We start from the raw sequence: 576716 nt of genomic DNA, 5'->3' as shown, positions 1-576716 counted from the left end.
GGACACTAAGGTTGATTACGCCCAGCTCCCAGCTGGTCCTAGCCTCTGGCCCATCTCCAGAATTCCTTGCCCCAGCCATTTAAGAGATAACTAACCCAAACAACCGTGGAGAAGAACAGACCCCCTTAAGACAGTAGATTTCCACATACATGCCTATATATACTTACTCTTCTCTTGGGTTAGGGCAGCAGCTCACTAATCTGACTGCTGCCCCTACTTGCCTCATTAAAGGTGATCTGTTCCTGTAAAATGCTGGTCTCATTCTTTTTCCAAAACTCGCCTTCTTTAACTTCCTTACCCTACAATTAATGTTAAGACTTTTATAAAAGATGTACTTCAATGTGTGCAGAAAACTCATTTAACAAGACCCATTTCTAAATTATGATAAAAATTATTCAACAAACAGCAATAGGAGGGAATTAACCTGATAAAGGGGCAGTTCCAAAAAATGTTCAAACTACCACACAAGTGCACCCATTTCACATGATAACATTACTTGCTCAAAATTCTCCAAGCCAGGCTTCAACAGTACATGAACCGAGAACTTCCAGATGTTCAAGTTGGATTTAGAAAAGGCAGAGGAACCAGAAATCAAATTGCCAACATCTGTTGGATCACAGAGAAAGCAAGAGAATTACAGAAAAACATCTGCTTCAATGACTATGCTAAAGCCTTTGACTGTGTGGACCACAATCAACTGTGGAAAATTCTTAAAGAGATGGCTATACCAGATCACCTTACCTGCCTCCTGAGAAATCTGTATGCAGGTAAAGAAGCAACAGCTAGAACCAGACATGAAACAACAAACTGGCCCAAAATTGGGAAAGGAGTACATCAAGGCTGTATATTGTCACCCTGCTTATTTAACTTGTATGCGGAGTACCTCATGCAAAATGCTGGGCTGGATGAAGCACAAGCTGGAATCAAGACTGCTGGGAGAAATATCAATAATCTCAGGTATGCAGATGACACCACCCTTATTGTGGAAAGAAAAGAGGAACTAAAGAGCCTCTTGATGAAGGTGAAAGAGGAGTGTGAAAAAGCTGGCTTGAAACTCAACATTCAAAAAATGAAGATCATGGCATCTGGTCCCATCACTTCATGGTAAATAGATGGGGAAATGATGGAAAAAGTGACAGACTATTTTCTCAGGCCCCCAAATCACTGCAGATGGTGACTGCAGCCATGAAATTAAAAGACGCTTGCTCCTTGGAAGACAAGCTATGACAAACCTAGACAGCGTATTAAAAAGCAGAGACATTACCTTGCTGACAAAGGTCCATATAGTCAAAGCTATGGTTTTTCCAGTAGTCATGTGTGGATTTGAGAACTGGACCATAAAGAAGGCTAAACACCGAAGAATTGATGCTTTCAAACTGTGGTATTGGAAAAGACTTTTAAGAGTCCCTTGGAATTGCTAGGAGAGCAAACCAGTCAATCCTATAAGAAATCAATCCTGAATATTCATTAGAAGGACTGATGCTGAAGCTGAAGCCCCAATACTTTGGCCACTTGTTGCAAAGAGCCAACTCATTAGAAAAGATCCTGATGCTGGAAAAGATTGAAGGCAGGAGGGAAAGGGGACGACAGAGGACGAGATGGTTGGATGGCATCACCAACTGAATGGAAATGAGTTTGAGCAAGCTCTGGGAGATGATGAAGGACAGGGAAGCCTGGCGTCCTGCAGTCCGTGGAGTCACAAAGAACCAGACATGACTGAGCGACTGAAAAGCAACAACGTGAGAAATCTGGATAACATCATACTTCGTGATGAATGACCGCATGCTGTCCATACAACGAGAAGCAGGAAAGTCAGCGAGAAAGGCACCATCTGCTTTGACAGGTTTCATACAGCTTTATATGGAGGTTCTGACCAGGGAGATTAAGCCAGAAATGAAGAACAACATAGCCATGTACGCAGGAAGTCCTATGGGATAAAGGAAAACTACTGAAACTACTAAAGGAGCTGTCAAGGTTGCGGATACAGTCAATATAAAAGAACTAATTGTATCTTTTTAAAATTGCAGTAAACAAAACAAGAATGAAATAAACAATTCAATTTGTGATAGCCTACAAAAGAGCAAAATACTTGGGAAGAACTTTAACTGAAGAAGTATAGACCTTTCACATTGAAAATACAAAACATTTTGTAAGTAATTTTAAAAAACAAGTAAGTGGAAATATAGCCCATATTAATGAATTAAATTACTTCATATTATTATGATAACAGATCTGCAGATTCAAGACAGTTCCTATCAAAATCCCAGTATATTAAATTGCCAGTACAGATTGCCAGTGCATATTAAATTGCACAAATTTAAAAGCCAGTACAACGCTGAGCAGGCTTCCCTTGTGGCTCAGCTGGTAAAGAATCCACCTGCAATGCAGGAGACCTGGGTTCGATCCCTGGATTGGGAAGATCTGCTGGAGAAGGGAATGACTACCCAATCCAGTATTCTGGCCTGGAAAATTCCATGGACTATATAGTCCATGGGGTCACAAAGAGTCGGACACAACCGAGTGACTTTCACTTTCACCTCCACTTCACTATGCTGAGCAGTTTTTGATTACTGATTCACTTTCTTTACTTGTTATTGATCTGTTCAGATTTTCTACTTCTTACCAGGGCCAGGAGTCTTCTCTGGCAAATTCGAACAATTTTTTAAAAAATAATTAATGCCAGTCCTTCTAAAATTATTCCCAAAAATTTAAGAGATGGAAACACTTTTCAGTTTATTCTGTGAGGCCTGTATTATCCTGTTACCAAAGCCAGTTAAGGACAATACAAGAAAACTATAGATCAATAATTTCAGTGAAACACAAAATTTTTCAACAGTGTTAGCAAACCAAATTCAAAAATATATTAAAATAACCATACAATGTGACCAACTGAGATTTATCCCAGTCATACTCTGATAGTTCAAAATCCTCAAATTAATCAATGTAACATGTCACACTAATAGAATGAAAGAGAAAAACTGTATGATTGGCTCAATGGATATAGAAAAAAAGGCTAAAAAAATACATTCTTTCATGATAAAATTCTTCAACAGATTGGATATAAAAGAAACATACTTCAACATAATAAAGGTCAAATACAGCAAACTCACTATTAATATTATAGTAAATGGTAAAAACATTGAAAGCTTTTCCTCTAAGATTAGGAGCAAGACAAGGATGCCTACTCCCTCCGCTTTTATTCAGTGTAATCCTGGACGTTCAAGCCAGACTGTTAGGCCAGACAAAGCAATACAATTCATTCAAATTGGAAATGAAGAAGTACAATTGTCATTTTTGCAGATTATATGATTTTATATAGAAAACCCAAATATATAACCAAAAATCTATTGGAGCTAATCAATGATTTCAGTAAAGTTGCAGAATATAAAATCAATAATCAGAAATCAATTGCATTTCTATATACTAATAATGAAACATCTAAGAAAGAAATTTTAAAACTATCCCATTCAGAACAGCATAAAAAACAAGATACATAAACATAAATTTTACCCAGGAAGTAAATGATATGTATGATGAAAACTACAAGATTTTGTTGAAAGAAACTGGAGAAGACACAAGTGGAAAGAGATTTCTTGTTCATGGGTGTAATAATTAATATTGTTAAAATGCCCATGCCTCCCAAAGCCACCGATAGATCCAACAAAATCCTTAATAAAATTCCAATGGCATTCTTCATAGAAACAGTAAAAAAAAAAACAAACAACTTTTTTTCATTTATATGGAACCATAAGTGACCTCAAATAGCCAAAACAAATCTGAGGGGTAAAAACAAAGCCAGCAGCAGCACACTTCCTAATGTCAAACCATCATACAAAGTTATAGTAATCAAAACTACATCTTACTGGTATGAAGATAGGCATATAGACCATTGGAACAGAATAGAAAGCTCAGAATTAAATCCACATATATAGGGAAAACTAGATAAATACCCAAGAAAATTGAAAGTGGGCCCCAGTCTTACATCATCCTCAAAGATTAACTAGAAATGGATCAAAGACTTAAATATGAGAGCTGATAGCATAAAACTCCTTAAAAAAATGTAAGGAAGAAGTACCTTGACATTGGTCTTGGCAATGATTTCTTAGATATGATATAAAAAGCAAAAAAATGCGACAAGTAGGGCTTAATATTAATCTCAAAAGCTTCTGCACAGTGAAAGAAACAATTTAAATGAAAAGGCAGCCTACAGAATAGGAGATATTTGTGAGCAATATATCAGATTAGGGGTTAATACCCAAAGTATATAAAGAACTCCTACAACTCAACAACAAAAAACGAACGATCCAACTAAAAACTGGGCACAGGAACTAAAAAGACATTTTTCCAAAGAAGACAACCAAATGGTCCAAGCACGTTAAAAGGTGTTCAACATCACTAATCATCAGGCAAATACAAGTCAAAACCACAATGAGAAAAACCTCATGCCTGTCAGAATGGCTATCATCCAGAAGACAAGCAACAAGTGTTGATGAGAATGTGTAGGAAAGGGAATTCTTGCACACCAAGGGAACCCTTGAGGGAAAAGTAAATCGTTTCTGTTACTATGTAGAATAATACAGAAGTTCCTCAAAATTTAAAATAGAGCTACCATAGACCCAGCAATTCCACCTCTGGGTATATACCTATAGGAAATGAAAACAGGATATCAAAGAGATGCATGCTGTCCCATGTTTACCACAGCAGCATTCATGAAAGAGAAGATATGGAAACAACCCTAGTGCCCATCCATGGATAAACGGCTAAAACTGATGTGGCATTTATACATGTTGTTCAGTTGCTAAGTCAAGTCTGACTCTTGAGACCCCATGGACTGCAGCATGCCACAGTTCCGTCCTTCACTATCTCCCGGAGTTTGTTCAGACTCGTGTCCATTGAGTCGGTGATGCTCTCCAGCTATCTCATCCTCTGCCGCCCCCTTCTCCTCCTGCCCTTAATCTTTCCCACCATCAGGGTCTTTTCCAATGAGTTGGCTCTTCGCATCAGGTGGCCAAAGTACTGGAGCTTCAGCATCAGTCCTTCCAATGAATATTCAGGGTTGATTTCCTTTAGATTTGACTGGTTTTCTCTCCTAGCAATTCCAAGGGACTCTCAAGAGTCTTCTCCAACACCACAGTTCAAAAGCATCAATTCTTTGGCGCTCAGCTTTCTTTATGGTCCAACAACTCTTATATCCATACATCACAACTGGAAAAACCATAGCTTTGACTATATGGATCTTTGTCGACAAAATGATGTTTCTGTCTAGGTTTGTCATAGCTTTTCTTCCAAGGAACAAGTGTCTTAATTTCATGCTGCAGTCACCATCCACAGTGATTTTGGAGCCCAAGAAAATAAAGTCTGTCACTGTTTCCATCATTTCCCCATCTATTTGCCATGAAGTGATGGGACCAGATGCCACGATCTTCATTTTTTGAATGTTGAGAGTTTTTTTTAATATATTGGAAGATTTATTTTATTCTTTTCTTATTTATTAATCGAAGGATAATTGCTTTATAGAATTTTACTGTTTTTTGTCAAGCTTCAACATGAATCAGCCATAGGTATACATATATCCCCTCCTGTTTGAACTTCTCTCCCATCTCCCTCCCCATCCCACCCCTCTAGGTTGATACAAAGCCCCTGTTTGAGTTTTTTGAGCCATACAGCAAATTCCTATTGGCTATCTATTTTACATATGGTTATGTAAGCTTCCATGTTACTCTTTCCATGCATCTCACCCTCTCCTCCCTTCTCCCCATGTCCAAAGGTCTATTCTCTATGTCTGTTTCTCCATTGCTGCTCTGTAAATAAATTCTTCAGTACCATTTTTCTAGATTCTGTATATATGCATTAAAATACAATATTTACCTTCCTCTTTATGACTTCATTCTGTATAATAGGCTCTAGATTCATACTGAGTTTTAAGCCAGATTTTTCACTCTCCTCTTTCACCTTCATCAAGAGGCTCTTTAGTTTCTCTTTGCTTTCTGCCATAAGGGTGGTGTCATCTGCATATCTGAGGTTATCGATATTTCTCCCAGCAATCTTAATTCCAGCTTGCGCTTCATCCAGCCTGGCATTTTGCATTATGTACTCTGCATAGAAGTTAAATAAGCAAGGTGACAATATACAGCCTTGATGTAGTCCTTTCCAAGTTTTGAGCCAGTCTGTTGTTCCATATCCGGTTCTAACTGTTGCTTCTTGTTCTGCTACAGGTTTCTCAGGAGGCAGGTAAGGTGGTCTCATATTTCCATCTCTTTTAAGAATTTTCCACAGTTTGTTATAATCCACACAGTCAAAGGCTTTAGCATAGTCATTGAAGCAGATGTTTTTCTGTTATTCCCTTGCTTTCTCTATGATCCAACAGATGTCGGCAATTTGATCTCTGGTTCCTCTGCCTTTTCTAAATCCAACTTGTACATCTGGCAGTTCTCAGTTCACGTACTGCTGAAGCCTAGCTTGAAGGATTTTGAGCATTACTTTGCTAGCATGTGAAATGAGTGGAATTGTGTGGTAGTTTGAACATTCTTTGGCATTGCCCTTCTTTAGGATGGAATGACTGTGTTGACCTATAAATAAATGTATTGATTTCTAGGCAGTGACATGAGCTCACAGCAGCAAAGTCATTTCTCCCCCTGCCCTTTTGTAAACAACTAATTAGATAGACTTACAGGAACTAAAGTACTTAGCACCCTAGGCCAAGGGACTCAGAGGGCTATCCAAATATAAATCCAAAAATAAATAAATGAGACCTTGGTAAGGGCTGTGGATTCAAGGAGTCAGACAGCCTTCCCCCAATAAGTTAGGAGAGTTCTGACCTGGGCAAGTACAGGCAAGAGATTTTGTGCAAGCCCAGCCTGTCTGGAGACGGAGTCCAGCAAGCCACTGCCATGGACAGACAGATGGAGAACTATACCAGAACTACCCCCCTTCCCTGGATACTGCCTGGGTAGGGAGACAGCAACTGCAACCTCTCCTGAGAGGAGGCGGAAAGCGGTAACCACCAGCTACCCAGTTTAGGGATTAGGGCTGGAGAAACTTGTTTCTCTCCAACAGCACCCTGGTTTCTGGGGGGGGAGGGATGGGAAGAAAGCAGATAGAAACATTAGAACATTATATGAGCAGGTTACTGCTGTCTCCTTCAGAAGTCAGCATGGGATCTGCCCACTAGGCTTGGATTACCACACATAAGGATCTCCACCTGGCCTAAAGACATCCTCAAAGCCCCAGTGCTAACCGCACACCTCCCCCCATTCTGCCGACAGCTGCTGTGTGCACCCGCAGTGCGATGTGAGAGAGGCATCCGGGATACGGGGAGCTTGCTCAGAAAACACCGCAAACGGTGGGGAAAAGCGAAATCACAAACTTGACTTATAGCGCCACCTTCTGGAACACAAAATAAAGGCTTCCAGTAGCCCTGGTCCGCTGTGGCTCAGACAATAAAGAACCTGCCTGCAATGCGGGAGTGGAGACGGCAATGGCAACCCACTCCAGTACTCTTGCCTGGAGAGTCCCCGTGGACAGAGGAGCCTGGGGTCGCAAAGAGTCAGACACGATTGAGCGACTAAGCACAGCACTACACAGTTTGTAAGAACCAAAGTAAACATAAATCCTTAACTAAGAAAGGTGTTTGCTACTTCAAATGTGAGTGCACAGTTGCATATATGCAAACACTATGAAAACTCAGAGAAATATGTTATCACAGACAGAAAATTCCCCAGCAACTGAACACAAACGCATGGAATATTATGATCTGACTGATATAGCATTCAAAATAGCTATTATGAAGAAATTCAACAAGAAAACTCAAGAAGGCAACTTAATAAACCCAGAAATAAATAAAAATGTAAGGATTTCCTCAGCGAAGACTTTGAAATTATTTTTAAACTCTGGACTGAAGGACTCCGTGAATGAATGAGATGGAGAATGCAGTGGAGAGCGTCTGCCCCTAGACAGACGAGGGGGAGGAATGGTCTCCTGGAGGACAGGCCTATAGAAAGAATACAGCCAGGAGAATGGGAGACTTAATAATAGTGAAGAAAGCCTAAGAGCGCCATTGGTTTCCATCAGAAAGGCGAATATCCGAATAATTGGGATTCCAAAGGAGGGGAGGAAAAAAGGGGACAGAGAGTTTGTTTAAAGAAACAGCAGCTGAGGGACTTCCCTGGTGGTCCGGTGGTTAGGACTCGGCACTTCCATCGCCATGGGCCTGGGTTCGTTGCCTAATGGGGGAACTAAGATCTCACAAGCCAAGCACCGAAAAAAGAAAGAAATACAGCTGAGAACTTTACAAACCTGGGGAAAACATGGACATGCAGCTCTACAAAACTACTAAAACGTCTACCATTCCAGCGCAAAAAGACACCATCCCTGTGTCTGGAAGAGTCCCTGGAGGAGGGTATGGCAACCCACTCCAGTGTTCTTACCTGGAGAATCCCACGGACAGAGGAACCTGGCGGACTGCAGCCCATGGAGTCGCAAAGAGACACAACTGAAGTGACTGACACGCGCAAGCGCGTGGGCTTTTCTGGTTGCGGCCAGCAGGTGGTGCACAGGCTAAACTGTCAGGTTAGTTTCAGGCAAACAACAAAGTGATTCAGCGATGAACGTAGAAAGTTACCTACTTTTCCAGATTTCTTAGATTTGTATAGGTTATCATAAGATCTTGAGTATAGTTCCATGTACTACACAGTGAACCCTTGTTTATCTATTTTAAATAAAGTGGCATCTATTAATCTCATATTCCTAATTTACCTTTTCCCCTTCCCCTTTGGTAACCATAAATTTGTTTTCTATGTCTGTGAGTCTATTTCTGTTGTAAATAAGTTCACTTGTATTAATTTTTAGATTCCACATACACATGATGTGATATTTGTCTTTCTGTCTGACTTCACTTGATACAATAAGTTCTAGGTTTATTCATGATGTGGCAAATGGCAATATTTCATATTATTTTTATGGCTGAATAATATTCCAGTGTGTTGAGGTCCTTTAATGGACTGGAACCTGGTGGTCTGGAGTCGACGATAAGAAAGTAAAAGAGAGAGAGAAAGAGGCTGATATTCCTTGGTTTACACAGAAAGCCAATAAAGCCTTTGACATAAGGCTTGCACTGCTTCACGTAGGCACCAGGCACCCTCTCGAGGGGTTGAGGGCACAGTGCACCTTCTCGGGAGAGTCTCAGAAGCCTGGGCAAGAAAGTAGCTCAGCGGGCTTCTGCACTCCAAAGAATTAGCCTGAGTGAGAGAGAGAGAGAGAGACAGACAGACAGACAGACATGGGTACCCAAGCTCTGGAGTAAACGTGTTTTATTTAACATAGTGTGGGTATATACACTGTCTTACAAGGTAGCTATTTTCAGCAAACATAAAAATCAAAAGTCCAGACTTACAAATTATCAAGGAAACACAAGGCAATCCATATCAAAGAGAGAGGGTTGTAAATAATCACTTTTACCGTATGGTTCAGAGAAAGGAAGAGGGTCGTAAATAGTTACTTGTCACCATATGGAAAAACTAACGAAGGAAATGCATGCGTTCCTCGGCCCCAGAGCAGTTTGCCACACCTCTTATTTCCTGAATATTCAGGAATTAATACGGAACAGAGGATTCAGGACAGATCCAAAACAGCACGCGGGAAGCCGCCTGTTAAATGCTTCCTGACACATTGCATATATGTACCACTTCGTCTTTATTCATTCATCTGCTGGTGGACATTTCAGTGCTGCTATGAACACTGGGGTGACTGCATCTTTTCAAGTCAGAGCTCTCTCTGGATGTATACAGACTTTCTGATGATGGTTGTTCTAGCCAGCGTGAGGTGGCACTTCGCTGCAGTTTTGATTTGCATTTCTCTAATAATTAGCGATGGTGAGCATCTTTCCCTGTGCCAGATGGCCATCTGTGTGTCTTCTTTAGAGAAATATCTATTTAGGTCTTCTGTCCACCTTTTGATTGGGCTGTTTATTTTATAGACGTTGAGTTATATGTGCTGTGTGTATATTTTGAAAATTAACCCCTGTTGGCCTCGTTATTTGCAAATATTTTCTCCCAGGCCATATATTTCTTTTCATTTCTTTTGCTGTACAAAATCTTTTAAGTTTGATTAGATCTCATTTCTTTATTTTTGCTTTTATTTCCATTGCCTAGGGAGACTGACCTAAGAAAACATGACTACAATTTATGCCACAGAATGTTTTGCCTATGTTATCTTCTGGGTTTTATGATGTCGCATCTTATATTGAAGTCTTTCAGCCATTTTGAGTTTATTTTTGTATGTGGTATGAGGGTGTGTTCTAACTTCACTGATTTACATGCACCTAGCCAAATTTTCCAACACCACTTGCTGAAGAGACTATCTTTTCTCCAGTGTATATTGTTGCCTCCTTTATAGAAGATTCATTGATTGTAGGTGTGTAGGTTTATGTGTATTCTCGTCCATTGATCTGTATGTCTGTTTCTGTGCCAGTACCATGCTATTTTGATTACTACAGCTTTGTAGTCAAATCCAAAGTCTGGGAAACTTATGCCTCCAGCTTTGTTCTTTTTCCTCAAGATTACTTTGGCAATTTGGGGTTTAAATGGGCTGTTTTATCTATTGGATGTTTTATACAATTCACGAAGTAACCACAAAGCAAAAACCTAGAGTAGACCCACAAAGGGCAAAGAAGGGAGAAATAGAGCATACCACCATGGAAATTAAGCAATTTATGAATTAGGCTGAGAAAGACAGGAAAAGAAATAATGGAAATACAAAACATGAAAACAAATTGGCATTAGTAAATCCCTGCTGCTGCTGCTAAGTCGCTTCAGTCGTGTCCAACTCTGTGTAATCCCATAGACGGCAGCCCACTAGGCTCCTCTGTCCTTGGGATTCTCCAGGCAAGAACATTGGAGTGGGTTGCCATTTCCTTCTCCAATGCATGAAAGTGAAAAGTGAAAGTGAAGTCGCTCAGTCGTGTCTGACTGTTAGTGACCCCATGGACTGGAGGCTACCAGGTTCCTCTGTCCATGGGATTTTCCAAGGAAGAGTACTGGCGTGGGGTGCCATTGCCTTCTCTGAGTAAATCCCTACATATCAATAATTACTCTACCTTTAAGTGGATTGATTTCACCATTAAAAGGCACCGAGTGGCTGAATGAATTTTTAAAATGACACCAAACTGTAAGAGAGATCCATTTCAGATTTAAGGACAAATATACAGTTAAAGTGAAGGAATGGAAAATTATATTCCATATAATTGGAAAGAAGTGGGAATAACTATACTTACATCTAACAAAATAAGCCAAAAATTGTAACAAGGGACAAAAGAGGCTGATTATAAAGTGACAAAGTGATCAATCCATCCAAAAGACATAATAATAACAAATAACACACCCATCACCTAAATATGTTAAGCACTTCAATATATTAAATAAATACTAACAGACATGAAGGAAGACGATAGAATAGGAAAAGGTGAAAACTGTGACAGATTTTATTTTTTTGGGTTTCAAAATCACTGCAGACAGTGACTGCAGCCATGAATTTAAAAGACGCTTGCTCCTTGGAAGGAAAGCTATAAGAAACCTAGACAACATATTAAAAAGAAGAGACATCACTCTGCTGACAAAAGTCCATATTGTCAAAGCTATGGTTTTTCCAGTAGTCATGTATGGATGTGAGAGTTGGACCATAAAACAGTCTGAGCACTGAAGAATTGATGCTTTTGAATTGTGTTGCTGGAAAAGACTCCTTGGACAGCAAGGAGGTCAAACTAGTCAATCCTAAAGGAATTCAACCCTGAATATTCATTGGAAGGACTGATGCTGAAGCGCCAATACTTCGACCACCTGATGCAAAGAGCCGACTCATCGGAAAAGACCCTGATGGAGGGAAAGATTAAGGGCAGGAGGAGAAGGGGGCGACAGAGGATGAGATAGCTGGAGAGTAACACCGACTCAACAGACATGAGTTTAAGCAAACTCCAGGAGAGAGTGAAGGACAGTGAGGCCCGGCGTGCTGCAGCCCATGGGGTCACCAAGAATAGGACATGACCTAGTGACTAAACAACAACATGAAAAGAGACACAAAGAGCAATACACTCATGGCAGGGCATTTCAATATCCCACTTTCAACAATTCACAGAACACCCGGACGGCAAGTCAGCAAGAAATGATGGAAGTAAAACATACATTAGACCAAATGAATGTACCAGACATCTATAGGACACTCCATCCAACAGCAGCGGAACCCAACATTCTCCTCAAACGTACACGCCACATTTTTGAGGGTTGACCATCTAATAGGACAAAGAACAACTCTTAGCAAATTTGGGGAGATTGAAATCATAATAGGTATCATTTCCAACCACAATGACTTAAGCTAGAAGTCAACAACAGGAAGAAAGCTAGAAAATCCACAAACATAAGGAAACAAACAAACATTCATGAAAAACTAATGGGTCCAAGAAGAATTTTTAAAAGTCTCAAATGAAAATAGAAACACAACTTCCCAAAATCCCTAGCAGTCCACAGAGGGAGGTTTACAGAGTTAAATGCATAGATTAACATTAGGAAAGTCTAAAATACACCATCTAACTTTAAGCCTCAAGAACAACAAAAAGCAAACCTAAAGTTAGCAGAAGGAAAGAAATAATGAGAATAGAGAGTAGAAAGCAATAGAATGGACCAACAAAATTAAGAGATGGTATTTGTAAAAAATAAAATTGTGGGGATTTCCCTGGTGGTCCAGTGGTCAAGAATGCACCTTCTAATGCATGGGATGTGGCTCCATCCCTGGTCAGGGCCTAAAATCCCACATTTTGGTCAGCAACCAAGCCTATGTATGCAACTACTGAACCGGCAAGCTCTAGAGCCTGCAAACCACAACTAGAGAGAAGACTGAACACCCCAATGAAGATCCCACAGGCTGCAACAAAGACACCACATTGCCAAAGAAATATTTTTTAAATAGATAAAAATGAGAAAACTTTTTCTAGATTAACTAGGAAGAAAGAGAAAAGAAAGAAACGAAAGAGGAGACATTAAACTGTTAACACAGAAATACATAAAATCATGAAGAACTACTACGAAACACTTTATGCCAAAATGACCTAAAAGAAATGGATAATTATGTAGAATTATACAACCTACCAAGACTGAACCAAGGGGGAAAAAAAAAAGGAAATAACAGGCAAATAATGAGGAAGGTGATTGAATCAGTGATCTAAAACTTCCCAGCACAGAAAACCTCAGGACCAGATGGCTTCACTGGTAAATTCTACCAAACATTTAAGGAAGACTTAACACTAATCCTTCTTAAAGTCTTCCAAAATTTGAAGAGGTAGAAATATGTCCAAACTTTTCATATAGGCAAGCATTGCCCTGATATGGACAGATAAGCACACTACAAGAAAACAAAACTGCAGACCAATATCCCTGATAAACATAGATACAAAAACTCTCAACAAAATATTAGTAAATCAAGTTCAAGAACACCTTAAAAGGATTATACTACCATGACCAGGTGGGGTTTTTCCCTGGGATGCAAGGAGGGTTCAACATATGCAAATAAAATGTGATACTCCACATTAATAGAATGGAAGATAAAAATAATATGATCATTTCAATAGATGCAGTAAAAGCATTAACAAAATATAACATTGCTTCATGATTTAAAAAAAAAAAAAAACCACCTCAGTAGACTGAGGTTAGAAAGAACACACCTCAACATATTAAGGGCATATACAACAAACCCAGACCTAACATTACACTCAGCGGAGAAAACACGAAAGCTTCCCCCTAATACCAGGAACAAGATAAGAGTACTAACTCTCATTACTCTTATTCAGAATTCTGGAAGTGCCAACTACAGCAATTAGGCAAAACAAAGAAATAACAGACATCTAAATTAGAAAACAAGAAGTTGTTCCATAACACAGGTAGCTCAGCCAGATGCTCTGTGACAAACCAGAGGGTTGGAATGGGGGGAGGAGAGGGAGGGAGCTTTCAAAGGGAGGGGATATACATATACTTATGGCTGATTCAGTGTTGTCGTACAGCAGAAACTAATACAACATTGTAAAGCAACGACCCTTCAATTAGCCAAAGCAATCCTGAGAAAGAAGAATGGAACTGGAGGAGTCAACCTGCCTGACTTCAGGCTATACTCAAAAGCTACAGTCATCAAGACAGTATGGTACTGGCACAAAGACAGAAATATAGATCAATGGAACAAAATAGAAAGCTCGGAGATAAATCCATGTACCTATGGACACCTTATCTTTGACAAAGGAGGCAAGAATATACAATGGAGAAAAGACAATCTCCTTAACAAGTGGTGCTGGGAAAACTGGTCAACCACTTGTAAAAGAATGAAACTAGAACACTTTCTAACACCATACACAAAAATAAACTCAAAATGGATTAAAGATCTAAATGTAAGACCAGAAACTATAAAACTCCTAGAGGAAAACATAGGCAAAAAACTCTCCAACATAAATCACAGCAGGATCCTCTATGACCCACCTTCCAGAGTAATGGAAATAAAAGCAAAAATAAACAAATGGGACCTAATTAAACTTAAAAGCTTTTGCATAACAAAGAAAACTATAAGTAAGGTGAAAAGACAGCCTTCAGAGTGGGAAAGAGTGGGGGAAAATAATAGCAAATGAAGCAACTGACAAAGAATTCATCTCAAAAATATGCAAGCAACTCCTGCAGCTCAACTCCAGAAAAATAAACGACCCAATCAAAAACTGGACCAAAGAACTAAACAGATATTTCTCCAAAGAAGACATACAGATGGCTAACAAACACATGAAATGATGCTCAACATCAGTCATTATCAGAGAAATGCAAATCAAAACCACAATGAGGTACCATCTCATGCCGGTCAGAATGGCTGCTATCCAAAAGTCTACAAACAATAAATGCTGGAGAAAAGGAAACCTGTGGGGCCCTAAATGGGAAACCTTGAAAAAAGGGCTAGCTTTGCGGTTTGGAACTAAGATGGTGCCTGGCGAGGAGATGAGGGTGTGGCCTAAGTTTGTTAAAACTTTTGGCTCTGGATTTCCAGGCAGGTGGACAGTGTGTGATCACCATAGACTCTTGTTACAATGAATCGCATGACGACTTGACCTTTAACGTGATTGGTGCAACTATGCTATATTAAGATTTGACCTTTACCGTGATTGGTGCAACTATGGCATATTACAATTTGACTTTTAACGTGATTGGCCCAACCCTTGCAAAACCCCCTTGCTTGCCTATATAAACCAAGAGCTTGCAGCAATAAAGCCGAACTGCTTAGACGGAACCCCTGAGGCCTCTGACTGTCTCTCGCTCGCGGAGGGGCTGGGTTGGTGGACAGCAGGCTCACCTCTCCTCAGGACCCATCGGCTTTGCTGAGGGGAGTTCCACTGCCTCTCTCTTTCTGCGGAGAGCCCCCCGCAGAAACCCTCTTACACTGTTGGTGGCAATGCAAACTAGTAGAGCCACTATGGAGAACAGTGTGGAGATTCCTTAAAAAACTGGAACTAGAACTGCCATACAACTAAGCAATCCCACTGCTGGGCATACACATCAAGGAAACCAGAGTTAAAAGAGACATGTGTACCCCTATGTTCATCGCAGCACTGTTTATAATAGGCAGGACATGGAGGCAACCTAGATGTCCATCAGCAGATGAATGGATAAGAAAGCTGTGGTAAATATACACAATGGAGTATTACTCAGCTCTTAAAAATAATACATTTGAATCAGTTCTAATGAGGTGGATGAAACTGGAGCCTATTAAACAGAGTGAAGTGAGTCAGAAAAACACCAATACAGTATAATAATGCATATATATGGAATTTAGAAAGATGGTAATGATAACCCCATAAGTGGGACAGTTAAAGAGACACAGATGTATAGAACAGTCTATTGGACTCTGTGGGAGAGGGCAAGGGTGGGATGATCTGAGAGAATAGCATTGAAACATGTATAATATCATATTTGAAACAGACCACCAGTCCAGGTTCGATGCATAAGACGAAACGGGGTGCTCAGGGCTGGTGCACTGGGTTGACCCAGAGGGATGGGATGGAGAGGGAGGTTGGAGGGGGGTTCAGGATCAGGAACACATGTACACTCATGGCTGATTCATGTCAATGTATGGCAAAAAACACTACAATATTGTAAAGTAATTAAACGCCAAGTAAAAATTTTAAAAATGGATTCCAAAAAGGAAAAACAAAACAAACAAAAATAAGAGATAAAGTGAAAAAAAACTAAAAATTTGAAAAAAAGATGTAAATGTTTTCTATTTACTGATGATTATGATCTTATATATTGAAAATCCCAAACTCAACTAGAAATCTGTTGGATATAATCAAAGAATTTAGAAAATTTGCAGGATATAAAAACCAATGCACAGAAATCAGTTGTTTTTCTAAAACGAACAATGAAACGTGAAAAAGAAAGAAAACTCACAGAAAGATTCACAATAGCATCAAATACAATAGAAAAGCTACGAATAACTCTAACCACAAAAATGAAAGATCTGTACAACAGAAACTGCAAGATTTTCTGGAAAGAAATCAAAGAAGACACAAATAAATGGAAAGAAGACATCCTGTGTTCATTAGTAGAAGAGTTGATTTTGTTAAATGTCAGATAACTCTTTATCAAAATCCCAATGGCATTTTTATAGAAATAGAAAAAACAATCCTAAAATTTGGATGAAATGACTAAAGATCCCAAATGGCCAAAGCAATCATGAGAAAGAAAAACAAAACCATAAGCATCATAGTTTCCAATTTTAAACTGTACTACAAAACTATGGTTTTTCCTGTGGTCATGTATGGATGTGAGAGGTGGACTGTGAAGAAGGCTGAGCGCCAAAGAATTGATGCTTTTGAACTGTGGTGTTGGAGAAGACTCTTGAGAGTCCCTTGGACTGCAGGGAGATCCAACCAGTCCATTCTGAAGATCAACCCTGGGATTTCTTTGGAAGTACTGATGCTAAAGCTGAAACTCCAGTACTTTGGCCACCTCATGAGAAGAGTTGACTCATTGGAAAAGACTCTGATGCTGGGAGGGATTGGTGGCAGGAGGAGAAGTGGACGACAGAGGATGAGATGGCTGGATGGCATCACTGACTCGATGGACGTGAGTCTGAGTGAACTCCGGGAGTTGGTGATGGACAGGGAGGCCTGACGTGCTGCGATTCATGGGGTCGCAAAGAGTTGGACACGACTGAGCGACTGAACTGGACTGACAGACCTATAGCAATTAAATCAGTATAATACTGACATAAAAATAGACCCATAGACTAAGGGAAGCCCAAAATTAAACCCCTGCATATACAGTCAGCTAAAATCTAACAATGGAGGCAGGAACATCCAATAGGAAAAGAAGACAATCTCTTCAAAGGTGGTGTTAGAATAATTGAAGAACCACATGCAGAAAAGTGAAATTGGACTGCTATTTTGAAAAATTCAGAAAAATAATTCAAAATGGATAAACAATTAAATATTAGATCTGAAACCATAAAACTCCTAGAAGGAAACAATGAGAAGACACTCCTCAATACTGGTCTTTCATTGATATTTTAGGTATGACATCAAAACCACAGATAACAACAATGCAATCAAGCAATGCAACTGCACAAGACAAAAGCTCCTGCACAGTAAAAGAAACAGCCAGTGAAATGAAAAGACAAACTGCAGGATGGGAGGGAATTTTGTAAATCATGTTTCAGAATAGGGGTTAATATCTAAAACATAGAAAGAACTCATAAAACAACCTGATTAAAAAATGAGTAGAGGAACTGAACAGACATTTTTCCAAAGAAAGCATATACATTGCCTAAGGGACATGAAAAAGTGCTCAGCCTCATCACTAATCTGGAGAAGGGAATGGCTACCCACCCCAGCATTCGTGCCTGCAGAATTCCACTGACAGGGGAACCTGGCAGACTACAGACCATGCGGTCACAGAGAGTCAGACATGACCCAGCAACTGTCACTAATCAAGGGAAATGCAAACTGAAACCATTATGAGGTCTCACCTCACACCTGTTAGGATGTTGATCCTCGAGAAGATAAAAATAACAAACATTGGAGAGAATACAGAGAAAAGGGGACTTTTCTTTGTGAACTGCTTGTGGGATTGTAAGCTGGTGCAGCCACTACGGAGCACAGTATGGAAGCTCCTCGAAAATTAAAAGTAGAACCACATGATCCACCAGTCCTGCTTCCAGGTCTAAGCTCACAGAAGATGAAGACTAGTCACTGAAGAGACACCTGCATTCCCATGGTGAGAGTAGCATTATTAACAACAGCCATGATATGGAAATAACATAAATGCCTCCCAACAAGTAAATTGATAAAGAAAACGTGGGGGACTTCCCTGGGGGTGCAGCGGATAGGAATCCTCCTGCCAGCGCAGGGGATGTTAAAAGAGGAAAGTCAGTCCCACCCTGATCACCTTTTCCACAAGTCTCCCCTGACCTACAATAAGGAAAGTCACTCCACAGAAGCAAGGCATGAGCTACTAAATGGGGCCCAGGGTTAGTTATATGTAAGAAAATAACTGTTTCCATAAAGCAGTGCATTTTCCTGAGAAAAGCTTTTCACTCATCACTAGAGGAAATAGCTCCTGTCAAATTCTAGTCAAACACAGCGTGTGTCCAATGGGCAATGCCTTCCCAAACTGGCACGTGGGGACCCAGGGAGTGTGGGAGTGAAGGATGGGGAGAGAAGCCCCCAGACCAGCAGGTTCCCGGGGTCTTCTCAGCCCAGGGCCGGGCTTCCCGCCCACCAGACTCCATCATGTCCCACGTGTTCATCCAGCTCCTCTGGCTGTAATAGTTTGCATAGGAGTGAATAAGGCCTAATCTAGATTCTGAATATGTTTCAGTGGCCCCTCTGGTCCCCAAAGTCAAACATGTTATGCTGAAAAAACCTGAGCAGCCTTAACTGCCTCAAAGGGGAGCTCCCATGCAGCTTTTTCTGTGGGTTGCCGAGTTATTGTCTCCCCTGCATTAAACTAAGAAAGCTTTCTCAGTAATTTTTAGGTCTTCCCCCCCCCAACAGAAATCTCTTAATACTCACTTCTTGAATATTTTACAAGCCCGTTTCCCCAGTCATGTAAATTCCTCTACTCAGCCTTTTAAAAGCCTTTTATATCAGATTTTAATTTGATGTGGAAAGTTGTTTAAGATAGTTATTAAATGGCAGAGATAACTGGGAAAAAATAATCAACACCAGATTATTCAAGAGAATTTACAGCAATAACTTCCAATTTCTAGTATTTCTAACTTCAACTGATATTGCCTAAATTTAGTTCCCTATTACATCAGTTCCTCTCAGCTGGCATACATTTTTACAGAATATAAAAGAAACATACTGAAACCAAAATGCCTCCTGACGCCCTGCTTCAGCTGGTGCTTTATAGCGGTCTGAGGGAGAAACAATAGAGCATCTGGAAGTTTTTCAATCCCCAGTGGTGGGTCTCCCCAGGATGGTGATTTATCTTCAAGTTCCAAATCAGCTGCAAGATATGAGAGCAGAGTCCCTCTGCTAGGAAGGAACCTGAGGACAGTGGGCGATTGGTGACTCTGACCTGCCCTCGAGTATAAGTGGAAGAGGAGAATGCAGACAGGAGCAGAGGAGCTCTGAACCACAACACGCACGGTGTGCTGCGAGAGTGATGCGCGCTCTGGGAGGTCAGGAAGCAGAGAGGTGGCCCCTGGCCAAGGGAATCTTGCAGGAGACGACAGTCCACAAGGGGCCTGATGCGCTGGGGCTGAGGTGGGAAAGGCACAGACAGGAAGGCTAAGTCAACACCAGGAAATGCAAAGAGAACACTTTGCTTGGAGTGGAAACTCGATGTCAGAGTACAGACTGCCCATGGCATTTAAATAACAGTTGTCCAGACAACAAGGCCTGACTGTATAGCACAGGGAAATATAGCCAACATCCTGGGATAAAGGGTGATGGAAAAGAATATGAAAAAGAATATATGTATAACTGAGTCACTCTGCTGTACAGCAAGAAATTAACACAACATTGTAATTTCACTATACTTCATTAAAAAAAAAAAAAAAAGACTAGTAAAAACAAAATAGTCGGCCCACCTCAGTATCAATGAGCTCACCAATACCCAAATCTTGGTTTCCAATGCTATTCTCCAATCAAAGGAACCAAGGCTCCTGTTGGTTCCAGAACTGAGACCTGTGTTAGGGAAATTAAATGAATAGTCTCAATTAGGCTTCAGAGACAAAGCAGAGCAGGCCTCTGACCTGGCTTCTAACCTGCCTGGACACTGCCCTAACTGGGAGTGACTGGGAGTGACTGCCTGCTGTGAGTGCAAAACTCGCAGCACCTTAGGTAAGATGGGGGAGAAATCTTGAGATTGTTGAGACCCTGGAGGAGGCCTGGCTGACCAAGACCCAGGCTTAACTATATTCCAAGTTTTACAAGAAAAAACAAACAGCATTATCATGAAACCAGAGCTGCAATTTGGTCACAGATTGGTGATATCAGCTTGCGACCATCCTGGGATTATAAACGAGAACCCAGAACTCCAGTCTTTGAAGTCTTACCCATGGAGAGGATGTGCTGCCTGGGACCCTTTCCCAATTGGGACTCCAGGCGTGCTGTGACACGGGACTTCCCAGAACTGTTTAAGTCTGGATGTTGGTCAAAACCCAATTTGGTGATGTATTCTCTGGTCTTTCTATTTCTCTTTTCTTTTAATGTTAGTATGGTGAAAGTAAGCTAGATAATTCTGTAGTAAATATCTGTATTATGTCTTTGTATATAATGAGTGGCTTATTTTGTTAACAAATCCTCTAAACCTAAGACAAAAGTGAAAACTTTCAGCAAAACAGCAGGAAATACACAAGATAGACCCATTGCATCTCATCTTGTCAGAATGTAAAGAAGGCTGAAAACAAAACATGTACATTTTAATTAAAAAATACTTCATTGCTAAAAGATGCTAACCATCATCTGACAAGAGTTGCCACAAACCTTCAATATATAAAAAAATAAGAAAAAGAAAAAAACTTAGTATCTGCAAAGCACAATAACTGAAAAACAATAAAACAAGATATACCCATATTTTATGTCCTGTTCCTTTCAGTACTCAAATGTGTAAGTAAATATGTATAGCTGAATATCCCTTGATTTGTTTCTCCTGGTGCTCTGCTGGACAAAAGAACTGTCCCTTGCAGCATAAGGAATTTAGAGACATCAGTTACCAACAGATTACCTGGAAGCAGAAGTGCTCCCAGATATTTCCATTTTCTAGACAGAAAACTTCAACAGATCAGAATGGAAAAGTTAAGGTACACACCCTTAACTGCTGTCTCTGATGAGCTTTCCACCCAAAGCAGAGATGTTACACTTGCTGTGATTCAAATGCTGCTAAGTGTGCTATACCTTGAAACTCACTATCTCAAAGTGGGAACATCAGCCTGCTCCTAAGCACCTGGGTCATCTCTGAGAAACTGGCCAGTCAGGCCTGACAGGATCAATTTAGAGCATTAACAAATAAAGAGCAAAACAAAACCCTTAAACCGTTAACATCTTTAGGTTGATTTTTTTTTTCCTCTTTCTTTTTTTTTTGAGACCTCACCACTTAAATGACAATGGCCTACTAGATACTCGCTTGGGAACTGAGGCGACTCATCTCTCAGCAGACTAAATGCCTCAACATCCAAATTTCCGAAAAAGGCACTCCGTGTGTCTTTTGGGTCGTATTTCATGAAGCCCCAGTCCACATCCCCTCTCCTGTTCTTTAGTTGTGCTTTCGAACAGGGCCACTATGATGACCTTCCCCCAAAACGGGCGCACTTTGGGTGGAGGAAGACGAGATCAGCAAGCAAAATATAGTTTCTCAGATATCAAACCAGTTACCATAAACAGTTTAGAAAAGAAAAGCGTAGTATTTAGGGCCTGGACTGGGCACACAGACGGGAGAATGAACAAAGCTGCAAAGACGGGCGGCAGCAGGAAGGCCAAGATCTGATTTGGGACAAAACCAAGATTCTTAGGGCAGGCTGCAGGCTGCAATCACAGCCTTTACACCCCTCTAAGTCCCTTCTTCTCCTCCCTGCGACTCATTTCACAGGGGAGGATGGGGAGTGATATGTAGGACCGGACTCCGCGGGCACCCCAGCCTCCAACTGCGATCTGGCGCCCACAGCCCCGCCTGTTGTTGTGCACTGGAGGGCCGGGAACCCCTCCCAGCCCTGCACATTCTGGAAATGGCGGTCAAGCAGCCCCACAAGACTGGGAGCTGACTGTGGCTCAGATCATTAATTCCTTATTGCAAAATTCAGACTTAAATGGAAGAGAGTAGGGAAGACCACTAGGCCATTCAGGTATGTGATTATACAGTGGAAGTGACAAATATATTCAAGCAATTAGATATGATAGAGTGCCTGAAGAACTATGGATGGAAGTTCATAATATCTGTACAGGAGGCAGTGAAGAAACCACCACCAAGAAAAAGAAATGCAGAAAGAAAAATTGGCTGCCTGAGGATGCCTTACAAATAGTTGAGTAAAGAAGAGAAGCAAAAGGCAAAGGAGAAAAGAAAAGGGATACCCGTCTCAATGCAGAGTTGCAAAGAAGAGCAAGGAGAGATAAAAAAGACTTCCACAGTGATAAATGAAAAGAAATAGAAGAAACAATAGAATGGGAAAGACTAGAGATCTCAAGAAAATTAGAGACACAAAGGGAATTTTCATGCAAAGATGGGCACAATAAAGGACAGAAATGGTATGTACATAACAGAAGCAGAAGATATTAAGAAAAGGTGGCAAGAATACACAGAAGAACTATTAAAAAAATGTTTTAATGACCCAGAGAACCAGGATGGTGTGATCACTCACCTAGAGACAGACATCCTGGAGTGTGAAGTCAAGTGGGCCTTAGGATGCATTACTAGTAGAGGTGATGGAATTCTAGCTAAGCTATTTCAAATCCTAAAAGATGATGCTGTGAAAGTGTTGCTGTCAATATGGCAGCAAATTTGGAAAACTCAGCAGTGGCCACAGAACTGGAAAAGGGCAGTTTTCATTCTAATCCCAAAGAGGAGCAATGTCAAAGGATGTTCAGTCTACTGCACAATTGCACTCATTTCACATGCTAGCAAGGTAGTGCTCAAAATCCTTCAAGCTAGGCTTCAACAGTATGTGAACTGAGAGCTTCCAGATGTACAAGCTGGATTTAGAAAAGGCAGAGGAATCAGAGATCAAATTGCCAACAACATCTGTTGAATTATAGGAAAAGAAAGGGAACTGAAAGATTATTAGTGAACCATGAAAGATGCTGGGATTCTTGGCCTCTGGAGGAGAAGAATTCAATCTGGGGCAAGTGATGAGGCTTGATCACTCAGAGCTTTTTTGTAATAAAGTTTTATTTAAGTATAAAAGAAATAGAGAAAGCTTCTACATAGACATCAGAACGGGGCAGAAAGAGTGCCCCCCTGCTAGTCTTGAGCCGGATGTTATACAGTTACTAGCTTGCTGTTAATTATAGAAAGGAAATGTCTCAAAATTCAGAGTGGCACCAGGCCCCTCACTCACAATGTGCATTTTGAGATAACATTGGCACCAAGTGAGTCATCCCAGGCCATAAAACAGTTGACATGAATCTTGAAGAAAGGCAGGTTTCCAAGTAAATACAGAGTTTCATTAACATAGATTAGGAGAACAATGTATGCGTAAAACATACTGGTTTGTGAAGTCAGTTCTGAGTCTTAGGCAGAACTGACTTGAAGACAGAGTCTAGAGTAAATACATATTTCATTAGCATAGCTTAAGACAAACATTTCCATAAGAAAAATGCACTGGTTAGCACTAGGTTTGAGAAAAGTTAAGTTCAAGTAGAGCCAAGTGTCATCATGGCAACACAGAATTTTAAAAGAAACCTCTTTTTAAACTTGTATAGAGAAGGGGAAAAAATCTAACACTTGTTTCTTTCCTGCTGCCGCTTAAGAGAGTGATTTAAAAAAAATGTCTGACACTTGCAACCTATTTCCTCCATGTGGAGATCCCTTTTCTTCCTGCCTGTTAGCTTCTCACTACAGAAAAACATCTACTTCTGCTTCATGGACTATGATAAAACCTTTGACTGTGTGGACCGCAGCAAATTATGGCAAATTCTTAAAGAGATGGAAATACCAGACCACCTTACCTGGCTCTTGAGAAACCTGTATGCAAGGCATGAAGCAACAGTTAGAACCAGACGTGGAACAATGGACTGGTTCAAAATTTGGAAAGGACTACATCGAGGCTGTATGTTGTCACTCTGCTTATTTAATTTATATGCAGAGTATATCATGTGAAATGCCAGGCTGGATGAAGCTCAAGCTAGAATCATGACTGCTGGGAGAAATATCAATAACCTCAGATATGCAGATGACATCACCCTTATGGAAGAAAACAAAGAAGAACTAGAGAGCCTCTTGATGAAGATGAAAGAGGAGAGTGGAAAAGCTGGCTTAAAACTCACGATTCAAAAAATGAAGATAATGGCATCCAGTCCCCTCACTTCATGGCAAATAGATAGGGAAACAATGGAAACAGTGATAGACTATTTTCTTGGGCTCCAAAATCACATCAGACGGTGACTGCAGCCATGAAATTAAAAGACGCTTGCCCCTTGGAAGAAAAGCAATGACAAAGCTAGACAGCGTATTAAAAAACAGAGACATTACCAACAAAGGTCCATATAGTCAAACCTATGGTTTTTCCAGGAGTCATGTATGGATGTGAGAGTTGGGACCGTAAAGAAGGCTGAGTGCCAAAGAACTGATGCTTTTGAACTGTGCTGCTGGAGAAGACCCTCCAGAGTCCCTTGGACAGCAAGGAGATCAAACCAATCAATCCTAAAGGAAATCAATCCTGAATTGGAAGGACCGATGCTGAAGCTAAAGCTCCACCTAATCGGAAGTACCAACTCATTGAAAAAGACCTTGATACATGGAAAGATTAAGGGCAGGAGGAGAAGTGGACAACAGAGAATGAGATGGTTGGACGGCATCACTGATTCAATGGACGTGAGTTTGAGCAAACTGCGGGAGATAGCGAAGGACAGGGAAGCCTGGCATGCCGCAGCCTATGGGGTCACAAAGAGTGGGACAGGATTGAGGGACTAAACAACCTCCCCAAGACACTTGCTCCAGCTGGCTGAGACACCACAGCACCTAGAATGCGCCGCGACAGCCCCGCCTCCTGCCCCGCCCCCTCCGTGAGCGCGGAAGGCTGGGACCACCCCCACGCCCTACCCTGTGCAACCCGGAACTGTATTCCTACAGCCCTGCAAGCCGCCGGCTGCAGCAGCTGAGACTACCGCTCCCAGAATGCGCAGCGAGGGCCTCCCGCCTTCCCTCCGCGGGGAGGGAAGTCCTGCCACGCAAAGAAGTGTGCGTTTTCTTCCCCAGCGTCTCCTGCCTGCGGAGACAAAGCGAGGCGGCGAGCCCAGTGTGGTTGGAGTCACCCTGCAGACAGGTACGTCTCCACGAGATGCTGGTGGTGAGACTGGGTTTCTCGCTGACCAGCAAGCGGCTTGCACTTCCGGCAGCCAGCAAAGCATTGCATGGGGTTCCTGGAGCTCGGCTGGATCAGCTGCCGCTCTGCACACTCCTCTGGCCGCACTGTCTCCTTTGGTCCCCGCTCCGCCGCCAAGTGCAGTGAGGCTGGCGTGGGGAGCCTCCAGGTTACTCAGATCTTTACGGACAACTCGTTGAAGCCCCAAGCTGGGTGTCTGAAACAGTAAGTACAGTTTAAAACAGAAGTACAGTACCTGGTACCTAGGGACCTGGAATTGCCTTTTGAAGGCCTCCTTTTTCTCTCTCCCCCTGGACTGCGGTAAATCTTCCCTCCGGACCCGGCATCCAGAGCTGAAAGTGAAAGTATTAGTGACTCTCAGTCGTGTCCTTTGCGACCCCACGGACTGTAGCCCGCCGTGCTCCTCTGTCCATGGAACTCTCCAGGCGAGAATACTGGAGTGGGTAGCCAGTGCCTTCTCCAGGAGAACCTTCCAAACGCAGGGCTGGAACCGGATCTACCGCATTGCAGGCAGGTTGTTTACTGCCTGAGCCACCGAGGAAGCCTGCCAAAGCAGTCTTAATTGACAAAAAAGGTATTAGATCACGGACTCTAGAGGAAAAGTCTAAGAGAGAGTATGAAGGGCCAGAATGTTTTTGTTTTTTTTTTTTAAGTACTCAAAACTGGAAACATAACTGACCTGTATGTAGAAACCCAAAAGATTGTGGTAACAAAATGATATTTTTAAAAACCTGAGCCAACAGTGTTGCTAATAAGTAAATTCATATCCTGTAAACAAAAGGATATACTTAGTAAAAAGGACACGAATTTTACACATTACATTTCCAAGTCATAATGCAATAAAGTTAGAAATAGGAGAAGTAGGGAATTTAATGATCAACTCCTCAAAAAATTTTCAGTATTTTTAAAAACAAATTAATTCCTGGGTCTGGGTGCAAGTGTAAAACACAGAGTACCTATAAACGTCTGTGCTTGCAAATATATCCTAATCAGATATAGGCAGTGAAGGTGAAATGAGAAAGTTCTCTGACTGGGAAGCTCCCTGAGTGCCCAGGCCCTGTTGGTTGAAGCTCTTGAGTGCCTCCTTATGAGTGGGAGCAGCACGGAAGGGGGGCGGTGCTTGGAAATGGAGCTGATGCAGCAGCTGGTAGCAGAGGCCTCCCTCCTCCTCAGCCTGAACTTGCCTTCACAGTCCTCTCCATCACAGAGCCATGCTGCCACCACAAGTGGGCTGGTGTTGGCTGACAAGATCACAACCACCCTGCGATAGCACGTGGGGTGGAAACTGGCAGCAGCAGCTGCAGTAGGGAAAGTTAACAGCCGGGAAGAATATATGAGCTACCCGGTGCAAGGACTTGTGATCCCAGAAGTTCTGGTGAGGACTCGGAGCCAGACTGCTTTGTGTCTCCTTTTCTCCACCGTTCTTCCTGTGACTGGTATGGAAATCCACAAACACATTAACAGTGCCCCTCTGTGGGCTGTGTCAACACATGGAAGTACACAGATGAAGGAGTGTGTTTTAAAATATATTTATTTAGATGGGGAATGTGGGATCTAGTTTCCTGACCAGGGATTGAACTCAGGGCCCCAACATTGGGAGCTAGTTGTCTTAGCCACTGGACCTGGCATCCAGCTTGGAATGGGTGTGCATGTTAATTGGTTGTGCGTGCTAATTGGCTACTGTTGCATGATAAACCACCCCAAAACCTAGCTAGCTCGTGGTTGGACTCATGGTCAGCACCGTGAGCTTAGCCCAGCTGAGCCATTCTTTCATTTCACCAGGACACCGAGGTGCGTGTATGGTCTGCTGCTGGTTGACTAGGGTGATCTATTTTTGGAGTTGAGCTGGGGGCCACCTGAGCACTTGGCTGTCATCCAGCAGCTCATATGGGCTTGTTTTCATAGAGAGCAGGGATCCAGAGCAAAAGCAAAATATTCACTATCTTTCCAGCCTAGGCCCAAAGCTGTCAGGGTCATACTTACTGAATTTTTCTAGCCAAAGCACAAGAGACCAGCCTCAACCCAAAGTTGAAAGGACTGATTTCTGTCTCTCCATTTTTGGTTTCACTTTTTACAGAACCAGCTGTAAAATCGCATTGCAAAGGGCAAGGATATATGTAGAAAACACACAGTCACTGTTTTTACAATCAGTATCATCATGCCTAAACAAACAAGTTTTATATAAAGGTGGCAAGAGAAGTATTAATAAATTGTTGAAAAGCCCACAGAGCTATTAAACAGCTGGGATACACTCCGTGTCACATCCACCTGATTCCACAGCAGTCGTTGCCGGTAGACCACTCTTCTCCTGCAACTACCCCAGGGTCCTGAGAAGGCGGCTGCTGCAACTGAATGAAGATTCCTCTGATTCTTCCCATCTAGTACTATTTAACATCAAAATAATGCCCTAAGTACAATGCAGGAGAATTTGAATAAGGAAAGCTCTGAGTTTAAGAAATCAGGTCTAAAGATATTTTTCCTTTCTAATCATGGAAGACATTTTAAAATATTAATACCTAAAATGCACTCCACATATTTGAAAATTCTTTTCATCACATTTTGCTATTTCTAGACTATGTGAATCGCAAACAGACTATGATCTACCTGTCAGTTAAAGAATAGATTTTTCAAATTAAGAGATCTTTAGAAAATGCATTCCATTGGCTACATTTCATGAAATCAGCTGAGTAATGGTAAGGGTTTTCTCCTTTCCTTTCTGCAAACCAATTTTCCAGGACAAAAACAAAAAAAAGATCCAATGAAGATTCACAGCTGACTTGTGGCAGTAACTATGCCAAAGCTTAAGAGAAGCCTAGCAGCCATGGCTATACAAAAGGCCTAATTACAGATAAGCCCCACAACTCGCATTCCACCTCCAACAAGGCTGCTAGAAGGCTTCCCCAGTCCCCACAACCAGAGATATGACAGTACTACAGGACAGGAGGGGGGCGGATGCAAAAACCTCTATGCTCTCCCACCTCCCTAGACCCATCCATGCCGGGGTCACGATATAGAACCCTGCTTTGGGGAAGCTGTCTCCTAAGGTGTCTGGTTACAGGAGCCAGGGCCCTCGGTCTTATGTGCCCCCTAACAAACCAAGGGCACCCCAGCCAGAAGCATGACCTCCCATCATGCCCTGCAATAGCGGGAGCCAACAGAAGAGTCGCTTAAGGTCATCTGCCTCACCCCTATGCCCTACCAAGGCACCCGGCCCCTAAGTCACCCAACAAGCAAAGGATCTGGCCCCAAGTCGGCAGCAGGCCCCTTGCTCAAGCACTGGAATGTTCACTAAGGAGAGCAGGCCAGCAACTTAAGGAGCGACTCCAGGAAGCCACAGCCAGTGCAAGATGGCCAACCGTAGCACGTGTGAGAGGCCGGGGCCAGAGGAGGTGTTGGGGGAGTGTCTAATTTCCGCACTTCTGTCTCGTCACAACAAAAACTTGAAGCAACGGACCAGCATTACAGCCCTTGGACTGGTCAGTGTTACAGCTCTCGGACAGACCAGTGTTACAGCCCTGTGTTACACCTCAGTTTTATTTAGAAAACGAAGGAAAATACATCCTTGAGGCGTGAGGGCATGCTGACCCAAAAGATGCGAAGAGGAGTGAGAAAGAGACCCCTCGCCCTCTGACTACTCTTTTTATATGTTTTTCTCCTCCCCCTGGGCCTGCCCTATGTGAGCTGGGCTAGCCTCGAATGCTGTTTCTTCTACCTGAGGTTCTCACTCTGGTCCTCGGCCCTTCCTTTGTTCTGTTTTCATGGGCTTTTCCCTTCCTTGTCTTTTAGCCACCACCATTCTGTACTCCTTTTTCCTATTCTAACTACCTAACATTCCTCCCTCAAGAGATAGGAGGCCCAATTCTTTGGGAATAGGGATGTCGAGGTCTCTCTGGCTACTTCCTGCTGAACTGGGATGGTGAGGGGCATTGGGCCTCCCCCTCTTGCCAGTCTCAGGCCTCCGAGTCCTTATAGCGGTATCCATCTAAGGGTGAGTGATATTTTCTGTGGTCGGCTATAGTTTTATATATCCTTGTTGAACTGGCAATGCATGTTGTAGCTTGTTGACCTGGGCAGAGACAAAATGGGCTAGACGATTGATAATACATGGAGCAGTCATAAGCAGCATCAACATGGTATAACAAGGACAAGCAGGGGCATCAGCCAACTCCAAATTCCCATCACAGGAAGATACCCAAAGAGAGATCGTAGCCACCCAGAGAAATCTCCAGCTTGTTCCTTCAGATCCTGTGGTGTCTGAAAGTTTTTCTTGAGGACTCTGAGACTTTCTTTAACTTAGGAGGTTCAGTTCAGTTAAGTTCAGTCGCTCAGGCGTGTCTGACTCGTTGCGACCCCATGAACCGCAGCACGCCAGGCCTCCCTGTTCATCACCATCTCCCGGAGTTCACTCAGACTCACGTCCATCGAGTCAGTGATGCCATCCAGCCATCTCATCCTCTGTGGTCCCCTTCTCCTCCTGCCCCCAATCCCTCCCAGGATCAGAATCTTTTCCAATGAGTCAACTCATCCCATGAGGTGACCAAAGTACTGGAGTTTCAGCTTTAGCATAATTCCTTCCAAAGAAATCCCAGGGTTGATCTCCTTCAGAATGGACTGGTTGGATCTCTTTGCAGTCCAAGGGACTCTCAAGAGTCTTCTCCAACACCACACTCCAAAAGCATCAGTTCTTCGGTGCTCAGCCTTCTTCACAGTCCACCTCTCACATCCATACAAGACCACTGGAAAAACCATAGCCTTGACTAGACGAACCTTAGTCGGCAAAGTAATATCTCTGCTTTGGAATATGTTCTCTAGGTTGTGTCATAACTTTTCTTCCAAGGAGTAAGCATCTTTTAATCTTATGGCTGCAGTCACCATCTGCAGTGATTTTGGACCCCCCAAAATAAAGTCTGACACTGTTTCACTGTTTCCCCATCTATTTCCCATGAAGTGATGGGACCGGATGCCATGATCTTCGTTTTCTGAATGTTGAACTTTAAGCCAACTTTTTCACTCTCTTCTTTCACTTTCATCAAGAGGCTTTTTAGCTCCTCTTCACTTTCTGCCATAAGGGTGGTGTCATCTGCATATCTGAGGTTATTGATATTTCTCCCGGCAATCTTGATTCCAGCTTGTGTTTCCTCCAGTCCAGCGTTTCTCATGATAAACTCTACATATAAGTTAAATAAGCAGGGTGACAATATACAGCCTTGACGTACTCCTTTTCCTAATTGGAACCATTCTGTTGTTCCATGTCCAGTTCTAACTGTTGCTTCTTGACCTGCATACAGATTTCTCAAGAGGCAGGTCAGGTGGTCTGGTATGCCCATCTCTTTCAGAATTTTCCACAGTTTATTGTGATCCACACAGTCAAGGGCTTTGGCATAGTCAATAAAGGAGAAATAGATGTTTTTCTGGGACGCTCTTACTCCATGTTATGACTCAGTTTTATTTAGAAAATAAAAGAAAATCCTCTAGGAATTAGGGCATGCCTGCCCCACAGGGTGAAAAGAAGAGACAGACAGAGATGCACGACGCCTTAAATCATGATTTATATGGTTTTCTCCCCCTCCTACCCCACCCCTCCGCACGGGCGCTCTACCTAAATTGGATGAGCCAGTACTGTTTGTTTCACCTGGGGTTCTCACTCTGCTACTCTTACTTCATTTGTTCGGTTTTCCCGCCTTTCTTTTACTTGCCTTTAGTCACAATAATCCGAGACTCATTTTTCCTATTATCACTACATAACAGAAGACTGGAAGCCGGGTGTAAGGAGAGACAGACACAGAAAGAGACCAAAGTTCAGAAACAGACTTCCGGACCCAGAGACAGAGATGCAGACTAACAGACAGACACGCATTCGTGGCTTAGGGCACAAAAAGACACCCACACGCAGGGACAGAGAGACAGAGAGAGACACACCAGCAACGAAGACAGAAGCAGAAAAAGGAGTCAGGGGACAGAGAATGGCATCCATCCCAGATGGACACATTGGCACGGACCCTGACACACCACAGAGAGAGGCCTTGCTGCAGACTTGGTGTACCCAACGGAGGGGGGGCGTCAGCCTTGGGCAGGGCGAGCCCTGGCTGGACGCGGTGCCCTGGGGCTGGCAATCACCCGTGGGGACCCCAAGACTTCCTCGCAGCCGAGGTCTCAAAGGTCCCCTTCGGCTTGGCTCCCTGAGGCGAGACCCAGCCCCCGCCCCCAGGCCAGAGGGTGAGTGTGGGAGAGAGCGTGCGTGTGAGTGTGTCGGTGGGCGACGGTGGGGTCGGGTCGACTGGGGGGGCCGGGTGGATACCCACAGTGGAGGGGGGAGGGTGTGGCGGCCGGGGCTTTGGAAGCCTGTGCGGTCCTCTTGCTGTCTCTCTCTCTCTCCCTCTTTCTCCGTCTCCCTTACTTGTGGTTTCCGGCTCTTGACCTGTCTGGGCTGCGGGGGGTGTGTCTGTGTTTGGGGGGGCGGGCGTGAGGGTGTGTGTGTGTGTGTGTGTGTGTGTGTGTGTTGTGCGCCCGCGCCTGCGGGAGACCGCGAGGTTGCCTGCCAGGGTGCGTCTGGGGTGGGGCTGGGGCCCCGGCCCCGCCCAGAATTGCCTGAGGCCTGCAAGGGAGCCCCCAGACAGAGACCCCCGCGCCTCCGCCCCCGCCGTTCCTCTGGTTTCCTGGACGCCGAAAGAAAGCCGAGGGGCTGGCGGGCCGCGCGGAGGCCACCCAGGTCTGCAGCGGGAGTCGGGCGCCCCGGCCACCCGACCTGAGAGGGGCTGGAAGGCAGGCGGCGGCTCTGAGCGCGGTGGGTGCCAGGGGCCAGCGGCAGGTGCGGCTTGCGGTGCGGCTGGGGCCGGGGGCTAAAGGAGAGGAGGGGAAAAACAGAAACAACAAAAAGCCTACAGCACCCGGTATTCCCAGGCGGTCTCCCATCCAAGTACTAACCGGGCCCGACCCTGCTTAGCTTCCGAGATCAGACGAGATCGGGCGCGTTCAGGGTGGTATGGCCCGTTAGAGACGGAGGCGGGCTGCCGCCAGGCGCCCTAAGAGCCCTGCGCTGCGCCTGCCTTTCGGCTCTGACCTGCCGGTCGGGCCAGCCGGCGGCCGCAGCTCTCCAGCTCTCCACGGAGCGCGCGCGCTGCACTTGAGCTGCACCACCCGCGACCGGACTGCCGGCGGCCGGTGGCCGGCCCACGCCGCCCCGCCCCCCGCCCCCCGTCACCCCCCGGCCAACACTCGGCCGGCCCGGCCCGGGGGACCACAGGGCTTCCGGGACCGGGAGCAGCCGGCCGGGTGTGCCTGCCGGGGCGTGTAGGGGCGAGGGTGGCGTGAGGGGGCGCGGAGGTCTTGGCGCTCTCCCACCCTGGGACCCCTCCAGGCACCCACCCGGCTCGGGGGCCCGCCGCCCCTCCCCCACCCCCTCGCCCACCTCCCCAAGGCGTTCGCTGCCCAGGGCCTCGGGGCGCGCTGGGGCCCGCGGTCCTCTGAGCCTCCTGCGGGCCTAGGCGCAGCCCAGCCGTGGCCCTGAGCGCCCATGCTGCCCGGCACCTGCGCGGTGCCCAAACCCACCTGGAGCCACCAGCGCCGGCGACCAGAGCTCGTCAGCCCCGCCCCTTCGCCCCACCGAGGCCCCCCCTCCCCCCTTGCCCCCACGCCGCCCTCCAAGCACAAGACCTTGCTGAGGGTGCAGACGAGCGACGTGCCAGCCACACGGACAGGCACACAGACACACTCGCGGGCGCCCACGCCAAGTGAGACAGCCGGCCGGGCGCAAGCCTCGTCAGCCAGGGCCACAGCCAGAGCACCCACCCGTGAGAGGCCGGGGCCAGAGGAAGGGACGGCAGGCCGGGGGTCAGGAGAGACAGAGACGGAAAGAGATGAAGGTTCAGAGACAGGCTCCCAAGACGGCGAGAGGGCAGATGCAGATGCAGATGCAGACAGACAGACAGACACGAGCGCGCAGGCACACCCAGGGAGGGAGAGCCAGAGAGAGGGAGACACAGAGCGACCGACAGAGAGACGGAAAGCGGGAGACGGACAGGGGACAGGGGATGGCATCCCATCCGAGACGGACACTCTGGCACAGACCGTCACACACCGCAGAGAGCGGCCCGTGCGCAAGGGAGGCGGCGTCAGCCTTGGGCCGGGCGAGCCCCGGCTGGACGCGGTGCCCTGGGGCTGGCAATCAACCCGTGGGGACCCCAAGACTTCCTCGCAGCCGAGGTCTCAAAGGTCCCCTTCGGCTTGGCTCCCTGAGGCGAGACCCAGCCCCCGCCCCCAGGCCAGAGGGTGAGTGTGGGAGAGAGCGTGCGTGTGAGTGTGTCGGTGGGCGACGGTGGGGTCGGGTCGACTGGGGGGGCCGGGTGGATACCCACAGTGGAGGGGGGGAGGGTGTGGCGGCCGGGGCTTTGGAAGCCTGTGCGGTCCTCTTGCTGTCTCTCTCTCTCTCCCTCTTTCTCCGTCTCCCTTACTTGTGGTTTCCGGCTCTTGACCTGTCTGGGCTGCGGGGGGGTGTGTCTGTGTTTGGGGGGGCGGGCGTGAGGGGTGTGTGTGTGTGTGTTGTGTGTGTGTGTGTGTGTGTGCGTGTTGTGCGCCCGCGCCTGCGGGAGACCGCGAGGTTGCCTGCCAGGGTGCGTCTGGGGGTGGGGCTGGGGCCCCGGCCCCGCCCAGAATTGCCTGAGGCCTGCCAAGGGAGCCCCAGACAGAGACCCCGCGCCTCCGCCCCCGCCGTTCCTCTGGTTTCCTGGACGCCGAAAGAAAGCCGAGGGCTGGCGGGCCGCGCGGAGGCAACCCAGGTCTGCAGCGGGAGTCGGGCGCCCCGGCCACCCGACCTGAGAGGGGCTGGAAGGCAGGCGGCGGCTCTGAGCGCGGTGGGGTGCCAGGGGCCAGCGGCAGGTGCGGCTTGCGGTGCGGCTGGGGCCGGGGGCTAAAAGGAGAGGGGAGGCAGGGAAAAACAGAAACAACAAAAGCCTACAGCACCCGGTATTCCCAGGCGGTCTCCCATCCAAGTACTAACCGGGGCCCGACCCTGCTTAGCTTCCGAGATCAGACGAGATCGGGCCGCGTTCAGGGTGGTATGGCCGTAGACGGAGGCGGCTGCCGCCAGGCGCCCTAAGAGCCCTGCGCTGCGCCTGCCTTTCGCTCTGACCTGCCGGTCGGGCCAGCCGGCGGCCGCAGCTCTCCAGCTCTCCACGGACGCGCGCGCTGCACTTGAGCTGCACCACCCGCGACCGGGACTGCCGGCGGCCCGGTGGCCGGCCCACGCCGACCCCGCCCCCCGCCCCCCGTCACCCCCGGCCAACACTCGGCCGGCCCGGCCCGGGGGACCACAGGGCTTCCGGGACCGGGAGCAGCCGGCCGGGTGTGCCTGCCGGGGCGTGTAGGGGCGAGGGTGGCGTGAGGGGCGCGGAGGTCTTGGCGCTCTCCCACCCTGGGACCCTCCAGGCACCACCCGGCTCGGGGGCCGCCGCCCCTCCCCCACCCCTCGCCCACCTCCCCAAGGCGTTCGCTGCCCAGGGCCTCGGGGCGCGCTGGGGCCCGCGGTCCTCTGAGCCTCCTGCGGGCCTAGGCGCAGCCCAGCCGTGGCCCTGAGCGCCCATGCTGCCCGGCACCTGCGCGGTGCCCAAACCCACCTGGAGCACCAGCGCCGGCGACCAGAGCTCGTCAGCCCGCCCCTTCGCCCCACCGAGGCCCCCCCTCCCCCCTTGCCCCCACGCCGCCCTCCAAGCACAAGACCTTGCTGAGGGTGCAGACGAGCGACGTGCAGCCACACGGACAGGCACACAGACACACTCGCGGGCGCCCACGCCAAGTGAGACAGCCGGCCGGCGCAAGCTCGTCAGCCAGGGCCACAGCCAGAGCACCCACCCGTGAGAGGCCGGGGCCAGAGGAAGGGACGGCAGGCCGGGGGTCAGGAGAGACAGAGACGGAAAGAGATGAAGGTTCAGAGACAGGCTCCCAAGACGGCGAGAGGGCAGATGCAGATGCAGATGCAGACAGACAGACAGACACGAGCGCGCAGGCACACCCAGGGAGGGAGAGCCAGAGAGAGGGAGACACAGAGCGACCGACAGAGAGACGGAAAGCGGGAGACGGACAGGGGACAGGGGATGGCATCCCATCCGAGACGGACACTCTGGCACAGACCGTCACACACCGCAGAGAGCGGCCCGTGCGCAAGGGAGGCGGCGTCAGCCTTGGGCCGGGCGAGCCCCGGCTGGACGCGGTGCCCTGGGGCTGGCAATCACCCGTGGGGACCCCAAGACTTCCTCGCAGCCGAGGTCTCAAAGGTCCCCTTCGGCTTGGCTCCCTGAGGCGAGACCCAGCCCCCGCCCCCAGGCCAGAGGGTGAGTGTGGGAGAGAGCGTGCGTGTGAGTGTGTCGGTGGGCGACGGTGGGGTCGGGTCGACTGGGGGGGCCGGGTGGATACCCACAGTGGAGGGGGGAGGGTGTGGCGGCCGGGGCTTTGGAAGCCTGTGCGGTCCTCTTGCTGTCTCTCTCTCTCTCCCTCTTTCTCCGTCTCCCTTACTTGTGGTTTCCGGCTCTTGACCTGTCTGGGCTGCGGGGGGGTGTGTCTGTGTTTGGGGGGGCGGGCGTGAGGGTGTGTGTGTGTGTGTGTGTGTGTGTGTGTGTGTGTGTGCGTGTTGTGCGCCCGCGCCTGCGGGAGACCGCGAGGTTGCCTGCCAGGGTGCGTCTGGGGTTGGGGCTGGGGCCCCGGCCCCGCCCAGAATTGCCTGAGGCCTGCCAAGGGAGCCCCAGACAGAGACCCCCGCGCCTCCGCCCCCGCCGTTCCTCTGGTTTCCTGGACGCCGAAAGAAAGCCGAGGGGCTGGCGGGCCGCGCGGAGGCAACCCAGGTCTGCAGCGGGAGTCGGGCGCCCCGGCCACCCGACCTGAGAGGGGCTGGAAGGCAGGCGGCGGCTCTGAGCGCGGTGGGGTGCCAGGGGCCAGCGGCAGGTGCGGCTTGCGGTGCGGCTGGGGCCGGGGGCTAAAGGAGAGGGGAGGCAGGGAAAAAACAGAAACAACAAAAAAGCCTACAGCACCCGGTATTCCCAGGCGGTCTCCCATCCAAGTACTAACCGGGCCCGACCCTGCTTAGCTTCCGAGATCAGACGAGATCGGGCGCGTTCAGGGTGGTATGGCCGTAGACGGAAGCGGCTGCCGCCAGGCGCCCTAAGAGCCCTGCGCTGCGCCTGCCTTTCGCTCTGACCTGCCGGTCGGGCCAGCCGGCGGCCGCAGCTCTCCAGCTCTCCACGGAGCGCGCGCTGCACTTGAGCTGCACCACCCGCGACCGGACTGCCGGCGGCCCGGTGGCCGGCCCACGCCGCCCCGCCCCCCGCCCCCCCCCGTCACCCCCGGCCAACACTCGGCCGGCCCGGCCCGGGGGACCACAGGGCTTCCGGGACCGGGAGCAGCCGGCCGGGTGTGCCTGCCGGGGCGTGTAGGGGCGAGGGTGGCGTGAGGGGCGCGGAGGTCTTGGCGCTCTCCCACCCCTGGGACCCTCCAGGCACCACCCGGCTCGGGGGCCGCCGCCCCTCCCCCACCCCCTCGCCCACCTCCCCAAGGCGTTCGCTGCCCAGGGCCTCGGGGCGCGCTGGGGCCCGCGGTCCTCTGAGCCTCCTGCGGGCCTAGGCGCAGCCCAGCCGTGGCCCTGAGCGCCCATGCTGCCCGGCACCTGCGCGGTGCCCAAACCCACCTGGAGCCACCAGCGCCGGCGACCAGAGCTCGTCAGCCCCGCCCCTTCGCCCCACCGAGGCCCCCCTCCCCCCTTGCCCCCACGCCGCCCTCCAAGCACAAGACCTTGCTGAGGGTGCAGACGAGCGACGTGCAGCCACACGGACAGGCACACAGACACACTCGCGGGCGCCCACGCCAAGTGAGACAGCCGGCCGGCGCAAGCTCGTCAGCCAGGGCCACAGCCAGAGCACCCACCCGTGAGAGGCCGGGGCCAGAGGAAGGGACGGCAGGCCGGGGGTCAGGAGAGACAGAGACGGAAAGAGATGAAGGTTCAGAGACAGGCTCCCAAGACGGCGAGAGGGCAGATGCAGATGCAGATGCAGACAGACAGACAGACACGAGCGCGCAGGCACACCCAGGGAGGGAGAGCCAGAGAGAGGGAGACACAGAGCGACCGACAGAGAGACGGAAAGCGGGAGACGGACAGGGGACAGGGGATGGCATCCCATCCGAGACGGACACTCTGGCACAGACCGTCACACACCGCAGAGAGCGGCCCGTGCGCAAGGGAGGCGGCGTCAGCCTTGGGCCGGGCGAGCCCCGGCTGGACGCGGTGCCCTGGGGCTGGCAATCACCCGTGGGGACCCCAAGACTTCCTCGCAGCCGAGGTCTCAAAGGTCCCCTTCGGCTTGGCTCCCTGAGGCGAGACCCAGCCCCCGCCCCCAGGCCAGAGGGTGAGTGTGGGAGAGAGCGTGCGTGTGAGTGTGTCGGTGGGCGACGGTGGGGTCGGGTCGACTGGGGGGGCCGGGTGGATACCCACAGTGGAGGGGGGAGGGTGTGGCGGCCGGGGCTTTGGAAGCCTGTGCGGTCCTCTTGCTGTCTCTCTCTCTCTCCCTCTTTCTCCGTCTCCCTTACTTGTGGTTTCCGGCTCTTGACCTGTCTGGGCTGCGGGGGGTGTGTCTGTGTTTGGGGGGCGGGCGTGAGGGTGTGTGTGTGTGTGTGTGTTGTGCGCCCGCGCCTGCGGGAGACCGCGAGGTTGCCTGCCAGGGTGCGTCTGGGGGTGGGGCTGGGGCCCCGGCCCCGCCCAGAATTGCCTGAGGCCTGCCAAGGGAGCCCCAGACAGAGACCCCCGCGCCTCCGCCCCCGCCGTTCCTCTGGTTTCCTGGACGCCGAAAGAAAGCCGAGGGGCTGGCGGGCCGCGCGGAGGCAACCCAGGTCTGCAGCGGGAGTCGGGCGCCCCGGCCACCCGACCTGAGAGGGGCTGGAAGGCAGGCGGCGGCTCTGAGCGCGGTGGGGTGCCAGGGGCCAGCGGCAGGTGCGGCTTGCGGTGCGGCTGGGGCCGGGGGCTAAAGGAGAGGGGAGGCAGGGAAAAACAGAAACAACAAAAAGCCTACAGCACCCGGTATTCCCAGGCGGTCTCCCATCCAAGTACTAACCGGGCCCGACCCTGCTTAGCTTCCGAGATCAGACGAGATCGGGCGCGTTCAGGGTGGTATGGCCATAGACGGAGGCGGCTGCCGCCAGGCGCCCTAAGAGCCCTGCGCTGCGCCTGCCTTTCGCTCTGACCTGCCGGTCGGGCCAGCCGGCGGCCGCAGCTCTCCAGCTCTCCACGGAGCGCGCGCTGCACTTGAGCTGCACCACCCGCGACCGGACTGCCGGCGGCCCGGTGGCCGGCCCACGCCGCCCCGCCCCCCGCCCCCCGTCACCCCCGGCCAACACTCGGCCGGCCCGGCCCGGGGGACCACAGGGCTTCCGGGACCGGGAGCAGCCGGCCGGGTGTGCCTGCCGGGGCGTGTAGGGGGAGGGTGGCGTGAGGGGCGCGGAGGTCTTGGCGCTCTCCCACCCTGGGACCCTCCAGGCACCACCCGGCTCGGGGGCCGCCGCCCCTCCCCCACCCCCTCGCCCACCTCCCCAAGGCGTTCGCTGCCCAGGGCCTCGGGGCGCGCTGGGGCCCGCGGTCCTCTGAGCCTCCTGCGGGCCTAGGCGCAGCCCAGCCGTGGCCCTGAGCGCCCATCCTGCCCGGCACCTGCGCGGTGCCCAAACCCACCTGGAGCCACCAGCGCTCCGGCGACCAGAGCTCGTCAGCCCCGCCCCTTCGCCCCACCGAGGCCCCCCCTCCCCCCTTGCCCCCACGCCGCCCTCCAAGCACAAGACCTTGCTGAGGGTGCAGACGAGCGACGTGCAGCCACACGGACAGGCACACAGACACACTCGCGGGCACCCACGCCAAGTGAGACAGCCGGCCGGCGCAAGCTCGGCAGCCAGGGCCACAGCCAGAGCACCCACCCGTGAGAGGCCGGGGCCACAGGAAGGGACGGCAGGCCGGGGGTCAGGAGAGACAGAGACGGAAAGAGATGAAGGTTCAGAGACAGGCTCCCAAGACGGCGAGAGGGCAGATGCAGATGCAGATGCAGACAGACAGACAGACAGACACGAGCGCGCAGGCACACCCAGGGAGGGAGAGCCAGACAGAGGGAGACACAGAGCGACCGACAGAGAGACGGAAAGCGGGAGACGGACAGGGGACAGGGGATGGCATCCCATCCGAGACGGACACTCTGGCACAGACCGTCACACACCGCAGAGAGCGGCCCGTGCGCAAGGGAGGCGGCGTCAGCCTTGGGCCGGGCGAGCCCCGGCTGGACGCGGTGCCCTGGGGCTGGCAATCACCCGTGGGGACCCCAAGACTTCCTCGCAGCCGAGGTCTCCAAGGTCCCCTTCGGCTTGGCTCCCTGAGGCGAGACCCAGCCCCCGCCCCCAGGCCAGAGGGTGAGTGTGGGAGAGAGCGTGCGTGTGAGTGTGTCGGTGGGCGACGGTGGGGTCGGGTCGACTGGGGGGGCCGGGTGGATACCCACAGTGGAGGGGGGAGGGTGTGGCGGCCGGGGCTTTGGAAGCCTGTGCGGTCCTCTTGCTGTCTCTCTCTCTCTCCCAGTCTTTGTCAGTCTCTCTGAATTGTGGTTTTGGCTTTGGTCTGTGTTGTTCGCTAGTGTGTCGGTGCGTGTGTGTGTGTTATGTGCATCTGTGGGAGTTGGAGTATATGCCTGATATGATTTGTCTGGCGGTGTCCTGGGGCAGGGCTTGGGCCTGGGGCTTCAGCGTAAATCATTCTAGTGAATATCCAGTGTTGATTTCCTTAGGATTTAGTGGTTCAGTTTCTTTTCAGGCCACAGGTCTCTGAAGAGTCTTGTCCAGGACCACAGTTCCAAAGCATCAATTCCTCAGCGTTCAGCCTTCCTTATGGTCCAACTATCACATCCATGTATGACTACAGGGAAACCATAGCTTTGGATATGTGAACCCCTGTTGGCAAAGCAATGTGTCTGCTTCAAATATGCCATCTATGTTTGTCATAAGTTTTCTTTCAAGGAGCAAGCATCTTTTCGTTTCATGACTAAAATCTTTGTGATCTTAGGTTTTTTTAATTTTTATTTTTTAAATGTTGAGTTTTAAGCTGGCTTTTCCACTTTCCTCCTTCACCCGCATCAAGAGGCTCTTTCGTTCCTCTTCGCTCTCTGTCATTAGAGTGGCATCATCTGCATATCTCAGGTTTATATTTCTCCCAGCAATCTTGATTCCAGCTTATAACTCATCCAGCCTGGCATTTTTCACAAGGTGCTCAGCATATAGTTTTAATAAACAGGGTGACAGCAGACAGCTGTGCAGTAACCCATTCTCAATCCTGAACCAATCAGTTGTTCCGTACAGTGTTCTCACTGTTGCTTCTTGACCCGCATACAGGTTTCTCAGGAGACAGGTAAAGCGGTCTGGTATTCTCATCCCTTTAAGAATTTTCCACAGTTTGTTATGATCCACACAGTCAACGGCTCTAGCATAGTCAATGAAACAGAAGTAGATATTTTTCTGGAATTCCCTTGCTTTCTCTATGATCCAGCAAATGTTGGCAATTTCATTTTTGGTTCCCCTGCCTTTTCTAAACCCTTTTCTATTGCTTGAATATCTGGAAGTTCTTGGTTCATGTACTGCTGAAGCCTAGCTTGGAGGGTTTTGAGCATAACCTTCCGAGCATGGGAGATGAGTGCAATTGTCCAGTGGTTTAAAAATTCCTTAGTAATGCCCTTCTTGGGGATTGGGATGAGGATTGACCTTTGCCAGTCCTGTGGCGTCTGCTAGGTTTTCCAAATTTTCTGACGTATTGAGTGCAGCACTTTAATAGCATCATCTTTTAGGATTTTAAATAACTCTTCTGGAATTCCATTCCCTCCACTAGATTTATTGGCAGCACTGTTTCCTAATGCCCACTTGACTTCACACTCCAGGATGCCTGAGTGAGAGCCTACACCATTGTGGTTATCCAGATCATTAAGATCTTTTTTGTATAGTTCTTGAGTGTATTCTTTCCATCTCTTCTTGATCTCTTCTGCTTCTATTAGGTCATTACCAGTTCTGTCTGTCCTTTATTGTGCCCACCTTTGGATGAAATGTTCCTTTGACATTTCCAATTTTCTATGGCTACCACTTTAAAAAAATTACCCATCTATGCACCCAGTAGATTAGGCACCAAGTTTGCCACAAAACTTCCTGTTCATAATCCATCACTAGGCCCCCAAATAGGGGAATTGTGACCATGTGCTGCTGCAGAAGAATAAAAGTTCTGAGGTAAAGACTCCTTGTCCTTAAATAGTTTGCTCTAAACAAACTCTCCATAGCGTCCTTAGGAAGCCCTTGTCCCAGATGCACGGCCATGCAGCTGCCAAGTGTCCTCTATGCCTCCATCCTGCACCCCCTTCCACAGAGCAGACACACTGTACTCGATCACCCCGTTTCAGAACAGGAATAATTTGTTTCTATGAATATGATTTTAATAATATTCCATAAGTATTCAGTAATTAAAGTTGTCTCCAAATCAGGAAAAAATCCAAAGTAATCAGCAAATATTTTGTGTGTATATATATGTATGTATACATATATAATTTTAAAAAATCCCTTTCCATGATTTAGTTCTGACTTCTCAGTGACAGAAGCAGTGAAGAACTCAGTGTCAAAGCACACTGTGAAAAGATTTTTTCAGGGCAATCAGTTTCTTGTGAATTATTCATCAGGCTTGCTCCAATTCCACAAAGACTCCACCACAGTCACTAAGATGGAGAAAGAGCATTGGTTTTCTATGTGCTCCTATTTTGGCCTCTTCACTTAGAATACGTATCTTTTCTTTCGAATCCATCACGGCTGCATTTATATTATCCACCCTAAGAAAAGGAAATAAACAAGAACACATCTGAAATAAAAACACCAATTTATAGTTTCACAAGACTTAGAAGAAACTTTGCACACTCATGTGTCTAACTCCTCTGCCTTTGGGCAGAACCATTCTTTAACCATCACAAAAATAAGCTTAATACTTCTAGAGACCAAAAAGGAGGTTGCTAAATTTTTCTAAATGAGGAACCACATGCTTAAGAATTTTCTCCATTAGTAAACATTTCTCCTTAGGGCCTGAATGATGTCTTCTCCACTTCATACTATGTTCTTGTGACAACACTGTTGATGATTCCTCACAAATTATTTTTCCTAAGAGCCTTGGATTCCTTATTTGTAAGAGGGAGATGAGGCTTGCTATATAAATGGACAAGAGATCAAAATGAGGTAACAGATAAGCAGCTCTTGGCACCGTTTATAGAAGGTACTCAACAAATACGAGTGCCTCCCTGATCACCAAATCTCCCATCTGCCAAACTGTCTGGTTATTACTTTTATTTTGGCCATGCAGTGTGGCAATGGGATCTTAGTTCCCTGACTAGGGAACTGTGAGCATTTCCAGGGAGTTACTGAGCATGGGGTCGCAAAGTGTCGGACGCGACTGAACTGAACTGAACTGAGCATGAGTGTGGGTTTATGCTGTTCTGTGCTTAGGCACTCAGTCATGTCCAACTCTTTGTGACCCCATGGACTGCAACATGCCAGACTTCCCTGTCCTTCACGGTCTCCTAGGGTTTACTCAGACTCATGTCCATTGAGTCAGTGATGCCATCCAACCGTCTCATCCTTTGTTGTCCCTTCTCCTCCTGCCTTCAATCTTTCCCAGCATCAGGGTCTTTTTCAGCGAGTCAGCTCTTGACATCAGATGGCCAAAGTATTGGAACTTTAGCTTTAGCATCAGTCCTTCCAATGAATATTCAGGGTTGATTTCCTTTAAGATTGGTTTTATCTCCTTTCAGTCCAATGGACTCTCAAGAGTCTTCTCCAGCACCACAATTTGAAAACATCAATTCTCTGGTGATGGCTGGCTCTAAACTTTGCAGTCTGACTAATAGGCATATCAATTAAAGTTTATATATGCATATATATATACATATGCATGCTAAGTCACTTCACTCGTGTCCAACTCTTTGCGACCCTATGGGCTGTGGTCTGCCAGGCTCCTCAGTGCATGGGATTATTCTGCCAGGCTCCTCAGTGCATGGGATTATCCAGGCTAGAGTACTAGATTGGGTTGCCATGCCCTCCTCCACATATGTGTATATATATATACTTACACATACATTGTGTGTGTGTATAGGTGCATATGATGTCAACTGTATGCATTACTTGTATTTTCTTTTTTATTCAAGATGTCTTAGCAATTTTTCCATGTCAGTACATAGAGGTCAACAACTTTTAACCTACTACATAGTATCCTAAATAATCATTTCATAGAAATACAAAAGGTGATCTAATCCTTCCTGTGGTAATAAACATTTGGACTCTAAGAAGGGAAGTGAGCTCTTCTCAATGGTTTGGTGATGAACTATGCGTCCCTGGTGTTGCCTGTTGAACAAAAGAGTTTGGTGCAAGTTTGTGGACACCACTCCACTGGCATCTGAGGCCACACGCAATATAGCAGGGACAGGCGGAGGCAGATATAAATATTCTAAGTGAAACTATCTAGATTGGTCATAACTTTTCTTCCAAGGAGTAAGCATCTTTTAATTTCATGGCTGCAGTCACAATCTGCAGTGATTTTGGAGCCCCCCAAAATAAAGTCTGACACTGTTTCTACTGTTTCCCCATCTATTTGCCATGAAGTGATGGGACCAGATGCCATGATCTTCGTTTTCTGAGTGTTGAGCTTTAAGCCAACTTCTTCACTCTCCTCTTTCACTTTCATCAAGAGGCTTTTTAGCTCCTCTTCACTTTCTGCCATAAGGGTGGTGTCATCTGCCTATCTGAGGTTATTGAGATTTCTCCCGGCAATCTTGATTCCAGCTTGTGCTTCTTCCAGCCCAGCGTTTCTCATGATGTACTCTGCATAGAAGTTAAATAAGCAGGGTGACAATATACAGCCTTGACGTACTCCTTTTCCTATTTGGAACCAGTCTGTTGTTCCACGTCCAGTTCTAACTGTAGCTTCCTGACCTGCATACAGATTTCTCAAGAGGCAGGTCAGGTGGTCTGGTATTCCCATCTCTTTCAGAATTTTCCACAGTTTATTGTGATCCACACAGTCACTATGCTTTGGCATAGTTAATAAAGCAGAAATAGATGTTTTTCTGGAACTCTCTTGCTTTTTCCATGATCCAGCGGACGTTGGCAATTTGATCTCTGGTTCCTCTGCCTTTTCTAAAACCAGCTTGAACATTAGGGAGTTCACGGTTGGAGGCAGGAGGAGAAGGGAACGACCAAGGATGAGATGGCTGGATGGCATCACGGACTTGATGGACGTGAGTCTGAGTGAACTCTGGGAGATGGTGATGGACAGGGAGGCCTGGCATGCTGTGATTCATGGGGTCGCAAAGAGTCGGACACGACTGAGCGACTGAACTGAACTGAACTGAACTGAACTGAACTGAAGTGAAACTAAGAGATATGGAGGACAGCTTCATAAATTCTAACAAACCTGAGCTAGAGAAAAAGAGACCAGCTGGAGTAAGAGTAGAAGTATTTGAAGAGATATCTGATAATTCTACATAATTGAAGAGAGAGATGAGTTCTCAAATTAAAAGTGCACTTGAGAATGAAGCAGGATAAAGATAAACCAATACCAATACACATAATAGAGAAACCTAGTAACATCAATGATACAAAGAATATTTTAAGAGCTTTGCAAGGCAGGAACAGAGGCACAGACGTAGAGAATGGGCTTGTGGACACAGTTGAGGGAGGGGAGGGGGGGAACAAATTGAGAGAGTAGCCTTGACATATATACACTACCATGTGTAAAGTAAATAGCTAGTGCAAAGCTGCTGTGTAAAAAGAGCTCAGCTCGGTGCTCTGTGATGATCTAGAGGGGTGGGATGGGTGTGGAGGGTGAGAGTAAGGCTCAAGAGGGAGGGGATATACATATGCATACAGCTGATTCGCATTGTACAGCACAGATTAACACAGCATTGTAAAGCAATTACATTCCAATTAAAATAAGAAAAAAAACCTGTATTTAAAGTAAACATTTTCCCAAATGCTGATGACAAAATATAACGTGAGCTTGTTGTTCAGTTGCTCATTTGTGTCAGACTCTTTCCGACACCATGGACTGCAGCGTGCCAGGCCTCCCTGTCCGTCACCATCTACTGGAGTTTGCTCAAACTCATGTCCATTGAGTCAGTGATGCCATCCAACCATCTCATCCTCTGTCTCCCCCTTCTCCTCCTGCTTTCAATCTTTCCTAGCATCAGGGTCTTTTCCAATGAGTCAGCTGTTTGCATCAGGTGGACAAAGTATGGGAGCTTCAGCTCCAGTCTCCGTCCTTCCAATGAATATTCAGGGTTGATTTCTTTTAGGATTGATAGGTTTGATCTCCTTGCTGTCCAAGGAACTCTCAAGAGTCTTCTCCAGCACTACACGTTGAAAGCATAGTGATCAACCTTCGGTGCTTAGCCTTCCTTATGGTCCAGTTCTCACATCTGTACATGACTACCAGATAGCTTGAGTTGGCCCAACCAAATCTTTGCATATCACTTCATGTTGTTCATATGTATACTTGATCTCAAGCCCATCTTCAATATGCTTACGTGTATGCTCTGCATAACAGTAAAATGCCTTTAAAACTTTATTTTTAAAAATATTTAAAGAATGTCATTAATCTTATGGGGATATAATAAATGATTACTAATTGGATTGATGTCTAATTATTCTCATTTTATAGATATAGAGTCTGATGCACAGAGTGATTAATTTTCTTGAGGTCATATGGAATCCATGAGTATAATTTGTGAGATATTTTGAGTTTCCCAGATAAATAATATCATGAAAAAAAAAAAGACCCTGCTTAGACCACCCCCTCCCCACACACAACTAAATGACAACAAAAAGGCTCAAAGGAGATATAACAAGCAAAGGCAATAGGTGCCTATTATTGGGATTTTCAATCGAAGAAAGACCCTATAAAAACTACAGAATAACAAATTTGAATATCTACTAGATATTTCATGAATTAAAGGATTACCATTAATTTTGTCTTAGGAGCAATTATGATTTTGTATAAATATGTAAAAAATGCAATAAACACACATACAACTGAACAATTTATGGATTAAATTACATAAGGTCTAGAGATGGCTTTACAGCAACACAGGAAGAGGGAAATGCAGAAACTAACACAACATTGTAAAGAAACTACACTTCAATTAAAAAATAAATATGAAAGCAGTTCATTCTCACTTTCCATAGAGTTAGTCAAATAGAAGTTCCTTCACATGCATCTTCTTTCTATATACATGTAAGTTTTTCTTTCTGAAAGGGAACTTTTCAAAAGTGTTTATTAGAATGCACACTTACTTTGCTTCAGTTATGATTAAATCTACTGGCCTCATTAGCATGCATTTCTTCTCCAAGACTGCCAGACTTTCAACTAATCATTTGCAAAATGGTTATTTACAGTGAACTGCCAATCATACCAAGGCCCCGGGTCTTTCAGAGAAGTGTCCCCAGATTCCACCACCCCTGTGAAATGCACTCGGCTCGCTGCCCCTCACCGCTGGCTGTCCCAACCACTGGCTGCAGCTGTCTGCACTTGCCAGCAGTACGAGAACCCTGTGACTGACCGAAACCCCTTGGAGAGGGGCGACAGTCTCAGGGACCACCCCCACACGAGCAGATCCAGAGCAAGCAGGTGAAGAACCCAAGCTCTGCTGGGGGGCTGGGTGTCTGCTGGGAGCCCTGGCTGCCAATCAGCCTCAACAAGATTTCCTCAGCATTTACTACGGCATCTGATGGGTGAACAGGAGTGGCTGGGACTTCCATGCATAACTGAACGCATGGAGAACTGACTTGCATTCTGACTTGGGGGCTGCACAGAAGCCTTTGCTCTCAGCCCCTCAATCTGCTTCTCCAGGGCCAGCCAGAATCCTACCTCCTCTTGGGGCCACTTGGGCCTCTCCTCTGAGGTCCTGGTCTTGATCTTGAAGCTCCTCTTGGTCTTGAAGCCCAGGGCGTCGGCAGGCTGCTTGGCCTCAGGAGGGAGGTTCAGAGACTTGGGCCTGCCCTTGTGTTTGGGCCTGCACTCCTGTCTTCTGGGGCGGCAGCTGGCCTCAGCGGGTGGGCAGGCCTTGGGGGAGTCGCTGGGCCCCGGTTCTGTCCACTCCTGCACTGCCTCCTGGCACTCGTCCATCTCCAGGTGGTGCGTGTCATGGGCCAGGTAGCCTTGCCCCTCGCAGTCCGTGCCCTGCAGGGAGCTGTCGTCCTCCGGGCAGTAGCGGATGTAGTAGGTGATGCCGTCCTCCTCTTCAGCAGCCCCGAGTCATAGTCCTTCTCCTCCGAGGTGTTGTTCACGGAGTCAGAGCTGGAGTCCCCGTCGGGGCTCTGGTCAGGGCCGCCCTGCTCAGAGGACGCAGGCTCTCGGGCCACAGGGCTGCCAGCTCCGGGCCGCCGGGCAAGTGCTGCTCCAGGGCCAGCTCCCGGTCCTCACGCTCGGGACCCAGGCCCTCTCTTGCCCTGCAGCCCAGGAGGCTGCTCACAGCACCCTGACGCTTCAGGTGGGCCATGGCAGGGCTCACGCTGCCGTCGCTACCGGGAGGCAGCCACTGCAGTCAGAAAGGGGGACAGGAGAGTCAGAGCCCACCCCAAACAGCCAACCCGAGGGGCACCCAGAAGTGTCTCGTGTCCACTCGAATGGCAGGGTGCCCCTCCTCAGCTGGCTGTGGTGCCAGGACCAGCACATGCTCTGCCTAAGAGACAGGAGGGCACCAGGGCTGGAGGAGGAAAGGGGACCCTGGAGACTTCCCAGGACACCTGCTACTTCCCCCCAACTCCCTGCTCATGCATGAATTCTCCCTTTGATTTGATTAGTATATAGCTAACTTACAATGCTGTTAGTTTCTGGTGTACAGCAAAGTGCTTCAGTTATGTATATCTATGTGTGTGCATTATATATATATATATATATATATATACATATATACACACACACATACATATTCTTTTTGAATATAGTTCCCTGTGCTGTACTGCAGGTCTTTGTTGACTGTCTAATTTATATATAGTAGTGTGTATCTGCGGAGAAGGCAATGGCACCCCACTCCAGTACTCTTGCCTGGAAAATCCCATGGATGGAGGAGCCTGGTGGGTTGCAGTCCGTGGGGTCGCTAAGAGTTGGACACGACTGAGCAACTTCACTTTCACTTTTCACTTTCATGCATTGGAGAAGGAAATGGCAACCCACTCCAGTGTTCTTGCCTTGAGAATCCCAGGGACGGGGGAGCCTGGTGGGCTGCCGTCTATGGGGTCGCACAGGGTCGGACACGACTGAAGGGACTTAGCAGTAGCAGCAGTGTGTATCTGTTAATACCAAATTCCCTATTTATTCCTCTCCCCAGCCTTTCTCTTTGGTAACCATGGTTTATTTTCTATGTCTATGAATCTGTTTCTGTTTTGTAAATAAGTTCATTTATATCTTTTTTAGATATGATGATACTGTATGATATTTGTTTTTCATTTATTTATTTCACTTAATATGATCATCTCTAGGTCCATCCATTGCTGCAAATGGCATTCTCTCATTTTTAATGGCAGAGTAATATTCCATAGTATATATGTATCTCATCATCTTTATTCATTCATCTGAGGATAGACGTTGAGGTTGTTTTTATGTTTTGGCTATTGTAAATAATGCTGCACTGAACGCTGGGGTGCATATATCTTTTTTTGGATAGGAATGGGGTTGCTGGATCATACAGTAGCTCTATTTGTAGTATTTTAAGGAACCTCCATACTGTTCTCCATAGTGGCAGCACCCACTGGCATTCCCAGCATCAGTGTAGGAGGATTCCCTTTTCACCACATCCTCTCCAGCATTTATTATTTGTGGACTGTCTAACAGTGGCCTCTCTGGCTAGTGTGAGATGGTACCCCACTGTAGTTCTGATATGCATATCCCTCATAAGAAATGAGTCAGGCACGACTGAGCATCATCACTTTCACTTTTATGCATTGGGGAAGGAAATGGCAACCCACTCCAGTGTTCTTGTCTGGAGAACCCCAGGGACGGGGGAGCCTGGTGGGCTGCCATCTATGGGGTCGCAGAGTCGGACACGACTGAAGCTACTTAGCAGCAGCAGCAAGCCTAAGAAATGATGCTGAGCATCTTTTCATGTACCTGCTGACCATCACACTCATGACTTTGTGAAGATGGTTCCTGGGTTGAGGAGCCCAGGTGACGGAGACAACAGGTCGTAAAATCAGGTTATTTGTTCTCAAAAAGAAAAAGAGAAGCTTTCATCCCAAAGATATTATGAAACCAAAGAGGAGGTGCCCTACCCCTTCCAAATCTCATCTGCTGCCCCTGAAGCCCATCTCCAATCTTCCCATTGCTTGCCTCCAACTCCCAGCACACACAAGCTTCTGCTTCCTCCTCACTCCAAACAAAACCACTGACCAGATTTGCCAGGAACCATCCAGGCTGAATGCCACACAGAGACACTGGACATGAGCCCCAGCCTCACAGGCTTGATGGGGTGGGGCCTCAGGACGGAGTTGGGGGGAACACCAGAGGGAGGACAGCCACCAGGAGAAGGGGGCACCCAGGAGGGTGCAAGGGATGCGGCTGCCATTTCAGGGGTACAGGTCATGATACTGCAGGACACTGCAAAGATCCCATGGGCCCAAACCAGGGAGGTCCCGAATCCCACCCTCCAGAACCCTACATTTTATCCCACAAAACATAGAGTCCCTGGACAATTCTCAACAGGCACGTTGACTCACAGGATTTCTTTCTCAGCCCCTTGGGGAGACAGTGGGGGAAGGGAGGTCAGTGGAAATCTCCTTCCTGTCCTCTAGGGAACCTGAATGGCTCACGTGTGGCTGTGTCTCCATAGCATCACCAGACTCCAGCAGATCCACCGTGCTTATCCAGAGCAGCTCACACACCAGAAATGGTCCCACAGCAGGAAAACTGTCACTGAGATGGACCCTGCAGGGTCTGAGCATCCTTCTGTGTCACCCCATTCCCAAACCTGAAACGGATGGGCCCATTTCAGAGACCTGCTCCCAGGGAGAGGCAAGGTGTCCAGTGTTTCCTAGAACACGGGTGACCACAGAGGATGCACCCAGAGCACCAAGCCTCATTTCACAGCAGACTTCCCATGTTCCGTTTGCTGTGCAGCAGAAACTAACACAACATCAGAAAGCAATCATAGTCCAACAAAAAGATGACAGAGGAGAAAAATAAAAGTGGCAATAATTTTAATTTTTAAAAAGCATAACCTTTCTGGAAACTAATTTGCAACTGGGAATCAAAAACCTTCAAAAGACTGGCCTGGCAATTCCAAATCTAGGGACGTACACTAGATAAACAATGGTGTGCATGTACAAAGTGAAAGTCGCTCAGGCGTATCCAACTCTTTGCGACCCCATGGACTATACAGTCCGTGGAATTCTCCAGGCCAAATACTGGAGTGGGTAGCTGTTCCCTTCTCCAGGGGATCTTCCCAACCCAGGGATCAAACCCAGGTCTCCCACATTGCAGGCAGATGCTTTACCAGCTCAGCCACCAGGGAAGCCCATGTGTACAAAGGTATAGCCTAAAAAGGATGTCCATTTCACCATTACATTGTCTGAAATAAAGAAAATTTATTTGTTAATGTACAAATCATGTATTACTTAAATGTCCAATAATGTGCAATTTGTACATTATGATAAAATAGTGATGAGTATTGCAATCATTGAAAATGATATTATTACAACTATTTCATGGAAGATACAATATGTTAAGTGAAATACACAGGTTATAAAATATTATACTTATTTATGAAAATATATATTTATATTAAACAAACACATTTTTGTAAAAAAACAACAAATCAAGGTTACAGATAGTGGCCGGACATGCCCGCTTCAAGGGGAGATGTCCAGTTCCTCTCATGGGGAGTTTGCATTCCTGGCAGCTGTGATGGGGGGCAGCTCACAGGCTGGGGAAGTGAACACATTTCTTGCCCCCCCAAGTGGCACGCACATTGTCCCCTGGAACAAACAGATGTGGCCAAGGACAGCCCACTTCTATCCACAGTTTAAAAATAGAGGCTCCTCCTCTTGCCTCAACAAAGAAATCCAGGTGGCCAAGCCACTGCAGCAAGTCGGCTGAAAAATCATCTTGTGCCTTACTTCATACTGTCCAACAGTGATGGAATTTTATACACACAACATCAGGTCTTTTCACTCAAGATACGTCTCCCCGTTTATTCGAGCCTTAAATGTCAACAGCACTGTGGGTTTCTTCATAGCTATCAACACAGGAAGCTCATTCTAAGACGTTTTATTTTTTGTAGCCACGGGGAATAGATTTTCTCTATCTTATACACCTGTTGTTGGTACATTAAAAAAAAAAAAATTCTACTGATCTTGTAAAAGCCTTTTTGTTTGTTTATTTTTGGCTGTGCTGTGTCTTACTGCTCGAGCTTTTCTCTAATCAGGACGATTAGAGTCGTGGTGCGTGGGTTTCTCATCGCAGTGGTGTCCCTTGTTGGGGAGCATGGGCTTTAGTAATTGAGGCACGTGGGCTCATTAGTTTTGGCTTCTGGACTCCAGAGCACAGGCTCAATAGCTGAAAAACAAAGGCTTAGTTGCCCCACAGCATGTGGGGTCTTCCTGGATCAGGGATCGAACACATGTCTCCTGCATTAGCAGGCATGATTCTTTACTGGGCCACCAGGGAAGCCCGAAAAGCCCATTTTGAAATTTCAGTACTTTTAGTTGAACATTTGATTCTCTTCTCCAGCATTCTGTCTGGCTGCACTGCCCTTCCATTTACACGACGGAGGTACTGGGGCATCCCTGACTTATTCCCAATTGTAATGAAAATGCCTTTACTTTTTTAAAATTATTTTTTTATTGGAGTGTAGTTACTTTACAGTGTTGTTACTATCTGCTGTACAGCAAAGTGAATCAGCTACACGTATACATATATCCCCTCTTTTTTGGACTTCCCTCCCATTTCGGTCGCCTCAGAGCATGGGACTGTCATACAGGCTTCCCAGGTGGTGCTAGTGGTAAAGAACCCACCTCTGAATGCAGGAGATATAAAAGATGCGGGTTCGCTCCCTGGGTCAGGAATATCTCTGGAGGAAGGCATAGCAACCTACTCCAGTATCCTTGCCTGCAAAATCCCATGGACAGAGGAGCCTGGCATGCTGCAGTCAACAGGGCCACAGAATCGGACACAACTGAAGCAACTGGGCGCACACACACAGAGTGAAGTAAGTCAGAGAGAAAAAACAAATATCATGTATTAAGGAAAATGTCTTCACTTTTTAAAGGCAGGGCTGGCCCAGGGTGAGGTAGGCATGACCCTTGCCTCAAGCGCAAGATTTAACAGGGTGCCAAAAAACTCAGGAATCAAAATAGATACAATTTTAATGCAAGACTTCGAAAAATAAAAATTAATGCAAAAAAAAAAATCCACGATGAACAAGAGAGTAAAATGTTAAAGACAAGGTTGATTATTAGTGATTTGTTTTGGGGGGTGGGCTCAGGCTCCAGTAGGGCTTGGCTGGGCTCTGTGAATGAACCTTTTTTTTTTTTTTTTTTCAAGTTTTCCCCATTAAGGACTTCCCTAGCAGCTCAGTGGTAAAGAATCCACCTGCACAGTGCAGGAGACACAGGTTTGGTCCCTGATCTGGGAAGATCTCACAGGCTGTGGAGCAACTAAGCCCAGGAACTGCAGCCACTGAAGCTCACATGCCCTAGAGCCTGTGCTCCAAAGCAAGAGGAGCACTTGCAGTAAGAAGCCCTCACACTGCGCTAGAGAGTAGCCCCTGTTCACCACAACTAGAGAGCAGTCCGAGCATCACTGAAGACAGCTGTACATAAATAGCTAAGTGAGTGAAATTATATATAAAAAAGAACCGACCTTCCAATGCAGGAGACTAGGGTTTGACTCCTGGCCAGGGAACTATTAATAAGCTCTCACATGCTGAGGGGCAACTAAGCCCGTGCCCCACATCTAGAGAAAGCCCACATGCGGCAACAGAGACCTAGTACAGCCAGAATTAAAAGTTTTCCCCATTACATATAGTGGCGTGTTGGCTTTTCCAGCGCTTGATGGTGCAAACCATTCTCTCGTCGTGGATACAAATGGAAGGACCCAGGCTGGTCACCCAGGACAGAAGTCACATTGTTGGTCTGCAGAATTAACCTATAGCACACTTGTGGTGTAAGAGATAGTGTCTCCTATTAAAGATGAAGACAGGAGGTCCATGTTTCAATTCAGTCTTCCATTCACTGTCAGGCCCTGAGCACGATATTTCATGAATGGATGGCCTTCCCATCCTGGGAAATTGGAAATGACGGTCCTGACTGCTGGGCTTGAAGTGGGTTGAACAGGAGAGCAACCCACGCTGGCCTCACTCCCATGAATGCTTTTTCCCCCTACCATATACAAGGAGTGGAGAAACTTTTTAAAAATCTTTTGGCCACACCACATGGCATATGGGATCTTATTTCCCTGACCAGGGATTGAACTCATGCCCCATGCGTTGACACCACAGAGTCTTAACCACTGGGCTGCCAGGGAAGTCCTGGGAAGCATTTTAAGTGAAACATGAAGAAAGGGAATGCAGTAGAAACCCACTATTAAGTATTATTTAATGGCTACATAATGTTTCCTGTCCCAATAAACATTATCTGACTCTTCCCCTATTAAATACACGAACTGTGTCTTATTTTTGTGTAATAAATAGTGTCTTGGTATTTCCCTAAGGATATGCTCTGGGCCTTTCTTCACGCTCTAGGGCCTTACCCAGGACCCTTTAAAACTTTTTTTTTCTTCAATCCAACATCCAGGTCCTCAGAAAAGGCGCGGAGGTGTGGGGCCGGGAGAATGTTCACTGCCCCTATGGTGGGAGCTGTAGGCAAACATGTTGAAGGTCTCTGCTTATATATATAATTGAAATATACTTGATTTACAATATTCTATTACTTTCTGCTGCACAGTAAAGTGACTTAAGGTCTACATATATTTTTCCATATTCTTTTCCGTTACAGTTTATCACAGGATATTGAATATAGTTCCCCGGGCTGTTCTGTAGGACCTTGTTGTTTATCCATCCTAGATATCATAGTTTACATCTGCTAACCCCAAATTCGCAATCCTTCCCCCCCACCCTCCTCGGCAACCACAACTGGGTTCTCCGTGTCTGTTGAGCCCATTTCTGTACTGTAGACAGGTTCACTTATTTCACATTAAAGATTTCACATATAAGTGATTTGCTATATGCTATTTGTCGAATTCTGTCTGACTTACTTCATTAGTGTGATAATCTCTAGGTCCATCCATATTGCTATATGCCCACAGGCCCTGTGTGGGCACCTCCAGGCAGCTCTGCCTTCCTTATTGTTATTGTTCACTTGCTCTGTCACGTCCAAGTCTTTGCAACCCTGTGGACTGCAGCATGCCAGGCTTCCCTGTCCTTCTCTATCTCCCAGAGTTTGCTGAGACTCGTGTTCATTGAGTCGGTGATGCCATCCAACCATCTCAGCCTCTGCCTTCCTTGGGCTGCACCGGACGCCTCCTCCCACCTGACACTCTCCCTCCCCAGTTTCCTTGCAGGCTGCTCCCTCAACAAGGTCCACACATATTTAATCCTGCCTTAGGTCTGCTTCTCAGAGGACCTGACCTAACACAGTTCCTTACAGGAAAGAAAACAGAATAAAAAATCACACGCACCAAAAACAACCTCCAATATACCCTTCAGAAAGCACAGAACCAAATACACAAGTTTATTTATGGGTTAATTTACAATAAAAGTTCTAAGAAAATATGAGAGACAGTGACTACTGTCGCAGGAAGGGGAGAAGTTTACACCCCTAGGACCAGGCTGGCTGCTCACCTTCAAGACTTCCTGAACTTCTTTTAATTTTTTTTTAATTGTCAAAATAACCCTCAAGCAAAACAACAGCATAAGGGAAATAATTTAGCCAAATATGCCACGTCACTTCAGTCGTGTCTGACTGTTTTGTGACCACACGAGCCATAGACCACCAGGCTCCTCTGTTCATGGGATGGAGTGGGTTGCCATGCCCTTCTCCAGCGGATCTTCTCAACCCAGCGACTGAACTCATGTCTCCTGTCTCCTGCACGGGCAGGCAGGTTCTTTACCGCTAGCACCACCTGGGAAGCCCTGACCCACGAATATTAAACACCCTGGCAATCCCAGTCAGGTAAGAAGATAGACTGAGCCGACCTCCCCTGAGGCCTCCCCAGCGCTTTTCAGAGACCAAGACCCCGCCATGTGTGCCCTGACCATCTGGATCGTGTGGTCATCACGGCCTAACCTCTCCTTAACCGTCTTCCACTGGGCACCCAGCCGTCAACATCGAGTACATCACATTCAATTCATCGGCTTCTACTTCTCTATATACCCTTGCAATTTACTCACTGAAGACACTGAATCGATTATTTGTCGGAGAGAATTTCCCTTGACTGAGATTTTGAGGACAGTCCCTACAGCGGAGGAGAACACTGTCCCCCGTCCTCCATGCTTCAGCAAACTGGTGGTGGGAAATGGAGGCGGAATTGGTTCAGTCTTTTCTGTTATTTACCAAAGTTCAAAACAAGCATTCCCCAAAGGTGACCAGTTAGGTTGTTTTGTTTTCCTTAGTGTCATTCAGAAGTCACAGAAAACTCCATTTCGAAAAGATACACGCACCCCAGTGTTCAATGCAGCACAAGTTACAACAGCCAGAACATGGATGCAACCTAAAGGTCCCTGAACAGAGGAACGGGTGAAGACGCGGTGCACACGTACAGCAGAATACTGCTCTGCCACAAAAAGAGTGAGCTAATGCCACTTGCTTCCCTTGTGGCTCAGCTGGTAAAGAATCCGCCTGCAATACGGGAAGTCTGGGTTCGATCCCTGGGTTGGGAAGATCCCTTGGAGAACGGCAAGGCTACCCACTCCAGTATTCTGGCCTGGAGCATTCTACGGACTATATAGTTCATGGGGTTGCAAAGAGTCGGACACGATTGAGTGATTTTTTTACTTTACTTTAATGCCACTTGCAGCAACGTGGATGGACCTAGAGACGATCACACTAAGTGAAGTCAGTGAGACAGAAAGACAAATGCCATATGATACCACTCATATGGGGCTTCCCAGGTGGCACCTGTCGCAAAGAACACACCCGCCAGTGCAAGAAGCATGAGAGATGGGGGTTCGATCCCTGGGTCGGGAAGATTCCGTGGAGGAGAGCATGGCAACCCACTCCAGTATTCTTGCCTGGAGAATTCCACGGGCAGGGGAGCCTGGTGGGTTATAGACCATGGGGTCAAAAAGAGTCCGACAGGACTGGAGCACTTGGCACTCACATATGCACTTGCAATAGCCAGTTGGCTCTGTCGAGGCCATTACCTCAGTGCCCTCAACTTCTGCCCTATGGTCCAGGGTTGGCAGCGAATGTTTGCCATGAGATCTTTCTGGAACATGTATGTTCTGTGTTAGGGGCTCGTAGCGTATTATTTAAAAATGGCCCATTGTGCTGACCTGACAAACAAGAGGTGAAGTCACAGTGGCCACACTGCCCTGGTGGCATCCTGTTTTTCCTTAAGGCAATGTCCCGTTTTTCCCTGCTGGTGCCAGTTTCTCAAGACTATGTGACCACTCGACTGTGAGATTCCCTCCAACTATGTGACACAAGACCCCCGCTTCGGGCTAAAGATAAACTAAGACCCCCTCCCTTCGGGGCACAATATCCCATCGATAGGGTGTAAGAAGAGTTGGCTATAAACGGAGAGCACTGGTTTCTCTCTAAAGCCAGTCACTTTTTTTCTTCCTATAAAAAATTTTTCTCTCCCTGAATGCTCGGCTCTCTTTTTTTCTTTGTGCTCACCATACATTCTGGAAGATTTGTTCTGGATTACGGCTGTCCCCTGTTTCATCCACAGTAAAGCTGTCCTCCAAGTTGCAAATGGATCAGGGCATTAAGGAGGAAATCAGATTAGTAGAATTGCTTCAGGCCAAGATCTTGCCCTGGGTAAGTTCATCCTCCTGATGCCTAGGGGTCATCTGTATGAAGGTGGTGTGTGTGGAAGGGGAGGAGGGATCCTGGGCCTCAGAGAGAGAATCCAGCAGTGTTAGCAGACACTGGAACACATTCACTGGGTATTACTTTGATGGGTCAGTGAAAGACAAAGTCTTCAAAGGTTAAAATATGCTATCAGCCGCCATAATAAAAGCAACCAAGAAAGTACTTATGTAGGATTCCTGAAGAGCAGCATCTTTGGCGGCAAAACAACAATTTCTTTTACAGGCTAACTGAAATAATCAGCTTAATTTTGAAGAAAGGACTCCTTCTGCCCCCTAACTCTGGATGTAAAATAAATAAAAAACAAACTCTCTCGTCTAGTGACTCTCCCCATCCCCCTCAATCTTGCTTGGATTCATTTGAAACCTGAGATAACAATGGGAAACGGGCAGCCGTTTCTATGCATTCCTATGAACAAGAAATTAGCTAAGCAAATTTACATGGGCAAATATTTCAGGGTATTAGTTATTGAACTGAACTGAAGGAGAAAACAAAGTCTGACACTGTTTCCACTGTTTCCCCATCTATTTCCCATGAAGTGATGGGACCAGATGCTGTATCTTAGTTTTCTGAATGTTGAGCTTTAAGCCAACTTTTCCACTCTCCTCTTTCACTTTCATCAAGAGGCTTTTTAGCTCCTCTTCACTTTCTGCCATGAGGGTGGTATCATCTGCATATCTGAGGTTATTGGTATTTCTCCCAGCAATCTTGATTCCAGTTTGTGCTTCTTCCAGCCCAGCGTTTCTCATGATGTACTCTGCGTAGAAGTTAAATAAGCAGGGTGACCATATACAGCCTTGACATACTCCTTTTCCTATTTGGAATGAGTCCTTTGAAACAGTGTCAGACTTTATTTTTTTGGGCTCCCAAATCACTGCAGATGGTGATTGCAGCCATGAAATTAAAAGACGCTTACTCCTTGGAAGGAAAGTTATGACCAACCTAGATAGCATATTTGGAGAAGGCAATGGCACCCCACTCCAGTACTCTTGCCTGGAAAATCCCATGGACAGAGGAGCATGGTGAGCTTCAGTCCATGGGGTCGCAACTGAGCGACTTCACTTTCACTTTTCACTTTCATGCATTGGAGAAGGAAATGGCAACCCACCTGTGTTCTTGCCTGGAGAATCCCAGGCACGGTGGAGCCTAATGGGCTGCCGTCTATGGGGTCGCATAGAGTCAGACATGACTGAAGTGACTTAGCAGCAGCAGCAGCAGATAGCATATTGAAAAGCAGAGATACTACTTTGCCAACAAAGGTCTGTCTAGTCAAGGCTATGGTTTTTCCTGTGGTCATGTATGGATGTGAGAGTTGGACTGTGAAGGAAGCTGAGCACCAAAGAATTGAAGCTTTTAAACTGTGGTGTTGGAGAAGACTCTTGAGAGTCCCTTGGACTGCAAGGAGATCCAACCAGTCCATTCTGAAGGAGATCAGCCCTGGGATTTCTTTGGAAGGAATGATGCTAAAGCTGAAACTCCGGTACTTTGGCCACCTCATGCAAAGAGTTGACTCATTGGAAAAGACTTTGATGCTGGGAGGGATTGGGGGCAGGAGAAGAAGGGGACGACAGAGGATGAGATGGCTGGATGGCATCACGGACTCGATGGACATGAGTTTGAGTGAACTCTGGGAGTTGGTGATGGACAGGGAGGCCTGGCGTGCTGTGATTCATGCAGTTGCAAAGAGTCGGACACAACTGAGCGACTGAACTACTACTAAGGAGAAAACTTTCCAACATGTAGCAATATTTATTCCCAGTGAAAATGAATACACTAATTCTAATGCAAAATTTTTTCTGTAATGTTATATATTATATATCTATTGGAATATAATTGCTTTACAATGTTGTGTTAGTTTTGTAACCAGGAAGGGTTAATTTTGAATTTATGTTGCATCTGTTTCTGTGACTTTAACCCTTTTTTGTTATTAACCCTACATAATGGCCTGCCTCAGGGAGATAACCTGAGCTGCCCTCCCACCTGTGACGGACTGCAAGCAAGTGAAGGACATCCCCCTGCCTGAGGCTTCCCATTCCAGGGGACATTTGCAAGGACTGAATGTCTGTTTACTTGGTTTCCTCACCTTCCCCCACCCCCCATCTCTGAGGTATGAAAGAACCTGGCAACCAGGCCCTGACAGGAAAGTTATTTTGAGGCAGTAGTCTGGCATCTTCTCCACCAGCTGGCTCCCCAACTAAAATCTGTTCTTGCCTCAATGCTTCCTCTCTCAGATTCATTAGCCTGTCCTGTGGTGAACTGAGTTAGCCTGGACTCAGTAATAGTTTCTGCTGTACAAGGAAGTGAATTAGCTCTAAGTATACATATATCCCCTCCCCCTTGGACCTTCCTCCCTCCCACCTCCCATCCACCCATCTAGGGCAGCACAGAGCACCTGAGCTGAGCTTCCGGTGTTTAATTCAAAAGGACACACACACCCTAATACGACTTTTCAGGAGCAGATAGAGTATTGTGCTGTGGCTATTTTGTTCAAGGAAGCACTTCAAGGTAAGCGGAAATAATTCCTTTGTTTTTTCTAATTCAGACTGTCTTACTCCACGGAGAATTTTCTCCATTTTCTCTAAATTTACGGAGGTTTTAATATACCTTTGTAAATGTTTAACAAATTCGAATAACACTCCCCCATTTCTAACCAGTCTATATTCCAACAGAAACTTCATATTTACGACAGATGTATCATCTGTTCTCTCTTGATATTGCTGATGGAGTAAAGAGAAGAAAAAACAGAAAAAACAGGGCATAAGAAGAAAAAACAGATAAAGCACATCTGTGGGTTTGGCCAGCAATAAAGGCAGGTTGGGGTGTAAGATTTTGGATGCCGATCAGAAGCAGACAGAGATACTACCCTCTTTGCACATGGCTGAGGTTGCCTCTCTTGATGGATAAGGACCTGGAAAAAGGAGTTTCTGAGCTTATTCTGAAGGAGAACCCAGCAGGATAGGGACTTGGTCCTCTGGTGAGATGCAAGCAAGGGGGACCCAGGCTTTCCCTCCTCACACACCTGCCTTCAGTGCTCGGTGGATGGGCAGGATGGCTCACCTGAGCAGCAGGGACTCCTGAAAGAAGTTGTGCTAGTTGGTGTTTCTCCGGATGCTTCTAGAATGCTGGGATGCCTTTGGTGGTTTCATGGGAGCTGGCTGGCCGCCAGAGATCAGGAGGGGATAGACAGGGTGCTGAGAAGCAGGCAGGCAGGAGTCTGCTGTGTGAGTTGCTCTGCCCTCCAGTTCTCAGGAGCAGGTCTGTGTGTCTGCAGTGATGCTCTGGGCAGAGGAGAAGCCAGGAAGCCGCTCATGCATACGCATGTTAAGGTGGCTGTGGCAGCGGAGACTGGCTGGAGTTGAGACAGCCGAAGGCAAGAGGCTTGGCCAGGTGATCTAGGACCACTTGGTGCTGCCCAAATAATCATACGGGTGACCCTTTGTGCCCAGGAAGGGCTCTGCTGTTTGCAAAGCACTTTATATCTGTTACCACGACTAGTGTTCACAAAATAATTAGGGAAGGTGCAAGGCATAGCTGCTTCTTTTTTACTTTTAACTATCAAGCAAGAAACTTAGAGACAGTAAGAAGCTTGTCCGTGTCCATGTAATAGGGAAGAATAAATCTCACTCCATATTAAATCTGTTTCTTTTAGTTGAGTCTTTGTGTTCTATTGCGTGCATTAAGAATGCTGCCATAGCCTGTAATACGCAGGATAGCCCATTCGCAGAGCCCGAAGGCTCTGACTTTTAAGGGTATAACACTTTTCCTTTTGTATAGAGATAAAAAGTTGCAGAGCAGAGAATAACATTTGTCCTGGTGGAGGTCTATAGGAATACCGTGACCTGATCTACCTGGACAGCTGTGGGAACAAAGGACTCCTACACCAAGACCTTTGCAATGATCAAACATGCCCCTCCCTCATGTGTGTGCTAAGTCACTTCAGTTGCCTGTGACTCTGCGACCCTATGGACTGTAGCCCACAAGGTTCCTCTGTCCATGGGATTCTCCAGGCAAGAATACTGGAGTGGGTTGCCATGCCCTCCTCCAGGGGATCTTCCCGACCCAGGGATTGAACCTGTGTCTCTGAAGTCTCCTGCATTGGCAGGCGGATCCTGGACCCCTAGCTTTATTTCACCACTATTTACCATTCTTTACCATTACTATTCCAGTGTTATTTTTCTCTTTTGAAAAAAGTCAAACCTACAGAAATATTGATAGAACAATACAAAGCATGTAAGTACTGTACGCTTATAACCTCGATTTCCACCAACTGCTAACATTCTGTCACATTTTCTTGATTTTTATCTATACATTCTCCCCGCCCCACCACCATTTTAAAGTAACTATCTAGAGGGAACTTCCCTAGTGGTCCAGTGGATAAGACTCTACACTTTCAGTGTAAGGGGTGCAGGTTTGATTCCTGGTCAGGGAACTAGATCCCACATGCCATGAGGTACAGCCAAAAAAAAAAAAAGTAGTCATCAGGAAAGTGGGCTTTCCAGGCGGTGCTAGTGGTAGAGAACCTGCCTGCCAATGCAGGAGACATAAGAGACCCAGGTTTGATCCAGGTCAGGAATATCCCCTGGAGAAGGAAATAGCAACCTACTCCAGTATTCTTGCTTGAAGAATCTCATGGACAGAGGGGCCCTGTGGGCTACAGTCCAGAGAGACACACAGAGCCAGACATGACTAAAGTGACTTAGCACACACACACATCAAGAAAGTAACTTAGGGTAAGAAACTTGTCCATGTTCATGTAATAGGGAAGAATGAATCTAACTCCTTGGAAAACAAGCTATGACAAACCTAGACAGCATATTAAAAAGCAGAGACATTGCTTTGCCAACAAAGTTCAGTGTAGTCAAAGCTATGTTTTTTCCCATAGTCATGTATGGATGTGAGAATTTGACCATAAAGAAGGCTGAGTGCCAAAGAATTGATGCTTTTGAACTGTGGTGTTGGAGAAGACTCTTCAGAGACCCTTGGACTGCAAGGAGATCAAACCAGTCAATCTTAAAGGAAATCTGGGGGAACCATGTTTTGCTGCTTTCTCAGGAATGTCTCCTGGAATTTAATCTTACTCATTCTCTCTTCCTTGCTTGCCCCTCCCTCTGCCCTTGAGTTAGAAGTTCTGACATGTCAGCATTAGCTAGATACTGTTCTGCATGCAGAACAAACTCTCTCATCCTCAAAGACCTTTCTTTACAACTCTCACGTGATTACCTCCAGACTTCCAGGAGGACCCTTAATCCCAGAGTTCTGATCTCTGTCTTGCTTTACTGCTCTTAGTTAAAGATTATAAGTTACCAATAAATATGCACTCAGCATTTGTGGTTCAGTGGGTAAAGAATCCACCTGCAATGCAGGAGACCTGGGTTTGAACCCTGGGTTTGGAAGATCCCCTGGAGAAGGGAAAGGCTACCCACTGCAGTTTTCTGGCCTGGAGAATTCCATGGACTGTACAGCCATAGGGCTGCAAAGACTTGGACACGACTGAGCGACTTTCACTTTCATGGATTTTGGGCTTCCCTGCTGGCTCAGGTGGTAAAGAATCTGCCTGCAATGAGGGAGACCTGGGTTCAATCCCTGGGTCAAGAAGATCCCCTGGAGAAGGGAATGGCAACCCACTCCAGTATTCTTGCCTGGAGAATCCCATGGACAGAGGAGCCTGGCGGGCTACAGTCCATAGGGTCACAAAGAGTCCAGCACGACTGAGTAACACACACACACACACAGCGTTTTCTCAGGGAGTTGCTCTTCTGCAACTCTCCCTGCACTGTCTCTCATTATCCTGTGTGTGAGAATTAGTCAGTGCGAAACCGCCACAGAAATCAATCCTGAGTGTTCACTGGAAGGTCTGATGCTGAAGCTGAAGCACCAATAATGGCCACATGATGTGAAAAAGCTGACTCATTACAAAAGACCCTGATGCTAGGAAAAATAGAGGGCAGGAGGAGAAGGGGACGACAGAGGATGAGATGCTTGGACGGCATCACTGACTCAATGGACATGAGTTTGAGTAAGTTCTGGGAGTTGGTGATGGACAGGGAAGCCTGGCGTGCTGCAGTCCACGGGGTCGCAAAGAGTCAGACATGACTGAGCTACTGTACAACAACAATAAAATCTAACTCCATATTAGATTTGTTTCTTTCACTTCGACTTTTGAATTCATCCCCAAGTCCACGACTTTTCAACAGTTTCACCAAATAAACCTCCATTTTTTAAAAAATAATTAACGCAAGAAATTACTTGCTGGCAGTAAGGTGCCTCATTCAGGGATGGAGCAGGGGGAGGTGGAGCGCAGCTTTTTTATCTAGTTGTGCAGCTGGCAGTGTGTTTATTGAAGACAGCCATCTTCGAAATGCGTGCCTTGGCAAGCAAAGCTTAAGTCAGTCACTTGGATTAGAAAATCAAACAGGAAGCCCCGCTGTCCAGCCTGCACTACGCTCCCTTCTCCTTTAGTTGCCTCCTGGCCCCCCGACTGCCTGCTCTCATTTTTGTTTGTTTCATCATGACAATGAAACTGTTCACAAATATACCAGTGACTTCCTCAGTGCTAGGCATAGCTGACTCTCAACACTTTAGCCTGCATAACACTTTTCAGCATTTGACCTTGTCTGCATTCTTGAAGGTACCAGCTAGTTTGAGAAATCTCAAGAAGAATTCTTCTGTAGCAGAGGATGGAGACTCACCGTCCACTGCTCTAGAAGGCTAAAAGTTGCAGGGAAGCAGGTTCTCTGTCACTATGAGGAAGAAAACACACAAACATAAATGTTCAGAAAAGACTCTGTGACAGTTTGTTCAGGTTCAAGAGAGGTTCTGTTTTTCTAAATGTTTGTGTTATTATTATCATACTGTTGGCATCACAGGGAAGAGATGAAAAGCAGGTGGAAATTGGGAATATCATTGCTACTCTTTGGAAAAAGAAGATTGATGAGATGGCAGGAAGATTGGCTGGTAGGAAACATCAGTGCCATTTCAAAGCAAAATCTAACCATCTTCATGGCTATGGAGAGGAGAAAAACTTGAGGACCCCTCTTGAGATGTCATTTTCTCTCTGTTTTCTTAGGGGGAAAAAAATCTTACTGATTCAATCAGAGAAATCAAAAACCTGCCTATACAAGTTGCCTATTTTAGTTATTTTGGAATCAAAATACTTATCTTTGGTAAGTAAAGGTGGAGAAGTTATGGAAAGGAACCTGACTCTAACTATAAACTAGGTGGAATAGATGGAAGAGTGGGAATTCAAATAATATTGCAATGAACTCTCAACTTTCATTTAAAAAAATATATGATGATGTTTTTCACATTCAACATATCAGTATATTGTGACAAAATGAAAAGTCAATTTCAGCTGTGTATATTTTAACCGTTTACCTAAAATGATTTGAACTCACCAACCTAAAAGCCCAGATGAATATATTAAACTGCTTATTGTATTTTTTATGAATTAAAACTTTATTTTATGTTATAGACAGGACACGGTTCTGTTTGGGATATTTGGCATAGAAAATGGAACTGAACAGTGGTCTAATTAGAACAGTAAATAATATGGGTTTAATTAGCCCTTATTCCCGATGACAGACTTGGTCAGTTGCCAGATATCTATATTTTCTTTTCACTTGACTCTTGCTGAAATATTACCTCTAGTAGAGTTGCTTGCTGCTGCTGCTAAGTCGCTTCAGTCGTGTCTGACTCTGTGCGACCCCATAGTTGGCAGCCCACCAGGCTCCCCCATCCCTGGGATTATCCATGCAAGAATACTGGAGCGGGTTGCCATTTCCTTCTCCAATGTATGAAAGTGAAAAGTGAAAGTGAAGTTGCTCAGTTGAGTTTGACTCCTAGCGACCCCATGGACTGCAGCCCACCAGGCTCCCCCGTCCATGGGATTTTCCAGGCGAGAGTACTGGAGTGGGGTGCCATCGCCTTCTCCGAGTAGAGCTGCTTACTGTGCTATAAATAGATGACTTGGGAAGAAGCCAGAAACCCACTGATGGGTGAGATATGGGTAAAAATTATTGGAAAACCTCCTCCTAGCTAGGAGTCATTATTTCTTCATTTCACATTTGAAGGTCCTTTCTATAGATCCCACTGTTAATTTGGTTTTTTTTTTTTGGTTGGATGAGGTAACTTGGCCTAAAGGCTTAAGGAAATTTGTGTAATATCTAGTGGAGTCCCTTGCTTCAGTTTATTAGATGTCAGGGTTTCCTGCATAAACTCTCCTGGCCTCTAAGAACTCACCTATGAAGTCCTCTCTGACTCGAGCTTTTCTGTATGTCAACAGGATGTGGTTTTGTTTGTTTGCTTGCTTGTTTTTGATTAAAATATTAAAGTGTTGGCTTTACAAAAGAACTTTACAAAATCCAGACACAAATACAAAAGAAGTAAAATAGCTCAGTATCCTTCCACCTAGAGGTAGCGGCTGCTAACATCTTAATTAACCTCTGACTCCCTTCCTAGGCATGGACACACCTACCTGTATTAAATGTGGTAAGGCTTACATTCTTCTCTAATTATTGCCCTTTATCCCCAAATGTTTAAAAAGAAGTTTCAAAATCCATAGAAATTCAGAGAAAACTAACGTCCATTCTGACTTCATCACCACCTGACTTCATCAAATTGAATGTTTTGTCATGTTTGCGTCAGATTTTTTTATGGGAGGGGTGGGAGGAGAATAAAATGTTCCGTCGGTATTCCTTCTGTGTGTTTCCCTAAGAGCCTTCACTCCTTGTCCTGCTCCCTCCATCCTTAGAGGCGCTTTGGTGGGTTTTCTTCCAGCCCATATGCTTGTGCTTTTACTACTGCCTTTTCGTGTGGATATTCACATTTGTTGGTGTTGTTTAGTCACTAAGTCACGTCTGACTCTTTGCAACCGCATGGACTGTAGCCTGCCAGGCTCTGGGGTTTCCCAGGCAAGACTATTGGAGTGAGTAGTCACTTCCTTATCTAGGGGATGTTCCTGAGCCAGGGATAGAACCCGCCTCTCTTATGTCTCCTGCATTGGCAGGAAGATTCTTTACCACTAGTGCCACCTGGGAAGCCTGGATATTCACATGCTTATCACTTTATCTATAGGTGAGACAGAAAATGCTATGTGTGTTTCTATTTTAATGTAATTAAATCTGTCAGTCTTTTCCTTTAGGATTTCTACCTTGGTTGATGTATCTAGGACAATCTTTGTTGCACCAAGTCTGTGTGACTTTTAATCTGTAACTTTTTTACTATTTTACAATGGTCAAACAACTCCATTTAGAAAAATTATTTCCAGAAGATATGTCTTTTCTATGGTTTAAAAAAAAACCAAATGGGCATTTACAAGATATATGATTTTCTAATTTGACTTTATCATACTTCAGCAACCTCTTCATATCTAGAAGGCCTAGATAGAGTGCGTTTCCTTTTGCAAGGTTGAGTGAAAAGTTGAGAGCAGCTTTTTCACATTATAGACATAGGTTTTCTATAACTGGACAGTTTACCCAAAGGGCAATGGGCAGTTCCCATTGGCTGCATGCGGTAAGTTATTCCACTATTTCTGTTAATATCTTTCGATGACAAGGTCTTGGTAGAACCACCACCAACTGCTGAACCGCTAATTTCTATCCTTTGCCCACCGCGGCTCCACTCACCTTCAGTGCCATTAAGGTCTTCGTCAGTCTCCACACAGGAGTGGTCACCTCAGGTACCGGATCCGCGCGGGTCCAAGGCATCCACGCCCACCTGCGAGGGCCTGGTGGAGGCTTGGCCTAAGCCCTGCAGCCTTGGGCCAAGAAACTGGTCGTTGGTCAGTGAGATCTGGGCTCTGAGCGGCCGCCACCATTAGGCTGCAGAGGTGAGGGTGAGGGTGAGGGTGAGATTTGCTGCGGCTTCCAGTGGGTGATAGTGGTGAGAGCTCTGAGGCCCCGCAAGACACAGCCCAAGCTGTCCGACTGAGTGCACCCCCAGTTCACCTACCAACTGGGGGCCCCGGTCTGGCCCAGGGGCCCCCGGTTCGCCCACTCGCAGGAGGTGCCATCCGGGGCCCCCAGTTCACCTGCCCATCAGAGGTCAGAGACCTGGAGGGCCCCTGGGTTGAAGGCAGCCATCCACTTCTCACCATGCTCCCTGCCAGAACTGTATGTGCTGCTGCTGCTAAGTCACTTCAGTCGTGTCCGACTCTGTGTGACCCCATAGATGGCAGCCCACCAGACTCTCCCGCGCCTGGGATTCTCCAGGCAAGAACACTGGAGTGGGTTGCCATTTCCTTCTCCAAAGCATGAAAGTGAAGAGTGAAAGGGAAGTCGGTCAGTCGTGTCCAACTCTTCGAGACCCCATGGACCGCAGCCTACCAGGCTCCTCTGTCCACAGGATTTTCCAGGCAAGAGTATTGGAGTGGGGTGCCATCACCTTCTCTGGGAACTGTATATAATATTCTTGAAATGCAAAGATTCTAGACATGTAGAACAGATCAGTAATTGCCTGGTATTAAATAAGAGGTGGGGTGGGCAGAAAGGAGATACGACTGTGAAAGGCAGCTTGAGGGGTCCTTGTGATAGAAGTGTTCTGCATTGACTGAATTATATCAACCATGACTCGTTTTTTGTGATTATGGTTTCAGTGTGTCTGCCCTCTGATGCCCTCTCGCAACACCTACCATCTTACTTGGGTTTCTCTTACCTTGGACGTGGGAAAACCACAAAACCATTCAGGTAGGACCTAAATCAAAGCCCTTATGATTGTACAGTGGAGGTGAGAAATAGATTTAAGGGACTAGATCTGATAGACAGAGTGCCTGATGAACTGTGGACAGAGGTTCGTGACACTGTACAGGAGACAGGGATCAAGACCATCCTGTGGAAAAGAAATGCAAAAAAGCAAAATGGCTATCTGGGGAGGCCTTACAAATAGCTGTGAAAAGCAGAGAAGTGAAAAGCAAAGGAGAAAAGGAAAGATATAAACATCTGATTGCAGAGTTCCAAAGAATAGCAAGGAGAGATAAGAAAGCCTTCCTCAGCGATCAGTGCAAAGAAATAGAGGAAAACAAGAGAATGGGAAAGACTAGAGATCTCTTCAAGAAAATTAAGGATACCAAGGGAATATTTCATGCAAAGATGGGCTCGATAAGGACAAAAATGGTATGGACCTAACAGAAGCAGAAGATATTAAGACGAAGTGGTAAGAATACACAGAAGAACTGTACAAAAAAGATCTTCATGACACAGATAATCACAACAGTGTGATCACTCACCTAGAGCCAGACATCCTGGAATGTGAAGTCAAGTGGGCCTTAGGAAGCATCACTATGAACAAAGCTAGTGGAGGTGATGGAATTCCAGTTGAGCTATTTCAAATCCTGAAAGATGATGCTGTCAAAGTGCTGCACTCAATATGCTAGCAAATTTGGAAAACTCAGCAGTGGCCACAGGACTGGAAAATGTCAGTTTTCATTCCAATCCCAAAGAAAGGCAATGCCAAAGAATGCTCAAACTACTGCACAATGGCACTCATCTCACACGCTAGTAAAGTAATGCTCAAAATTCTCCAGGCCAGGCTTCAGCAATATGTGAACTGTGAACTTCCTGATGTTCAAGCTGGTTTTAGAAAAGGCAGAGGAACCAGAGATCAAATTGCCAACATCCGCTGGATCATGGAAAAAAGGAAGAGAGTTCCAGAAAAACATCTATTTCTGCTTTATTGACTATGCCAAAGCCTTTGACTGTGTGGATCACAATAAACTGTAGAAAATTCTGAAAGAGATGGGAATACCAGACCACCTGACCTGCCTCTTGAGAAACCTGTATGCAGGTCAGGAAGCTACAGTTAGAACTGGACATGGAACAACAGACTGGTTCCAAATAGGAAAAGGAGTACGTCAAGGCTGTATATTGTCACCCTGCTTATTTAACTTATATGTAGAGTACATCATGAGAAATGCTGGGCTGGAAGAAGCACAAGCTGGAATCAAGATTGCCGGGAGAAATCTCAATAACCTCAGATATGCAGATGACACCACCCTTATGCCAGAAAGTGAAGAGGAACTAAAAAGCCTCTTGATGAACGTGAAAGTGGAGAATGAAAATGTTGGCTTAAAGCTCAACATTCAGAAAACGAAGATCATGGCATCTGGTCCCATCACTTCATGGGAAATAGATGGGGAAACAGTGGAAGCATGTCAGACTTTATTTTTCTGGGCTACAAAATCACTGCAGATGGTGATTGCAGCCACGATATTAAAAGACACCTACTCCTTGGAAGGAAAGTTATGACCAACCTACATAGCATATTGAAAAGCAGAGACATTACTTTGCCAACAAAGATCCAACTAGTCAAGGCTATGGTTTTTCCAGTGGTCATGTATGGATGTGAGAGTTGGACTGTGAAGAAAGCTGAGCGCTTCTGATGCTTTTGAACTGTGGTGTTGGAGAAGACTCTTGAGAGTCCCTTGGAATGCAAGGAGATCCAACCAGTCCATTCTAAAGGAGATCAGTCCTGGGTGTTCATTGGAAGGACTGATGCTAAAGCTGAAACTCCAATACTTTGGCCACCTCAAGTGAAGAGTTGACTCATTGGAAAAGATCCTGATGCTGAGAGGGATTGGGGGCAGGAGGAAAAGGGGATGACAGAGGTTGAGTTGGCTGGATGGTATCACCGACCTGATGGACATGAGTTTGCGTGAACTCTGTGAATTGGTGATGGACAAGGAGGCCTGGCATGGTGCAATTCATGGGGTCGCAAAGAGTTGGAGACGACTGAGCGACTGAATTGAACTGAGTCAAGCCATGGAAGAAAACAGAAGAGGACACTCAATATACCTGTGAGCCCCTGGGAGATCTCAGATACCTATTCAGAACTACAAATGAGTGCCATTCTAACAAATACCCACCAAATTAAGTTTCTGGGAATAAGATTTCTCAGGACAGCTCTAAAGAGCCAACACAGCTTGGCAGGGGTTGTACTCCAGAACAGACAGGAGATAGATCTTCTGAGCCCTGAACAAGGAGGGACTTGAGCCATCTGAATGGTAAGTGTTGTTTCTGGGTAAATACCTCCAGCTAAGTTAAAGAAAGTCTCACAGTCCTCAAGAAAAACATTCAGACCCTACAGGATCTCAAAGAAGGAGCTGGAGAGTTCTCTGGGTGGCTACGATCTCTCTTTGGGGTATCTTCCTGTGATGGGAATTTGGAGTTGGCTGATGCCCCTGCTCGTCCTTGTTATACCATGTTGATGCTGCTTATGATTGCTCCATGTATTATCAATTGTCTAGCTCGTTTTGTCTCTGCCCAGGTCAACAAGCTACAACATGCATTGCCAGTTCAACAAGGATATATAAAACTATAGCCGACCACAGAAAATATCACTCACCCTTAGATGGACACCACTATGAAGACTCTGAGGCCTGAGACTGGCAAGAGGAGGAGGCCCAATGCCCCTCACCATCCTAGTTCAGCAGGAAGTAGCCAGAGAGACCTCGACATTCCTATTCCCAAAGAATTGGGCCTCCCATCTCTTGAGGGGGGGAATGTTAGGTAGTTAGAATAGGAAAAAGGAGTACAGAATGGCGGTGGCTAAAAGACAAGGAAGTGAAAAGCCCATGAAAACAGAACAAAGGAAGGGCCGAGGACCAGAGTGAGAACCTCAGGCAGAACAAACAGCATTCAAGGCTAGCCCAGCTCACATCGGGCAGGCCCGGGGGAGGAGAAAAACATATAAAAAGAGGAGTCAGAGGACCTGGGGTCTCTCTCTCTCGCCTCTTCGCGTCTTTTGGGTCGGCATGCCCTCACGCCTCAAGGATGTATTTTCCTTCATTTTCTAAATAAAACTGAGGTGTAGCATGGAGCTGTAACACTGGTCAGTTGCTTCAAGTTTTTGTTGTGATGAGACAGAAGTGAGGAACTTACACACTCCCCCAGCACCTCCTCTGGCCCCGGCCTCTCACACGTGCTACGGTTCGCCATCTTGCACTGGCTGTGGCTTCCTGGAGTGGCTCCTTAAGTTGCTGGCCTGCTCTCCTTAGTGAACATTCCAGTGCTTGAGCAAGGGGCCTGCTGCCGACTTGGGGCCAGATCCTTGGCTTGCTGGGTGACTCAGGGGCCGGGCGCCTTGGTAGGGCATAGGGGTGAGGCGGATGACCGTAAGCGACTCTTCCGTTGGCTCCCGCTATTGCAGGGCATGATGGGAGGTCATGCTTCTGGCTGGGGTGCCCTTGTTTTGTTAGGGGGCACATAAGACCGAGGGCCCTGGCTCGTGTAACCAGACACCTTAGGAGACAGCTTCCCCAAAGCAGGGTTCTATATCGTGACCCCGGCATGGATGGGTCTAGGGAGGTGGGAGAGCATAGAGGTTTTTGCATCCGCCCCCCTCCTGTCTGGTAGTACTGTCATATCTCTGGTTGTGGGGACTGGGGAAGCCTTCTAGCAGCCTTGTTGGAGGTGGAATGGGGGTTGCGGGGCTTATCTGTAATTACGCCTTTTGTATAGCCATGGCTGCTAGGCTCCTCTTAACCTTTGGCATAGTTACTGCCACAAGTCAGCTGTGAGTCTTCACTGGATCATATCTTTTTTTTGTCCTGGAAAATTGGTTTGCAGAAAGGAAAGGAGAAAACCCTTACCATTACTCAGCTGATTTCATGAAATGTAGCTGATGGAATGCGTTTTCTGAAGATCTCTTAATTTGAAAAACATATTCTTTAACTGACAGGTAGATCATAGTCCATTTGCGATTTACATAGTCTAGAAATAGCAAAATGTGATGAAAAGAATTTTCAAATATGTGGAGTGCATTTTAGGTATTAATATTTTAAAATGTCTTCTATGATTAGAAAGGAAAAATACCTTTGGGCTTGATTTTCTAAACTCAGAGCTTTCCTTAAATTATTCAAATTCTTCTGCATTGTACTTAGGGCATTATTTTGATGTTAAATAGTACTAGATGGGAAGAATCAGAGGAATCTTCATTCAGTTGCAGCAGCCGCCTTCTCAGGACTCAGGTTGTTGCAGGATAAGAGTGGTCTACTGGCAATGACTGCTGTGGAATCAGGTGGATGTGACACGGAGTGTATCCCAGCTGTTTAATAGCTCTGTGGGCTTTTCAACAATTTATTAATACTTCTCTTGGCACCTATATATAAAACTTGCTTGTTTAGGCATGATGATACTGATTGTAAAAACAGTGATTGTGTGTTTTCTACCTATATCCATGCCCTTTGCAATGTGATTTTACAGCTGGTTCTGTAAAAAGTGAAACAAAAGATGGAGAGACAGAAATCTGCCCTTTAAACTTTGTGAGGCTGGTCTTGAAAGTTGTTGTTGAATCACAATGCCGCGATTCTTGGCCCCTGGAGGAGAATTCAATCTGAGGTCAGAGACGAGGCTTGACCGCTCAGAGCTTTTGTGTAATAAAGTTTTATTAAAGTATAAAGGAGATAGAGAAAGCTTCTGACATAGGCATCAGAAGGGGGCAGAAAGAGTGCCCCCCTGCTAGTCTTCAGCTGGATGTTATATAGTCACTAGCAGTCTGTTAATGAAAGAAAAGAATGTCTTAAAACTCAGAATGGCACCAGGCCCCTTACCCATAAGATGTATTTTGGGATAATCTTGGCACCAAATGCTTTATCTTGGGCCATAAAATGATTAACTTGAATCTTGAAGAAGGGCAGATCACCATACAAATATCTGAGTATAACATACTGGTTTGTCAAGTAGGTTCTGAGCCAAAAGGCGGAACTGACTTGAAGACAGAGTTTGGGGTAAATGCATAGTATATTAGCATAGCTTAAGACAAACATTTCCATAAGAAAAAGGCATTGGTTATCTCTAGGTTTGAGAACAGTTAACTTCAGGTGAAACCAGGTGTCATGGCAACACAGAATTTTAAGAGAAACCTCCTTTTAAATTTGTATAGAGAAGGAAAAAATATCACATTTGTTTCCTCCTGCTGCTTAAGAGAGATAAAAGTCTGACACTTGCAGGCTATTTCCTCCCTTTGGAGACCCCTGGCCTTCCAGCCTGTTACCCTCTCAGTCTCATGTGCTTTGGCGAGAAAAATGCAGTAGGTATGACCCTGACAGCTTTGGGCCTAGGCTGGAAAGATCTTGAATGTTTTGCTTTTTCTCTGGATCCCTGCTCTCCAAGAAAACAAGCCCATATGAGCTGCTGGATGACAGCCAGGTGCCCAGGTGGCACCCAGCTCAACCCTAGAAGTAGAGCACCCTAGTTAACCAGCAGCAGACCATACACTCACCTTGGTGTCCAGGTGAAATGAAAGAATGGCTCAGCTGGGCTAAGCTCACTGTGCTGACCATGAGTCCAACCATGAGCTAGCTAGGTTTTGGGGTGGTTTATCTTGCAACGGTAGCCAATTAGCACACACAACCACTTAACATGCACACCCATTCCAAGCTGGATGCCAGGTCCAGTGGCTAAGACAACTAGCTCCCAATGTTGGGGCCCTGAGTTCAATCCCTGGTCAGGAAACTAGATCCCACATGCCCCAACTAAATCAATAAATTAAAAAAAACACTCCTTCATCTGTGTACTTCCATGTATTGACACAGCCCACAGAGGGGCACTGTTAATGTGTTTGTGGATTTCCATACCAGTCACAGGAAGAACGGTGGAGAAAAGGAGAGACAAAGCAGTCTGGCTCCGAGTCCTCACCAGAACTTCTGGGATCACAAGTCCTTGCACCGGGTAGCTCATATATTCTTCCTGGCTGTTAACTTCCCCTACCTCAGCTGCTGCTGCCAGTTTCCACCCCATGTGCTATTGCAGGGTGGTTGTGATCTTGTCCGCCAACACCAGCCCACTTGTGGTGGCAGCATGGCTCTGTGATGGAGAGGACTGTGAAGGCAAGTTCAGGCTGAGGAGGAGGGAGGCCTCTGCTACCAGCTGCTGCATCAGCTCCATTTCCAAGCACCGCCCCCCTTCCGTGCTGCTCCCACTCATAAGGAGGCACTCAAGAGCTTCGACCAATAGGACCTGGGCATTCAGGGAGCTTCCCAGTCAGAGAACTTTCTCCTTTCACCTTCACTGCCTATATCTGATTAGGATATATTTGCAAGCACAGATATTTATAGGTACTCTGTTTGTGTTTTGGACTTGCACCCAGACTCAGAAATTTATTTTTTTAAAAAACTGAAAATTTTTTGAGGAGTTGATCATTAAATTCCCTACTTATTTCTAACTTTATTGCCTTATGACTTGGAAATGTAATGTGTAAAATTCGTGTCCTTTTTACTAAGTACATCCTTTTGTTTACAGGATATGCATTTATTTATTAGCAAGACTGTTGGCTCAGGTTTTTAAAAAATTCATTTTGTTACCACAATCTTTTGGATTTCTACATACAGGTCAGTTATGTTGCCAGTTTTGAGTGCTTAAAAAAAAACCATTCTGGCCCTTCATCCTGTCTCTTAGACTTTTCCTCTAGAGTCCGTGATCTAATACCTTTTTTGTCTATTAAGACTGCTTTGGCAGGCTTCCTTGGTGGCTCAGACGGTAAAGAACCTGCCTGCAATGTGGTAGACCCGGGTTCCAGCCCTGCGTTTGGAAGGTTCTCCTGGAGAAGGCACTGGCTACCCACTCCAGTATTCTCGCCTGGAGAGTTCCATGGACAGAGGAGCACGGCGGGCTACAGTCCGTGGGGTTGCAAAGGACAAGACTGAGAGCCACTAATACTTTCACTTTCAGCTCTAGATGCCCAGTCAGGTCCAGAGGGAAGATTTACCGCAGTCCAGAGGGAGAGAGAAAAAGGAGGCCTTCAAAAGGCGATTCAGGTCCCTAGGTACCAGGTACTGTACTTCTGTTTTAAACTGGACTTACTGTTTCAGACACGGAGCGTGGGGCTTCAACGAGTTCTCCGTAAAGATCTGAGTAACCACGGAGGCTCCCCACGCCAGCCTCACTGCACTTGGCGGCGGAGCGGGGATCAAAGGAGACGGTGCGGCCAGAGGAGTGCGCAGAGCGGCAGCTGATCCAGCCGAGCTCCAGGAACCCCATGCAATGCTTTGCTGGCTGCCGGAAGTGCAAGCCGCTTGCTGGTCAGCGAGAAACCCAGTCTCCCCACCAGCATCTCGTGGAGACGTACCTGTCTGCAGGGTGACTCCAACCACACTGGGCTCGCCTCCTCGCTTTGTCTCCGCAGGCAGGAGATGCTGGGGAAAAAAACTCACTCTTCTTTGCGTGGCAGGACTTCCCTCCAGAGGGAAGGCGAGGGGTTGGGGGGGCTCGCTGCGCATTCTGGGAGCGGTAGTCTCAGCTGCTGCAGCCGGTGGCTTGCAGGGCTGTAGAACTACAATTCCCGGTTGCACAGGGTAGGGCGTGGGGGTGGTGCCCAGCCTTCCGCGCTCACAGAGGGGGCAGGGCAGGAGGCGGGGCTGTCGCGGCGCGTTCTTTGTGCTGTGGTGTCTCAGCCAGCTGGAGCAGGCGCCTTGGGGAGGTTGTTTAGTCGCTCAGTCCTGTCCGACTCTGTGACCCCATAGGCTGCGGCATGCCAGGCTTCCCTGTCCTTCGCTATCTCCCGCAGTTTGCTCAAACTCACGTCCATTGCATCAGTGATGCTGTCCAACCGTCTCATTCTCTGTGTCCCCTTCTCCTGCCCGCAGTCTTTCAGTGCATCAGGATGTTTTTCAATGAGTCAGTACTTCCCATTAGGTGGTCAAAGTAGTGGAGCTTCAGCTTCAGCATCGGTCCTTCCAATGAATATTCAGGATTGATTTCCTTTAGGATTGATTGGTTTGATCTTCTTGCTGTCCAAGGGACTCTGGAGGATCTTCTCTCGCACCACAGTTCAAAAGCATCAGTTCTTTGGCACTCAGCCTTCTTTACAGTCCCAACTCTCACATCCATACATGACTACTGGAAAAACCATAGATTTGACTATATGGACCTTTGCTGGTAATGTCTCTGTTTATTAATACACTGTCTAGCTTTGTCATTGCTTTTCTTCCAAGGAGCAAGCGTCTTTTATTTTCATGGCTTCAGTCACCATCTGAAGTGATTTTGGAGCCCAAGAAAATAAAGTCTATCACTGTTTCCATTGTTTCCCTATCTATTTGCCATGAAGTGAGGGGACTGGAGGCGATTATCTTCATTTTTTGAATGTTGAGTTTTAAGCCAGCTTTTCCAAAACTGTCCTCTTTCACCTTCATCAAGAGTCTCTCTAGGTCTTCTTCGTTTTCTGCCATAAGGGTGATGTTATCTGCATATCTGAGGTTATAGATATTTCTCCTAGCAGTCATGATTCCAGCTTGAGCTTCATCCAGCCTGGCATTTCACATGATGTACTCTGCATATAGATTAAATAAGCAGAGTGACAATATACAGCCTTGATGTAGTGCTTTCCAAATTTTGAACCAGGCTATTGTTCCACATCTGGTTCTAACTGTTGCTTCTTGTCCTGCATACACGTTTCTCAAGAGGCAGGTAAGGTGGCCTGGTATTTCCATCTCTTTAAGAATTTGCCATAATTTGTTGTGGTCCACACAGTCAAAGGTTTTATCACAGTCCATGAAGCAGAAGTAGATGTTTTTCTGTAATGAGAAGCCAACAGGCAGGAAGACAAGGGATCGCCAAATGGAGGAAATAGGCTGCAAGTGTCAGACTTTTTTTTTTTTATCTCTCTTTTAAGCCGCAGGAAGAAACAAACAAGCATTAGATTTTATCCCCTTCTCTATACAAGTTTCAAAAGAGGTTTCTTTTAAAATTCTGTGTTGCCATGATGACACCTGGCTCCACCTGAACTTAACTTTTCTCAAACCTTGTGCTAACCAATGCATTTTTCTTATGGAAATGTTTGTCTTAAGCTATGGTAATGAAATATGTATTTACTCTAGACTCTGTCTTCAAGTCATTTCTGCCTAAGACTCAGAACCGACTTGACAAACCAATATGTTATACTCATACATCATTATCCTAATCTAATGAAACTCTGTATTTACTTGGAAACCTGCCTTTCTTCAAGATTCATGTCACCCGTTTTATGGCCTGGGATGACTCATCTGGTGCCAATGTTATCTCAAAGTGTATGTTGTGGGTGAGGGGCCTGGTGCCACTCTGAATTTTGAGACATCTCCTTTCTATAATTAACAGCTTGCTGGTAACATCCAGCAAAAGACTAGCAGGGGGGCACTCTTTCTGCCCCATTCTGATGTCTATGTAAGAAACTTTCTCTATCTCTTTTATACCTTAATAAAACTTTATTACACAAAAGCTCTGAGCGATCAAGCCTCGTCACTTGCCCCAGATTGAATTCTCCTCCAGAGGCGAAGAATCCCAGCGTCTTTCATGGTTCGCCTACAATCTTTCAATTTCCTTTCTTTTTCTATGATCCAACAGATGTTGTTGGCAATTTGATCTCTGGTTTCTCTGCCTTTTCTAAATCCAGCTTGTACATCTGGAAGTTCTCAGTTCACATATTGTTGAACCCTAGTTTGAAGGATTTTGAGCACTGCCTTGCTAGCATGTGAGATGAGTGCAATTGTGCAGTAGACTGAACATCCTTTGACATTGCTCCTCTTTGGGATTACAATGAAAACTGCCCTTTTCCAATTCTGTGACCACTGTTGAGTTTTCCAAATTTGCTGGCATATTGACTGCAGCACTTTCACAGCATCATCTTCTAGGATTTGAAATAGTTTGGCTAGAATTCCATCACCTCCACTAGTAATGCATCCTAAGGCCCACTTGACTTCACACTCCAGGATGTCTGTCTCTAGATGAGTGATCACACCATTGTGGTTATCTGGGTCATTAAGACTTTTTTTGTACAGTTCTTCTGTGTATTATTGCCACCTCTTCTTAATATCTTCTGCTTCTGTTATGTACATAGCATTTCTGTCCTTTATTGTGCCCACCTTTGCATGAAAATTCCCTTTGCGTCTCTAATTTTCTTGAAGAGATCTCTAGTCTTTCCCATTCTATTATTTTCCTCTATTTCTTTCCATTTATCACTGAGGAAGTCTTTCTTATCTCTCCTTGTTCTTCTTTGCAACTCTGCAGTGAGACGGGTATCTCTTTTCTTTTTTCCTTTGCCTTTTGCTTCTCTTCTTTTCTCAACTATTTGTAAGGCCTCCTCAGGCAGCCTTTTTTTCACTGCCTCCTATACAAAGGTTATGAACTCCCATCCATAGCTCTTCAGGCACTCTATCATATCTAATCCCTTGAATGTATTTGTCACTTCCACTGTATAACTACAAGAGATTTTATTTAAATTGCACCTGAATGGCCTAGTGGTCTTCCCTACTCTCTTCCTGAATTTTGCAATAAGGAATTCATGATCTGAGCCACAGTCAGCTCCCAGTCTTGTGGGGCAGCTTGACTGCCATTTCCAGAATGTGCAGGGCTGGGAGCGGTGGCTGGCCCTCCAGCAGACACCAACAGGTGTGCCTGTGAGCGCCAGATAGCAGTTGGAGGCTGGGGTGCCTGTGGATTCTGGTCCTACCTATCACTCCCCCTCCTCCCCTTTGAAACGAGGCGCTGGGATGAGAAGGGGCTTCAGTTCAGTTCAGTTCAGTTGCTCAGTCATGTCCGACTCTTTGCAACCCCATGAATTGCAGCATGTCAGGCCTCCCTGTCCAACACCAACTCCCGAGTTTCACTCAAACTCACGTCCATCGAGTCGGTGATGCCATCCAGCCATCTCCTCTTCTGTTGTCCCCTTCTCCTCCTGCCCCCAATCCCTCCCAGCATCAGAGTCTTTTCCAATGAGTCAACTTTTCTCATGAGGTGGTGAACACCCAGGACTGATCTCCTTTAGAAAGGAACTTAGAGGGGTGTAAAGGCTGCAATTTGCAGCCTGCAGCCTGCCCTGCACATCTCGGTTTTGTCCCAGATCAGATCTTGGCCTTCCTGCTGCCACCTGTCTTTGCAGCTTTGTTCATTCTCCCATCTGTGTGCCCAGTCCAGGCCCAGAAAACTACGCTTTTCTTTTCTAAACTGTTTATGGTAACCGGTTTGATATCTGAGAAACTATATTTTGCTCACTGACCTCCTCTTCCTCCACCCAAAGTGTGCCCGTTTAGGGATAAGTCATCATAGTGGCCCTGTCTGAAAGCACAACTAAAGAACGGGAGAGGGGATGTGGATTGGGGCTTCGTGAAATACGACCCGAAAGACACACGGAGTGCCTTTTTTGGAAATTTGGATGTTGAAGCACTTAGTCTGCTGAGATGAGTCTCCTCAGTTCCCAGGCGAGTATCTAGTAGGCTGTTGTCACCAACCCAGTTAAGTGGTGAGGTCTCAAAAAAAAGAAAAGAGAAAAAAAAATCGACCTGAAGATGTTAATGGTTTAAGGGTTTTGTTTTGCTCTCTATTTTTTAGTGCTCTAAATTGATCCTGTCAGGCCTGACTGGCCAGTTTCTCAGAGCAGGCTGATGTTCCCACTTTGAGACAGTGAGTTTCAGAGCATTTGAATCACAGCAAGTGTAACATCTCTGCTTTGGGGGGAAAGCTCATTAGAGACAGCAGTTAGGGGTGTGTACCTTCAGTTCAGTTCAGTTCATTTCAGTCGCTCAGTCATGTCCGACTCAGCGACCCCATGAATCGCAGCACGCCAGGCCTCCCTGTTCAGCACCATCTCCCAGAGTTCACTCAGTGCGTACCTTAACTTTTCCATTCTGATCTGTCGAAGTTTTCTGTCTAGAAAATGGAAATATCTGGGAGCACTTCTGCTTCCAGGTAATCTGTTGGTAACTGATGTCTCTAAATTCCTTATGCTGCAAGGGACAGTTCTTTTGTCCAGCAGAGCACCAGGAGAAACAAATCAAGGGATGTTCAGCCGTACATATTTACTTACACACTTGAGTACTGAAAGGAACAGGACATAAAATATGGGTATGTCTCGTTTTATTGTTTTTCAGTTATTGTGCTTTGCAGATACTGAGTTTTTTTTCTTTTCCTTTTTCTTTCTTTTTTTTTTTTTTTACATATTGAAGGTTTGTGGCAACTCTTGTCAGATGATGGTTAGCATCTTTTAGCAATGAAGTATTTTTTAATTAAAATGTACATGTTTTGTTTTCAGCCTTCTTTACATTCTGACAAGATGAGATGCAATGGGTCCATCTTGCGTATTTCCTGCTGTTTTGCTGAAAGTTTTCACTTTTGTCTCAGGTTCAAAGGATTTGTTAACAAAATAAGGCACTCATTATATACAAATACATAATACAGATATTTACTAGAGAATTATCTAGCTTACTTTCAACATACTAACATTAAAAGAAAAGAGAAATAGAAAGACCAGAGAATACATCACCAAATTGGGTTTAGACCAACATCCAGACTTAAACAGCTCTGGGAAGTCCCGTGTCACAGCACGTCTGGAGTCCCAATTGGGAAAGGGTCCCAGGCAGCACATCCTCTCCACGGGTGAGACTTCAAAGACTGGAGTTCTGGGTTCTCGTTTATAATCCCAGGATGGAAGCAAGCTGATATCACCAATCTGTGACCAAATTGCAGCTTTGGTTTCATGATAATGCTGTTTGTTTTTTCTTATAAAACTTGGAATATAGTTAAGCCTGGGTCTTGGTCAGCCAGGCCTCCTCCAGGGTCTCAACAATCTCAAGATTTCTCCCCCATCTTACCTAAGGTGCTGCGAGTTTTGCACTCACAGCAGGCAGTCACTCCCAGTCACTCCCAGTTAGGGCAGTGTCCAGGCAGGTTAGACGCCAGGTCAGAGGCCTGCTCTGCTTTGTCTCTGAAGCCTAAACAAGACTATTCATTTAATTTCCCTAACACAGGTCTCAGTTCTGGAACCAACAGGAGCCTTGATTCCTTTGATTGGAGAATGGCATTAGAAACCAAGATTTGGGTATTGGTTTTGTTTTCACTAGTCTTTTTTTTTTTTTTTTAACTGAAGTATAGTGAAATTACAATGTTGTGTTAATTTTTTGCTGTACAGCAAAGTGACTCAGTTATACATATATTCTTTTTAATATTCTTTTCCGCTACCCTTTATCCCAGGATGTTGACTATATTTCCTGTGCTATACAGTCAGGCCTTGTTGTCTGGACAACTATTACTTAAATACCATGGTCACTCTGTACTCTGACATCAAGTTTCCACTCCAAGCAAAGTGTTCTCTTTGCATTTCCTGGTGTTGACTTAGCCTTCCTGTCTGTGCCTTTCCCACCTCAGCCCCAGCGCATCAGGCCCCTTGTGGACTGTCGTCTCCTGCAAGATTCCCTTGGCCAGGGGCCACCTCTCTGCTTCCTGACCTCCCAGAGCGCACACCACTCTCGCAGCACACCGTGCGTGTTGTGGTTCAGAGCTTCTCTGCTCCTGTCTGCATTCTCCTCTTCCACTTATACTCGAGAGAAAGTCAGAGTCACCAATCGCCCACTGTCCTCAGCTTCCTAGCAGAGGGACTCTGCTGTCATATCTTGCAGCTGATTTGGAACTTGAAGATAAATCACCATCCTGGGGAGACCCACCATTGGGGATTGAAAAACTTCCAGATGCTCTATTGTTTCTCCCTCAGACCGCTATAAACCACCAGCTGAAGCAGGGCGTCAGGAGGCATTTTGGTTTCAGTATGTTTCTTTTATATTCTGTAAAAATGTATGCCAGCTGAGAGGAACTGATGTAATAAGGAACTAAATTTAGGCAATATCAGTTGAAGTTAGAAATACTAGAAATTGGCAGTTATTGCTGTAAATTCTCTTGAATAATCTGGTATTGATTTTTTTTCCAGTTATCTCTTCCAGTTAATAACTATCTTAAACAATTTTCCAGGTCAAATTAAAATCTGATATAAAAGGCTGATTTGAGGAATTTACATGACTGGGGAAATGGGCTTGTAAGATATTCAAGGAATGAGTATTAAGAGTTTTCTGTGGGGGGAAAAGACCTAAAAATTACTGAGAAAGCTTTCTTAGTTTAATGCAGGGGAGACAATAACTCAGCAACCCACACAAAAAGCTGCATGGGAGCTCCCCTTTGAGGGAGTTAAGGCTGCTCAGGTTTTTTCAGCATAACCTGTTTGACTTTGGGGACAAGAGGGGCCACTGAAACATATTCAGAATCTAGATTAGGCCTTATTCACTCCCATGCAAACTATTATAGCCAGAGGAGCTGGATGAACACGTGGGACATGATGGAGTCTGGTGGGAGGGAAGCCCGGCCCTGGGCCGAGAAGACTCCAGGAACCTGCTGGTCTGGGGGCTCCCTCCCCATCCTTCACTCCCACACTCCCTGGGTCCCCATGTGCCAGTTTGGGAAGGCATTGCCCATTGGACACGCGCTGTGTTTGACTAGAATTTGACAGGAGCTATTTCCTCTAGTGATGAGTGAAAAGCTTTTCTCAGGAAAATGCACTGCTTTATGGAAACAGTTATTTTCTTACATATAACTAACCCTGGGCCCCATTTAGTAGCTCATGCCTTGCTTCTGTGGAGTGACTTTCCTTATTGTAGGTCAGGGGAGACTTGTGGAAAAGGTGATCAGGGTGGGACTGACTTTCCTCTTTTAACATCCCCTGCGCTGGCAGGAGGATTCCTATCCGCTGCACCCCCAGGGAAGTCCCCCACGTTTTCTTTATCAATTTACTTGTTGGGAGGCATTTATGTTATTTCCATATCATGGCTGTTGTTAATAATGCTACTCTCACCATGGGAATGCAGGTGTCTCTTCAGTGACTAGTCTTCATCTTCTGTGAGCTTAGAACTGGAAGCAGGACTGGTGGATCATGTGGTTCTACTTTTAATTTTTGAGGAGCTTCCATACTGTGCTCCGTAGTGGCTGCACCAGCTTACAATCCCACAAGCAGTTCACAAAGAAAAGTCTCCTTTTCTCTGTATTCTCTCCAATGTTTGTTATTTTTATCTTCTTGAGGATCAACATCCTAACAGGTGTGAGGTGAGACCTCATAACGGTTTCAGTTTGCATTTCCCTTGATTAGTGACAGTTGCTGGGTCATGTCTGACTCTCTGTGACCGCATGGTCTGTAGTCTGCCAGGTTCCCCTGTCAGTGGAATTCTGCAGGCACGAATGCTGGGGTGGGTAGCCATTCCCTTCTCCAGATTAGTGATGAGGCTGAGCACTTTTTCATGTCCCTTAGGCAATGTACATGCTTTCTTTGGAAAAATGCCTGTTCAGTTCCTCTACTCATTTTTTAATCAGGTTGTTTTATGAGTTCTTTTTATGTTTTAGATATTAACCCCTATTCTGAAACATGATTTACAAAATCTTCCTCCCATCCTGTAGTTTGTCTTCTCATTTCACTGATTGTTTCTTTTACTGTGCAGGAGCTTTTGTCTGATGCAGTTCCATTTGTTGATTGTGTTGTTGTTTGTGGTTTTGATGTCATACCTGAAATATCAATGATAAGATCAATATTGCGGAGTGTCTTCTCATTGTTTCCTTCTAGGAGTTTTATTGTTTCAGATCTTATGTTTAATTGTTTATCCATTTTGAATTAATTTTCTGAATTTTGCAAAATAGGAGTCCCATTTCCCTTCTCTGCATGTGGTTCTTCAATTTTTCGAACAGCACTGTTGAAGAGATTGTCTTCTTTTCCTATTGGATGTTCCTGCCTCCATTGTTAGATTTTAGCTGACTGTATATGCAGGGGTTTAATTATGGGCTTCCATTGGTCGATGAGTCTATTTTTACACCAGTATTATACTGATTTAATTGCTATAGTTTTGTAGTATAGTTTAAAATTAGAAACTATGATGCTTATGGTTTTGTTTTTCTTTCTCATGATTGCTTTGGCCATTTGGGATCTTTAGTCATTTCATCCAAATTTTAGGATTGTTTTTTCTATTTCTGTAAAAATGCCATTGGGATTTTGATAAGGAGTTATCTGACATTTAACAAAATTAACTCTTCCAATAATGAACACAGGGTGTCTTCTTTCCATTTATTTGTGTCTTCTTTGATTTCTTTCCAGAGAGTCTTGCAGTTTTTGTTGTAGAGACCTTTCATTTTTGTAGTTAGATTTATTCTTAGCTTTTCTATTGTGTTTAATGCTATTGTGAATCTTTCTGTGAGTTTTCATTCTTTTTCACATGTTTCATTGTTCATTTATAGAAAAAAACTGATTTCTGTGCATTTTTTCCTGTGCATTTATTTTTATATCCTGCAAATTTTCTGAATTCTTCGATTATATCCAACAGATTTCTAGTTGAGTTTGGAATTTTCAATATATAACATCATAATCATCAGTAAATAGAAAACATTTACATTTTTTTTTCAAAATTTTGTTTTTAATCGAAGGATAATTTCTTTACCATGTTGTATTGGTTTCTGCTGTACAACAGTGCTGAATCAGCCGTAAGTATATGTATATCCCCTCCCTCTGGAAGCTCCCTCCCTCTCCTCCCCCCATTCCAACCCTCTGGTTTGTCACAGAGCATCTGGCTGAGCTACCTGTGTTATGTAACAACTTCTTGTTTTCTAATTTAGATGTCTTTTATTTCTTTGTTTTGCCTAATTGCTATAGTTGGCACTTCCAGAATTCCACTGAATAAGAGTAATGAGAGTTAGCACTGTTATCTTGTTCCTGATATTAGGGGAAAAGCTTTCGTGTTTTCTCCACTGAGCGTAATGTTAGGTCTGGGTTTGTTGTATATGCCCTTAATATGTTGAGGTGTGTTCTTTCTAACCTCAGTCTACTGAGGTGGTTTTTTTTTTTTTTTAATCATGAAGCAATGTTGTATTTTGTTAATGCTTTTACTGCGTCTATTGAAATGATCATATTATTTTTATCTTTCATTCTATTAATGTGGAGTATCACATTTTATTTGCATATGTTGAACCCTCCTTGCATCCCAGGGAAAAACCCCACCTGGTCATGGTAGTATAATCCTTTTAAGGTGTTCTTGAACTTGATTTACTAACATTTTGTTGAGAGTTTTTGTATCTATGTTTATCAGGGATATTGGTCTGCAGTTTTGTGTTCTTGTAGTGTGCTTATCTGTCCATATCAGGGCAATGCTTGCCTCATACGAAAAGTTTGGACATATTTCTACCTCTTCAAATTTTGGAAGACTTTAAGAAGGATTAGTGTTAAGCCTTCCTTAAATGTTTGGTAGAATTTACCAGTGAAGCCATCTGGTCCTGAGGTTTTCTGTGCTGGGAAATTTTAGATTACTGATTCAATCACCTTCCTCGTTATTTGTCTGTTATTTGCTTATTTTTCCCCCTGGTTCAGTCTTGGTAGGTTGTATAATTCTACATAATTATCTGTTTCTTTTAGGTCGTTTTGGCATAAAGGTTTTCATAGTAGTTTTTCATGATTTTATGTATTTCTGTGTTAACAGTTTAATGTCTCCTCTTTCTTTTCTAATTTTCTTTTCTCTTTTTTCCTAGTTAATCTAGAAAAAATTTTCTCATTTTTATCTATTTAAAAAATATTTCTTTGTGCTATGCAGGGTATTTTTTGCAGCCTGTGGGATCTTCATTGGGGTGTTCGATCTTCTCTCTAGTTGTGGTTTGCAGGCTCCAGAGTGTGCCGGTTCAGTGGTTGGGTACATAGGCTTAGTTGGTGAGCAAAATGTGGGATTTTAGTCCCTGACCAGGGATGGAGCCCACATTCTGGCATTAGAAGGTGCATTCTTAACCACTGGACCACCATGGAAATCCCCCAAATTTTATTTTTTACAAATACCATCTCCTAATTTTGTTGACCCATTCTATTGTTTTCTGCTCTCTATTCTCATTATTTCTTTTCTTCTGCTAACTTTAGGTTTAATTTCCTCTGATCTTTGTTGTTCTTGAGTTTTAAAGTTAGATTGTTTATTTTAGACTTTTTTAAACAAAGGTCCGTCTAGTCAAGGCTATGGTTTTTCCAGTAGTCATGTATGGATATGAGAGTTGGACTGTGAAGAAAGCTGAGCACCACAGAATTGATGCTTTTGAACTGTGGTGTTGGAGACTCTTGAGAGTCCCTTGGACTGCAAGGAGATCCAACCAGTCCATTCTGAAGGAGATCAGCCCTGGGTGTTCTTTGGAAGGAATGATGCTGAAGCTGAAACTCCAGTACTTTGGCTACCTCATGCAAAGAGCTGACTTATGGAAAAGACTCTGATGCCGGGAGGGGTTGGGGGCAGGAGGAGAAGGGGACGACAGAGGATGAGATGGCTGGATGGCATCACTGACTTGATGGATGCAAGTCTGAGTGAACTCCGGGAGATGGTGATGGACAGGGAGGCCTGGCGTGCTGCGATTCATGGGGTCACAAAGAGTCGGACATGACTGAGTGACTGAACTGAACTGAACTGAATGTTAATCTATGCATTTAACTCTGTAAACCTCCCTCTGTGGACTGCTAGGGATTTTGGTAAGTTATGTTTCTATTTTCATCTGAGACTTTTAAAAGTTCTTCTTTGACCCATTAGTTTTTCATGAATGTTTGTTTGTTTCCTTATGTTTGTGGATTTTCTAGCTTTCTTCCTGTTGTTGACTTCTAGCTTAAGTCATTGTGGTTGGAAATGATACCTATTATGATTTCAATCTCCCTAAATTTGCTAAGAGTTGTTCTTTGTCCTATTAGATGATCAACCCTCAAAAATGTGACGTGTACATTTGAGGAGAATGTTGGGTTCTGCTGCTGTTGGATGGAGTGTCCTATAGATGTCTGGTACATTCATTTGGTCTAATGTATGTTTCACTTTCATCATTTCTTGTTGACTTGCCGTCTGGGTGTTCTATGAATTGTTGAAAGTGGGATATTGAAATGCCCTGCCATGAGTGTATTGCTCTTTGTGCCTCCTTTCATGTTGTTGTTTAGTCACTAGGTCATGTCCTATTCTTGGTGACCCCATGGGCTTCACTCTCTCCTGGAGTTTGCTCAAACTCATGTCCGTTGAGTCGGTGTTGCTCTCCAGCTATCTCATCCTCTGTCGCCCCCTTCTCCTCTTGCTCTTAATCGTTCCCACTATTGGAGTCTTTTCCAATGAGTCGGCTCTTTGCATCAGGTGGTCAAAGTATTGGCTCTTCAGCATCAGTCCTTCCAATGAATATTCAGGGTTGAATTCCTTTAGGATTGACTAGTTTGACCTCCTTGCTGTCCAAGGGACTCTCAAGAGTCTTTTCCAGCAACACAATTCAAAAGTATCAATTCCTCAGTGCTCAGACTGTTTTATGGTCCAGCTCTCACATCCACACATGACTACTGGAAAAACCAGAGCTTTGACAATATGGACTTTTGTCAGCAAAGTGATGTCTCTGCTTTTTAATATGCTGTCCAGGTTTCCTATAGCTTTCCTTCCAAGGAGAAAGCGTCTTTAAATTCATGGCTGTAGTCACTGTCTGCAGTGATTTTGGAGCCCAAGAAAAAATCTGTCACAGTTTTCACCTTTTCCCATTCTATTGTCTTCCTTCATATCTATTAGTATTTATTTACTATATCTAAGTGCTTAACATATTTAGGTGATGGATGTGTTATTTGTTATTATTATATCTTTTGGATGGATTGGTCACTTTGTCATTTTATAATCAGCCTCTTTTGTCCCTTGTTACACTTTTGGCTTAAAGTATTTTGTCAGATGTAAGTATAGTTATTCCCACTTGTTTTGGTTTCCAATTATATGGAATATAATTTTCTATACCTTCACTTTGACTGTATATTTGTCCTTAAATCTGAAATGGATCTCTCTTACAGTTTGGTGTCATTTAAAAAATCCATTCAGCCACTCAGTGCCTTTTATTTTTTTAATTTTAAAATCTTTAATTCTTACACGCGTTCCCAAACATGAACCCCCCTCCCACCTCCCTCCCCATAACATCTCTCTGTCATCCCCATGCACCAGCCCCAAGTATGCTGTATCCTGCGTCAGACATAGACTGGCGATTCGATTCTTACATGATAGTATACATGTTAGAATGCCATTCTCCCAAATCATCCCACCCTCTCCCTCTCCCTCTGAGTCCAAAAGTCCATTATACACATCTGTGTCTTTTTTGCTGTCTTGCATACAGGGTCATCATTGCCATCTTTCTAAATTCCATATATATGTGTTAGTATACTGTATTGGTGTTTTTCTTTCTGGCTTACTCCACTCTGTATAATCGGCTCCAGTTTCATCCATCTCATTAGAACTGATTCAAATGATTTCTTTTTAACGGCTGAGTAATACTCCATTGTGTATATGTACCACAGCTTTCTTATCCATTCATCTGCTGCTGGACATCTAGGTTGTTTCCATGTCCTGGCTATTATAAACAGTGCTGCGATGAACATTGGGGTACATGTGTCTCTTTCAATTCTGGTTTCCTCGGTGTGTATGCCCAGCAGTGGGATTGCTGGGTCATAAGGCAGTTCTATTTGCAATTTTTAAAGGAATCTCCACACTGTTTTCCATAGTGGTTGTACTAGTTTGCATTCCCACCAACAGTGTAAGAGGGTTCCCTTTTCTCCACACCCTCTCCAGCATTTACTGCTTGTAGACTTTTGGATCGCAGCCATTCTGACTGGTGTGAAATGGTACCTCATTGTGGTTTTGATTTGCATTTCTCTAATAGTGAGTGATGTTGAGCATCTTTTCATGTGTTTGTTAGCCATCCATATGTGTTCTTTGGAGAAATGTCTATTTAGTTCTTTAGCCCATTTTTTGATTGGGTCGTTTATTTTTCTGGAATTGAGCTGCATAAGTTGCTTGTATATTTTTGAGATTAGTTTTTTGTCAGTTGCTTCATTTGCTATTATTTTCTCCCATTCAGAAGGCACTCAGTGCCTTTTAATGGTGAAATCAATCCACTTAAATTTAGAGTAATTATTGATATGTGGGGATTTACTGATGCCAATTTGTTTTCGTGTTTTGTATTTCCATTATTTCTTTTCCTGTCTTTCTCAGCCTAATTCATAAATTGCTTAATTTCCATGGTGGTATGCTCTGTTTCCCCTTCCTTTGCCCTTTGTGGGTCTACTCTAGGTTTTTGCTTTGTGGTTACTTCGTGAATTATATAAAATATCTAATAGATAAAATAGTCCATTTAAACCCCAAATTGCCAAAGCAATCATTAGGAAAAAAAACAAAGCTGGAGGCATAAGTTTCCCAGACTTTGGATTTGACTACAAAGCTGTAGTAATCAAAATAGCATGGTACTGGCACAGAAACAGACATACAGATCAATGGACGAGAATACACATAAACCTACACACCTGCAATCAATGAATCTTCTATAAAGGAGGCAACAATATACACTGGGGAAAAGATAGTCTCTTCAGCAAGTGGTGTTGGAAAAGTTGGACAGGCGCATGTAAATCAGTGAAGTTAGAACACACCCTCATACCACATACAAAAATAAACTCAAAATGGCTGAAAGACTTAAATATAAGATGTGACATCATAAAACTCAGAAGATAACATAGGCAAAACATTCTCTGACATAAATTGTAGTCATGTTTTCTTAGGTCAGTCTCCCAAGGCAAGAGAAATAAAAGCAAAAATAAAGAAATGAGATCTAATGAAACTTAAAAGATTTTGTACAGCAAAGGAAATGAAAAGAAATATATGGCCTGGGAGAAAATATTTGCAAATAATGAGGCCAACAGGGGTTAATTTTCAAAATATACAAACAGCACATATAACTCAACGTCTATAAAATAAACAGCCCAATCAAAAGGTGGACAGAAGACCTAAACAGATATTTCTCTAAAGAAGACACACAGATGGCCATCTGGCACAGGGAAAGATGCTCACCATCGCTAATTATTAGAGAAATGCAAATCAAAACTGCAGCGAAGTACCACCTCACGCTGGCTAGAACAACCATCATCAGAAAGTCTGTATACATCCAGAGAGAGCTCTGATTTGAAAAGATGCAGTCACCCCAATGTTCATAGCAGCACTGAAATGTCCACCAGCAGATGAATGAATAAAGACGAAGTGGTACATATATACAATGTGTCAGGAAGCATTTAACGGGAGGCTTCCCGCGTGCTGTTTTGGATCTGTCCTGAATCCTCTGTTCCGTATTAATTCCTGAATATTCTGGAAATCAGAGGTGTGGCAAACTGCTCCCAGGGCTGAGGAACACATGCATTTCCTTCGTTAGTTTTTCCATATGGTGACAAGTAACTATTTACGACCCTCTTCCTTTCTCTGAACCATACGGTAAAAGTGATTATTTACAACCCTCTCTCTTTGATATGGATTGCCTTGTGTTTCCTTGATAATTAGTAAGTGTGGACTCTTGATTTTTGTGTTTGCTGAAAATAGCTACCTTATAAGACAGTATATATATCCATACTATGTTGAATAAAACACATTTACTCCATCAGGGCTTGGGTCCTCATGTCTTTCTTTCTCTCTCCCTCTCTCTCTCTCTCTCTCTCTCTCTCTCTCTCTCTTTCTCTCTCTCTCTCTCACTCAGGCTAATTCTTTGGAGTTCAGAAGCCCGCTGAGCTACTTTCTTGCCCAGGCTTCTGAGACTCTCCCGAGAAGGTGCGCTGTGCCTTCACCCCCTCGAGAGGGTGCCTGGTGCCTACGTGAAGCAGTGCAAGCCTTATGTCAAAGGCTTTATTGGCTTTCTGTGTAAACCAAGGAATATCAGCCTCTTTCTCTCTCTCTTTTACTGTCTTATTGTCGACTCCGGACCACCAGATTCCAGTCCATTAAAGGACCTCAACACACTGGAATATTATTCAGCCATAAAAATAATATGAAATATTGCCATTTGCAGCAACATGAATAAACCTAGAAATTATCGTATCAAGTGAAGTCAGACAGAAAGACAAATATCACATCATGTGTATGCGGAATCTAAAAATTAATACAAGTGAACTTATTTACAACAGAAATAGACTCACAGACATAGAAAACAAATTTATGGTTACCAAAGGGGAAGGGGAAAGGGTAAATTAGGAATATGAGATTAATAGATGCCACTTTATTTAAAATAGATAAACAGGGATTTACTGTGTAGCACAGGGAACTATATTCAAGATCTTATGATAACCTATACAAATCTAAGAAATCTGGAAAAGTAGGTAACTTTCTACGTTCATCGCTGAATCACTTTGTTGTTTGCCTGAAACTAACCTGACAGTTTAGCCTGTGCACCACCTGCTGGCTGCAACTGGAAAAGCCCACGCGCTTGCGCGTGTCAGTCACTTCAGTTGTGTCTCTTTGCGACTCCATGGGCTGCAGTCCGCCAGGTTCCTCTGTCCGTGGGATTCTCCAGGTAAGAACACTGGAGTGGGTTGCCATACCCTCCTCCAGGGACTCTCCAGACACAGGGATGGTGTCTTTTTGCACTGGAATGGTAGACGTTTTAGTAGTTTTGTAGAGCTGCATGTCTATGTTTTCCCCAGGTTTGTAAAGTTCTCAGCTCTATTTCTTTCTTTTTTCGGTTGGACCACTTGGCTTGTGAGATCTTAGTTCCCCCATTAGGCAACGAACCCAGGCCCATGGCGATGGAAGTGCCGAGTCCTAACCACCGGACCACCAGGGAAGTCCCTCAGCTGCTGTTTCTTTAAACAAACTCTCTGTCCCCTTTTTTCCTCCCCTCCTTTGGAATCCCAATTATTTGGATATTTGCCTTTCTGATGGAAACCCATGGCGCTCTTAGGCTTTCTTCACTATTATTAAGTCTCCCATTCTCCTGACTGTATTCTTTCTATAGGCCTGTCCTCCAGGAGACCATTCCTCCCCCTGGTCTGTCTAGGGGCAGACGCTCTCCACTGCATTCTCCATCTCATTCATTCACGGAGTCCTTCAGTCCAGAGTCTTTGCTGAGGAAATCCTTACATTTTTATTTATTTCTGGGTTTAAGTTGCCTTCTTGAGTTTTCTTGTTGAATTTCTTCATAATAGCTATTTTGAATGCTATATCAGTCAGATCATAATATTCCATGCGTTTGTGTTCAGTTGCTGGGGAATTTTCTGTCTGTGATAACATATTTCCCTGAGTTTTCATAGTGTTTGCATATATGCAACTGTGCACTTACATTTGAAGTAGCAAATGCCTTTCTTAGTTAAGGATTTATGTTTACTTTGGTTCTTACAAACTGTGTAGTGCTGTGCTTAGTCGCTCAATCGTGTCTGACTCTTTGCGACCCCAGGCTCCTCTGTCCATGGGGACTCTCCAGGCAAGAGTACTGGAGTGGGTTGCCATTGCCGTCTCCACTCCCGCATTGCAGGCAGGTTCTTTACTGTCTGAGCGACAACGGACCAGGGCTACTGGAAGCCTTTATTTTGTGTTCCAGAAGGTGGCGCTATAAGTCAAGTTTGTGATTTCGCCTTTGCCCACCGTTTGCGGTCTGTTTTCTGAGCAAGCTCCCCGTATCCCGGATGCCTCTCTCGCATCGCACTGCGGGTGCACACAGGAGCTGTCGGCAGAATGGGGGGAGGTGTGGGGTTAGCACTGGGGCTTTGAGGATGTCTTTAGGCCAGGTGGAGATCCTTATGTGTGGTAATCCAAGCCTAGTGGGCAGATCCCATGCTGACTTCCGAAGCAGACAGCAGTAACCTGCTCATATAATGTTCTAATGTTTCTAACTGCTTTCTTTCCATCCTCCCCCCGCCCAGAAACCAGGGTGCTCTTGGAGAGAAACAAGTTTCTCCAGCCCTAATCCGTAAACGATAGCTGGGTGGTTACCACTTTCCGCCTCCTCTCAGGAGAGGTTGCAGTTGCTGTCTCCCTACCCAGGCAGTATCCAGGGAAGGGGGGTAGTTCTGGTATAGTTCTCCATCTGTCTGTCCATGGCAGTGGCTTGCTGGACTCTGTCTCCAGACAGGCTGGGCTTGCACAAAATCTCTTGCCTGTACTTGCCCAGGTCAGAACTCTCCTGACCTATTGGGGGAAGGTTCTTTGACTCCTTGAATCCACAGCCCTTACTAAGGTCTCATTTATTTATTTTTGGATTTATATTTGGATAGCCCTCTGAGTTCCTTGGCCTAGGGTGCTAAGTACTTTAGTTCCTGTAAGTCTATCTAATTAGTTGTTTACAAAAGGCCGGGGGAGAATTTACTTTCCTGCTGTGAGCTCATGCCACTGCCTAGAAGTCAATACATTTATTTATATGTCAACACAGTCATTCCATCCCAAAGAAGGGCAATGCCAAAGAATGTTCAAACTACCCCACAATTCCACTCATTTCACATGCTGCAAAGTAATGCTCAAAATCTTTCAAGCTAGGCTTCAGCAGTACATGAACTGAGAACTGCCAGATGTACAAGTTGGATTTAGAAAAGGCAGAGGAACCAGAGATCAAATTGCCAACACCTGTTGGATCATAGAGAAAGCAAGGGAATTACAGAAAAACACCTGCTTCAATTACTATGCTAAAGACTTTGACTGTGTGGATTACAACAAACTGGAAAATTCTTAAAAGAGATGGAAATATGAGACCACCTTACCTGCCTCCTGAGAAACCTGTAGCAGGACAAGAAGCAACAGTTAGAACTGAATATGGAACAATGGACTGGTTCAAAATTGGGAAAGGACTACATCAAGTCTGTATATTGTCACCTTGCTTATTTAACTTCTATGCAGAGTATATCATGCAAAATGCTGGGCTGGATGAAGCGCAAGCTGCAATCAAGATTGCTGGGAGAAATATTGATAATCTCAGATATACAGATGACACCACCCTTATGGCAGAAAGCGAAGAGGACCTATAGCGCCTTTTGATGAAGGTGAAAGAGGAGAGTAAGAAAGCTGACTTAAAACTCAGTATGAACCTAGAGCCTATTATACAGAATGAAGTCAGAAAGAGGAAGATAAATATTGTATTTTAACACATATATACAGAATCTAGAAAAACGGTACTGAATAATTTATTTACAGGGCAGCAATGGAGAAACAGACATAGAGAATAAACCTTTGGACGTGGGGATAGGGGAAGAGAGGATGAGACGTATGGAAAGAGTAACATGGAAACTTACATTACTATATGTAAAATAAATAGCCAATGGGAATTTGCTCAGGAAACTCAAACAGGGGCTTTGTATCAACCTAGAGGGGTGGGATGGGGAGGGAGATGGGAGAGAAGTTCAAACGGGAGGAGATATATGTATACCTATGGCTGATTCATGTTGAAGTTTGACAGAAAACAGCAAAATTCTGTAAAGCAATTATCCTTCAATAAATAAATAAATTAAGAAAAGAATAAAATAAATTTTCCAATACATTAAAGAAACTCTCAACATTCAAAAAATGAAGATTGTGCCATCTGGGCCCATCACTTCATGGCAAATAGATGGGGAAATGATGGAAACAGTGACAGACTTTATTTTCTTGGGCTCCAAAATCACTGTGGATGGTGACTGCAGCATGAAATTAAGACACTTGTTCCTTAGAATAAAAGATATGATAAACCTAGACAGTGTATCAAAAAGCAGAGACATCATTTTGCTGACAAAGATCTATATAGTCAAAGCTATGGTTTTCCCAGTTGTGATGTATGGATATGAGAGTTGGACCATAAAGAAAGCTGAGCTGATGCTTCTGAACTGTGGTGTCAGAGAAGATTCTTGAGAGTCCCTCAGAATTGCAAGGAGAGCAAACCAGTCAAATCTAAAGGAAATCAATCTTGAATATTCATTAAAAGGACTGATGCTGAAGCTCCAATACTTTGGCCACCTGATGCGAAGAGACAACTCATTGGAAAAGACCCTGATGGTGGGAAAGATTAAGGGCAGGAGGAGAAGGGGGCGACAGAGGATGAGATAGCTGGAGAGCATCACCGACTCAATGGACACGAGTCTGAACAAACTCCGGGAGGTAGTGAAGGACGGAACTGTGGCATGCTGCAGTCCATGGGGTCTCAAGAGTCAGACTTGACTTAGCAACTGAACAACATGTATAAATGCCACATCAGTTTTAGCCGTTTATCCATGGGTGGGCACTAGGGTTGTTTCCATATCTTCTCTTTCATGAATGCTGCTGTGGTAAACATGGGACAGCATGCATCTCTTTGATATCCTGTTTTCATTTCCTACAGGTATATACCCAGAGGTGGAATTGCTGGGTCTATGGTAGCTCTATTTTAAATTTTGAGGAACTTCTATATTATTCTACATAGTAGCAGAAATGATTTACCTTTCCCTCAAGGGTTCCCTTGGTGTGCAAGAATTCCCTTTCCTACACGTTCTCATCAACACTTGTTGCTTGTCTTTTGGATGATAGCCATTCTGACAGGCATGACGTTTTTCTCATTGTGGTTTTGACTTGTATTTGCCTGATGATTAGTGATGTTGAACACCTTTTAATGTACTTGGACCATTTGGTTGTCTTCTTTGGAAAAATGTCTTTTTAGTTCCTGTGCCCAGTTTTTAGCTGAATCATTTGTTTTTTGTTGTTGAGTTGTAGGAGTTCTTTACATACTTTAGATATTAACCCCTAATCTGATATATTGCTCACAAATGTTTTCTCCTATTCTGTAGGCTGCCTTTTCATTTTAATAGTTTCTTGCACTGTGCAGAAGCTTTTGAGATTAATGTTGAGATTAAGTCCTACTTGTTGATTTTTTTTTTTTTTTGCTTTTTCTATCGTATCTAAGAAATCTTTGCCAAGATCAATGTCAAGGTACTTCTTCCTTACATTTTTAAAGGGGGTTTTATGCTATCAGCTCTCATATTTAAGTCTTTGATCCATTTGTAGTTAATTTTTGACGGTGATGTAAGATTGAGGTCCACTTTCAATTTTCTTGGGTATTTATCTAGTTTCTCCTATATATGTGGAGATTTAATTCTGTTCCATTGGTCTATATGCCCATCTTCATACCAGTAAGATGTAGTTTTGATTACTATAACTTTGTATGATGGTCTGACATTAGGAAGTGTGCTGCTGCTGGCTTTGTTTTTTCCCCTCAGATTTGTTTTGGCTATTTGAGGTCATTTTTGGTTCCACATAGATGAAAACTTTTTTTTGGTTTGTTTCTATGAACAATGCCATTGGAATTTTATTAAGGATTTTTTTGGATCTATAGGTGGCTTTGGGAGGCATGGGCATTTTAACAATATTAATTATTACACCCATGAACAAGAAATCTCTTTCCATTTGTGTCTTCTCCAGTTTCAACAAAATCTTGTAGTTTTCATCATACATATCATTCACTTCCTTGGTTAAATTTATGTTTATGTATCTTGTTTTTTATGCTGTTCTGAATGGGATAGTTTTAAAATTTCTTTCTTAGATGTTTCATTATTAGTATATAGAAATGCAGTTGATTTCTGATTATTGATTTTATATTTTGCAACTTTACTGAAATCATTGATTAGCTCCAATAGATTTTTGGTTATATATTTGGGTTTTCTAAATAAAATCATATAATCTGCAAAAATGACAATTGTACTTCTTCCTTTCCAATTTGGATGAATTGTACTGCTTTGTTTTGCTTAATCGGTCTGTCTTGGACTTCCAGGATTATACTGAATAAAAGTAGTGGAAGTGGGCATCCTTATCTTGCTCCTAATCTTAGAGGAAAAGCCTTCAATGTTTTTACCATTTACTATAATAACAGCAGTGAGTTTGCTATATTTGACCTTTATTATGTTGAAGTATGTTTCTTCTATATCCAATCTGTTGAGGAATTTTATCATGAAAGAATGTATTTTTTTAGCCTTTTTTTCTGTATCAATTGACCCAATCATGCAGTTTTTCTCTTTCATTCTATTGGTGTGACATGTTACATTTATTAATTTGAGGATTTTGAACTATCAGAGCATGACTGGGATAAATCTCAGTTTGTCACATTGTATAGTTATTTTAATATATTTTTGAATTTGGTTTGCTAACATTGTTGAAAAGTTTTGCGATTCATTGAAATTGTTGATCTATAGTTTTCTTGTAGTGTCCATAACTGGCTTTGGTAACAGGATAATACAGGCCTCACAGAATGAATTAAGAAGTGTTCCCATCTCTTAAATTTTTTGGAATAATTTTAGAAGGACTGGCATTAATTATTATTAAAAAAAAAAAAAGTGGTCGAATTTGCCAGAGAAGACTCCTGGCCTTGGAAAGAAATAGAAAATCTGAACAGACCAATAACAGGTAAAGAGAGTGAATTGGTAATCAAAAACTTTACAGCATAGTGAAGTGAAAGTGAAAGTCACTCAGTTGTGTCCGACTCTTTGTGACCCAGTCCATGGAATTTTCCAGGCCAGAATATTGGAGTGGGTAGTCATTCTCTTCTCCGGCAGATCTTCCCAATCCAGGGACCTACCAGCTGAGCCACAAGGGAAGCCCGTTCAGCATCATACTGGCTTTTAAATTTGTGCAATTTAATATGCACTGGCAATCTGTACTGGCAATTTAATATGTTGGGATTTTGATAGGAACTGTCTTGAGTCTGTAGATCTGTTATCATAATAATATTAAGTAATTTACTTCATTAATATGAGCTATATTTCCACTTGTCTTTTAAATTACTTCCAAAATGTTTTGCCTTTTCAATGTGAAAGTTCTATACTTAAGTTAAATTTCTTCCCAAGTATTTTAGTCTTTTATTTAGTTCAGTTCAGTTTAGTTGCTCAGTCGTGTCCGACTCTTTGTGACCCCATGAATCGCAGCATGCCAGGCCTCCCTGTCCATCACCATCTCCCGAAGTTCACTCAGACTTGCGTCCATTGAGTCAGTGATGCCATCCAGCCATCTCATCCTCTGTCGTCCCCTTATTCTCCTGCCCCCAATCCCTCCCAGCATCAGAGTCTTTTCCAATGAGTCAACTCTTCACATGAGGTGGCCAAATTACTGGAGTTTCAGCTTTAGCATCATTCCTTCCAAAGAACACCCAGGGCTGATCTTCAGAATGGACTGGTTGGATCTCCTTGTAGTCCAAGGGACTCTGAAGAGTCTTCTCCAACACCACAGTTCAAAAGCATCAATTCTTTGGCACTCAGCCTTATTCACAGTCCAACTCTCACATCCATACATGACCACAGGAAAAACCTTAGCCTTGACTAGATGGACCTTAGTTGGCAAAGTAATGTCTCTGCTTTTGAATATGCTATGTAGGTTGGTCATAACTTTTCTTCGAAGGAGTAAGTGTCTTTTAATTACATGGCTGCAATCACCATCTGCAGTGATTTTGGAGCCCCCCAAAATAAAGTCTGACACTGTTTCCACTGTTTCCCCATCTATTTCCCATGAAGTGATGGGACCAGATGCCATGATCTTCGTTTTCTGAATGTTGAGCTTTAAGCCAACTTTTTCACTCTCCGCTTTCACTTCCATCAAGAGGCTTTTTAGTTCCTCTTCACTTTCTGCCATAAGGGTGGTGTCATCTGCATATCTGAGGTTATTGAGATTTCTCCCGGCAATCTTGATTCCAGCTTGTGTTTCTTCCAGTCCAGCATTTCTCATGATGTACTCTGCATAGAAGTTAAATAAGCAGGGTGACAATATACAGCCTTGATGGACTCCTCTCCCAATTTGGAACCAGTCTGTTGTTCCATGTCCAGTTCTAACTGTAGCTTCCTGACCTGCATACAGATTTCTCAAGAGGCAGGTCAGGTGGTCTGGTATTCCCATCTCTCTCAGAATCTTCCACAGTTTATTGTGATCCACACAGTCAAAGGCTTTGGCATAGTCAATAAAGCAGAAATAGATGTTTTTCTGGAACTCTCTTCCTTTTTTCCATGATCCAGAAGATGTTGGCAATTTGATCTCTGGTTCCTCTGCCTTTTCTAAAACCAGCTTGAACATCTGGAAGTTCACAGTTCACATATTGCTGAAGCCTGGCTTGGAGAATTTTGAGCACTACTTTACTAGCATGTGAGATGAGTGCAATTGTGCAGTAATTTCAGGATTCTTTAGATTGCCTTTCTTTGGGATTGGAATGAAAACTGACATTTTCCAGTCCTGTGGCCACTGCTGAGTTTTCCAAATTTGCTGGCATATTGAGTGCAGCACTTTCACAGCATCATCTTTCAGGATTTGAAATAGCTCAACTGGAATTCCATCACCTCCACTAGCTTTGTTTGTAGTGATGCTTTTGACTTCACATTCCAGGATGGCTCTAAGTGAATGATCACACCATCGTGATTATCTGTGTCATGAAGATCTTTTTTGTACAGTTCTTCTTTGTATTCTTGCCACCTCTTCTTAATATCTTCTGCTTCTGTTAGGTCCATACCATTTCTGTCCTTTATCGAGCCCATCTTTGCATGAAATGTTCCCTTGGTATCTCTAATTTTCTTGAAGAGATCTCTAGTCTTTCCCATTCTGTTCTTTTCCTCTATTTCTTTGCATTGATTCCTGAGGAAGGCTTTCTTATCTCTTCTTGCTATTTTTTGGAACTCTGCATTCAGATGCTTATATCTTTCTTTTTCTCCTTTGTTTTTTGCCTCTCTTCTTTTCACAGCTATTTGTAAGGCCTCCTCAGACAGCCATTTTGCTTTTTTGCATTTCTTTTCCATGGGGATGGTCTTGATCCTGTCTCCTGTACAATGTCACGAACCTCTGTCCACAGTTCATCACACACTCTATCTATCAGATCTAGGCCCTTAAATCTATTTCTCACTTCCACTGTATAATCATAAGGGATTTGTTTTAAGTCATACCTCAATGGTATAGTGGTTTTCCCTACTTTCTTCAATTTAAGTCTGAATTTGGCAATAAGGAGTTCATGATCTGAGCCACAGTCAGCTCCTGGTCTTGTTTTTGTTGACTGTATACAGCTTCTCCATCTTTGGCTGCATAGAATATAATCAATCTGATTTCATTGTTGACCATGTGTAGAGTCTTCTCTTGTGTTGTTGGAAGAGGGTGTTTGCTATGACCAGTGCATTTTCTTGGCAAAACTCTATTAGTCTTTGCCCTGCTTCATTCCGTATTCCAAGGCCAAATTTGCCTGTTACTCCACGTGTTTCTTGACTTCCTACTTTTGCATTCCAGTCCCCTATAATGAAAAGGACATCTTTTTTGGGTGTTAGTTCTAAAAGGTCTTGTGGGTCTTCATAGAACCGTTCAACTTCAGCTTCTTCAGTGTTACTGGTTGGGGCATAGACTTGGATTACTGTGATATTGAATGGTTTGCCTTGGAAATGAAGAGAGATCATTCTGTCATTTTTTAAAAAAAATTTTATTTTTACTTTATTTTACTTTACAATACTGTATTGGTTTTGCCAGACATTGACATGAATCAGCCACGGGTGTACATGAGTTCCCAATCCTGAATCCCCCTCCCACCTCCCACCCAATATCATCTCTCTGGATCATCGCCATGCACAAGTCCCAAGCATCCTGTATCCTGTATTGAACATAGACTGGCGATTTGTTTCTTACCTGATAGTATACATGTTTCAATGCCATTCTCCCAAATCATCCCACCCTCTCCCTCTCCCACAAAGTCTAAAAGTCCGTTCTATACATCTGTGTCTCTTTTGCTGTCTCGCATACAGGGTTATCATTACCATCTTTCTAAATTCCATATATATGTGTTAGTATACTGTATTGGTGTTTTTCTTTCTGGCTTACTTCACTCTGTATAATAGGCTCCAGTTTCATCCACCTCATTAGAATTGATTCAAATGTATTCTTTTTAATGGCTGCGTAATACTCCATTGTGTATATGTACCACAGCTTTCTTATCCATTCATCTGCTGGTGGACATCTAGGTTGTTTCCATGTCCTGGCTATTATAAACAGTGCTGCGATAAACATTGGGGTACACGTGTCTCTTTCAATTCTGGTTTTCTCGGTGTGTATGCCCAGCAGTGGGATTGCTGGGTCATAACGCAGTTCTATTTGCAATTTTTTAAGGAATCTCCACACTGTTCTCCATAGTGACTGTACTAGTTTGCATTCCCACCAACAGTGTAAGAGGGTTCCCTTTTCTCTACACCCTCTCCAGCATTTATTGCTTGTAGACTTCTGGATCACTGCCATTCTGACTGGTGTGAAAAGGTACCTAATTGTGGTTTTGATTTGCATTTCTCTGATAATGAGTGATGTTGAGCATCTTTTCATGTGTTTGTTAGCCATCTGTATGTGTTCTTTGGAGAAATGTCTATTTAGTTCTTTGGCCCATTTTTTGATTGGGTCAATTATTTTCCTGGACTTGAGCTGCAGGAGTTGCTTGTATATTTTTGACATTAGTTGTTTGTCAGTTGCTTCATTTGCTATTATTTTCTCCCATTCAGAAGGCTGTCTTTTCACCTTGCTTATAGTTTCCTTTGTGTGCAGAAGCTTTTAATTTTAATTAGATCCCATTTGTTTATTTTTGCTTTTATTTCCAGTATTCTGGGAGGTGGGTCATAGAGGATCCTGCTGTGATTTATGTCGGAGAGTGTTTTGTCTATGTTCTCCTCTAGGAGTTTTATAGTTTCTGGTCTTACATTTAGATCTTTAATTCATTTTGAGTTTATTTTTGTGTATGGTTTAGAAAGTGTTCTAGTTTCATTCTTTTACAAGTGGTTGACCAGTTTTCCCAGCACCACTTGTTAAAGAGATTGTCTTTAATCCATTGTATATTCTTGCCTTCTTTGTCAAAGATAAGGTGTCCATAAGTGTGTGGATTTATCTCTGGGCTTTCTAATTTGTTCCATTGACCTATATTTCTGTCTTTGTGCCATACTGTCTTGATGACTGTGGCTTTGTGGTAGAGCCTGAAGTCAGGTAGGTTGATTCCTCCAGTTCTGTTCTTTCTCAAGATTGCTTTGGCTATTCGAGGTTTTTTGTATTTCCATACAAATTGTGAAATTATTTGTTCTAGCTCTGTGAAAAATACCGCTGGTAGCTTGATAGGGATTGCATTGAATCTGTAGATTGCTTTGGGTAGTATACTCATTTTCACTATATTGATTCTTCCGATCCATGAACACGGTATATTTCTCCATCTATTAGTGTTCTCTTTGATTTCTTTCATCAGTGTTTTATAATTTTCTATATATAGGTCTTTAGTTTCTTAGGTAGATATATACCTAAGTATTTTATTCTTTTCGTTGCAATGGTGAATGGAATTGTTTCCTTAATTTCTTTTTCTATTTTCTCATTATTAGTGTATAGGAATGCAAGGGATTTCTGTGTGTTGATTTTATATCCTGCAACTTTACTATACTCATTGATTAGCTCTAGTAATTTTCTGGTGGAGTCTTTAGGGTTTTCTATGTAGAAAATGTCTTCTGCAAACTGAGAGTTTTACTTCTTCTTTTCCAATTTGGATTCCTTTTATTTCTTTTTCTGCTCTGATTGCTGTGGCCAAAACTTCCAGAACTGTGTTGAGCAGTAGCAGTGAAAGTGGGCACCCTTGTCTTGTTCCTGACTTTAGGGGAAATGCTTTCAATTTTTCACCCTTGAGGATAATGTTTGCTGTGGGTTTGTCATATATAGCTTTTATTATGTTGAGGTATGTTCCTTCTATGCCTGCTTTCTGGAGAGTTTTTTTTTTTATCATAAATGGATGTTGAATTTTGTCAAAGGCCTTTTCTGTATCTATTGAGATAATCATATTGCTTTTATTTTTCAATTTGTTAATGTGGTGAATTACATTGATTGATTTGCAGATATTGAAGAATCCTTGCATCCCTGGGATAAAGCCCACTTGGTCATGATGTATGATCTTTTTAATGTGTTGTTGGATTCTGATTGCTAGAATTTTGTTGAGGATTTTTGCATCCATGTTTATCAGTGATATTGGCCTGTAGTTTTCTTTTTTTGTGGCATCTTTGTCAGGTTTTGATATTAGGGTGATGGTGGCCTCATAGAATGAGTTTGGAAGTTTACCTTCCTCTGCAATTTTCTGGAAGAGTTTGAGTAGGATAGGTGTTAGCTCTTCTCGAAATTTTTGGTAGAATTCAACTGTGAAGCTGTCTGGTCCTGGGCTTTTGTTTGCTGGAAGATTTCTGATTACAGTTTCAATTTCCTTGCTTGTGATGGATCTGTTAAGATTTTCTATTTCTTCCTGGTTCAGTTTTGGAAAGTTGTACTTTTCTAAGAATTTGCCCATTTCTTCCACGTTGTCCATTTTATTGGCATATAATTGCTGATAGTAGTCTCTTACGATCCTTTGTATTTCTGTGTTGTCTGTTGTGATCTCTCCATTTCATTTCTAATTTTATTGATTTGATTTTTCTCCCTTTGTTTCTTGATGAGTCTGGCTAATGGTTTGTCAATTTTATTTATCCTTTCAAAGAACCAGCTTTTGGCTTTGTTGATTTTTGCTATGGTCTCTTTTGTTTCTTTTGCATTTATTTCTGCCCTTATTTTTAAGATTTCTTTCCTTCTACTAACTCTGGGGTTCTCCATTTCTTCCTTTACTAGTTGCTTTAGGTGTAGAGTTAGGTTATTTATTTGACTTTTTTCTTGTTTCTTGAGGTATGCCTGTATTACTATGAACTTTCCTCCTAGCACTGCTTTTATAGTGTTCCACAGGTTTTGGGTTGTTGTGTTTTCATTTCCATTCATTTCTATGCATATTTTGATTTCTTTTTTGATTTCTTCTGTGATTTTTGGTTATTCAGCAGCATGTTGTTCAGCCTCCATATGTTGGAATTTTTAATAGTTTTTCTCCTGTAATTGAGATCTAATCTTAATGCATTATCGTCAGAAAAGATGCTTGGAATGATTTCAATTTTTTTGAACTTATCAAGGTTAGATTTATGGCCCAGGATGTGATCTATCCTGGAGAAGGTTCCGTGAGCACTTGAGAAAAAGGTAAAATTCATTGTTTTGGGGTGAAATGTCCTATAGATATCAATTAGGTCTAACTGGTGCATTGTATCATTTAAAGTTTGTGTTTCTTTGTTAATTTTCTGTTTAGTTGATCTGTCCATAGATGTGAGTGGGGTATTAAAGTCTCCCACTATTATTGTGTTATTGTTAATTTCCCCTTTCAAACTTGTTAATATTTGTCTTACATATTGCGGTGTTCCTATGTTGGGTGCATATGTATTTATAATTGTTATATCTTCTTCTTGGATTGATCCTTTAGTCATTATATAGTGGCCTTCTTTGTCTCTTTTCACAGCCTTTGTTTTAAAGTCTATTTTATCGGATATGAGTATTGCTACTCCTGCTTTCTTTTGGTCTCTATTTGTGTGGGATATCTTTTTCCAGCCCGTCACTTTCAGTCTGTATGTGTCCCTTGTTTTGAGGTGGGTCTCTTGTAGGCAGCATATATAGGGGTCTTGTTTTTGTATCCATTCAGCCAGTCTTTGCCTTTTGGTTGGGGCATTCAACTCATTTACATTTAAGGTAATTATTGAGAAGTATGATCCCATTGCCATTTACTTTATTGTTTTGGGGTTGGGTTTATACACCCTTTTTGTGTTTCCTGTCTAGAGAAGATCCTTTTGCATTTGTTGGAGAGCTCGTTTGGTGGTGCTGAATTCTCTCAGCTTTTGCTTGTCTGGAAAGCTTTTGATTTCTCCTTCATATTTGAATGAGATCCTTGCTGGGTACAGTAATCTGGGCTGTAGGTTATTGTCTTTCATCACTTTAAGTATGTCTTGCCATTCCCTCCTGGCCTGAAGAGTTTCTATTGAAAGATCAGCTGTTATCCTTACGGGAATCCCCTTGTGTGTTATTTGTTGTTTTTCCCTTGCTGCTTTTAATATTTGTTTCTTTGTGTTTGATCTTTGTTAATTTGATTAACATGTGTCTTGGGGTGTTTCGCCTTGGGTTTATCCTGTTTGGGACTCTCTGGGTTTCTTGGACTTGGGTGATTATTTCCTTCCCCATTTTAGGGAAGTTTTCAACTATTATCTCCTCAAGTATTTTCTCATGGTCTTTCTTTTTGTCTTCTTCTTCTGGGACTCCTATGATTCGAATGTTGGGGCATTCAACATTGTCCCAGAGGTCTCTGAGATTGTCCTCATTTCTTTTAATTAGTTTTTCTTTTTTCCTCTCTGGTTGATTTATTTCTACCATTCCATCTTCTACCTCATTAATCCTATCTTCTGCCTCCCTTCTACTATTTGTTCCCTCCAGAGTGTTTTTTTTAATCTCACTTATTGCATTATTCATTATATATTGACTCTTTTTTAATGTCTTCTGGGGTCTTTTTTAAACCTTTCTTGCATCTTCTCAATCCTTGTCTCCAGGCCATTTATATGTGATTCCATTTTGTTTTCAAGATTTTGGATCATTTTCACTATCATTATTTGGCATTATCAGGTAGATTCCCTATCTCTCCCTCTTTTGTTTTGTTTGGTGGCCATTTATCCTGTTCTTTTACCTTCTGGGTATTTCTCTGCCTCTTCATCTTGTTTATATTGCTGTGTTTGGGGGTGTCCTTTCTTTATTCTAGCAGTTTGTGGAGTTCTCTTTATTGCGGAGTTTCCTCACTGTGAGTGGGGTTGGACAGGTGGCTTGTCAAGGTTTCCTCGTTAGGGAAGCTTGTGTCAGTGTCCTGGTGGGTGGAGCTGGATTTCTTCTCTCTGGAGTGCAATGAAGTGTCCAAAAATGAGTTATGAGATGTCAATGGGTTTGGAGTGACTTTGGGCAGCCTGTATATTGAAGGTCAGGGCTATGTTCCTGTGTTGCTGGAGAATTTGCGTGGTATGTCGTGGTCTGCAACTTGTTGGTCTTTGGCTGGTGCTTGGTTTCAGTGTAGGTATGGAGGCGTTTGATGAGCTCCTGTTGACTTATGTTCCCTGGAGTCAGTTCTCTGGTCTTCTGAGGATTTGGACTTAAGCTCCTGCTTCTGGTTTTCAGTCTTATTTTCACAGTAGCCTCAAGACTTCTCCATTTATACAGCACCATTGATAAAACATCTTGGTTAAGATGAAAAGTTCCTCTGCACTGAGGGACACCTAGAGAGGTTCACAGAGTTACATGGAGAAGAGAAGAGGGAGGAGGGAGATAGAGGTAACCAGGATGAGACGAGGTGAAGTCAAAAGAGGGGAGAGCAAGCTAGCCAGTAATCACTTCCTTATATGTGCTTCACAGTCTAGACTGCTCAGAGATGTTCACGGAGTTATACAGAGAGGAGAAGAGGAAGAAAGGAGACAGAGGTGGCCAGGAGGCTAAAGGGGGTAATCAAAAAGAGAGAGACAGGTCCAGCCAGTAATCAGTTTCCTAAGTGTTCTCCACTGTCCAGAACACACAAAGAGATTCACAGAGTTGGGTAGAGAAGAGAGGGGGGAGGGAGGAGATAGAGGTGACCTGGTGGAGAAAAAGGAGAGTCGAAAGGGGGAGAGAGCAGTCAAGCCAGTAATCTCATTCCCAAGTAAAAATGGATACTGAAGATTGGGTTCTTAAAGGTACAAAATTGAGAACAAATACTAAGAAGCAAAGATTAAAAATCTAGAGTAGAGGTTGGATTCTCAAAAATACAATATTAAAGAAAAAAACAACAACAAAGTCACAAAAATTATAATATATATATATGAAGTTTGCTTTAAAAAATAGGGTCTTTTTATTTTTTTTGCAAAGTAATAGTAGGGTGCTGCTGCTCCTGCTAAGTCGCTTCAGTCATGTCCGGCTCTGTGCAACCCCCTAGATGGCAGCCCACCAGGCTGCCCCATCCCTGGGATTCTCCAGGCAAGAACACTGGAGTGGGTTGCCATTTCCTTCTACAAAGCATGAAAGTGAAAAGTAGAAGTGAAGTAGCTCAGTGGTGTCTGACTCTTAGCGACCCCATGGACTATAGCCTACCAGGCTCCTCCATCCATGGGATTTTCCAGGTAAGAGTACTGGAGTGGGTTGCCAATGAGTAGGTTAAAAATATGAAAATTAAAGGAGTAATAGAGGACTTAAAAAATAACAAAATTTTTTTTTAATTTAAAGAATGATAATAGTAAAAATATATCTAGGACTTTCTCTGGTGGTGTTGTGGATAGTGTGGGGTCAGTTCATTTTCAGATAGTTCCTTGGTCCGGCTTATATTTCTCAAGATCTATAGGCCCCTTCCTATGTAGTAGGTGCTAACTACAGAGTTTTAATCTATTGCACCTGTCACTTCCAAGGTGGTTCCCTCTGTTTTAGCTTCTTCTGTTTTCTGGTCCTTCAGTGTCTAATTTCTGCCCTGACATAAGGGGGCGGTGGTGGACACTTTTTTTAGGCTCCCTTGTTCACTTGTGCTCTGGGCAGGGAGGAATACTGCAAACAAATAACACTGGTGTCTGTGGGGAGTGCTCCCAGTGTCTTGGCCACACTGGGTTTGCCCCCGCTCACAGCACTTGTGCTTTCCCTGTCTACATTGCTTAGGCTCTAGGTTGCTCTGCCGGGAACTGTCTGAGGCCGGCCCTGGGCTGCATGCATCTCCCAGGTCTAAGCCGCTCAGGTTCAGGCACTCAGGTAGTCCTCAGAGGTGCACACTCGGTTGGGCCTGCGTTTTGTACCCTTCCCAGGTCCAAGCAGCTGAGGTGTTTGGCGAGCGCGGTCACTGCGACTTATCGCCTCCGCCGTGCCTGCCGCTTGGTTTTCTGGGTGTACAACTGACATACCTTCTCAGACGGATGTCGACCGTCCAGAATCCCAAGAAGTTTTGGTTAGCAATGAAGCCTGCTTGCAGTTTGGTAGATGATGCCTCTGGGGTCACGACTGCCCCCTTCTGGCTCTGGCTGCCCTCGCCTGCTTGTCTCTGGTGGGGGATGGACCTGTTTGCAGCTAGCTAGCTCTGCTCAGTCCATTGTTCTGTGAGCAGGCCTGGCAGTGTTTTTGGTTAGGGCTTTTTGTGGGGTAGCTATCCTACAGTCTGGTTTGCTGTCTCAAGTTAGTTCCCTCAGATTGCCCTCAGGGCATTCAGGCCTGGTCCTTACCCTAAGCAATGCTGCTGGCACCTCCCTGCCCAGCCCCCACTTATTAGTGGTGGATGCGGGTATTTGGGCTGCTTCTCCGCAGGGAGTTACTGTTGGCCACGTAATCTGTGGGTTTTAATTATTTATTTATTTTCCCTCCCGGTTATGTTGCCCTCTGAGGTTCCAAGGCTTGCCACAGACTTGCCAGTGAGAGTGTTTCCTGGTGTTTGTAAACTTCTCTCTTTTTAAAGACTCCCTTCCTGGGACAGATCTCCATCCCTACCTCTTTTTCTCTTTATCTTTTTTATTTTTCTACCTCCTTTCGAAGACAATGGGTTACTTTTCTGAGTGCCTGATGTCCTCTGCCGGCATTCAGAAGTTGTTCTGTGGAATTTACTCAGGGTTCAACTGTTCTTTTGATGAATTTGTGGGGGAGAAAGTGGGCTCCCCATCCTATTCCTCTGCCATCTTAGACCATCCTCCCTCTAGTTTTCTTGAAGAGATCTCTAGTCTTTCCATTCTATTGTTTTCCTCTATTTCTTTGCATTGATCACTGAGAAAGGTTTTCTTATCTGTCCTTGCTATTCTTTGGAACTCTGCATTCAAATGGGTATATCTTTCTTTTCTCCTTTGCCATTTGCTTCTCTTCTTTTCTCAGCTATTTGTAAGGTCTTGTCAGACAACCATTTTGCCTTTTTGCATTTCCGTTTCTTGGGGATGGTCTTGATCCCTGCCTCCTGTATGATCTCGTGAACCACTGTCCATAGTTCTTCAGGCACTCTATCAGATCTAATCCCGTGAATCTATTTCTCACTTCCACTGTATAATCATAAGAGATTTGACTTAGGTCATACCTGAATGATCTAGTGATTTTCCCTACTTTTGTCAATTTATGTCTGAATTCAGCAATAAGGAGTTCATGATCTGAGCCACAGTCAGCTCTCAGTCTGTTTTTGCTGACTGTATAGAGCTTCTCCATCTTTGGCTGCAAACAATATAATCACTCTGATTTCGGTATTGACCATCTGCTGATGTCCTTGTGTAGAGTCTTCTCTTGTGTTGTTGGAAGAGGGTGTTTGCTATGACCAGTGCGTTCTCTTGGGCAAAACTCTGTTAGCCTTTGCCCTGCTTCATTCTGTACTGCAAGGCCAGAAATACTCCAGGTGTTTCTTGACTTCCTACTTTTGCATTCCAGTCAAATAATGAAAAGGACATCTGTTTTTGGTATTAGTTCTAGAAGGTCTTGTAGGTCTTCTTAGAACTGTTCAACTTCAGCTTCTTCAGCATTACTGGTTGGGGCATAGACTTGGATTACTGTGATATTGAGTGGTTTGTCTTGAAAACGAACAGAGATCATTCTGTCTGTTTTGAGACTGCATCCAAGTACTGCATTTCAGATTCTTTTGTTGACTCCATTTCTTCTAAGGGATTCTTGCCCACAGTAGTAGATATAATGGTCATCTGAGTTAAATTCACCCATTCCAGATCATTTTAGTTCTGCTGGTTCCTAAAATGTCGATGTTCACTCTTGCCATCTCCTGTTTGACTACTTCCAATTTGCCTTAATTCATGGACCTAACATTCCAGGTTCTGATGCAATATTGCTCTTTATAGCATTGGACTTTACTTCCATCACCAGTCACATCCACAACTGGGTGTCATTTTTGCTTTGGCTCCGTGTCTCCATTCTTTCTGGAGTTATTTCTCCACTGATCTCCACTAGCATATTGGGCACCTACCGCCCTGGGGAGTTCATCTTTTAGTGTCTGATCTTTTTGCCTGTTCGTACCTTACAGGAGTTAGGAAGTGTTTTGTTTTTTATGGGGTGATTTTGAGGAGGACTGGTGTTCATTCTTGTCAAAGGTCTGGTAGGATTTGCCAGTGAAGCCATCAGTTGGGTCCAGAGGTGTTTCTGTGGAGGGGTTTTGATTAGTGATCCAATCACCTTACTAGCTGTGAGTTTATTCAGAGTTTCTATTTCTTTGTGACTCAGTCTTGTGAGGATTTGTAGCAATTTGTCCATTTTATCTAGTTACCCCATTTGTTAGAGAACAATCATTTACAGTACTCTCTATAATCCTTTTTATTCCTCCATGTTCATTTCTCATTTCAGTAATTTGTCTTCCCCTTTTTCTAAGTCAGTATAGCTAATAGCTTGTCAACATTGTTGATTTATCCAAAGAGTCAACTTTGTGTTTTTTTTTACTTTCTTTGCTTTTCTGTTTTGTCTCTGGTGCTAATCTTCAGTATTACCTTCCTTCTGCCAGCTCTGGGTTTAGTCGTTTGCTCTTCTTTTTCTAGTTACCAAAATTACATGAAGTTGCTGGTTTGAGATTTTTATGTTTTTAAAGCCATAAATTTCCCCTGAGCACTGCTTTTCTGTCTCTCATAAGGTAGTGCTTCACTTTCCTTCATGTCTGAGTATTTTTTTATTTCCCCTATGCTTTATTCTTTGCTCCATTGGCTAAAGTGTGTTTAATTTTTACAAATATGTGAATTTCACACTTTTTCTTCTCTTACTGATTTCTAACTTTATCGCATTGTAGTTAGAGAAGACACTTTGTATGAGATCTATCTTGTCAAATACACTGAGATAAATTGTAGCCTAACCAATTGTCTGTCCTGGAGGAGGCCCTAATGGAGGAGAACATGTGTTCTGCTGGTGTGTTTGTCTGTTAGACCTAACTGATGGTGTTGCTGAAATTTTCTACCTTTGCACTCATCTTGCCTGATATACATCAATGAGAGCGGGGTATTGGAAGTTCCAAGTATTGTGTGAATGGTCTATTTCTCCCCTCAGTTCTGTTTATTTTTGTTTTATGAGTTTTGATGGTATCATTAGGTGTGTAAATGTGATTTTGTCTTATTGCTATATTGTTGAATTTCCTATTAACATATAATATTCTTTTCTCTTGTGACCTTTTCTCATTTAGTCTATTTTGTCTGATATTAGTACAGCCACAACTGATCTCTTTTGGTTACTGTTTGCATGGACTATCATTTTCTGTCCTTTCATGTTCAACTTTTTTCTGTCTTGGGATCTAAAATTAATCTCTTATAGATAGCAAATAGTTGCATCGTATGCATCATTCTGCCAGTCTTTTGACTGGAGAGTTTAATCTGTTCACATGTGATGTAGTTACTCATATAGAAGGAGTTACCTCTGTCATTTTGTTCTTTGTTTTCTGTATGGCTTAATGATTATTTTGTCTCTCATTTCCTGCATGACCACTTTCTTCTGCATTCATTTTTTGGTAGTGCAACATTTTAATTCCCTTCTCATTTCCTTTTGTGCATATTCTATAACCATTTTCTTTGTGGTTATAATTAGATTATAAGTAACATCCTAAAGTTATAACACTCTAATGCCAATTTAAGCCAGTTTGATGTCAAGAACATAAAAAACCTCTGCTCCAACAGCTCTGACTTGAACTCCTTTTAGTTACTGATTATACCTTTTGTGTTGTGTATCCAAAACCCCTTCATGGATCACAGCCTTGTTGTGGCAAAGTAACTCAATGAAGGTCTGAGCCATGCCATGCAGGGTCACCCAAGATGGATAGGCATAGTGAAAAATTCTGAAAAAATGTGGTCCAGTGTAGGAGGAAATGACAAGCCACTCCAGTATTCTTGCCTAGAGAAACCCATGGACAGTATGAAAAGGCAAAAGATATGACACCAGAAGATGAGCCTTCCAGGTCAGAAGGTGCCCAGTATGCTACTGGGGAAGAGTGGAGGGCAATTACTAATAGCTCCAGGAAGAATGAAGCAGCTGGGCCAAAGTGGAAACAGTGCTTAGTTGTGGATGTGTCTGGTGATGAAAGTAAAGTCCAGTGCTGTAAAGAACAATGTTGCATAGGAAGCTGGAATGTCAGGTTCATGAATCAAGGCAGATTGGATGTGGTGAAGCAGGAGATGTCAAGATTAAACGTCAACATCTTAGGAATCATTGAACTAAAATGGACAGGAATGGGTGGATTTAATTCAAATAACCATTATATTTACTACTGTGGGCAAGAATCCCTTGGAAGAAATGGAGTAGTAGCCCCCACAGTCAACAAAAGAGTCCAAATTGCAGTACCTGGGTGCAATCTCAAAAATGATAGAATGATCTCGGTCAGTTTCTAAGGCAAGCCATTCAACATGTCAGCAATCCAAGTCTTTGCCCCAACCATTAGTGCCAGAGAAGCTGAAGTGGACTGGTTCTTGAAGACCTACAACACTTTCTAGAACTAACACCAAAAAAGATGTCCTTTTCATCACAGGGGACTCTAAAGTAAAAGTAGGAAGTCAGGAGATACCCAGAATATTAGGCAAGATTGGCCTTGGAATACAAAATAAAGCAGGGCAAAAGCTAACCATTTTGTTAAGAGAACACACGGGTCATAGCAAACGCCCTTTTCCAACAACCCAAGAGACAAATGTATACATGGACATCACCAGATAATCAATATCAAAATTAATATATGTTCTTTGTAGCCAAATATGGAGAAGCTCTATACAGTCAGCAGAAATAAGATCTGGAGCCGACTATGACGCATATCATCAGCTCCTTATTGGAAAAATTCAGGCTTAAATTAAAGAAAGTAGAGAAAACCACTAGGCCATTTGGTATGACCTAAGTCAAATCCCTTATGACTATACAGTGGAGTGACAAATATATTCAAGGGGTTAGATCCGGTAGACAGAGTGCCTAAAGACTTATGGACAGAGGTTCATAACAACATACAGGAGGTGGTGACCAAAACCATCCCCAAAAAAGAAATGCAAGAAGGCAAAGTGGTTGTCTGAGAGGCTTTACAAATAGCTAAGGAAAGAAGAGAACTGAAAGGAAAAGAAGAAAGGGAAAGATACACCCAACTGAATGCAAAGTTCCAGAAAATAGCGAGGCAGTAAAAGAAAGCCTTCTTCAATGAACAATGCAAATAAAGAGGAAAACAACAGCATGGGAAAGACCAGAGATCTCTTCAAGAAAACTGGAGTTATCAAGGGAACATTTCGCACAAAGATGGGAACGATACAAGGCAGAAATGATAAGGACCTATCAGAAGTAGAAGATATTAAGAAGAGATGGAAAGAATACACAGAAGAGCTATACAAACAAGATCTGAAGGGCCCAAATAATCAGGATACTGTGGTCGCTCACCTAGAGCCAGATATCCTGGAGTGTTAAGTCAAGTGGGCCTTAGGAAGAAGCATTATTATGAAAAGAGCTAGTGGATGTGACAGAATTCCAGCTATTTCAAGTCCTAAAAGATGATGCTGCTTAAGTGTTCTCAATATGTCACCAAATTTGGAAACCTCAGCAGTGGCCACAGGACTGGAAAAGATCAGTTTCCATTCCAATCTGAAAGAAAGACAGGGTTAAAGAATGTTCAAACTACTGTATGCTTTTTACTCATTTCACATGTTAACAAGATTATGCTCAAAATCCTTCTGGCTAATCATCAGCAGTATGTGAACTGAGAATTTCTTGCCTGGAAAATCCCATGGACAGAGGAGCCTGGTGGGCTGCAGTCCATGGGGTCACTAAGAGTCAGACACTATCGAGCGACTTCACTTTCACTTTTCACTTTCATGCATTGGAGAAGGAAATGGCAACCCACTCCAGTGTTCTTGCCTGGAAGATCCCAGGGATGGGGGAGCCTTGTGGGCTGCCGTCTAGGGGGTCACACAGAATCAGACATGACTGAAGCGATTTAGCAGCAGCAGCAGGTGTACAAGCTGTTTCAGAGAGACAGTGGAAGCAGAGGTCAAATTTGAAACATTCATTGAATCATAGAGAAAGCAAAGGAATTCCAGAAAAGCATCTGCTTCATTGATGAAAGCCTTTGACTGTGTGGATCACAACAAATTGTGGAACATTCTAAAACAGATGGAAATACTAGACCATCTTACGTGACTCCTGGGAAACCTTATGTAAGTCAAGAAGGAACAGAACCATACATGGAACAATGGACTGGTTCAAAATTGGGAAATGAGTATGTCAAGGCTGTATATCGTCACCCTGCTTACTTAACTTATATGGGGAGTGTATCATGTGAAATGCCAGGCTGGAGAAATCACAAGCTGGAATCAATCCAGGAGAAAGATCAACAACCACTGATATGCAGATGATACCACTCTAAAGGCAGAAAAAAAAAAAAAAAGAGGAACTAAGTTCCTCTTGATGAGGGTAAAAGAGGAGAGTGAAAAAACTGGCTTCAAACTAAACATTAACAAAACTAAGATCATGGCATCCAGTCCCATCACTTCGTGGCAAATAGAAGGGCAACAACTGGAAGCAGTGACAAATTGTATTACCTTGGGGCTCCAAAATCACTGTGGATTGTGACTGCAGCCATGAAATTAAAAAACAAAACAAAACAAAAACAAAAACAACACTTGCTCCTTGGAAGGGAAGTGATGACAAACCTAGACAATGTATTAGAAAGCAGAGATGTCACTTTGTGGACACAGGTCCCTATAGTCAAGCTATGGTTTTTCCAGTAGTCATGTAGAGATGTGAGGGTTGGACCATAAAGAAGGCTGAGTGAAGAATTGATGCTTTCCATTTGTATTGTTGGAGAAGACTCTTGAGAGTCCCTTGGACTGCGGGGAGATCAAACCAGTCCGTCCTAAAGTATATCAACCCTGACTCATTAGAAGGACTGATGCTGAAACGGAAGCTCCAGTACTTTGACCACCTGATGCGAAGAGCTGATTTACTAGAAAAGACCTCAATACTGGAAGATTGAAATCATCAGAGAAGGTGGCATCAGAGTATGGCATAATTAGATGGGATCACTGACTCAACGGACATGAATTTGAGCAAATTCAGGGAAGAATGGAGGACAAGAGAAGCCTGGGGTGCACAGTCCATGAGGTCACAGAGAACTGGACATGGTTTAGTGACTGAACAACAGTAGTAATTCATAACCACACTAAAAATGGTGCTTAATCCTTTTTATTAATCTCATCTATCAGAGAGAAAATAAAATAGTGGAGCTACAAACCACAGTTACAATAGTAGCTTTTCTAATTGCTTGTCTATCTACTTTTACCAGAAATCTTTATTTCTTCTTAACATTTTGAGCTGTTATCCAGAGCCATTCACTCCAACCTGGAGGACTCCCTGCTGCAGGAGTATAGTTAGCACAGTTAGTATTGCTAGTTAGTGCTGGCAGTTAGTGTAGTCAGCAGATCATCATGATGCTGGGCCTCACAGCCGTTTCAGGGGACAAGGCTTCTATTGAGAACTGTGATTCTTTACATGATTGGTAAAGGTTGGTTTGCCAAAGTGGGCCCGGTATGTTCTGACTGGGACAGAGTTGGCCATAGAGGTCATTAGGAAGAGTCATCAGCACTCCTCCAGCCTCCAGGACTCTTCCAGGAAGTGAATAGTATGAAGGTGCCGAGGTCCAGCCTCAGCAGAGTCCAGGGATATCCTCAGGATGGACGACATCCCCGAATGAAGAAAGATAGAGAAAGAGATAAGGAAAGAATGTTGCAGATAAGAAAATAGAGTGGAGAAAGAGGCTGAAAAAGAGTAAGAAAGAGAAAAACAGAAAGACATGGGGTGACCAAGCTTCAGTGAGCGAGGCCCATTTACTTTATTTTCAGAGAGGGCTTTTATACCCTGAGTTGTACATACAGCAAGGTGAAAAATGCAGAGTCAACTCAACATTCCATCAGTATTAACTTTTAGTGATATCAGGTTCCTTCTTGCAAGAGTCTTATTTTTTGTACATTATCTTCTGGCCTGGAGGCCTGTTGATACTTTATGACCTCTTTTTGATAAAGGTTGGTCAGCCAGAACAATAGTTTTCCCTTAAAGTGTTTCTTCTTAAATTCCTAGCCTGCATCACCCTTAAAGTACAGAGTTACATTTTTATGGAGCAAAGATTCAGCGGGTTACAGCAAAGAAAGAACTTATTAACTCAAAGTCTAATGTTGCTAATGCTAAAACTGCTGCTTGTTATTTCTACATCCTGACTATATGCACTCCCAGGAACACAATGGATAAGGGATGTGAGAACTTGGCAGCAAGCATTGGCTCAACAATGTTGCAAGAGTCTGGATAAACCTGCCAAGTAAGCTGGAATGCTAACGGGGGTTTGAAACACTCCTTTCATGCCCAGGAGATTTATCAACTAGAGCCCTAAGTTAACTCCTTCCAGAGAAAGGTGGTTGGGGACAGCCCTGTGTTAATGTCAGAGGAGTTAGTGAAAGTCATGAAAAAACAGACAGATTCTGGTTTGGGGGTAGATGCTCGAGAAGGGGGGCCCCTCAAGGCCTGATCTCGCCTTTGCCCGTCAGGCCTCTTCCTCATGACCTTTGCCATGGGCAGGATTCTCCACGCTGGATCCCGGCATGAAGGATCTAAACCATGGAAATACTGTCAAACTACTGGAGGTGATTGACACAGAGAACACCGTTTTCCTGGAGCTGGAGGGCCTCAGTGAGGCAGACATGTAGCCATTTCGAGGACCATGGGACATAACAGAGGCTGATGCCCAAGGGCTCTTCCGGCAGCTGGTCTCTGCCTTCCAGCATGGCCACCAGAGGCACGTCCTGCACCAGGACCTGAAGCCAGGGAACCTCTTCTTTGACATCAAGTAGTACATGAAAATTACAGACTTTGGCCTCAGCAATGAGTGTGATGAGAGTGGGAAGCTCAACACTTTCTATGGCAGCTGCACTTATGCTGCCTGAGAATTCTTGCTGGGACAGGGCTCTGACTGCCCTGCGGTGGATGTGTGGAGTCTGGGAGTAGTTCTCTACTCCATGGTGACTGGGACCCTGCCCTTTAGGGGACAGGACTTCTCAGAGCTGTGGCTGTGAATCCTCATAGGGCAACATCCCATTCCCCTGTGTCGGTCATCAGAGAAGGAATTTGCTAAAAAATATGGTCCTCAACCCCAGTGATAAAAGCACCTTAAATGACTGATGAGGCATCCATGGGTGAACCTGGGCCAGAAGGAGCCACTCAGGCCATTCTGTGTGCCACCCTGTGACAAAAACTGAGGGGGACAGTGGTAAGGACTCTGGTGTCAAGGTGGGACCTGATCCATGACTCAGGGAACAGGCAGCAGGCACTGCACTGTGAGCTCAGGGGAACACAAGGTGGAGGGCTGCTCCATCACTGTGAGGCTCTCCCCCCTTCCACTGACCTCAGCAGCCATAACTTGAGCCTTCTCCAAGGCCTGAGGTGTCCACACTCATACCACGTGGCTCAAGCAGGGAGAAAAGGTACAACTGCAGGAGGCCCAGGAGTCAGGGAAGAAGACCAGGGAGCCTGCTGGTCTCCACCCAGCCTGGAGCAGAAGCCTGCCATCCCCAGTCCAGCGCCCCGTGTGGCCCTGAGGCCTTCCGTCCATCAGCAGCACCAGCAGCAGGACTGAAGTCCCAGAGGGAAGCACCTGCCCCTGGGTGTGTCCAACACCAGGAGCTCCTCCCACGCTGGCCAGCCTGAGAGTCTGTCCCCAGACACTTTCCTCTGGCCACAGCCAGAAAGAGCAGGGTTAGCCTGAAAATATGCAGATGTATAATAGTCTGCCCAGCAAGAGGCGGCGTAACAAACGGAGCCCAGGTAAAGTCCATGGATGACCCAAGATGAAACGTCAGCTTACACTCCCTAGCAGTGGTCAAGGGGTTGAATCCTCTGACAAGATTCTAATCAGAAGGGTATCCCACACCTCCATGGCCTTCAGAAGCATCGTATCCAAAACCCTGGCCAGGCCAGAGGACAGTCTGCAGCGACCTGAGTGACCAGAAGAGGGCCCGCCTGGCTGCAGGCCCACTCCTCGCCTCTCACCTGAAACTGCAGAGACTAGACTGCCTCTCCTGGGCGAGTCTCCCTATCCCACTCTTCTGTCCTGCACATGAGAGCGGGAGGGGGAGAGTTCTTGTCAGCTCATTGGTTCTTCCAATTCCTGTTGATAAACTTGATGCTCCAGTTTTGCATCCTCCCTGCACAGAATTCAGGCTGTGTATTTTCCAGTCTAAGAAGCGTGCAGTTATGTGGTACTAGAAGTAAATTAGAACAACTAAATGCAAAGACAATTGAGAGAATTTGGATGATGACTCCCAACAGCAACAATTGCTGCGCTGCCGGGCCAAAATGCAGAAAGTGTGTATGACCTCCCTGCACTGACATTACCCAACATCTTCAGAAGGGCTGAGGGGAACTTTTGGTCCCTGGGGCCTGTGTTAATCATGACTGAGATGCCCATAAATAGGATAAAGCGAAAGTGAAGTGGCTCAGTTGTGTCCGACTCTTTGCTACCCCATGGACTGTAGCCTATCAAGCTCCTCCATCCATCGGATTTTCCAGGCAAGAGTGCTGGAGTGGATTGCCATTCCTTCTGCAGGGGATCTTCCCGACCCAGGGATCGAACATGGGTCTCCCACATTGCAGGCGGACGCTTTATCATCTGAGCCACCAAGGAAGCATAAATAGGATAAAGTCCCATGAAAGCCTATGGGTGGTGTAGTCAGGTACCGGTGCCGCTGAGTTTCCTGACTCTCATAGAGAAGTCAGGATCTCCCCTTCCACATGGTGGGGGAATTGTCCTGATGTGTGGGTGTGACCACAGGGACTGGACAGCAGGCAATCTGGCAGGAAGAAGCGGGAGTGTCAGGCACACACAGGACAGAGGTCAGGAGCAAGGCTGGGGAGAAGGGGCTGGGCTGGCCCCCTTGCTTCCAGGACCATCCACACCAGTCCTCTGTGCTCTGTCTCCAAACTGAAACTTCCCCACCTCAGGGCTGGAAAGTAGTTGACTCTGATGATGGAACATTGTGCTCACAGACTGTCTCCTCTTCTGTGAGGTGTGGGCTGGGGCTGGCTGGGCCATGGCTGCCTCCATCCCTTTATTTGTCCATCACAGTCCCACAGGGAGGGTGTGGGTTTTGTACTAAAGAGCAGGGCACCCATGAGCGGGGCAGGACACAGTCACCTCCCTCTAGACAAGATGTCTTGGGCTGCCTCCCAGAGGGCTCTGCAGGAAGAGGGTGGGGAGAAAGCCTCAGTGTCAGTGATGGAGCCCCACCAGCGATTTGCCAGCAAATCTCATGAGAAGCACCCACTTTCCCATGATCTTCAACTGTTTCCTGAATTATTAATTCCTTAATGCAGTTTACCTAACGGACAGTCTCATAAAATGTGAGCTCAGGGTAGAGACGGGTCGGGTGGTGGGAGGAAGCCTTAGAGGCGGTGGGCTGAGGCAGCCAAGGGCTCCCAGTACCTTATCCACTCCCAGGTCACCAGAAACCCTCCTTTATCTGGACACTGGCTGCCCAGGACTACAGAGTTCCTGCCTCCTCTGCATCGAGGCTGCTTGTGTGACCAACCTCTCCCTCCAGGGGGATGGGAGTGATTTGCACAAACTCTAGAATGTGTCCTGGGAGAGAGAAGCAGGGCCTTTCTGCTCCTCCCTCTGTCCTGATCTGGAAACGTCATCTCTGAGCTTGGAGCTCTTTCTGCTCTGTGGACAAAGCAACCCCTCTGGATTGAAGGGTATCAGGGACAGGAGGCTCCGGACCAGCCCTGGACAGTCCGCCTCCTGACCCAATGTGAGGGGCCCAGCTTCCCTTTGCCCCTCAGCCATGGGCCCTGAGTCACAGCTGCTGAGCCTTATCCTAAGCTGGACAACAGGCTTGGAGGGGACCTTTCCTGTGGCTCCCAGGGTCAGGCTGCTCCCAGGACCACAGCTGTCTGATGTTTCCCCCCCCCCTCACATCCATGGGGGATACCCCAGCTCAGCTCCAGCCCACTGTCCCCTCTAGGGGCTTCTCTGGAAATCTAATGACTAAAAGATTCAGGAGCGATACATTCCAGGGGCACCCCCCACCCCCCGCCACCACTCTCTCCCAGAGACACAGCTTGTTTTGAAACAATGACATTTTCCCTGTTGCCATCTGCAGATTCTAACCAAATAACTCGGGGAACAGGCCATCTCATGTGTGGTGCAGCTTGATTATTGCCGGACAGATGAGTTGAAACCAAGAACTTTCCTGCTAAGTTGACAACTGTAAAAGCTTAATTGGAAAAACCAGCCAAATTCTACTCAGTTTTTTTTTTTTTAATTTTTTTTTATTTTTAAAATTTTAAAATCTTTAATTCTTACATGTGTTCCCAAACATGAACCCCCTCCCACCTCCCTTCCCACAACATCTCTCTGGGTCATCCCCATGCACCAGCCCCAAGCATGCTGCACCCTACGTCAGACATGGACTGGCGATTCAATTCTTACATGACACTCAGTTTTAAGTCAGAGACTGGGATTCAGTCAAGCCTGGGCCCGAGCCCTCAGTGTGGGGAGATGGGTATAGGACCTTGCAGGAGTCTGGTCCTGAATACATGATTTTTATAGGCCCTCCACCCTGATGGAGCCTGTGATTTTATGGGAAAAGGAATTCCAATACATATTAAGGTATCACCACTTGATGGTTTTGTAAGAAGGTGTATAGGTCACTTGTTCTTCATTTGTTTACTCTGTCTGCAAAGTGTCTTGTAGGCTGGTTTAAAATAGAGTGTTTAGTGGAAACTTTGAGGGTCAGTAAGGCTAACCAATCAGGAAACAACCACCATTGAAATGAAAGTTTCCCCTCACAGTCCTGGAAGAGGGGCTTCACCATGCAGGGAGCATGGGGAGAGCAGGAGGCAGAGGAGCTGGAGCTGTGGACGGAGGGAGCCTTCATCCGGGTGAGCAACTTCATGGGCTCTGGGGTGAGGGGACCCTGAGTGTCCTGGAACCTGATGCTGGGGAACAGGGCAGGTAGACAGTGGCATGGAGTATGAGCCCCGTTAAAGAGGAGGTTGGATTGTATTTGAATAGTGGGTCCTGGGGGAATCCCTTGGTGTGCAGAGGTTAGGACTGGGCATTTTCTCTGCCAGGGGCCTGGGTTCGATCTCTAGTCTGGTAACTAAAATCCTACAAGCCATAGGATGCAGCCCCCCCCCGCCCCAAATAAAAACCAACACACAAAACAGTGAGCCCTGGAAGGATTCCTCTGCGTGGGGAGAGGGACTGACAGGCGGGGATGGGGGGCCAAGTTGAAGTGAGTCAGAACAGGGGGCGTCTTGGAAAAGCAAAGCATCAAGTTGACAGAAGGTAGAAATGGTCCATACAAGGCTCAGTTGAAATATCACCTCCTCAGAGGAGCCTTCCTTGCCTGTACCGTCTACAGGGAGACCCTCCTCAGGGCTCACCAGCTTAATTTCTGCCTAGCATCGGGGCCCAAACCCCTGATCCTCACCAGCTGTGCCTCGTTGCACCCAGTGCAAATATCCTCACAGGGACTACAGTTCCTGCATGATCTGGTCTCTCCATTTCTCCCCCACCACTGTCCCCACTCACCTCAGCCAAAGATGTAACTAACTGATACAGCCTTCAAATCTCAGTTGAAATTTCTCTGTCCTTAAGCAGTTCCCCTAGCAGACTTGGGTCTCTGCCTCTGCCCCACACCCTTCACCCGTGAAAGCAGCTCAGGCTCTATGACTTGTGGCACAGCTGACTTGTCTATATGTGGTCTGTGAGCACTTTCCAGCAGGCCTCTGCCTTCTCTTCTTTGTGCACCCTGAGCCTGCGCACAGTGGGCCTTCAGAACCTCAGGGACCTCACCCCACCCCGCGGCTGGAAACCTGAGCTGTCAAAAGGCCTGTGGATTCAGTTTGGCCCAAGCACTGCTTCCAGACCCTGGGGGCTTCTGCAGCCTCTATAGCGTGAAGAGCGAGGTCCCTTGTAAGCTGAGCTTCCCAGCTGTCAGATCTCATCTCTCAATTACCTTCCTGTGCTGTCAATTCATTGTCAGTTTGGTCTCTCCTGTGGCACCATGGGAGGCTACATAGTGGAGAGAGGAGGACCGAAGCTGAGTTTCAAGGGAGACATGAAAAGGACAGTGATGGATGCATCCTGTTCAAACTGAGTGAAATTCTCTGTATATTCTGGAAAAGTCCTTTGGTGTGCAAGAGGGGAATACAGCCCTGAAGGCCCCAAAGCAGAAGTCCCCAGGTGGGGGGAGTGGCAAAAGCTCTTGGCCTCCCCTGTAACAGCTCCAGATGAGAGCCAGTGAACCAGAGACTGCTGATGTGGTCACATAAGCATGATTCTGTGGTTGTCATGCAAAGCAAGAGTAAGGGGTACAGAGCTTGAAGGAGTCAGGAAGGGGGGTGGTTGTGGTGAAGTAAGGTCCCGCTACCTTCAGCGTGAGTTGCTTTTGTGAGTGACAAAGCAGCCACATGGCAGTTTCCAATCCTTAGGCCCCCTACAGCAGCCAGTGCGGGGCTGGGTGCCTTAGTGCCTTCACGTGGACAAGCCCTAGCCATGTGGCTTCCCAGAGTTCAAGGAGCAGGGGGTTCTGTTGGCTGCACACCTCCTTGCTGTGGTCTGGCTATCTCCCTTCTTTGAACCGCCATCTTGTCCTCTAACTGGGGACCGGTGTTGCTACCTTAACAGGACTAACCCTGTGAGAGCTAATTAGGGGAATCCTAGAGTTAACAGCTGGCCCCAACAAATACTGCTTGAGTTCATTCAGATCTCCAGATTAAACTAAAGTCTTGCAATGTTATCTGGAATTTCTTCCCTGAAACTAGACAAAACCCACATTGTTGCAGTTCTCGGGACTCCACTTAGCCAGCTGAAAGGAAGAGTCACAATTTTTTTGAAAGCGGTTATAGAACACCCAGAGTGGCTTAAATAAGCAAGTCAACAAGCAGGAGAATATGACTTAAATAACTAAGAGGTCCACAGGCAGACAGTTTCTGACAGGACTGTACCTGGATCTCAAGGACCTCCGCAGAAATTCTCTCCCCCAAACTTCTCAATTCTGCCTGCTGCTGTCATTCTCCTGCAGGGGTCTCTGAGTTTATGGGAGCAAGATGGCCACCAACTGCTGCAGGCTGCCTCCCATCCCCTCCAACTACCACAGGCTGAACTCACGTTCCCCGCAACCGCCACAGGCTGACCTCATAGCCCCACCAACTGCCACAGGCTGACCTTTGCTCTGCTCCAAAGAGAAATAAAGCTCCTCTTCCCCAGGATTCCAGCAGGAGGTCTGCCCTGAGTCCTGATTGGTCATTCGCCCAGCTCAGAGCCAATCACAATGGCCAGGGAGGGCTGAAACATGCTAATAGGCCAGGTTGAGGTCATATGACCATCCTTTCCTAGAAACCTGTGCCCTGTTCACTCTGCTTCCAGAGAGAGACAGTGTGATGCCCCACAAGCAGGAGTTAGGGCGCAGCTGCTGCACCCTCTGTGCTCAGTTTCCTGGGATGTGCCTGCTCACATCCTCTTCCCACATGTCCCTGGTTTACTAGATAATTTGTAACACATTGTTTCCCTTTCCAAACCCTATTTCACTCACCCATACCAAAAAGGAGAGCCCTCCTGTTTGAAGACAGGATTCGGGATCTCCTCCCAGCCTCAAGGCTTGCTTTCAGTGTCTGATTACAGCCATTTATTCAGTCAACAAACACCCGCTGAGCACCACAATGGGCTGCTATGGGTTTCAGGACTGTCAGTTGTTCTGAGTAGTGGTCATTGCACAGGGGCCTCCCAAAGGGAGTGAATATTCTTTGAGGAATCACCTCAGATACTGTATCACTGAAAAACTGAGTCACTTTGCTATGCTTGTGCAACTAACACAACTTGGCAAGTCAACTATACTATTAGGAAAAAAAAGATATTCCCTCATGAAAAATCGTCCTTAGAGTTGTAAGTTTTCCCTTTCAAATATAAGTTCTTAATGTATCTAATTGCTTTTGGTGGTGTTTCCTGACATAGGTATCCAGCTTTGTTTTCCAATTGGATGCCAAATTGTCCCAACACTATTTACTTAATGGGCCTCCTTTCTCCATTTACATATTAAGAAACCTTTTTCAAAATCCTAAGTATTAAGGACCTCAGGTCTTTGGTAATTTGTAGAGCCCCACAGTCATGCTCCCGTCTGTGTCTTCTCCTCTCCTTTTACCATTGCAGTTTCTACTATTCACAAGTGCCCAAGAAAGCCCCATGTAGTGACCTGTGGATGTCTTTGTGAGGACAGGGGGTGTGAGCATGGAGGAGGGGCTGAGTCCTTAATGACCATGTGACCATGTTGTGTGATCCCAACAGGGGGTCTGGCTTCCTAAGGCAGGGTCTGTGTGTCTTCTTCTTGGTGTCGTGATATGCACATTAGGGCTGGTAGATTGGGACCTGTGGCTCTGGGGCTGGGAGTGGAGAGACTAGACTCCACAGGCTGCTTTTCCATTCATTTGCCTCCTATTGTTGTTCAGTTGCTAAGTCATGTCTGACTCTTTGCCACCCCATGAACTGCATCATGCCAGGCTTCTGTGTCCTTCACTATCTCCCTGAGTGTCCCCAAACTCATGTCCTTTTTGTCAGTGAAGCCATCCAACCATCTCATCCTCTGTCTCCCCCTTCTCCTCTTGCCCTCAATTTTTCCCAGCATGAATCTTTCCAGTGAATCAGGTCTTTGCATCAGGTGGCCACAGTTTTGGAGCTTCAGCTTTAGCATCAGCCCTTCCAATTAATATTCAGGGTTGAGTCCCTTTAGGATTGACTGGTTTGATCTCCTTGCTCTCCAAGGGACTCTCAAGAGTCTTCTATAGCACCACAAAGTGTTTGCCTTCTGTGTTCCTATGGGCTCTGCCTACCTGGTGTGGAGACACTTCTGACACCTTTCTCCTGAAGGATGGAGAAGTGCTTGCTTCTTGTGCTTTCATCCCCTGCCCTATCCTTCCTTGTGTCATGCTGACAGTAAGGTACCAGTTGTTATGTTATATGTTTTTAATCACAGTTAAAAAAATGTAGGATTGATACATGCTACCACATGGATAGACAGTGACAGCTGACAACGTCCTCAGTGAAAGAAGCCACCCAGGAAAGGCCACCCAGATCACATGCTCATCCTATGCTTTAAATCTATTAAGGATTTGAATATGAGGGTAAGTCTCAATCATGGTTCCAGAAAAAAAAAAAAAAAAAAAAGAAAGAAAACTAAATCAGAATGAAAAAAGACAATTCCATAGAGTTGAGGCAGCTGGTAAAAGTTGAAGTGGGCCTGTGGTTGGATTATTATAAGATCATCTCATGATGCTCATTTGGGGGATATATGCTGGGTTTCTTGGAGAGTGTCCTTGTTTGAGGTAAAACACATTGGAGTATTTTGTATGAAGGGGCAAATGTGAGTACTTTGAGTCTTGCTGTTGAAAATTTTTTGTAAGTTTGAAATGACTGAAAAATAAATTACTTCTCAAAACAACCATGTGAACAGAAGGACAGAAAAGTCAAGACGACATCAAACACGGCTAGAGAGGCCAGGCCCCACCCAGATCCTGCTCACCCCAAGTGGCTAATCAAAGCCCACAGGTTTCCACATCAAGCCCTTCCTCTGCTGGGTCCTCTGAAGACAGTGCCCCTCCAGCCAGCCAGCTAGGCACAGGAGGCCTCTCGCCACTGTTTCTTCACCTCTTCTTCCCATGGTCTCCTGACGAAACTGAGTTCCTGAGGGAACTGAATTCCTCTCAGTGTGGACGCAGCCCAGTCCTGTCCTAAAGCCAAACCCTGGGTGGGTCCTGAGGAGGCCTAGAGCCAAGTCTGGTGACAAAATAGGGAGGCCCTGCGCTGGTAAGACAGGTGGGATTGTCGCCCTCTGCTGGTCAACTGGGAAATGCAGGCCGCAGACACTCCCAAATCAGGGGAGGCCTAGTTTCTTGCTGGTGATCCTACTGAATCCACTGCATGTTGGAAATTCAAACGGATGCAGGCAGATATCCCAGGACTTCCGGAAAAATAGTTATAAAATAATTATAAAACATACACAATGAAATGCAAGTAGACACAAATTGACAACTTTAAAAAAGCCATTCACCTTGACCACAGACAAATTTAAAATAGTAAACTATAAACGATACAGAAGAAAACCTACATGACCATAGGTTTCATTGCATAGATCATCAGCTTTGACACTCCAGACACAGCACACACACAAAAGGAAAAAAAGGTAACAGACAGCCAAATACTGGAGAAAAAATGTTTACCAAACACTTCTGATAAAGAATTTGTATTCCCATTACATAAAGAAGATATGTATGTGTGTGTTTGTATACATACACAAGCACACATGTATAAGGCAAATGCCTGCATGAAAAATAGGTAAAGATTGTAACAGACACTGACCTGGGAAGAAGTACAGATAGTAAAAAGTGAAAAAAAATGATTAATATCATATCCCATTAGGTGATTATAGATTGAAACAACAAGAGAGCACTACATACCTATTAGAAAAGCTAATCTCCTCCCCAAATGACAATACTGGTCACGGGACAATAAGGAACAACAGCAACTCTCCTTCATTGCTGATGGAATGCTTCAACAGCCTCTTGAGATACAGTTTGGGACATTTTTTGAGCCAAACAAGTCTCACACCTTAAGATCAACCCATCACGCATCCAGTTTTCACATAATGGCATTGAAAAACTATCCAAACAGAAACAAGGACCCTATTCTGCATTGAACCTCTACTCATAATGTCTAAACCTTAAAAGAACCAGAGTGTCTTTAGCAGATGAATGCGTATGCAACTCGGGGTACAACCATGTGAAGGGGAGCAGGATACAGCACAGCAAAACATGCAATTTCAGGAAACATCGAAGAGCTAAGACAGGGTTTTCCTGGTGGCTCACTGGTAAGGAATCTGCTTGCCAAAATTGGAGACATGGGTTTGATCCCTAGTTTGGGATGATCCCACATGTTGGGGAGCAACTAAGCCCATACGTCACAACTATTAAGCCTGGTTGTCACAACTACTTAGCCCATGTGCCACAACTGCTAAAGCCCACAGGTTCTAGAACCTGTGCTGTGCAACAAGAGATGCCAGTGCAGTGAGAAGCCCAGGCACCACAACTAGAGAGTAGAGCCCATTTCCTACAGCTAGAGAAAAGCCCAATCAGCAAGAAAGACCCAGCACAGCCAAAACAAAAAAGCTAAGACAATTTTTGAAGAGGAAATCAAAGTTGGCGGTGCTCACTTCCAACAACATTTAGAACTAGACGTGGAAAAACAGACTGGTTCCAAATTGGGGAAGAGTATGTTAAGGCTATATATGTCCCCATGCTTATTTAACTTATATGCATGCGAAATGCTGGACTGGAGGATGCACACGCTGGAATCAAGACTTCAGGGAGAAATAACAATAACCTCAGTTATGCAGATGATATCACCTTTATGCCAGACAGGGAAGAGGAACTAAGGAGCCTCTTGATAAAAGTGAATGAGGAGTGTGAAAAAGCTGGCTTAAAAAACAAAATTTAAAATTCAATAAAACAAAGATCATGGCATCTGGTCCCATCACTTCATGGCAAATAGATGGGGAAACAATGGAAACAGTGACGGACTTTCTTTTCTTGGGCTCCAAAATTGCTGCAGATGGTGATTGCAGCCATGAAATTAAAAGACACTTGCTTCTTGGAATAAAAGCTATGACCAAACTAGAAAGCAAATTAAAAAGCAGAAGCATTACCTACAAAGGTCCATCTAGTCAAAGCTATGGTTTTTTCAGTAGTCATGTATAGATATGAGAGTTGGATCACAAAGAAAGCTGAGCACTGAAGAACTGATGCTTTTGAACTGAGGTGTTGGAGAATCTCTTGAGGATCCCTTGGACAGCAATCAAACCAGTCAATCCTAAAGGAAGTCAGACCTGATATATTCATTGGAGGGACTGAGGCTAGAGCTGGAGCTCCAATACTTTGGCCACCTGATGCAAAGAACTGACTCATTGGTAAAGACCTTGATGCTGGCAAAGATTCAAGGTGGGAGGAAAAGGGGACGACAGAGGATGAGATGGTTGGATGGCATCACTGACTCGAGGGACATGAGTTTGAGCAAGTTCAGGAAGTTAGTGATGGACAGGGAACCCTCACGTGCTGCAGTCCATGGGGTTGCAAAGTCAGACACAACTGAGCAACCGAACTGATCTGAACTGAAAGACCTGCATACTGAACACTTTCAGACATTGATGAAGAAAATGAAGATGACACCAATAAATGGAAAAATATCCCATGCTGATAGAATGGACAAATCTGTATTGTTAAAATGTCCATTCTTCCTCAAGCAATGTCCACTGTGAATGCAATCTCTGCCTAATTTACAACGGTATTTTTCACAGAAATAGAGCAAAGCTCCTAATCATCATGTAGAAACATAAACGGCCCCAAATAGTCAATGAAATCCTCAGAAAGGTGAACAAGCTGGAGGCATCTCACGTTCTGACTTTAGCAATATCAGAAGCTACAGTCACCAAAACAGAATAGGACTGGCAGTGAGGCAGGTGCACAGACCAGAGGAACAGGATGGGGACCCGAAAACTCAGCCCACAAGGAGGTGGTCCATTCATTTATGACAGAGGGGCCAAGGGTGCATGGGAGGAAGGACAGTCTCACAATAAACAAGACTGGGGAACCTGGACACCACATACCCCATGCCTTGTACACTGCACACAAAGCCGACTAAAAACACAATTTTCCATATCAGGCCCTTCCTGCATCCTCTGAAGACAGTACTCCCACACACCCAGCAGTCAGTCGCTCACAGAAAGCTACCCACCACTTTTCTGCATTTCTTAATTTTCCTCAATTTTTTGCCCTGGCATCGCCTGTGCCCTCAGGAAATGCAGCTCTTGTCAATGTGAATACAGCCCCACTTTGTCTGGAAGCCAAAGCCCTACTTGGTCCTAAAGAACTAGAGTCATTTTAGAGTGGACACAGCCTCGTGTTGTCCTGAGGCAAAACTCCAGTGAATCCTAAGGAGAATGAGTCCTGTCAACAGTGACGCTGACCCACAGTTTCCCAGCCCAAGCCTGGGTGGTTCCTGAGGAGGCACAGCTGGTTTCAGTCACCTGAGGAGCCAAGTCAAAGGGTGGAATGCACATGTGCCAGTGGGTCAGAGAGGTGGGCTGAGCCCCTCATGATCAGTGTGGGAACTTCAGGCCCTGCCTACTTCATAGCCCACTAAACAGTGCTCCCTGCTCTCAGAACTGCTCAATCCATTCAACTTGGGACAGTCACACTGAAATGGAGATGCGTTTGCATGCCTGCTTAGTTGGCAAGTTGTGTCGACTCTTTGCAACCCCATGGCCTGTAGCCCACCGGGCTCCTCTGTCCATAGGCTTTCACAGGCAAGAATACTGTAATGGATCTCCATTTCCACCTCCAGGGAATCTTCCTGACCCAGGGATCAAACCCATGACTCTCTCATTGACCAGGGGGGTCTTGACCATTTCACCATGTAGGAGGCCCTGAAATGGAGACAATGTCCCATAACTCTTCTAAAAATAGTTAAGTAGCAATTAATTGGAAACCATTTTGTGTGAAATCAATGCAGTTGCAAAGATTACAACTTGCATCAAATTCACTCAAAGTTATTCATAGACACATTTTTAAATGCAAAATGATTCAAAATTATAGGAGAAAACATAGAAGCAAATCAACGTGAGCTATGGCTTGGTCATATAGATCATGAACTTTGATGTTTAAGACACAATGTAAAAAAGGCACTCCACATAGAAAAACAAGGGATACTGTGGACTTCATTATAAAGTTGAAGATTTCAACTCTGTGAAAGACCTTTTTCAGAAAGTGAAAAGACAAATCACCAACTGGGAGGAAAACAGTTGCAAAAACAACCTGGTAAGTTCAGTTCAGTTGAATTGCTCAGTCATGTCCAACTCTTTGCAACCCTGTGAACTGCTGTACTCCTAGCCTCCCTGTCCATCACCAGCTTCCTGAATTTGCACAAACTCACATCCATTGAATCGATGATGCCCTCCAACCATCTCATCTCTGTCATCCCCTTCTCCTCCCGCCTTCAATCTTTCCCAGCATCAGGGTCTTTTCAAATGAGTCAGCTCTTCACATCATGTGGCCAAAGTATTGGAGTTTCAACTTTAATATCAGTCCTTTCAATGAATATTCAGGATTGATTTCTTTTAGGATGGACGGATTGGACCTCTTTGCAGTCCAAGGGACTCTCATGAGTCTTCTCCAACACCACAGTTCAAAAGCATTAATTTTTTGCCACTCAGCTTTCTTTATAGTCCAGCTCTCATATCCATACATAACTACTGGAAAAACCATATCCTTGACTAGATGGACCTTTGTTGGTAAAGTAATGTCTCTGCTTTTTAATATGCTGTCTAGGTGGCTTATAACTTTTCTTCCAAGGAGTAAGCATCTTTTAATTTCATGGCTGCAGTCACCATCTGCAGTGATTTGGGAGCCCAAGAAAATAAAGTCTGTCACTGTTTCCATTGCTTCCCCATGGGACCAGATGCCGTGATCTTAGTTTTCTGAATGTTGAGTTTTAAACCAGCTTTTTCACTCTCCTCTTTCACTTTGATCAAGAGGCTGTTTAGTTCCTCTTCACTTTCTGCCTTAAGGGTGATGTCACCTGTGTATCTGAGGTTATTGATATTTCTTCCAGAAGTCTTGACCCCAGCTTGTGCTTCATCCAGTCCGGCATTTTGCATGATGTATTCTGCATATAAGTTAAATGAACAGGGTGACATATTGATGTACTCCTTTCCCAATTTGGAACCACTCTGTTGTTCCATGTCCAGTTCTAACTGTTGCGCTTCTTGACCTGCATACAGATTTCTCAGGAGGCAGGTAAGGTGGTCTGGTATTCCCATCTTTTGAAACATTTTTCGCAGTTTGTTGTGATCTACACAGTCAAAGGCTTTGGTGTAATCAATAAAGCCAAAGTAAATGTTTTTTCTGGAATTCTCTTGCTGTTTTCTTTGATACAGTGGATATTGGCAATTTGATCTCTGGTTCCTCTATCTTTTCTAAATCCAGGTTGAACATCTGGAAGTTCATGGTTCATGTATTGTTGAAGCCTGGTGTGGATAATTTTGAGCATTACTTTGCTAGAGTGTGAGATGAGTACAACTGTGTGGTAAAGGATTTTAACCTGGTAAAGGATTTATCTAAAAGTATAAAAGGAACTCTAACACAAATAACCCCATTAAACACAGGTGTAGATCTACCAAAACCAGACTGTACATGATATGATACTCTATATAGAACATACTGAAGATAACCCCCTAAGACAAATAGACTTCATCGAGAAAATCAGTTAAGGGAGGGCGGTCCTAAGATGGTGGAGGAATAGGACGGGGAGACCACTTTCTCCCCAACAAATTCATCAAAAGAACATTTAAACGCTGAGTAACTTCCACAAAACAACTTCTAAATGCCAGCAAAGGACATTAGGCACCCATAAAAGCAGCCCATTGTCTTCAAAAGGAGTGCTGTATAGAAGGAGAAGTCTTGAGACTACTGTAAAAATAAGACTGAAAACCAGAAGCAGGAGGCTTAAGCCCAAATCTTGAGAACACCAGAAAACTGACTCCAGGGAACATTAATCGACAGGAGCTCATCAAACACCCCCATACCTACACTGAAACCAAGCACCACTCAAGGGCCAACAAGTTCCAGACCAAGACATACCATGCAAATTCTCCAGCAATACAGAAACACAGCCTTAAGCTTCAATAGCAAGCTGCCCAAAGTTACTCCAAATTCAATGACATCTCATAACACATTACTGGACACTTCATTGCACTCCAGAGAGAAGAAATCCAGCTCCACCCACCAGAACTCCGACACAAGCTTCCCTAAGCAAGAAACCTTGACAAGCCACCCGTACAAACCAACCCACAGCAAGGAAACTCCACAATAAAGAGAACTCCACAAACTGCCAGAATACAGAAAGGCCACCCCAAACTCAGCAATATAAACAAGATGAAGAGACAGAGGAATAACCAACAGGTAAAGGAACAGGATAAATGCCCACCAAACCAAACAAAAGAGGAAGTGATAGGGAATCTACCTGAGAAAGAATTCCAAATAATGATAGTGAAAATGATCAAAATGGAATCACAGATAAACAGCCTGGAGACAAGGACTGAGAAGATGCAAGAAAGGTCTAACAAGGACCTAGAAGAAATAAAAAAGAGTCAATACATGATGAATAATGCAATAAATGAGATCAAAACCACTCTGGAGGCAACAAATAGTAGAATAACTGAGGCAGAAGATAGGATTAGTGAGGTAGAAGATAGAATGGTAGAAATAAATGAGTCAGAGAGGAAAAAAGAAAAATGAATTAAAAGAAATGAGGACAATCTCAGAGACCTCCAGGACAATATTAAATGCCCCAACATTCGAATCATAGGAGTCCCAAAAGAAGAAAACAAAAAGAAAGACCATGAGAAAATACTTGAGGAGATAATAGTTGAAAACTTCCCTAAAATGGGGAAGGAAATAATCACCCAAGTCCAAGAAACCCAGAGAGTCCCAAACAGGATAAACCCAAGGCAAAACACCCCAAGACACATATTAATCAAATTAACAAAGATCAAACATGAAGAACAAATATTAAAAGCAGCAAGGGAAAAACAACAAATAACACACAAGGGGATTCCCAGAAGGATAACAGCTGATCTTTCAATAGAAACACTTCAGGCCAGGAGGGAATGGTGAGACATACTTAAAGTGATGAAAGGAAATAACCTACAGCACCAGATTACTGTACCCAGCAAGGATCTCATTCAAATATGAAGGAGAAATCAAAAGCTTTACAGACAAGCAAAAGCTGAGAGAATTCAGCACCAACAAACCAGCTCTCCAACAAATGCTAAAGGATCTTCTCTAGACAGGAAACACAAAAAGGGTGTATAAACTTGAACCCCCCAAAATAAAGTAAATGGCAATGGGATCATACTTATCAATAATTACCTTAAACATAAATGGGTTGAATGCCCCAGCCAAAAGACAAAGGCTGGCTGAATGGATACAAAAACAAGACCCCTATATATGTTGTCTACAGGAGACCCACCTCAAAACAGGGGACACATACAGACTGAAAGTGAAGGGCTGGAAAAAGATATTCCATGAAAATAGAGACCAAAAGAAAGCAGGAGTAGCAATACTCATATCTGATAAGATAGACTTTAAAACAAAGGCTGTGAAAAGAGACAAAGATGGACACTATATAATGATCAAAGGATCAATCCAAGAAGAAGATATAACAATTATAAATATATATGCACCCAACATAGGAGTACCGCAATATGTAAGACAAGTGCTAACAAGTATGAAAGGGGAAATTAACAATAACACAATAACAGCGGGAGACTTTAATACCCCACTCACACCTATAGATAGATCAGCTAAACAGACAATTAGCAACGAAACACAAACTTTAAATGATACAATGTGCCAGTTAGACCTAATTGATATCTATAGGACTTTTCACCCCAAGACAATGAATTTCACCTTTTTCTCAAGTGCACACGGAATATTCTCCAGGTTAGATCACATCCTGGGCCATAAACCTAGCCTTGGTAAATTCAAAAAAATTAAAATCAGTCTAAGCATCTTTTCTGACCACAATGCAGTAAGATTAGATCTCAATTACAGGAAAAAAAAAACTATTAAAAATTCCAACATATGAAGACTGAACAACACGCTGCTGAATAACCAACAAATCACAGAAGAAATAAAAACAGAAATCAAAATATGCATAGAAATGAATGGAAATGAAAACACAACAACTCAAAACCTGTGGGACACTGTAAAAGAAGTGCTATGGGGAAAGTTCATAGCAATACAGGCATACCTCAAGAAACAAGAAAAAAGTCAAATAAATAACCTAACTCTGCACCTAAAGCAACTAGAAAAGGAAGAAATGAAGAACCCCAGAGTTAGTAGAAGGAAAGAAATCTTTAAAATTAGGGCAGAAATAAATGCAAAAGAAACAAAAGAGACCATAGCAAAAATCAACAAAGCCAAAAGCTGGTTCTTTGAGAGGATAAATAAAATTGACAGACCATTAGCCAGACTCATCAAGAGACGAAGGAAGAAAAATCAAATCAATAAAATTAGAAATGAAAATGGAGAGATCACAATAGACAACACAGAAATACAAAGGCTCATAAGAGACTACTATCGGCAATTATATGCCAATAAAATGGACAACTTGGAAGAAATGGACAAATTCTTAGAAAAGTACAACTTTCCAAAACTGAACCAGGAAGAAATAGAAAATCTTAACAGGCCCATCACAAGCACGGAAATTGAAATTGTAATCAGAAAGCTTCCAGCAAACAAAAGCCTAGGTCTAGATGGCTTCACAGCTGAATTCTACCAAAAATTTCGAGAAGAGCTAACACCTATCCTACTCAAACTCTGCCAGAAAATTGCAGAGGAAGGTGAACTTCCAAACTCATTCTATGAGGCCACCATCACCCTAATACTAAAACCTGACAAAGATGCCACAAAAAAAGAAAACTACAGGCCAATATCACTGATGAACGTAGATGCAAAAATCCTTAGCAAAATTCAAGCAATCAGAATCCAACGGCACATTAAAAAGATCATACATCACGACCAAGTGGGCTTTATCCCAGGGATGCAAGGATTCTTCAATATCCGCAAATCAATCAATGTAATTCACCACATTAACAAATTGAAAAATAAAAGCCATATGATTATCTCAGTAGATGCAAAGAAAGCCTTTGATAAAATTCAACATTCATATATGATTTAAAAAAAAAACCTTCAGAAAGCAGGCATAGAAGGAACATACCTCAACATAATAAAAGCTATATATGACACACCCACAGCAAACGTTATCCTCAATGGTGAAAAATTGAAAGCATTTCCCCTAAAGTCAGGAATAAGACAAGGGTACCCACTTTCACCACTACTATTCAACATAGTTTTGGAAGTTTTGGCCACAGCAACCAGAATAGAAAAAGAAATAAAAGGAATCCAAATTGGAAAAGAAGAAGTAAAATTCTCACTGTTTGCAGATGACATGATCCTCAACATAGAAAACCCTAAAGACTCCACCAGAAAATTACTAGAGCTAATCCATGAATATAGTAAAGTTGCAGGATATAAAATCAACACACAGAAATCCCTTGCATTCCTATACACTAATAATGAGAAAATAGAAAGAGAAATTAAGGAAACAATTCCATTCACCATTGCAACGAAAAGAATAAAATACTTAGGAATATATCTACCTAAGGAAACTAAAGACCTATATATAGAAAACTATAAAACACTGGTGAAAGAAATTAAAGAGGACACTAACAGATGGAGAAATATACCGTGTTCATGGACTGGAAGAATCAATACAGTGAAAATGAGTATACTACCCAAAGCAAACTATAGATTCAATGCAATCCATATCAAGCTACCAACGGTATTTTTCACAGAGCTAGGACAAATAATTTCACAATTTGTATGAAAATACAAAAAACCTTGAATAGCCAAAGCAATTTTGAGAAAGAAGAATGGAACTCGAGGAATCAACCTGCCTGACTTCAGGCTCTACTACAAAGCCACAGTCATCAACACAGTATGGTACTGGCACAAAGACAGAAATATAGGTCAATGGAACAAATTAGAAAGCCCAGAGATAAATCCACACACCTATGGACACCTTATCTTTGACAAAAGAGGCAAGAATATACAGTGGAGAAAAGATAATCTCTTTAACAAGTGGTGCTGGGAAAACTGGTCACCCACTTGTAAAAGAATCAGACTAGATCACTTTCTAACACCATACACAAAAATAAATTCAAAATGGATTAAAGATCTAAATGTAAGACCAGAAACCATAAAAATCCTAGAGGAGAACACAGGCAAAACACTCTCTGACATAAATCACAGCAGGATCCTCTATGATCCACCTCCCAGAATATTGGAAATAAAAGCAAAAATAAACAAAAGAGGCCTAATTAAACTTAAAAGCTTCTGCACAACAAAGGAAACTATAAGCAAGGTGAAAAGACAGCCTTCTGAGTGGGAGAAAATAATAGCAAATGAAGCGACTGACAAACAACTAATCTCAAAAATATACAAGCAACTTATGCAGCTCAATTCCAGAAAAATAAATGACCCAATCAAAAAATGGGCCAAAGAACTAAACAGACATTTCTCCAAAGAAGATATACGGATGGCTAACAAACACATGAAAAGATGCTCAACATCACTCATTATCAGAGAAATGCAAATCAAAACCACAATAAGGTACCATTTCATGCCAGTCAGAATGGCTGCGATCCAAAAGTCTACAAGCAATAAATGCTGGAGAGGGTGTGGAGGAAAGGGAACCCTCTTACACTGTTGGTGGGAATGCAAACTAGTACAGCCACTATGGAGAACAGTGGAGATTCCTTAAAAAACTGGAAACAGAACTGCCATACAACCCAGCAATCCCACTGCTGGGCATACACACCGAGGAAACCAGAATTGAAAGAGACACATGTACCCCAATGTTCATTGTAGTACTGTTTATAATAGCCAGGACATGGAAGCAACCTAGATGTCTATCAGCAGATGAATGGATAAGAAAGCCATGGTACATATAAACAATAGAGTATTACTCAGCCATTAAAAAGAAAACATTTGAATCCGTTCTAATGAGGTGGATGAAACTGGACCCTATTATACAGGGTGAAGTAAGCCAGAAAGAAAAACACCAATACAGTATACTTATGCATATATATGGAATTTAGAAAGATGGTAACGATAACCCTGTATGTGAGACAGCAAAAGAGACGCAGATGTACAGAGCAGTCTTTTGACTCTGTGGAAGAGGGAGAGAGTAGGATGATTTGGGAGAATGGCATTGAAACATGTATAATATCATATAAGAAATGAATCGCCAGTCCAGGTTCGATGCAGGATACAGGATGCTTGGGGCTGGTGCACTGGGATGACCCAGAGGGATGGTATGGGGAGGGAGGTGGGAGGGGGATTCAGGAAGGGGAACATGTGTACACCCATGGGGGATTCATGTTGATGTATGGCAAAACTAATACAATATTTTAAAGTAATTAGCCTCCAATTAAAATAAATAAATTTAAATTAAAAAATAAATAAATCAAACTATTAAAAAAAAAAGAAAGAAAAAGAAAATCAGTTACATTTCAGGATACAAATTAATCTACGAAAATCAGCTGCATTTCTGTATACTCAAAACAGATTATCAGAATGAGATTTCAGAAAATAACCCTATCAACAATGACATTTCCAAAAATAAAAGATCTATTGAAAAGTGAAAGTATTAGTCACTCAGTTGTGACTCCTGTGACCCATAGACTATAGCCTGCCAGGCTCCTCTGCCCATGGAATTCTCCAGGCAATTGGAGTGAGGTGCCATTCCTTTTTCCAAGGGAGCTTCCTGAACCAGGGATCGAACCTGAGCTCTCTGAATTGCATGCAGATTCTTTACTGTCTGAGCCACCGCGGAAGCCCAGAAGATCTGGGGATATATTTAAAATCAGGAAGTAATTATTGTATACTCCCCAAACTAGAAGACACTGATGAATGAAATTAAAAATAGTGTGAGTGAATGGAAATATATATGACATGCTCATTGATTCGAACAATTCACATTGTGAAAATGATTTCACAGCCCAAGGCAATCTAGAGATATGAGACCATTCCTGTTAAAAAAACCAATGCGATTCTTTGGAGGACAAAGCATATAACATATATGAAGAAAAACAAACAAACCCAAAGAGTGAATATGATTTAAGGAAAGAAGGAAAACCTGGGACATATCATGCTCCCTGACTCCAAACTATACTAGAAATCTAGAATCATCAAAATAATATGATATTGGCATGAAAGAAATACACATAGATCCATGGAACAGAACTAAGAGTCCAGAACTAAACCTGTGCTTCTATGGTCAACTCATCTAAGACAAAGGAGATGAGAAGAACAATGGGGAAAGGAAAACCTCTTCAGGAAATTGTGTTGGGAACACTGGACAGCTACATGCACAAGAATCATACTGGAAAACTTTCTCATACCATTTCCAAAAATAACTTCAAAATGAATTCAGTACTTCAACCTAACACCTGAAACCATCAAACTCATAGAAGAAAACATAGGCATTATGCTTTCAGACATCAGTCTTAGCAATATGTTTTATCTCTATCCTCTCAAGCAAGGGAAACAAAAACAAAATAAACCAATGAGACTTCATCTAACCAAAAACTTTTCACAGCAAAGGATACCATCTACGAAAGAAGAGTTTCTGAGAAAATACTTCTAAACCATTTTTCTGATCGACTGTGGGAAAATATTTCCAAAATATTGTGGTAAAATATTTCCAAGCCATATATCTGAAAAGGGGTTTATATCCAAATAGGACCAAGAGCCACACAACTCACTCTCCAAAAGACAAAAACCAAGTAAATAGTTGGCAGAAGACCAAACATTTTCCCAAAGCATATATACTGAAGGCCAACAAGATACATAGAAAGATGGTCAGCATCACTTATCTTCAGGGAAATGCACATCTAAACCACAATGAGATGAGCACCTGAAATCAGAAAGAATGTCTGTCATCCAAAAGACACCAAATAGCAGTGATTGGCTAGGGTGTAAAGGAAAGGAAATCCTTGTGCATTTTGTTAGGAATGTTCCTTGGTACAGTCACTATGGGAAACAGCATGGAGGTTCCTCAGGAAGTTAAACATAGAAATACCATATGATGCAGGAATTACACTTGAGAGTATCATTCTGAAGGAAACAAAGCCATGAATTCAAAAAGATATACACACCCCTAAGTTTACAGCAGCTTTATGGCTGAGATATGGAAGGCACACATGGATAAAGAAGATTTATGTATATAGGCCATTCTCACAGTGACAGTGGGGTTGTCTTCGGTCATCACAAAGCTAACTGGCACCTCAGTAGTCACAATGGAAGGACCCTACAATGAAATAATGTGCAGGAGCTAGCACGTCTGTACCCCTTCACCCTCAGCCCTCAGCCTCCATGTAGTGCTCCTTTTACAGGAGAGATATTTTTCTTGCTTTCAGACAGAGGGACAAAAAGTGGAAAGTGTCTCTCCTCATGGGTCTTTTCTTCAGTAACAATAATTAAAAGAATGTATCATTAAAGCATTATTTTGAGGTGATCTGCCTTAGGCCTTAACAACACATACATACGCACATGCAAACATACATGAAAGAGAGAAAGAGAATGAGAGACAGAGAGGGGGAAGGGATGGAGAAGAAGAGAAACAGAAACACAAGCAGAGAGAAGTCAAGAGACAGAGGCAGAGAGACGCACAGTGACAAGAGAAAGAGAGTCACAGAGTGAATGAACACAGGGGAGAGGGAATGAGCAGAAATCACAGTTTCCATCACCCAGTATACGTGTTAGATCCAAGTCACCGTGTCCATCCACCCTAGAGGGGTGGGGATGACAGAAAGATATTTGTCCAGCAGGTGAAAATGCTGGACACCATTCGGAGAGTGGGGCCAAGTCACCTCTGGGCCTGACATGAAACAACTGGACATGAATCTAAAGGAACAGGAGGATCTGGAAAGTTGGGGCCAGTGTTTGAATTTTATTTACTCTCACTCCTCCCCTGGGGTTATGAGAAATAGGGAGGAAAGGGGTCTGCTTGACCTCAGAGCAGATGCAGGTCTGTCTCTGTTGCATTCTGTGCTATGCCAGCCCTTTTTGGAATCTATCCTTTGTTGTCTCTGTGTGTGCTTCATTTGATACCAGCCCTTGGGACTTCCCTGGTGGCTCAGACAGTTAAGTGTCTGTCTACAATGTGGGAGACCTGGGTTCAATCCCTGGGTTGGGAAGATCCCCCAGAGAAGGAAATGGCAATCCACTCCAGTACTATTGCCTGGAAAATCCCATGGACAGAGGAGCCTGGTAGGTTACAGTCCATGGGGTCGCAAAGAGTCGGACACGACTGAGCAACTTCACTTTCACTTGGGTTTTACAGGCAGTGCAGGTGATTATTGGTCCATGTAACTGATGGCTTCCCCAGGAAGTCAATGCCACAGTGACCCTCACTGTGCAGATGGGGAATTGGGGAGACCTTGACAGGCCCATGGTGTGTCCAGGGTCACATCACTGATAAGGAGGATGAGCCAGGTCTGAACCCAGTTGTGTCCTCAGAGCTGGGGCCCTGGCTGCACCCAGGCCTCCAAGGATGGTGGGATGGGCTTTCAGTGTCACTGTGCATGGACATAGCTTGGGGTAGGGGATGAGCATTCAGCAACCCAGAGGTGCCTTTGGGGAGCTTCATGTAAGGAGGAAGCCCGGGTAAGTGGACTCCAGGAAATTACCTCACTTCCCTGGCAAGAAAGCCCAACAGAACCTGGAACCTTGGTCACCAGGCATGACTTCTAGAGGAGCCCCAATCCAACTTACCTGGTTGAGAAAAAGGAATGGACATGCTGTGTTGTGTCCCAACATCCTGTGTCCTTGGCCTCAGGAAAGGTCACAGTGTCTTCCAACACTGTAGATGTTGAGTCAAGTCTCACCCCAGATGCCATTGACTCTTTGCTCTGAGGGACTGAAAGGCAACACAGTAAGGCCCAGGGCAGTCCACTCAGAGCCTGAGGAACCCTATGATGTCTCACTGTGCATGTGGAGGTAGGGGTTCCCATGGGGTAGATCTGCGTCAAGCAAGAGCAGGCTGCTGAGGGGTCAGAAACCTTGTGGGCTGGATGCGTCCACAACCCAAGTCCAAGCTGGCTGCATGGGAGGTGGAGAGCCAGGGCGAAGCCCTTCCCAGCCCTCTAGGTGGATCCAATAGATTATTTTTACATGAAATATTGTGAATAATAAGGGTGAAACACCTGGTAGCTCAGTTGGTAAAGAATCTGCCTGCAATGCAAGAGACCCTGGTTTGATTCTTGGGTTGGGAAGATCTCCTGGAGAAGGGAACAGCTATCCACTGCAGTATTCTAGCTTGGAGAATTCCATGGACTTATACAGTCAATGGGGTCGCAAAGAGTTGGACATGACTGAGCAAATTTCACTTTAAAAAATCATGTTTAAACTATGCAAAGAACATGAATTGTGTTTTGATTAGGAAAGATATACAAATATTAAGGGTGTAGTTTTGACAAGGTGAAGTGAGGGGTTATTTTTGCCCTTAAATAATGTAGAGGTTGAGTCATTGTTCCAGAATGCATAAGAGAGAATTGAGGATAAAGCCTGAATGCACAAAGTTGTAAAGGTCTATGGAAAAAGAGAATCATGTATAATCAAGCTGATTAAGATAGAAAAAAACCCATTTATAAGATTTGTTTGCTAGCTTGCTTGCTTCTGTGTTTTTAATAAGCCCAGCAGTGTACTGATACAAAACTAGAATTTAGTCTGTCTCTGTCAAAATGGCAAAGTTTCTTGGATTATCAGTCTGCTTTAATAAGAGATTGGAGGGGATTTTTCTTTACCCTTTGAGTAATCAGACTAGGAAACAACTATCTTGTATCTTAATAATTTCCTGTGGTCTTTACTATGTCTTTGATTATTCAAGAAAATCAAGACTTCTCTGTATTGAAAGAGTTATGGTTTTTGGTCTTTTATAAACATATGACCTTTTTTGTTTGTTTTTAAAATCTTTTATTGTAACTTTGATTAAGTAGAGAACAAAGTTGTTTCATGGTGACCTGTAGTTCTATTTAATCAAGTGGTCAAGTATTTTGACATTTCAGACAATTTTCTAAACTAATTTCTAAATAAAGTTTTATTGACTTTGAAGTGACTGAGATTGTCCAGAGGGCTCCTGGAGAATTCTCAAAGGATTTGTTCTCACACCGCGTAAAACAAGAGATGTTAAACTAGGTTTACTTGATATGCTGAAATTCATACACAGCACTGTCAAACAAGAAGGGATGTTTATGAAGGAGGAAGATGGAGGTGGAGTTGTACATTACCCAGGAGGAAGTAGAGGAGTAAGAGAAGCTGATCAATTGAGAGAAGACATGCCTGGTGCTGCTGTGTACCTGCAATACGAACAATGCCTCCCACCATGAACTGCAGATTCTCCTACAGAAATGTACCATCCAGTGACCTACAGATCTACATTTGGTTGGATACAACCTTGAGAGAACCAACTAGTGAAAAGAAGTCTACTCAGGAGCTAGAAAGGGCACAGAGTTCAATTTTGCTATTGTTTTATGGAACTTAAAGATTCAGCTTTCAAGTAAGGAGGTTAGCAGCACCATGTCTAGGAGAAAGATTGATGATTCTGTAAACTCACAATCTTACAAGTTCTAAAGAGATCACTTTGACATAAAAGTCACCCATCTAAATGGGACAGTGCCTCTGTCTGGCTACATGAGACTCCAGTAAATTTTATTTCTAGTTTTTTGGGAAAAAAGAAGCAGTGTATAATCTTCTTTAGTTTATATTTTTATGTATACACATCTATTATTTTTCCAAAATTGTATGAAATTCCTAGAAATTTGTCAGCATCTTTGCTGTCCATAATGTGTGCTATTGTAATTAGTCATAATTCCAGTTATTATCTCAAAATGTTATGTCACCCAAAACAATCAAATTTCATATCAGTTGCATTCAGGTGAACTCCCACCAGCTCCTCAAATCTGGCCATCTTAAGCCTTTTGTCATTCATTGTTATTCTCTTACTCTTCTGCCTTCTGAAAGCTCTTACAATCAGTTACAAACCAGTGTGCTTCATGATCAAGAAAAAAGGAAGCATTTAGTGGAGGTGTTCATGGGTTCCTGAAAGTGCTGATCTCAAATCAAGCAAAATGAGTTAATTACATGAAAGGCAATGAAGATGATTATACTTTTTACAGCCTTTAGTTTGAAACATGCTTGTTCTTTAATGACTTATTTTCCAGATTAAGGAACTGCTTTGCCCCTTTAAAATAAGCTCTCTCTAACTTGCAACAGTTTAATCCTTTAAACCTTTGTAAATGTGAAGAAAGTATTTGTCTTTTTCTCTCTGCCTGATCCCTCTAGAATTTAAAAACTCTTGCTGAATACAGTTGATCCTTGAACAACATGGTTTTGAACTTTATGGGTCAACTTACACGCTGATTTTTTCCCCTATAAATATTACAATACCACACAATCTGGATTTGTTGAATCCAAAGGTACAGAAGTGTGGAAATGGGGGGCTGGCTCTAATTTATATGTGGGATTTTCAACTACAGAAAGGGTTGGTACCCCTAAGTTGACATTGTTCAAGAGTCAACTATATTCTTATTTTCATGGCAATCAAATTATTTGCATAAATTCTATAACAATTTATTCTCCTTGTAATAGGACACAATTAGAAACATTGTTTTATTACAAAGTTTTGCCTAAGATGTCATTTTTAGGAAGATGTATATAGAACCAGATATGACCAGATATTTCTTAGGAACTATGTTGATTTATGGTGCTTGCAAAGTCCCTTGGAAGTAATTGGTCTGCTACCTGGCTTACAGGGTACTCAGGCTTACTAGTAAGTAAGGAAGTTAACATCCTGACAGACCCAGGAACATTAGGCTTTACTGGGGACATGGAGAAAAGAGAAATTCATCCAGATCTTGGTATGGCAGGGGAAATATGGTGATGAGTCCCTAGTTTGGCTTCCTAACCTTGAGAGACCTTTAAAAAGTGAATCTGATAGAAAGCCCAGAAATAATCCCACGTTCCTATGGTCAATTAATCTTTGACAAAGGAGGCAAGAATAAACAATGGAGAAAAGAGTCTCTTCAGTAAGTGGTGCTGGGAAAATTGGACAGCTACATGGAAAAGAATGAAGTCACAACATTCTCTCAGGCTTTATGCTAAGATAAATTCACGCTGAATTAAAGACCTAAATATAAGACTGGATACTATAAAACTCTTCAATGAAAACAGACAGAAAAATCTTTGACATAAATCCCAACAATATTTTTTAAACTGTGTCCTAGAGTAATGCAAACAAAGGCAACAAATAAACAAATAAAACCTAATTAACCTTAAAAGATTTTGTACATCAAAGGAAACCACAAAAGAAAAGACAGTATAAAGAATGGGAAAAAATAATTGCAAATATTGTGATCAATCCAAAATATTTAATATACTAACAGTGCAATATAAAAAATTCCTACAAACAACTCATCCAAAAATGGGTGGTTGATGTAAATATGCATGTGCATAGTCAGTTGCTTCAGACGTGTCTCTTTGCTACCCCATGGACTGCAGCCCACCAGGCTCCTCTGTCCTTGGGAGGCGAGAATACTGGGGAGGGTTGCCATGCCCTTCTCCAAGGGATCTTCCTGACACAGGGATCAAACGCCCATCTCTTGAGTCTCCTGCATTGCAGGTGGATTCTTTACTGCTGAGCCAGCAGGGAAACCCCCATGTAAATAAACATTTCTCCAAAGACATAACAGATGATCTAGAGGCACATGAAAAGCTGCCCACATCACTGATTATTAGAGAAATGCAAATCAAAATTTCAGTGAAGTATCACCGCATATGTCAAAATGGCCATTATCACAAACTCTCTAAATCATAAATGATGGAGACAATGTGGAAAAGAGGGAGCCCTCTTTACACTGTTGGTGGGAATGTAAATTGATGCAGCCACTATGGAAAAATGGTATAGAGATTGTGCAAAAAAAAAAAAATTGCATTACCATGTATATGATGCAGCAACCCCACTTCTGGGCATATATCCTGAAAAACTATTATTTGAAAAATACATGCACCCCAGTGTACACAGAAACATTATACACAATAGCTAGGACATGGATGCAACTTAAGTGTCCATCAACAGTTGAATGGTATAGATACCACTGTGGTATACATACACACTGCAATACTACTCAGCCATAAAAATAATGAAGTAATTATTTCATTAAAGCAACGTAGATGGACCTGCTGCTAAGCTGCTTCAGTTGTGTCCAACTCTGTGTGATCCCGTAGACGGCAGCCCACCAGGCTCCCCTGTCCCTGGGATTCTCCAGGCAAGAACACTGGAGTGGGTTGCCATTGCCTTCTCCAATGTATGAAAGTGAAAAGTGAAAGGGAAGTTGCTCAGTTATGTCTGACTCTTAGCGACCCCATGGACTGCAGCTCACCAGGCTCCTCCATCCATGGGATTTTCCAGGCAAGAGTACTGGAGTGGGGTGCCATTGCCTTCTCCGTAGATGGACCTAGATATTACTATATAAAGTGATGTTATACAGAGAAAGAAAACTGTATATCATACCACTTATATGTGGAATGTAGAAAAATGATACAAATGAGCATATTTACAAAACAGACTCACAGACATAGAAAACAAACTTATGGTTACCGAAGGAGGAAGGGAGAGAGGGGTAAATTTGGAGTTTAGGATTAAAACACTCACACTACCATATATAAAATAGATAATCAACAAGGATCTACTTGTATAGCATAGGGAACTATACTCAATAACTTGTAATAACCTAAATTGGAAAAATAAAATCTATTATATGGTAAATATCATATTTATAAGTATATATAACTGAATCATTTTGCTGGACACCTAAGAGTGACAACATTGTAAGTGAACTAAATTTCAATAAAAATTTAAAATATAGATTAAAATAAAAATTGAATCTGAGAGTTTTGTTAATAGTTCCAGAAATGCAGATTGCTCTGTTCTGAGAAATGCCATGGCAAATGCATGTCATGAATGCAGATGCTGTCACTGAAGGCATTCAAAGCACAAACTGAGAATCTTTTTGGATTGCCAGTGCTGTCTTAAGTCTACCACTTCAGGATTATTTATTCAATTATTTGAGTTCTTCCTGTATGTCAGCAAGGATTTGACCCTCTCAGCAACTAAAAAGGAGGTACGATAATGAACCCATTTCACAGATGAAGAAACTGAAGTCCAGAGAGTTAGTCACTTGTTGGGTTTCTGGCAAATAAAGAGTTTAGATACTGGATATTCATCTACAGCCTGTATTTCCAGATTCTTGCACCAACCACTATGCCCTCTGGCCTTGGGAATAACCAGAAAATAGTCTTATAATCATCTGAATGAGTTTTCAAGTTGAAGCATAGTCTATTACCCCAAAAGTCTCAGACTGAAATGTGTATTGCTTCATCAGTTATCCTGAGAAAATGCATCTGGCAACCTAAATACTTATGAAACAGAATATTACCAATGTTGGGCACACGTGATCCACCAATTTCAGGTTATGGGCCTCTCTTCCCGAAGGAGAGCCAGTTTTCTAATTTTGGAATTAATTTTGCTTGTTGTTGAAATCGATTTAAGTGGAATTGTATAGAATACTCTCCTTTAGATCTGGCTTGTTTCATTATGCTTGTTAGAATCATCCCTATTCTTCAAAGTGGCTATAGCTCAGTTTATTTCTGTACAATATTCTATTATGAAAATAGACATCATGGGAGAAAATTAAGTCAAAATGGATCAAAGACCTAACTGTGAGACACAGAACTATAGAAACCCTAGGAGAAAACACAGCAGAAAATCTTCATGACATGGCATTTGGTGAGGACTGCCTGGATATGAAAACATAAGCACAAGCAACAGAAGTAAAAATAGGCAGCATGGACTCTATTCAAAGCTAAAACTTCTGAGCATCAAAGCACCTGATAGGCAGAATGGAAAAGCAACAGCCTATGGAATCAGAGAAGATACTTGCCCATAGTATATCCAGTTAAGAATTGGAAGACATAAAGAGCTCCTATGACCAGGGATCCTGCTCCTCAACATGCAGCCAGCTGACCCAGGACCCACAGGGCCCTGCTGCCAGTTTCCCCAGACCTGGCCCTGAGGACCAGTGGTCAGCAGGCTGGAAATTGAGGCCCTGCTGTCCCTTGAGGTTTGGCTGGGGAAGGAAGGAAGATAGTGGCAAACTTTAGATGTGGCTCCTATAAAGCACATCCTGCACCACTGTACAAGAGACTGACTATCGCTTTAAGAACACTCAAAGCTTTAGGAAAATATATTCCATACAAATAATAACCAAACAAAGCCGGCATGGCTATACTTATACAAGACAAAATAGAGTTTGAATCAACAAGTGCTTCATAAGGGACTTCCCTGGTGGTCAAGTGGGTAAGTCTCTGGGCTCCCAGTGTATGGAGCCCAGGTTTGGTCACTGGTCAGGGAACTAGATCCCATGTGCTGCAGCCAAGAAGTTCTCATGCCTCAGCTAAGGTCCTGTGAGCTGCAACTAAGACCAGCGCAGCCAAAATAAATAAATATGCTTTTAAAAAACCCCACTACATGAGATAAAGATCATTATATAATGATAAAAGTGTTTCTTCCACAGGGAGCTATAATAATTATCTATGTACCTATTCCACTCCTGGGTATGTATCCAAAAAAAGCAAAAATGCCATTTCAAAAACATACATGCACCACAAGGTTCATAGCAGCATTATTTACAATTGTCAAGATGTGGAAGCAAACTAGGTGCTCATTAGCAGATGAATGGATAAAGAATGTATGGTGTATGTATGTAATGGAATACTATTCAGCCATAAAAAGAATGAAATCTTGCCATTTGCTTAAATATGGATGGATTTTGAGAGCCTTATGCTAAATGAAAAAAGTTCAGTTCAGTTCAGTCCAGTCGCTCAGTCATGTCTGACTCTTTGCGACCCGATGAATTGCAGCACGCCAGGCCTCCCTGTCTGCCGGGAGCCAGCATGGGCCATCCCACCCATGACAAGGTCATGCAGAAGAGATCAGATAAGCAAGGCTTCACGTCTTAACGGACCCCCTGGACCTGCCTGAGCATCTACCCCCCAAACCAGAATCTGCCTGTCTTACTATTTTGTGCCTTTCACCAACTCTCCTGACATTAACAGGGGGCTATCCCTGACCACCTTTCTCTGGAGAAAATCAATTTAGGGCTCTAGCTAACAAGTCTCCTGGACATGAGAGGAATATTTCAAATCAAACTCCCTCTGTTAGCATTCTAGCTTGCTTGGCAAGTTTATCCAGACTCTTGCAGCTACACATATGATTGTTCACAGCCTCCCAACTGTGAGAGGCACGAGAAGCCTAAAACATAGAGCCTTTCAAAGAGTTAAAAGCTATTAGAATAGTGCTGGTGTAGGATTTCACTGTTAAGCCAATGTTTGCTGTCAAGTTCCCATATCCCTTATCCACTGTGCACCTGGAAGTGCATTAGTTAACATAGTTGGAATGTAAGAAAAACAAGTGTAGCCTTGAAATTAACCACATCAGACCTTTGAGCTAATTGGTTCTTTCTTGTAACTCACTGCGCCTTTGCTCGTGAGAAATGTAACTCTGTTTTGCCGGGAGCCAGCATGAGGAATCCCACCCGTGGCAAAGGTCATGAGGAAAGGGGCCTGACAAAACGCAAAGGCAGGATCAGGCCTCAGGGGTCCCCCTGTATTTTCTCGAGCATCTACCCCCCCCATACCAGAGTCTACCTGCTTTACTGTGTTAGGCTTTCCACCTACTCTTCTAACATTAACAGGGGGCTGTCCCCCCACCACCTTTTTTCTGGAAAAAGTTAATTTAGAGCTTTTAGAAAATATGTCTCCTGGGCATAATAAGAGTGTTTCAATCCAAAAACCCCTCTGATGGCTTTCTAGCCTGCCTGACAGGTTTGTCCAGACTCTTAGAGCTGCGCATGTGATTGTTTGCGGCCCCTCGAGAGGCACAAGAAGCTTAAAACATCCTAGGAATGTAGGGGCTTCCGAGGAGTCAAAATCATTAGAATAGGACTGATTAAGGGTTTCATTTGTTGAGCCAATACTTGCTGCCAAGTTTTCATATCTTTTATTTGTTGATATAGTTGGTATGTAGAAAAAACAGGTAGTAGCCCTGGTATTAGCAACATTAGATCTTTGAGTTAAGTACTTTCTTTGTTATAACCCACTGCACCTTGGTTCTACAGGAATGTAACCTTATTTAGTACTTTGAGGGTGATGCAGATTAAAGAAAAAACACTTAAAGGGAAAATGAGTTTTCTGGTTGATAGACATTTATCTAGGAAAAGAGCCATACAAATGTTAACAGGCCCCCTGGCCAGAAGATGATGTAAAAACCCCTAAGACCTTTTGTATACAGGAAGGTATGCAAAAAGAAAGCCTGGTCTCAATAGGAGTCAGGACTGCTGCCCCTGCATAACTCTGCATGTTCCATTATTTCTTTATGTACAACTTGGGGTATATAAGCTGCTTTTGAAAATAAAGTTGTGGGTCTGGCACCAATGCTTGGCTCCCCCATGTCATTCTTTTCTCCCTTTTCAGGCTGAATTCCCATCTGGAGCACAGAGGCTCTCCGTGTCTACTTATTTGCCCTGGCTTCTAAGACCCACGCGAGAGGGAGCCCAAGGCAGGGCACCCTCTGCTATTCAAGTGGGTGGCAGTGGCCTACGTAGATGGTACAAGCCCCTTGTCTCGGAGCTTTATTGGTCTCCTGTGTAAACCAAGTTATTCAGCCTCTTTTCTCCACTGATTTTCCTACTACACTATTCTTTCCTAATCTCTCTTTATATCTCTAAATAAATAAGTCTCTCCTCACCCACACCGTCTTGCCCTCGAATTCCCTGGATCCCCCGGGGCTGGACCCCGGCACCGTTTAGCATTTTCTGAGGCTGACATAGATTAGAAATATAAAGAAAAAACACTTTGAGGGAAAATAAGTTTTCTGGTTGAGCAGCCTTTATCAAAAGAGGGTCATAAAATGTCCACAGGCCTCCAAGGCCAGAAGATAATGTACACAACATTGTTTCTGGGAAAGGTTTGCAGAAAAAAAAATCCTGGTTTCGATAAGGGCAAAACTGATGGAATGTTTGGGCTGACTCTGTACGACCTTGCATCTTTCATTTCCCTCTACGTACAAGTCAAGGTATAAAAGTCCCTTTTGGAAATAAAGTTATGGGCCTTGCTTACCAAAGAAGCTTGGTCTCCCCGTGTTTTTCTTTCTTTCTCTCTTTCTTTCTTTCTCTCTCTTACTCTCTTTTTCAGGCTGATCCCTTGTAGCATAGAGGCTCTCTGCGTTCACTTGTCTGCCTGGGCTTCTAAGACCTGAACAGGAAGGCACTCTGTGTTTTCACTCCCACAGGAGACCAGGAGGATGCCTGTGGCCTCCGTGAACAGAGCAAGTCCCTTGCCTTGGGGCTTTATTAGCTTTCTGTGTAAACCAAGGAATATCAGCTTCTATTCTTTCCTCTCTCATTCATTCATTCGCCGATGCTGTTTCTCCTGAGGGTTCCCCTGGATCCTGTGGGGGCTGGACCCCAGCACCTGTCCATCACCAATCCCGGAGTTCACTCAGACTCACGTCCTTCAAGTCCGTGATGCCATCCAGCCATCTCATCCTCTGTTGTCCCCTTCTCCTCCTGACCCCAGCATCAGAGTCTTTTCCAATGAGTCAACTCTTCACACGAGGTGGCCAGAGTACTGGAGTTTCAGCTTTAGCATTATTCCTTCCAAAGAAATCCCAGGGTTGATCTCCTTTAGAATGGACTGGTTCGACATCCTTGCAGTCCAAGGGACTTTCAAGAGTCTTCTCCAACACCACAGTTCAAAAGCATCAATTCTTTGGCACTCAGCCTTCTTCACAGTCCAACTCTCACATCCATACATGACCACAGGAAAAACCATAGCCCTGACTAGACAGACCTTAGTTGGCAAAGTAATGTCTCTGCTTTTGAATATGCTATCTAGGTCGGTCATAACCCTCCTTTCAAGGAGTAAGCGTCTTTTAATTTCATGGCTGCAGTCACCATCTGCAGTGATTTTGGAGCCCCCAAAATAAAGTCTGACACTGTTTCCACTGTTTCCCATCTATTTCCAATGAAAAAAGTTAGAAAAAGTCAAATACCTTTAATTGAAAATACTTATATTTGGGATTACCATATATACAGTTCAGTTCAGTTGCTCAGTCGTGTCCGACTCTTTGCGATCCCATGAATTGCAGCATGCCAGGCCTCCCTGTCCATCACCATCTCTCGGAGTTCACTCAGGCTCACGTCCATCAAGTCTGTGATGCCATGCAGCCATCTCATCCTCGGTCGTCCCCTTCTCCTCCTGCCCCCAATCCATCCCAGCATCAGACTCTTTTCCAATGAGTCAACTCTTCCCATGAGGTGGCCAAAGTACTGGAGCTTCAGCTTTAGCATCTTTCCTTCTAAAGAAATCCCAGGGTTGATCTCCTTCAGAATGGACTGGCTGGATCTCCTTGCAGTCCAAGGGACTCTCAAGAGTCTTCTCCAACACCACAGTTCAAAAGCATCAATTCTTCAGTGCTCAGCTTTCTTCACAGTCCAACTCTCACATCCATACATGACTACTGGAAAAACCATAGCCTTGACTAGACGGACCTTAGTCGGCAAAGTAATGTCTCTGCTTTTGAATATGCTATCTAGGTTGGTCATAACTTTTCTTCCAAGGAGTAAGCATCTTTTAATTTCATGGCTGCAATCAACATCTGCAGTGATTTTGGAGCCCAGAAAAATAAAGTCTGACGCTGTTTCCACTGTTTCCCCATCTATTTCCCATGAAGTGATGGGACCAGATGCCATGATCTTCATTTTCTGAATGTTGAGCTTTAAGCCAACTTTTTCGCTCTCCTCTTTCACTTTCATCAAGAGGCTTTTTAGCTCCTCCTCACTTTCTGCCATGAGGGTGGTACCATATGTAAAACAGATAAACAATAAGGTCCAACTGTACAGAACAAAACTATATTCAATATTTTGTAATAACCTATAATGGAAATGAATATATATTCTTTATATATATAGGAATGATGCTAAAGCTGAAACTCCAGTACTCTGGCTACCTCATGCGGAGAGTTGACTCATTGGAAAAGACTCTGATGCTGGGAGGGATTGGGGGCAGGAGGAGAAGGGGACGACAGAGGATGAGATGGCTGGATGGCATCACTGACTTGATGGACATGAGTCTGAGTGAACTCCCGGAGTTGGTGATGGACAGGGAGGCCTGGCGTGCTGTGATTCATAGGTTGCAAAGAGTCGGACACAACTGAGTGACTGAACCGGACTGAACTGATGCGTCCAACATCAGAGTTCCTAACTATATAAAACAAACATCCGTTGATCAAAAGGGAGAAATAAATGATCATGCAATAATAATTGGACACTTGAATATTTCACTTTCAATACTGGATAAAACATCTAGACAAAAATCAGTAAGGAACAGAGTTGAACATCACTGTAAACCAACAGAACAAATATATCTATATCTATATATATCTATATATATCTATATGCATATATCAAACATCCAGCAATAGCACAGTATACCTTCTCACACACACATGAATTCTAGAGAATAAATTATATTATATGTCACAAGACAGGTCTTAACAAATTTAAGGAGACTGTTTCATCCAAGATGTCTTTTCTAGCCTCAGTGGAATGAAATACAAATCAATAGTACAAGGAAGATGGGAAAATACACAAATCATGGAAATTAATCTACACCTTCTTGACTAACATTGAATCAAAGAAGAAACTTAAAGGAAAATTAGAAAATATTTTAAGACAAATGAAAAATACCTAGAGATACCAATAAATCCCAACCTTGTAAAAAAAATTTCAAATAATCTAAATATATTCCTCAGGGAACTAGAAAAAGAACAAACTAAGCCTCAAGTTAGTAGAAGGAAAGAAAAATAAAGATCAGAGCATAAATAAAGTTAGAAAATAGAAACAGAGTAGAAAAATAAGATGAAAGAAAGAGGTGGTTTTTGAAAAAGATAAGACAAAATTGACAAAACTTTAGCAAGATTAAAAGAAAAAGAGAGAAGACTCAAAATATGATACGGGAGTTATTACAATGGATGGCACAGAAATTTTAAAAAATGAGAAACTATTATGTACAATTATATACCAGTAAATTGTTCAACCTAGAAGAAATCGATAAATTCCTACCAACCACCTACCAAGAAGAAACAAGAGACTGAAAGCTTGAACGGACCAGTAATACATAGGGAGACTGAATCAGTAACCCAACTGTTCTCCACAAAGAAAAGCTCAGGGCCTGGTCTTCACAGGCAATTCTATCAAACTGTTAAAGAATAGTTAATACCAGTTTTTCTTCCACTCTTCCAAAAGTGGAAGAATGAACACTTTTAACTCATTTTATGAGGCCATATTACCCTGACACCAAAGTCAGGCAAAATATTAGAAACAGGGCTACTATATGATGTAGCAAGTATGTAAATACATACAACAAAGAAATTGAAATCAGGATCTCAAAACTGTATCTGCATTCCCTGTGCACTGTGTGAGTGCATGCTAAGTCATTTTAAGTCGTGTCCAACTCTTTGTGACCCTGTAGACTGTAGCCCTCCAGGCTCCTCTGTCTCTAGGATTCTCCAGGCAAGAATGCTGGAGTGGATTGTCAGGCCCTTTTCCAGGGGAGCTACTGAACCCAGGATCAAACCTGTGTCTCATTATGTCTCCAGCATTGCAGGCAGATTCTTTATCAGTGTCGCTACCCAGGACCCCCCTGTTCACTACAGCACTGTTCAAAGAACCAAGACATGGAAGTAACCTAACTGTGCATTGCCTGAAGAATTGCTGAAGAAAATATAGTACATACACAAATGGGATATAATTCAGAATTTATAAAACAGAAGGAAATACTGCCATTTGCAGCAACGTGGATGAACCTGGGGGACATTATGCTAAGTGAAGTAAGCGAGACATGGAAGGACAAATACTACACAGTATCATTTATATGAGGAATCTGAAATAGCCAGACCCTCAGAAGAGAGTTCAAGATGATTGCCAGGGGCTGGGGATGGGGAGAGACAGGAAGGTGATGGTTAAAGTGTACAGAGTATCAGGTGCTCAACAGGAGGCGCAGTCACGTTATATACTCAGAACTGACCAGCAGCTGGCCGCCCCCTCACTGTGTCCTCACATGGTGGAGGGAGCTCTGGAGTCCCCTCCTCTTATGTAAGGACCCTGGCCCTACTGGTTTAAGTCTTACCCCTAGGACCTTGTTCAACCTTTGCTTCTCTTCACAGGTCCCCCATTTCCAAACACCGCTACAGTGGGGGTTGGGACCCAGTGAATCTGGGGGACATGAACATTCCGTCTGTGATGGGGTGAGGGGAGCTGGAGGGCCTGGAGCAGACGTGGGGCGAGGGGGAGGCTACATTTCTGTACCTGCTTTTGTGAAGTCAACCACCCATAAACACAGTGGTTTTAAACAAGCATCATGTATTCAGGCTGGACTACATGCTTTGGGCAGGGCCGGGATATGGCCCCTCACTGCTGCAGGGGACCTCAGTTGAGGCCTCATTCATAGTGGCTGCCGTCCAGGGCTCATCTGGGCTGGTGGCAGAGCCTCATCCTCTTCCATGTCTGTTGGGCTTCTTCACAGGCTGGGGGCTAATTTCCAAGAGTGAGGAAGCAAGAGCCACCTGTCCCATGGCAAGTTGGGCCTGACCCTGGCAGGACAGTCATGTCTGCCATCGTTGAAGTCACAGCATTAAGGTGAGCTGCTGGCCACTCACGTCACAGATCTTATCTCCTTTTTTTTTTTTTAATGATAACTGGGTGAATTTCAGGTGGTGGTGTTCAGTCGCTAAGTCATGTCTGACTCTGTGACCCCATGGACTGTAGCATGCCAAACTTCCCTGTCCTTCACTATCTCCCTGAGTTTACTCGTGTCCATTGAGTCAGTGATGCCATACAACCATCTCATCCTCTGTCACCCCCTTCTCCTCTTGCCCTTACCTTTCCTAGCATCAGGGTTTTTCCCAATGAGTCTTCTCTTTGCATCAGGTGGCCAGAGTATTGGAACTTCAGCGTCAGTCCTTCCAATGCATATTCAGGCTTGATTTCCTTTAGGTTTGATTAGTTTTGAAAGGTTGTTGCCAAATCATGAAAGACGCTGGGATTCTTGGCCTCCAGAGGAGAAGAATTCAATCTGGGACCAGTGATGAGGCTTGATCGCTCAGAGCTTTTGTGGAATAAAGTTTTATTAAAGCATAAAATAGATAGAAAATCTTCTGACATAGACATCAGAAGAGGGTAGAAAGAGTGCTCCCCTGCTAGTCTTTAGCTGGATATTATATAGCTACTAGTAGTCTGCTAATTAGAGAAAGGGCATGTCTCAAAACTCAGAGACTGGCACCAGGCCCCTCACCCACAACATTCATTTTGAGATAGCATTGGCACAAGGTGAGTTGTCCTGGGCCATAAAATGACATGAATCTTGAAGAAAGTCAGGTTTCCAAGTAAACATAGAGTTTCATTAACATAGATTAGGAGAACAATGTATGAGTAAAACATACTGGTTTGTCAAGTGGGTTCTGAGTCTTAGGTTAGCTCAAGGTTTGAGAAGAGTTAAGTTCAGGTGGAGCCAGGTGTCATCATGGCAACACAGAATTTTAAAAGAAACCTCTTTTTTTTTGTCATTAATTTTATTTTTTAAAATATAAATTTATGTATTATGTAAACTGGAGCCGATTATACAGAGTGAAGTAAGCCAGAAAGAAAAACACCAATACAGTATACTAACACATATATATGGAATTTAGAAAGATGGCAATGATGACCCTGTATGCAAGACAGCAAAAAAGACACAGATGTGTATAACGGACTTTTGGACTCAGAGGGAGAGGGAGAGGGTGGGATGATTTGGGAGAATGGCATTCTAACATGTATACTATCGTGTAAGAATAGAATCGCCAGTCTATGTCTGACGCAGGATACGGCATGCTTGGGGCTGGTGCATGGGGATGACCCAGAGAGATGTTATGGGGAGGGAGGTGGGAGGGGGGGTTCATGTTTGGGAACGCATGTAAGAATTAAAGATTTTAAAATTAAAAAAATAAATTAATTAAAAATATATATAAATTTATGTATTTTAATCAGAGGTTAATTACTTTACAATATTGTATTGGTTTTGCCATACATCAACATGAATCTGCCACAGGTATACACTAATAGATGGAGAAATATACCACGTACATGGATTGGAAGAATCAATATAGTGAAAATGAGTATATTACCCAAAGCAATTTATAGATTCAGTGCAATCCCTATCAAGCTACCAACGGTGTTTTTCACAGAGCTAGAACAAATAATTTCACAATTTGTAAGAAACCTCTTTTTAAATTTGTATAGAGAAGGGGAAAAATACAACACCAGTAGTTTGTTTCCTCTGCTGCTTAAGAGAGAGATAAAAAATGTCTGACACTTGCAGCCTATTTCCTCCATTTGGAGACCTCTGGCCTTCCTGCCCATTACCCTCTCAGTTTATTCTCCCTCCTGTCCAAGGGGACCTTGAGAATTTTCTCCAACATCACAATTCAAAAGCACCAGTTCTTTGGTGCTCAGCCTTCTTTATGGTTCAACTCGCATCCCTACATGACTACTGGGAAAACCATAGCTTTCACTATATGGATCTTCACTGGCAAAGGTCTTTGCTTTTTAATATGCTGTTTAGGTTTGTCATAGCTTTCTGTCCAAGGAGTGTCTTTCAATTTCATGGCTGCAATCACTGTCCAAAGTGACTTTGGAGCCCAAGAAAACGAAATCTGTCACTGCTTCCACTCCCCCCACCCCTATCTATTTGCCATGAAGTTACAGGACCAGATGCCATGATCTTAGTTTTTTGAATATTGAGTTTTAAGTCAGCTTTTTCACTCCCTTTCACCTTCATCAATAGACTCTTTAGTTCCTCTTCACTTTCTGCCATTAAGTTGGTATCATCTGCATATCTGAGGTGGTTGATATTTCTCCTAACAATCTTGATTCCAGCTTGTAACCCATCCAGCCTGGCATTTTGCATGATGTACTCTGCATATAAGTTAAATAAGCAGGGTGACAATGTACAGCCTTGACGTATTCCTTTTCCAATTTTGAACCAGTCCTTTGTTCCATGTGTGGTTATAACTGTTGTTTCTTGGCCTGCATACAAGTTTTTCAGGAGGCAGGTAAAGTGGTCTGGTATTCCCATCTCTTTCAAAATTTCCCACAGTTTGTTGTGATCCACACCGTCAAAGGCTTTAGCCTAGTCAATGAAGCAGAAGCAGGTGTTGTTTTCTTTTTTTTTTTTTTTTTTAACTCCCTTGCTTTTTCTATGATCCAGTGGATGTTTGCAATTTGATCTCTGGTTCCTCTGCTATCCCTCCCTGGTGACACTGAACCTTGTCTTCTCTCAGCAGACCGCTTCAGAAAATACAGCACATCTCCGCTGTTATTTACATTCTTGACCTTGAAGAGCACACTGGCCAGCTCTTTCCCCAAGCCAGCACAGCCCCAGAAGGTTCAAAGACAGTGGGTTGGGCACAGAAAGGCTGTGAAGTCAGAGCCAGCTGACCCAGATGCCTCCACTGTGTCTGCTTCCTGTGTGGTCAGTGCACACAGGCTCCATGAATGGCCATGCAGTTAAGCGTGTGCATGTTGACCGTGAGTGAGGTTCATGGCTTTGATCAGATTCTCTGGGTGAGGGGGGAGTGGTCTCTTGCCTAGGAGAGGGTGCGTGATCACAAGGATGGGTATGATTTGAACCCATCTCTGTGTCCTGGCTGAAGGGGTGGACAGTGTGTCCAGCCCTGTGAGCCTGTCTTGGAGTAGCTGGTTTATCCCATGCCCCACCCACCACCTGACTCAGCATGAGTCCAGTGATGCAGCACCACTTTCACTCACTCTTGTGGGTTTTTTTTTTTCTTTTCATTTTTCCTTTTCACTTTTTCTTATGGAAAACTTTTAACATGTACAAAAGTAGGCAAAGCAATATAATGACCCCCCTTCCCATGTACCCACCTTCAACAGTTATCATCTCATGGCTGGTCTCATAGCATCTATCCCACTTCCACCTTCCCTGCCATCGTATTTTTTTTTTCAAATTTTTAAAATGAAGCAGCAGACATATTGAAGAGTGCTTGTGTCCTAAGTGTGCAGCACGCTTTGTTTCACCCTGTGAACTCACATGGTAATGGTTTGAGTACCCAATTCTGGTGTGTGTGTGTGTTTGTGTATGCGTGGTACAGGGGATGTTCTCTATGCCCAGCAGCTCTTCCCCACCTGCTGGGCATCCCACAATTCAACTTAGCCCCGACACTGTCTATCTGGAAATAGTTAAGGCCTCTGTCCCATGAGCTGGCCTCTGCTTGAGATGCCAACTGCAAGCCTAGGTTGTTACTTGTACTTCTGACCAACAGGCTATAAACCAGGCTCCCACAACTCTCCTTATGTTAATTAGCTACAGCGGCTCACAGAGCTCAGGGAACCAGTGTGCTCAACTGTATCAACAGTTACCATAAAAGGTTATAACTCAAGGGCACCGGATGGAAGAGGTTCTGGGGGCAGGATGTGGGGAGATGGTACAGAGCTTCTATGCCCTCCACGGGCTCCACTTTCCAAATTTCCAAACTTCACCAACACGGAAGCTGTCCAAACCCTGTCCTCCTGGAGTTTCAGCACATGAGCCAAATCATTAAATCACCAGTTGGTGGTGATCAATTCAACCTTTAACTCCCCTACCCTCCAATGAAATCGAAGGCTGGGACTGAAGGAAAGTACCAAGATCTTATAGGAACCAGATCAAGTCACTGGGGAAAGAACCCCTCTGCTGGATATTTTTCAAAATCCTTTGATGACCATCGAGAAGATGCACTGGAGATTTTGGGGTCCCAAGGTAATACTGGCCTCACAGAAGGAGTTAGGAAGTGTTATGTCTCCTGAATCTTTTGAGTTATTTTGAGGAGGCTTGGTGTTCCTTCTTCTCTAAATGTCTGGTAGGATTCACCAGTGAAGCCATCAATTGGACCCAGAAGTTTTTCTGTAGACAGTTTTGTGATTCAATCACCTTATTTCTTTGTGACTCAGTCGTGGGAGGATTTGTAGTTCTAGGAATTTGTCCACTTTATCTAGTTATCCCATTTGTTGGGGAACAAGTATTTACAGTACTCTATAATGATTTTTTAGAACTAACACCCCCAAAATATGTTCTTTTCATCATAGGGAACTGGAATGCAAAAGTAGGAAGTCAAGAGATACCTGGAGTAACAGGCAAGTTTGGCCATGGAGTATAAAATGAAGCAGGGCAAAGTCTAATAGAGTTTTGCCATAAAAATGCACTGGTCATAGCAAACACTCTCTTCCAACAACACAAGAGATGACACATGGACATCAACAGATGGCTAACACCAAAAGCATATTGATTAGATTCTTTGCAGCCAAAGATTGAGGACTGGAATGGGTGAATTTAACTCAGATGACCATTATATCTACTACTGTGGGCAGGAATCCCTTAGAAGAAATGGAGTAGCCATCATGGTCAACGAAAGAGTCTGAAATGCAGTACTTGGATGCAATCTCAAAAACGACAGAATGATCTCTGTTCATCTCCAAGGCAAAACATTCAATATCACAATAATCCAAGTCTATGCCCCAACCAGTAATGCTGAAGAAGCTGAAGTTGAATGGTTCTATGAAGACCTAAAAGACCTTTTAGAACTTACACCCCAAAAAGACGTCATTTTCATTATAGGGGACTGGAATGCAAAAGTAGGAAGTCAAGAAACACCTGGAGTAACAGGCAAATTTGGCTTTGGAATACAGAATGAAGCAGGGCAAAGGCTAATAGAGTTTTTCCAAAAGAACATATGAGTCATAGCAAACACCCTCTTCCAACAACACAAGAGAAGACTCTACATGTGGACATCACCAGATGGTCGACACTGAAATCAGATTGATTATATTATTTGCAGCCAAAGATGGAGAAGCTCTATACAGTTAGCAAAAACAAGACCAGGAGCTGACTGTGGCTCAGATCATGAACTCCTTACTGCCAAATTCAGACTCAAATTGAAGAAAGTAGGGAAAAACACTGGACCATTCAGTATGACCTAAATCAAATCACTTATGATTATACACTCGAAGTGAGAAATAGATTTAAGGGCCTAGATCTGATCGATAGAGTGCCTGATGAACTATGGATGGAGGTTTGTGACATTGTATAGGAGACAGGGATCAAGACCATCCCCATGGAAAAGAAATGCAAAAAAGCAAAATGGCTATCTGGGGAGGCCTTACAAATAGCTGTGAAAAGAAGAGAAGTGAAAAGCAAAGGAGAAAAGGAAAGATATAAGCACCTGAATGCAGAGTTCCAAAGAACAGCAAGGAGAGATAAGAAAGCCTTCCTCAGCGACCAATGCAAAGAAATAGAGGAAAACAACAGAATGGGAAAGACTAGAGATCTTTTCAAGAAAATTAGAGATACCAAGGGAACATTTCATGCAAAGATGGGCTCGATAAAGGACAGAAATGGTATGGACCTAACAGAAGCAGAAGATATTAAGAAGAGGTGGCAAGAATACACGGAAGAACTGTACAAAAAAGATCTTCATGACCCAGATAATCACGATAGTGTGATCACTCACCTAGAGCCAGACATCCTGGAATGTGAAGTCAAGTGGGCCTTAGGAAGCATTACTATGAACAAAGCTAGTGGAGGTGTTAGAATTCCAGTTGAGCTATTTTAGCTCCTAAAAGATGATGCTGTGAAAGTGCTGCACGCAATATGTCAGCAAATTTGGAAAACTCAGTAGTGGCCACAGGACTAGAAAATGTCAGTTTTCATTCCAATCCCAAAGAAAGGCAATGCCAAAGAATGTTCAAACTATCACACAATTGCACTCATCTCACATGCTAGTAAAGTAATGCTCAAAATTCTCCAAGCCAGGCTTCAGCAATATGTGAACAATGAACTTCCTGATGTTCAAGCTGGTTTTAGAAAAGGCAGAGGAACCAGAGATCAAATTGACAAAATCTGTTGGATCATAGAAAAAGCAAGAGATTTCCAGAAAATACATCTATTTCTGCTTTATTGGCTAAGCCAAAGCCTTTGACTGTATGGATCACAGCAAGCTGTGAAAAATTCTTCAGCTGGTGGGAATACCAGACCATCTTACCTGCCTCCTGAGAAATCTGCATGCAGGTCAAGAAGCAACAGTTAGAATGGGACGTGGAACAATGCACTTGTTCCAAATTGGGAAAGGAGAACATCAAGGCTGTATATTGTCACTGTGCTTATTTAGCTTATATTCAGAGTATATCCTGTGATATGGTGGGCTGGATGAAGCACAAGCTGGAATCAAGATTGTTGGAAGAAATATGAATAACCTCAGATATGCAGATGACACAACAATTATGGAAGACAGCGAAGAAGAACTAAAGAGCCTCTTGATGAAAGTGAAAGAGGACAGTGAAAAAGCTGGCTTAAAATTCAACATTCAGAAAACTAAGATCATGGCATCTTGTCCTATCACTTCATGGCAAATAGATGGGGAAACAATGGAAACAGTGACTATTTTCTTGGGCTTCAAAATCACTTCCAATGGTGACAGCAGCCATGAAATTAAAAGACGCTTCCTCCTTGGAAGAAAAGCCATGACCAACCTAGACAGTGTATTAAAAAGCAGACCCAGAGGGATGGTATGGGGAGGAGTGGGAGGGGGGTTCAGGATGGGGAACATGTGTACATCTGTGGCGGATTCATGTTGATGTATGGCAAAACCAATACAATATTGTAATTAGCCTTCAATTAAAATAAATAAATTTATATTAAAAAAAGCAGAGACGTTACTTTGCCAACAAAGGTCCATCTAAGTCAAAGCTATGGTTTTTCCGATAGTCATGTATGGATGTGGGAGCTGGACTATAACTATAAAGAAAGCTGAGTGCTGAAGAATTGATGCTTTTGAACTATGGTGCTGGAGAAGACTCTTGAGAGTCCCTTGGACTGCAAAGAGATCAAACCAGTCCATCCTAAAGGAAATCAGTCCTGAATATTCATTGGAAGGACTGATGCTGAAGCTCCACTACTTCGGCCAGCTGATGCAAAGAACTGACTCATTGGAAAAGACTCTTGATGCTGGGAAAGACTGAAGGCAGGAGGAGAAGGGAACAACAGAGGATGAGATGCTTGGATGGCATCATTGACTAGATGGACATGAGTTTGGGTGAACTCCAGGAGTTGCTGATGGACAGGGAAGCCTGGGGTCACAAAGAGTCAGACACAACTGAGCCACTGAACTGATGTAGCTGAAGCCACTGTAAGTATGGATTTCTATCATTTCAGCCAAAGACATAACTAAATGATACAGCCTCAAATCCTAGTTGAAAACTGTCTGTCCTTAAGGAGTTCCCAGCAGACTTGGGTCTCTGCCTCTGCCCCCACACCCTTCACCCATGAAAGCAGCTCAGGCACTATGGTGTCTTTTTGGCCTGGCTAGCTTGTCTATAAGTGGTTTGTGAACACCCCAGGTAGGCCTCTGCCTTTTCTTTGTGCACCCGGAGCCTGCACACTATGGGCCTTCAGAACCTCAGGGACCTTGCCCCATCCCTACCATGGCTGGAAGCCTGAGCTGTCAAAACTCTTGTGGATTCAGTTTGGCCCAAGGACTGCTTCCAGACCCTGGGGGCTTCACTACCTCTATAGCATGAACAGCAAGGTCCCTTGTAAGCAGAGCTTCTAACTGCCGTCCTGTGCTATCGTTTGTCAGTGGGTCTCTCTTGTGGCACCACGGGAGGCTGAAATGTAGAGAAAGGAAGACCGGAACTGAGTTTCAAGAGAGATATGGAGAGAGAAAGATGCATCCTGTTCAAACTGAGTGAGGTTCCCTGTATATTCTGGAAAAGGCTTCGTGTGCAAGAGGAGAATACAGACCCTAAGGCCCCAAAGAAGAAGTCCCCGGGTATGATGGGGGGAGTATCCCCTTTAGCAGCTCCAGATGGGAGCCAGTGACCCAGGAACTGTCCAGTTTTAAGCCAGCTTTTTCACTCTCCTCTTTCACTTTCATCAATAGGCTCTTTAGTTCTTCTTTGCTGTCTTCCATAATTGTTGCATCAGCTGCATATGGTCACATGAGCATGACTATGTAATTGACAAGTAAAGGAGAAAGGGGTACAGGTTTAGAGGGTGTTAGAGGGTAGGGTGGGGTCTGGTGAAGTAAGGTCCCCTCCTTCCTTCAGTATGAATTTCTCTTTTTGAGTTTCAAAGCAGCCACATGGCAGTTTCCAATCCTTATGACCCCATGGTAGCCTGCGTGGGGCTGGGTGCCTTAGCCCCTTCACATGGACAAGCCCCACCATGTGGCTTCCCAGAGTTCAAGGAGCAGGATCTGGGGGTTCTGTTGGCTGCACACTTCCTCACTGTAGCCTGGCTACCTCCCTTCTCTGAACCTCTGTCTTGTCCTCTAATCGGGGACAGGAGCTGCTACCTTAACAGGACTAACCCTGTGAGGACTAATGAGGGGAATCTTAGAGTTAATAGCTGGCTCCAGCAGATTGAGTCTATTCAGATCTCCAGATTAAAATAAGTCTTGCAATGTTATGTGGAATTTCTTCCCTGAAGCCAGATGAAACCCATACCTTGGCAGTTCCAGGGTCTCCACTTAGCCAGCTGGACATCAAACCCAAAGGGGCTCAAACAAGCTAACAAACAAACAGGAGAGAATGATCATAACCAAGTCCACGAGCACAGCTTCTGGCTGGACTGTAGCTGGGTCTCAGGGACATCAGCAGGAATTGTCTTTCCCCACCTCTCAGCTCTGCTTACTGATGTCATCCTCACCCAAGCAGCTCTGCCTTTATGGAACAAGGCCACCAACTGCCACAAGCTGATGTCACATCCCTCCAACTGCCACAGGCTGACCTTAGGTATCCCTTGTTCCTGACGGAAATAAACCTCCACTCTCCAGGATCCCAGCATATGCCCTGAGTAGTCACTTGTCCAGCCCCGAGTCAATCACAGGTGTCCAGGGAGGATGGAACATGCTGATTGGTCAGGTGGGGGTCATGTGACCACCCCCTCTGGGAAACCTGTGAGCTGTTCAGCATGTTTCAGGGAGGAGACAGTGTGATGCCCCAAGAGCAGGGGTGAGGGCGCAACTGAAGGACCTGCCGTGATGTTTCTGGGCTGTACCTGCTTACATCCTCCTCACATACCCAGTTTCCCCTACTTACAAAATGCTCTGTGATGGGTCTCTTCCCTTACCAAGCCCCATTTCACTCACCCACACCAAACAGGATCAAGCCCTCCTGTTTGGAGACAGGACTGGGGGTCCCCTCCCAGCCTCAAGGCTTGTTTTCAGTGTGTGATTGCAGTCACTTATTCAGTCAAGAAACACCCACTGAGCATCACCACCTGCTGCTATGGGTTTACAGGACTGCTGGCTGAATACTGGGCATTGCCCAGCGGCCTCCCAAAGGGAGTGAATTTTGTCTGAGGAGCATCTCAGACACAAATCACTGAATAACCTAATCGCTTTCCTATACCCCTGAAACTAAAACAGCCTTGTAAATCAACTTTACTTCAATTAAAAAAATACACCCTCATTAAAATTGTCCTTAAAGTTGTAAAGTTTTCCCTTTCAAATGTAGGTTCCTAATATGCCTGTAATTGCTTTGGTGGCATTTTTTGAGGTAGTGAATCCAGTTTTGTTTTCCAATTGGATGCCAAATTGTCTGAGCACCATTTATTAAATGGGCCTCCTTTCCCCCATTTACATAGTAAGAAACCTTTTTCAAACTCCTAGTATCAAGGACCTCAGGTCTTTGGTAATTTGTAGAGCACCCCACATCCATGCTCCCGTCTGTGCCTTCTCCCCTCCTTTTACCACTGCAGTTTCTCGTATTCACAAGTGCCCCAGAAAGCCCCATGTAGTGACCTGTGGATGTTTCTGTGAGGACAGGGGACGTGAGCATGGAGTCCATACGATCATGTGACCACGCTGTGTGACCCCAACATGGAGTCTGGCTTCCTAAGTCAAGAGTCTGTGTATCTTCCTTTTGGTGTCTGGTTGTGCACAGTAGGGCTGGTAGATTGGAACCTGGGGTTGTGGGGCTGGCAGTGGAGAGATTAGACGTCACAGCTTGCTTTTCCATTCATTCGCCTCCTATGGGCTCTGCCTAGCCAGTGTGGAGACATTTCTGACACCTTTCTCCTAAAAGCCTGAGAGGTGCTCACTGCTTGTGCTTCTCATCCCCTGTCTTATCCTTCCTTATGTCATGTTGACTGTAAGGTACCTGTTGCTACGTGTTTTTAATAACAATGAAACAATGTAGGATTGATACAAGCTACAGCATGGATGAACACTGACCACATCCTAAGTGAAAGAAGCCACCCAGATCACATGCACATCTGATGCTTTAAATCCATCCAGGATTTGAAATGAGAGAAAGTCTCAGTCAAGGTTCCAGATAAAAGAAAGAACACCAAATCAGAATGAAAAAAGATACTACCATAGAGTTGGGACAGCTGGTGAAAGTTGAAGTGGACCTATGGATCAGATGGTTAGAAGATAGTTTCATAATCCTCATTTCGGGGATATGTGCTGGGTTCCTGGGAGAGTATCCTTGTTTAGGATAAAACACACTGGAGTATTTTGTATAAAGGGGCAAATATGAATACCTTGAGTCTTGCTATTGAACATTTTCTGTAAGTTTGAAATGATTGAAAAATAAATTACTTCTCAAAACAACCATGTCAATAGGACAGAAAAGTCAAGACAATATCAAACATGGCTAGAGAGGTCAAGTCCTACCCAGATCCTACTCACCCCAAGTGATGATAAAATTAGCCCTTGTAGGGTTTCACGTGATTGTAAGAGACACTGTGGGAAGATTCTATTAGGAGTCACCATCTCTTGGGTGTTGCGTATGACCTGGATGTGGTAGAAACAGTGGGATTTCTAGTTCTAGCTTTTGAGATCAATCCACCAAAAATCTCTTAGAATATATGAATTCAGTAAAGCTGCAGGATCCAAAATGAATGCATAAATCTCAGCTGTGTTCCTGTACACAAATAATGAACCATCAGAGAGAGAAATTAAGAAAACAGTCCCATTTAAAATAACATCAAAAGAACAAAATACCTAGGAATAAAGGTATCCAAAGACATGAAAGACTTGAGCACTGAAATTATTAAGATATTGGTGAAGAATTTGAAGACTCAAATGGAGGAAAGAGATCCTGTGCTCATGGATGGAAAGACTGCTTAGTGCTAAAATGTCCATTCTAACCCAAACAGCACACACATTCAATGCAATTCCAACCATACTTCCAATGGTATTTTTCACAAAAACTGAACAAACAATCCTGACAGCTGCATGGAACCACAAAGGCCCCTGAACAGCTAAGGGGCTCCTGAGAAAGGAGAACAGTAACTGGAGGAAATTCACTCCGACTTCAAACCATCTTATGTGGCTATGGTAACCAAACCATGCGGAAATGGCACAGAAAGAGGAAACTAGCCAGAATATTAGCAAGGAGAACCAAGGGAAAAAACTGCTAATATGTGGTCAGTTAACTGATGACAAGTCTGCCAAAGACATACACCTGGGAAAGGAAGGTCCCCTCAATAAATTGAGAGGACCTCTCAATAAAGAGAGGGAGAGAGGGAGAGAGGGAGAGAGGGAGAGAGGGAGAGAGGGAGAGAGAGAGAGAGGGAGAGAGGGAGAGAGGGAGAGAGAGAGAGAGGGAGAGAGGGAGAGAGGGGGAGAGGGGGAGAAAGGGAGAGAGGGAGAGAGAGAGAGAGAGAGGGAGAGAGGGAGAGAGAGGGAGAGAGAGGAAGAGAGAGGGAGAGAGGGAGGGAGGGAGAGAGAGAGAGAGAGGGAGAGATAGAGAGGGAGGGAGGGAGAGAGAGGGAGAGAGAGAGAGAGGGAGAGAGAGGGAGAGAGAGGGAGGGAGAGAAAGAAAGACACGGAGGACCCAAGCTCTGATGGATAGTGTGGGTATATATACTGCTTACAAGGTAGCTATTTTCAGCAAAGATAAAAATCAAAAGTCCAGACTTACAAATTATCAAGGAAACATAAGGTAATCCATACCAAAGAGAGAGGGTTGTAAATAATCACTTTTAGCATAAGGTTCATAAAAAGGGAGAGGGTTGTAAATAGTTACTTGTCACCGTATGGAAAAACTAATGAAGGAAATGCATGCATTCCTCAGCCCTGGGAGCGGCTTGCCAACTCCTCTTAATTCCTGAATATTCAGGAATTAATGAGGAACAGAGGATTCAGGACAGATCCAAAAGAGCACACAGGAAGCCTGTTAAATGCTTCCTGACAAAACTCCAGATCAAAACTATAAGAAAAAAAATTTCCAAAGGGTTTCAAAAGGAAACCATTGAATTTGCCACATGCCAGCAACTATTTACATAGCATTCACATTGCATTTATAACATTTATACTGTGATTCTATGTATTAGTTATTATAAGTAATCTAGATTTTATTTAAGGTATACAAGAGGATACTTGCCCAGGTTATTTGCAAATACCATTCCATTTTATATAGGAGACTTGAGTATACCAAAATTAGGGTATTCTGGAACCAATTCCCCAAGGGTACCAAGACATGACTGTGTAAATTATTCAATAAAACATGGAGGTAGGGCTTCTCTGGTAGCTCACTGATAAAGAATCCACCTGCCAATGCAGGAGACATGGGTTCAATCTCTGGTCTGGGAAGATCCCACGTGCCTCACAGCAACTAAATCTATGCCCCACAACTACTGAGCCTGCTTGGTCTAGAGTCTGCATAACACAACTAGAGACTCTGTGCACAATAGTGCACAATGTAAAGATATCTCATGACACAAGGAAGACCCTGCCTGCCCCAATTAAGACCTGATGAAGCCAAACAAATAAATATCTTTTTAAAAAACAGAAAAAAAACAAATGTTGGCAACAATGCAGAGAAGTTGGAACCTTTAAACATTACTTGTGCAAATGGAAAACGATTCAACATATGTCTATGATATGAATGTAAAATTACCATATAGCTCAACAACTCTATTCTTGGATATATACCCCAAGGAAGTGAAAACAGGTGTTCACATATATTGATAGCAACACTCTTTATAAGACCCAAAAGGGAGAAATGGTGCAAATGCTCACCAGTGGGTAAATAGATAAACCAATTGGAGTGGATCCATAAACCATTATTATTTTTCCATAAAAGAAATCAAGTGGAATGGTGCAGGCTATGTGGAAAACAGTGTGCCAGTTCCTCGAAGCTCCCTCACAGGGTTTACCTGTGATCCGCCACATCCATATCAGGGCATACTCCCAACAGACTGGGAACAGGGGCTGGGCACCTATGAGTACACCCCCCCCACCACCCCAAGAGCAGTATGCATCACAGTAGCAAAAGGTGCCAGTGACCCAACTGTCCACCGTGGATGAGGGGACCAAATAAATGTGGTGGCATACACAAAAAGGAATGGGATTCAGCCTAAAAAAAGAAGGGATTCTGACATGTGCTATTGCAAACGGAAACCTGGAAGCCATTATAAATGAAGTAACTGTCACAAGCAGAACAAAATGACATGATTCCACTTATATGAGGTACACACAAGTTCCTCATGTAAGTCAAGTTCAAAGGCAGAAAGTAGAGTGCAATGGCCAGGGGCTGAGGTAAATTTGTCTTTAATGAGCACAGTTTTACTGGTGAAAACAGAAACGTTCTGAACATGGATGGAGAAGATATTTGCACAGCAATGTGAGTGTGGTTAATGCCACAGAACAGTGTACTTAAAATGTCTTAAATGGTAAATAATCTGTACAATTAATCACACACACCTACACAAACACACAAAATACATAAAGTCCCAATACATGTTATAATACAGAAAAGGCCATATTTATCTTATGACTCAGGTCGTATTTACCTGTGCACTTTGCATCCACCAAGTTTGTGAAAATGAGGAAAAGTATCAATCACGGTTCCAGGAAAAGAAACCTGGATCAGAATGGGGAAAGACGTCTCCCTAAAGTTGGGGCAGCTGGTGAAAGTTGAAATGGGCCTTGGGTTGGATTGTAACATGGAAACCATGTAATTTCCTCGTTTGGACACTACATGCGGGTTCCCTGGAAGAACACTTTCCCTTTTCCTTTCTTGGGTAAAACTCACTGGAGAATCTTGTGTGAAGTGGCGAGTGCACTCAAGTAAGGAAGGCTGGGAAATCTGAGTGTGTAGATACACAAGACTTTGTTCTGCTACTGCCAGTTTCTGTACGTTTGGAATTATGGCAAAGTCAAAAACTTTCCAAAACACCTTATCAATACCACACCAGAAAATCAGAGAAAACATCAGACTTCCTAATAGAGGGCAAGCTTTGTTACCTAGATCCACTTCATACAAACTCATGAACCTGATCACCCCGTGCAATTGACAGGCACTGTGGGAAGATGCCAGTAGGAGCCACTTTGTCTTCCATGTTGTGAATGACCTGGATGTGATAGAAACAGTGGGATTTTTGAGTTATAACTTTCTACATAATTCTATTAAAACACCATTGGAACTAACACATGAATTCAGTAATGGTACAAAATCAATACATACAAATCAACTGTACTTCTAAACACAAAAAATGAACCATCAGAAAGAGAAAGAAAACAATCCAATTGACAACTGCATTAAAAAGAACAAAATACCAAGTAATAAATTTAACCAAGGGCTTCTAAGACCTGCACACTGAACACTTTCAGATGTTGATGAATAAAATGAAGAAGAAACCAATAAATAGAAAGATATCCCATGCTTATGGAATGGAAGAATTAGTGTTGTTAAAATGTCCATTCTTTGCAAAGCAATGTCCACTGTGAATGCATTATTTGCCTAACTTTCAATGGTATTTTTCACAGAAATAGAGCAAATCCTCTTAATATTCATGTGGAAATAGTCAAAGGAATCCTCAGAAATGAGAACTGGCTGGAGGCATCTTATGCTTTGACTTCAGTGTCATGAAGCTATAATCATGAAAACTGCATAGGACTCATCAGTGCACAGATGAGAAGAGCAGGACATGTTACAGAGCCCAAGCTCATTCTGCTCACTGCACAACAGGCCAGTAAATTGGGAGAAAGTGTTGGAACAAGGAATGATGATTTTAATTGGAAAGCTAGCAGACCAAGAAGATGGCAGACTGGCCACTCAATCCATCAGACCCAACTGGGGCTCCTTTCATACACAAGGGGAGGGGTTGGTGCCCACTGCAATGCTGACCAGTGGCTGTTTGGCACTGCAGCTCCACCTGCCCCAGCCCTATTACAACTGTATTACTTCAGGTAGTGATAAGTGCCCTGCAGAGAATGAAGCCAGTCTACAGCCATAATACCCTGAATGCATTGCATTGCCTCTGGTCTTGGAAGCTAAGTTAGGGTTGGGCCTGGTTAGTACTTGGATAGGAGACCACCTGGGAATACTGGGTGTTGTAGGGTTTCGGGCTTCCCTAGTGGCTCAGATGGTAAACAATCTGCCTGCCACGCAGGAGATTTGGGTTTTATCCTTGGGTCGAGAAGATCCCCCTGGAAAAAAGAAATGGCTACCCATTCCAGTATTGTTGCCTGGAGAATTCCATGGACAGAGGAGCGTGGCAGGCCACAGTTCATGGGGTCGCAAAGAGTTGAACACAGCTGAGCAACTAACATTAACTAACTAACTAAGGGGATGAAGACTCAGAGAGCTGCCTTTTTTGGTAGGCTCAGCAGAGAAGGTTCTCCAGGCGCCAATGGTTGTGAAGGAACTTAATGGACCCCTTTCCTATATGGCCTCACTGATGCCAGGAGCCAGGCTTTGCCAAATAACAGTCCAGAGACCAGCCTGTCATGGTAAGTTCATTCTGCTTTCTTGTTTCTTACATCTGACCATTCAAGAAGCCCTCACATGTGTTTTACCTCCTTACCATGTCTTTTCTTCATCCAGGTTTCCATCTGTGCTGGTAGTGCCTCCCCTGCATCCATTCCTGCTTTGAGCCACAACTGCCCCTTTAAGCTACAGACCCCATCCTCCACGCTGCAGCAGAGCGGGCTGGGTCACCTGGAACACGGGTCCTGCCACTGCTGTGAGTGATGTTGCAGGATGCTCACCATCCTTTAGGTTTGCCCTGCTCAGCCCCTCACCACCTCCTGTCATCCGTGGGGCCAGTTCTTCCAAGGGGGGTGGCAGGCTCTTCAGCTTCTGGTTGACATGCTCTTTCTCCAGCTTGTTACCTTCCTTAGAAACGTTTCATCATCTCCACCAAATGCCCACTTGGAACTTTTAAGGTGGCCCTTGAAACAGGCTCCTGTGTCACGCCGGTGCCCTTGCCCCTCCCCCCTTGCCTCCACGTGACCGCTGGGCATTCCCCATCCCAAACCGTAACAAACTTGCCTTAGTTCCTGCCACAGTGTCCTTTTCTGCATCTCTGGCGACATCTCTCATCATCCTTCCTCCTCTGCACTGTCTTCCCTCCATCAGGATCACCTGGTTGCAGGAACTGAGAAAAGTGAAGCTCCCTGTGCCCCCAGAGACCTCTCTTCTCCCCAGCTCTCACCTCATCCTCATCCCTCTGGATTTAGCATTTTGTACTCTTTGAACTGGGCATTACGATGAATTTAATTGCTGCTGTACACTCTTCCCCACTCCAACTTGATATTCAGTTTTCCTTTTTAATTTTTCAAGTTATTTTAATTGTGGTAACAGTGATTTATGACATTACATAACTCTCATGTGTGCCTTGTATGTCAACTTCACACACACAACACCGTGCTCACCGCCAAAAATTTATTTTCAGTTCCTCACCATACAGTGGGCCCTTTACCTATTTCTCCCTCTTTCTTTTCATTTTTAAATGTCAGTGATGCGTACAGGCCTTGGCACAAAGTAGATGACAAGCCAACGTATAGGTGATGAAAAATTTATAGTGAAAAAAATTAGACCTAAACTCAAAGATGATTTATGGAGAAAAAAAAGAAAGTCTTTTCCATTAGCTTTTTTCCCCCATTAGCTTCAATAATGCTTTTCTATTAGCATAATGCTTCCTTTTTTCCTTCTATTCCCTTGTCTATTTCCATCTCTTTGGATCATAATGTTCTCTGCCTTACTGTCTTCCCATAACGCTGATGTAGGAGATAGATGGACTCCAGGTTAGACATTTACAACTAGCCTTCTGTTTACATTTCCTGAGACAAGAGATAGGTGGGCTCCAGTTGAGGCATTTACAATCAGCCTCCTGTTTGCCCTCTAAAATGGTAGTAAAAACAGAAAGATGATAAATAGCCAGCGTTTGTCTCTTATAAACACTTTAAAGTAACAGTCATGGCAAGGACAAAGAGGGACAAAATCCTGCTTGAATAAAGGATTAAGATATCTCCCCTCCCCCCACCCCCTTTTGGGACAAGGGAAACACTACACATGTGCAGAAAGGCTCCTTGTGGGTCAAAAGTCAGGTGGAAATGCCAGACCATAATGAGTCTTGCTTCTGCCAGAAGCCTCCACTTCGAGATCCATCTTAGCTGAGGGGTGTGGGCACACCAGGGGAGAGTCCCAGGATAGGTCGGATGTGAAAAAAGAAACCAGAAGATTGGCAGAAAGGAAGACAAAGACCCAGAAGAACTGGCCTATATAAATGACTTAGCCACCTCTTTATTGCACTCCATCTCACTAGGGCGGGGGGCCCCCATAACCTTGCTCTCCTGGTGTGTATCTCTGTCTTGCTTCTGACTTAACGAAATCAACTGTTTCTCTATGTTCTTTCCCACGTGTTGCTGTGCTATGTCTTTAATAATAAACTTTGTACCTGCATTTACAGTTTCTGCCTCCATACTAAATGCGTTTTTCACTGGGGCAAAGATCCAGGGAAAATTAGCTTCTAGCCTCTAGCCCTTGCTGGCCTGGTGGCTAGGATTCCTGGTTTTCATTCAGGCTACCCAGGTTCAGTTCCTGGGTAGGGAATTAGATCTCACTTCATGTCACCACTCACTGCTGCCTCACTGAAGTGAAGTGAAGTGAAGTTGCTCGGTCGTGTCTGACCCTTTGCAACCCCATGGACTGTAGCCTACCAGGCTCCTCTGTCTATAGGATTTTCCAGGCAAGAATACTGGAGAGGGTTGCCATTTCCTTCTCCAGGAGATCTTCCCAACCCAGGGACTGAACCCTGATCTCCCACATTATAGGCAGATGCTTTACTGTCTAAGCCACCAGGGAAGTGAGCTGCCTCACTGAGATCAACTCAATTTTTATCACCATTTAATCTACATCATATGAATTTTTGCAACTAATTTGTAACTTATAGAAAAAAGACTTCTTAGGTATTAACATACTGGTATTTCCAAAAGGGGGAAATACTTCTTCCCTAAAACTGCATTAAGAAAATTTGAACTTAAGAAAATATGTTTTGGTGTAGCAGAATTATTATTTTATCTTTACAAACCAGCATTTGTTAAATACTTAACTGCTAATAACTGTTCAGGCTTCCCTGGCGGCTAAGCTGGTAAAGAATCCACCTGCAATGCAGGAGACCTGGGTTTGATCCCTGGATTGGAAAGATCCCCTGGAGAAGGGAATGGCTACCCACTCTAGTATTTTGGCCTGGAGAATTCCATGGACTGTGTAGTCCGTTCATTTGCAGAGTCGGACATGACTGAGCGACTTTCACTATTCACTAATAACTGTTCAGCCTGAAATAAGAACTTACAAAAATCTTTGGACACAGATGCTCTAACTTAATTCCCCTCTGGGATAAATATTTTGCGTGTACTTTTAGGTTATATATACACAATAGGCACAGAACTCTTTTATTATGCATTTTATTTTCATATAAATTAACATCCTAGAAAAATTAAAATAGAAACACTAAATACAGTATTGCACATAGCAATCTCTGTTAAATGCCCCATTATATCATCAAAGTTCATATACACATGGAGGGACTGAAGGAGACAGGAAGATGGCAGAACAGCAACCCGAGAGCCACTACTGTGTCTGTGCACATCAGCTACAGACTGAAAGGTAAGGACAGTATTTTACATAAATAGAAACATAGTTACAATTCAGATTTTCTTTGTAAGTTGCTTCCATAATTGGTTTGCAATAGCAACACATTCTCCCCTTTATTCATAGCCATACCCCAGGACATATCATTTTTAAAAATCTATTAATGTTAGACAAAGCCATCACAATGCTTCAGGAGTGACTTTAAAATACTCTCAGAAAGAGTGGAGATATACTTTTTCCCTCTCAAACTAAAATAAAATATTTTCCTAGGCTCCTTTAGATCATAAACTCTTGCATACTCATTTCATAGCTTTTGATTAACTGCCGTAACACATAAAGAAAACCCCAATCAAGTCACAATACCCAGGCAGGTGGGTTTAATGAACAAGTCCTAGGTAGATATCAATCCATCTAAGAGTTATTATTTTTTTTTTGCCAACAGTTATCATATTTGGCAATTTTATGAGGATCATTTAAAAGCACTGTGTCATTTTCTTTGAGAAGGGCAATGGTAAAAGTTACCGAGAGGCACGACTTTGGTTTAATTGGCCTTTGCTGCAGACTGGCTTTATGTAGGTCCTAAAGGACATGGTTGATAAAGGCCCTCATTTAACTTAAAATTATGATTCCTGCCTATATTAAATGATGTATAGAAAGGGTTTTCCTTTTGCTATATTTTTTTTTATTCATTGTCTGATGAATTAAAAAAAATGATAATCTTCTTTCACAAATATATAGTTACAGAGGCCAACCCAAGAGCTGGGAAAGCCTTATCTATGACACATATAAATGGTACCTCAATTTTAAAATAGAAAATTTATATGTAGATGTGAAACTGATACAAACAAGTCACTAGAAATATCATGTTAACCATAAATCTAAATGCAGTGACGTGGAGTACTGGTCGTCAGGAGAAAGAGCGTTTCGCTGTGACAGGGAATAGTCTCACAACAGTAAGTTGGAGGTTACTGTTTCGCATGTTCAGAATTAATGCAGATACTGCCTCTTACACATGCTGTTTTGGTCTATTGGTAAAATACCATAAACTTTTACAAAAAGAAAAAGTGTCACATTCTCCACTGGCCTACTGCTTTTGCATTTTTATATGAATACAGTGTAGAATTCAACAACCAGTAAACTGTCTGGAAAGCATAAAGATTATGCAAGAGGCCAAGAAGAAACATGATCAAAATGACGAGTTTCCTTCTGCCCTCAGGCCGGCTGAATTCTGTGGAAGCGGCTGCAGTGACTCATTTTTGTTCTGCTTTTCATTGGTCAGGTTTTCATGCTAATTTTTGCTTTCTGAAATAAATGCATCAGATAAGAGAAATAGTCAGAAGGAATAACTTTAAAGAGTGTATGGAGTTTAGAATAGTATTTTCATTTGGATCAAATTCTTTGAGAAAAGGTTAAAGATCCACAGCTCATAAATGAAAAAAGATAAAAGTAAAATCTATTTATCTCTTAGAATTTTCACTAATATTTTTGAGGGAAAAAAAGGTTTCAGAATTTAGCTTCTAATCGATGTGAAAGAGTATCAGCTCACCTTTCTCATTTTCAGTCTTATGTACAAACACATAAATATGAAAATGGAACCGAGGCTTCATCTCATTGTTAATGTGATTTAATTCTCTTCTATGACTCAGATGGTAAAGAATCTGCCCACAATGTGGGAGACCTGGGTTTGATCCCTGGGTCAGGAAGATTCCCCTGGAGAGTGGAATGGTGACCCATTCCAGTATGCTTGCCTGGGGAATTCCATGGACAGAGGAGCTTGGCAGGCTATAGTCCATGGGGTTGAAAAGAGTTAGACACAATTGAGTGACTAACACATTTTCATCTCATTGTTAATGTGACTTAATTCTCTTCTATCCTTATAACAGCACAATTGTGGTTAGTAAATAACTATTCCTCCTCATTCTACACATGTACTTGAAGATTTACTTTCATCAAAAAGACGGAACATAAACCAAACCATAATATAATACTTGTTGTTCAATAAGATTTTGACACAGAGAAATGGAAGGGAAAATATCTTTTAAATGAAGATATAATTATAACTTTTTCTAAATAAAGCTGTTTAATTGTGGCCCAATTTGGGTTATTTGACTATCTTCCATTTACACTATATTAGACAAACTCAATTCAAAATGCTATTTGAAGCTCTAACCCAACTTTTCATTTAAAATAGCATTTATTTACTCTATAGTGCCAAGTGATAACCCCTCAAACATTCAACAAAACGTAAGACAGTATCACATGGACTCATCATGTCCACCAAACCCTTCCCTTCATGGTGAACAACCTGGTGTTTTATTTTGAAAGGAGAAACGAGCAAAGAGGGACCAGCTTGGCTTGTTACACTTGGCTGTGGGCTGACAGCTGCTGGTAGCCCCCTGTGAGGCCTGAGCTCCTGGTCTGAGCAAAGAACAATGCTGCACCTGGCACTCCCTGTGTTAGGCCCCAAGGGTGCTCATGGGATTACAACAGCTGTGCTGTGACCCATGCATGATGAGGAGAGTGAAAGATGGCCCCCAACTCCACCAGCAGCCCCGCACATATATGCACCCCCTCAGTGGACCATCTGGATGGTTAGGCTTTGAATGCTGAACACCGAGATTCTTGTAGCCTCTGGTACCTGATTACAGGCAGAAGGAAAAGGAGATTCTCTAAGTCAGAAGCTCACTATTTGTTCAAACTTAAGAGAAAGATGATTAAAATGTTATTAGGTGGATTTGTATATTCTGAGAAAAGAGTGTTTAAAAGCCAGAGAAAACCACAAATCAAAAAACAGAATAAATACTTACAATTCCAGAGTCATGTCTTGGTTTTATTTTATAGAGTGACTTTCCCTTTTTCTGCCTACACACCTCTTCAGCTTCTTTTACTCTAGGTGGGGAGAAAACACAGGTATAAACAAAGACTTACAAAGGTCACTACAGTGCATCTATAGCAGGCGAGCAAGTGTCATGAAGGATTGGATTTATCAGAGAAAGATAATGCCACATACACAGGAATGTAACCTGATACTTGATTCAAAAACATGATAGAGCTGGAAGTGACTTCATCCAGGGGCTCTTAACTTGGAATCAAAGAAGGCTGAATGGAATAGGACACAAGCACGTTTATATTTTTAGGCATACTAAAGGAGTCTTACACACAGGAAAATAGTCTTACACACACAAGAAATATCTGTCATATTCAGGTGAGGGTGCTGAGATTGGCTCCATTACATAAACGGGGATGGCACTACCATATAAATCAGAAGCATTAGTGAAGTAAGCAGTATCATATAAGAACTCATGTTTATTTAAAATGATCTCAGATTCAGTTTCCACATTGTTTCCCCAGGCAAGGAGCTCTATACGATGAATACTTGGGGCAGGTTTGTCTGTTTGTCTGTTCATTGAGCTTCATCAAGCATGGGAACCAGTCATTTGAAAACAGAAACTAGAGACTGAGCAGTAACGTTTGAACACATCTAGGGTTTCCTTTTAAACACATGCGTCAAGGAAAACAGCACTGAATTTACCAGAGGAACAGTTAGAAGAGGACATCATTGGAAGGGAGGCTGCGCGGCAAGTCTGGCCCTGCGGTCTGATGCTGGGGCAGCATCTGCTCGCTTGGCCCCCTGTGTCCCGCAGGAAGGACAAGGGCTCAAGTATGCAGAACACTGTCACTACTAGGACTGCCCAGAGCTGCCGCAAACACCCAAAAAGCTTCACTTTACGAGTTCTTTAGAGGGCTTCCCTGGTGATCCAGTGGCTACTCCCAATGCGGGGGCCTGGGTTCAATCTCTGGTCAGTGAACTAGATCCCATACACTGCAAGTAAGAGCTTGCATGCCACAGTTAAAGATCCCATGTGTGGCTACTAAGACCTAGTGCAGTTAAAAAAAAAAGGCACTAAAAGTTCTTTATAAATGCTATAAAATGTTATGAATGATTGCTTCTAATAAGCAAATAGTAAGAAATATGTGTGTTAGTTGCTCAGTTGTGTCTGACTCTTTGTGACTCCATGGACTATAGCCTTCCAAGTTCCTCTGTCCATGGAATTCTCTAGGCAAGAATACTGGAATAGGTTGCCATTCCCTTCTCCAGGGGATCTTCTCAACCCAGGGCCTGAACCCAGGTCTCCTGCATTGCAGGCAGATTCCTTACCGCCTGAGCCACCCGAAAAATATGTAGACTGGAATTTTATTAATAAAAACAGGTGCCTTTAGAAAGAAAACAACCTACTAGGTTAATTTATTTTTATTATTGTGATTCTCCTTGGGAATTAAAAATAGAGTCCTTCTGGAGAAACTGACAAAGCTGTGATTTATCTTAATAAAAGACTTCTTATGGAGATCTTGAAACCTGGTTCCCGAAAGAAATCAGTTATAAATATATTTCTTAAGCCTGATGGCAAAATTTCTAATGACAGAATTCATCTCCTATGCAGCTGAATGAATCCGTTTTTAAACAACAGAATGAAACAAATCGTTGAGTGCAGCAGCTATGAGATTACTGTTACAGCTCACAGTAAGGCACGATGGATCAAAGTAACTCTCTCTCTCTTTTTTTTAAGCAGTTAGTGAAAATCCAGTAGATCCTCTTTTAAATTTACTTGAGACTCTTTAAGGCATATTGTAATATTTTTTTTAAAAAATCGACTTCACAAGTATTTAGACCACCAAAGCATCTTAATTTTCTTACTATCTTATTTTCTAAGTATCACAGAAAGCCCAGTCTAATACAAACATTTTCAGTTTTACACAGAAAACAAGTGTGGCCGTTCCTACAGCAGGAGAACTAGAGAGTGTGGTCAGGATGCCTGAGTCGGCGCAGGGCTGTGGGCCCTGAAACCCAGGCAAGAGCCACAGGTGTGCGCAGGTGCCAAGGATGTTGCCCCAGCTCAGGGTTCAGGGCAGTTGTGCCCCGAGAGGTTTCAAAGAGAACTCTTAGTTTTCCATACTTTCCTTAGAAGGGGAAATGGGGCTGAAAGCGAGGACTCTGTACAGAGTAACCTGGGAGTGCTGCAGGGGACCCTGTTGCCCTAGACTCCCCACCGAGGCCAGAGCATCCTCCATCCTACTGGTTCAGGCTCTGGATATGAACATGACTGATGGGGCAAGTGGTTCCTGTCTTCCCAGACTCTTGGCTGCACACACGACTGAGCTAGGAGCAGGGCCCTGGGCACCAGACGGCCGAGAGGATTCCCAAAGTCAGGTGCAGAGGAATTTCGGAAAAGCAGCTCCCGGGCCAGGTGGCTCTGTTCCAGGTCAGTCCTCCGGGATGTGCTAGCTTGGAAGCAGGAGATGCAGGCACTTGTGGGCAGCTCTGCGAGCAGGCCCATCTATCCTAAGCCTCCTAGCAAATGCTGCTCCCAAATGCCAGTTCTCTTTCAACAAAACTCTGACAAGACTTTTCCCCCACACTTTAGGCAGGAAAAGAGAACACGTCCCTGGAGGTGAGCTGGCAGAAGTAAGAGGAAAAATACTGAGGGGAGCGGGGATGGAGAGGCCCCAGTCCCCTCCTGCTCAGGCCTTCCCCTGGGCACTGGGGATAGTCCATGAGCTCCAAGCGCGAGCCTGCTGATAACCCCCTTCCCTTCTGCCTCACCCCTCAGTCAATGATTCTTAAAGTTTCTTAAACTGAGTAGGAAAAAGAAGTTCATTACATAACTAGATACTAAGTGAAAAGGCACAGTGGTATAACATTTCAAATAACAAACAAAAATGACCTACACGTCCAGTTTGAAAAGGAGAAGGGGATAGGACCTCCTTCACAAAGGGATTCCCTGATAACTCAGTTGGTAAAGAATCCGCCTACAATGCAGGAGACCCCGGTTTGAGAGAGACCCACTCCAGTATTCTTGGGTTTCCCTTGTGGCTCAGCTGGTAAAGAATCCGCTTACACTGAGGGAGACCTGGGTTCAATCCTGGGTTGGGAAGATCCCCTGGAGAAGGGAAAGGCTACCCACTCCAGTATTCTGGCCTGGAGAATTCCATGGACAAGTCTATGGGGTCACAAGGAGTCGGACACGACTGAGCACTTTCACTTCACTACACAAAGAGAAAAAGCAGCCTGGCAAGCAAGGAAGAAGCCAGGGCTTGGCACTTGAGTTTAACTTCCAGTGAGGATTGGGGGGCGGGGGGGTGCAGTCTGTGGATGGTGTGCAGAGATATAACTCTTGCAAGATTCATGAAGATGATTTCTTTCTAATGTGGCTGTGCCCTTGATTAAGGGCATTCCTTAATCAAGACTTTACCTTGTTAGTTTCCCAACAGAAACAAAAGCCATAGATACACTGCTGTTGTCATTCAGTTGAAAGAGAAGGGAGCCACTCCTCTAACACCAAGCAGTAATAATCCAGTCTAAGTGAGTGCCCCAGGATCCAGGCATCAGGTCCTGAGCAGAGAAGAGTCTTCCAACCACGGGCTGAGAGCAGCGCTCTCCTCCCTCACCAGCTTAGCAGAGTCACCTGGAATGTTCGGTCTAAAAAATAATGCTAGCTTTCCTTCTTTCTAGTCTCTCTGCTTTTGGTGATGCTGTTTTTTCAAAACCACTGGAAGTGATGAGAGAAGAGTTTTCATTTTCACATGGTTTGTTTTCTTTCACATTTTTCTTTGCTTAGGTTGCTGACTAGAAGCTGCACTTCTTAGAATTAGCCTACCAAAGGTGTCACCTGAAAAACATTTAGTTCCCTTTATAGTTCTCTATTGGCAGCCTTTTAATTCAGTGAAAATAGTTTAATCCGAAAGAGCGGGGAGGGGCTCTGGACGGAGGCTGGGTGGGGGCGGGGGTGCGGCTCCAGGAGACAAGCAGGTATAGACGCCGAGTGGACTGAGTCCCGGCTCACCCGCCCTTCTTTATAACCGCGATGATCACACACCTACACACCCACAAAAATCCTGAAAATACAGTAGAAACAATCAACCACAATATTTCTTATGACTACAGGTGGAAAGAACTTAAGTGTTGTCAGGGACATATTTCTGAATTTGAGTTGGATTTCTGAACTTTAACGCTGACTCTGACTCAGCGAGAGAAGCAACCATATCCGCGCCTCCAGGGGTGACGATGTAGTTAGAACAGCTCACAGCGACTTCGACTCTTCTGACCAGACTTCACAGGAGCCTCAGAACTCTACGGGACCTGTCTGTGGGACCCGCCTCGGGATGCTGGGCTGGCGGAAGGCGCCTCTGTGCAGCCCACACCACATGCACCACTCAGCGCAGAGACACGTGAGGGGAGTCTGCCACTTAGTCAACAAGACCCGCTCAACTCTGGGGACTGTTCATAGTCCAGAGTCCAAGATTCCGTGACAATTAGATATATATGTTTTTTCCTTATGCTCTAAAAGCTGCAAATATATTCCTTTCACAAGTATAAGGCCAATAAGTAGAAATGATGTACATCAGCGTTTCCTGAAACTGTTATTGTGGAGAAGAGGTGGGTCCAAAGAGATGGATCATTTTTTAATAAGAAAACACATTCAAGTTATCAAGTTAATCCCCTAGATTCAGGATCTCTTTGATAACTGTCTAATGTTCTATAAATATAGGACATTATATGCATGAGCAACCGCAGGAAGAAACAGCTGTTTCTTAGGTTTGGAAAGGCTGTAGGTAAGGAAAGATGGGTCCACAGGACAAGGGTGTGCCCTTACTTCAAGGCAAAGGAAACAAAGATATCACACACACATACACACATCTCAGAATAACCTCCTGAGGTACATATTATTGTTACCGAACTTTAACCATGAAGAAACTGAAACTTAAAACGGTCAAATTACTCACTCGGGGTCAGAGTGAGTGGCAGATCCAGCCAGACAGAGACAACACCTCCTCAGCCCAAGCTGTAAGCCTCCCTCTGTATAGCCTCCTCACAAGGCAAACGCAGACGACGATGAAAAACACGGCCACCAAAATCTTCCTCTAGTTATTAACATGAACATAGTTATTTACACTTATGCATTTATATTTATCATATATTTACATTCATTATAGTAATTTATGTTTATTATATTTGTTTTTATTTCTGTTTATTTAGAAGTATTTGATTCTGAAAGGCTGAATCTCCTATAACTCTGAATATATAAAATGTGGCAGGTTAAAATAGTTTTTGATAAAAGAAGATACCTAGAAAAATGGGTGCATGTGTTTTACCAGATCCTGGAGATTCCAGGTTCAATCTCTGGGTCTCCCACATTGCAGGCAGATTCTTTACTGTCTGAGCCACTAGGGAAGCTCGATCCTGCAGAGGAGTAGTCTAACTGGACAAATTCTGAACTGTATTCAAGGAAACATATTAATGGAAACATATTAATGGGCTACAGTGTTCATTTTTGAAAAAGGAAAGCATATAAGATCCAGAGAAAACAAAACTACAACCACATTTTCTTGATTCAAATATATGGGAAGAATTCTTGGTGTGGCTGTCTACATAAGGGATGTGAACTGCAGTTAGTAAAAAGGCAAAAATACAGAAGACATAAACTTTTCAATTAGGCTTTTTGTTTGTTTACACAAATCTTCACTATAAACAAAGTAAATTTTAAGCTTTAACTCAGTGAAGGCATTTGTGAGGAGAGGCAAGTCAGCACACACTTGGAGTGTGTAGTGCCCTTGCTTTTTGGTGATATAACCTGACAGAGGGCTACGACTCAGAAACCTACAAGGGCAGGGAGCACATTTCCCCTGTTATCCCAGATCATAGTGGTCTTACCCAAGTGGCAGCCAGTAGGTGCTCAGAGTCTCTGACAAGTGTTGAAAATGCTGACATTCTGTGCTGCTGAACATGGGAGATGCATCTATGTTAGAGCCTAGGTGAGTAAACAGTAAGGTGCACACTCCATGTGTAAATAAGACCCTGAATTACATTCTGTCACACCAGAGCATCTTCCCCTGTTCTTCCATAAGAAATTTACTATGGTATCAGAAAGTTGAGAAATCTGGAAGATGCCATTTAGAACCTTTAAAAATGCTTGGATGGTACATTTTAAACATTCACTGAAAATAGGAATATTTGTATTCATAAACATGTTGGGACTCTAAAGCCCTGATAACATAGTTTTCATGGTTAATTTAAAATCTCTCGGAACTTCCCTGGTGATCCAGTGGTTAGGAATCTGCCTGTCAACGCAGGGGACATGGGTTGGATCCTTGGTTTGGGAAGATACCACAGGCCAATGAGCAACTCAGCCCATGCCCCACAGCTGCTGAGCCCATGGGCTCCAGAGCCTGCAAGCTACAGCTACTGAGGCCTGTACACCTGGACCCTGTGCCCTGCAACGAGAAGCCCGTGTGCCGCGGAAGAGCTGCCCCGCTCACTACAGCTAGAGAAAGACTGAGCACAGAACCAGGACCCAGGCCAGCCAAGAACAAAGCAAAGCAAAAAAGCTCTCATTAAGAAAAAGAAGGCTTGCTTTTCTCATGGCTTTTGTAGTCTCACTGCTCAGTCGCTCAGTCATGCCCGACGCTTTGTGACCCCATGGACTACAGCACGCCAGGCTTCCCTGTTCTTTACCATCTCCCGGAGTTTGCTCAAATTCATGTCCATTGAGTCAGGGATGCCATCCAGCCATCTCATCCTCTGTCATCTCCTTCTCCTCCTGCCTTCAGTCTTCCCCACCATCAGGGTCTTTTCCAGTGAGTTGGCTCTTTGCATCAGGTGGCCACAGTATTGGAGCTTCAGCTTCAACATCAGTCCTTCCAATGAATATTCTGGGTTGATTTCCTTTAGGACTGACTGGTTTGATCTTGTGTCCAAGGGACTCTCAAGAGTCTTCTCTAGCACCACAGTTTGAAAGCGTTAATTCTTCCATGCTCAGCCTTCTTTATGGTCCAACTCTCACATCCATACATGACTACTGAAAGAACCATAGCTTTGACTATACAGACTTTTGTTGGCAAAGTGATGTCTCTGCTTTTTAATACACTGCCTAGGTTTGTCATAGCTTTTCTTCCAGTGAGCAAGTGTCTTTTAATTTCATAGCTACAGCCACCATCTGCTTTGATTTTGGAGCCCAAGAAAATTGGAATTCTCCAGGCAAGAATACTGGAGTGAGTAGCCACTCCCTTCTCCAGGGGATCTTCCTGACCCAGGGATGGAACCCAGGTCTCCTGCATTGCATGCAGATTCTTTACTGTCTGAGCCATCAGGGAAGCCCCCAAGGACTATTAGACATAGACACAGACTATAGACTGTAGACTATTATACTATAGACATAAAGAGTTTGTCACGTTTCCTCCTGTGACACTCAAAAGAGAGTACAGCAGAGCTATTTATACCACAGTGGTTTGGAATCATGTGCGAGAAAGATGTGGGCAATGCAAGGCAGGAGCGCCTCTAGGAAACATAGGGAGAACAAAACCATAGTTTTTTCCTCTACTGGATTATTCCTTTCAGGCTAAAAATATGCTGTTGATTCCTCCATTAAAAAAAAAAAATCCTTCACTCTTCTGCCTCCAGCAAGACCTTCTTTCTCTGCTGACCTCCGAGTGTACTGGCTCCTCCAGAAAGCTACCCATCATCCTCTTCTCCTGCGTCCATCTAACCAGGCGCCTGTCACTGACTACCTAATGGTGCCTGCCCTTGTGAAGACACCAATTCCTCCTGTTCCTGCAAGCACCACAGCATGTCATATGGCTCTGGTTATGCTCTTCTTCTGGAGCCTCTTCCACATGGTCCACCAGGCTCCACGATCTGGCCCAATACCCCTCTGTACAGTCATGTTCCACCTCTTTCCTCCTGCTCACTCTGTTCAGGATGCTCACTGCATCTGCCTCCCTCAGGCTTTGCACTTGCCACTCTTCCTGGCTGGAATGTTCTATCTCCATCAGTTCAATTCAGTTCAGTCACTCAGTCGTGTCCGACTCTTTGCGACCCCATGAACTGCAGCACGCCAGGCCTCCCTGTCCATCACCAACTCCTGGAGTTCACTCAAACTCATGTCCATCGAGTCAGTGATGCCATCCAGCCATCTCATCCTCTGTCATCCTCTTCTCCTCTTGCCCCCAATCCCTCCTAGCATCAGAGTCTTTTTCAAATGAGTCAACTCTTTGCATGAAGTGGCCAAAGTATTGGAGTTTCAGCTTTAGCATCAGTCCCTCCAATGAACACGCAGGACGATCTCCTTTAGAATGGACTGGCTGGCTCTCCTTGCAGTCCAAGGGACTCTCGGAGTCTTCTCCAGCACCACAGTTCAAAAGCTTCAATTCTTCGCTGCTCAGCTTTCTTCACAGTCCAACTTTCACATCCATACATGACCACTGGAAAAAACATAGCCTTGACTAGACGGACCTTTGTTGGCAAAGTAATGTCTCTGCTTTTTAATATGCTACGTAGGTTGGTCATAACTTTCCTTCCAAGGAGTAAGCGTCTTTTAATTTCATGGCTGCAGTCACCATCTGCAGTGATTTCGGAGCCCCCCCCCACAAAAAGTCTGCCACTGTTTCCACTGTAGCCCCTGCGTTATTCCTTCACTTCCTTCAAGTCCCTGCTTACCCAACACCTGTCACAGAATACTGTCTGACAGGCCCACATATACTGCTGCACCTCCTTCAGCTCTCTCTTCCCTTTGCCCTGAGTCCCCAAAGGATAGAGCAGGCCTCTTTCCTCACTGAGCACTAACACAGGACACGTTCTTTCCCCTCTGAGCCTTAGTTTCATGTTGTCAAGTGTAACCTCTGGACAACACGATGGCTCATGCTGGGAGAGTGCCATCTGCTCTTCGAGTAAATGCAGAGTGGTCAGGGCTTGGTGGGGGAGTTGGGGAGAAAGCTGGTGGATTATCCAGAGAAGGTCAACATTGCTCAGTAAGATAAAATGGCAGATGAAACTGATTAAAGTTTTCAAACTTAGAAAGATACTCAAAGTATCGGGGATCCTGGGTGTTTTATTATTGATTTTAATAAACAAACAAACAAAACACCCCAAAGCAAAATAAATCAAAATAGAATGAAATAAAATGCTCATGGGCTTCATATAAGACAACATTCAGAAAGAGCAAGCATGAGTTGGTGCAGTCACCATGGAGAACAGTATGGAGATTCCTCAGAAAAACAGAGGTACCAGAAGATCCAGCAATCCCACTCCTGGGCACAGATCCAGAGAAAACTGTAATTCAAAAAGATACATGCACCCCAATGTGCACCCCAACAGCAGCACTACTTACAATAATCAAGACATGGAAACAAGCTAAATGCCCACAGACAGATGAATGGGCAAAGATGTGGTACATATATATTCAATACAATGGAGTTTCACCATTCTCTAGGTCCATCTAGGAACATGGATCCAGGGACAGGTGAATCCATACTAAGTGAAGTCAGTCAGATGGAGAAAGACAAATATCATATGACATCACTTATATGTGGAATCCAAAATAAGACTCAAGTGAACTTATATATGAAACAGAAATAGATTTACATAGAGAACAGACGTGTGGTTGCCAAGAAGGAGGGGGCTGGAGGAGGGATGGAGTGGGAGGATGGGACTAGCAGATGAAAACTATTATATATAGAACGCAAAAACAACAAGGTCCTACCGTATAGCACAGAGAACTGTGTAGCACTGAGAATATATATCTCAGGATATATATTCAATATCCTGAGATAAATCATAATGGATATATGTATGACTGAATTACTTTGCTGTACAGCAGAAGTTAATGCATTATAAATCAACTATACTTCAATTAAAAATTTAAAAAATAAAAAAGAGGAAGCAGACAAAAGCACCCGAATTTGAGTTTGATATGGAATTATAATATGCAGATAAGAAATATTATGCATGCATAATAACTTTGACGATGATGATGACAACCATGGTGCCAATGATCTAAAGGTCCTTTTAAGGAGGAACAAATTATAAACAAGAGCTTTCCACAGAAACTAAGGAGCCTGGACTGGAGGACACTTCTTTGCCATGATGGCTGTTCATCTGGACAGCTGAATAGACTAGCAATGCCCGTGTCCAAGGCCATGCTGCGCTTCCACGGCCAGTTCCACAGCATCAGGATGGCCAGTCCTCACTGAGGGCCCACTGGCTAGGAAGCACCATGTAAAAGGTCTGTCCTTGCCCCAAGAAATGTCTGCTTTCTTCTCAAGGGCTCAAATTTTCTCTCCTGACCTAGCAGTTGCCCATGGTTCACATTTCTAAGCCTGTTTATATGAGTAAAAGCAAAGATCTTGAGCAGCGACCTGGTCAGGGGCCCATGGAGAGAGGTCCTAAGTGAAGATTCAGATGCCAGGCAAGGGCCCAGTGGGCGGTAGAGGGGACATTTTGGTGAGAAGGTGGAGGCCCAACACAACAGAAGTCAGAGATGGGGCTTTACCCCAGAGCAAAGGCGAACACATTTCTTCCCCCTTTTATTTATTTTAACCATTATCATAGCCACTCTTTTTTTCCTAAGGATTTATCTCTTCTCCATTAGAACTACAGATTGAGAAAACTTGGACAATCTGACTTCTCTCATGGAGATTAGATCTGAAAAAAGTGTATTTGGAATACAGGAGTCATTTCAGATCACATATACACATATTACCTATTCTGTGTCTGTGTGTGTTTTAACATGACTTAAGATTTCCTGAAAGAAGAGATAAGAAAGCCTTCCTCAGAGATCAATGCAAAGAAATAGAGGAAAACAACAGAACGGGAAAGACTAGAGATCTTTCAAGAAAATTAGAGATACCAAGGGAACATTTCATGCAAAGATGGGTTCAATAAAGGACAGAAATGGTATGGACCTAACAGAAGCAGAAGATATTAAGAAGAGGTGGCAAGAATACACAGAAGAACTGTACAAAAAAGATCTTCATGACACAGATAATCACGATAGTGTGATCACTCACCTAGAGCCAGACATCCTGGAATGTGAAGTCAAGTGGGCCTTAGAAAGCATCACTACGAACAAAGCTAGTGGAGGTGATGGAATTCCAGTGGAGCTATTTCAAATCCTGAAAGATGATGCTGTCAAAGTGCTGCACTCAATATGCCAGCAAATTTGGAAAACTCAGCAGTGGCCACAGGACTAGAAAATGTCAGTTTTCATTCCAATCCCAAAGAAAGGCAATGCCAAAGAATGCTCAAACTACCGCACAATTGCACTCGTCTCACATGCTAGTAAAGTAATGCTCAAAATTCTCCAAGCAGACTTCAGCAATATGTGAACAGTGAACTTCCAGATGTTCAAGCTGGTTTTAGAAAAGGCAGAGGAACCAGAGATCAAATTGCCAACATCTGCTGGATCATCAAAAAAGCAAGAGAGTTCCAGAAAAACATCTATTTCTGCTTTGTTGACTATGCCAAAGCATAGTGACTGTGTGGATCACAATAAACTGTGGAAAATTCTGAAAGAGATGGAAATACCAGACCACCTGACCTGCCTCTTGAGAAACCTATATGCAGGTCAGGAAGCAACAGTTAGAACTGGACATGGAACAACAGACTGGTTTCAAATAGGAAAAGGAGTATGTCAAGGCTGTATATTGTCACCCTGCTTATTTAACTTATATGCAGAGTACATCATGAGAAATGCTGGACTGGAAGAAACACAAGCTGGAATCAAGATTGCCGGGAGAAATCTCAATAACCTCAGATATGCAGATGACACCACCCTTACGCCAGAAAGTGAAGAGGAACTAAAAAGCCTCTTGATGAAAATGAAAGAGGAGAGTGAAAAAGTTGGCTTAAAGCTCAACATTCAGAAAATGAAGATCATGGCATCTGGTCCCATCACTTCACGGGAAATAGATGGGGAAACAGTGGAACCAGTGTCATACTTTATTTTTGGGGGTTCCAAAATCACTGCAGATGGTGATTGCAGCCATGAAATTAAAAGAGGCTTACTCCTTGGAAGAAACGTTATGACCAACCTAGACAACATATTCAAAAGCGGACACATTACTTTGCCGACTAAGGTCCGTCTAGTCAAGGCAATGGTTTTTCCAGTGGTCATGTATGGATGTGAGAGTTGGACTGTGAAGAAAGCTGAGCACCGAAGAACTAAAGCTTTTGAACTGTGGTGTTGGAGAAGACTCTTGAGAGTCCCTGGGACTGCAAGGAGAGCCAACCAGTCCATTCTAAAGGAGATCGATCTATCCTGGGTGTTCTTTGGAAGGAATGATGCTAAAGCTGAAACTCCAATACTTTGGCCACCTCATGCAAAGAGTTGACTCATTGGAAAAAGACTCTGATGCTAGGAGGGATTGGGGGCAGGAGGAGAAGTGGACAACAGAGGATGAGATGGCTGGATGGCATCACTGACTTGATGGACATGAGTTTGAGTGAACTCCAGGAGTTGGTGATGGACAGGGAAGCCTGGCGTGCTGCAATTCATGGGGTCGCAAAGAGTAGGACACGACTGAGTGACTGAGCTGAAGATTTCCTGAATCTGAAGTTTATACAGAGAAATACTGGTCATTTCACCACTACAGAGTCATTATTTAAATAGATGGAGATCTTTTAGATTTTGGAATGAACTCTGATACCTGTTTTCCTACAAATTTGTGCCAGCGGATTTATCTCTGAAATTTTGATTTAGCTCATTTAGTCATATTAGTAGTTGAAAGACTTGGTTTCCTTGAATGTATCTCCTGAGCACAGGGGAAATGGCCAGGATGATTTCAAAACTGTAACCAACCTGAACAGATTGCTGAGGGCAGGTGGGATGTTCAGTTGTGGTCCATGATTAGACCTAGTGGCGAATGTGAGAAATTCTATTTACTTGTTTTTTTTTTTTTTTTTTAAAATAGCTTTATTAAGATATTATTAACATATTATTAAATGTCCACTTAAAGTGGACTGAACAGGGAATTCCCTGGTATTCTAGTGGTTAGGACTCAGCGGTGTCACTACTGAGGGATGGGGAAGGATGAGGGAACTAAGACCCCACAAGTCACATGATGTGGCCAAGAAAACAAATAACAAAACAAAACAAACAACAGAAAAACCCATACCCCACACCCCACAATGCTGTGCAGCTGTCTATTCTTAGAACATTCCACCCACCAAAGGAAACTTGTCAGAGGTCAATTCCCATTCCTTTCTGCCCCCAGCCCTCAACAAGGGCTAATCTACTTCCTGATCCTATATAAATACTTGCCAATTTTGGGTGTTTCATAGTCTTCTTCTGTGACCATCTTCTTTCGCTTAGCACAGCATTTTGAAGGCTTACCCATGTTATAGCATATATCAGTGCTTCATGTCTTTTCATTGTTGAGTGCTATTCCATTGTAAGGATGTGCTGTATTTTGTCTATCCACTCATCTGCTGATGGACATTTGAGTTTGTTTCCAGTGTTCAGATGTTATGAGTAACACTGCTGTGTGTCCTCTTCCACGGATTCCAGGAGGGAACTGTGGACCTCATGGAAACTCTAGGCTGACCTTTTAAAAAATATTTTGGCCATGTCCTTCCAGCATGTGAGAGTCACAGACATTCAAAATTGAGTTTGATGTCTTATAACACTTGCTTCTTAAGTGTTAATCAGACTTCAGCAGGCAAAACCAGTGAGTTAACTGCTCTTTGTCAAAATGACCCAGCACGGCTGGGTCTAATGCTGCCATCAGCTTCAAATCTGTTGTAGAGACTAACACCTATGTCTTGGAGACGATCCTGCCCACCCCCTTCTCTCACAACTAGCTTCTGAATACCCATTACTGACCCCATGATCCCAAACTTTTTAAAATTTATTTTTAATTGGAGGATAATTGCTTTACAGTGTTGTGTTGGTTTCTGCTATAAACAATGCCAATCAGCTATAAGCATACACATGTTCCCTCCCTCTTGAACTTCTCTCCCACTCCCTACTCCATCCACCTCTCTAGGTCGTCCAGAGCACTGGATTGAGCTCCCTGTGTTATACAGCAGCTTCCCACTAGCTAGCTATCTTACATGTGATTTACATACATATGTTTCAACGCTACTCTCAACGCTTTCCATTTCTCTCAGCTCCCCCCTGGTCTGCCATGTCTGAGTGTGCAGTGCCAAGCAGACAGGAAGAAGGATGTTTGGCCAGTGGGCTCCTCTGCTTGGAAGGCTCAAAGCCAGTCAGGAAGATGTCGCAAGGGGGTGACTGGTGGGGCCCCTGAATTCTTACATTTTTCTCTACCTAAAAAATCCAGGCTCCAGTGAAGTCCACACAAACCTAAGAATTTAGTTTTAGACAAATCTGGCCTCCTCTTCCCACAGGTTACAACCATCACATTGAGAGGCTCCTAAAGAAATTGAAAATGACTCCCCAAATAATAGCTTGCTGGTAAAGGAATAGCTTACTTTAGGAATTATTTTCAGTTCACTGTTGTTTAGTCACTAAGTCGTGTCCAATTCTTTTGCGACCCCATGGACTGTAGACTGCCAGGCTCCTCTATCCATGTGATTTTTCCAGACACTGATATTGGATTGGGTTGCCCTGTCCTCCTCCAGGGTATCTTCCCAACCCAGGGATTGAAACTGTGTCTCCTGCATTGACAGGGGGGTTCTTTACCACTGAGCCACAAAGGAAGCCCATTTTCAGCTCTTCTAAACTCCATGATGTTATTTCTAATGAGTAATTTTAAAATATCTTTACTCCATGAACCATACTTTGACTCAAATATGTTTTACTACAAACTTTGCTAATACATCAAAAAAACTTTTTAGCAAATGCTGAAGAGAAATTAATAATTGCTCAGATACCTTCATAAGTCTCTACAAACTCACCAGAAATGTTTAAATCCTTTTTCAAAGCAAAAAATGTCCGTGGACAAGTTATTTCTTAACTCTTGGCCCCGACTATCTGTTAGAAGCTCAAACCAGAACCTTTCAGGGTGAGTTTTTTCCATTTTTGAACATGAGGCTTTGAGAAAGGATTTTCCCCAAATTTTAAAAAACATCTCTTGAAACATGGTAAGCTAAAGAAGCAAGTGCAGTGACTTTTCTCCATCTAACCTTCGCCTTAGAGTTTTACATCATTTTTTGAGAACTAAGTTTTAGAAAATAAAATTTCTGATAGCCACAGTCTTAGATCTTTTCTTAGCCATGGCTTTTTATAAATCATTTTAGGAAAAAGGGGGAGGTTTGCTTTCCTGATCTCTAAAATCTGGGTAACATAAGCTTGTCATGATGCAGCTGAGACTTAGATTTTCTGACCTCCAAAGTTGCTCCAGTCAGGAACTCAAGATAATGTGTGTGCAGAGGGTCCACTTCCTGTCACCTCTTGCTGCCTCTCCTGGTCCAGAGCATCACACCTTTCACCTGGGCCATCTCAGTTTCTCCCTACTCATTTCTCAATATCATGGTCCCCCATCTCCTACCCACTTGGCCCAACTGTCTCTTCTGTGCATGAATCGCATCAGGTCATTCCCTTTCAAAAGCCCTGCGAGAACTTTTACTGTACCCACGATACAAGTCAGTCTGTTTGCATGATTGCAAGGGCCTGAATGGTCAGGCCCCTGCCTGTTCCCTCAGACTCATCTCATGACCTGGAGAGCAGTCAGTCTTTTCTGTCAGGCTCTGTGACCTTCCCACACCTCTGCTAGCCAGCCTCACCATCCTGCCCTCACCAGCCTCAAGTTCTTTCACACCTCTGCCAGCCAGGCTCACCATCCTGCCCTCACCAGACTCAAGTTCTTCAGGTGTCAACATAAATGTTGCCTCTTCAGAAAGGCCTCCTCTGACCACACTTTCTAAATGAAACTCTCCTGCTTTTCATTCTGCAAAATTGGTTCACTCTTTACTCTCCTCATAGTGCTAATTTCAACCTATAATTTAAAAATGTGTGTGTTCACTTTTTTATTGCCTGCCTCTCTCACTAGCGGGTAAGATACACATGGCCTGGAAATTTGCCGAGCACACAGTAGGATGTAAATATTTGCTGAATTAATAAATTCATGGATTTAATTGCCTATTGTATCTTAATGCATATGGATTACTCCTTTAATGAGCGTACGTCACATCCCTTACACATTCCCAGGCTCCACTGGCCACTGTTCTGTCTTGCCATTTTCCGGCCAAGGCGTCTGCTACAGGGCTCAGAACTAGGAGGAAGGTTTCGTTATGGGCTGTTTCTCTGGAAACTGATGCCTGAATTAAGGGGGTAGGTGGCTGGCCAGCTTCACGTGCTGCTGCATGTGGCAGTGCGGAGTGGAGGTCCAAGAGGCAGCTCCACTCAGGGGTCCAGGGAACACACGATTACAGAACAGGAAGTCTGTCTCTTTAGCTCCAGTTTATTTTCCATTGCTTTGAAAATGGTTGCTTCCTTCTACTCTGATGACACCCCATTTCAATCTGAACACACAGCTCATATGCATACAAATGATGGAAAAAGGAATGTTAACAGTGTATGAGGCACCTTCAGTTTACTGTGCAACATCCTAAGACAGGGAACACAGACACTTTTCCTCCAACCGCAGACCAGTGGGGTTGAGGCCAGATCTGACTGCCCCTCGCCTGCTCAGTGGGAGGAGTAGCTGCCCTTTCTCCTGGTTCCTCAGAGTAAAGTAAACAGCAAATTAAGTTAGACAGCACTTTAAGCACAACCCTTACTAATGCCATCACTGATTAATTAAAATGTCTCAGGCTGATTACAAATGAAATGGTGACAGGCCTCACTGCATGATGGGGCTTGAGGCCTGGCTCCTGGAGGTTGGTCTCCTCGTCTAGGACACTCTCACCCCCAGGACCACCTGGTACGCTCCTAATCAGATCTGCGTCAACAGAATTCTGGAGGAACTGATCCCCCCCTTGTTGCTTCCCCCCGCCCATCACACTGTACCAGGGCCAGGCTGTCAGCTCCAGAGAGACAGGGTCGCCATCAAATGACTGAGGGTCTCCTGGGCTTGGAAACGCAACATGGAATGAGACGATGACCACACGTCACACAACTGGACTCTGTCTAAAAACCGAGTCCAGCTATAACAGAGCATTTGCCGGCGATGAAGTTGTCTTGGGCACAACTGTCTCCCCCAGGACCATGGTCCCTCCATCACTGTGGAAAAGCATGTGTCAACAGAGGGGATATATTATACATATATATACATATATATATGTACACACACACACACACGTATAGCTGATTCACTTTGCTGTATAGCAGAAACTAACACAACATTGCACAGTAACTATACTCCAATACAATTTTTTTAAATACAAAAAAAAGAAAGAAAGAAAAGCACCCGCGCCTCCGTCACTCTGCACTGAGTCCCCTAGCTCCTATCCCCCGAGCTCCCTGGGCCTCCCAAGTGGACAGTGATGCTGACGGCCCCTGGAGATGAGATGGGTCCCCTGGGTCCTCACACATGGACAGTGTGCTTGGGCAGCATTCATGTCAGCTTGTCCCCATCCTCTGGGTAGAGTCAAGCTGACATTTAAAAAAATTATTTGTCATATTTTGTGTTGCTCAATAATGAGTCCAGATTTCTTTGGAGATGGACCTCTAATTAATAAGTGTACAAGCTTAGTTCCATATACATGAAAAAAATTTTTTCTGACTCAAGACAAAACCAATGGGTCAGCTGTCTAAAGCATCAAGAGGAGTAGAGCATGATTTAAAACCAAGAAAGGACAGGTCACTTCAGCATCTTCAAACAAAAGTTCATCCTTGGACTCAGAATCAAGACATTTTACCAACCAAGAAGGCAACTGCATCACAATAATGCCTTGCATTTACAGATATGTTCCTAATATGCCTTGTCAGAATGTCACGTGACCTTGTGGGTCATCATAATCAAGAGGTCATTTATATTAAATGATGGACAGCAGCCACTGAATATTGAGCATGGAGACACTGCCCTGCATACTCTAGTAACCTTGTTCAGTTATAGTCTCTCTGCAGGGCAGCTATTACTGTCTCCACTTTGCTAAATCTGAAGCCATGCCTGTCTAGGGCTCAAGCCAGGGAGTGTGTGTGCATGCTAAGTCACTTTAGTCATGCCCAACTCTTTAAGACCCCATGGACTGTAGCCCACCAGGCTCCTGTCCAAGGGATTCTCTAGGCAAGAATACTGAAGTGGGTTTTCATGCCTTTTTCCATGGGATCTAGCCAACCCAGCGATCAAACCCGAGTCTCTTACATCTCCTGCCTTGGAGGTGGAGTCTTTACCACTAGCACTTACCTGGGAAGCCAATAAAAACTCTGGTCTGGAAATGCTTGTGCTTTCCACACCCCATTGATTAGAAAGACAGCAGACCTTTTCCCCATAGACTAGAAACTCACCATTTCAAGAAATATATCTATTAAATCATATAAGTCATCAGAAAAAGCCAAAAATACATTACTATCACTCCATACTCAAACAACAATTAGTAATGACTTCTATTGAGTATTTACAACCTTAAAATAGTATTCAATGTAAACCTAACAAATTAGAGCAAGGAAAACTTGATCAGAAACGAAAATTTCAACCATGCCATTAAAGCATCTTTTGAGTTCAAGACATGCTAAGACATTCTGGTAATTACACAGGTTATTTTTAAAGGCTTAATAAATTAGGGCTGGTAGAGTATCATTTACTTGCTCCTCCCTAACTCCAGTGACAGTGCCAAGAAGGGGGTTGTCACTCACAGCAATCCTCCTCTCTGGCTGCAGGACTGCTGAACCAATCACAGTCCCCACAGAACCAACCTCTGGCTACTGCGGCTGATCCACAGATGAACATGACTCCTCTGGACTTCCTCTCTGGGATTTTACTAGAAGCTCAAGAATGCTTCCTCCTGGGTTGGGAGAATGTGAGCCCGCTGGACTGATGGTCAGGGGTCCACCCTTAAAGAAACAGCCTGGCTTGGAAACCTTAAAGCACAGAGCGATTGGAGGGAGGGAGCTGAAAGGCGAGAGAAGGTGAGAGTCCAGATGAGAGAGAAAGAGAGGAGAGGGAGCACAGGAGGAGGAGAGGACACTGAAAAGACAGGGAGAAGGTGGCAGGTACAGACACACGTGACCAACGCCCCCACCCAACCCCAGGCTGCGGTTAGGATTTCTGCAGTGAGGCATCCACAGACACCTTCCACCCTGTCCTCCGGAGGGCTAAGGAGCTCTCTCACCTGCCATGTGCTCCTCCTCAGTCCTCTGTTAAGAACAAGCGAGCTGTGTGCAGTGGACAGCACCCGTCACCTGCCCGTTAACATCACTACAAGATGAAATGAAGTCACCTCCAGCGAGCCAAAAAGCCCACTGGATTTTTTTAAGCACAGGAGGAAGTATAAAAAAAGGATTGGGTTGATTGTATGAGATATTCAGCGATCATGTCCAATGCCTAAGATCTCATAAATGGTGGACTGTTGTCAACAGTGTTTCCTGGAGACCCAGCTCTATCTCAGGGACAAGGCCTTCGCCATTTCTGACAGTGAATGACTTGCTCCAGGCCAACATCATCCCCATGGGAGCCGCTCAGCACTTCTGGACAGGCCACGTGGTGAGGAGAGCTTGGATGAGAGACCCCCTGCGATCTCATGCCAGGACCTTAGCTGAGAACCCCTTGCTCACTTGTGTGCCCTCAAGCCCTCTCCACTCCTGCTCTGTCCGTGCCTACCTCTCGCCATTTCCACTGTGTCAGTATTGAGGGAGGAGATGGCGGGCCTCTGGGCCAGACACCTGGTATTTGTCAAGTGGAGTAAAATTCAAGCTTTGTTCTCACCCAGACACGCCAAGAACAAAGCTAGTGGGAAAAGCTGAGTTCTGCTAAAGCAAAGAGAAAAGGTGCCCACTCCTGAGGTCAAGGAAGACTTTCCTGTCTGCACATGTTCAGGAAGTCTTCTTTGGGGTTGAACAGGGAAGGGATCCCACCCCATAATAAGTGTGGACATGCACCCACAGGCCTCTATGGAGGGATGCATCCGAGAAGAAAGTTGCACACACATCCTTGGGAAGGTGCATGGACCAGTTAGGTGTGAAGAAAGAAACAAGATAATTGGCCAAAGGTAAGCAAAGACCTAGAAGGGCTGTCCTATATAAGTGATTAAACACGTCCAGGCTGTGTTCCTCCTCACTCACTCTGCACGCCTCTCAGGTGTGTATCTCTGCCCTCCTTCTGAGCTGGATGAACAGACTGTTTTCCTGTGTGCTCTCCCATACGTTGTGCTTTGTATCTAATCATAAATGTTGGACCTGTTTTTACAGTTTTTGCCTCCTTGAAACAGTCTTGCTTACAAACAGGGGCAAGAGCCCGGGCCACTTTTGCTTCTCGCCTCTAGTCCCTGGTGGTCTAGTGGCTAGGACCCTTAGTTTTCATCCAGGTTCCCCAGGTTTGATTCCTGGGCAGGGAACTAGGATCTCTCCCTCTGAGATCAGTATCATCCCAGCTCCAGTGCAAAGTGAAACACTGATCTTCCTATACTGTTTCCCAGTGTGATTGAGCCCCAGGCCCTTCCCAGGCTTAGGTCAGAGCTAAAAGGAGGCATGAGTGGAAGCAGTGAGCACCAGGAAGGGAGGCTGTCTGCAACATGCCAAAGTTAAAAACAGTTTCCTCCTCACCATTTTCCAAACTGAGCAAGCCTTGCTCAGTGAAAAGCTGGAAACATCCACGTCTGAACAGTGGTCCAGACAGGCCCGTGCTTACTCAGTTCTCTCCTGCCTCACCAATCTGGACTCCTGGAAAATCCTGCCTCACCAATCTGGACTCCTGGAAAATGTCCTTTACATTAACCTGGGTGAGGCATCTTGAGGTAGAACAGGTTCACTATCTCCAAGTAGTTGTTTACAGTGTTTCCCTTCCATTCAGACTGCTCTCTTTCCCACCCACTGGTCACCGAGGTAGACTTCCTGCTCTGATGGAGTCGCGGGCTCTAGGTAGGTAGTTCTATTAGCGAGAACAGTCCACTTGCTCGGCAAGTGTCAACAATTAATCTCACCTGATTTAAAGACCGATTGAAATCTACTTACAAGTGAAAACTAGGTGAGCCAGCATGGTTTTGTATATAAGCAAGACCAAAATGAAGATGATATGAAAAAAAAATTGTGGGACTTTGTGCTATGATGAATAAAGTCCCTTAAGAGGTACGTTTTCTAAAGCAAAATCCTTATTAGGGTCAGGATGTGGGAAGCGCACTAATAGGCTCAGGATTAGGGTTTGTTTCCCTTTCATTCTCCCTTCAGACCCCACAATCTGGAGACCTGCTTCCCAACTTGGTAACAATGCACTCGTGTAAACTTCATAATCAAGGGACAGGACTCTATTCCATGTACTTTAGACAGGAAATTTCCCTTCATTTCTGAAGATACACTTAAGGAAATGTGATACGATCTGATAAGTCTTGAAAATATCTCTTAAAAATATTGATCATCTTTTTCTTGGTGACACCTGGGAGAAATTTTGATATGAATGGTGAAATGTGCGACAATATCCCATGAACTGAGCAAAAGTTAAACCAAACTGATTCATCTTACCTTATTAAGGCCTTTTGGAAATGAGTGGGTCTGTCACTCCAGCAGGGTTCTTTCACTCCTCTTCTTGCCTGTCTGCTTCTGTGTGGCTTCCTGGTCTACCAGACAGTGGTCCTGGCAAATCATCACCCCAGCTGCCCTTTGCAGCATCACAGCCACTGTGGTAACTCTTCTTATTTGAACTCCAAGTACTGCACAACCTCAGCACCCTCTTAGACTGGAAACCCCAGGGTGAGGACCTAGTTTTTCATTCAGGCTGTGAAAGTTGGCAACCCCTAACAGGTCACACCTGAGAAAACACCAGTTTTAAAATGCCACTGTGTAAATGAAAAACACCTACCTTTCTTGTAGGATAAGTTTGTTCTCTTTCTTCCAAAAGTCTTTAAAGTCAGAGCTGAATTCATGCCAGATACCGAAGAAAACGTTTGGGGACACTTCCTTCTCTCCAAGTTTTGGTCTCATGAAGAAATAGGCTGTAGTCTCCAAAAAGCTGTGAGAGCACACACACATACAAGTGTAAAAGCTATAATTACTTTCCAATATGGGGTATTCTTTCTTCATCCAAAGGCTGATTTCATTCAGGCAGTTACTATTACCAAGAGGACTCAACTCCTCAGGAGTTCTCTTAAGGTTTCATGTTAGAGTTTTTGGACACAGATGTTAGCAGTGGATAAGAGTCTTCCATATACTATCCGGTAACTATCCAGGTAACTATCCCTGGTCCATCCATTTTCAAAATTAATCACTATGTGTCTGACCTATTTCAGAAATGAACCTGTAATCAAGTTGGGACATAAGGGAAGCTGTGGGTCTATACCTTTTTTCTAGACTCTGAACAAATGAAATATCAGCCCTCTGCCCCTAAACTAACATGTATGTATATTGTACATGTGAGTTTAATACGTGTACATGTTATATAATATGTGTATTGTCCTGCTTCTATACTATTGGACTTCCTATATTCCTGATGGGGGAAAAATCAACAGCCCTGGGAGATACTGACAGAGACTTCCCCTGAAGATCACAGTAACACAGCTGAGTGGGTATGAGCAGGGCAGCCAGCATCCTGACAGTGGCAACAGTGCCCATCTCCAGAAGGCGCCATCAAGGCCGCTTCATATTACACGTACACGATGCTCAGAAGAGTTTCAAAGGGTTGACAGACGGCACACAACTAGGAAATCATCGATTTATGCTGCATCTTGACGTGGACCTCCCAGACTCCGGACGTGTGCACTGTTTCAGTCATCCAGTATGGTATTTTGTGATAACACTCAGAACTAAGGCAAATGATCTAGATTTTTAAATACATAAATTTCAGGGGGCAAAGTATATTATAAACACTTAAGAGACACTATCTAATTATAATGGTTTGAATTTCTTTATATCTTGCTCCAAACAAACTAAGAAAATGAAATCACTTATTACATATATGAACTAATCGGAGTTTTGAAAAGAAACTGGGTATTTGATGAGATTAGAGATTATTATTATTGTTGGGGATGAAACTGCTGGTGGTTATTTTTTAAAGGGGATCTTTTAGAGATACATACTAAAATCTACATAAATGACATTATACCTGTTGAAGACTTGCTTCAGAACAGTGTGGGAGGGGGCACGCGGGCAGGGGTATAGGTGGAACCAATTCAGGAGCTGCTGAGACTGGCTGATGAATGCATGATGATCGCTGTTCACTCTTACTGCCTCTGAGTCACAGTTAAGCTCTTCACCAGCATGGTGTTTAGTTCACCTACCCCTGCTTCCTTTAGCAAAGTATCAAATCATTGTCTTCTATTTCTGGCATCCCAGATGTCTTATTATTGGATTTTCCTCGAGGTCCTAACAGCATATGCAGATTTCTGCATCTATAAGTAATATTCTCTCAGCCATGCAGACTCATTGAAAGACACCATTATTCATATACAAAAATGTTCCCACGTCCTCACTCATTTTAAAATCTGGCTATTCATAGACCACCATTCCATTACTTTTCTCTCAACAGTCTCTGATCTAAACATATAATTTTTAGCAATTTTCCTTCTCATGACCCAAAATAATGGAACCATTACTATCTTGTTTACTTGAGCTTGAAAGTGAGAAATTATTAACAGCTTTCTTTTGCTCCTTTAGGTTAAACTGATGCAAACTGAATTAAATATATTCCATTTTCCCCTTACAAAAGTCTCAGGAGTTTACAGGAGACAGCTGACATAACAGTCACCTATTTCATGGCCTAAGTTTGCATTAACTTTAGATTAAAAAAAAAGTTGAGAAGATAATATAGAGAATTCCAATACAGCCTCCATTCAGCTTCTCCTGATATTAACATCTCAGACAACCACTAAGAGATAACATTGAAAATGAGAGGATTCTCTTGTTAGGAGCCATTGAAAACTATCTGCTGAGTAAAGTGAGTGAAACTGTATAGATGAGTGGGGAGGACAGGTGAGGGTGGTCACCCCAATGTGGTGCTGGCCTGCTGACCCTAAGTGACACAGACAGACAGACACACAAAGGTATATATATTTAATTGAAGTATAGTATTGTGGTAATTTCAGGTATACATCATAATGACCCAGTTATTTTTTCAGATGCCTTTCCATTATAGTTTATTACAAAATACTGACTATAATTTCTAAAATACTGACTATAAAGTAGGTCCTTGTGGCTAATCTATTTTATGCACAGTGGTTGTATCTGCTAATCCAAAACTTCTAATTACTTATATCACATGTAAGTAAGATCATAAGAGTATTTGCCTTACTCTGCCTGTTGGTTTCAATGGGTATAATATTCTCTAGTCATGTCTAGCTCTTTGCAACCCCGTGGACTGCAGCACGCCAGGCTCCTGTTATTCACCATCTCCTGGAGTTTCCTCAAATTCATGTCCATTGAATCGATGATGCCATCCAACCATCTTATCCTCTGTCACCCCCTTCTCCTGCCTTCCCCAGCATCAGCGTCTTTTCCAATGAGTTGGCTCTTAAAATCAAGTAGCCGAAGTACTGGAGTTTCAGCTTCAGCATCAGTCCTTCCAATGAATATGCAGGACTTATTTCCTTTAGGATTGATTGGTTGGTTCTCCTTGCAGTCCAAGGGACTGTCAAGAGTCTTCTACAACACCACAGTTCAAAAGCATCAATTCTGTGGCACTCAGCTTTCTTTATAGTCCAACTCTCACATCCATACTTCCGATGATTACTGGAAAAACCATAACTTTGGCTATACTGACATTTGTCAGCAAAGTGATGTCTCTGCTTTTCAATATGGTATCTAGGTTTTTCACATCTTTTCTTCCAAGGAGTAAGCATCCTTTAATTTCATGGCTGCAGTCACCATCTGCAGAGATTTTGGAGCCCAAGAAGACAGTCTGTCACTGTTTCCACTTTCCACTATTTTCCCATCTATTTGCTACTGTTTCCACCTTTCCCCCATCTATCAGGTGAAATAATGGGCTGGATAAAGCACAAGCTGGAATCAAGACTGCCAGGAGAAATATCAATAACTTCAGATATGCAGATGACAACACCCTTATGGCAGAAAGCAAAGAGGAACTAAAGAGCCTCTTGAAAAAGGTGAAAGAGGAGAATGAAAAAGCTGGCTTAAAATTCAGCATTGAAAAAACTAAGATCATGGCACCCAATCCCATGACTTCATTGCAAATAGATGGGGAAACAATGGAACAGTGACAGACTTTATTTTTGGGGGCTCCAAAATCACTGCAGATGGTGACTGCAGCCATGAAATTAAAAGATGCTTGCTCCTTGGAAGGAAAGCTTTGACAAACCTAATGTGATAATCACTCAGTCACGTCCAACTCTTTGCGACTCCATGGACTGTAGCCCACCAGCCTTCTCTGTCCATGGAATTCTCCGGGCAAGAATACTGGAGTGAGTTGTCATGCCCTTCTCCAGGGGGTCTTCCTGACCTAGGGATTGAACCTGGGTCTCCCGCATTGCAGGCAGATTCTTTACCAGTGACAAACATAGACAGTGTATTAAAAAGCTGAGACATTACTTTGCTGACAAAGGTCTGTACAGTCAAAGCTATGGTTTTTCCAGTAATCATGTGTGGATGTGAGAGTTGGACCATAAAGAAGACTGAGTGCCAAAAAACTGATGCTTTTGATCTGTGCTGTTGGAGGAGACTCTTGAGAGTCCCTTGTACTGCAAGGAAATCAAACCAGTCAATCCTAAAGGAAACCAATCCTGTATATTCATTGGAAGAACTGATGTTGAAACTGAAGCTCCAATAGGTTGGCTGCCTGAGGCGAAGAGATGACTCATTAGAAAAGACCCTGATGCTGGGAAAGATTGAAGGCAGGAGTGGAAGGGGATGACAAATGATGGGATAGTTGGATAGCATCACTGACTCAATGGACATGAGTTTGAGTAAGCTTTGGGAGATGGTGAAGGTCAGGGAAGCCTGGTATGCTGCAGTCCATGGGGTCACAAAGAGTTGGACATGCCTGCAGGACTGAACAACATTTGCCATGAGGTGATGGGACCGGATGCCATGATCCTAGTTTTCTGCATGTTGAGTTTTAAGTCAGCTTTTTCATTCTCATCTTTTACCCTCATCAAGAGGCTCTTGAGTTCCTCTTCACTTTCTGCCTTGGGTGGTATCATCCGCATATCTGTGGTTATTGACATTTCTCCTGGCAATCTTAGTTCCAGCTTGATCTTCATCCAGCCTGGGCTTTTGCATGATGTGTTCTGCATAAAAGTTAAATAAGCAGAGTGACAAAAATAGCTTTGACGTACTCCTTTCCCAATTTTTAATCAGTTTGTTGTTCCATGTCTAGTTCTAAATATTGCTTCTTGACTTGCATACAGGTTACTCAGGAGACAGGTAAGTTGTTCTGGTAACCCCATCCTTTTAAGAAATTTTTCACAGTTTGTTGTGATCCACACAGTCAAACTTTAGCATAGTAAATGAAGCAGAAGTATATGATTTTCTGGAATTTGCTTGTTTTTTCTATGAGCCAGTGGATGTTGGCAATGTGATTTCTGGCTCCTCTCCCTTTTTAAAATTCAGCTTGAACATCTGGAAGTTTTCGGTTCACATACTGTTGAAGCTTAGCTTGAAGGATTTTGAGCATAACCTTGCTAGCATGTGAAATGAGTGCAGTAATTTGAACATTCTTTGGCATTGCCCTTCGTTGGGATTGGAATGAAAACTGACCTTTTCCAGTCCTGTGGCCACTGCTGAGTTTCTTCTTTCACATTGAGTGCAGTACAGCATTATCTTTTAGGATTTGAAATCATACAGTAACCCTATTTTTAGTTTTCTAAGGAACCACCATAATGTTTCCCATCGAAGCTGAACCAGCTTACATTCCCACCAACAGTGTAGGAGGGTTCTCTTTTCTCTATACTTTCTCCAGCATTTATTATTTGCTGACATTTTGAAAATGGCCATTTTGACAGGTGTGAGGGGATATTTCACTGTAGTTTTGATTTATGTCTCTCTAATAATTAGCCACATGAGCATTTTTCATGTGCCTGTTGGCCACCTCTAAGTCTTCTTTGGAGAAACGTCTCTTTAGCTTTTCTGCCTACTTATTGGCTGGGTTGTTTCTTTAATACTGAGTAATACGAGCTACTTGTATATTTTCCATGATAGCACCCTGTTAGTTGCATTATTTGAAGATAGTTTCTCTCCTTCTGCAGGTAGCCTTTTCATTTTCTTTAAAAATTTTTATGGTTTCCTTTGCTGTGTGGAAGCTTTTAAATTTGATTAGGTCTCATTTATTTTTTTTAATATTTATTTATTTCTAGCTATGCTGCCTCTTTGTTGCTGTACTCAGGCTTTCTCTAGTGGTGGCGAATGGGGACTACTTCCCATTTGGGGTGTATAGGTTTTTCATTGTGGTGGATTCTCTTTTGTGGAGAATGGACTCTAGAACACAGGCTCAGTAGTTGTGGTGCATGAGCTTACTTGATCCACAGCAGATGGGATCTTCCCCGATCAGGGATCAAATCCATGTCCCCTGCATTGGCAGGTGAATTCTTAACCACTGGTCCACCAGCCAAGTCCAGGTCTCATTTATTTTTTATTTAGTTAATTAATTTAAAAAGTTTATTTAAGATTTTTATTTACTTTTATTTATTTTATTTTCAATTTTAAAATTTAATTACTTTTTATATTATTATTTTCATTTTATTTATTTTAATTTTATTTAATAAACTATATAAAAATTTTATTTGGCTGTGCTGGGTCTTAGCTGTAGCACACAGGATCTTAGTTGCAGCATGTGGGATCTAGTTCCCTGACCACAGATCAAACCTGGGACCTCTGCATTGGGAAGACAGAGTCTTAACTACTGGACCACTAGGAAGTCCTGGTCTTATTTATTTTTGCTTTTATTTCTTTTGCCTTAGAAGACTGATCTAAGAAAATGTTGCTGTGATTTATGTCTGAGAATGTTTTGCCTATGTTCTCTTCTAGGAGTTTTATGATGTTATATCTTGTATTTCAGTCTTCAAACAGTTTCGAGTTTATTTTTGTATCTGGAGCGAGGGAGTGTTCTAAAAAACACAAATTAGTAGACTCAGAGGGAGAGGGAGAGGGTGGGATGATTTGGGAGAATGGGAATTCTAACATGTATACTGTCATGTAAGAATTGAATCGCCAGTCCATGTCTGACGTAGGGTGCAGCTTGCTTGGGGCTGGTGCATGGGGATGACCCAGAGAGATGTTGTGGGGAGGGAGGTGGGAGGGGGGTTCATGTTTGGGAACGCATGTAAGAATTAAAAATTTTAAAATTAAAAAAAAAATAAAAAATTAAAAAAAAAAACAAAACAGTAATGTAAATAATGAAAGAAGGGTTGTCACTACTAATTCCATTGACATTTAAAGAAATGCTATGAATAATTCTTTGACAAAAATTTTGATAATTTAGATAAAATAAGTCAAATCTTGGAAAGACACTAAATATTATCAATCTCACAGTGGAAATAATCTGAAAATGAATTTCTATTAAAGAAATTAAGTCAATAATTTATAACCTTCCAGAAAACAAACCACAAGGCGTAGGTGATTTCCCTAGGGAATTCTATCACATCCTTATAGGGGGAAAAAATGAATCTCTCTCAGAAAGTAGCAGAGAAGAAAGAGTTCCTAACTCATTCTATGAAGCCAGCAACTGTCTCATACCCAAACAAGATAATGATATTACAAGAAAAAAAAAAGTGCAGGCCAATATGCCTCTACAGAATCAATTAAAAAATTCACAACAAAATTAGCCAATAGAATTCAACATGAATAAAAAGAGCTATATACCATGACCAAGTGATGTTTATTCTAGTTATGCAAATGAGTTCAATATTCAAATCTAAAAATGTAATCTACTGCATCAATAAACTAAAGAAAAAAACCATATGATGATATTAATTTATGCAGGAAAGTTATTTGACAAAATACTCTCAGCAAACCAGGGATAGAGAATTTCCTTGACTTAAGAAGAACATCTACTAAAGAACTCCTAGAGCTAACACCATACTGCTGCTACTGCTGCTAAGTCGCTTCAGTCATGTCCGACTCTGTGTGACACCATAGATGGCAGCCCACCAGGCTCCTCCGTCCCTGAGGTTCTCCAGGCAAGAACACTGGAGTGGGTTGCCATTTCCTTCTCCAATGCATGACAGTGAAAAGTGAATGGGAAGTTACTCAGTCATGTCTGACGCTCAGCGACCCCATGGACTGCAGCCTTCCAGGCTCCTCCATCCATGGGATTTTCCAGGCAAGAGTACTGGAGTGGGGTGCCATTGCCTTCTCCGAACGACATACTAAATGTTAAGATACTGAAATTTTTCCTTCTAAGAATGGTTATAAGTCTAGAGTGCCCTCTCTTTTACTTCTGTTTCACATCACACTGGAAGTTGTAGCTAATGCATTAAGACAAGAAAAGTAAATAAGGTTTACAGATTGGGAGGGAAGAAGTAAAACTGTATTTGCAGATGAATGTGCCTACGTAGGGGCTTCCCTGGTAGCTCAGCTGGTAAAGAATCCACCTGATATGCAGGAATTGAATTGACCCAGTTCAATTCCTGGGTCAGGAAGATCTCCTGGAGAAGGAGTAGGCTATCCATTCCAGTAGTTTTTGGCTTTCCTGGTGGCTCAGACAGCAAAAATCTGCCTGCAACACAGAAGACCTAGGTTCAATCCCTGGGTCTAGAAGATTCTCTGGAGGAGGGCATGGCAACCCACTCTAGTATTCTTGCCTGAGAATCCCAATGGATAGAGGAACCTGGAGAGTTACAGTCCTTGTGGTTGCAAACAGTCAGACATGAGTGAACAATGAAGCACACAGCACAGCGTGTCTATGCAGAAGTGCCAAAGAATCTACAAAATAATTCCTGGAACTAATAAACAAATATAGGAACATTGAAGGGTACAGGTCAATAAACAAAACTCAAACGTTTTCTGATATACCAGCATTGAACAATTAAAATTTGAAATTAAAAACATAAATAATTTCCTATAGCACAAAAACATGGAATACTAAGGTATAAATCTAGTTACAGATATAAAGTCTGTGAGGAAAATTACAAAACTATGATGAAAATATCAAATAAGATCTAAATAAATGGAGAGATATACTAAGGACATGGGTTGTTGTTCAGTCACTAAGTTGCCTCTGACTCTTTGTGACCCCATGAACTGCAACACACCAGGCCTCTCTGTCCATCACTATCTCCCTAAGTTTGCTCAAACTCATGTCCATTGAGTCAGTGGTGCCACCTAACCATCTCTTCCTCTGAAACCCCCTTCTCTTCTTTCCCTCAATTTTCGCCAGTATCAGAGTCTTTTCCGATGAGTTAGCTCTTCACATCAGGAGGCCAAACTATTGGAGCTTCAGCATTGGTTCTTCCAATGAATACTCAGAGTTGATTTCCTTTAGGATTGACTGGTTTGATCTCTTTGCTGTTCAAGGGACCCTCAAGACTATTCTCCAGCACCACAGTTCAGAAGTGTCAATTCATTGGTGCTTAGCCTTCTTTATGGTCCAATTCTCAGATCCATACATGACTACTGGAAAAACCATAGGTTTGACTACACAGATCTTTGTTAGCAAAGTGATGTCTCTGCTTTTTAATACACTGTCTAGGTTTGACATAGCTATTCTTCCAAGGAGCAAGTATCTTTTAATTTTGTGGCTACACTTACTGTCTGCATTGATTCTGGACCCCAAGAAAATGAAATCTGACACTGTTTTCACATTTTCCCCATCTATTTGCCATGAAGTGGTAGGACTGGATGCCATGATCTTAGCTTTTTGAATCTTGAGTTTTAAGCCAGCTTTTTCACTCTCCTCTTTCACTTTCATCAAGAAGCTCTTTAGTTCCTCTTTGCTTTCTGCCATAAGGGTGGTGTCATCTGTGTATCTGAGGCTGTTGACATTTCTCCTGCCATTCTTGAGCAAAGCCTGTGATGCATCTAGCCCAGCATCTCACATGATGTACTCTGCATATAAGTTAAGTAAGCAGGGTAACAATATACAGCTTTGATGTACCCCTTTCCCAATTCTGAACCAGTCCTTTGTTCCAATGAACATGGGTAGGAATAGTCAATATTGTAAAGACGCCAGTTCTTCCCAACTTAATTTTATTCATGCAATTCCAATAAAAATCCTAACAAGTTATTTTGTGGATGTTGACAAACTGATTCACTACCCAATTTTAAGACACACTATAAAGTGGGACAGTGTGATATATTAGCGAAAGAGTAGACATATACATTAATGAAACAGAATAGAGTGTCAAAATAGGCTCAGAAATATAGCTGACTGATCTTTGAAAAAGGAACAAAGGAAGGCAACTCAATGGAGAAATGATAGTCTTTTCAACAAATGTGCTGGAACAGCTGAATATTTATATGCAAAAAATCAACAAAAGGAATCTATAAACAGACATCACATCTCACACACACACACACACACACACACACACACCTAAAATACTGATCAACAACGTGTGGTGAGAAAAGTTAAACAATTTGAAGGCGTTATATAATTTTCGGAAGGGAAAATATATTAAATAAACATTGGTTAATTTAAAGGTATTAAAAATAGGAGAAATAAAATTTATTGTAGCTGTTTGTGGCAGCTACAAAATGCATCTTTCAGATCTCCCAGGTTCCAACTGGAGCAAGGGCCTTGGATGCTGTGCTCTGAAGTCCATCACTGCATCTGCACAGAGGCCCAAGGATGCTCCTGGCCAGCAAGTGCACTCAGCAGGGATGCTGGTGTAGGTGTCATCTAGGACACACAGGCTCCTCTAAATGGTGACTTTGGCTCAAGGACTTTCAATTGGCTTTACCAAAACTTTCTGGTAACTGCACAGCAGTCTAAGGCTTTTGCTATTTAGGCTTTCTTCCTTCCCTCTCCACCATGAGAGCTTGACCTGTATCTGGGTCTAATAGCTGCCCCAGCTTCCTCTGCCTCCGTTACTGTTTTTCCCAGTAAATCCAGTCTTGGCGCCAGGTTTGTGGAGAACTTGAAATAGTATAAGTGGAGCCACGAGGAGCCTGAGAAAACAAGCAGTAAGATGAGGTCTGAGACACAGTCAGCCAGCGCCCCGCTGTCCTGGGTGGTACACAGCGTGGACCCTGGCACAGTGGAGGAGGCCATGAACTGGTAAAGATATCAGCAAAGTGGCCTAGGAAATGTCCTCACAGGTGTGATGATTCAGGTTGCTGAAGATATGGTGAGAAAAAGCCACAGAGACACTGGAACTGGCTGACTACAGCTGAGTTGGACTGACACCCCACAGAGAGATGATGAGGGATCCTGAGCAGTAACAGACAGCTAAAGACTAGGGGGCAACTCGATAATTGGAAAGAAGCCGTTATCACCTGTAGTGAGAGAACAGAAACAGCGACACAGCAAAAAGCAGATCTAACAGAACCGAAGATCTGAAGAGACATTTAGAAGCACGGCCAAGCAGGTCTGCTACGCTAAAATCGGATCCTGGCTAGGAAAACCTGGGATCCTGGAACAAGTGAGGAAGATATGAGTCACCCTTACAGATCCCTGAAACTATCGGTAGTTTGTAGAGAGGGCCTACTCTTCTCTAGTAAAGGTGAGCTCCCCATCTAGGAAAGTGCCAGAACTGATGAAGGAAAAGAGATTATACACACAGGTTGCTGCAAGAATTACCTTTCCTGAGGTAGCAGGACCCAGGGGTGACTCTTATAGGTCTAGAGTAAATGGTGGCCAATGCAGAGAGAAGCAGACATGACTCAGCTGCTCTGGAAAACAGAAGAGGGAGTGAGGAGGCTGAGATCTGTGGGCATGCCCATATATAGTAAAAGAATCCTGAAGGATTCACTAAGCAAAGGAACACTCCATGGGAGGTCCCAGAGGCCCCACTGTGCACCAACGCAGTCAAGACTGTGCTGGTAACTGGGATACTGTTTTCAGTCCATGCTGTGGGCCAGGACAGGAGAGGAGGTCACAGCTGAGTCCATTAACATCCATGGAGATGATGATGAATTAACAGGGGCCAATGGTGAAGCCCAGGGAGCATAGTTACCGTTGTGTCTGCCCCACAGGGAGTATGGGGATAGTTAATAGATCATGGTACCCTTAGAGGTACATGGGCACATGCACACACATGCGCGCGTGCACACACACACACACACACACACACACACACACCACTGTTTAACATCTATAACCAAAGGAAAGGGCAAGAACAGAGAAACAGGAGGATAACAGTTGCTCTAATAAAAAATCAAGATGCCTTGCTCAGTTCCTGGAGTTGAGCTGATTTCAGATCCAGAACTCACTGACCAGAGGGATTGACCCTGAAACACTGTGGGGAGCATGTACTGTACTAATCCCCCTGGTCCTTCTCCACTGCTCAGGGACAAAGGGAAATATTCAGGCATTTCAAGAGGTGTGGGACCCAGGGTCTGAGCAGACACTACAGCTTCATCGTGGTCACCTGCACTGGAGGGGGTCCCATACACCAGTATGCGGACACCAGTCTCAGAAGTCCCTGGGCCTCACCCCACCCATCAGCAAGAAGGCAGGACTTGGCAATCAAAGGGACCAAGGCCAAGCAATGTCTAGGAGACCATCCACAATAGCCAGCCTGCCTCAACAGAAGGACCAAGGCAACCCAACAGGGGTACTTGTACAGCATGCAGCTATGGTATCCAGAGGAGAATGTGCTGCTGGAACCTACAGGATGCCACTTCTCCCAGGTCGGGAAATGTAACCAAGCCACCAGATACATAGAAGTAAGAACAGCGAATTAGGAAAAATGAGATGACAGAGGAACACATTCCAAGAAGAAAAAAGTAAAACCCCAGAAGAACTAAGTGATGTGGAGATAAGGCAATATATCTAATAGAGTTCAAGGTAATGATCATAATAGTCAAACAATTTGGGAGAAGACTGGATGAACAGAGGGAGAAGTTAGTTTTTAACAAAGAATTGGAAAAAAATGAAGAAGAATCAAACAGAGATGAAGAATACAATAACTGAGCTCCAAAGAGGAGACTCAAGCAGTTAATGATGAGAGAAGTGAGAAAATGCAGAAAACAAAGGAAGACTGGTTAAAGCCTGAAGATTGATGATGGAGATTCTCAAACCATCACCCAGTTACGTCATCACCAATCAGTCAGAAGAATAACTATGACATGATCATGTACCCTGTGACTCTTACCCCTAATGGTCTTTAAACCCATGTGTGAAAGCCATCAGGGAGTTCTAGTCCTTTGATCATGACTGGCCTATTCTCCTTGCTTGACACCTGCAATAAATGCTGTCTTTTCCTTCATCACAACCCAGTGTTAGTAGATCAACTTTTCTGCACATTGGTGAGCTGACCCAAGCTTGATTTGGTAACAAAGTGAGTTAAAACTTCACCTTCCTTTATTGCAAATTAATAATGAACTAGTAGTACAAGGTTATTATTGAGAAATATGGCAGAAATATGAGAGGAAACTGCTAAGAGAAATGTCATCGGGTGTAGGGAAGGGTGGAGCGGGGGAGGCTGCTTTTTGTTACAAGCTTGGTGGTACTAACTGACTTTCTCAATTCTGCCTACAATTAAAACCTTAAGAAAAATAAAAATTAATCAAAAGCAAAATGAACTGGAGAAATAGTGTATGCCTGGAAAATATGAGGATAACAAGCTGAAAAAAACTTTCCTAAATGAATCTATGTATCGTCTGCAATTTGCTACTTACAAGAACACCAACAAACAACAAGTAACTCAGGAACAGCAAGAAAAATAGAGATATACATTGACACTCTGCGGCTATAATGCTTGGAAAACTTTCCCCAATTTTAAAATCTACAAGTATTTTTCCCATTATTTTCTTCTTGTTTAAGTTTCAATTTTAATGTTTATTTCCTTAATTCTTTTGAAATTTATTTGGTCAATGGCCTGAGGCAGAAATCTAGAAATCTAGATCTACTTCTGACAGAACCATTATCCTAAGGTTGATTTCCCCCTACTTCTTTTTTTCCCCCATAACCAAGTTAGTTTATTTCAGGATTGTAAGGTTGGCTCAACATTAAAAAAAAAAAAATCAATGTATTACACATTAACATGTTAAAGGAGAAAATTAATACAACCATTCACTAGCTTTAGAAAAAAAGTTTGAAAAAATTTAATCCCTAATCACAATTTTATTTTTTTTGGCTCTGAACATTTTATCTTAAAAAAAAAAAGAAAAGAAAAATAAAATACCGTCCCTACAATGGGGTAAGGCCCCCAGTGGGCCCTGCCTCCTGTTCTCCCTGGTGCCAGAAACCTGCATAGGCCTCAACTGCTTGCTGGCCAATCTCCTCTACCTGGGGCAGCAGCCACTGCTAAGCCTCCGATCCCCACTTCCTGCTAAAGCCTGTTTCCCAGAGTCCTGAGGAGCACATTTGAGCTCCAGGGAACGGAAGAACCAGTGGGAAGCGCCAGTCCTAGGGCAAGGCAGAACACTGCTTGTCAGCAGACCCTCTGCTGGCACTTTAAGCAAGCACGGGGCAAGCCCCCCAGTTTAGTGTGTCCAGTGTCCAGCATGGAGACAGCACATGCATTGTGCAAGAGGAGCACAAGGGCCCAGGGGCTGCATGGTAGGGTTGGTTGGGCGAGACTGTCGGTGCACACCCATGTGTGTGTTTCACACCACTGCAGGCTGCTAGATCACAGGGCCTTAATTCAAAGATACGCCTTCTGAACTCCCCCCAGTCCCATGCCAAATGTGGGTAGTGAAGGAAAGGGGCACGGGGTTATTAGCCTGTGGCTCCTGGGCTATCTGAAGTTCTTGGAAAGGGGCTGTAGAGCTTAGAGCCCGAGTCCCCAGAGTTAGTTGCTGTCACTCTTGATGACAACCTCTACTCCGTGGTGCCGCAGCTGAGCTTGTAGCAGCAGATTCTTGTTCTTAAGATCTCCTACCTGCTGTCAAAGCACATCGTTGTCCAGCTGTAGTTGGCCAAGCCCCTGCAGTTAGTTCTTCAGACAACCGGTGGTTACTCTGCCGAAGTTCCTGGATATAATCACAGGCTTTGGCTAGAATTCCACCTTTACTCTGGCCAGACTTGGTGCTCTCCATGGAGCAGTATGGGATGATCTTGGACAGCTGTACGATCCAGTTGTTAATCTTGTCTCTGCGGCGGCGCTCCACTTCATTATGCTGAGCCCTGCGTTCCTCATCCCGAGTTCTCCGGGGAGCTTCTGACTTCGGGGAATAAGGGTGGGTCCTGGGGGCAATAGAGCGCTGGCTTCCTCCCTGCAACACTTCCTGTGGTGACATCATCACAAAGAACTGACCAGTGCCAGGAGGGGTCGCCTGCCCCAGTAGTGCCTCTGAGCCCTGGGTAGTAACAACAGCTGCTGTACTCCCCGATGTGGTACCCCCTGCCCCATCTCCCACTGCAGTGCTGGGGAGGTAAGTATAGTGCGTCTCAGCAGCTGTCCCCTCTGTGTCAACTGCATCATCACTCGTGAACGCACCCTGGATCACCGGCTGGGTCATGGACTGAGCGGCAGGGTAGCCGCTGACGGCACCAGTCCCCTCAGTCTGGCCATCCAGCTGCCCTTCAGACACCTGGATCACCCTGTACATCACCTGGCCCCCATTTTCAGTTCGGAAGACGTACTTGAGGTTGGGGTCAGGGAAAGTGGCAGCTGACTGGATGCTAGCTATAGCCACACTGGTGGGGTCCTCCCCAGTTGCCACGGCACCTTCCTGAATCTAGACTGTCCCCTCTTCGGTTTCTGCTGTTTTCTGCTGCCCCTTCATCTCTCTGTGAGGGGGCACATCCGAGGAACTGGTCCTTCTCTGGAAATCTTCGTATCTCCTGCCTCACAGGCCTGAGTGCTAAGTCCTTTATCTTCAGCGGATGAGTCACGGAAAGCGTGTATCCAAAGTGTTAACCCCCAAAAAAGACTATTCATAATTTTAAAACTTAGCAAATTAGGTAACTGAAGGAGGTTCTCAATTTGATAAGGAGTATCTGCAAAACTTATAGTAGAAGTAACGTTACTTAACTATACCTCCCTATCTTCTTTCCTGTTTGTCATTTATAATTAATCTAGTTGATTTTTTTTCTCCTCGTTTTACTCCTTTCAGAGCTCTTCTCAGAACCATCCTATGCAAAAAAGACCACTCCAAAGCGGTGAAAAGATAAATCCTTTCATTTTCCCCTGTTAACACAGGCCTTCTTCTCATTGTCCCCTTCTGAATGCTAACACTTTGTTCACTATTTCAAAGCCTTCATTTTGCTGCCCTATCATTGACTCTCAATTTTTCAGATTCCTTGATTTACCTAGTGAGAAAATGCAAAGAGAAAATCTTAACGACAGTGTTTCACTTCTCAGATGGCACTGAAATATGTCTTTTTTAGGATGGAATTAAGAAATAATGATTTTTAAGATGCCAGTATCATTTTATATTACCTAGCAGCAAACCTTCACTTTTTTCTTATTTATGAACTATTATCTGGGAGATAGGCTATCCCATCCTTCACTCATTGTTCTATAAATCTTAGAACTAACATCACTAAATTTATTCTGCACCAAATAATAAACATTATAATTGAAACAAGCTACCAAGTGCTGGATTTTGACATTTAGTTTTCTTTTAAAATTTATTTTGTATCAAAATAATTTGAGTGGGTAGTTATTTGTGGTTATTGATTGTAAAAAAATTTTAACATTAAAAATTACTTAGATATGCATCCCCTGATATTTCTGGTAAATTTTGTTCTTGAACTATACAATAGGCTATGGAAAAAATGCCACTGTCTTAAATCAACACAGTAATATTTAACAACTGTAGATTTAGCAAAGCAATAAGGACATTTATGACTATTTTAACCTGTTGCTACTTGTTTTCCTTATTATCTGGTCATTTCTATTAAAATGCTGGATAATTTATGGAGTTTACACAAATATTATAACGCTGAATAACTGTGTGTGTACAAATTATTGGGGAGGATACGGAAGAGATTCTCCCCTCCCCCAGGGATTTATATGAGGAAATTTGATCTCATAATCCATTAAAATAGAATCTCACATTTTTCTATAGGCATTGTGTACAGAAAGAAGATTCAATAGCATGAAACTGTAAAATGCCCTATGCAAATACTAACTCTAACCATAGAGGCTGCTTTTAACACGAGGTCCAAATTCTGAAAGCCTGTATTTGAGAACATGACTTAGCCTCTTGAATAGCACAGTTGATAAACACATATTTCAGATTAAGTTAGTAGATTTGAAATATTATCTTTATCCGTATCTAACTAGGAACATGTGGGATATCGCTAAAGGGAAAAAGGAAAGATATGTGGCATGAATTTTGAAAAAAAAATGAGACCTATATTTTTATGTTCATTAAGGATAGGAATTAAAAGGTTCTTAACATAAATTTTAAAAATGTGTATGCCAACCTATAAGGCACTGCTTCTCCTAAGACATTCGTGGAGCCTTCAAGTGAAGAAAGAGTAGCTCAGTTTTAAAGTGTAGACTTGGAGGTACAAAGTGGTTTTGATCATTTTTCTTCTGATTATATGAGCACGTTGATTCATAGCTTGAAATGTCAGAAGCAATAATTTTCTTGTTATTTTTTACAGGGCCTATATTTCAAGTTCTCTAAATAAATGATGACAGAGTACCTGTATCACCAATATGCAACCACGCTCTCAGCTGTCCCTGAAGGCTTGAAATGAAATCAGCTTCAAAAGAGTGAGGTCTAAATTTCAGGTCATAAAAAAAGAATATTGGATAAGACTCCCCCCCCAGGTATTGATTCACTACACTCTAGAATAAAATAAAAAATACTGTTTAGTGAAGTATCTTTATCACATCCTATTTCTGCTGCTGCTGCTGCTAAGTCGCTTCAGTCGTGTCCAACTCTGTGCGACCCCGTAGATGGCAGCCCACCAGGCTCCCCCGTCCCTGGGATTCTCCAGGCAAGAACACTGGAGTGGGTTGCCATTTCCTTCTCCAATGCATGAAACTGAAAAGTGAAAGTGAAGTCGCTCAGTCGTGTCTGACTCCTAGCGACCCCATGGACTGCAGCCTACCAGGCTCCTCCAACCATGGGATTTTCCAGGCAAGAGTACTGGAGTGGGGTGCCATTGTCTTCTCCGCATCCTATTTCTAGTCCCCCTCTTTTTTAAAATTTATTTACTGAACTCATTTCCCAATCTCTTGTTTCCCCTTTTCATCACTTTTTGCTTTCTTTCTGGTGGATTCTTCACAGTGAGTAACTCAAAGTCAAGAATATTCTTGCCTATATTTTCATAGTTGTTTTTAAGGCCAGTTTTAAAAACCAGTGTTCCAAGGGTGGGATGATTTGGGAGAATGGCATTGAAACATGTATAATATCATACATAAAACGAATGCAGGCTCGATGCAGGATGCAGGATGCTCGGGGCTGGGGCACTGGGACGACCCAGAGGGATGGTACGGGGAGGGAGGTGGGAGGGGGCTTCAGGATGGGGAACACGTGTACACCCATGGCGGATTCATGCTGATGTATGGCAAAACCAATACAATGTTGTAAAGTAATTAGTCTCCAATTAAAATAAATGAATCTATATTAAAAATAAAGATAAATAAATAATTGCCCAATGCTAAAAAAAGATTTGATTTCAATACTGTTAAATCAAATAATTTAGATCAATTCATGATTTCCCCCAGAAGCACTAATGACTTTATTGCTAAACAATGTAAAGACTACAAACAAAACCAAAAAGACTTTATAAATTATTTTATGAGGATATATTTTCATAACTATAAAAGTAACCCTAGTCACTTGGGGAAATATTTTAGTGGGTTAAAAAATAAGGTTAGGCAACTTTTGAGAAGCCCCACAAAATCTGCATCTATTAATATTCATCTTAATCTGGGACTGATCTTACTTTTTCAAAACTTGTTACAGATGCAAAATTCCACACCATAGTACTACCAGAGGGATTAAAATGTATTTTCATTGCAAATATACTGATATTTTCCCTTAGGAGTCTCTGTGGCCAGAAGCAGGTGTGTTTGGTCTCACCCAGATGGGCTGACATTGTTTGGAAAGGAGCGAGCAGGACAGGACCTGGGAAAGCCTTAGACCTTTGAAAGAAAGTGCTGTTTTCCCAGCAACCCCACTTCTGGGCATACACACCGAGGAAACCAGAATTGAAAGAGACACATGTACCCCAATGCTCATCGCAGCACTGTTTATAATAGCCAGGACATGGAAGCAACCTAGATGTCCATCAGCAGACAAATGGATAAGAAAGCTGTGGTACATATACACAATGGAGTATTACTCAACCATTAAAAAGAATACATTTGAATCAGTTCTAATGTGGTGGATGAAACTGGAGCCTATTATACAGCGTGAAGTAAGCCAGAAAGAAAAACACCAATACAGTATACTAATGCATATATATGGAATTTAGAAAGATGGTAATGATAACCCTGTATGCGAGACAGCAAAAGAGACACAGATGTATAGAACAGTCTTTTGCACTCTGTGGGAGAGGACAAGGGTGGGATGATTTGGGAGAATGGCACTGAGACATGTATATTATCATATGTGAAACAAACTGCCAGTCCAGGTTCGATGCATGATACAGGATGTTCAGGGCTGGTGCACTGGGATGACCCAGGATGGTATGGGAGGGAGGTGGAAGTGGGGTTCAGGATGGAGAACACACATACACCCGTGGCAGATTCATGTCAACGTATGGCCAAACCAATACAATGTTGTAAAGTAATTAGCCTCCAATTAAAATAAATAAATTTATATTAATAAAAAAAGAAAAGTAAAAGAAAAAAAGCACACTGTCTAGTGAAAAAACTGTGTATGGTGGATCTACTGCATGTTTGGCTACTGCGTTAAAAGCTGTCTACTTGACCATGTTGAGCTCCCATGCAAATGAAGGAAACAGATCAGAAAGATGGATTGGCCTGCGGTCAGCCTAGGTGTACTGCTGTCTTCCTCTAGGACACTTTCTGCAGATGCACAACTTCAGGGGGGCAAGAGTCTATGAGGTAATTTCCCGCCAGCTCTGATGCAAAGTTTGCAAAGTAAATGCAGCTGAAATTTCCACTGGTCTAAGTCCGTAACTCTCAGGACAAATGGTGAGCAAACCAGGCAAAACAATTCTTCATGCTACTTTTCATGTAAGTTTACTCACATCTGATGTATGCAACTATAGTCACAAAAAGTGAAATGATGCGCTTTGTGATGTAAAATTCCCACAAAGAAACAAGTTCAACCTATAAAAGGTCACTGGCTATTCACCAAATTATCTCTTTTTAACCCTTACTGTTACACTACCTATGCCCCCTAAGTCAATGGGCCATTACTTCTTAGCTTGACAAGACTTGCCACCCACAGCCTGAACTGAACTTCGGGAGCCCATGCCACCTGTCTGGAAGTTAATCAGACTCACCCTTTTCAGAATCTGCAATAATAACCACAGGGAAAATTCAGACTTGGGTCATTAGTGGCAGGTCCCCATAGTAAACATCATGAAGTGAGAAGAATACCAAGAACACTAAGAATACCAATACACGGTGCTGATACTGTGCCTGGCACTGTTCCATTATTCTCCTCATTTTAGAGATGAGGAAATGGAGGTATGGTTTCAATAAATATCTCCAAATCAGACAAGTTGGAAAAAAGTGAAACCACAATTTGCCAGTGACTCTAATCTGGCCAGGGACTGGGCCCTGTGCTCAACCCTGCCGGGTTCCCACACCTGGAGGCTGTTTCCCTTTACTGTGCAGCCTGGAGGCCTCTGAGAAGTCCCATGAGTTACTTAATCCCATGTAATTTAACTGAGTTACTTAATCCCATGTGTTACTTAATTGAAGGTGGTTCTCTGTAGCTTGTAACCAAATATGCCCCTCTAACAACAATCTTCTAAAGAAGATTTCTAATTTGCCTTATGAAATGTGTATATAGGTAGAGTCACTGATAACTTTCATTTTTCTTTTAGTTTCATTCTAGCCTGAAAAATATTTTCTTTCAATATGAAAGTAACTACTTTTATTCCACTGTTTTTTTCTAGAACATCTACTGGGCTAGTAGCATAGTTTATTAAAACATACAGCTCTAATGGATTTGAATCATGATATGATTGAATACAACTGTTATTTTAAATTACAACTGTTATTTTAAATTACTCTTGAAGAGATCTCTTCAAGAAAATTAGAGATACCAAGGGAACATTTCATGCAAAGATGGGCTCAGTAGAGGATAGAAATAGTACGGACCAAACAGAAGCTGAACATACAAAGAGGAGGGGTCAAGAATACACAGATGAACTTTTACAATAAAGGTCTTAATGGTCTGGATAACCACGATGATTACTCGCCCAGAGCCAGGCATCCTGGCGTGTGAAGTCAAGTGGGCCTTGAATCATTACTATGGACAAAGCTAGTGTAGGTGATGTAATTCCAGGTGAGCTATTTTGAATCCTAAAAGATGATACTGTTAAAAGTGTTGCACTCAATATGCCAGCAAATTTGGAAAACTCAGCTGTGGCCACAGGACTGGAAAAAGTTAGGTTTCATTCCAATCCCAAAGAACTGCAATGCCAAAGAATGTTCAAATTACTGCACAATTGCACTCATTTCACATGATAGCAAGATTATGCTCAAAATCCTTCAAGACCAGCTTTAACAGTATGTGAATTGGGAAGTTCCAGATGTTCAAGCTAGATTTAGAAAAGGCAGAGGAACCAGAGATCACATTTCCAACACCCATGAGATCAGAAAAACATCTACTTCTGCTTCATTGACTATGCTAAAGCCTTTGACTGTATGGATCACAACAAACTGTGGAAAATTCTTAAAAGGATGGGAATACCAGAACACTTTATCTGTCTCCTGAGAAACCAGTATGCAGGTCAAGAGGCAACAGTTAGAACTGGATGTGGAACAATGAACTGGTTCAGAATTGGGAAAGGAGTACATCAAGGCTGTATATAGTCACCCTGTTTTTTTTTTTTTAACGTATATACAGAGCACATCATGTGAAATGGCAGGCTGGATTAAGATTAAACTGGAATCAAGATTGCCAGGAGAAATATCAATAACATCAGATATGCAGATGACACCACCTTAATCACAGAAAGCAAAGAGGAACAAAAGAGTTCTTGATGAAGGTGAAAGAGGAGAGTGAAAAAGCTGGCTTAAAGCTCAGCGTTCAAACAACGAAGATCATGGCATCCGGTCCCATCACTTCATGGCAAATAGATGGGGAAACAATGGAAATAGTCACAGACTTTATTTTCTTGGGCTTCAGAATCACTGTGGACAGTGACTGCAGCCATGAAATCGAAAGATGCTCCTTGCAAGGAAAGCTGTGACAAACGTAGACATGGTATTAAAAAGCAAAGACATCACTTTGCCAACAAAGGTCCACATAGTCAAAGTTATGGCTTTCCTAGTAGTCATGTATGGATGTGAGAGAGTCGGACCATAAAGAAGGCCGAGTCTGAAGAACTGATGTTTTCAAATTGTGGTGCTGCAGAAGACTTTTGAGAATCCCTTGGACATCAAGGAGATCAAACCAGTCCATCCTAAAGGAAACCAATCCTGAATACTCATTGGACAGACTGAGGCTGAAGCTCCAATACTTTGGCCACCTGATGCAAAGAGTAAATTCATGGGAAAGGACTCTGATGCTGGGAAAGACTGAGGATAGGAGGACAAGGAGGGGTGACAGAGGATGAGATGGTTGAATGATATCACCAGTTCAACGGACATGAGTTTGAACAAATTCCAGAAGATGGTGAAGGTCAGGGAAGCCTGGTGTGCTGCAGTCCGTGGGGATGCAAAGAATCTGATATGACTGAGTGACTGAGCAATAACAACAAAGCTTTTCTATAACTTTCTATTGTCTAAAACATAAAACAGTGGGCAAAATAGTGTATATTTTCTTACATGTCTCTTTTCCCCACATATTGCAAGAACACGGATATCAGAATCTCTAATAAAAATGTGGCCATTTCTCTTCTTCTTTGTTATAGAGGACAAAAATTTTGGAGTTCTAAACTCTTTTAAGTTGAAGAACTTAGCTTCCTGAAACACTTTAGGCCCAAATATCTTTTAAAATATTGGAATGGGGAAGATTTTATCAACCCGATACAATAGGAAAGTTTCCATTTTTAAAACAAAACTCTGCAGAAGAGCAGAAATTATTTGATGCATATTTCCCCTTTATAATTACAAACCAAAACTGGAAGGAAACATATGAAACTCTATAAAGCGGAAGGTCCTGAAGCTGTTCCACTCAGAATACATACAAGCTAAAACATAAAAAAATTCCAGGAGAGATAACCTCCTCAGAATGTTTTTTATAACTGACAGAGGCCAGCAAATCTGCAGTGGGTTTCACAGGCCCCACATTACTGAAAGTCAGTGGCTCTTTCAATTCTGGTTTCCTCGGTGTGTATGCCCAGAAGTGATGTACCCCAATGTTCATCCCAGCACTGTTTATAATAGCCAGGACATGGAAACAACCTAGATGTCCATCAGCAGATGAATGGATAAGAAAGCTGTGGTACATATACACAATGGAGTATTACTCAGCCGTAAAAAAGAATTCATTTGAATCAGTTCTGATGAGATGGATGAAACTGGAGCCGATTATACAGAGTGAAGTAAGCCAGAAAGAAAAACACCAATACAGTATACTAACACATATATATGGAATTTAGGAAGATGGCAATGACGACCCTGTATGCAAGACAGGGAAAGAGACACAGATGTGTATAATGGACTTTTGGACTCAGAGGGAGGGAGAGGGTGGGATGATTTGGGAGAATGACATTCTAACATGTATACTATCATGTAAGAATTGAATCGCCAGTCTATGTCTGATGCAGGATACAGCATGCTTGGAGCTGGTGCATGGGGATGACCCAGAGAGATGTTATGGGGAAGGAGGTGGGAGGGGGGTTCATGTTTGGGAACGCATGTAAGAATTAAAGATTTTAAAATTTAAAAAATAAAAAAATAAATAAAATTAAAAAAAATGAAAGTCAGTGGGCTTTGTACAAATTTCAATAATGTAGCTACTGCAGAAAATGCCTTTGCACAAAGAAAAGTGCTACACCCCAAATGTGTGCCAAAGCCTGAGACTGGAAGGCGTGAAGCAGTTTTCTTCCTCTGCCCCGGAAGCGTCCCTCCTGCAGGCCGCCACATGGTGACTCTTCGGCAGGATTTAAGGTAGTTAACTAAGAAATCCAAATTGGAAAATACAAACACCATGTTTGTTTTTACTTGATCAATATTGTTACGAGAATGATATTAACTGTTTGGGGTATTTTCAGAGATATTCCATATCACTTCAGTTTTAATACCAGCTTGCAATCTGCCTTGTCTGTCAGCCCAAACCAGATGAACACAGACTATTCATCTCTAGATAGTTACTCAGAAAGATCTGGAAAACAGGCGTATCATGAACTGAACATTTCACTTCTCATTTCATCCATATCCAGAAGTTCATTCCCAGGACAACACTTTAAAAGCTGACACCTTAAAAGTCACCACACATGACAGAGTATGCATATGTCATTTCAGGACTGATTCAGTATTTTCTCCATCATGATGGTGAAAGTTACATATTACATACAATGATTAAAACCAATGTTCTTTTTCTTCCTCCATTTTGTCTACTTTTTGGGAAATATTTTCCATTTAAATTCATATGTTATACAATCTTGACTTTGGTAAAATACCACTCAGTGAAACTTACATGCAGAAAAATAATATTAATTTTTTAAGATGTGTGATTTAAAATTCTTTCACACATGTGTTTTCCCCCATTACTATTTTTTTCCTTTGATTAGTGGTTATTTCCAATTGCCTTTGTTATTAATCAAATAAATGAGGGGAGAGAAATAGTGCATTAAAAATTCTAAAAAAAATTGGTACTATGAGGTACACTAACTATATTTTTAAACTATACAGTCAAACCTTTATCTCATAATAATGCTCAAATAAGGCATATTAATTTTTTAATCTGCAAGTATGGCTGCAAAAATTGCTTCTCCATTCAACAAATTTACTAGTCTTACTTATGAAAGATTAATTACATTAAAATCTTTTAGTTGTTTTTAATTCCTGGTGGAGAGGGAGCTTAAAAAAAAAGAACTTCCATTCTGAAATATATTTTAAAAACAGTTTTATGTAAAATTTTCAGTAGCATATATATCCCATTGGAAAAATACAAACATCTTTAAACCAAATATTTTAATCTGTAGGAAAAGTCACAAGCTTCCTAGAGAAAGGAGACAGCCTAATTTCCTTTACCAAGTACAACATGTAAATGAACTGAACAAGGTAAATTATCTAATGTGATTTTTGTAATATAGTTCAAATTTTACCTTTAGTCATTTCTATCTACTTATTGATGCCGGAAGTAAATTTAGTGAAACTAAAGGAACTCGTAGCTAAAACAAATTGTCTCTAAAATCTGCTCTTTCTCAGCTACTGGCTGGCTGTCCACTTAGGCATCAGGGTTCCCTGAAAGGGCCTTTCAAATTACTGGAGACACTTGATCTACTCTTTTCTACTAAACCCAATGCTGGTTCTTGACACCACATCTGGCAACGAGCCTTATCATTTGATGCCATTCAAAGTGCATTGAGTGAGATAGTCAAGTGGGCCTTAGGAAGCATCACTATGAACAAAGCTAGTGGAGGTGATGGAATTCCTGTTGAACTATTTCAAACACTAAAGATGATGTTGTTAAAGTGTTGCACTCACTATGCCAGCAAATTTGGAAAACTCAGCAGTGTCCACAGGACTGGAAAAGATCAGTTTTCATTCCAATCCCAATGAAAAGCAATACCAAAGAATGTTCAAACTACTGCACAATTGCAATCGTCTCACATGCTAGTAAAGTAATGCTCAAAATTCTCCAAGCCAGGCTTCAACAGTATGTGAACCATGAACTTCCAGATGTTCAAGCTGGATTTAGAAAAGGTAGAGGAACCAGAGATCAAACTGTCAACATCCATTGGATCATAGAAAAAGCAAGAGTTCCAGAAAAACATCTACTTCTGCTGTATTGACTGTGCCAAAGCCTTTGACTGTGTGGATCACAACAAACTGTGGAAAATTCTGGAAGAAATGGGAATACCAGACCACCTGACCTGCCTTCTGAGAAATCTGTATGCAGGCCAAGAAGCAACAGTTAGAAGCAGACATGGAACAATGGACTGGTTCAAAATTGGGAAAGGAATACGTCAAGGCTGTATACTGTCACCCTGCTTATTTAGCTTATATGCAGAGTACATCATGCAAGATGCCAGGCTGGATGAAGCACAAGGTGGAATCAAGACTGCAGGGAGAAATATCAATAACCTCAGATACACAGATGACATCACCCTTATGGCAGAAATAGAAGAAGAACTAAAGAGCCTCCTGATAAAAGTGAAAGAGGAGAGTGAAAAAGCTGGCTTAAAACTCATTCAGAAACCAAGATCGTGGCATCTGGTCCCATCACTTCATGGCAAATAGATGGGAAAACAGTGGAAACAGTGGCAGACTTTCTTTTTTTGGCCTCCAAAATCACTGCAGATGGTGACTGCAGCCAGGAAATTAAAAGACACTTGCTCCTTGGAAGGAAAGCTATGACCAACCTAGACAGCATATTAAAAAGCAGAGACATTACTTTGCCAACAAAGGTCCATCTAGTCAAAGCTATAGTTTTTCCAGTAGTCATGTATGGATGTGATAGTTGGACTATAAAGAAAGCTGGGTGCCACAGAATCAATGCTTTTGAACTGTGGTGTTGGAGAAGACTCTTGAGAGTCCCTTGGACTGCAAGGAGAACCAACCAATCAATCCTAAAGGAAATCAGTCCTGCACATTCATTTGAAGGACTGATGCTGAAGCTGAAATTCCAATACTTTGGCCACCTGTTGCTAAGAACGGACTTTTTGGAAAAGACCTTGATGCTGGGAAAGATTGAAGGTGGGAGGAGAAGGGGACAACAGAGGATGAGATGGTTTGATGGCATCACAGACTCGATGGACCTGAGTTTGAGCAAGCTCTGGGAGTTGGTGATGAACAGGGAAGCCTGGCATGCTGCAGTCCATGGGGCTGCAAAGAGTCAGACATGACTGCGCAACTGAATTGAATTGAAATGATTCAAAGTGCCCTGGAAATTTTTCCTATTGCATTTATAGCAGCAATAAATTTACTACACATGAGAGGGCAAGATTATGGAGTAGAAGGACCGGAGCTCACTTCCTCTTGTGAGGACACCAGAATCACCAATAACTATCATTAAAAAAGACTGCAGTCTATCAACAAAAATATTCTGCATCCAAAGACATCAAGAAGAAACTCAATTAGATAGTTGGAGGGGTGCTGGCCCACAGACTGGAGAATAATTAAATGGCAGATATTCTCCCGCAGGAGTGAGAACTGTGAGCCCCCGTCAGCATCCTCAGTCTGAGGAACTGGCATTCAATAGAGGAGCACCCAGACCATTTGGTTTGATGGCCAAACAGGGCTGGGGTGCGGGAGCTGCACAGGAGTGCTGTAAAACAGAAACTCAACTCTTGGGGAGGGTGCACACAAGGACGCAAATGCCCCAGGACCCATGACAGAAGGACTGACTATAGGAGCCTGGGTCAGACCTACTTGCTGGTCTTGGAGGGCCTCCTGGGGGTAGGGGTGGCTCTGGCTCACTGTGGGGACAAGGACAGTGGTAGTGGAAACATGCACCAGCATGAGCTCTCCTGGAGGCTGTCATTTTGGTACCAAGACCTGCCCCCACTCAACAATCTTCAGTGTTTAATGCTGGAATGCCTCAGGCTAAACAGCCAACAAGGTGGGGATATAGACCCATCCATCAGAAAGTAGGCTATCTAAAGTCACCCTGAGCCCACAGCCACTTATAAACACACCCCTTCACATGGCTCTACCCACCAGAGGGACAAGACCCTGCTCTCTCCACCAGTGGGCAGACACTAGTCCTTCCTACCAGAAAGCCTGAACAAGCTTTTCAACCAGCCTCAACCACCGGGGGGCCGACAGAAGCAGCCTGCACATGAGGCTCTGGGAGTTGGTGATGGACAGGGAAGCCTGGCATGCTGCAGTCCATGGGGTCGCAAAGAGTCGGAAATGACTGAGCGACTGAACTGAACTGAGCAGCCTGCAGACTGAGTCCCCAAATGTAGATCAGAACCTACCCTGGGGCCAGCTGATCCCTGGCCCTTGTGACAAGAGAGGAGTGCATTGCTGGGACATATAGGACATCCCCTACAGAGGGCCATGTCTCTCAGGTTGAGAAATATAACTAACTTGCTACATGCATAAAAATAAAAATAGAAATTTAGATAAAATGAGACAGCAGAGGAATATGTTCCAGAAGAAGGAACAAGATAAAACCCAAGAACAACTATGTGAAGTGGAGTTAGGCAACTTACATGAGAAAGACTTCAGAGTATAAAAGATGATTATAAAGATGATCTGGATTCAGAAAAAGATGGCAGAGGAATAGGACGGGAAGACCACTTTCTCCCTCACAAATTCCTCAAAAGAACATTTCAACGCCGAGCAAACTCTACAAAACAACTTCTGTAGGCTGGTAGAGGACATCAGGCAACTAGAAAAGCAGACCATTGTCTTCAAAAACAGGTAGGAAAAAATATAAAAGACGAAAAAGGAGACAAAGGAGGTGCGGAGGGAGTTCCGTCCTGGGAAGGGAAGCCCATCCCAGGAAGGGAATTTTAAGAAGAGAGGTTTCCAAACACCAGGAAACACTCTCCCTGCCGAGTCTGTGGCGAGCCTTGGAAACACAGAAGGCAACATAACAGGAAGGAATAATAAAGAAATAATTAAAACCAAGAGATTACAAGCCCACCAGTAACTCCCCCAGCAGAAAAGCAGCAAAGACGCCTGCATCCGCCACTGGGAAGTGGGGGCAGGGCAGGGACGCGCGGGAGGCGCGGGCTGCAGAGCTTTGTAAGAATCGGGCAGGAACGCCCCACGCGCAACCAGAACGATCTAACTTGGGCTAGCAAACCAGACTGTGGGATAGCTACCGCATGAAAAGCTCAAACATAAGACACCACCAGGACCGAGCACAGAACAAAGGACGGAACGGAAAAAGCCAGCTGCAGACCATCCCCTGCCGGGGACAGGCAGCCAGAGCCGTAAGGATTTACCTAACTGCAAGCAGGCTTCTTTGCTAAGACTTCTGGGGGTGCTGGACAGTCACCATCTGCCTCACGGGGGGCGCCAGCGGTCCACCCAGAAAGCTGAGCAGCAGCGGCAGAAAAGGTGACAAGCCGCGGCGATCGCGCTCGCCAAACTCCTGAGCTACTCGGACCTGGGAAGGGCACAAAGCGCAGTCCCAGCTGAATCTGTGCCTCTGAGGGCTGCCTGAGCGCCGAACCTGAGTGGCTTGGACCGGGGAAGTGCATGCAGCCTAGGGCCGGCCCCAGACGGTTCCCGGCTGAGCATCGTAGAGCCAGAGCGGTTTGTGCGCCTCGAGAAGGGACAGGTCAAGCAGGGCTGAGACACTGTGTGCACACGACAGTGGAATTTGTTTGCAGCATCCCCCCTCCCCACAGTGCGACTGAACTAGTGAGCCTAAAAAAACCAGCATAAAGAAGAAGTTAAACAGAGGGAACCACCTTGGAAGTGATCCCACACGGCCCACAACATCAGAGAAGGGCCAGATATATTTTTACCATTTTTAAAATCATTCCTTTTTTTTTTTTCTTTTTGGGTTTTTTTTCCTTTTTTTTTCTAACTTTTTAAAAAATTGTTAAGTCTTCTATTTCTCCTCTAATTTTTATTTCTATAACCTACTATTACTATTAAAAAAAAAGACTTTTTTTTTTTTTTTAAGGCAAACACCATATATAGTCTTTGGATGGTTGTTGGTGGTTTTTTTTGTTGTTGTTGTTGTTGTTGTTGTTTTTTAATAATTCTTGTTATTTTTTTTCTTTCTTCCTTTTTCCTTCTGCTTCTTTTCTTTAATATTGTATTTTTGAAAATCCAACCTCTACTCTAGATTTTTAATCTTTGCTGTTAGGTTTTTGTTGTCAATTTTGTACATTTAAAAACCCAAACTTCACTACCCAAGTTCACCTGAGAGTGAGATTACTGGCTTGACCACTCTCCCCTCCTCTGGACGCTCCTTTTTCTCCACCAGGTGGCCTCTGTCTCTTTTCTCCCCCATCTCTTCTCTATCCAACTCTGAATCGCTGTGTGTTCCAGACGGTGGAGAACACCTAAGGAACTGGTTACTGGCAGGATTTGTCTCTCTCCTTCTCATTCCTCTCTCTTATCCTCCTGGTCACCTCTGTCTACTTCCTCCCTCTCCTCTTCCCCATATAACTCCATAAATACCTCTGAGCGGTCCAGACTATAGAGCACACATAAGGAAGTGACTACTGGCTAGCTTGCTCTCTCCTCTTTTGATCTCACCGCATCTCATTCCAGTTACCTCTAACTACCCCCTCCATCTTCTCTTCTCCTTGTAACTCAGTGAACCTCTCTGAGTGTCCCTCAATGTGGAGAAACTTTTCATCTTTAACCTAGATGTTTTATCATCGGTGCTAATATAGATGGAGAAGTCTAGAGGCTACTATAAAAATAAAACTGAAAACTAGAAGCAAGAGGCTTAAATCCAAAGCCTGAAAACATTAGAGAACTCTTGAATTCAGGGAACATTAAGCAATAGGAGCTCATCAAATGCCTTCATACCTACACTGAAACCAAGCTCCACCCAAGGGCCAACAAGTTCTAGAACAAGACATACCACTCAAATTCTCCTGCAACACAGGAACACTCCCCTGAGCTTCAATATACAGGCAGCTCAAAATTATTCCAAAACCTTTGATGTCTCATAACCCATTACTGGTCACTCCACTGCACTCCAGAGAGAAGAAACCCAGCTCCACCCACCAGAACTCCAACACAAGCCTCCCTAACCAGGAAACCTTGACAAGCCACTGATAGAACCCCACCCACAGTGAGGAAGCTCCATAATAAAGAGAACTCCACAAATTACCAGAATATAAAAAGGCCACCCCAAACGCAGCAATATAACCAAGATGAAGAGACAGAGGAATACTCAGCAGGTAAAGGAACAGGAGAGTTGCTCACCAAACCAAACAAAAGAGGAAGAAGTAGGGAATCTACCTGAGAAGGAATTCCGAATATTGATAGTGAAAATGATCCAAAATCTTGAAATCAAAATGGAATCACAGATAAATAGCCTAGAGACAAGGATTGAGAAGATGCAAGAAAGGTTTAACAAGGACCTACAAGAAATAAAAAAGAGTCAAAATATAATGAATAACGCAATAAATGAGATCAGAAACACTCTGGAGGCAACAAATAGTAGAATAACGGAGGCAGAAGATAGGATTAGTGAAATAGAAGATAGAATGGTAGAAATAAATGAATCAGAGAGGAAACAAGAAAAATGAATTAAAAGAAATGAGGACAATCTCAGAGACCTCCAGGACAATATGAAACACTCCAACATTTGAATTATAGGAGTCCCAGAAGAAGAAGACAGAAAGAAAGATCATGAGAAAATCCTTGAGGAGATAATAGTTGAAAACTTCCCTAAAATGGGGAAGGAAATAATCACCCAAGTCCAAGAAACACAGAGAGTTCCAAATAGGATAAACCCAAGGCGAAACACCCCAAGACACATATTAATCAAATTAACAAAGATCAAACACAAAGAACAAATATTAAAAGCAGCAAGGGAAAAACAACAAATAACACAACAAGGGGATTCCCATAAGGATAACAGCTGATCTTTCAATAGAAACTCTTCAGGCCAGGAGGGAATGGCAAGACATACTTAAAGTGATGAAAGACAATAACCTACAGCCCAGATTACTGTACCCAGCAAGGATCTCATTCAAATATGAAGGAGAAATCAAAAGCTTTACAGACAAGCAAAAGCTGAGAGAATTCAGCACCACCAAACCAGCTCTCCAACAAATTCTAGACAGGAAACAGGAAAAGGGTGAATAAACCCGAACCCAAAACAATAAAGTAAATGGTAACGGGATCATACTTATCAATAATTACCTTAAACGTAAATGGGTTGAACGCCCCAACCAAAAGACAAAGACTGGCCGAATGGATACAAAAACAAGAGCCCTGTATATGCTGCTTACAAGAGACCCATCTCAAAACAAGGGACACATACAGACTGAAAGTGAAGGGCTGGAAAAAGATATACCATGCAAATAGAGACCAAAAGAAAGCAGGAGTGGCAATACTCATATCCGATAAAATAGACTTTAAAGCAAAGGCTGTGAAAGAGACAAAGAAGGCCACTACATAATGATCAAAGGATCAATCCAAGAAGAAGATATAACAATTATAAATATATATGCACCCAATATAGGAGCACCGCAATATGTAAGACAAATGCTAACAAGTATGAAAGGGGAAATCAACAATAACACAATAATAGTGGGAGACTTTAATATCCTACTCACACCTATGGACAGATCAACTAAACAGAAAATTAACAAAGAAACGCAAACTTTAAATGATACATTAGATCAGTTAGACCTAATTGATATCTATAGGACATTTCACCCCAAAACAATGAATTTCACCTTTTTTTCAACTGCTCATGGAACCTTCTCCAGGATAGATCACATCCTGGGCCATAAATCTAAACTTGATAAATTCAAAAAAATTGAAATCATTCCAAGCATCTTTTCTGACGATAATGCATTAAGATTAGATCTCAATTACAGGAGAAAAACTATTAAAAATTCCAGCATATGGAGGTTGAACAACACACTTCTGAATAACCAACAAATCACAGAAGAAATCAAAAAAGAAATCAAAATATGCATAGAAACTAATGAAAATGAAAACACAACAACCCCAAACCTGTGGGACACTATAAAAGCAGTGCTAAGAGGAAAGTTCATAGCAATACAGGCATACCTCAAGAAACAAGAAAACAGCCAAATAAATAACCTAACTCTACACCTAAAGCAACTAGCAAAGGAAGAATTGGAGAACCCCAGAGTTAGTAGAAGGAAAGAAATCTTAAAAATTAGGGCAGAAATAAATGCAAAAGAAACAAAAGAGACCATAGCAAAAATCAACAAAGCCAAAAGCTGGTTCTTTGAAAGGATAAATAAAATTGACAAACCATTAGCCAGACTCATCAAGAAGCAAAGAGAGAAAAATCAAATCAATAAAATTAGAAATGAAAATGGAGAGATCACAACAGACAACACAGAAATACAAAGGATCATAAGAGACTACTATCAGCAGTTGTATGCCAATAAAATGGACAACGTGGAAGAAATGGACAAATTCTTAGAAAAGTACAATTTTCCAAAACTGAACCAGGAAGAAATAGAAAATCTTAACAGACCCATCACAAGCACGGAAATTGAAACTGTAATCAGAAATCTTCCAGCCAACAAAAGCCCAGGCCCAGACGGCTTCACAGCTGAATTCTACAAAAATTTCGAGAAGAGCTAACACCTATCCTACTCAAACTCTGCCAGAAAATTGCAGAGGAAGGTAAACTTCCAAACTCATTCTATGAGGCCACCATCATCCTAATACCAAAACCTGACAAAGATGTCACAAAAAAAGAAAACTACAGGCCAATATCACTGATGAACATAGATGCAAAAATCCTCAACAAAATTCTAGCAATCAGAATCCAACAACACATTAAAAAGATCATACACCATGACCAAGTGGGCTTTATCCCAGGGATGCAAGGATTCTTCAGTATCCACAAATCAATCAATGTAATTCACCACATTAACAAACTGAAAAATAAAAACCATATGATTATCTCAATAGATGCAGAGAAAGCCTTTGACAAAATTCAACATCCATTTATGACAAAAACTCTCCAGAAAGCAGGAATAGAAGGAACATACCTCAACATAATAAAAGCTATATATGACAAACCCACAGCAAACATTATCCTCAATGGTGAAAAATTGAAAGCATTTCCCCTAAAGTCAGGAACAAGACAAGGATGTCCACTTTCACCGCTACTATTCAACATAGTTCTGGAAGTGTTGGCCACAGCAATCAGAGCAGAAAAAGAAATAAAAGGAATCCAAATTGGAAAAGAAGAAGTAAAACTCTCACTGTTTGCAGATGACATGATCCTCTACATGGAAAACCCTAAAGACTCCACCAGAAAATTACTAGAGCTCATCAATGACTATAGTAAAGTTGCAGGATATAAAATCAACACACAGAAATCCCTTGCACTCCTATACACGAATAATGAGAATGTAGAAAAAGAAATTAAGGAAACAATTCCATTCACCATTGCAACGAAAAGAATAAAATACTTAGGAATATATCTACCTAAAGAAACTAAAGACCGATATATAGAAAACTATAAAACACTGGTGAAAGAAATCAAAGAGGACACTAATAGATGGAGAAATGTACCATGTTCATGGATCGGAAGAATCAATATAGTGAAAATGAGTATACTACCCAAAGCAATTTACAAATTCAATGCAATCCCTATCAAGCTACCAGCCATATTTTTCACAGAACTAGAACAAATAATTTCAAGATTTGTATGGAAATACAAAAAACCTCGAATTGCCAAAGCAATCTTGAGAAAGAAGAATGGAACTGGAGGAATCAACTTGTCTGACTTCAGGCTCTACTACAAAGCCACAGTCATCAAAACAGTATGGTACTGGCACAAAGACAGACATATAGATCAATGGAACAAAATAGAAAGCCCAGAGATAAATCCACACACATATGGACACCTTATCTTTGACAAAGGAGGCAAGAATATACAATGGAGTAAAGACAATCTCTTTAACAAGTGGTGCTGGGAAAACTGGTCAACCACTTGTAAAAGAATGAAACTAGATCACTTTCTAACACCCCACACAAAAATAAACTCAAAATGGATTAAAGATCTAAATGTAAGACCAGAAACTATAAAACTCCTAGAGGAGAACATAGGCAAAACACTCTCTGACATAAATCACAGCAGGATCCTCTATGATCCACCTCCCAGAATTCTGGAAATAAAAGCAAAAATAAACAAATGGGATCTAATTAAAATTAAAAGCTTCTGCACAACAAAGGAAAATATAAGCAAGGTGAAAAGACAGCCTTCTGAATGGGAGAAAATAATAGCAAATGAAGCAACTGACAAACAACTAATCTCAAAAATATACAAGCAACTTATGCAGCTCAATTCCAGAAAAATAAACGACCCAATCAAAAAATGGGCCAAAGAACTCAATAGACATTTCTCCAAAGAAGACATACGGATGACTAACAAACACATGAAAAGATGCTCAACATCACTCATTATCAGAGAAATGCAAATCAAAACCACAAGGAGGTACCACTTCACACCAGTCAGAATGGCTGCGATCCAAAAATCTGCAAGCAATAAATGCTGGAGAGGGTGTGGAGAAAAGGGAACCCTCCTACACTGTTGGTGGGAATGCAAACTAGTACAGCCACTATGGAGAACAGTGTGGAGATTCCTTAAAAAATTGCAAATAGAACTACCTTATGACCCAGCAATCCCACTTCTGGGCATACACACCGAGGAAACCAGAATTGAAAGAGACACATGTACCCCAATGTTCATCGTAGCACTGTTTATAATAGCCAGGACATGGAAACAACCTAGATGTCCATCAGCAGATGAATGGATAAGAAAGCTGTGGTACATATACACAATGGAGTATTACTCAGCCATTAAAAAAATTCATTTGAATCAGTTCTGATGAGATGGACGAAACTGGAGCCGATTATACAGAGTGAAGTAAGCCAGAAAGAAAAACACCAATACAGTATACTAACACATATATATGGAATTTAGAAAGATGACAATGACGACCCTGTATGCAAGACAGGAAAAAAGACACAGCTGTGTATAACGGACTTTTGGACTCAGAGGGAGAGGGAGAGGGTGGGATGATTTGGGAGAATGGCATTCTAACATGTATACTATCATGTAAGAATTGAATCGCCAGTCTATGTCTGACGCAGGATACAGTATGCTTGGGGCTGGTGCATGGCGATGACCCACAGAGATGTTATGGGGAGGGAGGAGGGAGGGGGGTTCATGTTTGGGAACACATGTAAGAATTAAAGATTTTAAAATTAAAATAAATAAATAAATAAATAAAGGTTCATTTAGAAGTAAAAAAAAAACATAAAGATGATCTAAGAACTTGGGAAAAGAATGGATGCACAGAGTGAGAAGTTACAAGAATTTTTAAAAACAAAGAGTTATAAAATATAAAGGACAACCAAATGGGGCTGAAGAGTAATATAACTGAATTGAAAAATACACTAGAAGGAATCAATAGCAGAATAAATGAGGCAGAAGAACTTACACTGAACTGGAAGAGTGCAGTGGAGATCACTGCCATGGAACAAAATAAAGGAAAAGGATGAAAACAGTTGAACAGACCTCTGGAGCAACATCAGATACACCAACACTTGCATTGTGGGGTCCCAGAAGGAGGAGAGAGAAAGAGAGAGAGGCAGAGAAGGCCTGAGAAGAGTTATGGAGAGATAATAGCAGAAAACTTTCCTAAAATGAAAACCAAAAGAGTCACCCAAGTCCAGGAAGCACAGAGGCCCACGCAGGATAAACTGAAGAAGGAACACAATGAGACACAGAATAATCAAACTGACAAAAATTAAAGATAGAGAAAACTAAAACCAATAATAGAAATGCAACAAATAAAATACAAGGGAATCCCCATAGACTATCAGCTGATTTCTCATCAGAAACTGAAGGCCAGAAAGGAGTGCCAGGATATAAAGGGATTAAAGGGAAAAACCTATAAGCAAGAACACCCTATCCAACAACATTCTCATTCAGATTTGATGAAGAAATCAATTGATTTATAGACAAGCAAAAGATAAGTCAGTACCATGAGACAAGCTTTGCAACAAATGCTAAAGAAACTTCTCTAAGTGGAAAAGAAAAAGCCACAACAAGAAGTAAGAAAATAACAAAATGGGGAAGTTTACCGGTAAAGGCAAACATATAGCAAAGATGGGAAATCATCTATACACATGCATGATATCTAACCCAGTGATTGTGAGAGGAGGAGAGTACAAATGCAGGATATTTGAAGCACATTTCAATACACACAAAAAGAAAAAGGAATCCAAACATAATACTAAAGATACTCATCAAGAGAACTAGAGAAGAGAACAAAAGAGAAAGGGAAGAAAAAAGACCTACAAAAACAAATCCAAAACAATTAAGAAAATGACAGTAGGAATACATATATTGATAATTACCTTAAATGCAATGGATTAAATGCTCCAACCAAAAGACACAGATTGGTTGAATGGATACAAAAATAAGACCTGTATGCATGCTGTCCACAAGAGACCCACTTCAGATCTAAGGACCCATAGAGACTGAAAGCGAGAGGATGGAAAATTATTCCATGTAAATCAAAATCAAAAGAAAGCTAGAGTAGCAATACTTAAAGCAGACAGAGGACTTTAAAATAAAGACTGTTACAAGAGACAAAGGAGGCACTATGCAATCATTAAGGGATCAGTCCAAGAAGAAGATATACCAATTGTAACTATATATGCACCCAACAGAGGAGCATCTCAATAAGACAAATGTTAACAAGACAGAAAAAGAGAAATCAACAGTAACAGAACAGTGGGGGATTTTAACAGCTCACTTATATCAATCGACAGACCATCCAGACAGAAAATGAATAAGGAAACACAGGCCTTAAATGACACACTAGACCAGATGGACTTAACTGATACACACATATGTGTGTGTGTGTGTATATATATATATATATATATATATATATAGTCATTTCATCTGAAAGTAGCAGAATACACATTCTTCTCAAGTGTATATGAAACATTCTCACATGCTGGGATTGATCACATTCTGGACCACGAGGTGAATCTCAGTAACCTTAAGGCAATTAGAATCATATAAAGCATCTTTTTCAGTCACAACCCTGTGAGATTAGAAATAAGCTACATGAGCTTCCCTGTAGCTCAGTAGTAAAGAATCCACCTGCCAGTACAAGAGACATGGGTTTGATCCCTCATCTGGGAAAATCCCATGTGCCCTGTAGTAAATAAGACTGTGGGCCACAACCATCTGAGCTTGCACTCCAGAGCCCACAAGCAGCAACTACTGAGCCTGCATGCCACAACTACTGAAGCCCATATACCCTAGAGCCTCTGCTCTGCAACAAGAGAACCACCACAATGAGAAGCCATGTACTAGAGAGTAGCCGCCACTCACCCGACTAGAGAAAAGCCCACGTAGCTATGAAGACCCAGAATAGCCACAAACAAATAAACAGTAAAAAAAGAAATAAACTAAAGAACTGCAAAAACCTCAAACATGTGGAGGCTAAACAATATGATAATAAACAACCAATGGAGCACTCAAGAAATCAAAGAGGAAATAAAAAAAAATACCTAGAGACAAATGAAAATGAAAACACCAGATCAAAACCCCATGGGACACAGCAGAAGCAGTTCTAGAGGGAAGTTTATTAACAATACAATCACACCCCAGGAAACAAGAAAAATCTCAAACATACATACTAACCTTACACCTAAAGCAATCAGAGAAAGAAGAATAAACAAAACACAAAGTTAGGAGAAGGAAAGAAACCATAAATACCAGAGCAGAAACTAAATGAAATAGAGACGAAGAAAACAATAGAAAGGAGCAATGAAGCCAAAAGCTGGTTCTTTGTAAAGTAAACCAAGTTAGGACCTTTAGCCAGACTCATCAGGAAAAGAAGTGAGAGGGCCTAAATCAGTAAAATCAGAAATGCGAAAGGAAAAGTTACAATTGACACCACATAAAGGACCATGAATACTACTACAAGCAACTGTATGACAATAAAACGGACAGTCGGGAAGAAATTCCGTTGAACAAATTGAACAAATTCTTAGAGTCTCCCAAGACGGAACCAGGAAGAAATAGAAAATATGAACAGACCAATTACAACTACTGAAATTGAATCAGTAATTTAAAAACTCCCATCAAATGGAAGTCCAGGACCAGATGACTTCACAAGTGAATTCTGCAAAATATTTAGAGAAGTGTTAACACTTTTGCTTTAAATATATTCCCCAAAATTGCAGAGGAAGAAACACTTTCAAACTCCTTTTATGAGGTCACCATTACCCTGATATCAAAACCAGAAAAAGATACCACAGAAAAAGAAAATTACAAGCCCATATAACTGATGAATGGGGGCTTCCCTGGTGGCCCTGTGGAAAAGAACCTGCCCGCCAGTGCAGGAGGTTTGATCCCTGGGTCAGGAAGATCCCCTGGAGAAGGAAATGGCAACCCACTCCAGTATTCTTGCCTGGGAAATCCCAGGGACAGAGGATCCTGGTGGGCTACAGTCTATGGGGCCACGCGAGTCATGAGGACATGACTTAGAGACTAAAAAGCTACCACATAACTGAGGAACATAGATGCAAAAATCCTCAACAAAATACTAGCACATCAAATCCAGCAATACATTAAAAGGACCATGCACCATGATCAAGTGAGATTTATCCCAAGGATGCAGGGATTTTTCAATATTTACAAATGAAATAATGACTGGATACCACATCAACAAACTGAAGAAGGAAAACCATATGATTATCTCAATAGATACAGAAAAAAGCTTTTGACAAAATCAACAACCATTTGTGATGGAAACTATCTAGAAAGTGGACACAGAGGAAACCTACCTCAACATAGTAAAGGCCATATACATCCAACCCACTGCAAACATTACTCTCAATGGTAAAAAACTGAAAGCATTTTCTCTCAGATCAGGAATAAGACAAGGATGTCCACTCTCACCACTATTATTCAACATAGTTTTGGAAGTCCTCACCACAGGAATTGGAAAAGAAAAAAAAAATCCAAATTGGAAAAGAAGTAAAATTGTCATTGTTTGCAGATGACATGATACTATACATAGAAAATCCTAAAAATGCTACCAGAAAACTACTAAAGCTCATCAGTGAATTTGATAAAGTCACAGGGCTTCCCTGGTAACTCAGATAGTAAAGAATCTATCTGCCTGCCATGTAGGAGACCTGGATTTGATCCCTGGGTTGGGAAGATCCCCTAGAGAAGGGAATGCCAACCCACTCCAGTATTCTTGCCTGGAAAATCCCATGGACAGAGGATCCTGGTGGGCTACAGTCCATGGGGTCACAAAGGTTGGACAGGACTGAGCGACTAGCACACACACACACACAGGGTACAAAATCAGTACACAGAAATCTGTTGCATTTCTATACAGTAACAACCAAAGATCAGAAAGAAAAATTAAGGAAAGAATCTCATTTACCATCACATCAAAAAGAATAAAACACCTCAGAATAAACCTACCTCAGGAGACAAAAGATCTATATTCTGAAAAGTGTAAGACACTGCTGAAAGAAATCTAAGATGACACACACAGATGAAATGATATACCCTGTGTTTGGATTGAAAGAATCAATATTGTCAAAATGACTTTACTACCAAGGGAGTCTACAGATTCAATGTAATCTCTATCAAATTACCAATGGCATTTTCCTCAAAACTATAACAAAAATTAAGGAAACACAAAAGACTCCAACTAGCCAAAGAAGCTTGAGAAAAAAGAACAGAGTTGGAGAAATCAGGCTCCCTGGGTTCAGACTATATTACAAAGTTATAGTAACCAAGATGGTATGGGACTGGCACAAAACAGACACATAACTCCATGAAACAGAATAGGGAGCCCAGGAATAAACCCACATGATTACAGTCAATTAGTCTACAACAAAGGAGGCAAGAATACGCAATGGAGAAAAGACGGTCTCTTTAGTAAGTGATATTGGGAAAACTGGACAGCTATATGTAAAAGAATGAAATCACATCATTCTCCTACACCATATAAAAAATAAACTCAAAATCAATTAAAGGCCTGAATGTAATACCAGAAACCATAACACTTCTAGAGGGAAACATAGGCAGTTCACTTTCACACAAACTGTAGCAATGCCTTTTTGGATCAGTCTCCTAAAGCAAAGGAAAACAGAGTGAAAATAAAGAAATGGGACCTAATTAAATTTAAACTCACAGCAAAGGAAACCACAAACAAAATGAAAAGGCAACTTACAGAACTGAAGCAAATATTTGCAAAGGGTGTGACTGACAAAGGATTAATCTCCAAAACATACAAGGAGCTATGCAGTTGAATATCAAAAAACAAATCACCCAGTCAAAGAATGGGTAGATCTAAATAAATGTTTCTCCAAAGACACCATATAGATGGCCAAAAGGCACATGAAAAGATGCCCACATTGTTAATTATTAGAGAAATAAAATCAAAACTATAATGAGGTCTCACTTCAACACCAGTCAGAATGGTGCACAAATAACAAATGCTGGAGAGAATGTGGAGAAAAGGGAACCCTCCTACAGTGATGGTGGGAATGTAAATCGTTACAGCCACTATGGAAAACAATCTGGGCATTCCCTAACAAACTAAAAATAGAGCTACTATATTATCCTGCAATTCTCTCCTGGGCATATATCCAGAGAAAACCATTACTTGAAAATATATATGTACTCCAGTGTTCACTGCAGCACTGTTTACAACAGCCAAGACAAGGAAGCAACCTAACTGTCTGAATGGATAAGGGAGATGTGAGTGTGTATATATATACACATATGATGGAATAGTAATGCCTTTTGGAGCAACATAGATATACCTACAAATTATCATACTAAGTTGCATAAGACAGAAAAATATATGATATTGCTTATATATGAAATCTAATAAAAATGATACAAATGGACTTATATATAAAACAGAAATAGATTCACAGATAGAGAAAACCAGCTTATGGTTACCAAAGGAGAAAGCTGTGGGGAGTCAGAAATTAGGAGTTTGGGATTAACATATACACACTACTATGTAGAAAAAAATAACCATCAAGGACCTACTATATAGGACAGGGAACTATACTTAACATTTTATAATAACCCATAAAGGAAAATAATCTGAAAAAGGATATATAACTGAATCACTTTGCTGTACACCTAAAGCTAACACAAATTTGTAAATCAACTATACTTTAATTTAAAAAGAGTAAAAAAATAAAAGAAAATCTTCTATTTTTATATTTCAAAATCATTGTCACCATAAAGTATGGTTTTTACCCATGGAGTAAAAAAAAGAAATTCTAAGATAATTTTTAAGCTAGCCATAATTTATAAATAAGGATCACTGAATGTGAGCAGTCAGTCTTACACCTCTCATTCTCATGATTTTTAAATATAGGTGTAAAGGAATGGCCACTTCTGAGACAAACTTAGAACTGCTACATTCTCTACCTGTGAGTTGATACAGACACTGAGTAATCATATTTGGTCCGGTGATATTTTGCCATAATTGAAGAAAGCTGTGGATGGTAATTAAGAAGAAATAAGACACAGGCTGAAATAAACACATTCAGTTGGGTTGCACCTAATGGAACAGAATTCTGGTGAAGCCCTGTAAGACAAAGTGACCTCCTGGCTCTCCACTGAAATCATCTGAAGAAGAGAACATGCGTATCCAACGTGTATTTGGATTTTGAGTGTGTGGTTCAAGACTCATTTGCTCAGTTGTCTTACTTTCTGGGAAAACTGAAGAGTTCCATCAAGCAATTTATCTAAAAGTTATATAATTCTGTACATACAAAATAGGAACTTGAAGTCCCACTTCTCAGATTGATAGCAAAATTCTATGAATAAAAAGACAAAATTAGCACATAATACAATTACAGTAAGAAATGGAATATAAAAATGATTTGACTTGCTTTAAAACTTACTAACCATTTCTTAGTTAGAAATACTAACCATTTGACTACTTTTATTTAGTTAGGGAATCATAAAATGACCCGAAAAAATAATATTCCACCGCAGAAAAGAATCCTAATTTGTTGAGGAGAGTTCAGTATCCATTTTAAAATGAATAAGAGTCAAGGCTTTTTATTTTCTAAGTAGTCAAATATAAACACAAATGAGTAAAATTCCCTTCAAAGCAAGCTGAAAACAAGTTTGTGCAGTTTACAACGCATTTTCATGTGAATATGCTTTTCTAGTAAGATCTCTTACTGTCCACACTTGAAAAAATTATTCATACTGCAAAAACCAAGGCATTCCATCCCTACAGCCCTGGGCGGTGGAGGAAGGCTAAGGAAGCTGGTCTAGGCACATGGTGTGGTTTCCCAGGTGCCATTCAAGAAGGACCAGCAGGGCCCTGGCACCTCACTGGCCGCCTTCCTTCATAGCAACCTTGGTGGGAATATGCAACAACACATGGCCTCAAAACCTTTGGGGACCTTCTCATTTGTTGTAGAAAAGATGCCCAGGACGTTATAGCCCAACTCACCTATCACAGTCTGTAAATGACCCTCAACTTGTTCTAGAAATTATACCACATGCATCTCCCACCAATCTGTCACTTGGTCTCTGGTGAGGTGCAAAGTAAAACTAAATGTCTTGTTAGAAGAACACCACTGCCCCGATACAGGGTCAACTGCAGGGGATAATGAGGAAGGCCAGCTCTGCTGTGATGATGGACTAAAATCACGATGGAGGGATAACCATTTATAAAATGAAGTCAGGCAGCCACTGCTGTGGGCAAATTCCTTAAAATCAATCTCTCTCTCTCTCTCTGGGGAACTGTGGAAAATTCTTAAAGAGATGGGAATACCAGAACATCTTACCTGCCTCCTGAGAAATCTGTATGTGGGTCAAGAAGCAACAGTTAGAACTGGACATGGAACAACAGACTGGTTCCAAATTGGGAAAGGAGTATGTCAAGGTTGTATACTGTCATGCTGCTTACTTGACTTATATGCAGAGTACACCATGTGAAATGCTGGGCTGGATGAAACACAAGCTGGAATCAAGATTGCCAGGGAAATATCAATAACCTCAGATATGCAGATGACACCACACTTATGGCAGAAAGCAAAGAGGAATTGAAGAGCCTCTTGATGAAATTGAAAGAGGAGAGTGGAAAAGCTGGCTTAAAACTTAACATTAAAAAAATGAAGATTATGTCATCCAGTCCCATCACTTCATGGCAAATAGATCTGGGAACAGTGGAAACAGTGACAGACTTTCTTTTTTGGGGCTCCAAAATCACTGCAGATGGTGACTGCAGCCATGAAATTAAAAGATGTTTGTTCCTTGGAAGAAAAGCTATGACCAACGTAAACAGTATATTAAAAAGCAGAGACATTAATTTGCCAACAAAGCCTCACCTAGTCAAAGCTATGGTTTTTCCAGTACTCATGTATGGATGTGAGAGTTGGACTATAAAGAAAGCTGAGCGCCAAAGAATTGATGCTTCTGAACTGCGGTGTTGGAGAAGACTCTTGAGAGTCCCTTGGACGGCAAGGAGATCCAACCAGTCCATCCTAAAGGAAATCAGTTCTGAATTCATTGGAAGGACTGATACTGAAGCTGAAACTCCAATACTTTGGCCACCTGATGCTAAGAACGGACTCTTTGGAAAAGAACCTGATGCTGGGAAAGATTGAAGGCGGGAAGAGAAGGGGAGGACAGAGGATGAGATGGTTGGATGGCATCACCGACTCGATGGACATGAGTTTGAGTAAACTCCAGGAGCTGGTGATGGACAGGGAAGCCTGGCGTGCTGCAGTCCATGGGGTCACAAAAAGTCAGACATGATTGAGCAACTGAACTGAACTGTTGATGGCAAACCTCTACTGTGAAAGTGAGGGTCATGCAAGGGGACCTCAGGGGGCCACTTGAACTCTGCTTTTGCACATGGAAACTCATGTCCTATAACTAAACCCTTCACACTTTTTCTTGAAATAGTTTCCTGCTGTCTTTCTTTCTGGTATTTCCACAGCCTTAAAACCTATTCTAAATAGAAGGTGCTAATAAGCTATCTAGTCACAATAATTTGATATAACAGGTTTATATGTCATCCAGAATTATAAAAATCAGTCAGAAATCCAATGTATAATTAAAGTACCGTTAGTTTCTTTTATGCTTGAAAATAAAAACTGAGCTAATGACTGACTCCTTGAGATGAAGCACATTAAATGCTTTATAAGCCTACTCTGAGAACAAATATTAAAGGAAAGTAATTTCTCACCACTTATGAGTTTCTGTCAGTGAGTTCTCCTCTGCTTCTTGGTCAATTTTAGCTGAAAATACAAGAAAAGAAATAGATGAGGTATGATAAATGGTTATAACCATCTCAAACAAAACAGATCAAATAATATGAAATGTATCTTAATACATTAACGCTAATGTACTCCACCAAAAGTTTATTTTTAAAAAATTTTATTGGAACATAATTATAGAATTTTATTTAAAAATCTATGAATATATATGACTGAATAGGTTATATTTAATTTTCATTAAGTTAATAATACTTTCTAAGTAATTTCTTTAAATTAGTCACATTAACCTGAGAAAATAAAATACCAGATAACTTGATATTCACATCAAATTTGTCTGTCAAGGATTTAAATGCCTATAATTAGTTGAAAACAATTCTCTCAAGCAAAGGTCCAAAAACCAAGTAAAAACCTAAGTAGAAATGGTATGTAATGATCTTTACCAGAGCTCTTCACTTCAGATCACAATTGAGTAGATCGAGAACTGACTTCTATGCAGACATAGGATAAAATACTAACACTTTCTCCTAACTTCAAGTGATGACATGACAGTGCACCCACTGATTTGCTAGAAATAAAGAATGGTAGCTGGACACAAACCCAAAGATCGAATTTGGGAAAGGGATTACATCACTATTTTAAAATTGCTTAAAATAACACAGAAACTCCCATCACATAAAGTATGTAATGGCAATGACTTTGACTGGCCAGTAAGCATTCTAGCATTTATGTATTACTTTATATACATACACACATATTTGGCACAAAAATTTAAAAAATACTCCCACTTCTTACAATGCTTTTAATAATATTTTTAGTCTATTCCCTCAGATCTCAAAATGTAGTTGTGACCCACTAAATTCATTTCATTCTTCACTAACTATCTGTGACACACAGTTTGAAAATCACTGAGCTACTGGACACAAAAAATCAAAGAAAAAAACCACCCTGGAGCTAGTGAAAGAAGTTTCCTTTCATAATCATTTCCTTCGGGGGCACACTTGCAGCCATTTGGAAAAATTAAAAGACAGAAAGGAGTAGGGCAAAATGATTATAAATATTGGAACGGCGTGAAATCAAACCTGTGGCCACTTGGGAAATGTCAGTGACTACATCACGACTGAAACAGTTGTCAGCTTCGGCTGCTGTTCCACAGCCTCAAGACAGTGTTTGTTTGAAGGTCTGGACACGTCTGCAAAGCCGCCATGGAGTGTTATGCAGGTCCTCTACAGGACTGCCTGAATTTAACAGCAATCCTGGGAGATGGTAGCAGAGGTATGTTTCCCCTTTCCCTTCTGGTTTTTTAAAAGGCTTACATAAAGCTACAGGTCAATCATTAGCCATATTAAGAAACAGGATAGATGTTTCATGACTTCACTTTGAAAAGTCTCCAATGTTAACCTATTTTCTTACAAAATCTTTGGGCTGCTGTATGAAAACAGTTTGTTTCCAGAAGTAATTCTAGAACCACAGAAAAGTTTAAGAGAAAACAACAAAGCAACACAATGCATAACACTTTCAGGAAGGAAGTTCTTCCAACTGCCCTTGCATCATTTTTTTTTTAAATATAGAATTTAAGACTGAGAAAGGAAGAAATTCTTTTGACTATTCTAGATGCACCGAGTAAATGATTTATGAAATTTAAAACACCCTAGAATGAGATTCCAGTGATGTGTATTCTATTCTGATTCTGCCTCTGAAATTAGCTTTGTAATCTTAGTCTTCCCTGGTGGCTCAGATGGTAAAGAGTCTCCTTGCAAAGCAGGAGAAGGAAAGTGAAAGTCGCTGTCATGTCTGACTCTTTGTGGTCCCATGGACTACACAGTCTATGGGATTCTCCAGTCAGAATACTGGAGTGAGTAGCCGTTCCCTTCTCTAGGGGATCTTCCCAATCCAGGATTTGAACCCAGATCTCTCACACTGCAGGTGGATTCTTTACCTGCTAAGCCCCCAGGGAAGCCCCGGGTTCAATCCCTGGGTGGGGAAGATCCCCTGGGAAGGAGATGGCAATCTATTCCAGTATTCGTGCTTGGAAAATCCCACGGATGGAGAGGCCTGGCAGGCTACAGTCCAAGGGGTTGCAAAGAGTCAGACACGACTGAGTGACTAACACACACAGAATCTTAGGCATATAAATTAATCTGTTCAATTCAGTTCAGTTGCTCAGTCATGTCTGACTCTTTGTGACCCCATGAATCACAGCACGCCAGGCCTCCCTGTCCATCACCATCTCTCGGAGTTCACTCAGACTCATGTCCATCAAGTCAGTGATGCCATCCAGCCATCTCATCCTCGGTCATCCCCTTCTCCTCCTGCCCCCAATCCCTCCCAGCATCAGAGTCTTTGCCAATGAGTCAACTCTTCGCATGAGGTGGCCAAAGTACTGGAGCTTCAGCTTCACCATCAGTCCTTCCAAAGAAATCCCAGGGCTGATCTCCTTCAGAATGGACTGGTTGGATCTCCTTGCAGTCCAAGGGACTCTCAAAAGTCTTCTCCAACACCACAGTTCAAAATCATTAACATATACAAAATGTTTAGCATAGTGCCCCCAATAATTAGTAGGGGCTACATAAATATTCTTTGAAAAAGTTGGATTTCAAGCTCTTGAAATCCTAAAGTGATACAATACATAATAATGTTTAACTGAATACACCAACTGCTATTGTATCATGCTTCAACATTATATGCAGATGAAGAAAACAGATACTTAACAGCTTTTTACACAATATAAGCCCCTAACTAGTTGTGAGTGGAATGAAGTGAGTTTCAGTTATTCATAATGATTCCTTGTGATGCATACTAAAACAGCTTTGGCTTCACTGTATGAACAAGTTTTACTGAATAAACACTGCAGTTCAATGTGGCAGAAGAATGATTCTTACTAAAGGAATAAAACAAAAATAGGCTCTCTGTCCAAACCTAATAGCCATATTAGAACCATAAAACCAAATTGGGATAGAAGGAAATACTTTAAATTACTCTGTTTTCCATTTTTTTAAACATGATTTTGAAGCTAAAAGGAGTTGTTTTCTCTGCTGTAATCAGCTTTGATAAAGTCCTATGAGAGATGATTCTCTTTTGCAGGGCAATCTTAGAAATAAAAAACTTGGGACTTCCCTATTGGTCCAGTGGTTAAGAATCCACCCTGCAATGAAGGGACATGGGTTCAACCCTTGGTCAGGGAACTAAGATCCTACAGGCCACAACTAAGACCCAATGCAACCAAAAAAAAAAAAAAAAAAGGAAGAAGAAATTTTCTAGAAACTTGGGATGCAATTCGGATTTCTGGAGACACTGAGCTACCATTTCTCAACATACTGCTTGCAGAGACACACCACCAACATTTCGTTATCACAATCTTTTAAGCACACTTGTGATGTTAACGTGGGCTTCCCAAGTGATGTGAGTGGTAAAGAACCTGCTTGCCAACGCAGGACACGTAAGAGATGAGGTCTCAGTCCCTAGAGGAGCGCATGGCAACTCAGTCCAGTATTCTTGCCTGGAGAATCCCATGGAGAGAGGAGCCTGGTGGGCTATAGTCCATAGGGTCACAGAGAGTCTAACATGACTGCAGTGACTTAGCATGCACATACAAGATGTTAACTTAGTGACAAATGCTGGATGTGTTTCTTTAGTTTGTGAGGATGAAACTGATCAAACTAAAATAAAATGTTACTAAGGTAGTAAAAATTAAGCTTTTTTTTAGATAACTCTGACATTCATTTAGGGAGCACTCAAATTAATTATATGCAGTGACCAAAATCTTAGACCAACTGTGTGTTTTATTAGGTTGCTGCTGCTGCTGCTAAGTCACTTCAGTTGTGTCCAACTCTGTGCAACCCCCATAGACGGCAGCCCACCAGGCTCCTCTGTCCCTGGGATTCTCCAGGCAAGAATACTGGAGTGGGTGGCCATTGCCTTCTCCAATGCATGCATGCATGCTAAGTCGCTTCAGTTGTGTCCGACTCTGTGAGACCCTATGGACAGCAGCCCACCAGGCTCCTCTGTCCCTGGGATCCTCCAGGCAAGAATACTGGAGTGGATAATTGCAGTTTCAGACCATGAATTTTAAATTATTATAACTAGGCTCAAATATATATTTATTAATCAAAGTAGGAACCATTACAATCAACACACTTTTGCCAATGAGAAATAAGTTTGTTTATTCCTGAAGCATAAAAATCTGTACTTTGGGATTTGATGAACTCTTGGAAAGCATTTTCTGAATCCTGCTGGTTGTGGAAACATTTTCCCTGCAAAAAGTTGTCAAGATGCTTGAAGCAGTGAAAGTCGGTTGGTGAGATGTCAGGTGAATATGGAAGGTGAGACAAAACTTCACAGTTCAATTTATTCAAATTTTGAAGCACTGGTTGTACAACATGTGGTCAGGAATTGTCATGGAGAAGAATTAGGTCCTTTCTGTGGACCAGTGCCAGCTGTGGGCACTGCAGTATTAGGAGCATCTCATTGATCTGCTAAGCATACTTCTCAGATGTAATGGTTTTGCCAGGATTCAAAGAGCTGTAGTGGATCAGACTGGTTCAGTTCAGTTCAGTTCAGTTCAGTCGCTCAGTTGTGTCCAACTCTTTGTGATCCCATGGACTGCAGCATACCAGGCCTCCCTGTCCATCACCAACTCCCAGAGTTTACTCAAACTCATGTCCATTGAGTCGGTGATGCCATCTAACCACCTCATCCTCTGTCTTCCCCTTCTCTTCTCGCCTTCAATCTTTCCAAGCATCAGGGTCTTTTCAAATGAGTCATGTCCATCTCTTTGTGACTCTGTGACTGCAGCATGCCAGGCTCTTCTGTCTTTCACTATCTTCTGGAGTTTGCTCACATTTATGTTCATTGAGTTGGTGATGCTAGCTAACAAATTTATCCTGTGCCACCCCCTTCTCCTCCTGCCCTCAATCTCTCCTAGCATATGGGTCTTCTCCAGTGAGTTGGCTCTTCACATCAGGTGGCCAAAGCATTGGAGCTTCAGTTGCAGCAACAGTCCTTCCAATGAATATTCAGGACTGATTTCCTTTAGGACTGACTGGTTTGATCTCTCTCAAAAGTCTTCTCCAGCACCATAATTCAAAAGCACCAATTCTTTGACACTCAGCCTTCTTAATGGTCCAGATATCACATTGGTACATGACTCCTGGAAAATCCATAAGCTTGGACTATACAGACCTTTGTCAGCAAGTGATGTCTTTCTTTTTTAATATGCTGTCTAGGTTTGTCATAACTTTCCTTCCAAGAAGCAAGCATCTTTTAAATTTCATGGCTGCAATCACTGTCAGCAGTGATCTTTCATTATTAGTATATAGGAATGCAAGAGATTTCTGTGTATTAATTTTGTAACTTGCAACTTTACCAAATTCATTGATGAGCTCTGGTTTTCTGGAAGTATCATTAGGATTTTCTGTGTATAGTATCATGTCTTGGAGCCCATGAAAAGAAAATCTGTCACTGTTTCCATTTTTTCCTCATCTATCTGCCATGAAGTGATGGGACCAGATGTCATGATCCTGGTTTTCTGAATGTTGAGTTTCAAGCCAGCTTTTTCACTTTCCTCTTTCACCTTCATCAAGAGGCTCTTTAGTTCCTCTTCATTTTCTGCCATTTGAGTGGTATCGTACTGCATATCCGAGGCTGTTGATATTTCTCCCAGCAATTTTGACTCTAGCTTGTGATTCATCGAGCCCAGTGTTTCACATGTATACAAACTTGCCCTTATTTATACATACATAACCTTTCAAAGGTGATCCTCGTTATTCATGGATTCTGTATTTGTGAAGTTGTCAACTCATTAAAATTATTTTAATTCCAAAATAAGTAACTTCAGTGCTTTTGTAGTTACTCGCAGATGTATGCAGAACATTGGAAAGTCTGAGTCACCAGGCACACGTTCCTGGTTAAGGCTGAATGCAGTGTGCCTCTGCTTTATTCCAAGCCTCATACTGCACAAGTGTCCTTTTCTCAGTCTACTGGGATGCAGTTTGACATCTTTTTACCTCCTTCTTTTCTGGTAATCTCTCTTTTTAAACAGTCCACAAGCATGGAGGTGCAGAGCTATCTAGTGCCCTAAACCTGAGGAGGCTATGGTGTGCCTTATGGGGAAAATACATGTGTTGGGTAAGCTTCACTCAGGGGCTGTCAGACTTGGCTGTGAGTTTGATATTAATGAGTTAGCAGTACAGTAAAGAAGGTGTATTCAAACATGAACACACATAAAAAAAGATTGTACTTTGGTTGGTTGATGAAATGAGACCAAAATGTGACCAGAGGCTTGAAGAACTATATTTACTGCTAGGAACAGTGATCTAGTACTCACTAATTCAGTGTTTGCAGCAACCTTGTAGAACATAATTATGGCAAATAATGAGAATATATTTATCTTGTTTTATAAATGAAATGAATATAAAATCTGAAAAATTATATGTGTGTGTGCATACATATGTACATAAATATGCTATGTTTCTATTATATATAAAATATGTTATATGTAATATAATATAAAATATCTAAAAATACATATAGTAATATTTTTAAATTTCATAATAAAAATTAAAAAGGAAAAGAAGTAAAATGTCACTGTTTGCAGATGACATGATACTATACATAGAAAATGCTAATGATGTTGCCAGAGCTCATCAATGAATTTGGTAAAGTTGCAGGCTACAAAATTAAAACACAGAAATCTCTTGCATTCCTATACACTAATAGTGAAAGATCAGAAAGAGAAATTAAGGAAACAATCTCATTTACCATCACATCAAAAAGAATAAAATATCTAGAAACACATACCCAAGGATGTAAAAGACTTGTACTTCAAAAACTGTGTAAGATACTGATGAAAGAAATCAAAGATGACAAAAACAGATGGAGAGATATACCATGCTCCTGGATTGGAAGAATCAATGTTGTCAAAATGACCGTACCACACAAAGTAATCTACAGATTCAATACAATCCCTATGGAACTATAGCATTTTTCACAGAATTAGAAGAAAAGAATTTATGATTTGTATGGAAACATGAAATACTCCAAACAGCCAGAGCAATCTTGAGAAAGAAAAATGGAGCTGGAGGAATCAGGCTCCCTGACATCAGACTATACTACAAAGCTACAGTCATCAAAACAGGTTGGTATTGGCACAGAAACAGAAATATAAATCAATGGAACAGGATAGAAAGTGGAAATAAACCCACACAACTATGGTCACCTAATCTATGACAAAATAGGCAAGAACATACAATGGAAAAAAGACAGTCTCTTCTATAGGTGGCACTAGGAAAACTGGACAGCTACATGTAAAGTAATGAAAGAATACTCTCTAATATCATACACAAAAATCAAATCAAAATGGATCAAAGACCTAGATATAAGACTGGACACTATAAAACTCTTAAAGGTAAACACAGGCAGAACCTCTCTGACATAAATCACAGTAAGATCTTTTTTGATCCACCTCCTAGAGCAATGAAAATAGAAACAAAAATAAACAAATGGAAGCTAATTAAACTTCAGAGCTTTTGCACAGCAAAGGCAACCATAAACAAAACAAAAAGGCAATCCACAGAAAGGGAGAAAATATTGCAAATGAAGTGACTGGCAATGGATTAATCTCCAAAATATACAAGCAGCTCACACAGCTCAATGTAAAAGAAAACAACCCAACTCCAAAATGTATCTAAATAGATATTTCTTAAAAAAAAAAAAGACACACAGATGGTCAAGAGGCACATGAAAATATGCTCAACAGTGCTCATTATTTAAAAAAAATGCAAATCTAAACTACAATAAGGTACCACCTCACACCAGTCAGAACAGCCATTATCTAAAAGTCTACAAACAATAAATGCTAGCAAAGGTGTGGAGAAAAGGAAACCTTCCCACACTGTTAGTGGGAATGTAACTTGGTACAGCCACTTGGAGAACAGTGTGGAGGTTCCTTTAAAAACTAAAACTAGGGCTACCATATGGTTGCAAATATATCTGAAAAAAACACATATTCAAAAAGATGCATGCACCCCAATGTTCATTACAGCACTATTTACAAAAGCCAGGACATGAAAGCAACCTAAATGCCCATCAATAGACGAATGGATTAAGGAAATGTGGTGTGTGTATATATGTATACACAATGGAATACTACTCAGCCATAAAAAGGATGAAATAATGCCATTTGTGGTGAAGCAAATCTGACAAAGACAAATATCATATATTACCACTTATACGTGGACTTTAAAATAAATGGTACAAATGAACCTAGTTACAAAACAGAAATGGAGTCACAGATATAGAAAAAAAAATTCATGGCTAACAGGAGGAATGGGAAGTGTTAGCTGCTCAGTCAGATCTGATTCTTTGTGACCCCATGGAGTGAACCCCACCATGCTCCTCTGTCTATGAAATTCTCCAGGCAAGAATATTGGAGTGGGTTAACATTCCTTTCTCTAGGGGATCTTCCTGACCCAGGGATCGAACCCTGGGTTGAAAAATCTGCAGGCAGATTTTTTTTACCATCTGAGCCACCAGGGAAGTCCAGAAGAATGGGGAGCAGGGATAAACTGGGAGACTGGGATTGACACATGCATGCTACGATAGACAGCCACCAAACAGGTAACCAACAAACAGAATCCAACAAATAGGTAACCAAAAAGACATTCTGTACAGCACAGGGAACTCAATTCAGTACTCTGTAATGACCTATCGGGAAAGAAATCTAAAAAAGAGTGGATATATGTATAACTGATTCACTCAGCTGTATAGCAGAAACTAACATAACATCAGAAATCAACTGTACTTAAAGCTGCATAAATAAAGTTTTAAAAAAATAAATGATGCATAAGCATCTGGAGATTACCAATTAGTTTTCTAACAATGCACAAAAATAAAATAATCACATATGTTGGTATACATCAGAGAAAGCTAATTGCAGTGATTTCGATTATACAGTAAGTCATGCTCATGTATCACTTACACTTGTTCAACAATGACTTTTAAAGTCACTGCAGAGTTGCACTCTATTTTCTCACTTCCCTTCAATGTAAAAACCTCTGAGAACTGGTTTCTGCCTATACCAATTTGAGAGAAATGTTTCATTCAGGAGCATGTACCACTATTATCATTCCCGTCTTCTGAACTATCCCTCACTCTGGTTTCCCTTACAATAGCTTCTCTCATGTTCTTTCCACCTGTCTGACTAACACCTGTTGGGGATTCTCCTGTTCATCCTGTAACTGTATTCGCCTCCAGAATTCTACCCTAGAATCTATTTTCTTATCTTCCTAGGTGATCACATGCACTAAATAATCACTTGGCCTGTGATGTGCAATCCTGCATCTCAGCTCCTCTCCCACATCTACTGCACACAGGACACCTGCTTATTGGGAATATTCACCTGTGTGTCTACCTAAGGTGATTATACCACCCCTTCAAAACTTTTCCAAGATTTCTTTTCTCTATCTCAGTGATTCACCCAGCCATTGAAACCTGAAATCTGGACACCATCCAGCGCCTTTATGTTCATTTGGTCCCCAAGTGATTTCTGTTCTATGTTATTAATATCCCTCAAATATATCCTGTCTCCAGCACTGTGACTATCCCCCATAACCTGTTACAGGCCTCCTTGCCTCTCTAACAGTGTAACCAAACAATCTTCAAAGTGGGCTCCTGACTCCGAGTCTAGGCAGGCTCCACGTAGATGGTCCCTAGGCTGTCAGTGTACCCTCTCTTAAATCTTCAAGTCTCTGCTCCCCCAAATTCAAGGCAAAGCCCAAGGTCCTCAGCCAGGTTTGCAGATGCAGTGATGGGTGGGTGTGGGAGAAGGTTTATAACAGAGTCTGTTTTTTCACCAGAGTATGTTGTGGTTCAGTTGCTAAATCATGTCTGACTCTTCGTGAACCCATGAACTGCTATCTCCTGGAGTTTGCTAAAACTCATGTCCATTGAGTGGGTGATGCCATCCAACTATGTCATCTTCTGTTGCCTCCTTCTCCTCTTGCCCTCAATCTTTATGGTCTTTACTCTGCCTTCATTATGATCCAACTCTCACATCTGTACATGACTACTGGAAAAACCATAGTCTAAAAACCATAGTTTAGACTATAGGGACCTTTGTTGGCAAAGTGATTTCTCAGTTTTCTAATACGATGTCTCAGTTCAGTTCAGCCAGTTATATCTGACTCTTTGCAACCCCATGTACTGCAGTATGCCAGGCTTCCCTGCCCATCACCAACTCCTGGAGCCTACTCAAACTCATGTCCATCAAGTTGGTGATACCATCCAACCATCTCATCTCATCTCATCTTCTGTTGTCCCCTTCTCTCACCTTCAATCTTTCCCAGCATCAGGGTCTTTTCCAGTGAGTCAGTTCTTTGCATCATGTGGCTAAAGTATTGGAGCTTCAACTTAAGCATCAGTCCTTCCAATGGATATTCAGGACTGATTTCCTTTAGGATTGACTGGTTGGATCTTCTTGCAGTCCAAGGGACTCTCAAGAGTCTTCTCCACCACCACAGTCCAAAAGCATCAATTCTTCAGTGCTTAGTGTTTTTTTTTTTTAATGGTCCAACTGTCATATCCATACATGACTATTGCAAAAACTACAGCTCTGACTAGACAGATCTTTGTTGGCAAAGTAATGTCTCTGCTTTTCAATATGCTGTCTATGTTCGTCATAGCCAAGCATCATTTAATTTCATGGCTGCAGTCAAAATCAGCAGTGATTTTGAAGCCCAAGAAAATGAAGTCTGTCACTGTTTCCATTGTTTCCCCATCTGTCTGCCATGAAGTGATGGGACCAGATGCCATGATCTTTGTTTTCTGAATGTTGAGTTTTAAGCCAGCTTTTTCACTCTCCTCTTTGACTTTCATCAATAGGCTCTTCAGTTCCTCTTCGCTTTCAGCCATAAGGGTGGTGTCATCTGCACATTGGATGTTATTGACATTTCTCCCAGTAATCTTGATTCCAGCTTCAGCCACCCCAGCGTTTCCCATGATGTGCTCTGCACATAAGCTAAATAAGCAGGGTGACAACACAACAGCCTTGACGCACTCCTTTCCCAATCTGGAACCCGTCCATTTTTCCATGTCTGGCGGATGTCTAGGTTTGTCATAAACTTTTTTTTTTTTTTCCCAAGAAGCAAGCGTATTTTAATTTTGTGGCTGCAGTCAACATCTCCTGTGATTTTGGAGCTCAGGAAAAAAAAAGCTGTCACTCTTTCCATTTTTTTTCCCCATCTATTTGCCATGAAGTGATGGAACTGAGTGCCATGATCTTAGTTTTTTGAATGTTGATGAAGTGAGATTATCATTAGAGCAATAGGTAACTGAACAGGAAGATTGTAGAGGTTCAAGAGAAGACAGAAACAAATCTCAGAAGCTGGGAAAACTAACTTTGCAAGGGAAATATTATAGTACTGCTGAGAAGTGAATTCCAGCAGCAGGTCTCTGGCATGACTTAGGTGACAGCAGTCAGTGTTGTGTAAGGACAGCCACCCTGTCAAGAAACAAACTTTGAGCTACCCTGGTGTGAATATAGGCTTAACGAGGGTTCTTGGGCTTCTGTCTGGTGAGCAGGATGGTGTATACTACAATCCAGGCATTTTTCTAGGTGTAGGGACACAGCAAGCAGCAGAGCAAAATGCTCTCTTAATGGACCTTACACTGTTTGGGGACAAATAAATGACACAATCTCAGAGAATGGTTAAATGTCACAAGGAATATAAAACTGGTGGGATTGTGCTCAGAACAGTATTTGTGTAATAAATAATTGAATATTATTTATTCACACTACATTCTCAGTTCTCCAAGGGATGGCACTTTGCTCGCACCATTACAATCAACAGCTGCTTTATGGCAGCAGGACTCAACTCTCTAAATCTGTCTATTTCAGAGCAAAGGTAAGGGATATTCCCAAAGAGGTGTTTAAGTAAAGGCCATGAAGTTTTGTCTTGAGTAGAACTGGAAAGATGGGGAGTGCAAGTCGGGGTGGATCAATGCAAAATTGGACCAGATGGACTCAGAGGCTCTTAGAGTACGGTTAAGAGAGGTCTCTATTATACTGTGACAGCTAATGCAATTAAAATGTTTGGTTAGCACTGGATATAGGCTCTTGGATTGTCTGAGACAGACGTTAGCTTTAGAAAATGAAGCACATTGAAAAGCCTTTGCTGCTGAATATACCCATGTAAAGTAACCTGAGCACACAAGTTAATGTAAGAAAATGGTTTTACTACTGAAGAAGGCCTAATTATAAACAAAGATTTGGCATATATAATGGAACACATTTTTAGTATATAGATTGAAATTTAGAATTTTGTCCTGATAACTAGAAAAAATATGGGATCCAAAATTGGCCATATTCTTAGAGAAGTGTACTTTGAAATTTATTTTTTCACTATATGTCATTGAACACAGGCTCATGAGCAACCGTGTTTAAAGCTAGACTTTTGTTTTCTTCCACAGTTTAGACACATTTGATCTACATAAGTTTTTCCTAAGGATTTGCTGTTGTCATCATCTGTCTTCCAGATAACATACAATGTAATGCCCGCCAAGACACAAACATTTCCTTATTCACTGCTGTGACTCAGTACCCCAAAGAATGTTTGGGCAAATAGCTGTTCAAAAATTTTTAAAAATCATAGAACACGTGAAGAGAACCAGAGAAGAAATAAAAGGCTAATTGAAGGTGCTTGATGAACAGACATGAAGAAAAGATTCACATAATTAGGACTGAAAGTGAAAGTCACTGAGTCACGTCTGACTCTGTGACCCCACGGGACTCTATAGTCCGTGGAATTCTCCAGGCCAGAATACTGGAGTGGGCAGCCATTCCCTTCTCCAGAGGACCTTCCCAACCCAGGGATCGAACCCAGGTCTGCCCACATCGCAGGTGGATTCTTTACCAGCTGAGCCACTAGGGAAGCCCCAAAGTGAAAGTGAAAGTCGCTCAGTCATGTCCAACTCAATGAGGATTAACCTAATGGTAATACGGTGAAGCATTTCACACCTATAAGAATAAAAAGGTATTATCTTTACAAGAGTCATTGCTTCTTTGACCAGGGAGTCATGGAGAAGCAGAAGAATTACTTACACCTGAATTTCATAATAAAGGGGATACAATACAGAAGACCAGTAAAACATGAAGAGATACCTATCCATTCAGTCTGAAGGGACATGGTCTCCAACCCACGTGAACTACTGGGCAAATTCTGAGGGTCTCACACAACCTTGGAATCATCATGATTTTGAAAGATTAGTTATGGCTGATCATGTATGATTTATAAGCAAAATTTCAAAATTCTATCTGGGTCACAAAAACACAGTTTTGCTCTTCATTCAAAAAGATGGAGCAAAAAGAAAAATTCAGCACTTGGTCTACAAAATACAGATTCAGACTATTATATAATATAATCACATATAATATGAACAACTATATGAATCACATACTCATTCATGTTTTAGATGTGAAATCTAGCGAATTGTTTGACTTCTTTTTTAATGAGTTACAGAGTTAAGGACTCCTTTTTACCCATAAGCAAAAAAGAATATTCCATAAAATTACAGTCTCTTAATCCTAAAGGCCCACTGGATGAAAAACCAAGATTCACTTTCCTTCACCATTAAGAGTGGAGTGAGCTGACAGAATCCTCTAACATGGATTTCAGTCAAGGACTATTTAGGAAGCAGTGAGCAGACTTTCTATTCTGTTATGAGGCCCTGAGGATATGAAAATGACAACCACTCTGATATATGATGGACCAAACTTCTGTTTCTAAGATCACAGTTAATATAAATGATTAAATGGTCCTGTCTCATTTAAAAAAGAGCTGTGCTTAATGTTTAATCAAATTCCAGCATAACTCATTCCCTGGGTTATCATCATTACAGACACCTGAACAACCTGTGAAACGACAGAAGATGAAGCCAGTCTTCAGAGCGCTGCTTGGCTTCAGCCTCAGGCCCCATCAGTCTCTGGAGAATTCCTGAACTAGGGGAGCCTCCCAGAGCCCAGCTTCATACAGACCTGATCTTCAGAAGATATGCCATATTCCAAAGCAGAAATGTGTGGAGTAGTGAGTCCTTTGATATAATCATGATTCAAGGATTTCAAACAGCAATATATTAATAGATTTCTCCTATTAACACTGTTTGTTCTTTTACTATTGCTTGAAATTTCCTACTGCTGCTTATTTCATAGGAATATAGGAAGAATCAAGAATATAATATTTATAAGGCTTTTATGGTCCTTGGGGAAAACGTGTTAAATATCCAGGAGTATTTATACATCCTATAAAAATAGAATATAATGTTTTAAAGATCAGAAAATCATCAATGTACTTGGTTTTGTAGCACAACGTTTTGATAAAGCAAATACCAAGTTGAACTGAAGTTGTATGTGTAGATAAAACTTTAAAGAATATCTAACTTTCTATTACAAAAAGCATAAAAATTGTAATGCCTTTATAAGTATACGACATTTTAACTAATAACTACTGTATTCACTGCCATTAAAAAACAGTAATAATATTATCCACAAAACAGCATGTTTAGCTAATTGCTTGTATATCACAACTGTGTGACTTATGATACAACATCATTTATTTTTCTGTGATGTTAAAACAATCCCGTTTAAACCAATGCCTGTTTTTCAAAATGCCTTCTACCTTTCTGCTGAGCAGGGAGGGAAGTGCAGCATCTTTACAGAATTTACCTTGAATAATAAATTGTTCCATGTTTTCTTTGAAAGGCTGGATGTGCTCTTTTGACGACACTTGGTAAACTTTCCCTGCTTCAACTTCACAGGCTGAAATTAGAGAGAAACAGTGTTCAGAATGTCACACTGCTAATGGTGCATTGAAAGAATTACAAATTGTTTTAGGAAATCCTGTTAACCGTGACAACTGACAAATGTCAGCATCCAATGCTGTCAAAAGAAGCCTAGCATCAAGGCTTCACTTTAGGGGATTATAAAAAGAAATAAAAAATATTATAGTTGATGTACAACATTATGTTAGTTTCAGGTATACAACAGTGATTCAACATTTAAATACATTATGGAATGAATGCAATGGTGAGTCTAGTAACTATCTGTGACCATACAAAGCTATTACAATATTGCTGAGTATATTCCTCATGCTGTATATTAAACCCCATTCAGTTCAGTTCAGTCGTTCAGTCGTGTCCAACTCTTTGTGACCCCATGAATCACAGCACACCAGGTCTCCCTGTCCATCACCAACTCCCAGGGTCTACTCAAACTCATGTCCATCGAGTCGGTGATGCCATCCATCCATCTCATCCTCTGTCGTCCCCTTCTCCTCCTGCTCCCAATCCCTCCAAGCATCAGGGTCTTTTCTAATGAGTTAACTCTTCACATGAGGTGGCCAAAGTATTGGAGTTTCAGCTTCAGCATCAGTCCTTCCAATGAATACTCAGGACTGATCTCCTTTAGGATGGACTGGTTGGACCTCCTTGCAGTCCAAGGGACCCACAAGAGTCTTCTCTAGCACCACAGTTCAAAAGCATCAATTCTTTGGCGCTCATCTTTCTTCACAGTCCAACTCTCACATCCATACATGACCACTGGAAAAACCATAGCCTTGACTAGATGGACCTTTGTTGGCAAAGTAAAGTCTCTGCCTTTTTTGTTTTTTAAATGGGTTCTTTTTTAAAAATATAAATGTATTTAATTGGAGGTTAATTACTTTACAATATTGTATTGGTTTTGCCATACATCAACATGAATCCGCCACAGGTATACGCATGTTCCCCATCCTGAACCCCCCTCCCTCCTCCCTCCCCGTACCATCCCTCGGGGTCGTCCCAGTGTACCAAACCCCAGCATCTAGTATCATGCATCAAACCTGGACTGGCGATTCGTTTCATATATGATATTATACATGTTTCAATGCCAAATCATCCCACCTTTTCCCTCTCCCACAGGGTCCAAAAGCCTGTTCTATACATCTGTGTCTATTTTGCTGTCTCGAATGTCTCTGCTTTTGAATATGCTATCTAGGTTGGTCATAACTCCTTCCAATGAGTAAGTGCCTTTTAATTTCATGGCTGTAGTCACCATCTGCAGTGGTTTTGGAGCCCCCCAAAATAACGTCTGACACTGTTTCCCCATCTATTTCCCATGAACAACAGACTGGTTCCAAACAGGAAAAGGAGTATGTCAAGGTTGTATATTGTCACTCTGCTTATTTAACTTATATGCAAAGTACATCAAGAGAAATGCTGAGCTGGAAGAAGCACAAGCTGGAATCAAGATAACCTCAGATATGCAGACGGCACCACCCTTATGGCAGAAAGTGAAGAGGAACTAAAAAGCCTCTTGATGAAAGTGAAAGAGGAGAGTGAAAAAGCTGGCTTAAACCTCAACATTAAACCCCATTTTATATTAAATACAAGATTATACCTCTTATCCACATTGCCTTTTTCAACCATCCCTGCACCCCTACCCCAGCAACCACAAGCTTATTCTCTGTATCAATGTATCTTTTCTGTTTTGTTTGATCATTTGTTTTGCTTTTGGGATTCCACACATAATTCACAGTCATACAACACTGTCTTTCTTGTCTGACATGTTCCACTTGGCATAACACCCTCCAGGTACATTTGTGCTGCTGCAAGTAGGGATCTTTCCTTTTTCCATGGCTGAATACCATTCCACTGTGCGTGTAGGTGAAAATGTGTGTGTGTGTATATGTATGTATGCATGCATGTATGTATGTATGTATGTATATATATATATATAAAACAGATATACACACATATGTATATGTAAAACATGTCTTCTTAATCCATTCATCTATTGGTGGATACTTAGGTTGCTTCCAAATCTTGGCTATTTACAAATTAGGCTTCAACAAACATAGGGGTGTATACATCATTTTCAATTAGCATTTTTACTGGTATAAATACCCAGAACTAGAATTCATAACTGGTTCCAAATAGGGAAAAGAGTACGTCAAGGCTATATGTTGTCACCCTGATTATTTAATTTATATGCAGAGTACATCATGAGAAACCCTGGGCTGGAGGAAGCACAACTTGGAATCAAGATCGCTGGAAGAAACATCAATAACCTCAGATATGCAGATGACACCACCCTTATGCCAGAAAGTGAAGAACTGAAAAGCCTCCTGATAAAAGTAAAAGAAGAGAATGAAAAGTTGGCTTTAAAACTCAACATCCAGAAAACTAAGATCATGGCATCTGGTCCCATCACTTTATGGCAAATAGATGGGGAAACACTGGAAACAGTGACAGACTTTATTTTTGGGGGGGCTCCAAAATCACTGCAGATGGTGACTACAGCCATGAAATTAAAAGATGCTTGCTCCTTGGAAGAAAAGTTATGACCAACCTGGACAGCATATTAAAAAGCAGAGACATTACTTTGCCAACAAAGGTCCATCTAGTCAAAGCTATGGTTTTTCCACTAGTCGTGTATGGATGTGAGAGTTGTACTATAAAGAAAGCTGAGTGCCGAAGAATTGATGCTTTTGAACTGTGGTGTTGGAGAAGACTCTTGAGAGTCCCTTGGACTACAAGGAGTTCCAATCATTAAATTCTAAAGGAAATCAGTCCGGAATATTCATTGGAAGTACTGATGCTGAAGCTGAAACTCCAATACTTTGGCCAGCTGATGCAAAAATCAACTCATTAGGAAAGACCCTGATGCTGGGAAAGATTGAAGGTAAGAGGAGAAGGGGAGGACAGAGGATGAGATGGTTGGATGGCATCATCGACTCAATGGACATGAGTTTGAGTAAACTCCAGCAGTTGGTGATGGACAGGGAGGCCTCCTGTGCTGCAATCCTTGGGGTCACAAAGAGTCAGACACGACTCAGCAACTGAACTGGACTGATGATATTTTTCTATTTTCAATTTCCTGAGGAATCGTCATACTGTTCTCTATAGTAGCTCCTTGAATTTACATGACCAGCAACAGTGAATGAGGGTTCCCTTTGCTCCACATTCTTCTCACCAATAGTTATTTCTTGTCTTTTTGATAATGGTCATTCTAAGGGAAGTTAGGTGACAGCACATTGGTTTTCTGTTTTCCTGATAATTAGTGATGTTGAGAACCTTTATCATGTGTTTCTTGGCTATCTTTTTGTCCTTTGGAGAAATGACTGTTCAGGTCCTCTGTAGTTTTAAATTGGATTGTTTGTTCTTTTTAATATTAGGTTGTAAGATTTCTTGATATAATTTGAATATTAAGCTTTTATCCAGTATATTATTCACAAAATATCTTCTCCCATACAGCAGGCTGCCTTTTCATTTTGATGGTTTCTTTGGCTGTACAAATGTTGTTTTGTTTGACATAGTCCCATTTATTTTTGCTTTTCTTACCCTTTCCTGAGGAAACATATCTAAAAAAATGTCCCTAGGACATAAAAGATGAAAAAGAATATACTGCCTATATTTTCCTGTCCGTATTTTGTGGTTTCAGGTCTTACATTTGACTCTTTTACCATTTTGCCTCTGAATATGTTGTAAGAAAATAGTCCAGTATCATTGTTTTGCATGTGGCTGTCCAGTTTCCCCAAAAGCATTTATTGAAGTGGCTGTCTTTCCCTCACCACATATTATTGATTTCTCTGACATATATTAATTGACCATGTAAGTGTGAATTTATTTCTGGACTTTCTGTTTTGTTCCAGTGATATATGAGTCTCTTTTCCTGCCAGTACCAATCATGTTTTGATTGCTGTATCTTTGTAGTGTAGCCTGAAGTCAGGGAATGTGATATCTTCAGCTTTTTCCTTTCTCAAGATTGCTTTGGCCTTGGGATCATTTGTGGTTCCATACAAATTTTAGAATTTATTCCAATTTTGTGAAAAATTCCACTGGTATTTTGTTAGCGACTATGTAGATTATCTTGGGAAGTATGGACATTTTACCAACATTAATTCTTCCAATCCATAGGCATGGTATGCCTTTCCATTTACTCGTCTTGTCCTCAACTTCCTTCATCAACATCTGAGAATTTCAGGTCTTTCCCTTCCTTGGTTAGATTTATTCCCAGGTATATTTTTCCTGATACAATTGTAAATGGATCGTTTTCTTAATTTTTCTTTCACATAATCATTATCAGGGTATGCAAATGCTGCAGATTTCTGTGTACATTAAGTCCCCTATATACAAACAAGCTCTAGTCTGAGAGCACGTTCATAAGTCCAATTTGGTCGTAAGTCTAACAAAGATGGTCTATGTACCCAACTAACAAAATCGGCTATTTACTGATGTTTTACACTTGTGTTCAGACATCCTGAGCTTGAAATAAAGAGACTCTACTATTGTACTCTTTACGACACTGTAAAGCACAGAAAAGCACAATCACTTGTAGAGAATGCACCTGAGTGACAATGTATGCCAGACACACGAACTAACTGATGTGACTGGATATGTGAACAATGTTGGCCTCATCGAAGGTCTGCAACCTGAAGGTTCATGTTAATATGCGGGGGACTACTCTATTAAATACTGTACCCTTTAACTTTACTAAATTCATTTATTAGTTCTGGTAGTTTTTTGGTGGTGTCTTTATTTTTTTTAATTTTTATTTTTACTTTATTTTACTTTACAATACTGTATTGATTTTGCCATACATTGACATGAATCCACCATGGGTGTACATGCGTTCCCAAACATGAACCCCCCTCCCACCTCCCTCCCCATAACATCTCTCTGGGTCATCCATATACTATCATGTAAGAATCGAATCGCCAGTCTATGTCCGATGCAGGATACAGCATGCTTGGGGCTGGTGCGTGGGGATGGCGGTGTCTTTAGAAATTTCTATATATAGTATCATGTCATCTGTAAACAGTGACAGTTTTACTTCTCCCATTCCAATCTGGATTCCTTTTCTTTCTTTTCCTTGTCTGATTGCTGTGGCTAGGACCTCCAAAACTATGGTGAATAAAAATGGCAAGATGGACATCCTTGCCTTGCTCCTGACCTTAAAGAAAATGCTTCTTGCTTTTTACCAGTGAGTATGATGTTTGCTGTGGGCTTATCCTACAGAGATTTTGTTATGTTGAGGTATATTCCCTCTATACCCACTTTGTGGAGAGTTCTTATTGTAAATAGAAGTCGAATTCTGTCAAAAGCTTTTCCTACATCTATTAAAATGATCATATGATTGTTATTCTTCAGTTTGTTAATTGAGGAGGATTTTCAGAGTCTACGTGCCAAGGCTTTCATCCTAGTCATTTTGAAAAGTAATCTCCAGGTACAAGACACAAAAAAGATTAAAACAGTGATTCTAATGTGCATTACTGTGTGAAGGAGGGAGGAGAAAGAAGGATGCTGACTGGGTTCATAGCTTTGGAGGCTTTGGGATGAAGCACACAGGAAGAAGAGTATTTTTCAGAGAAAAGGAAATTAATTTGCTTTGAACTCACTGAGTTTTAAGATGCCAGTGGAACATCCATGTGTAGCTGCCAGCAAGTGGCTGGGTGTATAAGTCTGCAGATCAGAGCAACACAGGAAAACTCTGAATAAGACTGCTTGAGAAAGCATGTCTAGTGAGAAGAAGAGCAAGCCGAGGTTGAACACCTGAGCAATGCCAACTGTAATGAAGAAGCAGAGGGAGAGAAGGCTATGAAGACAGAAGATTTAGAAGGAAATGTCAGATATTATAAGGAGAACCAGGAGTGAGTGGGACCAGTGAGTTCCAACGAGAGGAATTCTTAGTATTTTTGGTCACTCTCCATACACAAGTGACGAACTTCCATGGACAAATCAAGTGCGCAGGCTACAAAAATTTAAGAGGTAAAAGCAACAAAAAGGTGAAACGTAACAGCTGTAACTTCAAAAAGACAGTCAGCTTTTCTGTGCCTGAGGCTTTTTATCTGTAATACACAGTGATAGAACCTGCTTCTTGCGGTTGTTACAAGGAATGTCAGCTAATGCGTGCAGAGCACTTAGAACGGAGCCTGGTACATGTTAAGGCCCATGTAAGTTTCCACCACCATTACTGCTATTATCTTTAGTTTTATCAGCAACAGTAGCAGAGCAGGATGGCCTGGAGGCTAACAGCATGGGTTCTGGAGACTGGGTTTATAGCTTACTTACAAGCTGTGAGTCTTTGCCAGGCATGAACCCCCTGTGTGCCTCAGTTTCTTCATCTGTAACATGCGGTTAATAATAGTGTCTACTTTGCTGGGAAGATGAAAGGGTTTTACATAGGTAAAACATGCAGAAGACTACTGGCTACACAATAAGAGGATTATCAGGTTTGCTACAATTACCGCCACCACCAGAGGGACAGCTTCTAGCACACAACAAGAACACGGAACTCTCATCTCCTAAGCATTGCACTGACGCAATGCTTCAGATTGCGGGAATGACATGTATAGGGACAAACTCAGACATGTTGTCATTTCCCATACTATTACTGTATTCTTTGCTGGCCATCACTAACCCTGCTCTACCTCACACTGATGATCAACGGCCACAGGATGTGTGTGGATGTTGTGGGTGACACACCAGGGCTAGATGACCATCCAGTTCTCTGCCACCACCTGTGATACCACTCAAGGTATCTCTGTTCTCAGAGAGGAGGGGCCATAACTTCAGAGTCAGCAAAGGCACGAACCTCTGAGCAGTGTGAGCAAGCCTCCAAGTTGTTTTCTGGTGGGGAGGTGGTCTCAGCATAAACAGAGGAGCAAAAGAGACACAGATGTATAGAACAGTCTTTTGGACTCTGGGAGAGGGCGAGGGTGGGATGATTTGGGAGAATGGCATTGAAACATGTATATTATCATATGTGAAATGGATCACCAGTCCAGGTTCAATGCATGAGACAGGGTGCTTGGGGCTGGTGCACTGGGATGACCCAGAGGGATGGGAAAGGGAGGGAGGTGTGAGGGGGGTTCAGGATGGGGAACACATGTACACCTGTGACAGATTCATGTTAATGTATGGCAAAACCACTACAATATTGTAAAGTAATTAGCCTCAAAAAAATAAAAAGACATGATGAAGTCATGAAGATTAAGTGCCATGTAGGCATGCACAGTTCCAAGCTTAGGGCACACATTGGGACATTTCCAGTGATGCGGCTCAGTATTACTGAGGCCAGCCTTTCTACTGATTCATCTCTCATCTTGAGACAGCCCTTCATTTAATACTGACCTCTGCTTGCCTCTCAGTTCACACCCTCATCTTACTGTCATCTGGCACAAAAGGGAGGCTAATCTTAGGATAGTAAGTTTTGTTTCAAACACCAATTCTGATCACATAACAGGAGATAAGTAAAGCATCTACTCTCTCTTCAAAAAGATTCTGAAGAATCAAAACCTAACTCAATAAGGGAAGTTACCTTTTCTTTTCCTTTAAATTTAATTAATTTATTTTTGACCACACCAGCACACGTGGGATCTTAGTGCCCAGACCAGGAACAGAACTTAAGCCCCCTGCACTGGAAGCTCAGAATTTTAACCACTGGATCTCCAAGGAAGCCCCTACCTTTTCTTTTCTTTCTCTTCATTTTTACTAAACAGAAGTTCCTTTTAAAATTTTTATTTATTTACTATTTTATTTTGGCTTCACTGGGTATTCATTGCTGCACTTGGGCTTTCTCTAGTTGCAGCAAGCAGGGGCTGCTCTTCGTCGCAGTGCACAGATTTCACATTTCAGTGGCTTCTCTTGTTCCAGAGCACAGGCTCTAGGCACACAGCCTTCAGTAGTTGTGGCTCATGGCCTTAGTTGCTCCTCAGCGGGTGGGATTTCCCTGGACCAGCGATCAAACCTGCGTCCCCTGCGCTGGCAGGTGGATTCTTAATCACTGGACCACAAAAGGAAGTCCCCTACCTTTTCTTTATTGAAGTATAATTGATGTACAAATTATGTAAGTTCCAGGTATACAATATAGCAACAAACAATTTTAAAAGTTATACTCCATTTATAGTTATTTTAAAATATTGGCTGTATTCTCTGTCTTGTAAAACACATCCTTGTAGTGTATTCTATACATGACAGTTTGTACCTGCCACTCCTCATTCCCCATATCATCCCTTTCCCTTCCCTCACCCAACTATTAGCTGCTAGTCTGTTCTCTGTAACTGTGAGTCTGCTTTTTTTCTTTCTTTACTAAATCTACTACTTTGCAATATTTTATAGTTTCCATGTATGAGTGATATCACACAGTATTTGTCTATTTTTTTTCACTCTGCACAGTACCTTCTAATTCTATCCATGCTGCTGTAAGTGGCAAAATTTCATCCCTTTTTATGGCTGAGCAGTGTTCCATTGTGTACGTGTTTGTAAATGTGTGCGTGTGTATGTGTATACATCTTTTTTATCCATTCATCTGCTGATGGACATTTAGGTTGCTTCCATATCTTGATAACTGTGAATAATGTTGCTACAGATATAGGGATGTATGTATCTTTTTAAAATTTTATTTGTGTGTGTTTTTTTTCTTTTTTTTTATTTATTATAATCATTTTTAAAAATTTTTATTTTTACTTTATTTTACTTTACAATACTATATTGGTTTTGCCATACATTGACATGAATCCACCACGGTGTACATGCATTCCCAAGCATGAACCCCCCTCCCACCTCCCTCCCCATAACATCTCTCTGGGTCATCACCATGCACCAGCCCCAAGCATGCTGTATCCTGCGTCAGACATAGACTGGCGATTCTTACATGATAGTATAACATATACCCAGGAGTGGAATTGCTGGTTCACATGGTAGTTCTATGTTTAGTTTTTTGTAACTCTTCCATAGTGTTTTCCACAGAGACTGCACCAATCTACATTCCCAACGACAGTGCACAAGGGTTCCCTTTTCTCCATATCCTTACCAACATTCGTTATTTGTGTTTTTTGATGATAGCCATTCTGAAAAGTGTGAGGTGATATCACATTGTGGTTCTGATTTGCATTTCGTGAGCAGTCAAGAGTCTTCTCCAGTACCACAATTTGAAAGCATCAGCTCTTCAGCACTCAGCCTTCTTTATGGTCCATCTCTCACATCTGTACATGACTACTGGAAAAACCATTACTTTGACTATATGGTCCTTTGTTGGCAAAATGATGTTTCTGCTTTTCAAAATGCTATCTAGGTTTCTCAAAGTTTTCCTACATTTCTCAAAGTTTGCTGTGAAGGAGCAACTATATTTTAATTTCATGGCTGCAGTCACCATCCACAGTGGTTTTGGAGCCCCCCAAAATAAAATCTGGCACTGTTTCCACTTTTTCCCCTTCAGTTTTCCATGAAGTGATGGGACTGGAAGCCAAGATCTTAGTTTTTTGAATGTTGAGTTTTAAGCCAGCTTTCCTCTTTCACCCTCATCAAGAAGCTCTATAGTTCCTCTTCATTTTCTGCCATTAGAATGGTATCATCTGCATATCTGAGGTGGCTGATATTGCTCCTGGCAATCTTGATTCCAGCCTGTGCTTCATCCAGGCTTGAGCTTCATCCAGCCTGGCATTTTGCATAATATACTCTGCATATAAGTTAAATAAGTAGAGTGACAATATACAACCCTGTCCTACTCCTTTCCCAATGTGGAGCCAGTCAATTGTTCCATGTACTGTTCTAACTGTTACTCCTTTGATGCACATACAGGTTTCTCAGAAGACAGGTAAGGTGGTCTAGTATTCCCATCTCTTTAAGAATTTCCCAGTTAGTTGCGAAATACACAAAGGCTTTTGTGTAGTCAGTGAAGTGGAAGTAGATGTTTTTCTGGAACTCCCTTGCTTTCTCCACAATGCAGCGAATGTCGGTCATTTGATCTCCGGTTCCTCTGCCTCTTCAAAACCCAGCTTGTACATCTGGAAGTTCTCAGTTCATGTACTGCTGAAGCCTAGCTTGAAGGATTTTGAGCATAACCTTGCTAGCATGTGAAATGAGTGCAACTGCAGGGTAGTTTGAACATTCTTAGTATTGCCCTTCTTTGGGATTGGAATGAAAACTGACTTTTTACAGTCCCATGGCCACTGCTGAAATTTCCAGATTTGCTAACTTAAAAGTATTAGACAGACTTTTGTCAACAAAGAAATGTCTCAGCTTTTTAATATGCTGTCTAGGTTTGTCATAGCTTTTCTTCCAAGGAGTAAGTGTTTTTTAATTTCATGGCTGCAGTCACCATCTGAGGTGATTCTGGAGCCAAAGAAAATAAAGTCTGTCACTGCTTCCATTGTTTCCTCATCTATTTGCCATTAAGTGATGGGACCAGATGCCATAATCTTATTTTTTTGAATCTTGAGTTTTAAGCCAGTTTTTTCACTCTCCTCTTTCACCTTTATCAAGAGGTTCTTTAGTTCTTCTCTTTCTGCCATAAGAGGGGTGTCATCTGCATATCTGAGGTTACTGATATTTCTTCAGGCAATCTTGATTCCAGCTTGTGCTTCATCCAGCCTGGCATGTCGCATGATGTACTCTGCATGTAAGTTAAATAAACAGGGTGACAATATACAGCCTTGACATACTCCTTTCCCAGTTTGGAACAAGTCTGTTGTCCCATATCTGTTCTAACTGTTGCTTCTTGACCTGCATACAGATTTCTCAGGAGGCAGGTAAGGTGGTCTGATAGTCCCATCTGTTTTAAGAGTTTTCCAGTTTGTTGTGATCCACACAGTCAAAGGCTTTAGCATAGTCAATAAAGTAGAAGTAGATGTTTTCCTGAAATTCTCTTACTTTTTCTATGATCCAATGGATGCTGGCAATTTGATCTCTGGTTCCTCTGCCTTTTCTAAACCCAGGTTGAACATCTGGAAGCTCTTGGTCCACATACTGTTGAAGCCTGGCTTGGAGAATTTTGAGTATTAATTTACTAACATGTGAAATGAGTTCAACAGTTCAACTGTTTGAACATTCTTCAGCATTGTACTTCTTTGGGACTGGAATGAAAACTGGCCTTTTCTAGTCCTGTGGTCACTGCTAAGTTTTCCATATTTGCTGGCATATTGAGTGCAACACTTTCACAGCATCATATTTTACAATTTGAATTAGCTCAACTGGAATTCCATCACCTCCACTAGCTTTGTTAGTAGTGATACTTCCTCAGGCCTCCTTGGCTTTGCATTCCAAGATGTCTGGCTCTAAATTAGTGATCACACCATCGTGGTTATCTGGGTCATTAAGACCTTTTTGGTATAGTTCTTATGTGTATTCTACCCACCTCTTCTTAATATCTTCCACTTCTGTTAGGTCCATACAGTTTCTGTCCCTCATTGAGCCCATCTTTGCATGAAATATTCCCTCGGTATCTCTAATTTTCTTGATGAGATCTCTAGTCTTTCCCATTCTATTGTTTTCCTCTATTTCTATGCATTGATGACTAAGAAGGTTTTCTTATCTCTCATTGCTATTCTTTGGAACACTGTATTCAGATGGGTATATCTTTGCTTTTCTTCTTTGCCTTTAGCCTCTCTTTTTTTTCTTGGCTATTTGTAAGGCCTCCTCAAAAAGCCATTTTGCCTTTTTGCATTTCTTTTTCTTAGGAATGGTCTTGATCACTGTCTCCAGTAAAATGTCATGAAATGAAGTGAGCTCGCTCAGTCATGTCTGACTCTTTGCGACCCCATGACTGTAGCCCACCAGGCTCTTCCATCCATGGAATTCTCCAGGCAAGAATACTGGAGTGGGTTGCCATTTCCTTCTCCAGGGGAACTTCCCGACCCAGGGATTGAACCTAGGTCTCCCACACTGTGGGCAGGCGCTTTACCCTCTGAACCACTGGGGAAAACTCTGTCCAATAGTTCTTCAGGCACTCTGTCAAGTCAAATCCCTTGAATCTGTTTGTCACTTCCACTGTATAATCATAAGGGATGTGATTTAGGTCAAACCTGAATGGCCTAGAGGTTTTCCCTACTTTCTTGAATTTAAGTCTGAATTTTTCAATAAGCTGTTCATGATCTGAGCCACTATCAGCTCCTGGTCTTTTTTTTTTTTTTTTTGCTGCTTGTATAGAGCTTCACCATATTCAACTGCAAAGAGTATAATCAATCCATGAGTACCCATATTTGATATTCTCAGGGGAGCACCTAAGGGGCAGGATTTCACTAATCCTTGACAGTGATGCTTGTATCTTTGGTACTCACGGCACCTAGCAAAGGCCTATCATGCCTAAGGCATACAATAAATATTAATGGCACCCCACTCCAGTACTCTTGCCTGGAAAATCCCATGGACGGAGGAGCCTGGTAGGCTACAGTCCATGGAGTCGCTAAGAGTTGGACATGACTGAGCAATTTCACTTTCACTTTTCAGTTTCATGCATAGGAGAAGGAAATGGCAACTCACTCCAGTGTTCTTGCCTGGAGAATCCCAGGGATGGGGGAGCCTGATGGCTGCTGTCTATGGGGTTGCACAGAGTTGGACACGACTGAAGCGACTTAGCAGCACTAGCACCAGCAAGCAAACTATACGAGCTACCACACGCCCAAGGTCAGGGAATGCAGCAGAGAGGAGCAACCCCACATCGAAGGAGCGGTGGCTGTGTGGGTGCAGAAGGGCTGAGAGGAGCTACTCCACGTTCAAGGTAAGGAGGGGCGGCCATGAGGAGATACCCTCATCCAAGGTAAGGAGCAGCAGCTGTGCTTTGCTGGAGCAGCTGTGAAGAGATACCCCATGTCCAAGGTAAGAGAAGCCCAAGTAAGATGATAGATGTTGCGAGAGGGCATGAGAGGGCATCAGAGGGCAGACACACTGAAACCATAATCACAGAAAACTAGCCAATCTGATCACATGGACCACAGCCTAGTCTAACTCAATGAAACTAAGCCATCCCATGTCAGGCCACCCAAGATGCGAGGGTCATGGTGGAGAGGTCTGACAGAATGTGGTCCACTGGAGAAGGGAATGGCAAACCACTTCAGTATTCTTGCCTTGAGAACCCCATGAACAGTATGAAAAGACAAAAGGTAGGACACTGAAAGAGGAACTCCCCAGGTCGGTAGGTGCCCAATATGCTACTGGAGATCAGTGGAGAAATAACTCCAGAAAGAATGAAAGGATGGAACCAAAGCAAAAACAACACCCAGTTGTGGAAGGGACTGGTGATAGAAGCAAGATTGATTCAATGCTGTAAAGAGCAGTACTGCATAGGAACCTGGAATGTCAGGTCCATGAATCAAGGCAAATTGGAAGTGGTCAAACAGGAGATGGCAAGAGTGAACATCGACATTCTAGGAATCAGTGAACTAAAATGGACTGGAATGGGTGAATTTCACTCAGACGACCATTATGTCTACTGCTGTGGGCAGGAATCCCTTAGAAGAAATAGAATGGCCATCATGGTCAACAAAAGAGTCTGAAATGCAGTACTTGGATGCAATCTTAAAAACGACAGAATGGTCTCTGCTTGTTTCCAAGGCAAACCATTCAATATCATATTAATCCAAGCCTATGCCCCAACCAGTAACGCTGAAGAAGCTAAAGTTGAATGGTTCTATGAAGACCTACAAGATCTTTTATAACTAACACCCCAAAAAGATGTCCTTTTCATTATAGGGGACTGGAATGCAAAAGTAGGAAGTCAAGAAACACCTGGGGTAACAGGCAAATTTGGCCTTGGAGTTCCGAATGAAGCAGAGCAAAGGCTAATAGAGTTTTGCCAAGAGAACGCACTGGTCATAGCAAACACCCTCTTCCAACAACACAAGAGAAGACTCTACACATGGACATCACCTGATGGTCACCACCGAAATCAATTGATTATATTCTTTGCAGCCAAAGACGGAGAAGCTCTATAGAGTCAGCAAAAAGAAGACCGGGAGCGGACTGTGGCTCAGATCATGAACTCCTTATTGCCAAATTCAGACTTAAATTGAAGAAAGTGAGGAAAACCACTAGACCATTCAGGTAGGACCTAAATCAAATCTGTTATTATTATACAGTGGAAGTGAGAAATAGATTTAAGGGCCTAGATCTGATAGATAGAGTGCCTGATGAACTATGGATGGAGGTTCGTGACATCGTACAGGAGACAGGGATCAAGACCATCCCCATGGAAAACAAATGCAAAAAAGCAAAATGGCTGTCTGGGGAGGCCTTACAAATAGCTGTGAAAAGAAGAGAAGGGAAAAGCAAAGGAAAAAAGGAAAGATATAACCATCTGAATGCAGAGTTCCAAACAATAGCAAGGAGAGATAAAAACGCCTTCTTCAGCGATCAATGCAAAGAAATAGAGGAAAAGAACAGAATGGGAAAGACTAGAGATCTCTTCAAGAAAATTAGAGATACCAACGGAACATTTCATGCAAAGATGGGCTCAATAAAGGACAGAAATGGTATGGACCTAACAGAAGCAGAAGATATTAAGAAGAGGTGGCAAGAATACAGAAGAACTGTACAAAAAAGATCTTCAAGACCTAGATAATCACGATGGTGTGGTCACTCACCTAGAGCCAGACATCCTGGAATGTGAAGTCAAGTGGGCCTTAGAAAGCATCACTACAAACAAAGCTAGTGGAGATGATGGAATTCCACCTGAGCTATTTCAAATCCTGAAGTGAAAGTGCTGCACTCAATATGCCAGCAAGTTTGGAAAACTCAGCAGTGACCACAGGACTGGAAAAGGTCAGTTTTCATTCCAATCCCAAAGAACGGCAATGCCAAAGAATGCTCAAACTACCACACAACTGGACTCATCTCACACGCTAGAAAAGTAATGCTCAAAATTCTCCAAGCCAGGCTTCGGCAATATGTGAACCGTGAACTTTCAGACGTTCAAGCTGACTTTAGAAAAGGCAGAGGAACCAGAGATCAAATTGCCAACATCTGCTGGATCATCGAAAAAGCAAGATAGTTCCAGAAAAACATCTATTTCTGCTTTATTGACTATGCCAAAGCCTTACACTGTGTGGATCACAATAAATTGTGGAAGATTCTGAAAGAGATGTGATTACCAGACCACCTGACCTGCCTCTTGAGAAACCTATATGCAGGTCAGGAAGCAACAGTTAGAACTGGACATGGAACAGACTGGTCCCAAATAGGAATAGGAGTACGGCAAGGCTGTATGTTGTCACCCTGCTTATTTAACGTACATGCAGAGTACACCATGAGAAATGCTGGGCTGGAAGAAGCACAAGCTGGAATCAAGATTGCCGGGAGAAATCTCAGTAACCTCAGACATGCAGATGACACGACCCTTCTGGCAGAAAGTGAAGAGGAAATAAAAAGCCTCTTGATGAAAGTGAAAGAGGGAGTGAAACAGTTGGCTTAACGCTCAACATTCAGAAAACTAAGATCATGGCATCCGGTCCCATCACGCCATGGGAAATAGATGGGGAAACAGTGGGAATAGTGTCAGACTTTATTTTTTTGTGCTCCAAAATCATTGCAGATGGTGAAAGCAGCCATGAAATTAAAAGACACTTACTCCTTGGAAGGAAAGTTATGACCCACTTAGATAGCATATTGAAAAGCAGAGCTATTACCTTGCCAACAAAGGTGCGTCTAGTCAAGGCTATGGTTTTTCCAGTGGTCATGTATAGATGTGAGAGTTGGACTGTGAAGAAAGCTTAGCACTGAAGAATTGATGCCTTTGAACTGTGGTGTTGGAGAAGACTCCTGAGAGTCCCTTGGACTGCAAGGAGATCCAACCAGTCCATTCTAAAGGATATCAGTTCTGGGTGTTCATTGGAAGGACAGATTATGAGGCTGAAACTCTAATACTTTGGCCACCTCATGCAAAGAGTTGACTCATTGGAAAAGACCCCGATGCTTGGAGGGCTTGGGGGCAGAAGGAGAAGGCGAGGATAGAGGATGTGATGGATGGATGGTATCACTGACTCGACGGACGTGAGTTTGAGTGAACTCTTGGGAGTTGGTGATGGACAGGGAGGCCAGGTGTGCTGTGATTCCTGGGGTCACAAAGAGTGGGACACGACTGAGCGACTGAACTGAACTGAAGCAAACTATATAATGTTACTATGGTGATATAAATCTATATAAAATCATCTATGACCAGAATATAGCAACTCTATAAATTTGATTATAGATCACTAGGATAGAATCTCTTTAAAATGTTGCACCATCTTTTTGGCTTCTGGGGTAAATGAGCCTCTTCTCATCCAGTGATACAACATGCAGTGAAAGCCTCACGTAAGCGTCCTCCCTGACTGGGCTTAAATAGTGAGAAAGAGGCTTAAATTGGAAGCTGTGGTATTCTGAACTCCTTGAATGAAGAAACTTCATGGAAAGGAGATAAAGCAGGTGAGTGAAATAGGTGAAAGGGATTGAAGAGACACAAACTGCCAGTTACAAAATAAATAAGCCACAGGGATGCAAGGTACAGCATGGGGAATATAACACTGTAATAACGCTGGCGCATAATGTATGAAAATGCTGTTGTTCAGTGCAGTACGCCAGGCTTCCCCAACCCTCACTATCTCCTAGAGTTTGCCCAAGTTCATGTCCATTGAATCCGTGATGCCATCCAACCATCTCATCCATCACTCCTTTCTCCTGCCCTCAATCTTTCCCACCCTCAAGGTCTCTTCCAATGAACTGGCTCTTCACATCAGGTGGCCAAAGTATTGGAGCTTCAGTATCAGTCCTTCCAATGAGTATTCAGGGTTGATTTCCTTTAGGTTTGACTGGTTTGATTTCCTTGCTGCCTAAGAGACTCTTAAAAGTCTTCTCCACCACTGCAATTTGAAAACATCAATTCTTCGGCACTCAGCTTTCTTTATGGTCCAGCTCTCACGTCCATACATGATCACTGGAAAGACCATAGCTTTGACTATACAGACCTTTGTCATTATTAAGTTGTACGCCTGAAACTAATAATAATATTATAAGCCAACTGTACCTCATTTGTAAAGGTAGGACAGACGAAAGGAGTTTTATTTACAAAAAATAAAAATTGTAAACTATTTGCTTTTGTGCATTACTTTAAATTTACCATTCTGAAGAATTTCAAAGTCTCTTCAAAATGATCTAATGCTTCTCAACTAGAGAACTCTTAAGAGTCAGTTGGACACCAAGGAGATTAAACCAGTCAGTTTAAGGAAATCAATCCTGAATATTCACTGGAAGGACTAATGCTCAAGCTGAAGCTCCAGTACTTTGGGCACCTGATGTGAAGAGCCGACTCACTGGAGAAGACCCTGATGCTGGGAAGACTGAGGGCAGGAGGAGAAGGGGTGACAGAGAGGACATGGCTGGATGGCATTGCCACCTCAATGGACATGCGGGCCTGTGTGCTGAGTTGCTTCAGTGGTGTCTGACTCTTTGAGACCCTACGAACTGTACCCAGCCAGTCTCCTCTGTCCATGGGGGTTCTCCAGGCAAGAATACTGGAGCGGACTGCCACGCTCTTCTCCAGGTGGTCTTCCCAGCCCAGGGATAGAGCCTGCATCTGTCTCCTGCGTTGTCAGGTGGGCTCTTACCACTAGTGCCACTTGGGAAGCCCCAGCGGACATGAGTGTGGGCAAACTCTGAGAGACAGTAAAGGACAGGAAAGCCTGGTATGCTGCAGTCCGCGGAGTCACAAAGACTTAGCAACTGACCAATAACAGTAGAGCATTACACACACATTTTTTTTTTTTTTTTTACCAAATACATGAAAAAATGTTTTCTTCCCAGGAAAGTTCACATGCCACAAAATCTTAGGCAAGTATGCCAAGGGCGGGTAGGGAGGAAATATGTGTCTTTTAACAAGATATGATAAACGTACAAATATTCTTGAACATAAAGTGAAAGTAAGACAATAAAATTTGTCCCTGATGAAAGAGGCTGCTATTCAAATAACCAAGATGTGATTAAATAACTAGATATCTAATACACTAATACACATAGAAATCTATGTGTATTTTTAATACACATATATTTCTAATACACATTTCTTTTTTAAAAAACAAAAAATAAGATTATTTGTAAAAATTTTTATTTTGCCACCTATGAAATGTTTATTTACATTGATGTTTACTTTCGTTAGAAACACTGAAAAATCTATTCTCTCATTAAAGAAGCATAAATAACAACTGAGTTTCCTTAACATTGTAAGTTACCTCTCAGGTCTTTCTTGAGTTTTCTGAGGTCTTTTTGAAAATCTTCAAACTTCATCTGCGAGGCCTGAAAAAGGTCCTGGGGTTCGGGCAGTGGAAACACACACTGTTCTTTCCCAGCGTCCTGGTCAGCATGAAGCACAGAATATTTAAATAAATGAGGACAGAAGAGCAGCAGCAATGACAAACAACATGAAACACGACCACATCGCTCAACAACAGGGAGTAACAAAGTGCGACTGCGAACATCACCTCACCTCATCAAAATTGCGCAGATAATATGACACGATGTACGACAACAGGCTTCTGCTATTGTCCTAGGCAGAGAGACCGAAGTGAGTAGGAACACATCTTTAAAACGACTAAATACACGGCATTAAATAAGGTTCATCCCGTTAAACCCACACATGTAGATGAGAACGTTTAGGATGAAAGGAGACGTTCTCTGTTTCATGTTACTTTAGTTTAATGGCCCAGATGGTCTTGTCCTCCCCGCCTCTGTTCCCACCTGAGCCCCAGGTGGAAGCACAACTGTTTCGAGGGTTGTCTCAGTTGTACACACCTTCCTGCTTTCACTTTCCTCAACCAGAAAATTAATTCATTAATTTTATTTCTTATTATTAACAGGTATAACTACAGGTATTACTACTATCTAAACAGAAATGACTAAATGACACCAGCATTTCTGTATGGCTGAACCAATAGGGACCACTCCAACAGGAAGCTTGACTGAGGCTTATTACTAAGTAGATTAATAAAATTTAAAAGTTAAGTATAATCTCAAGTAAGCTGGAGCTTTAAAAATGCAAATATAAATTATGTCAGCAACTGAGATTCAAGAATTAGTATCTGTGCAGCTATAAAAATGCAATGTATGTAGTTTTAAAGAAGAAAAACTGCTTCATATCTAACAATCTTCAAAGAGCTTTTCACCTTCTTTTCTGGCACATTTAGAGGCATTAATACATGTTTTTTTTTAATTCTCAAAATAAATACTAGATAATTGGGATGTATGAAATCAAATACATGTTTTTTAAAAACATACTCTATAATAAAAACTTTGTTTTCTGGAATATTCAATCTAACCATGACTTTCCCCTCATTGATAAAAAGAGCAACATTCCTTTATAAACAAGTCTGAAGGGATATGATAATATATCTATTAGACTCCCCGATGGGCTTCCCTGGTGGCTCAGATGGTAAAGAACCCGCCTGCCAATGCAGGAGATGCGGGTTCAATCCCTGGGTCGGGAAGATCCCCTGGAGAAGGGAATGGCAACCCAATCCAGTGTTCTTGCCTAGGAAATCACTTGGATAGAGGAGCCTGGTGGGCTACAGTCCATGGGGTCACAAAGAGTTGGACACGAGTGAGTGACTAACACAACACAGACTCCCTGAACATATTACGGGCTTCCCTGGTGGCTCAGCAAAAGAGAACCCACCTGCCAATGCAGGAGACATGGGTTCAATCCCTGGGTGGGGAAAATCCCCTGGAGAAGGAAATGGCAGCCCACTCCAGGATTCTTGCCTGGGAAATCCCATGGTCAGAGGAGCCTGGTAGGCTACTGTTCATGGGGTTGCAAAGAGCTGGACATGACTTAACAACTAAGCAGCAACAACAACATACTTTACTATATACATCGAATATATGGAAATACATAGCTATAATAACAAAAGTAGTACATTTATTAGAAGCAGGATTACTTGTAAAATGATTTAAGCAACTAACTTCCTTTGTCTTTCCTGACTTGTAAATCAGTGAAATGATCAGCAATACCTCAGTCAATTAACAAAACACTTATTAAGTGCCTAAGTAATTCTGAGTGATCTGAGTAACAGTTCCATGCGTGCAAGTCTATGAAACTATACAGATATAGTTATCTTTATTTTATAGAGAAAGAACCAAATAGACTTTGCATAGCCCTTGTGAGAATGCAAGTTAAATTATTAAAAAATCTTACTTCTTGATTATTTTTATCCATATCATTCCTTCTTTAAATTAATGAAATTTAACTTATAGGAGGATTGAATGAGATACATTAAAAAATACAAAAAACAAATAATCCCTTATACATATATAATTATGACCATAAGAATCTATTTCATATTCATTTTTTATAAGTAACATTTATTGATTATACTCATATTTTAATGTTATTTGCAAAAATTACTTGTTTCAATCCAACAATCATTTAAGAACTATTCAGTATTTCTCTGGTGGTCCAGTGGTTAAGGATCCACCTTCCAATGCAGGGGACACAAGTTGGATTTCCGATTTGGGAAGATTCTACACGCTGTGGGGCTAAGCCCGTGTGCCACAACTGCTGAGCTCATGCTCCAGAGCCTGAGAGCTGCAACTAGTGAGGCCTGCACACCTAGAGCCCGTGCTCCAGAACAAGAGAGACCACTGCAATGAGAAGCCTGTGCACTGCAACTGGAGAGCAGCCCCTGCCCACTGAAATCAGAGAGAGACTGCATGTGCCCCAGCAAAGACCCAGCACAAAAATAAAAAAATAAATCTTAAAAAAAAGGACTATTCAAAACCTACCATGCATTTAGAAGAATAAATTTTGAATAAATGTGATTTATCAGGTTGACATATTAAAGGTTCCTCAGAAAATGTGTGTCATACAAATAAAAAGGCATTTGAACAAATAGAACCATAAAAATCACAAGAGTTATATGCTGTTGGTGTTCCAGGAAAGGACTATGCTTTTCCTAATTTTGGAAAAGTACAGTGTCTGGCATTTCATAGAAGCTGGATAAAAGAATGTCAAATGAACATACGAGTGTATGACTAAATAAACCAGTGAGTTGTTGACCGGCAGAAAAAAGCAAAATAAGTATCTCCCTTCTGTCAGGGAGATTATTTCCTTATTATTTTCTTATCTAGGAGGACAATTCTCTATATTTTCATTTTTATAGGCCAATTGTTCACTTAAACTTGCAGGCACGCATGCTAAATCGCTTCTGTCATGTCCGACTCTTTGCGACCCAGTGGACTGTATCCTGCCTGGTTTCTCTATCCATGGGATTCTTTAGCAAGAATACTGGAGTGGGTTGCCATGCCCTCCTCCAGGGCATCTTCCCGACCCAGGGATCGAACCTGACCCACGGTCTTTTATGTCTCCATCACTGGCAGGCACATTCTTTATCACTAGTGAACCTGGGAATTCCCTCACTTGAACTTAATATTTTAAAAACATTTCCTTCATCATATAGATCTTTGTGAAGCTTCTATAATCTCTATCCTTTAGAAATAAATGCTATTATTTTCAAAGTTTACATTGTCAGACTTTAACCACTCTGGTGGTTTCCCTGATCTTATAATTCTACTGACACTCTCATAATCTCGTAGATGTTAATTTTAAGAAAAATAATTATGCTTGCAAAAGGACTTAGATTTTCCCATGCCTACCAATATCAGGAAGAAGATCATAAGGAGAAAAAATATTTAAAAGATGATTCTCTTTTTCTCCATATAATCCTCTCTTTGATATTGGTAGGCATGAGAACATCCTTTAGGAAGCCTAATTTTTTTTTAAATTCTACTTCTCTACTTGTGTATGCTTAAAATTAATGTCTAAGAGGTTAAGAGAGTGTTGGTAGAAATATAAGATCAAGGAAACCACCAGAGTGGTGAAAGTCTGACATTGTAAACTTTGAAAATAATAGAATTTATTTCTAAAGGATAGAGATTAAAGCTTCACAAAGAGGGCTTAGATGTTCCCGTATATACCAATATCAAAGAGAGGATTATATGGAGAAAAAGAGAGTCATCTTTTACATTTTGGGCTTTCCTGATAGCTCAGTTGGTAAATAATCCACCTACAATGCAGGAGATCCCGGTTCAATTCCTAGGTTGAGAAGATCCACTGGAGAAGGGATAGGCTACCCACTCCAGTATTCTTGGGCTTCCCTTGTAGCTCAGCTGGTGAAGAATCCGCCTGTAATGCGGGAGACCTGAGTTTGATCCCTGAGTTGGGAAGATTGCCTGGAGAAGGGAAAGGCTACCCACTCCAGTATTCTGGCCTGGAGAATTCCACAGACTATATAGGCCATGGGGTCACAAAGAGTCAGACATGACTGAGTGACTTTCACTCATCTTTGTTTTGCTTTTAAAATCTGGGCCTGTTGGGGGTCACTTGCTTAACACAGAGAGAAGAAGAAAGTGATGGATATACTGTCTAATTCATAAAAATTAACTAGTCCTCAGATCCAAATAGATAAATATTAGCAGACATGGTAAAGAAAGTAAAAATTAGTAATTTTTACTTTAAAATACTGTCTGTTCAGTTATTCATTAGATACAGGATTCAAAATTACTCACTTTAGGAAAATTATTCTTCTCTTGATCACAAATATATGGTGGCCATTACCTTTATCTGGCTCAGAACATAATAGAACTTTTGACCTTGGAGCATAAACATTTATCGCACTGGTTTACAGTTCAACTTTTTACAAAACAGACATCCACTCCTCAGTTCGCTGCATTCGCTCACTCAAAATACTTACACTGCTTTTAACATCTTTCAGCTTCGGGAGAATATCTAATCCAAAACCGTCTGCCTGTCCCCGAGTATTATTTCCACCATTCATGTAGTTGCCAAAGGCAAGAACCAAACCCAAAACCTGCATAACCCCTGAGCCATGTTTTAATGTCTGTAAAACAGGATAAAGAAGAATTTCTCACTTACTGTTTGAATTTTCTTAAGTCAGTGGCAGATATTCAGATCATGCTAATAATTATGGGTCATATCCAAACTTCATCAGTGCTCATTTTAGGTATATTTAAGAACAGTGTCTCCAAAGATAACTTTGAAAAAGCTGCACCACTAACAGCATGCAGATTGTGCTTCTTCAGCTGAGAGGTACCAGCCTAGGATGCTCCTGTGGTGTAATTGCAAGGAAACCAAATACACCCGTAACATAAGAACCACCACAGTATAATGTCACTGCCATCAGTCCAGCTGCACCTGCCTCTGTGTAACATTTTGAGCATAAGGTGTGGGAAACCAAAACACAGTTATAAAGTTTAATTTCCAAATTTTGATTTATCCCTGAAAGGTTCACACTCACTTCTTCCAAAGCACACAGTTTAACCTGAATTTGTGCATCACTTCCTCTGAAAATCTCTTTAATGACATAATTCTACTTTTCAAAATAATTTACCACAACCAGAATGAACGGTACTATTAAATTTTGATAAGCTGTTTTAGATGTTAATATTGGTCATTTCTGCCAAGCATTTGCTCTTTATTTTCAGAAGAATGTTTCTCTTCTGTTGAGTCATATAGCTATTCCTGAAGCATTTGGTTGGAATCACTAACAATTTGTTGAGGGGCTCTCTGCAAATGGAGGAAAATAAAGAAAATGCATTCAAATGGTACTCAGTTGGCAGTATTTACTGTAAATAAAAGCCAATTTGTTTGAAATATGAACATGACTGAGCACAATTAGGTATCAGAACCCAAGCACCCACCTCACACAACTTCTGTAGCAGCTCCAGTTTGCGCCGAATTGAGCAAATGCTTTCTGAAAATGTGGACTGAAACAGGATGCAAAAGACTCGCTCTGAAAAGTTGGGGATTAGTGACAGTTCATAAAGGAACCTAAGGAGACAAAGCCAAGTTAAGAGGACAAGACGAGGCACATAAACACGTTCATCCCCACGTCATGCATGGCACTGATGCACAGAAGACGCTCCATTTTCCCAATGGAAAGAGCCCCCCATGGCCTGCATGCTGCCCTTGGGGGCCATGGTGTGCTTACTGCTCAGGCTTGTCCAGAGACTTGGCGTTCTCCTTGTCTTTGGAGGACCGACCATGCTTTTCAATTTTTTCCAGTTCATCTGACTGTGCTCTCTGGAAAAACAAAAACCAAGCAGTTTTTAGATAATGATCTTAAATACAGCAAAACTCTACATATTTTCATATTTCTTAGCATCTGAGGTAAATCTTGACTTAATTCATGAGGTATTTTAAAGTGTATATGTGTAATACAAACCAGATCATCTCCAAATCTTCCAAATATTATTGGCTATCAAAAGTGAATGTGAAACTCTCTCAGTCATGTCTGACTCTTTGTGACCCCATGGCCTATACAGTCCGTGGAATTCTCCAGGTCAGAATACTGGAGTGGGTAGCCTTTCCCTTCTCCAGGGGATCTTCCCAACCCAGGGATTGAACCCAGGTCTCCTGGGTTGCAGGTGGGTTATTTACCAGCTGAGCCACAAGGGAAGCCCAAGAAAACTGGAGTGGGTAGCCTATCCCTTCTCCAGGGGATCATCCTGACCCAGGAATCAAACCAGGGTCTTCTGCCTTGTAGGCAGACTCTTTACCAACTGAGCTATCAGGGAAACCATTATTGGCTACTGGTGATGTGCAAAATACTTATTCCAGCATGGTTTAAATCAATATGATTTCCCTTTTTTGTTTTTTTAGCTGTTTATAATACCCTCTGGAGGGACTTCTCTGGCAGTCCAGTGGCTAGGATTCTGAGCTTCCACTGTAGCAGGGCACAGGTTCAATTCCTGCTCAGGGAACTCAGACCCCAAATGCCAAATAAACTATAATACTCTCTGGAATGCAATACTTTTATTTAAAAATGGTATTTCTTATTCAGAAGTTAATCAAATTAAATTTGGAAGGAATTTGATCCTAAAGCTGTTATAATATTTTTAAAAGAAAAAGTACCTATTTACCTACTGCAGTCATTGTCTATGCCTATCTGCTTTGGGAGAAAGAAAAGTACAGTTGAATTATTAAGTCATGGAACAAAAATAAAAGATTTTGATTCTCCTGAATTTTCTTTTTGATACAAAAATAGCTCCGGGCTTTATCTTCCCAAGTGTCTCCTTTTACCCTTGAAAATCTCAAGCTAAAAATTTGTAATTCTAAATTTGTTTCTTTATGGGAGAGGATTTTCTACATTTTAACATAAGGTAGAAAATTTTATAGGCTGACCAAAACACAAACTTATGCTTTATGGAGAATCTGGATGATTGCTATTTTTTATTTTAATGTCTCTATCATTCACAAAGATGTTTCAAACCAGCCTAAATACTTCATTTTGTGAGTGCATGAAGAAATTTGAGTAGGTCACCCTATGTTGGGTTTGAGTCTAGTCCTCAGAAGGTAAAATCCCTTCAAGATTATTTGTTGTTTACACAGAAAAGCAGCCCAGCCAAAAACTGCTGTACCTGACAGAACCTGATCAACTTTCAAGTGAAGCGATGGTTCTGTTTTGAACTCACTGATTATTCTGAAAGGCAGGTATTTCTGTTGATGGGATTAATTAGCAAAGACTAGCTCCTCCAAGAAAACTTCTTTTAGCAGGGAAAGAAGATTTGATGACAGATTGGTCAGTCTTCTGAGGGTTTGATAAATTTTGCTTTTGGAATATGATGCAACAGAAGAATACTGACAAGTAAAGATACAACATCTGCTGCAAAGCCTGCCTTGCCCACCTCAACCCCTACTATAACCAGTCTCTCTCTAGAACAACACAAAACCTTATATTTGCTCTGTATTGTGCCATGGATACCATCATGTCTTACTGGTGATGTGCAGACATGTTTACAACTTCTGTAAGAGAAGGGCCATGTCCTGTGTATCTCTGTGGTCCTGGTGACCAGCATGATTCATGATGTGGTCAGCCCTCTGCATCCTGAGCTCCGAATTCATGGATTCAACCAAATGCAGATCCAAAATATTTGGGGGAATAATTCCATAAAGTTCTCAAATGACTGCACTCCAGCAATCATTTACACAGCATTTCCAGCATATTAGGCATTATAAGTAATTGAGGTGATTAAAAGTATACAAGAGGGTAGGGTGGGGTGTTCTATGCAAGAACTGTGTCATTTTATTTAAGGGACTTCAGCACCTTTTTTGTATCAATCCTCCCTCGTGTCCCCCTCCCTGCAGATATCCAGGGATGACTATACGGCTGTTGTTCAGTTGCTAAACCGTCCCCACCTCTCTGCGACCCATGGACTGCAGTGTGCCAGGCTTCCTTCACTATCACCCTGAGTTTGCTTAAACTCATGTCCATTGAGTCAGTGATACCATTCAACCATCTCATCCTATGTCACCCTCTTCTCCTCTTGCCCTCAGTTTTTCCTACCATCAGTGTCTTTTCCAAAGAGTCAGCTCTTTACATCAAGGGGTCAAAGTATTGGAGCTTCAGCTTCAGCATCAGTCCTTCCAATGAATATTCAGGGTTGACTTCCTTTATGATTGACTGGTTTGATCTCCTTGCATTTCAAGGGATTTTCAAGAGTCTTCTCTAGCACCACAATTCAAAAGCTTCAATTCTTTAGCACTCAGTTTTCTTTATGGTCCATCTCTCACATCCATACACGGCTCCTGGGAAAAACATTGCTTTGACTAGATGGACCTTTGTTGGCAAAGTGATGTCTATGCTTTTTAATACGCTGTCTAGGTTTGTCACAGATTTTCTTCCAAGGAGCAAGCATCTTTTAATTCTGTGTCTACAGTCATTGTCCATAGTGATTTTGGAGCCCAAGAGAGAATATCTGTCACAGTTTCTACTTTTTCCCCATCAATTTGCCATTAAGTGATGGGACCAGTCAAGGCTATGGTTTTTCTGGTGGTCATGTATGGATGTGAGAGTTGGACTGTGAAGAAAGCTGAGCACTGAAGAATTGACGCTTTTGAACTGTGGTGTTGGAGAAGACTGTTGAGAGTCCCTTGGACTGCAAGGAGATCCAACCAGTCCATTCTGAAGGAGATCAGTCCTGGGATTTCTTTAGAAGGAATGATGCTAAAGCTGCAACTCCAGTACTTTGGCCACCTCATGCGAATAGTTGACTCATTGGAAAAGACTCTGATGCTGGGAAGGATTGGGGGCAGGAGGAGAAGGGGACGACAGAGGATGAGATGGCTGGATGGCATCACTGACTGGATGGACATGAGTTTGAGTGAACTCCAGAAGTTGGTGATGGACAGGGAGGCCTGGTGTGCTGCGATTCACGGGGTCGCAAAGAGTCAGACACGACTGAGCAACTGAACTGAACTGTGGAGAACATCAGTAATCCTATTACACTTATTTGAAGAAACTAATGATTAAGTGTTTCCTAAAACAGTAAAGACCTCTAGGAAGTGATGGGAACAGACAGTTAATCTAGTTCATTTTTACTAAGGTACCACAGTGCACACCTTTGAGGATGCTCCGTCCTCTGCTGTGTGCTGGATCCTTTTCCATACTGAGGTTTACAACCTGTCAACCAGGAAACTAAGTAAAGATCACTCCAACTATGAAGCCTGCCTGTGAAATCCAATCTTGAAAAGTATAAATTTAAACCTCTATTTCTTTCTGCTTTGCCTGATTTCCCCCCTCCTTTTAACTGGATTAGTTGTTTAATTAAAAAGGGATGTGGATTTTTTGTCCTTTTTCTTTTTAATATCTTTTCTTGGACTAAACTTCTAATAGGACTTACTTCCAAGGTTTGCTTTTGTCTTACTATTTAAGATTATTTCTGTTTCTTGAATATGAAATACAGAAAACAGAAACATTCTCTGAAAAAAAATTATACAAGGACATTTTTACAGGCACATTTCTGACTTTATGTTAAATATTTGATTCACTGAAAAAAAAAAAAAAGCATTCTACCTCAACTTCTCTTCCATCCTCCCAACCTCTGTCCACCACTTCTCACTGGGCCATGTCAAGCATGTACTAAGAATTAGAATCAGTAGATATATTGAAGCATCCATAAACACTGCACAGTTTCTGAAGAGATCTTACTCTCAGAACTCAATGGCAGTCAATAACCCAAAGTTAACTGTAAAGATTTTTGCTTTTAAAAAAAAATCAATAGGATATACTGTATTTAGAATCTCTGGATTTTCTAGGATTTAATTCCTCAGGAAACAAGTATCAGGCCCTCAAGGCTGTGGTTTTTGAAATTATGTCGTGTTTAGATCTGGAGACTGCCCAAAATTCACGGACAACTAGAAGAGAAAGCCCCCTGCCAAACATATGCCATCAGGGAAAAACAAAGATGGCATTCTCAAGAAGGCTGCATAACAAGAGCATCCGTCTGTTCCACAGAGGTCACACACAGCTGCTGCAAAACAAGTCAATGATCTGGAAGCATCTGGCAAAATGCAAACATGGATTTACAGCAAAGGATTCAGGCTGGCTATGGGTACTGCTCTCAAGGACAAGGAGTGGAAAGGCAAGTGTTCCTTGTATCCCTGAAACAAATATAACAATGTATGCCAATTATATCTCAATAAAAATGAAAAGGAAAAAATAAATCACTAATTAAAAGATCATTTATCATTTATTTACTAGGAAAAATTGAGTTTAAACATTAGTCTACTTTCTACTAAATAAAACTTAAATAGCAGTTCAAAATACCATTATTGCCTAAGAGGAACAACATCAGGAATGCACCTTCAGACACAGAAGTGTATGCAGAATACCAGCTGAGAGTGGACAGGAATACATGACCAGTGGTAAAGAATATATAGAACCATGCAAAGCTCAAGATCAAGCCCTGAGCCTCTGCAGTGGGAGCACTGAATCTAAGCCCCTGGACAACTGGAGAACTAACCCTAGGGAGAATCCAATAGCAAGAACTTCCACAAAGGAAACCACTTGAATACAAGACCCACCAACACCCAAGCACCAGTAGAACCCTGTGCAGAATGCCTCATCCAAACAACAGACAAAACAAAAATACAAACCCAATCATCAGCAGACAGGATTACCACCTCACTCAGCCTTGCCCATCAGAGGAAAAAAAATAACTCAGCACAAATCTCACCCTATACGAAGCTTACACAAACCACTGGATCAACCTTAGGAGAGCAGAAACCAAAGGATGAAAGAATTCAGCCTTGAAGCCTGGAAAAAGGAGACGTCAAACACAATAAGTTAAAAAAAAATAACAAAAAGACAGAGAAATACTACACAAATGAAGGAACAAACTAGAAACACAAGTGCAAATAAATGAAGAGGAAATAGGCAAACTACCTGAAAAAGAATTCAGAATAATGATAGTAAAGATGATCAGAAACCTTGAAAACAAAATGGAGAAAATGCAAGACTCAGTTAACAGAGACCTAGAAGAATTAAAGAATAAACCTACAGAGACAAACAACACAATTACTGAAATTAAAAATACTCTAGAAGAATCAATAGCAGAATATCTGAAGCAGAAGAATGAATCAGTGAGCTGAGAGATAAAATGGTGGAAACAACTTCTGAAGAGCAGAATACAGTAAAAAGAACAAAAAGAGCCGAGGACAGTCTCAGAGACCACTGGGACCATATCAAACGCACCAACATCTGAATTATAGGGGTCGCAGAAGAATAAGAGAAAAAGAAAGGGCATGAGAAATTTTTTGAAGAGAATATAGCTGAAAATTTCCCCAGCATGGAAAAGGAAATAGTGAGTCAAGTCCAAAAGGCACAAAGAGTCCCACACAGGATAAACCCAAGGAGAAACACACCAAGACACATACTAATCAAACTAACAAAGACTAAACACAAAGAAAGAAAATTAAAAGCAGCAAGGGAAAACCCCATATGCTCAACACTGATCTTTCAGCAGAAACTCTGTAGGCCAGAAGGGAATGGCAGGATATATTTAAAGGGAAAAATCTACAACCAAGATTACTGTACCCAGAAAGTATCTCAGTCAAAATTGATGGAGAAATCAAAAGCTTTTCAGACAAGCAAAAGTTAAGAGAATTCAGTACCACCAAACCAGCTTTACAACAAATGTTAAATGGATTTATATAACCAAGAAATATAAAAGAAACAGATATATGAAATCAAACCCCGAACAATTAAGAAAATGGCAGTAGGAACATACATATCAATAATTACTTGAAATGTAAATAGATTAAATGCTCCAACCAAAAGACACAGACTGGCTGAATGGATACAAAAACAACACCCATATATATTCTGTCTGAAGAAACCCACTTCAGGCCTAAAGACACATATACACTGAAAGTGAGAGGATGGAAAAATATATTCCTGCAAATGGAAAGCAAAAGAAAGCTGGAGTAACAATCCTTATATCAGACAAAATAAACCTTAAAATAAAGAATATTCCAAGAGATAAGGAAGGGTACTACATAATGATCAAGGGATCAATCCAAGAGGAAGATATGACAACTGTAAATATCTATGCACCCAACACAGGAGCAGCTGAGTATGTAAGACAAACACTAACAGACATAAAAGGAAAAATTGACAGTAACAATAATAGTAGGAAACTTCAACACCCCACTCACACTAATGGACAGATCATCAAAACAGAAAATTAATAAGGAAACACAAGTCTTAAATGATACATTAGATGAGCTGGATCTCATTGATATCTTCAGGACATTCCATCCAAATGCAGAAGAATACACTTTCTTCTCAAGTGCAAATGATACATTCTCTAGGACAGACCACATCTTGGGTAACAAATCAAACTTCAGCAAATTTAAGAATATTGAAATTATATAAAGCATCTTTTCTGACCACAATGCTATGAGACTAGTATATATACACAATGGAGTATTACTCAGCTGTTAAAAAGAATACATTTGAATCAGTTCTGATGAGATGGATGAAACTGGAGCCGATTATACAGAGTGAAGTAAGCCAGAAAGAAGAACACCAATACAGTATACTAACACATATATATGAAATTTAGAAAGATGGCAATGACGACCCTGTATGCAAGACAGCAAAAAAGACAGATGTGTATAACGGACTTTTGGACTCTGAGGGAGAGGGAGAGGGTGGGATGATTTGGGAGAATGGCATTGTAACATGTATACTATCATGTAAGAATCGAATCGCCAGTCTATGTCCGACGCAAGATACAGCATGCTTGGGGCTGGTGCACGGTGATGACCCAGAGAGATGTTATGGGGAGGGAGGTGGGAGGGGGGTTCATGTTTGGGAACGCATGTACACCCGTGGTGGATTCATGTCAATGTATGGCAAAACCAATACAGTATTGTAAAGTAAAATAAAGTTAAAAAAAGAAGAAATATCAAAAAAAAACCACACACACACACAAAAAACCAGGCAGCACTAATCTGTACTGACAAGTCAGGCAGTGACAGCTTCGGGGAGGAGGAGGATAGTGACTGGGGATGGGGCATGTCTCTGGGGTGCTACCAATGCTCTGTGTCCGGATCTGAGTTTCAGTTGTATAAGCATGTTCCATGTATGAAAGTTCACAGAAATGTACACCTAGGATTTATGTGTGTCATGTATATGTATATTTTTTTCAATAAAAATGTATTTTAAAAAGAAAACAAAAACAAAAACACATGGAGATTAAACAACGTTTCTATATAACCAACAGGTTACTGAAGAAACCAATAGGGAAATCAAAAAATTTCTCAAAACAATGATGATGAAAACATGACAACTCAAAATCTATGGGATACAGCAAAAGCAGTTTTAAGAGGGAAGTTTATAGCAATACAATCCTACCTCAAGAAACAAGAAAAGCATCGAACAGACAACTTAACTTTACACCTGAAACAACTGGAAAAGAAGAACAAAAATCCCAAAAATTAGCATCAGGAAAGAAATCATAAAGATCCCAGCAGAAATAAATGAAAAATAAATGAAAGAAAAAATAGTGAAGATTAATAAAACTAAAAGCTGTTTTTTTGAGAAGATAAATAAAATTGACAAATCTTTAGCCAGACTCATCCAGAAAACAAGAGTGAAAATCAAATCAACAAAATTAGAAATGATAAGCAAGGGATTACTACAGACAATGCAGAAATACAAAGGATTATAAAGGACTATTATGAACAACTATATGGCAATAAAATTGCTAACCTGGAAGAAATGGACAGATGCTTAGAAAAGTTCAATCTTCCAAGACTGAACCAGGAAGAAATAGAAATTATGAACACCCAAATACAAGCACTGAAATTGAAGTTGTGATAAAAAAATCTCCCCAAAAAACAAAACCCCAGGACCAGATGGCTTCACAGGAGAATTCTATGAAACATTTAGAGACAAGCTAATGCCTATCCTTCTAAAACTCCTTCAAAAAATTTCAGAGGAAGGAAAACTTTCAAACTCATTCTATGAGGCCACCATCACCCTAATATCAAAACCAGACAAAGGCAACACAAAAAAAGAAAACTACAGGTCAATATCACTGATGAACATACAGATGCAAAAATACTCAACAAACTTTTAGCAAACAGAATTCAACAATACATTAAAAAGCTCATACACCATGATCCAGTTGGGTTTATACCAGGGATGCAAGAATTCTTCAATAAATGCAAACCAGTCAATGTGATACACCATGTTAACAAATTGAAAGATAAAAACCATATGATCATCTCAATAGATGCAGAAAAAGCCTTTGACAAAATTCAGCACCCATTTATGATTAAAATTCTTCAAAAATGGGCATAGAAGGAACATACCTCAACATAGTAAAGGTCATATATGATAAGCCTACAGCAAGCATTATTCTCAATGGTGAAAAATTGAAGGCATTCCTCCTAAGATCAGGAACAAGACAAGGGTGTCCACCTTCACCACTATTTTTCAACATAGTTTTGGAAGTCCTAGCTAGAGCAATCAGAGAAGAAAATGTTATTAAAGCAATCCAGACCAGAAGAGAAGTTAAGCTCTCACTGTTCGCAGGTGAGATACGGTACACAGAAAACCCTAAAGATACTATCAGAAAATTACTAGAGCTAATCAGTGAATTTATCAAATTCACAGGATACAATATCAATACACAGAAATAACTTACATTTCTATATACTAACAATGAAGAATCAGAAAGAGAAATTAAGGAATCAATCCCATTCACCATTGCAACAAAAAGAGTTAAATATCTAGGGACAAATGTATCTAAGGAGACAAAAGAACTATACACAGAAAATTATAAGACACCGATGAAAGAAAATATAGATGACATAAACAGATAGATATTCCATGTTCCTGGGTAGAAAGAATCAATATTGTAAAAACGACTATATTACCAAACACAATCTACTGATTCAATCTGATCCCTATCAAATTACCAATGGCACTTTTCACAGAACTAGAACAAAAGTTTCACAATTCATGTGGAAACACAAAAGACCCCCAAATGCCCAAATCAGTCTTGAGAAAGAAGAATGGAACTGGAGGAATCAACCTTCCTGACTTCAGATTACACTACAAAGCTACAGTCATCAAGACAGTACGGTAGTGGTACAAAAACAGAAATATAGACCAACGGAACAAGACACAAAGGAGGCAAGAATATACAAAGGGGCAAAGACAGCCTCTTCCATAAATGGTGCTGGGAAAACTGGACAGCTACATGTAAAAGAATGAAATTAGAACACTTCCTAACATCATACAGAAAGATAAACTCAAAATGGATTAAAGACCTAAATGTAAGGCCAGAAACTATAAAACTCTCAGAAGAAAACAAAGGCAGAACACTATATGACATAAATCAAAGCAAGATCCTCTATGGCCCACCTCTTAGAGTAATGGAAATACAAAACAAAAGTAAACGAGTGCTGCCTGATCAAGCTTAGAAGCTTTTGCACAGCAAAGGAAACTATAAGCAAGTTGAAATGACAAGTCTCATAATGGGAGAAAATAATAGCAAATGAAACAACTGACAAAGAATTAATTTCCAAAATATACAAGCAGCTCATACAACTCAATACCAGAAAAACAAACAACCCAATCAAAAAGTGAGGAAAAGACCTAAACAGATGTTTCTCCAAAGAAGACATACAGATGGCTAACAAACATATGAAAAGATGCTCAACATCGCTCATTATTAGAGAAATGCAAATGGAAACTACAATGATATATCACCTCACACCAGTCAGAATGGCCCTCATCAAAAAGGTCTACAAACAATAAATGCTGGAGAGGGTGTGGAGAAAAGGGAACATTCTTGCACTGTTGGTGGGAATGTCAATATATACAGCCATTACAGGAGATGGTATGGAGATTTCTTAGAAAACTAGGATTAAAACCACCAGCAATCCCATGTGACCCAGCAATCCCACTCCTAGGCATACACCCTGAGGAAACCAAAATTGAAAAAGACATGTGTGTCCCATTCACTGCAGCACTATTTACAATAGCTAGAACACAGAAGCAACCTAGATGTCCATCAACAGATGAATGGATAAAGGAGCTGTGGTACATATACACAATGGAATATTACTCGGCCATAAAAAGCAGCATATTTGAGTCAGTTCTAATGAAGTGAATGAACCTAGAGACTATTATACAGAGTGAAGTAAGTCAGAAAGAGAAAGATAAACGTCATATACTAATGCATATATACAGAATCTAGGAAAGTGTTACTGAAGAATTTATTTGCAGGGCAGCAATGGAGAAACAGACATAGAGAATAGACTTATGGACGGGGGAGAGGGGAGGAGAGGGTGAGATGTATGGAGAGAATAACCTACATTACCATATGTAAAATGATAGCCAGGGGGAAATTGCTGTATGGCTCAGGAAACTCAAACAGGGGCTCCGTATCAACCTAGAGGGGTGGGATGGGCAGGGAGATGGGAGGGAGGTTCAAAGGGGGGATATATGTATACCTATGACTGATTCATGTTGAGGTTTGACAGAAAACCACAAAATTCTGTAAACCAATCATCCTTCAGTTAAAAAATAAATAAAATTTAAAAATACCATTATTAAACATTATGGCAAATTTAAGGCTCTATTCAGATATATTTCCAATACTGTTTCACACCTGAAATGAATATTTATAGTTATATCGCACAATAGAGTTTGAAAGACTTCCAAGGAGACCCCAAGCCAGATCCAAGTGCAGATAAATTTTTCCTTCCAGAGGCACCTTCATATGAGCAAGTGACATGGGACTTACCCGCAAAATAACAAAACTCCCAAGTCTCAACTCTCCCTACTGTCCATGCCAGTTATTGACTCTCAGCCCTCAGTTTACCCCACTGACCCCATTCTTCACATAGTGGACAAGCCTTTCAGCATCTTGCCTTTTGCCCTGTGAACACAACGTTAAGCTCTGCCAGTAGAGGGCGCTGGAGGCACAGAGACAGCTGAAAGGTGCTCTTCCTGATCCTGCCGCGCAGGGGTTGGTCTCTTCTTTTCCCGCTGCTCAAGTGATTCGCTCAGGTGAGCCTTCTGCAAAGGTGATCCAAAATGTGGGTGTGTGAGAACATGGGGGGTCCTCCGGCCTCAGCTGTAGCCACAAACCAGAACACAGAGAGCCCTTTCGAACTTTGCAGGCCTGACTGAGGCCCAGTGACCTCTTCAGCCCCATGTGGACATCAGGCACTTAGCACCTGTGCCAGCCAGGGCTCAGCTAATACCCCCTGGCATCTGCCTTGGCGTCCTGCTCCATGACAACGGCCCCCAGGGTTTCAGCGTCTTCAAGGAGCTGGCACTTCACATCTCTGACCACCTCCAGCTATATCCCCCTCCCTCACATCTTGTCCTTTGGGCCTGCCTGCTGGTCCTTGAACACATCAGGCTTGCTCACACCTCAGGCAGGAAGTCATCCTTGAAATATCCACGTAGCTTCTCTTCTCACTTTCCTGAAATTCCTACTTAAAATGCCATCTTTCATATGGTATTTACAATTGTACATATTACCCTAGGCAATCTTCATTCTCCGGAAGGACTTTGCTGGACAGAGTATTTCTGGCTGACATTTTTTATCATTCAGTATTTTAAGAATGTCATTCTGTTCTTGCCTGGCCTGCAGGGTTTCTGCTGAGAAGTCTGATGATGGCCCAATGGGAGTTCCTTTGTTAGGGTTCCATTTTTTTCTTGCTCCCTTCAAAATTCTTTGTCATTGACTTCTGACAGTTTTAACATAATGTGTACTGCAGAAGGTCTTCTTGTGTTGAGGTAACCAGGAGAAGCCGAGAGTGCCAGGCTGCCCAAGGCCAGGGGCGGCGACCAGGAGGAGCAACCCCATGTCCAAGGAGCGGTGGCTGCACGGGTGCAGGAGGGCCTAGAGGAGCTATTCCACGTTCAAGGTCAGGAGGGGAAGCGGTGAGGAGATACCCCTCATCCAAGGTAAGGAGCAGCGGCTGCGCTGTGCTGGAGCAGCTGTGAAGAGATACCCCACGCCCAAGGTAAGAGAAACCCAAGTAAGATGGTAGGTGTTGCAAGAGGGCTTCAGAGGGCAGAAACACTTAAATCATAATCACAGAAAACTAGTTAATCTAATCACACTAGGGCCACAGCATTGTCTAACGCAATGAAACTAAGCCATGCCCGTGGGGCCACCCGAGACGGGCAGGTCATGGTGGAGAGGTCTGACAGAATGTGGTCCACTGGAGAAGGGAATGGAAAGCCACTTCAGTATTCTTGCCTTGAGAACCCCATGAACAGTATGAAAAGGCAAAATGATAGGATACTGAAAGAGGAACTCCCCAGGTCATTAGGTGCCCAATATGCTACTGGAGATCAGTGGAGAAATAACTCCAGAAAGAATGAAGGGATGCAGCCGAAGCAAAAACAATACCCAGCTGTGGATGTGACTGGTAATAGAAGCAAGGTCTGATGCTGTAAAGAACAATGCTGCATAGGAACCTGGAATGCTGGGTCCATGAATCAAGGCAAATTGGAAGTGGTCAAACAAGAGATGGCAAGAGTGAACGTCAACATTCTAGGAATCAGCGAACTAAAATGGACTGGAATGGGTGAATTTAACTCAGATGACCGTTATATCTACTACTGCGGGCAGGAATCCCTTAGAAGAAATGGAGTAGCCATCATAATCAACAAAAGAGTCCGAAATGCAGTACTTGGATGCAATCTCAAAAACGACAGAATGGTCTCTGTTCGTTTCCAAGGCAAACCATTCAATATCACGGTAATCCAAGTCTATGTACCAACCAGTAACACTGAAGAAGCTGAAGTTGAATGGTTCTTTGAAGACCTACAAGACCATTTAGAACTAACACACAAAAAAGATGTCCTTTTCAGTATAGGGGACTGGAATGCAAAAGTAGGAAGTCAAGAAACACCTGGGGTAACAGGCAAATTTGGCCTTGGAATGTGGAATGGAGCAGGGCAAAGACTAATAGAGTTTTGCCAAGAAAACACACTGGTCATAGCAAACACCCTCTTCCAACAACACAAGAGAAAACTACACATGGACATCACCTGATGGTCAACACCGAAATCAGGTTGATTATATTCTTTGCAACCAAAGACGGAGAAGCTCTATACAGTCAACAAAAACAAGACCAGGAGCTGACTGTGGCTCAGATCATGAATTCCTTATTGCCAAATTCAGACTTAAATTGAAGAAAGTAGGTAAAACCACTAGACCATTCAGATATGACCTAAATCAAATTCCTTATAATTATACAGTGGAAGTGAGAAATAGATTTAAGGGACTAGATCTGATAGACAGAGTGCCTGATGAACTATGGAATAACGTTCGTGACATTGTACAGGAGACAGGATCAAGACCATCCCCATGGAAAAGAAATGCAAAAAAGCAAAATGGCTGTCTGAGGAGGCCTTACAAATAGCTGTGAAAAGAAGAGAAGCAAAAAGCCAAGGAGAAAAGGAAAGATATAAGCATCTGAATGCAGAGTTCCAAACAATAGCAAGAAGAGATAAGAAAGCCTTCGTCAGCGATCAATGCAAAGAAATAGAGGCAAACAACAGAATGGGAAAGACTAGAGATCTCTTCAAGAAAATTAGAGATACCAAGGGAACATTTCATGCAAAGATGGGCTCGATAAAGGATAGAAATGGTATGGACCTAACAGAAGCAGAAGATATTAAGAAGAGGTGGCAAGAATACACAGAAGAACTGCACAGAAAAGATCTTCACGACCCAGATAATCATGATGGTGTGCTCACTCACCTAGAGCCAGACATCCTGGAATGTGAAGTCAAGAGGCCCTTAGAAAGCATCACTACAAACAAAGCTAGTGGAGGTGATGGAATTCCAGGGGAGCTATTTCAAATCCTAAAAGATGATGCTGTGAAAGTGCTGCACTCAATATGCCAGCAAATATGGAGAACTCAGCAGTGGCCACAGGACTGGAAAATGTCAGCTTTCATTCTAATCCCAAAGAAAGGCAATGCCAAAAAATGCTCAGACTACCACACAATTGCATTCATCTCACACGCTAGCAAAGTAATGTTCAAAATTCTCCAAGCCAGGCTTCAGCAATATGTGAACCGTGAAGTTCCAGATGTTCAAGCTGGTTTTAGAAAAGGCAGAGGAACCAGAGATCAAATTGCCAACATCCACTGGATCATGGAAAAAGGAAGAGAGTTCCAGAAAAACATCTATTTCTGCTTTATTGACTATGCCAAAGCCTTTGACTGTGTGGATTACAATAAACTGTGGAAAATTCTGAAAGAGTTGGGAATACCAGACCACCTGACCTGCCTCTTGAGAAACTTATATGCAGGTCAGGAAGCAACAGTTAGAACTGGACATGGGACAACAGACTGGTTCCACATAGGAAAAGGAGTATGTCAAGGCTGTATAATGTCACCCTGCTTATTTAACTTATATGCAGAGGACATCATGAGAAACGCTGGGCTAGAAGAACCACAAGCTGGAATCAAGATTGCCGGGAGAAATCTCAATAACCTCAGATATGCAGATGACACCAAACTTATGGCAGAAAGTGAAGAGAAACTAAAAAGCCCCTTGATGAAAGTGAAAACAGATGGGGAAACAATGTCAGACTTAATTTTGGGGGGCTCCAAAATCACTGCAGATGGTGACTGCAGCCATGAAATTAAAAGACACTTACTCCTTGGAAGAAAAGTTATGACCAACCTAGACAGCATATTCAAAAGCAGAGACATTACTTTGCTGACTAAGGTCCGTCTAGTCAAGGCTATGGTTTTTCCAGTGGTCATGTATGGATGTGGGAGTTGGACTGTGAAGAAAGCTGAGTGCTGAAGAATTGATGCTTTTGAACTGTGTTGTTGGAGAAGATTCTTGAGAGTCCCTTGGACTGCAAGGAGATCCAACCAGTCCATTCTGAAGGAGATCAGCCCTGGGATTTCTTTGGAGGGAATGATATTGAAGCTGAAACTCCAGTACTTTGGTCACCTGATGAGAAGAGTTGACTTATTGGAAAAGAGTCTGATGCTGGGAAGGATTGGGGGCAGGAGGAGAAGGGTACGACAGAGGATGAGATGGCTGGATGGCATCACTGACTCAATGGACATGAGTCCGAGTGAACTCTGGGAGTTGGTGATGGACAGAGAGGCTTGGCGTGCTGCGATTCCTGGGGTCGCAAAGAGCAGGACATGACTGAGCGACTGAACTGAACTGAACCAGGAGTTCTCTTAGCCTCATGGACTTGCATATCCACTTCCTTCCCCTGTCTGGGAAGTTCTCAGCTATTATTTCTTTAGATAATTGCTCCACTCCCTTCTCCCTCTCTTTTCCTTCTGGGTACCCATCACTCTGTTGCCCCTTATAAAAGAATCATATAGTTCCTGTAGGATTTCCTTACTTTTTAAAGATCTTAATTCTCTGTTCTCTTCTATCTGAATCATTTCTAGATTTATATCTTCAAGTCACTATTTCTTCCACGTGGTCTGCTCTGTTTCCAGTACTTTCTAATGAATTTTTCATCTTGTTAATTGAGTTTTTCAGCTCTAGAATTTCTGTTTGTTGGTTATCTTAGAGCTCCAGCCTCTTTGGTAAAGAATTCCTTCTGTGCAATAATATTATTCCTGATCTCATTGTAATGCCTTTCTGAGCTTTCTGTGCTTCTTCACAATGGCCATTTTGAATATTTTTCACTTGGATAATACTCCTTAGGTTTTTTTTCCTGCAGGACTGTTGTTTCCTTTTTGAAATATATGTTACCTTGGTTTCATGGTGCTGGATGAGCTGTTCCTCCACAGGCACATGTAACACCTTTCTTCTTTAGGTAAAGCTTTTCAAACTTGATTCTAACATTTAAGGGAAGAGAAAGTTGCTTAGTTGTGTCCAACTCTTTGCGACCCCATGGACTATACAGTCCATGGAATTCTCCAGGCCAGAATACTGGAGTGGGTAGCCTTTCCCTTCTCCTGGGGATCTTCCCAACCCAGGGATTGAACCCAGGTCTGCCGCATTGTGGGTGGATTCTTTACCAGCTGAGCCACCAGGGAAGCCCAAGACTACTGGAGTGGGCGCCTATCCCTTCTTCAGGGGATCTTCCTGACCCAGGAATTGAACCGGGTCTCCTACATCACAGGCAGATTCTTTACCAGCTGAGCTGCTAGGAGCTAACATTTGTAAAGGTCAGTAATTAGAGCGCTTTCCTCGATTTCCAGTAGGTGGCGCTGTGGCATACGTTTGTGCGTCTCCACCTTCATGGCCTCTCCAGCTGTTACAGGTGACCTGGGTACTGCTGCTGGTGTTACTGGGACGTGGGAAGCTTCCACCACGTTCCTGGGCCTCCTGCAAGTCCAGGGTGTGGGGTCCACAGGCACAATCCTGGGGGGTGAGGAGGCAGGTGGCTGGAGTCCCTGACGCCCAGCTCCCATGGCCCAGGCGTTTCAGTGGTCAGGAGGCTGGAGTCCTATACAAGCTGCCTGACCAGTGCGGCCAGGCTCCCTGGGGATGCGGGTGAGCCCACTGCCAGTCCAGGATCACAGGCAGGTGATTCAGGATCACCTTCACTGTCTCAGGCTCCACTTTCTCTACGTGTCCTAAGCACCCGCCTTCAGATGCACAGATCCAAGGAACTCTCCAGAGACCGATGTGCTGAGCAGAGGCATCTTTGTTGAGTTATGGATGTTTTACTGATTATATATCGAAGGGGAAAGAAACAGAGATCATCTCATTCCACTCTGATGCTGGACATCGTTAAGATGACATTTTCACATAATAATTCTTGGTAAAAAGAAACGTAACTGGAAAAAGACAGTTTAAAAGCTATATGTTCAATTAGTTTGTAACAGGTAAAGACTAACAATATTAATTTATAATTATATAATAGACACTTGCCTTGACATTTTATAACAGATAAATTTCTGAAAGCCTGGGTTTATTTCAACTGCAACACAGTAGTATTTTCAAAAGTATCTAATTTGTGCACTATCTGTTCTTTTTTACGGCTGAGTACAGGATTTTTAGGTAAACAGGAAGTGGTGGCGGTACAGCTGCGATGGGCTGGGCACGCTCCAGGACAGGCAGGGGGGTCGCACTGCTAAGGGCCAGGACGTGTCACTGAGCTGGCCTTGCCTAGCCTGTCCACTCGCTCTCCCCACACTTTCACTAGCGCAGAGGAGACATGGAATGTCCGCTGCAGTTCCACTGGGTTGGGGTGTGGCCCCTTATAATGCTCGATGACTGAGACGTGCAGCTGGAACCCCGGTGCCCTGGGGACTGGCACGCATACTGGCCTCACGTGGCTGGAGCCACACCTTCTGCTGCGCCTTGTGTGTAAGGGCCGGAGAGGAGGGTTGGTTCAGGAAAGTCACCTCATCTCAGGCAGAAACAAAACTTCAGCCTATTTAACGCAGCTCTGCTCCAGCTGTAAAGGCTGGAGGGGAGAGGGGCACGGGAAGGGCCCCAGAGGTCCACACACATGTGGTCACGTGGCTGCCACCTCATTTCTGTGAGTCACAGGTAAACACAGAGGCTCTAACAACTGAGAAACATGGAGAGCTGTGTTCTGCATTGTGCACAAAATACATAAACTACAACTGGGTCCAGTCTTGGGTTCACCTTGGGAGCAATGAACTGGGACGAGAAAGTTCACACATCCAGTCAATCCACTGGGCATTCAAAGGTCAAGGTGACCAGGGAAAAGGGAAAACTTGCTCCAGCAGCGTCTGAGGCAAAAGCCTCTGCACTTGCATTAACAAGAAGGAGAAGAACACACTGAGCCTGCCTACGACAAAACACCACTCACTAAATTTAAAATACAGTTTGGGAAAAACTACACAAAAATCTGATGAACTATTTCTGGGATAGTAATGATTAACTTCTATCCAGATAGTTATCAGTTCTGAATCTTTGAATACATATTTCTGAAATTATATTTAAGAAAGCAACATTACTTTTTACACTGTTCTTTCAAAAAAGTACAGTATTTGAAATAGTGACATTCACCATTTTCATCTCTTTCACTGACAAAACCATACCAAGAGCAAAAAATAGTACAATTCTCAGATCATTCTTTAATTAACTAGTAGTTATTATATTACACATAAACTATTGTGCTAAGCATGGAATATGAAAATCCTACTAGTAAGGAATTTATGGGGAAACAGTGGAAACAGTGGCTGACTTTATTTTGGGGGGCTCCAAAATCACTGCAGATGGTGACATGAAATTAAAAGATGCTTGCTCCTTGGAACATATTAAAATATATTAAACATATTAAAATATGTTATTTTGATTATTAAAATAATTAAAAAGCAGAGACTTTACTTTGCCAACAAAGGTCTGTCTAGTCAAGGCTATGGTTTTTCCAGTAGTCAGGTATGGATGTGAGAGTTGGACTATAAAGAAAGCTGAGCTCCGAAGAATTGATGCTTTCGAACTGTGGTGTTGGAGAAGACTCTGGAGAGACCCTTGGACTGCAAGGATATCCAACCAGTACATCCTAAAGGAGATCAGTCCTGAGCGTTCATTGGAAGGACTGATGTTGAAGCTGAAACTCCAATACTTTGGTCACCTGATGCGAAGAACTGACTCATTGGAAAAGACCATGATGCTGGGAAAGATTGAAGGCAGGAGAAGAAGGGGATAACAGAGGATAAGATGCTTGGATGGCATCACCAACTCAAAGGACATGAGTTTGGGTAAACTCTGGGAGTTGGTGAAGGACAGGGAGACCTGGCATGCTGTGGTCCCTGGGGTTGCAAACAGTCGGACATGACTTAGCGACTGAACTGAACTGAAGGAATTTATAGTTAAATTGAAAGATAATACATATGTACACATGATAATATAAATAAAAAAGAGGCATGTGCCCAAGGAAAGAAAGACAGAAAGGACGTCATAAGGGATGTTATTGGAACAACCATCAAAACAATGGGATCTGAGGATTAGATGATAGCAATATATCAGTGTCAATTTCATGATATTGCTGGTGGTATTATGATTAAGTGTCTGCTACACTGTAGGAAATACACACTAAAGTATTCAGGGACAATCAGGCATAATGTTGACAATTTATTTGCAACTGATACAGAAAAAGAATAGCCCTTCATAGTGTACCTGCAACTTCAGTGTGTCTCTGAAACTGGTTTAAAAAATAAAATACAAATGTTGACATGGAGATTGTGAATAAAGTGGTGACAATTTTTTAAAAAAGTATTCCCTATGAATTCATGTTGCCTATAAATGCATAGATATTTATTCTCCTTCGTTCAGCAAAATCTTCAGACCCTCGAGGAAAGGTCCAGTTTTAAGATCCATGGTGCACGACTTTTGCTATCTTCGATGCCCGCAGTCTTAGACATCGTCACTGTCATTTGACAGTCTTAGTTATTTTAAGTTCTATGCTCATGCTTATTTTTGTTTAAAAGAAAAGCATAATAGTATTGAATAGTCCAGAAAATTCTCTTTATGTCCATTTGACAGTGACAAAAATTGAGTTTTTATGAATTAGACACCCTATTTAGAAATGGGGAAATGGAAGCTGAAGGAGCATCAATAAATCACTGGGGGCAACCATGAGCGTCTGCTGCTGAAACCTGGGCCACACTCTCACTTTTCACCCCGAGTTCCTGCCACCACACAGTGTGTCTTACCTCCTCCCAGAGGGTCCTGTCCAGTGCTCTTCAAGAGTCAGGAAATTCTGTGCTTCAGAGCATGGTGTTCAGGGACCAGGGTCACACCCAGTAATGAGCTGACTATCTCTCTGGGTCAGTTTCCTCTTTTCTACCAATAGTGCTTCTTTCTTCTAAGTTGGATGTAAGCCACTTGGAGGATTAAATTAAGTAACACATGTAAGATGCTTAGAGTGGTGTCTGGTGCATAATACGCATTAAATTACTACTATTCTAAAACTCAGATAGCCTGATTTTTAAATGATCACAGCTCTCTTAGGAACTTAAACAACTGAAATGAACATTTTGAACAAGTGTGTTTTTCACCACTAGGAAATATGTAACTCAATTTTCTGTTGAGTTAGGGGGAGTTTCTTGCTTTGCTAAAAGTACATTCATCACCTAATGGGGAAGCCTTCATCCACGACTGTTGTCTGACACCCAGAAAACCAGACACTGCCTCAGCCCATATCCCTAGAAAACCGAAGACCATCACATGCCAACAGGTCTCGGAAGTCTGACCTTAATGACCCAGAATTCTAAAAATATGTAACAAATTTATCTTTCTCATTTACCCTTTTCAAAGTTTCAGCCATTCTGTTCCTCACCATGTTTTGTGCAGATCAGGTTACAGTAAGCTGTCCACATCCTCCCAGAAATCATCCTCCTTCTCATTATCATGCACATGCAGTCTCATTGTCAACAAAGTGAAGAGGGCAAGAATCGATGTTCAACATGGATCCTTACTCATGATGAGTATCTATCAGTGTGAAGAGGCAAAAAGGATCTGAAAACTATATAACAGAAAATCCAAGAGGTCATAAAACCAAGCCTACCAGCAGAGTTCACTCATGAATTCATATATATATATATATATATTCAAAAAAAATGTCCTTTTCATCACAGGGGACTAGAATGCAAAAGTAGGAAGTCAAAAGAACCTGGAGTAACAGGCAACTTTGGCCTTGGAGTATGAAATGAAGCAGGGCAAAGGCTAACAGAGTTTTGCCAAGAGAATGCACTGGTCATAGCAAACACCCTCTTCCAACAACATAAGAGAAAACTCTACACATGGACATCATAAATGGTCAATACTGAAATCAGACTGATTATATTCTTTGCAGCCAAAGATGAAGAAGCTCTAAACAGTCAGCAAAAGCAAGACCTGGAGCTGACTGTGGCTCAGATCATGAACTGCTTATTGCAAAATTCACTAAAACTGAAGAAAGTAGGGAAAACCACTAGACCATTCAGGTATGACCTAAATCAAATCCCTTACAATTATACAGTGGAAGTGACAAATAGATTCAAGGGATTAGATCTGATAGACTGCCTGAAGAACTCTGGACAGAGGTTCATGACATCGTATAGGAGGCAGGGATCAAGACCACCCCCAAGAAAAAGAAACGCAAAAAGGCAAAATGCTTGTCTGAGGAGGCCTTACAAATAGCTGAGAAAAGAAGAGAAACTAAAGGAAAAGGACAAAAGGAAAGATATAAGCATCTGAATGCAGAGTTCCAAAGAATAGCAAGGAGAGATAAGAAAGCCTTCCTCAGTGATCAATGCAAAGAAATAGAGGAAAACAATAGAATGGGGAAGACTAGAGATCTCTTCAAGAAAATTGAAGATACCAAGGGAACATTTCATGCAAAGATGAGCACAATAAAGGACAGAAATGGTATGGACCTAACAGAAGCAGAAGATATTAAGAAGAGGTGGCAAGAATACACAGATGAACTACACAAAAAAGATCTCAATGACCCAGATAAGCATGATGGTGTGGTCACTCACCTACAGCCAGACATCCTGGAATGTGAAGTCAAGTGGGCCTTAGAAAGCATCACTATGAACAAAACTAGTGAAGGTGACAGAATTCCAGTTGAGCTATTTGAAGTTCTAAAAGATGAAGCTGTGAAAGTGCTGCACTCAGTATGCCAGCAAATATGGAGAACTCAGCAGTGGCCACAGGACTGGAAAAGGTCAGTTTTCATTTCAATCCCAAAGAAAGGCAATGCCAAAGAATGCTCAAACTACCACATAATTGCACTTATCTCACACGCTAGCAAAGTAATGCTCAAAACTCTTCAAGTGAGCTTCAACAGTACGTGAACTGAGAACTTCCAAATGCTCATGCTAGAGTTAGAAAAAGCAGAGGAACCAGAGATCAAATTGCCAATATCCCCTGGATCATCAAAAAAGCAAGAGAGTTCCAGAAAAGATCTACTTTATTGACTGTGCCAAAGCTTTTGACTATGTGGATCACAACAAACATGGAAAATTCTTTAAGAGATGGGAATACGAGACCACCTGACCTGCCTCCTGAGAAATCTGTATACAGGTCAAGAAGCAACAGTTAGAACCAGACATGGAGCAACAAACTGGTTCCAAATAGGGAAAGGAGATTGTCAAGGCAGTATATTGTCATTTATCTAATATGAAGAGTACATCAAGGAAAATGCCAGGCTGGGTAAAGCATAAGCTGGAATCAAGATTGTCAGGAAAAATATTAATAACCTCAGATATGCAGATGACATCCCCTAGATGGCAAAAAGAGAACAGGAACTAAAGAGCCTCTTGATGAAAGTAAAAGAGGAGAGTGAAAAAGTTGACTTAAACCTCAACATTCTGGTCCCATCACTTCATGGGAAATAGATGGGGAAACAATGGAAACAGTGACAGACTTTATTTTGGGGGGCTCCAAAATCACTGCGGATGGTGACTGCAGCCATGAAATTAAAAGACTCTTGCTCCTTGGAAGAAAAGCTATGACCACATGGACAGCATGTTAAAAAGCAGAGACATTATTTTGCCAACAAAGGTCCATCTAGTCAAAGCTATAGATTTTGCAGTAGTTGTGTATGGATGTGAAAGTTGGACCATAAAGAAAGTTGAGCACTGAAGAATTGAGGCTTTTGAACTGTGGTGTTGGAGAAGACTCCTGAGAGTCCCTTGGACTGCAAGGAGTTCAAACCAGTCCATTCTAAGGGAAATCAGTCCTGAATATTCATTGGAAGGACTGATGCTGAAGCTTCAATATTTTGGCCATCTGATGTGAAGAACTGACTCATTGGAAAAGACCCTAATGCTGGGAAAGATGGAAGGCAGAAAGGGAGGACAAAGGATGAGATGGTTGGATAGCATCACCAACCCAATGGACATGAGTTTGAGCAAGCTCTGGGAGTTGGTGATGGATAGGGAAGCCTCGTGTGCTGCAGTCCATGGGGCTGCAAAGAGTCAGACATGAACTGAACTGAACTGACTGATCCATTTAATATTTACTGAATATTTCCTATGTGCCCAGTACTAACTGAATCTAAGTGCTCGGGATGTTGCTGTAGATAAAATAAATAGTTCTGCCATCTTTGGCCTTGTATATTAATGGACATGACTCAGGAATTAGTATGAGTTCTGTTTGTATACAAGGCATATATTATTACACAAGGCATCACTTATTCATAAGGGGTGCTTTCAGTTCCTCTACTGAAGACAGTGATCACACAATCCAGAATATTCCCACCTAAACCAGCGTCACCGTGAACCACTCCTATCACAGGATGACTGTTTTCCTGACACAGCGGAAGTCTGAACCATCAGATTTAATGACATCAACAATATTAGAAAAACCGCAAATGTAACCATTTCCAGTTGATGCTGGTGCTCCTTTCATGGAGTACGATGGTAAGAAATTCTGGGTAGCTATCTGGTTTGTCCACAGTCGGAAATTTCTATTTTGTGAAGTTACTTTACTTTAAAGGCGAAAACCTCCCAAAGAAAATACTCTAAATCACTGCAAAATAAACTCTCCTTATAAATACAGTTGTCCCCAATGTTCTGGTTTTTTTTCTGTATGTTTCTGCACATAGATACACCAGCTGAAAATAAAACATTCATGCCTTCATATAATGTACAGACATATACACTATGGATCTGCAGAGAGACATGTACATAAGTTCATGGAATATGTGCACAAGCTACAGTTACACATACACCAATGAAATCTGACATGGTTACAACCTGCTGAAGATGTTGTTCTCCTTGGTGTTTCCTTGTTTCTTCCACCTGGTTCTTGGTTGATAGCAGGTTGGCAGGAAGGATGAGGGAAATAAAAGCTCTGTATACCTCTAAACAGTTCCATTTTTTTTCCCCAAGTTTTCCATCGTGTAGTGACCACCAGGAAACAAAACACTCATGCCTTCCTCTCCAGTTCATTAATGAGTCACACACCTGTGCCCACAATGGGCACCAGGTGCCAGCACTGCGTTCACCACAGCTGTGTGTTTCACTCATGGACTGGGAGATACTTCATGAGAAATATCTGCCCACGAAGGTCCTGGCCTCATAGGGACAGCATGTGGACATGTGCTTTAAAAGCATCGAATCAAAAAAAATGAAAATAAAAAAAAATAAAAGTACCGAATCTAAGGACATACAGGTGGAACACACTGTCCTCAAGGGAGCGGCTGAGGAAGAGGGTCAGAAAAGCCCAGGACCAACCAAATCAGCGGAGAAGGCAATGGCACCCCACTCTAGTACTCTTGCCTGGAAAATCCCATGGACAGGGGAGCCTGATAGGCTGCGGTCCATGGGGTCGCGAAGAGTCAGACACGACTGAGCAACTTCCTTTTCACTTTTCACTTTCATGCATTGGAGAAGGAAACGGCAACCCACTCCAGTGTTCTTGCCTGGAGAACCCCAGGGACGGAGGAGCCTGGTGGGCTGCCGTCTATGGGGTCGCACAGAGTCAGACACAACTGAAGTGACTTAGCAGCAACCAAATCAGGCCCCATTTAATCACAGAGGCTTAAACACCACGCAGACCAGAGGCCAGAACAGAAACCCAGGAAGAAAACAGGGCCACACTGAGACTTTCCTAGATTCAACCGAGCACACTGAAGAGGGAATCGCTTTCTTACTGCACGAATCAATGTTATTTAATGCCAACCCCCAGCAAAAGTCATTTCACACAGCCTCCACCACCCCCTCCCCGCCAAGACTGCACTTCCCCAGAGCACGTGCCCTGGTCCATTCTCCTCATGCCAGTCTCCTGCCACCTTTCTAAGAGAAAGTGGTACCAGGAGAAAGATACCATGTCCTGACGCTCAGTGAAGGAAACTGGCAGACAGAGAAACAGAGAGAATGAAACCACATCCCACCTCACCACAACACAGCATGTGTGACTTGGGCAGGTGGTATGGACTCTCTCTGCCAAGTTTCCTCATCTGTAAAATAGGGCAGTAAGAGCAGCTACTGAGAGTTTTCACATCTAGAGTAAATGCATCAGCACATCACACAATGTTCCTCTCAAATTACCCTCTGCCTAAGCACTGATTATGTTTCAAAAGAAGGAATCTGAAAGACTGCACATACAACATGCTTTGAATCACAGTTTTTAAAACTATGAGACCATGCATTTATTTAATGCATTTCTACCAAGTATAAATTTTGACAAATCCAGACTTATGTAAATTCAGTGCCCCCGTATCAAACTTCTTCAGAGGACACGGAGGCAATGAGCCCAGATATGGACATTGACAAGAACTGTGTGTGTCACATTCTCACACAGAAAGCCTCCTGTTACTCACATTCTCATAGAGAGCTTGAAGGGTCTCCAGGTCAACCACAGAATTGTCCAAGTTCACCACAGCTGTGTGAAAAAGACAAAACAGAAAGTATAAATGGCCATAAACCAGCTGTGAAAAGTGTCTGACCACCTCAAACAACAGTAACCGTCCACAGGGCAGACCTCATGTCCTGCAGGCAGCAGGCAAAGCTCTGCCCTCACTGCAGCTGCTCCCCTCCCCGACAAAGACTGAGCTGAGCTGGGAATTTCAACGGGGCAGGTGTCAAGTGTCACAGCTTTCACACTCTCCACAAACACAAAATCCCAAGAATAGGCCCCCACGGCCAGAAAGAAACCCACCGTCTGTCTCTTTCATGACTCACCTGAATAAATTTGAAAAATCTGCCTAATACCAGAAAAATAAGCAACTCACTCATGTTACTACCACATCCTGGTTTTATGCCAATAAATGCACGTCTGCCAATTTATCTAAAGACATTTGGCAAAGGTTATATCTAATGACTAAATTGATAGACTTAATATGGAAACAGGTGCATTTCCTGTTACAACCCTTTAAATTATAATAATCCAAGGATAATTCTTTGATTATGGTTTTGAAATTGGCAAAGGTGTCTGTTCAGTGAGGCAGTAGGTGTGGACAATGGAGAAAGTTCAGTTCTTTGGATGAGATCTTCAAGAAACACGTATTGTTTATAGAGCACCCTTAACTGGAACTGTGTGGGGAAGGGGAGAGATGAGACTTAGAACTTGTATTCTATTACATGATAGTGGACCTAGCTGCAGGGAAAATTCATGGTATCCAAGGAGGGTTAAACCTCTTCTCCACCTGATTGTTCTACCTGAAGCTTTCTGCACACTGATGCCTGTCTTCTGTTTCACAGTTTTCATGGATTGCCAGTGATAAGGATGTTAAGAGCTGCTTGGGGCTGGTGCACTGGGATGACCCAGAGAGATGGTATGGGGAGGGAGGTGGGAGGGGGTTTCAGGATTGGGAACACGTGTACACCTGTGGTGGATTCATGTTGATGTATGGCAAAACCAATACAGCATTGTAAAGTAAAATAAAGTAAAATTAGAAAAAAAAAAGAAAAAAAAAGTTCTTTAATTAAAAAAATCTTACAAGCCATGAGAAGGGTGAGTGCATCTTGATCGATTAACTCAATTAGAGGAGTGTTGCAGCTTCAGAAGTGGTGAAAGCACTGGATACTTAAAGTAATAAGGGCGGAGGGGACTGGGAGAAGCAGAGGCCACAGTCTCCTCCGCCAGAGTCGAGCTGCGAGCTTGGTCCTGCAGGCCAGGAGGATGCGACTCCAGCAGGGCTTTCCCTCCCCCATACAGCTGGCTATGAGTAGTTAAGGCTCAGAAACAACAAGGGATGGATTAGAACAGAGGCAGTGCCACCTTATATTTGAAAAGCTTGTATCTTTTTTAGAAGCAACTTTTTATGCATCAAAGTCACATTAAAGGGACTTCCCTGTTGGTCCAGTGGTAAAGAATCCACCTGCCAATGCAGGGGACATGGGTTTGATCCTTGATGCAGGAACTAAAGTCTCATATGCCACGCACTGCAACTAAGCTGCAGCTACTGAGTGGTGCCATGCGCCACCACTAGAGTCTGTGAGCTGCAATAAGAGATCCTGCATGATGCACTAAAGGTTCCATGCATTGCACCTGAGACCTGAGGCAGCCAAATTAATTAGTTAAAAGAAATCACATAAGAGAAATCCTAATGTCCTCCATGATTATCGGTTATTTTATTCCTCTGGACAATGAGCCATCAAACTAACCCTTACATACAAATATATATATATCAACAGAGAAAACAGAAAACCTTCATAACTGAACAAATGACCAAGCATGACTTAACACACACATAACCAGCCCACCACATTTTATATATATTAACAACATGTTGAGTAAATCACACAATTATTCCAAGTGGATCATGATAAATATGTGTGTTCTTTAGATTTCTGTACATTTAAATATTTTGGAAAAAGTTTTTGTGAGACCCAGGTTTTTAGTCAAAACCATCTGTAACACAATGAAAGGAACGTGCCAAGTTTAACTGTGTAAACTTCGATTTTCTCCATCACAGGTTATAAGTTCACAGCTGTTTTTTTTTAATCCATTAATAGTTTACGGTATGAGATGAGGAAATAAGTTTGTGTTATGACATTGTTTGACATTTTTGTTGCAACTTAATAGTCAATAGTCATAAATAGTTCATGTACCTTGAGAAGACAGGATATAACTATATAGTATATAAGATATAATCTTTTCTGTTTATATACTCTAAATCCTTATTTGTATTTTTCCTCTTGATCTGTTTCGATGAAAGTGGTTTAAAGTTACTCTTATTAATGTGCTTGTATCTCCTTGTAAGTACTACGTAGTTTCTTTCTTATGTAGTTGCATCTGTATTTAGAGGGACATAAATTCAAATCTATTATAATTTCATTGTGAATTATAGCTGTTAGTATTAAGAATATGTTTTCATTGTTTTGTCGTTGTTCACGTAATGTTCCTGGCCCGAATTTTAAGTTGCCACATATCAAGATCATAACTCTTGCTTTTTTGATTCACATGTGTTGGGCCTAATTTCACTTCTCTTCATACTTCAGCCTTTCTGAAATATTTTGTTATAGCTAGGTTTTATTTAGAAGCAGAAGATATTAAGAAGAGGTGGCAAGAATACACAGAAGAACTATACAAAAAAGATCTTCACGACCCAGATAATCATGATGGTGTGATCACTCACCTAGAGCCAGACATCCTGGAATGTGAAGTCAAGTGGGCCTTAAGAAGCATCGCTATAAACAAAGCTAGTGCCAGGTGATGGGTTCCATTTGAACTATTTCAAATCCTAAAAGATGATGCTGTGAAAGTGCTGCACTCAATATGCCAGAAAATTTGGAAAACTCAGCAGTGGCCACAGGACTGGAAAAGGTCAGTTTTATTCTGATCCCAAAGAAAGGCAATGCCAAAGAATGCTCAAACTACTGTACAGTTACACTCATCTCACACACTAGCAAAGGAATGCTCAAAATTCTCTAAGCCAGGCTGCAACAGTACATGAACCATGAACTTCCAGATGTTCAAGATGGATTTAGAAGAGACAGAGGAACAGGAGATCAAATTGCCAACATCCGCTGGATCACTGAAAAAGCAAGAGAGTTCCAGAAAAGCATCTACTTCTGCTTTATTGCCTATGCCAAAGCCTTTGAATGCGTGGATAACAACAAACTGGAAAATTCTTCAAGAGATGGGAATACCTGACCACCTGACCTGCCTCTTGAGAAACCTGTATGCAGGTCAGGAAGCAACAGTTAGAACTGGACATGGAACAACAAACTGGTTCCAAATAGGGAAAGGAGTATGTCAAGGCTGTATATTGTCACCCTGCTTATTTAACTTATACGCAGAGTACATCATGAGAAACACTGGGCTAGATGAAGCACAAGCTGGAATCAAGATTGCTGGGAGAAATATCAATAACCTCAGGTATGCAGATGACACCACCCTTATGGCAGAAAGCGAAGAACTAAAGAGCCTCTTGATGAAAGTGAAAGAGGAGAGTGAAAAAGTTGGCTTAAAACTCAACATTAAAAAAACTAAGATCATGGCATCTGGTCCCATCACTTCATGGCAAATAGATGGATAAACAGTGGAAACAGTGACAGACTTTATTTTCTTGGGCTCCAAAATCACTGCAGATGGTGACTGCAGCCAGGAAATTAAAAGACACTTGCTCTTTGGAAGAAAAGCTACGACCAACCTAGACAGCATATTAAAAAGCAGAGACATCACTTTGCTAACAAAGGTCCATCTAGTCAAAGCTATGGTTTTTCCAGTAGTCATGTATGGATGTGAGAGTTGGACTATACAGAAAGCTGAGTGCTGAAGAATTGATGCTTTTGAACTGTGGCGTTGGAGAAGGCTCTTAGGAGTCCCTTGGATTGCAAGGAGATCCAACCAGTCCATCCTAAAGGAAATCAGTCCTGAATATTCATTGGAAGTACTGATGATGAAGCTGAAACTCCAATACTTTGGCCACCTGATGCAAAGAATCGACTCATTTGAAAAGACCCTGATGCTGGGAAAGATTGAAGGCAGGAGGAGAAGGGGATGACAGAGGATGAAATAGTTGGATGGTATCACTGACTCAATGGACATGAGTTTGAGTAAGCTCTAGGAGTTGGTGATGGACAGGGAGGCCTGTTGTGCTTCAGTCCATGGTGTCCCAAAGAGTTGGACATGACTGAGCAACTGAACTGAACTGAAGTATTATTTATTTTTGATGCATTTTTAATTTTCAGTGACTAAATTTCCCCTACCTTAACCTGTGTGCCAATATATTGGGTTGGCCAAAAAGTCCATTCGATTTTTTTCTATAAGATGGCTCCAGTAGCACTTAGTTGTCCTTAACTTCATTTGAAATCATTTTCTTAGATTGTATTCTATATTGTCATATCAGTGTGCATTTAAAAAAAAATCAAAATTGGTGAGTTTTTGTGCAGCCATTTTAATATTAAAGATGGAAGAAGAAAAGCATCATTTTTGACATACTTCGTTACTTTAAGAAAGGTTAAGAATGCAACTGTAACACAGTTTCATAAGAAAACTATTATTCAGTGGTAGGCAGAGGGGTAAAAGAACTGCTCCACCAGAAGCTACCAGAACACTCAGGGATAGAGTCACCACGAAACATCCTACACAGTTCTGGCAGTTTAGAAAGGGCATTTCCTCATTTTTAAGTGTTCTCATACTTTACCCTCAAAGCTAGAAACTAGTTCACCTTTCAGGAAAATAGTATGTCAAAGCAAGAAACAGAATCATCTGTCCATGTACTTAGATTCTGCTCACACCCATCACCAAGGTTCACCCTACCACCAAAGCCTAACCCCTCCCCACTGCCATCTTCCCTGCCTCCAGTACCCACCGGCAATGCGTGTGGGGTGTGATGACACACAGCACAGAGATGGTGATGAGAAAGCACATGGTTACAGGACATCCCAGCCTTTCAAGAGCCAAACAAACTGCACCAGGGCTTCCCTGGTGGCTCAGAGGTTAAAGCGTCTGCCTGCAATGCGGGAGACCTGGGTTCGATCCTCGGGTCGGGACGATCCCCTAGAGAAGGAAATGGCAACCCACTCCAGTATCCTTGCCTGGAGAATCCCGTGGACAGAGGAGCCTGGTGGGCTACAATCCATGGGGTCACAAAAAGTTGGACATGACTGAGCGACTTCAATTCACTTCTGCACTGTAGGTGGATTATCTACCATCTGAGCCAAAAACCACACAGCCAACTTTGAAGAGTGGCTGATACACATAACTCTCATATCTGTCTCCATTCAGGAAACAGAAATGGACACAACCCAGTACTAACTCAGTGTTTCAGTAATAGTGATGGAAAACCCAAGCTAAGGACAATCAAATTTGCCTCATTTACATTCCCCCTGAACTTGAACTCCCATCTCTCCCCTCTCATTTCTCACTTGAGAATTCCATCACAAGGCTGTCTCCCAGGCAACGTTTGTAGTGGAACCGCTCAGAGCAAGGAAGGAGGAATAAAACCTTTACACTCTCCCTCCTCCATGGGTGGCCAGCTGGAGTTTCAAATACACCCACATCTGGAAAACAAAGCTCATTCCCTAAGAAACGAAGGAAGGGTATTCTATGTGTGTGCTCGCCAGTGAGCATGCATGTGTGAATATGCGTTGAATATTTATGTGTGCTTGTGTGAGTGCTTGCATGTGAGTGCACATGCACATATTTATAGGAAATAACTCATTTTACAGCCATTTTTACTACTGAGGAAACTGTGGAACAGAGATGAGGAAGACATTTGCCCAGATTTACCCACCTAACCAGTGGCAGAGCTGAGCTCCAAATCTGCCTTAGACTGGATGGTTTAAACAACAGGAATTCAGTTTTCAGAGTTCCAGAGACTGGAACTGGGGTGGATTCTCTTGCTGGCTGGCAGAGTCCTGGTTTTCCCTCCTCTTATTAGGATGCTAATCCCATGATGGGGGCTCCAGCCTCTTGACCTCACCTCAACCTGATTAATTCCAAAGGCCCCACTTCTGGATACCATCACATTGAAAGTTAGGACTTCAATGTAGGAATGGAGAGGAGGGGAGTGAACATTCCATCCATAATAGAAAACAGAGGGCCTGCCTGGTCCCAGAACCCATGTCCCCAATGGTGCTAGACTACACCAGAAAGCGGAGGGAAACCCAGGGAAGCAGAGATGCTAAGAAGAAATGTGTTTAGATGGTTAGTCAAAAGGAAAGCAGGCATCCCCAAGGACCACACCAGGGAGATATTCTGTTTCCCTACATACTCTCTGAGCAACTGGTTCCTAAAAGGGGGGCACAGGAAATTCCATCTAGAGGTACCACCAGACTCATAAATAATCACAATATGCTTCAGTTCATTGATAGCCGTAGCCTAGATTGCTTTTTATATAAAAATTTTTTTCTTTATCCTTGCTTGGTTCCATCAAGAATGAGCAACTCCATTAATCATTTATTTAAAAAAATTTTCCTCACTTAACTCACAGATGTGAAAAAGAAACCCACAATTTCTTTTCTCTAAGAAATAGAATCAATAAGCAAACAGGGCAATATATAAAATGACCCTTAAAGCAAGAGACCAAATTTACTAAATTGATATTCTCCAAAGTTTTAAAATTCCATATTGGTGACCAAAAGTATTATGTTCTCCTACCAGTTCTGTTTTTGCATTTTATTAGATAACAGAGGTCCTCACTCTGAGACAAGCTAACAACTATAGACAACACTGAACAAGGAGTCCGATGGACGGGTGTCCTTATTAAGGGGAAGCCTCAGATACGCTTGATCTATAAGCTGCAATTCTCTTCCCTGCAAAAGAGAAATTAACTGGACCATTTTACACAACCATCAGTAACAATGGGGTGGGAGTGTAAAATTCAATACTGAATTCCATATCTTTGGATACTGACAAAAAGGTTTGATTATGAAAGATTTTAGAATATATCTCCTGTTTGTCAGAAGCAATTACCATTTTTTTCTTTTTTTTTTTTAAGGTTTTCTATTCTGTTTCTTTTTTTTAATTTAAATTTATTTATTTTAATTGGAGGCTAATTACTTTACAATATTGTGTTGGTTTTGCATTTACCAACATGAATCCACCACGGGTGTACACGTGTTCACCATCCTGAACCCCCCTCCCACCTCCCTCCCCATCCCATCTCTCTGGGTCATCCCAGTGCACCAGCCCCAAGCATCCTGTATCCTGCATCGAACCTGGACTGGCGATTTGTTTCTTACATGATAGTATACATGTTTCAATGCTATTCTCCCAAATCATCCCACCCTCTCCCTTTCCCACAGAGTCCAAAAGACTGTTCTATACATCTGTGTCTCTTTTCCTGTCTCGCATACAGGGTTATCGTTACCATCTTCTAAATTCCATATATATGTGTTAGTATACTGTATTGGCATTTTTCTTTCTGGCTTACTTCACTCTGTATAATCGGCTCCAGTTTCATCCACCTAATTAGAACGGATTCAAATGTATTCTTTTTAATGGCTGAGTAATACTCCATTGTGTATATGTACCACAGCTTTCTTCTCCATTCGTCTGCTATGGGCACCTAGGTTGCTTCCATGTCCTGGCTATTATAAACAGTGCTGCGATGAACACTGGGGGACACGTGTCTCTTTCAATTCTGGTTTCCTCAGTGTGTATGCCCAGTGGTGGGATTGCTGGGTCATAAGGCAGTTCTATTTCCAGTTTTTTAAGGAATCTCCACACTGTTCTCCACAGTGGCTGTACTAGTTTGCATTCCCACCAACCTTTTTAAGCACCTGCAACCTCAGGCAATTCCTTCCTATACAATGGTCAGGATGAGGCTCCTTAGCCCTGAGCCCCTTTAAATGGGTCAACCGAGCGAATATCAAAACATCCATAACACAGGATCCAGTGAAGAGTCAGAAATAGACAGATGCCACAGGAATTTCTGATTTAAATCTAAAAGCATGTTATTGTCCTTATAAGGTATCCTTAACTACATTTTTTAAAAAATAAAAAAGTGTTTGAAAAGCAATCATTAAGCTTAGAGACCAAATAATAAAAATAACCATGTTTCATTTACCTTATCAACTATATTGCTGATGGATTACTATGCAGTTTTACATAAATCACATTTAAATGCGATAGAAATTTCAACGACATACTTTAGTATTCACTGCCCTTGTGCCAACAATACCAACTGGCTTTATATGGGAAAGGCATGACAAGGAGGGAAGGAACCAGGGGTCAGTGTCCTGGAGGGACAGTGACACACACTTCCCTGTGAGAGATATTTACACACTTCCTTAGGTGTGTCTCACCACTGTATCTGTAATCACTGCTGACATGTGTGCACCAAGGGAGTGGAAGAGGGTAGGTGAGCAGTTAACACTTCAGCGCCTGGGCCCCCACATGACTGGTGGCACTCCCGCAAGAAAAGCCATGCTCCAGAGGCAGCTCCTGCAAGGTCTTCAGACATACCCACCACACTAACATCTGAAACGGGCGTCTGCTGGTGACGTGAAAGGCACACAGGCCTGTGGATGAGATGAACCTTCTTAGAGACGCACAAGAGCATGAGAGCCCCATGCAGGAGCCCACAGCTGGGGTCCTTAAGGAGGCTCTGTCCCTAACAGCCTGGGTGCGGGCCTGGCTGTGCTGGGTTTCCAGTGTCTTGTGCAGACTGAGGGCAACAGATCCCTTGCTCTGTGGTGTGACTGCGTTGGCACAGAGCAAATCTTTCAGAAAAGATACTGGTGAGAGGATCTCTAAGTACAGCCAGCCAGGAAACCTCAGGGTTACAGAGCAGGCTTTTCAAACTCTTGTGTTCCTGCTGGGCAATAAACGTTGGTTTAATAAATATCTAAACAAGAGAGAATTAGATCAGAAATTGCTTTGTCTGACCCTACTACCTGTGTGCCTGGAAACTGTCCACTCCCAAGCACCCCTTCCACTCTCAGAAGTATCGCATGCTGGGTGATACACCACGCGGATACTCTACCCAGCAGTGAGACTAGGGGCTGGGAGGATAAAGCTGAGCCTTAGGAAATTCAGAATTCTTTTACAGCTACTGTTATCTACCAAAATGGACCTGAGAGTTGTGAACACCGCACTGACGCCTTATGGATCAAAAGCTGTACAGAAAATTCAGTTTATTTTCACTAAATTGCAAGTCTATAGCTACTCTCATAATATCAATTTTTGAGAACAATACTGGATTAAAGGAATCCTCCCATTGAGAACAATTAAAAATGCTCAACAAAATATATTTGAAAACTATCTTAAAGGCTTCAAAGAGCTGACAAGATAGGAACTAGCATTTTAATCAAAACGCAGGAGATAACCTTCAGAGATGAGCCAGCTCAGAGCCTGCCTCTGCCCTGAGAGTATCTGCATTTGTGCTCAGTTGCTTCAGTCATGTCTGACTCTTTGCGACCTCATGGACTGTAGCCCACCAGACCCCTCTGTCCATGGAATTCTCCAGGCAAGAATACTGGAGTGGGTTGCCATGCCCTCCTCCACGGGATCTTCCTGACCCAGGGACTGAATTTGGGTCTCTTACTTCTTCTGCACTGCCCGGCAGGTTCTTTACCACTAGGGCCACCTGGGAAGCTTACAAAGGTACCTGCCTGACCCAACAAACTGAACTTTGTACTGATAGTTTCTGGGGCTCAGGGCCCATCCAAAGTACAGATTCTAGACCCTCTGACAATAAACTGGGACTCAAACGACTACACACTCAGGGACTATGCACATAATGTGACTTTCAACTTGGATTATACATTATTTTGGTTTGGCTTCCCTGGTGGCTCAGAGAGTAAAGCGTCTGCCTGCAATGCAGGAGATCTGGGTTTGATCCCTGAGTCGGGAAGATCCCCTGGAGAAGGAAATGGCAACCCATTCCAGTATTCTTGCCTGGAGAATCCCATGGACAGAGGAGTCCAGTGGGCTATAGTCCACGGGGTCACAAAGAGTCGGACACAACTGAGCGACTTCACTTTCACTTTTACTTTTATTTCGGTTTAATGACTATTTTTCTGCACATAGAAGGTAAATGGGTCTATATCTGGTGGTTTCCTACCTGATATTTATCAAATATGGGATGAGGTCATATGGCTAACTCCTGAAAAGAGATGCCTACTATCTAACATTCCCATATGCTGGGAACAAAAACAGTCATCCCCAGAAGTTAACCAACAACATAATTATAATGATTGGAAACAATTGGTATTTTTGCCTCAAGAAATATGCAATGTAATCATTCCTGTGTCCTCCAGTCCCAGTTCATGTCCTCCCTTTGCCTGGCCAGACTGATTGGGACTGGATATCTGAGACATGCTGGTTTGCCCCAAACAGGACTTACTGGATATGTGGCTCTTACCTATGGGGATGGCTTCCCCTTGCTAGATAGGAAGATGCACCCAAGGTTTACCTTTTACTCAGGGCTTCATATCTTCACAGCTTCCAGAGAAGCCTGCTAATCTGCCACATGCAAAACTCGCTAGGCAAGGTCTGTACTTCACTGGTATGATTATATGGCTGCAATATTCATTCCCTCTCTAGGAACTACAGATATTATGCTGCAAGTTGATGCTCTGAATAACTGTACTCAACAGGATTTACGAGATTCTCAAAAAGCTATTTCACCCCTTAATGCTGAACAAATACAAATGAGAAAGGTGATTTTACGAAACAGATTGGCTTTAGATATTCTAACAGCCTCACAGGGAGGAACTTGTGCTATTATTCATACCCAGTGTGGTACATATATACCAGTTCAGTTCAGTCGCTCAGTCATGTCTGACTCTGTGACTCCATGAACTGCAGCACGCCAGGCCTCCCTGTCCATCACCAACTCCCGGAGTTCACCCAAACTCATGTCCATTGAGTCGATGATGCCATCCAACCATCTCATCCTCAGTTGTCCCCTTCTCCTTCTGCCCTCAATCTTTCCCAGCATCAGGGTCTTTTCAAATGAGTCAGCTCTTCGCATCAGGTGGCCAAAGTATTGGAGTTTCAGCTTCAACATCAGTCCTTCCAATGAACACTCAGGACTTATTTCCTTTGGGATGGCTTGGTTGGATCTCCTTGCACTACAAGGGACTCTCAAGAGTCTTCTCCAATGCCACCGTTCAAAAGCATCAATTCTTCAGTGCTCAGCTTTCTTTATAGCCCAACTCTCACATCCATACATGACCACTGGAAAAACCATAGCCTTGATCAGATGGACCTTTGTTGACAAAATAATGCCTCTGCTTTTTAATATGCTGTCTAGGTTGGTCATAACTTCTCTTCCAAGGAGCAAGCGTCTTTTCGTTTCACAGCTGCAGTCACCATGCAGTGATTTTGCTACTGCTGCGTCGCTGCAGTCGTGTCCAACTCTGCGACCCCATAAACGGCAGCCCACCAGGCTCCCCCGTCCCTGGGATTCTCCAGGCAAGAACACTGGAGTGGGTTGTCATTTCCTTCTCCAATGCATGAAAGTGAAAAGTGAAAATGAAGTTGCTCAGTCGTGTCCGACTCTTAGTGACCCCATGGACTGCAGCCTACCAGGCTCCTCTGTCCATGGGATTTTCCAGGCAAGAATACTGGAGTGGGGTGCCATTGCCTTCTCTGGCAGTGATTTTGGAGCCCCCCAAAATAAAGTCTCTCATTGCTTCCATTGTTTTCCCATCTATTTGCCATGAAGTAATGGGACCAGATGCCATGATCTGTTTTCTGAATGTTGAGGTTTGTTTTTTTGGGGGGGGTATTAAATATTGTATTGATTACACATGATAATGGATGATACACAAGCTTCATTCCCATCTATAACTTTATCTGGTACCATAATTCAATTTAGATATATTGCATAGGATGTGCCAACAATCATTAATAACCAAAAAATAAAAATAAAAAAAACTCCATGACTTTGCATGGGTGACCCTTTTAATGGTGAACTCCAGGTCACAACACAGTAACTGTCAGTTCAACTACACCAAGGTTCTGAAGACAACAGCTTCTCCACCAAGCAGGCTGTAAATAAATTTCAAATGAACCTGGCATCACCCTGAAGGAATTCTAACTTCACACTGTTGGGGTAGTTTACCAAAATGGCTTCAGAGTAGACTAACTTTACACAGCACATTAAAAAAAGAAAAAGACATTTATTCAGCGTCATGACCAGACTATTACATTTAGCAATCAACAGCATGGGTGCAAAAAAAAAAAAAATGTACATTAAAACCCTTTGTTAGAATGCTTTACACTTTCCACAGAACAGAAACTAAAATAACCTGTTATACAATTAGTCACAAGTACAGTCCTCGAGTTTTTTGCCCATGCACATGAGTATTGTCTAAAACATGTCTTCTTTGTAGCAGCTAGGCCCTGCCACCACTGTGCTTGGCTGAGTTCACAAATCTGTTGTAACCTGTAGCTTCCCTGTCACCTCTCTGGCTCTCCTCTCCTGCTAAGCTTTGTTTCCTGGCAGTAATTAAAACCTTCTGCCACTGCCATAGCTACTGCTGCTGCTGGAGCCACCACAGCCACCTTGGTTTCGTGGTTTGGCAAAGTATTGGCCTCCACCACCATAGAGGCCAGAACTTCTTCCTCCAAAGTTTCTTCCTTTCATGGGTCCAAAATTTGAAGACTGATTGTTGTAATTGCCAAAATCATTGTAGCTTCCGCCACCTCCAAAATTGCTTCCGTCATTACCAAATCCATTATATCCATCCCCACTGGCAACATATCTGCCACCACCACGGCTGCCACCAAAGCCACCTAGACCACTGAAGATTCCTCCACGACCAAAGTTGTCATTCCCACCAAAACCACCTCTATGACCGCCACCAAAGTTTCCAGAACCACTTTGACCTCTCTGGCTGGATGAAGCACTAGCCATCTCTTGCTTAGACAGGGCTTTTCTTACTTCACAGTTGTGGCCATTCACAGTGTGGTATTTCTGAATGACTATCTTATCTACGGAGTCATGGTCATCAAAGGTTACAAAAGCAAAGCCTCTCTTTTTGCCACTGCCTCGGTCAGTCATGATTTCAATTACTTCAATTTTCCCATACTGTTAAAAATAATCTCTCAGGTGATGTTCTTCAGTGTCTTCTTTAATGCCACCTACAAAAATCTTTTTCACAGTTAAGTGGGCATCAGGTCTTTGAGAATCTTCTCTTGAGACAGCCCTCTTTGGTTCCACAACTCTTCCGTCCACCTTGTGTGGCCTTGCATTCATGAGCGCATCCACCTCCTCCACCGTGGCGTATGTGACAAACCCGAAGCCTCTAGAGCGCTTGGTGTTTGGATCCCTCATTACCACACAGTCTGTGAGCATTCCCCATTGCTCAAAATGGCTCCTCAGACTCTCATCGGTTGTTTCAAAGCTCAATCCTCCAATGAAGAGCTTCTGCAGCTGTTTGGGCTCTTTGGGAGACTCTGATTTAGACATGACGGCAGTGGAGGCGAGGAAGACTTCAACGATGCTTTCTCGGCAGCGTCCACGGGCAGAAAGGAGTAACCTCACAAACGTATCTCTGAATGTTGAGTTTTAAGCTAACTTTTTCACTCTCTTCTTTCCCTTTCATCAAGAGGCTCCTTAGTTCTTCTTCACTTTCTGCCATAAGGGTGGTATCATCTGCATACATGAGGTTATTGATATTTCTCCTGGCAATCTTGATTCCAGCTTGTGCTTCTTCCAGCCCAGCATTTCTCATGATGTACTGTGAGTACTAATGTTACTCACTTAACTAGATACATGAACAAGATGATTCAGGCTATGGATTCTCCTGAAGCCTCAGTCACCTCACTTTGGGAAATGCTAACTAGCCCCCCATGGTAGAAAAGTATCTTAATCATAATAATTCTAACTATTCTGTTTTTACTGTTTGCTCTCTGCATCTGTAACTATGTAACTGAATTTGTTTCTAACAGTGTGAAAGCTTTTAAGTTACAAATGGTTGTCCAGGCTACTAGAGTGCCACAGCCTCCTTCAACTATTATTTGGGGCCCCTGGATTGGAGACCCTCAATATGAGGGTTAAGAGAATACATTGCCTCAACAATTTAGGGATAGTACCCCATCACAGCAGGAAGTAGTTATGGAATGAAAATGACACCCCTTTCCCTTGGCAACATAATGTTCATAACAGAAAAGGGGGGAATGAGAGAGTCAATTTTTAGGCAGGCTGCTACGAAATCCAGGGTTCCTGAGAAGGGGAGAGGGGTCTGGAATTCTCAAGGAAGAGGAAAGGACAAACGTCCTCTTTATTTATTTTTTTTCTTTACATTCCTTAGTCTTAGTCACATAAAACTTTTCTTCCTTTAAGCCCTGAACTGATGGTTAAGCAACAACACAACTCAGCTTAAACTGTGTACTAAAGATTATATAACAACATATATGTAACTGCTTGAGGACAGTTTCTCCTTCCTGAAAACCTTCTGACTAATCCTGTTTGTTATTTTAAAATGTAAATTGTGAGAATGGGTCTGGTAAAATTTTTACAACCTTGAGACATTCTTTTGATTTATTGTAATAACTAATTTAAAAAGTATATAGCTCCCTTGCTGAAGACTAGCGAGGGGGTACTCTCCAACCCCTTCTGATGTCTATGTTAAAGCTTTCTCTGCCCCTCTTCACTGTAATAAAACTCCGCTACACACACATACAAAAGTAACTGAAGTTTTGCACTGTTGAAATTTGCCATTTGGTATTAGAATACATTCTTAAATGAATGTGGTTATGTTTATCTTATTTTTCTTAAATAAATTATGGTTATGAATATATATATATACATCATATTAATGTACATTTTTCACTTTATTTTTTTGCTAATGACTTATTACTTGCTGCTTATTTTATACTTATTTTAGACTATGGAAATGATGTTAGACAGAAAGCAAATTCGAGTGATTTTCCTATTGAGTAAATAATGGGCTATAAATCAGTGCAGACAACTTATAACATCAACAACTCATTTGGCCCAGGAACTGCTAATACAGTTCAATGGTGGTTCAAGAAGCATTGCAAAGGAGATAAGAGCCTTGAAGATGAAAAGTATAGTGGCCAGCCATTATAAGTTGACCAGGACCACTTGAGAGCATCATCAAAGCTGATTTCCAACTACAGGAGAAGTTGCTGAAAAACTGAACGTCAACTATTCTACCGTTGTGCCGCATTTGAATCAAAATGGAAAGGTGAAAAAGCTTGATAAGTGGGTGCCTCGTGTTGTCATTCAGTTGCTCAGTTGTGTCCGACTCTCTGCAACCTCATGGACTTGCAGCATGCCAGGCTTCTCTGACCTTTACCGTCTCCTGGAGCTCAAACTCAAGTCCATCAAGTCAGTGATGTCACTGAGTGCCTCATGAGCTGACCACAAATCAAAAAAATTGTCATTTTGAAGTGTCATTTTCTCTTATTCTACACAACAAAAATGAACTATTTCTTGATCAGATTGTGACATGTGATGAAAAGTGGATTTTATATGACAAATGGCAAATACCAGCTGAGTGGCTGGACCAAGAAGAATTTTCAAAGCACTTCCGAAAGTCAAACGTGCACCAAAAAAGGGTCATGGTCACTGTTTGGTGGTCTGCTACCAGTCTGATCCACTACGGCTTTCTGAATCCCAGCAAAATCATTACATCTGAGAAGTATGCTCAGCAAATTGATGAGCTGCACTGAAAACTGCAAGGCCTGCAGTCAGCATTAATCAACAGAAAGGGCCCAATTCTTCTGTATGGCAATGCCCGATTGCACATCACACAACCAACGCTTCAAAAGTTGAACGAATTGGGCTATGAAGTTTTGCCTTGTTGGCCATATTCATCTGATCTCTTGCCAACTGATTACCACTTCAAGTATCTCAACAACATTTGCAGGGAAAACACTTCCACAATGAGCAGGAAGCAGAAAATGCTTTCCAACAGTTCACTGAATCCTGAAGCACAGAGTTTTACACTACAGGAATAAGCAAACATTTCTCGCTGGCAAAAATGTGTTGATTATAATGGTTCCTATTTTGATTAACAAAGATGTGTTTGAGCCTAGTTATAACAATTTAAAATTCATGGTCCCAAACTACAACTACATTTGCACCAACCTAATACTTCCTGGCATCTGACTTTGCATCCTGTTCCATAACAATGGCCCCCAATGCTTCAGCTTGGGAAACTCTCCTCACCATCAAAGCAGTTTAATAAAAATTTAAATTGTGGTTGAGCTACTCGGCTAGTGACAGGGCATGCCAAGCTTGTGCTATTTATGAGTTACTCCGCACATATTTTAAGCCAACCAAATAGAATCCATATACATAAAGTGGTAAGCTGGAAAGCCAAGTAAATCTTTTCACAATTTATAAACTGTATTTTGTTAACAGGTAAATTGGCATTCCATTGGAAAATTTATCTGCTTTAAATCTACTCTCAGGCTCAGAACAGCTCAAGGGACATCTGAATATAGATTTAACTCCTTTATTCACCTTGGGCAGTATCCTTCAGCACAATGTGATGGAATATGGATAGGGATATTTGTCTAGAGCAAAGTAGAGTCGAGTATTAAAACACTGACACAAAAACCATTTTAAAAATGGTAAAAGCCATCCTAATTCCAAATATAGAGAATATTTTATAAGCCTGGTTAAAGATGTAAATTAAAACAGCACCATTAAAAAAATAACAAAAGGTCACCATATCACTGCTTCCATGGGTCTGGATAACCAACAATATATAAGTGGCCAAGAGTAATTTGAAACTATCTTTGATGGATACTAGAAAAGATAACATGGGTAGAGAAGCCTAGGGGTTACATTCTAGTCATCCAAGGAATTGAAAAAAGAGGGACCACTTGTCCACACTAAAAATTATACATAATAAAGTTGCTTTAGTGATTCCTTCAGCATCTCATGGCCTATCAGAACCAGAGGAGGAAGAGGACACACCCCATCACCCACTCTTTGCCTTATGCGCATCTGAGACAAATGGTCATGTAGTCTCTTGAACAGCTCTGAGCTTTCGTTTAATCACTACATATGGCAATCCAGTCTACTCTTTGACATCTCCAATCATAAGATCATTTTAGAAACAACAATCTAAAGAAGCTTTCCTGTAACTCCTACACTGGTTTTAGCTGATAGATTAGAAAGTCTTGGGTTTACTTCCTCTTCTCTGTGTTAGCTCAGCAAACATCTGAGACTCACCCTCAGAGATTTTCCTCTCCTGTGGACCATCCTCCCCAGGTACTGTCAGGTGAAGGACCTAAGCTACTCTATTTTGTAAGGTTCCGGGAAAAGAGCCTTTGGAAATCCCCTGACCTCACCCCACCACCTGTGACTCAATCAGAACCCTTGGCCAGCCTGGGAAATTTGAGTCAAGCCCGGGAAAGGAGAACCAATCAGAACTCAACACCTAACCCTTCACCAGAAGGTGCCCAATCAGACCCGGAGACTCCCGTTTTTTGAATTTTTCGTGCGATAATACCCTATATAAGCAATGTAACCCAGAGCTCAGGGCTCCTCCCTATAGCTGCTGCGTCGCTATCGGTGGGAGCCCCAGCTCGAGCTTGGTAATAAAACTCTCTTGCTTTTACATCGGATATCGGCTCCCTGGTGGTCATTGGGAGATTTCGCGACTTGGGCATAACATCAGGGACTGAGACACAGCCCGCACCTGGATCTCAAGAGTGTTCACCAGTCCTTTTTCGGACGTGGCATGGAGCAGTCAATCAGGTATAGAGCACGGTGGGACTAGCATTTCTTATGAATCAAAAGTTAAGTATTTACTAATGCAGACTAAACATGTCACATGAGAATTAGGCTCTTTTTATAGATAGAGAAATAACAGAAAAGTCAAATTACCCATAACCCTTTCAGAAACAATCATGGCAGAAAGTGTGGTAGCACTCACAGGAAACATACTAATCTCAATACATACAGAAAATCTAAGTATGAAATAATTTTCCACTTCAGCCCAAATTTGAATATTCAAAAGCTGAAATTTTATTTCTCACTTGGTGATGTTTTAGTCACTAAGTTGCATCTGACTCTTGTGACCCCCTGGACTGTAGCTCACCAGGCTCCTTTGTCCATGGGATGTCCCAGGCAAGAATACTGGAGTGGGTTGCCATTTTCTTCTCCAGGGGGTCTTCCCAACCAAGGGATAGAACTCTCATTTCCGACACTGCAGACTGTCTCCAGCATTGCAGGTGGATTCTTTACCTGCTGAGCCAGAGGGGAAGCCCATTTTTCACTTACCATGTTGTATATCTTTCATATCTAAGTGAAGGCTAGACATCAATATTCCAACTGCTTGAGACCTTTTGTTGCTTAGTAGCTTGACAACCTGCTCAAGGAAGAAAGGAAAAGGAAGAAATGTTACTTGAACTCAGTGATATGCTTAATATCATGTGATTTTTATCCTAAATGAGAAACAAATAACTTAGAATTGTTGAAGTATCAGAACTAATGTGAAAGAGCTCTTGAATTTTGCATTTACTGTCTTCAAAATTCCCGTCTTCACCCTGCTCTTCATTATCCCTACCACTGTTTTTCTCATCAGCCTTTTAAGGGCCTGATTTACCAACACTGAAATTTCTAACCACCTAGAAAATTAGATTGGTCTCTGTAAAATAACACTTATACATCTGATCATTTGCAGTCTGAGATTTTAAAAGTGTTCTTTGATTTTAAATGCAGAACCTTGAAACACTGGCTAACAGTAAAAGGAAAACTAAAAGTACTCAAAGAGTCTATTAGATCAGGTTAGTTTGACCACAAAATAGAACACGTGCAGTTTTTTTATGCAGCTTAATGTAGTTCTTTATTCATTTATTTTGAGAAAGCTCACTGTTTTACTGGCCATTGCTCTCATTCTGCATTTGGCCCACATTTTGTGAGGAACTTTCCAGCTAATTAACAGTGATGCAATCATCAAATCCAATGGGTTGTGTTAGCTCAATCTCAGATCTTTCCAGAGTCCAGAAGAATTAGCCCACAGAAACCCGATAAGTTTCCTAACACAGATTGGGCATGTTTAAATTATGTTTTCCAGACAATAATACGCCACTGACAATTCCTACTTATGACACTATTACGCCAGATACCAATCATGTGTAGGGCAGCGACTTCTATTTACTCTCAGGATTCCATGATAAATTTGCTCGGAAGAACACTACAGTAAAAGAAAAATGTTTATGGTCAAATTCCAGAAGTGATAGCTGCCCTAAGTTGATCAATTAGGAAACTAATAAAATAATCCTGGCCAACTGTCACACAAATTACAGCATAATACTCTTAACAGGACTAATAGCATTCTTGGTTCCTATCACGGATATGGGTAGAGAATAAAACAAACCCTTTCAGAAGTTGTTCACTCGCTAAGTCATGTCCAGCTCTTTGCGACCCCATGGACTGCAGCAGAGCAGGGTTCCCTGTCCTTCATTATCTCCTGGAGTTTGCTCAAGCTCATGTCCATTGAATCAGTGATGCCATCCAACCATCTCGTCCTGTGTTGCTTCCTTCTCATACCTCCAATCTTTCCCAGAATCAGGGTCATTTCTAATGACTCAGCTTTTCCCATCAGGTGGCCAAAGTATTGGAGCTCCAGCTTCAGCATCAGGCATCAGTTCTTTCAGTGAATATTCAGGGTTGATTTCCTTTCGGATCGACTGGTTTGATCTCCTTGCTGTCCAAGGGACTCTCAAGAGTCTTCTCCAGCACCACAATTAAAAAGCATCAGATTCTTCAGCACTCAGCCTTCTTTATGGTCCAGCTCTCACATCGATACATGACTACTGGAAAAACCATTGCTTTGACTATACACAGACCTTTGTCAGCAAAGTTATATCTCTCTTTTTTAACATGCTGTCAAGGTTTGTCATAGCTCTTCTTCCAAGCTTTTCTTCCAATTGAAAGCAAGTGACTTTCAATTTCATAGCTGCAGTCACGATCTGCAGTGATTATGGAGCCCAAGAAAATAAAATCTGCCACTGTTTCCATGGTTTCCCCTTCTTTTTGCCATGAAGTGATGGGACTGGATGCCATGGTCTTAGCATTTTGAATGTTGACTTTTAAGCCAGCTTTATCACTCTCCTCTTTCACCTTCATCAAGAGGTTCTTTAGTTCCTTTTCGCTTTCTGACATTAGGGTAGTATCATCTGTATATTTGAGGTTGTTAATATGTCTCCCAGCAATCTTGATTCCAGCTTGTGCTTCATCCAGCCAGGTATTTTGCATGATGTACACTGCATAGAAGTTAAATAAACAGGGTTACAATATACAGCCTTGGCGTACTCCTTTCCCAACTTTGAACCAGTCTGTTGTTTCATGTCCAGTTCAAACTGTTGCTTCTTGATCTGCATACAAATTTCTCAGGAGGCAGGTAAAGTGGTATGGTGTTCCCATCACTTTAAGAATTTTCCACAATTTGTTGTGATCCACACAGTCAAAGGCTTTAGTGTAGTCAATGAAGCAGAAGTTTTTCTGGAATTCTCTTGTTTTTTTTCGTGATCCAACAGATGTTGGCAAGTTGACTTCTAGTTCCTCTGCCTTTTCTAAATTAAGCTTGAACATTTGGAAGTTTTCAGTTCATGTACTATTTTAGCCTAGCTTGAAGGATTTTGAGCATTCCCTTGTTAGCATGTGAGATGAGTGCAACTGTATGGTAGTTTGAACATTCTTTGGCCTTGCCCTTCTTTGAGATTGGGACGAAAACTGACCTTTTCCAGTCCTGTGGCTACTGCAGTCTTCCAAGTTTGCTGGCTCATTGAGTGCAACACTATAGCAGCTTCATCTTTTAAGATTTGAAATAGCTCAGCTGGAATTCTGTCACCTCCATTAGCTTTGTTCACAGTAAGGCCTCCTATGACCCCCTCGGCTTCATACTTCGGGATGTCTGGCTTTAGGTAAGTAACCACACCATCATGGTTATCCAGCTCATTAAGGCCTTTTATGCACAGTACTTCAGTGTATTCTTGCCACCTCTTCTTAACCACAAAAACTCCACAGTTATTTCTGCAAGCTTCCTGAGGAAAGGGACATTAATACCTCACGAGAGGCAGCACTTCATAACAGAAAAGCCATAGAAATTGATTCTCAGTTTGCTCTTTAAATATTTTATTCAACTTAGAACTTGAATTTAAATCCATTCACCTAAACTATTTTTAAATCAATAACCATATCCTGTTAAGAGATGAAAAAATAGAAACTTAATATCAGAAAAGCAGAAGGCATGTATTCTGTTCTAAAAATGTTTCTAACTTCAAATAAATATAATCTGGATCCCATCTGTGCTACTCTGACAAAACTGCTTTTCCTACGATTTTCTATCACCCCTGATTCCTAAATACACAGAAATGGCTGCATCCATATGTCATTTGACCTTCCTGCAGAGCTGACATGTTGATTACACCCTTACAAAAACTTTGGTTAAAAGCAATTTCTAAGCCTCAACTAAAATTGGCCTCAGGAAGGCCAGCAAAGGGAGCTTTCATGCCTACCAATTACCGTGAACAAGAAGGGAGGGTCCCCCTAGCTTCAAGGGGTGTGTGTGTGTGTATGTGTTAACTCACTCAGTCGTGTCTGACTCAATGCAGTCCCATGGATCAGGCCACCAGGATCCTCTGTCTAAGGGATTCTCTGACCAAGAATACTTGAGTGGGTTCTTATTCCCTTCTCCATGGGATCTTCCTGACCTGAGGACCACACCCTGGTCTCCTGCATTGCAGGCAGATTCTTTACCATCTGAGCCACCAGGGAAGCCCATCTCCGAAGGGAAGGGGCCTCTACTTCCCTCCTAGGAGGAAGGGAGATGTTCTTCCTGCTGGGTAACAAGCTCAGCCAATGGAAAACTCTGTAGCACAGCCAATGAGAAAGCTGAACTCTCACTTTCCTCCAGTGAATTTTCATAGAGAACAGCCTTGCCCACTCCTCTTTTTCTCTGTACAAGCTCCTCCCCTTTGTCCTCAGTATTTCCCTGTAGTCCAAAGCTTGTATTTATTTCCCCAATTACAAGTCTTCTAACAATTTCCAAATAAACTTTTGCTGGTGAGACAACTGGCTATTTTATTTTTAAAGTTGTCACTCTCTACTGCAGGGTTCCTGCTAGTCCTAAGGCCTTTTTAAAGTGAACTATTCTGATTTCACATTGAATATTGGCGTATCCCAGAGTTCTATTCTCAGCTCCATATTCTCTTCAATAGATGATGTCTATTTTCTCCTCCAACATATATGCCTGCATTTACATAACTGTATTCTTTTAACAGCCATCTTCACCTCAGCTGTGTCCTATTGATATTTTCCTAACAAACATCTCCACTTTGATAACCCACACACATTTTCATTTGACATGTCTAATATCAAACTTACCAATCCCACCCCTAAAATTTATCATCAATCCCAATCTCCAAACCTACTCAGTTTCTCCTCTTTTATTCCATATGTTGAGATCATGCACCACCGCTTTCAATCCACCATCAAAGTCAGAAATCCAGAAATCATTCTAGAGCCACCTCCCCTCCTACCCCTGCATGTTCTGGTCTAACAAGTCCTGTCAGTTTTAACTTTGATACAGCTTTGAAAGCCATCCCTTCCTCTTTCAACTCTAATATCAGCATTTACTTCCATATTATAACTTGCATAGATTGAGGCAAGAGATTCCTAATTGGTCTGCCCAAATCTAGTCCAGTAGTTTTCAAGGTATATTTCCTGCAACAGCAGGCATCATAATCACATGAGAATTTATTTAAAATGGAAAATCTCTATAAAAAACCTGCTTGTCAGAGATCTGGGCAGAGAAAGAATCAATCAGCATTAAAAAAAAGGATAAAAATTGTTTAAAGAATTACATGAATTATTTTCTTCAGCCTGTTAAAAAATGGCTACTGCACCATATCTGTACTCTCAGCTTCCAGACTTCTGATTTTGTAAGAAAAAATAAAGCTATTAAAAAAAAAAAAAGCCTTTCGGGTGATTTTCAAATAAATAATGAGTCTCATCTCTTCCTATTCATTCTCCAAACCAATATCCAATTGCCACCTCTAAAAGTGTCAATATTTCCATGCCACACTCTTGTCTTTTAAACCTAAGAGGCTCATAAATAAGGGAAGGTTACATAACCTCTTCATAGACTGTTTCACAGCTCATACTTCGAACTTGCTTCTCCTTGTATAATTCAGATGAACTAGATTAAAAGCTATATGTTACATTTAAATGCAAAAAATTATAGATAGGAAGAATAATTATCAATCACCTTCCAAAAAGCATACATATGGGAGAGAACAGATGTCTAAAAGGATCAATTCCACAATTCCCTAGAGTTATTTGACCTAATATTAAAAAAGCACCATCATCATTTATCTCTCTCTCTCTCCCCATCTCTTTTAACACACTAAATAACAAAAATTTGAAGCTATCAAACTACAATATTTTTAGAATCCAGTAACTACATAGACAATGGAGACGAAGGACCTGACTCCTACAAAATGATCTCAGAACTCTTAGATGAAATGCAGAAAATACAGATTTAGCAAATTTGAATATTCTAGAATGAAATCTACAGATTCAATGCAATCCATGTCAAAATACTACTGGCATTTTTCACAGAACTAGAACAAATAAACCTAAATTTGCATGGAAACACAAAAGACTCCAAGTAGCCAAAACAAACTTTAGAAAGAACAAAGCTGGAGGTATCACATTCCTTGATTTCGAACTGTGCTATAGCTACCTTAATCAAAACATGATGATGCTGGCACAAAAAACAGACACATAGATTCATGAAACAGCACAGAGACTATAAAAATAAACCTGAGCCTATACGGTCAAATTTACCTACAACAAAGGAGGCAAAAATATATAATGAGAAAAGGTGATTTCTTAAATAAATGGTGTTGGAAAAACTGGACAGTTCAGTTCATTTGCTCAGTCGTGCCCTACTCTTTGTGACCCCATGAATCGCAGCACGCCAGGCCTCCCTGTCCATCACCAACTCCCGGAGTACACTCAGATTCACCTCCATCGAGTCAGTGATGCCATCCAGCCATCTCATCCTCTGTCGTCCCCTTCTCCTCCTGCCCCCAATCCCTCCCAGCATCGGAGTCTTTTCCAACGAGTCAACTCTTCACATGAGGTGGCCAAAGTACCGGAGTTTCAGCTTTAGCATCATTCCTTCCAAAGAAATCCCAGGGCTGACATCCTTCAGAATGGACTGGCTGGATCTCCTTGCAGTCCAAGGGACTCTTTAAAAACTGGACAGTTATATGCAAAATAATCAAAGCAGACTACTTTCTCACACCAAATGTATAAAGACTTAAGCATAACGTTGGAAGCCATAAAACTACTAGAAGAAAACACAAGCAATATGCTCTTTGAATCTCCTTCAGTGCAGGAGAACCGGGTTCAATCCCTAAGTCAGGAAGATCTCCTGGAGAAGAAAGTGGCAACCCACTCCAGTGTTCTTGCCTGGAGAATCCCATGGACAGAGGAGCCTGGTGAGCTGTCCACGGGGTCGCAGAGTTGGACACGACTGAGCAACTTACACACTATGCTCTTTGACATCAGTCTTAGCAATATTTTTTTGGATACGTCTCCTCAGGTAAGGAAAACAAAAGCAAATGAATGGGACTACATCAAGCTAAAAAATTCTCTCACAGTGAAGGAAACTAAAGTGAAAGTGAAAGTTGCTCAGTTGTGTCCGACTCTTTGTGACCCCATGGACTGTATACTCCATGGAATTCTCCAGGCCAGAATACTGGAATGGGTTGCCATTCCCTTCTCCAGGGGATCTTCCCAACCCAGGGATCAAACCCAGGTCTCCTGCATTGCAGGTGGCTCTATCAGCTGAGCCACCAGGGAAGCCAGAAGGAAACTAAGAACAACAAAAAAGGCTGCCTAACTGAATGGATGAAGACATTTCCAAATGATGTATCTGATAAGGAGTTAACATTCAAACTATCCAAAGAACTCATTAAACTCAACATCAAAAAACCTCAAATAACCTGATTAAAACATTGGCAGAGAACTAGAATAGACAGTTTCCAAAGAAGACATACACATGGACCACAGACACATGAAAAGATGCTCAACATCACTAATCATTATGGAAATACAAATCAAAACCAGAATGAGATAACATCTCATACCTGTAAGAATGACTATAAAGTCTGCTACAGTTATGGTGTTATTATCAATTTCTCCCTTTACGTTTGTTAATATTTTCTTCATGTATTTACATGGACCATGTATTTACATGCACATTGGGTGTATATACACTTACAATCGTTATATCTTCTTGCATTGATCCCTTGATCATTATTTAATGTCATTTTTTGTATATTGTTACAGTATCTTTTTAAAAGTCTATTTTGTCTAATATGAGCACTGGTACCCCAGATTTCTTTTCATTTCCATTTATACAGAATGGATACTCCTTTCACTTTCAGTCCGTGTATGACTTTAGATCTGAAGTGGGTCTCTTGTAGGTATCACATATATGGGTCTGGTTTCTGTATCCATTCAGCCAATCTACATCTTTTGATAGGAACATTTAATCCTTGTACATTTAAAGTAATTATTGATATGAACTTATTGCCATTTTTTAACTGTTTCTGAATTATTTTCATAGTTCTTTTCTTTTGTTCACTTGTGAGTTGATGACTATCTTTAGAACTGGGTACCTTTAGATACCGATTAGATATTTTTCTCTATTTTTGTGTGTATCTATTATAGATTTTTGGTTTGTAGTAACCATGAGGCTTATATACAATAAAATTTTCTCTCTCTCTGTATACATGTATATATGTGTCTGTGTGCTTATTTGTTAATTTACTATTTTTATTGAATTATAGTTGATGTACAATATTACATAAGCTACAGGTGTACAATATAGTGACTTACAAATTTTAAAGGTGACGTTCCATTTGCAGTTATTGTAAAATATTGGCTATATTCCCCATGCTATACAGTATATCCTTATAGTTTATTTTATACTTATAATTCATATCTCTTACTCCCCTACTCCTTTATTGATCCTCTCCCTCTCTTCCCTCCTGGTGATCATTAATATGCTCTCTATATCTGTGAACCTCCATCTTTTTTTGTTGTTGTTATATTCACTAGCTTGCTGTAATTTTTAGATTTCACATATAAGTGATTTCATATTTGTCTTTCTCTGACTTACTTCACTTAGCATAGTGCCCTCTAAGTCTATAATGTTGCTGCAAATTGCAAAAGTTCATACTTTTATAGCCGAGTAATGTGTGTGTGATGGATTGGGGGCAGGAGGAGAGGGGGACGACAGAGGATGAGATGGCTGGATGGCACCACTGACTCAATGCACATGAGTTTGGGTGAACTCCCAGAGTTGGTGATGGACAGGGAGGCCTAGTGTGCTGTGATTCATGGGGTCACAAAGAGTCGGACATGACTGAGCAACTGAACTGAACTGAATGCATGCGTGTGTGTGTGTATAGTGAAGTGAAAGTGAAGTCGCTCAGTCGTGTCCGACTCTTTGCGACCTGTGGACTGTAGCCCACCAAGCTCCTCCATCCATAGGATTCCCCAGGCAAGAATACTGGAATGGGTTGCCATTTCCTTCCATTTATCTGTTGATGAACACTTAGGTTGCTTCCATATCCTGACTATGATAAACAATGCTGCTATGAACACTGGAGTGCATAAATCTTTTTAAATTAATGTATTTGGTTTTTTGGAGATATGTAACAGGAGTATAATTGCTCAATTATATGATATTTCTTTCTGTAGTTTTTTGAGAAACCTCCATACTGTTTTCCACAATGGCTACACCAATTTACATCCCCAGCAATAGTGTACAGGGTTCCCTTTGGTTCACATTATCATCAACAACATTTGCTATTTGTGCTCTTTTTAATGACAACCATTCTGACCAGTGTGAGATGATACCTCATTATGCTTCTGATTTCCATTTCTTTGATAATTAGCCATGTTGAACATTTTTAATATGCCTGTTGGCCACCTTACATCTTATTTGGAAAAGTATCTATTACTATCTTCCGCCTGTTTTTTAATCACTTGAAAAAAAAAGACATTTATTTTTGGTTGCATTGGATCTTCACTGCTGCCTTCAGGCTTTTTCTAGTTGCAGTGAGCAGGGGCTACTCTCCAGTTGCAGTGCACAGCCTTCTCTTTGCAGTGGCCTCTCTTGTTGTGGAGCGTGGACTCTAGGGCACATAGGCTTAGTTGCATTGTGGCATGTCAGATCTTTCCCAACCAGGGATCAAACCTGTGTCCCCTGCACTGTAAGATGGATTCTTAACCACTAGACCATCAGGGAAGCCCTCTTTGCTTTTTTAGATGTTGAGCTCTATGAGCTGTTTATAGATGTTGGATATCAATCCCTTATTGGTTATATTATTTCTAAATATTTTCTCCCATTCAGTAAGTTATCTTTTTGTTTTATTGATGGTTTCTTTTGCTGTGCGAAAGGTTTTAAGTTTAATTAGGTCCCATTTATGTTTCCTTACATTTCCTTTGCTTTAGGAGACAGATCCACCAGTACACTTTGAAAGAGTGTACTACCCATGTTTTCCTCCAGTTTAATAGTATCCAATCTTTTTATTTATTATTATTATTATTTTACTTTACAATATTGTATTGGTTTTGCCATACATCAACATGTATGGTACACATGTTCCCCATCCTGAACCCCCCTCCCACTTCCCTCCCCATACCATCCCTCTGGGTCATCCCAGTGCACCAGCCCCAAGCATCCTGTATCATGCATCAAAGCTGAACTGGCGATTTGTTTCTTATATGATATTATACCCGTTTCAATGCCATTCTCCCAAATCATCCCACCCTCTCCCTTTCCCACATAGTCCAAAAGACTGTTCTATACATCTGTGTCTCTTTTGCTGTCTCGCATACAGGGTTATCGTTACCATCTTCTAAATTCCATATATATGCGTTAGTATACCGTATTGGTGTTTTTCTTTCTGGCTTACTTCACTCTGTATAATAGGCTACAGTTTCATCCATCTCAACAGAACTGATTCCAATGTATTCTTTTTAATGGCTGAGTAATACTCCATTGTGTATATGTACCACAGCTTTCTTATCCATTCATCTGCTGATGGACATCTAGGTTGCTTCCATGTCCTGGCTATTATAAACAGTGCTGCAATGAACACTGGGGTACACGTGTCTCTTTCAATTCTGGTTTCCTTGGTGTGTATGCCCAGAAGTGGGATTGCTGAGTCATAAGGCAGTTCTATTTCCAGTTTTTTAAGGAATCTCCACACTGTTCTCCATAGCGGCTGTATTAGTTTGCATTCCCACCAACAGTATAAGAGGCTTTCCTTTTCTCCACACCCTCTCCAGCATTTATTGTTTGTATACTTTTGGATCACAGCCATTCTGACTGGTATGAAATGGTACCTCGTTGTGGTTTTGATTTGCATTTCTGTGATAATGAGTGATGTTGAGCATCTTTTCATGTATTTGTTAGCCATCTGTATGTCTTCTTTGGAGAAACATCTGTTTAGTTCTTTGGCCCATTTTTTGATTGGGTCATTTATTTTTCTGGAATTGAGCTGCATAAGTTGCTTGTATATTTTTGAGATTAGTTGTTTGTCAGTTGCTTCATTTGCTATTATTTTCTCCCATTCTGAAGGCTGTCTTTTCACCTTGCTTAGAGTTTCCTTTGTTGTGCAGAAGCTTTTAAGTTTAATTAGGTCCCATTTGTTTATTTTTGCTTTTATTTCCAGTATTCTGGGAGGTGGGTCATAGAGGACCCTGCTGTGATTTATGTCAGAGAGTGTTTTGCCTATGTTCTCCTCTAGGAGTTTTATAGTTTATGGTCTTACATTTAGATTTTTAATCCATTTTGAGTTTATTTTTTTGTATGGTGTTAGAAAGTGTTCTAGTTTCATTCTTTTACAAGTGGTTGACCAGTTTTCCCAGTACCACTTGTTAAAGAGATTGTCTTTATTCCATTGTATATTCTTGCCTCCTTTGTCAAAGATAAGGTGTCCATAGGTGTGTGGATTTGTCTCTGGGCTTTCTATTTTGTTCCATTGATCTATATTTCTGTCTTTGTGCCAGTACCATACTGTCTTGATGACTGTGGCTTTGTAGTAGAGCCTGAAGTCAGGCAGGTTGATTCCTCTAGATCCATTCTTCTTTCTCAAGATTGCTTTGGCTATTCGAGGTTTTTAGTATTTTCATACAAATTGTCAAATTATTTGTTCTAGCTCTGTGAAAAATACCGTTGGTAGTTTGATAGTGATTGCATTGAATCTATAGATTGCTTTGGGTATTATCCTCATTTTCACTATATTGATTCTTCCAAGTATCCAGTTTCATATGTAGGTCTTCAATCCATTTTGAGTTTATTTCTGTGTATGGTGTTAGGGAATATTCTAACTTTATTCTTTTACATGTAGTTGTCCAGTTTTCCCAGCACCACTTATTGTAGAGGCTATCTTTTCACCACTGTATGTTTTTGCCTCCTTTGTCACAGATTAGGTGACCATAGGTACATGGGTTTATCGCTGGGTTTTCTATCCTTTTCAATTTATTTACATGTCTCTTTATATGTTATTACCATACTGTTTTGATTACTGTAGCTTTTTAGTTGTAAGTGATTATTTTAAATTTCTGATCTCTTAAATTCAAACCATTTTTATCAATCCTGCATTTTCACTCCCTGCCCCCAAGTTTACTGTTTTTGACATCTTATTTTACATGCTCTGCAACTACTTATCATGGGTATAGATGGTTTTACTACTTTTGTCTTTCAGTCTTTCTACTAGCTCTCTATGTGGTTGCTCTATTATTTTTAATGTGCATTTGCCTTTATCAGTGAGAGATTTCCTTTCGGAATCTCACATTTTCAGTTGTGGCCTTTTCTTTCCAGGTTCAGTTCAGTTCAGTTCAGTCACTCAGTTGTGTCCGACTCTTTGCGACCCCATGAATCGCAGCACACCAGGCCTCCCTGTCCATCACCATCTCTCGGAGTTCACTCAGACTCACGTCCATCGAGTCCCTGATGCCATCCAGCTGTCTCATCCTGGGTCGTCTCCTTCTCCTCCTGCCCCCAATCCCTCCCAGTATCAGAGTCTTTTCCAATGAGTCAACTCTTCGCATGAGGTGGCCAAAGTACTGGAGCTTCAGCTTTAGCATAGAAAAGTCCTTTTAGCATTTCCTATAAAGCCATTTGGCAGTGCTAAACTGTTTGAGCTTTTGCTCATCTGTAAAACTCTTTATATCTCCTTCAAATCAGAAGGATAGCCTTCCCCTGGTAAGGTATTCTTATTGTAGGTTTTTTCTTTACAACACTTTAAATATATCATGCTACTCTCTTCTGGCCTGCAGTTCTGCTTCAAAGTCAGGTGATAGCCTTATGGGAGTCCTCTAGCATAAACTAATTGCTTTTGCCTTGCAGATTTTAATATTCTCTCTTTATTTCAAATTTTGACATTTTAATCACAAAGTGTAGACACCTTTGGGTTGATCTTGTTTGGGACTCTCTGTGTTTCCTGGATCTGGATGTCAGCTTCCTTCCCCAGGTTAGGGAATTTTTCAGCTATTACGTTTCCAAATAAGTTCTCTGCCCATTTATTTCTCTCTCCTCCTCCAGGGGTTCCTGTAATGTGACTATCAGGATGCCTGATGTTGTTACAGAAGTCTCTTAAACACTCATTTTAAAAGCTTTTTATTTTTTCTCTTTTGAGTATTTTCCACCATTTTGTCTTCCAGTTTGCTTATCCCTTCCTCTGTATCATCTAATCCACCATGGATTACTACCAGTGTATTTTTAAATATTTGTGTATTTATTTGGCTGAGCTGGGTCTCAGATATGGCATGTGGAATCTTTTAGTTGCAACATGTAGAATCTCTCTCTCTCTCTCTTTTTTTTTTTTTTTTTTTTTCTTGCAGCATGTGAACTCTTAGCTGTAGCATATGGGATCCAGCTCCTGAAAAAAGTGAAAGTGCTAGTCACTCAGTCATCTCTAACTCTTGGTGACCCCATGGGCTATAGTCCACCACGTTCCTCTATCCATGGAACTCTCCAGGCAAGAATATTGGAATGGGTAGCCATTCCCTTCTCCAGAGGATCTTCCCACCCCAGGGATTGAACCCAGGTCTCCTACATAGCAGACACATTCTTTACTGTCTGAGCCACCAGGGAAGCCCTGACCAGGGACCAAGCCTGGGCCCTCTGCATCAGGAGCAAGGAACCTTAGCTCCTGAGCCACCAGGGAAGTCCCAAGAATAGTTTTAATTGCAGTTATGGTATTCTTCAGCTCTTTGGATCTATTAGAATCGTCTAACTTTTTACTGGGTTCATGCATTCTTCTCCAGATTTCTTTGATGATCTTTGCCTTCATTATCTTGAACTGTTTATCAGAGAGGCTGCTTATCTCCACCTGACTTAGCTCTTCTTCTGGGGTTGTGTCTTTTTCCTTTATTTGAAACACATTCCTTGTTCATCTCAGTTTTCCTAATTCTCTTTTCATTTACATATATTTATGGTTGGTTACATTTCCTGATGTTGGAAAAGGGGCCTTATGCAGGAAATACACTAGGGGCCCAGTAGCACTCTCCTGTAAAGGCTCTGGGGTGCCCCCTTTGTGGTTCTGTGGGTCCTTCTGTTGTGGAGGGTTAACTATGGTGGGTTCACTGGTAGGTGAGGTTGTACCCTGGCCCATTTGGTTGCCAGACCCCATATAACATGGAGCTGCATCTGTTGTTGAGCAGGGCTAGGCCCTGGCACAGTCGGCTGCATGGCCCATCGAGTCCTGGTTCTGGCTCAGTAGTGGACAGGGAAAGGTACCAGGGTGGGTGGATGGCTGTGGGTTTATGTTAGCCTGTGGCAGCTTGGTGGGAAGTCAAGTGTGGAGAGAGCATCTCAGGCCTGCTGATGGTTGAGGGTGGTTTCTGATGCAGCTGGCTGCAGGGTCCAGAGTTTCTTGTAGCTGGTATTAGCCCACTGGTGGGTGGGACCAAGGCCCAGTGCATCTTGGGGCTGGTGCAGACCCTTTGGTGGACAGAGCCAAAAATCAGGCTCTCTGGCTGTGAGGCCCAATGGTTCTGGAGCTGGTATCAAGCCATCTGCTCTGTAGGGCTGGGGCCCACGGTGTCCAGGGCTATTGCTGGCCCACTGATGTATGTAGCTGTGTTTCAAGATCTCTGTCTGAAGGTTTCTGGGGGTCCTGTAGCTGCTGTCAGCCAACTGAGGAGTAGAGCTGGGTCTTGAGGTCTAGACTTCCAGACCCAGGCATTCCAGATCTTGAGTCAGCTCACTTATGGGAATGTCTGGGTCCTGATAGCTGGCTGCAGAATCCACTGGCGGGTGGGCTGCCTCATGCCCCTCTACTGGGCAGGGCCCGGTCCTGGGGCAACAAGGGGATTAGGGAGCCCAGGGAAGCCAGCCTGCTGGTGGTTGGCTCTTTGTCTGCCCAGTTAGGTGCCTGTCCTGGGGCATCCCAGGAGCGGTGCTGACCACTGGTTGAGGGGCCAAGTCACGGCACTTAAGCTAGAGGGAAGATTCCAAAAATGGCATCTACCTGCTCCAGTGTCCACGTAGAGAAAGAGCTCCCAAAGGCTGTGCCATTGTCCTTGTCCCCAGGGTAAGTCCAAGCTGCCCCCACAACTAGTCAGAGGGTCAAGACTCTCCACAACTAGTCAGAGGGTCAGCCCCCGGTTCCTTTCAAACTACTGATTCTGCCCTTTGTCCCCAGGGTAAGTCCAAGCTGCCTCCACAACTAGTCAGAGGGTCAGCCCCTGGTTCCTTTCAAACTACTGATTCTGCCCTTTGTCCCCAGGGTAAGTCCAAGCTGCCTCCACAACTAGTCAGAGGGTCAGCCCCCGGTTCCTTTCAAACTACTGATTCTGCCCTTTAAGGGAAAAGTCTCTGCTTCCCACAGCCCTTGGGCTTTCTCTAAAGTAAGGCCCATTGGTGTTCAGAGTCAAACATTCTGGGGGCTCATCTGCCCCAGTGTAGGACCTGTGGGTGGGGAAGCCTGATGTGGAGCTCAGACCCTTCTCTCCTGGGAGAGAATCTCCACAATTGTGGCTATTTTCCTGCTTGTGGTTCACCTACCCACTGGTGCTGGTCTTGATTAAACCTCATATTTGCCCTTCCTGCCCCTCCTGCGGCTCCTTTCTTATGTCTTTAGTTTTAGATGATCTTTTCTGCTGGTCCTCTGGTTGTCCTCAAAGACAGTTGATCTATAAACAATTTTAATTTTGAGGCCCTCATAGGAAGTCAGGTCTTCTTACTGCAACATCTCAGCCATTCCAAGTCTGGTCTTACCATTTTTCTTTTTTTTAATGTTACCTCTAAGAAATAATGGGTGCTTGATAAACTTACTGTGGTAATCATTTCTTGATGTATGTGAATAAAATTATTTTGCAGTGCAATTGAAACTTACAGAGTGCTGTATGTCAATTACATCTTAATAAAACTAGGAGAAAAAACATTTGAAATCCACAAAATTAGAACATATACCAGGAAAGGGGATTATTTTAAATCAATTCAAATTCACATCAGATTCAGTTAATATTCTTAATGAAATTTTTATCTTAGACATCCTTTTCATGAAGGACTGTGTAAAAATTATGAACATGGAATCTGTAAAATAAAGGGTTATTTCTTAAACTTCAACTTGCACATAAATCACATGGAATCTTTTAAAAATGCACTGAAATCGAAACTGTCATAAAAAGTCTTCTGACAAACAAAAGCCTAGGGCCAGATGGCTTCATAGGCAAATTCTATCGATCATTTAGAAAAGAGCCAATGCCTATTCTTCACAAACTCTTCCAATAACCGCAGAGGCAGGAACACTCCCAAACTCATTCTAGAAGGCCACTATCACCCTGCTACCAATACCAGACAAACTTATTGCAAAAAAGGACAATTACAGGCCAATATTATTGATAAATATAGATGCAAAAGTCCTCAACAAAATAATAGCAAACAGAATCCCAGAAACAAAACAAGAAACAAAAGGAATCAAGACTGGAAAGGAAGAAGTAAAACTGGCACTGTTTGCATGTGACATGATGCTATAGATAGAAAATCCTAAAGATACCACCAGAAAATTACTAGAGCTAAACAAGGAATTTAGTAATGTCACAGGATACAAAACTAATACACAGAAATCCCTTTTATTCCTATACACTAACAACAAAAAAAATCAGAAAAAGAAATTAAGGAAAGAATCCCATTCACCACTGCAACAACAGCAACAAAAATAAAATGCCTAGGAATAAACCTATCTAAGGAAACAAAAGACCTGTAGGCAGAAAACTGTAAGACACTAATGCTAGAAATCAAAGACAACACAAACAGGTGGAGAGATATATCAATAGAATTGACATTGTGAAAATGACTATACTACCCAAAGCAATCTACAGATTCAACGCTATCCCTATCAAATTACTGATGCATTTTTCACAGAACCAGAACAAAAAATTTTATAATCTGTATGCAAACACAAAAGATCCCAAATAGTCAAAGAAATCTTAAGAAAGAAAAATGGAGTTGGAGGAATCAACCTTCCTGACTTCAGATTATACTACAAAGCTATAGTAATCAAAACAGTATGGTATTGTTACAAAAATAGAAATATAGATCAATGGAACAAGATAGAAAGCCCAGAGAAAAATCATGCACCTATGGGCATTTATCTTTGACAAAGGAGGTAAGAATATACAACAGAGAAAAAGCAGCCTCTTTAATAAGTGGTGCTGGGAAAACTGGACAGCTACTTTTAAAAGGGGCTTCCCTGGTGGCTCAGATGGTAAAGGATCCACCTGCAATGTGGGAGACCTGGGTTCAGTTCCTGGGTTGGGAAGATCCCCTAGAGAAGGGAATGGCTACCCACTCCAGAATTCTGCCCTGGGGAATTAAAAAAATGAGATTAGAACAGTTCCTAACAGCATACACAAAAATAAACTCAAAATGGGTTAGATACCTAAATGTAAGGCCAGAAACTATAAAACTCTTAGAGGAAAACATAGAACACTCTTTGATATAAATTGCAGAAATATCCTCTTTGACCCATCTCCTGGAGTAATGGAAATAAAAACAAAAATCAACAAGGCATCACTGACTCGATGGACATGAGTTTGAGGGAACTCTGGGAATTGGTGATGGACAGTGAGGCCTGGCACGCTGTAATTCATGGGGTTGCAAAGAGTTGGACATGACTGAGGGACTGGACTGAACTGAACTGAACTGAAACTTAAAACTTTTCCCACAGCAAAGGAAACTATAAATGAGGTGAAAAGACAACCCTCAAAATGGAAGAAAATAATTGCAAACAAAGCAACTGACAAAAGATTAACCTCCAAAATATATAAGCAGCTCATATAGCTCAACATTAGAAAAACAAACAACCCAATCAAATACTGGGCAGATGATCCAGACAGACATTTCCCATTGACAACATACAGATGGCCAATAAACGCATGAAAAGCTCAACCTTGCTCATTATTAGAGAAGTGCAAGTTAAAACTACAATGAGATATTATCTCACACCAGTCAGAATGGCCATCATCAAAAATTCTACAAACAATAAACGCTGGAGAGGATATGGAGAAAAGGGAACCGTCTTGCACTGTTGGTGAGAATGTAAACTGATACAGTCACTATGGAGAATAGCATGGAGATTTCTTTAAAAACTAGGGATAAAGCTACCATGTATGCATGCTAAGTTGCTTCAGTCATGTCCAACTCTTTGCGACCCTATGGACTGTAGTCTGCCAGGCTCCTCTGTCCATGGGATTCTCCAGGCAAGAATACTGGAGTGGAACCTTCCTGATCCAGGTATCAAACCCCAGGCTCTTGTGTCTCTTGCACTGGCAGGCTCTTCACCACTAGCACCACTTGGGAAGCCCTAAAACTGCCATACGACTCAGCAATTCCACTACTGAGCATATACCTGAGAAAATCGTAATTCAAAAAGACATATGTACCCCCAATGTTAATTACAGCACTATTTACAACAGCCAGGACATGGACGCAACCTAGAAGTCCACTGACAGATGAATAGATAAGGAAGTTGTGGTGATGTGAAGTTGCTCAGTCGTGTCCAACTCTTTGCAACCCCATGGGCTGTAGCCTACCAGCGTCCTCCCATGGGATTTTCCAGGCAAGAGTACTGGAGTGGGTTGCCATTTCCTTCTCCAGAGGATCTTCCCCACCCAGGGATCAAACCTGGGTCTCCTGTATTGTAGGCAGACGCTTTACCATCTGAACCACCAGGGAATATGTATATGTGGTACATATACAATGGTATATTCCTCAGCCATAAATAGGAACGATTTTGAGTTACTTGAACAGAGGTAGACAAACCTAGAGCCTATTGTAGAGAGTGAAGTAAGTCAGAAAAAGAAAAACAAATATTGCATATTAATGCATATATATGGAATCTAGAAAAATGGTACTGATGAACCTGTTTGTAGGGCAAGAATAGAGACACAGACATAGAGAACAGACTTGTGGACCCAGCAGGAAAAGAAGAGGGTGGAATAAACTAAAAGAGTAGCACTGATATATATCTGGAGAAGGAAACGACAACCCACTCCAGTATTCTTGCTTGGAGAATCCCACGGACAGGGGAGCCTGGCAGCCATGGTCCATAGGGTCATAGAGAGTCAGACACGACTGAAGCGGCTAAACATGTACTGACGTATATGCACTGAAAGTGAAGTCACTCAGTTGTGTTTGACTCTTTGCGACCCCATGGACTGTAGCCCATCAGGCTCCTCCATTCATGGGATTTTCCAGGCAAGAGTGCTGGAGTGGATTGCCATTTCCTTCTCCAGGGGACCTTCTGACTCAAGAATCAAACCCGGGTCTCCCACATTGCAGGCAGATGCTTTACCGCGGGAGCCATCAGGGAAGCCCACCATATATAAAACAGATAGCTAGCAGAAGCAGCTGTATAGCACAGGGAACTCCACTCGGTGCTCTGCAATGACCTAGAGGGGTAGGATGGGCGGGGGGGGTGTGAAGTGGGGGATGGGAGGGAGGTTCAAGAGGGAGGGGACATATGTATACTTACAGCTGATTCACACTGTTGCATGGCAGAAACTAATACAACATTGTAAAGCAATTATCCTCCAAATGAAAATAAAGTGAAAAAAAAAAAAGCCTCCTACCAATTCGTTCTCTATTAGACAGTGTAAGCCTAACACGTCAGAATTAAACACAGAGGGACCACATAAAACAGATGCCAGAATACGGACTCTCTGAGTTTGGGAAGATTCTACTTTCCACTGTATACAGGACTCCAGAGAATGAAAGACAACAACATCCGGGCCTTTTAGACAGGATTTGAACTTTCCTAGATTTAAGGGACTAGATCTGATAGTGCCTGATGAACTATGGATGGAGGTTTGCGACATTGTACAGGAGACAGGGATCAAGACCATTTCCATGGAAAAGAAATGCAAAAAAGCAAAATGGCTGTCTGGGGAGGCCTTACAAATAGCTGTGAAAAGAAGAGAGGCAAAAAACAAAGGAGAAAAGGAAAGATATAAGCATCTAAATGCAGAGTTCCAAAGAATAGCAAGAGGAGATAAGAAAGCCTTCTTCAGTGATCAATGCAAAGAAATAGAGGAAAACAACAGAATGGGAAAGACTAGAGATCTCTTCAAGAAAATTAGAGATACCAAGGGAACATTTCATACAAAGATGGGCTCGATAAAGAACAGAAATGGTATGGACCTAACAGAAGCAGAAGATATTAAGAGGTGGCAAGAATACACAGAAGAACTATACAAAAAAGATATTCATGACCAAGGCATCCTGGAATGTGAAGTCAAGTAGGCCTTAGAAAGCACCAGTACGAACAAAGCTAGTGGAGGTGATGGAATTCCTGTTGAGCTGTTTCAAATCCTGAAAGATGATGCTGTGAAAGTACTGCACTCAGTATGGCAGCAAATCTGGAAAACTCAGCAGTGGCCACAGGACTGGAAAAGGTCAGTTTTCATTCCAATCCCAAAGAAAGGAAATGCTAAAGAATGCTCAAACTACCACACTGTTGCACTCATCTCACATGCTAGTAAAGTAATGCTCAAAATTCTCCAAGCCAGGCTTCAGCAATACATGAACCATGAACTTCCAGATGTTCAAGCTGGTTTTAGAAAAGGCAGAGGAACCAGAGATCAAACTGCCAACATCTGCTGGATCATGGAAAAAGCAAGAGAGTTCCAGAAAAACATCTATTTCTGCTTTATTGACTATGCCAAAGCCTTTGATTGTGCGGATCACAATAAACTGTGGGAAATTCTGTGCTGGGGGCCAGTGTGAGGAACTCCGCCCATGGCAAAGGTCATGAGGAAGGAGGCTTGGCATACGCAAAGGCGTGATCAAGCCTCAGGAAATCCCTGTTCCCGAGCATCTACCCCAAAACCAGAGTCTGTTTTATGCTCTCCCCCATAACCGTTTCTCTCGAAGAAGGAGTAAACGTGAAGCTCCAAGGCAATAAAAATTCCTGGGTGTGACAAGAGTGTTTCAGCTTACAGACTCCTCTGAAGGTTATCTAGCCCACCTGTATAGGTTCGTCCGGCCACATGTGATTGTTTACAACCTCCCAGTCTGAGAGGCACGAGATGTTTTAGACTTACTAAAGGCAAATTCTTTTGGGGAGTTGGAAATTATTAGTATAGTGGGTTGGTTAGGAAATTATATTGATGAAGGGTTTTTCATTTGTTGTGTCAATAATTGCTGCTAATTCCCTGCCCTGGGTGTGACAATTGTGTCTTAGGTCAAACCTCTCTGCTGACAGACTAGCTTGTGTGACAGGATTATCCATACTCCTGCCACTACGCACATGATTGTTTACTACCTCTCAACCATAAACAGCACAGAGAGTTTTGGGGTATTTTGAAAGTCTTAATTAGCACAGGGCTTTTCTTATTGTTCAGTCAATGATTGCCACCAGGCCTCCATATCCTTAGGCACCTGGGAATATATTAATCAATATATTTGGCATATAGAAAAGGAAATATAGTAGTTTTTAAGGTTAGCAATACTAGACTTTTTGAGTTAATGAATTTTCTCTTTTGTAATAGATCACTGTACTTTGTTATAAATCACTGTGTCCTTGCTATGTAAAAATGTAACTTTATCACTATCTTAAGACTAAATAGATCTTAAGGGGAGCATTGGTGAAAGGATTTTCATTTGTTGGGCTGCTTTTTGCTGCTAAATCTCCATGTTCCCTGCCCTTATAATGAATATAACTAGCCTATAGGAGAAATAAGTATTAACCTTTAAGCATATAGGAGAAATAAGTATTAACCTTTAAGCATATAGGAGAAATAAGTATTAACCTTTAAGATTAATCATGTTAACCATGGGTTAAATAAATTCCTTTCTTAATTGTAACTCACTACACCCTCACCCTATAGGAATGCAACTTTATTTGGAGGGTGGTGCCTGGTTTAAGAAAAAACACCCTTGGAAGAAATAAGTTTTTTGGTTATCAGAAATAAAGGATCATAAAATGTTAGCAGGTCTCACTCATGGCCAGAAGATGACGTAATATCCCTAAGACCTTTTTTTATACATTTATGTGAAGCACCTGATTTTGATAAAGGTCAGGACTGCTGACCCCCACGTGACTCTGTATTCATCCCTATGTGTAACAAAAGGTATATAAGCAAACCCAAAAATAAAGAAATTGGATCAGTTTCCGGAAAGACTGATTCCCCCATGTTGCTTCTTTCTTGCTCCCTGTTTCTCTGGCTAAATTCCCATCTGGAGCATGGATGCTATTCCACGTAAACCAAGTGATTCAGCCTCCGTTTCTCCACTAATTTTCCTACTATACCATCCGTTTCTAATCTCTCTATATCTCTGTAATTAAATATGTATTTTTCCAAGAACGCCGACGCCGTCCCCACCTTCAAATTCCCTGGATCCACCGGGGCTGGATCCCAGCAATTCTGAAAGAAATGGGTATACCAGACCACCTGACCTGCCTCTTGAGAAACCTGTATGCAGGTCAGGAAGCAACAGTTAGAACTAGACATGGAACAACAGACTGATTCCAAATAGGAAAAGGAGTACGTCAATGCTGTATGTTGTCACCCTGCTTATTTAACTCATATGCAGAGAACATCATGAGAAACGCTGGGCTGGAAGAAACACAAGTTGGAATCAAGATTGCTGGGAGAAATATCAATAGCCTCAGATATGCAGATGACACCACCCTTATGGCAGAAAGTGAAGGGGAACTAAAAAGCCTCTTGATGAAAGTGAAAGTGGAGAGTGAAAAAGTTGGCTTAAAGCTCAACATTCAGAAAACAAAGATCATGGCATCCGGTCCCATCAGTTCATGGGAAATGATGGGGAAACAGTGTCAGACTTTATTTTTGGGGGCTCCAAAATCACTGCAGATGGTGATTGCAGCCATGAAATTAAAAGACGCTTTCTCCTTGGAAGGAAAGTTATGACCAACCTAGATAGCATATTGAAAAGCAGAGACATTAGTTTGCCAACAAAAGTCCGTCTAGTCAAGGCTATGGCTTTTCCAGTGGTCATGTATGGATGTGAGAGTTGGACTGTGAAGAAGGCTGAGCACTGAAGAACTGATGCTTTTGAAATGTGGTTTGGAGAAGACTCTGGAGAGTCCCTTGGACTGCAAGGAGATCCAACCAGTCCATTCTAAAGATCAGCCCTGGGTGTTCTTTGGAAGGACTGATGCTAAAGCTTAAACTCCAGTACTTTGGCCACCTCATGCGAAGAGCTGACTCATTGGAAAAGACTCTGATCCTGGGAGGGATTGGGGGCAGGAGGAGAAGAGGACAACAGAGGATGAGTTGGCTGGATGGCATCACCGACTCAATGGATGTGAGTTTGAGTGAACTCTGGGAGTTAGTGATGGACAGGGAGGCCTGGTGTGCTGCAATTCATGGGGTCGCAAAGAGTCGGACATTACTGAGCGACTGAACTGAAGTGAACTGATTGAACAAATGTGGCTTACACCATTTGCTGACTACAAAATCTAACCCAAATGAGGCTACTGAATCTTAGAGAAATTTAAATGTCTTTTTTTTAACGTTACAGAAATCATATACTTGATCTTTTTTTAAAATGTCAATTTCAGCACTGAAATAGTAGAAAGCAAGTAATTCATGATAATGTCAAGTCTCAGCTACAAACACGGCCTCCAGCAAAGTGGATACATTTCCACACAGTCTTATAATCTGCCCCTGAGATGTCCTCTGAGCGTTTTCCTCTGAAACAGGGAACACCACCCCCCTCGATGGCCCATGTGACAGGACCTTTGGAAGGAGCCTCATGTTGACAACAGTCAGTTCTCTCTCCTCAGACACACTGCTTGGCCCCTACATCTTTTATTTTTGTCCTCTTCAAAGCTTTAGCCTTTCCCCAATATTATTTCATTTCTCTCCACTGTCACTCAGGAAACAGCATTTCTCAGTGTCTTTAGATGGCACTCTGTCAATTGTCTGGGTTCTCGCCACCAAACGCCATCTGACCTATAAACAGTCTCTCTGAGGTCTGTCTCCTACTTTGTTCTCTGCAGCTCTTCTCTGTGTTCTAACCTAATGTCCACAGCCTTTGGAAGGGCCCCACATGTTGACCATGTGGGCAGCTCATGGTTATGAGTCCTGTATCTTTCACTGCCTCCTGGGCATCTCTACTTGGGAGCATCCCTCCTCCTCCAACTCCACAGGACCAAATTCCAACCCATTCATTCAACAAAACTAAGGACTCTGTGGCAGGTCCCATGTTTAAGACCTTATGCTGCAAAGTCCTCTTCAGCTTGGAAACAACCTCTGTGTTTCAGCTGGTCCATGGCTGGCCGCTGACACAGCATTTTTCACAGCCTACTTCACACTGAGGTGTGGCCATCAGACCACCTTACAGGTGATGGAGTGCAGGGAGCGATAAAGCACAGCCACAGAAAGAAATCTTGTCTCCACTTCCTCGTCCCTTCTCTGGGGCTCAAAGGCAGAGTTAAGGAACTGAGCCACTCGGCCATAAAAAACCCTGGGGATACTGAGACAACAAGAGCTAGAAAATGAATGACAATCTGATGGAATGGAGCCACCTACCTCCTAGACACTCGTGTGCCTAGACACTTCTCTGAAAGAGTAAAATTAACTTGCCATCCTTTGTAAGTCATGGGGGAGGTAGCCAGACCAATACTGTAACTCCTACACCCACTAAGAAAAGGCATCCTGCAGGCATGGAGGGATTGCTTACCCTCATGACCAAGAAGGTAGAAAAAGTAAGCAACCCCTTTGCAGCCGGAGACCACCACCATCCCTGGTGGAGACCTGGACTCATTTCTGGATCTGATCACACACTGAGGCTCCTGCATTTCCTGTTTCCCTTCCTCTCTTTCTCCCCTGTTCTCTAGCACAGGTTCTTATCTCTTCCAACAGTACAAGAGGCTTCTGCCCCCAGGACCCCACTCCTGCTCCTGGACTCACACCCTGTAAATACTCCTTTGTTGTTCCTCCTTCACAAACACTGAACGGCTCCTTGCTCTTCTGTTCTGTTTCCCACTGTCAACAGCACTGATTCTGCTCTCTAGACAGGAATGTCCCAGCATCACCTCCCACCTCCCACACAAGTCTCAAGACTGACGTAAGGCCCTCTTCCTGCTGTCATCAGACCATAGAGTCTCCTCCCATCATATAGAAACTTTGAAGTAATTGTCAGGGTAACCCTCACTGAAACACGAGCACAGCTGGATAAAGACTCTCATGTCATGTACCCCAGCCACCAGCACAGGACGGGTATGCGAAAGCCTCAGCAAATTCCTACCGAATATGAACCTTGCTATGACCAACCTAGACAACACAATACAAAGCAGAGACATTTCTTTGCCAACAAAGGTCCGTCTAGTCAAAGCTATGGTTTTTCCAGTAGTCATGTATGGATGTGAGAGTTGGACCATAAAGAAAGCTGAGCACCAAAGAGTTGATGCTTTTAAACTTTGGTATTGGAGAAGACTCTTGAGAGTCCCTTGGACTGCAAGGAGATCAAACCAGTCCATCCTTAAGGAAATCAGTCCTGAATATTCATTGGAAGGACTGATGCTAAAGCTGAAACTCCAATACTTTGGCCACCTGATACAAAGAACTGACTCATTGGAAAAGACCCTGATGCTGGGCAAGATTGAAGGCAGGAGGAGAAGGGGTTGACAGAGAATGAGATGGTTGGATGTCATCACCAACTCAATGGACATGAGTTTGAGCAAGCTTCAGGAGTTGGTAATGGACAGAGAAGCCTGGCATGCTACAGTCCATGGGGTCGCAAAGAGTAGGACATGACTGAGCGACTGAACTGAACTAAACCACCATGCTGTCTTGAAGAACTTCCACCCTTGGTAGACACCAGAGTCACCTCAGTAGCTTCCTAAGCAAAGGTTCTTACTTTGCACTCTGAAAATAATTTTTTATCTAGGATGGAGCCCTGGAATGTACATTTAACAAAAAAACTCCACAGCTAATGCCAACGCTCATATAGGAATCACTGAAAAGTAAGTATAGTTGCCTCTGAACAACATGGGTTTGAATATGGGTGTTTTTTCAATAGTAAATCCAACAGCACCACAGGACCCAGTGGGTTGAATCAGGAGCACAGATGGCTGACTCTAAGTTACACCTGGATTTTCAACTGCTTAGAAGTTGGCACCCCCAACCTCTCCTTTAAGTGTCAACTGTATTCAAATAACAATTGAGGTATGATCTTACAACTAAACTCGAGTCAAACACTGAAAAGAATTTATACAATTTGCCTCAGAGTCATGTCAAGACACAGTTGAAAGCTGATGGGAACTCCACTTATTATTTAAGTAGCCAAAACAACACATAATTATCTCATCAGTCAACCAAGGTGTCTGCTGTTTATGCAGTGATGTATGCGTTTTACCTGTGTCATGTGAAAATTGACATAAGAAAGCTGATGCCTCAAAGGCTCCACGTTAAATATCCAATACACAGACAGCCTGTATTTCCTCACAATCTGGAACACACTAGAGACAGAAACTACCTAACTAGCTCGTGATCTAAATGCAGTCAGCACCAGGGCTTTGTTTCCTAATTCCTGGTCATGGAGAGTGCAGGGCTTTCCTCTCAGTTGCTGGCATGGCCCTGCTGAAAGCTGAATACTGGCTCAGATGGATGCAGGGTCAGAGCCAACGAGGCAGACCCTCCCCTGAGGAGGGGAGAAGACGGAACAGAGGGAAATTCCAGAGCAGAGTCACAGAACACAAACACTGCTGTTCCACCCCATGTCAGGACACAAGAGGGATGCCAAGAGCTGGAGAAGCCAAGATGCAGAAAGTGGCCCCAAACCCGCAAACGAGCAAGTGACGAGAGGACACAGGCAGACACGAAACAGTGAAGCTGAGCTAAGCCAGAGGTGCAGGCTAGAGGGAGATGTGGGGCGGGGACAATCCCCACACTCAGGGTTCCCAGCGCATTGGCCTGAGTGTCGGTAGGAGGTCTGTACTTCAGTCCATGTCTCCGACTAAATTAGCAGCCATGTAACTGCACAATGGTTCTCAACTGTCCTACCTGTAAAGTATACAGCCTATATGCAATATTCCCATTGTTTGAGACAATCAAATATGTAATGTGAACTATTTTTAAAGTATAAGACATCTTGCAAATGCACAGCACTAGTGTTTACTAATTTAAAAACAAGCAATTATATTTCACAATGATGCAAAAGCACTTAAGCTTATTCCAACAAGACGACGACAGACAATAACAAAGTAATAAGGAATAAACCAAATGAAGTTTGGTAAACGCCACAGTTAAGAAAGAACAACCCAACACATTGACTAATTTATAAAATGCTGTTTCTCTAAGGACTCTCTAGACAAACTGTTGGTTATTCCACAGCTTTGATTTGGATTCAATTTTTTTTTTTTTTTACTTTGGAAAGGTATGGCTATTTCTAGAGTTTGACTTGATGAGAACCTGGAACCAGGAGCCTTCTCTGTATTGCCTGTACTATTACATAAAAACAGCAGACACTAAATCTTACCTAGTCTACACTCAAAAGTAAAAGATGCTTATATGGGATTTTGCAGAATGAGAGATTAAAAGGTTTTCTTATTGCACAAACGAGCAGAGAAAACTCCCCTTCTACTCACACCACCTCCTTCTCCAATGGTTGTCAAGCCTCAGGGCAAGTTGCCCAGCCTCCAGGGCATCAGAGCAGACTCCCAAGGCCCTTCAGGTCACAGGAGGCATGGACACTCCATGCCCAGCAGTAATTTGCATGGAAATGTGAACCAATTTCTCTTGGATAAACACAATACTAGTGGATAAGACTGTATATATGTTAAGAGAGCATTTACTACTGGTTTTCCATAGGAGTTGTCCTTGTTTGGAACTTCGGTAGACTAATGAAATGAACAAAGAAAACTTCATAGTTTTCAATAATATTTGTAAAGCTTTACAAATACAGGTGTGACCAAAAAATAAATATCTCAGAATAAAACCACAAGAGTTAAATAAGTCACCCAGTAACCTCTAAAGCAGTCAGGTGTTTTGGAAAGTGTTACACATGTCACTGGCATCCACAGAAGCACACACATGAAGGGCACACAACACTAAGAGATTCACCAAATAACTTTTCTTTTCTTTACCCATGACGATCAGCAAAGCATTAGAAGTAGAGGATATAGAAATACAGCTTTATACATATTTCAAGTGTCCACAAAACTACTGAATGCATTTCTAGTGGATAGATAAATTGTATCACCATTACTGTCAGCTGCATAAAGATATTGATTAAAAGTAATTTTGAATGATCTGTAAGAGTACAATGTTCTTGGAAATCACTATTGGCAAGTGATTACTGCTGGATTAGGTTTTTCCAGCCAATTCATTCTGTGTCTCTTCTAGAAGCTATGGGTAACACGTTCAGAGAAGATAAACTAAATCAGATCAAAGTAGCAAAGAAACAAGTCTTTTTTTTTTTTTTTTTTTTTTTTTTAGATTCAGAGAATCTGCCTGCAGGGCAGGAGACACAGGAGATGTGGGTTCAACCCCTGGCTTAGGAAGATGTCCTGGAGGAAAAATGGCAACCCATTCCAGTATTCTTGCTGGGAAAACCTCATGGACAGAGGAGCCTGGTGGGCCACAGTCCATGGGGTCACCTAAAGTCAGATACAAGTAAGCATGCACATACACATTAGAAGTCAAATAAATACAATTTCAGCATTGGATGCTATTTGGGATTATGAAGGTTTTTTTCTGCCAGCTCAGCATCACTCTCTTGATTTTAGGGCAGGAAGAAGACAGACACTCAGGTATCCTTTGGAATTCTTTCTCACAAAGTCCAGGCTTATTCCCCAATCTTATCCTACCCTATGGAGATTAAGTATGAAGTTCAGCACTTCACAGACAGAATTCAATAAAGAATCATGCACTGAATTAATGCCACGTGGAATCTGGTTTCCTCCTGCTCCTATGAAATCCTCTACATCATCAAACAATGATTTCACCTCAGGGGAAGCCGTGGGTTATTCCTTGTAAGGGACTCTATCCCCAAGACGGCCAGCTGGGGTATTTCATTTGTCTATTTCTAAAAATCCAGAGACAGGAAAGATACTGAAAATGCAGAGTGGTAAACAAAGCTTGACAACAATACCTCAGGCCAAGAAAATGATAATGGGGTTCCAGAGGCATGAAAGCCCACGGTCTATACAAAGGGCTGAGCCAGGGGGGCACCCGCAGCTGACGTGCACAATTGAGCAAAGACTGATTTGAGTGACTCTTGTAAAAACCCCTGAACATTTGCTAAGTTGATGGTGATTTGTCTGATTATACCTGATAATTACTTGCTCAAGAGTCATGCATCAGCAGAGACCATCAACAGTCACATAACTGGATTAAAGCTTATGAAAAGAGAATTGTTATCCCAGCTCTCAAATCATTTTCTGGTTTTATAATACAAGACCCAAGATCCAAACCCCAGTGCCTCCCAAGACTGGGCCCATTTGTCTATAAGACAGCATCCCTCCAACCTCAGCTGCTCCTAACAGAAGCGGCACTGAGCTGGAGATGTGGAAAGAAGGGTCACTTTCAACTTTCTAAGGCACTTTTGTGAAGTTAGGCCCGAAGTACCAAACAAGAAGAAAATGAAACCCCTGAAAGAAAGCTCTAGAACATTTTACTGTATATAGTGCCTTTTCAAAAAACCTAACAATTAGGAAACACACCACCTTTAAAGCTGGTAATGAGTCTATACCATGTGTTACTGTATCAGGGGCTGGAGTAACTGTAAAGGCCTGGCTAGATCTCCTGAAGACTCTCTAAAGGGGGTGGGTGGGGCCAGTGAGGAAAGCAAAAAATCTGTTTTTGTGTAGTCACTTGATCGGAAATCATTCTTCTATCAATGGAACCAAGTGGTTCCGAAGAACTTGCACTAAAGCCGTGCAAAAAAGGCATAACTCCCAACAGGACCTCACACCTGACTTTCACAGTGGCTCATGTGTGGGCTAAATCTGTGTGGGCTTGTATCATGACCCCACATCCTTTATGAGCATCTCACAACTAGCACACCACAGGCTGATCCTACACCAGAAACAGCCTGACAGGGCAAAAGGGAGGCCCCTGAGACATGGCAGAACAGACATGAGTAACCTGAAGCAGTAAGAATATAGACAGATTAAAAAGAGAAAATGTGAATAATCAGGAGCAATTAAGGCACCGGCCTTCTGGACAGGATCCTTTCTGCCATCCCATTCTGTTTTCTGACACTGGGGAGGGAGTAGAGCAGAGATGAGTCCTTATTCTTAGAGAGAACAGCTGACTTCTGCCACCTGAAGACAGGAAAGCCTTAAGGCTCACTGAGAAGATTATGTACCTAACAAACCAGTCACTCATCTAAACGAAAAGATGCTTTTAAAAGAAGAGCAAATGAGTACAAGAGCTGTTTTACACATACACACTTTTTCACTTCTTCTCAGATTGCTGACCCGACCTAGAAGCTCCTCTATTGCATCAGGCAAAGATGACAGCCAAGCCTGGGTCCTCAGGGCGTGTAAGGAGACACCCCAGAACAGTAAGGTATCATCCCTAACTCACTGCAGAAGCTCAGGCGTCCTCTTTCCCTTTCCAATTTTGGAACTGGAAGCCAAAACTTAGTAACTAAAGTACAGGTAGGAAAGAGAATGATTCCAGCTTTACAACTGGTTTGATAGAACATGACTAGGGGGATAAAGTCAGGAAGCTGGTAAGGGAGTGAGTAACGACTCCCTGTTTTCTCAGAAGGCAGGGAAAAGAGGAGTTTTCATCTGATTCAACACGTTTCTAATTATAACTCATCCACAGGGAGATGGATACTCTTTTTGGTAAGGACAGAATGTTTTCACACACCTAAAACTGCAGTCATGTGGTTATAGTCCAATATCACAATAATAATATGCATGACATATGTTTCCTTGTGGTAGAAAAGAAACAGCATGCAAACTCAGACCTGATTTGGGCTCAAAGAGACACAAACTGGCATCTTCACATACAAGGCTCACGTGCACTCACCCTTCCAAGGTCTCTTTCCCTTTCTTCTACAATGGGTTCCCTTTTTCTGGAAGTTCTCTACACCCTTGGAATCTTCTCCAACAGAAGTTCTGCCCAGTGTGTAAAATGTCTTTGGCCCTCCTCACCTTTTCCTCCTCTTTTCAAGGGTCATCTGGAAGAAGGTTAAAGATCGTGGCGAGGGGAGGGGGTTCAGTGCCACCTGAGGAGGTTGTTAATGCAAAAAAGATTTAATAATTTGCATCAAATTTTTTCTGTCCCCCCCTTTTTTGTGTTTTGTCCCCACAAAAAATCCAGATGACACTATGGATGAGAAGATAATCTGACTGGGATAAATGAAAAAGAATGAAAAGTTGTATTGTCACAGCTATCAATCAGTTTAAAACCACCTTATTCGTGCAAAGGATTCAGAGGAGAAATGAATTCACATACTGGAGCAATTCCATCCCCACTGACATTTCTCTCATCCCTTTGAAAGACTGACTTACATACACCCCAAACTTGAATAAAGAAAATATGAAACACAGACATTACCACCAGAAGGCATCACAACACTGTCAGGAACCCACTTTCAGAGCTACGGATGGTAGCAGCGCGCTGTGTTTAAGCAGATCTGCTCTTTGCCTCTGGTTCTTTGTACAAAAATACACAGAGAGAGAGGCACAATGCTCTGCTTTTACCCCTAATTAGTAAGGAGTCTGGGTCTTACTTCCTCTAAGATTGTGTTACTGGCTTTTCAGAATAAAAAGTATATTTTCAATTGTTAACCTTTCTGTGAATCTTAGGGCGAGTCTTCAAAAAGATAATGTATTATTCTCTTCAAATAACTTTTGTGTAGTTAAAAAATAACAATCTTAGCAAGAGAGATGGTTTCAAATACTTTAGGAAGAAAATTTACAAAGAAGATAGACCTATACTCAATAGTTTTCTAGTAATGAGCTTATTAAGTGCCTGTTAAAGTTGAATCAATGATAAAAGGTGAGCAATATATAAGCCTCTGAAAATTTAAAACAGATTACATTTTTTTTTCAGATTACATTTTTAAGATGCAATTTCAGGGTAAGTAAACATACAGAAAATACAAAATTAATATATGTGGAAAACAACAAGACTGGAAAACAACAAGACTGCAGTAAGCTGAGAAACAAAGACAGTGACGACAAGGATAGAATCTGGATCCGTAGTCCTGGGTGGCTCAGGGCAGCTGTGTGAGAAAGGGGAATGGTCTGGTTACTAAAACAAGGCAGTGGAATCCATGACCTCAACAATGGCAAATGTGATTTATGAAGCTGGATCAAGATAAACAGTGCATGCGTGCTGAGTCACTTCAGTCATGTCTGATTCTTTGTGACCCCATGGATTATAGTCTGCCAGGCTCTTCTGTCCATGGAATTCTCCAGGCAAGAATACTGGAGTGGGTTGCCACTTCCTCCTCCAGGGGAATCTTCCCAATCCAGGAACTGAGCCCACATCTCTTATGTATTCTGCACTGGAGGGTGGGTTTTACCACTAGCACCACCTGGGAAGCCAGGAACCTGAGTCACTGCAGGCAGATTCTTTACACTCTGAACTACAGGGAATTCCTGGGACACCAGAGGGCAAACGAAAAGTAAACAACAAATCACTGTTTGGTATGAGTTGTGTGTTAAACACCCTTCTTGTAATTTTGCACTTGGATCCAATACCTGAAATGCTCATTTACCTCAACATGGAATACAGGAAAGGGTGCAGATTCTAGAACAACGTGAATTCTAAGTACAGTTAAGATAGCCGTGCTCATCCCTTAGACATATCAGCAGTTCCCATGGCCCTGATAAAAAGAGGTCTATAGATATATGAAAAAGATTTTGGAAGTGGAATAAACTGAAACCATGCTGTCATTTGATTTTCTTTGTGGATATTTTATAAAGATCAGACTCTGATTGGGGAGGGAGGTGGAAGGAGGGTTCAGGATGGGGAACACATGTACACCCACAGCTGATTCATGTCAATGTACGGCAAAAACCACCACAATATTGTAATTAGCCTCCAATTAAAATAAATAAATTATTTTTTTAAAAAAGATCAGGCTTTGAAATAAAAACAAGCTTTAGGGACTTTGCTGGTGATCCATAGGTTAAGACTCCATGCTCCCAATTCAGGGGCCCCAGGTTCAATCTATGGTCAGGGAACTAAATCCCACATTTCAATTAAGAGTTTGCAAGCCACAACTTAAGAGCCTGTGTGCCACAACTAAGACCAGGCATAGCCAGATAAATAAATATTTTAAAACAAACTTCAGCCATACTTGGTAGATAATGGGGGAAATATTTTTTATCCTTTTAAAAGGGGTAATTTGGTTAGGTCTTATATTTGGGCTGCTTTGCATTTTAGGGAAGACTTAATTTGGAATCCAAAAAGACATTGCTTCTATTTTGTTTTTGGAAATGAGTCCTCTCCATCTACTTGCTTTTTATGCAGCAATAATCAAAAGCAAGCTGGCATTACTATAATATAAAAGTTTGTACTTAACAAAATAAGCCAAGTGTGTCTGGCATTGCCAGGGTAACACTGAAACTTAACTTTCAAAACAACAACAAAATGTTACTTTTTCTCCCCTCACCAGTTCAAAGATGGAGACTTGTTCCATTTTTATGGAGCCCTATGCTGATGTGGGCTTCAAGAAGTTTGTCTCAACTCAAATTCTAGCTTCCAGTGTTGCTTAAAAGCAAGCTGCTTTTATTTTTTGGCACTGAAAAGAAATCAGGAGAAATTCCAATCTGATTAAGAAAAATTAAAATCTTATTTATAACATTAATTGATAAACCTACAGAGAATCTTAGTAAAAGGGGCCACAAGTAAAGCCACAAACATTATGTAGAAAAGTACAAAAAAAAAAAAAAGATTCTTTGTGTGTACTCAGAGCTAAGAAATTATAAAGAATCACCTGCCTATGTTTTGTGAAGCTTTAATTACATTAGAATAAATTCATGAGAAAAAATATACAAAACCACCCATTATGATCACCTTGAAGATCAAAGAAAAACCTTGTCTACATTCCTACCAACATTCACCTAAAAACAGAGTGGTTTTTATGACTGTACGGGAAATGGTGATAAGAAAACGTGCCTGACTTCTGCCAAGCTGTGGCTGACCATGGTCCGTGCACACTCATCTTTCTGCTTTCATGCAAGATCGCAGACACCACTCTCAGTACTTTTTCCAAAAAATTCTGGGTGGTAATGTTTATCCTGGGTGTGCATGCAAGCTAAGTCACTTCAGTCATGTAGGATTCTTTGTGACCTCATGGACTATGGCCTGCCAGGTTTCTTTGTCCACGGGATTCTCCAGGCAACAAAACTGGAATGGGATGTCATGCCCTTTTCCAGGGGATCCTCTTGACCCAGGGATCAAACCCACATCTCTTATGTCTCCAGCATTGATAGGCGGGTTCTTCACCACGAGTGCCACCTGGGAGCCTCCTTTTTATGCTAGAGCTTCCTAAAATGTTTCCTATAACTTGACATTTTGAAGTCACTTTTCCTACTTAGTTAAAATTTATCAGTTATGAAAGAATAGGCATTTTGTTCACTTAATCCTGGCACAATGTCATAGAAAACAATTTAATACAACCGCCAAACTTACATTTTTTGATTTGGAGGCTAAACATATGTTAACAGTACAATGGTACTATAATTAGCAGCACATTAAGTCCCACTTCTTCTATGGAGGCATCATTAAGAAATCAACAGTTTGGGGTCTGATTTCACTCTCTTCATGTGTGTAAAGGGTAAGAGATGACAGTTTCCAGGAGTATATCAGTCTTCATGCATCATGTACCACTGCACATGGTGGGGGGGGTGGGTTGCTGTTACTGAAGGGGCCAGGAGAGCCAATCTTAGTTTATGAACTGAAGTTTAGGTTTAATGATGCAAATCTCCTCTGCCACATGTCTGTTCAATATACAAGTTAAAAACACACAGGGACTTAGATTTTGCTCTCAATCCTCTTTCATATGTAAGGACTTGAGGGAAAAAAGTCCTTTGAAGCTTCCACTGATATAGGCAGTAATCCAATTTACAGTCAGAGTTAAGGTGGACCATAAAGAAGGCTGAGTGCTGAAGAATTGATGCTTTCAAACTCTGGGACTGGAGAGAGTCCCTTGGAGTGAAAGGAGATCAAACCAGTCAATCCTAAAGGAAATCAACTCATGCTGAAACTGAAGCCGAATACTTTGGCTACCTGATGCGAAGAGCTGACTCATTAGAAAAGACCCTGATGCTGGGAAAGATTGAAGGCAGGAGGAGAAGGGGATGACAGACGATGAAATGGTTGGATGGCATCACCGACTCAACGGACAAGAGTTCGAGCAAACTCTGAGAGATAGTGAAGGACTGGGAAGCCTGGCGTGCTGCAGTCCATAGGGTCATAAAGAGTTGGACACAACTTAGTGACTGAACAACAAACCAATAGTGGGCATAACCTTCATAAACACAGCAGATGCATCCTCTAGACGCTCTGTTACTGTCCCAAAGTGTTCAAGGGAAGGTCAGTGAGTCTCCTAGAGGGCTTTTCATTACATTCCCAGGGCCCATGTTCCTAAAGAGGAAAATCACAGTCCATATCTTTAGTAGCTTCATGAAAGGAAGAAATAGATATATTTCTGCTTCAGATATAGATAAAATTGTTTTGCTCTGTAAGTTAAAAACAAGCTTACACTTTTGACAATACACTTTCAGGGAGGTTTACCTTTAAAGGTTTTTAAGCAATCTTGAGAAAGAAGAATGGAACTGGAGGAATCAACTTGCCTGACTTCAGGCTCTACTACAAAGCCACAGTCATCAAGACAGTATGGTACTGGCACAAAGACAGAAATATAGATCAATGGAACAAAATAGAAAGCCCAGAGATAAATCCACACACATATGGACACCTTATCTTTGACAAAGGAGGCAAGAATATACAATAGAGTAAAGACAATCTCTTTAACAAGTGGTGCTGGGAAAACTGGTCAACCACTTGTAAAAGAATCAAACTAGATCACTTTCTAACACCGCACACAAAAATAAACTCAAAATGGATTAAAGATCTAAATGTAAGACCAGAAACTATAAAACTCCTAGAGGAGAACATAGGCAAAACACTCTCAGACATAAATCACAGCAGGATCCTCTATGATCCACCTCCCAGAATTCTGGAAATAAAAGCAAAAATAAACAAATGGGATCCAATTAAACTTAAAAGCTTCTGCACAACCAAGGAAAATATAAGCAAGGTGAAAAGACAGCCTTCTGAATGGGAGAAAATAATAGCAAATGAAGCAACTGACAAACAACTAATCTCAAAAATATACAAGCAACTTATGCAGCTCAATTCCAGAAAAATAAACGACCCAATCAAAAAATGGGCCAAAGAACTAAATAGACATTTCTCCAAAGAAGACATATGGATGGCTAACAAACACATGAAAAGATGCTCAACATCACTCATTATTAGAGAAATGCAAATCAAAACCACAATGAGGTACCACTTCTCACCAGTCAGAATGGCTGCGATCCAAAACTCTGCAAGCAATAAATGCTGGAGAGGGTGTGGAGAAAAGGGAACCCTCCTACACTGTTGGTGGGAATGCAAACTAGTACAGCCACTATGGAGAACAGTGTGGAGATTCCTTAAAAAATTGCAAATAGAACTGCCATATGACCCAGCAATCCCACCGCTGGGCATACACACCGAGGAAACCAGAATTGAAAGAGACACATGTACCCCAATGTTCATTGCGGCACTGTTTATAATAGCCAGGACATGGAAACAACCTAAATGTCCATCAGCAGATGAATGGATAGGAAAGCTGTGGTACATATACACAATGGAGTATTACTCAGCCATTAAAAAGAAGACATTTGAATCAGTTCTGTTGAGATGGATGAAACTGGAGCCAATTATACAGAGTGAAGTAAGCCAGAAAGAAAAACACCAATACAGTATACCAACACATATATATGGAATTTAGAAAGATGGCAATGATGACCCTGTATGCAAGACAGCAAAAAAGACACAGATGTGTATAGCGGAATTTTGGACTCAGAGGGAGAGAGAGAGGGTGGGATGATTTGGGAGAATGGCATTCTAACATGTATACTATCATGTAAGAAATGAATCGCCAGTCTATGTCCAATGCAGGATACAGCATGCTTGGGGCTGGTGCACGGGGATGACCCAGAGAGATGTTGTAGGGAGGGAGGTGGGAGGGGGGTTCATGTTTGGGATCGCATGTACACCCGTGGTGGATTCATGTCAATGTATGGCAAAACCAATATAGTATTGTAAAGTAAAATAAAGTAAAATGATTTGAAATCTGAAAAAAAAAGAAAAAAGAAAAAAATACATCATTTATCCAAAAAAGTATAGCCTGACATGATTATTCTATGGGTAACTGGAGCTACCTGAAAAATATTTTGCTTTTTCATGTGTGCTTGTGTGTGTTACGTTGCTTCAGTCATGTCTGACTCTTTGTGACCCCACAGACTACAGTCCTCCAGGCTCCTCTATCCATGAGATTCTCTAGGCGAGAATACTGGAGTACTTTTCCATAAAACTAGATTTTTACTGGCAGTTACATAAATAGGTAGATCAATGGTGGGAATACTCACTGAAATCTAGAGCTGTGGCTTCCCCAGACCCTCAACACAGCAGTTATTATCTTTCCTTTAGGTTCCAGCCATCCTAGTGCATGCAAGGGTGTGCCACACAGTGGTTGTGAATTTCATTTCTATTCACATCTTTGCTGATCTTTCAATCAGGTTGTGTTGTTTTCATTTCAAAGAGCTGTAAGAGTTTATCACATATTCAGGATATTAACCTCTGATCAGATACGACTTGCAAATAGTTTGTCCCATTTTGTGGGTTTTTAAAATTTTCTTGTTTATTTTCATTGTTTCCAGCACAGATATAGTTCATCTTGATGTTGTCCAACTTTTTATATTTTTCTCATCACATGTGCTTTTGGAGTCTCTCGAAGAGAAGGCAGTGGCACCCCACTCCAGTACTCTTGCCTGGACAATCCCATGGGCAGAGAAGCCTGGTAGGCTGCAGTCCATGGGTTTGCTAAAGGTCAGACACGACTGAGCGACTTCATTTTCACTTTTCATTTTCATTCACTGGAGAAGGAAATGGCAACCCACTCCAGTGTTCTTGCCTGGAGAATCCCAGGGACGTGGGAGCATGGTGGGCTGTCATCTATGGGGTTGTACAGAGTCAGACATGGCTGAAGTGACTTAGCAGCAGCAAGAAACCAACCCATGGTCATGAACATCGACTATGTTTTCTCCTGAGTTTCATAGTTTTAGCTCTTATGTTTATGACCCATTTTGAGTTAATTTTTGTTCACGGTAGAGCTTCAGTTCAGTCACTCAGTCATGTCTGACTCTTTGCGACCCCATGAATCGCAGCACACCAGGGCCCCCTGTCCATCACCAACTCCCAGAGTTCACTCAGACTCAAGTCCATCGAGTCAGTGATGCCATCCAGCCATCTCATCCTCTGTCGTCCACTTCTCCTCCTGCCCCCAATCCCTCCCAGCATCAGAGTCTTTTCCAATGAGTCAACTCTTCCCATGAAGTGGCCAAAGTATTGGAGTTTCAGCTTTAGCATCATTCCTTCCAAAGAAATCCCAGGGTTGATCTCCTTCAGAATGGACTGGTTGGATCTCCTTGCAGTCCAAGGGACTCTCCAGAGTCTTCTCCAACACCACAGGTCAAAAGCATCAATTCTTCGGCGCTCAGCCTTCTTCACAGTCCAACTCTCACATCCATACATGTCCCCTGGAAAAACCATAGCCTTGACTAGACAGACCCTTTTTTTGGCAAAGTAACGTCTCTGCTTTTGAATATTCTATCTAGGTTGGTCATAACTTTCCTTCCAAGGAGTAACTGTCTTTTAATTTCATGGCTGCAGTCACCATCTGCAGTGATTTTGGAGCCCCCCAAAATAAAGTCTGACACTGTTTCCACTGTTCCCCCATCTATTTCCCATGAAGTGATGGGACCGGATGCCATGATCTTCGTTTTCTGAATGTTGAGCTTTAAGCCAACTGTTTCACTCTCCACTTTCACTTTCATCAAGAGGCTTTTTAGCTCCTCTTCACTTTCTGCCATAAGGGTGGTGTCATCTGCATATCTGAGGTTATTGATATTTCTCCCGGCAATCTTGATTCCAGCTGTGTTTCTTCCAGTTCAGCGTTTCTCATGATGTACTCTGCATATAAGTTAAATAAACAGGGTGACAATATACAGCCTTGACGTACTCCTTTTCCTATTTGGAACCAGTGTGTTGTTCCATGTCCAGTTCTAACTGTTGCTTCCTGACCTGCATACAAATTTCTCAAGAGGCAGGTCAGGTGGTCTGGTATCCCCATCTCTTTCAGAATTTTCCACAGTTTATTGTGATCCACACAGTCAAAGGCTTTGGCATAGTCAATAAAGCAGAAATAAATGTTTTTCTGGAACTCTCTTGCTTTCTTGATGATGCAGGTAGAGGTTAAGAGGTACAAATTAATTTTTTGCATGTGGATGTCCAGTTGTCTCAGCATCACTTGTAGACAAATCTTTTCCTTTGCTCTTGAAATGTCTCACTACCATTGTCAAAAATCAATAAACTATGTCATTATTTCTGGGCTCTTAATTCTATTCCACTGACAAATGGTCTATCCAAAAACCCAAGCCACACTGTCTGTGATTACTGTGCCTGTGAAATCACTGTGAAACCAGGAAGTGTAAGTTCTTCGACTTTATTCTCCAAGATTGTTCTGGATATTCTGGACCCCTTGCATTTTCACATGATTTTGCAAGATCAGCTTGTCAGTTTCTGGGAGAGAGAAAGGTAGTTGGGACATTGTGTAGAACTGTGTTCTATCATCTGTGGAACAATTTGGTGGTGTCTTCTATAAATACAGTGTGTCATTCTGTTTATTGGATCCACCTTAGCTTTCTTTGGGGGTCTTCTCATTTTCAGTGTATAAGTCTTACACTTCTTTTGTTAAATTTATACCCAAGTGTTTTACTTTCTTGATGCTATTATAAAGGAAACCATCTATATAATTACATTTTCACAGTGTTAATTGCTAATGTCTAGAAATAGAATTGATTTTTGTACACTGACTTTATATCTTGTTCAGTCTTCTTGAATTCCTTTATTACTTTTCTCCCCCCGCCCAACCCCGCCCAGTGGGTTTTTTTCCCATATAAAAGATCATGTCACCTACAAAGAGAAGATAGTTTCAGTTCTTCCATCCCAATCTAAATGTCATTTACATATTTCCTTTTCTTGCCCAACTGCCCTGACAAGAGCCTCTAACAGACTGTTAAACAGAAGTGGTGAAAATGGACACCTTCCTCTCCTTCCAGACATCAGGACAAAAGTATTCGGTCTTCCACGTGAGCTGTGGGTTTTTCACAGACACTCCCCAGCAGGCTGAGGAAGTTCCTTTCTATGCCCAGTTTGCTGAGTGTCTCTATCATGAAAGGCTGCAGGATTTTGTCAAATGTTCTTTTTGCATCTATTGAGATGTTCATAGGGCTTTGATCCTTTAAGTTGTATATGACAATAACTGATTTCTGTATATGTAATCTCGCATTCTTGGGATGCATCCCATTGGCCATGACATATAATATTTTATGTATGTTGCTGGATTCCATCTGGCAGCATTTGGAGACAATTTGTCTGTATTTGTAAAGGATATTGGTCTGTACTTTATTCTGTGATGAGTTTGCCTGATTATGATAGCAAAATGGTCTCACAGAATAAGAGAGGGTGTGTTCCCTCCTATTTCATTTTTTAAAAAAGTCTGTGAGTGATCAGTGGTAATTCTTCAAATGTCTGATATAATTCACCAGTGAAGCCACATGGGACTGAGCTTTCCTTTGTGAGTAGTTTTTGAGGGGTTATTTTGTCTTTTACTAATTAAGTCTCTACTTTCTATAAACCTATTCAGACTTTCTATTTCTTCCTAAGTCAGTTTTTTTTTAAAGAATCTATCCATTTCATCTAATTTAACTATTGTATTGTCATATGATTATTCATAGTACTTATCCTTTTTTATTTCATTAGGTCTGTAGTGATATCTTTTCTTTTTTCCTGATTTTAGTAATTTGAATCTTTGTATTTTTCATGGTCCAGCTGAAGGTCTGTCAATTGTTATCTTCTCAGAGAATCAACTTTTTGTTACATTTACTTTCTCTATTATTTTCCTATTCTGTTTCATTTATTTCCACTCTAGTGTTTATTATTTCCTTCTTTCCATTTGCTTTGGGCTTACTTGGCTTTTCATTTTTAGTTTATTAAGGTGGAAGGTAAGATTGATTTCAGATTTTTAAAATAAGATATTTATAGCTATAAAGTTTTCTAAGCACTGATTTAGTTGCATAGTACTAAACATATTTATCATAATATAAATATGCATTACATATAAAATATGTAATAAGTATATATACTTATATATAGTATAAAAATTTAATATATTATTATTTCATTTATACTGATCTTGAAGTATTTTCTATTTATTATTGTGATTTCTTTTTTGAATCATTTGTAACTTGAGTTTAGTATTTATAGATCTGAAAATTCCCCCAAATTTGTTATTGCTTTCTAATTTAATTCCATTATGACCAGAAACCATACTTTGTCTTTCAATAGTTTTAAACTTATTAAGGCATTGATCTCAAGTTTATAAAGGCTTGATTTTGTGTGTCCTAGCACACGGTCCATCCTAGAGAACATTCTGTGTATGTCTGAGCAGTATGTTTGTTCTGCTGATTGGGTGCAACACTCCATTCTCTTAAATCTAGTCTGTTTATGCTGTTGTCCAAGTCTTCTAGTTCCTTGTTAACTTTCTGCTTATCTTTCAAACTTTTATTTATCTATTTTTGGCCATGTTGAGTCTTCATTGCTGTGCACAGGCTTTCTCTAGTTGCGGCGAGAGGGGGCTACTCTCTAGTGGGACACAGGACTGCAACGGCTTCTGTTGTTGCAGAGCACAGGCTCCAGAGTGTGCAGGCTTCAGTAGTTGCAGCTTGCAGGCTCCAGAGCAAAAGCGCAGTGGTAGCTGTACAAGGCTTAGCTGCCCCACAGCACATGGGATCTTCCCGGACCCGGAATCAAACCAGTGTCCCCTACACTGCAAGGCAGATTCTTAAGCACTGGACCACCAAGGAAGCCCTGCTTAACTTTCCATCCATTACTGAAAGTGGGCTATTAAACTGTTCACATATTATTGATTTCTGCTTTAAATTCTGTCAGTTTTTTCTTCATGTATTGTGGGACACTGTTGATAGATGCCTGTGTTTAGAAATCTTCCTGGAAGATTGACTCTTTTATTATTATGGCATGTCCCCTTTATCTCTACTAACATTTTTAAAGTCTATATTACCTGATACCAGTACAGCTACTCCAGCTCTTTTATGGTTGGTTAAAGTTGTTCTTTTTACTTTCAACATATTTATATCTTTGAATCTGAAATATGTCTCTTATATACTTCATTTCTTTTTATCCAACCTGATAATGTCTGCCTTTTGAGTGGATTGTTTAGCACATTCACAGTTAATGTTATTATCCATATGGCTCAACTTACAACTGCTATTTTTCATTGAGTTTTCTCCATATCTTGAGTATTTTCTGTTCCTCTATTCTCCCCTTATTGTTTTCTTTTGTAATGGATGGATTTGCGTCTTAGTGGTTGTTCAAGGGCTTACAATATTTATCTTAAATATCAGAATTTATATTTATATTGATTTAATTCCAGAAATACAGGAAGTTTACTCCTCTATAGCTCCATTCACTCCCCACCTTTTTACATTATTACTGTTATAATCATAGAAGTTGAGAGGAGAGAGATACATTTCTATTGTTACATTAAATTACTCATTACTCTTTATTGTTCTTTTCATTCTTTTCTGTAGATGCACACCCCACATGGTGTCTCTCTCTGACTCCAATACAACTTTTGTTTCTACTAGTTTCCTTTGTTCTCAAATATATTTCATTTCTGGATGTCACAGGCTCAACAACATACATACTGTTTTATGCAATTATTTTAAAGTCAGTTAGAAGAACTAAGGAGAAAAAGCACACAGCTATATTATATTTTATATAGATGAAAAGTGTGTTGTGTGTGAGTGCACGCATGTCTGCTGTAATTTACCTTCACAATGAAGAACACTCTTTAGTGTCAGAAGGCAGGTCTGTTAGCAACTAATTCTCACAGTTTTGTTTCTCTGAGGATGCCTCTATTCACTTTCATTTATGAACACTTGTTTTGCTGTATGCAAGGTCTCAGTTTGTTGCTTTCATTTCAGTATCTGAATGTCGTCGCACTGCCTTTTGGCCTCCGTTACTTCTTGATAAGCTTGCTTCTGATATTACTGGGGTTTCCTTTTATGTGATGCATTATTTCTCTCTCACTGCTTTCAAGATTCTTCCTTTATCTTTGGCTTTCAACATTTTGACTAAGATATGACAGAGATCTCTTTGTATTTGCCTACTTGAAGTTCACTAAACTTAGATGTAGATATTAGTGTTGTTGTCGTTGTTTTTAATCAAATTTAGGAATTTTTCACCCATTATAATTTCATATATTTTTTCCTGTACCTTTTTCTTCCTCCTTTCCTTCTGATACATTTCATGTACATTGATAACTTAATGATACCCCACATTTTTCTGAGGTTTTTATTTCCTTTTTTTCTGTTTTTTTTCAGACTACAAAATCTCTACTGATTTATCTTCAAGTTGACTGACAGTTTTTTTCTGCCATCTGCCAGAAACCAACTGTTTGACCACTTAGTGCTTTTTTGTCATTTTGATTACTGTACTTTTCAGCTCCAGAATTTTGAAATAATTTCTCTTTACTGGCATTCTCAATTTAATGAGACAATATCATCATACGTTCCTTTATTTTTTAGAAATCATTTTCTTCAGTTTTCTGGAGACATTTAAAATGGTGCTTTGAAATCCATTTCTGTTAGATACAACATCTGGGCCCCCATGAAAGAAGTTCCTGTTGCCTGTTTGTTTGTATCTCTTATGTGGATCACACTTTTCTGCTTCTCTGTATGTCTCATTTGGGTTTCCCAGGTGGTTCACTGGTAAAGAATCAACCTGCCAAGCAGGAAACATGGGTTCGATCCCTGGGTCAGGAAAATCCCCTAGAGAAGGAAATGGTAACCCACTCCAGTATTGTTGCCTGGGAAATCCCATGGACAGATAGACCTGACAGGCTATACTCCATGGGTTTGCAAAGAGTTGGACATGACCTAGCAACTGAAACAATAAACAACAACATGTCTCATTTACTGTTGTTGAAAACTGGACATTTCAGATAATATATTAGGAGCTCTGGGTACAGACCTGTCTCTTCCCGGCCCCAGAACTTACTGTCTTTGTGTTTGTTTGTTCATTTGCTCAGTGACTTGGCTGTACTGCCTTGGGGAAGTCTGTCCCTGAGGGAATATTCAGCCTGACCTTACTGCACACACTCTTCTTGTTTTTATCTAAAGGAAAAGCTAAAGAGTGTGCTTCTGCTCCCTTACCCACTTAAAGCTCTCCTCCTAACCATTTTGTGCGTGAGAGGCATTTACAGAATTTCTCCCTACACTGAGCCAGGAACTACTAAATTTGATTTTCTCTAATCATTCCTGAGAAGGTGCAGCCTGGGCATGCACACAGCTTTCTGATTGCCAGGCATAACTGACTTTATTTTTAAGCCTGGCTTAGGATTCTTCCCCAGGTAATGTTTGTACAAAGGTGTGTTTAAGAGTCTCGTGCAATGAAGATTCCACTTGGTTCTGATGAATCTGTATGAGGTTTGGGGACACCGTTCAAGTACCCTGTGTCCTTGCCCTGATGGCTCCTGAGCAGAGGCAAAGTGCACAGCTTTCCCGACCTCTAGAGCTGACTGTGATCCACAGACAGCCCTTCTCAGATGTCTCCTTACTTCTCCATGCTTGCCTGAAACAGAGCTTCTGCAAGAGGACTGAAGAAAGTAGAAATGCTGGCTTCCTGCCTCCCCAGGGCAGAACCACAGTCACAGACAGAGCCGTGGGTGCACACACCCTGTGGTTAGAATAGAGCCGCTCAGGGCTCAGGCGCCGTGGGTCTGAGTTTCAGGAAATTTTCTTGAGTGGGTGTTTCTCCCTCTCCTCTATGCCCTGAGGATGGCTTCCAGAGACTTTAGATAAGTATTTTTGTTACAGTTCTCACCAGTTAAATTGTTGTTCTACTGGAAGAGGACATGCCAAGCTGCTTGTCTGTTGGTCCAGAAGGTCCAACTTCAAAGAAATTTTTAACATATTTCAGATGAAGTTTCAAGTTACAAGTTTAGTAATTTAAAAAATTCCCTTATTAACATAACCAAAAATAAGCAGATATGTTAGATATTTTCCATTATGAACACAGTTTTGAAAAAGAAACATACACTTATTTATTTGTTGCTGTTGTTCAGTCACTAAGTCGTGTCCGACTCTTTGTGACCCCATGGACTACAGCATGCCAGGCTTCCCTGTCCTTCACTATCTCCCATAGTTTGCTCAAATTCATGGCCATGGAGTTGGTGATGCTATCTAACCATCTCATCCTCTGCTGCCCCCTTCTCCTTTTGCATTCAACCTTCCCCAGCATCAGGGTCTTTTAAGTTTTTTTTTTTAAAAAAAAAAACAAACAAACTAGAGATACCAACAAGAACGTTAATTTTTCTTGTAAGTCTTAAATTTGTGTCCCGAAATAATGGGGAGCATTTTTCAGCTTACGTCACAGGAAGTACCCTGGGAACAACCAGTCTATTGTCAGCAGCATCACTTCTGCTCTCTTGGGTAGCCCAGAATCCTGTTGCTGTCCATGGTACAGAAACATACATTCCACCATGTAGCACCAAGACAACAAAATTAACTTCAGGCCTAACTTGTCTCAGTTCTCACTCCTTTGTCCAATAAAAAAAATCTAAAGACTTTTGCTGGAGGATGAGAAGGACTCACATTCAGTGATGGGAAATGACTGTCAACAGCCCACACCCACAGCCCTGAAACTGCCAGACAGGAGCTTCTGGAACACAGAAGCCTGCTGCTCTACTGCCTGATTTCCTAGGGTTCTAAACAAGATGCAAGGTTAATCCTTGCTCATGGTGCTGTTTTCCAAATCCAACACTTATTCCTCTGTACAAGGCCCACTTCCAGCCTTATATCCTCTCACAGCCACAACCTAAGTCCAGAAATTCACACTATTCAAGAGTCCTGATTGCAGGCAGTGCCCACTGTGACAGAACTGGTCAGTGTTGGCTCTCAAGGGAAGCCCCCAAGGACCTCTGTGCTCTCCCTGGCATGGCTGCCGCTTGTCTCTGCTGTACTCCCAGCTCCAATGGATAAACTCTGTTCCCACTGGGTCAAGAAAAGCTGCAATGCTGAACGTAACTGGTGTCCCTGCTTCCCTTCAGGTTCCTGGGTTCTACACACCTGATAAAACACTCCCATCATCTGATCAAAAAGTCTCCCCTCCCTTAGGCATAGATGAGCTTTAGTTTCCCACAGATAATCATAAAACATAATGTGAGTCTTAAGTATATTTTCCAAACCCTTTTTTCAATGTTGATGTATCGTAATAAACATCCCAGCAGTTAAAACTTAATACCCTTTTCTAATATACCTAGACCAACAAAATTTTAATATCATAGTATATAAATACAAAGACCCAAAGAATTAAACTTTAACATCATGATTAAATCTTCACAATTCAAAGGACAATCAAATATAATTTTCCTAGTACATCTAGCAAGGTTCATGGATCATTAGCCTAATTATATTTCCTTTTTATTACGTCATTTGGCATTCTGTTTTTTTTTTTTAGCCATCTATTTAGAAATGCAAAAATTATATTTTGACTGAAAGAAAAAAATTAAAAATCAGTTATTATTGTTGGATTCTTTGAATTGACTGGGTATGCTCTACAAATAGTTTTAGGAAAAGCATCTCCAAAAGTATAATGAATCTTTCAACATCTAAAGCAAATCTTGAATCCACAATATGTATGTTCATCTAACTATAGCTTTGTATTTTGATGTGAGGCTTGCAACAGAAATGCATTATTAAAAGCAGATACTACAGGCAGTCCTAAGATGGCAGAGGAATAGGACTGGTAGACCACTTTCTCTCTCACAAATTCATCAAAAGAACATTTCAACGCTGAGTAAATTTCACAAAACAACTTCTGAATGCTGGAAGAGGACATCAGGCACCCAGAAAAGCAGATCATTGTCTTCAAAAACAGGTAGGAAAGAATATAAAAGACGAGAAAAGAGACAAAAGAGGTAGGGAGGGAGCTCTGTCCCGGGAAGGGAGTCTTAAAAAGAGAGAAGTTTCCAAACACCAGGAAACACTCTCGCTGCCGAGTCTGTGGTGAGCCTTGGAAGTACAGAGGGCAACATAACAGGGAGGAAAAATAAATAAGTAATTAAAACCAATAGATTACGAGCCCAACTCCCCCAGCGGAAAAGCAGCGCAGATTCCTGCACTCACCACTAGCAAGTGGGGGCTGGGCAGGGAGGCGCGGGCTGCAGTCTTTTTTAAGAATCAGGCTGGAATGCCCCGAGTGTAACCAGAGCGAACTAACTTGGGCTAGCAAACCAGACTGTGGGATAGCTACCACGCAAAAAGCTCAAAAATAAGATACCACCAGGACTGCACACAGAACAAAGGACAGAACAGAATTAGCTGGCTGCAGACCATTCCTCTCTGGTGACAGGCAGCCAGAGCTGGAAGGCCGGAAGGGGGCAATTGCGGCCCCAGAGAGACATTAACTACCAAACTGCAAAGAGGCTTCTCTGCTAACTAAGACTTCCTGGGGTTCTGGACAGTCACCATCCGCCTGAGAAGGGGCGCCAGTTATACACCCAGAAAACGGAGCAACAGGGACGGGAGAGGCGATGAGTCGCAGCGACCGCGCTCGCCAAACACCCGAGCTACTCGGACCCGGGAAGGGCACAAAACGCAGGCCCAACTGAGTCTGTGCCTCTGAGGACTACCTGAGTGCCTGAGCCTGAGCGGCTTAGACCAGGGAGATGCATGCAGCCCAGGGCCGGCCTCAGACGGTTCCCGGTGGAGCAATCTAGAGTCTGAGTGGTGTGTGCTGTGAGCGGGGGCAGGCCCAGCGTGGTTGAGACACTATGAGCACACACCAGTGTTATTTATTTGCAGCCTCCCTCCCTCCACACAGCACGACTGAACAAGTGAGCCTTAAAAAAAAAAAAAGTGTCCACCACTGCCCACCTTGTGTCAGGGCGGAAAACAGACACTTAAGAGACCAGAAAACAGAAGAAGCTAAAACAGAGGGAACTGCCTTGGAACTGATAGGTGCAACAGATTAAAACCCTGTTGTTAGTACCTAGTACATAGGAAGGGACCTATAAATCTTGAGAAACATAAGCCGGACCAAGGAACTATCCGAAAATGAACTGACCCCACACTGCCCACAACAACACCAGAGAAAGTCCCAGATATACCTTTACTATTTTTAGGATCATTCTTTTTTTGGTTGTTTGTTTTTTCTTCTTTTTTTTTAACATTTTTGAATTTTTAAGTCCTCTATTTCTCCTTTAATTTTTATTTTTATAACCTACTATTACTTTTCACAAAAAAGACCCTATTTTTAAAGCAAACGCCATATATATATTTTTTTGTGGTGGTTGTTGTTTCTTAATAATTCTTGTGATTTTGTTCTTTTTTTCTTTATTCTTCTTCTTTTCCTTAATACTGTATTTTTGAAAATCCAGCCTCCACTCTAAATTTTTAATCTTTGCTTTTTGGTATTTGTTGTCAATTTTGTACCTTTAAAAACCCATTCTTCAGTATCCATTTTTACTTGAGAGCAAGATTACTGGCTTGACCACTCTCTCCTCCTTTGGACTCTCCTTTGTCTCCACCAGGTTGCCTCTGTCTCCTCCCTCCTCCTTCTCTTCTCTACCCAACTCTGTGAATCTCTGTGTGTTCCAGACGGTGGAGAACACTTAGGGAACTGGTTACTGGCTGGATCTGTCTCTCTCCTTTTCATTCCCCTCTTTTATTCTCCTGGACACCTCTGTCTCCTTCCTCCCTCTCCTCTTCTCTGTATAACTCTGTGAACATCCCTGAGCAGTCCAGACTGTGGAGCGCACATAAGAAAGTGATTACTGGCTAGCTTGCTCTCTCCTCTTTTGATCCCACCTCATCTCATTCGGGTCACCTCCAACTCCCCCCTCCCTCTTCTCTTCTCCATGTAACTCAGTGAACCTCTCTGGGTGTCCCTCAATGTAGAGAAACTTTTCAACTCTAACCTAGATGTTTTATCATCGGTGCTGTATAGATGGAGAAGTCTTGAGGCTACTGTAAAAACAAAACTGAAAACCAGAAGCAGGAGGCTTAAGTCCAAATCCTGAGAACATCAGAGAACTCCTGAATCCAGGGAACATTAATCGATAGGAGCTCATCAAATGTCTCCATACCTACACTGAAACCAAGCACCACCCAAGGGCCAACAAGTTCCAGAGCAAGACATACCATGCAAATTCTCCAATAACACAGGAACACATCCCTGAGCTTCAATATACAGGCAGCTCAAAGTTACTCCAAAACCACTGACATCGCATAACTCATTACTGGACACTTCATTGCACTCCAGAGAGAAGAAATCCAGCTCCACCCACAAGAACTCCAACACAAGCTTCCCTAACCAAGAAACCTTGACAAGCCACTAATACAACCCCACCCACAGTGAGGAAACTCCATAATAAAGAGAGCTCCACAAATTCCCAGAATACAGAAAGGCCACCCCAAACGCAGCAGTATAACCAAGATGAAGAGACAGAGGAATACCCAACAGGTAAAGGAACAGGATAAATGCCCACCAAACCAAACAAAAGAGGAAGAGACAGGGAATCTACCTGAGAAAGAATTCCGAATAATGATAGTGAAAATGATCCAAAATCTTGAAAACAAAATGGAATCACAGATAAATAGCCTGGAGACAAGGATTGAGAAGATGCAAGAAAGGTTTAACAAGGACCGAGAAGAACTAAAAAAGAGTCAATATATAATGAATAATGCAATAAATGAGATCAGAAACACTCTGGAGGCAAAAAAGAGTAGAATAATGGAGGCAGAAGATAGGATTAGTGAAATAGAAGATAGATGGTAGAAATAAATGAATCAGGGAGGAAAAAAGAAAATTAAGAAAGAATTAAAAGAAATGAGGACAATCTCAGAGACCTCCACTCCAACATTTGAAATATAGGAGTCCCAGAAGAAGAAGACAAAAAGAAAGACCATGAGAAAATACCTGAGGAGATAATAGTTAAAAACTTCCCTAAAATGGAGAAGGATATAATCACCCAAGTCCAAGAAACCCAGAAAGTCCCAAACAGGATAAACCCAAGGTGAAACATACCAAGACACATATTAATCAAATTAACAAAGATCAAACACAAAGAACAAATATTAAAAGCAGCAAGGGAAAAACAACAAATAACATACAAGGGGATTCCCATAAGGATAACAGCTGATCTTTCAATAGAAACTCTTCAGGCCAGGAGGGAATGGCAAGACATACTTAAAGTGATGAAAGAAAATAACCTACAGCCCAGATTACCGCACCCAGCAAGGATCTCATTCAAATATGAAGGAGAAATCACGAGATTTACAGACAAGCAAAAGCTGAGAGAATTCAGCACCACCAAACCAGCTCTCCAACAAATGCTAAAGGATCTTCTCTAGACAGGAAACACAAAAAGGGTGTATAAACCCAAACCCAAAACAATAAAGTAAATGGCACTGGGATCCTAGTGAAAGTAAAGGTGAAGTCGCTCCGTCATGTTCGACTCTTTGCAACCCCATGGACGGGTGAAAACACAACAACCCAAAACCTGCGGGACACTATAAACGCAGTGCTAGGGGAAAGTTCATAGCAGTACAGGCATACCTCCAGAAACGAGAAAAAGTCAAGTAAATAACCTAACTCTACACCTAAAGCAACTAGAAAAGGAAGAAATGAAGAACCCCAGGGATAGTAGAAGGGAAGAATTCTTAAAAATTAGGGCAGAAATAAATGCAAAAGAAACAAAAGAGACCATAGCAAAAATCAACAAAGCCAAAAGCTGGTTCTTTGACAGGATAAATAAAACTGACAAACCATTAGCCAGACTGATCAAGAAACAAAAAGAGAAAAATCAAATCAATAAAATTAGAAATGAAAATGGAGAGATCACAACAGACAACACAGAAATACAAAGGATCATAAGAGACTACTATCAGCAATTATATGCCAATAAAATGGACAATGTGGAAGAAATGCACAAATTCTTAGAAAAGTACAACTTTCCAAAACTGAACTAGAAAGAAATAGAAAATCTAAACAGACCCATCACAAGCAAGGAAATTGAAACTGTAATCAGAAATCTTCCAGCAAACAAAAGCCCAGGTCCAGACGGCTTCACAACTGAATTCTACCAAAAAATTTGAGAAGAACTAACACCTATCCTACTCAAACTCTTCCAGAAAATTGCAGAGGAAGGTAAACTTCCAAACTCATTCTATGAGGCCACTATCACCATAATACCAAAACCTGACAAAGATGCCACAAAAAAAGAAAACTACAGGCCAATATCACTGATGAACATAGATGCAAAAATCCTTAACAAAATTCTAGCAATCAGAATCCAACAACACATTAAAAAGATCATACATCATGACCAAGTGGGCTTTATCCCAGGGATGCAACGATTCTTCAATATCTGCAAATCAATCAATGTAATTCACATTAACAAACTGAAAAATAAAAGCCATATGATTATCTCAATAGACACAGAGAAAGCCTTTGACAAAATTCAACATCCATTTATGATAAAAAAAAAAACTCTCCAGAAAGCAGGCATAGAAGGAACATACTTCAACATAATAAAAGCTATATATGACAAACCCACAGCAAACATTATCCTCAATGCTGAAAAATTGAAAGCATTTCCCCTAGAGTCAGGAACAAGACAAGGGTGCCCACTTTCACCGCTACTGTTCAACATAGTTCTGGAAGTTTTGGCCACAGCAATCAGAGCAGAAAAAGAAATAAAAGGAATCCAAATTGGAAAAGTTAAGAAATAAAACTCTCACTGTTTGCAGATGACATGATCCTCTACATAGAGAAATCCTAAAGACTCCACCAGAAAATTACTAGACCTAATCAATGAATATAGTAAAGCTGCGGGATATAAAATCAACACAGAGAAATCCCTTGCATTCCTATACACTAATAATGAGAAAGCAGAAAAAGAAATTAAGGAAACAATTCCATTCACCATTGCAATGAAAAGAATAAAATACTTAGGAATTTATTACCTCACAACCCAGATAATCATGATATGATGTGATAACTAATCTAGAGCCAGACATCTTGGAATGTGAAGTCAAGTGGGCCTTAGAAAGAATCACTACAAACAAAGCTAGTGGAGGTGATGGAATTCCAGTTGAGCTGTTTCAAATCCTGAAAGATGATGCTGTGGAAGTGCTGCACTCAATATCCCAGCAAGTTTGGAAAAGTCAGCAGTGGCCACAGGACTGGAAAACGTCAGTTTTCATTCCAATTCCAAAGAAAGGCAATGCAAAAGAATGCTCAAACTATCACACAATTGCACTCATCTCACACGCTAGTAAAGTAATGCTCAAAATTCTCCAAGCCAGGCTTCAGCAATACGTGAACCGTGAACTCCCTGATGTTCAAGCTGGTTTTAGAAAAGGCAGAGGAACCAGAGATCAAACTGCCAACATCTGCTGGATCATGGAAAAAGCAAGAGAGTTCCAGAAAAACATCTATTTCTGCTTTATTGACTATGCCAAAGCCTTTGACTGTGTGGATCACAAGAAACTGTGGAAAATTCTTCAAGATATGGGAATACGAGACCACCTAACCTGCCTCTTGAGAAATCTGTATGCAGGTCAGTAAGCAACAGGTAGAACTGGACATGGAATAACAGACTGGTTCCAAATAGGAAAAGGAGTACATCAAGGCTGTATATTGTCACCTTGTTTATTTAACTTATATCATGAGAAACGCTGGACTGGAAGAAACACAAGCTGGAATCAAGATTGCCGGGAGAAATATCAATAACTTCAGATATGCAGATGACACCACCCTGATGGCAGAAAGTGAAGAGGAGCTAAAAAGCCTCTTGATGAAAGTGAAAAAAGGAGAGTGAAAAAGTTGGCTTAAAGCTCAACATTCAGAAAACGAAGATCATGGCATCTGGTCCCATCACTTCATGGGAAATAGATGGGGAAACAGTGGGAACAGGGTCAGACTTTATTTGGGGGGGCTCCAAAATCACCACAGATTGTGACTGCAGCCATGAAATTAAAAGACGCTTACTCCTTGGAAGAAAAGTTATGACCAACCTAGACAGTATATTCAAAAGCAGAGACATTACTTTGCCAACTAAGGTCCATCTAGTCAAGGCTATGGTTTTTCCTGTGGTTATGTATGGATGTGAGAGTTGGACTGTGAAGAAGGCTGAGCGCTGAAGAATTGATGCATTTGAACTGTGGTGTTGGAGAAGACTCTTGAGGGTACTAAATGTTTATGATGTATTCTTCCAAACAGATCTAAATTGTCTTATTATAATTGGTATCTCAGATATTATTTTAGGTCTAAGAGACAAATAGAACCATCCAACCAAAAGACAGCCTTCCCATGCTACAATAAGAAAACTTAACACCAATACAAACAACTAGGCCTGTCAGAGTATCATGCAGGCCATCAGCCTGTGAACACTGAAATATCCAGTGACAGTGATATCCATAAAAATATGATAAAACATACTTTAAAATCTAAAGATTTGCAGTTAGTAAAAGTAAGGCACAGGGACTTCCCCGGTGATCCAGTGGATAAGAATTTGCCTGCCAGTCCAGGTTCACTCCCTGGTCTGGGAAGATCACACATGCCACGGAGCTGCTAAGCCTGCACACCACAAACCATGGAGCCCATGCACAAGGATGGACTAGGCTGATGTCAAGCTGCAGAGACAGTGGCAGCAGAGGGTAAACCGAGCCCACGTGCCTGCAGGCTCCCCAGCTGTCATGTTTCCACTGTTACTATTACAGCTGAAGCTGCTGCTCCTACTGTATTTCCCAAAATATATTTTCTGAGGAACTCATTTGACATTGGATTAACTAGAAACTTCTTTTTGAGGGAATTCTTACTGTCAAAATTATTCCAGTGTACATCCTCTCACTTTCCTGCTCATAAGCTCAGTTAAACTTAATCTTTAATTGGACATGAAGATCTTGAAGTGGCTTAGGAGCACTTAGGATCACTCAACAGTAACTGTCAGTGAGCTCGCCTGTCAGTGGCAAAACATGGGTCACTTGTACTCGCTCTAGGATCACATGTATTCGCTGTAGAGGGTTTCTTAAGAACCTTAAAAATGGACAGGTTTGCATGTATGTGCAATGTGTCAAACAGGGGCCTCAGGCGACACTGGTTTTTCCATCTTCCTCTTGATTCCTTGGGAGATGGGGCTGCTATCGTGCCAAATCAGCAGGTTGATGTTTAATTCTGACCTGGCAGCATCACAGTCATTTGTTAAAGGAGAACTAGGTGAAACAACAGTCTGATGAACTCCCTGTACCTTCTCAGCAAATCTCCTTATGTTTTCATAGCCACAGTGAAGATGGGTGAGCTAAGACATCAGCACAGAACTTAAGCACAGGTGCCATGAGAAAAAGTGAAAGGCTCTGTCTTGAGTTACTTGGGGGAGAAAGGATTGAGAAATACCAGACACTCCTCACTGTTGCCACTCGGCACCCACAGAGTATCTTCTTTCTCATCATGCCACACAGCAAGGTGTCCAGCTGAGGAACCTCCATTACCACAATGAAGACGTGTTTTCTGAGAGTTGTTAAAGGCCAGAACATTCAGCCACACTCTTAGTTTCAAGGAGACAACAGATCACAAAAAATATTTTAGCTATTTTGAACTATTTAAAGAAAACCGGAATTCTTAGCTTCCATCATATATGAGAAGAATAGCTTGAAACATCTTCATAAAACCAGGTCACAGCATTAATGGCTATTAATTTTGCTGGAAATGAATGTCTGCATATGATAAGGGGAACCACTTGTTAACAGTTTGAACTGTGCATGTCTACGTACATCCAGATTTTTTTCAATAGTAAATATTGCAGTGCTGCACGAGCTTAGGGTGGTTGCATCTATGGACATGGAACCATACAGAGGGACCCCAAGTACAAAGGACTGACTCTAATTTAAATGGAGATTTTCAGCTGCTCAGAGGGCTGGCACTCTTGACCCCATATTGCCTGTATCTGGAAAATATGTTTTCCTTAAGCAAAATTTTAAATTAGACGGAAATTTTAAAGTAGACGGAATGGATAGATTTTTCTTCCAAACACAACACAGTTAAATAAAACTTACTTTCTTCAGCCATATAACTGTTTGTAGTAGATTGGTCTTTCACCAACACATGAGAAAAAAAAAAACAAACAAACCACTTTTCCTTCCAAAAACAAATCTGAAAAGCAGGGCTGAGAACTAGACCCTGGCCAAGAAAATGCTGACAAGCTCACTGGGAGTCAGGATGGAGACAGGTCCACAAACTGTCTTTAAGCTGAAGGTCAACAGCTGCATCACCACCAATGGGTACAAATGATAACCCTGGCAAAGGTCTGTCCCCATGGATTACGGAATAGGCTCACGACAGGGTGAGGCAACTGTGCTGAGATGATGCTCCACTCAGACGTGCAGCTTGCATGAAAGGAGGCATCTCATGCCACCTAGCTGAGGTTGCTGTCTTCATGATTTGGACATAATCTCAAAGCAATCATAAAATCCTACACTTTGAGGCATTATGAGACAGCTTCCTTATCTATGTTCACTTAACTAAGAAAAGGCAGTGATGGGAGGCAGGGAGGGCAAGAATTTCATCCCATAAAACAGATGCCCCATGTCATTCCTGTCCGCTTGATAGGTGAAGGCCCTGATGCCCAGCCCTCCATGGCATATGCTGCCCTGCCCATATTCCTCACCTAAACAGCTTTTCCATCACCAGTACCATCGACGAGAAGAGACATGATGACTCAGTCTATGCGTCCTATATACAAAGATGCTGTGGGAAAGATTTTTAGACTATTTATCTCTGCCAGAAAAAAATGTGGTTCCCCATTTACCTTTATTCCATGACAGAGCCACCTTGACCAAATTGATTATTGTGAGATAAGTGATTTTCTGGCTTTAATCATTATCAGGAATAGTCATGGGTATGTATAAAGTCCTCCTCCTACAGTTGCCTGGTTTATTTGCAGAACAAATGTTTATTCAGTGCCCACAAGGTGCAGGTTTACCATTGTTTCCGATCTAAAGTCACCAGCAACCAGCTGTGTCACAATAAATGGTTCTGAAAAATTCACTGTGTCACATTTGAGTGTCAGAGCAATAGAGATGCGTGGCGTGAGTCTGAAATGAATACGGATGAAAACAACTCTGGGTCAGACATCTAGCTACAACTTCCAGGTCAGAGCAAAAGCTCACAGGACCATATCACCCCTCAGTTTTCACTCATCTGGGGAGGCTGTACCAGGAGAGTCCCGAGGCTTCAGACCTCAATTCTCTTTATTTCACCCAAAAAGACACAGCTGCCACCACCCCTCTTCAGGGTGAAAGATGAACACCAACAGCAATGTCTTCCTTCTGAGCTCATTGTTCTGGGCTTTACTATACTTTCCTGAATGGCTACCTTGAGAGATACCAAAATTAGTTCATGATCAAGGCCACTGTGTGGACCAGTGGGAAAATATTATATGAAAATGTTTTCTTCCAAATGCACTTTTCTTTCTCTCTGGGACTCAAGTGTCACAGGATGCATCAAAGGATCTAACACAGAATGGAGATGCTGGAACTGGATACAAGAGTCTCTTCTCTGCGTCAAGTTTAAGGTGATTATTTAGCTAGGTTCTACAGGGCACTCAGTTGTTAGAATAGGACAAACACGAGATCGGTTACTAAGGACTGGATTTCTTGCTTGATTTCCAGTTTGTTTCTAGACAACTAATTATAACAACAAGCAATTGCTAAAATCTTGGAAATATGGATCGTGGGGCTACAAATCAAATAGTCAGAACATGATCACTTGGTGGAGATGATTACTTGCTATTCTATCTGGGAAAGTCTTACTTAACCACATGTTCTAAAATGCTAACCCCTACTATCTGCTTACAGACAGTGGAACGGACACAGCCCTGAAAATGGTGTCAAAGTTTTTCTCCAATGAAAGTTCACACTTATACCCAAAATACTGTCCAATTTCAGAAAACATGAATACTCACTTGCTTAGCCTTGGTCTTTGTGATGGTGTCAGAAATGGGTTTCTTCCTTTCCTTGACAGTAGATTTAGAAAACAATTCCTCAAATTCATGACAATCTATGGATGGTTCTTCAATTTTTTCCCAAATAAGTGAAGCACTGGAGTCTCTAAAGTTAAGCAAAAACCCATGAGAGAGGCATCAAGCTGGACTGCAGGGACAGGAGGACACAGGCACCAGAGGGGCCAGGAGAGGATGAAGGGAGGTTGGGGATGGGGGAGATCCATCCCCATCCCCTTTTCTGTAAGCTCAGCACTTGTTTAATCAACCAACATGGTGAGAAACAGCATCAACACAGGATGGAACCTTTGCCTAGAAAGGAATTCTTTCTAGGCATTGCCAGGAATTCTCAGTCATCAAGTCATTGTATAAAACATGTAAGAACCCTTTTTAGTATGGATCTCCAGGCAAGAAATGTCTGATATCTCACATTCCAACCTGACCCATAAGTTTGATGGGTTAAAAATAAATCACTTTCTGCCTACAGAGTGGCATTTCTGTCTCCCTACCACTGTCCAGCACTCATGTCATCTGACTCCTCAGTGATCACAAAGACAGGTAGGTAGTACCACCTGAAAATGAAGGTTCATTTTAAAAAGCAAAACAACAAAATAAAAGAACTTCATATAATGCATATGGAAAAAATGAGTTTGGAGCACAGCTGGAAATGATGCCTCAGCAATTAGGAGTGACTCGGAAAAGTACTCAGAGAATGGACAGCAAAGTTAGAAGCGGTGATTCTCCACTACGACTCAGAGAAGAGAAGATTAATATGAGAAATAAAGATGAGTCTAGTAAACACCCTATCTCTAAATCTGTGCCACATCACAGACAGCCACAAATTCAAAGTCATGAGAACTCGGGATAAGAAAGTCCAGGGGAAATTTAAAGGGCATGTTTTCTCTGGCACCACCCCAGGGCTCAGGGAACCAGGTTACGGACCATCCATGGGTAAGTGATACACCAGCAGCAAACCTGCTGGGAGGCATTCTTTTATGAATATCATGTCTTTCGTAAAAGTCATGTAAGTCTGTGATTTTGTGACCTCACAGTGTTGCAAATCATCTACAGAAGTGCCATGAAATGGTCAGACCTAAATCATTTCACACACAGGGTGAAATCCACACATGTGGATTTTTGTGTATCACTTTTCTGAATAGTAAAACAAGACCATGCCTTCAAAAGGATGCAGAATACATCCTCAAGGGTTTGTCTGTTTAATGATTTGATTTACTTTTATAAGTTATTTGTCAGAGTGAGGCTTTGCAAAAAGGCAACAGCTCACATAAGCTAAGAAAGATCTATCCATCAATCCTTAAAATGTCGATTAAAAATTAACCATGTTGAGGTTTGACAGAAAACAACAAAATTATGTAAAGCAATTATCCTTCAATTAAAAAAGAAATTAATTAAAAAACTATATAGACAGAAATGTGTACATTGATACACATGATTTATCACTTGGATACTTCTGGAGAAAAGTCTAAAATTGCTCCACTAAATATTGATGTAAAAATCTACAGACTAGCTTTGGAGTGGTACAGAGAGGAAACCACTTCTCTCATGTTGACAAATTATGCAAAGAGGAACGCCGCTGGTGTTACCTTCTACTATGCAGCTGAATTCTTGTCCAATATAGAGGCTTCATTGGCCGACAAGGCTCTACTGGCTGCTTCCTACTCCCTTTTTCCTGATTCATCCCAAATCCAAACAAGCCAAGAGGCAACGGAGGAGGAAGAAAGCCACACACCTGAGGTGTCGGTAAAGTGCTACTCCCAACTTGTCGTGGGAGAGGAAGGCCTGATCCAGCAGTGGGTAGGGGCGGAGGGGTTAGAGGAGGTGGAATCCCCACACCGGGAGGAGGAGGAGGAGGAGGTGGGGCAGGAGGTATTCCTTCACTGGAAAGAGGTGGGGGAGGAGAAATTCCCACTCCTGGAAGAGGGGGGGTGGGGGGTATTCCCATGCCTGGAAGAGGAGGGGGAGGAGGGATGCCCACCCCGGGAAGGGGAGGGGGAGGAGGGATGCCCACCCCGGGAAGGGGCGGGGGAGGAGGGATCCCCACCCCGGGAAGGGGCGGGGGAGGAGGGATCCCCACCCCGGGAAGAGGGGGCGCTGGAGGGATCCCCACCCCGGGAAGGGGCGGGGGAGGAGGGATCCCCACCCCGGGAAGGGGCGGGGGAGGAGGGATCCCCACCCGGGAAGGGGCGGGGGAGGAGGGATCCCCACCCCGGGAAGAGGGGCGGCTGGAGGAGGGATCCCCACCCCGGGAAAGGGGCGGGGGAGGAGGGATCCCCACCCCGGGAAGGGGCGGGGGAGGAGGGATCCCCACCCCGGGAAGAGGGCGGGGGAGGAGGGATCCCCACCCCGGGAAGAGGGGGGGCGGGAGGGATCCCCACCCCGGGAAGAGGGGGGGCGGGAGGGATCCCCACCCCGGGAAGAGGGGGGGCGGGAGGGATCCCCACCCCGGGAAGAGGGGGGGCGGGAGGGATCCCCACCCCGGGAAGAGGCGGGGCGGGAGGGATCCCCACCCCGGGAAGAGGCGGGGCGGGAGGGATCCCCACCCCGGGAAGAGGGGGGGCGGGAGGGATCCCCACCCCGGGAAGAGGGGGGGCGGGAGGGATCCCCACCCCGGGAAGAGGGGGGCGGGAGGGATCCCCACCCCGGGAAGAGGGGGGGCGGGAGGGATCCCCACCCCGGGAAGAGGGGGGGCGGGAGGGATCCCCACCCCGGGAAGAGGGGGGGCGGGAGGGATCCCCACCCCGGGAAGAGGGGGGGCGGGAGGGATCCCCACCCCGGGAAGAGGGGGGGCGGGAGGGATCCCCACCCCGGGAAGAGGGGGGGCGGGAGGGATCCCCACTCCAGGCAAAGGTAGAGGAGGGGGTGGCAGCATCTCTGGACCTAAACAAGGAGGAGGTGAGAGGCCTGCTGGACTGGGCAGTGCAGGCCCAGGTGCACCGGGGGTCAGGGGTGCTGGGGAAGCCTCGGTCCCCACGCCAGGCATCAGGGGGGAGGTCTCTGGAGGCAGAGGTGGTGCAGTGGGGATGTCACAGCCGTTTCCAGAGGAGGGGAAAGCAGAGTGCTCCTGGCTGGTTTCAAACCCAGTGTGAAGAGGATGGGAAGGCTGGGACCCCGCCTGTCCGTGACTGTCAGACCAGGGGAGGGATGCAGGCGGTGGAGGCTGGAGGGACGGCTGTGCATCAAGCTGAACTGATATTCGCCTTGGAGACACGACCAAAGAGATTTCTGAGCAGAACATGGTCTGAGGTCCCAAAGGCAAGGGCAGCCCTGCTGATTCTCCATGTGCGGTCAAGGGTAGGGGGCCCACCAGCGGGGCCCCCCCAGGAGGACGTGCTAGCACACCACCATCTTCCATCGGGGACGTCTGGATGGACTTGGCCTGTACAATCCTTTCATATCCGACATCCTTTTCGCCCAACTTGAGGGCTTCCAGACCCGTGTCTAGGGCGGGATATTGTTTCTCCAGCTCAGCTATCTTGGTCTTCAGATCCTCGATGGTCTGCTCCAGCCGCTGGATGACAGTGGCCTGACCCTCAGACTTCATGTCGCACACTTCCTGGGGGGCAACACAAACATCACAGTTGAACAGAAAATCAGGGATACTCCAAACATCAAAAACTAGACCCACCAAACTCAGCAAAATGTATTCGTTTGTTACTTCTAAAAGCTTGCTCCATGGAAACACATTATTAGTTCTACAATGTGTCCCTTCTTCTCTGCTCTTGGATTTCAAAGTGGATTACATACATGACCATGAGGTCCTAAGGCCCTTCTCTAATTAATCTTCAAATGAAATCGTGGAAGATCAGCAGACCTCAGTGAAGAGGGAAACCAAGGCTGAGTGACAGACCCACTTAATTTCACCATAGACCACTCTCCTTCTTGCCCAGTAACATCTGCTATATGAGGACATTTCCCAAAGACATTTTAAATTCTAAGTTTTAAAGTTAATTGCAACTTCTAAAGAATAATCTCTATAGGAGTCCCCAGTAAAATCATAAGAAATATTTGCAACACCCACACAAGCATGTATAGGCATGTCTTACGTGCATGTATAGAACTTATATCACACTTATTACAATTCAAATATTTTATTCAAGGCATTTCAGAAAGGGATACCTTTGGTCACCACAATTTATCACAATAGCCAAGAGCAACTGTGCCCATGTATGGGTCACTCTCACCCCCAGACGGTACCTTCCTCTCCCAAAGCATGCCATCAACCTTTCAAGGAAAAGGACTTTGGGTAGAGAAAAGGGGAAAACCCTCTCAGTAAACTGACTGCCAATAACAGATGAGTAAGAAGAAAAGAGGAGGCAGAGGAGTAGGCAGAGAAAAATGAGGAAAGCAGGAACAGGAGAAGGAAGAAGAGGGGATAGACCCCAACTGAGTGAAGCGCAGGTCAGACACCTGATCACACAGGTTCATCTGTCCCCCATCGATGTGGGGATGAGAGGGCCCAGAACTGCTTCTCCAGAGCGTCCAGGGCTTTTCACACAATACCCCAACAGAGGCCACCATCCACAGCATGGACATGTTACTACCTTCCCCACATGCGAGCCAGGCCTGCTCTTAACCTATCAACTGAGAGGTGATACAAAGATGATGCAAAGTGTGAAACTAAACTCCTATCCTGCTTGCCAAATGCTAAATCCAAAAAAAAAAGTCTCCACAAAATAAAAAATAACTTACTTTGCTATTTTTTAAAAATTCAAAACAAATATATAACCCATTTACAGTGGAAAAGCTGCAGACAGACAAGACAGAAATGGGTATTTACAATAAATGAAGCATTTTTGGTGTTATGCGTATATTTATTTAAAATCTTCACAGGTAGTTTCTTTTTGCATGGGGGTAGGGAAGGTATAAAGATAACAGTCTTAATCCTAAACCCATTATTTCTTCTCTAAAAATTCTATATTTTACTGTAATATTTCACTTGCTGAACATCAATTATGATGCTTATTAAAAGCAGAACTTGTAACTTCAAAGACAAGCACCTACACAAGGTACTTATTTCCCTATAATCAAAAAATACCAAATAGCCCTTACTGTGAAAGAAAGCTGAAAAGGAAATTAATTTACCTTTTAAGTAATAAAGAAATATAAACACTTATTATAGGCAAAATTGTGACAGGCACTTCTATTTATGGGTGTGTGTGTATGTGTGTGTGTGTGTGTATATATATATATATGTATATATATATATATATACATGAAATCTAAGTCACTATTTTTCACCAATGTCTATACAAAAGACTAAAGAATTACAATACATAGGTTGGGAAATCATGTCATATATTCTCTAAATAGTCCATGGTAAAAGAAATAACTATAATAAAATAATTTGTAATATCTTATTTAGCCATTGTAGTTAACTTCACTCTCCAATTATGATGCTAGTAAGCACAAGAAAATCCAACCTAATAAAATTATAAATATTCACTATTTTTGCCTTATGGGTTAGTAAAATATATAGATTACTTTCATTTTTCCAGTATAATCTTAGGAGTGACCATTAAGCTTAGATAAGTCTTTTTTGAGTTGTCCTGGTATGAAGTAATGCTCTCATTTTCTCATTTCTGTAATGAACATATAAAAAGGCTACTTGATAAAAGGCATGCAACTAGTATATTCTAGAAGTGTTTTCCAAAACTCAATTATTAAAAAAATTTTTTACTGGGATATAGTTGATATATGTTTCAGGTATACAACACAGGGATTTACAATTTCTAAAAAGTTATATTCCATTTACAATTACTATAAAATATTGCCTATATTCCCTGTGCTGGACTATATATCCTTGAAGCTTATTTTATACATAATAGTTTGTACCTCTTATTCTCCTACAACTATTTTGTGACTCCCCACAATCCTCTCCCCACTGATAACCACTACTCTGTCCTCTGTATATGTGAGTCTATTTCTTTTTAGTAAATACACTACATCTTCTTTATGCACTCATCTCTTGATAGAAACTTAGGTTGCTTCCATATCTTGGCAATTGTAAATAATACTGCTATGAACACTGGATGCATGTATCTTTAAAAATAAGTGCTTTATTTTTTGTTTGTTTGTTTTGTTTTTTAGGTAAATATCCAGGAGTGAAATTGCTGGGTCATACAGTAGTTCTGGTTTTTTGAGAAACCTCCATACTGTTTTCCATAGGAAACATTCCCACCAAAAGGGTACGTGGGGTCTGTTTTCTCCACATTTTTGCCATTCTCTTGTTATTATGTTCTTTTTTTAATACTTTCTTTATTATTTTATCATTATTTTTAAACTTTTACTGAAATATAGCTGATTTACAATGTTGCATTAATGTCTTCTGTACAGCAAAGTGACTCGGATATACATACCTCACTTCAGTTGCTCAGTCGTGTCCGACTCTGCGACCCCATGAACTGCAGCATGCCAGGCCTCCCTGTCCACATATATATATATATTCTGTTATTTGTGTTCTTTTTCATGATAGCCATTCTGAAACTGTGAGGTGATATCTCATTGTATCTCATTGTGGTTTTGATTTTCATTTCTCTGAGGACTTATCATGTTAAGTATATTTTCGTGTGCCTGTCGGCCATCTGTAGGTTATCTTTAGAAAAAAATTCAGGTCATTTGACTATTTTTAAATTGGTTTGTTTTTTTTTTTTGATGTTGAGTTGTATGAGCTGTTTATATAGTTTGGAAAGTAACTCCTTATCAGTCATATAATTTGCAAATATTTTCTCCCATTTAATAGATTGTCTTTTGTTTTGTTGATAGTTTCCTTTGCCATCCAAAAGCTTTTAAGATTAATTAGGTTCCATCTGTTTATATTTTATTTCTTTTGATTTAGGAGACAGATCCAAAAAATGTATTGATATGATTTGTGTCAGAGTGTTCTATTTTTATTTCCACCATTTTTATGGTTTCTGGTCTTATATTTAGGTCTTTAACCATTTTGAGTTTGTTTTTAGAGAATGTTCTAATTTCATTCCTTTTCATGTAGCTGTCCAGTTTCCCCAGCACCACTTACTTAAGAAACTGTTTGTTGTTTTTTTCTTTTCCCATCTCCTGTATATTCTTTCCTTTGTTGTAGGTGAATTTGACAATACAACCTCAGACTTATTTCTGGACTCTCCATACTCTTCCATCGATCTCTGTGTTTGTTTTTGTGCCAGTACCATACTGGTTTTGATTATTGTAACTCTGTAGTATAGTCCGAAGTCAGGGAGCCTGATTTCTCTAGTTTTGTTCTTTCTCAAGATTGTTTTGGCTATTCTTTTGTGTTTTCATACAGATTTTTATATGTTCTAGTTCTGTGAAAAACATCCTTAGCACTTTGATAGGAACTATATTGAACTGTGGATTTCCTTAAGTAGTGTGGTCATTTGAAAAATGTCAATTCTTCCAGTTCATAAACACAGTATACCTTTCCATCTGTTTGTGTCATCTTCAGTTTTGTTCAGCAATGTCTTATAGTTTCCCAAGTACAGGACTTTCATCTCCTTGAAAAAAGTGAAAGTGCAAGTCACTCAGTCATGTCTGACTCTTTGCGACCCCATGGACTATACAGTCCGTGGAATTCTCCAGGCCACAATACTGCAGTAGGTAGCCTTTCTCTTCTCCAGGGGATCTTCCAAACCCATGGATCAAACCCAGGTCTCCTGCACTGCGGGCAGATTCTTTACCAGCTGAGCCACAAGAGAAGCCCAAGAATACTGGAGTGGGTAGCCCATCCCTTCTCCAGCAGATCTTCCCAACCCAGGAATTGAACCAGGTTCTTCTTGCATTGCAAGAAGGTTTTTAACCAACTGAGCTACCAGGGAAGCCTTCAGTTCAGTTCAGTAGCTCAGTTGTGTCTGACTCTTTGTGACCCCATGAATCACAGCACGCCAGGGCTCCCTGTCCATCACCAATTCCTGGTGTTCACTCAGACTCATGTCCATCGAGTCCGTGATGCCATCCAGCCATCTCATCCTCTGTCGTCCCCTTCTCCTCCTGCCCCCAATCCTTCCCAGCATCAGAGTCTTTTCCAATGAGTCAACTCTTCACATGAGGTGGCCAAAGTATGGGGAGCTTCAGCTTTAGCATCATTCCTTCCAAAGAAATCCCAGGGTTGATCTCCTTCAGAATGGACTGGTTGGATCTCCCTGCAGTCCAAGGGACTCTCAAGAGTCTTCTCCAAAACCACAGGTCAAAAGCATCAATTCTTCAGTGCTCAGCTTTCTTCACAGTCCAACTCTCATATCCATACATGACCACAGGAAAAACCATAGCCTTGACTAGACAGACCTTAGTCGGCAAAGTGATGTCTCTGCTTTTGAATATGCTATCTAGGTTGGCCATAACTTTCCTTCCAAGGAGTAAGCATCTTTTCATTTCATGGCTGCAGTCATGATCTGCAGTGATTTTGGAGCCCCTCAAAATAAAGTCTGACACTGTTTCTACTGTTTCCCCATCTATTTCCCATGAAGTGATGGGACCAGATGCCATGATCTTCGTTTTCTGAATGTTGAGCTTTAAGCCAACTTTTTTGCTCTCCTCTTTCACTTTCATCAAGAGGCTTTTTAGCTCCTTTTCACTTTCTGCCATAAGGGTGGTGTCATCTGCATATCTGAGGTGATTGATATTTCTCCCGGCAATCTTGATTCCAGCTTGTGTTTCTTCCAGTCCAGCATTTCTCATGATGTGTAAGTTAAATAAGCAGGGTGACAATATACAGCCTTGACGTACTCCTTTTCCTATTTGGAACCAGTCTGTTGTTTCATGTCCAGTTCTAACTGTTCTAACTGGAACCAGTCCATGTCCAGGGGCTGTGACCCTGAGGAGCCACCCCGAGCCCAAGGCCAGGGCCGGCGGCCGGGAGGAGCAACCCAAGGAGCCGTGGCTGCGCAGGCACAGGAGGGCCTAGAGGAGCTATCCCACCTTGAAGGTCAGGAACCGCAGCGGTAAGGCTTGTCCAAGGTAAGGAGCAGCAGCTGTGCTTTGCTGGAGCAGCCGTGAAGAGATACCTCACGCCCAAGGTAAAAGAAACCCAAGTAAGATGGTACATGTTGCAAGAGGGCATCAGAGGGCAGACACACTGAAACCATAATCACAGAAAACTAGTCAATCTAATCACACTAGGACCACAGCCTTGTCTAACTCAATGAAACCAAGCCATGCCTGAGGGGCAACCCAAGATGGCCAGGTCATGGTGGAGAGGTCTGACAGAATGTGGTCCACTGGAGAAGGGAATGGCAAGCCACTTCAGTATTCTTGCCTTGAGAACCCCATGAACAGTATGAAAAGGCAAAATGATAGGATACCAAAAGAGGAACTCCCCAGGTCATTAGGTGCCCAATATGCTACTGGAGATCAGTGGAGAAATAATTCCAGAAAGAATGAAGGGATGGAGCCAAAGCAGAAACAATACCCAGCTGTGGATGTGACTGGTGATAGAAGCAAGATCCGATGCTGTAAAGAGCAATATTGCATAGGAACCTGGAGTGTCAGGTCCATGAATCAAGGCAAATTGGAAGTGGTCAAACGAGATGGCAAGGGTGAACATCGACATTCTAGAAATCAGCTAACTAAAATGGACTGGAATGGGTGAATTTAACTCAGATGACCATTATATCTAGTATTGTGGGCAGGAATCCCTTAGAAGAAATGGAGTAGCCATCATGGTCAACAAAAGAGTTCAAAATGTAGTACTTGGATGCAATCTCAAAAATGACAGAATGATCTCTGTTTGTCTCCAAGGCTAACCATTCAATATTACAGTAATCCAAGCCTATTATGCCCCAACCAGTAACGCTGAAGAAACTGAAGTTGAACGGTTTTACAAAGAGCTACAAGGCGTTTTAGAACTAACACCCAAAAGAGATGTCCTTTTCATTATAGGGGACTGGAATGCAAAAGTAGGAAGTCAGGAAACACCTGGAGTAACAGGCAAATTTGGCCTTGGAATGCGGAATGGAGCAAGGCAAAGACTAACAGAGTTTTGCCAAGAAAACACACTGGTCATAGCAAACACCCTCTTCCAACAACACAAGAGAAGACTACACATGGACATCACCAGATGGTCAACACCGAAATCAGATTGATTATATTCTTTGCAGCCAAAGATGGAGAAGCTCCATACAGTCAACAAAAACAAGACCAGGAGCTGACTGTGGCTCAGATTATGAACTCCTTATTACCAAATTCAGACTCAAATTGAAGAAAGTAGGGAAAACCGCTAGACCATTCAAGTATGACCTAAATCAAATCCCTTATGATTATACAGTGGAAGTGAGAAATAGATTTAAGGGCCTAGATCTGACAGACAGAGTGCCTGATGAACTATGGAATAAGGTTCGTGAAATTGTACAGGAGACAGGGATCAAGACCATCCTCATGGAAAAGAAATGCAAAAAAGCAAAATGGCTGTCTGAGGAGGCCTTACAAATAGCTGTGAAAAGAAGAGAAGCAAAAAGCCAAGGAGAAAAGGAAAGATATAAGCATCTGAATGCAGAGTTCCAAAGAATAGCAAGAAGACATAAGAAAGCCTTCTTCAGCAATCAATGCAAAGAAATAGAGGGGAAAAAAAAACATGATGGGAAAGACTAGAGATCTCTTCAAGAAAATTAGAGATACCAAGGGAACATTTCATGCAAAGATGGACTCGATAAAGGACAGAAATGGCATAGACCTAACAAAAGCAGAAGATATTAAGAAGAGGTGGCAAGAATACATGGAAGAACTGTACAAAAAAGATCTTCACAACCCTGATAATCATGATGATATGATCACTAATCTAGAGCCAGACATCTTGGAAAGTGAAGTCAAGTGGGCCTCAAAAAGCATCACTATGAACAAAGCTAGTGGAGGTGATGGAATTCCATTTGAGCTATTTCAAATCCTGAAAGATGATGCTGTGAAAGTGCTGCACTCAATATGCCAGCAAATTTGGAAAAGTCAGCAGTGGCCACAGGACTGGAAAAGGTCAGTTTTCATTCCAATCCCAAAGAAAGGAAATGCCAAAGAATGCTCAAACTACTGCACAATTGCACTCATCTCACATGCTAGTAAACTGATGCTCAAAATCCTCCAAGCCAGGCTTCAGCAATACGTGAACCGTGAACTCCCTGATGTTCAAGCTGGTTTTAGAAAAGGCAGAGGAACCAGAGATCAAATTGCCAACATCCGCTGGATCATGGAAAAAGCAAGAGAGTTCCAGAAAAACATCTATTTCTGCTTTATTGACTATGACAAAGCCTTTGACTGTGTGGATAACAAGAAACTGGAAAATTCTTCAAGAGATGGGAATACCAGATCACCTAACCTGCCTCTTGAGAAATCTGTATGCAGGTCAGGAACCAACAGTTAGAACTGGACATGGAACAACAGGGAAGCCTTAGGTAGGTATATTCCTAGGCATTTTTTTCTCCGTAATTTGATAAGTGGGATTATCTCCTTAATTTCTCTTTCTGATAGTTCATTAAGATGTATTAAAATGCCACAGATTTGTATATATTAATTTTACATCCTTCTGTTTTACCAAGTTTATTAATGAGGCCTAGTAGTTTTCCAGTGGCATCTTTAGAATTTTCTCTGTATGGTGTCATGTCATCTGCAAACAGTGAGAGTTTTACTTTTCCCTTTCCAATCTGGATTCATTTCATTTATCTTGTCTGACTGCTGTTGCTAGGACTTCCAATCATATATTAAATAAAAACGGTGGGAGTGAGCATCCTTGTCTTGTTCCTGATCTTACAGGAAATGCTTTCAGTTTTCCATCACTGAGTATGATGTTAGCTGTAGGTTTGTCATATAAGGTGTTTCTTATGTTAAGGTATGTTCACTTTATGGCCACTTTTGGAGAGTTTGTATCATGCATGGATGTTGAACTTTGTCAAAGCCTTTTTCTACATCTATTGAAATAATCATATAGTTTTATTCTTCAGTTTGTTAATGTGGTATATCATAGTGATTGATTTGAGGGTATTGAACTATCCTTGAATCCCTGGAATAACTCCTACTTGGTCATGTTTTATAACCCTTTTCATGTATTGTTGGATTCAGGTTCCTAATATTTTCTTGAGGAGTTCTGCACCCATGTTCATCAGTTATAATTTTTTTTATATCTTTGTATCAGGGTTATGCTAACCTCATGAAATGGGTTCACAAGCATTCCTTCCTCTGCAATTTTTTGGGGGGAATACTTTCAGAAAGTTTCTTGTTAAATCTTCTCTAAATCTTTGGTAAAATCCTCCTGTGAAGACATCTGATCTTGACTTTTGTTTCCTGGAAGTTTTTTGTTTTTTTTTAAATTATTGACACAATTTCATTATTAGTAATTGGTCTGCTCCTACTTTCTATTTCTTCCTGGTTCTAAGTTGAGAGATTCTACCTTGCTAAGAACTTGTCCATTCCTTATACGTCATTCATCTTATTGGTGTATAGTTGTTTTCAGTAGTGTCTTATGGTCCTTTGAATTGCTGTGGTGTCAGTTGTAACTTTTCCTTTTATTTTTTATTTTATTGATTTGGGCTGTCTCTCTTTTTTCCTGATGAATCTGGCAAAATGTTTATCAATTTTTTTTCTCTTTTCAATGAAACAGCTATTAATTTCATTGACTTTTTCTATTCTTTTTCTACTCTCTGTTTCATTTATTTCTGCTCATATCTTTATGTTTCTTTCTTTTGACTAAATTTGAGTTTTGTTTATTCTTTTTCTAGGCCCTTTATGTGTAGGGTTAGGTTGTTTATTTAAGATTTTTGTTGCTTGACAAAGTAAACTTGTATCACTATAAACTTCCCTCTTAGAACTGCCTTTATTACTGTGTTACTGTTGACTTCTCCCTTATGTCTGCTGGTATTTGCTTTTTGTGTTTAGATGCTCCTATGTTGGGGTATATTTACAATTCTTATATCTTCTTCTTGGATTGATTCCTTGATAATAATGTAATATCCTGTCTCTTTTACCAGTCTTTATTGTAAAGTCTATTTTTTCTGATACAACTATTGCTATCTTGGCTTTCTTTTCAACCTATTTGAGTGGAATACATTCTTCCATTCTCTCACTTTCAGTTTGTGTCTCCTTAGATTGAGGCAAATCTCTCGTTGGCAGGCCTGTTTTTACATTCAGCTACTTTATGTCTTTTCATTGTAGCATTTAGCTCATTTACATTGAAACTAATTTCAACATATGTTTAATTTTAACATATGTTTCTATTGCCTTTTAAAAATTCTTTGTGAGGTTGTTTTGTAGTTTTGTTTTGTTTTGTTTTTTTGTTCTTCTTTTGCTCTGTTCTCTTATATTTGATGGCTATATTTACTGTTAGGTTTGGATTCCTTTTTCTTTGTGTGTGTGTGTATCTATTACAGATTTTTAGATTGTAGTTACCATGAGGTTTTTATATTTCACTCATTATATATATATATATAGTATATTATATATATATATGATGGTTATACAATTACTGATGTCTTAATTTCAAATACATCTTTAAAACCCTGCACTTGTACTCTATGACCCTCATGATTACTGTTTGTGATGTATTTTACATCTGTTTTGTGGATCACATAGCTGCTCGTTGTAGTTATGGATGATTTTACTAGTTTTGTCTTTTAAGAATCCTACTAGTTTTTTTTTTTTTTTTTGAGTGGAAGATTTCCTACCTTTACCATATGTTTGCCTTTACTGATGAATTTTTCCTTTCCATAATTTTCATGTTTCTAGTCATAGTCTTTTCTCACTTAGATAAGTTCCTTTAACATTTGTTGTAAAGCTATTTTGGTAGTGCTGAACTCTGTGATGCGTTTAATCTATCAAATATCTGAAAGAGAACCTTGCCAGGTAGAGTATTCTTGATTGGAGGTTATTCTCCTTTATCACTTTGACTATATCATACCCCTCCCTTCTGGCTTGCAGCTTTTGTTGAAAAGTCACCCTTATGGGAATTCCCTAATTGTTACCTATTGCTCTTCCCTTGCTTTTATATTTTCTAATACTTTTAAAAAAATTTGTTTATTTTACTTTACAATATTGTATTGGTTTTGCCATACATTGACTTGAATCTGCCATGAGTGTACATGTGTTCCCCATTCTGAACACCCCTCCCACTTCCCTCCCCATACCATCCCTCTGGGTTATCCCAGGGCACCAGTCCTGAGCGTCATCATACAGAGTCCCCCTGTATCACGCATCAAATCGGGACAGGCAATTCGTTTCACATATATTTTACATGTTTCAATGCCATTCTCCCATATCATCCCACCCTTGCCCTCTCCGACAGAGTCCAAAAGACTATTCAATACATCTGTGTCTCTTTTGCTGTCTAGCATACAGGGTTATCATTCCCTTCTTTCTAAATTCCATATATATGCATATTGGAGAAGGAAATGGCAACGCACTCCAGTGTTCTTGCCTGGAGAATCACAGAGACAGGGAGCCTGGTGGGCTGATGTCTATGGGATCGCACAGAGTCGGACACGACTGAAGCAACTTAGCAGCAGCATACTGTATTGGTGTTTTTCTTTCTGGCTTACTTCACTCTGTATAATAGGCTCCAGTTTCATCCACCTCATTAGAACTGATTCAGACGTATTCTTTTTAATGGCTGAGAAATATTCCATTGTGTATATGTACCACAGCTTTCTTATCCATTCATCTGCTGATGGACATCTAGGTTGCTTCCATGTCCTGGCTATTATAAACAGTGCTGTGATGAACATTGGGACATACGTGTCTCTTTCAATTCTGGTTTCCTTAGTGTGTATGCCCAGCAGTGGGATTGCTGGGTTGTATGGCAGTTCTATTTCCAGTTTTTTAAGGAATCTCCACACTGTTCCCATAGTGGCTGTACTAGTTTGCATTCCCACCAACAGTGTAAGAGGGTTCCCTTTTCTCCACACCCTCTCCAGCATTTATTGCTTGTAGACTTTTGGATCCCAGCCATTCTGACCGGTGTGAGAGGGCACCTCATTGTGGTTTTGATTTGCATTTCTCTGATCATGAGTGATGTTGAGCATTTTTTCACGTTTGTTAGCCATCTGTATATCTTCTTTGGAGAAATGTCTGTTTAGTTCTTTGGCCCATTTTTTTGATTGGGTCATTTATTTTTCTGGAATTGAGTTGCAGGAGTTGCTTGTACATTTTTGAGATTAATTCTTTGTCCGTTGCTTCATTTGCTATTATTTTCTCCCATTCTGAAGGCTGTCTTTTCACTTGCTTAGAGTTTTCTTTGTTGTGCAGAAGCTTTTAAGTTTAATTAGGTCCCATTTGTTTATTTTTGCTTTTATTGCCAATATTCTTGGAGGTGGGTCATAGAGGATCCTGCTGTGATTTATGTCAGAGAGTGTTTTGCCTATGTTTTCCTCTAGGAGTTTAATAGTTTCTGGTCTTACATTTAGACCTTTAACCCATTTTGAGTTTATTTTTGTGTATGGTGTTAGAAAGTGTTCTAGTTTCATTCTTTTACTAGTGGTTGACCAGTTTTCCCAGCACCACTTGTTAAAGAAATTGTCTTTAGTCCATTGTATATTCTTGCCTCCTTTGTCGAAGATAAGGTGTCCACAGGTGTGTGGATTTATCTCTGGGCTTTCTGTTTGTTCCACTGATCTATATTTCTGTCTTTGTGCCAGTACCATACTGTCTTGATGACGGTGGCTTTGTAGTAGAGACTGAAGTCAGGCAGGCTGATTCCTCCAGTTCCATTCTTTCTCAAGATTGCTTTGGCTATTCAAGATTTTTTGTATTTCCATACAAATTGTGAAATTATTTAGGTAGGTGTTTCTTTAAGTAGATATATTCCTAAGTATTTTATTCTTTTCATTGCAATGGTGAATGGAATTGTTTCCTTAATTCCTGTTTTCTCATTATTAGTGTATGGAATGCAAGGGATTTCTCTGTGTTGATTTTATATCCTGCAACTTTACTATATTCATTGATTAGCTCTAGTAATTTTCTGGTGGAGTCTTTAGGGTTTTCTATGTAGAGGATCATGTCATCTGCAAACAGTGAAAGTTTTCCTTCTTCTTTTCCAATCTGGATTCCTTTTCTTTTTCTGCTCTGACTGCTGTGGCCAGAACTTCCAAAACTATATTGAATAGTAGTGGTGAGAGTGGGCACCCTTGTCTTTTTCCTGACTTTAAGGGAAATGCTTTCAATTTTTCACCATTGAGGATAATGTTTGCTGAGGGTTTGTCATATATAGCTTTTATTATGTTGAGGTATGTTCCTTCTATTCCTGCTTTGTGGAGGGTTTTTTTTTTTATCATAAATGGATGTTGAATTTTGTCAAAGGCTTTCTCTGCATCTATTGAGGTAATCATATGGTTTTTATTTTTCAATTTGTTAATGTGGTGTATCACATTGATTGATTTGCGGATATTGAAGAATCCTTGCATCCCTGGGATAAAGCCCATTTGGTCATGATGTATGATCTTTTTAATATGTTGTTGGATTCTGCTTGCTAGAATTTTGTTAAAAATTTTTGCATCTATGTTCATCAGTGAAATTGGCCTGTAGTTTTCTTTTTCTGTGGCATCTTTGTCAGATTTTGGTATTAGGTGGTGGCCTAATAGAATGGTGGTTTTGGTATTATGATGGTGGCCTCATAGAATGAGTTTGGATATTTACCTTCCTCTGCAATTTTCTGGAAGAGTTTGAGTAGGATAGGTGTTAGCTCTTCTCGAAATTTTTAGTAGAATTCAGCTGCGAAGCCATCTGGTCCTGGGCTTTTGTTTGCTGGAAGATTGCTGATTACAGTTTCAATTTCCGTGCTTGTGATGGGTCTGTTAAGGTTTTCTATTTCTTCCCGGTTCAGTTTTGGAAACTTGTACTTTTCTAAGAATTTGTGCATTTCTTCCACGTTGTCCATTTTATTTGCATATAGTTGCTGATAATAGTCTCTTATGATCCTTTGTATTTCTGTGTTGTCTGTTGTGATATCTCCATTTTCATTTCCAATTTTGTTGATTTGATTTTTCTCCCTTTGTTTATTAATGAGTCTGGCTAATGGTGTGTCAACTTTCTCTCAAAGAACCAGCTTTTGGTTTTGTTGATTTTTGCTATGGTCTGTTTCTTTTGCATTTATTTCTGCCCTAAGTTTTAAGAATTCTTTCCTTCTACTATCCCTGGGGTTCTTCATTTCTTCCTTTTCTAGTTGCTTTAGGTGTAGAGTTAGGTTATTTATTTGAGTTTTTTCTTGTTTTTTGAGGTATGCCTGTATTGCTATGAACCTTCCCCTTAGTACTGCTTTTACAGTGTCTCATAGGTTTTGGTTGTTGTGTTTTCATTTTCACTCATTTCTATGCATATTTTTATTTATTTCTTCTCTAATTTGTTGGTTATTCAGCAGCGTGTTGTTCAGCCTCCATATGTTGGGATTTTTAATAGTTTTTCTCCTGTAATTGACATCTAATCTTACTGCACTGTGGTCAGAAAAGATGCTTGGAAGGATTTCAATTTTTTTGAATTTACCAAGGCTAGATTTATGGCTCAGGATGTGATCTATCCTGGAGAAGGTTCTTGGAGAAGGCTCTTTGGCTTGGTCCTCTATAGAATTCTGCACTTCCTGGACTTGGCAACTGTTTCCTTTTCCCAGGTTGGGGATGTTTCCTGCTATTATGATTTCAAGTATGTTCTCGGCCCCTTGCTCTTTTCCTCCTTCTGGGACCCCTACAAAGAGAATATTAGGATTCTTGATGTTGTCCCAGAGGTCTCAAACTGTGCTCATTTCTTTTCATTCTTTTTTTTAAATATAAATTTATTTAATTGGAGGCTAATTATTTTACAATTTTGTATTGGTTTTGCCATACATCAACATCATTCTTTTTTTTCTGTTCAGGACCAGCTATTTCTACTAGTCCATCTTTCAGCTTGCTGATCCATTCCTTTGTATTACTTGCTCTACTTTTGATTTATTCTGGTTTATTTTTCATTTCAGTTATTGTATTCTTCATATCTGTTTGGTTGTTCTTTGTATTTTCTAACTCTTTGCTAAAAACTTCTAACACCTCTCTCTCTGCATTCATTCTTCTCCCAACTTCTTTGATTATCTTTACAATCATTACCCAGAACCACTTCTGGGGTAGGTTACCTATCTCCACTTCACTCAGTTCTTCTTCTGGGGTTTTGCCTCGTCCCTTCATCTGGAATATTTTGCCTTGTCACCTCATTTTGCCTAACTTGTTGTTTTTATTTTTATGAGTCCTTGGAGAAGGAGCCTTTTGCAGGAGACATCGTCCCAGCAGCATACTTCCCTGTGGTCACCAGAGCCATATGCTCTAGGGGATCTCCTTAAGAGGTCTGTCTGGGCCTTTCTCTTGTGGCAGGCTGACTGTTGTGAGTGGTCCAGCAAACCTGGTTGGCTCTTGGTCTATTTGGTTACCTGGTGTGCCTTGGGCCGAGGCTGCTGGCCAGTAGTTGGCAGAAGTGGGTCACCAGGCAGCTGACTACAGAATCACAGGGGATTCCAGGGTGTGCTGGCTCGCTGGTGGGTGCATTGAGGGTCCAGGGATGTTGCCTGCCCACTGATTAGTGAAACCAGGTCCTAGGGCAAGTTCCAGCCTACTGGTGCTGATGGGCAGAACCAGGTCCTGAGGTCAGGTTGCCAGGCCCCAGGGCTCCTAAAGCAGGTGTCAGATCACTGGTGGGTGAGGCCAGTTCCTGACAAACTTTTCTGTGGGTCCTGAGTTCCCTTGAAACTTGTGCTGGCCTGCTACTTGGAGGGCTGACCTGCTAGTGGGAGAGCCAGTTCGCAGATGGGCATTTTCTTATGGCTGGTGTGTGCATGCTCGTGGGCAGAGATGTCCAGCGGCAGATAATGGGCTCAAGGCGTCTTCAGGAAGCCTATCTGCTGATGGGTGGGGCTGCGTTCATGCCTAGTTAGCTGCTTGGCGAGAGGTGTCCCAACACGGGTGTCAGAATGGCCCTTGCCAGCACCAGTGTCCACATGGTAGAACACACTCCCCAAATAACTTCCACCAGCATCTATGTCCCCAGGGTAAGCTGCAGTGAGAGAAAGTGAACTCAGGGTCCTTCTACCCTGCCATCTTGCACATTCTCTCCTAAATTTTTTTTTTAATTGAAGCATAGTTGATTTACAATGCTGTGTTAATTTCTGCTCTATAGTGATTCGGTTACACACACACACACACACACACACACACACAGAGTTTTTTGTGTTCTTTTCCCTTATGTTTTTTTCACAGGATATTGAACATATTTCCCTGTGCTAGACAGTAGGCCTTCTTGTTTACCCATCCTATTTTTAATAGCTGACATCTGCTAACCCCAAACTCCCACTCCATCACTCCCACCTTGACCCCCCCTTGGAAACTCCAGATATATCCTCTAGGTCTGTGAGTCTGCCAAACTTAATTCTTTTAAAAAAATTTTATTTATTTATTTATTTATGTTTTTAATTGAAGGATAATTGCTTTACAATATTGTGTTGGTTTCTGCCGTACATCAACATGAATCAGCCACAGGTATACATATGCCCCCTCCCTCTTAAACCTCCCTCCTAGTTCCCACCTCATCCCACCCCTCTAGATTGTCACAGAGCAGCGGTTTGAGCTTCCTGAGTCCTGCAGCCAGTTCCCATTGGCTGTCTATTTCCATGTGGTAGTGTATATGTTTCCATGCTACTCTCTCCATTTGTCCTACCCTCTCCTCCCCCACCCCGAAACTTAATTCTTAAACATTATTACTTTAGCCAGCTATTTTTCATCATAAATTCAGGTATAGTAAAGGCAGTATAAAAAGTAAAAGCCATGAAGAAGAGGAGGAGGAGGAGAGACTGATTCTAAATCAGGTTCTCACTTTAAAATTAAAATAAACAAAAATTTAAAGGGAGACGTCCCTGGTGATCCAGTGGTCCACTGCAAGGGGCCCAGGTTCAAACTCTAGTCCTGGAACTGTGATCCCCTAGGCTGCACGGTACAACCAAAACTAAATATTTTTTTAAAAAAAATAAAAGGAGAAAAGGAAAAAATTAATCTTTGCAATTTTGCAGAGAATCTATATAATAATCCTTAAAAATGGAAGTTAACAAATTTATTTTACTCAATACAGTAATATATTTTATATATCACCAATTTTGAGATTGTTTCTATTCTAAAATATTGATTCAACCCTCTAAATCATTACAAGTTGTAAAATCTGCCATCCACTCCAGCTGAAAAATTATAAACAATAAGTTGGCCAAAATTCTTCCATTTTTGTATATATTATATGTGGGTGGTATTGGTTAGTTCTTATAAGTTATTTTAAACACTAGCATATCATCAGAAATTGTCATTAAAAAAAATAATAATAACAATAATATGTTCACCAAAGTATTTCTCAAGTACAAGATTATCTATTTCCCAGAAAAAGGAACATTACTGTCTTAAGGCTAAACCTCACAAAGAAAGTCAAGATACATTCAAGGAAAGCTTTTCTGAAAGGTTTATTTGCTCATCTTTGAAACTTTATTATGTTTACTGTGTAGGTGATATACTTTCAGAGCCTAGAATATAAAACCACTTATTAGTAAGTTAACACTGTGGTAATTTATTCTGTAAATGTTAATATTAAATATGTAATTGATTTTCTACAATATTCAGATTTTCAAGTTCTGTGAAATTCTCAGGCCACATTATTGTCAAGTTAGGATACCTCTAGATAGCTGTAAAATTTGAATTCTACTCTTTACAGAAAAAGATAAATTTTCTTATTTGTCAAGCTCTACATTAGAAAACACACTACAGCTTTGGAGAAAGCCAATGCGATTCCAAATTTACAATAAGGCAACATATGCTGTGCATACTCCTACAGGAAAGAAACCCAGATTTTTAAATAGATAAGATTATGCACAGAAATAAAGAGCAATCAACTTCAAGTTTGAAACAGAATTTCAAGAAAGAAGGAAATATCAGAACATATGGTAACTGGTAAATAACTTACCCCTAGCTCCTTAAAGTAGAACATATAATGGAAAAGGAGAGTCATAGAGAGAGCTAAAGAAGCACCTCCGGAATCCTCGCAATGAAAAAGATAATTAATTGCTGATTATGCAATATTTCTGAACTGCAATGGAAATGACTAGTCTCTTCCAAGCCCTTCACTGCACAAATGAGAAATGTGAGGGGATGGGGCAAGGGATCAGGTAGATCTCATCATCAGCTGTGTTACTTTCAACAGAATTGATAATTGACAGAAGATTGATTGATAATTGATTCCAACAGTAATTGATTGTCTGCAGCAGGAATTAAGCAAAGAAGATAAGGAAAGATATAAGCATCTTAACGCAGAGTTCCAAAGATTAGCAATGAGAGATAAGAAAGTGTTCCTAAGCAATCAATGCAAAGAAATAGAGGAAAACAACAGGATGGGAAAGACTAGAGATCTCGTCAAGAAAATTAGAGATACCAAGGGAACATTTCATGCAAAGATGGGCTCGATCAAGGACAGAAATGCTATGGACCTAACAGAAGCAGAAGATATTAAGAAGAGGTGGCAAGAATACACAGAAGAACTATACAAAAAAGATCTTCATGACCAAGATAATCACGATGGTGTGATCACTCAACTAGAGCCAGACATCTTGGAATGTGAAGTCAAGAGGGCCTTAGAAAGCATCACTACGAACAAAGCTAGTGGAGGTGATGGAATTCCAGTGGAGCTATTTCAAATCCTGAAAGATGATGCTGTGAAAGTGCTGCACTCAATATGCTAGCAAATGTGGAAAACTCAGCAGTGGCCACAGGACTGGAAGAGGTCCGTTTTCATTCTAATCCCAAAGAAAGGAAATGCTAAAGAATGCTCAAACTACCGCACAATTGCACTCATTTCACATGCTAGTAAAGTAATGCTCAAAATTCTCCAAGCCAGGCTTCAGCAATACGTGAACCATGAACTTCCAGATGTTCAAGCTGGTTATAGAAAAGGCAGAGGAACCAGAGATCAAATTGCCAACATCCGCTGGATCATTAAAAAAGCAAGAGAGTTCCAGAAAAACATCTATTTCTGCTTTATTGACTATGCCAAAGCCTTTGACTGTGTGGATCACAAGAAACTGTGGAAAATTCTGAAAGAGAAAGGAATACCAGACCACCTGACCTGCCTCTTGAGAAATCTGTATGCAGGTCAGGAACCAACAGTTAGAACTGGACATGGAACAACAGACTGGGTCCAAATAGGAAAAGGAGTATGTCAAGGCTGTATATTGTCACCCTGCTTATTTAACTTCTATGCAGAGTACATCATGAGAAACGTTGGCCTGGAAGAAGCACAAGCTGGAATCAAGATTGCCGGGAGAAATATCAATAACCTCAGATATGCAGATGACACCACCCTGATGGCAGAAAGTGAAGAGGAACTAAAAAGCCTCTTGATGAAAGTGAAAGAGGAGGGGGAAAAAGTTGGCTTAAAGCTCAATAATCAGAAAATGAAGATCATGGCACCTGGTCCCATCACTTCATGGGAAATAGATGGGGAAACAGTGGAAACAGTGGCAGACTTTATTTTTGGGGGCTCCAAAATCACTGCAGATGGTGACTGCAGCCATGAAATTAAAAGATGCTTCCTCCTTGGAAGGAAAGTTATGACCAACCTAGGTAGCATATTGAAAAGTAGAGACATTACTTTGGCAACAAGATCTGTCTAGTAAAGGCTATGGTTTTTCCAGTGGTCATGTATGGATGTGAGAGTTGGACTGTGAAGAAAGCTGAGTGCCAAAGAATTGATGCGTTTGAACTGTGGTGTTGGAGAAGACTCTTGAGAGTCCCTTGGACTGCAAGGAGATCCAACCAGTCCATTCTGAAGGAGATCAGCCCTGGGTGTGCATTGGAAGAACTGATGCTAAAGCTGAATCTTCAGTACTTTGGCCACCTCATGCAAAGAGTTGACTCATTGGAAAAGCCTCTGATGCTGAGAGGGATTGGGGGCAAGAGCAGAAGGGGACAACAGAGGATGAGATGGCTGGATGGCATCACCGACTCGATGGACATGAGTTTGAGTGAACTCCAGGAGTTGGTGATGGACAGGGAGGCCAGGAGTGCTGGGATTCATGGGGTCGCAAAGAATCGGACATGACTGAGCGACTGAACTGAACTGAACTGAGCAGTAATTGATAATCTGACTGGAGGGAAGGTTACAGTACCTGTCACTAGTGAATAACAAGAGTGGAAGTATTAAATAGCATGTTTGAGAAACAGGTCAGAAAAAAATGGAAACAAACAGTCTCTTTGGTTCTCTCACATCTTCTGAATGTTCTCTCTCATTACTTGATTTGTGGCAAGGTCCTGCAATAACTCTAAAGCAAAATATTCCTGAGCTGTCCCAATTACTGCAAAGAAGAACAATCTCATCATAGTTTCCCTTCATTGATGATACTGCAATAAACTGCTCACCTCCTAGCCACCCTTCTGGATGGACACCTATTCAGCCTGTAAGGTAATTAAGCTTGCAAAGAACAGCACTCACAGCAAGTCTGGTGGAATGGCTTAGGGGTGGGGTGTTTGCTCGGCTCAGCTCTCGGCCGCTCAGTCGTGTACAACCCTATGAAATGCCATGGGCTGTAGCCCGCCAGGCTCCCCTGTCCACGAAATTTTCCAGTCAATAATTCAAGAGTGGGTTGTGATTTCCTACTCTAAGAGGTCTTCCCAGATCAGGGGTCAAACCCACGCCTTCTGCATCTCCTGCACTGGCGGGCAGATTCTTTACCACTACGCCACCTGCTGAGCTAACAGCTAACATCTTGAGAGCCTCCTATGTGCCAGGGGCTCTTTTAGGCTACATTTGTGCATTTAAATCTCACAAAATTTTATGAGACTCATTATTCCCTATTTGTAGAAGAGGAAATTAAGGCACAGAGAACAGAATACATTGCAGACGTTTCCCCGGTAAAAGTGAGGTAACTGGGATTTGTGCATAGAAAAACTGTTTCAAAGCTCAATCCTCATCACTTGGGGTGAATAGAAACAGAATTTCTACCACTCCCCAACAACCACCTCTACTCCTGACAGTGTGGACCCCTCCATACCTATTTGTTTATCAAACACGTGCTGATCTGCCTCAAAATGTCAGGTACTATGTTAGACACTGGAGAGACAGGTAGAATGGAGGAGTCTAGCTTTAAGGGGGACAGTTGTCTATGAGACGCACATAATACAACAGTTATGGGAGAGCAAGGTAAGTACAGAGTCCCAGAGTAGAGCCATCAAAGGAGTCAGGAGGGAGGCCTCTTGGGGAACACAGAGAAGAGGGAGTGAAGTCTAACATGAGTTTAGATTAAGAAATATGTATTCAGTGAATTAAAAAGGGGCAGTAGGCATAAGAAGGAAAGATATCAAAGACAGACATGAAGGATGCTAAAGTTTTCAGAAAATGCTTTCAGGATGTCTTTTTAAGGTCAGAACAAACTGAACATCTAGGAAATAGTGGGTGATGGGGCTCAAGGCAGAAGATGGCAAGGGAAAGCCCTGCGTGTCACTCAGGTATGAGTCTTGTCTCTGACACCATGAGCAGAGAGCATACATGAGTACGTTCAGATTTCAGAAGCACAGCTCGGTAGGTTAACTTTTTTTTTTTTTCTAATTCTGTAATACAACATAGACTAAATACCTTAGCAGAATCACTTGACATCTTGCAAATCACTTCATATCTACAGAAGAGCCCAGGACCTTACAATTCCTTGTATTTCCTTCAATAAAGACCACAAATACCTTACACATAGTATATCAGCAGACAACCAATAGTGCAGTAAAGGAAAAACATCCTTTGTAAGTTATTAACTTTTATCACCTGCTATCCCTTTAGAGCAGCTGCTTGATCTGTTTGCCCCTCTCATGAGTCATCAATGGTAAAGATTGGAGATCTCTCCAAAACTAGAGATACCAAGGGAATATTTCATGCAAAGATGGGCACAATAAAGGACAGAAACAGTATGAACCTAACAGAAGCAGAAGATATTAAGAAGCGGTGGCAAGAATACATAGGACAACTACACCAAAAAAGATCTTAATGACCCAGATAACCACGATGGTATGATCTCTCACCTGGAGCCAGGCATCCTGGAGTGTGAAGTCAAGTGGGCCTCAGAAAGCATTACTATGAACAAAGCTAGTGGAGGTGATAGAATTCCAGCGGAGCTACTTCAAATCCTGAAAGATGATGCTGTGAAAGTGCTGCACTCAATATGCCAGCAAATTTGGAAAACTCGGCAGTGGCCACAGGACTGGAAAAGGTCTGTTTTTATTCCAATCCCAAAGAAAGGCAATGCCAAAGAATGTTCAAACTATCACACAATTGCACTCATCTCACACGCTAGCAAAGTAATGCTCAAAATTCTCCAAGTTAGGCTTCAACAGTACATGAATCAAGAAATTCCAGATGTTCAAGCTGGATTTAGAAAAGGCAGAGGAACAAGAGATCAAATTGCCAACATTCGTTGGATCATAGAAAAAACATGAGAGTTCCAGAAAATCATATACTTCTACTTTATTGACTATGCCAAAGCCTTTGACAGTATGGATCACAATAAACTGGAAAATTCTGAAAGAGATGGGAATACCAGACCACCTTACCTCCTGAGAAATCTGTAGGCAGTTCAAGAAGCAACAGTTAGAACTGGACATGGAACAATGGACTGGTTTCAAATTGGGAAAGGAGATTGTCAAGGATGTATATTGTCACCCTACTTATTTAGCTTATATGCAGAGTACATCATGTGAATTGCCAGGCTGAATGAAGCACAAGCTGGAATCAAGATTGCTTGGAAAAATATCAGTAACCTCAGATATGCAGATGACACCACCCTTATGAAGGAGAAGAAAAACTAAAGAGTTTCTTGATGAAAGTGAAAGAGAAGCGTGAAAAAGCTGGCTTAAAACTCAATATTTAAAAGACTAAGATCATGGCATCTGGTCCCATCATATCATGGCAAATAGATGGGGAAACAATGGAAACAGTGACAGACTTTATTTTCTTGGGCTCCAAAATCACTGCAGATGGTGACTGCAGCCAGGAAATTAAAGATGCTTGCTCCTTGGAAGAAAAGCTATGACCAACCTAGATAGCATATTAAAAAGCAGAGACATTACTTTGCCAACAAAGGTCCATCTAGTCAGAGCTATGTTTTTTCCAGTAGTCATGTACGGATGTGAGCATTGGACCATAAGGAAAGCTGAGCACTGAAGAACTGACGCTTTTGAACTGCGGTGCTGGAGAAGACTCTTAAGAGTCCCTTCGGTTTCAAGGAGATCCAACCAGTCCATCCTAAAGGGAATCAGTCCTAAATATTCACTGGAAGGACTGATGCTGAAGCTCCAATACTTTGACCACTTGATGTGCAGAACTAGTCATTAGAGAAGACCTTGATGCTGGGAAAGATTGAAGGTGGGAGGAGAAGGGGATGACAGAGGATGAGATGGTTAGATGGCATCACCGACTCAATGGACATGAGGTTGAGCAAGGTCCGGGAGTTAGTGATGGACAGGAAAGCCTTGGGCGCTGCAGTCCATGCGGTCGTAAAGAGTCAGAAATGACTGAGTGACTGAACTGAACTGACTCTTAGAAGGACTGGTGCTGAAGCTGAAGCTCCAGTACTTTGGCCACCTGATGCCAAGAGCCAACGCGTTGGAAAAGACTCTGATCCTAAGAAAGACTGAGGGCAGGAAGAGAGGTGGACCACAGAGGATGAGATAGCTGGGTGGTATCATTGACTCAATGGACGTAAGTCTTGATCAAACTACAGGAGGTAGTGAAGGACAGGGAAGCCTGGTGCGCTGCAGTCCCTGGGTTGTAAAGAATCAGACATGACTTAGCAACTGAACAAGCAGAGGAAAAGCTCAGTAGGTTAAGGACACAACTTCATTTCACCTCCAAGTCCTACTGCCCCAGAAAGATAGTGCTAAGTCGTGTCTGACTTGTGATCTCATGAACTGTAGCCCACCAGGTTCCTTTGTCCATGGGACTCTCCAGGCAAGAACACTGGAGTGGGTTGCCATTTCTTCTCCAGGGAAACTTCCAACTCAGGAATTGAACACAGGCCTCCCGCATTGCAGGCAGATGCTTTACTGACTGAGCTACATGGGAAGCTTCCAAGAGAAGAGTAAAAACAGTATGTGAGCTCCACGGCTTTTTGCACATTCACACCTCAGACTGTAACTGTTTTCCAGATGCCTGCTGCTTTTCACTCTTAAAACTGTGGGAACAGTTTCTCCTGTTTTTTTAATCTCTAAAACTAAAATGTCTAATTTGTTTCCTCTGAGCTAGGGGGAGTTTCCATAAAATGAAAACGTACTTTCCAGAAGAATTCTATCTTCCACTTAACACATAATGGGGAACACCTTGCCAAAACAGCACCCATTTCCCATGCTTCCACAGGGGGATGACTGTGTCTCCCCCTTCCCAACGACCCCTACCCACCCCCCACCACCACCCCCAGAGTCACTGCACCAATGTGTTGATAATCCACCTAAGAACATTCAGAGTCTGAGGTAAACTTCAAGGAAGAACAACCTATGTTTCTAGACCACAACCACCTCTTTCTGTCTCCCCTTGAACCCCTCTTTTTCTTACTCTGGTCTCCACTGTGGTTGTTTACCTGTCTTGTAAATTGTTGTTTTGTAGGTCTGTAATTAACATGTGACTTCACATCACTTATTGCCTTAGAGTTTAAAAGGAATGCCCTTTTCCCCAAGTCTTTAATATGTCTAAGTCACTCTCTCTCATGCAATTCAAGTTGCTTGTTTTCATGTCTCCATCACTATTCCTTCAAAATCACATCCCTTACCCCTTTGTTTGATCTGACCAAGTCTTCTATTACTCGCTGAACTTGTCTACGTCATAACACAGGTGAGTAACCCCTCAAGCACCATCAACCAGGCTACATTACTTCATCACACGTGTTCCCTTGATGTGCCTCTAAATAAACATGTATCTGAAACTAACAATAAACTGTACGAGCAGTCATTGTATAAAGAGCACCATAAAGGATATTCTGAAAGGAGAACCAATAGAAAAGAACACTCAGTTCCTCAATTAAGTTTGCAATCCAACTGGGCACTGAGAGGACTGATCAAAGCAGGATCCTGGGGGAAAAGTTTTAAGCCAATTTCAAAGGAAATTAAAACTGGACTGAGTTCAAATCGTACACATTTTCCTGACCTTTGAGAATTTATTTGCATACAATGTAAAGGGTGACAGAGTACTAATTTTGTTTAATGTTTTCATTATCTAACACTCTGTATCAGATGTGACTGTTCTCAATAAATACCGTATTGTGTAGGAAGACCCAACTTTCAATTTCTTGATGTCTATCCAAAGCTAGAATTTTCAAAGGTCAAATTTTATTCTATTTACCTTTCAGCTAGTCCATTTACATCAGAAAGATGTTGAGAGTCTTAGGACAATGCTTTGAAGCACATATTTTATATGTAACTTCAAAAGCAAAAAATAAGCTAAAAACTGGGCAGTAACCAATTGAACTACCATAAATCTTTAACATAGGAGTAAACATTTTTAGAGACTATAACTGACATTTGGCTATTTACATATTGTAGCATGTAAATGAATTTACAGTTTAAATAGTATTTCAAATGCCAAAGAATAAAAAGACATACAGAATACAGACAGTCCTGTTTCTGTCTTATGACATAACTCTTTAGCTAGGGCAGCTTTCAAATCATATTAGTGGTTTAGTCACTAAATCATGTTAGACTCTTGAGACCCCGTGGACTGTAGCCCACCAGGCTCCTCTCTCCATGGGATTCTCCAGGCAAGAATACTGGAGTGGGTTGCCATTTCATCCTCCAGGGGATCTTCCCAACCCAGGAGTCAAACCCAGGTCTCCTGCATTGCAGGCAGACTCTTTACCGACTGAGCTACAAGGGAAGCCCCTCAAATCGTATTATTTGAATTCAAATAATCAATAAGTGACGGAGAAGGCAATGGCAACCCACTCCAGTACTCTTGCCTGGAAAATCCCATGGATGGAGGAGCCTGGTAGGCTGCAGTCCATGGGGTTGCTAAGTCGGACATGACTGAGTGACTTCACTTTCACTTTTCACTTTCATGCATTGGAGAAGGAAATGGCAACCCACTCCAGTGTTCTTGCCTGGAGGATCCCAGGGACAGGGGAGCCTGGTGGGCTGTTGTCTATGGGGTCACACAGAGTCGGACACAACTGAAGTGACTTAGCAATAGCAATCAATAAGTGAAGTCTAAAGAAGGTAGCTTTGTTTAAAAACTTCCTAACCCATGGGCCTTGGGTGACAGCACTGGAGGGTAGTAGTGGGTCTCTCTCCATGTGCACAGATAACTCCTGCACCTTCCACCCCTCCCAGCAAGAAGAGGCATTAGGAATCATGGGCCTTGTCTAGGGATATGGAGTTCTCAGAATTATTAAGTACAGAGAGAGAAAAAGTCAAAACTAATTCAATATACTCCAGAGCACTTGAATGGAGAGAACAGGCGCCTGAAGAGAACAGAGTGAACGCACCAGCCACATCACCTCCACAGAGGGACCAACCCTCTGCGTTCATCACATCCATCAGTCACAGGGCAAACTGGCCAGAAGCCTCCCACTTCCTCTGCAAGGGCAGCTGACAGACAGACTGCTGTCTAGTAACTAGAAGCAAGGCGCGTTACACAAAAGACAGAGCTGCACCTTTTTCAAGAGTAGTGAGGCACTGAAGTTTGAGAAATGGACACAATTTAGCAGAAAGTTAAACATGTATCTTTGATCCAGTCAGCTTCAATCTAAGCTTCTAAAACAAATCTTGACATCAGACTCTTATGTAAGGTATAAATAGGATAATGTAAATTTCTCACCTCATCATTGGATGATTCTGGCATGAGACGGTATCAAATAGCCATAGGAAAATTACATGTGTAAAAGTCTAGATTTTTTCATACTGGAGAGAACATGAGGTACAAAGTCAAACCTCTTGTTCAAATCATGACTCTTACCCTTTATCAATTTTTGACCTAAAGCAAGTTAATTTCTATAAATGTCATTTCCCTATCAGTTAAATATGAATTAATGAAAATGCCTTTAAAGGGTTATTATAAGAATTGCCTAAGACAATACAGTGAAACAACAGGTGCACAGTACACAGGTTTCTAGTTTCCCACATCCCTCTTAGGGCTGTTGTTTCAGGTTTTATGAAACAGACACATATCATCTCAAAAAAGAACCCGTCCTCAAGTAAACTAATGACAAACAGCCAGTGACTCCAAGAGTAAGTGATGTCATTACTGAGTGCTTGGCTTCAACTGCCTCCCAATTAATTTACTGCATTTTCCAGTTTCTAGATACTTCATTGGTAACAAGGAAATGAGAAGGTATGAAATTCAAATTAGTCTGTTTTGCTTATAAGTTTCCAGGCTATAACATCAGGTGTTTTAAAATTACCCAATTCATCAGGTTTTCCACATACTATTGGTTCAAAGCTCAAGAAAAATGGAAAATCACTATAATTTTATACACACACATGAATATCTACCTTATATTATTCTATATGAAATCTTAATCCACAGAGCATTGTTGTATGTGTTGATAGTGTAGAATACTTTTTGTTCAGGTTTTCTTTGGGATTATAATTTCTTTGGGATTATCAATGTAACAGAGAATTCAATACTATGCACCCTGAACTAGATAAGAACTAGAAAAATCTAACATATTGTCTCAAATTACAACTTAGTCATGACAAAAAACTGCTGCAAGAATAATGAGATATTTTGAGGGCACAAATTTTTCTGATTATTTCTTTTTACTTCTCTTCACTGTATTCACTCTTGGCTAATCACTAAACTTAGATAGCATCACTGACTCAATGGACATGAATCTGAGCAAACTCCAGGAGATAGAGAAGGACAGGGAAGCTTGGCATGATGCAGTCCATGGGGTCACAAAGAGTCGGACACGACTTAGTGACTGAACAACTACAAGGTAATGAACTTCCAGCTGAGTCCACCAGACCTCTCCAAGTAACCCAGCCTGACAGAGGTCTCTGCTCTTAAAAAAAAAAAAAAAGAAGCTGGGAAAACCTGCTTTATGACATTATTCTTAAGAGTATATTTACTCTTATCATACCGACCTGTCTAGCTATATTTCTGAAAAGCACCAGAGGATTTATAAAATGAAATTCTCAACCAATTTATATCTCCATTTCTCCTCCAGGAGGAGCAAACTTCCATGTATGCTGCAGGGCTGCTTTTTTTGAAAAGAGGAGTCAATTTATATTTGAAAAAATTCTCAAAAATCATCAGATTCTTTGATTTTTACAGAGAAGAACACCATATCCCAGATAGTGTGCCATCACTAACCAGAAATTGACCTGGGCCTGGAACCTGGGCAAGAGCCATCTCATTTTCTACTTAGACTCCCCTCCAGAGAATATGCTTCATGCTCGTAATTTCTAATACTAAGTTATTTTCAAATTATAGTTGGAAAATATATAAACAAATTTTAAAAATGATTTTATATCCAAAAGAACAACTTCTAACCCCAATTACTATTCCATACAAACGTTTCTTATTTTTGCAGGAAGTGCATTTTGGTGCAAGAAAAGACGTTAGATTTGACTTCTTTAGTAACAGAAGAAGAAAGTTTCCATGGAAATTAAACAGACACTAATGTTTCATTCACCGAATCAACTTAAGAATATAATTTGATTTTCAAAAAGCTCTGGACATTAAAAAAAAATCATATCCATATGACTATTAGTTCAACCAGGCACATTTCCACATGACACCTGAATGGCCCCTGTTTCCTAGTGGAGCCAGCAGTTGCAGCCCAGCTCTCTGGCCGGATGTGGAATGATACAGGTTTTGAGGAGCTTGTGCCCAGAGCCACTTCAAGGCTGATTTCCTTGGCCAAGTCTGAATGGAAGAAAACACCCACCCACCTGCCTGGAGTCCCCTGCAGGCTGAGAAACACGGGTGGCCTGGATGGCTGGGCAAATGGAAGCTAAGGCAGACAAACATGAGAGAAAAGGATCCCACAGCCTAATTAAGTCTTCTTACCTGCTGAGCAGCATCTGAACATTTTTTCGGAGTTTCTAAAACAGCAGATTGAGAGTCTGGGTTGAAAAGGAAGAAGACAGGCAATATGTTAAAGAGCAGATTTTCCCATTTCTTTGATCAGAAAATGAAACTAACTACAATATACCTTCAACCACAATAAGCACCCAAACACCCAGGCTACTTTCCAGCTATACTTACATGCTATGAGGACATGACCACTTTTCAGCACATATAATACACAAGATGACACACTCATGTCATTAGGTATTTTTAAAATTAGATTAGCACTATGCCCTTCTTTACACATCAGTCATGATTCCTTATCTCAATAGCTAGTTTCTATTTTGTGCCAGGAAGTATCTGCTAAGACAGTCACTGCTCATATTATTCTCTTAAGTCTGTACAGTGATGGAAGCCAACTCCCTAGCCTGGAAGGACCGGGTCTTGGGCACCTTATCTGACTGTTGACAGCTGACCTTGCCCTTTTAACAAGAGATAATGTGCCCTCGCTAAGAGGCACTGAGTGATGGTCATCTGAGACAGAATCTATGGGACTGCAGCTTCTTCATGCTGGAAAACCTAAGGGATAGCCGAGGCTACATATCCTTCTGTTTTTTAAGCTGAGGGATGCTTTCTGTGAAGCTCACAGAAATAAAGACATAAGAGAGCCTGCAGGAACTACCAGCAATCGTGGACTGGAGTCTGAGAACGACTTCTCCTGTTCATCCTTGCATTGCAGTGAGGAGCTGAGGCCCAGACACAGCTGGTAGGGAGACAAAGATGAGTCTGTCTCCCCACTGTCCCACTGCTCCCCATCCCAGACTGGCACACAGACCAGATGCCTGACAACACACAGAAGTCACTCTGGGGGATACCTCAGACTTTACTAATTTAACAGCATTTTAGTTCACGTGTGTGACAATGCACAGAAAAAGTAAAAGGCATTCATGGTTTAAATCATACAACGTATTGTTAACCTTCATTGAAAGTTCATTTCACTTGGATTAAAGCATGGTCTCCACCTGGGCCCCACGAGCCTCTTTCGACCTTCTCCTCTCCCGCCGCCCCGACCTCTGTGCCGTCCCCACCTGCCAAGCACACACTGGCCACACCAGCCTTCCTGCTGCCCTGTGCACACAGTCCTGCCCCCTCCAGGGGATCTGGGTGCGTGGGGATCTCTGCCACACACACCCTCCCTCTCCTTGCTCCATGGAGCACCCCATTCCCTGTTACTTTCTCCACAAAGTCGATCCTTAAACAAAATGCTATAGAATTCACTTGTTTGCCGACTTATTTCTCTAACTTACTTGACTAAATCAAACTCTATGAAGACAGACACTTGGTATATTCTTTTCCTTACTGACTCCCCAGCACCTAGAACAGTGCCTGACACACAGTAGATGTGTAAAATATTTGTTGAGTGTTGTGGGAGGGGTGAAGGGTGAGACCAAGGAATGATGAAACGATGGAAGCAAAGTGGGAGCCCCAGGAGAGCAGGCGCTGGGCAGGGCACAGGTCGCCATGCTGTTGCGAGGGCTGCCCCTAAGCTCAGGGTACGTCTGTCAGAACAGAATCACTGAGAACAGCATGGCATGGTCACTCACCAACAGGCATCACTGTGGCAACGATACTAACAAGCAGCTTTAACACACAAGTGTTTTCCCAAATACGATACTTTACTAAGTTAATCAAAAGATTTGTCTCATACTGACAGAGCTCTATTTTGAACTCAACACAAGAGCTGGCCATTTTTGAAGAAAGATCTTTAACATCACAGCAAGGACACTTAATGTTAAAGCAAATCCAGGCTCTAGAACACTTGTTTTCTGCTGGTTTTAGTCACCTTCAAATCCTCCGAAACACAAGAGACTTGAGACAAGACCCTGGGGCTTTGTAGAAATGAGGACGCTTTCTCTTCCTTGTCTGTCTATGCAGGCGATGCAGGCAGAGCCCACAGGGTCTCCAGAGGGGTCACAAACAGCCCTTTCCCTTAAAGACACATACAGTGTTTCCCAGTTTTTTAAAAAAAATAGTCCTATGCCATATGACCTGCTCCAAAAAGCAAACCTCTGGATTCTGACGGTAAAAAGAATGTCACCACCTCACCAAAACAAAGAACTAGAGAGTGTTATCAATATTCCACTGTTTTGAACACCTACATTTGAACTTTGATCTGAACTGAGTTCATCCTCTCCCCCTCACCTCTTTCACCACCTCCTTGAATCAGTGTGTTATGACGCCTGGGAGAAATTTACACGTCAAAATATTCTCTTCAAGATCATAAGCTGGAGCACAGGAGTTCTAGAGGGTCAAGACTTTAAGGTGAAAGAAATGGACAGAATAACTACAAAGTAAGGGGGAAACAAATGAGAATAATCAAGAGAAGAAAAACAAATGTCGAGGAGAGCGAAAACAGGAGAGAATAAGAAGGAAAAAGAAGGAAGGGGAAGCAAAAGAGCAAAAGGAAGCATGAAAACTCACAAAGGGCTGCCCACCGAGGGACAACACAGGCTGGGCTGTGCCCAGTGACGGGCCTCTGAGCACCAGGCCGGTCAGGACCCTGTGGGCAGGTCGGGGAGAAACCCACCGGGTTCCAGTATCCTCAGAGTGTGGACCCCTCGTGTGAACTACCAGGGCACTGGCCTCCCACCCCTCCTCCCAGAACCGGGGAGCTTTTCAGAACTGCCTTCTGTCAGCCCTGCACCCGCAGACAGTCCCTCTTCATCATCAGGACGGGTGTTTTCGGAGTGACCCAGGGAGAGCTCTCAAGAGCACATCTCAAACTGCCAACTCCTCCACCCACCCTTCCTAAGGATTAAGAAATTCAGTTTAGTTCAGTTCAGCCACTCAGTCATGTCTGACTCTTTGCCACCCCATGGACTGCAGCATGCCAGGCTTCCCTGTCCATCCCCAACTCCCGGAGCTTACTCAAACTCACATCCTTTGAGTCAGTGAAGCCATCCAACTAGAAGTCTAAGAAACTAGACTGGTTTTAAGAAAACATTACTGTCTGAAGTAGAGTGGGAGAAAGAACATTCCTGACAAAAATTTAAATGCTCCATTTAAAAAAAACGAAACAAAAACTTCACAAAATTTCTGGGCACTCCGCAATTCCAAATATGCTTCAGAAATGATCTCTTTATCATCACAAATAAGCCAGTGACTTACAAAACAAAACACACCGGGATGAGGTTTACATTTGTCGAGAGGACAGGAAGGAAAAGGGTAGGGTATGCCACTCTGCTAGGAATGAAGCATAAATCAAATACCCTTCAAAATACAGAAAATACACCTTCTGAAAATGAATAAGCAGTCTCTCAAAGCTTTTACATTTTAATGAAAAATGAGCTTACATAAAATTACTAAATTACAGCTTCTTTAGTGATCAATTTGACTCAAAATTAATCAATTTAATTGAAAGAAAATTCATTAAATTTCATTTAAATACCATGACTTATGATTAGCAGCCTAACCAACGGTAGATGTCTCTACTCTGGTATCCCATGTCCTTACACAAATGAAGATGGGGTTAAAAATGTAATTTCCCTAAAAGGGGTCAACCCTGTATTCTGCTTATTTGATTATTTAATAGTCTGGATCTGACCCTCGTTGCCAACAAAGGATGTCCACAGAGAGGCATCAGCCTGCATATATGAGGGGAAAATGCAAGCTGATTAAAAAATAAATAAATAAATAAATAAAAATAAAACTGAACATGAAGAATCATCTCCAGGAGACATGGTTCATCTGCTTGAGAGCATTTTATTCCTGAGTCAGGTGGCAGGTTGAGAGATAAACATCATCAAACACCCCCAGGCCCCTTACAGAATCTATGCTTTTCCTCAAGCGAACATGGACTAAAGCATCAGGAAAAACCTGGAAATGAGTTGAGAATGCACTTCACACTAAATTTCATCCCACAGAAGCTCCTTTATTTAGAAGCCATAGAAATACTTCTTTTGGATACTAAAGGACAGAATAGTCATCCTTCTGAGATTATTGCTTTTCCTCTCACAGACACAGGGCATTATCCAGCTGTGTTCCCACTTCCCTTTCTATCTTAAACTTGAGAGATAAATGTCAACCATCTTTAAAAACTGCAAGTCCTTCTGAAAGTCATTTCAGCATGCTGGTTCTCCTCAGTGCTATACTCAGTTCCTTTCAATCTAGTCTATTTCCTTCTATCATCTTTTTGTACACCTCACACATTCATAAGCTGCTCTGATATCTTTTTGGAGCCAAGGTGGATTACCATTCTTTTAGCCAGCAAGTAAACACAGGTTTTAGGATTCCTATACAAAAAGTTTGCCGTGTTTCTACCAGCTATCCTTCCATATTTTCCTCCAGGATTTTCTGTGCCAAAATTGCTTTTCTAAAATCAGTCCTCTGTTAAATCTCTTGACCCTTCACATTTTTAAGGAAAGATAATGGACCTGGACTTCCCTGGTGTTTCAGTGGTTAAGAATCCACTTGCTAATGCTGGGGACAGGAGTTCGATCCCTGGTTCAGGAAGATTCCACATTCCAAGGGACAAGTCCACAAGCTGCAGCGACTGAAGCCGGAGTGCCTAGAGCCCATGCTCCACAACAAGAGAAGCCACTGCAGGGAGAAGCCCCAGGGCCACAACTAGAGAGTCTGCACATAGCCACAAAGACCCAGCTCAGCCAGAAATAAATAAACAAAATTAATTTTCTAAAAGAATTTATTGAAACAAAGAAAGAAAGGGACTTTCCTGGTGGTCCAGTGGCTAAGACTCCATGTTCCTACTGCAGGGGACCCAAGTTTGATCCCTGGTTGGGGAACTAAAGATCCCACATGTGGCAATGAAGATCCTATATGCTGCAACTAAGACCAGGAACAGCCAAATATATATATATATATATATATATATATATATATGGAAGATAACAGCCTTGATTTTCTAAAGATGCACCAAGAATGATCAAGTCACTCTTCACACCTTGACCCTGTTCTCCACGAATTCAAAACTAAAATCAAGTCTCTCTTTGTGTAAATCTATCAAGTAACCTTTGAAGCTTGGTGATGAGCCCTTAAAATGGTTCTCGGGCTCTTTCAGCAACACAGAATTCCATCAAATATAATACTTGCATTCATGTGCTGAGTAGATATCTTATTAATATTTATATCTTTTTCAACAAAAGACCTTCATTTATTCACTCAATATTTAAGTATATACTGTATCCAAAGGTCTTGAAATGTTAGGAGTCTACACAGAAGACAGATAGTAGATACAGATCAAATCTAAACCTATATAATTCACATGATAGAGATATGAATAAAGTGCCAGGAGGCTCCAGAAAAACCACCATGGTGGGGGTGAGTTGCATCAAATAAGTGAAGGGAAATGAAGAGACAGAAGATAAGGAGAAAAGATAACTGAAAAGAATCTCTTATTAACGTTTCTGCTACAAACATCTGGAGCAAGCACATTGCTCTCTAACTTCCTTTCCAGCCTGTCCTTCTAGGAGACTTCACTCTACGGACTTCAGGTGCTCAGCCTCAGCACCTCAGGCCCCTCTGTGGAGGCAACACAAAGACGCTGTACGAACCGAAGATCCCCAAGAACCCACAACCCCTGAGGGCTCACTGCAGCCTCTGCACCTAGATTACCATAGAGGAGGGTCCATTTCTTCACCAGTAAGTGAAGGTGGGAAAGCCAGTTTCACAAAATGGATTGTGGAAAAACAGAAGTGCAGTCCCCGAGAAAGGCAGAAAAGGCAGCACCACGAATCTGAATGAGCCTGCCATGCGGATAGTGGGGCTTCCCAGGTGGCACTAGTGGGGAAGAATCCGCCTGCCAACGGAGGAGACAAGGGGACCCCAGTTTGATCCTTGGGTTGGGAAGAGGGCGATGGAAACTCACTCCAGTATTTCTGCCTGGAGAATCAAGGAGACTGGGGGATACGGTCCGTAAGTTCACAAAGAGTCAGACACAACTGAAGTGACTTAGCATGCACACATGGGGATTAGTAACCAGTCTAAAGTAATTAACCTCCAATTAAAATAAATAAATTTATATCAAGGCATCCACATACACACACACAAAGAAGAGCCAAAAGGCAAAAAAAAGTCAAAGGAAAACCAAGTTGTCAATTTCCTAAGATGGAATCACAAGTCTTTCTTCTTCAGAAAGAAAAATAATCAGTGAGTTCTTTTATTTTAAAACAAAGCTGAAAGGGACCACATGCTGAAAACAGCAATTTTAGTGGTGAAGTCACTACACAGATCACAGTAAAGTGCACTGGAAATAGTTTGTCACTATTAATAATCACATTATCAATATTTGTATTAATATCTATCTTTCAAAAAACGTAGGGTCTATGCATGGTTTTCACTGTTACTGACATCCTCACTTGCCTGCTTACTACAGGGAGGATGAATGGTCCCAGAATGAGAATGCCCTGCAGAATCACAGTAGGAAAAGTTTAGGAAGGGCCATTAGGCCATTTTGGACAAAACAGTTATTGGGCTCTTGGGTTTATTAACAGATCAGCTGGATAAAAATAAGTTACTACATTATACTATTTTCTACTTATCTCCATCATCCTCTTTAAGAATACACATTTTAAAAGGAGACAAGTTGTTATATTAAAAATTGCTACTCTGGCATTTTACAAGTTATATCGAATAACAAAGAAAAAATTAGTTTGAAAACTTCTTGGCCTCAATCCCAACTATCATCTCTTACCAAACTAAAATTCATATTATCACTAACTTTCTGTCTAGCATTCCTCCAGTTTACAAAAAAAAAAAATCAGTAACATAAAATGCTTCATAACTTTTTTAAATTGCCCTAAAATGTTAGAGGATAATATAAATGTTTCAGTTAAAGTTGAGAAGTTCACCCTAGGGATGAAAAAAAAATGAAAATATCACCCAAATCTCTGGTGTAAAACACAAGATATGAACAACTGTTAAAATATCTCTCAGTGAAATTGATTGATTCTACTGTATCTACACCTAGCTATTTCCTAAACTGTAATTTCCAGAAAAACATCTACTTCTGCTTTATTGACTACTCCAAAGCCTTTGACTGTGTGGATCACAACAAACTGTGGAAAATTCTTAAAGAAATGGAAATGCCAGACCACCTTACCTGCCTCCTGAGAAATCTGTATGCAGGTCAAGTAGCAACAGTTAGAACTAGACATGGAACAACAGACTGGTTCCAAATTGGGAAAGGAGTATGTCAAGGCTGTATATTATCACTCTGCATACTTAACTTATATATATAGAGTACATCATGTGTAATATTGGGCTGGATGAAGCACAAGTTGGAATCAAGATTTCTGGGAAAAATACCAGTAATCTCAGATATGCAGATGACGCCATCCTTATGGCAGAAAGAGAAGAACTAGAGGGCCTTTTGATGAAAGTGAAAGAGGAGAGTGAAAAAGCTGGCTTAAAATTCAACATTCGGAAAACTAAGATCATGGCATCTGATCCCATCAGTTCAGTTCAGTTCAGTTGCTCAGTTGTGTCTGATTCTTTGAGACCCCATGAATTGCAGCACACCAGGCCTCCCTGTCCATCACCAACTCCCAGAGTTCACTCAAACTCACGTCCATCGAGTCAGTGATGCCATCCAGCCATCTCATCCTCTGTCATCCCCTTCTCCTCCTGCCCCCAATCCCTCCCAGCATCAGAGTCTTTTCCAATGAGTCAACTCTTCGCATGAGGTGGCCAAAGTACTGGAGTTTCAGCTTCAGCATCAGTCCTTCCAAACACCCAGGGCTGATCTCCTTCAGAATGGACTGGTTGGATCTCCTTGCAGTCTAAGGGACTCTCAGGAGTCTTCTCCAACACCACAGTTCAAGAGCATCAATTCTTCGGCACTCAGCTTTCTTCACAGTCCAACTCTCACATCCATACATGACCACTGGAAAAACCATAGCCTTGACTAGACAGACATTTGTTGGCAAAGTAATGTCTCTGCTTTTCAATATGCTATCTAGGTTGGTCATAACTTTTCTTCCAAGGAGTAAGTGTCTTTTAATTTCATGGCTGCAGTCACCATCTGCAGTGATTTGGGAGCCCAAAAAAATAAAGTCTGACACTGTTTCCCCATCTATTTCCCATGAAGTGATGGGACCAGATGCCATGATCTTTGTTTTCTGAATGTTGAGCTTTAAGCCAACTTTTTCACTCTCCTCTGGTTCCATCACTTCATGGCAAATAGATGGGGAAACAATGGAAACAGTGACACACTTTATTATCTTGGGCTCCAAAATCACTGCAGATGGGGACTGAAGCCATGAAATTAAAAAACAGTTTCTCCTTAGAAGAAAATATGACCAACCTAGAGAGCATATTAAAAATCAGAGACATTACTTGGCTGACAAAGGTCTGTCTAGTCAGAGTTATGGTTTTTCCAGTAGTCATATACGGATATGAGCATTGGACTAGAAAGAAAGCTGAGTGCTGAAGAATTGATGCTTTTGAATTGTGGTGTTGGTGAGCACTCTTGAGAGTCCCTTAGACTGCAAGGAGATCCAACCAGTCCATCCTAAAGGAAATCAGTCCTGAATGTTCATTGGAAGGACTGATGCTGAAGCTGAAACTCCAATACTTTGGCCACCTGATGCAAAGAACTGACTCACTGGAAAAGACCCTGATGGGAAGGATTGAGGGAAGGAGGAGAAAGGGATGACAGAGGATGAGATGGTTGGATGGCATCACCGACTCAATGGACATGAGTTTGAGCAAGCTCTGGGAGCTGGCGATGGACAGAGAAGTCTGGCATGCTGCAGTCCATGTGGTCGCAAAGAGTTGGACACGACTGAGCAACTGAACTGAAGTAACTTTTAACATAAACAAATAAAAGTGTATTCAATAGGATAAATACTTTAAGTTATATAATTTTCCTTTTAAAACTAAATTGTTTTACATGCTCGTTTTTCTCAGGTGTTACTTACACACCCTCTCATCTCTGAAGATCTACCTTGACCCTTGATCAACTGTTCTCTGTACCACAAGAAAGTCAAAGTCCTACAAAGAACATGTTTCTTACATCACACCTCTTGTTTGTGGTTCATTTCAGAGAGTAGAGTCCATCAAGTAAACACTAAGCAGAGTTTCAAAAGCATGGGCCTTTAAAAGGGGGTACACAAGGTTGGGTGTGGGCCCCCACTCAGTGCCTCAGTGAAAAGAAATAAGTAAATGTATCACTTCAGGATGAGGAGAAAAACAGAGGCTATGAGCAGGAGGCCCCCTCTGCAGATCTTCGGATAGTAGTCTGAAATAAAGTCACTGATGGTGTGGGCCATTGTTGGCTTTAAAGGGACTCATGAGGAATATAGTGACTGCATTCTGGATGCCAATCTATACTTTCACACTTAGATAATTCTCAAAGTATCCCTATGCAGTAGGTGCTATCCTTACTACCATCTTACAGGTGCAAAAACCAAGGACAGAAACTTGGGAAAGGAAGTTTTTCGTTTTTAGGAAACTTGCCCAAGGTTACAAGCTGATACACAGCAGAGCCCAAGCTCCCTGGTCACACTCTTCACAGAGGTCCCAGCTAGGCTTTTACCCAACATCTTTCTCTCAATAAGCCAATGGGAATAAAATATCAAATTCTTAACTCTAACACTATGCTATGATACCATTTAGGAGAATTTGATCAGGGAGAGATTTCTGAATTGTAATAATACCCTTCTATTTACTCTTCCCTGATGGATCGGATGTCAATATTCCTGATCAGTCCACCAAGAGGACGCTGCGATTTTATTAAGCTAAAATGAAAAAGGAAGCAAGAAGTAAGATAATCAAATTCCACAAAAACATTGTTATACAAATATGATTCTTAATTCAATACAATGAAGTGCTTTTCTAGTTTGGGGCTCCATAAAAAGATGATATCAATGTCATGCTACCTTCAAAGTACTTCAAGAATAACACACAACACTTTAGGACAACACAAGGGACAAAAAGAAAAAAACAATCAAATGTTACATCTGAACAAGGTACAATTTTTAAAATTACTTAAAATTTAGATTTAGTAGAATGTATAGCTTCATCATGCCTCTATCAATTATCTCTGAAGGCAAAGAAAAACTAACAAAAGTTCAAAGAGAATAGTATGAGAAGAGCCAGGGAAGGAGGTGAGGTGGCTGCCAGCTCTGAAGCCAACAGACAGAAAGTTCCCTTCTGAGCTTTCAGCCCATACGGTGGGTGGCTTCCTTCCAGATGGAGGCCTCAGCTGGACCCCAAAGCAGTGGTTCTCAGATTCTGTATACACAGTACTAACTGGATAGCTCTAGTTTCCCAGTCCCCGTAACTATGAAGATAAAGTGTAAGAATTTTCAGTTTAACAAGCTTCCCAGTGATTTAGCCTGATTTATATGAAGATTATAATCTAAGAAATACATGGAAGAAAAACCCAGACTCAGTGCTCAGCAGTTGCTTCACAGAGATTTGATGTCACTTTCAGAACATACACTCTTCCCACGGGCCTACCTGTGTCAGCATCCTTAGGCCTTTGTTCTTCATCAGGAGGTTTAGATGGTGGCCAAGCAGCTGGGACTCTCCTGGGAAACTGCCCTTCGACATAATCCAGTGAGTGTGTAGGCTGACTAACTGCAGCCCAGGTGTAAAGTCGATCTTGCTATATTAAAAAAAAAATTAAGCTATTTTAATTCAATCATGAAAAACGGAGTCTTCTTGATTGATATTTGCAACATCATTTCTATCATAAATATATGTGTGGTAGGCATATATATAGATGCAAACACACATAAAACATGAAACAGCTTTTTATACTATTCAACGTAGATTCATCACATAAACTTTCTTTCACACATTTTGTTTTCATAACCATATGTGTTTCAACTTCTATGGTAAAATTTAAGTCTCTTTCTTTGGAGGTAAAAGGCCATGTAGGTCTGCAGGGAATTACAAGGTCAGAAAACCCACCTGATCACAGAGTCCCCTGACTAAGCGTCTTCAGTGCACTGGAATATGATGTCCCTTTGAAATCTGTGTAAACACTTGGCAAAATCAGAGAACAGGCAGTGCTGGGCACTCAAGGACAATAAGCAGCTTCCTTGCCTTCAATAACAGAAAGCCCAGAAAACTAATTATTCTCAATCCAGGTCAGGAACAGTTTGGGAGAGGAACTATAAAAAAGTAAGTGAACTTGCCAAGAAAAAAAGAACTGGACAGGGATCTGGCAAAGAAAGCTCTTCCCAGCTGGAGACTAACAGCATCTGAACAGAATGAGAAGCAGGCTCATTGCTACATCTCATGCCAGGAAGCCAAGTGGGAACGTAGAAAGGAGGCCACTCTGAGGCTGTAGACACCCTTGGAAACTGCCCGCTAAGATTTCAGGGTAACAGGTGCTTCAGGATGCAGGCACCAATGTACACAAGCCCTGGGTTCTCTTCATGACATCCTCCTTACTCACAGATATATTTCCCTAAACCTTTTGACCAACACAGCAAATAAAGCAGAGAGAGCACTTGAGTGGTAGAAACAAAAACAAAAAACATGATATAAAACCATGCTGAGACTGAACTTGAGTTAACCAGTGGAGAGGCATCGCTATTTCCAAACACTTGCTTCACAAATTAATTGAAGAATTTCATAAAATATTCTTCAGTGTCAACAGTAAAATACAATGTATATATCAGTTAGTTTGAGCTTCACCTTTAGGGGCAGGTCTGAATCAGGAAGGGTCCCACTGTAGACCCTTCAACTAGTCACATCTTTCACATACCTACATCTTGATTGACACCAGGTGTACTGAATATCAGAAATAACTTTTTATTGGAAAAATGAGTGGTTTAATTAACATGATATTAGAAATGAGCTCTTGTTGGTGAAAGTAAAGGAATTCAATGGACGTGGACCAGCAAATCCCTGTCCAGGGATTAGACATCAGAGAATATCCTCATTCTGGCAAGAACAAGGTGAGATGTGGGCAAGGAGCAATATCAATGTCCCCTTCACATCCACAAAATGTGAACCTCTCGTGTAAGGAGCAGCCAAGTACCTGGCAGGGGAGCGAGCTGTGTGTTTCCTAAAAGGGGGACTGTGACATAGAGAGCTTCATCATTCTAATAATAAACGCACTCAATCTCAGACTTCACTTGCTCCACAGAAAAGAGTCAGAGCCAGCAGCCATGGGAACAAGTGGTTTCACTCAGGATTTCATCATACAGCAAATGTAAGTTTGCTAAAAGCGCTCCATAAAAGCCTAAGCAAACCACAAACAGCCTGGCCAGTCCTGAAGTCTTTCAGCCCCACCCCAGGACTGGAACACATACAGACCTGTAAGGTGATAAAACCTCTCCTTCATCGTATGGCTCCGCAAGCAGGGAATAAGCAAGCACTAAGTTCTGTTGTAGTTCAAGAATCAAATGTCAGCTCTTCCACTTGTCCTTTAAGCTTTTCTATAACCCTCCTATTCATCCTCCCAAATTCATCTCCCCACATGTCCCAAATCAAGCTTCACTTCACTGGAATGTCCCAACCTAGCCTTCCCCATGCATAGCATCTAACCAAAGATTAAGTCCCACTGGGGTCTCCCCCAGACGCCCAAATCACAGCATGTTAGCCCCACCTCTTGTTGACAGTTAACAGCATGCAATCCAGATCAGTGGCTGAACACGTTTCTGAGTACACTTTGCCTTCCCTTAACCGCCTGAACTACTTCAGCACAGAAAGTGTGTACACAAGTCCTATAAAATTCCCAAGCACTCCATAAAAGCCACTTAATGTCTACTGAATTAACACATTTGTCAGATAAGAAGAAAAAGCAAGAGAGATGGTTTATCAACATGAGAGCAGCTGGAGCTGTGATCTCATTTTTTTCATCTCCATATTAACAAAAGTACCAGAGGGGTACTTTGTGTGCATTAAACGGAAAACAAAGGTGTCAAGCAATCCATTATATCTGAACCTATTCACAACTGTACCATGTAAAACAACAACAACAACAACACGGGGCAGACAAAATTCCTAGGATAGAACCAGAACTGCACCCCAGACACATCTCCTAACTTTATAATGTCTTCATGTCCTCACCAGTAACTCAGAAACAATGCCTGTTCTTGTCTTTCTGCAGGACTGGAGTGAGCAGGGTAAATGCTACATGAAAACAGCTGTGTAAACCACATGGTGTAACTCAAACATAACTACCACAACAGCTACTTGCTTTGATTTCTTTTTTTAATTTTTGTTTTTGGTACATTAAATTTACTCATAAAAAATTCTAAAAATGTACAATTTTGCCTTTTTAACAAAGTATAATAAAGCTCCCTAAACAATACTTGACATTTGCAATTCAAAATCAAATTAGCAGAACATTAAACATTTACAAAACTTTATTTTTTAAAGGGCTTCTCTGGTGGCTCAGACAGTGAAGAATTCGCCTGCAATGTGGGAGACCTGGGTTTGATCCCTGGATTGGGAAGATCCCCTGGAGAAGAGAACGGCTACCCACTCCAGTATTCTGGCCTGGAGAATTCCATGGACTGTATAGTTCATGGGGTCTCAAAGAGTCGGACACAACTGAGCGACTTTCACTATCTTTTAAAAAAAATTGTTTTTACATACAAATTGTTTAAAATTTTAATTGGAGGCTAATTACAATATTCTAGTGGTTTTGCCATACACTGACATGAATCAGCCATGGTGTACATGTGTTCCCCATCCTGAACCCCCTCCCACCTCCCTCCCCATCCCATCCCTCAGGGTCATCACAGTACACCAGCCCTAAGCACCTTGTCTCATGCATCGAACCTAGACTGGTGATCTATTTCACATATGATAACATACATGTTTCAATACTATTCTCTCAAATCATCCCACCCTCGCCTTCTCCCACAGAGTCCAAAAGTCTGTTCTTTATATCTGTGTCTCTTTTGCCATCTCGCATATAGGGTCATCATTACCATGTTTCTAAATTCCATTTATATGCGTTAATATATTGTATTGGTGTTTTTCTTTCTGACTTACTTCGCTCTGTATAATAGGCTCCAGAAGTTACATGCAACTTTGTAGAACTGACATAAAAGAATGGCTCAAAAAATGGGAGAATTTTCCTTCATTCCTAAAAAGAAAATGCATCCAAGAAGCTGTGAAGATTCTGGAGAACATGAGGCCTTTAGCTTCAGTGCCAGGGCCCGTCTTTGTGCATCTGAGGACTTGCACAGGTGAGGGGCTGCTTACAACGCTGGGATGGACTGGCCGGAGCACCACTCTCTCCAGTAGCACTGCAGTAACGCTGACCTTTGGCCTCAGCCAGCACAGTATGTAGTTTGCACATGTTGATTAAAGATACTCAGTTTGATTCAGAACCTTCGGACTTTTCAGTAACTGAGCATCTTCAGAACCCTTGGCTGTAGAGGTCACTTGCCTCACTTTCTGGGAGTCATCTACACTTTGGAAAGGACAGCCAACCCGCTCAGGTGCCACAGGCCCATCCACTGGGACGGGTGGTCAAGCTAAGCAGGGTCACGGCTTCCCTTACAGTGTTTAAGACTCTTCAACATGCAATGCCATCAGTTACCAGTGTGGAAAACAAACAAGGCATCAAATAAGCCACCACAGAGGCAGGAAGAGTGACAGTAACAGGGGTGTGAGGAGGGTGCAACCCAGTTCCCACTTAGCATGCTCACTAGAAACGATGGAATGAGTGGACAGATGCAAGCCTCCATCAGTTTGTGCTCAAACAAGAATGCATTACAGCTGTATAACATTAGGCAAAGTCACTACCCACTACGCTCCTCCACATGTAGTGTGCAGTGTAAACTAACTATGTGACCTTCCTTCGATAAAGGATCTAGAGTTCCAAGTAGTGAATTAAAATACTGAACCTACTAACTGCCATACTAACAAGCTGACTCACGTAATCTTGGGGGATTATAAATGATGCTGGTTTTTTAAAATACCCAATCATATGTACGTATTTATTATTCTAGGTGCTAGCTCCCATTTTCTCAGCGCTCTTTAGCAATTATTAAGTTTTTAACATTTACATCCTTTCCAATTTTCAATATTATAATATAAAAACTAGAAAATAAGGCAGAAAATTGAGCATTCTGCTTAAAAAAAAAAAAAAGATGAGTGTTTTGTCCTCATGGTGCATTCTACTTCAGTCTCTACATGCCACTTTCTCCATTCTTGGAGGTACAAAATGTGAGCAGAAGCTTTAAAATATGACAAATTACACAAAGCAGATTGGCTGGCGCCACAACTACCTGGTTGCCACAGCCTTTGGAAACTGAGCCCACAATTTCATGAAAATGATTACGTAGTTGAAAAAGTCAGTCTGATCTGTTTCTAGCTGATGAGGACATCTTCTGAGGAAATGCCAAATGCCTTATTAGACTCACTGACTGTGGTTGCTTCTGGAGAGAAACTTCATAAGAGAGAAAACACTGCTAGCAAATATTCCCAAGTTCAAGTAAGGGATTCACTTGGGAACAGGTCTCATGGGTAGGCAGCGGAATCCTTTGTGTTCTGTGTGTCTCATGTTTATGTTTTACCATTCTCAATTCAGAATGGCCTCATTGGAGGTACCACTCAGCACATGAACTTTCAAAGACAGCTGGAAATTTCTCTCAGACTTCTGATGACTAAAACACAGCTGTACAATGTCTAAATTCATTTCCTTCAATTAGAATGCCATACTTAAAGTTTGTTTTAATTTTTTGCTGTGTTTAGTATAATAACACTAACTTCTTACATTTATCAAAATAAGTTATAAGAGAGTGGGCAAGGCTGAGTTAAGGGGTGTGTCCAGAGATGGCTATGGACTTAGGAAGTCATTTTAGGCAGCATGTCTGCTGACAGTAGGGCTGTGTTCCTGACCAGTTGGTTGTTTGGCCTGAGGCATCCCAGCACTGAAACTTACAGGCTGTCGAGTGGAGCCAGGTCTCCATGTTAGGGGCCCAAAGTATCTGCCTCTGACTCCAGCCAGAGTTCACACAGGCCCCTGCTATGTCTGCCATCAGCTTTTTTGACTCCAGAGAGAGCTACAGTCACCTCCCTGCCTCTCCAGGAGACCCTCCAAGACAGGCATTGTGATAAAACTGAAAAAATTAAACTTGGGGAAAACAAGATTTGATGTCTGGATCCCAAGTCAGAGCCAGGCCTGCCCAGCTTGAAGCTTTGCTTTTCAGGACACAGGCACAAGTTACCCCTAACAAGAAATCTACACAAACAACCCAACCAACATTTCCCTCCAAGGGCAAAAAACAAAAGGAAGAAGTAATACAACCCTAAAGCCTGGGACAAGGAGACCTCAAGTGGAGCAAGTTAGAAAAAAATGATGAAAAGACAGAGAAGTACAGTTCAAATGAAAGAGCAAGGGAGAAACTCACAAGACCAAATAAATGAAGAGAAAACAACCAATCTCCCTGAAAGAGAATTCAGAATAATGAGAGTAAAGATGCTCTGAGACTTGAAAATAAAATGGAGATGCCCATCAGCAGATGAATGGATAAGAAAGCTGTGGTACATATACACAATGGAGTATTACTCAGCTGTTAAAAAGAATTCATTTGAATCAGTTCTGATGAGATGGATGAAACTGGAGCCGATCATACAGAGTGAAGTAAGCCAGAAAGAAAAACACCAATACAGTATACTAACACATATATATGGAATTTAGAAAGATGGCAATGACGACCCTGTATGCAAGACAGCAAAAAAGACACAGATGTGTATAACGGACTTTTGGACTCAGAGGGAGAGGGAGAGGGTGGGATGATTTAGGAGAATGGCATTCTAACATGTATACTGTCATGTAAGAATCGAATCGCCAGTCTATGTCTGACGCAGGATACAGCATGCTTGTGGCTGGTGCATGGCGATGACCCAGAGAGATGTTATGGGGAGGGAGGTGGGAGGGGGGTTCATGTTTGGGAACGCATGTAAGAATTAAAGATTTTAAAATTTTAAAATAAAATAAAATGGAGAAGATGCGAGGAGCATTTACCATAGTTAATACAATCACCAAAGACAAGAAAAAAGATTAAGCAAACAGAGATGAACAACACAATTACGGAAATTAAAAATGCTCTAGAAGGAGCTAACAACAGAGCAACTGACAGAGAGAGAGATACATGAGCTGGTGAAGAGAATGGTAGAAACAACTGCTGAAGGGCAGAATAAAGGGAAAGGAATGAAAAGACTGAGGACAGCCTCAGAGACCTTTGCGACAATATTAAGCAAATCAACATTCGAGTTATAGGGGTCCCAGAGGAAGGAAAAAAAAGGCACTGAGAAAATTTTTGAAGAAATTATAGTTGAATCCCCCACATAGGAAAGGCAATAGTCAATGAAGTCCAAGAAGCACAGAGAGTCCCATACAGGGTAAACCCAAGGAGAAACACATTGAGACACATATTAATCAAGCTAACAGAGATTAAGCACAAAGAAAGAATATTAAATGCAGCAAGGGAAAAGCAACAAGTGACATACAAGAGAAAACCCAGACAATTACCAGTGGATCTTTCAGCAGAAACTCTGTAGACCAGAAGGGAAAGGCAGGATATACTTAAAGTACTAAAAGAGAAAAATATACAACCAAGATTACTATACCTGGCAAAGATCTCAATCAAAATTGATGAAGTCAAAAGCTTTACAGACAAGCAGAAGTTACAAGAATTCAGCACCACCAAACTAGCCTTGCAATAAATACTAAAGGGACTTTACATAGCCAGTAAATACAACAGAAAGGAAAGACCTACAAAAACAAACCCCAAATAATCAAGAAAATGTCAATAAGAACATATGTATCAATAATTGCCTTAAATGCAAATGGATTAAATGCACTAACCAAAAGATACATGCTGACTGAATGGATACAAAAACAAGACCTATTTATATGGTGCCTCCAGGAGATCCACTTCAGACCTAGAGACACATACAGACTGAAAGTAAAGGGATGGAAAAAGATATTCCATGTGAATGGAAACCAAAAGAAAGCCAGAGTGCAATCCTTATTTCAGAAAAAATATATTTTAAAATAAAGAATATTATAAGAGACAAAGAAGGACACTGCATAATGATCAAGGGATCAACCCAAGAATACATAACAACTGTAAATATTTATGCACCTAGTCAAGGCTATGGTTTTTCCAGTAGTCATTTATGGATGTGAGAGTTGGACTGTGAAGAAGGCTGAGCACCAAAGAGTTGATGCTTTTGAACTGTGGTGTTGGAAAAGACTCTTGAGAGTCCCGTGGACTGCAAGGAGATCCAACCAGTCCATTCTGAAGGAGATCAGCCCTGGGATTTCTTTGGAAGGAATGATTCTAAAGCTGAAACTCCAGTACTTTGGCCACCTCATGCGAAGAGTTGACTCATTGGTAAAGACTCTGATGCTGGGAGGGATTGAGGGCAGGAGGAGAAGGGGATGACAGAGGATGAGATGGCTGGATGGCATCACTGACTTGATGGACGTGGGTCTGAGTGAACTCCGGGAGTTGGAGATAGACAGGGAGGCCTGGCGTGCTGCGATTCATGGGGTTGCAAAGAGTCGGCCACTACTGAGCAACTGAACTGAACTGAACATAAGAGCATCTAAATACACAAGGCAAACACTAACAGGCGTAAGAGGGAAAATCTACAGCAACATATTAATAGTATGGGACTTTAACACCCACTTACACCAAAGCACAGATTATCAAAACACAGAATCAATAAGGAAACTCAAATCCTAAATGAAACATTAGACCAAAAGGATGTCGTCAGGATTTTCGATCCAAATGCAGAAGACTACACTTTCTTCTCATTGCACATTAAATATTCTCCAGGATAGACCATATCTTAGGCCACAAATCAAGCCTCAGTAAATTTAAGAAAACTGAAATTCCACCAAGTGTCTTCTCTGACCACAACACTATGAGACTAGATATCAACTACAGGAAAAAAAAACTGCAAAACACAAACTCATGGAGATTAAAGAATATGTTACTAAATAACAAACAGGTTACTGAAGAAATTCTTAAACAGATGGGAATACCAGACCACCTGACCTGCCTTCTGAGATATCTGTATGCAGGTCAGGAAGCAACAGTTAGAATTGGACGAGGAACAACAGACTGGTTCCAAATTGGGAAAGGAGTATATCAAGGCTGTATATTATCACCCTGCTTACTTAACTTATATGCAGATTATATCATGAGAAACGCTGGGGTGGATGAAGCACAAGCTGCAATCAAGATTGCCAGGAGAAACATCAATAATCTCAGATATGCAGATGATACCACCCTTGTGGAAGAAAGTGAAGAAGAACTAAACAGCCTCTTGATGAAAGTGAAAGAGGAGAGTGAAAAAGCTGGCTTAAAACTCAACATTCAGAAAACTAAGATCACAGCATCCAGTCTCATCACTTCATGGTAAATAGATGGGGAAACAGTGAAAACAGTAACAGACTTTATTTTGGGGGGCTCCAAAATCACTTCAAATGGGGACTGTAGCCATGAAATTAAAAGACAGCTGCTCCTTGGAAGAGAAGTTATGACCAACCTAGACAGTATATTAAGAAGCATAGACATTACTTTGCCAACAAAGATCTGTCTAGTCAAAGCTATGGATTTTCCAGTAGTCACGTATGGATGTGAGAGTTGGACCATAAAGAAAGCTGAGCACCGAAGAATTGATGCTTTTGAACTGTAGTGGTGGAGAAGACTCTTGAGAGTCCCTTGGACTGCAAAGAGATCCAACCAGTCCATCCTTAAGGAAATCAGTCCTGAATATTCACTGGAGGGACTGATGCCGAAGCTGAAACTGCAATACTTTGGTCACCTGATTTGAAGAACTGACTGATTTGAAAACACCCTGATGCTGGGAAAGACTGTGGGCAGAAGGGGACAACAGAGGATAAGATGGTTGGATGGCATCACTGACTCAATGGACATGAGTTTGAGTAAACTCTGGGAGTTGGTGATGGACAAGGAGGCCTGGCATGCTGCAGTCCATGGGATTGCAAAGAGTTGGACACAACTGACTGACCGAACTGAACTACTGAAGAAATAAGAAAGGAAGTCAAAACATTCCTAGAAACAAATAACAATAAAAACATGATGACCCAAAACCTATGGGATTCAGCAAAAGCAGTTCTGACAGGGATGTTTATAGCAATACAATCATATTTCAAGAAATAAGAAAAGCATCAGATAGACAAGCTAACTCTAGAACTAGAGCAGCTGGAAAAAGAACAACAACAACAAAAAAACCAAAGTCAGGAGAAGGAAGTAAATGATAAAGATCAGAGCAGAAATAAATGAAAAAGAATGAAGGAAACAATAGCAAAGATTGATAAAACTAAAAGCTGGTTCTTTGAGAAGATAAACAAAATTGACAAACCACTAGCCAGACTCATCAAGAAAAAAGGGAGAAAAATCAAATCAACAAAATTAGAAATGAAAAAGGAGAGGTTATAACACACAACACAGAAATACAAAGGATCACAAGAGAATATATAAGCAACTATATGCTAATTAAATGGACAACCTAGAAGAAACAGATTCTTAGAAAAGGTCAACCTCCCATAGACTGAACCAGAAATAGAAATTATGAACAACTGAATTACAAACACTGAAATGAAAACAGTGATCAAAAATCTCCCCAAAGAACAAAAGGCCAGGGCCAAATGGCTTCACAGGAGAATTCTATCAAACATTTAGAGAACAGTTAATGCCTATTTTTCTGAAACTCTTCCAAAAAATTGCACAGGAAGGAACACTTCCAAACTCATTCAGTGAGGCCATGATCAGGCCAAAACCAGGCCTGATGCCAAAACCAGGCAAAGACAATATGAAAAAAAGAAAATTACAGGCCAACATCACTGATGAACAAAAATTCTAGGAAACAGAATTCAACAACACATAAAAAGCTCATACACCATGATCAAGTTGGGTTTATTTCAGGGATGCAAAGATTCTTCAATATATGCAAATCAATCAACACAATATACCATACTAATAAACTGAAAGATAAAAACCATATGATCATCTCAATAGTTGTAGAAAAAGCCTTTGACAAAATTCAGCACCCATTTATCATTAAAACTCTTCCAAAAAATGGGCATAGAAGGAACCTACCTCAACACAGTAAAGGCCATATATGAAAAGTCCACAGCAAACATTATTCTCAATGGTTAAAAACCAAAAGCATTCCCTCTATGATCAGGAACAAGAGAAGGGTGTTCACTCTTACCACTATTATTCAACATAGTTTTGGAAGTCCTAGCTATGGCGATTTGGAGAAGGCAATGGCACCCCACTCCAGTACTCTTGCCTGGAAAATCCCATGGATGGAGAAGCCTGGTAGGCTGCAGTCCATGGGGTCGCTGAGGGTCGGACACGACTGAGCGACTTCACTTTGACTTTTCACTTTTGTGCATTGGAGAAGGAAATGGCAACACACTCCAGTGTTCTTGCCTGGAGAATCCCAGGGATGGCAGAGCCTGATGGGCTGCCGTCTATGGGGTCTCACAGAGTCGGACACGACTGAAGTGACTTAGCAGCAGCAGCTATGGCGATTAGAGAAGAAAAAGAAATAAAAGGAATCCAGATCAGAAAAGAAGTAAAATTCTCACTGTTTGTAGATAATGTGATACTATACATAGAAAACCCAAAAGAAACTATCAGAAAATCACTAGAGCTAATCAGTAAATTCTGCAAAGACTTAGGATACAAGGTCAATAGACAGAAATCACTTGCTTTCCTATATACTAACAATGAAAAATCAGAAAGAAAAAGTAAGGAATCAATACCATACACCATTACAACAAAAAGAATAAAATATCTAGGAATAAACCTACCTAAGGAGAAAAAACACCTATATATGGAAAACTATAAGACACTGATGAAAGAAATCAAAGATGACATAAACAGATGGAGAGATGTTCCATGTTCCTGGGTAGGGAGAATCAATATTGTGAAAATGACTATAAACTCAATATGGGTTAAAGACCTAAATGTAAGACCAGAAACTATTAAACTGTTAGAAGAAAGCATAAGCAGAATACTCAATGACATAAATCAAAGCAAGATCTTCTATGACCCACCTCCTAGAGTAACGGAAATAAAAACAAAAATAAACAAGTGGGACTTAATTAAACTTAAAATCTTTTGCACATCAAAGGAAACTACAAACAAGGTGAAAAAACAACCCTCAGAAAGAGAGAAAATAATAGCAAAGGAAACAACTGACAAAGAATTAATTTCCAAAATATATAAACAGCTCATACAACTCAATACCAGAAAAGCAAACAACCCAGTCAAAAAGTAGGAAAGGAACCTGAAGGGACATCTCTTCAAAGAAGACATGCAGATGGCTAACAAGCACATGAAAAGATGCTCAACATCACTCGTTATTGGAGAAATGAAAATCAAAAGTACAATGAGATATCACCTTATACCAGTCAGAATGCCCATCATCAAAAAGTCTACAAACAATAAATGCTGGAGGGGGTGTGGAAAAAATGGAACACTCTTGCATTGCTGGTGGGAATGTAAACTGGTACAGCCACTATGGAAGATGGTATAGAGATTCCTTAAAAAGCTAGGAATAAAACCACCATATGACCCAGCAATCCCACTCCAAGGCATATACCCTGAGAAAACAAAAATTGAAAAAGACACATGTACCCCAAGGTTCATTACAGCACTATTTACAAAAGCGAAAAGATGGAACCAACCTAGATGTCCATTGACAGATGATTGGATAAAGAAGCTGTAGTATATATATATATACAATGGAATACTACTCAGCCATAAAGATGAATGCATTTGAATCTGTTCTACTGAGGTGGACAGCCTAGAGCCTATTATACCGAGTGAAGTAAGTCACAAAGAGAAATATACATACTGTATACTGACACATACATATGGAATCTTAAGAGATGGCACTGATGAATTTATTTTTAGGACAGCAATGGAAAATCAGACATAGAGAACAGAGCTATGGACATGGTGGGAGGAGACGAGGGAGAAGGGGAGATGCATGGAGAGAGTAACGTAGAAATTTAAAATACCATATGTAAAATAGATAGCCAGTGGGAATTTTCTGTATAACTCAGGGAACTGAAACAGGGGCTCTGTGACAGGCTGAAGGGTGAGATGAGGAGGGAGATGGGAGGGAGGCCCAGGAGGGAGGGGACATGGGTGTACCTATGGCTGATTCTTATTGCTGTATGACAGAAAAGCACAAAATTCTATAGAGCAATTATCCTTCAATTAAAAAATTTAAAAAATTAAAAAGATTAGGCAGGTGGCAGCCACTGCTGTCTGGAAACACATGAATAACCAGACATCTTCGAGAACATTCTTCAGTTTCAGAATTGTAAAGTGTTCTGTGAGCAATAAATGGATTTGGTCCTTGCCTTAAACAACTTGACAGTATCATTTGAAAAATAATATTCAATTATATGAAACAGTACAAATTTCATAGAAGAATAATATAAATTAGACTTTTAAAAAATAGCTATAAGAGTAACAACAATTTCATCCCCCAATACTAACCACTAAAGCAAAAAACCCTAAATATTATTTTTTTCTTTTGCAATGTGACAGTTTTCAACAATTTCATTGTGCTAAAATAGGATTTATTTAGAATAGTTCTTTGATTTAAGAAATGGAAAGTTTTGGCTTTTAGCACATAACTTTTAAATCTGTGTTTAAAAGGATTTTTAAAATCCTTTTTAAAAGGATCTTTAAAATCCTTTTTAAAAGGATCCTTTTTAAATCCTTTTTAAAAGTAAAAATTGTCATATATGTACACAACACCACCACAGAATGAGCACAAAATCTTTTACTTTACTAAAAGAAGCTAGTTGAGCAAACTGTAGTCGGGAAAGTTCCCCGAGCATTTGTGTCGACTGCCACCACATTGTAAATTCAATTAAAACTGCCCTGTGGGATTTCTCAACCAGCCATGTTTGTCATTTTCTCTATTTTATTTCTGTTAAACATTTCAGAAATGTATGTGTTATCCTCCCAAGTAGGATAAGTAAGCTCCTTGCCCCTAGTCACCAACCATATCCTATCACCCCTTGTTTTCCCCCTGATATTTGTATACGTAACAGACACGTAATGAGTATTAAGGAACTTAAAGGGTCAGGCTGAATAAAAATTGTCTTTTAACGACTTAGTTCTATGTCTGAGTAAAAATAGGAACGTGCTTCCCCCACACTACTCCACTTCTTACATTCTTAAAGTCTGTTTTGGCTTTTGTTGAACTGGATCATTTCTTCCTGTTAAAGAAAACAAACAGAAGCTTCCTACCCTAGGAAGATCAGGAGATTAAAAACCACAATGTAAAAGTAGGATAAATGGGCCACAAGCCCATTTTACTCAAAAAAAAAAAAAAAGGAAAGTTTCTTTTAGCAGATTTTCCTTTTTTTTTAAAACATGCTATTTTTAACATTAATTAATTAATTAATTTTACTTTACAATATTGTATTGGTTTTTCCATACATTGACTTGAATCCACCATGAGTATACATGTGTTCCCCATTCTGAACCCCCCTCCCACCTCCCTCCCCATACCATCCCTCTGGGTTATCCCATGGCACCAGTCCTGAGCATCCTGTATCATGCATCAAACCTGGACTGGTGATTCGTTTAACATATGATATTTTACATGTTTCAGTGCCATTCTCCCATATCATCCCACCCTCGCCCTTACCCACAGAGTCCAAAAGACTGTTCAATACATCTGTGTCTCTTTTGCTGTCTTGCATACAGGGTTATCATTACCTTCTTTTTAAATTCCATATATATATATGCGTTAGTATACTGTATTGGTGTTTTTCTTTCTGGCTTACTTCACTTTGTATAATAGGCTCCAGTTTCATCCACCTCATTAGAACCGATCCAAATGTATTCCTTTTAGTGGCTGAGTAATACTCCATTGTGTATATGTACCATGGCTTTCTTATCCATTCATCTGCTGATGGACATCTAGGTTGCTTCCATGTCCTGGCTATTATAAACAGTGCTGCGATGAACACTGGGGTACACGTGTCTCTTTCGATTCTGGTTTCTTCAGTGTGTATGCCCAGCAGTGGGATTTCTGGGTCATATGGCAGTTCTCCAAACTCATTCCATGAGGCCATCATCACCCTAATGCCAAAACCTGACAAAGATGCCACAATAAAAGAAAACTACAGGCCAATATCACTGATGAACCCATATACAAAAATCCTTAACAAAATTCTAGCAAACAGAATCCAACAACATGTTAAAAAGACATACATTATACATACATCATGACCAAGTGGGCTTTATCCCAGGGATGCAAGGATTCTTCAATATCCACAAATCAATCAACGTAATACACCACATTAACAAATTGAAAAATAAAAGCCACATGATTACCTCAATAGATGCAGAGAAAGCCTATGACAAAATTCAACATCCATTTATGATAAAAACCCTCCAGAAAGCAGGAATAGAAGGAACATACTTCAACATAATAAAAACCATATATGATAAACCCACAGCAAACATTATCCTCAATGGTGAAAAATTGAAAGCGTTTCCCTAAAGTCAGGAACAAGAAAAGTGTGCCCACTTTCACCGTTACTATTCAACATAGTTCTGGAAGTTTTGGCCACAGCAATCAGAGCAGAAAAAGAAATAAAAGGAATCCAGATTGGAAAAGAAGAAGTAAAACTCTCACTGTTTGATGACATGATCCTCTACATAGAAAACCCTAAAGACTCCACCAGAAAATTACTAGAGCTAATCAATGAATATAGTAAAGTTGCAGGATATAAAATTAACACAGAGAAATCCCTTGCATTCCTATACACTAGCAATGAGAAAACAGAAAGAGAAATTAAGGAAACAATTCCATTCACCATTGCAATGTAAAGAATAAAATACTTAGGAATATATCTACCTAAGAAACTAAAGACCTATATACAGAAAACTATAAAACACTGGTGAAAGAAATCAAAGAGAACACAAATAGATGGAGAAATATACCATGTTCGTGGATAGGAAGAATCAATATAGTGAAAATGAGTATTTCCCTATCTTTTCACTGGCTTATAAATAATATTAGGTTGGTTCTTCCTCAGTTCTTTTCTCCTTGTGGCAAAGAGCTGAAACAACACACCAGTTATATCTCAAGCAGGCAGGATGTATTGGGCAAGCAACAAGCAGTACACTCTGTAGGCCTGAGAGCAGAACAGCCCCTGCAGGAGTGGCCCTGTTGTTTTGGCTTCTCTCCTTCCTTGTTCCCTCCCTGAGCAGGTTCCTGGGGCCTGACTGGCTACACTCTATGCAAATAGGGGAAGGTACAGACACACACCCAAAACCAATCAGGGGAGATGGTATGTTTTCAGGGAAGGGCGCCTGTTGGGTGCCTTTTCCGTCAAAGGTTCCCATTTAGGTCCATGGCTTCCCCTTTCCATGGGCTTTTCTTTTTTTCCTTCTAGTCACTGCTTCTTCTGACCACCATCGTGGACCCTGTTTCCCTGTTCTAACTATATAACCATAATAACCCCCAAATAACTCAGAGTTGTAACTGACAGTTTAGAGCACATACTACAAAATGATAGTGACGGGAGCAAGGCAGTCTAAGAGTGCTTCGCTGAAATTTTTCTACTTGAAGAGGAGAGCTGGGTTCTGTAGCGGCACTGTTGTACAGGAAAACCTCATCCCGTTCAGCCTTTGGTTAAAGCAGAGTCTCAGTTGCTCCCTGAGAGGTATGGTCGCCTTCCCACTGATGCTCCGAGGACCGTCAGTGGGTGGACATGTGCTACCCTGCATGTGGGATCATTTCACTGTGGGCACTTCCCTCTCCGCTCTCAGCTCTGCCCTGCCTCAAGTGTCTGTCAAGGCCAAAAGGACTATATTTGAGTGTATCTAGACATTCCAGCAAGTGCATTCTCCTGCCAAACATTAAAAGTTTGACTGAGGGCAAAAAAAGTAAAACAGTGTCACAAGTATGGCACACATCCATTTCTTTACACCTACAGTTCACCTCTGGCTGTTGTTTGATGGTTTTCTTCAGTAGCATGCTTATATTTCTTTCTTTCTTTCTTTCTTTTCTTTTTTTTTTTAGTGTATCTATTCTAGGCTTCTGGTTTGTGGTTTTCATGGGTTCATATGTATTTTCCTGTAACTGTAACTATTTGTTTTAAATTGATAGTCATGTAAGTTCAAACACATTTTGAAAGATCTATATTTTTTGTTCCCCTCCCCTACTGTATGTGTTTTAGATCTTCACATTTAGATCTTCACCATCACATTGTGTTGGTGATCTTCACATTTATCTCATCACTATTTATTGTAGTTACACTTGATTTTAGCATTCTTTTGTCTTTTATTTTCATACTTGGTTTAAGCACTTAATTCTTACTTGATCCTCAGTTCTTACTATATGTCAGCCTTTCCTAGTTGGATTTTCCCTTTCCTATAAACTCTTACTTCTTTTACACTTAGAGAAGACTATTTTTAGGGTAGGTTTAATATTAATGAATTATTTAGTTTTTGCCTGTCAGAGTATTCTTTATCTCTGCTTCATGATAATCTTTCTGGGTAGAGTATCCTAGGGTCTAGGTTTTTCCCTTTTAGCACTTTGAATACATCATGCCACTTCCTTCTGGCCTGCAATGTTTCTGCAGACAAATCAGCTGATAGTCTTACGGGGGTTCCCTTATATATGCTTCCTTGTTTTATTCTTGTTGCTGTAAGAATTCTCTCTTTAACTTTTCCTACTTTAATTATGATATGTCTTATTGTGGGTCTGTTTGGATTCATTGTGGCTGGAACCCTCTGCTCTTCCTGTACCTGGATATGTTTCCTTGTTCGCATTCAGGAGGTTTTCAGAATAATTTCCTCAAATACATTTTGATCTCGTTTTCTCTCTCTCCTCCTCTGTAACCCATATAATGTGAATATTAGTATTTTTAATGTTATCCTGGAAATCTCTTAAACCGTTTTCATTTTTTAGAATTTCCTTTTCTGATTGTTATTCTGACTGATTTTCATTATTTTACTTTCCAGATAATTTATGCATTCTTCTGTATCATCTAGTCTGCTGTTCCATTTCTTCTACTGTTTTTTTTTTTTCTGTTTCATTTGTTGAATTCTTTATTTGTGATTAGGTCTTCTCTACATTTTCTAGCTCCTTGTTAAACATCTCACTGTGTTCATCTATTCTTTCCCCTAATTCAGTTCAAATTTTCATTGCCAATGCTTTGACTATTTTATCTAGTAAACTATTTCTATTTGCTGAATTTCACTGTAATCAAGTAAAAGTACGAAAATAAAGCTAAAGCATGTGATTTATTTTTTAAAAATCCGTCACAAAAATAATGGTAAGAGTATATCATTTTTAAACCACCAGGGGGAAAATGAAATAATAAAAAAACCTGATGAAGCATTACTAATAAGAATGCTAACTGAATTAACAAAATTTAGGTTTCAATGCATATATTAAAGTGATTGAAGTTTGAAAAATTAACAAATTAAACATCCAAGTTAAAAAATTCTCAAGAATTTGGGGGAGAACTGTAAAGATGGCGGAGGAATAGGACAGGAAGACCACTTTCTCCCTCACAAATTCCTCAAAAGAACATTTCAACACCGAGCAAACTCCATAAAACAACTTCTGTAGGCTGGTAGAGGACATCAGGCAACCAGAAAAGCAGACCACTGTCTTCAAAAACAGGTAGGAAAAAATATAAAAGATGAAAAAGGAGACAAAGGAGGTGGGGAGGGAGCTCCATCCCGGGAAGGGAAGCCCGTCCCGGGAAGGGAATTTGAAGAAGAGAGGTTTCCAAACACCAGGAAACACTCTCCCTGCCGAGTCTGTGGCGAGCCTTGGAAACACAGAGGGCAACATAACAGGAAGGAAAAATAAATAAATAATTAAAACCAAGAGATTACAAGCCCACCAGTAACTCCCCCAGCGGAAAAGCAGCAAAGATGCCTGCATCCGCCACTGGGAAGTGGGGGCAGGGCAGGGACGCTCGGGAGGCGCGGGCTGCAGTGCTTTGTAAGAATCGGGCAGGAACGCCCCACGCGCAACCAGAGCGATCTAACTTGGGCTAGCAAACCAGACTGTGGGATAGCTACCGCAGGAAAAGCTCAAACATAAGACACCACCAGGACCGAGCACAGAACAAAGGACGGAACGGAAAAAGCTGGCTACAGACCATCCCCTGCCGGGGACAGGCAGCCAGAGCCGTAAGGACTGGAAAGGAGCAATTGCAGACCCGGAGAGACTTTACTTACCTAACTGCAAGCAGGCTTCTTTGCTAAGACTTCTGGGTGCGCTGGACAGTCACCATCTGCCTCACAAGGGGTACCAGCGGTCCACCCAGAAAGCTGAGCAGCAGCGGCAGAAAAGGCGACAAGTCGCAGTGATCGCGCTCGCCAAACTCCTGAGCTACTCGGACCTGGGAAGGGCACAAAGCGCAGTCCCAGCCGAATCTGTGCCTCTGAGGGCTGCCTGAGCGCCGAACCTGAGCGGCTTGGACCGGGAAATTGTACGCAGCCTAGGGCCGGCCCCAGACGGTTCCCGGCTGAGCATCGTAGAGCCGGAGCGGTTTGTGTCCCGCGAGAAGGGACAGGTCAAGCGGGGCTGAGACACTGTGTGCACACGACAGTGCTATTTGTTTGCAGCATCCCCCCTCCCCACAGCGCGACTGAAGTAGTGAGCCTAAAAAACCAGCATAAAGAAGAAGTTAAACAGAGGGAACCGCCTTGGAAGTGACCCCACACTGCCCACAACATCAGAGAAGGGCCAGAAATATTTTTACTATTTTTAAAATCATTCCTTTTTTGTTTGTTTGTTTGTTTGTTTTTTGGTTTTTGTTTTTTTTTTCTAACTTTTTTAAATTGTTAAGTCTTCTATTTCTCCTCTAATTTTTATTTCTATAACCTACTATTACTATTTTTTAAAAAAATACTTTTTTTTTTTTAAGGCAAACACCATATATAGTCTTTGGATGGTTGTTGGTGGTTTTTTGTTTGTTTGTTTGTTTTTTGTTGTTGTTTTTTAATAATCCCTTTTTTTTCTTTCTTCCTTTTTCCTTCTGCTTTTCTTTAATATTGTATCTTTGAAAATCCAACCTCTACTCTAGATTTTTAATCTTTGCTCTTAGGTTTTCATTGTCAATTTTGTACATTTAAAAACCCAAACTTCACTACCCAAGTTTACCTGAGAGCGAGATTACTGGCTTGACCACTCCTCCTTTGGACTCTCCTTTTTCTCCACCAGGTGGCCTCTGTCTCTTTTCTCCCCCATCTCTTCTCTATCCAACTCTGTGAATCTCTGTGTGTTCCAGACGGTGGAGAACACCCAAGGAACTGGTTACTGGCAGGATTTGTCTCTCTCCTTCTCATTCCTCTCTCTTATCCTCCTGGCCACCTCTGTCTACTTCCTCTCTCTCCTCTTCCCTGTATAACTCCATAAATACCTCTGAGCGGTCCAGACTATGGAGCACACAAAGGAAGTGACTACTGGCTAGCTTGCTCTCTCCTCTTTTGATCTCACTGCATCTCATTCCAGTTACCTCTAACTACCCCCTCCATCTTCTCTTCTCCTTGTAACCCAGTGAACCTCTCTGAGTGTCCCTCAGTGTGGAGAAACTTTTCATCTTTAACCTAGATGTTTTATCATCGGTGTTGTATAGATGGAGAAGTCTAGAGGCTACTGTAAAAATAAAACTGAAAACCAGAAGCAGGAGGCTTTAAATCCAAAGCCTGAAAACATTAGAGAACTCTTGAATTCAGGGAACATTAAGCAATAGGAGCTCATCAAATGCCTTCATACCTACACTGAAACCAAGCTCCACCCAAGGGCCAACAAGTTCCAAAACAAGACATACCACTCAAATTCTCCAGCAATACAGGAACTCTCCCCTGAGCTTCAATATACAGGCAGCTCAAAATTATTCCAAAACCTTTGATGTCTCATAACCCATTACTGGTCACTCCACTGCACTCCAGAGAGAAGAAACCCAGCTCCACCCACCAGAACTCCAACACAAGCCTCCCTAACCAGGAAACCTTGACAAGCCACTGATAGAACCCCACCCACAGTGAGGAAGCTCCATAATAAAGAGAACTCCACAAATTACCAGAATATAAAAAGGCCACCCCAAACGCAGCAATATAACCAAGATGAAGAGACAGAGGAATACTCAGCAGGTAAAGGAACAGGAGAGTTGCCCACCAAACCAAACAAAAGAGGAAGAAGTAGGGAATCTACCTGAGAAGGAATTCCGAATATTGATAGTGAAAATGATCCAAAATCTTGAAATCAAAATGGAATCACAGATAAATAGCCTAGAGACAAGGATTGAGAAGATGCAAGAAAGGTTTAACAAGGACCTAGAAGAACTAAAAAAGAGTCAAAATATAATGAATAACGCAATAAATGAGATCAGAAACACTCTGGAGGCAACAAATAGTAGAATAACAGAGGCAGAAAATAGGATTAGTGAAATAGAAGATGGAATGGTAGAAATAAATGAATCAGAGAGGAAACAAGAAAAACAAATTAAAAGAAATGAGGACAGTCTCAGAGACCTCCAGGACAATATGAAACACTCCAACATTTGAATTATAGGAGTCCCAGAAGAAGAAGACAGAAAGAAAGATCATGAGAAAATCCTTGAGGAGATAATAGTTGAAAACTTCCCTAAAATGGGGAAGGAAATAATCACCCAAGTCCAAGAAACACAGAGAGTTCCAAATAGGATAAACCCAAGGCAAAACACCCCAAGACACATATTAATCAAATTAACAAAGATCAAACACAAAAAACAAATATTAAAAGCAGCAAGGGAAAAACAACAAATAACACACAAGGGGATTCCCATAAGGATAACAGCTGATCTTTCAATAGAAACTCTTCAGGACAGGAGGGAATGGCAAGACATACTTAAAGTGATGAAAGACAATAACCTACAGCCCAGATTACAGTACCCAGCAAGGATCTCATTCAAATACGAAGGAGAAATCAAAAGCTTTACAGACAAGCAAAAGCTGAGAGAATTCAGCACCACCAAACCAGCTTTCCAACAAATGCTAAAGGATATTCTCTAGACAGGAAACACGAAAAGGGTGTATAAACCCGAACCCAAAACAATAAAGTAAATGGCAATGGGATCATACTTATCAATAATTACCTTAAACGTAAATGGGTTGAATGCCCCAACCAAAAGACAAAGACTGGCTGAATGGATACAAAAACAAGACCCCTCTATATGCTGCTTACAAGAGACCCACTTCGAAACAAGGGACACATACAGACTGAAAGTGAAGGGCTGGAGAAAGATATACCACGCAAATAGAGACGAAAAGAAAGCAGGAGTGGCAATACTCATATCCGATAAAATAGACTTTAAAACAAAGGCTGTGAAAAGAGACAAAGGAGGCCACTACATAATGATCAAAGGAACAATCCAAGAAGAAGATATAACAATTATAAATATATATGCACCCAATATAGGAGCACCGCAATATGTAAGACAAATGCTAACAAGTATGAAAGGGGAAATCAACAATAACACAATAATAGTGGGAGACTTTAATACCCCACTCACACCTATGGACAGATCAACTAAACAGAAAATTAACAAAGAAACGCAAACTTTAAATGATACATCAGATCAGTTAGACCTAATTGATATCTATAGGACATTTTACCACAAAACAATGAATTTCACCTTTTTTTCAAGTGCTCATGGAAACTTCTCCAGGATAGATCACATCCTGGGCCATAAATCTAAACTTGATAAATTCAAAAAAATCGAAATCATTCCAAGCATCTTTTCTGACCATAATGCATTAAGATTAGATCTCAATTACAGGAGAAAAACTATTAAAAATTCCAACATATGGAGGTTGAACAACACACTTCTGAATAACCAACAAATCACAGAAGAAATCAAAAAAGAAATCAAAATATGCATAGAAACGAATGAAAATGAAAACACAACAACCCAAAACCTGCGGGACACTATAAAAGCAGTGCTAAGAGGAAAGTTCATAGCAGTACAGGCATACCTCAAGAAACAAGAAAAAAGCCAAATAAATAACCTAACTCTACAACTAAAGCAACTAGAAAAGGAAGAGTTGGAGAACACCAGAGTTAGTAGAAGGAAAGAAATCTTAAAAATTAGGGCAGAAATAAATGCAAAAGAAACAAAAGAGACCATAGCAAAAATCAACAAAGCCAAAAGCTGGTTCTTTGACAGGATAAATAAAATTGACAATCCATTAGCCAGACTCATCAAGAAGCAAAGAGAGAAAAATCAAATCAATAAAATTAGAAATGAAAATGGAGAGATCACAACAGACAACACAGAAATACAAAGGATCATAAGAGACTACTATCAGCAGTTGTATGCCAATAAAATGGACAACGTGGAAGAAATGGACAAATTCTTAGAAAAGTACAATTTTCCAAAACTGAACCAGGAAGAAATAGAAAATCTTAACAGACCCATCACAAGCACGGAAATTGAAACTGTAATCAGAAATCTTCCAGCAAACAAAAGCCCAGGTCCAGACGGCTTCACAGCTGAATTCTACCAAAAATTTCTAGAAGAGCTAACACCTATCCTACTCAAACTCTTCCAGAAAATTGCAGAGGAAGGTAAACTTCCAAACTCATTCTATGAGGCCACCATCACCCTAATACCAAAACCTGACAAAGATGTCACAAAAAAAGAAAACTATAGGCCAATATCACTGATGAACATAGATGCAAAAATCCTCAACAAAATTCTAGCAATCAGAATCCAACAACACATTAAAAAGATCATACACCATGACCAAGTGGGCTTTATCCCAGGGATGCAAGGATTCTTCAATATCCGCAAATCAATCAATGTAATTCACCACATTAACAAATTGAAAAATAAAAACCATATGATTATCTCAATAGATGCAGAGAAAGCCTTTGACAAAATTCAACATCCATTTATGATAAAAACTCTCCAGAAAGCAGGAATAGAAGGAACATACCTCAACATAATAAAAGCTATATATGACAAACCCACAGCAAACATTATCCTCAATGCTGAAAAATTGAAAGCATTTCCCCTAAAGTCAGGAACAAGACAAGGATGTCCACTTTCACTGCTACTATTCAACATAGTTCTGGAAGTTTTGGCCAGAGCAATCAGAGCAGAAAAAGAAATAAAAGGAATCCAGATTGGAAAAGAAGAAGTAAAACTCTCACTGTTTGCAGATGACATGATCCTCTACATGGAAAACCCTAAAGACTCCACCAGAAAATTACTAGAGCTAATCAATGAATATAGTAAAGTTGCAGGATATAAAATCAACACAGAGAAATCCCTTGCATTCCTATACACTTATAATGAGAAAGTAGAAAAAGAAATTAAGGAAACAATTCCATTCACCATTGCAACAAAAAGAATAAAATACTTAGGAATATATCTACCTAAGAAACTAAAGACCTATATATAGAAAACTATAAAACACTGATGAAAGAAATCAAAGAGGACACTAATAGATGGAGAAATATACCATGTTCATGGATTGGAAGAATCAATATAGTGAAAATGAGTATACTACCCAAAGCAATTTACAAATTCAATGCAATCCCTATCAAGCTACCAGCCACATTTTTCACAGAACTAGAACAAATAATTTCAAGATTTGTATGGAAATACAAAAAACCTCGAATTGCCAAAGCAATCTTGAGAAATAAGAATGGAACTGGAGGAATCAACTTGCCTGACTTCAGGCTCTACTACAAAGCCACAGTCATCAACACAGTATGGTACTGGCACAAAGACAGACATATAGATCAATGGAACAAAATAGAAAGCCCAGAGATAAATCCACACACATATGGACACCTTATCTTTGACAAAGGAGGCAAGAATATACAATGGAGTAAAGACAATCTCTTTAACAAGTGGTGCTGGGAAAACTGGTCAACCACTTGTAAAAGAATGAAACTAGATCACTTTCTAACACCGCACACAAAAATAAACTCAAAATGGATTAAAGATCTAAATGTAAGACCAGAAACTATAAAACTCCTAGAGGAGAACATAGGCAAGACACTCTCAGACATAAATCACAGCAGGATCCTCTATGATCCACCTCCCAGAATTCTGGAAATAAAAGCAAAAATAAACAAATGGGATCTAATTAAACTTAAAAGCTTCTGCACAACACAGGAAACTCTAAGCAAGGTGAAATGACAGCCTTCTGAATGGGAGAAAATAATAGCAAATGAAGCAACTGACAAACAACTAATCTCAAAAATATACAAGAAACTCCTACAGCTCAATTCCAGAAAAATAAACGACCCAATCAAAAAATGGGCCAAAGAACTAAGTAGACATTTCTCCAAAGAAGACATACGGATGGCTAACAAACACATGAAAAGATGCTCAACATCACTCATTATTAGAGAAATGCAAATCAAAACCACAATGAGCTACCACTTCACACCAGTCAGAATGTCTGCGATCCAAAAATCTGCAAGCAATAAATGCTGGAGAGGGTGTGGAGAAAAGGGAACCCTCCTACACTGTTGGTGGGAATGCAAACTAGTACAGCCACTATGGAGAACAGTGTGGAGATTCCTTAAAAAATTTCAAATAGAACTGCCATATGACCCAGCAATCCCACCGCTGGGCATACACACCGAGGAAACCAGAATTGAAAGAGACACATGTACCCCAATGTTCATCGCAGCACTGTTTATAATAGCCAGGACATGGAAACAACCTAGATGTCCATCAGCAGATGAATGGATAAGAAAGCTGTGGTACATATACACAATGGAGTATTACTCAGCCGTTAAAAAGAATTCATTTGAATCAGTTCTGATGAGATGGATGAAACTGGAGCCGATCATACAGAGTGAAGTAAGCCAGAAAGAAAAACACCAATACAGTATACTAACACATATATATGGAATTTAGAAAGACGGCAATGATGACCCTGTATGCAAGACAGCAAAAAAGACACAGATGTGTATAACGGACTTTTGGACTCAGAGGGAGAGGGAGAGGGTGGGATGATTTGGGAGAATGGCATTCTAACATGTATACTATCATGTAAGAATTGAATCGCCAGTCTATGTCTGACGCAGGATACAGCATGCTTGGGGCTGGTGCATGGGGATGACCCAAAGGGATGTTGTGGGGAGGGAGGTGGGAGGGGGGTTCATGTTTGGGAACGCATGTAAGAATTAAAGATTTTAAAATTAAAAAAATAAAAAACTAAATAAATAAATAAATAAATAAAATTTAAAAAATAAAATAACCACACACAAAAAAAATTCTCAAGAATTTGGAGGGGAAAATTCCCCAGCAAGATGGTTCAAAGAGAGAAGGAAGGAAATAGATAAAAGTACTAATAAAATGACCTCAAAAGAAGTGTTCTAAAAAAGAAAACTAATAGCATCAAAAACCTCTGACAAGAATAATCAAGGAAAAATACAATTAATGTATGAAATGTTAGAAATGTATGAACATTAGAAATGAAAAAGCTATTAAAAACTGGCAAGTAAATGTTAAAAGAACTTTATACCAAACATTTAAAAATATTAGATGAAAAAAGTTATTTTTAAAAAATTAAACTTACTAAAATAGAAAAGTAAAATGGAAGAACGTGAATAGTTCCATAACTGAAATTAAACTAAAAATTTTAAACTGTCTCATAAAAGAACATTTCAGACTTAGGTGACTAGATGGACAAATTCTGCCTAAATATTACAGGAAGAAACAGCATTAATCTTTTACAAATTCTTCCAAAGGAGAACAGAAAGAAGAGAGAACATTCCTCAACTTACCAATTCTTTTTTAGACCAACACAACCCAGTAGCAAAATCTAAAAAGGACATTATGAGAAAGGAAAAATACAGGCCAAGCACCTTCCTGAACATGGATGAACAAAACCTATAATGTAATAATAGCAAACTGAACTCAGTGAAACATTAAAAGAATGATATTTCACAATCTGAGTTGATTCTAAGAAAGATAAGGTAGGCTTAACATTTAAAATTAAATCCATGTATTATTTTATATTAATAAAATAAAAGAGAAAAAAGTTTTCTCAGTAGAGATAATAAGAAAAGCATTTGATAAAAGGTATCACCCATTTATGACAGAAACTCTCAGGAAACTAGGAATACAGTTTTCCTGTGTTCCAAGACCCCCTCAGATACCAAAATACATGGATGCTCACATCCCTTTTATAAAATGGTGCAGGTTATAACCTATGCACATCCTCCCATATACAATAAATCATCTCTAGATTACTTAAAATGCCCAATACAATATGAATGCTATGTAAACAGTTGTAAATACAATTTAAATGTTATGTAAATCTTTACTAGCATTCAATAAATTCAAGATTTGCTTCTTGGAAAATTCTGGAATTTTCTTTCCCAAGTATTTTTTTTTAATTGAAGGATAATTGCTTTACAGAATTTTGTTGTTTTCTGTCAAACTTCAACATGAATCAGACATAGGTATACATATATCCCCTCCCTTTTGAATCTCCCTCCCGTCTCCCTCCCCATCCCACCCCTCTAGGTTGATACAGAGCCCCTGTTTGAGTTTCCTGAGCCATACAGCATATTCCTGTTGCCTATCTATTTTACATATGGTAGTGTAAGCTTCCATGTTACTCATTCTATACATTTCACCCTCTCCTCCCCTCTCCCCATGTCCATAGGTCTATTCTCTATGTCTGTTTCTCCATTGCTGCCCTGTAAATAAATTCTTTAGTACCATGTTTCTAGATTCTGTATATATGTGTTAGAATGTGGTATTTTTCTCTTTCTGACTTACTTCACTCTGTATAATAGGCTCTAGGTTCATCCACCTTGTTAGAACTGACTCAAATCTGTTCCTTTTTATGGCTGAATAATATTTTATTGTGTATATGTACAAAAACTTCTTTATCCATTCATCTGTCTCTGAAGTATTTTTGATCCACAGATTCAACTAACTGTGGATGCAAAACCCATGGATTCGGAGGGCTGACTATACAAGGGAACTTGCTTAATCTGATAAAAGGGTGAAATGTTTGTCCTTGTTAGTTTGGAAATGAGGAAACAATGTCATTATCATCAATCCACCCATTTAACAAGTGTTCCTATTCAGTCTAGAAGTTGTTGAACAAACAAGACAAACAAGAAATTGGAGAAGAAATAAAATTGCCATTATTCATGATAACATGATTGTATGCATAAAAAGTTCAAATAGGACAGATAAACAATTAGAAACAATAAATTCTGTATGGTTGCTGAATACAGAATCAACATATGAAAATCAACTTTTTTTTTAAGTGTTTCTTCTTGAACTCAGATATTTGTTTCTTTTTTAAATTTAATTTTATTATTATTATTATTTTTATTTTTACTTTACAATATTGCATAGGTTTTGCCATACATCAACATGAATCTGCCATGGGTGTACATGTGTTCCCAATCCTGAAGCCCCCTCCCACATCCCTCCCCATACCATCCCTCTGGGTCATCCCAGTGCACCACCCAACCATCCTGTATCCTGCATCGAACCTAGACTGGTGAAAAACAAACTCAAAATGGATTAAAGATCTAAACGTAAGACCAGGAACTATAAAACTTCTAGAGGAGAACATAGACAAAACACTCTCTGACATAAATCACAGCAGGATCCTGTATGACCCACCTCCCAGAATACTGGAAATAAAAGCAAAAATAAACAAATGGGATCTAATTAAAATCAAAAGCTTCTGCACAACAACAACAAAAAAAACTATAAGCAAGGTGAAAAGACAGCCTTCAGAATGGGAGAAAATAATAGCAAATGAAGCAACTGACAAACAACTAATCTCAAAAATATACAAGCAACTCCTACAGCTCAATTCCAGAAAAATAAACGACCCAATCAAAAAATGGGCCAAAGAACTAAATAGACATTTCTCCAAAGAAGACATACAGATGGCTAACAAACACATGAAAAGACACTCAACACCACTCATTATCAGAGAATTGCAAATCAAAACCACAGTGAGGTACCATTTCATGTCAGTCACAATGGCTGTGATCCAAAAGTCTACAAGCAATAAATGCTGGAGAGGGTGTGGAGAAAATCAACTGTTTTCTCCAACCACAAACACAGAATAAACCTCTAAAGACAATTTTAAAAATACTCTCATGATACTGGCATAGAAATAAACACACAGACCAACAGAACCAAATAGAGAATCCAGAATTAAACTTCCACATATACAGTTAATTAACATTTTCATAAGGAGGCTAGGAAAAAGCAGTGGGGAAAGAATAGTGTCCTTAACAAATGGTGTTGGGAAAACTGAATGAACATAAACAGAAGATAAAACCAGATCCCTATCATATGCCACTCAGAAACATTAACTCAAAATGTGTCAAAGACTTAAATACAAGACCTGAAACCAGAGAACTCCTAGAAGAAAACATAGTGAAAAAGCTCCTCATCACTTGCCTTGGCAATGATTTTATAGACATGAAACCAAAAGCACACACACACACAAAAGGGGGAGCCAAGTGAAATCAACCAGTGAGACTACATCAAACTTAAAAGCTATTGCACAGCAAAAATCACAAAGGCAACCTACAGGAAAAAAATTTTGAAATCCATGTATCAGATAAGGAGTTCATTTCCAAAATTTATAAAGAACTCACACAACTTAATAACAAAAGATCCAATTTTTAAAATGGGCACAAGTACTAAATACACATTTCTCCAAAGAAGACATCTGTGGCCAAAGGTATACGAGACAGGGCTCAGCATCACTAATCATCAGAGAAATTCAAATAAAAACCACAGTGGGATATCACATAAAGTCTCTAAAAAATGGTGATCATCAAGACCTACAAGAGATAAGTGATGGAGAGGCTGTGGAGAAAAGGGAAACTCCTGCACTGCTGGTGGGAATGTAAATTGGTGCAGCCACTATGGAGAACAGTATGGAGGTTCTTCAAAGAAAATAAAAATAGAGCTACCATATGATCCAGCAATTCCACTTGTGAATATTAGAACAAAATGAATTGTTGTTGCTGTTCAGTTGCTAAGTCATGTCTGACTCTTTGCAACCCCAAGGACTGCAGGACGCCAGGTTTCCCTGTCATTTTCCATCTCCCACAGTTTGCTTAAACTCATGTCCATTGAGTTGGTGATGGCATCCAACCATCTATTGTTCTGTCAACCCCTTCTCCTCCTGCACTCAATCTTTCTCAGCATCAGGGTCTTTTCGAATGAGTCGGCCCTTCGCCTCAGGTGGCCAAAGTATTGGAGTGTCAGCTTCAGCATCATTTCTTCCAATGGATATATGGGGTTGATTTCCTTAGGATTGACTGGTTTGATCTCCTCTAAAGACTCTAAAGCAAAGAGGAACTAAAAAGCCTCTTGATGAAAATGAAAGAGGAGAGTGAAAAAGTTGGCTTAAAGCTCAACATTTAGAAAATGAAGATCATGGCATCTGGTCCTATCACTTCACAGCAAATAGATGGGGAAACAGTGGAAACAGTGTCAGACTTTATTTTGGGGGGCTCCAAAATCACTGCAGATGGTGACTGCAGCCATGAAATTAAAAGACACTTACTCCTTGGAAGGAAAGTTATGACCAACCTAGATAGCATATTGAAAAGCAGACACATTACTTTGCCAACAAAGGTCCATCTAGTCAAGGCTATGGTTTTTCCAGTGGTCATGTATGGTTGTGAGAGTTGGACTGTGAAGAAGGCTGAGTGTCGAAGAATTGATGCTTTTGAACTGTGGTGTTGGAGAAGACTCTTGAGAGTCCCTTGGACTGCAAGGAGATCCAACCAGTCCATTCTGAAGGAGATCAGCCCTGGGTGTTCTTTGGAAGAAATGATGCTGAAGCTGAAACTCCAGTACTTTGGCCACCTCATGCGAAGAGTTGATTCATTGGAAAAGACTCTGATGCTGGGAGGGATTGGAAGCAGAAGGAAAAAGGGACAACAGAGGATGAGATGGCTGGATGGCATCACCAACTCGATGGACATGAGTTTGAGTGAACTCCAGGAGTTGGTGATGGACAGGGAGGCCTGGTGTGCTGAGTGTCAGGAGTCGCAGAGTCGGATATGACTGAGCAACTGAACTGAACTGAAAGACTCTAAAGAGTCTTCTCCAACACCAGAATCTGAAAGCATCAGTTCTTCGGTGCTCAGCCTTCTTTATGGTCCAACTCTCACAATCATACATGACTACTGGAAAAACCATAGCTTTGACCATATGGACCTTTGTTGGCAAAGCTATATCTCTGCTTTTTAATATGCTTTCCAGGTTTACCATAGCTCTTCTTCCAAGGAGCAGGCATTTTAAAATTTTGTGGCTGTAGTCACCATCCACAGTGATTTTGGAGCCCAAGAAAAGAAAATATGCCACCGTTTCCACTTTTTTCCCATCTATTTGCCATGAAGTGATGGGACCAGATACCATGATCTTAGTTTCTTTATGTTTTTGAGTTTCAAACCAGCATTTTTACTTTCTTCTTTCACCCTCATGAAGGGCTCTTTAGTTCCCTTTCACTTTCTGCCATTAGACTGGAATCATCTGCATATTTAAAGTTGTTGATATTTCTCTCAGCAGTCTTGATTTCAGGTTGTGATTCATCCAGCCTGGCATGCCACAATATATACCCTGCATGTAAGTTAGGTAAGCAGGGTGACAACATACAGACTTGTCCTACTCCTTTCCCAGCTTGGAACCAGTTAGGTATTGCATGTCCAGTTCTAACTGAGGCTTCTTGACCCCTACACAGGTTTCACAGGAGACAGGAAAGGTGGTCTGTGTATTCCCATCTCTTTCATAATATTCCACAGTTTGTTGTGATCCACAGAGTGAGTTAAAGGCTTTCACATAGTCAATGAAGTGGAAGCAGATGTTTTTCTTTAACTCCCTTGCTTTCTCCATGATCCAACGAATGTTAGTAATTTGGTCTATGGTTCCTCTACCTCTTTGAAACCCAAATTACATGCCTGGAAGTTCTTGGTTCACAAACTGTTGAAGTTTAGCTTGAAGGATTTTGAGTAAAACCTTGCTAGTATGTGAAATGAGTACAACTGTATGGTAGTTTGAACATTTCTTTGGCATTGCCCTTCTTTGGGGCTGAAATGAAAACTGACATTTTCTAGTCCTATGGCAATTGTTGAGTCTCCCAAATTTGCTAACATATCGAGTGAAGCACTTAAACAGCAAGATTCAAAAGGATATCTGTACTCTAATATTCATAGCAGCATTTTTCACAACAGCCAATCCAAGTCTATGCCCCAACCAGTAATGCTGAAGAAGCTGAAGTTGAACGGTTCTATGAAGACCTACAAGACCTTTTAGAACTAACACCCCAAAAAGATGTCCTTTTCATTATAGGGGACTGGAATGCAAAAGTAGGAAGTCAAGAAACACCTGGGGTAACAGGCAAATTTGGCCTTGGAGTACAGAATGAAGCAGGGCAAAGGCTAATAGAGTTTTGCCAAGAGAATGCACTGGTCATAGCAAACACCCTCTTCCAACAATACAAGAGAAGACTCTATACATGGACATCACCAGATGGTCAACACCGATATCAGATTGATTATATTCTTTGCAGCCAAAGATGGAGAAGCTCTATACAGTCAGCAAAAACAAGACCGGGAGCTGACTGTGGCTCAGATCATGAACTCCTTATTGCCAAATTCAGATTAAGTTGAAGAAAGTAGGCAAAACCACTAGACCATTCAGGTATGACCTAAATCAAGTTCCTTAGATTATACAGTGGAAGTGAGAAATAGATTTAAGGGACTAGATCTGATAGATAGAGTGCCTGATGAACTATGGACTGGGGTTCATGACATTGTACAGGAGACAGGGATCAAGACCATCCCCATGGAAAAGAAATGCAAAAAAGCAAAATGGCTGTCTGAGGATGCCTTACAAATAGCTGTGAAAAGAAGAGAAGTGAAAAGCAAAGGAGAAAAGGAAAGATATAAGCATCTGAATGCAGTCCAAAGAATAGCAAGGAGAGATAAGAAAGCCTTCCTCAGCGACCAGTGCAAAGAAATAGAGGGAGAAAAACAGGATGGGAAACACCAGAGATCTCTTCAAGAAAATTAGAGATACCAAGGTAACATTTCATGCAAAGATGGGCTCGATCAAGGACAGAAATGGTATGGACCTAACAGAAGCAGAAGATATTAAGAAGAGGTGGCAAGAATACACAGAAGAACTGTACAAAAAAGACCTTCCTGACCCAGATAATTATGATAGTGTGGAGAATCCCAGAGATGGGGGAGCCTGGTAGGCTGCCATCTATGGGGTCGCACAGAGTCAGACAAGACTGAAGTGACTTAGCTTAGTGATCACTCATACTCACCTAGAGCAAGACATTCTAGAATGTGAAGTCAAGTGGGCCTTAGAAAGCATCAGTATGAACAAAGCTAGTGGAGGTGATGGAATTCCAACTGAGCTATTTCAAATCCTGAAAGATGATGCTGTGAAAGTGCTGCACTCAATATGCCAGCAAATTTGGAAAACTCAGCAGTGGCCACAGGACTGGAAAAGGTCAGTTTTCATTCCAATCCCAAAGAAAGGCAATGCAAAAGAATGCTCAAACTACTGCACAATTGCACTCCTCTCACACGCTAGTAAAGTAATGCTCAAAATTCTCCAAGCGAGGCTTCAGCAATATGTGAACCGTGAACTTCCTGATGTTCAAGCTCGTTTTAGAAAAGGCAGAGGAACCAGAGATCAAATTGCCAACATCCACTGGATCATGGAAAAAGCGAGAGAGTTCCAGAAAAACATCTATTTCTGCTTTATTGACTATGCCAAAGCCTTTGACTGTGTGGATCACAAGAAACTGTGCAAGACTCTGAAAGAGATGCGATTACCAGACCACCTGACTGGCCTCTTGAGAAACCTATATGCAGGTCAAGAAGCAACAGTTAGAACTGGAAATGGAACAATAGACTGGGTCCAAATAGGAAAAGGAGTATGTCAAGTCTGTATATTGTCACCCTGCTTATTAACTTATATGCAGAGTACGTTATGAGAAATGTTGGCCTGGAAGAAGCACCAGCTGGATTCAAGATTGCCAGGAGAAATATCAATAACCTCAGATATGCAGATGACACCATCCTTATGGCAGAAAGTGAAGAGGAACTAAAAAGCCTCTTGATGAAAGTGAAGGAGGAGAGTGAAAAAGTTGGCTTAAAGCTCAACATTCAGAAAAAGCAGATTATGGTATCTGGTCCCATCACTTCATGGCAAATAGATGGGGAAACAGGGTCAGACTTTATTTTGGGGGGCTCCAAAATCACTGCAGATGGCGACTGCAGCCATGAAATAAAAGACACTCCTTGGAAGGAAAGTTATGATCAACCTAGACAGCATATTCAAAAGCAGAGACATTACTTTGCCAACAAAGTCCGTCTAGTCAAGGCTATGGTTTTTCCAGTGGTCACATACAGATGCGAAAGTTGGACTGTGAAGACAGCTGAGCACTGAAGAATTGATGCTTTTGAACTGTAGTGTTGGAGAAGACTCTTGAGAGTCCCTTGGACTACAAAGAGATCCAACCAGTGCATTCTAAAAGAGATCAGTCTTGGGTGTTCTTTGGAAGGAGTGATGCTAAACCTGAAACTCCAATACTTTGGCTACCTCATGCGAAGAGTTGACTCATTGGAAAAGACTCTGATGCTGGGACGGATTGGGAGCAGGAGTAGAGGGTGACGACAGAGGATGAGACGGCTGCATGGGATCATCAACTCGATGGACATGAGTTTGGGTGAACTCTGGGAGTTGGTGATGAACAGGGAGTCCTGGAGTGCTGCAATTCATGGGGTTGCAAAGAGTCAGACATGACTGAGTGACTGAACTGAACTGAAGATATGGAAACATCCTAAATGTGCATCAATTGATGAATGGATAAGGAAAATGTGGCCTATGTATACAATGAACCTTTCATACTTTCAAAGAAAAATAGAATAAAATTCTGGCATTTGAGACAAATGGATGGACCATTATGCTATCTGAAATAAGTCAGAGAAAGACAAATACCACATCATCTCATTTATATGTGGAATTTTTTTTTTTCAAAAAGCTCACAGATAATATATTGACAGGTATGAGAGGTGGGGCGTGAAGGCTAGGTGAAATGGGTGAAGATGGTGAAAAGCTATAAACTTACAGTTATAAAATATAAATAACTGTACTTAACAGATCTTAAAAGTTCTCATCACAAGAAAAAAGGAATTTGCTAACTATGTATGTTAATGAATGTTAGCTAGACTTGTGATCATTTAATAATTTATATAAATATCACATTATGTTATACACCTAAAACTAATATGTTGTTGTTGTGTCTGACTCTTTGTGATCCCACAGACTGCGGCATGCTAAGCCTTCCTGCCCCTCATCACTTACCAGGATTCTCCCAAGTTCATGCCCATTGAATCAGTGATGCCATCCAAACATCTTTTTTTTTTTTAAACAGTATAAAAGGCAAAAAAACTCTGTGAAAATACCACTGGTAGCTTGATAGGGATTGCATTGAATCTATAAATTGCTTTGGGTAGTACACTTATTTTCACTATACTGATTCTTCCTCTCCATGAACATGGTATATTTCTCCATCTATTAGTGTCCTCTTTGATTTCTTTCACCAGCGTTTTATAGTTTTCCTTGGTGGGAATGCAAGCTAGTACAGTCACTATGGAGAACAGTGTGGAGATTCCTTAAAACACTGGAAATAGAACTGCCTTATGACCCAGCAATCCCACTGCTGGGCATAGACACTGAGGAAATCAAAATTGAAAGAGACACGCATACCCCAATGTTCATCACAGCACTGTTTATAATAGCCAGGACATGGAAGCAACCTAGATGTCCAACAGCAGATGAATGGATAAGAAAGCTGTGGTACATAAACACAATGGAGTATTACTCAGCCATTAAAAAGAATACATTTGAATCAGTTCTAATGAGGTGGATGAAAGTAGAGCCAATTATACAGAGTAAAGTAAGCCAGAAAGAAAAACACCAATACAATATACTAATGCATATATATGGAATTTAGAAAGATGGTATTGATAATCCTGTGTAAGAAACACAGATGTATAGAACAGTCTTTTGGACTCTGTGGGAGAGGGTGAGATGATTTGGGAGAATGGCATTGAAACATGTATGATATCATATATGAAATGAATCGCCAGTCCAGGTTCAATGCTACTGGATGCTTGGAGCTGGTGCACTGAGATGACCCAGAGGGATGGTACGAGGAGGGAGGAAGGAGGAGGGTTCAGGATAGGGAACACGTGTATACCTGTGGCAGATTCATGTTGATGTATGGCAAAACCAATACAATATTGTAAAGTAATTAACCTCCAATTAAAATAAATAAATTTATATTTTAAAATATAAAATAAAATAAAAATAAATGTACTGAAAATTTAGATGCTTAAATAAAGCCTTGAATTGGAAAACATAAAAAAAAAGAATATGAACTCTATTTAGCCAAGTTCTTTCCCAATTCATAATAAGAGTCACCTTTTATTTAGTTTCTAATAACGTGTTCCTCATTTCTGTCAGAGACTTCAGCAGAACAGTCTTTTTTAAAAATAAAAAGATTATTTTAAAAAGGCAAAAAAATATAATGTATATCAATTATAACTCAACTTTTTAAAAAACTTCAATAAGAAAATAAAAATGATGTAGGTGTATATAAACAAATTTATCATGATTGTGGATTTGAAATCTCAGTTACTTCACTCTTCTCCAAACTGATGGCTAAATCTGATGAAATTCTAATTGACATCCCAAGTGTGCCAGTGCCTTTTAGTGGGATATGATAAACTGATTCTAAAATGTATATTCAAAAGAGCCTAAAATGACCAAGATAATCTTTTAAAAAAATCAAAGGGACTTCCCTGGTGGTACAGTGGATAAAGAATCCATCTGCCAACAAAGGAAACATGGTTCAATTCCTGGTCCAGGAAGATGCCACAAGCTGTAGGCAACTAAAGCCACAACTACTGAAGCCCGCATGTTTGAGGGTCTGTGAGCCACAAGTAATGAGCCTCAGTGCTGCAACTACTGAAGCCCATATGCCTAGAGCCTGTGCTCCACAAGAAGCGAAGCCAACACAGTGAGAAGGACACACACCACAACAGAGAGTCACCCCTGCTCACTGCAACTAGAGAAAGCCCATGTGCATCAACAAAGACCGAGTGTAACCAAACATTAATTAATTTTTTTATATCAAAGCAGAGAGACTATTCCAGACATCAAGACAGTTTACAATGCAATAATAATTAACCATGCTAACATTTTTACAAAGATACACACACAGAGTAGAAAAGAGATTCACATAGCAGACTCTCACCTATACAGATAGATAATACAATATGAACTGTGCCTCATAAACATACTTTTGAGGATGATTATAGATTTAATCTAAACAATGAACTTTCTGAAGATAATAGAGTAAGATATCTGGTTGCTTGAAGAGTAGGCCAAGACTTTGAAACAGAGCACCCATTACACAAACTATGGAGTAAGCAACAGATAGTTTAGACTCCGCTAAATGCTATGTGGATCACAATAAACTGTGGAAAATTCTGAAAGAGATGGGAGCACCTGATCTGCCTCTTGAGAAACTTATATGCAGGTCAGGAAGCAACAGTTAGAACTGGACATGGAACAAGAGACTGGGTCCAAATAGGAAAAGGAGTACGTCAAGGCTGTATATTGTCACCCTGCTTATTTAACTTATATGCAGAGGACATCATGAGAAACACTGGACTGGAAGAAGCACAAGCTGGAATCAAGATTGCCAGGAGAAATATCAATAACCTCAGATATGCAGATGACACCATCCTTATTGTAGAAACTGAAGAGGAACTAAAAGCCTCTTGATGAAAATGAAAGAGGGGAGTAAAAAGGTTGGCTTAAAGTTCAACATTCAGAAAACAAAGATCATGGCATCTGGTCCTATCACTTCACAGCAAATAGATGGGGAAATAGTGGAAACAGTGTCAGACTTTATTTTGGGGGGCTCCAAAATCACTGCAGATGGTGACTGCAGCCATGAAATTAAAAGACGCTTACTCCTTGGAAAAAAGTTATGACCAACCTAGATAGCATATTCAAAAGCAGAGACATTACTTTGCTGACTAAGGTCCATCTAGTCAAGGCTATGGTGTTTCCAGTGGTCATGTATGGATGTGAAAGTTGGACTGTGAAGATAGCTGAGTGCCAAAGAACTGATGCTTTTGAACTGTGGTGTTGGAGAAGACTCTTGAGGGTCCCTTGGACTGCAAGGAGATCCAACCAGTCCATTCTGAAGATCAGCCCTGGGATTTCTTTGGAGGGAATGATGCTGAAGCTGAAACTCCAGTACTTTGGCCACCTCATGCGAAGAGTTGACTCATTGGAGAAGACTCTGATGCTGGGAGGGATTGGGAGCAGGAGGAGAAGGGGACGACAGAGGATGAGATGGCTGGATGGCATCACTGACTCGATGGACATGAGTCTGAGTGAACTCTGGGAGTTGGTGATGGACAGGGAGGCCTGGCGTGCTGTGATTCATGGGGTCACAAAGAGTCGGACACGACTGAGCGACTGAACTGAACGGAAATACAATATACTGAAAGAGATTATGTAGGACTGGTATTATTTCCTCTTTAAAAGTCCAGTGAAATTCACCGCTAAAGTCACCTCAACCCAAGATTTTCTTTGTTTTGCTAACACGCTTGTTTTATTAATGACAAAAAAAGTTTAAAAAGGAACAGGGAGTGAAAACTTAAAACAACATGAAAAGAACTGTGCATGTGGATACAGACATGGATGAAAACAATTCTTATTCACTGAGATGGTTTGAAAAATTCGTAAGAGCTCAGGAGAAAGTAAAAATGTCCAAACTGCCATGACCTTGGGCTTTTATAAATTTCCTCTCAGTGAACATATATTATTTGCAACAACAACAAAAACAACAAAAACAACTAACAGTCAGGGTTTTCAATACATGGAAGGGAATTTCCTCACACCTAGTTCTGAGCCAGTAGGGTTGATGGGGTTCCTGACTTGGTGACAAGTTTAGAGCAAAGCATGTTTCACTGTGAAGTTGGTATTATCTGGTTTCACTAGTCTTCCACTTCTCATAGTCAGAGCAAAGTAACACCTGACTTTCAGGAGGGTGAGGAATACCATTTTGAACTTCATGACCAGGAAAAGAGATGTGATGGTTCAGGTTTGTCAGAAGTAAAGCTGCTACTCCTATTCAATAGAGAAGACAAAGAAGTTAGATATAAGGGCAGGGGGAATTCATGTTGAGCCTGGGACAATGGAGAATATCTTTCCAATGACTAGAGGTCATTTAGAAGATGCTGATATTAATATATTTCTAATGAGGCCATAACAACTCACTGTAAGCTCCAGTTATCATATGGAAGATGGATATAAAGAGACATGGCATAGGGTATATTTAGAAAACCACAAGAAAATGTACATTCATAATTTGGTACTAGTTGAACAAATAGCCCAACTTCTCAAAATTTCTTGTGAGTCTCTGCCTTTATTTTACCACAAGAATATCCTACCAATAGTAACATATTACAAATAACATACATTCTCAGAATTAAAGGAAACAAAGCTATCAGGTTGGGGGAACAGCTTTTACAATGATTTTCCTTAAACCTTCTTTTGGCCCCAGATAAAATAGTGTGTATAATATTTTGTAGCACTTGAATTAATCCCACAAGTAAAGATAGGGAACTGGAAATAGTGAAAGTCCTGTTCCTGATTAATTTTATAGGATGTAGTTGGTCAAGCTCTGTTTGTCCAAATATTTAAGAAATCAGTTGGAGAGAAAACATCATATGAGTTCTCCTGGTGGCATCACTGCTGCTGCTGCTGCTAAGTCGCTTTAGTCGTGTCTGACTCTGTGTTACCCCACAGACAGCAGCCCGCCAGGCTCCTCCACCCATGGGATTCTCCAGGCAAGAACACTGGAGCGAGTTGCCATTGCCTTTTCCAATGCATGCATGCATGCTAAGGCGCTTCAGTCATGTCTGACTCTGTGAGACCCTATGGACAGCAGCCCACCAGGCTCCTCTGTCCACGGGATTCTCTAGGCAAGAATACTGGAGTGGGCTGCCATTTCCTTCTCCGGTGGCACCACTAGCACAGTGTATAGTTGGGAAGTAGAGGATATTCACATGAGGATAAGAGTAAGAATTAAGATTTCAAAGAACGAATAACAAATATGATATTGAACATACAAACGTGGTACTAATTAGCTCAATTCTTCCAAGACGTGACATATGAATTCAAACACTTAAATCACAAACATTCAACCCATCATTTTCTCAACTAGATACCTTAAGAGAATCTGGATACAACAGGGGCTGCATTCTGGGTTCAGAAGGACGTTGCTTAACAATTAAGCAGACACAGTTACTGGACAGGTGAGCTGGTCAGTGGTGTACTGACAAAAGGGACAAGGTGGGAAGGCACAACCTTGGAAGAGCCGATCGGGTGGATCAAACTCAGGCAAAGGAGAGTAGATGGACTTCTATGATTTTTAAGAAGTATTTAACCTAGAAGTTCATTTTTATTCAACTTAACATCTGAATTGTCGGTTGACTATGAAGGAATAAAAATTTCACTCAAGTGTAAATGTCTCTTTACTAGGGAGGAAACGTGTCACAGATCTTACTCATGGCATAGATTAGAATATATTTATTATGTAACAGCAGTAATGCTGTGAACATCCTTCAGGGAGGGCAGCTGACTTACTCAAGGTCATTGTAAATCCCCTCCCAAGAAGCAAGGGATTGTATACTCCAACTAAGTATACAAGATTTCCTGCAATACACAGAGCCTATTCTCTGAGATCCTGAAAACTGATGGCTTTTTAAAAAATTTCAAGCTGAATATAACTTGACATTCTGTCTAGTTTAAATATGTAACATTGCTTCCTGCATTATCTAGCTGAAAGAATTTTTTTTTTTTTTTAATGCAAGAGGTAGGATGTTGTGGCAATTAGCAGCTTGGTTCCTATTTTGAATCTTGAACAGTTACTTTACTTCCCTGAACCTCACTCTTCCCTGGGTAAAATGAGGATGCATGTGTGCATGTGTGTGCACTCAGTCATGTCTGACCTTTTGAGACCCCATGGACTATGGCCTGACAGGCTCCTCCGTCTATGGAATTTTCCAGGCAAAGAATACTAGAGTGGGTTCCCATTTCCTACTCCAGGGCATCTTCCTGACTCAGGGACTGAACCCATGTCTCCTGCATCTCCTGCACTGTCAGGCAGATTCTCTACCACTGAGCCACCTACAGCTTGAGACAATGTTTGCAGTCACAGTGCTTCAAGCTCTAGTAAATAAATAAATGGCATCAAATGCAGTTAACAATAATGGTTAATATCCTAATCATTTACTACACTCACCTTCAGATGACCCAGATGACAAAGCTGTTACTTCTCTCAATTACTGACATTTCCAGGAAAGCACTGAACTAGTAGAACAATGACTTAAAAAACACCATTTCAGCGAAGGCACACACGCCCACAGATTTCACACTGCTACACACACACTTCAACTCTCAGGAATAATTAACTGAAACCAATGACTTTACTCCTGATGCACTGGAAAATGCTCTAAAGTTTCCTCCATTTCCACAGAAGATGGTCTCACCATAAAGTATTACTAATAGCACAGCACTGCTGGGGACAAAATCGTCTGTCAGAGCAAACAATGCAAACTGCTTAGTGAGCCAATAGCTACACACTTTCTGCGGCTTAAAAAAGCTTGAATTTTCATTGTCTGGATTCCAGAAATACAATTAAGAGGAAATGAGGGAGGCCTTCAAGATGGCGGAGGAGTAAGATGTAGAGATCACTTCCCTCCCCACAAACATCAAAAATACATCTGCACGTGTAACAACTCCTACAGAACACCTATTGAACGGTGGCAGAAGGCCTTCCAAAAAGGCAAGCTAATCTCTACATAATGGGGTAGGGAAAACAAATAAGAAAACAAGAGATACAAAGGATTTGGCTTGGAACCCACACCTCGGGGAGGGAGCTGTGAAGGAGGAAAAGTTTCCACACACCCGGAAAACCCCTCACGGGCGGGGACAGGGGTACCCTTGGAACCTCAGAGAAGAGTGCAGCAACAGGTGTGTAGAAGGCAATGCTGAGAGAATTCTACACAGGGATGGAAGCTAATCACAACTTCCCAGCCTGAGACACTTATCTGCATGCCTTCCAGGGCAGGTAGGGGCTGGGAGCTTAGGCTCAGGCTTTGGAGGTCTGATCCCAGGGAGAGGACTGGGGGTGACTGCCATGAAGACAACTTGAGGGGCTAGTACGATACAGCTGAGGGAGTCCACAGAAAAACCTGGGCCTCCCAGGGAGGCAAGAGATCATTATCACAGGGAAGCTCTTACTCCACAAGCTCACAGACAGCAAGATGCAGCCTTTGCAAGTGCCACAGGTGGGATGAGCCACAGTTGTGGTCTGTGACCACAGAGGCAGGAATGCTGGCCGGCTGCTGCCAAGGCCAGCTTCTGTGCCAGAGGCTAGTGGGGGATGGGAGGCAGTGGGGAGACAAGGCTGTGGTCTGTGACCCTAGAGATGAGGTGTGGACTGCCACTAAGCTGTGAGCAGGTGCAGGTCACTATAGACACCTTTCCAGGAGCCTGTCCACCCTAACACTATTGAGGGACCCATGACCCAGGGCCAATTCCCCTAGAAGAGTGCATGACCCGCCTCAGGCTATAGCAACTTCCCACAGGCCTCTGCAGCAGGCAGTCCCCACACATCACAACTGTGATCCTGTATCCTTCCCCCTCCCTGGCCACACTAAGCAAGTGAGCCCTTAACAGCCACTTCTTTCTCCCTCCCCTTGTCTGGGTGGGAAACAGATGCCAGAGGGCCGCCTACAAACACAGGCAGGACCAAAACCAAAATGGAGCACACCAGGGGTTGTGTGGCTAAAGAGGAAGGAAATTTGCTTGTGCAATCACAGCAAATTTTCCCAGTTAGGATGAAATTCTTCCAGTTGCTTGAGACTGTGGACTTTGGGGGTAATGGTAGACTTTGGAAGCAAGCACAAGCTAGAGTAAGGCCAGATCTGAGTCTGAGCTGACCCCACAGTGCCCAAGGCAGGTCCAGAGAACTTCCTAGTAGTATGGGAGGACTTCCTCAGTAGGCAGATTGGCTGACCCTCACTGTAGGGTGAGGACACTCACAACTGAGTCCAGAGGAAAATATTTTTCTTACTAACACTATCTCTATATTTTTGTCTTTTTTCTGCTATGTTCTATTGCTTTTTTTATTATTCCTTTAATTTTTATTTTCTAATTACCATTTCTATGCTTTTATTTTAAAATTTTATTTTTTCCTATGTCTACAGTACTTTTTCGCTATACTGTATTTTTTCCATGTTTTTGGTTTTTGTATTTTACTAGTTTTCAGTGAAGTTGCTCAGGCGTGTCTGACTTTTTGCAACCCCATGGACTGTAGCCTACCAGGCTCCTCTGTCATGGAATTTTCCAGGCAAGAATACTGGAGTGGGTTGCCATTTCCTTCTCCAGGGGATCTTCCTGACCCAGGGAACGAACCTGGGTCTCCCACGTTGCAGGCAGACCCCTGCAGGGGAGCCCCTAGGGGTTTGTTTATTGGTCTGATTACTCTCTTCTTAGATCCTCTTTTCATTCTTCCTTTTTTTCTTGTCTTTTTTTTTGCAAGTGTGTATGTGAGTTTATCTGTGTTTTTGTCTGTTTAGTTTTACCATTTGTTTCAGGGTTTTGTCTGTCCATTCTTTGTTTGTATGTTTGATTTTTTTTCCTTTCTTTTTTCTATTTCTTTCTTTCTCTTTCTTCTCTGTGCTGTGTAGAGTCTTGGTGCTCCAGCCAGGAGTCAGGCCTGAAATCTCCAAGGTAGGACACCTGAGGCCAGGATGCTAGACAACCAGAGAACTCCCAACCCCATGGTATATTAATCTATGAGAGCTCTCCCAAAGGCCTTCATCTTATTACTAACACCAAGACCCACCCAAGGCCAGCAAGCTCCAGTGCCAGAGCTCCCCAAAACCATACCGAGCTCACAGACATTCCAAACACACCACTGGATATGGCACTGCCCTTCAACAAGACAAGACCTAGATCCACTCACCAGAACACAGGCACCAGTCTCCCCTCTACCAGGAAGCCTTCACAAGACACTGGCCCAACCCCACCCAGGGGAACAAACCTCACAAGTAAAAGGAATCTGCAGCCTTGCAAGCTGTGGAAAGGAGACCCCAAACACATTAATTAAACAAAAGGAGAAGACAGAGAAACATATAGCAGATGAAGGAGCATGGTAAAAAAAAAAAAAAAAAAAAAACCCCACAAGACCAAACAAATGAAGAGGAAATAGGCAGTCTACCTGAAAAAGAATTCACAGTAATGATAGTAAAGGAGATCCAAAATCTCAGAAATAAAATGGAGGCATAGATAAATAGGATTGAGGTGTAGGTTGAGAATATACAAAAAGTGTTTAATAAAGACCGAGAAGAAACAAAAATCAGATAATCAGCAATGATAACACAGCAACTGAAATGAAAAATACACTTGAGTTAAACAGCAGAGTGAGGCGGAAGACTGGATAAGTAAGCTGGAACATAGAATGGTGCATAATGGAAGCAGAGAAGAATAAAGAAAGAATGAAAAGAAAAAAGGACAGTCCCAGAGACCTCCATGACAACATTAAGCACACAGACATTTGGTCCAAGAGGAAGAAGATAAAAGAAAGGGTATTAGAAAATATTTAATGCCATTCTCCCAAATCATCCCACCCTCTCCTTCTCCCTCAGAGTCCACAAGTCTGCTCTACACATCTGTTTCTCTCTTGCTGTCTCACATACAGGGTCATCATTACCATCTTTCTAAATTCCAAAAGTAAGATGAAGTAAAAATAAAATTTTTTTAATTAAAAAAAGGCAATTTAAAAAAAAGAAAAGAAAATATTTAAGGAGATTATAGCTGAAAACTTCCCTAACATGGGAAAAGAAATAACCACCCAAATCCAGGAAGCCCAGAGAGTCCCATACAGGATAAACCCAAGGAGAAACACACCAAGACACATATTAATCAAACTAATAAAAATTAAACACAAAGAAAAAGTATTAAAAGCAGCAAGGGAAAAGAAACAAATAACATACAAAGGAATCCCCATAAGGTTAACAGCTGATCTTTCAGCAGAAACTCTGCAGGCCAGAAGAGAGTGGCAAGATATACTGAAAGTGGTGAAAGGGAAAAAACTACAACCAAGATTACCCTACCCAGCAAAGATCTCATTCAGACTGGGTGGAGAAATTGAAAGCTTTACAGATAAGCAAAAGTTAAGAGAATTCAGCAACACCAAACCAGCTTTACAACAAATGCTTAAAGGAGTTTCTCTAGACAAGAAACCCAAGGAAAGAAAAGACCTACAAAAACAAACCCAAAACAATAAAGTAAATGATAACAGAATCATATATATCAAAAACTATCCTAAATGGAAATGGATTAAATGCTCCAACCAAAAGATACACACTGGCTGAATGGATACAAAAACAATATACATATATATGCTGTTTACAATAGACATACTTCAGGCCAAGGGACATGTACAGACTAAAAGTAAGGGGCTGGGAAAAGATACTTCATATGAATGTAAATAAAAAGAAAGCTGGAGTAGCAATACTCATATCAGATAAAACAGACTTTAAAATAAAGGATATTACATCAGACAAGAAAGGGTACTACATAATAATCAACAGATCAATCCAAGAAGAAGATATAACAGTTATATATTCACTCAACATAGGAACACCACAATACATAAGGCAAATGCCAACAGCTACAAGAGGGGAAATCAACAGTAACACAATAACAGCAGGAGACTTTAACACTACCACTCAGATCAAAAGACAGGTCATCCAAACAGAAAATTAATGATGAAACACAAGCCTTAAATGGTACATTAGACCATATGGACTTAACAATATCTACAGGATATTCCATCCAAAAGCAGTAAAATATACTTTTTTCTGAGGTGCACATGGGACGTTCTCCAGGAAAGATCACAGCATGGGCCACAAAGTCAACCCCTGGTCAATTTAAGAAAATTACAATTTTATGAGTCATTATTTCTGATCAAAATGCTATTAGATATCAATTACCAGAAAGAAAAAAAACTGTAAAAACACCCCACAAACACATGGAGGCTAACCAATACACTTTTAAATAACCAAGAGATCACTAAGAAATCAAAGAGGAAGTCAAAAATACCTATAAACAAGTGACAGTGAAAACATGACAATTGAAAACCCATGGAATACAGCAAAAGCAGTTCTATGAGGGATGTTTAGAGCAATACAATTCTACATCCAGAAATAAGAAAAACATGATCAAGTGGAGTTCATCCCAGGGATGTAAGGATTCTTCAACATATGTAAATCAATCAATGTGATACAAAATATTAACAAATTAAAAACAAAAAACATATGATCATCAAAATAGACGTAGAGAAAGTTTCCCACAAAATTTTCCATTTGTGATTTTAAAAACTCTCCAGAAAATCGGCACAGAAGGAAACTTTTATTGTTGTTTAGTCACTAAGTTTTGTCCAAGTCTTTTGTGACCACACGGACTGTAGCCTGCCAGCCTCCTCTATCCATGGGATTTCCCAGACAAGAAAACTGGAGTGGGTTGCCATTTCCTTCTCCAGGGTATCTTCCTGACCCAGGTATGGAATTCATGTCTCCTGCATTGGTAGGCGTATTCTTTACCACTGAGCCACCTACCTCAACCTGATAAAGGTCATATATGACAAGCCCACAGCAGACATTATTCTCAATGCTGAGAAACTGAAAGCATTTCCTCTAAGATCAGGAACAAAACAAGGGTACCCGCTCTCACCACTGTTATTCAATATAGTTTCAGTAGACCTAGACATGGCAATCAATATGAAAAGAAATAAAAGGAACCTAGATTGGAAAAGTGGAGAAGGAAATGGCAACCCACTCCAGTATTCTTGCCTAGAGAATCCTGTGCACAGAGGAGCCTGGTGGGCTGCTGTCCATAGGGTAGCACAGAGTTGGACACAACTGAAGCGACTTAGCATGCATGCATGCATTGGAGAAGGAAATGGCAACCCACTCCAGTGTTCTTGCCTGGAGAATCCCAGGGACAGAAGAGCCTGGTGGGCTGCCAACTATGGGGTCGCACAGAGTTGGACACAACTGAAGAGACTTAGCAGTAGCAGCTGCAACAGCAGATTGGAAAAGAAGATGTAAAACTCTCACTATTTGCAGATGACGTGATACTATACATGGAAAACCCTAAAGACGCCGCCAGAATATAATCAATGAATTTAGCAAAGTTACAGGATACAAAATGAATACACAGATATCTCCTGCATCCCAATACACTAATGATGAATAATCAGAAAGAGAAATTTAGGAAACAATGACATTCATCACTGAAACAAAAAGAATAAAATACCTAGGAATAAAACTACCTAAAGTGACAAAAGAACTATACGCAGAAAACTGCAAGACACTGATGAAAGAAATAAAAAATGACACAAACAGATGAACAGATAAAGTACGTTCTTGGACTGGAAGAAGCAATATTATTAAAATGACTATACTACCTAAAGCAATTTACAGATTCAATGCAATCCCTATCAAATTACAAATGACATTTTTCACAAAACTAGAACAAAAAAATTTATAATTTGTATGGAAACACAAAAGACCCTGAATAGCCAAAGCATTCTTGAGAAAGAAAAACGAAGCTGGAGGAATCCACCTTCCTGACTTCAGACTATACTATAAAGCTACAATCCTCAAGACAGTATGGTATTGGCATGAAAACAGAAATACAGACCAATGGAATAAGATAGAAAGCCCATAAATAAGCCCATACATCTATGGGCACCTTATCTTTGACGAAGGAGGCAAGAATATACAATGGAGAAAAGACAGCCTCTTCAATAAGTGGCTCCTTGGTGGCTCAGACAGTAAAGCATCTGCCTACAATGGAGGAGACCCAGGTTCAATCCCTGGGTCAGGAGGATCTCCTGGAGAAGGAAATGGCAACCCACTCCAGGATTCTTGCCTGGAAAATCCCATGGACGGAGAAGCCTGGTAGACTACAGTCCAAGGGGTCGCAAAGAGATGGACACAACTGAGTAACTTCACTTTCAATAAGTGGTGATGGCAAAACTAAACAGCTACATGTATTATAAAAGAATGAAACTGGAACACTTCCTAACACCATACACAAAAATAAACTCAAAATGGATTAAAGACTTAAATTGTAAGGCCAGAAACTACAAAATTCTTAGAGGAAAACATAGGCAGAACACTCTTTGACAAAAATCACAGTAAGATCCTCTCTGACCCACCTCCTAGAATAATGGAAATAAAAACAAGTCAACACATGGGACCTAAGTAAACGTAAAAGTTTTTGTATAAAAAAGGAAACTGTATACAAGATGAAAAGACAACCCTCAGAATTGGAGAAAACAATTGCAAATGAAGCAACTGACAAAGGATTAATCTCTGAAAGATATAAGCAGTTCAAAATCAGCAAAACGACCCAATCAAAATAGGCAGAGAACCTAAACAGACATTTCTCCAAAGATAACATACAGATGGCCAATAAACACATGAAAAGATACTCAACATCACTCATCACTAGAGAAATGCAAATCAAAACTGCAGTGAGGTATCACCTCACACCAGGTACCTCCCAGCTGGTACTACTTCCCAGGTACTACTCAGATGGTAAAGAATTCACCTGCAATGTGGGAGACCTGGGTTTGATCTCTGGGTTGGGAAGTTTCCCTGGAGAAGGGAATGGCAACCCATTCTACTATTCTTGCCTGGAGAATTCCATGGAGAGGAGGCTGGTGGCTACAGTCCATGGGGTCACAAAGAGTCGGACATGACTGAGTGACTAACACAAGTACAGAAGTCAGAATGACCACCATCAAAAATTAAATGCTTGGAGAAGATGTGGAGAAAGGGACCCTGTTGCCCTGTTGGTGGGAACATAACTTGATACAGCCACTATGGAGAACACGAGGGAGATTCCTTAAAAACTAGGAATAAGATGACCATATGATCCAGCAGTCCCCTTACTAGACAAATAAACTGAGAAAATCACAATTCTGAAATACACATGCACCGCAACTTTCACTGCAGCACTATTTACAACAGCAAGGACATGGAAGCAACATAGGTGTCCACTGAGAGATGAATGGATAAAGAAGTTGTGGTATATATATTCCATATATACAATGGAATATTACTCAGCCATAAAAAGGAATGAATTTGTGTCAGTTGTAGTGAGGTGGATGAACCTAGAGCCTATTATACAGAGTGAAGTAAGTCAGAAAGGGAAAAATAAATATGCATTAATGAATATACATGGAATCTAGAAAAACGGTACTGATAACCCTATCTGTATGGAAGGAATGAAGACACTAGATGACCTAGGGGGCAAGATGCAGGGGGCATGGAAGGGGGGCTCAAGAGGGAGGAGATATGTAGAGTTATACCTAATTCATGCTGTTGTATGGCAGAAACCAACATAGCATTGTAAAGCAACTGCCCTCCAATCAAATAAAAAAATTACATCACTAGAAGAGAAAATGAACTCCAAATTATAAATTCTGTTCTTTCAGTTTCTAAAGACTTCAAAGGGTTTCTCAAGTAGCAAAATATATTTTTGTTTCTAAGCCTTAGTTTTTCCTTTGTCTTGTCTTTAGCATAAATTATTGCTCAGATGATTAACAGCTATTTCTGTTCAACCTTTACTCACCTGCAGACACTCAAATTCCATCTTCCTGGTCAAAACATATTGCTTTATCTTTTTGGGAGACAGGGCCCAACACACCTTTTCTATGTTGCATGAGGCTTTCCACCACAAAAGTTGATTTCTCTTCCCAACCCAGGCTCAAAGTGCCTGCTGATCCTGTCCTGCTCTAATTCAGATGTTAGAAGTGTCTTTGTTCTTTTTTTTTTAAGCCCTTCCTTTGAGGCAAGTTCATGGCCTCTGTTTCAGAGATGTAAGCCTGCCAGCACCGTCTCCCACACACTGAGGGAGCCAGCTTCCTGATGGAGCAAGACATCCCCAGCATGCCTTTGAAACCACAGCATGAGCAACACAGATGAATTAAATAGAAGCTCCCATGCAGAGGCTTCAGTCTTTTCAGCAAGTGATCAATAAATCTGAAGTATCCTAAAATAAAATTTCATAAACAGACTGGAATGGAATTTTTTTTTAATTTTTATTTTTTTTTTAATTTTAAAATCTTTAATTCTTACATGCATTCCCAAACATGAACCCCCCTCCTACCTCCCTCCCCATAACATCTCTCTGGGTCATCCCCATGCACCAGCTCCAAGCATGCTGTATCCTGCATCAGACATAGACTGGCGATTCAATTCTTACATGATAGTATACATGTTAGAATGTCATTCTCCCAAATCATCCCACCCTCTCCCTCTCCCTCTGAGTCCAAAAGTCCATTATACACATCTGTGTCTCTTTCCCTGTCTTGCATACAGGGTCGTCATTGCCATCTTCCTAAATCCCATATATATGTGTTAGTATACTGTATTGGTGTTTTTCTTTCTGGCTTACTTCACTCTGTATAATCGGCTCCAGTTTCATCCATTTCATCAGAACTGATTCAAATGAATTTTTTTAACGGCTGAGTAATACTCCATTGTGTATATGTACCACAGCTTTCTTATCCATTCATCTGCTGATGGACATCTAGGTTGTTTCCATGTCCTAGCTATTATAAACAGTGCTGCGATGAACATTGGGGTACATGTGTCTCTTTCAATTCTGGTTTCCTCGGTGTGTATGCCCAGCAGTGGGATTGCTGGGTCATAAGGTAGTTCTATTTGCAATTTTTTAAGGAATCTCCACACTGTTCTCCATAGTGGCTGTACTAGTTTGCATTCCCACCAACAGTGTAGGAGGGTTCCCTTTTCTCCACACCCTCTCCAGCCTTTATTGCTTGCAGAGTTTTGGATCGCAGCCATTCTGACTGGTGTGAAGTGGTACCTCATTGTGGTTTTGATTTGCATTTCTCTAATAATGAGTGATGTTGAGCATCTTTTCATGTGTTTGTTAGCCATCCGTATGTCTTCTTTGGAGAAATGTCTATTTAGTTCTTTGGCCCATTTTTTGATTGGGTCGTTTATTTTTCTGGAATTGAGCTGCAGAAGTTGTTTGTATATTTTTGAGATTAGTTGTTTGTCAGTTGCTTCATTTGCTATTATTTTCTCCCATTCAGAAGGCTGTCATTTCACCTTGCTTAGAGTTTCCTGTGTTGTGCAGAAGCTTTTAATTTTAATTAGATCCTATTTGTTTATTTTTGCTTTTATTTCCAGAATTCTGGGAGGTGGATCATAGAGGATCCTGCTGTGATTTATGTCTGAGAGTGTTTTGCCTATGTTCTCCTCTAGGAGTTTTGTAGTTTCTGGTCTTACATTTAGATCTTTAATCCATTTTGAGTTTATTTTTGTGTGCGGTGTTAGAAAGTGATCTAGTTTCATTCTTTTACAAGTGGTTGACCAGTTTTCCCAGCACCACTTGTTAAAGAGATTGTCTTTACTCCATTGTATATTCTTGCCTCCTTTGTCAAAGATAAGGTGTCCATATGTGTGTGGATTTATCTCTGGGCTTTCTATTTTGTTCCATTGATCTATATGTCTGTCTTTGTGCCAGTACCATACTGTCTTGATGACTGTGGCTTTGTAGTAGAGCCTGAAGTCAGGCAAGTTGATTCCTCCAGTTCCATTCTTATTTCTCAAGATTGCTTTGGCTATTCGAGGTTTTTTGCATTTCCATACAAATCTTGAAATTACTTGTTCTAGTTCTGTGAAAAATGTGGCTGGTAGCTTGATAGGGATTGCATTGAATTTGTAAATTGCTTTGGGTAGTATACTCATTTTCACTATATTGATTGCATTGAATTTGTAAATTGCTTTGGGTAGTATACTTATTTTCACTATATTGATTCTACCATGAACATGGTATATTTCTCCATCTATTAGTGTCCTCTTTGATTTCTTTCATCAGTGTTTTATAGTTTTCTATATATAGGTCTTTAGTTTCTTTAGGTAGATATATTCCTAAGTATTTTATTCTTTTCGTTGCAATGGTGAATGGAATTGTTTCCTTAATTTCTTTTTCTACTTTCTCATTATTCGTGTATAGGAATGCAAGGGATTTCTGTGTGTTGATTTTATATCCTGCAACTTTACTATATTCATTGATTAGCTCTAGTAATTTTCTGGTAATGAAAATGAAAACACAACAACCCAAAACCTGTGGGACACTATAAAAGCAGTGCTAAGAGGAAAGTTCATAGCAATACAGGCATACCTCAAGAAACAAGAAAAAAGTCAAATAAATAACCTAACTCTACAACTAAAGCAACTAGAAAAGGAAGAGTTGGAGAACCCCAGAGTTAGTAGAAGGAAAGAAATCTTAAAAATTAGGGCAGAAATAAATGCAAAAGAAACAAAAGAGACCATAGCAAAAATCAACAAAGCCAAAAGCTGGTTCTTTGAAAGGATAAATAAAATTGACAAACCATTAGCCAGACTCATCAAGAAGCAAAGAGAGAAAAATCAAATCAATAAAATTAGAAATGAAAATGGAGAGATCACAACAGACAACACAGAAATACAAAGGATCATAAGAGACTACTATCAGCAGTTGTATGCCAATAAAATGGACAACGTGGAAGAAATGGACAAATTCTTAGAAAAGTACAATTTTCCAAAACTGAACCAGGAAGAAATAGAAAATCTTAACAGACCCATCACAAGCACGGAAATTGAAACTGTAATCAGAAATCTTCCAGCAAACAAAAGCCCAGGTCCAGATGGCTTCACAGCTGAATTCTACCAAAAATTTTGAGAGGAGCTAACACCTATCCTCCTCAAACTCTTCCAGAAAATTGCAGAGGAAGGTAAACTTCCAAACTCATTCTATGAGGCCACCATCACCCTAATACCAAAACCTGACAAAGATGTCACAAAAAAAGAAAACTACAGGCCAATATCACTGATGAACATAGATGCAAAAATCCTCAACAAAATTCTAGCAATCAGAATCCAACAACACATTAAAAAGATCATACACCATGACCAAGTGGGCTTTATCCCAGGGATGCAAGGATTCTTCAATATCCGCAAATCAATCAATGTAATTCACCACATTAACAAACTGAAAAATAAAAACCATATGATTATCTCAATAGATGCAGAGAAGGCCTTTGACAAAATTCAACATCCATTTATGATAAAAACTCTCCAGAAAGCAGGAATAGAAGGAACATACCTCAACATAATAAAAGCTATATATGACAAACCCACAGCAAACATTATCCTCACTGGTGAAAAATTGAAAGCATTTCCGCTAAAGTCAGGAACAAGACAAGGGTGTCCACTTTCACCGCTACTATTCAACATAGTTCTGGAAGTTTTGGCCACAGCAATCAGAGCAGAAAAAGAAATAAAAGGAATCCAAATTGGAAAAGAAGAAGTAAAACTCTCACTGTTTGCAGATGACATGATCCTCTACATGGAATGGAATTTAAATGAATGCTTTTGATCTGCCTCAATCCAAGCTGAAAGCTTCTCTTTGCAAGGGCCTTCCCAAGTCCTAGCCACCATTTTAAAAAGCCAACTAAGGTTTGCTGTTTGCTGTTAAATGATGTAACTAAGGAGTCCTTTCATTGACGAACTGAGAATCATTCAAAATTTTTGAGAGTATGAGTTTTTTTAATATAAATTTATTTATTTTAATTGGGGGTTAATTACTTTACAATATTGTATTGGTTTTGCCATATATCAACATGAATCTGCCACAGGTATACACGTGTTCCCCATCCTGAACCCCCCTCCCTCCTCCCTCCCCATACCATCCCTCTGGGTCGTCTCAGTGCACCAGCCAGTTATTTAAAATTACTCAAAAATTACATCTTCCATCCAATCTCCCAATCTAGAAACCTGTTGACTTTTGACAACCCTGCACATTCTAAGTCTAGTCAGTAGCTGAAACCAAGCATCTCCAGTTCAGACCCATCTCTAAAATGAGGCTGTCATTCACTTCAATTGCTCCAGCTCTCAAAACTTGTTTAAAAGATTTCGATAATCTCTTCCTTGGTTGCCACACTCATGTACCCACCTCCCACTCTGCAGGGAGACCTCAGCTAAAGCAAAGACAAGCACACCCATCTCCTGCCAGGAAAACACCTTACGGATCTCCAATGATTCTGAGATGGAATTCTGTGTCCTGGTCTGGCCCATGCATGTGCCCTGACCCATGGCCATCTGCCCACCACATCTGCTCCCATACTCCTCAAGGGCCCCTTTGCTCCTGCCACCCCAGATGACTCCCTGTTTTCTGGATGTGCCAGGATCCATCAGAGCCCCATGCTTCTGGGGCAGATGATTTTTCTCAAAGACCCCCTGGCTTTCCACCTGGCAAACTCCTACTTAGCCTTCAAGTACCACTATGAATGCCCCCCTCTGGGTGTGGTGGGGGGCTTCTCCCCATGTCCTCCCCAGGAAGTTAAGCGTGGCATTGTCTGTGTTCCCACAGCACATTTAGCATCTGCAATTCCTATTTCACACGTGGTCTGTGTGCTCCCCACCCCCAGTTAAGCAGGAGCTCCCCTGAGACATGAAGGTGTGCTATTCCTAGGTGGGTATGTATGCTAACACTGGCAGAATCCACTATTGCATATTAGCTTCATCATGATCTCACAAAAAGTGCATGAACTTCAAGCCAGGCAACTCCTCAGTTTAAATCATAAATACTGGCACCATCATCTTCTAGAAGCTTAGCTGTGGAGGCTTGTGTTTCCTCACCTGTAAACAACCAGCTTATGAGGAGGCAGGAGGGAGAACCAAGGGAGAATGAGATACGTGAACACTGACTGGAGACATCCAGGAATGCATGTATCAACAAGAACAATGATAAGACGGCTCTGACATCCACTCTGTGCTGGGCATGTGGTCATCAACTGTCCATCATTACCAAGTGCTAACAGAGGCCCATAGAGGCCATGGGAGCTGACCAATGCCACGGGGCAAGTGCCAAGACTCAAACCCCCTGGGGATCTAACTATACACACCAAACATCACTTCACTTGCCTAAGTACCTGATATGTCATTTAATCCTTATCAAAATCCCTTGACTTTCCTCACTTTGTGGATGAAAAAACTGAGCCTCAAATAAATAATTTGCCCCAAATCATATAGTTACAAGGTAAAGAAGCAAGGTCTCAAACTCAAGTGTGTCTAAACTCAAAACACTACAGTCAAAATCCCATGGGCATTGCATAAAAGGTGTAAAAATACTGTAAAATGGAAACTGACAGGAATATCAGGAAGAGCATCTCTGTGGCGGTGATTTAATACAAAGCCAGGTTCCCCCTGGCTAAGGTGATCAGGAGAACTTCCTGGAAGGATTTTAAAAGTATTTAAAAACAAAACTGGACACTAAAGAAATGAAAATTATGACTGGAAACCAAAACTAACGGCTTGAGAGCACTCAGGACAAGGTTGAAGTCAGCAGACCAGGGACAGAGAATTGTGGGACACTCGGGGAACCAGGGACAGTCACAATGGAGAGAAGAGAAGGCAGGGAGGGGTGTGCACCATGTGAGCAGCAACAGGGGCCCTCAGCAAAAAAAGAGCAGACCCAGTCCTGGTGAGAATGAGCCATGACAATAAGCAGGTGGGAAGTGAGAAGACTGATCCAGGCTCTTGCCCAAAGCAGGTGGTGGCAGTCCTTGGCTCAGAGGCAGGCTTCCTGAGAGCTGAGGGGCACAGGTAGGGGCCACAGGGCCCCAGGGCAGAGGCAGGTGGAAGGAAGCCACAGTCATGCCTTCAAGAAAGAAGGATCACGTGACATTTTGCAAAGGAGTCTGATTTCAGATAAGCTGAATGTGAGATGTCAGTGGAACATGGAGGTCAAGGCTTTCAGCAGGCAGACATGCACAATCAGAGCCTGCAGATGTGACGGGAGGTGGGCACTTGCATGCAAGCCAGTGCATATGCACACACGTGTGTGTAAACACAAGGGGGTGGGGGAAGAATTGTAAGGACTCTACTTTCTATCAATACATTTTAGCATCAGGAAAAAGGAAGGAGAAAAAATTCCTGTTTTATAGCAAGTGAACTGAAAGGGAGTTTCCAGGAAGCATTGTTTAAAATGGCCTGAGATCCAACTAGACGTAAGGAAAATGATTTCTCAAAATTAAGGGAATAGTCATCATTTCAGAAATATCCAAAATATGTTGATGGGCTTGGAAACTGAATAATAAAGGAAAAAATACTGGTAGAAAAGTAGAAGCAAGTTTTCTGGACATCTTGTAAAAAGAAAAAAATCAGTCCATATAAGATAAAATCAAAGATCACATAAAACTGTAGACTTTCCACTAAAATGAGGAGTCCCAGCACAGAATGAGTGGGTTGGATGGTTGCTGAGAAGGAAAGACATTTGAAACAGGGAAGGGCCAACAGCAGGTGGCAGGGGATTAAATGTGTGCTGAGCGGTCAAGAGTAAGCAAGTGGCTCAGAAAAGGCCTCCTGAAAGTTCTGTGGACTTCCTGAAAAAACTGCTGACAGCTCTGAGGAGGAGAATCAGAAGTGACGAGCAGTAAGGTGGAAAATTCAGGAGGTCAAACAGTGAGAAATGCAAGTTCATCTCTGTACAGACCTGCTTAGTAGAGCAGTAAGGGTTCCAGAAACAGAATTTCCTAATTGGTATGCAGCAGGACTTTGTTTCTATGGACGGGATCCGAGCCTGGGCCTCCAGCTCAGAGGAAGAGACAGGCTAATGGGCCATCATGCTGAGGTTCTCAGTGATATGAGAGCACGTAGAGGGAAGGGATAGCCTGGTAGGAAGGTGCTGTATGACACTACTGATGCGCACACGCACGCGCGCGCACACACACACACACACACACACTCTCACTCACTCACTCACTCACTATGAAATTAAGGGAACCAATGAGAAGACCAACAAACATAGAGATTTCAAATAACTATCATCAGATAAAAAGAAACCAATTTTCAGCTCAGTTCAGTTGCTCAGTCACGTCCAACTCTTTGTGACCCCATGGACTGCAGCATGCCAGGCTTGCCCGTCCATCACCAACCCCCAGAGCTTGCTCAGACTCATGTCCATCAAGTCAGTGATGCAAACCAACCATCTCATCCTCTGTCGTCCCCTTCTGCTCCCACCTTCAATCTTTCCCAGCATCAGAGTCTTTTCTAGTGAGTCAGTTTTTCACATCAGTTGGTCGAAATACTGGAGTTTCAGCTTCAACATCAGTCTTTCCAGTGAACATTCAGGGCTGATTTCCTTTAGGATTGACTGGTTTGAATTCCCTGAAGTCCAAGGGATTCTCAAGAGTCTTCTCCAACACCACAGTTCAAAAGCATCAATTCTTTGGTGCTCAACTTTATGATCCAACTCTCACATCCATACATGACTACTGGAAAAACCATAGCTTTGACTAGATGGACCTTTGTTGGCAAAGTAATGTCTCTGCTTTTTAATAGGTTGGTCATAGCTTTTCTTCCAAGAAGCAAGCATCTTTTAATTTCATGGATTCAGTCACTATCTGCAGTGATTTTAGAGCCAAGAATATAAAGTCCATCACTGTTTCCATTGTTTCTCCATCTATTTGCCATAAAGTGATGGAACCATATGCAATTAACTTTGTTTTCTGAATGTTGTTTTAAGCCATCTTTTTCTCTCTCCTCTTTCACTTTCATTAAGAGGCTCTTTAATTCCCCCTTCACTTTCTGCAATAACGGTGGTCTCATCTACATATGGCCACTTCAGTACTCTTGCCTGGAAAATCCCATGGATGGAGGAGCCTGGTAGGCTGCAGTCCATGGCACTGTGAAGAGTTGGACACGACTGAGTGACTTCACTTTCACTTTTCACTTTCATGCATTGGAGCAGGAAATGGCAACCCACTCCAGTGTTCTTGCCTGGAGAATCCCAGGGACGGCAGAGCCTGGTGGGCTGCCGTCTATGGGGTCGCACAGAGTTGGACATGACTGAAGCGATGTAGCAGCAGCAGCAGCACCTGCATATCTGAGGTTATTAATATTTCTCCCTGCAATCTTGATTCTAGCTTGTACTTCATATGGCCTGGCATTTCACATGATGTACTCTACACATAAGCTAATTAAGCAGGGTGACAATATACAACCTTGACATACTCCTTTCCCAATTTGGAAACAGTTCCATGTCCGGTTCTAACTGTTGCTTCTTGAACTGCATACAGATTTCTCAGTAGGCAGGTAAGCTGGTTTGGTATTCTCATCTCTCTAAGAATTTTCCAGTTTGGATCATTGAGAAAGCAAGAGAGTTCCAGAAAAACATCTATTTCTGCTTTATTGACTATGCCAAAGCCTTTGACTGTGTGGATCACAACAAACTGTGGAAAATTCTGAAAGAGATGGGAATACCAGACCACCTGACCTGCCTCCTGAGAAATCTGTATGCAGGTCAAGAAGCAACAGTTAGAACTGGACATGGAACAATGAACTGGTTTCAAATTGGGAAAGGAAATTGTCAAGGATGTATATTGTCACTATGCTTATTTAACTTTTATGCAGAGTACAATCATGAGAAACGCTGGGCTGAATGAAGAACAAGCTGAATCAAGATTTCTGGTAGAAATATCAATAACCTCAGATATGCAGATGATACCACCCTGATGGCAGAAAGTGAAGAGGAACTAAAGAGCCTCTTGATGAAACTGAAAGAGGAGAGAGAAAAAGTTGGCTTAAAACTCAACATTCATAAAACTAAGATCATGGCATCCAGTCTCATCACTTCATGGCAAACAGATGGGGAAACAGTAGGGAAAAAAAAGTGGGAGACTTTATATTTTGGGGCTCCAAACTCACTGCAGATGATGACTGCAGCTTTGAAATTAAAAGATGCTTGCTCCTTGGAAGAAAAGCTATGACCAACCTATTAAAAAGCAGAGACATTACTTTGCCAACAAATGTCCGTTTAGTCAAAGCTATCGTTTTTCTAGTAGTCATGTATGGATGTGAGAGTTATAAAGAAAGCTGTTTGCTGAAGAATTGATGCTTTTGAACTGTGGTGTTGGAGAAGACTCTTGAGAGTTCCTTGGACTGTAAGGAGGTCCAACCAGTCCATCCTAAAGGAAATCAGTCCTGAGTGTTCATTGGAAGGACTGATGTTGAAGCTGAAACTCCAATACTTTGGCCACCTGATGTGAAGAACTGACTTAATGGAAAAGACCCTGATGCTGGGAAAGATTGAAGGTGGGAGGAGAAGGGGATGACAGAGTATGAGATGGTTGGATGGCATCACCGACTCAGTGGACATGAGTTTGAGTGAACTCCGGGAGTTGGTGATGGACAGGGAGGCCTGGCATGCTGCAGTCCATGTGGCTGCAAAGAGTCAATACAACTGACTGACTGAACTGGACTTGCATGAAATGTTCCCTTGGTATCTCTGATTTTCTTGGAGATCTCTTATCTTTCTCATTCTATCGTTTTCCTCTGTTTCTTTGCATTGATCACTAGGAAGGCTTTCTTATCTCTCCCTCTATTCTTTGGAACTCTGCATTCAGATGGATATATCTTTCTTTTTCTCTATTGCCTTTCACTACTCTTCTTTTCTCAGCTTCTTGTAAGGCCTCCTCAGACAACCATTTTGCCTTTTTGCATTTCTTTTTCTTGGGGATGGTCTTGATCACTGTCTCCTGTACAATGTCAAGAACCTCTGTCTATAGTTCTTCAGGAGCTCTATCACATCTAATCCCTTGAATCTGTCATTTCTACTGTTTAAATGTAAGGGATATGATTTACGTCTTACCTGAATGGTCTAGTGGTTGTCCCTACTTTTTTCAATTTATGTCTGAATTTGGCAATATGAAGTTCATGATCTGAGCCACAGTCAACTCCCGGTCTTTTTTTTTTTTTTTTTCCCCGCTGACTGTATAGAGCTTCTCCATCTTCAGCTGCAAAGAATATAATCAATCTGATCTAAGTATTGACCATCTAGTAATGTCCATGCATAGAGTCATCTCTTGTGTTGTTGAAAGTGGGGTTTGTTATGACCAGTGTGTTCTCTTGGCAAAACTGTTAGCCTTTGCCCTCTTCATTTTGTACTCCAAGGCCAAAGTTGCCTGTTACTCCAGGTATCTCTTGACTTCCTACTTTTTCATTCTACTCCCTTATGATGAAAAAGACATCTTTTGTGTGTGTTAGTTCTAGAAGGTCTTGTAGGTTATCAGAGAACTGTTCAGCTGCTTCAGCATTAATGGTTGGGGCACAGACCTGGATTACTGTGATACTGAAAGGTTTGCCTTGGAAATGAACAGAGATCTTTCTGTCGTTTATGAGACTGCACCCAAGTACTGCATTTCGGACTTTTTGTTGACTATGAGGGCTACTCCATTTCTTCCAAGTGATTCTTGCCCACTGTAGTAGATATAATGGTCATCTGAATTAAATTAGTCCATCCCAGTCCATTTTAGTTTGATTCCTAAAATATTGATGCCCATTCTTGCCATCTCCTGTTTGACCACTCCCAATTTAGCTTGATTTGTGGAACTGACATTCCAGGTTCCTATGCAATAGTGTTCTTTAAAGCACCTCGACTTTACTTCCATCACCAGTCACAGCCACAACTGGGCACTGCTTCTGCTTTAGCTCAGCCTCTTCATTCTTTTTGGAGCTATTTCTCCACTCTTCTCCAGTAGCATATTGGGCACCTACTGACTTGAGATGTTCATATTTCAGTGACATATCATTTTGCCTTTTCATACTGTTCATGGGGTTCTCAAGGCAAGAATACTGAAGTGGTTTGCCATTCCCTTCTCCACTGGACCACGTTTTGTCAGAACCCTCCACCATGACTTGTACGTCTTGGTGACCCTATATGACACGGCTCATAGTTTCCACTGGGTTAGACAAGGCTGTGATCCAAGTGATCAGTTAGTTTTCTGTAACTGTGGTTTCCATTCTGCCTGCCCTCTGGTGGATAAGGATAAGAGGCTTGTAGAAGCTTCATGATGGGACGGACTGGATGTGGGGGAATCTGGGTCTTGGCCTGATGAGCAGGGCCATGTTCAATATATCTTTAATCCAATTTTCTGCTGACGGGTGGGGCTGTGTTCCCTCCCTGCAGTTTGACCTGAGGCCATACTATGGTAGCGGTTATGGCGGCAACCTCCTTCAAAAGGACTTATGCAGGCACTGTTGTATTCAATGTCCCTGACCCCATGGCTGGTCAATGTTGACCCACGCCTCTGCCTGAGACTCCTGGACACTCACAGGCAAGTCTGGCTCAGTCTCTTGTGGGGTCACTGCTCCTTTCTCCTGGGTCCCAGTGCACACAAGGTTCTGTTTGTGCTCTCCAAGAGGCTGTTTCCCCAGTCCTGTGTAAGTTCTGTAATCAAATCCCACTGGCCTTCAAGGTCAAATTCCCTGGGGTTCTCAGTACCTTTTCCAGATCTCCAGGTTGGGAAATCTGTTGCAGGCCCTAGAACTTGCACAACAGTACGAGAACTTCTTTGGGATAATTGCTCTCCAGTTTGTGGGTTGTCTGCTCGGTGGCTCTGTGGTGGGGCTCACACGCCACACCTCCCAGGTCTGCTGCAGGCAGAGCCCCTGTCCCCAGGCCAGGCCACTGCTAACCCGTGCTTTTGCAGGAGACAATCAAACACTCAAATGCAAGGACCCCAGTCTCTTATGGGATCCCTGGATCCTGGTGCACAAAAGGTCTTGTTTGAGCCCTCCAGGCATCTCTGGTAGTTATGGGGTTTGATTCTAAATGTGATTTTGCCCCTCCTACCATCTTATTGGGGCTTCTCCTTTGCCATGGACATGGTGTATCATTTTTTGGTGGAATTTCAAACAACTATGAACTGATAAAAAGAAACCAACTTTAAGTTAAAGATAGAAGTAAAAGAAATCAGTGGAGTGGCAGGAATATTAGCTCAGAGTATCAAAAAGGCCCAGAGAAGGTCACGTTGGTTTAGGTCTCTCCTGGGGGAGAGATCAGGGCTGAATTATATGGAGGGGAGTGTGGTGTATATGCTATCAACGTCACGGCCCTTGGAGGTAGCCACCCGTGAGGAGGAACAAGCAAAGACGGCTGAGAGCCAGGGCTGCCTGGGAACAGCATCCTTGTTCCCTCTGCTGGGACCACAGAGTCCTGCTCAGGGAGGGACAGAGCACTGCTCAGTAGCAATCCAGTCTCATAATCAGATACTGACCAACGCCAAGCTGGGGGCTTCCCTCATGGCCCAGACAGTAAAGAATCTGCCTGCAATGCAGGAGACCTGGATTTGATCCCTGGGTTGGGAAGACCCCCTGGAGAAGGGAATGGCAACCCACTCCAGTATTCTTGCCTAGAGAATTCCATGGACAGAGGAGCCTGGCGGGCTACAGTCCCTGGGGTCAAGAAGAGTCGGGCACGACTGAGTGACTAACACACACAATGCCAAGCTAAGGTGGGAATATCCAAATGCCTGTAATGAAACGTTCTTCACTAGAAGGAAGCACTACGGAAAACTGCATTCCTGAGTTTTCTGGACAAGACGCCCTCCCTCGAAATCCAGGCTTCCCATTTTGGAGCCTGTGCTTTCTCAAAGTTATTAGCAGAAGGTGAGTTTTGTTGAGTCTCTTTCACAGAAACAGAAGCTAAATTAGAGACTCAGCCTTAAAATGTGTCACCAACCACCTGCAGTCATTGGGAAGCCAGGTGAAAATCCATGACAAGCTCTGCTTCTTACAGACAAGGTGCCAGAATGGTGCTTCCAGAGAGACTGATGGGCTGATCAGTGGTCAGAGCTGCGACTATGGCCACAGCTATGGTCACGATTTCTGAGACAAACTACTCTCCTGACCGCAAACACAGTTACACAAAAGAGAGGCCCTGAGCAGCCATTTCTAGACACCACGGATTTGGACTTCCCTGGTGGTCCAGTGGTTAAGAGTCTGCCTGCAGGGGACACGGGTTCAATCCCTGGTCCGAGAAGATTCCACATGCTGTGGGGCAACTAAGCCCATGTGCCACAACTCCTGAGCCCAAGCTCTACTGAAGCCTGCAAGTTCAAAAGCTCTTGCTCTGCAACAAAAGAAGCCACTACAATGAGAAGCTCACACACCACAACTAGAGAGAAGCCCCCACTTGCCACAATTAGAAGTAAAAAGCCCTCACAAAGCAAAGACCCGGCACAAACAAAAATAAATAAATGAATAACATTTTAAAAATAATAACAATAAAGACCAAGTTGTTAACATAGGAAGGGTTCTGTTAGAACCTGCGCATTCGCCTTAGACCATACTTGTGAGATGTATGGGCTTCCCTCATAGTTCAGTTGGTAAAGAATCTGTCTGCAATGCAGGAAACCCTGGTTCCTGGGTCAGAAAGATCTGCTGGAGAAGGGATAGGCTACTCATTCCAGTATTCTTGGCCTTTCCTTCTGGCTCAGCTGGTAAAGAATCCACCTGCAAGGCAGGAAACCTGGGTTCAATCCCTGGGTTGGGAAGATCCCCTGGAGAAGGGAAAAGCTACCCACTCCTGGCCTGGAGAATCCCATGACTGTATAGTCCATGGGGTCGCAAAGAATTGGACACAACTGAGCAACTTTCCCTTCAACTTCAAACTTGTGAGATGCTAACATATTTGTGTCCATAGACTGTGAAGACTCTAAAACACTCAATGGCCTCTGCACAACAGACACAGTAGTCAAGAGGAGGCATTTCAGAGTGCAACAGACTTAGATGGGGACCATCTTCTGCTAATTGCAATGCCCAGGCTTCCTTCTCTCTAAAACAGGCAATAATAGCTCCCAGGGAGTTAGAAGGTGTTATAAGATCAAATGATGTGTAAAATTCTTGGCAAAGTAAGGATTCCACAAACATTACTCTTATTTGCAGGACTTCATTGTACCAGTGAGGTAACACAACTAGAAACAGAGTTTAGAAACAAAGTCAGTTTTCACCCCCTAGCTCAGTGCTCTTTAGCTGGATTTCAATCTCAAATTATTAATTAAATGTCAGTGTGATGTCAGTTAAAGTTATGATCCAACAAGATTCTGAGCAGCAGGTGCCTTAATGGTGTTTGTTTGGTCTTACCTTGTGAAACTCTCCTCATGCTCAGACACCACTTTTTGCTCATATCTGAGGAGACCATGGGATGGCCTGATGTCTTGTCTGATCACTGGTCACTTACTGCTGGGTACAGAAGAGGTTAACCACTCTGTGTTCACTACATCTGATTTGTAGCCCACCATATCCGTAAGCATCCATGATCTTTATGTCTTAATACAAGCTCCTTCACAAAATTTTGTACAAATCCTTAAAAGTGAAAGAATATTTCAACACAAGTTAATCCTTTAGCTAAAGGAGATATACTGCTTAGCAAATTCAATGTAATAAAAACTGTTGTCTCTAAAAAGGAAGGTGTATTTTAACTGAAAATTCAACTGAAGGGACTTATCCTGAGCATGAACTGAGAAAGTGCTCAGTCAGAAGAGTACAAAAAAATCCTTTGACTTCATCAACATCATCATTCAAACTACTGGATTATTTTCCCTAATATGACTGCAACCTGAACTATTCTGTATTTGTTTTCATCATCAGTACTTGGAGAAACAAAACTACAATGACACTTTTCTTGAGCAATGTAGAAAGCAGTTTCTGTTTCTAATTTAAATGATTTTCTCTTTAATTTAAATGATTTTTATTTTACATTTTAAAAATTAAAACTATTACAATTAATTTTCCAATCAATGTATTTTGTGGTGCAGAAATTTTAAAATTTGCAGCCACTGCAAATATGTAAAGTACTGCTGACCATTGAAACAACAAGAGTTTGAACTGCAGGGGTGCACTTACACAGGGATTTTCTCAACAGTCAGTACTGCAGCTTGACCAGCTGGTGTAACTGCAGACACTGAGCTCACTATAACTATAGGCAGTTTGTCGACTGCTCACAGGGTAGCCCTCACCCTTGTGTTGTTGAAGTGAAAGTGAAAGTCGTGTCCAACTGTCTGCGATCCCGTGGACTGTAGCCTACCAGGCTCCTCCGTCCATGGGATTTTCCAGGCAAGAATGCTGGAGCAGGCTGCCATTTCCTGCAATTCTGTTCTGGCAATTTCCTTCCATAATTTAAAATCACCAGAAGAGGGCAGAGCTAAACATATGATACTTAGATGGCTGTGGATGAATGGGAAGGAGCTTTCAAAATGAAGCTGAATTCTATTTTCAACTGGAATTTAGCAACTCAGTTGCTATATTTACCTAGCATAGAGACTTGCCAAGAAGACTTGCAACCTAATTTCTCTTCCGCACAAATAGGGGAATAAAAATCAACACCACAATAGAATAAATGCTATAGAATAAATGCATTAGAAATGCTTGGCCTTAACAGAACAAAGATGTAGAAGAATCTAACATTTATAATACCTTATACCTTGCTGAATTCTATGCATACACATTTATGCGGAACAATTAAATAGCTTACAAATCAAATCAGAAATACTGTGTGTGTGTGCATGCTCAGTCACTCAGCGTGTCTCTTTGCAACCCCAGGAACTATAGCCCACACGGCTCCTCCATCCATGGGATTTTCCAGGCAAGAGTACTGGAGCAGGTTGCCATTTCCTACTCTAGGGAATCTTTCTGACCCAGGGATTAGAGCCACGTCTCTTCCATCTCCTGCACTGGCAGGTGACTTCTGTACCACTTTGTCACCTGCGAAGCCCCCAGAAATACTGAGTATGTGATAATAGTAGAGATAAATACATATATATAAATTAATCTGTAAAAAACAACTTTATATCTGTGCATGCATTACATAACTTTTTTTATTTTTTTTTAATTTTACTTTATAATACTGTATTGGTTTTGCCTTCTTAATCCAGAATACATACCCTGTAGACAAGATTACCGAAAAGGTTTAAAATTTTTCTCTCCAGGATTGTTTGAAATTTTGACAAACTCACAAATAATTATTTTATTCCCAATCTTCATATTCTGTAACTTCAATGTTCCACAAACCCTTATGTTTCAAAAGTAAAATTCAGAAGAACATGCTATAAATACATAAAGGAAGGAAAATTGGAATAAGGCCTTGGGCCATAGTAAATACTAAGTAAGATGAAATTTAATCTTTTTTGTTAAAGATAAGGATTTATTCAGAGCTACGCTTCCAGGTCTGAATATCTGCATTTTACATCTCAACTTTTTTCAAATAAGAACAATGAAAGAATTGAACAGAGAAAGTTCCTGTAAGGAATCAGAGGTGGCATTAGCTACACTGAAGATTCCATCAACCACCTGGAGACCAGCTTCATCTCTCTCAGCTGAGCAGTTTCTCAATCATACACAGAAAGTGAACCAAAGCCTTAATGAGCCATCTGGGAAAGAGCCTGGGTCATTAAGTTTGTGTTAGCCCAGCAGCTCTCATCAGCTGAGCTCAACCTCATGAGAATTCAAAGGTAGGACCTCCTTGGAGTTAAAGAGAAAAAGGCAAAAAGCAGCTTCCACAGAGAAGCAGCATCTAATTTTCACAGAACACATTTCGTAGAGCAAGGCCGTCCCAAAGCTGGCTGATAAAAACCCCTATCTCCAGAAGTCAACCTCAGGCCCAGCCAATCGAACTTTCCAAGAGCAGGGGCCAGGTTAGAATCTTAGGAAGCTCTCTGGGCAGCATAGTAATGTGGCCTCGAGGAGTAGCAGATGAGGCGACAGCCGAGCCAGGAGGTCACTGAAGGGACCCTGCAGGTGTGAGTGAGGGCTCTGGTGTCACCTCAGGTGAGACTGAGCAGCTTCCGCAGGTATGACAGGATCGTTCATCTGTGGGGAAGGAGCTGAGGGGCAGAGGGAGACCATGGAAGCCAAGTAAGAGGCTTAAGTGAGCTGCACCAGAGAGATGACAAGGAAGAGAAACAAGGCCCGAGTTTCTAGAGAGAAAGCTGACCCTTGAACAACTCGGGTCGGAATGGTGCGGGTCCACTTACAAATGGATTCTGTTCAGTAGTAAACACTTCAGAACCACGTGCTCCACAGAGAGAACCATGGCTGCAGGCTGATGGCCACCCACAACTTACAGGAGGAGGCTCTACTGTGGAAGGGGCAGGGGTTGGAGGCCTTTGCCCTCTGCCTGTCTGAGGGGCATCAGTGTCTCTGAATCAACAGCTTTGGCAACAGGTCAGCTGTGGGAGGTGAAGACGAGGCACAAGATGTGGAGTCAGCTTTCCTGGGTTTGGATTCCACCTGCTGCTCACAAAACTATGTGACTTACCAAGTGACGCTAAGTTTCAGTTTTCACATCATCAAATGGAAGTAGGATTAAATAAACAAACGGTTTAAATTAATCAATTTAAGTGATCCCTGTTAAACACTGAGCAGAGTGCTTGGCCCTTCAACATGCTGGCTGCTTTTCATAGGTTTTTGCTGTTAATGATGTTGCTGTAAAAATGTAATTCACTGAGGCCTACTTGGTGGCTCAGATGGTAAAGAATCTGCCTGCAACCAAGGAAACACGGGTTTGATCCCTAGGGAAGATCCCCTGGAGAAGGGAGTTAACAACCCACTCCAGTATTTTTGCCTGGAGAATACCATGGACAGAGGAGCTTGGCGGGCTACAGTCCATGGGTCACAAAGAATCAGACACGACTAAGTGACTAATACTTCCACTTTCCCTTTTTGGGCAAGGTCTACTTTGGGGGAGGCACTGTGAAAATAAACACTTTTTTAAAAAACGGTAAAAAGCTCCCTGATGACGAAGATAGGAGACCTGAGACCATTTTCCGTTTCTCCCTTAACTGCTGCTGGCGTACTTATTTATTTATTCTGCAAAACAGAGACGTACTGAAGTATGGAAACAACTTAGTTTTGTTACCACGATCCTCAAAGCCCCAGCTCATCTGCAGGATGTGTCTCATGGCATCAAGAGCAAGACATAAGTCCCACTTCCCTGAATCTCCTCATTCCTAATGCCTGGACTGGGGCAACCAACCAGACCATGTGAACTCACTCAACCTGCATTTGCCATGGACCTAATCGACACTACTGAGTGACTGAACTGACTAATCATCCCTCCCATGCTTTCCTGCTCACACTGAGGAAAGCATCACCCACCTGTAGGCCCTCACTGCTAGTACCCACAGCGAGTCTCAAACTTCTGCTTTGTCAGGATACAATTCTTTTTTTGGCCATGCTGCACTGCCTGTGGGATCTTAGTTCCCTAACCAGGGATCAAACCCAGGCCCTCTGCAGTGGAAGCAGAGTGCTAGCCACTGGACCGCCAGGGAATTCCCATGATACTGCTTTAAAGGACGTGCCCATTGCAGTTGCCAACTGAAATTACACTATCAAATGAGCACCCAATAAACTGGCAGATTTTTAAATCAAGTCAATATATCCTCTGTGAGGATTTTGTTTTATTAGATAGCAAACTTCAGCCCACACTTCTCCCAAATACTGTGAAATCAGTCAGCATACGAAGACCATTGTATTTCAGTTCTGTAACTGACACCTGGGCAGAAGGGTGGTGGATGCACCAACAGGGCCCCTCAAAGACCCTCTGCCACTAGGTGCAGGAATCACAGAGCTTGTCTCCCGAACAGCTCCTGTTTGCAAAGCATTAAGACTAGCATCTAAGTTAAGTCATGCAGGATTTCTCCTCAGATCTTGCCTTGGCTTATGCCGCTTTCCATTTGGAATCTAAAGCTCCCCTCCCATTTTAGTAAATATTGGCTGCATTTGTAATAGGAGACTAGAAAGAAAGGTTTTCTCCACTGTGTCCTGTGACCTGAGGACTTCATGTGTCTAACTGTCCTCTTCCCCATCCACCTTCAATAGATATACAGACAACATACAACCAATATTTACTACAAAATGAGGCCATTTTCAGATCCCATTCACACCAATCCCTAATTTCAGTTATATTTTGACTTTGCTTTCAAGGCTAGCCTATTCTCATACCCCTTACAGGATCAGTAAGACCTTCAATATGGACCATCTGGTGCCTCAAGAAGTTTGGCCTTTGAAAACAATGGTGGTGACACCCAAGCACCTTACTCCTACCTGCAGGCTCAACTGTGGTCTCTCTAACCTTACAGGTATCCGGACATGCCAACACATTTCTGGGCAGCACCCTTAGCCCATCCCTTCAGTCTCTGATCAAAACTGACCTTCTTCCAGGTGATTGTTCCAAGTGAACCAGTGACACCAACATTTTTATATGAAACATCATGGAAAAATTCTCATTTTTAAAGTCCTCCTCTGTGGGCAGTATTTAAAATACATCTTGGGGTCCTTATTGCTCACACAGATTTCTCAGGCTACTAATACTTGCTCCACTCTTCCTAGGCTGTCTTCGATCTTTGAATCCCTAGTATTTACTACAAGGATCCCCAGCATCTTTCTCAAACAGCTTTAAAAATGTTCAAGATTCTTCACAGAACATTTCCAGAAGTCACAGGATTACTTTGTTAAAGAAAACACTCATACCCAACCTCATTAATGAATGTGCTGGGACTATTAACCACCAAGAACACAGGGAAACTGAGAATCTGTTTCAGTCAGAAGTTCTTCTTCTCACGAAGGCAGGGTGGTATGGAGAAAAGCAACTGACCTGACTGTCGGGAGACTGATTTCTGGCTGTCCAAAGTACTGCAGCCGCAGGTAAGTCACTCCTCCTTTCTGAGCTCGAGTGACCTCACCTGTCAACTCCACTCCCAACTCCCATCCTCACTGCCCTTCAGAGGTATCACCATCCAGCAAAGCACCAGCCAGAGAGGTTGCACTGTTCCGCCTTTGCTGCACCCAGTGCTGGGGCAGGGTCAACATTATCTCCACCCTGTACCCCCACCAGCCTCCAGAAGCACCCCTTTTCCTCTCGCTAGTCCTCAGTGATGGTGCTGTGCATCCACATGAAACATTTCCACACTATTTTCAAACATTTGGCCTTAAACACCCCTACTCACTCAGTGCAGAGGTCAAAGTCTCCTAACGCACAGCAAACATGGACGCTGCCAGCACTCCCTCACCTTCCCGTGAGCTACCGACAAAGAAAGCCCACCTGCACTGCATCCCCCTTTCCTGGTCTCTCTTCACACACAAGTGTTGCTACTCGTCTCCGAGGCCAACCCTAAGCTGAGCTACACATCCTATCCCTCTGACATTCTGAGGACCACACGCTATCCATCAATTCTCCTTCTCTATAGGGTCCCTCCTGTCAGCATCTGCACATGCTCTAAACACGTCCAAGCTTTTTTTTTTTTTAAGGTATTTCTCCTTCCCCTGTCATAACAACCCTGAGGTGTCATAACCCTCTGGTGCTCATCACACTCCTGCGCTGACCCCTTCCTGCCTCCCCTGCTCGCCCTGACCCTTCATCCAGCTTCAGCATGCGGAGACCTGGCCGGCGTCCCCCATCAAAAAATACACATACATCCAACCCAGACTGCTCTCTACATCTGCAAGGTTACTGACAATAACTTTGGCAAATTCAATGACTACTTTTCAATCTCACTCTTCCTTGACCTCTTAGCATTGTTTGGTATCACTTACTACTCCAACTGCCTTTTATCTGTCTTTCTGCCCCACTTCTCTAACTGCTCTTCACCTGTCCCATGCAGCTTTCCCCTGCCCACTGCATAGACGTTCATCTGCATGTCAGGCCCTGCTGGATTCTCATCCTGTGGGCACTCTTCAATGCCTAACAGCTTCAGGGATCATCTGCGCAATCAAAGACTCCATCTCTCTCCCCCTAGGCTCTGCCTCCTGACCCCCAGGCACAAATAATCAATTACTTTTGCGTATCTTTCAGGATATTATCCTCAAATTCTGTATGACCTAAACTGAACAACAGTTATGCTTACAAGTCCTCCAGGTGATTCCAATGCCTGCTCACATTTGAGCGCCACTAGTCTACCAGTATCATCTGCCCCTGCATCATCCCCAGCACTGCTTCCATAGCTAAGGACAGCACCTCCACACTCTTGGATTCCCACACCATCTTCCTCAGAATCTTCCAGCCTCCAAGTCAGACCAACAGAACAACCCTAGGTCAAGACTCCACAAACACCTGGAATGCTTTCTCCTCTGCCTAAAACCCTCCAGCGGTTCCCCACTGCTCTCAGAACTGAGTTCCAATTCCTAAATCCATCTACCAGAAGACTCCATCAACTGCTCTGGGTACCACTCTTTACAGATGCCTCTCCCACCCCTGCCCCTCACACTGGACACTACACTCCAGTCACACTGACCACTCAATTCTCTGCCCCCCATAAAACACCGCACCACTGTACATGCCCACTTGGCAGCCCCTTGGACAGTGAGCACACAGCATAGGGAGAGGGTCTGCATTTTTCAGGGAAGTAATTCAGTTTTTTATTATATAACAGTATTTTATGACTGGCTGATGACCACATATGGTTTGAGAAGGAAAGAAAAGTCAAACTGACTTTTCAAAATAAATTTACCTTTTATGTATTACCTAAGTATAGATCTGGGGCCAGCTAACTGCAGCCAGTGTTTGTAAATGAAGTCTTGTTAAGAAATAACAGCCAAACCCATTCCCTGCATATTGTCTGTGGTGCCCACATGACAACGGTGTAGCTGGGTTCAGTGACAGAGGCTGTAAAGCACTTACTAAGGCCTTCTATCTGGCCAACCCCTCAGCTAGACAACAAAGATAATAGAAAGGAAATAAATCACCTTTCAGATTTCCAAAGGCTAGTACAAATCTGGGGGCTTCCCAGGAGGTGCTAATGGTAAAGAACTCCCCTGCCAATGTAGGTGGACATAAAAGGCATTGGTTTGATCCCTGGGTCAGAAAGATCCCCTGGAGGAGGATATGGCAACCCACTCCAATATTCTTGCCTGGAGAATCCCAAGGACAGAGGAGGCTGGTGGGCTAAAGTCCATGGGGTCACAAAGAGTCAGAAAGAAACAACTCTGTGCACTACAAACCTGGGGGAAAATCCCTCTCAGTCCCTGGCTGGCTGCTGTCCTCTGGGTCCTCAGGTTCTACACTCCTCCTGGCTCTCAAGACTCAAAAGGGAGGCCACAGAAATGTGAGTCATGTCCACAGAACTGATTACTACTCAGGGCAAATCCACAAGAAAGAGAAGAAAACCATGACAAAAAGGCTGGGCTAAGTCATCCGTTTTAATTAAAGGCCATCAACAAACATTTGCAACCAATTCTGCATCACCCACATTGTTTGCCCAAGGAGTGAAAAGAAGCACCAGTTGTCAAAGTAAAACAGGCCCTGATACAGCAAGATCCTTAAATGAGCAAAAACAAACTACAGAGAAGACAGTATGTCACTGACTTCAAAAGTGTGGCTGGCACAAATGAGCTTTGAAAAGTTGATTTTTCTAAACCTCAATGAGCTTCATGTCTGGGGATTATTGCGAAATCTATAGACACCCTGGCAGCATCTCTTCTAAACTCAGAATGCTGAGACGGGGTAGTAACGTCAGTGCCTTTGCTACTTACACAATACTCTCGAATTAAGCATAGTTGGAGGGTTGAGGGGGTGGGGGAAGCGGCTGTTTTGCCTTCTAAAATATAACACACAAAAAGTAGCACAAATTTACTAAACACCAGGTCGAAAAAATAAAATAACCTCAAAACATATGTGCTTCAATTCAGATGAATAGAAGTTAAGATACTGATTCCTACAAGAACTAGTCATAGTTCAACCACTCACTAAAGTAACCAGAGACAAATTACAATAAATTGTAAGAATGAAAATAAAAGTGACAGAGTGTTCTTTAAAATGACGGAGTCGAGATAAATAATTTTCAAAACATGTATTAAAACCCTTCTCCTTCATACTGAACCATGACTACAAACACGGAGGTTATAGCCACAGTCAATCCTGCGGTAAATACAAACGTTTAAAAACCAAGATGGCGGAGGAGTAGGACGGGGAGACCGCTTTCTCCCCCACAAATTCATCAAAAGATCATTTGAATGCTGAGCGACTTCCACAAAGCAACTTCTGAACGCTAGTGGAGGACACCAGGCACCCAGAAAGGCAGCCCATTCTCTTTGAAAGGAGGTATCGGAGAAGGCAGTGGCACCCCACTCCAGTACTCTTGCCTGGACAATCCCATGGATGGAGGAGCCTGGTAGGCTGCAGTCCGTGAGCAACTTCACTTTCACTTTTCACTTTCATGCATTGGAGAAGGAAATGGCAACCCACTCCAGTGTTCTTGCCTGGAGAATCCCAGGGACGGGGGAGCCTGGTGGGCTGCCATCTATGGGGTCGCACAGAGTCGGACACGACTGAAGTGACTTAGCAGCAGAACAAAATATAAAAGACAAAAAGAGAGACAAAAGAGTTAGGGATGGAGACCCGCTCTGGGGAGGGAGCTGTGAAGGAGGAGAAGTTTCAAAACAGCAGGAAACCCTCTCACTGGCAGGTCTGTGGGGAGTTTTGGAATCTCAGAGGGCAACATAACCTGCAGAAAAAGAAAAAAAAAAAAAAAACCCACAGAATATGCACCTAACTGCAACTCCCAGCAGAGAAGTAGCTCAGATGCTCGTGTTGGCCACCAGTGATCGGGGGCTGGACAGGGAGGCGCGGGTTGCATGATTAGGGTAAGGACCGGGCCTGAATTCCCTGAGGACAATCTGAGGGAACTAACAACCCAAATTGTGGGGTATCCAGGGAGAGAAAAAACAAAGAACTCTCCCACAAAAGGCTCTAACCTAATGCACAGCCTGGCTCTCTCAAAGAACAAAGGATTGAGCGAATACCAAAGGAGAGCTGGCCGGCTGCATACAGGCCCCTCCCCTGCCGCAGAAGGCAGAGAGGCAGGCGGGTGACAGCCAGAGCCGGAAGGAAGGCAAGGGGCTACTCCAATCTCAGCCCCAGAGACCAGCATCCTCCACCAAACTGTGAGCAGGCTCCCAGTTGCTAACCAAGTCTTCCTGGGCTCCTGAACAGTTGACATCCAGAGCCACACAGCACACCTGAGACAGTGCTCCCGAGCAGCTGGGACCGGGGAGGTGATTAAGATGCATGACCCACCTGGGACAGTGTGTGCGCCACGCACCCGGTTGCCTGAGCTGCTCGGACCAGGGAAGGGCACAAAACGCACGCCCAACCGAGTCTGTGCTCCTGTGGAGTACCTGAGAACCTGAACCTGAGCAGCTCAGACCTGGGAAGTGCACAAAACACAGCGTCCACTTTGGACAGTGCCCCTGCTGAGCAACCTGAAACCTGAGCAGTGTAGACCGAGAAAGCACATGCCGCCATGAGCTAGGCAGACCCAGTGTGGTCCATGCGCTACGAGCACTCCCCACACATGCCAGCGATATTTGTTTCCTCCCTCCCCACAACACAACTGAACTAGTAAACATAACTAAGCGACCATCTTCACCCCCTTGTGTCAGGGCGGAAAGTAGATGCTGAAGAGACTTGGAAAGAGAGGAAGCCAAACTAAACAAAGAAGAGGGAACCACTCTGGAAGTGACAGGTGCAACAGATTAAAATCCTGTAGTCACTATTGACTAAGCTTTGGAAGGGGCCTGTAGACCCTGAGTCTTCTCAAAGTGGAACAAGGAACTATCTGAAACTGAACTGACCCCCACACTGCCCACAACAGCTCCAGAGACATTCCTAGATATATTTTTATCACTTTTTTAAATTTTTAAGTTCTTCATTAGTCCTTTAATTGTCATTTTTATAACCTACTACCTTGCAAAAAAAGACCCTATTTTAAAGCAAATTTCATATATATATTTTATAGTTTTTATTATTGATTTTGTTTTGTATTTTTAATGTTGTATTTTTGAGAGTGTAACCTCTACTCTAGATTTTTAATCTTTGCTTTTTGGTATTTGTCATCAATTTTGTACGTTTAAGAATCTAATCTTCAGCATCCATTTTCTCTTAGGGGTGTGATTACTGGCTTGATTGCTCTCTCCTCTTTTGACACTCCCTCTTCTCCCCCTGGTCACCTCGATCTCCTCCCTCCTCCTTCTCTTCTCTGCTTCACTCTGCGAATCTCTCTAGGTGTTCCAGGCTGTGGAGAACACTTAGGGAACTGATTACTGGCTACATCGGTCTCTCCTCTTTTGACACCCCCTCTTCTCCTCCTGGTCACCTCTATCTCCCTCCCCCCTCTTCTCTTCTCCATGTAACTCTGTGACCTCTCTGGGTGTACTTCACTGTAGAGAATCTTTTCACCATTACCCTAGATGTTTTATCATTTGTACTGTATGGATGGAAAAGTGTTGAGGCTACTGTAAGAATAAGACTGAAAGCCAGAGGCAGGAGGCTTAAATCCAAAACTTGAGAACACCAGGAAACTCCTGATTCCATGAACATTAATTGACAAGAGCTCACCAAAAAGCCTCCATACCTACACTGAAAACCAAGCTCCACTCAAGAGCCAACAAGTTCCAGAGCAAGACATACCATGCTAATTCTCCAGCAGCATATGAACACAGCCCTGAACATTAAAATACAGGCTTCCCAAAGTCATGCCAAACCCACAGACACCCCAAAACTCACTATTGGACACTTCATTGTACTCCAGAGAGAAGAGATCCAGCTTCCCTAATCAAGAAACCTTGACAAGCCACTAGTCCAACCCCACCCACAGGGAGCAACCTCCACAATAAAAAGGAACAACAAATTTCCAGCCTACAGAAAGGTCACCCCAAACACAGCAATCTAAACAAAATGAAAAGGCAGAGAAATATTCAGCAGGTAAAGGAACAGGATAAATTCCCACCAAACCAATCAAAAGAGGAGGACATAGGGAGTCTACCTGAAAAAGAATTCAGAATAATGATAGTAAAGATGATCCAAAATCTTGAAAACAAAATGGAGTTACAGATAAACAGACTAGAGACAAGGACTGAGAAGAGACAAGAAACGTTTAACAAGGACCTAGAAGAAATAAAGAGTCAATCAATAGTGGATAGTGCAACAGCTGAGATCAAAGCACTCTGGAGGGAACCAACAGCAGAACAGCTGAGGCAGAAGAGAGGACAGGAGAGGCGGAAGGCAGACCGGTGCGGTAAACGGAGCAGAGAGGGAAGAAGAAGAATTGAATGAGGACAACCTCGCAGGCCTCGGGACAGTGTTGAATGCCCCAACACTCGAATCATAGGAGTCCCAGAAGAAGAAGGAAAAAGAAAGGCCATGGGAAAATACGAGAGGATATAATAGTCAAAAACTTCCCTAAAATGGGGAAGGAAATATTCACCCAAGTCCAAGAAACCCAGAGAGTCCCAAACAGGATAAACCCAAGGCAAAACACCGCAAGACACATATTAATCAAATTAACAAAGATCAAACACAAAGAACAAATATTAAAAGCAGCAAGGGAAAAACAACAAATAACACACAAGGGGATCCCCATAAGGATAACAGCTGATTGTTCAATAGAAACTCCTCAGGCCAGAAGGGAATGGCAGGACATACTTAAAGTGATGAAAGAGAAAAACCTACAACCCAGATTACTGTACCCAGCAAGGAGCTCATTCAAATGCGAAGCAGAAATCAAAGGCTTCACAGACAAGCAAAAGCTGGGAGGATTCAGCACCACCAAACCAGCTCAGCAAATGCTGAAGGATCTTCTCTAGACAGGAAACACAGAAAAGGTTTATAAACTGGAACCCAAAACAACAAAGTAAATGGCAATGGGATCATACTTATCAATAATTACCTTAAATGTAAATGGGTTGAATACCCCCAAAAAAGACAATGACTGGCTGAATGGATACAAAAGCAAGACCCCTGTATATGCTGTCTACAAGACACCCACCTCAAGCCAAGGGACACATACAGACTGAAAGTGAAGGGCTGGAAAAAGATATTTCATGCAAATGGAGACCAAAAGAGGACAGGAGTAGCAATGCTCATATCAGATAAAATAGACTTTGAAATAAAATCCATGAAAAGAGACAAAGAAGGACACTACATAATGATCAAAGGATCAATCCAGGAAGAAGATATAACAATTATATATGCACCCAACATAGGAGCACTGCAATATGTAAGACAAATGCTAACAAGAATGAAAGGGGAAATTAACAGTAACACAATAACAGTGGGAGACTTTAATACCCCACTCACACCTATTGATAGATGAACTAAACAGAAAAGTAACAAGGAAACACAAACTTTAAATGATACAATGGACCGGTTAGACCTAATCGATATCTATAGGACATTTCACCCCAAAACAATGAATTTCACCTTTTTCTCAAGTGCACACGGAACATTCTCCAGGACAGATCACATCCTGGGCCATAAATCTAGCCTTGGTAAATTCAAAAAAATTGAAATCATTTCAAGCATCTTTTCTGATCACAATGCAGTAAGATTAGATGTCAATACTGGGGAAAAAAACATTAAAAATGCAAACATATGGAGGCTAAACAACATGCTTCTGAATAACCAACAAATCACAGAAGAAATCAAAACATGCATAGAAATGAATGAAAATGAAAACACAACAACCTAAAACCTATGGGGTTCAGTAAAAGCAGTGCTAAGGGGAAGGTTCATAGCAATACAAATTTACCTCAGGAAACAAGAGAAAAATCAAATAAATAGCCTAACTTCACATCTAAAGCAACTAGAAAAAGAAGAAATTAAGAACCCCAGGGTTAGTAGAAGGAAAGAAATCATAAAAATTAGAGCAGAAATAAATGAAAAAGAAACAATGGAGACTATGGCAAAACTCAACAAAACTAACAGCTGGTTCTTTGAGAAGATAAATAAAATAGACAAACCATTAGCCAGACTCATCAAGAAACAAAAGGAGAAAAATTAAACGAACAAAATTAGAAACGAAAATGGAGAGATCACAACAGACAACACAGAAATACAAAGGATGATAAGAGACGACTATCAGCAACTATATGCCAAAAAATTAGACAACTTGGAAGAAATGGACAAATTCTTAGAAAAGAATAACCTTCCAAAACTGAACCAGGAAGAAATAGAAAATCTTTACAGACTCATCACAAGTTTAGAAATCAAAACTGTAATCAAAAATCTACCAACAAAAAAGCCCAGGACCAGATGGCTTCACAGGTGAATTCTACCAAAAATTTAGAGAAGAGCTAACACCTATCCTACTCAAACTCCTCCAGAAAATTGCAGAGGAAGGTAAACTGCCAAACTCATTCTATGAGGCCATCATCACCCTAATACCAAAACCAGACAAAGATGCCACAAAAAACAGAAAACTACAGGCCAATATCACTAATGAACATACATGCAAAAATCCTCAACAAAATTCTAGCAAACAGAATCCAACAACATATTAAAAAGATCATGCCTCATGACCAAGTGGGCTTTATCCCAGGGATGCAAGGATTCTTCAGTATCCACAAATTAGTCAATGTGATACACCACATTAAAAAATTGAAAGATAAAAACCATATGATTACCTCAATAGATGCAGAGAAAGCCTTTGACAAAATTCAACGTCCATTTATGAAAAAAAAAAAAAACCCTCCAGAAAGCAGGCATAGAAGGAACATCAGTTCAGTCCAGTTCAGTTGCTCAGTCGTGTCTGACTCTTTGCAACCCCATGAATCACAGCACGCCAGGCCTCCCTGTCCATCACCAACTCCTAGAGTTCACTCAGACTCACGTCCATCGAGTCAGTGATGCCATCCAGCCGTCTCATCCTCTGTCGTCCCCTTTTCCTCCTGCCCCCAATCCCTCCCAGCATCAGAGTCTTTTCCAATGAGTCAACTCTTCGCATGAGGTGGGCAAAGTACTGGAGTTTCAGCTTTAGAATCATTCCTTCCAAAGCAATCCCAGGGCTGATCTCCTTCAGAATGGACTGGTTGGATCTCCTTGCAGCCCAAGGGACTCTCAAGAGTCTTATCCAACCTCAACATAATAAAAGCTGTGTTTGATAAACCCACAGCAAATATTATCCTTAATGGTGAAAAATTGAAAGCATTTCCCCTAAAGTCAGGAACAAGACAAGGGTGCCCACTCTCACCACTACTATTCAACACCCTTGTCTTGCTTCTGACTTTAGGGGAAATGCTTTCAATTTTTTGCCACTGAGGATAATGTTTGCTGTGGGTTATCATACATGGCTTTCATTTTGCTGAGGTATGTTCCTTCTATGTCTGCTTTCTGGAGAGTTTTTTTTTATCATAAATGGGTGTTGAATTTTGTCAAAGGCTTTCTCTGCCATCTATTGAGATAATCATATGGTTTTTATCCTTCAATTTGTTAATGTGGTGTATCACATCAATTGATTTGCAAATACTGAGGAATCCTTGCATCCCTGGGATAAAGCTCACTTTCTCATGATGTATAATCTTTTTAATATGTTGTTAGATTCTGTTTGCTAGAATTTTGTTGAGGATTTTTGCATATATGTTCATCAGTGATATTGGCCAGTTTTCTTTTTTGTGGCATCTTTGTTTGGTTTTGGTATTAGGGTGATGGTGGCCTCATAGAGTGGGAGAAAAAACAGCAAACAAAGCAACTGACAGAGAATTAATCTCAAAAATATACAAACAGCTCATGTAGCTCAATACCAGAAACATAAACGACCCAATCAAAAAATGGGCCAAAGAACTAAACAGACATTTTTCCAAAGAAGACATACAGATGGCTAACAAATACATGAAAAGATGCTCAACATCACTTATTATCAGAAAAATGCAAATCAAAACCACAATGAGGTACCCTGTCACACCAGTCAGAATGGCTGCTATCAAAAAGTCTATAAACAATAAATGCTGGAGAGGGTGTAAAGAAAAGGGAACCCTCTTACACTTTTGGTGGGAATGCAAACTAGTACAGCCACTATGGAGAACAGTGTGACGATTCCTTAACAAACTGAAAATAGATCTGCCATATGACCCAGTAATCCCACTGCTGGACATATACACCAAGGAAACCATAATTGAAAGAAACATGTGTACCCCAATGTTCATCGCAGCACTGTTTACAATAGCTAGGACATGGAAGCAACCTAGATGTCCATCAGCAGGTGAATGGATAAGAAAGCTGTGGTACATATACACAGTGGAATATTACTCAGCCATTAAAAAGAATACATTTGAATCAGTTCTAATGAGGTGTATGAAACTGGAGCCTATTATACAGAGTGAAGTAAGTTAGAAAGAAAAATACCAATACAGTATATTAACACATATATATGGAATTTAGAAAGATGGTAATGATGACCCTATATGCGGAACAGCAAAAGAGCCACAGATGTAAAGAACAGACTTTTGGACTATGTGGGAGAAGGAGATGGTGGGGTGATTTAAGAGAATAGCATTGAAACATATATATTACCATATGTGAAATAGATGACCAATCCAAGTTCGATGCATGAAACACGGCATTCAAAGCCGGTGCACTGGGACAACCCTGAGGGATGGGGTGGGGAGGGAGGTGGGAGGGGGGGTTTGGGATGGGGGACACATGTACACCTGTGGCTGATTCATGTCAGTGTATGGCAAAAACCACCACAATACTGTAAAGTAATTAGCCTCCAATTAAATTTAATTAATGAATTTTTAAAAAACACACATTTTCCTTCTATTACTTTCAAGACCTCAAAAGTCCTGGCTCAACAGTCCCTTCTGACCTTGTGTCCAGAAACAGTGGCTATGCAGGCCCTCATGCCATGCCCACATTCCTCTCAGGGCCTTTGCACTTGCTACTGGGCTCCTGGGAGGACCTTCCTTCCAAGCTCTCCTCAGCATTCCAGACATTACACGTGAGGCCCCCCTCTACACTCTCCCCACTGCACCCCCACCACTGACCATATTCTCCTGGTTGACTTCCTTCACCGTACTTATCAGAGTCTGACATGAATTCATTATCTACATTTTCATCTGTGTTTGTGTTTGTGTCTTAATTGTCTCAGCCCACTGTGAAGAGTGTAATTCAGGAGAACAGGACCTGGCTCACTAATCTCTCTCTGGAGCCTAGAACACTGCCTGGCATGTAGAATGCATTCAGTAAACATTTGTGAATGAATGAACATTATCACTCAAAGACCTCTGCCTTTCAGTATTCTTGAAATTTTAACCCAGTGAAAACATAAGGGAGAATGTGAAATCCTTTCCTTTCATAATTTCTGTACCATTTCTAAAGCAAAATATTAGGCCCTAAAAATGTATAAAATAACATGGGACTAAACCAAGAGGGTTGACTGAGGTAGGTCAGTCCATAAACTGCATGAGGACGCTCTCCAGATCCAGATGGAAGCCCTGTGCTGGGATCTGTATGGATGGAGATGGGGGGCGAGAGTGCTCTCAGGGAAGGAAGCAAAGGTGGGGCTGGGAAGAGGGCCCTCGCGAGCTTATACCCACAGGCTGGTCTGTCTCAAAGGGCAACCGTCCTCAAGAGAACTGCTGGTTAGAAAATCTCCCAACAGCAGAGAATCTTCCCAGCTGGAAGCCAGCAGAGAGGCTAATTATCAGAAACTCCTCTCCCCACAGAAAGTGCATTCGTCCCCCTTCCCCTACTAAGACCTGTTTATATTGATTCCTCTTCCAGGCTTTGAAGAAAAACCGCAATTGTGCATACAGTGAGTGCACACTTCTGTTGTTAACATGCCATTTAAATATATGAAATAACGTTTCTTGTTTCGAGTTAGGTTTGACTTGGGGGAGGGGGCACAGAGGGCAGGGATGGAGAGGTAGCAGAGAGCCAGCAAATAAAGTCAGCAAATGCAACCTCACAAAGTTGGGGGAAGAAATTCCCCACCCTGAGGAAATTACTTCATACCATAGTAAGGGGCTGCATTTATTTTGCTTTTCACTCTCTATGCCATACCCAGCCGCCCTCCAATGACCAGGCTGGGAGGGGTTACTAGGCTCTCTAACATAACAATAGAGGGAGGTGGGAAGCAAGAAACTGCTAGTTCAGTGATTTTTTTAAAAAGGAGAAATAGGATTACTCTTTTCAGTTTATTTCAATTCCACATTAATTGACTGATAGACTTTATTTCCCCTGGAGAAGGAAATGGCAATCCGCTCCAGTGTTCTTGCCTAGAGAATCCCATGGACAGAGGAGCCTGTGGGCTACTGTTCACGGGGTTGCAAAGAGTCAGACATGACTGAGCAACTAAACAACAGACTTTCTGAGCTTTAAGGGAAGTAAATGCAGTCAACTTGGGAATAGTTTTTATCAAAAAGCAAGTGTTAGAGAAGTGATTAGTATTGGCCTTTGTCCATATTTATTTTAATTTGTAGTTGCAAACTGATATATCTCCTAGAACACAGCTCACTAAAACTTTTAGGCCACAACAGTCTCCAGGTTCTATCCCTGTAATAACACACACAGCTCTCAAAAAGGTAAACGGAGGAAAAGTTTTTAGTTATCCAATTCTTCTCACACAAGAAAAAGATCTACTGAGCAATGGTTAGCTGCCATGTCATGAATGGACATACAGACAGACAGATGGGTGGATGGATGAATGGATAGATGGAGCTAATAAGTGATAGATACAGATTGATATAGACATGGTAGATACAGAGATAGATGATAGATGATGGATGGATGGATGGATGGATAGACCAGTCAATCTTAAGAAGAAAGCCTCACAAATCACAGTACATCCCAGGGAATCTTTCACATGGGAAGTATTAAGAAGATTTCACAATATTTTATGTGGTTCACTTTCCTAAAATTGGAGGGAGACCACAGTTGTGATGGGTAAAGGATAGTAAGGGGAAAAAAAAAAGCAGATGCATATGGACATATTGGGATTTACTCTCTCTTCTTGATCTCAACCAGGGCTCATTTCCAGTATCTCTCTGCACTCCTCACTAAGGCACCCTTGTTCAGTGGTACACACATGCAGAGGAGACAGGGGTGCAATCAGAAGCAGGGCACAGGCATAAGCAGCCCACATGGATGAGACCCACTCCTCTATGGCACAAATTCCATGCTCCACACAGGGAGCCGAGATTCTCCACTTTCCTCATGAGAGAATCCTGTGTGGGAGTTCTCACATATCTGAGTTTAGATGCCCACTCATCACAGCCCCCAAGGTCACACACGTACCACATACCTGAGGAAGATGAGCAATACTCTGGCTTGAAAGCAATAACCCAGCTATGCTGTCATTTGTTATGAATTATGAAACAGCTGGGAATGATTGTTCTGCAGAATTAACCCTCTTGGTGAGTGGGAGCCGGGGAGAAAGCAGACAGGACTGCTTTGTGTCAACAGCCAGTACACAGATGAGCTATGAACACATGGGAATAGCGCTGCAAGGCCCTCAGAAACCTGCCGCCTCTGGGAACAAAGCTTCCAGCCTCAGAGCTGCTTCTGAAGGTACATCCATGACCAGTAAAGTCAGAAACACTGACTCAGAGCCACTCAAAACCCATCACTGGTTAAAACAGGCTAGAAAACTGCTGAGAGTGGCCATGTGTTAAGAAAAGGAAGTTTGGCAAATATACTTAAGAACCTCGTCAGAAAGGAAACAGACGTGTTAAGCTGTCGTGGGGCAGGGGCAGGGAGGCCTGCATCGCATGAACGTGGGGCGAAGGGCAGACACACATCAGAGCCGCGGTTGCCACTGCAGCTGCCTCTCAGCCAGCGAGTCCTGTGAACTCTCCTACTTACATCAAATGGAACCGAGCTGGACTGGGCGTTCTGCCCGCACGGTTCCCGGAAGCAGTCGCTGAAAGGCAGGAGGAGCCCCATGGCGATGATCCGCGAGCAGAACTTCTCTGCTTCTTCTGGAGGCCCGTTCTCCTGCTGGCTGAACAGCTTCTCCAGCAGAGTTCTCCCTGCAGGTGAGACACGGTCGTTAGGCAGGAGCACTGGCAGGTCCCCAGCTCAGACTCCCTGAGGAGAGGCGGAAGCACGGCTGGGGCGACGCCATTGCCCGGGCTACGCCATGCGCAGAGGGGACTTTGGGCGGCCCAAGTACCACACGGGGAAGGTCGCTTCCGGGTCTCTCTCCCATCCCCAAACACCTCCTAACCCCCAAGACAAAGAGGCCACGCGATGGGCCCTCCATCTTCTGCCATGTGAAGAAGCTGCAGGCTTTGGAGTTTCCTTGGAAATCCTCCTGCCGTTGCCAAAGGCTCTCTGAGGAGGCAGCCAGGAGCCCCCATTTGGGCTAAGAAATGTCAGTGGCTGATATTCACAGTCTTCTATGGCGACGGTGGGCGGGGGCCAGGGAAGGGGGTGAGAGGGAGACAGGCACCAGCCCCTGGAAGCGGAGAGGGCTGCCCAGCAGAAAACGTCACCCCGAAGTGACACAAATGCAACATTTCCTCACACGCGCCTCAGAAACATCACTCTAGGATAGGTCCACATGTCAGGCCTTTGTTAGTTTCCTAGAAGAGACTAGAGAAGAGGAGCACACAGAGAGGAGACACCAGCAGTGTCTGGGCCCACTGGGCCCGGGGCTCTGGGTCTTGGGCATGGGGAGAGCAGGACTCTGGGGAGGGGGATCCAGGAGTCTGCATGTCACTCACTGGTCACCCAGAGCCAAGACGCACAGGCCCAGTCCCTCATCTGTCCCAACACAATTCACTCTCTAACTTACTATCCTTCAGAAATGATCCCGCTGGCTTCATGCTGACTGACTATGGTGAAAGGAACAGGAAGTCTCCTTCCGGGCCACCAGCTGTTGCTCAGTTCCTGCCCTGCTCCTGCCCCTCCTCTATGAGCAGGTTCAACCTTCAAATTTAGGTTAAAGCCACTTATCCAGAAAAGCTCCCAGAGACCCCCATCTGCCCTCTTTTGGCAACCTTCAAAGCTCCTCTGTCATTAATTATTTTAGTTAATCATTTGTGCAATTATTTGTTTAATGTCTGCCTCCCTTGCTGCTGCTGCTAAGTCACTTCAGTCGTGTCCATCTCTGTGCAACCCCATAGATGGCAGCCCACCAGGCTCCCCTGTCCCTGGGATTCTCCAGGCAAGAGTACTGGAGTGAGGTGCCATCGCCTTCTCTGCTGCCTCCCTTACTAAAACATAACCTCTCTGACAGCAGGCAGACATCCTGCAAACCTGGCCACTTGCACATAAGAAGCATCAGTGAATACTTTTAGGATTTATGAATGAATACAATGCAACGATACTTTGACAAAGACTCGTTCACATCATGGTCGGAACTGGAAATGAATTATCAGTCTAGACCATGGTTAGCAAACTCTCTGTAAATAACCAAAGAGTAAATAGTTTAGGCTTTAAGGGCTATGGAAAGCCTTTGCTTATGTTATTCCTTGGTTGGGTCTTATTTTGAAAAACTTTTAAAATGTAAAAAGCATTTTCAGCTTGGGTCTGTGAAAGCCAGGCCCAACTCTACATATCAGTCACATCTAAATTTCAAACGTATACACACTCAGCTCTGCAGGACAGTTGCCACGCAATTTTTGTGTCTCTTCCTATTGCTGTTTGTAAAACAAAAACTAAAGAGTCAAGATCTACTTCTGATACACAGAATAACAGAGCAGGGCAGAAGAGGCTCTGTTTTCTCCATTCCTGTAGGTCAGTAGAGAACATCTGCGGGTCTCCCAGGACATTTTCTGAGGGGAAATAGAAAGCTTTTTCCCTATAGAACTTAAACTTGTCTGCACCTCACTGGATCCACACTTAGGAAACCATATTCCTCAGTTCTCAAGTGATTGATTACTATTACAATAAACCCATTTTATAAATACATCTTACAGTAGGTCTGCAAATGGTCAGAAGACTAATTAACTCTTTCCTATAACTCAATCTTGTATATGAAAGAAAACAAGGGAGATCAGGTCTTGTGTTTGTATGTGTATGTCCAAGAGTGAAAAAAATGTGTGTGTGTGCATCAAGTCAGAAAATTATGAAAAGTGGGGAGAGGGCTTCCCTAGTGGTCCAGTGGTTAAGAATCCATCTGGCAATGCAGGAAACACGGGTGAGGATTCCACATGCTGCAAAGCAACTAAGCCCGTGCATCGCAACTACTAAGTCCACCAGCTGAAACTACATAAGCTCGAGCATCCTAAAGCCTGTCTCCACAATAAGAGACACCACCAGTGAGAAGACTCAACAAAGAGTAGGCCCCTGCTCATGCAACTAGAGAAAGCCTCTATGCAGCCATGAAGACCCAGCACAGCCAAACAATATATATATATATGTTTTAAGTGGTTGGGGAGCAGTATGGGAAAGAGGGAAGCACAGCACCAGAGCTTCGTGCCTTGAAGAGCAAACACCCTTCAACCTGAGCATCTCAGCTGCAGCTTCCAGCCCTGGGCAGCAGCCTGCGCTGAAGGCTATCATGCCACAGCACCCTGGGACCCCACCTCCAGCTCTCCATCTCTCTCTGTGTCAGACTCTCCCTGGGGTTGGAGTCCTGTGTTCACAACAGCCCAGGTGCCCTGGAGGCTTCCTCTCACAAGCCTCTCAGATGGAGACATTTATGTCAAATCCCACACACCTCAGGGACCAGGAGTGGGAGAGGGGGTTCTTGATCCCACAAGCAATTCTGAAATGACCTCACTCCTTCAAAACCCTCTGCTCCCTTGAAACTCTCCTCGCTCTTCCTTCTGCATCCATTCCTGGTCCTTCTCTTCCCCACTAAGTCCTTCACCTCATCCCTCACCACCCAGGTCTCCACCTCAACTCCTACTATCACTGTCATCTGCACTTAGGAAGATAACTCACCCGTAACCTTAAGCCCTGCCTCCCGTGCCTCCTGCACCCCCACAGAAATGTCTTGTCCATCACTGGGAGCTTGACTGCTTGCACCAGGCCCAGGTATGAGCTCACTCAGCCCTCAGGGCCCCGTGTCACCCTTGGGCTGAAGCCATGACTGAAAAACATCCCACCTCTGCATCCTCCGGTCTCTCCCACCCCACCCCCAGCTCACCTACCACCTCCCCCTCCAGCACCTAAGAGCCCTCCCTGAGGCTTCTGCACCAAAGCGCTCTGCCCAGGATGTCTGCCACCCTCTCTCACTTTATCCATGTTTCTGCTCAACTGTCACCTCCACCCAGAGACCTTCCTGACTGCCCTTCCAAAAACAGCTCACCCAAGGTGGATGAGAGAAGGATTGGGATGTTAGGATGAGCAGTTGCGAACTATTATATAGCAAATGGATAAACAACAAAGTCCTACTATAGAGCACAGGGAACTGTGTTCAACATTCTGTGATAAATCACAATGGAACAGAATATTGAAAAAATGTGTGTGTGTGTGTATATAAATAACTGAATTACTTGGATGTACATCAGAAACTGGGCTTCCCAGGCGGTACTAGTGGTAAAGAACCCACCTGCCAATGCAGAAGATGCAAGAGACACCAGTTGGATTCCTGGGTCAGGAAAATCCCCTGGAGGAGGGCATGGCAACCCACTCTAATATTCTTGCCTGGAGAATCCCTTGGACAGAGGAGTCTGGTGGGCTACAGTCCATGGGGTCGCAAAGAGTTGGACACAACTGAAGCAACTTAGCACGCATGCACACACATCAGAAATTAACACAATGTTATAAATCAACTATAATAAGATTTTTAAAAATTATAAAACAGCACCTACCACCCTTTCCCAAGACCCTCTCCATCCTTCAGAGAACACCTGGGCCCTAAACTCACGTCTCAGACCATTCCTCCTCGTGGAATGTCAGCTCCATTCCAACAGATGCCCGTGTCTATTCAACACGTTTCCCCAAAACTTCAAGGAAGGCCTGGCACAGAATCACCAATTCATTGATCACCAATGAATCAATACATGGATATCTAATCCCCAACCGCGACCTTCTGGCTCTGGTTCTCAAATCTCCTGTAAACCTCTATCTCCTACATGGGCCCTGAATCAGTCATGGTCACATGCGAGGTCACTCCCCTGCTCACCAGGTTAGTCTAGACTCCACTACCACAGCCAAGCCTTCACATACCAGCACCCCAGTCCCTCTCTCCCTGTCACATCAGCCTGGCTGTGCCCCTGTCCCCTGCCTATACCTCAGCACCTCAACACCCCGTGGTGTAAGACACATGTGCTACCTGTTCTCACTTTACCATCTTAACTATAAACCTCAGTAAGGCTCAACCCTGCTCTGCATTCTCAACTCAGCTTCCAGTAGCTTCCCTCAAACCACTCTTTGCAGTGCGACGATGAGCTTCTCAAAGTTTTTACAAAGGTTGATTTACCGAGAACATGGAAGAATCTGGGACTGTGTATACTTGGGATACCCACCCCTGTATCTCCTTCTGCCTCCTCTTCATGGTGGACACACTGCTCCAGACAAAAGTTCTTCCCTTTGTGTCCTGAATCGAATTCTTTGCTGCATACATGAAACTTCACTCTTTAACTCTTCCTTCTCTCTGAATCATAAGCATGCCCTTCTTGACCATACATTTCCAGCATCTCAAATACATTAATTTTTTAAAACGTCTCCCTGATCCCACATCATTCCCTGCTACCAGCTACTGCCCTATTTCTTGGTTTCCCTTCACATCAAAAATACTAGCTATATCATGAAAAAGTCTACAAATAACAAAATGTTGAAGATGTGGAGAAAAGGGAGCCTTCATACACTGTTAGTGGGAATGTAAATTAGTGTAGCCACAATGAAAAGCAATATGGAGGTTTCTTAAAAACTAAAAACAGAACTACCATATGACTCAGCAATTCCACAGCTAGGCATATATCCAGAAAAATGATTCAAAATGATATATGCACTCCTACGTTCACAGCAGCACTATTTACAATAGCCAAGACATAGAAGCAACCTAAAGGTCCATTGATGGATAAAGATGTGGCACGTGTATACAATGGAATGTTACTCAGCCATAAAACGAGTGAAATAATGCCATCTGCAGCAACATGGATGGACCTAGAGTGTATTATGTTTTGCAAAATAAGTCAGAAAGAAAGGACAAATACTATATGATATGACTTATATGTGGAACCTAAAAAATAATACAAGTGAATGTATAAAAAACAGAAACAGACTCACAGACATAGAAAACCAACTAATAGTTATGAAGGAGTGGGGAAGGACAAATTTGGGGCATGAGATTGATGAACACAAACTATCATACATAAAATAGATAAGCAATAAGGGTTTACTGTATAGCACAGGATACCCAATATCTTGTAATAATCTACAATCTGCAAAAATACAGATTTACTGTATGGTATACCTGAAACTAACACAATATTGCAAATCACCTATACTTCAATTAAAAAAACCTGCCAGAAACTTGCCTGGTTGTCCAGTGGGTAAGACTCTACACTCTCAGTGCAGGGATGAAGGGTTCGATCCTTCATCAGACACGCTGCAACTAAGACCCAGTGCAGCTAAATAAATAGATAAATACTAGAGGAAAAAAAGAGAAAAGTCAGCCAGCTAGAATTACCGACACCTGCTGCCTCTGGCCCCCCTTCCTGGTTCGGTCCACTCTGTGCTGACAAGTCTAGTCTGACCGCCATCCTGAGCGCAACAGACACCGGTAACCAGCATGACACCAAAGGCATTCTCACTCCATGTCCATGCCTTCAGAACGTTCTCACTGTTGACTCACTCTGACTCCTTAGAACACCTTCCTCTCATCCTCCGATGCTCCATTGCCTCCACCTTGCCAGCCACGGTCTCCTGAAGCCCTTACTGGCTTCTCTGCTAAGTGTGTTCAGTACACATGCTTCAGGGCTCACTCCATGGCCTCCACTCCACTCTTCCCATTTTTCTCTCCTATAGTCTAACCTGTCTGCACACACTTCTGCCCCTTAAAACTGGGAAGGCCTTCTTGACGGCATTAGGAGGACAGCAAAAGGACTCCTTGGAATGCTTGAGGCATCTACATGAAGACCCTAAGAACTGTATCCTAAAACAGGCAGCCTGGGGAAGAATGTGGAATTTTCAAGAATCACCAAACCGGCAGTGAGCTCTGTTTCCTCCGGGATCCCTCATTTGGACTCAAGGACCCATAAGAGTGCATCAGCACTGGCTGGGATAGCTGGAGGGGGAGATTTGGCTACATGCATCAGTAATCTGTCAAAATTTCCCCCTTGACTGCCAAGTTTCAACTCTGGAAAATCTATCACAGATAAATGACCAAAATGAAGCATCACAAGATTACTGTGAAGATTAGATGAGGTAACGCATATAAACTTCTCAGCACAGTTCCTGGTACAGTAAAAAATGGCTTGTTACTAGTGAAAAAAAAAACTGAAATGTCCAAATGCAAAGACATAGATTTAAAAAAAAACAAGGATAGTTTTATATAGATGACAGCTTACTATACAGTCATCAGAAGTCATGTTATTATAGAATAATCACTCAAACACATTCAATATATGAAAAGGAAAAAGAAGAGTAAAACTCAGTAGATGTCACTGGAGAATGCAAGTGCATCAAATTGCCACAAATAACAGGAAATTAATGGAAAATAAATAATACTACCCTTCCAGTATGAACTGTATTTGGGGGCAATAAAAAATACCTAGTGATTAAAGAAGCCTGAACACCAAAGAATTGATGCCTCCAAACTGTGGTGCTAGAGAAGACTCTTGAGAGTCTCTTGGACAGCAAGGAGATCAAACCAATCAATCCTAAAGGAAATCGACCCTGAATATTCATTGGAAGGACTGATGGTGAAGTTGAAGCTCAAATACTTTGGCTACCTGGTGTAAAGAGCTGACTCACTGGAGGAAAAAAAAAAAAAAACTGATGCTGGGAAAGACTAAAAGTAAAAGGAGAAGAAGGCAACAGAGGATGAGATGTTTAGATAGTATCACCAACTCAACACACATAAATCTGAGCAAATTCTGGGAGATGGTGAAGAACAGGGAAGCCTGGTGTGCTGTAGTCCATGGGGTCACAAAGAGTTGGATGTGACTTAGAGACTAAACAATGAGTGATTAAAGAAAAGTCTTCAGTAGAGGAAAATTCCACCCAAAAAATGCGAAGAAATGACAACATTTGAAAATCACAATCCTTAAGTGTTTACTTAGTAAATAGACGGGAAACCCATTAGAAAAAGGTCAACTGAAAAATCTGCAATTAAAGTTCCCAAAGCCACATGTCATTCAGAGTCAACACAACAGAGGCTGGCAAGCATGGTAAGTTTAGTCGATGGGGAGGTGGGGGATGCTTGTGATGCTTCATTTTGGATATTTATCTATGATAGATTTTCCAGAGTTGAAACTTTGGGGTCAAGGGGTGAATTTTGACAGATGCATGTGGCCAAACCACCCCCTCCAGCTATCCCAGGCAGTGCAGATGCCTTCTTATGGGTCTCGGGCTTCCTTGAGTCCAAATGAGGGATCCCAGAGGAAAGCTGTCCAATCCACAGCTTACCCACCAGGCACCCATGCTGTCCCTCTGGGAAAAGAGACCTGAGGGCTTAGCAAGGGTCATACCATGTCAGCCTGGACCTGTTCTCATGTAGGGTGGCAGAGAGCTCTGTGAATGCCTACTTAACAGACTAGTGTCTTTGCGGGTTGGGGTTACCCTGACCCTAAACAATTTCTATTTGCATTCAATATAATAATGCCATTGCAGCATATTAAAAATTACATTTTTGAGATGCATACTTAAGTACCTGAGATTCAAACGGCATGACGCCAGGAATTTATCTCAAGTTGGTCCATAAAGCAAGCATGGCGAGGGTGGTGATGAAGCTATTTCAGCATTAAAAAAGCTGATAACCATGAGAGCTGGGTGATGGCCTGTGGGCCTTCATCACACTTCTGCTTTACGTATGATCACATCTTCACAATAAATCTCTTCAATCATGCTACTAAAAAAAAAGGTTTAATGACATGGAAAAATATGTCACAAGTATTATGTGAAGTAATCAAAATTACATAGCTGAACAAAATATGTTCCTGACTCTGCAAAAATAGCAGACATAACTTTCTTTATTAAAGAGTCCAATTGCTATGGTGGGAACATGACAAGTTTCCAGGACTTGTACACTAGCTAGACTGCACTGAACTCCCATTCCCACCAAGGGATAAACTTTGACCAGAGCAGGGGGGATGGACAGAGACACAATTTTCTCTTTTGCTTCTTGCACTGTTGGCTGGAGATTTAATGAGGACACACCGGCCCCATCAGACACTGCAGGCCTTGCACCTAAACTGGGTAGAACAGGCTGATCCAAAGCTGCTTCTTCACTGTACAGACCAACTACTGTGACCAGGAAACACAGGTTCCCTCCACATCCCCTTCCCTACCTAACCTACCCCATGTGACACATAGTTGGGGTGCCCCCTAAGTCCTGGTCCCTTCACTCTGCTCCTTGACCAGAGCGTCTGTTTCTAGACTGGACATGTTGACCGCAGCAGTAAATGTAAATAATTGGCCCTCGAATATGAATAACCATAACTCTTCTAAGTGCTTAGCTATTTAACGCTTCATTTTATTTCGTATTTTCATTTTTTATTTAATCAACACTGTTTACTGAGCTCTTACTATAGATAAAGCAGCTCTAAATTAGTTTACCAAAAACCTACTTGCTGAATGAAATAGCATTCACCTGATGACAGTCAGGGAACTTACTAGTCATTAGGGCTCTCCAATAATTTCTGCACTAACCCCCTCTCCCCTCTCCTTATTTGCACTTTATACACTTAGTAACTTCAGCATGTGGTGCCTCTTTGCAGTCACAGTCACCCACTACAGTATCCGTTGGGGGGAGGGGGTTGAGGGGCAGTGGTTCCAGGACCTCCTTGGGACCAAAATCTACACATGCTCAACTCTCCTTACATGGCCTAGTATTTGATTATAACCCACACATATCCTCCCTTTAATTCATCTCTAGATTGATTACAATACCTAACATGATGTAAATGCTACGTAAACAGTTGTAAATACAATCTAAATGCTATGTAAACAGTTGTTGGTGCACAGCAAATTCAAGTTTTGCTTCACAGAACCTTCTGGAATTTGAATATATATATATATTTTTTTTTCCATGTGCAGTTGCTGAATTGGTGGATGCAGAGAATACATGGATACAAATAGCTGACTGTATCTATAAATATTAATAGGCCTCTTGCTTTGCCAAGCAAATATCACAGGGCTAGATAAACAGGAAACAACAGCCAGAGGACAGCCATAAAGGACTACTTACCATCTTAACAAATCTTCTGGGGCAATGAGGTAAGATCACAGGTCTCTGCACTGGAGTTCTGTTGGGTAGGTGAGCAGTAACACCATAAAACATAAAAAACATTTGTCTGGATAGAAGTATACGATGTAAAGGGCATGTCCACACCTACTGTCAGCTTTGTAAAGCACAGCAAGGATTTATGACCATAATTTCAAAGACACCAACTGAGCAATCCAGATTCCAGAATGTGTCTGATGTCCCAAGACCAGAAAGCAACAGAGCCAAAACTGGACACACTCCACTCTCCTAATTCTTATTCCAGGCGTCTTCCACTTCTGTGTGGGCCAGCAACTCTGAGAAAGGCTTCTGACCAACATTCTGTACTAAGATATAAAAGACAGAGACCACGAGTTCTGTGCCCTGTGGGGCTCACAAGCTTGTCACAATGAGCAAAGCTCCAGAAGGAACACTCTAAATGCACTTTATATAGGACATGCTCTCTTAACTAAACATTCTGAGTGGAAAATGGGGGGGATGCAGCAAAGACAAGGTACAACGAAGCACTTAAGAGTCTGTGTGCCTGCGTGTGTGCTAAGCCACTTCAGTCATGTCCAGCTCTTTCTGACCCTATGGACTGTAGCCTGCCAGGCTCCTCTGTCCATGTGATTCTCCAGGGAAGAATACTGGAGTGGGATTTCGGAGCCTATCATTTATCAAAGAATGTCCTAGGTCCAGCAAGGGTATTATCAGGAGGAAAACATGCTCCCTGTCTTTCACTGCCAGCACTTGAACAGGACAACACAGGCAGGACACTCTTGAAGAAGAGACACAGAGGAACAGTGACAGCACACAGCAGGGACACGTCCAGCTCTTTCTTCATCTACTGGACACAGTACAGAGTCCAGACAGGAAGAGAAACTTTCAATACAGAACCTTACCCTTGGAGACAACAGGAGACCTTTGCCCCACTAGCCTGAATGATGCATGGAACTTTTCTGGTTTTACTGTATTTTTTGTCATTATTAGGATTAAATTACTCAATGACAATCTACCCCTTAATTTTCAGCAGTTTAGAACTAGATGATATCTCAGAGATGGTATGACTCCTCCAATTTGGCCTGTAAAGAAGTCAAGGCCTAGATAGTTGAGTGACATCCCAGATTATACTTGGGGGACGGCTAGGTGGGAGCTTTGTGTTATGTCCTATAACATCATTAATCTAACAGTTCAGTTCAGTCGCTCAGTCGTGTCTGACTCTTTGCGACCCCATGAATTGCTGCACGCCAGGCCTCCCTGTCCATCACCAACTCCCAGAGTTTACTCAAACTCATGTCCATCAAGTCAGTGATGCCATCCAGCCATCTCATCCTCTGTTGTCCCCTTCTCTTCCTGCCCCCAATCCCTCCCAGCATCAGAGTCTTTTCCAATGAGTCAACTCTTTGCATGAGGTGGCCAAAGTACTGGAGTTTCAGCTTTAGCATCAGTCCTTCCAATGAACACCCAGGACTGATCTCCTTTAGAATGGACTGGTTGGATCTCCTTGAAGTCCAAAGGACTTTCAAGAGTCTTCTCCAATACCACAGTTCAAAAGCATCAATTCTTTGGCGCTCAGCTTTCTTCACAGTCCAACTCTCACATCCATACATGTCCCCTGGAAAAACCATAGCCTTTACTAGACGGACCTTTGTTGGAAATGTAGTCTCTGCTTTTGAATATGCTATCTAGGTTGGTCATAACTTTCCTTCCAAGGAGGAAGCATCTTTTAATTTCATGGCTGCAATAACCTTCTGCAGTGATTTTGGAGCCCCAAAAAACAAAGTCTGACACTGTTTCCATTGTTTCCCCATCTATTTGCCATGAAATGATAGGACCAGATGCCATGATCTTCGTTTTCTGAATGTTGAGCTTTAAGCCAACTTTTTCACTCTCCTCTTTCACTTTCATCAGAAGGCTTTTTAGTTCCTCTTCACTTTCTGCCATCAGGTTGGTGTCATCTGCATATCTGAGGTTATTGATATTTCTCCTGGCAATCTTGATTCCAGCTTGTGCTTCTTCTAGCCCAGCGTTTCTCATTAATCTATAACCATCTGTTTTTAATTTACATTTTAACAGTGTAGAAACACAATGGATATTTTTTCCTGATGTGTATTTTTTAATGCTTGAAGCATGAATAATATAATTGCTATATTTTGAAAGGCATAAAACATAAGTTTTTGTTTCTATAGGCCACATACCTGATGCAAACTGAATTTAAACAAGAATCTCATTATGTTAATTTTTTCTGATTTTATAGCTCAGACATATAAATTTCTCCTGAAATCCAAAATTAACTATCAACTGAAATAGTAAGAGGAAATGAGGGGCTTCCCTGGTGGCTCAGTGGTAAAGAATCCTCCTGCCAATGTAGGAGACATGAGTTTGATCCCTGGTCCGGGAAGATCCACATGCTGTGGAGCAACTAAGCCCACGCACCGCAACTATTTAGCCTTGCTCTAGAGCCAGGAACCACAACTACTGAGCCCACGTGCCCTAGAGCCCATGCGCTGCAACAGAAGCAGCCACCACAGTGAGAAGCCTGTGCAGGGCAATGAAGAGTAGCCCCTGCTCTCCACTAGAGAAAAGCCCCTGCAGTAATGAAGACCCAGTTCAGCCATAAATAAATACATTTTTTTAAAAAAAGAGGAAATGAGGTCATTGCCCAGCAAATATGATGTAGTGAAGAAGGAGAGATCACATATTGTGAATTATCATATACAGATGACCTTTGCTGGAGTAAGAAAAAAGAGATAAGGCCAAGTACTGTCGAGTGGATATTAACATGTCTAGTGTCAGATTCACAATGCTGCAAGTTTTACAGGGAGATAAACCCTCTAAGGAGCTCTTTAGAGCATAAACATCTAGGACTTTCTTGAGAAAAGAAAGCCAACATGTGGTCAAATGTCTGGACAGATCACAGGAAGCTCAAGGACCCAACTGGGCCCCACTTGCAGAGACAACGCAGCTCACAAAGGGCTCCGCACAAGGTGGGGAGCTCTTTGCTCCCTATAACTCAGAGCCCACTGAGCCCACTGCCAGTGCTGGTCCAGACATTCTCACAGGAAGATGCCTACTGGCATGCTCTAAACACCAGGTAAGGAAGGGAAATGGAAATATTTTAAATTTTATAAAACCCTACAGACTGAGTATAGATTTGCTGGTTGTCTATCTGAGCCCTAATAGTAAGTGCCTGTAATGTGTCTTCATAACTATTCTGAAGAAGTGGACTGCACTGCATGGTGACCCAGGACTCATGTATGATGCATCTTTGTTACAGGACACTGAGAATACAGAGAAGAGCAGTTAAAAAAAAAAAAACATGTGTTCAGCATCAACTACAGTAAACCATCACTCAGACACAGCATTCAAGTGACTGGGTGTAGAGAACTCTGACTACAGTCACTGCAGTCTACTAAAATTTATAGAAATTTATAATTTTGGCTTTTTTCAAGGAAGAAGAAACTGTGCAACTTCAATTGATCAAGCTGAAATATGACAAGAACAAGCTGAGAAATCTAACCTAAAGAATCTAATAAAATCCACCAAGGATTATCATAGAACATATGTGATAATGACAACCGACTCCTTTTCAGGACCTACGTTAGATTGTGGATTTCTCTGGTAATTTCTTCAAAGATTGTGAAACAAATGAAAGTTCAAAGGAAAAAAGAAGTAAAAAATATCAAAAGGAAAAATGGTTTAAAAAACTTAATTTCAATCTGTTAAGATAAATTCATAAGTGACTATAATAAATGAAAGCTTTCAAATAGCTCTAGCTAAGGAGGTTTTACATATTTAAAGCAGTCCCAAATAAAAGAAATGAGACACACAGATCACCGCTGCTACTCTGAAATTTTGAAGTCAAATATCACTGACTTTTCTGGCGGGAGGGCAAGTCAGCGGTCAAGTTCAGCCTTTCCAGGGTTGCAGTCGCATCAGTAGATCTCCAACCAGTCTCTGAACAGTGAACTCACTCCTCCCAAGACAAGTGGTTCCCAGGCTGGACCCTCTGTGAGGGATGTCTCTCTGATCCTGAGTGAGCCACACAAAATATTAGCAAATCCAGCTCCTCCATCCTGAACACATTCAATCTTCTCCTTCAATACCAACTGTCCCTGTCAATGGAGAGCCACAGAATACTTCTAAGAAGAGCAGTAAAAGTTCTGGAAAGGAGGCAGTGAGGTTTGCTTTAATTTTAGAGGGATGTTTTAACAGGAGACAGTGACTGGTGGGCCTGAGGAGAAGATGTGAGGAACTTGCTAACTTGCACACCTCCCAGACTTCTGGCTTCAGAAACTGTGTAAAGGGCTCTGCACATGCTATTACCACCCACCAGGCAGGCAATGAACAAGGGAGCAGAATGGATTTAGAGAAGAGAGAACTTCAGCTTGGATCTCCTCCCACAGTCATATAGAGATTTTTTTAAGACAAGAGGAAATTTGCATCTGGAATTCATAGAGAGATCTGAACCAGAAATTGGAATATGGAGTCATCCATATGTAGGGAAAGGACTGCCCAGGATGGGTGTTAGGGTGGACTAAGCTTCAGGCTGGGGGAAGCAACATTTAGTAAGAAGGGTTCAGGGGAAGAAGAGGACCAGGAGAAGGGAGCAAAAGCCAGCCTAAAATGTAGGAGGTAAACCAGGGAGGAGCATGCAGCAGAAACCAAAGAAAGCAGCGTTTTCTGTTTGGATAAAATACACAGTTGTTTAAATGATGCTTTTGAAGTATTTTTGAATAATCAGAGATGGCATTAATGTTGGCTGTAAAACACAACGTACTAAATTAAAATATTAATGGTTCTGGAGTTTGAGATTATAGCTCCTCTCAAAGAGCATAGATTCGTAAAAACTGAGGATACGTAAGGTCAAAGAGAAAGTCATAACAATTTCAAAAGAATCTGCACAATGTATACTATATTCTATGACTGTTTCAATTATTTTGCTGTAAAAACAGTTAAAGGGCTACCTTTAAAACCCATATGACTATAGTGTTATTGTGACTTATAATAAGGTATACATTTGGTCTTTGTCCAATTTCTGGTACAGAGCTCATAAAACCCTTGGAACTTCCTAAGTGATTTGAGTGGGAAAAAAAAGGTGTCTTGATATTCACAGCAAGCTTTTTCAACTACACCTGACTTTATGTTAATGCAGTGACTTTTGGAAGAACCTCAGGATGGCAGCTGGTTGTCAGGAGAACCCACTGTGTCATTAGAGTTGGGACATTCAGTCCCACCCCTGACCTCCAGGGAGGAAAGGGGAACAGAACTGGAGACTGATTCAACCACCAGTGGCTCATGATTTAATCAATTGAGCCCAAAAGGACAGGGTTCAGAGAGCTTCTGGGTCAGTGAACACATGGAGATTTGGGGAGAGTGGTACCCAGGTGCTCCCTGCCCTTTCCCCACACCCTGCTCCGTGCATCTCCAATCTAACTGGTCCTGAGTTATATCCTCCTATAATACACTGGTAATCTGCTGAGTGAAATGCTTCTCTGAGTTCTAGGAGCTGCACTAAAGGTGAATTAAACCCAAGAAGGGGGCTGGTGGAACCTATAAGCTGCTCAGTCAGAAGCCCAAGTGGACCTGAAGAGTGAGCAGCCTTGCAGGACTGAGTCTGTGATCTGCAGGACCCAACACCATCTGCAGGTAAACAGTGTTGTCAGAATTCTGTTTAACTGCAGGACTGCTTTGTGGTGTGGAAGAAAAACACCCCCACACATCTGAGTTAGTGTTAGAATCCTAGCTATAAACCATAGATATTACTGACTTTAAACCTTTAGGTTTAAAAAAAATATTCACAAGAGAGATCCCATAAAACTTACAACAGAAAGACAGTGAAAATGTTTTTTACCCCAACAATAACTAGAAATAATACAAAAGTCAAATTCCTATAAGCAATGAAATACAGGAAGCACCCAGAAACTAGCTCAGCAAAGAAAACAGAAACCAGCTACAAAAAGGTCTATAACTCTATTTAAAGGACATAAAAGATGATCTGAATGAATAAAGAGGTCTTCCACTGTCTTGGAGATAAAAATGACAATAGTCCTCAAAGTAATCTACAAATTTAATAAATTGAACACTATCAGGACTTTTTCAGAACCTCAACCATTTAATTTAAATTTATATAGAAAACTACAAGCCCAGCAGTGGCTAAGTCCGATAACGTTCAAAATGTGAAAAAGGAGACCTTCTCCTCCAGGTAACAAGACATACTGCAAAGTACGTTTATGAGAGCGGTTTGGTACCCAATGAAGATAAAAAAATATACATGTAAGGAAAAGAACAGACCCTCAGACATGGACTTATCTACATACAGGAACGATATAAAGTTGGCATTAAAAACCAATGAGTAAAAACTCTTTAGTAGGTGATGTTGAGAACACTGTCTTGCCAGGTGTGTCGTACCACACACTAAGAGGTCTCTGGACAGAGCAGATGTTGAGATGCAGATGATGAAACGATAACACTATGGAAGGCTGTTGAGATGCAGATGATGAAACGATAACACTATGGAAGGCTGTGGATGAGAGAATGCTGGTGACCTTGGCCTAAGAAACGGTTTCTTAAAGGAGAAGAAAATATCACAAACCATATATGAAAACAGATCTGATGATATCAAAATTAAGTACTTCTGTTCAACAAAGGGCACAACAAATTCAAAAAAGGGATAAAACACTAGGGAAAGAGATGTATAACATCTAAAATTGATTATATCCTTAAGATTTTAATTGAATCCACTCCAAATAGTTTAAACAGCAAGAACCCTCCTGTAGGACAGTCTTTGTCCTACAGAGTCTTGGAGGGGCTAAAGACAAAGTAAAGACCATTCACCAAGCCATGACTGAAAACCAGACCACAAAAGCTGTGGCTGCCTCTTCTCTGATCTGAATCACTTTGCCGCACACCTGAAACTAACACAATATTGTAAATCAACTATACTTCAATTTAAAAATGGTAAAATAAATTGCTTTTTAAGTATATATGGTATATGGGACTCCCAGATGGCTCAATGGTAAAGAATCTCCCTGCCAATGCAAGACGATGTGGGTTCAATCCCTGGGTTGGAAAGATCCTCTGGAGAAGGGGGTACCCACTCCAGTATTCTTGCCTGAAAATCCCATGGACAGAGGAGTCTGGCAGGCTATAGGTCATGAGGTCACAAAAGAGTTGGCCATGACTTAGTGACTAAACAAGCAAACACGCATATATAGTATATAATTATTTATATATAATATGTTGTATTTATATGTGTGTCAGTTTATGAACTTCAGTCTCAGGGCAACAGGGAACCACTGAAATATTTCTAGTCTGGGAGTAGCCAGTTTATCTTTCTATTTTAGTTTACTCTCAGACTTCCCTGGTGGTACAGTGGATAGGAATCTCCCTTGCAATGAGGGGACACTGGTTCGATTCCTGATCCGGGAAGTTTCCACATCCCCTAAGCAACTAAAGAACAAGTGCCACAACTCCTAAAGCCCGTGTGCCCTACAGCCTGTGCTCTGGAACAGGAGAGGCCACCACAATGAGAGGTCTGTGCACGGCAACTAGAGAGTAGCCCCCACCCTCTGCACTATAGAAAGCTTGCACACAGCAAAAAAGACCCAGCGCAACCATAAATAATTTTTTTTAATAGTTTACTCTCTTGCCTTGTAGAGAATTACTGGAAAATACCCAGACTGAGGGCAGGGAGAATATTTAGGATCTCAATGTTGGATGATCTGTTCTAGCATAAGTAGAGGCAATGGGAACAGAAATTACAAGCCTTATCAAAGAGAAAATTTTAGAGTAGAGAAAATGGAAGGCATGATTGATGTCAAGCTCAAGTATGGGGAGGTGGAAGAACCAAAGAGTACAGTAAGGCTGGATGCCATGCCTTGGTTGTGAACCTGGGAAGCAGGTGTTTAGAGGGTGGGGAAGAGAGTGAGTATAGTTTTAGACTTGGTGACCCTCCAAGACCTGTGACAGCTCAGCAGGATGTGCCTAATGCAAGAGAGAGGGGCCAGAGGTGCAGACAGCTGTCCACTGGATCTAGATGGTGATGAAGCCAGAGGTGGTGGGCTCAGCTATTATCCTGAAGCAGATGGTACTGAAAATGATCTGTGAATTTAGAATCAAATGAGGCTCCTTAGAGATACCATCCAAGCCAGAGAGAAAACGCTTCCAGTACCACTTCTTCACTTACATCACATTTTCAGCCCAGAGACAAATATCTCTCCACCTCAATCATTGCAGTTTTTATTCAGTCTTATTTGCCCGCCAATAACACATCAGATCCAATGGAGTCAATACATTTTTTAATTTTTCCAAAAATGAAATAAAGACACATCAAACCCTATATCCTGAAGAAACTGCCAGGATACTATCCAAATATTTTACACCCTGAAAGCCGTTTAACCAAAAGAGCACTGCAAGCACAGTGAGATATAATTGCTGACCATCCTGGACAGCTGCAGAGTATAACACCTCCCATGGAGAGATCACACCTCTCACCGCTCCCAGGAGGCAAGCACTGGTCTGTAGCTTTGAAAGATGTTGAGTAGGGGATAATATGTATAATATATACATACTGTACAATAGGAAAAATATGAAAATATGTACAAGTACATATTTCTAAAAGTCTATCTCTAATGTAACCTCATTGCTTATATTACTCTTATCAAAGTTAACACTTGCATGTTAATAATGAAGAGACTTATAGCTTACAAAACTGTCCTCAGAGTATTCAAATGCATTTATTTGGAATCCTGAAATAGTTCTTTTCTAGTCCATTTTCTTCTTAATGAGCTTAAACAAGCTGCACTTCTTGAAGGCCAATAAAACTTTTTTTTTTTAAGTAAAATACAGAGAAGCGCTCAAAACCTTTTATCTTTTAAGTCTCTTAAGAAATTTTTCAAGTCAATGTAAACTTTTAAATAAAATACCATGGACTCATAAAAGTTATTTGAATAAGCATATATAATACTAGGGAAAACTGAAAACAAAAACCAATATACTAGAGTATATTGAAATAAAAGAATTAGTAGTACTTTTATTGAGAGGTTTAAACTAAAAGGAAAACTGCAAAGCCTATACAGCATCCAAGAATCAAAGACATAGTGTAGACAATGTATCTAAAAGGATTTACACAATGCATTTGTGCCAATATTAGAAAGACTCCATACACTGTAAATCCCTGGGTCATAATATTGTACAGCACAGCCTTGTCTTCTGGAGATTTCCATAAAACAGGTCCACCACCCACCACACCCACATTTACTCCCTCGGTGTTCAAAACACAAGGTCCTGAGTGCACATCAGATAGCAGCATTCCAACTCAAATTCCCTTTAGTAACATTTAACATTTGATCAAAACCATCAAGGTTTTACCACCAGCCAATGCCAAAAGCATCTTTACTCCATGGTATAAATGATCCTCCAGCATAGGGATTTTCTTCCACTCTAAAGGTAGTGAAGTTCTAAATATACAAAGTATCATTACTAGAAAAAAAAAAAGTTAACTCTTAAAACTACAACTCGTATATGAATCAAAGAATCGAAGAACTGGATGAGACCTGGAAGCAGCAGCTTCCCAGCAGAATTACATTCACTTTTGCAACCTGGGAAACCTAAGAGGGAGGAAATTATCACTGGGGACTTCTCTGGTGGTGCAGTGGGTAAGAATCTGCCTGCCAAGGGAGGGAACATGGGTTCAGTCCCTCATCTGGGAAGATTTCACATGACATGGAGCAACCATGCCTGTGTGCCACAACTTCTGAGCCCCAATTCTAGAGTCCAAGAGCTGCAACTACTGAAGCCCACACGCCTAAAGCCTCTGCCCTGCAACCAGAAAGCCACCACAATGAGAAGTCTGAGCATCGCAGTGAAGAGCAGCCCCCACTCACCACCACTAGAGAAAGACCACACAAAGCAACGAAGAACCAGCACAGCCTTAAATAAGTAAATAAATAAACTAGTTAAAATTAAAAAAGCAGTCTTTGCCCCATCTTATAGGAAATAGGTGGGACACTTAAAAAGGGAGGCCAATGGAAAGCCTTCTCAGCCTGCACTCCTGCAGGGCTGCTACTGTGTGTAAAGAAACAATTTAAGTGTCACAGAATTCTCCACACGTGCACTAGATCCCAGAGAACTACCATCAAGGACCATTCTGCCTGAAGTATAAAAAGAGATCGAAAGGAGTAAGGTTAAACATTTTAAAGCATAATTTTAAAACACAACAAAAGCTTAATGTTCTCAAGAAAGTACTCTATTCCCTGTGAAAATTAAAAAGGACTATTTTTGACCCATTGCAGCTCTGGCATAACAGATAATAAAGCTACCAATAGGTCCAGGATATGCCGGACACTGGCTTAATCACAGAATAATGGTAGTCATTTCCCATGCAATCAATGCCTAGAGAGATATCCTTGAAGGGAAGACACAAAAGCTTCCCTCTCTCTCACCCACAGTGGAGCAGGTGTCTAAGAACAACAATCCCTGGCATCCTCTGGTAGCATCCAATAACTGTTATTTCTTGTTCTTATCTTTCTGATGTTACAGTACCCTGCATTACTACCATTTCAAATTGACTAGAAGTTTTATTTTCTGTGTATTTATATATTTAACATTCAAAAAAATCTCAGAAAGTTTTCAGTATATCCAATAACTTTATATTGGATAGAAATTATATCCCACGAGTCAATTGGGAGTGAATGAAGATGGCAGAGGAACAAGACATGGAGCTCACCATCTCCCCAGAGATACATCAAAAATGCATCTACATGTGGAATGATTCTCACAGAACATCTACTAAATGCTGGCAATGGACCTCAGACCTCCAAAAGGGCAAGAAAATCTCCATGCAACTGGGTAAGGCAAAAGAAAAGAAGAGAGAAAGGAATCAGGACAGGACCTGTGGCCCTGGGAGGGAGTTGTGAAAGAGGAAAGGTCTCCTCGCTGGCAGGGAGATCAGCTGGGACAGAGGAGGAGCTTGGGAGCCTTGGAAGAGAGCATGGTGGCAGGTATGCAGAGGGCAAGCAGAGAGAGTCCTGCACGGTCAGGCGGTGCCAACTGGCATACCCTAGCCTCAAACGCTCGTACTAAGGGGGCTTCGTACCGAGGCTCAAGCCTAAGGTCAGGCTTGGGGAGAGGACTACGGTTGGCTGCACGAAGACAGCAAGCCAGCCCAAGGGCATGAGGGTGTGATGCACTACAACCAAGGGAGTTCAAGAAGAAGTCTTGGACCACCCAAGAGGCAAGGAGCCACAGCTGTGAAGAGCGGGTCAGGCCCACCACAGGAGCCTCTATCTCTGCACATGCTCTCAGGCATCAGGAAGCCACCTACATGAGCTACAGAGGCAGACGTGAGCCACCACTGTCATGTAGGGTTCCAGAGGCATGGACCACTACCACCACAGACGGTCCTGAGAGCAGATACAGGTTGCGACTCCCCATTCCTGGCAGCATGAGCAGCCCACCAACAACAAAGGTCCCATGATGCAGCACTGACCACTATCCTCATCCCCCTAGGGCAGCCAGCCGCCTGTACCCAGGAACCGCCGATTGGGAGCCAGCTGCTGCCCCCACCTTCCGCAGGGCATGCCATGGGCCGTGCACCTGCGCACCCCTTATCAAGGGGCTAACAGCCAGCACATGCTGAAAAGAGAGACAGCAAGCATCCACACCAAAAACAGCCCTCACCCCTCCAAAAAATTAAACCCACACATGCTACGAAGGGATGCTCCCACATATACACAGTCCTCCAAGACTACAGTAGATTGGTTTCTCCTAAACTCACAGAGTAAGAGAAATATAAAAATGAAGAAGCAGAGGAACCACTCTTAGTTAAAAGATCAAGAGAATTCCCCTGAAAGATCAATGAAACAGACTTCTTCAGTCTAATAATGGAAGTAATGAAATACTGAAAGAATTAAGAAAGGCTATCAACAGAAATGCAGATAACTGTAAAAAGGAACTAGAAACTATAAGGAGGAGCCAAGAAAAATTAGAAAACTAATTTGCTGAGATGAAAACTGAGCTCATGAGAATGAATAGCAGGATGACAAATATAGAAGAATAAGTGATCTGGAAGATAGAATAATGGAAATTACCCAATCAAAATAGCAGACAATTACCCAATCAAAATAGCAGACAGGAAGTCAAATGAAAAAAAAAAAAAAAAGAAGAAGAAAGAAATATAAGAAACCTATGGGATAATATGGGCTTCCCTCTGCCACCACAGAGGGTCCTGAGAGCAGATGTGGGTTGCTCCTCCCACATTCCTGGGAGTACGAGTAGCCCACCAACAAGGGTCCGGTGACACAGCCCCAATCATTGTCCTCATCTTCTGGTACAGCCACCTACCTGCACAAAGGGACTGCCAACTGGGAGTCAACTGCTGCCCCCACCTTCCCTGGTGGCTCAGACAGTAAAGAATCCGCCTGTAATGCAGAAGACCTGGATTTGATCCCTGGATTGGAAAATCCCCTAGAGAAAGACACGGCAACACACTCCAGTATTCTTGCCTGGAGAATCCCCATGGACAGAGGAGCCTGGTGGGCTACAGTCCATGGGGTCACAACGAATTGGGCATGACTGAGTGACAAAGTACAGCACAGCACATGGGATAATATAAAAAAGGGCAATCTACACATAATAGGCATTCCAAAAGGAGAAGAAAGAGAAAAGGGGATTGAAAACATATTCGAAGAAATTATGGCTGAAAGCTTCCCAACCCTAAAGAAGGAAACAGATATCCAGAACAGGAAGCACAGAGGGTCCCAAACAGACCACAAGACATAATAAAAATGGCACAAGTTAAAGAGAGGATTCCAAACCCAGCAAGAGAAAAGCGAACAGCTAATTACAAGGGAACCTCCATAAGGCTATCAGCTGATTTTTCTATGGAAACACTGATAAAGTTTTCTGGAGAAAAGGGCGTAGCAAAATATATTCAAAGCCTTGAAAGAGAAAAGTCTGCAACCCACAATATTCTACACAGATTATCATGTAGAACAGAAAGAAATAAAGAATTTCTCAGACAAGCAAAAACTAAAAGAATACTATTCTAAAAGAAATATCAAAAGGTCATCTTTACATAAAAAAGAAGTATACATTTAAATCAGCCAGTATACAGATCAAAAAGGCTTCCCAGGTGGTGCTAGTGGTTAAAACAACCTGCCTGCCAATGCAAGAGATATAAGAGACCTGGGTTCAATCCCTGGGTTGGAAAGTTCCCTTGGAGTGCATGGCAACCCACACAAGAATTCATGCCTGGAGAATCCCATGGACACAGGAGACTGGCATGCTGCAGTCCATAGGGTCACATAGTTGAACATGATTGAAGCAACTTAGCACACACATACACACATAAAGGTCAAAAAGAAAAAAAAAACTATTTGTGAAAGCAATGATAACACAAGGAACAGCAAAAGGATAAACACAAAGATGTAAAAAAAGGACACCAAAATCATAAAATGTGACTAAGGAGAATAAGAATATGCATATTCTTTTCCCTAGAATGTGTTTGAGCCTATATGACTATCAGTCTAAAGCAAGCAGATATAGGAAGGGGTTAACATACTTGAAGAACAGAGCAACCATAAATCAAAAACATACAATAGATTCAAAAACACCAAAAAGGGAACACAAGTTAAAAGGAAATCATCAAACCACAAAAAGGAAAAGAAAAAAAAAAAAAAGGAAGAAGAAACAATCAACTGGAAAACAAGGTCTGAGATGGCAACAAATACATGTGTCACTAATTACCTTAAATGCTAATTGACTGAATGCTCCAATCAAAAGACACAGAGTGGCAGACAGGATTAAAAAAAAAAAAGAGAGACTATAATATGCAGCCTACAAGAGGACCAACTTAGGGCAAAGGACACACAGACTGAAAGTAAGAGGATGGAAAAAGACATTTCAGGCAAATGGAAATGATAAGAAAGTGGGAGTTTCAATACTCATATCAGACAAAATGGACTTTAAAGACTATAAAGAAAGATAAAGGACACTACATAAGGATAAAAGGATCAGTACGTGAAGAGGATAATACAGTCAGCATCTTATATGCACCTAATATGGGAGCACCCAAATATATAAAACAAATACTAACAAACAGAAAGGGAGAAATCAGTGGGAATACATTAATAGTAGACTGTAACCCGCAACTCATACCAATGGACACATCTTCCACACAGAGAATCAACAGGGCAACAGAGATCCTAAAGGTGCACATGGAACATTCTCTAGGATTGAGCACATCAGTTCAGTTCAGTTCAGTCGCTCAGTCGTATCCGACTCTTTGCGACTCCATGAATCGCAGCACGCCAGGCTTCCCTGTCCATCACTAACTCCTGGAGTCTACCCAAACCCATGTCCATCGAGTCAGTGATGCCATCCAGTCATCTAATCCTCTGTCATCCCCTTCTCCTCCTGCCCCCAATCCTTTCCAGCATCAGGGTCCTTTCCAATGAATCAACTTTTCCCATGAGGTGGCCAAAGTATTGGAGTTTCAGCTTCAACATCAGTCCTTCCAATGAATATTCAGGACTGATCTCCTTTAGAAAGGACTGGTTGGATCTCCTTGCAGTCCAAGGGACTCTCAAGAGTCTTCGCCAACACCACAATTCAAAAGCATCAATTCTTCAGCACTCAGCTTTCTTTATAGTTCAACTCTCACATCCATACATGCCTACTAGAAAAGTCATAGGCTTGACTAGACGGACCTTTGTTGGCAAAGTAATGTCTCTGCTTTTAAATATGCTATCTAGGTTGGTCATAACTTTCCTTCCAAGGAGTAAGCATCTTTTAATTTCATGGCTTCAATCACTATCTGCAGTGATTTTGGAGCACAAAAAATAAAGTCTGACACTGTTTCCACTGTTTCCCCTTCTATTTGCCATGAAGTGATGGGACCAGATGCCATGATCTTCGTTTTCTGAATGTTGAGCTTTAAGCCAACTTTTTCACTCTCCTCCTTCACTTTCATCAAGAGGCTTTTTAGTTCCTCTTCATACTAGGGCAAAAAACTTAGAAATTATTTCATGCATCTTCTCTGACCACAATGGCATGAAACTAGAAATCAACCACAGGAAAAGAAATAAGAAAAAAGTGACTACATGGAGACTAAACAACATGGTGTGACTAGAAGAGAAATGAAAGGCAAAGGAGAAAAGGAAAGATATACCCATTTGAATGCAGAGTTCCAAAGAACAGCAAGGAGAGATAGAAAGCCTTCCTCAGTTATCAGTGCAAAGAAATAGAACAAAACAATAGAATGGGAAAGACTAGAGATCTCTTCAAGAAAATCAGAGATACCAAAGGAACATTTCATGCAAAGATGGGCACAATAAAGGACAGAAATGGTATGGACCTAACAGAAGCAGAAGATATTATGAAGGGGTGGCAAGAATACACAGAAGAACTATACAAGCAAGATCTTCACAACCTAGATAATCACGATAGTGAATTCACACACCTAGAGCTAGACATCCTGGAATGTGAAGTCAGGTGGGCCTTAGGAAGCATCACTACGAACCAAGCTAGTGGAGGTGATGGAATTCCAGTTGAGCTATTTCAAATCTTAAAAGATGATGCTGTAAAAGTGCTGCATTCAGTATGTCAGCAAATTTTGAAAACGCAGCAGTGGCCACGGGGCTGGAAAAGGTCAGTTTTCATTCCAATCCCAAAGAAAGGCAATGCCAAAGAATGCTCAAACTACCACACAACTGCACTCATCTCACATGCTAGCAAAATAATGCTCAAAATTTTCCAACAGTACGTGAACCATGAACTTCTAGATGTTCAAACTGGATTTAGAAAAGGCAGAAGAACCAGAAATCAAACTGCCAACATCTGCTGGATCATCAAAAAAGCAGAAGAGTTCCAGAAAAACATCTGCTTTATTGACTATGCCAAAGCCTTTGACTATGTAGACCACAAAAAACTCTGGGAAATTCATAAAGAGATGGGAATACCTGACCACTTGACCAGCCTCTTGAGAAATCTGTACGCAGGTCAGGAAGCAACAGCTAGAACTGAACACGGACAACAGACTGGTTCCAAATAGAGAACAGAGTATGTCAAGGCTGTGTACTGTCACCTTGCTTATTTAACTTATATGCAGAATACATCATGAGAAACACTGGCTAGATGAAGTACAAGCTGGGATCAAGATTTCCAGGAGAAATATCAATAACCTCAGGTATGCAGATGACACCACCCTGATGGCAGAAAGCAAAGAACTAAAGAGCCTCTTGATGAAAGTGAAGGAAGAGAGTGAAAAAGTTGGCTTAAAACTCAACATTCAGAAAATGAAGATCATGGCATCTGGTCCCATCACTTCATGGCAAATAGATGGAGAAACAGTGGAAACAGTGACAGACTTTCTTTTGGGGGGCTCCAAAATCACTGTAGATAGTGACTGCAGCCATGAAATTAAAAGATGCTTGCTCCTTGGAAGAAAAGCTATGACCAACCTAGACAGCATAGTAAAAAGCAGAGACATTACTTTGCCAACAAAGGTACATCTAGTCAAAGCTATGGTTTTTCCAGTAGTCATGTATGGATGTGAGAGTTGAACTATAAAGAAAGCTGAGTGCTGAAGAATTGATGCTTTTGAATTGTGGTGTTGGCAAAGACTCTTGAGAGTCCCTTGGACTGCAAGGAGATCCAACCAGTCCATCCTAAAGGAAATCAGTCCTGAATATTCATTGGAAGGACTGATGTTGAAGCTGAAACTCCAATAATTTAGCCACCTCATGCGAAGAACAGACTCACTACAAAAGACCCTGATGCTGGGAAAGATTGAAGGTAGGAGGAGAAGGGGACGACAGAGGAAGAGGTGGTTGGATGGCATCACCAACTCAATGGACATGAGTTGGAATAAACTCCGGGAGTTGGCGATGGACAGGGAGGCCTGGCATGCTGCTATTCATGGGGTCGCAAAGAGTCAGACATGACTGAGCGACTGAACTGAACTGAAACAACATGCTATTCAAAAACCAATGGGTCAACAGGAAAATCAAGAAGGAAATTACAAAGCAACAAGGTAGTAGATACTAGATTCTTCCTAACAGTCCCTTAATGCTAAATTTCATTAACATCAGATTATTACTTAAAATGAAAAAGCAAGAATGAACAAAATAATAAAAGTTTTCCTCTTTTTTCAGTACCAATAAAATTTATGTTTGGAAGCTTAGAGTTACTGCATTATCACTGATAGCAACAATAGTTGCTTGCAGGATCAACCCACAAAAATAGGAACAGATGTTCTCTCTACACAAATTCTATAGAAGTATCATTCTATCTTCACTACTGATTCAATCATATGCATGTGTGCTCAGTCATGTGCAACTCTTTGGAAGCCTCCGGACTGTAGCCCACCAGGCTCCCCTGTCCATGGGATTTTTCAGGCAAGAATACTGGAGTCGGTTGCTATTTCCTATTTCCTCCTACAAGGGATCTTCCTGACTCAGGGATCGAATCTGTGTCTCCTGTGGCTCCTGCATTGCAGGCAGATTCTTTACCATTGAGCCATCAAGGAAACCTACGTATACCTCATTGAAAATGACTTAATTTCAACCACCCAAAAATGCTAGTAGTCTTCCAGGGTAAATTCAACTATTTATTTACCAATAGGAGGCCTAGACACCAAAAAAAAAAAAGTCAACTGGTATTCATAAAGGCCTCAGTATGCTCAGTGCCCATCTTACTGGCAGAGATGTGGCATAGGTATTCGATGGATAGAAGAGGATGATGAATGGATGGAATCAGGCAAGCAGGCAAGGAGAAAAGAAAAGCAGAAAGAAGTGAAAACGAAGCCCCAAAGATTCCCTATATCCAAGAAGCATACGTGATATGATACAGACAGAAGTACAGAGACATGGAGATGACTGCCAGTCACACCAGCTGGGGCAGACACAAAAGAGGAAGTGGGAACTCAAGCAGCTTTTCCAGATACTAAGAAAGACAAAGAGCGTAAACACTGCTAGACAAAGGCTCAAAGTAAGGAAAATGAAATGCACGTTCATAGAACAGTAAGCTGATTAACTCGACTAAAGTAGAGAGTTTCTGAAGGAAACCATGGGAGGTAAAGGCTGCAAAGCGAGGCGGGTAAATACTGTTTCTCCTCCACCCACTCCCTGCTTTAAACATCAGTACCTCCTGCTAATCACATAGTCATACCCCCATCATGTGCTTTCCTTCTCCAAACCCCCAAGAAAACCAAAATTTCTGATAAAGTGACAGAAAGGGTTACAATCACAGAAAATGAAAAAGAGAGGGGAAGAAACCTGATATATAAACAATTTGAAAAAAAACAAACCCTTGACTAGAAATATTAATTTTCAACTAGCAACTGATTACATCCTTACCAGAGTTTGTATATGATTTCAGAGTGGTTTTTATTTCACAAATATGGTTTGGACTACTTTGAACCATATAGCCATTAAGGCAATAAACTAGGACAGGAAAGCATATAGCACCAACTGTCTGCCTTCTATGTGCCAGGCAGAGTTGTAGGGACTTGACAAACACTATTTCATTAAATCCTAATATTATTCATTTGGAATTATTCCTCCACTTTCATACATATCAGAAAAAGTTACTTAAGAGGGACCTAACTGTACATCGAGCTACAATACAGAGTTACCTGGAGTAGCAATAATTAGTAACTACTGTTGCCATCGCCCAAGGTGTGTGTTCAGCACCTTTTTAATAGGACCAGAAGGAAATATGGCTATAAATGCACCTGCTCAAGGTCAAATACACATGGCTTGTATCCAAATGCCTAAATGCATGAAAAGCCAGGCCAGTCATTAAAACCCATCACTGAAGCTATTGGGGTGCTTTACTTCAATCCAAACCATGACCTTAAAGGAACAATGAGAAAGTGTGTTTTAAGCCAAACTAAAATGACTTGAGAATAGTGTTCCCAGTCCCAGCTCATACTGCCAAATCATATTCAGAGATATGAGACCCAGTAAGGCAATCCACTCCAGTACTATTGCCTGGAAAATCCCATGGACAGAGGAGCTTGGTAGGCTACAGTCCATGGGGTTGCAAAGAGCCGGACACGACTGAGCAACTTCACTAAGGCAAGATACAGAGGAAAGGACCACATTCTTGTAAAACCCTTCCCTGTTGTAGTAACATTGATGCATTATACACAAAAGGGGTGATTCCTGACCATCACACATTTATTGGACGATGACTGGACATCTACACTCTGTCAGATACTACTGCTGGATATAAGACTGCTCCCGGCCCTAAACATTCACAGTCTAATAACCTAACAAGCTGCATGAGAAAGTCTGTCATCATAGAGTGGGTCCTCCTACTTTGATATAAAAATCAAGGTAGCCTTTAGAAAAGCTACAGTGAGAAAAGCTACACAATCTAAATTGTAAAGCCCAGGCCCTTAATTCACTAGCTAGTGCTCCAAAAGCTCACTGACACACTTCACTTTATTTTATTCATGTTAATAACAGATTTTATTTTCTAAGTACCGATCCTGAATCGGTCACTGGCCAGCTTAATGCCCTGAAGCAAGTGACTTCACATGCCTGACCCTGGTTTGCTCATTGGGAAAACACGGTCACAAGGATTAGAGATAATTATGCAATGCACCAACACAGGGCCTTGCATTTAGAAGTGCAACAAATATAGCAAACATCATAGTCACAGGATTTATAAACCAACAATAAACTGACCAGAAACATCAAATTAGAAGCAACGGGGGGTGGGGGACACGGGACCAAAGATAGCTCTACGAATTAATAGCTGACAGGAAGTAAAAAGTTAAGAAAACCAGGTAGACACAAAACTTCAGAAACAGCCAACTAGAGTCACCAGACAATTACACTTCAATAGCAGCTGAAGGCAACACCAATGATTTCACAGAATGAAACCATGATGGCCTAAAGATGACATTAAGCCATTTAAAACACATGAACCATTAAGTCCACATTTTAAAAAAAGACAGATAAGCACATAATTAAATGACTTTGGAAAGGTTTCTATAAAAAGTGACTTAGCATCACCAACTTAACATTTCATATGCCTAAACTTTAACTGTAAAATTCTATTCACAGGCTTCTGCTTAAGTATAGCATGTGCAAAGGAATCTCTTAAATTTCATAGCAATTTTTCTACTAAACACTGAAAAAGATGTTTTTTCAAATTAACTGAATTTTCAGTCCAATGGCTAAAGACATCATCAGCTCCTGAATAGCTAAAACAAGATAAAGTCTTGGTCCCCTTTATTGCTAAATGCTGTTATATCAGCAACAAAACACAAACATGTGCCATGCAGATCTCTCTTCACTTGAATTTTCTCCCCACATTTGGAAGGCAGTAAGAAGAAAAACATCTGTTCCTTTCTGCAGAGCTGACAACCCTCATTCTATGGTTTAAAAATAAAAGATGTTCACGGAGGCTTATAGATCTAACTATCACCTGCTTCAAAGGCAGCTGGCAATTACTTGATCCAAAGACATGCAAATTAAAGCCAGAAAACAATTTCCCTGAGGACAATGCTAGTCCTCACCAGGGCTCTAGTAATTTCCAAGACACCCATAAAATACTAGAGGATGGTAAAGAATCAAAGAAAAGGCAGATGACAAGAAAACAGACAACAGCTGAGGAATAGAGGCCTGTGTCACTCTGGATTCCCTGGATTCACCACAGGGAAGCTTCCAGGAGAGCTGTCTGGAGAAAGCCTGCTTCACTGACCAGCAATCACCCTGTATCTAGCCCAGGAAGGCCAGATGCTCAACAATGAAAGGAGTTCACCATGTTAATAACAGAAACTGGAAAACATTGTAAGTGAAGACCTTAAACACCATAATATTTTTTTACGTTTTTTGTCTACATGATGTCTTATAGTGCTGAACATCCAAAAATGACTAATAAGCAAGAACATTCAGACTAGAATCAGTAGATTCAGCTATTTTTGGCTCAGCCTCTGAAAGAATTACAGTGTGACCTTGAAAAAGTTTCATCTCTTTGTTTACCTCCATGTGACCACCAGCTACAAGATTAGGTTAAACCTACCATATCTTTTTTTTTTTAAGAAAGTGAATGGGTGAGATAAATATACAGAAACTGCTATCCAAATAACCAGTGGCTACTGACCACCTACATCCAAGCATCAAATATAAAACAATGCCCCATATGTATCACCTTCTATGGAATCTAATATATGACACAGATGAACTTATCTATGAAACCGGAGCAGACTCACAGAGAACAGATTTGAGGTTGCCAAGCAGGAAGGGGTTGAGATGGAGTGAGAGGTTGGGGTTGGCAGATGTAAGCCATTACATACAGAATGGATAAATAAGAAGGTCTACTACATAGCACAGAGAACCATATTAAATATCCTGGTATAAACTATATAGAAAAGAATATTCAAAAGAATGAATATAGTGACTGGCCAACAAAACATATATACATATATGTATAACTGAGTCACTTTGCTGTATGGCAGAAATTAATACAACATTAAAAACCAACTATAGTTCAATTAAAAAATAAAATAAAGGTGATTCCCATATTAAAGCAACTAACTACACAGTAAAAAAATTCTGCTTGGAGGTCAATAAAACCCACTTACCTCCTGAACAGGAATCCTGCTAAGAGTCCCAAATTTCAAATCTGGAAATACTTAGAACATTTAAATGAAATGTTAGCTCCAAGAATACCCCTTTTATTTTCCTTAAGGAAAACAAAACTTTAACCTAGGGTTGAAGGGTCCTATGATCTTCAGGACTCAGATCAACCCTCCTATGAATTCCTTTCTCTTCATCCCTTGCCAAGGCAGTAAGTCACTGCACACTTGATACACCCAAAGTACTATATCTCTGTGTGTTCCTGTGCTCTTAGTCAGTAAGCCATGGAAAGGCAGGACTAGGATTTAATGATCTTTGTGTATCACTCAACACTTAACATATTGTCTAGCACAATATGGCTGCCCTGTGTATATGTGTGTGTGTGTATATATATATACACATACATATATATGCTAAATGAAGGAAATGTATTTTTCATCTAATATTCACTTGGAAATGAATATTTCCAAATTCTAAAGATTCTTGGAAGAACAATATTAATGAATGGTAATCTTAACTATGGAGGTACTTTCATTTTTAGAAAAACAATATATGAAATGAGTGTTACCTACATAAGGAGGAAGTAATTTCTCACCAACATTAAATTCACAAAAATTAACTAAAGAACTTTCCAATCCTCTTCCTTTAAAATCAGTCTTTTGGGGGTTTTTATGCTTGTGTTTTGTTTTGTTTACAATTTATCTAGTGAATATCAGACTATAAACATTCCTAACTTAACCTACAAAATAACAGAAAAGGAAAAGTTAAAAAGGGAGAGCAAGTAAAACATGGAGGAGGCCACTCTTAACTAGAAAAATCTATAAATATAAAATTAAGTGAGTCCACAGATGAAACTAAACTGTGGTCAATACAAGCTAGTACAAAAAGTGAATATTTACCTAAAGGGTGAGGCAGCCGTGTTCATTAAGAAACATAATCTACTGTTTTACAGATAACCTATTTACTAAAGTAATACAAGATTTATTAAAGAATATAAGATTTTAAGCTTTTCAAATTATCTTTGATGTTTTTAATATTTCAAATACTTATCACAATCTACCAAGACTTGCATAAATTCTCATTTTCTCCTGTTTCTTAAATTCTTACACTTAGCTATTTAATAATTAAGAAAAATTAGTAAGCATGAAATAAGCTGACACTCTTACCAGCGGAAAGGCCCTGGGATCTAACCAAGGATGAATTCACTGCACTATTGGACATTCACCACGGTGAGCTGACCCTTGGACTGGCCCTGAAGCGTCCACAGCAGACGCTGGGAAGGTACCAGCAGCATCCTGGGTGCTCTTGGTCTGCTCACCATCAGTCTCCAAGCCACACCCTGTCTTAGTCAGGCCATGAAACCAAATGTAAATGATCCCTAATACTCTAGATCACTCTGCATTAATTTTCTGAAAGCATGTATGAGATTTGGTTGTGTCAGCAAACAGGCGTGACCACCCAAGTTCCCTAAGGCGTCCACTCTGATCACCGAGAGAAACTCCGCATCGCACGGCGCACACAGGCGGGTACATCAGAGCAGCCCTAGAATAGATGATGTGTCACAGGGCTGTGAGCAACCTCCTTATTTTTACTGCTGTGGGAGGAGGACGGAAAGAGAAGGATGGCTTTGCAAACGGTGCCAAAAAGGAGTTGATCCGCCTGGCGTGACCCGGGATATTTTGGAGAAGTGGACACAGTGGCCCTTTTTCTAGATGACTTAGAACAGACACGACTAAGTTGCTCCCTTTAATTCTCTGTATGCAAATCGAAGCGTTTCTGAGGGGCAGGTGCCCAGGGCCCCGAGCCCAGGGCTCACCTGCGAACACACCCTGGAGGCCGCCTGCCCCGCGCTGCACCAGGTGCGCCGAGACCCCCGCCCCGGGGGCACGGCCCAGCTCCGCAGTCCAGTCGGCCGAGCGGCTGCGGCCCGCGCGGGGCTTCCTAGCCGGGGCAGCGGCGGGGGCCGCGGTGGCTCCGGAACCGCGGCCCAGGGAGGACTCCGGGCGTCTCTGGACCCGGGGGCTGTGGCTGGGGGACGGAGACGGGGAGGGCCCTGGCGAGCTGAGCTGCCGGGTGGTGGTCCTGACATAACAGGGCGCCAGGAGCGGGCGGGCCCGGGGGCGGCGCGGGCTGTGAGCGGGACTGCGTGGCGGGGAGGCGGTCACGGGGAAGACAGGCTTCGGCGCGCCCTCCTCGCGCGTCGCCCCTGGCGTGCGTGGGGCCTCTCCCGCCGCCAGGCCACACTCCACCCCCGGAGAGTCTCGGGGTGCGTCCTCGAAGGCGTCCTCCTCGCCTTCCTCGTCCGTGTCCGCTGCCCCTCGTTCCCCCGGAACCGACCCAGGAGACGCGAAGGCGGTGGCTGCTGGTGGCTCTGCGGCCGCGGGCCTGTCGAGGGGCGCGGACAGCGCCGCTTCGGCGCTGGGGCCCGGTGGGGGTCGGTCCAGGCCCGGCAGGGCCCCAGGCAGAGGGGCGGGGGAGGGGAGCGACACCGGGGGCGACTCGGGGCCCGGGGACTGCTGCTGCAGTTGCTGGAGGCGGATCGCCTGCTGGATGTCCGAGAGCAAGTCCTCCTGCTCCGCGGCCGAGTGAAAACTGTAGAGGTCTGTGTCTGAGCCCGAGCTGGTCCTTTGTCCATCCTGCGCCCCCGCCGCGGTCTCCGAATACTCGGCCACTGCCGGGCCGCCGACCCTAGCCAAGCTGGGACCCCCGGGACGCGTCACCTCGAAAGGATCCGCACATTCGGTATCCGACAGGCCCGTCTCATCAGCTGAGAGGCTGAGGTCTGGGGTTTTGGTAACCAGAGAGTGGGCGCTGTCCAGCTCGCCGGCCTGCAGGGCCTGGGGGTCCAGCACATCCTCACGAGAGCCGCCGGTACCTCGGCCCTTGGACAGGGTCTTCCGGATGCGCAGGTTGGAGAACACCGAGGCCCTGGGGTCCGAGCGGCTCTTCTTCCGGCCCGGCTCCGCGCCGCCGCCCCCTTTTCCGTGCCGGCCTGGCGCCTTCTTGCCCCCGCCCGCCTTCTTTGTGCCCTCGGCCTCGCGGGGCACAGCGGCGTCCTCACCACCGCCGCCTCCATGCGGGACATCGCCCGCGCTTCTCTTCGGCTTCGCGTCCTGGTTCCCCATGCTGCCGCCGCCGCCGCTGCGGGCGGTCAGGCCATGCCAACCCCTGGGCCCGGCAGCGCCGGGCTCCCGGCGAGTCGCGCGGCGGCCGCACCGCTAGGCGGAGGGAGGATGTCCGCGCACCTGCCGCGCTTCGCACAACGCGCCGAGGCTGCGCCCGCCCGCGCGTGGCTGAACGCGCGCCCGGAGCACCGCCAATGGCCGGGCGGGACGCACAAGGCCCCACCCCTCCCGCCCATGACCCCGCCCCATCGGCTCTAGGCCCGGTCCCTCGGCCCTGCCCCTCCTCCGCTGAAACGCCAAGAGCGCCCCTCAGTCTGGGGACCTAACTGCCGCCGGAGTCCATTTCCTGGTCCCCGCCAAACAGCTTGGCAGCGGAAAGATCCGCGCTGAGAAAAAAAATAAAAATTTTAAAGAGGAAAAAAGGAAGCCACATTCCAGTTTAGTGGTGCAGTAATACCAAAGCTACATACTGTACTTCCAACCTGAAGAAGCGAGGTTCTTTGATAAATATTGGTTGAGTAGGTTGGTCTTTTCTTCAGTAACTGATCATCTTAAACCCTGTTAATGTGCTTGGCATATGGTTTAGAAAAGGTTACAATACATAATACTGCTTTTATGTTATTGCAAATCTTGCATCTCCTTAAGAGAACATTTCATTTCATTTCAAAGCGGTCATTTCAAAGTCATTTCAAGTGGTCATTTCAAAATTTCATTTTTCAAATTTATTTTTGACAAAATGTTGAGGTGGGTGGAGGAGGCTCGGGAAATACTGAGAGATTAGACTTGATTAAAATGCTAATCTCCAAATTTCTATGCATTCACCATATAAACCAAACAGCATTTATATTCAAAAAATCAAACTCATCAATATTAAACATGCCTCTGTTGTTGCCACCTGAAAAGAGAGAGGGAGAGAAAAAAAAAAGGAAACACCCTTGGCACAAGCCCAAGAAATCACATGTTATGTGGAAAGCCACCACTCTCCCAAGCAAACACTTCAAGACAATCTTTTGTTTTGGCCTTTTCTGTGAAAGTTTGTCACAGTTCACTGTCTCGGGGAGAAAAATTTGCTGACCCCAAATGAGTCTCCTTGGCATTAGAATTCATTTAGGCTGATTATTGGGGGGAGGGCAAAGTAAATGGGATCTTGGTTCCTAAACCAGGGATCAAACCCTAACCCTCAGCAGTGGACGCTCAGAATCTTAGCCACTGGACCACAAGGGAGGTCCATAGGCTGATTATTTTTAAGAAGCAGAAGACTAAGTCTTTCTTTTTACTCCCACTTATGAAAAAAGGAAGGGCTTCCCCCCGTGGCTCAGCAGTAAAGAAGCCACCTTCAGTGCAGGAGCTGCCGGAGACACAGGTTGGATTCCTGGGTCGGGAAGATCCCCTGGAGAAGGGCGTGGCAACCCACTCCAGTATTCTTGCCTGAAGAATCCCATGGACAGAGGAGCCTGACAGCTTACAGTCTATAGGATCGCCAAGTGATGGACACCACTGAGCAATTAAGCACGTCAGCCTAAAGAATGCCTGTATTAAAGCTGAATAGAGTAATCAGCAGAGATATCCACCACGCTGGGTGTGATAGGGAGATTCAGTGGACCTGAAGGTCAGAGTTCACTCTGTCCCATCTCTGCTGGCCCAGAAAGCGCTGCCTCACCAAACAGCGACTCTTCCACCTCCCTGTGAACTGCCTTCCTCCCCTTGGAAGGCAAACCGTTACCCTCAACATCCTCTGTTGCCTTTAGCGAAAGACAGTCTTTAAGGTGAGGGCTGTGGCCATTTTAGCCATGGTTCTGGTTTCCAGCGTCTCTCCCATATGTATATGTTATCAAACTCTTGTGTGATTCTATCCGGTTAATTGATCTCATGTCAATTTAATTCTTAGACCAACCAGAAGAATGCAGAAGGGTAGAGAAAACTTTCTTCCTCCCTGATAACTGTTAGAGTTTCTTGCCATTTTGCTCTAATTCTAATATAAAAATTTTCCTCACTGTAAATCTTATTATTTGGTTACTTAAGCAATTTAGTTATTTGTATTTAAAAGACACTTTTAAACATCATTGGCCTCTAAAGAATCTCCAAGCAGTAAATTAAAATAAGAGCAAAGTGGCATTAATCAATAATGTCACATGTATTTAAATTAGAAGCTAATTGTTAATCACTTTGAAAATATGGATACCTAGCTAACATGTTAGTATTTTTAAAGCTCAAAGGAGAAGAGAGCACTACATGTTATATGATGCATTTTAAATGCCACAAGCAAAGATTCCTTCACATATTGTGAACCAACATTTTAAACCTCCCTCCTTAACCATTTTATCAAAAAACTTTTTAAAGTCTTATAATTCTTTTATGTAAAAGCATCATGCAGCAATAATTACTTTTTTTTTCAAATTATTTTCTTAAAATAGATGATACTTAAAGGCAAGTAGCTTTCAGTTATTCTCAAATGACCCTTTTGAGCAAATAATTCTGAGAAATCAACTAATAATTTTGCCAGGATACTATCCCAGTCTCTTTCAGTTCCAGAGGGCTTGAAAAGCCTTTGTTTCAGGTCTTTCACAAGACTGCTCTCTCCCAGAATCTAGGTTCATCAGAGGGCACAGTTTGCCTAAGGCTATAAGAATTCTCTGCTTCTCTGAGGACTGATAAAGACTGTGAGTCTTTATTTTGCTTTTTCTTTACCCAGACATATTTGATTCTGAACTATTTGTTTCCTTACTACTTTTTCCACGATATATTCTACATTCTGAAGACAAAGGAAGAGAAGGAAAGGGGAAGGCAAAGAGGGAAGAAAAAACAGAGGGAAACTGGGAGAAGATGCTGGTTTTCTCACATCCTTTGAATGTGAAACAGATGATAGCTGTGTAGAAAGTCAAGATGACAAAGCTCTATTACATTCAAAGGCTTGCTTGAAACCCATAAGTGCTTGTTAGGTAGGAAGTTACTTTTGTCACGCTAGTGTATGTTCCTCGGTTCTTTGTCTCATCACAACAAAGATTTGGAGTGGTGGACATTAAAGCCCCCTCGGTGTGTCACAGCTCTCAGGTCTTGGATAGACCGTGTTATAGCTCTTAGGTCTCGAATGGACCATGTTATAGCTCTTAGACAAATCAGTGTTACAGCTCTATTTTATTTAGAAGATAGCAGGAAAATCCATCTTTGAGTCGTGAGGGCACGTCGATCCAAAGACACGAGGAGAAGAGCACCCCAGCGTGCAGGAGAGAGAGAGAGAAAGCTAGAGAGCTAGCTTTGGCTCCTCTATTTATGTATTTATCTCTCCCTGGGCCTGTCCTATGTAAATTGGGCCAGCCAGGAGTGTTGTTTGTTTTACCTGAGGTCCTCACTCCGGTCCTCAGACCTTCTTTTGTTCTATTTTCGTGGGCTTTTTCCTTCCTTGTCTTTTAGCCACTACCATTTTGGACTCCTTTTCCCTATTCTACCTACCTAACACTTTCAATCCAGTTTAATTAATAAACATGTTCAGACTAAGACCAAGTTCACACAGCAGCAAAGACAATACTTGAACCTTCAAGTTTAGATCCCAAATTTTTATAACAAGCAACACTACATAATTTACTCTTTTCCAGGAACTGGAAGAAATGAAAATATTTATTTTGTTCTTCTACATAAGGAATCTCCTACTAAGCTGAAGAGTTCTGTAAATGAAGTTGGTCTTTCAACCTGAAAGGAATCATTCAAGGACTCTTAAGTTATCAACAACCATTCAGAATGAACCATAGAAAGTCCACTGTGAGTGTCTCAGCCCCTAAGGTACCTAGTTCAGTGGCAAGAAGTGACAAAAAGCATTCTAAAGACAGAGCCCATGAGAAATTAAGATTGAAGAAGTCAGTCCTTAGTCTTAGAGTAGCATTCTTCAGTAGAAATATAATGTGAGCCTTATCAGTAATTTATTTTCTAGTAACATTAAAAAGGAAAAAACAGGGAATTCCCTGGCAGTCCAGTGATTAGGACTCTGTGCTTCTACTACAAGTTGTTGTTGTTTAGTCGCTATTTTTTGCTTACCCCCTGCCTCATTTTCTTTTACAGCCTATACTACCCCGATAACACCATGAAGACACAAAGAGCAAACTGCCTAAGAATTCCCAACAGGAAATATATTTAAGGAGTGTGTCCAGATATTTCAATTTGCAAAATGTACTTATATCTAATTTAATTGCATTTTGATTGAAGAACATACTTTTTGTATTCCTATCCTTTTTATGAGTTTCATGGCTCAGCATATAGTCTGTCTTGGAGAATGTTCCATGTGTACTTGAATTCATTTCCTTTAATATCCTAGATTCTATTTTGGAAGCTCCCACCTGGACTGCAAATGATCTATTGCAGCTAGGTAGGTAACCATTTACCTGGGCTTCCTTAGTAGCTCATCTGGTAACGAATCCACCTGCAATGCAGGAAACCCCAGTTTGATTCCTGGGTCAGGAAGATCCACTGAGAAGGAGAAGGAAAAGGTTACCCACTCCAGTATTCTGGCCTGCAGAATTCCATGGACAGTATAGTCCATGGGGTTGCAAAGAGTTGGACATGACTGAGCGATGTTAAGAATAAGAACCACTTACCTCTGTTGCTATCTGTGTTCTCATGAAACCCAGCCTAACTGGCTCTCTGGCACAAACCGTGCATGTCTAGTAAACATTGCGTTTTCTTCCTGGGCCAAAAAATAAACAGGATTGCCCTTTGGGTAATCTCATCATGGGAATCTAGAGTGACATTTTTAAAATAACTTTCCAAAAACTGTTCATCCTGTGAACCAAGAGAGGTCAAAATTTGCCTTTACATGTATTATATTTATTCCATAATTGAAAATTTTCACTGTTAAGTATGTCTGACAAGTGGTGCCAATTAATGCTTGACTACATTCTTTATCTTGTGGAAAGTTCAAAGTTCTAGAATCTAATGAAAGATCCAATCTGGAGCCCAAGACTGTCAATAGCAAGACCTCATGCTATGACCCTCCAAGTGGGAAGCATTTTTTCTTATATAAGGGGAAAGTACTTCCCTTAGTGACACTGGTGAAGAAAGCCACTTTAAAGGCAAAAAGTACGTTGGCATTTTCCACCAAGTGAGTTTTCAGAATCAAGGTTGTGAGTTAAAACGTTTGTGGGGATTTATACTGATTCCTTCTTAGTAAAATTATGTTGGCTTCTGCTTGAAGATTCATTGATCCTCTGCCCTTTTAGCTTTTGCTTAAGACCCTCTCTTAGAATAGAGGTGCTTCTGCGGCACAGGTGCCTTCAAGTTTTTTTCAAATCCCTGTCCTATTAACCTCCAACCCTGTTAAAGTTTGGTTTGCTTTTCTTTTGCTGACTTAAAAAAACACCCAGCATCAGTTTTACACAAATAGCTCCTGCTGCTGCTGCTGCTGCTGCTAAGTTGCTTCTGTCGTGTCCGACTCTGTGTGACCCCATAGATGGCAGCCCACCAGGCTCCCCCGTCCCTGGGATTCTCCAGGAAAGAACACTGGAGTGGGGTGCCATTTCCTTCTAATAGGTACATCTCAGTTTAGATCAGTCACGCTCACTTGCACAGCAGCCAGGTGGAGGGAATGGCTCTCTTTCTGGACATTAAGGCCTTATCTTCTGACAAACAAGAAAATATGAAAAATTATAATGGATTGGAGAAGAAGACTTAGGAAAGGTGATGGCCAAATGCAAAATGCTCTCCTGAACTGGATAGAGGATATTGAATATTAGTGAGAAAACCCAGTGAAGTCAAAATTTTCTTTATTTCTTAACTTGTTATAACGTGTAAATAATAATTTCTTGGTTTTGATAACTGTGCCCTAGTTATGTAAAGTGCAATATAAGCTGTGGGAAAGGCATATAGAATGCTCTTAACTACTTTTCAACTCTTCTGTAAATCTAAACCTTTCAAAATGCATATTTTTAAATGAAATTATTGTATTCTTGCTCTTTTGTAGCTCACTTTATTCTTCATCACTCTATTGTTACCACTTTCCATGCTATTAAATATTCTGCAAAATGTATTTTGTGAAGGATAGAATTGTCATGGTCTGTGTGCAGGCTGGAAAAGAATTTACAGACATTAGGCAGAATGAGAGGAGAATAGAGTTTATTAGAGTTGGAGACACTATTAGAACAGCCGACTGGCTCAAGGGAAGGCTGACCCCTTTCACAGGCTAGTGGTCAATTTTTATAGCCTCAAGACAGAGAAAATTCCTACTGGAAGGGTGGCGTTAGGTGATTGGTTAGATGCTAGAGTGTGTAGTTTACCTAATATGAAGTCAAGAACTGGCCACTTTGGATCCGAAGGCTCATGACAGTTGTTGCTATGGGACTCGGTAAGTTCCAGAGACTTTCGTCCTGTGACTTTCGTATAGGGCTCCACATCTGTGACCTTGGTATAGGGCTCCACATTGCTCCACGAGAATTACCTATAACATGTAGTTATTATAGCATATTAAACAATTTCTGTGTTAAAAAAAAATAAGGCTTTATCTTTGATTTCTCAGAGCTTCCGGAGCAATGCTCAGAACCTGGGAGACTGATCCAAACTGTGTTACTCAGTTGTTCAAAACAGTACTATGTATTGGGATGGACTTAAAATGACATGTAGGTAGTAAAGTTGTTCTGTATGTTTTCACATGTAAGCATAGTATTTCTTACTTAACACACTTTGGGAAAACTAGTTACCATCTTTTTTTTTTAATCATTCAGTTTATTAGGGATTTAATAGGGGTAACTCTTTGCTCTGGACAGAGCTTGTCATCAAGACAATAAGGAATTCACAGAACAGGAAGAACCATGGGAACAAATTCCAGTGTAAATATGGACATGGAAACAAACCACAGAGTATGGTTCATCAGTCCCTTTTACAAGGGTTAAGTCACAATCCACTGTAGACAGTGTGCCCTGAGGGGGATTCAGGCTGGAAAAACAGAAAGTGTCATGTGCTTTTGAGAGGATGGGCACCTAGATAGTGAAGACCCATATTTAAGGAAGAATTTCAATGGTCCCAGATTCTTGCATCTTTCCACACAGAGAAAAGCACTAAAATCATTAACTTGAATTATTTGTGATTGGTCGAGCCAATCTTTTACCAATGCTTGACTGCTTGTACTTCCTTGCCCCCCAAAATTCACATATAAACTGGCTCCTCCTCTACCACTTCGGAGCAACTCCTCAGAGAATCTGAGAGGCTGTCTCCCAGGTTAGAATCCTCAGTGAGGTCCCCCAAAAAACCAAAACCCACTGTTCTATGTTGTGCATTTTTTTTCAGTCAACAGATAGAAGAAAGGAAATAATATTCTAGAGAGCACTTCAGTTTTAGTAATCTTTTCTCTACCTTAACTACTGTCAACTGAAAAAAATACATGGAACCTAAAACTTGAGAGTTATGCTTTATTCAGCAGAAATCTTTAGGGCTTAAGCCCAGGAGGCAGCATCTCAAGTAACCCTGAGAGAACTGCTCGGATGAGGTGAGGGGAGGAGCCAGGTTATATATTAATAGAAGCTTTGCAACTCATGTACACGCGTGGCGGATTCATGTCAATGTATGGCAAAACCAATACAGTATTGTAAAGCAAAATTAAGTAAAAATAAAAAATTTAAAAACAAATAAATAAATAAAAATAAAAGGCAAGTTGAATATCAAAAGATTGAATATCAAAAGTCTGAATATCAAAAGATTATGGCTAATTAAAGAAAACCAGATATCCCAAGTTAAGGAATTTAGTGCTTTTCTATGTATGGGAAGATGCAAGAGTCTGGGCTCACTGAAATCATTCCTTTGATATGCACCTCAGCTATCTGGGGCCAGTATCCTCTGTTTTTCACATCTGAGCCTCCTCAAGGCTCTTAGTAGGGAATGACTGTAGTTTGATGGCTGTTAGATAACAGGTATTCTTTCCTTCTTGAGTTAACTTCCCTGGTGGCTGCAATCAGTGATAACTGTGACATCCTTAATATACTGTTACATTCCATTTCTCAGTTCCTCCTTTTGGTGTGAAATTCCACCAATATTTGGAAGACATTTTGTGACCTACTTTTGTCCCCTGGCCCTGGGAGGCTCATCTCAGATCAAGTAAAAGATCCTGTTGATATGCCACTCCAGATGTTAAATTTGGGATTAGGTCCATTGATAGGTAATAAAAGATTCTCTGGATCCTCCATCTTCTAATCTATCATGATCCAGGAAATGTTTTCCCCTGTTGCTTCTTCCCATACCTAGAATCACACTATTACAATTATTTTATAAGAGTCATAAAAGTGATCTATTTTCACCAGATGTTTAGCCATCATCAATTTGGTTGGAAGTTGAATTATATACTGGGAGCTACAAGAGACAATAATCTTATAAAATAGGGTATAAATGATGCAGCTAGTAACACTGACAAAGTCATCGTGCAACAGGGAGACAAAATGTATAAACAATTTGGAAACAAAGAACAAATTAAAACAATGATTAATATAACTAGTTGTAATCCAGTTGCAGTAAGCCATCAAGTCCACAGGAGAGTCAGCTGGAGAAGCCAAACTCTGGTAGGATCAGGTAGAGTAAAAGATAAATGCTTCATCTTTGTTTTCAAAGCTATACTTTATTAACTTATTGTAGGTCATAGCATAAGAGAAAAGATTTACTGAAAATCAAAGTCATAAATCATATTTATCAGTTCATTCAGTCTCATGTAAATGATTCCTATTGATCTGGATGAAGTAATCAGGTTTTTCATTAGAATTTTTTCATTTGTTACCTAATTTGGTGGCATTATCTAAAGTTAACAGATTATGAGGCTTCTTGAAAATTTCATTTTATAAAAGCATCAGTATAAAATATTGTCTATAAAGAAAAAACTTAAATAGCAGGATTAAAGATTGAGTACCATGCAACTAGCAGGATACTTGGATGTTTCTGGGATATATAGCATTTTAGGGTTAATAATTAGAATTTCGACTGATAACATTATATCAGGACACATCAGATGTTAAGGATTCCATATAAACTTTGAAATAACCTATATTAATGGTATTTATCCATACACTATAACCTAAGATTCATCTCCAATTGTTGTAGGAAGGTGGACCCCTTCCAGGGCCTGAACTGGGCTCTTGTCTAACACTCGGAAATGAATTGTCCAAGGAGACACATGTGCTGACAAAGCAAGAGATTTTATTGGGACAGGGCACCCGGGTGGAGAGCAGTAGGGTAAGGAAACCCAGGAGAACTGCTGTGCTGTGTGGCTCACAGTCTCGGGTTTTATGGTGATGGGATTAGGACGGATGGGATTCTGGGATGTGGATGGACACGCATTGTCCCCTTTAGACATTTCCCGAACTCTTCCGGTTGGTGGTGGCTTATTAGTTCCATATCCCTTATCAGGATCTCCTGACATAAAACAACTCATGCAAATGGTTACTATGGTAACTGGCCAGGGTGGGCAATTTCAATCAGTGTGCATCTCCTAACACAATCACTTAACAATATCTTTTAAGTAATTTAATATACCAAATAAACTAACTTTCCTCTCTGAGATGCCTCAGAGATGTTTCTTCAAAGTATCCCAGAGTCAGCTGGAAGCTAAAAGAGCTTTAGTTAGATTACAATATTTGGGAAGTTTATTAAAAACATCAAAAGGGTTTTAAAACACAACAGGATTATAGGTCACTGTGAAACAATACTTATTCATTTAACCAAAGACACAAAACAATGAAAAGGAAACAAATTCGGATCACTCAAGATCACAGAAACTCACACATTCTGTTATCAAAAGGGAGCACTTCTAACAGAGAGAGAAATCAAATTCCAGTCTTGCACTAACTTACTTAACAAATGTATTTACTTAGTTAAACGTGAATTTAAATTTAGCTAATACTGACTATGCAGCAAACTAAAATGGCCTGGAATGGGTGAATTAACTCGGATGACCATTATATCTACTACTGTGGGCAAGAATCCCTTAGAAGAAATGGAGTAGCCATCATGGTCAACAAAAGAGTCCGAAATGCAGTGCTTGGATGCAGTCTCAAAAATGACAGAATGATCTCTGTTCTTTTCCAAGGCACTAATTCAAGTCTTTGTCCCAACCAGTAATGCTGAAGAAGCTGACTTTGAACGGTTCTATGAAGACCTACAAGACCTTTCAGAACTAACACTCAAAAAAGATGTCCTTTTCATTATAGGTGACTTGAATGCAAAAGTAGGAAGTCAAGAAACATCTGGGGTAACAGGCAAATTTGGCCTTGGAGTACGGAATTAAGCAGGGCAAAGGCTAATAGAGTTTTGCCAAGAGAACACACTGGTCATAGCAAACATCCTCTCCCAACAACACAAGACAAGACTCTACACAAGGACATCATCAGATGGTCAATACCAACCTCAGATTGATTATACTATTTGCAGCCAAAGATGGAGAAGCTCTATACAGGCAGCGAAAAACAGACTAGGAGCTGACTGTGGCTCAGATCATGAACTCCTTATTGCCAAATTCATATGTAAATTGAAGAGAGTACGGAAAACCACTAGACCATTCAGGTATGACCTAAACCAAATCCCTTATGATCATACAGTGGAAGTGAGAAATAGATTTAAGGGGCTAGATCTGACAGACAGAGTGCCTGATGAACTATGGATGGAGGTTCATGACATCGTACAGGAGACAGGGATCAAGACCATCCCCATGGAAAAGAAATGCAAAAAAGCAAAATGGCTGTCTGAGGAGGCCTTACAAATAGCTGAGAAAAGAAGAGATGCAAAAAGCAAAGGAGAAAAGGAAAGATATAAGCATCTGAATGCAGAGTTCCAAAGAATAGCAAGGAGAGATAAAGTAAGCCTTCCTCAGCGATCAATGCAAAGAAATAGAGGAAAACACCAAAATGGGAAAGACTAGAGATTTCTTCAAGAACATTAGAGATACCAAGGGAACATTTCATGCAAAGATGGGCTCGATAAAGGACAGAAATGGTATGGACCTGACAGAAGCTGAAGATATTAAGAAGAGGTGGCAAGAATACACAGAAGAACTGTACAAACAGGAGCTTCATGGTGTGATCACTCACCTAGAGCCAGACACCCTGGAATGTGAAGTCAAGCGAACCTTAGAAAGCATCACTACAAACAAAGCTAGTGGAGGTGATGGAATTCCAGTTGAGCTATTCAAATGCTGGAAGAAGATGCTGTCAAAGTGCTGCACTCACTATGCCAGCAAATTTGGAAAAGTCAGCAGTGGCCACAGGAATGGAAAAGGTCAGTTTTCATTCCAATCCCAAAGAAAGGCAAAGCCAAAGAATGCTCAAACTACCACACAATTGCACTCATCTTACATGCTAGTAAAGTAATGCTCAAAATTCTCCAAGCCAGGCTTCAGCAATATGTGAACCGTGAACTTTCAGATGTTCAAGCTTGTTTTAGAAAAGGCAGAGGAACCAGAGATCAAATTGCCAACATCCGCTGGATCATGGACAAAGCAAGAGAGTTCCAGAAAAACATCTATTTCTGCTTTATTGACTATGCCAAAGCCTTTGACTGTGTGGATCACAACAAACTGTGGAAAATTCTTCAAGAGATGGGAATACCAGACCACCCGACCTGCCTCTTGAGAAACCTATATGCAGGTCAGGAAGCAACAGTTAGAACTGGACATGGAACAGACTGGTTCCAAATAGGAAAAGGAATACGTCAAGGCTGTATATTGTCACCCTGCTTATTTAACTTATATGCAGAGTACATCATGAGAAACGCTGGGCTGGAAGAAGGACAAGCTGGAATAAAGGTTGCTGGGAGAAATATCAGTAACCTCAGATATGCAGATGACACCACCCTTATGGCAAAAAGTGAAGAAGAACTAAAAAGCCTCTTGATGAAAGTGAGAGGGGAGAATGAAAAAGATGGTTTAAAGCTCAACATTCAGAAAACTGAGATCATGGCATCTCGTCCCATCACTTCATGGCAATTAGATGGGGAAACAGTGGAAACAGTGGCAGATTTGATTTTGGGGGGCTCCCAAATCACTGCAGATTGTGATTGCAGCCATTAAATTAAAAGACGCTTACTCCTTGGAAGGAAAGCTATGACCAACCTAGACAGCATATTCAAAAGTAGAGACATTACTTTGCCAACAAAGATCCATCTTGTCATGGCTATGGTTTTTCCAGTGGTCATGTATGGATGTGAGAGTTGGACTGTAAAGAAAGCTGAGTGCCAAAGAATTGATGCTTTTGAACTGTGGTGTTGGAGAAGACTCTTAAGAGTCCCTTGGACTGCAAGGAGATCCAACCAGTCCATTCTGAAAGAGATCAGTCCTGGGTGTTTATTGGAAGGATTGATGCTAAAGTTGAAACTCCAATACTTTGGCCACTTCATGAGAAAAGTTGACTCATTGGAAAAGACTCTGATGCTGGGAGACTCTGACTGGGGGCAGGAGGAGAAGGGGATGACAGAGGATGAGATGGCTGGATGGCATCACCGACTCGATGGACATGAGTTTGGGTGAACTCTGGGAGTTGGTGATGGACAGGGAGGCCTGACGTGCTGCAATTCATGGGGTCGCAAAGAGTCGGACATGACTGAGTGACTGAACTGAATTGACTATGCATAAAACATTGTTTTTCCTCAAGGTTCCTTTCCACAACCTCCTATTGTTGGCAAAATCTTGGCTCCCTGTGCACCAATGCCAGACAGAAATACAGAGACAGGATTTGAAGGAAATGGGAAAGAGCAGCTGGAGCTTTTCCCTGCACTGTCTCACATCTTGTCTTCAGGAAGCTTCTTACTAGCCTGGGAAACATTTTCTATGTATTTCTTCCTCATCCCCAGGAAAGCCCCTGGGATGTGTTTTAAAGTGGATGCTTATACATGATTTAAAAATGACAACAAACATTAAAATAACAGTTGAAGAGTTGAGTGGTTCCTTTTACAATTTACAATGTCCCTTCTTGGGACTTTTTGGCATTGTTGAATATGAAGTGACTGGGGAGAAAGGTGTGCCAGCTTGTATCCATCAAGGTGATAGCTCTACTGGCCTCAAGGATGCTGGATTGGAGCCCATCCTCCTGAGCCTTTCTCAGCTGCAGGTTGAAGCCAGCAGAGTGCAGCTAGGCTCTCATGTACCCACCAGCCTGCTGGTCTCCAAAATGTATTAACTCTCACAAAGTGGCACATTCAAGGAGCTTGTGGGCAGGTGTGGAAGCACTGCTTGAAGTCTTACTGCAGATTTTCAGACTTGCTCTCCACTCTCAGGGAACTTACAGTGTGAAAAGTGAGGCAAGGAGGCCACTGAACAAGCTAATAAACTACATAATTACAAATTGTGATGCCTGCAGACTTGTAACAGGTGCTTTGTCTGAGAATGGTAATAATCTGCTTTTAAAGTGGGAGAGGGATCTGATATGCAAGATGAGAGATGGAGGTGGAGAAGGTTCAGGAAGGCAACATGTGTGTGAAGAGAATTCAGGCAGAGGGAAGTGTGTCAACCAGGGTTAGCAGGCTATGTAGTTTATGGGTAAAAGCAACTGGTGAGGCGGTTCCTTGCTTTAGAACCCATGACCCCACTTTCATGCCATCTGAATACTTGGGAAATCTCATCATTTTTTTATTTCCATATACCAACGATTTCCAATATAACAGAATGAGGTGTTAATTATTGAATATCTTTTAAGCACTATCTGATCCTTGCAATTATTTATATAACTAGGGTGGGCCTATCTTGGGGGCATCTTCAAACTGAGCCTTTCATGCCCCACTCCCAATTCTGATGAATATCCAGCCTCTGTCCTTTTTCTGTTCCTAAAAGCACTGGAGAAGACCGGTTTTAACCGTCTCCTATTTCTGCTATCATCATTCTACCATAATAAATTATCCCCTCATCTTTCTTGCACATTACTTTTTCAAAGTTTAGGGGGCATTGGATAAAATGGATTTGAAACTTGACTTTATCATTTAGCTTGAGTGATAATCTCTCTGAGGTTCAATTTTCCCATCTGTAAAATAAGTATTATCAGTTCAGTTCAGTTCAGTTGCTCAATCATGTCAGACTCTTTGCAATCCCATAGACTGTACCATACAAGGCCTCCCTGTCCATCACCAACTCTTGGAGTTTACTCAAACTCATGTCCGTTGAGTCGGTAATGCAATCCAATCATCTCATCCTCTGTCGTCCCCTTCTCCTCCCGCCTTCAATCTTTCTCAGCATCAGGGTCTTTTCCAATGAGTCAACTCTTCCCATCAGGTGGCCAAAGTATTGGAGTTTCAGCTTCAACATCAGTCCTTCCAATGAACATTCAGGACTGATATCCTTTAGGATGGACTGGCTGGATCTCCTTGCAGTCCAAGGGACTCTCAAGAGTTTTCTCCAACACCACAGTTCAAAAGCATCAATTCTTCAGCACTCAGCTGTCTTTATAGTCCAACTCACATCCATACATGACTACTGGAAAAACCATAGCCTTAACTAGATGGACCTTTGTTGGCAAAGTAATGTCTCTGCTTTTGAATAAGCTATCTAGGTTGGTCATAACTTTTCTTCCAAGGAGTAAGCGTCTTTTTATTTCATGGCTGCAGTCGCCATCTGCAGTGATTTTGGAGCCCAAAAAATAAAGTCTGTCAATATTTCCACAGTTTCTCCATCTATTTGCCATGAAGTGATGGGACCAGATGCCATGATCTTCATTTTCTGAATGTTGAGCTTTAAGCCAACTTCTTCACTCTCCTCTTTCACTTTCATCAAGAGGCTCTTTAGTTCCTCTTCACTTTCTGCCATCAGGGTGGTGTCATTTGCAGATCTGAAGTTATTGATATTTCTCCCAGCAATCTTGATTCCAGCTTGTGCTTCATCCAGCCCAGCATTTCTCATGATGTACTCTGCATATAAGTTAAATAAGCATGGTGACAATATACAGCCTTGACATACTCCTTTTCCTTTTGGAACCAGTCTGTTGTTCCAAAGTTATAAAATAAGTATTATAGCTTACTGTATAAGATCATTGCTGTAATTGGATCAGATAATGCATACAAATGGTATAGCATATATTAGATGCTCAATAAATGTTGAACAAAGGAAATAAGTCAGTTATGTAATCCAAATACATCCAGATGTCTTACAACCTCTTCCAATCATCCTAGAAATGAAAAAGCCAGAAATATGAATTCATTAAGATGGAGGAAGCCTGCCAGGCATGAGAATCTGGACATTTCCAAGTTCTGTTGCTAGGTGTTATGAGCTGCCGTCATCTTGTCAAAAAAAGACCTTTTACTTCTGCCACCCTCACATGAGTGCCAAGAGCTGAGTGTCCTTCTGATTGGCCCAGTGTTTTCCTGCACCCAATGCTGTATTTTATCCACCACAGCCTCAGAGGCAAGGAGGCAGGGTACCCAGGACTCCCAATCAGAAGATTCAGTCTGAGCCGATCTTTGAGTCCACCTCAGAGACAGAGTACTTATCCAGGAATTCCCAGTCAGACAGGAATCAGCCCAGTGCTCTACAGCTGAATGCATATGTGAGGCTCCTTAGGATACATATTCTGAGCTAGAATACATTTCCATGATCTAACGGTAGAAATTAATAGTTTTAATCAATGGACACACAAAAGTATTGCAACATATCCTGAAGTACAATGGAATACTACTCGGTGATTAAAAAGTATGGAAGTACTGGGGAACAAGATGGCAGAGGAGTAGGTGGATATGGAGTCTGTCTCTCTCGCTGGATACATCAGGAATACACCTTCAGACACAGAAGATCTTGCAGAACACCAGCTGAGAGCGGGCAGGAGTGCCTGATCACTGGAGAAGAATATATAGAACCACGCAAAACTTGAGATCAAGCCCTGAGTCTTTGGAGTGGGAGCCCTGACTCAAAGAACCTAAGCTACCAGAGAACTAACCCTAGGGAGTATCAAATAGTGAGAACCCACACAAAGGAAACCACTTAAATACAAGACCCAGCATCACCCAACCACCAGTAGCACCCTGTGGAGGACACCTCATCCAAGCAACAAACAAAACAAAAATACAAACCCAATCATCAGCAGACAGGATTAGCACCTCACTCGGCCTTGCCTATCAGAGGAAAAATAAACAAACAAAGAAAACTCAACACAAATCTCACCATATACGAAGCTTACACAAACCACTCGATCAACCTTAGGAGGGCAGAAACCAAAAGGAAGGAAGAATTCAACCTTGAAGCCTGGGAAAAGGGGACCTCAAACACAATAAGTTTTAAAAACAATAATTAAAAGGCAGAGAAATACTACACATATAAAGGAACAAACTAGAAACACAGAAGTTCAAATAAATGAAGAGGAAATAGGCAAACTACCTGAAAAAGAATTCAGAATAATGATAGTAAAGATGATCAAAAACCTTTAAAACAGAATGCAGGAAATGCAAGAATCAATTAACAAAGACGTAAAAGAATTAAAGAATAAACATACAGAAAAAACAACACAATTACTGAAATTAAAAATATTCTAGAAGGAATCAATAACAGAATATCTGAAGCAGAAGAACAAATCAGTGACCTGGAAGATAAAGTGGCGGAAACAACTTTTGAAGAGCAGAATAAAGTAAAAAAAGTGAAAAGAACTGAGGATAGTCTTAGAGACTTCTGGGACAACATCAAACACACCAACATTCAAATTATATGGGTCCCAGAAAAAGAATAAAAAATAAAGGGTATGAGAAAGTTTTCGAAGAGATTATAGTTGAAAATTTCCCCAACATGGAAAAGGAAATAGTCAGTCAAGTTCAAGAGGCACAAAGAGTCCCATACAGGATAAACCCAAGGAAAAACATGCCGAGACACATAAAATCAAACTAACAAAGACTAAACACAAAGAAAGAATATTAAAAGTGGCAAGGGAAAAGCAACAAGTAACATACAAGGGAAAAACCATACGTATAACAGTTGACCTTTCAGCAGAAACTCTGCTGGCCAGAAGGGAATGGCAAGATATATTTAAAGTACTGAAAGGGAAAAAATCTACAACCAAGATTAATGTACCCAGCAAGGATCTCATTCAAAATTGATAGAGAAATCAAAAGCTTTTCAGACAAACAAATGTTAAGAGAATTCAGTACCACCAAATCAGCTTTACAACACATGTTAAACAGACTTATATAGTCAAGAAACACAAGAGAAGAAAAAAGATCTACAAAACCAACTGCAAACAATTAAGAAAATGGCAATAGGAACATATATATAAAAAATTGCTTTAAATGTAAATGGATTAAATGCTCCAACCAAAAGTCACAGACTGGCTGAATGGATACAAAACCAAGACCCATATATATGCTGTCTACAAAAAGCCCATTTCAGACCACAAGACACCTATAGACTGAAAGTGAGAGGATGGAAAAATATATTCCATGCAAATGGGAAGAAAAAGAAAGCTGGAGTAGCAATCCTCATATCAGACAAAAGAGACCTTAAAGCAAAGAAGATTATAAGAGATAAGGAAGGACACTACATAATGACCAAAGGATCAATCCAAGAGGAAGACATGACGATTGTAAATATTTATGCACCCAACATAGGAGCACCTCAGTACATAAGACAAACACTAACAGACAATAAAAGGAGAAATTGACAATAACACAATAATAGTAGGAGACTTTAACACCCCACTCACACCAATGGACAGATCATCAAAACAGAAAATTAATAAGGAAACATAAGCCTTAAATGGTACATTAGATGAGATGGATCTCATTGATATCTTCAGAACATTCCATCCAAATGCAGAATATACCTTCTTCTCAAGTGCATATGATACGTTCTCCAGGATAGACCACATCTTGGATCACAAATCGAACCTCAGTACATTTAACAAAATTGAAATTGTATCAAGCAACATTTCCAACCATAACACTATGAGACTAGATATCAATTATAAGAAAAAAGTGTAAAAAACACAAACACATGGAGATTAAATGATACACTTCTAAATAAGCAACAGGTTACTGAAGAAATCAAAAGGAAAATCAAAAAGTTTCTATAAACAAATGACAATGAAAACACAACAACTCAAAACCTATGGGATGCAGCAAAAGCAGTTCTAAGAGGGAAGTTTATAGCAATACAATCCTGCCCCAAGAAACAAGAAAAACATCAACTAGACAACCTAACTTTACATCCGAAACAACTGGAAAAGGGGTGGGAGGAACCCAAAATTAGTATTAGCGAAGAAATCATAAAGATCCAAGCAGAAATAAATGAAAAAGAAATGAAAGAAACAAAAGTAAAGATGAATAAAACTAAAAGTTGGGTTTTTGAGAAGATAAGCAAAATTGACAAATCTTTAGCCAGACTCTCAAGAAAAAAAGAGAGAAGAATCAAATAAAAAAAAATTAGAAATGAAAAAGGAGAGGTTACAATAGATGATGCAGAAATATAAGGGATTATAAGAGACTATTATGAACAACTATATGGCAATAAAATGGATAGCTTGGAAGAAATGGACAGATTAGAAAAGTTCAATCTTCCAAGACTGAACCAGGAAGAAATAGAAATTATGAACAACCCAATTACAAGCACTGAATTTGAAGCTATAATCAAAAATCTCCCAAAAAACAAAAGCCCAGGACCAGATGACTTCACAGGAGAATTCTATCAAACATTTAGAGAATAGCTAATGCCTATCTTTCTAAAACTCTTTTAAAAAATTGCAGAGGAAGGAACACGTCCAAACTCATTCTGCAAGGCCACCATCACCCTGATACCGAAACCAGACAAAGACAACACACAAAAAGAAAACTACAGGCCAATACCACAGATGAACATAGATGCAAAAATCCTCAGCAAAATTTTACCAGACAGAATTCAGCAACACATCAAAAAGTTCATACACCACAATCAAGTTGGGTTTATTCCAGGGATGCAAGAATTCTTCAATATATGCAAATCAATCAGTATGATACACCATATTAACCAATTGAAAGATAAAAACCATATGATTATCTCAACAGATGCAGAAAAAGCCTTTGACAAAATTCAGCGCCAATTTATGATTAAAACTCTGCAAAAAATGGGCAAAGAAGGAACCTACCTCAACATAGCAAAGGTCATATATGATAAGCTTACAGCAAACATTATTCTCAATGTTGAAAAACTGAAAGCATTCCCCCTAAGATCAAGAAAAAAACAAGGGTGTCCAATTTCACCAGTATTATTCAACATAATTCTGGAAGTCCTAGCTACAGCAATCAAGAAGAAAAAGAAGTAAAAGGAATCCAGATAAGAAAAGAAGTAAAGTTCTCACTGTTTGCAGGTGGCATGATACTGTACATAGAAAACTCTAAAGGTGGTATCAGAAAATTACTAGAGCTAATCAGTGAATTTAGCAAAGCTGCAGGATACAAAATCAATACAGAGAAATAAAATCAAAAAGAGAAATTAAGGAATCGATCCCATTCACCATTGCAACAAAAAGAATTAAATATCTAGGAATAAACTCACCTAAGGAGAGAAAAGAAAATTATAAGACACTGATGAAAGAAATCAAAGATGACATAAACAGATGGAGAGATATTCCATGTTCCTGGGTAAGAAGAATCAATATTGTGAAAATGACTATACTACCAAACACAATCTACAGATTCAATGTAATCCCTATCAAATTACCAATGGCATTTTTCATAGAACTAGAACAAAAAAATTCACAATTCATATGGAAATATAAAGACCCCAAATAACCAAAGCAGTCTTGAGAAAGAAGAAAGGGACTGGAGGAATCAACCTCCTGACTTCAAATTATACTACAAAGCTACAGTCATCAAGACAGTATGGTATTGGCACAAAAACAGAAATATAGACCAATGGAACAAGATAGAAAGCCCAGAAATAAATCCATGCACCTAAAGTAACCTTATTTTTGACAAAGGAGGGAAGAATATACAATGGGGCAAGAACAGCCTCTTCAATAAATGGCGCTGGGAAAACTGGACAGCTACATGTAAAAGAATGAAATTAGAACACTTCCTAACACTATACACAAAGATAAACTCAAAATGAATTAAATACCTAAATTTAAGACTAGGAACCATAAAACTCTTAGAGGAAAACATAGGCAGAACATTCAATGACATAAATCAAAGCAAGATCCTCTATGACCCACCTCCTAGAGTAATGGACATAAAAACAGAAGTAAAGAAGTGGGACCTGATTAAACTTAAAATATTTTGTGCAGCAAAGGAAACTACAAGCAAGGTGAAAAGACAACTCTCAGAATGGGAAAAATAATAGCAAATGAAACATTAACAAAGGATTGATTTCCAAAATATATAAACAGTTCATACAACTTAATACCAGAAAAAAAACAACAACCCAATCAAAATGTGGAGAAAAGACCTAACCTAAACAGACATTTCTCCAAAGAAGACAAACAGATGGCTAACAAGCACATAAAAAGATGCTCAACGTTGCTCATTCTTAAAGAAATGCAAATCAAAAGCACAATGAGATATCACCTCACACCAGTCAGAATGGCCATCATCAAAAAGTCGACAAACAATAAATGCTGGAGAGGGTGTGGAGAAAAGGGAATGTTCTTGCACTATTGGTGGGAATGCAAATTGATACAGCCACTATGGGAGACAGTATGGAGATTCCTTAAAAAACTAGGAATAAAACCACCCTATGACCCAGCAATCCCATGCCAAGGAGTATACCCTGAGGAAACCTAAATTGAAAAAGTCACATGTATCCCATTGCTCATTGCAGCACTATTTACAATAGCTAGAGCATGGAAGCAACCTAGATGTCCACTGCTAGATGAATGGAAAAGGAAGTTGTATATACACCATGGAATATTACCGAGCCATAAAAAGGAATGGATTTGAGTCCATTCTAATGAGGTGGATGAATCTAGAATCTATTAGACAGAGTGAAGTAAGTCAGAGAAAGAGATAAATATCATATTCTAACACATATAGACAGACTCTAGAAAAGTGGTACTGAAGAATTTATTTACAGGGCAGCAGTAGAGAAACAGACATGGAGAACTGACTTATGGACACGGGGCAAGGGGAGAAGAGGGCGAGATGTATGGACAGAGTAAAATGGAAACTTACATTACCATATGCAAAATAGATAGGCAACAGGAATTTGCTGTATGGCTCAGGAATCTCAAACAGGGGCTCTGTATCAACTACAGGGGTGGGATGGGGAGGAAGATGGGAGGGAGGTTTAAAAGGGAGAGGATATATGTATACCTATGAATGATTCACGTTGAGGTTTGACAGAAAACAATAAAATTCTGTTAAGCAATTATCTTCAGTTAAAAAATAGATTTAAAAAAAGTAAGGAAGTATTGTTACATGTTAGCATAAGAAGGAACCACAAAAACATTATACCAAGTGAAACAGCCAGTCAGAAAGGCCATATCTTTTACAATACATTTATATGAAATGTCCAGAAAAGTTAAATTTATAGAGACAGAAAGTAGATTAGTGGTTGCTTTGGGCTATGGGTAGGAATGGGGAGTGTCTAAATGGATATGAGTTTGAGGGAGATGAAAATGTTTTAAAATGAGGTTATGCTGGAGCCTATTATATAGAGTGAAATTAGTCAGAAAGAAAAGCACCAATACAGTATGCTAACACATATACATGGAATTTAGAAAGATGGTAACGATGACCCTATATGCGAGACAGCAAAAAAGAGACAGATATATAGAACAGTCTTTTGGACTCTGTGGGAGAAGGCAAGGGTGGGATGATTTGAGAGAATAACATTGAAACATATATATTATCATATGTGAAACAGATCGCCAGTCCAGGTTCGATGCATGAGACAGAGTGCTCAGGGCTGGTGCACTGGGATGACCCTGAGGGATGGGATGGGGAGGAAGGGGGGAAGGGGGTTCAGGATGGGAAACACATGTACACCCATGGCTGATTTATGTCAATGTATGGCAAAAACCACCATAATATTGTAAAGTAATTAGCCTCCAATTAAAATAAATAATTAAAAAACAACAAAACAAAAAATAAAATAAAATGAAGTTATGGATGGTTACACAATTCTGTGAATAAACTAAGAACTTGCTGAATTACAATAGCTGACTTTATGGTATATAAATTACACTGTCACAAAGTTATTAATAAAAAATTAATTTGAAAAATAAATAGTTCTAACTTTGGGCCTCAGCTTAGAGGCTGTAATTTCCAGAAAAATACTGGCCTGTGTCCCATTGCTCTGCAGCCTTGGCCAGGTTACCCAAATTTGTCTCACCTCTTAGCCTAAAAAGGAACAGTGGGCTCCAGAGATGACTGTTCTGAAGTCCTAAAGTGGGGAGAGGCAAGGGAATGAATTCTCTCCAAGAGCCTCTAGGAGGAATACAGCCTTGCTGACACATTGATTTTAGGACTTCTGATCTCTAGAACTATAAGATAATATATTGGTGCTGTTTTAAGCCACCAAATTTGTGGTAATTTGTTATGGTAGCATTAGAAAACTAATGTAGTGTTTAAAAAATGAATTCTTACAATGCAAGAAGTATCTTCAGAAAGATTTAAAATTTAGCCTTTAGGCCTTACTCATCAGCAAATTTTATTTCTATAAATACAGAGGAAAGCCTTATTAAAAACTGTTAGGGAGACTTCCCTGGAAGTCCAGCAGTTAAGACTTAGCCTTGCAAGGCAGGAGGCGCAGGTTTGATCCCTGGTCAGAGAACTAAGATCCCACATACCTTGCAGCCAAAACACCAAAACAGAAATGAGAAGCAATGTTGTAACCAATTCAATAAAGACTTTAAAAATGGTCCACATTTAAAAAAATCTTTAAGAAGGAAAAAGACTGTTAGGAAAAAGCACCTCTGTTGGAGATTCCCAGGTGGTGCTAGTGATAAAGAACCTGCCTGCCAGTGCAGAAGACATACGCGACGAGGTCAGGAAGATCCACTGGAGGAGGGCACAGCAACCCACTCCAGTATTACTGCCTGGAGAATCCTATGCACAGAGGACAGAGGTGGGTTACAGTCCATAGGGTCACAAAGAGTCGGACATTACTGAGGCGACGTAGCACGCACACGAGATGCTTCTATCGTCTTCCCATGCTGGGTGCCAGAATCTTGACTGTGGTTGTCAATTTGGAGTACAGCTGATTCAGACACTATACAAAGTCTTACATAAAGTGGTCCTTCAATTTGTGACATTAAAATGATAACAAGGATTAAGACTGATTTAGTTACACTAAAGCATCAGAACCCCAATCAGTTTACTTCACAATTAACTTAAAGAGGGGAGGGATAAATGGGGACATTGAGGTTGACAAATATACACTACTATATGTAAAATGGATAACCCACTGTATAGCACAGGGAACGGTACTCGATCCTCCGCAATGAAGAATCTAAGAGTGGATATACGTATATGTATGTCTGACTCACTGTACTGTATACCTGAAACTAACACGGCATTGTAAAAACTATATTCCAGTAAAAATAACAAAGAAATTAACTTAGACAACAAATAATATATCGGCTTTGTTCCAGTTAGCTCCCCACTCGTTATTAGAAGTCTAGTATACTTTAATCCTGCTGTCTTTGGTTTCAGTTTCCCCCTACAGGATGATAACATTCTCTCTGCCCTCAGCCTGACTATAATGCATCTGCAGATCCACTCACCTACTTCACATTTCCTCTACGTTGGCTCAGATGTTCCAAATCCCACATGGGCAAAATAATCAATCAGCTCTACCCCACCCTACTTCCGACCTCATGCTCTGTCATCCTTTATTCCCTGATTTATGAGGCTGTCAGGGAAACCAGAACACCATTTTATATGCTTGTTAATTTTTTTAATTCCTAAATATTCCTTACATCTGCCCTCTCCTCCCTGCTACAACCATGGTCCAGCTCTAAGACCTCAGCCTCTCTCTCCAGGATCACTCTCACAGCTCCCTCATTCATCTACCTCGAGGTATGTAAAGGTCAAGTCATTCCAAACAGACCACAGAAAAAATATTCTAACATACACATCTAATCACTCTCTGTGACCCCTATAGACTGTAGCCTGCCAGGCTCCACTGTCCACAGGATTCTCCAGGCAAGAATACTGGAGTGGGTAGCCATTTCCTTTTGCAAGGGATCTTACTGATCCAAACCTGGGTCTCCTGCATTGCACAGAAATTCTTTACCATCTGAACCGCCAGGAAAGTCCAATCATTTACCACTGCTATGTGAAACCCATCCTTATTCTGCCTCACCAGCTTTAACTGAAGGCCAACTCTTCAGTTTCCTGCTAGAGTTATACATGTGATAGCTTCCCCCCAGTACCCACTGCAACACCTTAGAACAGTTCCCAGTTTCCACTTCGAAATCTATGGGCTTCTGGAGAACCTGGCTTCTGCCCTTCCTGGTATCTAGTATCTGGAATGGAATATGTGCCTTCATACAGATATGCTATCTAAGAATGTGCACATGACCTCTGCTGGTCCAATCAGAGTGGATCTAGGACTGGAGTCGGAATTTCTTGCACAGAGTCTCTGGACAATAGGGTAGATGCACCAGAGGGCTGGGATGCTAGATGCCAGTGTAATGTCAGGAAGAAGGAAACCCACTGAGGGCAAATATGGCCTCTGCAGCAGCAGCAGCAGCAGCAGCAGCAGCAGCAGCACATATTTGTCCTGGGATAAAACCATGAGCTTCTGCATGATATCATGTCTGAGGGCTATGTTACCTTGAAAATGTTTCCATTTTATGGGTAAATTTCTGTCATTATTTAAAGTATTTAAATTGAGATTTATATAAATGGGTAGACACCCTGTGTTCATGAACTGGAAGACTAAATATTCTTAAGATATCAATTCTTCCCAATCCCAGCAAGCTATTTTGTGGACATCAACAAACTAATTCCAAAGTTTGTGCAAAAAAGGCAAAAACTAAAAATAATCAACAAAATACTGAAAAAGAAGGAAGCTGGAAGACTGACACACCAGACTGCAAGACTTTTTATAAACTATGGCAATCAAGACAGTGTGGTATAGGATAAGAACAAAAACAGATATACAGATTAATGGAACAGAAGAATCCAGAAACAGGTCTACCCAATATAGACAACTTACCTTAGATAAAGGAAAAAAAAATAAATTCCAAGGAGAAAAAAAAATAATCTTTTCCACAAACCATGCTGGAACAATTGAACTTCCATATGCAAAAAAAAAAAAAAGTCTAGACACAGACGTTACACTGGTCACAAAAATTAAATTTTGTTAAGATTATTGTAAAGAAAAATAATTTTCCTCTACTCACACTCAGAACACTTCATCAGGCAGATGGGTTTCCCACACCAAGCAATTCTCCAACACCTGCTGGGTGGCCCACAATTCAATTAATACTGACATTAGCCAGATTCAGCACATGAGGTGGCTAGCACCCACTCCAGATGCTGGCTTCAAGTCCAAGATGTCACCTGTGCTTCTGACCAACTGGCTGTAAACCAGAGTTTCCAAAACCCCCTCCTAAGGTTTCAATCATTTGAGTTTCCATGACCCACTCCTGAGGTATCATAATTTTCTAGAACAGCTCAGAGAACTAGAGGAAACACTTAGGTTTACAGGTTTCAGTTCAGTTCAGTTCAGTCACTCAGTCGTGTCCGACTCTTTGCGACCCCATGAATCGCAGCACACCAGGCCTCCCTGTCCATCACCAACTCCTGGAGTTCACTGACTCGCGTCCATTGAGTCAGTGATGCCATCCAGCCATCTGTCGTCCCCTTCTCCTCCTGCCCCCAATCCCTCCCAGCATCAGAGTCTTTTCCAATGAGTCAACTCTTCGCATGAAGTGGCCAAAGTACTGGAGTTTCAGTTTTAGCATCATTTCTTCCAAAGAAATCCCAGGGCTGATCTCCTTCAGAATGGACTGGTTGGATCTCCTTGCAGTCCAAGGGACTCTCAAGAGTCTTCTCCAACACCACAGTTCAAAAGCATCAATTCTTCGGCGCTCAGCCTTCTTCACAGTCCAACTCTCACATCCTTACATGACCACAGGAAAAACCATAGCCTTGACTAGACGGAACCCTTAGTCGGCAAAGCAATGTCTCTGCTTTTGAATATGCTATCTAGGTTGGTCATAACTTTTCTTCCAAGGAGTAAGCGTCTTTTAATTTCATGGCTGCAGTCACCATCTGCAGTGATTTTGGAGCCCAAAAAATAAAGTCTGACACTGTTTCCACTGTTTCCCCATCTATTTCCCATGAAGTGATGGGTCTACAGGTTTATTACATAGTAAAAGACCCAGGTGAACAGCCAGATGATGATATATGTGGGGCAAGGTCCAGAAGGGTCTTGAACAAAGGAGCTTCTTTCCCGCTGGAGTCAGGTTGCACCACCCTCCAGGCATCTGGATATATTCACTGACCTGGGAGCTCTTCAAGACTCATTCTTTGGAGATTCGTTGGAGACCTTATCATGTAGGCATGATACATCCACTTCATTTCTAACCCCTCCCCTCTTGTCTCCAAGAACTGCGGAGTGGGGCTGCAAGTTCAAGCTTCTAATCTCAGCTTATTCTTTTCGGTGACCAGCCTCCCCACCCAGAAGTCCACCAAGAGTTCTCTCATTAGAATAAAAGATGTTCTTACCATCCAAGAGGGCTTCCTGGTAGCTCCACCAGTAAAGAATTCTCTTGCAATGCAGGAGAATTCCAGTTCGATTCCTGAAATTACAAAAGTCTCAGGAATTCTGTGCCAGAAATTGGGTGTGTGTGTGTGTGTTTACTGCAGCATTATTTATGATAGTCAAAATATGGAAACAACTTAAGTATCCATCAGTGGATAAATGGATAAAGAAACTGCGGTATATTTACAATGGAATATTACTCACTCATAGAAAGTAATGAAACATGAATGGACCTCAGGGGCATTATACTAAGTAAAATAAGTCAGAGAAAGACAAATACCATATGACCTCACTAACATGTGAAATCTAAAAAGAAAAAGGGTCATAGATAGAGGGAATAGATTGGTGTTTGCCAGAGGTGTGGAGGATGGGAGAAATGAGTAAACTGTTTTTATGGTTTTTTTCCTGAGTTTAAATACATTGAATTAAAACATTTCTAAACTTCTACTCTGTGAAGACTGTTAAAAGAATCAAAAGACATGCCACAACTGAAAAATATTTGCAAATATGTTAAAGGATTTTCATTTAAAAATACAAAGAACACTGAAAACTCAGCAATAACAAAACAGACAACCCACCAGAAAAGAGAAAAAAAAAAAAGGGCAAAAGATCTGAACAGATGCCTCACCAAGGAAGATGGCAAATAAGCATTTGCAAAGATGCTCATCTTCATTTGTCATAGGGAAGTTCATGACACAACAGTGAGATACCACACACATCTCTCAGGATGGCTAGAATCCAGAACACTGGCACACCAAATGCTGGTGAACATGCAACACAACAGGCACCATCACTCGTGCTGGCTGGGGGTGCAAATGGCACAGGCTCTTTAGCAAAACTCTTGGCTATCTCTTCCAAAGCTAAACATAGTCTTACCATACCATACAATTCAGCAATCTTATCTTTTTTTAATCTGTAACATTTATTTAGGCAAAAAAAAATCCCCAAAACAAAAAATCTGTACACACAGCATTAATACCTAAGTGATGTCTTGATTTAAAATACAGCTCGATTCATGTACAGGACACTTCCATTCATCTAGTCACAGTGAGAACAGAGCCTTCAGTCCAGATAATTGAGAGTTTTTGAAATGCATACATATTACACTTTCCAACGAATTTTTTTATATCCTTTGAAAGAAGTTAAACTCTTCCACCAAAATTTAAGCAAAAGATCGTTTTTTATACATTCACAAGTCAGCGAGAACTAGACAAGTGGGAATTCTATAAAAGTCAGGAATTTCAAATTTTTATTCTTACAGATTATCTGAGAGTATGAATCTTGACATAACATTCTCCCATTTTTAAATGACCTCAAGAATATTCTGAGTTTATAAAAGGATGTCTCAGCTTTCATTAGCTAAGTAGCTTCCTGCCTCTAAGTTGATTAAAATAAGCTTTAAAAAGCCAATTTGAACAATGTTCCAAAATAAATTCAAAATTAAGCATGTATTATTAATGAACTACATTTATGATTTCTCATCATCTGATAAATTTGGATTTTAAAAATATCCTTAATAGCTATTCTGTCTAGGTATGAAGTTAGGATGTGCTCTCCGAAAGAGCTGTGCTACATCCAGAGAAATGAGAAAAAGCATTGATTTTCCTGTCATTTAAAAAAAAAAAGGTGGGGGTAGGAAAATAGGCAGAAAAAGCCCTTTCTCAGGTTAACATAGAGTGTCTTAGGTTAAGATTTGGAAACCAAAGAATGCACAATTAGGAATAGACATGTCATGCAAAAGCTATAAAATACTAAAAAATATATAACAATTAGTCATTCAAAGCACACTCAGCAAAATTTCCTATCATACTGCTAGTTTCATCACTGAATGAAGTCTGGATCTGCTTTATTACTTAAATAAACAGTTCCTGAATCAACACAAAAAAATGAAAAAATGTGTCAACATAAACCAATTGGTAAAGTTTAAACATCCAATATCCACACAACCATTTGAAACTGCTGCAGTGGACTTGAGAGGGAAACCGTAAGTTTGCAAACCTCTCCGTAAGCTGCAGCAATCTTATTTATCCGGTTTATTTGAAAACGTATATTCACTTAAAACCCTGCAAACAAGAAAAAACAAACAAAAATCCTGCAAACAACTGTCTATACCAATGTATAACTGTCTGAAACTGGAAGCAACCAAGAAGTCCTTCCACAGGTGCAGGGATAAACAGACTGGGATGCATCCAGACACCAGAATGCCGTTCAGGGTAAAAAAGAAGCTGCAAGAAGATACAGTGGGAGCTTCCGTGGTGGCTCAGCGGTAAAGAATCTCCCTGCCAATGCAGGGGACATGGGTTTGATCCTTGGTCTGGGAAGATTCCACATATCAAAGGACGACTAAGCCCACATGCCACAGCTACTGAGCCAGGGTTCTGGAGCCCGCGAGCCCTGACGAGAGAGACCACTGCAATGAGAAGACTGTGTGCCAAAACCAGAGAGCAGCCTCTGCTCACCGCAGCTGAAGCAGGCCCGTGCGGAGCAATGAAGACTCAGCACAGCCAAAAATAAAATAAAATTTAAAAAGACACGGATGAAGGACTCTTTTTTTAATATTAATTTATTAATTTTAATTGGAGGCTAATTACTTTACAATATTGTATCAGTTTTCATCAACAGATGAAATATTGATATTTACAATATTTACAATATTGTATCAGATTCATCAACATGAATCCGCCACAGGTATACACGTGTTCCCCATCCTGAACCCCCCTCCCTCCTCCCTCCCTGGACCATCCCTCTGGGTCATCTCAGTGCACCAGCCCCAAGCATCCAGTATCATGCATCGAACCTGGACTAGTGATTTGTTTCATATATGATATTATACATGTTTCAATGCCATTCTCCCAAATCATCCCACCCTCTCTCTCTCCCGCAGAGTCTAAAAGACTGTTCTATACATCTGTGTCTCTTTTGCAAGTGACTATTACTGGGCGAAAGAAGCCAGTGTGGAAAAGCTATATTGCTTAGTCCAAATATAGGCCCTTCTGGAAAATACAAAACTATGAACAATAAAATGATCAGTGGTTGTCAAGCATTCTGGGAAGGGAGAAGTAAAGAAACAGGAGGGGAACAGGGAGTTTTCAGGGGGCAAATGGGTTTTTTCTCACTATAAGTCAAAACCCATAACCTGCCTGTACTTTATATTCTAGGACTAGTGTCATCTATGAGCACTTTATACTGTGTTCATTCATAATTCATTCATCATTTCCTCAAGAAGTGATTATCAAGCGTGATTTAATACATATAGTATGTTCTGGGGCAAAATATTCTGTGTGTATTTGCACTTATTGCATCCCTTACTGGAATTTCTCCATTAGTTCCCTAGTATTTGCCTGTTTAACATTCTAAGCTCGCCCCAGTTATGAAGTGCTCTGAAAACACATGCACAGTGCCTCTCCCCACCTGGAGTTAGTTCATCCTCTTGTCTGTCTCATGTGAGCTTCTTCTATACTCGAATGCTTCACCATATGGACCAGTATTGGACTACATCTCTTCTCTAAGCTCTTAAAGGTGGGGAGCATTGTTATTTAAATGACTTTATAAATTGTAACCACCAGTCGGTGCAAACCTTGAACACTCACTGTTCAAAGAAATAGACTTTTAATAACTCTTTTGTGTGGGCCCATAAAACATATAAAATAAAAACAATGCAGGTTTTTAGTAAGGTTCAGATATCTTTACACAGAAAGAAGAAACATTAGTGTATCTTTAAAGTCAAAACCACGCAGAATGCAATTAAATGATCAACACCGATAGGCTACAGACTTCTGGGAGAGACTCAGGAGTTAGATGATGAGTGGATTTGGATTCAGGGATGTGGGTGTGAAGACTGTGGACCAGAATGTAGCATCCCCAGCAAATCCTCCATTAACAAAGATGGTTAACTTTCATTTATTTTTCTAATGAATTAATAGATTATGCAATTTAGAGCTGTTTAGATTCACAGCAAAATTGGGCAGCAGTACAGAGTTTCCTCATGTACTCCTTGTCTGCATACGGGCCTCTTCCCCTACAGTGGGCATCCTGCTCCCCGTTAGAGTGGAGGGCACTGCCCTGCACGGCAAGGTATGCCTGTCTTTCCTAGAGGGTAAACATCTTCCTAGTTTTAGAAAGGTTCTAAATGTTGAGGAAAACTGAAATCATAACAATAATACTATTGTGTTAAAGAACATGTATGAACTTCTTATATATTTTTAATGTACAAAATATTTGGCCTATTGGAACTTCAGCTTTATAACTAAAATGTCAGATCAAGCAGTTGATTTAGATTTGTGATTTAAAGTTGAAATCTTCCTGAATTGGAACATTTATGTGACTTTTATTAAACTTTACTGTATTTACACATTCAATTTATTACATTTATAAGTTATACAATACTTGCTGCTGCTGCTAAGTCACTTCAGTCGTGTCCGACTCTGTGTGACCGCATAGACAGCAGCCCACCAGGCTCCCCAGTCCCTGGGATTCTAGGTAGGTTTTATTTATACTTACGAAGGAACTGGGCTGCATTAAATTTGCAATGCAGTCTAAAGATATAAAATGTGTCAACAGTCCAGACTTAGCAGTAATAAGGGCCCCCCTGCAAGTGACAGTTAATAATCGCTCAAAAATATGGGCCTTAAAACTTTGGGAAAAACTAGGGCTTTATATCTGTGACTTATTTAAAAATCTCAATAGACTTTTTTGGAATAGATGCAGTTTCCTCTGAGGAAAACAAAATAACCTTTAATATCTAACTTTTCCAGAGCAAATCAACCCTTCCTTTAATCTTTGAAACTTCTATAATTGTATAAAAATACACATTTTCCCCTGGATTTCTCTCTTTGCTATCATGCAGTGAAATTTCAGAACACAAGGAAAATGTCTCATTTATATCCAACTCTGTAATGTCTGGCATAAGCTTTTGGCACACAGTACGTGCTCAATAAATACTGAACATAATGCGAAGGTTCTGGAAAAGACTGCAGAGCATGACTTAATATCTCCAACGTACATTTATTCATTGCCAAGATACTAGCACCAAGCAATACAAGTGTATCCCAGGTGACTTGAAACATGATTAACATTTTGGGCAAATCTCAGAGTGAAAAAAACTGTGTAACAGTTCATCTCTCTTCCCATCCATTTCTGTGTCAGTTAAATTCCACAGGAATTGCTGTGGATTCTTTAACTTTGCTTCTTATCCTTGAGTAGCTCTGACGCTTCAGAATTTGTTGGTTATGTCAGGATCTCAATCTAAACACTGACTTTGCCATAGTGAAAAGAACTTGGAACGAAGGAACCCATGCTCAAGTACTGATCCTGCCACAGGCCAAAAACAACAGAGCAGCTGTGTAGCCTGGGGTGTTGCTTACCCTCTCTGAGTATCACTTTCCTTGTCAGTAAAAGAAAACGCCATCAGTATTTGCCTCACAGAGATTCTGTGCTTACAGAATGCCATCATAAGGTATACATTTGGGGCAACTATACAAATGACACATGGTCACAGAAACCACTTCTCTCTCTGTCTAGACATTGCTTTCCAGATCCTTCCTACTCAAAGTGTGTCTGTGGCCCAGTACCTGGGAACTTGTTGGCTGTGCAGAATCGCAGTCTCACCCCCTAGGACCTCCTGAATCAGAAGCTGCATGGAAATAAAGTCCCAGATGACTGCATGTTACAATGTGAGCAACACTGTCCACACAGAACTGAAGGGACACGTGCGCTCATTTCTTATTGCTGCTGTAATAAATCACCACTAATTGAGTGCCCGAAACAACAAAAGTGCGTAATCTTCCACTCCTGGAGGCAGAAGTCCTAGACTCAAGGTGCGGTCAGCTCTGATTCCTTCTCAGGCTCCAGGGGAGGTCTGTCTCCTTGACTTTTCCGTTTCTGGAGGCACCTGCATCCTTAGCTCCTTCCTGGCCTCTCCCTGCATCACTCTGACCACTTCTTCTGGCTTCAGTCTTCTTCTCTGCCTCTGACTCCCCTGCCTTTCACTTTGTGGTGACAGTAGACCACCTGGAGAATCCAGGACACCCATCCCATCTTGTCTTCAAACTTTAATCACTTATGCAAAAGCACTTCTCGTCATATAAACTCACACATTCACAGGGGGGATTAGGACATCGCCATCTCTGAGGGGCCACTATTCTGTCTGTGAAAGTGAAAGTGAAGTCGCTCAGTCGTGTCTGACTCTTTGTGACCCCCATGGACTGTAGCCTACCAGGCTCCACCTTCCATGGGATTCTCCAGGCAAGAGTACTGGAGTGGGTTGCCATTTCCTTCTCCAGGGGATCTTCCCGACCCAGGGATCGAACTCTGATCTCCTGCATTCCAGGCAGACGCTTTAACCTCTGAGCCACCAGGGAAGCCCATGTGATTAAGCTTTGCTCATTTTATCGGCAATCAATTTCAAAGAGTGGCAACTGAATAACATGCCCTCAGTTTGTTAATCCAATCATTTGCATTCTTAGTATTTCAGGGCTTAAACTCTGCCCGGAAACTTCCACTCCTACCCCCAAACTCCACTCTCTTCCATGTGCCCATCTACCACTTCACTCAGAGAAATGATAGTCCAGCAGACATTTTCGATGATAAATGATTCTATGATAAATTAGCATATATCTTACAAGGAATGCAGAGAATTAGGTAGAATTGCTATAATAAAACTTCTTTCATCCCTTTTCCTTATTATATGAACAGGGTGTTTGGTTAATTGTTTTTAATTTGCATTATAAAAATAAAATATGGGTAGAATTGACACTAAAGCTTCTTATTTTATTAATATGCAATATTTATCCACAGATATATGAATTAAATTTTAGAAGCTCTACTCATCACATTAGGAGATATATTTCAACAATATGCTACTTTTCATGTTAAGTTGTTATCAAAATTATAAAACATTATGCTATTTTATCAACTATGTGCTAAATAATTATATCTAAATTGAGGATGGATATTTTATCACAGGGCTCCCCAGGTGGTGCTGGTGGTAAAGAACATGCCTGTCAGTGGAGGAGAGGTAAGAGAAGCTGGTTCAGTCCCTAGGTCGGGCAGATCCACTGGAGGAGGGCATGGCAACTCACTCCATTATTCTTGCCTGGAGAATCCCAGGGACAGAGGAGCCTGGCGGGCTGCAGTCCATAGGGTCGCACAGAGTCAGACACAAATAAAGCGACTTAGCAGGCACACCTTTTATCACATCCATATTTTTGTTGCAGCCAAGTATGGTAGGTTGATTAACAGAATAGAGTATAACATTCAGTCATGGAAATTAAAAGGATATGAGTGTTCAAGCAATGGGCTTACATTTTGAAACTGCTGCTGCTGCTGCTAAGTCACTTCAGTCGTGTCCAACTCTGTGCGACCCCATAGACGGCAGCCCACGAGGCTCCCCCATCCCTGGAACACTGGAGTGGAGTGCCATTGCCTTCTCCTTGAAACTGCTAAACTATTAAAAAGAGAAATTGTTCATTTTTTTTTATCCTGTTTACCTTCTCACTGTGCTATGGCGAGTATTACATTGTTAAGGTATTTTGATTTTGTTGACTGTATTTAAAAGATACAGTGTATTTTTAACATGCTAAAAATTACATCCTTTGTAGCTATTTATACTTTAAAAGAAAACATTTGGATGTCAAATTTAAAACGTGTGAATAACACACATATTTTCAAACACGTTTTAGGGTAACTGAACAAAACAGTTTGAAGACTCATGAGCTAAAACACTGATTTTCAAACTTAAGCACACATCAGAATCACCTAGAAGGTGGGTAAAACGCACGCGCATTGCTGGTCTCCTCCGCTTCACCCAGTCAGTCTGGAGCAGCTTGGATGTGGGACATTTGCATCTTTCATCAGTTCCCAGGTGGTGCGGACTGTGCTGGACCCACCCTGAGAACTGCAGTCCTGCTCTAGAATACTTATTAGCCTATATGCAATTGACGGAACTGGGACCATCCTCCGGCTCGTCCTTCTCCCACAGCCTCCAGATCTCCACCACCCCTCCTCAGCCCCGCCCAGCCCCGCACAGCCCCGCCCCCACCTGCATCCCTCCCACCATCTCTCCGCGGCATAGCAAGAAGGACCTTCCTGGCCACAGTCACCGGCTTGCTCAGAACCTCCCCCTACGCTCCGTTACCCTGAAGGTGCAAGACCA

General features: G+C 42.0%; 1 protein-coding gene, 1 long non-coding RNA gene and 2 pseudogenes across 3 annotated transcripts; all 4 read right to left on the bottom strand.

Annotated features, from left to right (window-relative positions):
• On the bottom strand, nt 42027-75876 carry LOC102176410. The gene is made up of 3 exons (XR_311298.3): nt 75706-75876; nt 67272-67466; nt 42027-42410 (listed from the first exon to the last, which is right to left on the bottom strand). It is a non-coding gene; the product is annotated as an uncharacterized LOC102176410 (long non-coding RNA).
• On the bottom strand, nt 173561-542090 carry FMN2 (formin 2). Its single transcript, XM_018042550.1, has 19 exons — nt 540657-542090; nt 507785-507951; nt 424570-424717; nt 414091-414146; nt 384760-385672; nt 383703-384294; nt 382063-382207; nt 325413-325500; nt 307119-307180; nt 281551-281642; nt 281261-281390; nt 280294-280440; nt 276036-276095; nt 275782-275902; nt 257493-257585; nt 242749-242800; nt 198448-198597; nt 176571-176652; nt 173561-175065 (listed from the first exon to the last, which is right to left on the bottom strand). The coding sequence occupies exons 1-19, from the start codon at nt 541963-541965 to the stop codon at nt 175039-175041; spliced, it is 4434 nt and encodes a 1477-aa protein (XP_017898039.1). The 5' UTR covers nt 541966-542090; the 3' UTR covers nt 173561-175038.
• LOC102177612 lies at nt 211759-213483 on the bottom strand (annotated as a pseudogene). Its single transcript, XR_001917437.1, has one exon. The product of XR_001917437.1 is annotated as an upstream stimulatory factor 1 pseudogene (transcript).
• On the bottom strand, nt 319611-320692 carry LOC102177149 (annotated as a pseudogene).

The sequence above is a fragment of the Capra hircus genome, chromosome 28 (assembly GCF_001704415.2).
Source record: "Capra hircus breed San Clemente chromosome 28, ASM170441v1, whole genome shotgun sequence".
In the NCBI taxonomy this organism is placed as follows: domain Eukaryota; kingdom Metazoa; phylum Chordata; class Mammalia; order Artiodactyla; family Bovidae; genus Capra; species Capra hircus.
The sequence above is the reverse complement of the archived record's forward strand: the minus strand, read 5'-3'. Positions and strand labels throughout refer to the sequence as shown.

Excerpts from the sequence above, each read along its gene's own strand:
- FMN2 (XM_018042550.1), bottom strand. The coding sequence starts at position 541,965 with ATGGGGAACCAGGACGCGAAGCCGAAGAGAAGCGCGGGCGATGTCCCG. Across the intron at positions 384,295-384,759 it reads TCCCGCCCCCCCTCTTCCCG|GGGTGGGGATCCCTCCTCCC; the intron begins GGGTGGGGATCC and ends CCGCCCCTTCCC. Across the intron at positions 325,501-382,062 it reads CAAAGACCAAGGCTAAGCAA|GTTGTCAAGCTACTAAGCAA; the intron begins GTGAGTATTCAT and ends TTCCTTGAGCAG.